General features: G+C 42.2%; 11 protein-coding genes and 1 long non-coding RNA gene across 28 annotated transcripts; 6 read left to right on the top strand and 6 right to left on the bottom strand.

The window, feature by feature from the left end:
• Nucleotides 1–168,616: 168,616 nt before the first annotated feature.
• LOC144262991 (sulfotransferase 6B1-like) lies at nucleotides 168,617–179,961 on the bottom strand. The gene is given in 7 exon segments (XM_077813532.1): nucleotides 168,617–171,169; nucleotides 172,045–172,154; nucleotides 172,156–172,199; nucleotides 172,479–172,537; nucleotides 172,540–172,569; nucleotides 173,246–173,372; nucleotides 179,288–179,961. Coding segments are annotated over 7 exon segments (504 nt in total). The 5' UTR covers nucleotides 179,291–179,961; the 3' UTR covers nucleotides 168,617–171,038.
• A 230-nt stretch (nucleotides 179,962–180,191) lies between these two features.
• On the top strand, nucleotides 180,192–189,794 carry CEBPZOS (CEBPZ opposite strand). 4 transcript variants are annotated; one of them, XM_077813527.1, is made up of 5 exons: nucleotides 180,192–180,341; nucleotides 181,970–182,074; nucleotides 186,709–186,753; nucleotides 187,199–187,513; nucleotides 188,467–189,794. In XM_077813527.1, the coding sequence occupies exons 2-4, from the start codon at nucleotides 181,972–181,974 to the stop codon at nucleotides 187,279–187,281; spliced, it is 231 nt and encodes a 76-aa protein (XP_077669653.1). In that variant the 5' UTR covers nucleotides 180,192–180,341; nucleotides 181,970–181,971; the 3' UTR covers nucleotides 187,282–187,513; nucleotides 188,467–189,794. The 4 variants fall into 4 exon arrangements, with proteins under 4 accessions (XP_077669653.1, XP_077669655.1, XP_077669656.1 ...); XM_077813529.1 differs by having other exon boundaries at nucleotides 180,244–180,341; nucleotides 181,966–182,074; XM_077813530.1 differs by lacking the exon at nucleotides 180,192–180,341 and adding an exon at nucleotides 180,591–181,491 and having other exon boundaries at nucleotides 181,966–182,074.
• CEBPZ (CCAAT enhancer binding protein zeta) lies at nucleotides 187,179–212,556 on the bottom strand. 2 transcript variants are annotated; one of them, XM_077813526.1, is made up of 16 exons: nucleotides 212,418–212,556; nucleotides 210,358–211,883; nucleotides 208,614–208,845; nucleotides 206,577–206,751; nucleotides 206,224–206,312; nucleotides 205,557–205,610; nucleotides 203,561–203,663; nucleotides 203,384–203,452; nucleotides 197,727–197,793; nucleotides 195,987–196,087; nucleotides 194,392–194,452; nucleotides 193,075–193,280; nucleotides 190,744–190,827; nucleotides 188,473–188,570; nucleotides 188,287–188,368; nucleotides 187,179–187,462 (listed from the first exon to the last, which is right to left on the bottom strand). In XM_077813526.1, exons 1-16 carry the CDS (start codon nucleotides 212,526–212,528, stop codon nucleotides 187,323–187,325), a joined length of 3,198 nt encoding a protein of 1,065 aa, XP_077669652.1. In that variant the 5' UTR covers nucleotides 212,529–212,556; the 3' UTR covers nucleotides 187,179–187,322. The 2 variants fall into 2 exon arrangements, with proteins under 2 accessions (XP_077669652.1, XP_077669651.1); XM_077813525.1 differs by having other exon boundaries at nucleotides 188,473–188,534.
• Nucleotides 212,557–212,792: 236 nt separating this feature from the next.
• NDUFAF7 (NADH:ubiquinone oxidoreductase complex assembly factor 7) lies at nucleotides 212,793–224,238 on the top strand. The gene is made up of 10 exons (XM_077813524.1): nucleotides 212,793–212,918; nucleotides 213,308–213,471; nucleotides 214,878–214,958; nucleotides 215,688–215,798; nucleotides 217,135–217,348; nucleotides 217,927–217,985; nucleotides 218,620–218,733; nucleotides 220,907–221,050; nucleotides 221,465–221,638; nucleotides 222,875–224,238. Exons 1-10 carry the CDS (start codon nucleotides 212,837–212,839, stop codon nucleotides 223,088–223,090), a joined length of 1,359 nt encoding a protein of 452 aa, XP_077669650.1. The 5' UTR covers nucleotides 212,793–212,836; the 3' UTR covers nucleotides 223,091–224,238.
• A 2,963-nt stretch (nucleotides 224,239–227,201) lies between these two features.
• LOC144262987 (myb/SANT-like DNA-binding domain-containing protein 7) lies at nucleotides 227,202–229,613 on the bottom strand. The gene is made up of 2 exons (XM_077813523.1): nucleotides 228,347–229,613; nucleotides 227,202–227,759 (listed from the first exon to the last, which is right to left on the bottom strand). The coding sequence occupies exon 1, from the start codon at nucleotides 228,913–228,915 to the stop codon at nucleotides 228,397–228,399; it is 519 nt and encodes a 172-aa protein (XP_077669649.1). The 5' UTR covers nucleotides 228,916–229,613; the 3' UTR covers nucleotides 227,202–227,759; nucleotides 228,347–228,396.
• PRKD3 (protein kinase D3) lies at nucleotides 229,611–308,364 on the bottom strand. Of its 2 annotated transcripts, none has more exons than XM_077813520.1 (19): nucleotides 308,252–308,364; nucleotides 303,299–304,381; nucleotides 269,746–269,884; nucleotides 268,009–268,140; nucleotides 266,584–266,741; nucleotides 263,748–263,937; nucleotides 260,800–260,877; nucleotides 259,279–259,462; nucleotides 256,977–257,100; nucleotides 253,752–253,829; nucleotides 251,188–251,464; nucleotides 247,812–247,864; nucleotides 246,960–247,032; nucleotides 242,111–242,217; nucleotides 241,297–241,458; nucleotides 240,700–240,798; nucleotides 235,753–236,020; nucleotides 234,466–234,551; nucleotides 229,611–233,510 (listed from the first exon to the last, which is right to left on the bottom strand). In XM_077813520.1, the coding sequence occupies exons 2-19, from the start codon at nucleotides 303,587–303,589 to the stop codon at nucleotides 233,337–233,339; spliced, it is 2,673 nt and encodes an 890-aa protein (XP_077669646.1). In that variant the 5' UTR covers nucleotides 303,590–304,381; nucleotides 308,252–308,364; the 3' UTR covers nucleotides 229,611–233,336. The 2 variants fall into 2 exon arrangements, with proteins under 2 accessions (XP_077669646.1, XP_077669647.1); XM_077813521.1 differs by having other exon boundaries at nucleotides 303,299–304,377; nucleotides 308,252–308,303.
• A 14,566-nt stretch (nucleotides 308,365–322,930) lies between these two features.
• On the top strand, nucleotides 322,931–340,681 carry QPCT (glutaminyl-peptide cyclotransferase). The gene is made up of 7 exons (XM_077811883.1): nucleotides 322,931–323,062; nucleotides 326,612–326,758; nucleotides 331,042–331,323; nucleotides 335,158–335,334; nucleotides 335,890–335,989; nucleotides 336,709–336,825; nucleotides 340,536–340,681. Exons 1-7 carry the CDS (start codon nucleotides 322,931–322,933, stop codon nucleotides 340,679–340,681), a joined length of 1,101 nt encoding a protein of 366 aa, XP_077668009.1.
• Nucleotides 340,682–348,872: 8,191 nt separating this feature from the next.
• SLC30A6 (solute carrier family 30 member 6) lies at nucleotides 348,873–387,004 on the bottom strand. 5 transcript variants are annotated; one of them, XM_077813515.1, is made up of 14 exons: nucleotides 386,819–387,004; nucleotides 373,661–373,747; nucleotides 371,889–371,973; nucleotides 370,795–370,837; nucleotides 363,531–363,596; nucleotides 362,542–362,622; nucleotides 360,824–360,859; nucleotides 358,489–358,583; nucleotides 355,680–355,728; nucleotides 353,761–353,880; nucleotides 353,329–353,431; nucleotides 352,877–352,924; nucleotides 352,134–352,202; nucleotides 348,873–350,109 (listed from the first exon to the last, which is right to left on the bottom strand). In XM_077813515.1, exons 1-14 carry the CDS (start codon nucleotides 387,002–387,004, stop codon nucleotides 349,612–349,614), a joined length of 1,566 nt encoding a protein of 521 aa, XP_077669641.1. In that variant the 3' UTR covers nucleotides 348,873–349,611. The 5 variants fall into 5 exon arrangements, with proteins under 5 accessions (XP_077669641.1, XP_077669642.1, XP_077669643.1 ...); XM_077813516.1 differs by lacking the exon at nucleotides 386,819–387,004 and adding an exon at nucleotides 376,817–376,865; XM_077813517.1 differs by lacking the exons at nucleotides 362,542–362,622; nucleotides 363,531–363,596 and having other exon boundaries at nucleotides 386,819–386,898.
• Nucleotides 387,005–387,054: 50 nt separating this feature from the next.
• Nucleotides 387,055–446,599, top strand: LOC144262984 (uncharacterized). The gene is made up of 3 exons (XR_013345691.1): nucleotides 387,055–387,503; nucleotides 390,284–390,355; nucleotides 446,336–446,599. It is a non-coding gene; the product is annotated as an uncharacterized LOC144262984 (long non-coding RNA).
• Nucleotides 394,054–455,886, bottom strand: SPAST (spastin). 4 transcript variants are annotated; one of them, XM_077813505.1, is made up of 17 exons: nucleotides 455,266–455,886; nucleotides 450,370–450,456; nucleotides 448,424–448,507; nucleotides 442,052–442,201; nucleotides 433,847–434,034; nucleotides 432,668–432,801; nucleotides 432,217–432,310; nucleotides 421,815–421,889; nucleotides 418,852–418,923; nucleotides 418,183–418,258; nucleotides 417,430–417,521; nucleotides 415,444–415,523; nucleotides 413,080–413,122; nucleotides 412,253–412,332; nucleotides 405,775–405,845; nucleotides 403,640–403,680; nucleotides 394,054–397,736 (listed from the first exon to the last, which is right to left on the bottom strand). In XM_077813505.1, the coding sequence occupies exons 1-17, from the start codon at nucleotides 455,678–455,680 to the stop codon at nucleotides 397,614–397,616; spliced, it is 1,905 nt and encodes a 634-aa protein (XP_077669631.1). In that variant the 5' UTR covers nucleotides 455,681–455,886; the 3' UTR covers nucleotides 394,054–397,613. The 4 variants fall into 4 exon arrangements, with proteins under 4 accessions (XP_077669631.1, XP_077669633.1, XP_077669632.1 ...); XM_077813507.1 differs by having other exon boundaries at nucleotides 442,106–442,201; XM_077813506.1 differs by having other exon boundaries at nucleotides 450,370–450,453.
• DPY30 (dpy-30 histone methyltransferase complex regulatory subunit) lies at nucleotides 455,398–486,085 on the top strand. 5 transcript variants are annotated; one of them, XM_077813512.1, is made up of 5 exons: nucleotides 455,398–455,494; nucleotides 473,979–474,050; nucleotides 474,140–474,187; nucleotides 479,151–479,293; nucleotides 481,662–481,950. In XM_077813512.1, exons 2-5 carry the CDS (start codon nucleotides 474,015–474,017, stop codon nucleotides 481,732–481,734), a joined length of 300 nt encoding a protein of 99 aa, XP_077669638.1. In that variant the 5' UTR covers nucleotides 455,398–455,494; nucleotides 473,979–474,014; the 3' UTR covers nucleotides 481,735–481,950. The 5 variants fall into 5 exon arrangements, with proteins under 5 accessions (XP_077669638.1, XP_077669636.1, XP_077669640.1 ...); XM_077813510.1 differs by lacking the exon at nucleotides 455,398–455,494 and adding an exon at nucleotides 471,905–472,088; XM_077813514.1 differs by lacking the exon at nucleotides 455,398–455,494 and adding an exon at nucleotides 472,255–472,377.
• An 18,869-nt stretch (nucleotides 486,086–504,954) lies between these two features.
• MEMO1 (mediator of cell motility 1) lies at nucleotides 504,955–553,084 on the top strand. The gene is made up of 9 exons (XM_077813504.1): nucleotides 504,955–505,153; nucleotides 530,704–530,785; nucleotides 533,517–533,585; nucleotides 537,626–537,738; nucleotides 538,399–538,510; nucleotides 539,872–540,014; nucleotides 541,463–541,539; nucleotides 551,080–551,184; nucleotides 552,433–553,084. The coding sequence occupies exons 1-9, from the start codon at nucleotides 505,093–505,095 to the stop codon at nucleotides 552,562–552,564; spliced, it is 894 nt and encodes a 297-aa protein (XP_077669630.1). The 5' UTR covers nucleotides 504,955–505,092; the 3' UTR covers nucleotides 552,565–553,084.
• The last annotated feature ends 23,632 nt before the right edge of the window (nucleotides 553,085–576,716 follow it).

The following is a 576,716-nucleotide window of genomic DNA, read 5'->3' as shown; positions in this document are numbered from 1 at the left end:
ATCCCCACTAAAGTTATTGGGAGCTTTGCTGATTAAGGACCACAGAACACAAAACCCTGTTTGTTTTCTCTTCCTCCCCCCCTCCTCAGTTTGGAAAAGAGATTTAACGGTCTTCTCAAAATTAGGATCCTCGTTGTAGATTACACTTCAGCCACAACACCTACAAGAAACCGACCAATTAATAATGGATAGGTTATTCACAGTGGAGTATAGATGATATGTATTTATTTAGGGTTTTTTTAAAAAAATAGAGAACCAACATATATAAAAACCATTGCATTTTGGCTGTATCCTTCCTGCCTGTCAAGGTTCCTCCCCCACTCTGAACTCTAGGGTACAGATGTGGGGACCTGCATGAAAAACCTCCTAAGCTTATCTTTACCAGCTTAAGTCAAAACTTCCCCAAGGTACAAAGTATTCCACCCGTGGTCCTTGGAATGGCCGCTACCACCACCAAACTAATACTGGTTACTGGGGAAGAGCTGTTTGGACGCGTCTTTCCCCCCAAAATACTTCCCAAAACCCTGCACCCCACTTCCTGGACAAGGTTTGGTAAAAAGCCTCACCAATTTGCCTAGGTGACTACAGACCCAGACCCTTGGATCTTAAGAACAATGAACAATCCTCCCAACACTTGCACCCCCCCTTTCCTGGGAAATGTTGGATAAAAAGCCTCACCAATTTGCATAGGTGACCACAGACCCAAACCCTTGGATCTGAGAACAATGAAAAAGCATTCAGTCTTTTACAAGAAGACTTTTAATAGAAAATAGAAGTAAATAGAAATGAAGAAATCCCCCCTGTAAAATCAGGATGGTAGATATCTTACAGGGTAATTAGATTCAAAAACATAGAGAACCCCTCTAGGCAAAACCTTAAGTTACAAAAAAGATACACAGACAGAAATAGTTATTCTATTCAGCACAATTCTTTTCTCAGCCATTTAAAGAAATCATAATCTAACACATACCTAGCTAGATTACTTACTAAAAGTTCTAAGACTCCATTCCTGGTCTATCCCTGGCCAAGCACAGCATACAGACAGACACAGACCCTTTGTTTCTCCCCCTCCTCCCAGCTTTTGAAAGTATCTTGTCTCCTCATTGGTCATTTTGGTCAGGTGCCAGCGAGGTTACCTTTAGCTTCTTAACCCTTTACAGGTGAGAGGAGCTTTCCCCTGGCCAGGAGGAATTTCAAAGGTGTTTACCCTTCCCCTTATATTTATGACACGCCCCCCAAATCTCAGCTAGGGTGAAACACTGGCTGGGATTTCTTCCTGGAGCTCTAGGAAAAACAGAGTTAATAAGACACATGCATCTCTAAATATACTACCAAGTACATAAAGACTAACAATATTTTCCACATCTTAAGGACGATTTTAACCAGTTGATTCTGGGAAACTTTCACGGGAGAGTGCATCAGCCACTTTGTTAGAAGCTCCTGAGATGTGTTGGATGTCGAAATCAAAATCTTGGAGAGCTAAACTCCACCGAAGAAGTTTTTTGTTAGTTTCTTTGACGGTGTGAAGCCACTTCAGTGCAGCATGGTCGGTTTGCAGGTGGAAACGCCGTCCCCAAACATATGGGCGTAGCTTTTCCAGAGCGTAGACAATGGCATAACATTCTTTTTCAGTGACTGACCAGTTGCTTTCCCTCTCAGACAGTTTTTTGCTGAGAAACACTACAGGGTGGAATTCTTGATCAGGTCCTTTCTGCATTAAAACTGCTCCCACACCACGCTCGGATGCATCTGTGGTTACTAGGAACGGTTTGTCAAAGTCTGGGGCCCTTAGTACAGGGTCAGACATGAGTGTCGCTTTAAGCTTGTTAAAGGCCTTCTGACACTTTCCGGTCCACTGAACAGCATTTGGCTGTTTCTTTTTGGTTAGGTCTGTCAGTGGGGCAGCGATTTGGCTGTAGTGCGGTACAAATCGTCTGTAATAACCAGCCAAGCCTAAGAAGGATTGAACCTGTTTCTTTGACTTTGGGACAGGCCACTTTTGGATAGCATCCACTTTGGCCTGTAGGGGGCTGATAGTTCCTTGACCCACCTGGTGTCCAAGGTAAGTCACTCTGTTTAGGCCTATTTGACACTTCTTAGCCTTAACAGTTAGTCCTGCCTCCCTTATGCGCTCAAGGACTTTTTGTAGATGTTCCAGGTGGTCTGCCCAGGAATCCGAAAATATGGCCACATCATCAAGGTAGGCGACTGCATATTCTCCTAATCCCGCTAGGAGACCATCTACAAGTCTTTGGAAAGTGGCGGGTGCATTTCGCAGCCCGAAAGGGAGTACATTAAATTCATACAGCCCGAGATGTGTGATGAAGGCTGACCTTTCCTTGGCAGATTCATCTAGCGGTACCTGCCAGTACCCCTTTGTTAAGTCCAAGGTAGAGATGAACTGGGCCCGTCCCAGTTTCTCTAACAGTTCATCTGTGCGTGGCATTGGATAGTTGTCTGGGCGAGTTACAGCATTTAGCTTACGGTAGTCCACGCAAAAACGTATTTCCCCATCTGGTTTGGGAACTAGAACCACTGGAGATGCCCATGCACTTTCAGAGGGGCGGATTACACCCATCTGTAACATATCCTGGATCTCCCGTTCTATAGCAGTTTTAGCTTGAGGAGACACCCGGTAAGGTTGGACCCTAATTGGGTGAGCATTACCTGTGTCAATGGAGTGGTATGCCCGTTCAGTCAGTCCTGGGGTGGCTGAGAACGTTGGCGCGTAGCTAGTGCACAGCTCCTGGATCTGCTGTCGCTGCATACGCCCAAGGGTCATGGAGAGGTTCACCTCTTCCACACCACCAGCACATTTCCCTTCGTAGTAGACACCTTCAGGCCACTCAGCATCATCTTCTCCCTGGGCTGTAAACTGACAAACCTTTAATTCTCTGGAATAAAAGGGCTTTAGAGAATTAATATGGTACACCTTAGGCTTTCGGTTGGAGGTGGGGAATGCTATGAGATAATTAACAGCTCCCAGGCGCTCCTGGACCGTGAATGGCCCTTCCCACGATGCTTCCATTTTATGGGCCTGGAGCGCCCTTAAGACCATGACCTGGTCTCCTACTTTGAAGGAACGCTCTCTGGCATGTTTATCATACCAGGCTTTTTGCTCTTTTTGAGCATCCTGTAAGTTTTCTTTAGCAAGGGCTAAAGAGGTTCGGAGGGTGTTTTGTAGGTTGGTTACAAAGTCCAGAATGTTAGTTCCTGGAGAAGGTGTAAATCCCTCCCATTGCTGCTTCACCAACTGCAATGGCCCCTTAACCTCACGGCCATATACAAGTTCAAATGGGGAAAACCCTAAACTGGGATGTGGTACAGCTCTGTAGGCAAAGAGCAACTGCTGCAACACTAGGTCCCAATCATTGGAGTGCTCATTTACGAATTTACGTATCATGGCCCCCAAAGTTCCATTAAACTTCTCCACCATGCCATTTGTTTGATGGTGGTAAGGAGTGGCAACCAAGTGATTTACCCCATGAGCTTCCCAAAGGTTTTTCATAGTTCCTGCCAGGAAATTAGTCCCTGCATCTGTGAGGATGTCGGAGGGCCAACCTACCCTGGCAAAAATGTCTGCTAGTGCCTGGCATACACTTTTAGCCCTGGTGTTGCTTAGAGCTACTGCTTCCGGCCATCGGGTGGCAAAATCCATGAAAGTCAGTATGTACTGCTTTCCTCTGGCTGTCTTTTTCGGAAAAGGACCCAGAATATCCACAGCTACTCGCTGAAATGGAACTTCAATGATGGGGAGTGGTTGTAGAGGGGCTTTGACCTGGTCTTGGGGTTTTCCCACTCTTTGGCACACCTCACAAGACTGGACATAGGTAGAAACATCCTTGCCCATTCCCTCCCAGTGGAATGACCCCCCCAAACGGTCTTTGGTCCTGTTCACCCCAGCATGGCCACTAGGGTGATCGTGGGCTAAGCTCAAGAGCTTGGCCCGGTATTTAGTTGGAACTACCAACTGTCTCTGAGGATGCCAGTCTTCCTGGTGTCCACCAGAAAGAGTTTCCTTGTATAAAAGTCCTCTTTCTACAACAAACCTGGATCGATTAGAAGAGCTGAGAGGCGGTGGGTTGCTCCGTGCCGCTGTCCAAGCTCTCTGGAGGCTTTCATCTGCTTCCTGTTCGGTCTGGAACTGTTCCCTTGATGCTGGAGACATCAGTCCCTCATTGGATTGTGGACCTAGGCTTGGTCCCTTTGGAAGCAATATAGGGGATGGAGCTGTTTCTGTTGACTGTGAACCGCTCTCCGCTGGTGCACTATGTTGGGATTCAGGCTCCGGCTGAGCCTCTTGTGTAGGGTTATCGGCTGCTGCCAGTTCAGGTTCAGTGGGGCCCTCTGGTGTTGAGGTTGCAAGTACTGGATTCAGTGCTGACACAGGGTCTGGTGTTGGTTGTTCGGCTGGTTCCGGTTCTGGGACTGGTTCCGTCTGGGTCTCTGGGACTGGATCCACTACTGCTGTTGCAGACATTGGCCTAAGGTCCAGGTCCATCACCTCTGACTGGGTCCTGATAGCAGTTTCCGGAACAGAGCTAGGCCTCACGGCTTGTTTAGCCTGGCTGCGGGTGACCGTTCCCACCCTCTTGGCCTGCTTCACATGATTGGCCAAGTCTTCCCCCAACAGCATGGGGATGGGATAATCATCATAGACTGCAAAAGTCCACATTCCTGACCAGCCCTTGTACTGGACAGGCAACTTGGCTGTAGGCAAATTGAAAGAGTTGGACTTGAAGGGTTGAATCGTCACTTGGATCTCTGGGTTGATTAAATTGGGGTCCACTAAGGAAGCATGGATAGCTGACACTTGTGCTCCGGTGTCCCTCCACGCGGTGACCTTCTTCCCGCCCACACTCACAGTTTCCCTCCGCTCTAAGGGTATCTGGGAAGTATCTGGGCCTGTGGACCTCTGGTGTGATTCCGGTGCAATGAACTGTAATCTGTTGGGGTTCTTGGGGCAGTTGGCCTTTACATGCCCCAGCTCGTTACATTTAAAACATCGTCCAGCTGACGGGTCACTGGGGCGAGGAGGGTTGCTGGAGAACGGGGTGGCAGGACGATAAGGGGTCTGGAGGGTTCTTTGGGAGGTAGGTGGGGCCTTGGGCGGCCCCCGGTAATAGGGTGTGGTCTGGGGTGGTCCCTTCTGGTCTCCGCTCCAACTGCGACCAGTTTTCTTCTTCTCTGCCACCTCCACCCATCTGGCTCCAATCTCTCCTGCCTCGATTACAGTTTTGGGTTTCCCATCTAGGATGTATCTTTCTATTTCCTCAGGAACACCCTCTAAGAACTGTTCCATTTGCATTAGGAAGGGCAAATTTACTGGAGATTCAACACTTGCTCCTGATATCCAGGCATCCCAATGTTTCACAATGTGGTAGGCATGTCGGGTAAATGACATGTCTGGTTTCCACCTTAGGGCTCTGAACCTCCGACGAGACTGCTCGGGTGTTATCCCCATTCTGACTCTCGCCTTGGATTTAAACAGTTCATACTTGTTCATGTGTTCTTTAGGCATTTCAGCTGCCACCTCAGCTAAGGGTCCACTGAGCTGCGGCCTCAGCTCTACCATGTACTGGTCAGTAGAGAGGTTGTATCCAAGGCAGGCCCTTTCGAAGTTTTCTAGGAAGGCCTCAGTATCATCGCCTGCCTTGTAGGTGGGGAACTTTCTGGGATGGGAAGTGGTACTTGGAGAAGGATTACTAGGGTTTGTTGGGATATTCTGCTGAGCCTTTATCTTCTCCATCTCCTCCACATACTTCCTCTCTTTTTTCCTTCTCCTCCAGTTCTTTGTCCCTCGCTTCCATAGCTCTCCTGTGAGCAGCCGCTTGGTGTTGTTCTGCCTCCCTTTCTTGTTCCTTCTTCAGCCGCATGAGTTCTATCTGTCTTTCATGTTCCCTTTGTCTTTCCTCAGCCTGAAATTTGGCTAATTCCAGCTGTAGTCGAGCTGAGGATTTGGTCATTCTAACCTCTCTGTTTTTAACTAACTTTACACCCGAGGTTTAGAAATAAACAAACAAAACTTGGCTGTAAAATTTTGCTGTGCTGGAATAGAATACCTATTCTCTGATAGTGATTGTCAGCCTACAGAAAAAGACAATTCCCTTGTCTCTGTTCTGGGCCCAACTTAAAGCAAAAAACCTCCAAACTACTTGGAAACCTGCTTACCCAGCCCAAAGAAAAAGCAAATGGGTAGAACACACACCCCCTATTTACTTTTAGGAAGAAAAGAAAAAAAAAAAAAACCTCTGGGTTGGAAGACTGTGAATTTCCCTGCAGGAGTTAAGTACCCTGCCTCCAGGCAAAGAAAACCTGCAATTCACAAGATAATCCCCTTTTGTCTCTGCTTGGCCACAAAGCAGGGAAAACCCAAGATGCTTTCAGTTTCAAAGCTGCTTCAAAGCCACAGGAAAAAAAAATTTCTTTTTAAAATCTGTATTTCTAGTTCAAAAAATCTCAACTGGATCTCAAAATGATTTCAGGTTAATCCCACCGCTGCCACCATGTCAAGGTTCCTCCCCCACTCTGAACTCTAGGGTACAGATGTGGGGACCTGCATGAAAAACCTCCTAAGCTTATCTTTACCAGCTTAAGTCAAAACTTCCCCAAGGTACAAAGTATTCCACCCGTGGTCCTTGGAATGGCCGCTACCACCACCAAACTAATACTGGTTACTGGGGAAGAGCTGTTTGGACGCGTCTTTCCCCCCAAAATACTTCCCAAAACCCTGCACCCCACTTCCTGGACAAGGTTTGGTAAAAAGCCTCACCAATTTGCCTAGGTGACTACAGACCCAGACCCTTGGATCTTAAGAACAATGAACAATCCTCCCAACACTTGCACCCCCCCTTTCCTGGGAAATGTTGGATAAAAAGCCTCACCAATTTGCATAGGTGACCACAGACCCAAACCCTTGGATCTGAGAACAATGAAAAAGCATTCAGTCTTTTACAAGAAGACTTTTAATAGAAAATAGAAGTAAATAGAAATGAAGAAATCCCCCCTGTAAAATCAGGATGGTAGATATCTTACAGGGTAATTAGATTCAAAAACATAGAGAACCCCTCTAGGCAAAACCTTAAGTTACAAAAAAGATACACAGACAGAAATAGTTATTCTATTCAGCACAATTCTTTTCTCAGCCATTTAAAGAAATCATAATCTAACACATACCTAGCTAGATTACTTACTAAAAGTTCTAAGACTCCATTCCTGGTCTATCCCTGGCCAAGCACAGCATACAGACAGACACAGACCCTTTGTTTCTCCCCCTCCTCCCAGCTTTTGAAAGTATCTTGTCTCCTCATTGGTCATTTTGGTCAGGTGCCAGCGAGGTTACCTTTAGCTTCTTAACCCTTTACAGGTGAGAGGAGCTTTCCCCTGGCCAGGAGGAATTTCAAAGGTGTTTACCCTTCCCCTTATATTTATGACACTGCCCATACTGCTTGTCTCTGTAGTTTGTTAGATCTTTAGGATGGGGACTGAGTAAAATTGTGGCCCCACTAAAATCAATGGCAAAACTCCAACTGATTTCTATGGATTTCTCTTTGAATCTTCCCTTATGTGTGGCTAGTGCCTAATAGATAGACTAAATAACAAGCATTTTCATGATATGTATTGTACGACAAACACAAGACCTATGATGTCACAGATTATCTTGCAGGAGAAGATATCACAACAGAAGAGAAAATGCTTGAGTGACCAGTTCATTTGGGAGATAAATGATCAAATACTGCATGAGAGAATATGACTAATAATTTTACATTCTATGAATATTTTGCCATGGAAGCTCAATTAATAATTTCTAATATTTTCTTAGACAGGTGATAAATAAAAAATCATTTCGGGACCTATTTCAGCAATGTTTAAATGAAGAAGGAAACCTAGTGCACAATCAATCTGGCATATTCACTTACGATTTATAAATGTAACTCAAGTAATTTTTTCTTAGCTTACAGAGACCACTTTGAAAGGTATTTCAGTTTATTGTGGATAACAATCTATCAGAATAAAGCTGCTCAGTAAATGATGTGAATATAAATGAGGCTGCATAGGAATAAAAAGAATAAAAATGGAGCTTAATTACCCCAGTGATGGCTTACAGCTACTGACATTTTCAAAATTAAACAAAAAATAAAAGAAAAAAGCTTCTAGAGTCTGCATTCTATTTATGTGCTTCAAATGAACATTACATTTCAGATGTAGAAAGAAAAGAAGAGAAAAAAAGAGAAAAGAAGAGAAGAAAAGAGAAAAGACCGCAGGGCATTTGTAAGGCATTAATGGGGGCAGAGCCGGCAGCCCTGATTTAGATACTGTATCATGCAGCAAACAGTTGGATGCAAACCACCGAATGAAACAGTCCTGCCGGCCAAATCCTCAAGTCCTTACGCAGGCATCAGCCACCTGTCCCCTCTCAGATGCCCCTTCCACTGGCTCCTTCTTTACCACATCACCTTTAAATTCCCAACTTGAAGGCCCTATATAGTTGCATCTCTGACCTAAAGCCTGATCTTGTAAGTGGGTCTGTGCAGGTGGCTCCTTGCGCCCAGAGAGAACCCCCAGTGCCATATTGCCAGTCTCAGGTTTTTATTGCGAGTCTCATGGTGTGTTTTTCTTGCTCCCCAGAATCATGTCATTACATAAGAATCTGAGCTTTTTACTATTATTATTATTTTTAAATGTCATGATTTTTTTTAAGTCAGGTCTCATTATTTGAATGCTTTGGGCTGGCAAGACTGCAGATGAGTCCAATTAATTTGCACTTGGGCAAGAGTGGTTTCACTTGAGCAGGATCAGGGTCCCATTCTCTTCATGCATCAGCCCCCTGAAGAGTCTGCAATCTAATTACAGACATGACACACTGAGCCCCCTCCACTCAGCCAATGATGTCCACCTTGACGCATCCACATTACCCACAACCATTCCCATGCCACACTCTCCACTTGGAACACTTCACCCAATTCTGGTCTGTCAAGCCACTACCCTCTCTTCAGCCTCATCTTTCCACAGTGCCCATAAGAAGTGAGTCAATACACAGCATTTAAATAAAACAAAAAACAATGTTGCTGTCATACGTATCCTGCTTTATCATATTTTCCCCCTACTCATTGTATAAAGGTAAGAGCCAGCAAGTAAATCCTGCCCCATTGATAAAGCTCCCATTGACTTCAGTTGAGCCAGGATTTCATCCTATGTCATTCTGATTTGTCCTGTAAAGCATATAGCACAATTTTTGCTATATATAGCACACACAACAATAATGCTCTCCTTCAAATGATAATTTCTTCATACTGTTATTACCCACATTCAAAGCATGCAAGAAGTTTAAGAATCTCACCTTGTGTATCTTGTACCCAGAATAAATGCAGTTTTCGTCAGTGACCGAAGCCATGGTACCAAAGGTCATGAGAATTAACAATTCCTTAGGGCCAGAGCTCCAAAAGGGAGATTCTCTGCAAAGTCAGTAAAAGGATTTAATAAATCAGTGAGGCAGTACATGGACTAAGAGTAAACCAAATACAAGTGAAAAGATGTTCAGAGAATTCAGAATAACTTGCTGAAGTGCTGCAGGAAACCCGTCACTGAGGCGACTGAAACCACTGATAGAATATTTATGAACAGTAGCTAAATCCACATAGTGTAATTGTGATATATGTTTTATTTACACAGGGGAGCATCTGGCATTCTTTGATCAGAAGAGACTCATAATTTAAAAGTTTTCTGGGGGAACTATGTAAAAAAACTATTCTGAATGTAAAAATATACTTTGCCTAACAAAAGGGACATTGGCATCTATTGCTACTGCTTCCTTAGTGTTCACTAGCAAAAAAAAAATTGTTTAAAAATTTAAAAAACCAAACAAGTCCCTTGAAAAGAGACAGAATGTAAGCCAATAGACTGATGTATACATGGTTGTAAGATATTGTTTCTGACTTAAATTAATGTAGCAGTAGTATTTTGATAAATTCCTATAGGAAATCAAATCTGGGTGCCTCACAGTACAGTAGTTAACATAAGGCAAATTAAAGTTATGACATTTTTATGGTGTTTTAATTAACGAGAATCTAGAGTGGAATTCTGACACAAATACTGTACATATAGAATAACAGCTTGACTAATACCGAAGGAGTTAATTATGACAAGTACTGTTACACTGAGTATTAAATGAATTAACAATAATGAAGCACTCCTAATAATACTGTCCTATTTTCAGGTACATTTTAATGGATAGGTTTCATCCTAATTAAAACTGGTAAAATTATTAATCACTAAAATAATCTAGCCCATGTAGCCTTTGCTGTTCATCAGCTGGTCATGAACTGAACCTACTTTCTGAGAAATAATTTGTTATTCATTAAAAAATTGCCATATTTGTAGCATATGGGTTCTTCACAAACTGTTCTGATAGCTGACCACTGAATCGCCTATATCATATGGTACTATTTCTGCCCCCTAACTGGATGGTATGACACTTCCTGGGGGTACCCAGGTTTGTGAGGCACCTCGCCAACACTCGCCTTTAGCATGAGGAAGTCTTCTCTGTGCCTATCAGGGGTCAGCTCCTTGACTCTGCCAGACTAAGCAACATAAGCACCCACTTGTCAGCCTACAAAGGCCCCACTGTCCCTCCCTAAGTTAGTGGTAGGCACCCTCCAATGCCCACAGTCTGTGAGTGTCTCCCTGGAGTATCCAGCCCCTCTTCCACTGGACACTCACAGAGCTCAGAGATCTGCCATTCCCAAAGGAACAGGACCACACAGCATCACCACTCTGCTCAACTCACCCTACTTAGATATGTTCATAGCATGAGTTTATTTAACAAAGAAAAGAGATTTAAGAAGAAGCAAGTAGAATTAATGGAAACAAGAGGTTACATAGATAATAAAATCATAATGTGCTTTCTAGAGCCTAAACTTAACTAACAAGACACTTTCCTGGTCTCATTAGACTCACCCAAAGTCTCTCTCCCAGCATTAAACAGCCAGATTGGCTGTGATTCGCTATTCATAAGACAAACCAGCTGGCAACTTGTCCCCTCCATGAAGGGTATCTGGGTATACTTCTACACCCCCAGACAGAGTTCCAATGATCCATTGTCTTGACTTGTAAACAGGGTACCTCCTGCTGCTTGTTTTTTCCTGTCAAGAATCCTCCCTGGGGTCTTTACAATATGTTGATGGGAGGCATGGATCAGCATTGACGTCACAGTCCCCATCAGTACCCGACCCAGGCCAGAGACGCTAATGATCCAACCAACAGACCAAATTTGGTGATGAATCCTGGTCACGTGCCACCTGAGGCATGTCGTGCACACGCTAAGAAGATTAGCATTTTGCTCAGACTGTAAATAAGCGTTCATTGTGAGGTATACAATACACAATTTACATGTAGCCAGACAGGTAGATAAGAGGCTCTTGCCTGAAAAACTTCTGGTCCCCACCCCAAACTTGCAGACAATTTTCAGTGTACGCACACACACGCAACTCCTTATATAGTATCCTTACATACATCTTGCAATGATTATAATGACACACGGCATAGTGTCATGTGATGACAGCGTGACACAGGCTTTCAGTAGAGACTTTACATGACATACCTTCGTGAGGAACTATTAAGTAGAGATGAGACCCAGGAGATCCCTGTAACCTTATGCAGCCCTGTGCCCTATGCCAGTGGGCACCAAGAGGTCCCAGGGTCACAGATGACTTCACATTTTATACAGGAAAACAATTTATGTACATTTACAAAGTCCTCAGCTATCCAATTCCTTGCTTTAAGCACTTGGTACTGTAAAGGATGGGATCAATGACTTCAGTGTGGTCACTTAGCAACCTTCCTTGTTTTAGGCAAAAATATATGAAGTATGTTTTGAGGGAAAACTTGAAAGATCAAGTGGGTGGGTGTAATGCATACCTGGAGAGCGAGGGAACTCCTGGCATAGGAGGCACCATGGAAAGAGACATGAAGATAGGAACATGAGAAGGAGAATTGAGAAAGGATTTGTTGGCAGGTAGAACAGGCTAATGGGAGGAGCAGTAAGAAATGGAAGCAGAGATGTGGGACACAGTTGTTTACAGCAGTGGTTCTCAACCAGGGGCACGTGTACTCTTGGGGGTATGCAGAGGTCTTCCGGGGGTACATCAATTCATGTAGATAGTTGCCTAGTTTTACAACAGGCTACATAAAAGCACTAGTGCAGTCAGTACAAACTATAATTTCATAGACAATGATTTGTTTATGCTTCTCTATATAATATACACTGAAATGTAAGTACAATATTTATATTCCAATTGATTCATTTTATAATTCTATGGTTAAAAATGAGAAAGTAAGCAATTTTTCAGTAACAGTGCGCTGTGACACTTTTGTATTTTTATGTCTGATTTTGTAAGTTTTTAAGTGAGGTGAAACTTGGGGGTACACAAGACAAATCAGACTGCTGAAAGAGTTACAGTAGTCTGGAAAGGTTGAGAGCCACTGGTCTACAGAGTTCAAGGTGAGCACAAAACCAGAATTTGAGATGAAAAACAAGTTAAAACAATAGAGGGCTTCATAGAGGGGAGTGATATGATCAGAGCAGGGGGTTGAGAAGGATGATTTTAGGCAGTTTGTGACATTCCATTCACTTCCTCTGTATTTCTCCCTGTTCTGGGAAGTTGTATTATTCCGATCACTGACAAAAAGGTGCAGTCATTTCACAAACAGAAATTCATACCAGGATCTTATGTCCTACACAACACTGAATAGATACAGTTGCACTAAATATTACTTTGAAATACATTTTTAAAATCAGTGTAACTCTGGGTTGTCCGATAATTTAATACAATGGTTTCAGGAGGAAAATCAGAACATTTCCTATTATGGGTGTTCAAAATGTATCTACTGACTCTGTAGACAAAGCCATAAATCCTCTTTCAGAAGAGACTTTCTATCTTCAAAATTCTATTACAGCCAGACAGTTACCAAACCAACTGCATAACAGCACCTATTATATAAAAACATATTAAAAAAAAATCACACAGAATAGTCAATTTTGCTCTTTTCCTACACAGAGAAGTAGTCTGATTGTATCCTTTTGCTGTTCACATTGTGATTTATATTGTCTGTGGTATTCAGGGCACAAAATAGAAGTTGTTGTTAGTTGTAAAATATTGTTGTGATTTCAGACTTCTTATGTTAGACTTACTAATGCCTTACAAAATAGCGATAGGCAATATAACTAAAGCTAGATAGCTTTACTTTTCATTTGCTAAAATACCAAAGGAGTTAAATTTTACACTGTAATCAGAAAATAGCAGGGCTCATTCTCATCTCATTTACACTGGTAATTCCACTGAGTTAATAGAATTATAGCGATGCAAAAGCCAGTATTAGAGATAGAAGAACCATGATCTGTTGTATATTTGTGATTCTGGTACCCTTACTCACACTGAATCTTACTCCATGAGTACATCCATTGAATTCATTAGCACTACTTGTTGAGAGCAAGTTAATACTCAACATGAGTAAAGGTATCAGAATCTGGCCCTTAGAGAGTACACTGTATAATAAACACAATTACTGATTCTCACTTCCTTGTGTAATGTTGTGCTTCACTTTTTGGCTAGATAAACTTCTTTGCCCTGCATTTACAAAGTAGATCATGAGCGAGTGTAAGAAGGGTTCGTGTATTAGCCTGTCTCCATGGTTTGTGGCCTCGGTCACAAGTTTGGGGATCAAATCTTGCAGTCCCTACTCAGGTCAAGCTCCATTTAAATTAATGGTAAAGACTGCAGGATTGGGCTTTGTCACAGGGTTCACTCACCGCTTGTGGTGCCTCCTTCTGGCAGTCCTGGGGATTAGCTCCACCAGGCATTGTGCCCTCCCCTGGTGGTGTCTCTCTGGTCATCCTCTCGCCCTGCGGATCCCTCTTGCTCCAGGAACCGCAGCCCACTCTTCATGACTCAGCCCTCCAGCTGGGTCACCATGTATGCCCCCCTTCTGGGGTAGATGTAACAAAGTCTTTCCAGGACTCCCAGGCAGTCTGCTGTCCTCTGCCTGGCCTGTGCCATGTCCCCAGTGGCTGGCAGGGGAACCCAGGCCTGCTGTCTATGCCGGGTTCAAGCTCAGGGACTCTCTGGTTAGCAGCCAAGGTCTGCACTCCTATTCCTGGCTGTTATTCCCCTGAGTCTTCTCCTCCCTTCCAGGCTTCTCCCTATCTCTGGGTTTTCCAACCTCCCAACTCCCTTCACTCAGGAAGTGACTGCAGCCTACTTCCCTGCAGATGCTTTCTGTTGCCAGCTACATGTCTTTATACAGGTCCCACCTCTTCCTGTCCAGCTAAGCCAGCTTCAAATTAGTTCCCTGCTCCCTGGCACCTCCTCCAGGTCATCCTGTGGAGTTAACTGGCCTGCCTCACCATCTTAAACCTTTCCAGTCCTGTGTGGTGTGGATACCCCATCACAGGCCCTTGGTGCTCTGGATCCAGATCCTGGTGAATATTTATATAGACCAACGTATACTTTAAAACCATCAGCATTTGGCATAGCAGGACACCTGCTCCAAAATATGCTATCTTAATTAGCTGAGCAGCAAATTTTCATAAAAGCATAAAAATTGCTATCCTGAATGAGATCTATGTTTCATGTAGTCTCCATCAGTGGCTAATACCAGATGCTTCAGAAGAAGGCAGCCTCTACTTTCTCCCACCAGCACACAATGCACCTAGACAGTTGTGTAAAACTGTACCCAGTGGGGGAGCATATTCCTATCTCAGGTCTGGGTCACAGCTGAGAGTGCCACAGTCAGGACAGACTGTCAGAAAATAGGGCTGACACCCCAGACTGATGGTATCGTCTATCATTAGATTTCACCAAGCCAGTAACAAAAGTGTACTCCTGGACTACTATGTTAGCTTCACCATGGAGTCACAGACAGTCTCCTTAGGCATTCCAGCCTCTCTTTACCACCCAGACAAATTGGACATCATGATGAAAGGTTATTAAAACCAAATTCACCACACATTAGGTGCTTCCAGCCCTAAGGGGCCAGTAACTTACCCAGGTCAATGGATGCACAAGGACCTTACACCAAAGACAATGTTGTAGCCAATCATTTAGTAGACTAAAGATTTATTAACTAAGAAAAAGAAATGAGAGTTACTAAAAGGTTAAAGCAAATAAAATACATTACAGTTGGATCAGAGTATGTAGTCCAAAATGATAGCAGGGATGTTAACTCTGCTAGTGTTCTATAAGTCTCTCTGGGTTGCCCAAATAGTTTTTTTACAAGAATTGACCAGTCCAGAGATGGGGTAGGAAAGAGGTGGCCAGAGGCCTTTGTTCTCCTTTTTTATACCTTGACCCTTTTTGCTGGAAAAATCCTGGCTGTGTCATGGGGTCTGGTAGTTCCAAGGCATACATGCTTTGCCATCAGTCCTTCACATGAATTGCAAATTTTAGTTTGCACCTTTCGTGCACGAGCTGTTTGAGGCATCTTCAGGAATGATGTGCAGAGGCTCTTGTTTACAGTTCCTTTTACAGTTCCATTAAAAAAACATCACCACTGCTTACACCTGTATGTTTATCAGCGCTTGATTATAATAATATTCTTCCTTTTTTATTCAAAGTGTAACAGTCTCAAAATGCTTTGGCCTATTCTGATGTCCAGACTTCAAAAGGGATGTTGACAAATTGTAAAGAGTTCAGAAAAGAACTACAAGAATGATGCAAGTTCTTGACAGACTAAAGAAGTTTGATCTATTTAGTTTATCCTAAAGAAGGTTAAAAATGACTTGATCTCAATCTATAATTACCTATATGGGGATAATTTTTCTTATAATAGAAGTTTATTTCAGCTAGCAAACAAAGACAAAACAGGATCTAGTGTCTAGAAGCTGAAGCTTGACAAATTCAGACAAGAAATAAAGCACAAATTAACAACAAATGAGGTCATTAACATAGAGATGTGGTAGATTCTCCATAACTTTTAAACCAAACTGATGTCTTTCTAAAAGATAACTTCTGGTTGAGTGTAAACATATTCACTTGTGGTTGAGTGAAAACATATTCGCTTGATACAGGAATTATCAGGTGAAATTCTATGACCTCTGCTATACAGGAGGTCAGAAGAGATGTTCAGAATGGTTCCTACTAGCTTTAAAATCCATGAATAAAGTTAATGACTTCAATAAGAACAAGAATAAGCCCATTATAGCTAACAATGTTAACTAAAGTCCAGATCCAATAAAGCAATTAAGTATGTACATAATTCAGTACAGGAGTGGCCCCACTGATTTCAATGGAATACTTCAAGTTATTAATAATAATATACCTACAGGCTCCATCTTCAGAGGCACAGGACTGTTCCATAGTCAGAAAGAGTTCTGGCCCCAAAGAGCTTACCATTTAAGTAGACAAGACAGGAAAGGGATAGGTGAAAGGAAGCATTATCATCCCTACATCAGAGATCAGGAGCTGAGGCTTGGAGTGCTTAGATGGCTTGCTGGGGTCACACAGGAAGTTAGTAACAAAGCTGGAAATTGAATATAGGCCTTCAAAGTGCTAGTCTGGTGCTTTAATAACAAAACCAGCCTTTCATGTTCCATGGGTGACTAAATGCTGGAACAAGGCTTAAACATACACACCAGCTTTGTCACAAGCCTTTCCAAGGAAGCCCATTGTTTTGACGTAATAGAGGTGTTTTTTTTTTTTTAAACAAATGTAGTTCTAACCGGGCTTCTTAGAGTTAGGAACCTTGTAGAAGAGAATGAGCATTACAGTACTGAGGTCTATGAAAATGGGGGGGTTGCATCTTATTTATAAAACACTTTGTTTTTGTTTGTGTTCAGAGTTTCATAGATTGAAGGAAAGATTCAAGAACTGCCAGGAGTGTTTTTGATTTAAGAGCATAATCCAAAGAAGGAATAAAGCGCATTCAGTGCGTGATGCAGGATCACATTTTCATAACAAAGTGCTACACATGTTCAAACCCTTCAGGACAAATATTGAATGTCTATTTAATGGTGCGCCCACCTCTGAAGACATAATGCATCTTTTGGGGTATTTGAACAAACAAGAACAGTAAATCCTCTTCCCCTCTTTAGTCACGCATACAGGACACAGACTTAAGCACCCATAAACCCTTACTAAGCCTTTCCTGTGTAGTGGGGTCCTTTACATGCACCACTGGGACCAGACACAATATAAATCTTCAATTGCGTTACACTCGGCATTCAGCTCATATACAGGGCATGCTAAGTTTTATCAAAACAGGTTTTCTGCTATCATGATGATGATCTGAACCATGAAAGAAATATTAGCACTGTCAGTTTCCATTCCAGACTAGAGAATGAACATTAACCAGTACTGCCCTCTCGTCCTAGACTTTACAAAAGGGTGGAACTCTATAAGATCCTTAGTACCTTTAGGAAATGGCTATTCAATGATATATCCAGGTGGACTGGATTTCACTTATTTAACACTGAAAACACACACAACAAAACACAGCCGACGTTGTGTTTCATCATACTTAAATGAAGAATGCTCACGACAAAAGAGTTAATGTCCCGGTGACATGTGTGCACTTGAGCATGTGAAGAAACCAACACTTCCAAACTTGGCTGCTTACAGTTAAGCACCTTAGTCCATATTTAGCTCCAGTTGAAAACACATTGATTATTCAATGCTCAGGGTAATTAACAGTTCAAAATTCCATTGTAATCATACTTGTCTGTGAACCTCAGAACACCTTTAAGGCATGTTTCAGAGTAACAGCCGTGTTAGTCTGTATTCGCAAAAAGAAAAGGAGTACTTGTGGCACCTTAGAGACTAATCAATTTATTTGAGCATAAGCTTTCGTGAGCTACAGCTCACTTCATCGGATGCATACTGTGGGAAGTGTAGAAGATCTTTTTATACACACAAAGCATGAAAAAATACCTCCCCCCACCCCACTGTCCTGCTGGTAATAGCTTATCTAAAGTGATCACTCTCCTTACAATGTGTATGATAATCAAGGTGGGCCATTTCCAGCACAAATCCAGGTTTTCTCCCCAACTAGACAAGCCATTTACAACACACACTTTGCTTCTCTACAAAAGAAAAAGGGCACTAAACTTTCTAAACTACTACATGCCACAAGGGGCCACAGCAATGGTTCTCTCAACCCACCCAGCAATATTGTTAACCTATCCAACTATACTCTTAGCCCAGCAGAAGCAGCTGTCCTATCTCGGGGCCTCTCCTTCTGCCCCTCTACCCCCACGAACATGATACAGTTCTGTGGTGACCTAGAATCCTATTTTTGACGTCTCTGACTCAAGGAATATTTCCAACACACCTCTGAACAACATACTAATCCACAGAGACCTCCCTACCAACACTAAAAAAAGAAGGATTCTAGGTGGACTCCTCCTGAAGATCGAGACAGCAGACTGGACTTCTACATAGAGTGCTTCCGCCGACATGCACAGGCTGAAATTGTGGAAAAGCAGCATCACTTGCCCCACAACCTCAGCCGTGCAGAACACAATGCCACCCACAGCCTCAGAAACAACTCTGACATCATAATCAAAAAGGCTGACAAAGGAGGTGCTGTTGTCATCATGAATAGGTCGGAATATGAACAAGAGGCTGCTCGGCAGCTCTCCAACACCACTTTCTACAAGCCATTACCCTCTGATCCCACTGAGAGTTACCAAAAGAAACTACAGCATTTGCTCAAGAAACTCTCTGAAAAAGCACAAGATCAAATCCGCACAGATACACCCCTGGAACCCCGACCTGTGATATTCTATCTACTACCCAAGATCCATAAACCTGGAAATCCTGGATGCCCCATCATCTCAGGCATTGGCACCCTGACAGCAGGATTGTCTGGCTATGTAGACTCCCTCCTCAGGCCCTACGCTACCAGCACTCCCAGCTACCTTCGAGACACCACTGACTTCCTGAGAAAACTACAATCCATCAGTGATCTTCCTGATAACGCCATCCTGGCCACTATGGATGTAGAAGCCCTCTACACCAACATTCCACACAAAGATGGACTACAAGCCATCAAGAACACTATCCCCGATAATGTCACGGCAAACCTAGTGGCTGAACTTTGTGACTTTGTCCTTACCCATAACTATTTTACATTTGGGGACAATGTATACCTTCAAATCAGCGGCACTGCTATGGGTACCCGCATGGCCCCACAGTATGCCAACATTTTTATGGCTGACTTAGAACAACGCTTCCTCAGCTCTCGTCCCCTAACACCCCTACTCTACTTGCGCTATATTGATGACATCTTCATCATCTGGACCCATGGAAAAGAAGCCCTTGAGGAATTCCACCATGATTTCAACAATTTCCATCCCACCATCAACCTCAGCCTGGTCCAATCCACCCAAGAGATCCACTTCCTGGACACTACAGTGCTCATAAACGATGGTCACATAAACACCACCCTATACCGGAAACCTACTGACCGCTATTCCTACCTACATGCCTCCAGCTTTCACCCTGACCATACCATACAATCCATTGTCTACAGCCAAGCTCTGCGATACAACCCCATTTGCTCCAACCCCTCAGACAGAGACAAACACCTACAAGATCTCTATCAAGCACTCTTACAACCACAATACCCACCTGCGGAAGTGAAGAAACAGATTGATAGAGACAGAAGAGTTCCCAGAAGTCACCTACTACAGGACAGGCCTAAGAAAGAAAATAACAGAATGCCACTAGCCGTCACCTTCAGCCCCAACTAAAATCCCACCAACGCATTATTAAGGATCTACAACCTATCCTGAAGGATGACCCAACACTCTCACAAATCTTGGGAGACAGGCCAGTCCTTGCCTACAGACAGCCCCCCAACCTGAAGCAAATACTCACCAGCAACCACATACCACACAACAGAACCACTAACCCAGGAACCTATCCTTGCAACAAAGCCCATTGCCAACTGTGCCCACATATCTATTCAGGGGACACCATCACAGGGCCTAATAACATCAGCCACACTATCAGAGGCTCATTCACCTGCACATCCACCAATGTGATATATGCCATCATGTGCCAGCAATGCCCCTCTGCCATGTACATTGGTCAAACTGGACAGTCTCTACGTAAAAGAATAAATGGACACAAATCAGATGTCAAGAATTATAACATTCATAAACCAGTCGGAGAACACTTCAATCTCTCTGGTCATGCGATTACAGACATGAAAGTTGCGATATTACAACAAAAAAACTTCAAACTCCAGCGAGAGACTGTTGAATTGGAATTCATTTGCAAATTGGATACAATTAACTTAGGCTTGAATAGAGACTGGGAGTGGCTAAGCCATTATGCAAGGTAACCTATTTCCCCTTGTTTTTTCCTACCCCCCCACCCCCCCAGACGTTCTTGTTAAACCCTGGATTTGTGCTGGAAATGGCCCACCTTGATTATCATACACATTGTAAGGAGAGTGATCACTTTAGATAAGCTATTACCAGCAGGAGAGTGGGGTGGGAGGAGGTATTGTTTCATGGTCTCTGTGTATATAATGTCTTCTGCAGTTTCCACAGTATGCATCCGATGAAGTGAGCTGTAGCTCACGAAAGCTTATGCTCAAATAAATTGGTTAGTCTCTAAGGTGCCACAAGTACTCCTTTTCTCTTTAAGGAATGGACATGTAGGGCTACATTCACAAAGGTACTTAGGTGACTGAGTCATGTTTTTAGGCATTGCTAAGATTCACAAAACTCCAGTTCAACTGCTGCTTAACCCTCTAGGTGCCTGAACACACTCAACGCCAATAGCAGTAAAAAGTTTTACAGTTTTAGCAGTAAAAGCTCCCTGGGTCCTGACATTTCTGCCTCTGAATATGCACACTACAGCCTCACGAAGCATCTGGACACCAATCTCCACCAACTGCCAGTGTAATGCATGGACCAGGGGAAGATAGGCACTTCTCTGCCTAACTCATGTGTGGGGCCTGATCCAGTAGGCATATCCAGAAGCTGCCTAACTCCAGCTTCCACAGGAGAGACTGAGGGAGCACCCGCACTGGAAAATCCCATAGCCCAGTGGCTCAGGTACTCACTTGAGAAGTGGCAGATTCTATTCAAATCCTTTCTCCTCCTCCTCAAGTGGCTGGAGGATTTGAACCAGGGGTCTCCCACAACCTCAGCAAGAACCCCAACCATTAGACTAAAGGTTATGAGGGAAGTGGTCCTCCTCCCTCACTTCTTGCAAACAAAAAACCACCTTAGGTGCCTATCTCTATGAAGGGTTCATAGCTGAGAACTGCAAGGAAAGACAGGACCCTATCTCTATGAGAGGGAAAGGGCTTGGGACTGCACAGTATCACAAACCGTATTTAAATTTAAGCAATTTTCCTTTCAGCCTTATAATGCCTTATGAAATCACATCATTCACAGAATCATAGAATCATAGAATATCAGGGTTGGAAGGGACCTCAGGAGGTCATCTAGTCCAACCCCCTGCTCAAAGCAGAACCATTAACAAGAGCATTCCAGTTCTCTTTACTTATCAAATGTGAAAATTTTTGCATTGCATTATTCAGCATTTAAAAATCAAGCATGTAAAGGCAACTCTGTTCTATTTCAACTTGATACTCTTACAAAACAGAAAACTCTCACTCATTAAAGTATAACAAAAGTCCACGAAAAAGTTTCTCATTTTATCCAAATACTATTCATCAGTATTTCTAATTTCACTTTAATAACATTTTATTTAAAGCCTATCGGAATAATATCATCTAGGCTTTTAACATCATTACAAAAGAACTAAAATGGATTCAGGCCTATTTTTTCCTTTTTTCTTTTTATAGAAAGAATCTCATTTTAGTGCGGCACCTTATTCAATCCTTAATACCAGTTTTTCAAAACAAACCAACTTGTATATCAATCACAGACAGTTTTAAGTCACTAAAAAAAGAAAGCAAATTATCCATGTAGTTTTAAAATATATAATTTGGGAAATTATAATTTCCTTATCTTTACCAAAGAGAAAAAAGAGTAAATGTATTTCTCTTTTGCAGGTGCCTCTTTAAAAATAAACTGCGGCCTTTGAAACAATGCTTTTAACAAATCAAAATAGTTTTAACTCACTACTAATTCATGTTTTGTATGCTTTAAACTTCTGTTAATTGAACATAATTGAAAATTACAGTTTCTGTTTCTCTTTTCAGAGCTATTCACTAATTAGCTATTCACTAATTTCAAGTCTTTGTTTAAATATACCCTTTACAGTTCTACCATAACATACACCCAGCCTACACTAAAAAAGGTTTGCCTGTATAGTTATGTCTATATTATATTATGCACTCAAGGTTCCTCTAGCTGCATCGGTCTCAGGATATTTGAGAGACAAGGTGGGTGAGATAATATCTTTTATTGGACCAATTTCAGTTGGCAACAGAGACAAGCTTTTGAGCCACACAGAGCTCTTAGTCAGGTCTGGGAAAGGTCCTCCCACGCCACATCTACACTGCCACTTACCTCGGTATAACTTACGTCACTCAGGAGTGTGAATAAACCACCCTCTGAGTGATGTAAGTTACACCAACCTAGGCCCCAGTGTGGACAGTGCTATGTCGGCAGGAAAGCTTCTCCAGCCAACATATCTACCACCTCTTGTGGAGTTGGATTTATTATGCTGATGGAAGAACTCTCTCCTGTTGGCATAGAGCATCTTCATCAGACATGCTACAGTGGCGCAGCTGCATCAGTGCAGCTGCAAGGATGTAGAACTTCTAGTGTAGACTAGCCCCCAGTCACAGCAAAATGCAAGGTGGAACAGATTGTTTAGCATAAACAGTTATCACATATTGTACGGGACCATTCAAGATAGAGTGGCCTATTAACACTTCTGCAAGCATAGAACAAAAAGAGGGGGTTGGCGGGTTACAGATATGTGGGTCCCTTACAATATGTGCTGACTACTTATGCTAAACAATCTGTTCCACCTTGCATTTGCTGTGACGCTGGGAGCACCTTTCCCAGACCTGGAGAACAGCTCTGTGTGGCTCGAAAGCTTGTCTCTCTCACCAACAGAAGTTGGTCCAATGACCTCACTCATCTTGTATCTCTATGTCATATTATGGCATGTTCATATTGGTACATAAATTTTGGCCAGGTCTACACTAGGAAGTACTTTACTGGCATGCGGAAAGCCTAAGGAAAACCAGTATACCATACTGGCAAAGCACTCAAGAATGGAGGAAGCCATGCCGGCAAAGCTACACTTCGTACTATTATACTAAAACCACCCCAACAAGTTAAAATGGTAAAAGCGCAGTTTTGCCATTATAACTGTATCTGTACTAGGACCTCCTTCTGGCACTGCTATGTTGATTTGGAATCACACCTCTTCACATCCAGCTGACATAGCTATGCTGGCAAAAATCTGTAGCATAGACCTGGAGAAAGTGGTATGCCCAATTATTTGGCTTGTGACTGTGTCCGGAGCAGATTTTATTGCCCAGAATCAGTTGTGGTAGATATGGAGAATCTTTTTTGGAATGTACATCATGCCTCATATGACAAAATACTGCATTGATATTGATGATTCACTTCCCATCAAATAGATGCCATCTCATATATCTATACACTGGCATTAGAAGGCAGTAGTAAAGCTGTTGTAGGATATGATTTTGTTTTTTAAAAAGTGCTCTAGCCACCCCTGAGCTCTTGAACATCAATAGTTATTCTAGTGCCAAAGAAAAACATATTGCATGTATTTATAGTTTAGATGGTTAAAAAATATTACAAGAAAAATCTGCAGCCAATTCCACATATCTCCTGATACCCATCTCATAACCACAAAACTGTGCTGCATGCCTTAAGACAGAGAGATGATTAGCTGAATCCAACCAAAGAATGATGCATGCTTTATTCAGTTTTTGAACGATAATGAATAAATGGCATTACTGGTCATTAAAATTTGAAGGGCACATAGATAAATAATGAATAATTCTTGAACTTCAATATTAATAGACAGGCAGCACCTTTGAGGATAACAGCATGACTTAATATTTACGAAGTTGTGATTTTTCTCTACAACACAACAGTCAATTAGTACCATCAGTCATCATTTATTATTTTTTATTTTAGTGATAATAATACCTTTTATTTGTTAACATGTGAAAAACCTAGACTATTAGGAAGTAATGCACACAATAGAACTCCAGTAATTTGCACTAATGAGTGTGAGACCCATTGCAACGGATTTGATTTTTTGAGTGTTCACTTTACTTGCTAATTTGCAAAATTCACAGTACTTTGTTCTTTATTTAGAACACTTGGTTTTAAAATTATGTACTTTATTCACACACTTTTTACTGTAGTGTACTTTTAACTATTTATGATTTTACCCTAGAATATCTGAGTAAGCTTTCTTAAGTTTATTCTTTGTACGTGTAATTAGGGCTCAGTGTTATGAAATCTCACTGGAGTGTTGGAATGTTACATCTCACCTGAGAAATGCAAGCAGTGCTCAAGGACAGGGAAGGTGAAGGAAGTAAGGAAAAAAAAGTATGTTACCTTCTAGGAGGTGACTATGACACATAGTTACAAGTGAAGTGTTGCCTGGGAGGGGCTCGGGCTGCAGAGCTAAACATTGCTGTGTAGACATTCGGGCTCAGGCTGGAGCCATGGCTCTGGGAATCTCCCCCAGCATGGAATCCCTGAGCCCAAACGTCTACACAATAATTTTACTGCCCCACAACTTGAGACCCATGAGCCCAAGTCACCTGACCCGAGCCAGCCATGGGCGTGCTGTGCAGATATACCCATAGGAGCTAAGAATAACTAGCATCCGACAGGAAGGGGGTATAACCTGTGACAATCAGATCCAAAATGGCTACATTTGGGCTGCTGCTACTTGTGTCTCCCATATTTAATAGGTTAGCTAACAGCATACTGTGCTGGGCAAGGCTCATATAAAGGCCTGGACCCATCCTGGAAAAATCACTGGTGAGCCAGCAATAACAGAGGGCCAGGCTGTGGAGCCCTTACACGGATGAGTCATCTATCTGCCGCCTCAACTGGGAAAACCGAGGAGTCTGCTGCTTGCCAGGAGCTAAGATTCGCGATGTGACGGAGAGACTGCCAAGACTCATCAAGTCCTCGGATCTCTACCCCTTCCTGCTTCTCCACGTGGGCACCAATGATACTGCCAAGAATGACCTTGAGCGGATCACTGCAGACTACGTGGCTCTGGGAAGAAGGATAGAGGAATTTGAGGCGCAAGTGGTGTTCTCATCCATCCTCCCCATGGAAGGAAAAGGCCTGGGTAGAGACCTTCAAATCGTGGAAGTCAACGAATGGCTACGCAGGTGGAGAGAAGGCTTTGGATTCTTTGACCATGGGATGGTGTTCCAAGAAGGAGGAGTGCTAGGCAGAGACGGGCTCCAGCTAACGAAGAGAGGAAAGAGCATCTTCGCAAGCAGGCTGGCTAACCTAGTGAGGAGGGCTTTAAACTAGGTTCACCAGGGGAAGGAGACCAAAGCCCTGAAGTAAGTGGGGAAGTGGGATACCAGGAGGAAGCACAAGCAGGAGCACGTGAGAGGGGAGGGCTCCTGCCTCATACTGAGAAAGAGGGGAGATCAGCGGGTTATCTCTAGTGCCTATACACAAATGCACGAAGCCTGGAAACAAGCAGGGAGAACTGGAAGTCCTGGCAAAGTCAAGGAATTATGATGTGACTGGAATAACAGAGACTTGGTGGGATAACTCACATGACTGGAGTACTGTCATGGATGGATATAAGCTGTTCAGGAAGGACAGGCAGGGCAGAAAAGGTGGGGGAGTTGCACTGTATGTAAGAGAGCAGTATGACTGCTCAGAGCTCAAGTATGAAACTGCAAAAAAACCTGAGAGTCTCCGGATTAAGTTTAGAAGTGTGAGCAACAAGGGTGATGACGTCTACTATAGACTACTGGACCAGGGGGATGAGGTGGATGAGGCTTTCTGCTGGCAACTCGCAGAAGTTACTAGATCGCACGCCCTGGTTCTCATGGGAGACTTCAATCTTGATATCTGCTGGGAGAACAATACAGCGGTGCACAGACAATCCAGGAAGTTTTTGGAAAATGTAGGGGACAATTTCCTGGTGCAAGTGCTGGAGGAACCAACTAGGGGCAGAGCTCTTCTTGACCTGCTGCTCACAAACCGGGAAGAATTAGTAGGGGAAGCAAAAGTTGATAGCAACCTGGGAAGCAGTGACCATGAGATGGTCGAGTTCAGGATCCTGACACAAGGAAGAAAGGAAAGCAGCAGAATACGGACCCTGGACTTCAGAAAAGCAGACTTTGACTCCCTCAGGGAACTGATGGGCAAGATCCCCTGGGAGAATAACATGAGGGGGAAAGGAGTCCAGGAGAGCTGGCTGTATTTTAAAGAATCTTTATTGAGGTTACAGGGACAAACCATCCCGATGTGTAGAAAGAATAGTAAATATGGCAGGCGATCAGCTTGGCTTAACAGTGAAATCTTTGCTGATCTTAAACACAAAAAAGAAGCTTACAAGAAGTGGAAGATTGGACAAATGACCAGGGAAGAGTATAAAAATATTGCTCGAGCATGCAGGAGTGAAATCAGGAAGGCCAAATCACACCTGGAGTTGCAGCTAGCAAGAGATGTTAAGAGTAATAAGAAGGGTTTCTTCAGGTAAGTTAGCAACAAGAAGAAAGTCAAGGAAAGTGTGGGCCCCTTACTAAATGAGGGAGGCAACCTAGTGACAGAGGATGTGGAAAAAGCTAATGTACTCAATGCTTTTTTGCCTCTGTCTTCACGAACAAGGTCAGCTCCCAGACTACTGCACTGGGCAGCACAGCATGGGGCGGAGGTGACCAGCCCTCTGTGGAGAAAGACGTGGTTCGGGACTATTTAGAAAAGCTGGACGAGCACAAGTCCATGGGGCCAGATGCGTTGCATCCGAGAGTGCTAAAGGAGTTAGCGGACGTGATTGCAGAGCCATTGGCCATTATCTTTGAAAACTCATGGCGATCGGTGGAAGTCCTGGACTACTGGAAAAAGGCTAATGTAGTGCCCATCTTTAAAAAAGGGAAGAAGTAGGATCCTGGGAACTATAGGCCAGTCAGCCTCACCTCAGTCCCTGTAAAAATCATGGAGCAGGTCCTCAAGGAATCAATTCTGAAGCACTTAGAGGAGAGAAAAGTGATCAGGAACAGTCAGCATGGATTCACCAAGGGCAAGTCATGCCTGACTAATCTAATTGCCTTCTATGACGAGATAACTGGTTCTGTGGATGAAGGGAAAGCAGGGGACGTGTTGTTCCTTGACTTTAGCAAAGCTTTTGACACTGTTTCCCACAGTATTCTTGCCAGCAAGTTAAAGAAGTATGGGCTGGATGAATGGACTATAAGGTGGATAGAAAGCTGGCTAGATTGTTGGGCTCAACGGGTAGTGATCAATGGCTCCATGTCTAGTTGGCAGCCGGTATCAAGTGGAGTGCCCCAAGGGTCGGTCCTGGGGCCGGTTTTGTTCAATATCTTCATAAATGATCTGGAGGATGGTGTGGATTGCACCCTCAGCAAGTTTGCAGATGACACTAAACTGGGTGGAGAGGTAGATACGCTGGAGGGTAGGGATAGGATACAGAGGGACCTAGACAAATTGGAGGATTGGGCCAAAAGAAATCTCATGAGGTTCAACAAGGACAAGTGCAGAGTCCTGCACTTAGGATGGAAGAATCCAATGCACCGCTACAGACTAGGGACCGAATGGCTAGGCAGCAGTTCTGCAGAAAAGGACCTAGGGGTTACAGTGGACGAGAAGCAGAATATGAGTCAACAGTGTGCTGTTGTTGCCAAGAAGGTCAATGGCATTTTGGGATGTATAAGTAGGGGCATTGCCAGCAGATCGAGGGACGTGATCGTTCCCCTCTATTCGACATTGGTGAGGCCTCATCTGGGGTACTGTGTCCAGTTTTGGGCCCCACACTACAAGAAGGATGTGGAAAAATTGGAAAGAGTCCAGCGGAGGGCAACAAAAATGATTAGGGGACTGAAACACATGAGTTATGAGGAGAGGCTGAGGGAACTGGGGATATTTAGTCTACGGAAGAGAAGAATGAGACGGGATTTGATAGCTGCTTTCAAGTACCTGAAAGGGGGTTCCAAAGAGGATGGCTCTAGATTGTTCTCAGTGGTAGCAGATGACAGAACAAGGAGTAATGGTCTCAAGTTGCAGTGGGGGAGATTTAAGTTGGATATCAGGAAAAACTTTTTCACTAGGAGGGTGGTGAAACACTGGAATGTGTTACCTAGGGAGGTGGTGGAATCTCCTTCCTTAGAAGTTTTTAAGGTCAGGCTTGACAAAGCCCTGGCTGGGATGATTTAATTGGGGATTGGTCCTGCTTTGAGCAGGGGGTTGGACTAAATGACCTCCTGAGGTCCCTTCCAACCCTGATATTCTATGATTCTATGAGTATAAATGAGAGAATAAGTGATTTTTTGGTTCAATGGCTAAACTGAAAAAAATCCCCCAAAAAGTTAATTTCACATCAACCCAAAACAGAAATGTTTCAGTTTCTCACCAGAACAAAACAAAAAATGAAAACATTCACTTTGAGTCAAATGACACATTTCATTCAATCTGAAAAGAATGTTTTGTTTTTATTTGTTTTTTTTCATTTTGTTTAATTTTGGGGTGTTAATACCCTTTTTAATTTCTAAACAAAAGATTTCAAAACAAAGTCAAAGCCCTTTCATATCAAAAATGTCAAAGTGAAACATTTTGACTTTTTTGAAAAAAAATTCCATTTATTTTTGGGCTGAAACTATTTGCCAAATTTGACCCAAATTCATGAATAGTTTCAGTCAAACCAAAACTTCATTTTTCAGTGAATAAACTGCTCATCCACCAAAAAAAGGGAAAAAAAAAAAACCTTTCCCAGCTCTACTGATGAGCACTCATTCATGCAAGTGACCCTTGAATTCAATGCGGCTAACTGAATGAGTAAATACTCATCAGTATGAGTAAGGTCTGCACAATTTGGCCTAGAGAAAATAGCAACTAGTAATGAATTTCCTACCTTTCACAGGGGTGGAGATCCTGGTAGCAGATCATCCCAGGTTTTTCAAAGTCAGACACCAATGTATTTGACATAGTTATATTCATTTGTTTTCTTTTGCTGTAATGGTACTGCAATAATAAAAATCTAGGTGCTTTTAGGCCATCTGCCCTGTGTCTAAAACTAATCACCACTGCATCTCATTGTCATGCTGCTATTTACCTTCAGCTCTGTCTTGTTTATAAAAGGGTGCTGACTTACCAAAAAAAAAAATGGTTATGGACAGACTTTCCTATTTTGGAGGAGAGAAAAAAATCCCATTCCAATTATATTTCCTTTCAAACTTATAGAAGTTTAATATCTCACCAAAAATTCTTTTCTTAAAAGTAAACAGTCATGAGAAATATGGAGCAGTAATATACCCGCTACTCTTTTATTGTCTCATAATATCTAGCAGTGCTGATCAGCCTATTTGTCCCGACAATGATTACATCCATGTTTTAGAGCCAGCATTACGTCTTTTTATTTGGTATTCATTTGAGTAAGTTAGACCTGGCCTAGAGTCTCCCGCAAGTGAAGCCCCAAGTTTACATACTCTACTGTGCAATGTTGCTCTGGTTCTGAAAAAAAAAAAAGTTGCTTTAATTTTTAACGTAGGTGCTCTAGTTGCACATTAATATTGACCAGTAGTATTGACAATTTAAGAGCCTGGTCCAACTATCGTTCCAGTCAGTGGGAGTTAAACAGGTCCTTGACTCATATCTCACTTACACTGGTGTAACATTGTTGGCTTCTAAACAGTCACTCCTGATTTTCAATGCTGCAAATGAGATCAGAATCAGGTCCTGGTATTCATATGAGTTGCCTATGTAGCTTTATTAAGGAGCTCCATATTAATTTAGCGTTAGTTAATGGATTCCTAAAATAAACAGTTACTGAGTAATTGTATTTATTTGTTTTAGCTATTCTTAGGCCATGTCTACAATACAAAATTAAGTCGACCTACTGTATATCGGCATACAGCTGCCGCAGTAATTACATCGCTTGTGAATGTCTACACTTCGCTCCTTGTGTCAGCAGTGCACATCCTGACCAGGAGCACTTGTATCTATTATACTGTCAGTGTGGGGCATTGTGGGGTGGCTCCTGAAAGCCAGTAACAGTCAACATCAGCAACGAAGTGTCTGCACTGATGCTGCGTCAACCTAACTACATTGACCATGACTTTACAGTATGGAGGAGGAGTTAAGTCAGAGTAGAGGAGCAGTTATGTTGATGGGAGCGAAATGTAATTGCGTCAACCTAACTCTGTAGCATAGATCAGACCTTAGTCTGTTTATCTTATTATCTGTAAGATTCACTCATTAGTCATTCATTGCTTTACATAAGCCTACGGTGTCAATTTGTAAATTCTACACTTTTGTTGTTTTTAAATTTCAGAGCCCAATTCTGCTCCCATTGAAGCCAATGGCAAAATTCTAATTGATTTCAATCGGAGTAGGAATGGAACACATATATCAGTCTTGATATTGCTGTGTTGATTATTGAAAATTAATCTTAATTTTATTTGGTGAATCAGCAATCAGTCTTAAAGCCAAAATGCTTAGTTTGGGTTTGAGCTTCTAATCATAAATCTAACAGAATTTAATGACTAGATCTATATAATGTTTTCCTGGGACTGATATTCTAAAGCATTTGTTTTGCTATAGTATTATAATTGTATTACTTGATCAGGCTTGTTTAAAAAAGAAAGGTGTATGGGGCTTGGGTAGGTAGCAGTATAGGGAGAGGAAAGTTTAAATAAGATGAGAAATTACCTGCCACATCATACCACTCAGTATATCACACTACTCCATGTTCTACATGCTGATCTTGATTCATCCCTGGGTTATACCAGCCTCTGCCAGTGTAACTAATGGAACAAGAACCCTAATGCTTCAGAGTCCCTCTGGCTGGGAGTTGCAGTGGCACAAAGCACCTACAATCATAGGGAGCCTATAGACTGCCAGTGCTGCTTCAAAATGGGTGGCATTGGCTAGAGAAGCAGGCTGTCCAAGATAATCAGGGGGTGAGCAGATTCAGCACATTCCCCGAGGCAGCCACCCCTAGCAGTGCTCCTCTGAAGCCCCATCCGCACTTTAAAGTTGTCTCTCCCTGCTAGGTGGGTGCAAACACAGACCGTTCTCTACCAAGCTGAATGTTCTAACGTCTTGTAATTGTCTTGCCCTGGAAGCATTAACAGTAGTTGTACTCATTCTAGCTGAAGCCGGAAATATGAAGTCTTTCCATCTAGACTGTGTGCATGGCTGAAAACGTTAGCTAAACTGTGCACTAAGAATTCAGTCAACTGCTATTATCTCAAGAGCCAGGCCATATATTTCAATCAGCTTCTTTACCTTCCTTTAAATACATTAATTTAGCACAAATAAAAATTATGACCTCAATGCTGCAAGCATTTACTACATAATGCTGCTACCATAAGCAGTGACTGTAATGGGACTTCTCCTGGTAGTAAGAACTACACTCAGGAAGAAGCGTTTTCAGGATCAAGCCTATTTGCACATCAGTAACTTTTCACATTTTGGGATATAGTGGACAAACTTTATACACACAAAAATTCCTTACAGCTAAACAGTACGATTTCAAATGGTTTGTTATTCCTGATGTGCAGCATAGCATGTGTATTAACAAAATACATTGATATACATTATTAGCAAACTAGCAGTAGTGAGACCAAAAAAAGAAGAAATTGAGACAAAATGTTTTCTGATTCATATATTACATTTCTATGTCACATTCCTCTGCTTTTGGTGCATTTTTTCTTCTTCTATGGAGACATATTTGTTTAATCGTTTTTTAAGGAAAAGGAAAAATTGTGGGGGGTTCTTTTTTTAAAAAAAAATAGTTCTTTCAGGTATAGAAATCCCAGCAGTCATACAACTTTGATGCTATTATTATGTCAGTGGGATAGCACTGACAGAGCAACATAACAAAAGAAATAGCATAGCAATGTAACTAAGAGCTTGACTCTGCTGCTCCTACTCATGCTGAGTAGGAGCTTTGTGAGAAATCATGTTGGATTTTAATGGGTCTATTCCCAGAGTAAGACGCTTCAGAATAAGCAAGGGTGGAAGAATTCAGCCTTAAGGGCAGGTCTACACTACGGGGTTAAGTCGACCTAAGTCATGCAACTCCAGCTACGTGAATAACGTAGCTGGAGTCGATGTACCTTAAGTTGACTTATTGTGGTGTCTACACCGCGCTGGGTCGACGAGAGAAACTCTCCCATCAACTTACCTTCTGCTTCTTGTTCCAGTGGACTACTGAAGTTGACGGGAGAGCAATCGGCAGTTGATTTAGCAGGTCTTCACTAGACCCACTAAATCAATCCCCGGTGGATCGATCGCCACATGTCGATCCCCCAGTAAGGGGAGACAAGCCCTAAGTAACCAGGTAACAAGATAACCCTTGTACACCGGATCAACATGACTCAACACAGGAAGGGGGAAAAAAGAACTTCTACAGGTACTCCTACATTGCATCTGGGATAATGTGTCCTAGCGTGGGCAGACAGATGTGCTAGCTCTGCTCAAGCTAGTGTGTTAAAAATAGCAGTATGGCTGGGGGTAGGTCAAGGGTGGCAGCTCAGGATAGCCACCTACGTACGTACCTACGTGGACCCCCTGGGTATGCACTCAGGCAGACAGCCAGAGGTAGCACAGGCTACAGTGCTATTTTTAGCACACTAGTTTGAGTAGAGCTAGTGCGTATGTCTACGAAAAGCATGATTTCCTACAAGTGAGTTGGTCTTTGCAATAATGACAAAGATTTGTGCTTCAAAGGGTAAGTACACTCCCTTCCCACTCTGGAAGTTTGTTTCCTCTTCATGCAGTGTTGTTGTAGCCATGCTGGGACCAACATAGCTACAACACCACAACATACAACGAAAGAAGATATTGAATTTTGCCACCTGAAATGGAAAGGCCACTATATGAACAAAAAGGAAGGAAAAATGTATAAGTGATATCTACTTCCTGAGCAAATGCAAGCAACAAAACATCTCCCAGAGGTTTCACCATCTATAACCCTCTGACTACTACATACAATTCAAAATATGCTTCTCAGCTCTGCAGAAGGACTTCAGAAAAAATTGAGGAACTATTGCATGTCACATACTCCAGAAGGGACCACGTCAAGCAAGAAATCATCACATGCTCCCACACAGTGGAAAAAAAACAAAAATCAGAAAACCTACCTGGAAATCATGCAAAAAATGCAAAATAAATAAATAAATAAATAAAAAATGCATGGAGTGAAAAATACAGTAAACACTATATATATATCTCAGCACATGAAAAGATGAGAGTTGCCTTACCAAGTGAGGGGGGGTCAGTGCTAACAAGGCCAATTCAATTAAGGTGGAAGTGGCCTATTCTCAACAGTTGACAAGAAGGGGGGAATATCAACAGGGGGGAAATTACTTTTATAGTGCTAACGAGGCCAGTGCAATCAAGGTAGACATTGCCCATTTCCAACAGTTGACAAGAAGGTGTGAGAATCAGCAGAGAGAAAATTACTTTTTGTAGTGACCCATCCACTCCCAGTCTTTATTCAGGCCTCATTTGACGGTGTCCAGTTTACAAATTAATTCCAATTCAGCAGATTCTCATTGGAGTCTATTTTTGAAGTTTTTTTTGTTGTAGTAGTGCGACTTTTAGGTCTGTAATCGAGTGACCAAAGAGACTGAAGTGTTCTCCAACTGGTTTTTGAATGCTATAATTCTTGACATCTGATTTGTGTCCATTTATTCTTTTACATAGAGACTGTCCAGTTTGGCCAATGTACATGGCAGAGGGGCATTGCTGGCACATGATGGCATATATCACATTGGTAGATGTGCAGGTGAACAAGCCTCTGACAGTGTGACTGATGTGATTAGGCCCTATGATGGTGTCCCCTGAATAGATGTGTGGACACAGTTGGCAACGGGCTTTGTTGCATGAATAGGTTCCTGGGTTAGTGTTTTTGTTGCGTGTGTGTGGTTGCTGGTGAGTATTTGCTTCAGGTTGGAGAGCTGTCTGTAAGCAAGGACTGGCCTGTCTCCCAGGATCTGTGAGAGTGAGGGATCATCCTTCAGGATAGGTTGTAGATCCTTGATGATGCGCTGGAGAGATTTTAGTTGGGGGCTGTAGGTGGCGGCTAGTGGCATTCTGTTACTTTCTTTGTTGGGCCTGTCCTGTAGTAGGTGACTTCTGGATACCCTTCTGGCTCTGTCAATCTGTTTCTTCACTTCCCCAGGTGGGTACTGTAGTTTTAAGAATGCTTGATAGAGATCCTGTAGATGTTTGTCTCTGTCTGAGGGATTGGAACAAATGCGGTTGTATCTTAGAGCTTGGCTGTAGACAATGGATTGTGTAATGTGATCTAGATGAAAGCTGGAGGCATATAGGTAAGTATAGCGGTCAGTAGGTTTCAGGTATAGGGTGGTGTTTATGTGACCATCACTTATTTGTACTGTAGTGTCCAGCAAGTGGATCTCTTGTGTGGACTGGTCCAGGCTGAAACTTCCTACCAATGCTACAAAAAGAAGGATTCTGCATGGACTTCTCCTGAAGGTCAAAAACAGACTGGACTTCTACATAGAGTGCTTCCACCGACATGCACAGGCTGAAATTGTGGAAAAGCAGCATCACTTGCCCCATAACCTCAGCCATGCAGAACACAACAGCATCCACAGCCTCAGAAACAACTCTGACGTTATAATCAAAAAGGCTGACAAAGGAGGTGCTGTAGACATCATGAATAGGTCGGAATATGAACGAAAGGCTGCTAGACAACTATCTGACATCACATTCTACAGGCCAATACCCTCTGATTGCACTGAGGGTTACCAAAAGAAACTAAACCATCTGCTCAAGAAACTCCCTGAAGAAGCACAGGAACAAATCTACACAGACATACCCCTAGAGCCCTGAACAGGGGTATTCCAACATTTTTATGGCTGACTTAGAACAACGCTTCCTCAGCTCTCGTCCCCTAATGCCCCTACTCTACTTGTGCTACATTGATGACATCTTCATCATCTGGACCCATGGAAAGGAAGCCCTTGAGGAATTCCACCAGGATTTCAACAATTTCCACCCCACCATCAACCTCAGCCTGCACCAGAAATCTTCATGCACAATTTCCACAAAGCACCCAATACACGTGAATAAGTCACATCATCACACGTCACTATACCTCGGGCTTGTGCATGCAGTCAGATGTCCTGTACATAGACTTTTAGACATTTTTGCAACTGTGTGCCTCTTTAGCCTTGGCCAGGGCACATGCTCTGGAAGCATACAACTCTGCCTAGGAGAACACAGCCTGTAGTATAGCGTATAAACTTAGTTTAGGTTTGAATTAGCAGAACTACAGATGAGACTATAGCACAGACTTTTTTTCTACTTGCGGATTCATATCCCCCCCCCATGCACCCAGCTTACTCCTGGTATTTCAGATCAGGAGGAGACTAACATATTTTGACATAATAGACTAAATACCATATTAAAAGACCACTCCTTCTAGCAAGGACATACAGCATCAGCCACTCACTACTTTTTGATGATTTAATGTTTCTTTCAATGAGGTTCAGTGGAGGAGGACACTAAATAACAGTTGTTGCCAACACAGTTCAGAGGTTATCTGATCCTAATGTTAATATCTACAGTGGTTTCTATTAACATCAATATTGTCCACTGTTACAACACTGCGACAAGGATTCTGAGATATGGCCATTATTCTCTGTACTGAAAAGAGGAGATAAGTACAATTTCTCAGATCCCATGGGGGGATGAAAGCTGATTTTTTTAAAAGGTGACCAGTATACTTAAGAGGTGCTCCCTGTATTCTTCACAATAGTTTGATTCGTTTAAGCAATAAGACAGATACATTTGATAAAACAAGCTCATACTCTAAACATTGTTGTCTTTGCCTCGCTCAGTAAAGTTAAGAAAAACCAATGAAACCTCTCTAGTTTCTACATCACTTCCCGCTCTTTGGCAGGCAGTCCAAAACTAAAAAGTGCCAGGAAAAAATCCCGAAATGCCTCATCTACTTTGTCCTCCACCTGAAGAAGAAGGTGCACTATAGGGAAGCAGGAAAAGATTTGTTTACTCGTATAATATTGTTCCTCAATAACTCAAACCTGGCAGCAATAACTCAGGATCAGAGTTTCCCCATCAAGCTCAGAGCAGGTCAATTTTCTTAATTCAAATCAGATCACACCATTTGTAGTTCACCTTGTCCCCTTCAGATTTGTTCTCTCTGCTTTAAGAGAGACACTGCTGTTGAAGATAGAGCAAACTGACCACAGGCTGTTTAGATCCCTGAAACAAGAAGCATGAGCCAAGAGTCTCTTGGCATGAGAAATAATGTGAAGATTAAAATAAATGTGGATTTTAATGTCATTTGAGTAACCTATTTAAAACGGTTTTTACATAGAACAAGATTGTGACTTATCAGGGTGATGTATTAGACAGGGAGGCAGAGGCATTCAACTACCTACACGTACAATCTCTCACAAACAAGCTGCTCGATTCATTTCTCCTTTGTGAGCAACTTTTCATTACCAAAACATAACTCCATACCGTATGGCATGTATACAAAAAGATTAATAAGAGAGATAGTTGTGCATAAGTTATTTGTACATCGCTGGAAAAAGCATTCTTAAAAATCAATGTTAATTAACTGTTCCCGAATGACAAAATGCTATAAAGCTAGCACTAAATATGAGTAACATATGCTCTGACGCAGACCTACATCACTCACAGAGTTTATTCTCACATGCTATAGGAAACAAAAGGTGGAAATGCTACAGAAATGCCTCAGTAGTTTCCCATAGCAGTTAATACTGATGTCAGTACCAAATCCTCTGAAAAGCCCCCCACAAAAAAGGACGATTTACTTTTATGGTTGAAGAACAGTTTTGTCTAAAACACTTTGTCTCTTTCGCTCTTTACGCAGTATACATAATATGAAGGAACCATATGGGCCCAGTGGAATCCAAACAACTATATACAACATACAAGGATTAGCTACTTCTACATTGCTGCTCTGACTGGATTCTGGGAGCTTCTGAAATATAGAAAACAGCCCACTTATAGGCTCACAAACTATTTAAAGGGATACTACCCAGTTCCTATATACTGCAACCACCATCAGTAAAAATCCAGGAAACCACAACCACGGCTTACCAACATTATAATTCACAAATACTCAGACTCCTCAGCTTCACAGCAAACTCTCAGTCCCAACATAAAGTCAACACAGTGATTGTGTTGAAAAGAAAACAACTATACCACCTTACTTGTAAGGTGTGTTTTGTGTGGAGTATGCAATACATGCAAAGACACTGACAATTCATACTACATACATCAACTATACTTTAGTTTAAATATGAGATCACAATCACTCTTTCAGCAAGAATCTAGGGGTGAAATCCTGGCCTCATTCAAGTCAATTGCAAAACTCTCAATAGGATCAGGACTCCACCCCATCTTGTTTTTATTGCATCTTCATTGTGTTATCCAAATGTTTTAAAAGGCTGGATAATCAAAAGGAGGATTCCTCTAACCCCGTACTTGAATAAGATGAATCAGCCTGATATGAGTCCAAAGATGTTGTGCTGGAGATAGTCCATGATCTGAAAAGTCATCATAAGTCTGAGATTCTGTATGTTCATTCACATAATAAGAACTTATTTGCAGCATGGTTCCCTCCAGAAGATACAGTTCTAGTTGAGGAAACTTTCTTGGCACGATGGAGCCCTGAGATAAGCTTGCCAACAAGTGCCAGCAGTTTCCTCTTCTCTGCCTGCAAAAGCATGCAGTTGTGGTAAGTTGTGTGGAATTTCAATCTTTTCAATTTATTGACTCCCTTAACCACTGGCCTGATTCAATATTTGCTACAAATGTCAAGTCTCTCTTAGTGGCATACTAAATTCTTTTGTGTTTAAAAAAAAGGAAAAGGAAAGAAAAAAGCTTGCTCCAGCTTTTAACCTTTCAATTGTGGCCACTTTTAAAATGACAATATCTGTCCTTACAATAAAGACTCTGCTAACATTCTGAAGATTAAGATAACATAAAGACATCATGGGATTCAGACAGCTCGCCTTACAACTTAAAGTGGATTTAATATCATCTGGCTCCTTTCCACAGCTTACATGTGGCTTCTTTAAACCATTCAACTATAGTTTTAATTAGCAATGAGCCCTACCCACAAAAGATAGATTAGATCGATGGATTTTGATCTGAAATTCCTTCAAGCTTGTGGATGTCTGGATTTAGGGTTTTGGTTCAGGCCCATCTCCAGTTTTAATTGCCAAATTGAAACAGTATAAATGCTATATGCCTTTTTGCTAGTTGCTTCCAAAATTGCCTTTATCTTAAAGATAGGAAGGAAAGGAAAAATAACTGCCCTTGAGCACTTTTCCCTTGCTTTTGTATAATGTATTAAGACATACTGAAAGCTTTCTACATTTTTTTAACTTGTGTTTTTATATTAGAAATTCAGGTTTTCCCTTTGTCTTGTATCCTGCTAGATTTGCACCCCCCTAGCCAGTATCTCTCACTTTCCTCTTTTTTTATGTGGAGTTACCTAAAAGCTGTGAAATTCAAGGACCAGTCTTGTGGATCCCTGGCTGTCCACACCTTGGTTTCCTTCCCATTCACCTACTATTGTAGTTGTGATTCTGGTCTCGGTTTACTGGCAGCATAATTGGGATCCAGTTACAAGTTAGCAAGGGTATTAATTATGGAAGTGCTTCCTGAACTATGGCTGATCCTCTCTTGGGAAAGGGTAGGAATTTTTCCTTTAATGCTGATTGGCTTCAGCAGCTGCTCTTTCCAGAGACCATCCAATAGCTGCAATGGTAGGTGGGTCCAACAGACCACTGGGATGTTTCTATCTTTATTACACTACTGATGTTAAGACAATTGGTCAGCTTTTTGTGGTAACATGGCACATTGTCAACATAACTGTATCCCAAAACCAAGCACAGGTCCAGGTCCAAGTGGCCATTAAATTCAGGGAGTGGGCTTTTATAATGAGCACAGACTGGAACCATTCCTCATTCATGCCCAACTCTTCACATAAGGAAGAGACTGCTTGGACATTTTCAGGTACGAGCTCTCTTCCATTTGGCAGGGTCCACAGAGAATCCCACTCTGGTTTTGGGGCCTGCTATGTCCCTAGAGTGATAGAGGCTTTGAACTATTTGGCATGCTGGGTAAATTCATGGGATTACGTAGGTGCTGTTATTAGGTAATAAGTTATGGTCACTTTGCTTAGACCATCGACTATGTGATGAGCACTTCATTCAACTGTGTGGTAGTTCCAGAGACCAACAGAAAAGATGGCACAGTGGAGTATTATAATCAACCCCACTGCATGTTGTCTCTAACTGCTAGGAATGCAGCAGTCCCGTTTAGCTGCTTGGCAGTGTGTTGTGTGCTACAAGCTAAACGGTAAGAACTCTAGGCACACCAAGCAGTGGGCTCCACCCATCCCAGATCTTAGTGGAGTCTGAAGCATTCATCTGCTTCTAGAAAATGAAGCTTTATTAGAGCTGGCAGGAAGCAAATATGCTAGATAGAAGTCTTAGAGATTACAACAGAAAATCACAGTGGCTCTCAATTTATTCCCTAAGAGCCAGACAAATAGAGGGTTGTAATGGTAACCATGCCCTAGGGCAGTGTTTCCCAAACTTGGGACGCCGCTTGTGCAGGGAAAGCCCCTGGCGGGCCCGGCCAGTTTGTTTATCTGCCACGTCCGCAGGTTTGGCCGATCGCGGCTCCCATTGGCTGTGGTTCACTGTGCCCAGCCAATGGGGGCTGCAGAAAGTGGCGCCGGCCGAGGGACATACTGGCCACCGCTTCCTGCAGCCCCCATTTGGCCGGGCACAGCAAACTGTGGCCAGTGGGAGCCGCGATCGGCCGAACCTGCAGACGCGGCAGGTAAACAAACCAGCCCGAGCCAGGGGCTTTCCCTGAACAAGCGGCGTCCCAAGTTTGGGAAACACTGCCCTGTGGGGCTACTCAGGCCTAATTCCTCAGATGCCCCTTTTAATACATTCCACTCTTGGAAGGCAATTAAGGTCTGGCTTATCACCTATGCTTTCATTAGGGGCCTGGGCAATGTTATCTTCCCATCATCCAGCTGTAGTGACTGCATCACCAATCTGTTTTATAGGCAGCTCCCCACAGCCAGTCACAGCCTGCTTCCCTGCTCAGCTCTTTGCTTTTTACCCAGCCTGCTTGTCCTGGCTCCTGGTGTCTCCCGACATCTCACCCCCCCTCCTCAGTCAGCTCCCAGGTTACTGCCTACAGCTCAAACTCTCACATGGCCCTCTGGGCTGACTCCTTGATACCCGTGTTTGTACTTCCTTTTCCTGTACACTAAGCATCAGGGAGTCCTTTATTGCCTAGGAGCTCCTCCAAAAATGACTGTGGCCCATTCCTTTCCCTCCACTCATCTTGGGGAGTACAAGAATTTAGGACAGGAGGTTCAGATTCACTAAGATATCTACAGATTTATGGAGTCAGTTGATGTTCAGCTCAGGGTACTATGGGGATTAGCTAATGAATTTAATGAACCACTGAAAATGAAAACATGGAGAGCTAAAAAGGTACCACAAGATGGAGGGATGGGGAACAAATGTGGTATCAAAATTTAAAAAAGGTGTCTCTGCACATTATTTTCCAGTAAGTCTAACTTCCTAGGACAGAAAAATAGGAATTACTGTTAAATAGAAAAAAAATCCATAAATGAATACAATTGGGCCATCATATTTCCATTGACAGGAATAGGGATGGTACACTGTTGGCATGAAAGCAAAGCTAATACATTTTTAGTTCAGGTTGGGTTTGTTGTTTGAACAGTAAGTGGGGCAGGGTAGGTTCATGCTGATCTGCACCTTGTGCCTCTCACTTATTTTCCAACTGAATGGTACATGAAGTGCATGTTGCACTAGTCCATTGTTAGCTATGAGGGCTTTTTGTTTAGAACCAATGTCTTTCAGTGCTACATTTGGAAAATGTTTGTTTCTAAGCTGTTTGCAGTTTTAAAGATATAATTATACTTGGTGCTGGCAGTCACCGGAAGCTCAGTGTTTTAGTGTTATTGATTTAAACTTCCAGTGTAATGATGTTCGGTGTCACCCTAAAGTCAGGAATTCACAGAAGACAAAAAGAGCCACATTGGAAAATGTTCATAAAAAATGAAGCTTAAAAACACAGATAACGTAATTACGTGAGATGCCCAGCCTTTCTGTGTAGTACAGAATTAAATGCTGGGGACCAGAGGTTAAACGATTTGCCAATTGAATCAAAGAATGGACATAACTGACACTGAAGGATGAAAACAAAAGGTGACCATTCAGAGGGTAATAGTGCTGGCAGAGCAAAAATTCTCTTGAAGGGTTTTCACAGTGATACATATGATGGCTCTGTGAGCTCCTTTTGCACTGTCAGGGCTACACTGTTTTGATTCTTGCCCAGGTGTATGGGATAGAGAGGGGGTGCAAAGAGGTTTCACACACACATCCTTTTCACCCATGTACCAGGGCCAGCTGCATTTAAGGTTCCTTTACTCTGGTCCTCCCACTGCCTCAAGGTTGTGCCTCAAAATGACAATAGAACACTAAGTATTAGAATCATCAATATCTTTCATAGGAGAGAGAATTCAAAGTGGACAGGTTTGGACAATCTTAGCCATAAATAACACAGAGAAGATAGATGAAATGATCATTGCCCATTTCATGTCATGTCATCTGCAATATTTTATAAATGCTTTGATTTATTTAGTTTAGTAATATCATTTACATTTTTTTTAATGTGCTGAGCAACATTCTGAGTGAAACTCACCCCACACAGAAGGGTAAATTCACCCTCTGAACAGAGATACAATAATTAAACCAAAACGGCACTATGTCAACAGATGGCTCTCACAGGCATCAGCTCAAAAACCCCACTAAAGGTATGGAAGAACAGATGGGCCATAAGATTGTCCTGAAAGTCGTTATTTGCCCAATCCTGTACCACTGAAGTCACTGGGACTTTTGCCATTGGCCTCCATATGAGCAGCATCAAGCTCCTTTCTGGATTCTGGCAGACCAAGAAAGAAAATTCCAAAGCCAATGAAGGGACGAGGGGGCCTTACTCCAGATCTACACTTGGGCATCAGACAGCAGAATTTGGCCATCATCTACTAACATCATGGAATATAATGGTCTTTTTCCCCCCTCCCTGATGAACCATGCTGGCACAAATCTTTCAAATCATGTTGAAACTATATCATCAAGCAAGCGAGTGAAAGAAGAGAGAAGGCAGAAGACTCTTGAAGAGAACCACTGCCTAGGTAAATGTTGTAAGGCAGAAGGTTTTGTTTTGTGGAACATTGGTCTGACTTCTATGGGGGCGGGGGAGGCTGTACAGTTTGTATGATGTTCATTTCCGAAGACAATGATAATTTGGAACTATTTAAGAACACTTTATTATGCCCAAAAAACCCACAAAAGGCCACTGGTTAAAAGAACACTGGCATAGAGGGGAGATGAAAGCAGCTATACACCAATATAATATTATTTTATATATAACAACAAATAGAAGGAAGGGGAAAGCGATAATAACGAATATACATTAGAAGCTAGGAATTGTAGAAGGCCAATAATGAAGTTCTTTCCATTCCGCTAGTATCATAGGAGGATGTTAAACAGCAGCTACTAAAGCTAGACAGTTCAAATCAGCAAGTCCAGATAACTTGCTTTCAAGAATTTTAAAAGAGCTGCCAAGGGGCCCTCTGGACCATTAATGTTGCTTTTCAATAAGTCTTGGAACACTAGGGAAGTTCCAGAGGACTGGAAGAAAGCTAATGTTGTGCCAATGTTTTAAAAGGTTAAATGGAACAACCTGGGTATCTATAGACCTGTCAGCCTTATGTTGATCCCAAGCAAAATAATGGAGTGGCTGATACAGGACTTTATTAATAAAGAATTAACGGAGGGTAATGTAATTAATGTTAATCAACCCTGACTTATGCAACACAGATCTTGTCAAACTATCATTTTTTGGTGAGATTACAATAGCGTTGATGTAATATACTTAGACTTTTGTCAGGCATTTGAGTTGGTACCACATGACATTTTGATTAAAAAACTAGAACAATGCAAAATTAACATGGCACATGTTAAATGGATTAAAAACTGTCCAAAGGTCTCGGTGTAACTGTAACAGAGAACCATCACTTGGGGGTGTTTCTAATTGGGTCCCACAGGCACAGGCCCAAATAGCTCTGCACTATTTATCATCATCATCAATGACCTGGAAGAAAACAAAATTATCATGGATAAAATATGCAGATGATGCAAAGATTGGGGGGAGTGGTAAATAATTACTAGAACTGATACACAGTGATCTAGATTGCTTGGTAAGATGGGCACAAGCAAACAATATTCCCTTTAATATGACCAAATGCAAGGTCACATATCTAAGACCAAACAATGCAGGCCCCTTACAGAATGGGGGACTCTATCCTGGGAAGTAGTGACTCAAAAATATTTGGGGACCGTGGTGTATAATCAGTTGAACTTGAGCTCCCAATGCAGCACTATGTCAGAAGGGCTAACATGATCCTTGGATGCATAAACAGGGGAACCTTGAATAGGAGTAGAGAGTTTATTTTACCTCCCTATTTATCATTGGCACTACCAGTACTATTACTGCTTGCTGGAATATGGTGTCTAGTTCTGGTGCCCACAATTCAAGAAGCGTGTCGATAAATTGCAGAGGGTTCAGAGAAGAGCCACAAGAATGATTAAGAATTAGAAAGCATGCCTTATAATGACAGATTCCAGGAGCTCAACCTGTTTAGTTTAACAAAGAGAAAGTTAAGGGGTGACCTGCTCACACCCCCATGAATACCTACACAGGAAACAGAAATTTGACAGAGCTCTTCAGTCTAACAGATAAAGGTATATAGCAAGACCCAATGGCTGGAAGGTAGACAGATGCAGACTAGAAATAAAGTGCAAGTGTTAACAATCAGGGTGATTAACCATTGGAACAATATACCATGGGTTGTGGTGGATTCTCCATCACTTGAAAATTTTTAAATTAAGATTGAATGTTGTCTCAAAGATATGCTCTAGTTCAAACAGGAATTAAGTCAGGGAAGTTTTATGGCCTCCGTTATACAAGAGGTCAAATTAAATTCTCACCGTGGTCCCTTCTGGCCTTCTGATCTATGACTCTCTCACACTCATCTAACTGCCAGTGGGAGAAAATGGAAAAAATGAAGGCAAATCAAGACTTCAACCACGTTCCCAACAAATTTTATTGTCTGATTTTCCCACACTCAGGTACCTTGCAATATCAGGGCCTTAAACTATTGCTTCTGGGACAAATTACTCCCTGACACATAGACACAGATGGATTATAAGCAATTTGTACTTGAAGTGGAAGTACTAATGCTGTCAATGAACCCATTTGTTTTTCCTTATCCCTCAACTACAACTGAACAGTGCCAGCAACAAAGTAGTCTTCAGTACTGAACTCGCTGTGAAATGTGACAGTGACTTGCAGAGGTGATTTAGCTGAAATGGGGACTGAGCAATAGTGCATACTTTCACTCTTTGACATCAGGACACTGATGGTTACTTAGCAGAAAGTAGTAACGCAAGCAAGCTGTCTTTTAAAGGAGGCATAGCCACCTTCTGATTGTGCAGTGGATTTGGTCAGGGACAAAACAACAATGCTCTAACATAAAAATGAGCACACAGTAAAACTACGTTTCTCTTAATGCTAGCACAGCTGTATTAGCCTACAAAAACATGGCACAAAGCTGGAAGAAATGGAGGGAATGTGGTCTAGTGGATCAAACACTGGACAGAGTCAGAAAACTTGAGTTCAAAGCCTGGCTCTGCTACTAACTTTCTGAGTGATTTTGGGCAAGTCATTTCATCTCTCTGTGTCCTCTGTTTCCTCTCCCACCCTGTGTTGCCTATTTAGATGGTTCTTCTCTAAGATCTTACAATGTGTTTGCTCACTGCCTAGCACAATGAGGCTTCAGTCTTGGTCCTGTGACCCTTATCATCAATTACTATTTTCTTACATGGTGGAATGAAATCTAAGTCATTCAAGAAAGCCTTTTAATACTTCAGTACAGGTCCTCAATGTAAAACTGACTAAGTTAGGGTGACCTTAGATGGTGCTGTAATTAAGCTTTTAATAACTTTCAAACAACCGAACATTGCATGATTGTGTTAGAAGAATTAGTCTGTAAGAGTGGATTATTGACCATCTGTAAAAGGAGAAAATAAGCCTAATGTGCATGGTTCCTTTCAGCTCTGAAGCTTAACACTCATTGGCTGTTTTCAGATACCAGAAATTTATTCAGATGCAACAGACTAATTAAAATCTACAAAGCATCATAGCTATCTGTATCTTTACCAGAAGAATGAGACTTTGGAGAAGAGAGTTTGTAATATTTATGTGCAGGACATTTGTGTGTGATGTGATATTTGGACATTCATGAGCTACACTTCAGTGTTTGACAATCCCTAAGTTTTATGGGTCATAAAATAATAGGGTCAAAGAATTAAAGATGAAAAGGGGCTATTAGATTGTCACATCCTTTCCCCTGCCACTAAGGCTATAGTGTCATGGCAGAGACTAAGTTTAGTATCCATTTCATATCTGATGCAGTATGCATGCAGCTGTAGCTAACCTAGAGGGGTGCAACAGGCTAAAATAGGTCGAGCCTTCTGAATCCTTTCAAGGATAATCCCCAAAGACAACAGCATTAGTTCAAGATTGGATCATCAGACGTTGAGCTCTGTGTTTATATAACAATCTGATTTAGATTTAAAATTTCTTTTGTGTTTTTAGAACACCAAACATTGTCAGCTCTCAAGTACATAATAAACAAAAACAGTCTTTTTCCTTCATTCCTAGAAAGTTCACCACTTAGCGCAGTACTTCCTGAATGTCGGAAATCCAATGCTTTGTTGTAATTTCAGGACTGAGCCAAACATCTATGTAACTTCACTCATCACCATGGTATCTGAGTTCCAAACATGTCTGTAGCGTGCTGTGCTGGTTAATTCACATGCGTTGAGTTCTCTTGTGAATACTGAACATTCAAATCACAGATTATCTGAATTACTTTACAGCCACCAAGTCATTCCTTACCCTCTGTTGAGAGGAAGCTGAATGTCGATAGTCATCCTTCCCTTTTAAAACATAATTGAATCACATACCCACAACTCTTTCAAGGTCATTATTAAACAGATGACTTCCACATGGGCTACTTGTGCCACTCAAGGCCCCCCCACTTGTTTTTACGAGAGTTTCTGGCTGACCATTTGACAGAGTAGTAATTAGCAGCATATCCAGAGCAGCAGCATTATAACTAATAAAGACTCTACATCAGCGTTTGTTTACCTGCCGCGTCCGCAGGTTTGGCCGATCGCGACTCCCACTGGCCATGGTTCGCTGTGCCCGGCCAATGGGGGCTGCAGGAAGTGGCGCGGGCCGAGAGACGTACTGGCCGCCGCTTCTCGCAGCCCCCATTGGCACAGCAAACCGCGGCCAGTGGGAGCCATGATCGGCTGAACCTGCGGACTTGGCAGGTAAACAAACCGCCGGGCCTGCCAGGGCTTTCCCTGAACAAGTGGCGTCCCGAGTTTGGGAAACACTGCTCTACATTATTGGAAAGTGTTAAATGTTCAACAGAGCTATATTTAAATTAAGCCAACCACTCAGTAGTTTTAACAGCCAATCTGAATATCCCTTTGTATCAAGCGGATTGGAATATCCCTTCATATCACGCAGTAGTAGAATCCTCTGTATTCCTAAAGAGAGGAGTTTTTTCCCCGTTGAGCCTATTAGTAAGGCAGACCTAGATACTCCTGGAGTGATCAGCATTCTGTGCTTATAATACTGAAAACTATGTACAGATGTTTCTTGTGTTCATTTGTGCAAGGTGCCTGAAATTTGAGTCTTAATGCCTATTAGAATCTTTCCTGGGGGAATCCAGAATTGGCTCAGACTGATTTCCCACAAAGAATTACCTAATTCAGATATACTTATGACTATGAATAATCCTGTTTTGAACAGATATAATTAAACACCAAAGAGTCCTAAACGTGTTCTCCATTTGGAAGCAGCTATCATTCCTACCAACCTCAAATTAAATCATGGATATTTGAAAATTAGTAAGTGACACTAAATTACTTGGTGGTGTTATGCATTAACTCAGACCTGGAATGTAAGGATAGGCATTAACAATTGTAATATTGTGTCAGCTTTTTTGTAGATAGTGATTCCCCGCTACGTTGAAAATCTAGCTGAATTTTCTAGGTGCCAAGTTCTGGAAAGTCAAAGTAGTGGCATAGTACTAACTGGATCTAATAAGAAACCATTTGTTGTAGGCACTATTAGCAGTGGGTTAAAGATATATAGCTCACTTTCTTCATTTCCTAAATGCATCAAAGGATATTTGTAACAGTGTCTTTCTGGCACTTTGACCATGCATTTCAAGTGTTTCAATGGTGAGGGTGGATGAGCAGGAATGATGGATGGTCAATTATCTGATGGATAATGCTAGTATTTTCCATCCAAAAATCTGTGTCCAACATAATTAAAGTTTCTTTTCAGTATTTTTTTTCCTCTCCAGTGCTCACTGATTTCGATTTTCCCCCAACTATCACTATTCTTTCTAATATATAATAGGCACTATTTATCAAAAATAGCATTTCTAGATAACAGTAGCTCCAGTATTTAAGTACATAGTCTACAACATACAGCATTCACTTCAACTCTGCCTTGGCCAGGCCAGGCCTTCTAGGTAAACAATGGCTAGTTCTGTAGATCACGTTAGGCTTCTTACACTGTACGTGCTGCTGGTGTTTCTGTTGCCAAAAAGTAGCTTATTCTATGAAACCTATACATGTACTGTGACTGATGCTAAAAGATCCATCAGTGTTGCACTGACAGTTTCTGAAATGGCTAACTTTCTCCAGCTTCAATATCACAAGCTTCATGTAGCTGGACACTGCTAATTTTTCCCCTCTCTCTATGCCCTACAGAGGAGGCCTTAGGAAATGCATTTTTAAAATGTAACACTGTCTCTCACAAGGAGCCCATGGAAAAACTTATCAGCCAATTTCAAGATTTGTATTCCTTGACTCTGAGAAGCCAAGATCACCACCATGAAGAACAGTGCTGTTGACCAGGGTATTTTCCTCCCAGCAAATCCAGTTTTCTATTTCTCACTTTTTTGAAGTACTAAATGGCCACTGGTGGGATGCTAACACCTGTACTCTCCTCTGCTTTCCTGTAGGTCCCATGCACAGCTACGAAAACTGGTGGTGAAACCCCTCCACTACATCCCAGACTCCATACAAGAGATTTGAATGCCCAGGAATGTCTATTCACCCTAGGGGTATTTCCTTCCATCTCCAGCAGATACTGCTCAACTGCTTCTGCGGCATCGTATACACCAGCTGACACTCAGCTGATCTGCATGATAGAGGAAGTTACATCTTCTCCTGGTTACAGCGGAGAAGAGAACACTGCAGCAAGAGTGCAGCAGTACTGGTTGTTTGCTGTCCCAAAGCTCAGACAGAAAAGGATCTTTGGCCCTGTTTCCAGACCCTGTAGGTAGGGGTCGAAAGGAGTTGATGAAAGGAAACTGCTAAAGAGAGGCCAAAACTATATATTTTTCTCTCACTTGGAAGGCAATACCATCCTGTTTCCTCTATCTTCATCATAACGTAAAAATGTCACTATTCAGGGTAATTTGCTTCTTTCTGGTAGCTCCATTTTAGTGTTTTGCTTATGTTCGATGGCTGCTAGCCTTCCTTGGACTTTTCTATGGTCTTTTCCTCCCTCTCCCATCTTCACTTAGTGTATAGGAATTGGATAGTATCGCCTTAATTAGTTTGTGAGCCCTCTAGGGTCTGAGCTCGGGCAATTAGCCTGAGCCGTGGCATGTGCCATAATGTTCACACTGCTATTTTTAGTGAGCTTGCTTGAGCTGAGGTCTGTCTGCTCACATGAGTCCAAATCCACTTCAACAGCATATTATCCTTCCACCTCAGATCCAATGTTCCTTTTCTGTTACCACTATATTGTCATCTTATTCCATTGCTGGCTGGCCTCTCAGAGCACGAACCGATCAACAAACTTATTGTATATGTTGTTAGGCCTGTACTAAAGGCATATCAAACAAGAACCAAAGCTTTAGTATCAGGGCCAGTGCAAGGATATTTTGCGCCCTATGCGAAACTTCCAACTTGTGCCCCCCCTGCACATTGGTTCATTGAGAGGCAAACCCCAGCAAGCCTTTATAGACTCCAGGCCAGCCTGCCCAGGGGCCAGCTGTGCCCAGGGGCTGCTCCCCAGACCAGGTTCCCCCCTTCCCGCCCCCTAAACTCCCCGGGAGGGTGCACAGCCCCCCCCCCCCCCCTTGTCCCCTGACTGCCCCCTCCTGGGACCTCTGCCCCTAACTGCTCCCCAGAACCCCACCCCCTACCTAAGCCTCCCTGTTCCTTGTCCCCTGACTGCCCCCTCCTGAGACCCCCCCACACCCTAACTGCCCCCCCTAGGACCTTACCCCCTACCTGTCCACTGACTGCCCCAACCCTTATCCACACCCCCGCTCCCAGACAGACCCCCGGGACTCCCACACCCCATCTGACCACTCCCCATCTTTTGACAGGACCCCCAGAACTCCCGACCCATCTAAACCCCCCCCCGCTTCCTGACTTCCACCCGGCCAGGACTCCCCTTACCAGGCCCATGCCGGTCAGACGCTGGCTCCACGTGGAGGCAAAACACACCGCCGGGCTGCCAGGCGCACAGACCCACCCCCGCAGAGTGCTGAGGCAGCGGGAGGGGCAGCAGCAGCGGTGGCTCACACACCCGGGAGCCGCAGAAGCCGAGCGTGGCGAGGAAGGAGCCGGGGGGCGCACCTGCCTGGGCTGTGGGCGGCGGCCCCCAGCTCCCCACTCACCACACTCAGGCTCTGCAGCTCCCAGGAGTGCGAACCCAGAGCAGGCTCAGGGCCCCGCGCCCCAGCAGCGGCAGTGGCTCACATGGCCGGGAGCCACAGAGTCCAAGCACTGCGAGGAGGGAGCCGGGGGGCGCACGGGGGCCGCCACCAGCATGCATCTGCTGCACCCTGCAGGAACCCCGGGGGGGTGCCGGGCCGTAGCCTGGGCAGGAGGGGCAGGAGGTGCGGCTGCGACCCGCTAGAGGCGCCGTTGCCTTTGCAGGGCTGCTGCCCCCCTGCACCACGCCGGCTCCTCCATGGCTGGGGCTCGCCACCCCCGAAGCTGACACTCTGGCTCTCCGGTGCCTCCGGAGGGCAGCTCCTCCCTGCCGAGGCAGGGCACCACTTTTTGGCGCCCCCAACCACTTGGCACCCTCGGCGACCGCCTAGTTTGCCTAGTGGTTGCACCGGCCCTGTTTAGTATGTAATATGGTGGTGGTGGTTTTTTAATATTGCCCACTGTGTAGTGTTGGTGAGACACTGCGGGGGATAACCCACACACACGACCAATCCCTGTTCGGTGGATAGATAATAGATACGATCAAACTGATACTTTCAGAAGCATCAAAATTCATTTGTTTTAATATTTATATTGCAAAGCTATGATTTCAGTTTTCTTTCAGCAAACAGACACCAAAATATTTTGGCCAGAAACTAAAAAAAAAAGTGTTGGGGGACTCCCAGCACTCCCCAACAGTCTTATTTGCACACCTGCCCTGCTAAGTGTGTAACTATTTATTTGATGCTATTGGCTAGGTAAGACTTGTTCTTCTCCTCCACTTTGCACTGTGCACAGAGATCATTTTAAGCCTGCCAGTGCAAGCAGGGTTTTTTCCCTTCCTAGGCCAGTAGCTGTTGGTTGCTTTTGGAGTTGCTGGGGCCAAATTCATCCCTGATGTAACTTCACTGAAGTCAAGAAAATGAAATTAAAAATTGTCCAAAAAAATCAGTTCCTTTCAAGGAACACAACTTTCCATCAGAAGTCCACATGGTCTTCTATTTAATTGTTGTATTGACTCTTGGTGGTTGGATGATGAGTTTAATTCACAGAACACTGTTGCCTACCACTGTAGTATTGGTAAAGGCTCCCTGGGAAGACTGATCACTAAAATGCTGAGATACTCTGTTCAGAAGCATGGCTGCTCACACATGGGGTTGTGTTATGTCCTCTAAAACAATCAAGGTAGTATACAAAAGTCGGTAGCACTGACAGGGAGAGTGACATGAGGTGAAGGAGTGCGCCTGAGAAGGCAATAAGATTCTCCTGAAAGAACAAGCCAGCAGTCACTGCGCAAGAAAATTGACTTGTGAGAGATCTGTTCTTGAATGGAATTTTGTCATATCAAGAAATTTTCTCGTGGTGTAACTTTATTGTATTTTGGACAATTCACAAAACTTTCTCCAACAGCTCAGTTGTATGATTCCTGTGAATAATGATGCAATTTATTTTATTCCCACAGTTGGCATACTATTTTTCATTTATTATTTATCTAAGCAAACCACTTAGTGGCAGAAGACAGCATTCTTAACTCTTCTCTTCTGTAGCATCCAATTTTCTGATATGGTCAAGTCTAAGGACAGATACCTTTCCTCAGCCACCTCCTTTATATTCCCACATCCCACTCCAATCTCTTTCCAAATTGCTCCCTAAACCCTTCCCAATCCTCTAGATTTACTGAAGCCTTCATCTTTTTCCCTGATTCAGGTCTGGGGTTTGGCTTTATCTTATCTTTGGATGTTTCTACTTCTTCTCTACAAGTTCCCCCCCTCCACATGCTGCCCCTGCCCTGGGCGCCGGCTCTACAGCTCCCATTGGCCAAGAACCGCAGCCAATGGGAGCTGCAGGGTCAGCACTTACGGGCGCAAGCAGCACACAGAGCCTTGTGGCCCCTCCGCCTAAGATCTGCAGGGACATGCCGGTGACTTCCGGGAGCTGCCTGAGGTAAGCGCCGCCCGGTCAGAGCCCACACCCCAAACCCCCTCATCACCCCAACCTCCTGTCCCAACCCTGAGCCCCCTGCTGCACTCCAAATCCCTCAGCCCCACCCTGGAACCCAAATCCCCAGCCAGAGCCCAAACCCCCTCCCTCACCCCAACCCTGGGCTCCAGCCTGGGGAAAATGAGTGTGGGTGGGGGAGAGCGAGCAATGGAAGGAGGGGGGATGGAGTGAGCAGGGAGTGGGACTCAGAGAAGGGGTGGGGCCTCGCTGAAGGGGCAGGGCAAGGAGCGGACCAAGGGTGTTCGGTTTTGTGCGATTAGAAAGTTGGCATCCCTAACACTGTATCATTGGTCAAAACAATTCTTACCTTGAAAATGTGCTTGCAGAGATTTGCCTCACTCACATGTTTCAAATATGGGAAGTGTATTTAAGGAAAGCCTCCCATCAAGTGTTACTTACTGTTAAAGAAAACATTCACCTTAACACTTTAATTTTAAGTGTGACCCACTAGCAGCCACTAAGGATAAGTGGAGGGCACATACTGGGCTATGCAGGGAGAGTGCTTATTCTCCTCAAATATGGAGAGCCAGGAAGGAGGAGAGGATCAGCTCACTTAAGGGAGAAAGCTGGGCTGGGTATTTTTAGGTATTTTACTGGGGATTGCAAAGGTCCCATTTGGAGATGGATGGGCTCATGAGCCCATCCAAAAATTGTTGCTTTTGTGCATAGTTATTTCCCTATACACATAGGGACCGCATTCTCCAGTGGCTAGAACACTAGGACTGGGATTTGGGCTCTACTCTTGGTTCTGCTATGTTACACTGTGCAAGCCATTTTTCCTCTTTCAGATCTTATGGTTTTATACTGTGGCCCATTGCCTCAGTGTCTGAGCACCATCAACATAAAATGAACAGCAGTAGCAGAGTCCTTAGTAAGCTTCATGAAGTCTCTGGCACTTCTCCCATTTTGGGGTAAAAATTCTGCTTGGTGCAGGGGTTTGGTTTTCAATTTTATTAATTTACTTGTAAGGTTTTACTCCTAAGGTTCTTTGTTTAGGGGTTTGTTTCCCCTTCCACCTTTTATCTGTCCTATCTACTTAGATTGTAAGACCCAGATCCTAAAAGTTATTTAGGTGTGTAACTCCCATTGAGGCCCTGGTGTGGGAAAGGTTGGTAACTGTTAAATTTTTAATGGTGACCACTGTGTTTATAGGAGTAGAGCATATTACCAACCTTTCAATCTCTCTGTTCTAACGTATGTTTAGCCTCCATAGACCTGTTTTATTAGGTTCTGATCCTGTAAAGATTTACACACATACTTAACTTATAGGTCTGAGAGCAGCCCCATTGTCTTCAATGGGCCTTCTCACAGTGTGGAAAGCTAAGCATGTATATAAGTCTTTGCAGGACTGGGGCCTAAGCCTTCAACGCATGCATTCGTCTGCTAAAGCTTTTATTCTTTCAAACTATTGTTTGATCCCTTCTATTTTTCAAGTCTCATCGGTATCACTGGACAACCAATCTGTGACTGATTAGCACATGAAGAATTGTTGAAGACTAGCTTCATGGGCTGCATCTAATTTAATTCCTGAAGTGTCTTATAAACCTTGTGGCAAATTGCTGGCACTACTATGATGGGTCTCGCGCTTTCTCTTCCAGGGGGGTTTCAGGGCACAGTTTCTTGCCCCTGAACTGGGGTATTAACTGCCCCACTAGTGTCCTAGAGGAGGGGAGTGGAGAGGGAGGGACCCAGGCCAGCCCTCTACTCTGGGTCCCAGCCCAGGAGCCCTAGGGATAGTGGTAAACCACTTGAACTAGCAGTTCCTTCCCCTGGGCTACTTCTGTAAGCAGAGTCAGGATGAACTCCACCCTGACATCTGGTGGTGAGTTGTGGCAAGTTGTGGAAAAGAACTTAAGGGGCTGATCTCATTTGCATAGGCACACCCACCCCACCTAGGATGAGCCCATAGCTGCTCAAATGGTCATTTAGGCTGCTGTGGGATCCCCAGTTTCTCTGTTATTGGGCCAGGAAGAATAAATTGTTATTATCCTGATTATGTGAATCAAGGACAGTGCAACTGTACTCTGCCTTCTGTTATGATGGAGGGACTCGCCATCAACTAAGTAGCACTCGCTAGGCAAGGGACATGGGTTCCCAAACTCAGTGAATGGAAAGAGGCAGATATAACTTTTTACTTCACAGTCCAAGAGACATGGACAAGGTTTTCATCTTGAGGCCAAAAGACCAGAAACATCAAGACACTTGATCATGGCCTTTGATAGGCTAAGAGACTACTGACACTTGATCTTAGCTCATACAGCTGAGAAGTACCTGGTGGTATGGGCCCCGTGGTGAGGGCCCTATATGCCAATTGCACCTCCTCCTCGCTCCACTGTGGAATATCAGAGCTAATTTTGATTCCATTAGGAGTCTAGTTATAGGCTGCTGAGCTGAATTCACTTTGGGCTAATGGTACACCAGCACTGAGGCTCCCCTACTACAAGCTGAAATCACTGAGTGTTGTGTTAAGTAGTGGGGGGGGCCTGAAGATATATTGCAAGGTAGCTCATGGGACAGCAGAGCAGAGCGATTCATGGGACAGCTGGCAGAGCAGAGCAGCTGGTGGAGCGGAGCAGCTTGTGGGATGGAGAGCAGAGCAGAGCAATTTGTGGGACGGCTGGTGGAGCGGAGAGGTGGGGCAATCCCCTTCGGACCCTGTAAGGTGCCCCTTAACCCCCCATCTCTACCCAGGTTGGGAGGTAAAACTCTGCAGATAAACTTTCAAACTCTGGGGTTGCACTAACCAGGGACAGAGACTTTTGGGCTGTGGGACTTTGGGGTTGCTGGACTCAAGAACCCAAGGGAAAGGATCTGGCCCAATTTGTTTGGGGTGAGTTTTTGCTCATGGGTTGTGTTATGAATCCTGTTGGTGGTGTTTCCACAACATAATGTCACATTGTGTCTCTCTGTTATTAAAAGGCTTTTGCTACACTCAGACTCTGTGCTTGAGAGAGGGGAAGTGTTGCCTCTTAGAGGCGCCCAGCGGGGGTGGTATATATTTGTCCCAGGTCACTGGGTGGGGGCTCAAGCCGGTTTTGCATTGTGTTATTGGAATGGAACCCCTAGATACTGAACCCAGCCCTTGGTGCTGTCAATTCTGATGGGCAGAAGGGTTACATTTCCCTCTCCTGCCCTTCAGCTTGTGGGGCTTCCTGCCCTCCCTCTGCACAAAGCAGGTGTCCCTTTACCTAGGGTCTTGGTCTTCTTAGCCCACTGCAGCACTTCTCCAAACTCTCCTCTGCTCCCCTCCAAACTGCTCTCTGCTCCAACACGAATCCACTGTGCTTCAACTCCTCCAAACTGCTCTCTGCTCCAACACCAGTCCACTCTGCTCCAACTCCTCCTCTTGTCTGATTGAAGCGGGGGGAGGGGGGGTTATAAGGTGACTGGCTTCAGGTGCTTTAATTAATCTTTTGCAAAATTTCTTCCTTCTACAGGGAATAAGCTCCCTTCTAGCACTCTCCTGCTGCCCTCTGGCCTGGGCTTTCCTTGCTTTTTGCCCCTAGTTTCGTTCCCCCCCCGCCCCCAACACCGGGCCAGACGCTTTTTCTTCGTTTTGTTTTGTTTTTTTGCTGGTTTTTTTTTTTTTTTTTTTTGCTGCTGTTCGAGTGCTGGTAGGCTGCCAGCTCACCTGCCAGCCCCCCCCACGCCTGCCCTCGGATGCTGCTATTGCTTCAGCTGCAACCCCCGGAGGAGGGAGGAGGACTGCCGACCCGCTCCCCGGAGGAGGGGAGGGGACGCCCCCAGACCCAACCATTTTGCTGTTTGTTTGTGGACCCGCAATTAATCGTCTTCTTATATTTGCTTGGCATTTTTGGATTGCTCCACAAAGACCGGGAGAGAAGACAGCTGCCGGAGACATCGCCCAGGGAAGCTACAAATCATCGTGGAGGGGGCCGTAAGACTGAGTAACTTTTGAACTGTAGCCTCGTGTGGGGGGAGTTTGACTGTGTCTTAACTGCGTTTGTAGGGGCACAGGGGGTGTGGCACAGAGCTGCCCCCCGATCCATCGGTGCCCCCCCAACACTACTACAACCGTCACAGCCCCCCCCGCTGTCCATCCCTGCTGGCAACCTGCCGTCTGCCTCTAGCCTCAACTGCTTGCTTTGAATTCCATCATCCGGACCAGACACAACAGCCAACCAAACGAGACTCTTTGGATAAACGCACGTGGGTCCGCGTTCCCCCCCACCACCCCCTGACTGCCCACCCCACAGTTTGCCCCTACTACCTGACCCCAACTTCTGTTTCCTTCCCCTGTCCAGTCCGACCCATTTGCCCGCCCCCCCACCTGCAGCCCAACAGGGAGAAGTGGTTAATCTGCTTCCCCTCCCCCCTCCTCCTTCTGGTGTCTCCCCGTCTCTCCCTGCTCACGATGGCGGGGAATGAGAGGTGTGAGACCCCTCTAACAACCTCAGTTGCCCCTCCCCCACCTACCCCCCTGCCCAACCCCCAAGCCCCCCTCCCCACCACTGCTGCCAAAACACCTGCCACCACCCCCGCTGGGGCATCGGCAGCCTGAGGCACCAGGGCGACTATTACCGCTGCTATGCCCACCGCCCCCCCAGATTCTAGGAAAGCCCCCCCAGTTAGCCAGAAAGGCCAGGGTGTGAAGAAGGGGAAGGGCCCCGCCACAACCACCAAGCCCTCCATGGCAGAGGCTGCCCCCAGCGCTGTGGCCTCGTCATCGACCATGGCGTCCCTCCCCGCTGTTCCCTCCACCAGCTCTGCGAGCGTCCCTCCCCTGGCCCCCAGGGCGTATGCCCGGGCGGTGGCAGCCCCCCCGCCTGCTGCCTCGTCATCTCGCCCACCCACCGCCTCCGCTATCATCAATAGCGCCGAGGCCCCTTTCCCACCATGACCAGGAAGCATGGTGTCCGTTGCCTCCTGGTGCCCACCTCGCCCCACGTGGAGACATACGTGCAGGCATTGGCAAGGGTGGTAGGACCCACGGCTATTGTGGCGGCCTCCAAAATGTACGGGAAGGTCGTCTTTTTCTTAGCATCGGAGGCTGCTGCCCAGGAGGCGGTGGAGAAGGGCCTGGCAGTGGGGGGGGGGGTGTGTTTGTCCCCCTGGAGCCGCTAGAAGACTTGGGTGTCTGCCTAGTCCTGACCTCCATCCCTCCTTTTCTACCCAGTGCCGCCCTGTTACCCGCTCTCTCCACCCTGGGGAAACCCGTTTCCGTCATCAGCCCTCTCCCGTTGGGCTGCAAGGACCACACCCTCTGTCACGTCCTTTCGTTCCGCCGGCAAGTGCAGCTTCTACCGCCGCCAGTGGCGCGTGACGGAGAGGCGCTTGAGGGGTCCTTCCTAGTCCCCTACCAGGGAGCCCGCTATCGGGTCTACTATTCCACAGGAGAGGCCCGGTGCTACCTCTGCCGATCAGCGGGGCATGTCCGAAGAGACTGCCCCTTGGCCCAGCAAGGAGGGGCACCCGAGACCCCCGAGACCTGGCAGAACATCGGCTCCGTCTTTGCTGACGCCCCTGGCCACCCGACATCTGAAACCACCTCTTCTCCTGCTCGATCCACCGCTGCTCCTGCCCGGGCCCAAGAGACACCTCCCCTACAACGCCCAGATGAGCGAGGGAGCCCCGCCCTTGCTGTTAACAATCCAGCAGAGCCTATGGAGGAGGGGGCAGCAAAGATATTACCGGGCATAGGAGAGGGCCCGCCCCAAGGAGAACTGCCCCCCGCTCATGCTGCCTCACCGTTACCCCCCCGAGCCCCTGAACCATCGCCTCTGCCCTCCGACGCAACCCCTGCTAACCAGCCCCCAGACGATGCTATGGAGGGCTGGACCCTAGTCCAGAGAAAGCGACGCAAGCAGAAGGCTCGAGCTCCGCTGCACCCATCCGATGCGGTGGCCCCCCGGAAGACCAGGAAGGGAGGCACTGACAATGAGCCTTCCGCTATGCCCACGAGTGAGATCCATCTGCCGGTGTCAGGAGGGGAGGACAAAATAGCACTGGAAGGTAGACACTCCCCTCCACAGGAAACCCTCCCCTCCGAGATCTTTAAGGAAGCCCCTTCTGCCTGAATATCACCCGAACCCCCCGCGAACCCGGAAGCAACCGTTGTAGCGGGCGCCAGAGGGGAGACCCCCGGGGTGGCAGAAGACGACCTCTCCTCCATGTATGAGGAGATGGAGGCCCTAGGTTTGACCCCGGTCACCCAGGGAGAGAATGACCTACTGCCGGCTGGCCTCGATCTGGGCAACCTTACCCCAGTCCCCCTTTCCCCATGCTCCCTCCCCCTAACCGCCTTCCCAGGCAAGCACCCTGCAGAAGGTGGTCCACCATCTGAGGCCATGACTGCCAAATCCACCACAGAGCCTGCGCCTACCATCACTGGGAGCCCCCTCCCCACTCCCTTAACCCTCGAATCTGTTCGGGAGGCACCACCTCTCAGCTGCTTGCCTCCCAAAGCCCAGAGCCTCGCCTCTGCCCCCACCCCTGTCCCTGTCCCTGCTCAATCCACCTCCTCCTGCAATGCTATTGCCATCCCGGGGTTGTTTCTTTCCCGTTTTTTGTGGATCCCCTCCAAGGAGCAGCCTTTGCATTTTCCTGTCGCGACCCATTAGGAGTTGCAATTTTCCCTCCGCCATCCTCTTCTACCCCAAGGCTTGACACGGACCTAATAACTTTAGCCTGTCAGACGCCCCGTCGGTGGTCTGCACCCTGCCTGCCCGCCTCAGCGGACCACGAGGCTGCACCAAGAGCCCCACCAGGGAATAACCCGGAAATCGCAACCCCACCCCCCCATGAGCTGCGAAAAGCGTTGCGACAGTTTTTAGAAGACATCCGTGGCTCCCGCAACAGGGTACAGCTAGCTCTCCAGCTATGGCGGGACTTTGATCAAATCCTCCAGGCCACTAGGGCCCTTATAAAGGAGCGTAAAGGGAAAGGAAGGCATGGTGCCGCGGCCTACAGGTGGGCCCGCAGCTTCCATGATGATTTACTCACTCATAGGATGGGTCACGGATTGTTGCGTGACCCGCCGGGGGCTGCGAACACCCCCGCCAACAAGGAACCCCCAGCCCTCCGCATGATGCCCCTCATTATTGCAACTTTGAACACCAGGGGCTGTAGGATGGCTCTCCGCAGGTCCCAGGTGCTCTGTTACCTTCGGGAAGGGGAGTACTCTGTGGTTTTCCTGCAGGAGACCCATACGGATCCGACCACCGAGGACAGCTGGCGGCTGGAGTGGGGGGAAGGGGTCTACTTCAGCCACTTCACGATCCGACAAGCTGGAGTGGCGACCCTGTTCTCCCCCAACCTAGGGCCCGAGGTGCTAGGGGTCACTGAGGCCGTGCTGGGCCACCTGCTGTATCTCCAAATCCGTATGGAGGGCTCGTGGTCAACCTCGTTAACATCTATGCCCTGACAACGAGCCCGAAGCGGCCGCAATTTTATCAGAGGGTGTCCGACTTCCTCAGCACCCTAGATTCTCACGAGTGCTTAGTCCTGGGAGGGGACTTTAACACCACCCTCGAGGAACAGGACCGCTCAGGGGCCGAGCTGAGCCCAGCCGCTGCGAACATTCTCCGAGAAATAGTTGAACATCACTCCCTAGTAGACGTCTGGCGTGACCATCACCCAGATGACAGTTCGACAAAGGTGAACGTGGAACTGTCATCTGGGTGATGGTCACGCCAGACGCCATCGGTCACACCACTCTCGGTTGGACCGTATTTATTTATCCCGTTTCCATCTTTCACAGGCCCACTCCTCCAACATTCGGCCGGCCCCATTTTCCGACCATCATCTAGCCACCATAACGGCCTCCCTCCGTGCAGAGAGCCCGGGGCTGGCCTATTGGCACTTTAACAACAGCCTGTTGGAGGATGAGGGCTTCGTGACGTCCTTCCGGGAGTTTTGGCTGGCCTGGCGAGAGCAGAGGCGTGCCTTTCCCTCGACGCGGCAATGGTAGGATCTAGGGAAGGTGCGCGCCAAGCTCTTCTGCCGTGACTACGCCCGGGGCACCAGCCGACAGAGAAATGCAGCGATAGAGCAGTTGGAACGGGAGGTCTTAGAGATGGAGAGGCATCTGGCCGCCAGCCCCGAGGACCCATTCCTCTGCGGAGCGTGCCGGGAGAAGCGGGAGGAGCTCCGGGCCCTCGAGGACCATCGGGCCCAAGGTGCCTTTGTTCAATCCCGCATCCGCCTCCTTCGGGAGATGGATCGCGGCTCCCGTTTCTTCTACGCCTTGGAGAAAATGAGGGGGGCCAAGAAACATGTCACCTATCTTCTAGCAGAAGACGGCGCCCCCCTCACGGATCCGGTGGAGATGTGTGGGAGGGCCCGTGACTTCTACACAAGCTTTTTCTCCCTGGATCCGACCGATCCTGGCGCTTGCAGGGTGCTCTGGGAGGAACTCCCCATGGTCAGCGTGGGCGACCGAGACCAACTAGAGCTGCCTCTCACCCTGGCCGAGTTCTCGGAAGCCCTCCGTCGCATACCCACCAATAAATCTCCGGGCATGGACGGGCTGACCGTGGAGTTCTACCGCGCGTTCTGGGACATCCTTGGCCCAGACCTAGCCACTGTCTGGACTGAGTCTTTGCAGGGTGGGGTCCTTCCTCTTTCATGCAGGCGAGCGCTGCTCGCCTTGTTGCCGAAGAAGGGGGACCTCCGCGATTTACGAAATTGGCGTCCCGTCTAACTCCTTAGCACGGATTACAAAATCGTAGCAAAACCAATCTCGCTGCAGCTAGGGTCCATGATGGCGGACGTGATCCACCCAGACCAGACCTATACTGTCCCGGGTCGCAGCATCTTTGACAACCTATTTCTAGTCCGAGATCTTTTGGAACTCAGGCGTAGAGACGGTCTGTCGTTCGCCCTCCTGTCTTTTGATCAGGAGAAGGCGTTCGATAGAGTGGACCATGGGTACCTCCTGGGCACTCTGCAGGTGTTTGGATTTGGACCTCAGTTTCTGAGTTTTCTCCAGGTGCTGTACACTTCCGCGGAGTGTCTGGTTAGGCTCAACTGGACCCTGACCGAACCGGTCAGCTTCGGGCGAGGAGTACAGCAGGGGTGCCCCCTCTCGGGCCAGCTGTATGCTCTGGCGATCGAGCCCTTCCTCTGTCTCCTCCACAGGAGGTTGACAGGGTTGGTGCTGCGGGAGCCGGAGCTGCGGCTGGTCCTGTCGGCGTACGACAATGACGTGCTCCTCGTGGTCCAGGACCCAGGGGACTTGGCGCGGGTGGAGGCTTGCCAGGCCATCTATTCAGCAGCCTCCTCCACCCGAGTCAACTGGGTCAAGAGCTCTGGCTTGGCAGTGGGGGACTGGCGGCGGGTGAGCTCCCTCCCACCCGCGCTTCAGACCATCCGGTGGAGCGCGGGTCCACTGCTCTACCTAGGCGTTTACCTTTCTGCCACACACCCTTCCCCGCCGGAGAACTGGCAAAATTTAGAAGGCGGGGTGATAGGGCGGCTCCGGAAATGGACGAGGCTACTCCGATGTCTCTCCCTCCGAGGGAGAGCACTGGTGCTTAACCAACTGGTCCTGTGCACGCTCTGGTACCAGCTCAACACCCTGGTCCCGGCCCCGGGTTTCCTGACCGACCTCCAGACATCGATTCTAGAGTTCTTTTGGTCAGGACTGCACTGGGCCCCTGTTGGGGTTCTTCATCTACCCCTGAAGGAAGGAGGGCAGAGCCTGAAGTGTCTGCACACTCAGGTCCGTGTCTTCCGCCTCCAGGCCCTGCAGAGGCTCCTTTATAGTGCAGATAGTTCGACGTGGAGCATATTGGCGCACGCCTTCCTGCGCTGCTTCCAAGGGCTCCGATACAACCGGCAGCTCTTTTTTCTTTGTCCGAGAGGTTTTCCGCAAGACCTCTCTAGGCTGCCGGTCTTCTACCAGGTCTTCTACCAGGACCTCCTCCGGACCTGGAAACTGTTTTCAACAACCAGGTCCGTGGCGGCCACTGTGGGAGCAGATCTCCTCACGGAGCCCCTGCAACACAACCCCCAGCTCCATGTGCAGGCAGCGGAGTCCCGCTCGGTGTGCCAGAGTTTGGTTCCTGGAGGAAGTCACGAGAGTCGGAGACCTCCTGGACTACGACCGGGGAGACAGGCTGGATCCCCTGACGCTCGCTCAGCGCATGGGGCTCTCCAGACCTCGTACCACCCCGGCGCGTACTTCAGGAGGTGAAGGCTGCCTTAACGCCCGCTGCTCGGGCTTATCTCAACCAAGCCCTGCGCGAGGGCGCACCCCGCCCACCCTCTACCCCAGGCCCGCCGGACCTTTCAATTGGGCCACTACCCCGTAGATCCCAACAAACCCCTCACCCTTTCACTGCGAGCCGGCTGCATGAACTGCAGCCGGTCAGCTTCCAAATCGCGCCACGGAAATATCTATACACACTCACGCTTCACACCCTTCACGCCCACACCCTGGTGTCCCGACCCGATACCTCCTGCCACCTTTGGAGGGTGAGCAACCCCGGTGGGCCAGCCTGTATTCCACCTTGGTCCCGAGGCCCGTCGGGGACATTAGTTGGTGGCTCCTTCCACGGAGCTGTGAGCACGGGCGTGTTTTTGACACGGTTCACCCCCATCCCAGATACTTGCCCTTTTTGCAACGTGAGGGAAACCCTGGCGCACGTATATTTAGAGTGTGCCAGGCTGCAGCCCCTTTTCCGGCTCCTCACGAATATTTTATTACACTTTTGGCTACATTTTTCCCCTCACCTTTTTATCTACACACTCCCCATCCGTGGCCCCACAAAATTGCGAGATCTCCTGGTTAACCTCCTCCTAGCCCTAGCTAAAACAGCCATTTATAAAATCAGAGAGGGGAGGTTGGCTAATGAAGCGTCCTGCGATTGTAGGGCCGTTTTCCGATCCTCAGTACATTCACGTATCCGGGCGGAGTTCCTCTGGGCAGCGTCCACCGACTCCCTTGACGCCTTCGAGGAGCGGTGGGCGCTGTCCGAGGTTCTCTGCTCGGTGACCCCGTCCGGTTCCCTCCGTCTGACCCTTTGATTGAGGGGAAGAGCGAGAGACCCCAGCCCCAGCCGTTGCCGCTGTGGATACCATCATCACTGTCACCTAGGAGGGCTCCTATCACACGTGGGTGTACGTCCCCCCCCACCCCTAAACCGTCACCCCGCAGCCGTGCCCATCTTGTCAGGCACTCTCAGGAGAGGAATAATTGGTGACACTGGGCGTGGCACTAGGTAACTCGAGGGGGTGGAAGACCATGTGTGTCGAGGAAGCCCCCCGCTGTATGCCATCAGATAACTCAGGAGGGTGGAAGACCACGAGTGTCGAGGAAGCCCCCCCGCTCTGGGCCCAGGCTAACCTGAACACTTCTCCCTCCTGCAGGCTGCTGTGTTATACCTTGTGTTTGCCTTTGTTTTGTTGCATAGTTTTGCTTTATCCTTTTTGGTGACTCTTGTGTTACACAAATAAAATTCTTTTCTGCTTTAAAAAAAAAAAACTCCTGCTGCCCTCTGGCCATGCTGTATCACAACCTACATTTAACTTTTCAATTTTTCCCCATTTTAAAAGATTTTATCTCTATTACATGAAATGTTACATCTTCAAAAGAAGATAATGGAGATGGACTAGGGGTGAATTTAGTTTCTCAGGGCACTTTTAGCATGACTAGAGGATTTAACTAATGCCAATCATGTAAATACATCCTCCCTACCCAAATTCCCCTTCCAGTTTCAAGGGGCATCATATTTTGTATTTGTTTACATTGTTATTGTGTGCAGTGTAGTTGTAGTCTATGAAATAGCTATAATATTTCACTCCAGAGATGGCTCTATTTAAATGATGGTCAAAACTATTCCCGCATGTGCAGTCTAAAGAATTTTTGCATCCCTCAGGAATAAAAGTAGTATATCAGTGTACAATATAACAGTAGTAATGCATTTGACAAGATTTTGAAGTGTAGTATAACTTTTTTTTTTAATCTCAAAAGCCTTACAGGATTAAGTAATATAGTTACAGAGCTAAAATCATAGCAAAGGAAGATGATTAGGATATTTACAGACAATGTATAAGCAGATGGTAAATTGATGAATTGCAGCTATAAAGAGATTGTTCCAGGTAGCGGAAGTCCTAGACAAGAAAGTGCTTACAGGAAGAGTCATGACATTCTTGGAAAATAATAGATTCAAGGTGCCAAAGAGAGCAGTGAGATAGCATCATTTTATTTCTAATGGGTGTGCTAGTGGAAAGCATTCAAATATAACCATTTAACAGTCTTTGCACTCTGAGAGCATTACTAGAATAAGAGAGGGGAGAAAGGATATTGACAGTAATGAGATCTTAGATATAGCCATGAGTTGGGACAGAAGAGGTGACAAGGCAAACTGAATTAGACAACAATGGACAAGGATATGGGAATCAAGAGCGGAAAGGGAATTAGAAGGAAATGGCAAGAGAGTCAACATGCACAATGAAGTCCCTGTTGAGGGGGAGGAAGGAGAGACAGATCAGAGAGAACAAATATGAAAACCTCAAAAAGTATGAGGGACTGGTGCTGATAAACCACCAAAGAAATCCAGAGGCTGAATACAAATGATCTCAAGTATCCAGCCATTAAACTGGATCATTTGTACTCAGCCTTGGCTATGCCTGTTGCACTTTCATGGTGCAAAAACAGGATAGTTTACAAACAAGAGGAGGCATCAGACAGGCTGATCACAGTAACGCAAAGGATAAGTCCGGGAGACTTTCCAGAATAGACAAGGACAAGGGCTACAGAACAATTAACTGGAATGACCAGGTGGGGCTGCCTGGAAAACATCATAGTACAGAGCAGATGACGACATAGTGGAGTGAAGTGAGAAGAAGTGGAGTTGAATGGAAGGGGATCATAAAAATAAGCAAGGTCAGGGGAAACTAAAGAGGCTGAGGGGCAAAGCAGGATTTGAGAAGTCAGAGATGAATGAGAGTTGTCATTTAATAGGGAGGTTAAAACATGATGCAACAATGCAGAGAAGGAGACCAAGGAGGAGCTGGAAGATGGGAAGCTGTAAGGGGACAGGATGATGAAAGGTTGGTTGACAGAGGAAGGAAGGAAGGACAGACAGGAATCACCTCAGTGCTTCTATGTGATCTGCATAGTAATTATTGCAGTTTTGGTTTCTGTGTACTGCACATTTAAAATTTTAATGAGTATTTCTGTCTCCAGGGCAGGTGCCATTTTGTGAGGCACAGTTGGTGTGACATGTACATAGGCTCTCATACACACACGGCGACACAGGAGAGAAGAGAGGACAGTATTGAAGAAAAAGGTAAATTAATAATGTTACGACCTGAGTGAAGCCTTCTTATGGGTTGAGTTAAAACCCCATTCAAATGGCTGTGTGAATAAGTTCCCCATTAGAGACAGTTGTAAGAGACAATTAAGGGCCATACCTAAACCAAAGGCTAATTGAGTCTGCTCACAAATTTGTAGCAGGTGTGCAGAAGGCTCAACTGGGCATTGTGACCACGTGGATGGCTAGGGAACACACAGAAAACTGCAAAAGACAGAGGGGAGTGACAGCCTGAAGGAGCAGCTTAAAGCACAGTGGCTGACTCTGGAAGAAACCTGGGAAGAGTTTTTTGGGTCAAGGGTACAGACGGAAAAGTAATCTTGGTGCTGTGAGCAAAAGAAGCTGTTTCCTGCTATTTCAGAGACATAGGACTTTGTACATTCTTTGTAAATAAACAAAACTACATCAAAAGAAGATACCAGACACCATTAAAGTCTATTTCCAACTGGAATATCCCAGGGCCCCACAATTCAGCTAGCCACTTGGGTTGAAAAGAAGCAACAGTGTACAGAGATTACACCCAAAACTAACAAAAACCCCAAATTTACTGGCAACATATAAAAACATAAGAACTGCCATACTGGGTTACACCAATGGTCCATCTAGCCCAGTATCCTCTCTCTGAAAAGGCCAACGCCAGATGCTTCAGAGGAAATCAATAGAATAGGGCAATTTCAAGTGATCCATCCCCTGTCATCAAGTAGTTCTGCAATTTCATATTTGAGTTCCTTCAGAACTCTTAGGTAAATACCATCTGGTCCTGTTAATTTATTAGTTTCATTTATCAGTTTATTCCAAAACCTCCTTTACCTATACCTCAGCCTAGAACAGTTCCTCAGATTTCTCACCTAAAAAAGAGTGGCTCAGGTATGGGAATCTCCCTCACATCCTCTGCAGTGAAGACCAATGCAAATCATTCATTTAGCTTCTCCTTAATAACCTTATCTTCCGTGCGTGCTCTTTTAGCACTTTAATAATTCAATGCCCTCCACTGATTGTTTGGCAGGCTTCCTGCTTCTGCAAGGGAAAAAAAATTTTTTTTATGTTTTCTGTTAGTTTAGATAAATGCCTCTTGACACATAAATCAGTAACGATGTTTATACACCCAAAATATTCTATTACAGGAATGAAGGCATTAAAAAGTGTGGAAGGAAGCAACACAGCTCTAATTGAACAAGTAATTCCAACAATGAACATAGTCAATGAACAAGCTCTGCCAGTTACCACAGGAGGTCACAGAAGAGTTAATAATGTTTGTTAATTGTTTCCATGTTTGAGAGAAGAAAGCTATCGCTCTGTTTTTATCAGAAGTTGCTCTGTCATTCAGGCGTCGTGAGGTTTAACAGGCCTTTTAAGGTTCAGCCTCATGAAAATGATTTATTCTTTTATTTATCCAGACACATTTTTTGTTCAAGCACTGGGGTATCCCCATATATAACCTTGCCAGTGCTTTGACTTCTCCAGCAGCTGGTCTGTGTTGCTCCTGTGCAACTTTTTCTGGTCCTGTATCCTGTCTGGGCTCCATGTTTGAAAATGCATTTGCTCCTCCCCGTGTTTTCATTCGTCTTATTTACAGAAATGAAAGTTTGTGGATTTTGTTTTCCTGAGATGCTTTATGGTCTTACTCCATGGGACTGCTTAAACGAGCACAATCATTTTACACTAATCTGCTACATGTCATTTCAGCTGGACTTTATGAGTTATTACAGTATGATTGCTATCGTTTCCTGTAACACTGAGAGAAAATTAGTGCAGGTAAAACGGCATATAGACATGTTGACAACTTTTCCACACCAAAATGTCTTGAGTCTTCAAGTCAAGTTGTATAGGTAATTTACATGTTGTTTTTTTATTTTTTTTTTGGAAGGGCAAAGCCACAACCCTGCACTTAGACAGGTTTTAACCCCTATTTACCACTACCAGGGAAAAGGATAAGAAAAACTTGTCTAAGGGAGAGTGTAGTTTCAGCCAATCCAAAAAAGAAGCATGAAAATCATACCTATAAGAGAGTGATGTGAGGAGTTAAGATAAGTGTGTGTGTGTGTGTGTGTGTGAGTGTGAAAGAGAGAATCTCTCAGTCACTATATTTCTTTGTCATACTTCCCTGACCTCCAGGGCATGTCATTACTTACTACTGTCTCTCTGCATTGCATCATCCCACCACCATTCCATTGTTCATCCTTCCTACTACAGTGGAACATCCCACTAATTCTCCCTTTCTTCTGCATTTTTCTTCCTCTCCACCTCTAAATCACTGCCTTTACACCAAGCTGTGCTTTTTGCCTTTGATCTTATTGCTACTTCCCCTTCACCACATTTTTGTGCTCATTTACCACTTTTTGCTCCCCTTCATAGCTTATCAGGCCTGATACAAAACCCATGGAAGTCAATAGTCCTTCCATTGACTTCTGTGGGCTTTGGATCAAGCTTACAATAAGCTTCACTTTCTTCTTGATATAATCACATTTCTTCCATTTTTCTGACACTGTTGAAATATAATCCGGAGAAAATCAAATCTACAACCTCTGATTTGTACAACCCCTATTAAAACTTGAGGGGGGAGGGAGGGCTGATGATATGGTGATCAGATGTACCGATTTTATAGGGACAGTCCCGATATTCAGGGTTTTGTCTTATATAGGCACCTATTAGCCCCCACCTCCTGTCCTGATTTTTCACACTTGCTATCTCATCACTCTAGCCCAGTGGTTTTCAAACTTTTTTTCTGAGGACCCAGTTTAAGAAAATTGTTGATGCCCATGACCCAACGGAGCTGGGGCAGAGGTGTTTGGGGTGTGGGAGGGGCTCGGGGCTGGGGCAGAGGGTTGGGGTGCAGTGGTGAGGGCTACAGGATGGGGCCAGAAATGAGGGGTTCCAGGTGTGGGAGGGGGCTCTGGGCTGGGGCAAGGGGTTGGGGTGTGGGAGGGGGTCAGGGCTCTGGGCTGGGGGAGCAGGCTCTGGGGTGGAGCCAGGGATGAGGGGTTTGGGGTGCAGGAAGGGGTTCCAGGTTGGGGGCAGCTCAGGGCTGTGGCACGGGATTGGGGTGCAAGGTTGGGGCGTGGACTTACCTCCAGCAGCTCCTGGTCAGCAGCACAGCCGGAGTATAGAGGCAGGCTTCCCACCTGTCCTGGCACCACAAACCGTGCTGTGCCCCAGAAGTGGCCAGCAGCAGGTCCGGCTCCTAGGCGGAGGTGCGCAAGCAGCTTCATGGAACTCCGCACAACTCTCACCCACAGGCACTGCCCTCTCCCCCACCCCAGTTCCCATTGGCCAGTTTATGGCCAATGGGAGTGTGGAGCTGGTGCTCGGGATGGGAGCTGCATGCAGAGCCCTATGGCCCCCCTGCCTAGAAGCTGGACCCACGACTGGCCACTTCTTGGGCACAGCGCGGTGTCGGAGCAGGTAGCCACTAGCCTACCTTAGCTGGGCAGCACTGCTGACAGGACTTTTAATGTCCCAGTCGGCAGTGCTGACCAGAGCAACCCGGTGCCTGACATGCCGCGATCCAGTACTGGGTCGCAACGCGAACTTTGAAAAACGCTGCTCTAGCTGATGAGAAACCAGGACCCTGACAGTGACAGTCCCCCGTGGCAATGGGGAGAGGCCCATGTTCCAGCTCAGCCTGATTGACAGGGCAGGCTGGCCAATGAGGGAGTCAGGAGGCCAGAGGTCCCGACCTCCATGTGAGCTGGAGCTGCTTGGGCCAGAGTGGGGCTGAGCTAAGGGGAGAGCAGGAGCCTGAGCTGGGGAGCAGGGCCGCGCCAGCCAGAGAGAACCAGAGAAGCAGACATTGCTGAGCAGAGCCACAGCAGCCAGAAGGGCCAGAGGAGCAGCCCAGGGGCTGCACTGGAGGCAGAGCAGCAGCAGCGCTGAGGCAAAGTGGAGCTGGAGCTGGAGCAGACTGGAGCCAAGTGCGGTGAGCAGCTGAGGAGAGCGAGGAGGAGCTGGGCAGGGAGGCGCCCCAGCCAAGAGGCCTTGCAGGCCAGACTTGGAGGAGGAAGGTAACCCCGACGGCGGGGAGGGGGCAGCGACGCTGGGAAGAAAGGTCCTGCCACCTAGAGCCTGGAGGTGTGTGGCCACCTCCAGGGCAAGTGTCCAACTGAGGTATCCCTGCAGCACAGCCAGGGCCTGGGCAGGAGGCCTTGGACGTGTGAGGAACAGACTGAACTGCCCTGACACTCCAGGGACATCAGGTTGTGATGTTCCCGTGCCACAGAGTGGGGTTGTGTGTTTTCCTTTTACCGTTCCCATGTTTTCCTTATTTTTTTAAATTGGTCGCTGTTTAATAAATTGTATTTGCTTTGAACTGGACGTAATGATCAGTGGGTCAGAGAAGCATCCAGTGCGGAGAGAGCACCCCGGAGAGAGCACCCCGGAGTGGGGACAGGGGTTAGGGTTTCCCAAGTGACCACAACAAGGTTGGGGGTCAAGCCCCCTGGAATCTGGGCCCAGCCTTGTCGGGGTAACAAGGACTCTGCCACACAGGAGAGTGGAACAGGAGAACTCGAGGTCAGGCAGGCCTCTGGGTAAAAGGAGTGAGAGCGAGGACTCAGATCCTGTCCCTAACCAATTCCACCGGGGTAGGATATAAACCAGGAAAATTCCCCACAATACAAGGACTGTTCCCCCACATGCAAACCAGGGTTGTTGTATTTATAGTTTCAACTCACATTTTACTCATGGATATTATCCTTAGAGAATCAAAATGCCCCCAAAATATCCATGAGCTAAACTTTGTGAGATCAGTAACGTCTAGACTATTTCACCACCTTAATACTATTAATCCAGCTTTATTTTCATCTCTTATATTTCTTGTTTAACATCATCCACTCGGATAAATTAATGTCTCTCTCAGGAGATTTCTATTATTGGCACTCTCTCCACAAGCCAAGAAAGTTTTCTATTAAGAGTAGTACAATTGTTGTCCAAAAGCAGGATAATCTTCTGATGAGCATCTCTTCTACAATTAGCTTTTTCACTAGAATAATCAATCCTCAATTTTTGCCAGCCACATCATTAATTGAAGCATCATTGTTGGAAAGAGGCTTATCCTAAGACAGCGAAACTAACTGTGTGAGAACCAACAGCTGCTATACTCATGCCTTATCCTTTGGCGTGACTGAACCAATATTAAGCATTCCAGCTTCTTCCCAGTGAAGAAAAGTTACACTTTCTCAGGAAACAATCCTGGAGAAGTAGAAATTAACAGGTCCTATAATAAGTGGCAACAATTTTCTATCTTATGTGCATATTACTCCCCTCCTATTTTCTTAACAAATATTTAGTAAATATTACAAGTGGCAGATTGACAACCACTGGGTACTGCAATCCTCTAGCCATAGAACAGGGGTTCTCAAACTGGGGGTCAGGACCCCTCAGGGGGTCGTGAGGTTATTACATGGGGGGTCGTGAGCTGTCAGCCTCCACCCCAAACCTCACTTTGCCTCCAGGATTTATAATGGTGTTAAATATATAAACAAGTGTTTTTAATTTATAAGCGGGGGGAGTCTCGCACTCAGAGGCTTGCTATGTGAAAGGGGTCACTAGTACAATAGTTTGAGAACCATTGACATAGAAGATGCATAAAAGATCAGCAGCAGTGCAGCCTTCCCCATACTACCATGTCAACAGCATCACAATTCTTCTGTAGAAGGGAAAAAGCAGCTCAGTATCTAAGCCATTTCCATCTTGGACCTCTTTGCCAAAACCACGAACAAAATCTCTCATCTTCATTTGTGGATATTTATACATTTACTGTAGCTGCCTATGAATCTAGTTAAGATTTCACTGCATTGTATAAGAAATTTGGAACTTTTGACTTAAATCCATGTAAAGATTACACTGCTTATGTCCATTTAACCTCCAGTCTTTCTTAAATACTATATTGCAGGGGTGGTCAACCTGAGCCTGAGAAGGAGCCAGAATTTACCAATGTACATTGCCAAAGAGCCATAGTAATATGTCAGCAGCCTCCCATCAGCTCCCCACTCCCTGCTCCTCCTGCCCACTGGCAGCCCCGCCGATCAGCGCCTTCCCTCCCTCCCCACACCTCCTGATCAGCTGTTTCATGGCATCCAGGAGGCTCACAGGGGGAAGGGGAGGAGCGAGGGCACGGCAGGCTTGGGGAGGGGGCGGGAAGGGGTGGAGTGGGGGCAGGACCTATGGCAGAGCCAGGGGTTGAGCAGTGAGCATCCCCCGGCACATTGGAAAGTTGACGCCTGTAGCTCCAGCCCTGGAGTCGGTGCCTATACAAGGAGCCGCATATTAACTTCTGAAGAGCCACATGTGGCGCCGGAGCCACAGGTTGGCCACCCCTGCTATGTTGATTACTATCCATAACCTTAAGACTGTAGAGCAGTAGTTCACTGTTTTTGATCTGTGGACCATTTTTGTCAGAGAGATCCTCTCACGGACACTGCCCATAAAGTAGTTAATCGGCAGGCCACCAGAATCAGCTCTGTGAAGTACTTGGCATTTGAGAATCTCTGCTAAAGAGTAGGTACCACAAGTTAATAGCTCACTCTAGTTATATTTTAAGGGCCAGATTTGGATCTTCATTACACTTGTATAAATCTAGAACCACTCCATTAATTTAAGTGATGTTACTCCAGATTTGCACATGTGGAGGTGAGATTAGAATTTGTCCTTAGGCTGCAGTAAAATTCCCTTTGGGAGTTGGGAGTGATGGTACTAAAACTATAATTTGATTAGCTGCAGAGGGACCCACTTTCTCTGCTCCTAGTAGAACTCTAACCAACTTTCAGTACACACTTGTTCGTTGCCACGCTGAACTGACACTACTGGAACTATACCTTTTGGGGGGGGGAGGTGTAAATGGATATTTTTCAGCCTATCAGAGAGAGAGAGTTGGACTGTAGTGTACTTCCTCAGTTTGGGAAGAGACCTGGAGAGAATAGTAGCCTGCTGGCAGGACTCTAGTAAGGAGATAATTGGAGTGCGGATTGTACCTGTGGTGGATTCCCCACCAGGAAACAAGCCTGGGTAAAGGCAGGCAGACAAGCATATAAGCCAGAGCAGCCTGGTGGGAGGAAGGAGAAAAGTGAAGAGGGACACTTGAGGCAGGTGCAGATGGCTACCTTTCCCTCAGGTGAGCCACCTTGAGATGACACCTTGGAGGCCAGCAGGTAAAAATTAATTATTATTGTTATTATTACCATAGTACCTACCTGCCATAGTCATAGACCAGGACCACATTGGGCTTGGGGCTGTTCAAATACAGAACAAGATGATGGAGGTCCCTGTCTCTGTTGTGGAACCCTGTGGCTAAGGGTTGATTTAGAGGAGTTGGGCCTGGGAGGGCAAGGGACTATTTGTGCAACCAAGAGGCAAAGGTCTGGCTTGTTTATCCAGAAGTGAAGAACTTTTCAGTTTGGCCAGAAAACTGACGTATCACTAGGAGTCAGAGGATAAACTACACAACTTACAGAAGGAAACTGAGGCACAGTTGTACTCTGACTGCAAGAGGCAAGCTGCTTTGTCTCACAGCCCTAGAAATGTGAGTTCATCGTATTAAAAGTTATACTTTGAGACTTTCAGATTCAGTATGTGATGGACTAGCGGCATGGGCAATGCAGCTAATATGGTACATAGCTGCTACAGTATGCTGGTGTGAATTTCAATTTAATATGAAAAGATCTACCTACAGCAAGAGAGGTGCCTGTAGCTACAACTCACAATAGTTAGGTTCAGTCACTTCTTCGCTTCAGCTACTCTCTAAATCCCCATGTCGTGCATCAGAGGAATTCAAAAAAGATCTTTGAAACACTTGACCTTCTGTGAAGTCTTAAACAAAGTTCAGCTGGATAAATTTGTCTTAACAAGATTTGTATGGATTCTTTCTTTTCTTCCAGAATTTTTACAGCTTCCAGGATCAATGTCACACACTAAAAAACACTCCACCAAAACTGAACATTCAATTGCCTGCCTTACAGTGCTATCTTAAAACACTCAATATTGTTAGATGTCTGTTTTTTCTAATTGAAAATCTGATTTTGGGGGGATGCATGCCCATTGTCTATGAGATTTTGAGGAAGCTTAAGTAAATGCCACACATGAATATGGATTTGCAGAACTCACTGCAAAGAACTTGAGTGCTCATTTTGCACATAACATAATTTAAACAAATCTCTTGCACTGAAGCAGTTTTTCTGACATCTGTTAATGAAAATGTTTTAGCCTCTTATCTTTCTTTCATTTGAGATGCTCCAGTTTAAACAAGAATCCTTCACACCAAATTTGTCTTTCCAATATATTTAAAATTTAGACTTCTGTTTACCCAGTTTTGGATCTGAACAAAAAGAAAATAAAACAAAAAAGGAAACTCTTTTCAAGAGAGGTCACAGCGCAGAAACTCAAGGTTATTATGCAACATCATTTGAAGTTGGCTACTTGAACTTGAATTGTACCAATGCTTTACACACGGGGTTATATAGGATTTTTTTAAAAACTCCCTTCTTCAGAAGCTTTTTCTAGCTTTGATGACAATGCCTTTGAAATTGCTTATTTTTCAGATCAGTGGAGAGTGATATAGAAGGGTCTCTGGTCATTATAGAACATGAAGATCCTTACACATGTGAGTATATTGTGAGTGACAGCAGTAAACAGAATGGGCCCCAACAACATAGTCAGAAACCAGAGTTAGGAAAATAACATCTGCTGAAATTTTTGGTACTTGAAAGATGTTTTCTGACTTCTATATTGACCTAGTGCTCTGGTATGGTTAGAGCGTTCAAAGACCTATTACATCAGCTCTGGTGCCTGTGATATAAATACAGTGGAGGGATCACCCCCTAAGGATCCAAGCACACATGGTTCAAATCATATATGGAAGTGGAAGCCAGCTACCTTGACAATACCATCCTTCCTGTCACTGGACCCACAGAGAGCCTTTTGTGTGCTCAGGAAGCTGCAGTTATGGAAGGAACGGAGACAGAAAGAAAGTGCTTTGTTTATAAGTCTTAGAGACCATATCCATCATTTCCTGATGAATCTGCTATAGCTGAGGCTTTGAGGCTAGTTCTAGGCACAGTAAGAGGCAGCAGAGTCCCTGGCATCACAGCTCCAATGACGCTGGAAGGAGAAATTGGGGACCCTGGAGCCACCGCAGAGGCACAGTGCTCTGCATGGATGGCTCAGGCCTCAACATTGCCACTTGGATTTCAGAGGATTTGCAGCTAACTCGCCTACTAATTCCATGAAGGACAAATGCAGTGTTGTCATCTCTCACAATTGTATAGCAAGCCTAGTGGCATTTGGAGCCTTTATTTAAAAATTCCAGGCTTCTGGATTCATGTGATTATGTGATAATCTCAATTTAAGTTTCTAGCCCTCCAGGTTGCAGAGCAAAGCTTGAAAATGTCACACACACAAACACCCCACAAAGGCTCTGACACCAGAAGAACTATAAAAAGAACCTCATAGGTGTTTTTTTAAGAATCTCAAGATTTTGGGGGGCCTGATTCATGATTCTTGGGGGTTGGCAATACTGCAAATTCACTTCCTACAGAACTGTCTGGGAAAGTCTCCATGAGGGAAGCCTTAGAGTTTTACATATCCCACAGCTCCTTCCCAATTTTTCCTCCCATGGGAAAAGGAGCATCAGCTCACTTTATATTAGTAACACAATATATTAATCAAAAGAAACAATGGGGTGGATTCTTCTCTGATTTACACTGGTGTAGTTTTATTGACTTCAGTGGAGACACTCCCAATTTACACTGGCATAAGAGGAGACAGTCTCATTATCCCAAGGCTCTGGGAGTAAGAGTGAAGGAGTTGATGGCGCTAGTGGTGTTCTCTTCAATCCTTCTGGTCAAGGGTAAGGGCCCAGGGAGACAAGGGTAAGGGCTGGACGTGAATGCCTGGCTGCGAAGATGGTGTCAGCAGGAGGGCTTCAGCTTCCTTGAGCAGTGGATGCTGTTCCAAGAAAAAGGACTGCTAAGCAGAGATGTGGTACACCTATTAGGGATGGGGAAGAGCATCTTTGGATACAGGCTGGCTTAGTGAGGAGGGATTTAAATTAGGTTTGATGTGGGCAAGTGACCAAAGCCCACAGGTAAGTCAAAAACATGGAGACCTGGGAGAAGGGTTGGAATTTGCGGGGGAAGGGGGGACGCAGGGATAAGGGAGAGATAAGACAGAACATAGGGGGGAAATCAAATCAGTATCTTAAATGTCTCTATACTAATGCAAGAAGTATGGGGAATAAGCAGGAAGAACTTGAAATGCTAGGTAATAAACACAACTATGACATAGTTGGCATCACAGAGATTTGGTGGGATAATACACATACCTGGAATATTGGTATAGCAGGGTACAGCTTGCTCAAAAAGGACAGGCAGGGAAAAAAAGGAGCAGGTGTTGCCTTGTATATTAAAAATGTATATACTTTGACTGAGTTTGAGATGGAAATTGGAAACAGACTTGTTGAAAGTCTTTGGGTATGGATAAAGTGTAAAAAACAAGGGTGATGTAATGGTGAGGGTTTACTACAGACCACCTAGCCAGGGAGAAGAGGTGGATGAGGCTTTTTTAAAACAACTAACAAAATAATCCAAAGCACCGGCTTTGGTAGTGGTGGGGGACTTCAACTACACAGACATCTGTTGGGGAAATAACACAGCAGGGCATAGATTATCCAACAAGTTCTTGGAATGTACTGGAGACATTTTTTTAGTTCCAAAGGTGGAGAAAGCTACTAGGGGAGAGGCTGTTCTAGATTTGATTTTGACAAGTAAGGAGGAACTGTTGAGCATTTGAAAGTGGAAGGTAGCTTAGGTAAAAGTGATCATGAAATGATAGAGTTCATGATTCTAAGGAATGGTAGGAGGGAAAATAGCACAATAAAGATGTAACCCTTCTGCCCATCAGAGTTGGCAGCAACAAGGGCAGGGTTCAATATCTAGGGGATCCATTCCAAAAACATAATGCAAACTGGCTCGAGTCCCCACCCAGTGACCTGGGACAAATATATACCACCCCTGCTGGGTGCCTCCAAGAGGCAATACTTCCCCTCTCGCAAGCACCTAGTCTGAGTGTAGCAAAAAGCCTTTTAATAACAGAGAGAAACAATGTGGCATTATGGTGGGGAAACACCACCAACAGGATTCATAACACAACCCATGAGCAAAAAACCCACCCCAAGCAAATTGGGGCATGCCCTTTCCCTTTGGTTCTTGAGTCCAGCAACCCCAAATCACCCGAAGTCCCAAAAATCCAATGACCCAAAAGTCTCTGTCCCTGGTCAGGGCAGCCCCAGAGTTCAAAAGTTTATCTGCAGAGCTTTACCTCCCAACCTGGGTGGAGATGGGGGCAGGGGTAAAAGGCACCTTACATGATCTGAAGCTGCCCGCCCCACAGCTCCACAGGCCTTCGCTCCACTCCGCTCAACCAGCCGCCCCACTAACTGCTTTGCTCAGCTCCGCTCCACTCTGCGGCCCACAAGCAGCTCCCGCCAGTCCACGAACTGCTCCGCGTCCCACCAGCAGCTCCCACTGCCCTATGAACTGCTCCACCAGCCTGTCCACAAGACACTCCAGCTGTCCCGCAAACTTCTCCACAATATATCTTCAGGCTCCCCCACTACTTAACACAACACTCAGTGATTTCAGCTCTTAGTCAGTTCAGCTTGTAGTAGGGGGGCCTCAGTGCTGGTGCACTATTAGCCCAAAGTGAGCTCAGCAGCCTGTAACTAGACTCCTAATGAAATCAAAATTAGCTCTGATATTCCACAGTGGAGAGAGGAGGAAGTGCAATTAGCATGTAAGGCCCTCACCAAGGGACCCATACCACCAAGTATTAATACTTGTCCCCAACCCCTCTCAATTCACAGAGTTTTGGAACCCACGACCCTTGCCTAGCGAGTGCTACTTAGTTGATGGTGAGTCCCTCCATCATAACAAAAGGCCAAGTACAGTTCCAAGCACAGTTCCCATGATCAGGGTAATAACAATTTATTCTTCCTGCCCCAATAACAGAGACACTGGGGATCCCACAGCAGCCAAAGTGACCATTTGGGCAGCTATGGCCTCATTCTAGGCGGGGTGGGTGTGCCTATGCAAATGAGCTCAGCCCCTGAAGTTCTTTTCCACAACTTGCCACACCTCACCACCAGATGTCAGGGTGGAGCTTATCCTGACACTGCTTACAGAGATAATGGATTTCAAGAAGGTAGAATTTAGCAAACTCAGGGGGTTGATAGGTAAGATCCCATGGGAAGCAAGTGTAAGGGGGGAAACAGTTCAAGAGAGCTGGCAGTTTTTCAAAGAGACATTATTAAGGGCACAAGAGCAAAATATCCCACTGCATAGGAAAGATAGGAAGTATAGCAAGAGACCACCCTGGCTTAACCAGGAGATCTTCGGTAATTTGAAAGTCAAAAATGAGTCCTACAAAAAGTGGAAACTAGTTGAAGTTACAAAGGATTAATATAAACAACACAAATATGTAGGGACAAAATGAGAAGGGCCAAGGCACAAAACAAGATTAAACTAACTAGAAACAAAGAGTAACAAGGAAACATTCTACAAATACATTAGAAGCAAGATGAAGATCAAGGAGAAGGTAGGCCCGTTACTCAGTGAGGAGGGGAAATACAATAACAGAAAATGTGGAAATGGCAAAAGTGCTAAATGACTTTTTTGTTTCAGTTTTCACCAAAAAGGTTAGTAGTGACTGGACATCTAACATAGTGAATGCCAGTGAAAATGAAGTAGGATCAGAGACTAAAATAGAGAAAGAACAAGTTAAAAATTGCTTCAACAAGTTATATGTCTTCAAGACACTAGGGCCTGATGAAATACATTCTAGAATACTCAAGGAGCTGACTGAGGAGATATCCGAGCCATCAGCGATTATCTTTGAAAAGTCATAGAAGATGGGAGAGATTCCAGAGGACTGGCAACTATAGTGTCAATCTATAAAAAGGGAAATAAGGATAACCCGAGGAATTACAGACCAGTCAGCTTAACTTCAGTACCCAGAAAGATAATGGAGCAAATAATTAAGCAATCAATTTGCAAACACCTAGAAGATAATGTGATGAATAACAGCCAGCATGGATTTGTCAAAAACAAATTATGTCAAACCAACCTAATAGCTTTCTTTGACAGGGTAACAAGCCTGGTGGATGGGGTATATCTTGACTTTAGCAAGGCTTTTGATACTGTCTCACATGACGTTCGCATAAGCAAACTAGGGAAATACAACCTAGATGGAGCTACTATAAGGTGGGTGCATAACTGCTTGGAAAATCATTCCCAGAAAGTAGTTATCAGTGGTTCACAGATGAGCTGGAAGGGCATATCTAGTGGGGTCCTGCGGGGATTGGTTCTGGGTACAGTTCTGTTCAATATCTTCATCAATGATTTATAAAGTTTGTGGATGATTGCAAGCTGGGAAGGGTTGCAAGTGCTTTGGAGGATAGGGTCTAGAAAACATGACCTATGGGGGAAGATTGAAAAAAATGGGTTTGTTTAGCTGGAGAAAAGAAGTCTAATGGGGGACATGATAACATGGGGGACATGTTAAATGGGGGACATGTTTTCAAATACATAAAAAGTTGTTTCAAGAAGGGAGAAAAATTGTTCTCCTTAACCTCTGAGGATAAGAGAAGAAGCAAGGACAGTTTAAGTTGGACATTAGGAAAAACTTCCTAACTGTCAGGGTGGTTAAGGACTGGAATAAATTGCCTAGGGAGGTTGTGGAATCTCTGGAGATTAAGAGCAGGTTGGACAAACACCTGTTAGGGATGTTCTAGATAATACTTAGTCCTGCCATGAGTGCATGGGACTGGACTAGATAGAATCATAGGACTGGAAGGGACCTTGAGAGGTTATCTACAACGGGGTTTAAGTCTATGGAAAGACTTCCAAATATTGGTTAGGTTTGTCTCAAAACCTTTAAATGGGAGGCTTTTGTTTCACTCTTGAAGTATCAAGCTGAAACACTTACTGTAGGCTAAATCTAAAATAAGGACATCCACTGCCCAATATTTCAGCTTGATTCTTCAAGAATGAAATAAAAGCCTCCCATTTAAAGGTTTTGAGGCAAACCTTTGGAAATAAATAGAGCATATATCCTGAGAAATGGCACATACAGTACTGTATATGGTTGCAAATGTTTACTGTCACCACCTTGAAAGCAGCAACCCTAGACACATAGTTGTGAATTAGGGCTCAATGGAGTCACCTGCTTGAATGATAGAGGAAAAAAAGACAGTAACAATTCAACTAAAATGATGGTACCGTAAGAAGAATAGAAGAGCTAAGTGAAAACTAAGAGTATGTCTATATGATTCCTGGCTTGAGGAGACATACTTTTAGCATGCTAGCTTGATCAGAGCTAGAGTAGCATGTAGCCACAGCAGCAGAGGTGGCAGGAGGTGCTAGTGGCTCAAAGTATGTACCCATCCAAGATGCTAGGCATGTACTCAGGGCAGCTAGCCCCTCCTGCCACTTACGTGACCATGGCTACTCTCTATTTTTAGCATGCTAGCTCGATGAGACCTAGCACATAGATATGTCTCCTCCAGCTGGGAATCTCACCCCCACCTTGAAGTATAAACATACCTGTAGAGATCACTTTACAGGAGTAGCTCCACTGATCTTAAGCAGGATTTGTTTTTTAAATACTTTTAATATTTTAAGGCCAGAAGAGACCTTTATGATCACCTAGTCTAACCTCCAAATCTTAGCTCAAACGTGTCTGCTTCCTGCCGGGCCTCCCCACTCACTGACTGCCAGCCTCTCTCATTCTCGAATAAACAGTCATTCCAAGCCTTTAAAATAACCCCACACACTGTTTCCACAACCCAGCAACACCATTCCTGCTGGGCACTCCAGCTTGGCTAGAGAGGTATTTCAAATTCACAAGGCAAGGGAAGACAATGTTTTTATTTGATAATGTATCACGGTAACCCATATAGGCCTCAACCAAGAGTAGGGCTCATTGTGCTAGGCAGTATACAGATACAGTGTGAGGTAGTCCCTGCCCCAAAGAGTTTACAGTCTAAGCAGACAAGACAGAAAGGGTGGGAGAGGAAACAGCGAGGTGAACCAACTTGCCTGAGGTCACAGAGCAAGTCACTGACAGCCAAGAAAAGAAGTCATGTCTCCTGACTCCTCGTCTAATATCCTGTCCTAGAGCCCACACTATTCTTTTATCAGAGATGTTCATTTTTTGCTTAATATTTCTCATGAGCATTTCTATTATTGTATCCTGTCTATGATTTTAAAAGTGGGTGAAGGACTCACTGGTCTGCTTCAGCCACAGTACATTGACAGAATCAGTATGAAGAGGATACAAAGCAGTCATAAGGCCCTCTTCAACCCACTTGGAGTAAAACATCCAGCATTGTGACCTCACCAGTAGCCAACTGGTCTCTACCCACTCTGGTAGGGTACTGCAGTTCAGGGGGGCTGAGCCTGGGGCATTCCAAACCCCTAGCTCTTCTACAGTGGCCAAAAGGGGCTGTTGCCATCAGGACCCAAGTGGAACAAATCTCCAGAGACAGTGAATCCTGAGTCTACCTGCATTTAGGAAATACTGCAAAATCTTCTAGTTAGATTAAGCTTTTCCATCATGACCAAAATGACATTCACACCAACATCCGCCTCCCTATTCCCCACTCTGACTGCTTAAAAAATTACCTACCCCAACCTAGTTTTCTATAATCCAATAATGGAGAAGAGCCAGAGACTCCAAGAATTCACTAGGGATTTTGCTACTGACAATCTATTTTACACAGAAAGCGCTCAGATATCAAAGTGATGGGTAGCAGAACAAAAACCTAGGAGGATGACTGTGACCTAAGAACACTTCAGTGCCAACTGTCAAGGGAGTTACAAGGATATCCTGATCCTGGTATCTACATTCTGGTTCAAAGATTATCAAGGGAGGTCTTAAATGAAAGCCAGGGTCAGTCATGCTGGTCATTAATATAGCTGTGAAATGCATATACAGATGTAAGGAGTTATGTATGTATAGTGAAAATAAGGCCTGTATCAAGGCAGAGTTGACAAAAAGGTTTTCAGTCCAGGTGTAAATAATGCACTTTAAGCCAATATAATGGAAGCCCCATTTACAGACAAAGTCAGGCTGATCTTAGTACCCTTCCAGGCCTGAATTAACCCCAGAGTCATGCTCCCCAGTGAGAGGGACTGGACTCTCACAGAGAAGGTGTTAGGTTTGCTGCCTCTGCAGACAAAGTACAATACTCCAACCTGTCAGGTCACCAGAAGCACACACTCTACTGACCTTACCCAGCAGTGATTTTTATAATGAAAGCAAAACAAGTTTAGTAACAAAAAAGCATGGATTAAGGGATACCAAGTAAAAGACAGAAGGTGGAGATGGTTTCAAGGAAATAAAAGTGAAAACATGCATCTAAAAGTCTAAAATTTAATCTAGCATGATACAGTCTTTGTTCAAGATGGTTTCTCTCACCCATAGTCTCCTTTCCAGCTTTTTACTGGCCAGCCAGGCCAAGACCCATCTCAGAGATCAAATTATTTGGTTTCTTTGTTTGTCTGAAAGTGAAATAACTCAGGGGTTCACTCACCCTCTTTCTATTTCAGCAACCCTTTGAAATGTAATCTTCTGAAGGATACCACCAGATAAAGTTAATTAGTTCATACTGAGTAAAGGAGCCATGAGGTCTGGAAGATAAGACTCCATGCTGGCTTGTCCTCCACTGGTAGTTCCTACTATGCAAATTATCTCTTCCTTTTGCAACCTCCAATTCAAAACAAATAACCCATTGAATTTGGGCCACACCTTGTCTGAGGTGTCAGCTTTACTCCTTTGTCCAGAGAAAACCTGTTTATCAACTCCCCCAACACGCCAGGTTTAAATACCTTTTAGTTACAGACTTTAAAGCACAATATTAGTGAGTATCGATAATTTCACCTGTAGCATTGTTACACATATTTTACAATGACATTACTGACCAGTGTGTTATTAGTTTTCAAAGGATACCTCCTAAGGCATATTCTGTACAAAAAAGTCAATCCAGTAACATACAGGGTGTGAATACAGAGGTGCCTAGGGTCACAGGGGGATTAGCCTGACTCTGTGTACAGACAATGAATTTGGGGGGAAATAAGGAGAAGACAAGGAAGACACATCTTTATCCTGCACCTGGGATGTAAATGGGCAGTGCATTTAGATTCATGAAAACAATCAGCCTTGGTTGAAACACATCAGAGGACATTTGGAGTGAGAAACTTCTTTAGACAGGAGGTTAGCCTGTTACATTTAGTCTCTAGAAAAAGTGTTATAATTATGGTTTATACGTAACCTTCTGTTTCCATTATCCTTACTCAGTAACTATCTTTGATAATAAATGTACTGTTGTTTTCACTTTAAATAGATCTCAGTGCTGTGGTATTTAACAAGGTGCTGATCCCAAGTATACTCATATAAACTGGTGTGTGCCCTGTTCCCTTGGAAACAGCAGACTTGATATTTCTGTGATTGTTCAGTGGAGAGGAGCCTGAACACTTCAGGGGAACGCTTCAAACGGGCTCAGGGATTGGGGTGCACCTAGTGTTAACCTGCAAGACAAAGGAAGGGCTGGCATAGCCCGGAAGAGTGTTTGGGTGGTTAACAGAGCAGTGTCAGGAAGCTGACACCCAGTTAGGCACAAACAAGTCTCCCTCTCACTGAAGGCTAACAGGGTGGCTCACAGTCCTCGGCAAAAACTTTCATCCTCCTGCGGCCCCCTTGCCCCTAATTTCCATTGGCGTGCGCTAATGTTTCCTAGTTTTCCCATCTTGTTGATCCACATCCTTTGATTTTTGTAAAGTGCTCAATTTCTCACATCTGTCCTTCCAGCTCTTATCTTTAAAACCATCCTCACAGCTGAATAATTAGTCCCACATTAACAGTTTCTGTTGGAACAGTGAAGAGGCCTCTATTCAGCAAAACATTTAAGTTCATGTTTAACTCCCAATGAAGATAAGTGCTTTGCTGAACAGGGATGGGCTGCTGACTCAGGGCCAGAGTGCTAATCAAAGCATGCTAGTTCTGGGCTTCTGTACTTTGGAACAGAATAGCCAGCTGAGGGAACGGCCCAGGCAATCAGTGGCACTTCTAAAATATAGTCACCACTAGGTTGCAGAGTAGCTACATGGTGGGGGCAAATTTCCCTTTTGCAGATATGTGCATATAAAACGGGCAATTGCACTTCCAGGGTTTGTTTCCCAACATGAAAAGGAGTACTTGTGGCACCTTAGAGACTAACCAATTTATTTGAGCATAAGCTTTCGTGAGCTACAGCTCACTTCATCGGATGCATACTGTGGAAAGTTTAGAAGATCTTATTATATACACACAAAGCATGAAAAAATACCTCCTCCCACCCCACTCTCTTGCTGGTAATAGCTTATCTATATTATAATATACAATGTGTATATTATCATACACATTGTAAGGAGAGTGATCACTTTAGATAAGCTATTACCAGCAGGAGAGTGGGGTGGGAGGAGGTATTTTTTCATGTTTTGTGTGTATATAATAAGATCTTCTAAACTTTCCACAGTATGCATCCGATGAAGTGAGCTGTAGCTCACTAAAGCTTACGCTCAAATAAATTGGTTAGTCTCTAAGGTGCCACAAGTACTCCTTTTCTTTTTGCGAATACAGACTAACACGGCTGTTACTCTGAAACCTTTCCCAACATGGGTAGACAGAGTTCATAGAGCTACCACATGTCTATCTGGAAAGAACGCTCCCAGCTGCAGTGTAGACTTACCCTAAGTGTCCATTTCAGCACATAGTTTAGTCACCCAGTTTGGTTGAAATGTTGACACTGCAGTTTTACCCCAGCACCATCAATATATGGCAGGGGAGCACACATACCAATGTAGGAGCTGGCCAGAATTTTTTTCCAATCCTACATAAAGACCAAGTTCAAACACACTTTTCATGGGAAAGGATTTCCAGAAAAATCTGATCTGTTCCAAGCCTGCCATCCCCAGTTAGTCTACAAAGTGGTGCGTTCACCTTCATGCAAAGTAGAGTGAATTTCTTTCATGCTCCTATAGTAACACAAAGCCCTAAATGAGAGGGCTGTCTGTGCTCTTAAAGGCATATTGTCACATGATTAATCTTTTGTATTTGAAACTTGAGTACCAGATTTGAGTATGATTAGTTCATACATCTGTACTGTTTACTCTCTATTATACTGATTTTAAAAAAAATCTTTATTTAAAACCAAAGAGCCACCCCATATCTACCTATTTTTTTATTTTCAAAGAAAAAGACAATTGTTTATCTTATTTAATCTACCTTAGCACAAATGGGGAGGTCTGTTTGTTTCTCTTTTCTTCGGATCCCTCTCGTGCCTGTAATTTCGCTCCCCCCTCTCAAATTGCTGTCTGGGAAGATGACTAACAGAGAAAGGAGAATTGTGGCACCTAGTGATTGATTACACCTTTTCTTCCAATTCGCTGTCCTCAACTATTTCATGTGACATTTGTAAAAGCTAACATGATGTTGAATTCATCATTTTCTACCCAAAAGAAAATGCCTAGCGATGAGAGATCAATTTGTTTTTATCAGGAAAAGCTTTATTTCTCTTTAGTCTATCATTGGGAAGTATAACGAATATTTCAACATATTTCCCAAAAATATTTCTCAGATGCAGAAAAGATAACACACTGAATGTTTAGTTCTCAGCCATAATCTGTTGTTATTAAGCTTTGTGGGCTTTTATAAAGCTGTTTTTTCCAAACCCCTTCTTTATCTGACCCCATGAAAACGCCAGATATAGCATACAATCCTCTGTTTGCTACTTTAGGTCACAGAAGAGTGGAGCAAAAGATCAATTCAGATGTACTTGTTTTAGGGATCAGAGTAACAGCCGTGTTAGTCTGTATTCGCAAAAAGAAAAGGAGTACTTGTGGCACCTTAGAGACTAACCAATTTATTTGAGCATAAGCTTTTGTGAGCTACAGCTCACTTCATCGGATGCATACTGTGGAAACTGCAGAAGACATTATATACACAGAGACCATGAAACAATACCTCCTCCCACCCCACTCTCCTGCTGGTAATAGCTTATCTAAAGTGATCACTCTCCTTACAATGTGTATGAAAATCAAGGTGGGCCATTTCCAGCACAAATCCAGGTTTTCTCACCCCCCCCCTTTTTCCAAAAACTACACACACAAACTCACTCTCCTGCTGGTAATAGCTTATCCAAAGTGATCACTCTCCTTACAATGTGTATGAAAATCAAGGTGGGCCATTTCCAGCACAAATCCAGGTTTTCTCACCCCCCCCCTTTTTCCAAAAACTACACACACAAACTCACTCTCCTGCTGGTAATAGTTCATCCAAAGTGATCACTCTCCTTACAATGTGTATGAAAATCAAGGTGGGCCATTTCCAGCACAAATCCAGGTTTTCTCACCCCCCCCCTTTTTCCAAAAACTACACACACAAACTCACTCTCCTGTTGGTAATAGCTTATCCAAACTGACCACTCTCCCTACAGTGTGCATGATAATCAAGGTGGGCCATTTCCAGCACAAATCCAGGTTTTCTCACCCTCCCCCCCCCCACACACACACAAACTCACTCTCCTGCTGCAGTTTCCACAGTATGCATCCGATGAAGTGAGCTGTAGCTCACGAAAGCTTATGCTTAAATAAATTGGTTAGTCTCTAAGGTACCACAAGTACTCCTTTTCTTTTTGTTTTAGGGACACACTGCAGCCCCAGAACATGGCCCTTAGCGAGGGGTGACATTACTTGGCTGTTTCAGGAGCAGCACAGGAAGGGTGATGTGACTCAGGAAGATAGTAATTTACTGCAGACATCAATGTACTTTAGCAATAAGTTACTATCCCTGGTGCACCACGTCAGTACCATTCAGTTGTGTGGGCTGGGGTATTGACAAGAGAGGCAAAGCTAAAGCTCTACCCATTCCTCACTTCTCCCTGCCCACCTGCTCTTGCAAAGTAAGTGAGCGTGCAGTACCCTTACTTCTCCAAGGTCCTGGGAGCCCAAGCAGGGCTATAAGAGGAAAATCTTCACTCTCCTGCATGGGAGCATAGCCTCTCTCACAATCTAGCTCTTAGAGAATAAGAAGCATTGTAATCAGACAGACATTTAGAGCCCAGTGCAAAGCTTCTTGAAGTCAATGGAAAATGCCCTTAAATAAGTCTGTAAAGGGACTTGGAAGCTATCCATTCATTGGAATCTAGGTCATGTTTGGCCATTATTAAATCTCTACCGCTTCCCCACAATGGGTTGTCTGTAGAGATGTGCAAGTATGTCAGGTGACCATTCCCTACGTAGTAATCACTGAACGAAAGAACAGGAATTGGCTAACGCACCAGGACTAGATTAAACAGCAAGAGGCATCTGGCCAAGGAGATGTTGCTTATATCTAGGATAGTTTGTCCGATGGGTGTAAAGGGTGGGGAAATATTTTGCTTTCTTTCCATTACAAAGTTCAAATAAATTGCTATTTTTAATTTGTGCTAAAAGTTAGGAATTTGGGGGAGTATGTGGCCCCTGGGGGGTACACAGCATTAGTTATCAGATTCTAAGTAGTGCCACCATATAGTTCGCCATGAGAAAGAGAGAGAGAGAGAGAGCGCACAAAAAGTCTTCTGCAAAATTCTTCCACAAAATGCAGCAGCTATAACCATGAGAGGCAGATGTCTAAGATAACGAATCCTTTAATAATATAAGAGAGAGATTTTCAAAAATGGATGCCTAGCATCAGGTTCCTAAATCCATAGTTAGGCTCCTAAATCAATGGGAGCTTCCAAGTGCTTAGATCTTTTTTGGGTGCAGGGGAGAGGGGGGAATCAAGCTACTGATGTAAGAGCCTAATTTTGGCCAAAATCACTACTAAAAAATAATTCTATCTGTATTTCTTATTTTTCTGTCAAACCTTTTTCCCCATATAACTGTTTTATTTTCCACTTCACCTATGTCTGGGTGTTCCCTAGTTTGCTCTTACTAACTCTGTGTTGGTGGCCATTGAATGTTTTTCTAGGTTTTTTGTTGTTGTTGTTGGATAAAACCTCCTTTTTCCATTAAGTAAGTTCCCCTGAGCTTCCCAGTTGAGTAGCACCTGCAGCTCTGCCTGGGACTGGGAATACAGATGTGGAATTGTGGTTGAGAGCTGCCAATGTCTGCTTTTGAATGTTGCAGACAGAAGTCCCTGGGTGACAGCATTTAGTGGATCCAAAAGGAGTTTTATGAGATGGGAAACTGAATATCTTGCTGGTGCATAAGATGTAGTGATAAATATGGCTCTGAGGAGCCTCCGAGAATATCTGTACTCAGACAGCCTCTAGTAGCAGGTGGGGGCTGCAGCAATGATCACACACCTACTCGATCAGTCAAGCAGGCTGTAGCAGTTTTATCAGATATCAGCAGGGGTGAAAGTAACTTAAAGAACTTACCGGTGTGCCAGAGTCCTGAGTGGGGGCGTGGCCTCAACCGGAAGAGGCATGGCCTTTAAATCAAGATTTAAAGGCCCCGGGGCTCTGGCTGTGGCTGGGAGCCCTGGGGCCTTTAAATCACCCCAGAGCTACCAGCTGCACAGGCAGCTGGGAGCCCTGGGGCTCAGGGGCGAATTAAAGGACCCGGGGCTCCGGCCACTGCAGAGTTCCGGGCCCTTTAAATCACTGCAGGAGCCCTGCCACCACTACCCCGGGGCTCTGGCAGCGGGGTTCGGGCGCGCTTTAAAGGGCCCGGGGCTCCCGGCAGTGGCAAATGCATCAGGCCCTTTAAATACCCGCCTGAGCCCAGCTGCCAGAGCCCCGGCAGTGATTTAAAGGGCCGCCCGAGCCCCACTGCTGGAGCTCTGGCGGTGATTTAAAGGGCCGGGGCTCCCTGCAGCAGCTGGAGCCCTGGCCCTTTAAATCACCACCGGTGTAGCCGGTCTGGTCTGGCATGGCTTACTTTCACCTCTGGGTATCAGTCAAGATCAAATGCACATCTGGGGCAAGGGGGGCAACTATGAGACAAGGACCAGGTTACAAGACAGAAAAGCTGCACGTGTTCCCATCCCCAGATGGCCAACAAAACCTCTGAATGCAGGCAGAATGGCCCCACTTGTACCACTGCTGCAGCCCACTCATAACCAATGCAAGATGGGTAAAAAAATGCTCCTATGTCATCTCAAATACATGCAAGCCCTAGGTGTGGTTTTCTTCACGTAAGGAAGAGACAGGTGAGTAAAGCACTTTTTAGTGTTGCTTTTTCTGGACAAGTGCCCAAAAATCAAAAATGGAAACATACTAGTCCCAGTGATTGGCAGAGGGGGAAGCCAAAAGATAGGAATATTAACCTACATTTTCCCTGTGTGCTGTTCCTATATCTCCAGCACATTAAACTAGAAGAACTCTCAGATGCAGGCTGAGGCCAAATAGTTCCTGAGGAGCACTCCGCTCTTGCAGTTAGATGGTACAGGAGTACAGTGAATAAAGCTGGAGTTCAGCTGGGGAACATGCACGATGGCCTAATTCAAAGCCCATTAATTTCAGTGGTGAGGCTTCCATTGACTTCAGTGGGTTTGGATCAGGCCCTGAAACATGCATACACAAAAGAAACTGCAAGATTAAAAATATGTTTTTTGTAAATATAAAGAAACATGGCAAGGGAAATATTACAGACACCTTAGCTGCCAGAACAGCACTGTATGCACAGGTCCAAATCCTGCTCATTCTCCTCCAGGGGCACATGGCCCGTAATGCAGCAGATTGAGAGTAGTTCCACTGCATGGAAGTTGGGGAGGCAGGCTATAGGGAGCGTATGCACTGAGGTATACAAAATGCAGGTCAACAATTTCACAAACCTATTGGTCAAAGTTCCTGAACCTGAGGCTCCACTGCCCTGCAAAATGCAGCATTTACATTGGTGCACATGGGTGTCAAACACTACTAGAGCAAAACGCTAACAATTTACATCCACTTTGCTTTAGAGTAAATGACTATACAAGGTGCAGAGCACTGAAAAATCTGAATTACCCGTGGGGGATACAATGACCATAGATACTACTACAATTTATGAGCTGCAGTAGCAGCCACAGAAGGTTTGTTTTTTCTTCAAGAAACTGAATTCAGTATCTCAACATGCACAGAATTTACCTGCAATTGTGCTTTGTGCAGGGTGAGTAGATTTGGCCTACGTACATACAAAACAAACTGAGACAAACTGTGTTTGGGTTTTTTTGTTGTTGTTTTTTGGAAGAGCTCTGGCTGTCAGCTCTGGTTGGCTGGGGCTCATGCAGAAGGGCCGCACACACCAGGGTGGTGGGGGTTAAGGAGACATCCAGAGCTCCCTGTAATCCCTCACCGGAAGGCAGCCCAGCTTCAGGCTCTCCTTCTCCCCTCACAATCCCTCACCTGGAGGCGGCAGGGCACCGGCTGCCAGCCCCGGGGAGGCAGCAGCAGCACAAAAGTTAAGGGTGGCAATGGGGCGCTGTCTGCTGTGAAAAATGATAATCAACGAATATTACTTTTCACATTGCCTCATTTACTTCTGTGCTGCTGCTGGCATGGCGCCGCCTTCAGAGCTGGGGAGCGGTATACGTACTTGAAGGGTGGGGAGGCATAAATGACTACAGACACAAAGAAGGGGGGCCAATCAAATAAGTTTGAGAAGCACTGCTCTAGAGCAATATGTTTCAATATCACAGCAACTCACAATGGACAGTGATGTGATGCTTTGGACTGTAAATAAAAACAAATGTAACTGGACTCTTTTGGAACAAATCAGTGGAGTGGTTGTTAGCTAAACATCAGAGGAAAACAAGACTGGACTGGAAGATGTGACTAACAAACAAGACCAAAGAGGTGGATGAAACAAAACAAATGGCCAGGGACTGAGGGTAAAGTAGGCTTAAAAAATAAAAAAAACACTACACATAATATCTCTGTGCACAGTGCTAGCCAGCGAGGAGCAGTAATCCTCCCACTCATCAAAAAGTATAGCACGCTATACTGAATTTCCAGATACTAGTAAAGCCCAGGAGACGTTACTTCCAAGATGCCATTCTCAGGGTGGGAGGGATATCACAACTAGAACATAGACATACATTGGTTTGGAAAGAAATAAGGCCCTGATCCTGCAAAGGACTCAAGTATAAACTTAACCATAAGCCTGGATTTGCATTCAGTAGGATTACTCACATTCTTATATTTAAACAAGTACTCACATGCTTTGCTGGAATGGGCCTATGTGCGAACTCCATTATGATTATTATCAATTCATGAAAAATAGATCTGCTAGGAATATTAAAAGAAGATACTGTCATACGGCTCAGTGTACTGTGTGCATTATTTATGTTCTGTACATAACATTCTGTTTGAACCTGCTCCACACCACTGAGAGGCTGTCTGTGAGACTCCACTCAGTGCTGGGAGCCCTATCTTGTTCCATCTGAAGTCAATGGGAGCAGGATAGGCCCCTGTATTGGTATGCACCATTATTAAGTGGGGGGTAGGGGGGAGAAAATGAGATGTCAAGTAAATAGGTAATCAACTCTACTGTGAAACAGAGTAATATTATTTTCTTTGGAGCAAAAGTTGGTGCTGTGTAAAGTTAACAGCTTTTGCTTTCACAGTACAAGTGAAAGATGGGCCATTGAAGTATGTGCCATTTCTAAATAGAATCAAGAGCATAAGAACCGAGTTAGATTATGCCATTTTCTCTTTTCTTACACTCATATAGGAGTCTGAAATTATTTAGTAAATGTAGAAGTCATAAATACAAACCCCATTGAGGGAAGAACATAGGTATGGCCATATTGGATCAGGCCCATGGCCCAATTGTCCAGTATTCCATCCCCAGCAATGGCCTGCACCAGATGCCTCAGAGGATGATGCAAGAAACCCCACAGTAGGAAGAACTGGAATAATCTGTCCCCCATGAAGATTGCATTCTCATCCCATAGTTAGAGATTTCAAACTCAAAGCATGAGATTTTACAAGGGATATAAAACTATTTTTAGCATGAACTAATTCCAGATTCATGTGGCAGTGGGTCCCACAGTCTACATTACTTTTTCACACAGTGTATATTTCCTTATATTGATTTTGAATTTTTCATCTTTCAATTTCATTAAAAAACAAGGGTACGTTGTGTTATCAGACATAGAAAAAAGAAGCTCCCAATCTATCTTCTTTAGACCATTCATTATTTTATGTCCTCCCTGTTGTGTTCATGGCACACAAACAGAGAATTTAGATAAAAATAAACTTTTTTCAGGAAGTTTACAACTTAACGCTACTTTAGATCTTAAAGTCTAGGACACAAAAAAAAAAAAAAACCAGACACAAGGCAGGCTGCTCCCTAAGGCAGAAAAGCACAACTCACTCCATCTTACTGTAGGCTGGTGGGCTGCAGACTGACTGCTGCTAAACTCATATCATTTGCTTCCCTATAGAGCTTCCTAGCTTGCAAGCAAGACCAGGAAAACCCTCTGAAATTTAAAGCGAAATTTAGCACAGTTTTCAATACCCCACACCCCTTTATCTCCTTTCTGAAGTAGCTATTCCAATCTTTTCAGTCTCTCTCATAGGGTAGGCTTTTTCAGGCCCTTGTTCACTCTCATTCCACTTCTCTGAATGCTCTCTTTCTGCAGTATGCTTTTTGAGAGGGGGTATCACAGTATTCTGGATGAGGATATACCATTGAGTTAAACAGTGACTTTTTCTGTATTATTCTTCATCCCATTCCCTATGCATCCTAACATCTTGTTTACTTCTTTGACCACAGATGCAGATTAGGGAGAGGTCTTCACTGAGCTGTCCACGGTGACGCCCATTTCCTTTCCTAAATTGATATTGTTAATTGAAAACCCTGTAAGGTGTATGAGTAATTCAAAGTTTTCCCTCCAATGTGCATTTCTTTGCATGTATTTACATTCAGTTTCATCTGCCATCAGCAACACAAACACTGCTATAGAATGAATAGATGACAAAGGTCTATTAGACCTAGAATTTGCTGATATTGCACTGAGCACCATCCCTGAAAAACAACAAATAAAGACAGACAGCCTGGCAAAAAGAACAGGCCAAGCAGGGCTCAAAATTTGTTATGCTAAAATATACAGTAACTCCCCTCTTAACAGCCTCTCACTTAACGTTGATCTTACGTCCCTGCTCAATTACAGAACGTGCTCCATTTAGTTGTGCAATGCTTTGCTATAACGTTGTTTGGCTGCCTGCTTTGTCCACAGCTGGCAGCCCCCCATCAGCTCCCCTACGCCCCCTTCCCCAGCACCTCTCCCCCGCCAGCAGACCCCACGGTTCAGCACCTTCCCTCTCCTCCCCCCACCTCCTGCCCACAGCAATCAGCTGGTTTGCGCATTCAGGAGGCAGTGGGGAGGAGCGAGGACTTGGCGCGCAACCTCCCCCCTGCCTCCTGCCAGCAGCAATCAGCTGGATTGCAGCATTCAGGAGGCAGGGGAGGGAGGGGGAGCCTGTGCGCCTCGTCCTCGCCCCTCCCCCCTCCCTTCCTCCCTCCTGAATGCCGCAAACCAGCTGATTGCCACTGGCAGGAGGCGGGGGAGGAAGGAGGGAGGAGTGAGGACACGGTATGAGGAGTAAAGGGGGAGGAGATGGAGGCAGGAGAAGAAGCAGGTTAAGGCTGGCTTGTAAATCTTGAGTGATGATGATCCTGACAGGGAACGCAGCTCCAAAGTGATTAGGGGAGTTGATCATTTAATGACTTGCTATAAAGAAATTTACCAAAAAAAAAAGGAAATCAAAACAACAATCTCTAGGTGTGTTTTTTCAAGTTCAGAAAGTTCAGCAAGAACAGCAAGAGGAGCAGCTGGACAATCCACCTTCTTCCATTCTCTGACTCCACCACCTCAACCAAGCTTCATACTCAGCAATGATGTATTAAATTGTTTCTTTAATAGTATTAAATAATAGTTAATTAATAGTAGTATTATTAATTAACAATGATAATAAACTATTGATTAATAATTGTATTAAATTGTTTCTTTAAAATTGTTTAAAACTTATACCTGTATTAAATTGCCTGTTTAAAATTGTTTAAAATGTATATAATACCTTTTGTCTGGCAAAAAAAATTTCCCTGGAACCTAACCCCCCCCCCCATTTACATTAATTCTTATGGGGAAATTGGATTTGCTTATCATCGTTTCGCTAAAAGCCACATTTTTCAGGAACATTAACTACAACATTAAGTGAGGAGTTACTGTACATCCTTGAAACCCAGAAGTCAAGCTGTAACATCATATGAGATGGCAAACATATCAAGAAAGTTGAACAGTTCATCCACCTGGACAGCATCTATATTAGCCAATCAAGGATAGGACAGACATCCACAGCATTTATGAAACTTAATAATATATGGAAATCAAAGGTATACAGCACCAGAACAAAACTGAGAATTTTGAATTCAACTGTAATCTCAGTGCTAACATATGGCTCAGAGAGATGGAGATCTAATAAACATTAGACAGAAAGCTAGATGCCTTTGAAAATAAGTGCCTATGAAATAAGTGCATTATTTGGAAAGACTTCATTACTAGTGAAGAGAGAAGAAATCTTAGAAATCACCAACCATCAGCTTGTTACCATCAGAATCATAAGGAAGCACTGGACATATTTGGGGCATGTACTGTGGATGCAAATACGAAGACTCCCATATGAAGCTGTCAAGTGGAAACCAACATGTCTGAGAAAAGGAAGCACCCAAGAAATAGGGTTGCCAACTTTCTAATTACTGGTAACTGGGTCCCCCCAAGCTCCGCCCTTGCTTCACCCTTTCCCCTGAGGGCCCACCTCCGCCCCAGAGGCCCCATCCCCATCTCTCCCACCCTCCCCCCATCACTCACTGGATCATTTCAGGGAGCCTGTTTGCAGGTAGGAGATTGCCCCGACTGAGCAGGGGCTGGCATGGGTTAATAACCTGGCACATTCCCCACCCCACAGTACCCAGACTTTTGGTTCAGGTGCCATTTAGGGTTGCCAGGTCCCCTTTTTTATTGGACTTTTCTGGAAAGGAAAGGCACCTGGAAACCCTAAATGGCATCCGGAGGCAGACACCAAAAACTGGACTGTCTGGGTAAAATCCAGACAGGTGGCAACCCTACCAAAAAAAACCTTAAGCAGAACCCTTAGGAGGGAGGGCAGAATGGTCAATCAACACCAGGTCAGATGGAAACAGCAACAAATGACAGAGGAATCAAAGAGACTCGTACACTAACATTGGCACAAGAAGGATGTAATAATAATCATCATCATATTGCTCATTCAACTTACATTCCTCATGTCTCTTCTGCACTTAACTAACCTAAGTACTATTGTGTCATCTGCGAAACTATGCCACCTCACTGCTCACCTTCTTTTCCAGATCATTAATATATTAATGAACATGAGACCTCACTGTTAGGCATGATGAAATCTGACCATTTATTCCTACTCTTTGGTTTTTCTCTCGGGCAGTTTTTGATCCAGGACAATATTTTGCCTTTCTCCCCATGACTGCTTAAGTTTTTGCAGCAGCCTCTTACAAGAAACCTTGTGAAAGGCCTTTTGAAAGTCAAAATAAAGTGTATCAGCCAGTTCTCCTTTTGTAAGTACCTTACAGACATGTTTGAAGAATTCCTATAGATTAGTGCACAAACCATGCTGGTTATGCTCTTTCATGTCATGCTCTTCCAAGCGTTTTTATTGTATTTTTAATTATCTTTTTGAGCAATTTGCAGATGTAAAGCTCACCAGGCTGTGATTTCCTGTTCACAATCAATTCAAGGCATGAATGAAAACCACTTGCTTTTATGTGAGTCACCAGTAGTGGCAAAAAAAAATAATTGTCCAGCTTCTAGTCATGCAACATGGCCCACCCACAGATGCCACTTCACAGATGGCATCTCACTTCCCTAGTAGACATGCTGTCCTGGGGTCAGATTGCCCCCTTCAATGTAAAAGACCAACAGAGGAATGGGCCAGTGGGAAGGAAAACCAAGTATGAGTACCCTTGAATGCTTCTATTTACATGCCCTGTAACTCTGAGAATGTACGGGCTCTGGAAGACTAGTTAATATGTATATTAAAATATCTGTATGACTGCTAATTGTTTAGGAATAAAGCAAGCTGAGCTCTGTTACTATCTTCAGTGAAATTACTGACGTTAGCCAACAGAAAACTGCTGGATCGGACTGAGAGGACTACCCCATCATTTTATTCCGCCAGCATCCCTAGTAAACCAACCATGAATAAAAAGACATTTGATATTACCATATAAATGCCTGGCCGCAAGTCATCTCACATGCACTCTTTCAGAACATGTTTCTTTTATTACTTGAAAGAATTGTTAACACCCAAGAGCTTTTGAGTTATACCAGCCTGCCCAAAAGGCTTAAGTATAAAAAGTCATTTTATTACAGAATGTAGTATAAACAAAAACTACATTCCCCCAACAATTACAATACCAAATTCTGTACATAACAGGGGCATTTTGTGATACTTTCCCCTTATCTCATTTAGAAGTGCAAACATTTGGGCCTTTTCTCCATCTTTACTTCTAAGTAATATTAGATTAGATTTAAGGATCAAAAGAACCTTGTTACTGGACAGATGTAGGCTAATTGCCAACGTCTTGACCCCTAGAGGGGTCCATAGTCAGTGTGGTGTATAACGAATCGTTATAGTTAATGGGTTGGTTCTAATTGCACCTAATTTCCAAAACACCACACAGAAAATGTATCCTAGAGAGACAGAATATGCTTCTTGGCAATTCATACAAAACATGGGCATTCAAGGAAACTAATAGATTGCTGTGGGGACCACTGCATGCAAGTGGGATGTGACCTATTAAACCAAGAAGATAGTAAATGCTGGGAGGAAGAGCATGTTGATCCAAACTTAGCTTTTCTTTTAACTTTTGCCTTCACTGAAACCATGGATTTTAGATTGGAATTTTCCTTCATCTCATAAAATATTCCCTTTCCCCTACATTTTCATTCCTGTAGATTACTAATCCACAGAAGTGTTCAATTATTAGAGTGGTGTATTCAGAAAGGGATACAACATTTTTCAAACACTCATATTCACATAAGATAGAATTTAAAAGTATAAGGGATAAATAGGATTTAAATATACCAGGAATATAAATCTTCATGCATCAGAGCATAAGACAACAATTAATAATGTGGGCTGTGAAAGAACCCTCTCCTATGAGCAAGCAATTCTATCACCATCTTTCCCTAAAACATGCCGCTGTTGCTGCCAGAGACAGGACACTTGACAGGCTAGGCCACTGGCCATGTCAGGCATGGTGGTTCCTATGTTCGCAGGCATCTGCTTCATGCTTGAAAACAAATCATCAAGGATATCATATGAGTAGATTCAAGGGGCCATATCTCATCCATGATTTAAATTCATGAGTTACACCAGATATAGCTTTAACCCACTGGAATTAACTCACATGAGTATAAGGGCTGCAGAGTTAAGTCTTGTTTCTATTGTGCCCTTCCCTTCGACAATTTCTTCCACATATTAAAGGAAGAGGACTGTGAAGCACTCTTAATAACTGTGTTAGCTTTTACTGATGACATTTGGAAGCAGAGACTGGAGGCCCACTTGGACTTCTGTGGAGCTCCACAAAGAATTAAGGCTCCTGAGAACAGATCTGTTTGCATGATTGGGCCATTACAGTGTAAGCTCTTCAAGGCAAAGACTTGTCTGTCCTACATGGTCAAGAAGCACCTCACGAATTTTTGGGCACTATGGGTAAAGTTTTCAGACACCAGAGGGATTTAGGAGCCTAAGTCCACATGACTTTCAATGGGATTTAGGTGCTTTTGAAAATCCCATCATATTTAAAGAAGAAGAATTAATGGGAGAATTCAATACCTGTTTTTCTTTTTAAAGCATTTTCTATCACCTTGAAATGACAAAAATAAGCTTCTTGTACATCAGGATCAGCTGGGGTCTAAAATAAGTTGGCTTCATGGATTTGAATAAAAGTATTCATGATAGCAAGACTTGCTGTCTGCCTCTAAGCTTCAGGTAAAATTAAAACACCACAGAGCACAAATGTTTCTGGAACATATTTTAGCACTCAAGCTGTGCTAAATGCACTGTTGCCCAAATATACAGAAGCAGCTCCATTTTCTAGTACACCTCTGTTTGCAGTCAAAATGTTTACGTGACTGGAAAGAAATAAGTAGTTCGTCTATTTCCCACAAATTCTCCTCATATGCAGTTTTTTTAAATGGGAAAATTCCATATTTTCCTATAATAGTTATTTTACACCTCTAGCTAAGAACCAGATGAAAATAGCTCTGAAACTACCCAGAGGCAAAAATGATACTAAATGTGAGATCTTATAGCTCAGCTCTTGCCAGGGGCCTGTCCATCTTCCATGATCAAGAGATATTTTCTAGTACTTTCTTGGTGGGTGGCTATGAGTAAGCGTAGAATGGTGACAAGCCATGTCTCCTTTTCCTGAGGCTTATTTCTGCCAAGGTGTTGAAAGCAAAAAGCAACCATCCTGTAGGACTTCTCATTAGAAAAGCATCTGACATTCATGTCATATAACTACATATCTAAGACTACAGGCTTTCTTTTTAAACCAAAAATACTATAAAATTAACATGATTTGTTGCTTGGTAATTTTCGCAGGCAAATTTGATTGCATTTAGTTAGCTAAACAAATCAACAGTGTTCAGATTTGAGACACATCCACCAAGGATAGGAAATTCCAAGTTAACATTGCTTTTAACGCACCCCCGTTTTGCCTACGTGATATGCCAGTTCATCTCCTCTTCAAAGAGCCAATCAGTAAAGACTACGTGCTGCAATTCCTAGTCACAATCAGGCAGCTGGAAGTTTCAAGGCCATGCTATCCTCCACACTTCAGTACAGAGGGAATGGAAAAGGCAAGCGAGAAACAGAGTGAAAGCTGAAGTAGTATCTTCCCCTAAGCCTCCATATTCCACTCTGTATGTACCCAGAGCAGAGTGTTTTCAGAAAGACTTGCCAGCTACTCTACTGGGCATCATCCCACAGCACACACACACAAAGTCTCCAGCAGGATATAAAGCCTGATCTCACAAACCATTACCCCTGAGATGTCACACTGAAGCCTTGTTTAAGGACTGCTGTACAAGGGCTTATGGGCTTATAATGCTAGGAGCTTCAGGGTGTAGATGTGGGTTGGTCGCCAGGGCAGCACAGCTAATTGAGTGAGCCACAAGGCCAATGGCTGGATATCCACCCATAGTTCTCTTGATATCCATGCAGACAGAAGGCTAATCTCACTCCCCTCTCCTGGATACCTGCATCCTCAGAGGCAGGGTCAGCTCCAGCCTTTTTGCCGCCCCAAGCGGCAAAGGGGAAAAAAACAAAAAACCAAGCCTGGTTGAGCTGCCACTGAAGTGCCACTGAAGAGGAAGAGAGGGACTGCATGGCCCGCCGCTGAACTGCCGCCGAAGACCCGGACATGCCGCCCCGATGATGGACAGAGTGCCACCCCTTTCTATTGCCCGCTCCAGGCACCTGCTTCCTTTGCTGATGCCTGGAGCCAGCCCTGCTCAGAGGGTATCACATGGTGGGATGGCCACAGCTTCAAGGCCATGGATATTTCATTTTATCTTTTATTCTTCTACATAATTTCCCATGGGTGGGTGTTGGAGGGACATGGGGGAGCGGTGGTGCGGGGGAGAATAGAAGGTAGGGGAAGAGATTGGGGATAATATAAACTTGAATTCAGAAGGGACTCGTTTTTGTGTCTTTATGTTGCAGTCTTAATATTATTTTAACCCCTTTTTTAAAAAAATGTAGTATTGTTATTTCCCATTCATTTGCAGATGCTCAGATGCTATTCCAAATACATAGACAAGAGGTTGAAAAACAGGACCTTCAAGCTAGGCTGGCTGTACTCCTGGCTCTGGTGTACAACCCTGGGCACATCACTTTGCCTCTTAAGGTTGCAAAATCTGCAAGGCAGAGTTAGCCCTTGTTATGTTATTTGGTGGGGGCACTCCAGAGTTGGTTAAGTGGATCCTGAATCCCAAGCCAGCAACCTGAGAACACACACCTGCCTCCACATAGGCCCAAACCCCTTGGCTCCCTTACAGCAAACAGTAATTAACCTCAGAAGCAAAACCTGCACTCAACAATTATCTGGGCAGAGTCAACCCCTCAGTCAGTAATCAGGGACTATTTGGAGGTGGAAGGATTTCCCAGTAGAGAGTTCCACATCCACCCACCCTACCCTCAGTGCACCCAGTGCCCAAACAGCAAACTATATGGGTTAATATTCTCTAAACCAATTAAGGGCCCAATCAGCCCCCCAGCTCCTGTGTGTCAGTCCCAAACAGCGAACCTTCTGCCCCTTGCACAGCTCACCGGGGCTTGGGTTTGGTGCCAGATCAGCATGCAGAGTCCTGGCCTCTGTTGCATTGCCTGGCTTCTATTCCCACAATCACTGTGCTGTGTATAGGCTACCCCAGCAGCCAGGCCTCCTGCTTCTTGAGCTGATCCTGCAGTCCTGGGACCAGTCTACACTTAGGCCAGTCCATCCCAGCAACAGTGCTCTCTCTAACCCCCCCCCCCTTGCCGGCTGATTGGCCTTGAGCCAATCAGGGGGCCTACAGTCAATCCCCAGTTCTCATTTGGCCAGGGCTCAGCTGCTGCTTTGGAGTGAGATTCCTCCCTTGGCCAGCTGCAGGAAGTCAGGGACAGGATTTCCTCTCATTCCCCTACCCAGCTCAGAATCTGGGAATGGCTCCTGTCTCTGCCTGCCCCCTAATTTATCAGAGCTCCTGGGAATGGTGCTGGCCCTTTCAAACTGCTGCTATTTGTGGAAATGATGGCTCCCTGTGTTTGTACAGCACTTAGCACAACAATAATACCAAGTTCTTATATAGCACTTTTCATTTGTAGAATCCATAGTGCGTTACAAAGGAAATGAGTATCATTATCCCCATTTGACAGAGGGAGAAACTGAGGCACCGAGTGAGGCAGTGACTTGCCCATGGACACCCAGCAGGCTGATGGCAGAGCAAGAAATAGAACCCAGGTCTCCACCTCCACTGCTCTATCCAGTAAGGCACACTGCCTGTTCTACTGGGGTTTCACTTCTGATGGAAAACTAGTCACTACTAAAATATTAATAGGCACTTAAATAAATGGCCTGATTTTCAAAAATGTTAAACACCCAGAAGCTCCCACTGAAGTCAGTGGGTGCTCCACAGTTTTGGAAATCAGGCTGCTCATTTGGATGCTTAATTAAGGACCAAGAATCCTAACTCTAGGCTCCCATTTTTGAAAATCTTGGTCTATAGATCTTATATTACACCTTAGTCTTTAAAAGCAAAAATAATTCACGGTACCTGTTCGTTTTGTACAACTCAACTGATTTTGGTCTAAACTCAGCATCTAAAGAATCTGAAGCTTTAAAAAGTTAGCAGCTCTCTGTCACTTTATAACTCAAAAACCAGCTTAACAGATCAAAATAATTTTTTATTAAAGAAGATCACCCATTTAGACTGACAAATCGTATATTAAGTTTCATCTCAGTGGGATTTAAAATGACTCTGAGCCTAAATCTCCCACATCAAGTAATGTTAAAGCTGACGGGCATGATACAGCCAAGCTTTTAGCATCTCCAGTGCAATGCTGCCATATCTAAGGGGCACTGGGAGACACTATGCTTATTAAACAATGCATTCTGTTAGGCAGCATGCAGGGTTACTATTAATAACAGTTAAGAGATGAAGCAGAACAAACAATCTGTGCAACATCTTAACTTAAAGCAAGCAAGTTGATACTACTATCAAAAGAAAAGCAAATCTTTATACAAAACTATTAATCTGACTTCAGTGCCCAGCAGCTGGCTTGCTTAATAATGTGTTTAATGTAAGTTATACTGCTTGTCAACTGGGTTATACTTTGTTTATTTGTGTGTTTAATCACAAAGAAAAGGAAGAGTGAATGGAGTCATGGTGGCTTAGTGGATAACACTTTGGCCTTTTGCTCCTGCTTCCATTCAGACATATAACCTGAAACACATGAGCTGTTGATATCTCCTTCTCCAGTTTATTATTGACTATGATTAGTTACAAGGGTGTTGTGAGAGCCAAGACGTTTGCGTAATTCTCCATAGAAAGGAGCCGCCTCTTCAGCTATTTATTTCTTGTCTACAGTCACTCTGTAAAAGAGGTACAAATCATTGCAGAGATGGATTGCTGAGCTCCTGGATAAAATCTACCAGCTTGAAAGAGCTAGGTTTTAAATTAGTTGTCAGTCTTGAATCATCTTGCTTAAAATGCTCACCCCTGAGCCAGTAGCTGTGCAAATTCCTTTTTATGAGGCTAGGCATCTCTTGCTTACGTCTTTGTTCATGAAGAAACTTTACACCCAGAGATATGGGGCCACGTTCTGCCCTGGTGGGAGTTGGTAGAATTCCCGTGGAGATACACCAGGGCTGAATTTGACCCAGGGCCTCCAGACATTAAAACTGATTCATTCTTGTGTCATTAGTCCATTCAAACCTTTTAGTCTTCTATTTTATAGTTGCCTTTTAGGATTGTAAATCAGCCCAGAATAACTCTTCAAAAGACAAGGGAAAGGAAATGATCAATACAAAAAGTGAACACTAATCTAGTTTTAGGATCCATCTGCAGAAAGAACAGGCTGTCACTGAATACCCAGGTATTCCACCACACTCACGAAATCCTCAGTGCAGCTTTTAATGCCCGTCCCCATGCTGCGGTTTCAAAGAAATTAATTTGGCATATCATAAAATGTTAATTTCCCAGGTGTTTCCTTCCAAGAGAGACATGACTCTTCTTTAAAAGATCTACTGAGGCTTCAAGCCTTTTTTTAAAGCAAGGAGGGATTTGCTAGGCACTTATGATGAGACAGATTAGACAGACTGTAAAGCTGAAGCAGTGGTGGGTGACCTCCACTGTACTAAAACCCTAACCCTCATGTCAGGAAGCAAATAATAAGAGCCTTATGAACTCAGAAAGAAGTAATTAAGCACTTAGAGGAATGAGGAAAGGCACAACATAATTTTTCTCACTGCCTCAGGGGATAAAGTTGATTCATTATAAATACTGTGTTGCATCATCTGTGATTCAGAGGCACAAGGAGCCCTGTTGTTTTTGTACTACGTTGCCAATGAACTGAGACTGTCAAGAGCTGCCTCGGTGCTTGAGAAGCCTTCCATTTTGTAACCCAGTGGAGAGGTGAAGTGTCACTGTAGGCTTTGCACTCCCTTGAGCGCTAAGTTGCTCAAAGTCAGTAGGCGGGCAGTGACAGGACTATGACCTTGCCTTTCCACCCGAATCAGCCAACAAAGCCGGCCCCACACAGGAAGGAGTACGTATGGCTACTCTGCAATCATGCTTCTGCACTGTAGGAGCTTCACAATGCTTCCAGGAGCTCCCATTCCAGTGATGTGCCCCAACACAGACAGCAGCTGAAGACCTGCGATCTAGCCCTAAACATTTAGCAACATCATACTCATACCCCAAATGCAAGGTGCTCTGAGCCAGATCCTCAGCTGGTGTCAATCAGTGTAACTCCCTTGGTCCTCCATCCTTGATCACAGACAGCAATAATTGTATTTAATCTTCATAAATAATGCCCCTCAAAAGGTCTCCTCTGCCTGGTCTTTTGGACTGAAGATTGATAATAATGGGTGAGTGTGTGCGCATGTGCATGTGAAAGAGAGAGAAAGAGGCAAAATTTTAGGCTGAGACAACATTGAAAAATATGGGAGGTGAGGGAGGAAGAATAAAAAGGCATGAGAATCAGCTATTTGATTATACTTCTGGGGAAAAACTGTGCTAGTAAGCACAACAACTCGCTGTTACCTGTTTGTATCTTATCGCATCCATGTCAGAATTGCTTAATTTATTATATACTTGAATAGCCATATCTGTATTAGTCTCTGTTCCACACTATCAACTTTGCTTGTTAAATGTAGGCTATAGTGTTTCCACATACATCAGCACCACCAACAGCTAGAAAACAGAAAACAAATTCTGACTCTGGATTATAGACCACAGCTAATAAATTATACAGCAGAACAAAGACAGCTTGAGTTCATTTTTATTACCTTTCAAGAGAAAGCAGCAGACCTGTTTTTGTTATTCATCTGGACAAGATGGCAAGAACATCACTAAGTGAATATGAATGGAGCACTAGAAGACAGTATCTTAACGACGACTTTTTCCTAAAGGAAGTAGTGTACATACTTGTAAAGAACAAATGGTTTCATTTCAGACAAGGAGGTCACAAAAGCACAGAGCCCAATCCTGCATTCTTTGTGCAGTGAAGGCAATGGGAGTTTTGAGTGCGTAAGGACTGCAGGATCAGGCCCTAATGTTAAACCTAATATCATTGAAAGCTATGCAAAAATTAAGCTCCATTCCTGCTACAGAGTCTCCTATGTTAAAAGCACAGCCCTAAATAGTAGATTATATAACTAAAAGCTCAGCTACATCACAGCCCAGAAAAAACAATCTAGCACTGTTGCCCCACAGACATTGGAACCCAGCTTGTTCTTCATTCATGTCACTCTTCATGACGTGCCAGATTAAAAAGTATGTGCCAGATTAAAAAGCACTAATTGAGATCTCTTATTTATCTTTAAAAGAAGACATGATCTAGGAATTATTTTGGGGGTGATCACAATGGTCCCTTCTGGCCTTAGAATCTGTGAATCTGTGAATAAAAGAGTCCTCCACTCTCCATGTCATTCCTCTTCTACCTACAGTATGACAATCATTTTAAAGACCCTTCTTTAATCAGTTATTCAGGATTCTAAATACTTCCATTAAATTATGCTTTTGCTCCACCTTCTCAGCAGCCACATTATAAATTATACCCTGTGTTTATATGACACTTGCCATGTAAGACTCTCAAAGCACTTTTCAGATATTGATGTTTCCCCGTTATCCCAAGTCGTTAGCCAGTATTCGGGGCTTGGCAGGGTTGGTTCCGTCAGGATAAGAAATCAGTGATGAGTCAGATATATTCTTCTTTGTGTAATCCTGTTATTTACAAAGGATGTACACAGAGTCCTCTTTCCCTGAACATAGTAGAAACAAACCAAAGTCTGCCACTCCAATGAGCTATGTGCCCAAGAAGCTCTGCCCCCTGCTTCCTCTCAGGGTCATGTCCACAACCCCTTCTTTCTGACTTTCTCTGCCTCCAGCTTGCACAGGGTGAAAACCAACCCTAGCCCCTTCATTTGCAGCCAGAGAAACCCTTCTGTCTATACAGCTTAGCTCTGTCTATCATGTGACCAAGTGCCTTGGGCAGTAGCTCCACAGCTCCCAGCTGTTTTGACTACAGAAAGGGGCTTGATTGCTCTTTCTGTTGAGCCTGAAAGAGTGTGTTTGGTACAATCATTGGCTCAAGACTCATCTGCTGTCAGCCATTAGCACCTTCCAACATAACATGAATGAACTGAGCCTCATGACACACTTCTGTGACAAAAATGTAAAACTTCCCATTTCACAGATGGGAAGACTGCGGTAAAGACTGGTTAAATGGCTTACCTAAGCATGCTCAGGGAGTCTATGGCAGGAATAGGACCTAGATCTCTTGACGCCATGTTCTCTGTCTTAACCACAAAAGCATCCTTCTGCATTTACAGAATAATACAAGAAACAAAGCCAAATTTAAACCTTCACCAAGAGAGAGGACAAAGATACTTATCTGGTTTGTTATACAGTAGTAATAACCATTATTACTTTTGGCCTCCTTGCTAGAAACTGTTTTTTGCTCCTAGCTATATGTCTCAAATTTGTCTCCATATTCAATCAATGACAGCATCAGATTTTCCCAGCATGAAATGGACTGGCGTAATCAATTTCACTGCTGAGGAGTACTGGTGGACAGAGCTCCATGATTTTAAATGGATATAAATAAAAATTTCATAGAACATAGTCACTTGGTAATGAAAGGAAGTTCATGTATTCTTTTCTCATAGGTAGGCTCCCTGCTGCCTCGGGAGGTGATACAGATGTCACTAGTTCAGTGGATGCTTGGACATCTAAGACCCAGTTCTGACCTCAACTGCATCTGTGTAACTCACTGACATCCATGCAACATGTATAAGCAAGATCAAAATGAGGCTCAGTGGAGTTACAACAGTCTAAAACTTCTGAAAGGCAAATCAAGCCTGTAAGTGGAAATTCATCTACCTGGGGCATCCGCTACAGAAGTGTGCAACAGAAGGCTAAAAGCAGGGCTAAAAGAAGTATATTTGTGCATTCAGCTGATGATGGTAATGAGAGGCTATTTTGGAAAAAGGGTTAATTTTAATTTCTGCTCTTTTTTTTTAAAGATGACTCATTCTAAGGACTCTCAGTCCTGCTCCTCATGACATCAATGGGGGAGTTTTGCCAGTGGCTTCAATGGGAGCAGGCCCTAGAATAGTTGTTACTTTGTACTCACCATGCTGGAATTTGGGCTGATTATGATTTTAAGGGGCCACTACATTAGTACAAAAAGCCTCAAGCTGTAAAAGCTGTAATGCATTATTATTTCTATTACAGTAGCTCCTTGGTGTCCCAACAGCAATAGGAGGCCCTGAGCAACCACATTGGGGAAGATAGTGCTTAATCCTAAAGGAGGCATAGTCTAAATAGAGAAGACAGACTGATGGGGAATGATGACACCGAGAGAGTCTGTGGATGAGCCAGGATTTGAACCCCTGTCTAGTGCCTTAACCAGCAAGCTACCTTGCTGATTAGCTGTTTGTTTCAGCAAATGGACCAGACTCATCTGAATCACTTCTCATGCAGATACCTTTGTTCCTAAGCTACCATAAGGGAAATGCTCACTTCTGAAACCTGAATTGTCTGCATCTCTATTAGTCTGAACCCAAGTGTTTCTTCCACGTTGTAGTTAGAAAATAAAGAAAGTCCTTTATCCTTCTTGCTGACTCACAGTTTGGAAGCAAATCCACCATTTGACATAAACCAAGTGAAATACAAACTGTCCCTGTGGAAGGAGAACCTCTGCTTCTCTTTGCATTTGTCTAGTTTGACTCATGACAGAATGACGCCCCCCCCAACTCACCTTTTAATAAGTGTTTACATGCTACCATTCCCCAAAGCCTAGGCTGATAAAATCCTTCCTCGGAACTAATTATGCTTCAAGACAAGGTTATTCTCAATGGATGCAGCACTGCAGCAAACTTCAGTGCTAGAACTTTAGGCAAGTGGAGGGCTCCTCCCTGTGGCTGGCTTGGCAGACTCATGCTCTCCCCACACATTAACATGGAAAAGGACGAGGAAATCAGGTTCCAACAGCTTTGGGATTTCCCTTGTCATTTCGGGAAACACTGGAATAGGTCTATGTAGTAAGGCTTCGGGCCTGACTGCGAACAGTTGCCTGATTTTGATGGGAATTTTCCTTCACAAGGAGTTCAGGATCAGGCCCTTGGAAATATGACATAGCACCCATGTCAGACCATCATCATGTGTCATGCAGATTACACAGACAGAGCTAGCTTGTGCCTAGCCCTTTGTGAGAGTGCAAGTGGGGACAGAGGGAGTGGATCCTCCCACCCCTTCTCACCTGTGTGCAGGGGCCAGGCAAAATCTCAGAGCCTGATTCTCCTCTCCATTGCACTGGTTATAGAGGGGTGACTGTCTCTGAAGCCAATTGAAGGGAGAATCAGGCTCTGAGATTTTGCCTGGCCCCTGCACCCAAGTAGGGATTCAAGATCTCAATCTTTGTGTTCTTGATCTGCAAAGATCAGAGGGAGCCTAGCCCTGCCAGCAGGGCTAGACCCCCCCATAGGGACAAGGAGGGCAGGGACAAGACAGAGTCCATAGCTGGGTTACTGGATGCACGATGATGACTCAAGCTGTTAAAGAGTGCAGCAGATGCCATTGCTGTGTGTACTTCCCCAGCAATTCTGAAGGCAATTGTGACTGCCTCAGCTCACGAAAGCTTATGCTCAAATAAATTTGTTAGTCTTTAAGGTACCACAAATACTCCTTTTCTTTTTGCGAATACAGACTAACACGGCTGCTACTCTGAAACCTGCTCCTATAGAGTGCTCATTTTTTACAGTACCACAGGGAAATGATTTCTCTCCTCATACAGGTGAGTACATCATTATTCCATTAGCTTTCAACCTTTATGTTAGGCTTTGAAAGGACTATATGTTACATGTTTTGCCCACAGGATACTTTAATCTCAATTAACTGATCAAAATCAGATCAAAGGTTCAGCCCTGGCTTTGGCTAGTGCACTGTTTAATCTCTTCACACATAGATGTTACTAGTTTTCTGGATCACTTCTTTAGGCCACACTGCAGCCCTTTTATGATGAGCTGTAAATTGAGATTCCCTCTTCCCATCTCTAGTGACTTGCAGGTAGAAGACTAATTTACACACTTTCTGAAAGATTTAGCTAAGAGATATAGACTAAGCCTCGACCAACATTCCCTCTTAGTACAATCGGCTTGAACCAGAACACCAGATCAAAACACCCCCAAAGTCGGTGGGGGGAGAGTTGGGAAACCAACTTGGTATGTAGCCCTCTCTCTGTAGTGGGCTGCATCTAGGCCCCAGATCAAACCAAATCTGAACTTCTAGAGCAGTAGTTCTCAAACTTTAGTGACCCGAGGACCCCCATTTTGATTTAAAATTTTTCACGGACCGCCAAGCCCTCCACTCAGCCCCAGGCCCCGCCCCCATTCCACCCCTTCTTCCAAGGCCCCACCCCACTTCTTCCTGCCCCACCTCTGCCCCTCCTCTTCCCCACCTCTTTCCACCCTCTCCCCTGAATCCCCCCTTCCACCCTCCTTCTCCTCCCTCCCAGCACCTCCTGCACGCTGGGGAACAGCTGTTCCATGGCATGCAGGAGGCACTAGGAGGGCGGGGGAGGAGTTGAGCAAAAGAGGGGGAAGAGTTGATCAGAAGGAGGGATGAGTTGGGGGAGGAGTTGATCAGCAGTACCCTCGCAGACCCCAGTTTGAGAAACACTGTTCCAGAGGTTCAAAATCTTGACTGGGATCTGAAGCCAAACTTTTCAGCACAGGTCCTGTGAAAACAAAATAGGCTCCTTTAATCTTACTGCTGTTTCTAAGATATTGCAAAATAATTGCCAAGTTTGCTTATCTGGTTAAGCTGCACACTACATTTAACTTATTAATTTGTATAGGGCTTTGAGATAATTTAGCTCTGAAAGATTCTTGTTAAAAAAATCACACTCTGTTCTAAGATCTTAGGGTCAGTGAAGCCAACATATTCCACCAAAGTGCAAGGTCACTATCTTAAACGAAGCTTAATGTTTTCCATTCCTAATAGTTACAGTTTGGTGTTATAAAAATATTACATGCTTAGTTCATCTTTCAATTAAGACACAAATTATTCGTGATCTACTGGTTAAATATCAAACTACAAGTAATCCTTCCCCCAAAATGCACACCATCATTTCGGAGGCAATACAGAGAGTTCAACTGCTAACTATTTTTTTTGGTGCCAAAGTTCTCTCTGTACCTCTGAATACTGTATTTGAGAATGACTAACCAGGGTTCTCTAGATGTTTACTTCATTTCTGAGATATAGATTGTAAAGATCACAGGAGTGATGATTTACTTCTGAGTTCTAGAAACAGATAGATTATTTCTTCAGGATGGAAGATTCCTTGGTGAGAAACACTATGTTTCATTAACAGAATATTAATTTTAGTAATAAATGAAATTTGAAATGTGCAGGAGGAAACAATGTTTGGCTGTTGGATATTGCCATCTAGTGGTTATTTGCAAATAATACACATTCTGACACACCCTTGTTTCAGCATACTATAAAGATATTTTTAACAGTTGATAAAAACACTTAATATTTATTCTTTTGTTAGTTTCCTACCCAATTCTGAATCCACATTGTCTTCATATGGAGATCTACATTCTGTTAATGACAATAGTATCGGATCCAATTTGTAACAAACAACATGGGAAATTTTCATACTCAGATCAAAGCAAATCTACTGAGCCACAATTTTGTCTCAGAATCCATAGACTAAGCTAAAATTGGCTTATTTTATTCAGAGTCCTTAGCTAATGATGATTCACAAGGAGCGGCATAATAAAAAGTTAGTCTGCATGTCAACAATGGGTAAACTACAGGAGCACTGGGAATATTTGTGCTACATTTAATTTATTCTGTACTCACAGATTTGAAAACTCAGCAAAAATTAATTTACAGAGATTATTTCTGTCTCCACAGAGGTAGCAATGCAGCAAAGATAAGCTCAGCCTCTCCTGCACTGAAATAAACTGGTGCTAAAATAAACATTTCTGCATTTTTTATTTCTCCCCATAATGCTTTATTAACATTCACAGGGGAGGAAGAAGACTGCTAGTCATGGGAGTGGGAAAGTATCACCAATAAAGGAATGAACTCCAGAAATATTTTGGCAAAGAAATAATGTCCACTAATGCTGGAAACAAAATGAAATAAACATAGTAATTATCTGTAACAGCTGACTGCATAAGAGCTAGGAATAACCTGTGGAATTTGAGCACTCTGTATATTCAGGTACCAATATCTAATAGAGCCATGAGGTCCAAATTGTTATTGTACGGTGAGAAGGGCATGTTTCCATGTATTTGTAATAAAGCCAAACTTGGGGGGGGAGAGGCATCTCTGTAATTTATCAGCTTTCTCAGAAAAAAATTAGACGTCTTTTGCCTGTAACAGAAGTTGATTTTTGGTTCCACAAATGCCTCTCCCATGGTGCCCAGCTGGGAAGTTCTCTCTCTGCCAAACATGGGAGTTAGAGGATCACAGGAATGAGAGTGAGAAGGCATCAGTGGCTCAGTGGGAGCATGTGGGGTATGAGCAGGAGGATTCTGGGCACTAGGAGAGATAGGAAAGATCACCCCAAACTTTAATACATTCACTCTTTTGTGCACTCTAGGTCATTTCTGCGGGAAAAGTTTAATGGCTGTGTCTAACAGAAAATAACCCTTGCTTACCTTTTGTTTTTGCAGAAAAGCAGCGAGGAAACCAAAGTAAAAAGTTTCTGTTCCTGTCCAGAGTGCGACAGTGAGCAAGAACATAAGAATGGCCATACTGGGTCGGACCAAAGGTCCATCTTCCGACAGTGGCCAATGCCAGGTGCTTCAGAGGGAATGAACAGAACAGGTAATCATCAAGTGATCCATCCCCTATTGCCCATTTCCAGCTTCACCAAATAAAATTAATAGGCAGCAGATTTAAGGCAAACAAAAGGAAGTATTTCTTCAGACAATGCACAGTCAATCTGTGGAACTCTTTTCAGAGGATGTTGTGAAGCCCAAGACTATAACAGGGTTCAAAAAAGAATGAGATAAACTCATGGAGCTGTAGCTCACGAAAGCTCATGCTCAAATAAATTGGTTAGTCTCTAAGGTGCCACAAGTACTCCTTTTCTTCATGGAGGGTAGGTACAGCAATGGCTATTAGCCAGAATGGGCAGGTGTGGTGTCCCTAGCCTCTGTTCGTCAGAAGCTGGGAATGAGCAAAAAAGATGTTCAGGTAGATCCAATTGACTTTGAAGTTATATCCAGAAATTGTCTTAACAGTCCCTTCCCCTTCTTCCTATTTTCCATTATGAGGCAAGGTCTTTCATACCTTAGTGGGGAGATCCACAGCAGCTCACCTATGACACCACTGTTACCATCAAGCCAAGTAATTACTTCCTCCATGTCGTGAGATTCAGAACAAAAAACAAATGATCTTGTTAATGCATGGGCACAAGGCCAAGCAGAAGACCTAAAGGAAGTACTGAACAGCTACCTTATTTGATAATCACCATCTAATCCATATGTTGATTCGGGCAGGAATAATGGGGAAAATACAGTGCTTGAGCAAGTAATTAAAGAATGCATCCATACAGTTCAGGGAAACTGCACCTGTATTCCCCCTCCATGGTCCACCAAGGGCACTTCACTCTAGGTTCCCTGCTCTTCAGCCATCACCTCTCTTGGGCAAAGACCTATGTCTCTCCACTCCTAACCAGGGTTTTTTCCAGACCGCACATTTCCCTGCCTACACTGTGACATTCCCCGCAAGCCATATTGCCAACACAGGCCAGTATTTGAGCTTTGTTTTCTCACCAGAGGCTATGAACAGCTCTAATGGCCCACAGTTACAAGTTACCACACAGCTCTTTATAAGTAAGCACATTTATTCTTAAGGTAAAAGCGTTACAGAGAAAACATATTAAAACAATAGAACTTACATGCATGCTAATAAGCTAACCAGAGATCACCCCAGTTCCAGCAAGGGCTCAGGTCAGAGTCAATCCCTCAAACCCCACCAAAGGTTTTTTCTGTGGTTACAAGTTCATGACAGCCTAAGCTCACAACTAGCACAACTGTGAATAGGTTAGTCTTTCCTTTATGCAGCCTGGGCCTTTGATCTTGTGACTCTGGGAACAGATGATCATCAGGCAATGTTCCCTCAGAGCAGAGTTTCAAAAGGCTAGTTTTTTGCATAACTGGAGGTGGGGAATTTGCATTCACCTCCCCCAAGAAGTTCCCCAGCAAACCACTTGACACCGTTTGTCATAAAAAAAAAAACATTTTTGTCTGGCACATTGTTCAATATAGTCCTCTGAAGTTCATAATACTTCCCAGGATTCAAATCCCATCTCCTCCCCCCCCCCCCCCAGAAAGGCTATGTATAATCCCAGCCCACAGTAATATATAACCTTTGCATTTAATACAATGGGCTCCAAAGATACTTAAACTTTGTTCAATAAAGGTTTTCAAGGATACTGCATGAGATTGCCATATCTGTCACAGCATCATAATGCATACACAGAATGGGGAAGAATTATGATTGTACAGACAACCTTAAATCTGGCATTTCCTAATATCTGCAACCTTAATTTGATGTTTTTAATATAGGGGGATTCTTTGGTCTGACATTTCCTAATTTTTTTTTCCAAAAAATGAAAATAAAATATATCAGATACCATTATAAAGATCCCTGAATGGCTCATAAGCAGTGTGTCAAGCTGGACCCTAGAGCACATGCCTTTCCTTCTTGAATTAAACTACACTGCTTTGCAGAAACAAAAGGCTGTTATTCCCTCTGGACCAGCCACACGGGGGAAGATATGACATGTAACACCTTAACAGTCAGAACCTGGGACTGGAGGGCAGGGGATGGCTCACTCAAAATTGCACTGTTCTGTTCATTCCTTCTGAAGCATCTGACACTGGCCACAGTCAGAAGACAGGATACTGGGCTAGATGGACCTTTGGTCTGATACAATATGGCCATTCATTTGTTCACCGTGAAATCATATTTTATACATGCAGAGGTAACCCCATTTTACAGAAAGCATGGCCAATTTCATAGATTTGGCAGCATGACAGAGTGCAGGAACTTAGCAGCTGAGCCCTCTGATCACTTAGGCACCAGTCAGTTCCCCTGGAGAAAGCTGATTGGGGAAATTCGGCCAACTAGCTGCCCAGGCTGGGCGGGCTGATGAACAAATTAGCCATCAGATGGGGAGTAAAAAGAACATACAGACAGGCAGTGAGGAGGGAGCATCAGTGTTGGCTGAGCCTGGTATGCGCTGAGCTCTCAAGGAGGGGAAGACCTCAAGGAGGGCCAGAATCTCTCTAAATACTTCACTTTACTGGTGATGGGAATATAAATAAATTCATGTGAAGTGGCCCTCTACTGACAGAGTCTAAGAGGATTCTGGGACATTGGAGGATGGGGATGAAGTGTGCCCTTACCAGCAGGTCACTTCGGAAAGACAGTGTGCTTAAGTGGCAGAGATGAGAGTCTGCCATATTAGAAGCCTAATGGATTCTATTGCTAGTTCTGCCAAAAGTGGTTTGCTCAGGTTCTCTGTTACTACCTGACTCTGTCCTAATGTAGGCATTTGAGACTTTTGTCAATATTAAGGGTTGTGGAGTACATGAAATTGTTAACACTATTTAGTACAAAGGAAGATTAACATGATTTCCTAGCTCCCAGCCAATACATCTGCCCCTACACCACAGGGTATTTTGATAGGTAAGAGGTGACTAAAGATTATCATCATCCTCTATTTTGTCTGTGTCCTGTCCAGACTTTCTGATCTGTGTGAATGCTTTAAATTGATGCCTGAAGCTCAGTGGGACCAGGGAGCATGCAGAATGCAGATGGGATGCTCAGAGAATTCAGTGGTAATCTAATAAATTCTACTGTGCATATGCAAGTAACAATTTTCTGTGACTTATAACTTAGCCAAATCTGCCTGCATTTTCATAGAGAAAACAAAAGGCACCTCCTTGACTACAGCAATATTCCACAGCCAAATTCCAGTTTCCTATTCCAAAACTTAAAGTCTACAAAAAACTGCCCAAAAATTAACATTGGCAAAACTACTACTTTCATTAGCTTTCTTTCCAAAAACAGCATTGTTTTGGTTGAAACTTTCACACATGCAAAAAGAAAATTCAACCTCGACAGAGACCAAGTGTGGAACATTTCAGCCCAAACAGAAAAAGTTTGGCAAAGTTATAAGCAATTGAAAACAAGGAGTTATAATGGAAAGTGTTGGATGACCTTAATATTTCCGCTTGTAATATTTAAATATATTTTATCTCTTTGTACCTCTTTCTTCAAAGGTTCATATCATGTTTCACGAGAACTTCTTTAGTGGTGGTAAGGGATATCAAAAGTGGAATTTTCAAAAACATTCACCAATGGCCTAGCTCTGCTCCCATAAGTTTACTATTGACTTCAATGGGAGCAAAGTTAGTCCAGCACAGAGTGCTTTTGAAAATCCCTCTACAGAATAGAGGCTTTTAACCTTTATGTTGAGCAAGACTTACCAGAGGAGCTTGGCATGAGAAGCTGCCAAAATGGGCACTAACACACATCACCACAGTCAGTCCTCGACTATAAGGAACAGAAAGTTCAGCAGCAAGTTTTTATTTCTGATCTTTAGAAATGGTTTTGAAATTATCGTGAAAATCAAAGTACTAAGAGAAAGGAACTTCTCTGTGTTAACAAGTTTAAGGAAAATCAGTTCAGCTGTTTTGGAGCTATTTGGGGGTGGGGGGACGCCGACCACAGATACACAGTGCTGTGGGTGAAACAATGAAACAATTGTTTACCTGACATCTTGTAATTCTTGAATATTTGACAAAGCACTTAACGTCAGCATTTGGCTGAGTGACTGTTGAGCTCTATCCCACATCCTCCTAGAGACAAGGTTAATTTTTCATCCTTCTGAGGAAACTCTTACCAGGCAAAATGTCAAGAATAACTAATGATCAGCTTTTGTAAACACTCAGCAGAAAATCCATTTAAGGGTTTTTGTTTGTATGTGTGTCTCGCTTTTTCTGTGGAAATCTTTGTTCCAGTTTGCTATCCTCCCTGCCCATAATTTGATTGTTGCTTGTAATGGAAGCACACCATTCGTCAGAAATAAATTATACAGAAGAAAAGCAAAGTAGCTCTCGATCCCCTGTGGAAAAATGATAGCCTGCTTTTCAATCAGAGATGTATTGAAAAGCTTTACACTTAGCACCAGGGAAGAAGACTGCTGACCACAAAAGCCAATTATTCCAGAGAAGATAGCACAGCAGAGGCTAAAAACATTCATGTTATTCTCCCCCTTCATTATAGGTATAATTAATTCTTAGGAAAAAATTGTAACAGGACACAGACTATCAACTAGTGAGACGCTGCAGTCAGCTCTGCTGATCTGTAGAAGGAGATATATTTATAGCTGATTTTATATGTACTCTTCCCTTTATGGGGGGAGCGGTTTGGTTTGTTTGTTTGTTCATTCCCCAGTTTGCTTTTATTGTACATAATTTTAAGGAGATTTGATGCATTTTTGTACTGTGAAAGTGAGACCTCTCACACTGCCAAAAGCTAGCCATTAGCCCAGGGCCTGATCCAAAATCCATTGTAAACAATGGAAAGATTCCCATTAACATAAGTTGGCTTTGTATCAGGCCGTTAGTGTTTCTGAACAGTTTTCCCAACTGTACTTCAATCCTCACCTGCATTTCCCTTTTTATTTCTGCAAAGGGCTCTTTTCCCTATCAACTCTGACAAAACTGGCAACTGTGATTATATGTGATGGAAATGTTCTCTAGACAAATATTTTTGGAAATAAATATCATTCTCTGTGTTAATATATAAATGCTAAACTAATATCATCCCTATCTGGAAGAGAATTCAGCTCTGGCCTCCATACTACATAAAATCTCTCGGTCTTGGTTTTTGGTTTTTTTGGTTTTTTTGAGAAAAGCATTTAATCCAATACAAGAGACTTAACACTGATTTCCACAGAGAGACAAAAGGGGAAATGATCTTGTGCCCAACATAATAAAATAATTTTGAGTCATATAAAGGCCCAAATTCACACCCTTTCGTAAGTAGGGAAGCCACGTGTTTTTTTCTGCTCATTTTGTCTTATTATCCTCCCCACACTCCTTTTGTCTGGTTTGTCCATCCTGTCTGACATGTAGACTGTAAGCTCTCTGGGCTAGGGACTGTCGACTTCATCATTCATCCACACATTAGGGCCCTGATCCTTGACTGGGGTTCCAAGATGCTTCTGTAAGGCAAATAAATAATATAGTAATAAAAGTAGGAGTTGCAGTGGGATCACTCAGAAGTGTGAAGAATGATAGATCTGGAATCAGCACACTGAAGCAATTAGATATTTCTTAAAATAACCCAGGCCCAAAAGGCATGACCGTGGACAGTTCTACCAATAGCATGCCGAGTTACCAATCCTCTTCCTTTATTTTAAACAAACAAATCAACTAAAGAGAGCTGGAGGGAACTCTAGTCATTAGGAAAAGGCAGGTATTAGTAATGGGAGATTCAATCATTAGAAACCGAGATAGCGGGGTTTGTGATGACCGGGAAAACCGTATGGTGACTTCCCTGCCTGGTGCGAAGGTTGAAGATCTCTCGAGGCATCTAGATAGACTTGTGTGTAGTGCTGGGGAGGAGCCGGTGGTCGTGGTACATGTAGGTACAAGTGACATAGGGAAGGGTAGGAGAGATGTCCTGGAGGCCAAATTTAGGCTGCTAGGAAAGAGACTGAAATCCAGGACCTCTATGGTGGCATTCTCAGAAATGCTTCCAGTTTCACGCGCAGGACCAGGTAGGCAGGCAGAGCTTCAGAGTCTCAATGCGTGGATGAGACGAAGGTGCAGAGAGGAGGGGTTTAGATTTATTAGGCACTGGGAAACTTTTGGGATAGGGGGAGCCTATACAGGAAGGATGGGCTCCAACTAAACCAAAGTGGATCCAGACTGCTGGCACTTAACATTAAAAAGGTTGCTGAGCAGTTTTTAAACTAAGAGATGGGGGAAAGCCGATTGCTGCAGAGGCGCATGTGGATCGGACAGAGACTTCTCTTAGAGGAGAATCTATTGATAGAGATTCTCTAGGTTTTAGTCAGGAGGAGGGGATGAAAGAGGACAAAGTATGGGCCAGATCAGACAAGAAACATTCACATAAAGAATCTGACACATCAGAAAAGGGCAGACAAATAAACAGTGACAAGTTTTTAAGGTGCTTGTACACAAATCCTAGAAGTCTAAATAATAAGATGGGTGAACTAGAGTGCCTCATGTTAAAGGAGGATATTGACAAAATAGGCATCACAGAAACCTGGTGGAGTGAGGACAATCAATGGGACAAATCATTCCGGGGTACAAAATATATCGGAAGGACAGAACAGGTCATGCCGGGGGGGGGGGGAGTGGCACTATATGTGAAAGAAAATGTAGAATCAAATGAAATAAAAATCTTAAATGAATCCATCTGTTCAATAGAATATCTATGGATAGTAATTCCATGCTCTAATAAGAATATAACAGTAGGGATCTATTATCGATCACCTGACAGGACAGTGATAGTGACGATTAGAGAGGCTATCAAAATAAAAAACTCAATAATAGTGGGGGATTTCAATTATCCCCATATTGACTGGGTACATGTCACCTCAGGACGAAATGCAGAGACAAAATTTCTCGATACTTTAAATGACTGCTTCTTGGAGCAGCTGGTACAGGAACCCACAAGGGGAGAGGCAACTCTCAATCTAGTCCTGAGTGGAGCGCAGGATCTGGTCCAAGAGGTAACTATAACAGGACTGCTTGGAAATAGTGACCATAATATAATAACATTTAACATTCCTGTGGTGGGAAGAACACCTCAACAGCCCAACACTGTGGCATTTAATTTCAGAAAGGGGAACTATGCAAAAATGAGGAGGTTAATTAAACAGAAATTAAAAGGTACAGTGACTAGAGTGAAATCCCTGCAAGCTGCATGGACACTTTTCAAAGACACCATAATAGAGGCTCAATTTAAATGTATACCCCAAATTAAAAAACACAGTAAAAGAACTAAAAAAGAGCCACCATGTCTTAACAACCACATAAAAGAAGCAGTGAGAGATAAAAAGGCATCTTTTAAAAAGTGGAAGTCAAATCCTAGTGAAGTAAATAGAAAGGCGCATAAACACTGCCAAATTAAATGTAAAAATGTAATAAGAAAAGCCAAAAAGGAGTTTGAAGAACAGCGAGCCAAAAACTCAAAAGGTAATAACAAAATGTTTTTTAAGTACATCAGAAGCAGGAAGCCTGCTAAACAACCAGTGGGGCCCCAGACGATCGAGATACAAAAGGAGCACTTAAAGACGATAAAGTCATCCCAGAGAAACTAAATGAATTCTTTGCTTCAGTCTTGACGGCTGAATATGTTAGGGAGATTTCCAAACCTGAGCCATCTTTTGTAGGTGACAAATCTGTGGAATTGTCACAAATTGAATGGGGGAGGAGGTTTTGGAATTAATTGAGAAACTTAACAGTAACAAGTCCCCGGGACCAGATGGCATTCACCCAAGAGTTCTGAAAGAACTCAAATGTGAAAATGCAGAACTATTAACTATGGTATGTAACATGTCCTTTAAATCAGCTACTGTACCCAATGACTGGAAGATAGCTAATGTAACGCCAATATTTAAGACGGGCTCTAGAGCTGATCCTGTTAATTACAGACCGGTAAGTCTAACGTCAGTACTGGGCAAATTAGTTGAAACAATAGTAAAGAATAAAATTGTCAGACACATAGAAGAACACAAATTGTTGCGCAAAAGTCAACATGGTTTCTGTAAAGGGAGATCATGTCTTACTAATCTATTAGAGTTCTTTGAGAGGGTCAACAAATATGTGGACAAGGGGGATCCAGTGGACACAGTGTACTTAGATTTCCAGAAAGCCTTTGACAAGGTCCCTCACCAAACGCTCTTATGTAAATTAAGTTGTCATGGGATAAGAGGGAAGATCCTTTCATGGATTGAGAACTGCTCAAGATAGTTAAGACCAAAGCAGACAGTGAAGAACTTCAAAAAGGTTTCAGAGTAACAGCCGTGTTAGTCTGTATTCACAAAAAGAAAAGGAGTACTTGTGGCACCTTAGAGACTAACCAATTTATTTGAGCATAAGCTTTCGTGAGCTACAGCTCACTTCATTGGATGCATACTGTGGAAAGTGTAGAAGATCTTTTTATACACACAAAGCATGAAAAAATACCTCCCCCCACCCCACTCTCCTGCTGGTAATAGCTTATCTAAAGTGATCACTCTCCTTACAATGTGTATGATAATCAAGTTGGGCCATTTCCAGCACAAATTCAGGTTTCCCCCCCCCGCCCATCTTCAAAGAGATCTCACAAAACTAAGTGATTGGGCAACAAAATGGCAAATGAAATTTTATGTGGATAAATGTAAAATAATGCACATTGGAAAAAATAACCCCAACTATACATACAATACGATGGGGGCTAATTTAGCTACAACTAATCAGGAGAAAGGTCTTGGAGTCATCGTGGATAGTTCTCTGAAGATGTCCACACAGTGTGCAGCGGCAGTCAAAAAAGCAAACAGGATGTTAGGAATCATTAAAAAAGGGATAGAGAATAAAACAGAGAATATCTTATTGCCCCTATATAAATCCATGGTAAGCCCACATCTTGAATACTGCATACAGATGTGGTCCACTCATCTAAAAAAAGATATACTGGCATTAGAAAAGGTTCAGAAAAGGGCAACTAAAATTATTAGGGGTTTGGAACGGGTCCCATATGAGGAGAGATTAAAGAGGCTAGGACTTTTCACCTTGGATATGACAGAGGTCTATAAAATCATGAGTGGTGTGGAGAAAGTGAATAAGGAAAAGTTATTTACTTGTTCCCATAATATAAGAACTAGAGGCCACCAAATGAAATTAATGGGTAGCAGGTTTAAAATAAATGAAAGGATGTTCTTCTTCACTCAGCACACAGTCAACCTGTGGAACTCCTTGCCTGAGGAGGTTGTGAAGGCTAGGACTATAACAGGGTTTAAAAAAGAACTGAATAAATTCATGGAGATTGAATCCATAAATGGCTATTAGCCAGTATGAGTCAGGAATGGTGTCCCTAGCCTCTGTTTGTCAGAGGGTAGGGATGGATGGAAGGAGAGAGATCACTAGATCATTACCTGTTAGGTTCACTCCCTCTGGGGCACCTGGCATTGGTCACTGTTGGTAGACAGGATACTGGGCTGGATGGACCTTTGGTCTGATCCAGTATGGCCTTTCTTATGTTCTTATGAGTGATATACAGTCTACGAGCTATTTTATTCTGAATCTGCTTTATGTCTTTTGCTTTGGAGACTTTATGACCATCCAACAAGATTTTAGTTCTTCTGTAACTGGGTCCACTCAATACTCCCAGCTCTTTCTCACTATTGCACCCCAGAGATATAACAGGATCTAGTTAAAGCTTAACATAGAATGGAAATTGAACCTCTAATTAGACACAGGTGTGTCTAGGAGTGCTTCCCCAGGAGACCTAGATAATTCCACTTTAGTTTAACAAATCTGTGAACTATTAAAATGCAGGAGATGTAAATAAATAAAAATAATTAGTTAGAAGGAGATTGAAGGTGTGTTGAAGTTCTGTGAATGAACATCACCTTCCACTCTAAACACATCAACCATGCATTAAAAGCCTGATCCAAAGCTCACTGAGGCCAATGAAAAGATTCCCATTGACTTTAATGGGCTTTGGATCAGGACCTTAATTTCTACATCCACTAATAATTTAAAAACATAGAGCTGTCCTGGCTTAGGAGAAACATATGTTAGGCTGAATTGACCAAAGAGCCAAAGACTCACCCAATAAGTTACATGCGCTTCCCCAAGCCCATATGGGGCCCTGAGTAAAGGATTTGAGTTGATATGCTTGCCGTTTAGTATATCTTGCAAGAAAAGCATATATAGATTATTTATAATTGAAATCAGAGCCCCATTGTACTCAGTGCTGTACAAACACATACAATAGAACCATGTTTATCCGACCCTCCTTTATCCAGCTCTCTATTAACTGAACAACCAACATACAGAGGTCCAGAAGTGGGTGATCTCCTTTGTGGCTGCTGGATGGTGCTGCAGCCTCGTACTTGCCCATTCTCCGTATTATCTGAATTTTTGATTATCCAATCTGGCCCCAGTCCCAATTAGGTCAGATAAATGGGGTTGTTCTGCTGTAGCGAGAAACAAGCTCTGCAGTGGGGAATTAATAGTTTAGAGCAACAAAGGGTGAGAGGAGAAGTGATTTCCACAAGGTCACACAGCAGAACCAGAAATAAAACCTATGTCTGCTCAATCCCAAACTCGTGGCTAATCCACTAGATCATGTTACCTCCCTTTCTGGACCATCTTTACCTTCCCACCTCACTCATCCAATCTCTCAACAAACAAAGCTAACATACAGTACTCTAGAGTCTGATACAGGGAAAACCAATACCTCCCTCCATTTTAAACCCCTTCAGATTTAATAGACATAAACATGGATGTCTGCCATAACAGATAAAGTGAGAGAACAATACCCTCCAAGACAGACACTTCTATCTTGGTTAAAATTTAGGAAAGCATTTGCAACAAATATAGTATTTTAGGGAATAATGATATTTTAAATAGGTTGCTCCTACGCATTAGGAAGAAATATGGAAGAGACCTTATTTTGTTAAACTTTGAGTAGAAGTTGCAGGAATGCAGACCAGAAAGCCTGTAAGGGTTGGAGACCCTTAGCTAATAAAGAGATTGCCCAAATTGCAATTAAAAGAAGAACATGATTTACCAGACAAGAGAATCCCTGGAGATCAGACAACTGATTATCAACATGAATTCTGACACCTAAAATCTGACCACATTGGTTGATGAAGGAAATTAAGTTTGGGATGGATGTTTAAGGAGAGACATGTTATTAGCATAAAAAGTTGCATTTTGAAAGACTCCAACCACCAGAATGCCTTCAATGGAAACTGGAAAGCTAATGGCCCATATTAAGGCAGAGGGTAAGGGAATCTCTGCCTTGTCCTAAGCCTACAGTTAAATAATTGGTGCAAAAATAATTGGCTGTCACAGCATCTCGGAGAGAAGTGTATAAAATCTGCACCAATTTGATAAACTTTGTGCACAGACTTCACTAGGCGACTTCCATTCAACCCTGTCAAAAACTTTCTCCACAACCAGTGTAGCCATCGAGTCTTGGAGATCTCTCAGACACATAGAAGCAAAGATGTACTGAAAGTATCTGACATTAAGCACCGGGAGAAGGTTCCATGAAGGCAGTTAGGCACGTAAGTCCCTCTTTTGGCTCCACTGTAATCTGTAAAACTCCTGCCAAATCCTGTAGGCACCTAAACTCACTCAGCCCCTAAGTTTTCAGGATAAAAGTTCCCTCACTGCCTATGGGCATATGCACTACTGCCTCCCTCTAAGTATCTGGACACCTGTCTCCTACCTAAGTCCCAGAGTGATCCATGAACTGGGTGAAGACAGGAGTTCATTCACCTAAATTACTTGTGGGCCCAATCCAGGAGGTAGTTTCTGGGCATACCTACTGGATCAGGGTCCCATTCAAAATCCGACTGGAAGAGGAAGTGACAACTACTGGATAACTTTTAGCCTTAGTGGATCCACTTCCCTGGGATGTGGGAGACCCAAGTTCAAACTCCCCCCACCTCTCTGGCAGAGGGGAGAAAGGATTTTAACAAGAGTCCCTCGCCAGAGAGACAGCTCTAACCACTAAGATATGGGATGTTCTAACATGGGGCTCCCTCGATCTCACCTGTTGAAGCTGTTGCACTCTGAATAAATAATTGAAGAGTGATTGCAGCAGGGAGAATGAACACAGGGTCTCCCACCTCTGTGCCCTAACCATCAGACTAGAGAGTCATTTTCACACTCATTCTCTTTGGCCCAATGACTTTTTAAGTATTTATCCACAGGAGAACAGTCACTGGGCCAGAGAGAGAGAATAAGAGTGTAATCCAGTGGCTCAGGCACCCAGCTAGGAATTGGGAAACCTGGGGTTCATTCCCCCTGCTCTTATCAATCCTTCATTATATATTCACAGTGGAACAGCTCAACAGAAGAGATTGAGGGAGCCCCACATCAGAGACTGTCCCAAAACTCTCCTGTGATCTGGGAGATCCCTGTTCAAACCCTTTTGCCCCCCTCTGACAGTGATGGGGGAGAGGGGACTGAACCTAGGTCTCCCATATCCCAGGCAAGTGCTCTAACCACTAGACTAAAAGTTACGTCGTGCAAACAACTCAGAGCAACACCTTATCCTTCTCCTTCCTCTCTTCCCCCCCATCGCTTTATATGGAGAGGGGTAGGTGCTTAATTCATCCACTCAAAAAACAGCTTAGATGCCTCAGACACCTGACTCCATGCAGCAGGAACTTGTTCATGGGCACTCAGCTGACATAGGTGCCTAAGGCTGAGCTTCAGAGGGGCACCTATCTCCGAGACAGGGGCAGGGCTTACTACACCCCCTTCTCATCAGCATCTCCCACTGGCTAGCTTAGGCAGCTCCTTTCCTAGCATGCTGGCTTTTGTGGATCACATTCTTAGGAACCCGTCTTTCCCTATTTCTTGGAGAGGGAGCTTAGGCACCTAACTCAGCTTTGTGGCTCACAAAGTTGTTCCTGCACATTTCTAGGTGTCTAAAGGTTAGGCGCTGTGATGCTCAGTGTTTCAATGTCTAAGTTCCTTCATGGATCCCACACCAAGTGGCAGTCTAGGACAAAGCCAATATGATTTAATTTAACCAAAGGGATGAGGAGAAGAGGCCAACATTTTAGACATAAATTTAACATCTACATTCAGGAGGGAAATGAGGCTGTAAGAGACACAGCTTTCAGGGTCCCTTCCAGATTTTGGTATTAAAGAAATAAGGGCTAACTTCAATGAATAGTGGGAGAGGTCTCGCAATAGAAGATTGATTGTATACTCCAAGTAAGACAGGAATCAAAGACTGCCTGTTTAATATAGCAGCTCCAAACCTAACAGGGCCCTGGGCAACTTGAGCTGGACAATTACAGAGATAACTTTCTCTAGCTGGATAAATTTATTAAGCTGTTTCCTCAGCTCTGGGTCCAAAACCATAACAATGATACAACTCACAAATTCCTCCATTGGAGCAGGTTTCAGAGTAACAGCCGTGTTAGTCTGTATTCGCAAAAAGAAAAGGAGCACTTGTGGCACCTTAGAGACTAACCAATTTATTTGAGCATGAGCTTTCGTGAGCTACAGCTCACTTCATCAGATACATCTTCCATTGGAGCAATTATCTGAGATGAGTAGAGGGGTTATTTATTTGGTTGGCTTTTTAAATAAAACTCTGAGAAAGCAGTGGTAATTTTATTATCTATACACCTATCTCCTTTCACATTAACTGCAGGGATTAATGTAGATGCAGCCAATCTCCCTCATTTATTACTTTGTGAAATAAAAACCTCTTGCTTAGCTGAAAATAATGAATATTGAGACTTGGTAGAAAATAGAGCATTTAAATTCCTATTTCTCAGTATGGGAAGGAGATGGTGGTTGGAAACCCCCCCAACACCTGTTTGTGACCTCCTCTAGGGGGGTATTGACTGATTTATATTTTAAATAAACTGTGAAATGAGGAGCTTTGCCCTCCCATGTTTCATACCCAAGATCACAGCAGAGCCATGGACCAGAACCTATGTCTCCTAAATCCTCTTCTGGTGGCTGAGCCACTAGGCCATGCTGAGTTGGAGCCTCAGCAAAACTAATGGAAACTGTGGCACGCTCTGAAATGAAGTTACTGCCAACATCAACATCAACCACTTGACAACTAAAGCCTATGAAATAAAAATGTCCATCCATGAAAAAAGAATAACTAGGAAGAGGGGAAAGGGTAACGATATGCCTTTAAATGTAAGAGTCTTCCAATGTCCACTAGTGCAAGGTCATTAATCAAGCTCAGTAGATGGCTCTCATGGGTGCATTTAAGGCTGGACTATTTGTCCAAAGAAGTTGACATCATACAGTTAAGGTCACTGTGAAGATAATATGCCACTGATATGAAGGGATAGACAGACTAAAATTCTGCCAAAAAAATGTTGGCTAGGAACATTTGGGAATTGAATAGTGGCTGTGGGATGAAGGAACAAATTACATATACTGTACAGGTAGCATTGATATCAAAGCCTGAAATACAGGTGAAATGTTCTCTGAATATATAACCGTGATCAAAGCACAACAAATACAATAAACTATGCTTCATTTCAAGACAAAACAAAGACTTAAATCTTTATAGCCCAAGAGACAGTATTTTTTCTTTCTCAGCAATAAATTAGGGCCCTGATCCTGCAAACTCTTATGCGTGTGCTTAACTTTAAGCACGTGAGTAATCCCACTGAAGTCAACTTTAATATTTAAAGTTTAACTTTAATTAAACCTGTGCAATATTGTTTGGAGGTTGGGACTAAAAAGCATAGTGATATCATAGTCTCACCTTTAGCGTGGTGAGCCCAATTGTGGAATCCCAGCATACTCTGAGCCTTGCCTATACCAGCGGTTCTCAAACTGTGGGCCGGTACCCCAATGTGGGTCGTGACCTCATTTTAATGGGGTCACCAGGGCTGGCGTTAGACTGACTGGGGTCCAGGGCCAAAGCTGAAGCATGAGCCCCCACCCGGGGCTCAGGCTTCGGCTTCAGCCCTGGGTGGCAGGGATCAGGTTACAGGCCCCCCTTCCCAGGGTGGTGGAACTTGGGTTTTGGCTCCCCCACCCGGAACAGGCTTCAGCCCCCCATCCTGGGGTCATGTAGTAATTTGTTGTCAGAAGGTGGTCACGGTGCAATGAAGTTTGAGAACCCCGGCCTATACCATCACAGGAGCATACTCAAAAGGACAAGAGAATGCAGCAGCAAAACCTAGTGGTGAAAATAACATTCAACAATTTCTGGGAAAGTTGCACTGCAGGAATGTGACTTTCAACTCTACCAAGGAAAAAGCAGGATCCTTCCTTGAAATATGGGCTAATTTTAGCTGCCTGTATTGTTAGTTTCTCAATATGCTGGCACTGAGTGACAACTATTTAAAATGACATTTTCACTGCTTTCTGTGGCCATGTCACATCAGTTTCAAGGGCTTCTTGTTTATGAAGCAAGGTAGCAACAGAAATGAACGGAGGATTTAAATATAAGTCTATGAAATTCCAAGGCCCAGGGAACACAGAGAATCTGGCTAAAGAAATCTCAGGCCAGTCATAAAAAAGAAGCAATAGAGACAAAACAGTTGACAGGAAAAAAAGCATTTAACTGAAAATATCATGGTGACCAGCCAAGACATCCCTGCCTCTCATGGAATGGTAAACAAGCAGGTGAGTAAGTACAAACCATAAACTGATCAGCTATCTCAAGAACGTCCCTATACCTTTATTTAAATTTAAGTTGTTCTAGTTAAATGGTGATGTATAAAAATTAAAAAGTATCCTGTTTAAAAGGCAACTTAGAGGGGACCTGATTCTACAAACACTTACACACATGAGTAACTTTACTCACATAAGTAGTCCTCCCATTGACTTCCATGGGAGCTGCTGGGTGCTCAGCACTCTTGAATATCTGGCCACTTATTTAGGAACCTCAATATGGATTAAGGAACTTAATTTTAGGCAACCTCTTTGGAAATTCTTGGCCTGGGTGGCTTGATATTTTGAAAGGTGCTGACACCGAAGCAGTGGGTGCTCAGTACTTCTGAAATTCAGGCTGCTTACCTAAGTTTAGGCAATTCAGGGGAGACTTTCAAAGGAACAAAAGGCAATTAGCCATTCAACTCCCATTCAACTCCCAAAGTGGAATGCCTAATTTTTCTGTGTGTCTTTGAAAGTCTTCCCCCAAAATATTTGGGCCTAAGTAACTTGGCAAAGATCAAAGAGTGAGTCCATGGCAGAGCCAAGAATAGAATCCAGACCTCCTGAATTCCCTAGCTACTGTACCACATAGCCTTCCACTATTGTTTAGCTAAAGGTGCTTCCTTCAACTAAAGAAAAGGAAGGAAAGTCATTTACATCAGTCATTACTTCTTTAAGTCAAATTGGTACAACTTGTGGCTCGATTCTGCAAACTCACAAGTTGTCCTATTGAAGACAATGGGGATACTTAGATAAACATGGAATGCGCACAGAGTAAAAATGAATTGCATGAGGAAGGACTTGCAATATTGAGCCCTAAGTAATGTTTTGCTTTCAGAAAAATGTGTGATGACACTATTTGCACTACTGTGCCAAGGCACAAGAACCTGAACTTGGAATCCACAAGCTTTTTCTGTCTTAATCAACTCTTAAGTGTCATTTAAATATTAAGGTCCAACTTCATCTCTGGTCACTCCACCATGGTCCATAAATCATCATTAATTATATATATATATATATATATAAAATTTCCTTTGATTTTTTAAAAAAGGTACTTAGAGTTTGTTTTTGGTTTTTTCCAAAATTTTAATATATTCAGAATATTTTCTATTACTTACTAAGACTATTTCATGTGGCTAATATACATTGAAAGGTGTCAATAGTCTGAAAAACATTTGCTGTATCTGTAAGTTCCCCACAAACACAGTTCAATAAACACCAGAGTTCAACTGTACTCAATTTTGCTATTGCTGAAAGGTGACGAGAGCTCATATTCAATTCCAGCACCTGAAATGATCCTAGGCTCTTAACTTATGAAATAGAACCTTCAACATGCATAATTCCATACATGTTGCTAAGAATGAGACCCCCCCTACCCAGGGTGGTGGGGCTCGGGTTTTGGTTCCCCCGCCCGGAACAGCGGGGATTGGGCAGGTTCGGGCTTCAGCCCCCCATCCTGGGGTCATGTAGTAATTTGTTGTCAGAAGGTGGTCACGGTGCAATGAAGTTTGAGAACCCCGGCCTATACTATCACAGGAGCATACTCAAAAGGGCAAGAGAATGCAGCAGCAAAACCTAGTGGTGAAAATAACGTTCAACAATTTCTGGGAAAGTTGCACTGCAGGAATGTGACTTTCAACTCTACCAAGGAAAAAGTAGGATCCTTCCTTGAAATAGCTGTTAGTTTCTCAATATGCTGGCACTGCGTGACAATTCCCATCTTTTTGTGTACTCAGTATATATACCTGCCTACTGTATTTTCCACTCCATCCATCTGATGAAGTGGGTTTTAGCCCACGAAATCTTATGTCCAAATAAATTTGTTAGTCTCTAAGGTGCCACAAGTATTCTTCGTTGTTTTTGTATTAAAATTGTAGAGCTATCTCTTTAAATGGTCACAGAGTTCCTGGTCCTGCTTGCAGGCTAGGGGGCTCTGCAGGAAAGTATGCAAGCAGAGGCAGTCAGCAGACAGGTGGGATGAGTCATGCCTCACTGTCTTAGGAAGCAGCCTGTTTTCTCTGTGTGTGTTTTGGGGGGTTTGTGAATTATTTAGGTGACCAGATGTCCCAATTTTATAGGGACAGTCCTGATATTCGGGGCTTTTTCTTATATAGGCACCTATTACCCCCACCCCCTGTCCTGATTTTTCACACTTGCTATCTGGTCAACCTAGCATTATTCTGAATTCTAAGAAATAAATTAATATGACATCGCAACCTTCTAGAGAGAGTGTTTATAATTTGTATTTAATTTCTCTGTGTGTATGCTGTGAACATTACAGAAAACAAGCAAGCAAGTTTGGCAGTAGAGCCATATATGCTGCACTTAAAGAAAGACAACTAGAATTATGCAAACTGTTGGAAAGCAAATGTAGTATAACTTGATTAGGCCTAGATTATATTGCTACAATATTTTCAGTTTTTTATTTCAGTAGTCATTAAGCTTCTACGGGTTAGGGTGGAAAAAATCATCAGAATAGATTACTTGACATCTGCATATTGTGGGGTTCCTTGGACCTTTCTCAGAAGCATCTGGTGCTGGCTACTGTTGGAGACAGGACCCTGGAATAGATGGACCCCTGGTCTGATAATGCAAGGCAATCCCTATATTTTTAAAAAGGACAAAAACAAAAACCAGCCCACCTGTGAAAAAGACAAACAGTGTTCTGAAGACAGACCATAGAATGCAAAAATGTTGTTTAAATGAGAACCCAGCATAAGCAAAGAGCTAGCCTCCTAGAAAGGTAAAGCTTGAGGGAAGCAGTCTGGCATAGAGCCACAATTCTTGATTGGAACTGCAGTAAGTTGGAATCTGTGAAAGGTTGGTCTTAAATTTTAACCTGAAATATACTGTACTTTGTGTCCTTGCTATGCAGGGTCTTCAGTCAACAACAACTGAGCCACTGTTTTATGGGTAGCTAATGCGGGGATGTCAGGAGCTAAGAAATGTACTTTTGCTTCCCCCTGTGATACCTGCATAAGCTACAGTACTGAACTAGCAGAGGAATTTTGCAGAAGCAGGAATGTCATGGGGTTCACGCACTACTAGAGGTACCTCCTGCTAGCCATCCTGGGAATTATCTCTGCCAGGCATTGCGCTCACCCTCATGCTGTCTTACCCTGCGGTCCCTCTGGCCACGTCACTAAGGTCCTCCTATTCCGGGGAATTCACAGTCCTTTCAGACCCACTGGCTGGCTGGCATCTCCCACCATAGGTGCTGAAACTAAGGGTGCTGGAGGGACTGCTGCACCCCCTAGCTTGAAATGGTTTCCATCATATACAGGGTTTATAGTTTTGGTTCAATGGCTCTCAGCAAACAGGCTGCAGCCCAAGAACCCACACACCTAAGTGCTGATGCAATGAGCAGAGGAGAAATGCCACCCAGCCTCCAGGCACCAGAAAGTTTTGCAGCCCTGAGCATGGTTACAAACTTCCCCCTTCTGCTTGGTAGGTGGGGCTCACAGCACAGCTACTCCCCAGACTCCCTCAGTACTTTCTTGACAGAACTGGGTTTGGTTTGCTTCCTCTCACTGTCTTCTCCACTGGGGCTGGTAGCAGCACTGCCTTCAAAGCCGGATGCCCAGCCAGCAACCACCACTCTCTCTGCTTTGCTTTCAGAGCTGGGCACCTGGTCAGCAGCTGCCACTCTCCAGGTGCCCAGTTCTGAAGGCAGCGAAACCATGAGCAGCAGTGGAGAAGTAAGGGTGGCAACACCATACCATGCCACCCTTACTTCTGCATAACCTTTGACCTTTTTACTGGGACAGGTGGCTATGGGGTAGCGAAGGCAAATTTTGGGGTGGCTTTAGCCCCTGCAAGCCACCCCCACCAGGCCTGCCCTCTACACTGGGTGCCAGGCCAAGGACCATATAACAAGCCGCCAAGATCTCTGCACAGTTCTACCCCTTTGCTGCTGTTTCCCTGGGCTTCTTCCTACTTATCAGGCTTTCCCTCTCTCTTGGGGTTTGCCTGCCAGCCTCCCAACTCCCTCCACACAGGAAGTGGCTACAACCTACTTCCCTGTCTTCCTGCAACCCCCTGTCTATAGCCAGCTTCCTGGCTTTATAGACTCCACCTGTTCTTGCACAGATGAACCTGCATGCATTCAATTAGTTCCGTGCTCCCTGACTTCTCCTCCAGGTGCAGCCTGGGGAGTTAATTGGCTAGCCTGGCCAACTTAACCCCTTCCAATCCTGTATGGCATGGATATCCCCATCACAGGGAGCTTGGTATTCTGTATGGCAAACCAGAGCAATCCAGTCAAGGAGAGATGAAGGCATTAATTATTCTTTTTATTCTTTATTATTTGTATTGTAATTTCACCCAGAGGCCCCAGTCACAATCTGGGGCTCTTTGTGCCGAGTGGTCTGCTTGTATGGAAGTGCTCCAATCTGTTAATTTTTTTTGGGCCCCCCCATATAGTGTTTCTTTCTCTCCCTCTCTTGAATCTTCTGTGATACACCGTATAAAGGATTTTTATTTTTATATAAGTGTTATTGTATTAAACTTCTCAGTGTTTGCAGGATAATAGAAATGATCAGTCTAGCTATACTCTACATTTGGCTCTCATTTGGATCCCAAATTAAAACACTGCATATGAACACACTTGACCTTGGAGAGGGAGAGTGGCTCAGAATCTGGATCACGTTTCTCAGCTGATCACTGGCTCTATAATGGGACAGACCAATCCGCAGATTTAAGTACACACAAATTTTAAGGAATTCAAAATTTGGATCCAGTTCCTAATCATACACCTTGGGCCCATCTTTAGTTCTGATGAATATTTTAATAGTAAGCAGAGAGTGTTTCTGAATATTAGTAGTATGATTTAGTTTAGGTGACCTGATTGAGTCATATGCAGTCCATATCATATTTTTAAGAGATCTGATGTTGAACAAGAGGTATATTTTGACAATGAGCTTTAGGCCTTGGTCCTGCTCTGCAGATCCATCAATGGATCAGGACCCAGCAACATCTATGACTGTATTTACCTCCATGACCTACCAAGACAGCTGCCCTCCTTTGAGACAAGACAACTGACAAAGCCCAGCATGAAGAATGTGAGAACTGGAGAAAAAGCATTGTCAGTTTGATGAGGCCAGGTTCTGGAACAAGCTCCTGTAGGAAGTCAGACAAACTCCACAGCTGACCACCTTTTGGGCACATGGCAAGACTTTCCTTTTTGAGGAAACATTTTCACCAGTCTGACACTATTATTATTATTCAGGATAGAAATAATTTTTAAAAATTAGGGGAGAGGAAAAAAAGAGATTTCCAGCCTTACCTGTCCCTTTAACATGAGTATGTATTTAACCCATGCAAAATCTCCTTTTCTCTTCCCTTCCATGGCAGTAGACTCCATATGATCCACTAGGACTTCATTATTTTGAGATGAACTTATGCCTCAATTCAGGAAAGCCCGTAAGCATGTACTTAAAGTTAAGCATGTTCCTAAGTGCTTTCCTGAACACAGACAGACTTAAACACAGGCTTAAGTATTTTCCTAAATCAGGACCTTAGATAATAACGTGATAGGTCTAAGATGCAGAGAGATAGAGAGAAAAGCATTATCAGAAAAAATCAGTTACCTTCAATTCAAAGTGACTACTGTGGGCAAACTAGGTTCAGAGTATGTCTCTCTAAATGAGCAGAATCTGAAATGAATTTGCTGTTGGAAGTGGTGTAACATAATTAGAGTCTCTAGCACTGATCTTGCAACATCACTACAGACACTAAAATCCTCCTACACTAAAATGTGGTCAAATTTCATTAGCAGTAAAGCTACAAAATCAGTAAGTTCAGTGACAGAAGTAGAGCTGAGGTTAGGTGGTCAATAAACAATGGCTAGAACAGTTCCAGCTTTTGTTTGGGGATTGATAATGAGAAGTTCACAAGAGTGATAATCGTGTACAAATTGTTCTTTAAATGTGCTACTGTGTCGAAAAAGCAACTGGTGCACTACTAGATAGACGTGATGTGTGTCAGATGATTTAAGACGGTGATGACTAGGCTTTTGGAGTGTGAAAGACAAACAAGCTAATAACACAACTTTGGGCTTGCCAGAATTAATATGGCTTCTTTTGTCACATCTCTACCTTCCAGTTTGCCCCCTCGTCTCCTCTATTTTTTCACCCTCTAATCTCTTCCATAGTCTGCTCTTCTCCTCCTTTGCTCTTCTGTTCTTCCTCACTACCTTTCAATTGCTCTCCACTTCTCCAACCTTAACGATTTTCCCCTGCACACTCAGTTTGGAAATGTACCACTGGATCTTTGCCTGTATTGGCAGCCCCAACTCCACAAATATCCTATTCTTACTCTACATAATAGCAGACTTCACATCACATGCTGCTCTGGTAACATGTAACTGGGGATCACCTTCGCTTCTTTAGCATTACACGGTCATCATTACACAGCCAAGTTTCCCAAGTTTCGCGCCTTTTTTCCTGGGTTACCCATGCAGACGCCATACCACAGCAAGCATGGAGCCCATTCAGTTCACCGTCACCGTACGTCTCCTGGGTGCTGACAGACACGGGACTGCATTGCTACACAGCAGCAGCTCATTGCCTTGTGGCAGCAGATGGTGCATTATGACTGGTAGCCGTCCTTGTCGTCTCCTGGATGTTCTTGGCCGGCCTCGGTGAGGTCTGTCAGGGGCGCCTGGACATAAATGGGAGTGACTCAGGTCAGGCTCTTCTTTAAGTTTTGTCTAATGGAGATTCAGTCCTGCCTGGAATATTGGCAGAGGGATAGCTCAGTGGTTTGAGCACTGGCCTGCTAAACCCAGGGTTGTGAGATTAATCCTTGAGGGGGGCCATTCTGCATCAAGCTGCTCTCCCAGCCAGCAGCCCTGCAAGCACCCAGGAGATGATGACAGCTAGCAGTTGTACTGCACTGTCTGCTGGAGAGCACCCAGGTGATGACGGCTAGCAGTCGTACTGAACTGTCTGCTGCCAGCCTACCCCTTGCTCCCCCCCCTCCGTGAAAGAAATGGCTGACAATTGTTTCGTGCCTTTTTCCGTGCGGGCACCATATTGCTGTCGGCATCGTCATCCACCCGCCGCTTCCGCTGCCACTCTGCTCTCCTCCTCACGCCATACCACGGAAAGCATGGAGCCCACTCAGATCACCGCTGCAGTTGTGACCGTTCTAAACACCATGCACATTATCCAGCAGTATATGCAGAACCAGAACCAGAACCTGCAAAAGCAGGCGAGTAGGTGACGGCAGCGCTGTGAGGAGAGTGATGAGGACATGGACACAGACGTCTCTCAAAGTACAGGCCCCAGCAATTTGGACATCATGGTGGCAATGGGACAGGCTCACACCATGGAACGCCGATTCTGGGCCTGGGAAACAAGTACAGACTGGTGGGACCGCATAGTGTTGCAGGTCTAGGATGATTCCCAATGGCTGTGAAACTTTTGCATGCGTAAGGGCACTTTCATGGAACTTTGTGACTTGCTTTCCCCTGCCCTGAAGCGCAAGAATACCAAGATGAGAGCAGCCCTCACAGTTCACAAGCGAGTGGCGATAGCCCCCTGGAAGCCTGCAACACCAGGCAGCTACCGGTCAGTCGGGAATCAATTTGGAGTGGGCAAATCTACTGTGGGGGCTGCTGTGATCCAAGTAGCCAACATGATCACTGACCTGCTGCTATCAACGGTAGTGAGTCTGGGAAATGTGCAGGTCATAGTGGATGGCTTTGCTGCAATGGGATTCCCTAACAGTGGGGTCATAGATGGAACCCATATCCCTATCTTGGGACCGGACCACCAAGGCAGCCAGTACATAAACTGAAAGGGGTACTTTTCAATGGTGTTGAAAGCACTAGTGGATCACAAGGGACGTTTCACCAACATTAACGTGGGATGGCCGGGAAAGGTACATGACGCTTGCATCTTTAGGAACTCTGGTCTGTGGAAATGGCTGCAGCAAGGGACTTACTTTCCAGACCAGAAAATAACCGTTGCGGATATTTAAATGTCTATAGTTATCCTTGGGGACCCAGCCTACCCCTTAATGCCATGGCTCATGAAGCCATACACAGGCACCCTGGACAGTAGTCAGGAGCTGTTCAACTATAGGCAAGTGCAAAACGGTGGTAGAATGTGCATTTGGATGTTTAAAAGCATGCTGGCGCAGTTGACTGACTTGGCTAGACCTCAGCGAAACCAGTATTCCCATCATTATTACTGCTTGCTGTGTGCTCCACAATATCTGTGAGAGTAAGGGGGAGACGTTTATGGTGGGGTGGGAGGTTGAGGCAAATCGTCTGGCTGCTGATTAGGTGCAGCCAGACACCAGGGTGGTTAGAAGAGCACAGCAGGGCACGCTGCGCATCAGAGAAGCTTTGAAAACCAGTTTCATGACTGGCCAGGCTACGGTGTGAAAGTTCTGTTTGTTTCTCCTTGATGAAAACCCGCCCCCTTGGTTCACTCTACTTCCCTGTAAGCCAACCGCCCTCCCCTCCCCCCTTTGATCACCACTTGCAGAGGCAATAAAGTCATTGTTGTTTCAAATTCATGCTTTCTTTATTAATTCATTGCACAAATGGGGGGATAACTGCCAAGGTAGCCCGGGAGGGGAGGGGTGGGGGAGGAGGGGAGGAGGGAAGGACAAGGCCACACTGCACTTCAAAACTTATTGAATGCCAGCTTTCTGTTGCTTGGGCAGTCCTCTGGGGTGGAGTGGTTGGGTGCCTGGAGGCCGCCCCACCGCGTGTTTGGATATCTGGGTGAGGAGGCTGTGGAACTTGGGGAGGAGGGGGGTTGGTTACACAGGGGCTGCAGCAGCGGTCTGTGCTCCTGCAGCCTTTCCTGCACCTCAGCCATACGCCGGAGCATATCAGTTTGATCCTCCAGTAGCCTCAGCATTGCATCCTGCCTCCTCTCATCACGCTGACGCCACCTCTCCTCTCGCTCATCCCTCTTGTCCTCTTTCTTGTCCCTCCTCTCCTCTCACTTGTCTCCCTCTTCTCCTCGCTTTCATTTTGTGCTTTCCTGGACTCTGACATTGTCTCCCTCCACGCATTGTGCTGGGCTCTTTCAATGTGGGAGGCCTGCTTGAGCTCAGAGAACATTTCATCACGAGTACGTTTTTTTCGGCTTCTAATCTTTGATAGCCTCTGGAACAGAGATGATAGGGGGAGCGATGAAACATTTGCAGCTGCGGGAGGGAAAAAAGGGAGATTAGTCTTTAAAAAGAGACATTTTAGAGAACAATGGGTAGACTCTTTCACGGTGAACCAAGCTGTTAACATTACATAGCATGTGTGCTTTCTTTACAAGGTCGCATTTTGCCTCTTATATCGAGGGCCTGCCGGTTTGGTGTGAGAGATCACACACGCTGGGCCGGGCAACAGAATTCGGCTTGCAGGCAGACATGGTAAGCCACAGTCTTTTGGCTTCTTTAACTTTCCTAACATGTGGGAATGGGTTCAAACAGCAGTGCCCTCATTTCACATACCAAGCACCCGTTGGGTTGGCCCTTTAAAATGGTTGGCTATTTAAAAGGAGGGGCTGCGGTATTCAGGTTAACGTGCAGCACAAACTCAACTAACCACCCACACACACACACACCCACACACCCTCAATTCTCTGGGATGATTGCTTCACCCCTACCTCCACCGCGTGGCTAACAGCAGGGAAGATTTCTGTTTAGCCACAGGCAAACAGCCCAGCAGGAACTGCCACCTCTGCATGTCCCCTTAATAAAATTCCCCTATTTCAACCAGGTGACCCTGAATGATATCACTCTCCTGAGGATAACACAGAGAGAAAAAGAATGGATGTTGCTTGAATGCCAGGAAACACCGGGACCATACGCTGCCAGGCTTTGTTATGCAATGATTCCAGACTATGTGCTGCTGGCCTGCCATGGTAAAGTGTCTTACCGTGGAGGACAGAATAAGGCTGCCCTCCCCGGAAACCTTTTGCAAAGGCTTTGGAAGTACATCCAGGAGAGCTTCACTGAGATGTCCCTGGAGGATTTCCCCTCCATCGCCATACACGTTAACAGATTTTTCCAGTAGCTGTACTGGCCGTGAATGCATCCCAAGTCTTCAGGGAAAATTAATCATTAAACACACTTGCTTTTAAACTGTGTATTATATTTACAAAGGTACACTCACCAGAGGTCCCTTCTCCACCTTCTAGGTCTGGGAGCCCGTCTTCAGTGGGTTGGGAGGGTACTAGATCCAGGGTGAAAAACATTTCCTGGCTGTCGGGGAAAACGGTTTCTCTGCGTGCTTGCTGTGCTTCAACCTCCTCATCATCATCATCTTCCTCGTTCCCAAAATCCGCATCCCTGTTGCGTGAGAGTCCATTGATGGAGTCCACGCACAGGGCTGGGGTAGTTGTAGGGGCACCCCCTAGAATGGCATGCAGCTCATCAGAGAAGTGGCATGTCTGGGGCTCTGACTCGGAGAGGCCGTTTGCCTCTCTGGTTTTTTGGTAGGCTTGCCTGAGCTTCTTAAGTTTCACGTGGCACTGCTGCAGGTCCCTGTTATAACCTCTGTCCTTCATGCCCTTGGAGATTTTGTCAAATATTTTGGCATTTCGTCTTTTGGAACAGATTTCTGATAGCATGGATTCGTCTCCCCATACAGAGATCAGATCCAGTACCTCCCATTTTGTCCATGCTGGAGCTCTTTTGCGATTCTGGGACCGCATGGTCACCTCTGCTGATGAGCTCTGCATGGTCACCTGTGCTGAAGAGCTCTGCATGATCACCTGTGCTGATCAGCTCGCCACGCTGGCCAAACACGAAATGAAATTCCAAAGTTCTCGGGGCTTTTCCCTACCTGGCCATGGCATCTGAATTGAGAGTGTTGTCCAGAGCAGTCACAATGGAGCACTCTGGGATAGGTCCCGGAGGCCAATACTGTTGGATTGCATCCACACTACCCCAAACTGGACCCAGCAAAGTCGATTTCAGCGCTAATCCACTCCTCAGGGAGGAGTACAGAAACCGGTTTTAAGAGCCCTTAAAGTCGGAAAAAATGGCTTCGTAGTGTGGATGGGTGCAGGGCTAAACAGATCTAATGCTGCTAAATCTGACCTAAACTCACAGTGTAGACTAGGGCTATGCAGCTAAGTGCTCCCTGATTTATCTTCAGGGAATTAAGAGTTAGCCCTTTCCTGAAACTAAGAGACTGGTATAATTGGTCTTGATGCTGGAGATGCTTATGATGCTCTCTGCCAAGACCTGGGGCAGGCCAAGTGAAATTATATTTTTCTAATTAGAGAATTATTTTACTTTAAATTCTTCTGCTTCTTAAAGTTCAAATTTTGCATTCCATGTAGACATTTGCTTTCATTAGCAGAGGTTTCATGTGTACTTCCAGAAAAATCCTAAACCTAAGAAAAATAGCTGTGCAAAAGTTATAATTAAACTTAGCTCTCTCTAATAATCAGTAAAAGAAACAATTAACGTAATAGCCCTATGTGTACCATACATATCACTTGCGTGAGCCTCTTCCCACCAAACTGTAACAGCATCCACAAATAACAAACAGTAGTCAGTTGATGTTGCAGGAAGGCAATGTTTTCTAGTGGTTTGAGCATAGGAATTGAGAAACATGAGTTTGTTCTCAATTCTGCCAATGGATTATTGTGTAAATTTGGGCCAGTCACATAGGCCAAATTTGTCAAAACTGGCCTCTGATTTTGGGTACCTAACTTGAGGCACCTATTCTATTCTAGTCTGTTCTGTTCTATATAGGTTCTTGTACTGCCTTCATCCTGTAGTATCTGAGTGCATTTCAGTAGTGCATTAAGCAATGTGACTAATTTTTCTCTCAGCCTTTCCAGAGAAGGCAAACTTTATGTGCTGTGTAGGGTTTTGTTAGGTGTAGAGGTTTTTTTGGGAGGTGGGGATTATGTAGATGCTGCTTTGTGTTTATGATAGAGAAGAGAGGTTGAAGAAGTGTGACTTGCACTTGGAATAGAAGGCAGTGGCGTTTGTGCTAGTCCTTGGTTCCCCTGGGAGTTAATTCCACAGCCTCAGACTAGCCCAACAAAGTTCTCTCCTGCACAGAGAAGTTTAACCCTTCTGGTAGAAAGCTCCACTGTGCCTGAGGAACAAATTGTCCTCAACCTGGAGCTTTAGACAATCTTTTAGATAGATATGCTGATCCCAGGCCATTAAGCACCTTGAAGATAAAGACCAAGACCTTGATCTTGCCTTGCTATTCTATGGGAAGCAAGTGTAGAGAGTGGAAGACAGGTTTGATATGCTCATGGTAGCCCATGTTGGTGAGGAGATGCACTGCAGTTTTCTGTACTTGTTGGCGTTTTATAAATGCTGATGTCTTCATCCCCAGGTATATTGCATTGCTGTTGTCCAGCCAGGGTATGACAAAGCTGTGTATTGAGGCCAGGTCATTGTCCATCAGGACTTTCCCTGTTATCCGACTGCTATGCCCAATATGATTCCATTAATAGTATGAAAACACTTCAACTCTTATTTGTGTGAAGAGGGAGGTTGTTAGGATACAGATAAATATTTATTGGACAGCATCATGTGATTTTTTGTTGTAACACCTTTTGATATTTTGGTATTTTGATATATTGATTTTTGGTATTTTACTTTAACTTTGTTAAAAATTCATTGTAATTAAATAATTAGAACAACATTAATACTTTTATGAGACTAACTACTGGTCATCGAGCAATATAATTGTGATTTCACATTACAATAAAAGAAACACAATAGGAATTCCATTCCTATTTAATGTCAATGGAAAGACTCCCTTTGATTTCAAAGGGAGCTGAATTGGGTTCCAATGCGGTACATCAGTGCAATTACGGGGTCAAGATCATCCCTGGTATAGCTCCACTGATGCAGATGCCATTACAGCAGAGATGATTTTTGTCCTACTGCTGTTAAGAAAAGCATTTATTTGGGAGCAGAATGTAACACAGCCCTTCTTGTACATTTAATTTCAGAAGAGATTTGCATTCTAAGACAGAAAAAGTATCTTTTATCATTATAAAAATCCCATCATTCTGCTGTGCTCTCCAAAGGAAAATACAGGTTTAAAAAAGAAGATTAGCTCCTAATTAGAATATTAATTGAATGCCAATGCCATGCAAACAGCATTAGAGTATGAAACAGCAAAAAATTACTGGAAAGATGTCAACCACATATCCCCTAAGGAAGGATCTTTGGTATTTAAGGGGCTAAAAGAAACAATTCATTATATTGAATTTTGCCCAATTACTCGCAGCATCAGAATGAACACAATTCAAATCCGAATGGAATCCTTCAGAAAGTTACTGCTGTAATAATTACATAAGGGATTATAAAGCGGCAATATGGCCAATTGCAAATTTCAGATGTTACTTTATGTAAATAATGTAGCTATAGTTTTCTGAAGAATTCCATTGTGAACTAAATTTCCATTTCTGATGCTGTGAATAATTACATCAATCCATTTCTAATAACCTGTTACTTATGTGCAGTTTCTTTTGTCCTTTAAAATGCCAGGAAGCCACTTAGAGAAACTCCCTACATGACAACTTAACAATTATCTTTGGAAAAAATTGCATTGCGTCAGATTAGTAATAAACATAATGGAAGCACAACCAACCATTACATTCAGATAAGTTAGTAAAAGTCTGCAAAAACTCAGTAATATAATATTTCAATTAATTCTAAACAATCCATCTTTACAAAGAAGAAAACTATATGTAATCACTCCAAAGTGACGTCAAATATGCACTGAGATTGACCATTAAAAAGATTAGTTAGTGTGCATGTCAATATTTAAATAGGAAAATAAGACCATAAGAACTGCCATACTGGGTTAGACCAATAGTCTATCTAACCCAAATCCTGTCTCCAACAGTGGCCACTACCACAACTTCAGGGGAGAATGTACATAACAGAGCAGATGGAGTGAGCCACCCTATCTTCCCCTCCTGGCTTCTGGCAGTCAGATGTTTAGGGTCACCCCACGCATGGGGTTGCATTCTTGGCCAGCTTGACTAATAGCCATTGATGAACGTATCCTCCATGAGCTTATCTAGTTCTTTTTTTAACCCAGTTATATTTTTGGCCTTCACAATATCACATGGCAATGAATTCCACAGGTTAATTGTATGTTGTGTGAAAAAGTACTTCCTCTTGTTTATATTAAAGCTACAGCCTATTAATTTCATTGGGTGACCACTCGTTTTTGTGTTGTGGGAAAGGGTAAATAACACTTTTCCATTCACTTTTTCCACATCATTCATGATTTTATAGACCTCTATCATATTTCCCCCTTAGTCATCTCTTTTCTAAGCTGAGCAGCCCTTTTGTCTCACCTTGTATAGAAATCATTCTGTGTCCTTGATCATCTCTGCTGCCCTTCTCTGAAGCTTTTCCAGTTCCACTATATCCTTTTTAAGATGGGGTGACCAGAAGTGGACTCAGTATTCAAGATGTGGGCACACCATGGATTTATATATAGTGGCATTATGATATGATATTTATTTTCTTCTACATTGTTGTAATTCACATTCATTTTTCTTTTTGCTTTCTAAAGCTCTGATCATACAAACACTTATGCATGTGCTCAGTTTTAAGCACATGAGTAATTGCTTTGGTCTTGTGGAACATCCACGTGTATCTCCTAATGATCAATAAGAAAAGGAGTACTTGTGGCACCTTAGAGACTAACCAATTTATCACGAAAGCTCATGCTCAAATAAATTGGTTAGTCTCTAAGGTGCCACAAGTACTCCTTTTCTTTTTGCAAATACAGACTAACACGGCTGTTACTCTGAAACCTAATGATCAATTTACTCTAAGCAAAGAGATCAGTTTTTTTCTAACTGCAAATTCCAGTGTTGCCAATGCTCATAATATTGAATCTTGTGATATTTGGTGATTTTCTGAAAGACCCAACTTCTGGAGTCATGTTATTAAGAGTGAAATCTCAGCTATCATTAAAAAACAAAGTATCTAGCCTTTGTGGGTCTCAAGAAAAGCTTGAAAATATGACCCCTAAATCTCAAAAAACAGAAGTCAAATTTAAAAAATCCTCAAATTATTATTTTTATAATATGATTTTGAAGCCAATCTTATGATTTGGGGGGCGTGACTAATTAGTTTTAAACCCCTGGGGTTGGCACTGCTGAAACTCTACCTGGAACCTGAGAGATGAGGTAGGTTCTTTCCATTTCATATATCAGCGCCAGCAATAACGATGCTATAATCAAAACATACTTAATCATTGTTAACAGAATGGAATAGAACAGAACAGAATCCAGCACGCTACACCAGAGCTGGCAGGAGTAAAAAATAGTTCAAAACACAAAACCAAACACCCTCATTCAGCTTTCCATCATCTCAGTTACTACGTCCTCTTCTCTGGCCTTGACAAATACAATCTTGCTCCACTCATATCCATGCAGAATATTGTTGTCACTTTGACCATGGCACCCCTCTCTTTGCATCCCTCCATTAGCTCCCCCTTCTTTGTTGCATCAAACATAAGCTATTTGTCTTCACTTTCAAAGACCTTCGTGGCCAGTTGCCACCCTATCTATCCCTTCTCATGAGCTATTGAGAGGTCATCGCCTGCTTCTTCCAATGATGCCAGCCTTGATCTCCTACTTGTTAAATTTTGAAGCAAGCACCTTCATGCTTTCTTCCTGTCTGTCCCTCACACTTAGAATCATAGCATCATAGAAACATAGAACTGGAAGGGACCTTGAGAGGTCATCTAGTCCAGTCCCCTGCACTCAAAGCAGGACTAAGTATTGTCTCTAGACCATCCCTGACAGGTGTTTATCCAACCTGCTCTTAAAAATCCCCAATGATGGAGATTCCACAACCTCCCTAGGCAATTTATTCCAGTGCTCAACCACTTTGGCAGTTAGGAAGTTTTTCCTAATGTCCAACCTAAACGGCCCTTGTTGCAATTTAAGCCCATTGCTTCTTGGCCTATCCTCAGAGGTTAAGAAAACAATTTTTCTCCTTCCTCCTTGTAACCACCTTTTATGGATGTAAGCAGTGTCAGGATGAGCTCCACCCTGACATCTGGTGGTGAGGTGTGGCAAGTTGTGGAAAAGAACTTCAGGGGCCGATCTCATTTGCATAGGCACACCCACCACGCCTAGAATGAGACCATAGCTGCTCAAATGGTCACTTTGGCTGCTGTGGGATCCCCAGCGTCTCTGTTATTGGGGCAGGAAGAATAAATTCTTATTACCCTGATTATGGGAACTGTGCTTGGAACTGTACGTGGCCTTTTGTTATGATGGAGGGATTCACCATCAACTAAGTAGCACTCGCTAGGCAAGGGTCATGGGTTCCAAAACTGTGTGAATAGAGAGAGGCTGGGGACAAGTATTAATACTTGGTGGCATGGGCCCCTTGGTGAGGGCCTTACATGCTAATTGCACTTCCTCCTCTCTCCACTGTGGAATATCAGAGCTAATTTTGATTTCATTAGAAGTCTAGTTATAGGCTGCTGAGCTCACTTTGGGCTGACAGTGCACCAGCACTGGGGCTCCCCTACTACAAGCTGAATTCACCTAAGAGCTGAAATCACTGAGTGTTGTGTTAAGTAGTGGGGGAGCCTGAAGATATATTGTGGAGCAGTTTGCGGCACGGCTGGTGAAGCAGTTCAACGCGGAGCAGTGTGTGGATGGCAGGAGCTGCTTGTGGGTCGTGGAGCTGAGCGAAGGAGTTCGTGGGGCAGCTGGCGGAGCGGAGCGCAGCGGAGCGAAGGAGTTTGTGGGGCGGCTGGCGGAGCGGAGCGCAGCGGAGCGAAGGAGTTTGTGGGGCGGCTGGCGGAGCGGAGCGCAGCGGAGCGAAGGAGTTTGTGGGGCGGCTGGCGGAGCGGAGCGCTGCTATGGAGCTATGGGGCGGTCAGCTTCAGATCATGTAAGGTGCCTCTTACCCCCGTCCCATTTCCACCCAGGTTGGGAGGTAAAGCTCCGCAGATAAACTTTCGAACTCTGGGGCTGCCCTGACCAGGGACAGAGACTTTTGGGGCATTGGACTTTTGGGACCTTGGGTGATTTGGGGTTGCTGGACTCAAGAACCAAAGGGAAAAGGGCATGCCCCAATTTGCCTGGGGTGGGTTTTTTTTTGCTCATGGGTTGTGTTATGAATCCTGTTGGTGGTGTTTCCCCAACATAATGCCACATTGTTTCTCTCTGTTATTAAAAGGCTTTTGCTACACTCAGGCTATGTGCTTGCGAGAGGGGAAGTATTGCCTCTTGGAGGCGCCCAGCGGGGGTGGTATATATTTGTCCCAGGTCACTGGGTGGGGGCTCGAGCCGGTTTGCATTGTGTTATTGGAATGGATCCCCTAGATATTGAACCCGGCCCTTGTTGCTGCCAACTCTGACGGGCAGAAGGGTTACATTTTTGGGGGCTCGTCCGGGATAGCCTGGGTCAGTACCCCTCGCAAGCACCTGTTGAGTGATCCACTACATTGGGAAACAATTTATATTTTTTTTTGTTTTGTTTGTGCTTATATTTTGAGGAAATTACTGTTTGTATAATGGCTAATATGTCAGGTTTGTTGGGCCCTGGCTCAGCAGCTTCTAGCTCAGGGGCTGCAGCCTCGGCTGATGATTGGACAAAAGCTCTGGGGCAAATATTGGAAAAGGTTGTGCTGCCCCATGCTGAGTCAGACTCTTGTCGTAAGTTAAGATTATTTGCTGGGGAGGAGGAGTTTGAACCCTGGTTAGAGCATACCACTGAAATGCTGCAAGAGTGGGCCGTACCAGATGCAGAAAAGCGAAGATGCCTTATAGAGAGCCTTGGCGGCCCAGCATTAGATGTGATTCGCACCCTGAAGCTCATTGACCCTGGGGTCAGTGTGAAGGACTGCCTAGAGGCCCTTGAACACAACTTTGGGAGCGTAGAGGGCCCTGAAGACAGCTACTGTAAGTTCCTTAATTCCCGACAACAAAAGGGCGAGAAGGCTTCAGCCTACATACAGAGACTGGAGAGACTGCTTCAGAGAGCTGTCATGAGGGGAGCAGTGACTGCTGAGCAGATGGATCAGACCAGACTGGCTCAAATTGTAAGAGGAACTCAGTATCAGAACCCGATTCTACTTCATCTCCAGCTAAGAGAACGACGGGAACATCCCCCAAGTTACTCCCAGCTGATAAAAGAGGTCCGAGAGGAGGAAGAAAGGCAGGCTGCCAGTGAGTTTTGGGAAGCCCAAACATCGGAGCCAGGCAGCACAACACCACTGCAAACGGCCAGTGTACTGATGGTGAGCACCAGAGAGGAACTTGCCCAACAAATGCAGGTCCTGACGGAACGGATAGCTGAGCTGCAAAGTACCGTTGACCGAGTTAAGACTTCCAGGAATAAGAAGCCTCAAACTGTGGCGATTGAGAAGCCCGCACTTAGAGCCACCATCCCCCCCAGGCGAAGGGGAAAAGGTCAATTCTTCTGCTACCGATGTGGTCAGGATGGACACAGTGCTGCCAAGTGCCGTAATGAAGAAAACCCCTCCTTAGTGTATGGAAAGCTGAGGATCAGTTGGGAGAGATCCGGTAGCTGCCAGAGGGTCTGGGGACGGGGACCCCCCAGGTCTGCAGGATTTGAAGATTCCCCCAGAAAAGACTGTCCAGCTGGGATCCCTGCAGGACTGATAGGGCCTCGAGCAGAGGTCACGGTGAGGATTGAAGGGGTGGAGTGTAAAGCAGTGCTTGACACTGGATCTCAAGTGACTATTATATTTCAGTCATTCTACCAACAGATGCTTAGGCACCTGCCTATACAGCCACTGACTGGCCTTGGCCTGTGTGGCCTCAGCATGGATGAATACCCCTATCAAGGGTATGTCATAGTGCACCTGGAATTCCCAGAGGAGGTTGCTGGGGTAAGAGAAGAGGTAGACACAGCTGCCTTAATATGCCCTGACCCTAAAGGGACCTCTGATGTGTCTGTGCTGATAGGGACCAACTCCAGTCTCTTCAAGGTACTCGCGGATTACTGCAGAAGGCGGGCTGGGGACCAGTACCTGAATACCCTGATGATCCATACGCTTTGTGCTGAAGCCTATAGGAAAATTGAGAGCGCTAAAAGGGACACATCTGAGCTACCGCTTGGGGCACTGAAGTACGCGGGCACAACCCCCTTAGTAGTGCCTGCAAGGACGGAGCAAGAAGTGCTTGTCATGAGCACCTGCCTGAAAGGCAGTAAAGGGACGTTAGCAATGATAGAGCAGCCGATGGGAGGAGAGCTCCCTGAAGGAGTGTTGGTCCCCAGTGGAGTCATAACCCTACCTGCTGAAGCCCAGGAAAGGGTGACTATACTGATTGCTAATGAAACGAGTCGTGATGTTGTTGTGAAGCAAGGACAAAAGATAGCAGACCTCTTTGAGCCTGAGTCGATTGTAAAACCCCAGTGTGAAACTCAAGTTCCGACAATAGACCCAGCAAAGTTTGACTTTGGAGATTCACCAGTGTCCGAGGACTGGAAAGAGCGCCTGAGGAAGAAACTTTGTGAAAGATCCAAGGTGTTCTCACTGCATGAGTGGGATGTGGGATGTGCAAAAGGAGTAGAGCACAATATCAGACTACATGACTCTCGACCTTTCAGGGAGAGATCTAGGAAGATTGCTCTCTCTGAGATGGAAGATGTGCGACATCATCTTCAGGAGCTGGCTGCGAATGGCATCATTACAGAGTCCCGTAGCCCATACGCCTCACCCATTGTGGTAGTCCGCAAAAAGAATGGGAAAATCCGGATGTGTATTGACTACCGCACCCTAAACAGCCGTACTGTGGTCGACCAGTACACTATGCCTCGAGTGCAAGATGCCTTAGACTGTTTGCTGGGAAGCCAGTGGTTCTCTGTGTTGGATCTTCGAAGTGGATACTACCAGATCCCTCTGGGAGAAGAAGATAAGGAGAAGACAGCCTTCATCTGCCCATTAGGGTTTTATCAGTTCGAACGCATGCCCCAAGGGATTTCTGGAGCACCTGCCACCTTTCAACGTCTCATGGAGAAAGTTGTGGGAGACATGAATTTACTGCAAGTGTTAGTTTATTTGGATGACCTGATTGTGTTTGGAAGAACCTTAGAGGAGCATGAAGAAAGACTTCTTAAAGTGCTTGATAGGTTGGAGGATTATGGTCTGAAGCTTTCAATTGACAAATGCCAGTTCTGCAGAACCTCAGTGAAGTATGTGGGTCACATTGTGTCCCAAGAAGGTGTGAGTACTGATCCTGATAAAATAGAAGCACTCACTACATGGCCACGTCCAAGTAACTACAGAGAACTCAAGACCTTTCTTGGATTTAGTGGCTACTACCGCAGATTTGTGAAAAACTATGCTACGATTGTAAAGCCTCTGAATGATCTTACCAGGGGACATCAGTCCAGCAAGAACAAATCTAAGTCCAAGAATAAGGGGAGGTCCCCAAAGCCTCCTGTGCAGAGACACAATGGCCCCTTTGCACCATTTGGGCCACGGTGGGATGAGAGATGTGAAAGGGCTTTTCGAGAAATCATTACTTGCCTAACTCATGCTCCAGTCCTAGTTTTTGCTGACCCAAGCAAACCATTTATCCTGCATACTGATGCCAGTTTGGAGGGTCTGGGAGCAGTCCTGTACCAGGAAGTGGAAGGCAAATGTAAACCTGTAGCCTTTGCCAGCCGAGGATTGTCTGATAGTGAAACTCGCTATCCCACCCACAAGCTGGAATTTTTGGCCTTGAAATGGGCCATCACTGAGAAATTTCGAGACTACTTGTATGGTGCTCAGTTCCAGGTGTGGACAGACAACAATCCACTGACTTATGTGTTAACAAGTGCTAAGCTGGATGCTACAGGGCAGAGATGGGTGGCTGCCTTGGCTAGCTATGAGTTCAGCATTCAGTACCGATCAGGGAGAAGCAATGTAGATGCAGATGCATTGTCCAGGCGTCCGCAGGCTCCAGAAGTTGCTGTGATACCCACAGATGGAGTGAGAGCTATTTGCAGTGTGAGTCGCCGAGAGCCAGAGGCCCGTGAGGGCTTTCAGGGATGTGTTGCAGAAGCTTTGGGCCTGCCCCCTGAATGCATGCCTTCTGCTTCAGTGAACTATATTGCATTAGACCAATCTCCTTTGCCCATGCTCAATGCGGCTGACTGGCAAGAAGCCCAGCGGCAAGATATTGACATTCGTGATACACTACTTGCCAAAAGGGAGGGGCGAAGCCCAGCTGCGGTTGTCCCACCTAACCCAGAGGGTAAACTACTATTGAGAGAATGGACCAAACTAAAACTGATTCAGGGAGTGCTACACCGAATGACCACTGACCCTTTACAAAAACAACGAGCACAACTAGTACTGCCAAAAAAGTACAGAGCCCTGGCCATGAGGGCCCTGCATGATGACTTTGGGCATTTAGGGATGGAGAGGACCCTGGAACTTATTCGTAGTAGGTTCTATTGGCCCCGAATGGCTGAAGATGTTCACAGGAAATGTGAGACTTGCGCTCGATGTGTTCAAAGGAAAACTCTGCCCACGAGGGCTGCATATCTCAAGAACATCACCAGCAACAAACCTTTGGAGTTGGTATGCATTGATTTCTTGTCTGTAGAGGTAGACAAGAGGAATGTTGGAAACATTCTAGTAGTGACTGACCATTTTACACGGTATGCACAAGCATATCCCACACGTGATCAGAGGGCCACCACCGTTGCTCGAGTATTGTGGGACAAATATTTCTCAGTCTATGGATTCCCGGCTCGGATACACTCTGATCAGGGGCGGGATTTTGAGAGTCACCTTCTGAAGGAGGTGCTGAAGATAGCAGGAATTAAAAAGTCTAGGACAACGCCTTATCACCCCCAAGGTGATCCTCAGCCAGAGAGGTTCAATCGAACCCTATTAGATATGTTGGGAACTTTGCGACCAGAGCAGAAGGCAACCTGGAGCCAGCATGTCGCATTTCTGGTGCATGCCTACAATGCCACAAAGAACGATGCTACGGGAGTCACCCCATATCTCTTGATGTTTGGGCGAGAACCAAGATTACCCATAGACTTGTGCTTTGGTGTATCAGAGGATGGAGATAGCTATGAAACTCATCAGCAATATGTATCCCGACTAAGAGAAAAGCTGCGGGATGCTTATCGCTTAGCTACCGCTGCGGCTCGGAAGAACGCAGACCGCAACAAACATCGATATGATGCTAGAGTGCGTTCGCAGGAGCTCCAGCCGGGGGACAGAGTCCTGCTGCGAAATTTGGGTATTGCTGGCAAACACAAGATAGCTGACAGATGGAAGGCAATACCTTACCTGGTGATGGAAAAGCTGGGAGATCTGCCGGTCTACAAGATCAAACCTGAAGACGGTCCAGGGCAAATAAAGACGGTGCATAGAAACCTTTTGCTCCCTGTGGGGGAATTGGTAAGCACCCCTTATGAGATGGGCCACGGCAGGGCCGCCGGGCAGAACAGAGGTGCTAGACCAAAGCCGCCATCCAACACAGACAGTGGGCCCCCTGCAGCTAACTTACCCCTATTCTGCACATCTGAGAGTGAGTCTGAGGAGGAAGACACAACCTTGGTGTATCCTGGGATGGAGACAAGATTTCAGTCTCGATCAGCTGAACCAAACGAGAGTTTTCCCTCTTCCGCCCTAAACCCAATGGCGGAACTATTTAGGCCCCTTTCTGATACCCCGGTGCTGCTGATGAGACCCCCCTGTGATGACACACACAGGTTACTGGACAATGGGGACAGACAGGTAGAGGATGTCCTGGGCACCTTGGACCCTCCAGCGTTAGAACTAGGAGTGCAGGGGCCTACACCAGTAGCCGAGGGACCCTCCAGGGAAGCCTCTCCATCTGTCACTCAAGAGGATGTTCCCCCTACCTCGGCAACAGAGATTCTCAATAGACGAGACAGGGTGATAAGACCAGTGAAACGGTTAACTTATGATGCACCTGGGGTGACTAGTGAGGAGCCAATACATTTAGCACACAGGCTTGTGGAAGCTAAAGTGGGCTTCCTGAGGCCCTTTGGAGGAAACCAATGAGTTGGTATAAAGGGGGTGTGATTTGTCGGGACGACAAAGTCTCGGCTGGGGGGAGGATGTAAGCAGTGTCAGGATGAGCTCCACCCTGACATCTGGTGGTGAGGTGTGGCAAGTTGTGGAAAAGAACTTCAGGGGCCGATCTCATTTGCATAGGCACACCCACCACGCCTAGAATGAGACCATAGCTGCTCAAATGGTCACTTTGGCTGCTGTGGGATCCCCAGCGTCTCTGTTATTGGGGCAGGAAGAATAAATTCTTATTACCCTGATTATGGGAACTGTGCTTGGAACTGTACGTGGCCTTTTGTTATGATGGAGGGATTCACCATCAACTAAGTAGCACTCGCTAGGCAAGGGTCATGGGTTCCAAAACTGTGTGAATAGAGAGAGGCTGGGGACAAGTATTAATACTTGGTGGCATGGGCCCCTTGGTGAGGGCCTTACATGCTAATTGCACTTCCTCCTCTCTCCACTGTGGAATATCAGAGCTAATTTTGATTTCATTAGAAGTCTAGTTATAGGCTGCTGAGCTCACTTTGGGCTGACAGTGCACCAGCACTGGGGCTCCCCTACTACAAGCTGAATTCACCTAAGAGCTGAAATCACTGAGTGTTGTGTTAAGTAGTGGGGGAGCCTGAAGATATATTGTGGAGCAGTTTGCGGCACGGCTGGTGAAGCAGTTCAACGCGGAGCAGTGTGTGGATGGCAGGAGCTGCTTGTGGGTCGTGGAGCTGAGCGAAGGAGTTCGTGGGGCAGCTGGCGGAGCGGAGCGCAGCGGAGCGAAGGAGTTTGTGGGGCGGCTGGCGGAGCGGAGCGCAGCGGAGCGAAGGAGTTTGTGGGGCGGCTGGCGGAGCGGAGCGCAGCGGAGCGAAGGAGTTTGTGGGGCGGCTGGCGGAGCGGAGCGCTGCTATGGAGCTATGGGGCGGTCAGCTTCAGATCATGTAAGGTGCCTCTTACCCCCGTCCCATTTCCACCCAGGTTGGGAGGTAAAGCTCCGCAGATAAACTTTCGAACTCTGGGGCTGCCCTGACCAGGGACAGAGACTTTTGGGGCATTGGACTTTTGGGACCTTGGGTGATTTGGGGTTGCTGGACTCAAGAACCAAAGGGAAAAGGGCATGCCCCAATTTGCCTGGGGTGGGTTTTTTTTTGCTCATGGGTTGTGTTATGAATCCTGTTGGTGGTGTTTCCCCAACATAATGCCACATTGTTTCTCTCTGTTATTAAAAGGCTTTTGCTACACTCAGGCTATGTGCTTGCGAGAGGGGAAGTATTGCCTCTTGGAGGCGCCCAGCGGGGGTGGTATATATTTGTCCCAGGTCACTGGGTGGGGGCTCGAGCCGGTTTGCATTGTGTTATTGGAATGGATCCCCTAGATATTGAACCCGGCCCTTGTTGCTGCCAACTCTGACGGGCAGAAGGGTTACATGTACTTGAAAACTGTTATGTCCCATCTGTCTTCTCTTCTCCAGACTAAACAAACCCAAATTTTTCAATCTTCTCTCAGAAGTCATGTTTTCTAGACCTTTAATTATTTTTGTTGCTCTTCTCTGGACTTTCTACAATTTGTCCACATTTTTCCTGAAATGTGGCACCCAGAACTGGACACAACACTTCAGTTGAGGCCTAATCAGCACAGAGCAGAGCGGAAGAATTACTTCTTATGTCTTGCTTACAATACTCCTGCTCATACATCCCAGAATGAGGTTTGCTTTTTTTGCAACAGTATTATACTGTTGGCTCATATTTAGCTTGTGATCACTATGCCCCCAAGATCCCTTTCTGCAGTACTCCTTTCTAGGCAGTCATTTCCCACTTTGTATGTGTGCAACTGATTGTTCCTTCCTAAGTGAAGTACTTTGCATTTGTCCTTATTGAATTTCATCCTATTTACTTCAGACCATTTCTCTAGTTTGTCCAGATTATTTTGAATTTTAATCCTATCCTCCAAAGCACTTGCAACCCCTCCCAGCTTGGTATTGTCTGCAAACTTTATAAGTGTACTCTCTATGCCATTATCTAAATCATTGATGAAGATATTGAACAGAACCAAACCCATAACCTATCCTTCCAGGACCCCACTTGTTATGCCCTTCCAGTATGACTGTGACTTTTATATCGTCATAATTGTTAGACATGAACAGTTAATGCCTTATTTTCCAGGGCAAGAAAGGCAAAAAATTGAGGTGCTTCGATGAAGTGAGCAGTAGCGCACGAAAGCTTATGTTCAAATAAATTGGTTAGTCTCTAAGGTGCCACAAGTACTCCTTTTCTTTTTTCCTCAGAGAAGGGTCACAATTAAATTGCTGAACCAGGACTTTTTCCAACAGAGGCCCCTCTCCTAGGGGGAATATCTCCAGGCCCTGGCACTGAGAGCAGGGCAACCAGCAGCTGCAGAATTGGCTCTTTAAATCAGGGCCGCCCAGCTGGTGAAGCGGACGGGGGGGGCAAGTGGGGCAGTTTGCCCAAGGGTCCCCACGAGAATGTCTGAGGCTCCCCCAGCCCCATCCCTTGGCGTCTGAGCGCGCCACGTCCAGGAGCGGCTCCGGCGGGACCTGAGCTCCTGCCGCTTGGAGCCGCGTGGTAAAGGGGCAGGGCTGCGAGCACCAGTGGGCCGAGGGGCAGGAGCTCAGGCCCCGCTGGAGCCACGCCGCTGCAGCGCTGTCCAGGGTCGCTCCTGGACGCGGTGTGCTGAGGCGACGGGAGAGGCGGGGTAAGCGGCATGGTAAGGGGCTGGGGCTGGGGGGGGTTGGATGAGGGGCAGGGAGTCCAGAGGACAGGGAGAGGGGGGCGTTGGATGGGGCAGAGGTTTTGGGGGGGGCGGGGAACGGGGGGTTGCATCGTGGGAGTTCCGGGGATCTGTCAGGAGGTGGAGGGGGTGGATAGGGGTCGGGGCAGCCAGGGAGCAGGGGGGATTGGTGGGAGGTGGGGTCCCAGGGTAGTGATGAGGGGTTTTGGGGGGCGGGGCAGTCAGAGGACAAGGAGCAGGATGGGTTGGGGATTCTGAGGGGGGGCAGGAAGTGGGTGGGGGTCGGATAGGGGGCAGGGCCTTCATACAATTTTGGAACCTCAATGTGACCCTCCAGCCAAAAAGTTTGCCCTCGCCTGCCCTAATGTCTCCAAAAAAAAGTGGCTTTGCGTTTTAATTTAATCGCATGATACGCTCTATCTAGCAAGCCCGCGTTCACTCGCCGCATGCGTCCCCACTACTGTGGTGCCGCATTACCATTGATCCTCCCTCCCCCTCCGACTACTATTCTGGAAAATCTTTGACCTATATAAGCAGCCACGTCAGGCGTGCTCAGCACAGTGTCTACAGTATTTGTAATCTTTGTCATGTGTACTCTACTGAAACAGTATAACAAGCCCGTGGCTTTGCGTTTTAATTCAATCGTATGATACCCCCTTTTAATTTTAAAATATGGATCGGTTCGTTGTTAAGGTAAGAAAAGGAGCAGATAAGCTGTTCATGTGAAAGAGCCTTTTCGAAACTAGCACATGTGAAAAACAAACTAAGAAGTACAATGTCCCAACAGCACCTCGACTCACTCATGATTTTGTACATTGAACAAGAATTGGCTTCGTCAGTTAATTACAATGATGTGATTGAGGAATTTAAGTCCATAACACCAGGTGAGCAACGTCTCATTCTCTAGGACAGGAAGATGAAGACACCTTCATCTGTTTTGGTCACTTTGGGTTAGCTCATTATCTGGTTAAAGATAAAGATCATGAAAATTGACTGTATCTTTGTATAAGGCTGGTTATCACTACAGCAAAAATTTGGTATTTTGTGTCTCATTTTTTTAAGTAAAGTTTAGTTCAGGGGTCGGCAACGTATGGCACGCGTGCTAAAGACGGCACGCAAGCTGATTTTTAATGGCACGCTGCTGCCTGCCGGGTCCCAGCCACCGGCCCCGCCCAGCCTGCTGTCAAACCCAGGCCAGTAGTGGGCTGAGCGGGGCCAGCGGCCGGGACCCCGGCAGGCAGCAGCACGCCATTAAAAATCCTGCCCGCCCTGCCCCGCTCTTCTACGCCCCCCACAGGGGTAGGGTGAAGAAGCTTGGTCCTGCCGGCTGCTGCTTCAGGGCAGGCCAGCTCCCCCACTCCCCTGCCTCTTCCCCCAGCGTGCTGGGTTCCTGCCCCTTCTCCTCTCACTCCCTGCCGCCGATCAGCTGATGGCCCTTGCACAGGAAGGGAAGAAGTGGAGCCACAACACACTCGCTGCTCCAGGGAGGAGGCAGAGAGGAGGTGGGGAAGGGGGGTGGAATCAGGGCATATCCCCTCCTGCCCCCTGCCGTGAGCCACTCTGGGCAGGGGGCTGGGAGCACCCCCACGACCCTAGCCCACACCCCCAGCCCTCTACCCTGACCCCTGCACCCCCCGCACACCCTAGCCTCCTGCCCTGACCCCTGCATCTCCCCACGATCCCAGCCCTGACTCCTGCATCCCCCTCAATGCTCCCAGCCCTCTGCCCTGACCCCTGCACCCTCCTCACACACACCCAGCCCCCTGCCCTGACTCTTGCACCCCCCACATTCCCATCCCCACCCTGAGCACCAAATGGGAGCTCCTGCTTCCCCCCCCATTCCCATCTGCACCCTTGCACCAAATGAGAGCTGCCCAAGTAAGCACTCCACATCCAAACCTCCTGCCCCAACCCTGAGCCCCCTCCCTCATTCTAGTTTCTGGCCAGACCCTACACCCCAACCCCCAGGCTGCTCCTTCACCCCCAGCCCTGTGCTCAATGTACTCCCACATTCAGCTCAGTGCAGAGAGAGAGAGGAAGAGAATGGGCTAGAACCAGGGAGAAGGTAGGTACCCACTCTATGTGGGCAGGGCCGGGATCCCAGACTGGCAGCAGGCTAAGCGGGGCTGGCAGCCGGGACCCTGGCTCACAGGAGCCAGCGGACAGAACCCCAGACCGGCAGTGGGCGGAGCCGCCCACGCCGGTCTGGGATTCTGGTTGCCTGCCCCTTGCCAGCCAAGGTCCCGGCCGCAGGTCCCTCTCAGCCTGCTGCCGGCCTAGGTGAAAGGAACCCCAGGCTGGCAGTGGGCTGGCGGCATAAGATCAGTATTTTAATTTAATTTTAAATGAAGCTTCTTAAACATTTTGAAAACCTTGTTTACTTTATATATGACAATAGTTTAGTTTTATAATATATAAACCTATAGAGACCTTCTAAAAAATGTTAAAATGTATTACTGGCACGCAAAACCTTAAATTAAAGTGAATAAATGAAGACTCGGCACACCACTTCTGACAGGTTGCTGACCCCTGGTTTAGTTGTTAATTTTAAAAAAATTAAGTTTAGTTAAGTTTTAGTTTCTTTAGTTTGACAAATAAAAATAATGTCCTTTATGATTGAGTATTCAGTAAATGTTCACCTTTAAAAAAATAAATAAAATTCCCTGGGTGCACACCCTAATGAAATGTGCTGCGTACGCCTATGTGGACAATGCTTCTTGATGTTGCCAAAGCATAAGGAAGTGATATAAAGTAAAATTTAGAGCATACATTTTGCAAGATATTCTCCCTCCTGTGCATGATGGTTGTGACAGGTGCTTCAACGTCTATTTTAATTTCTGTCTCAGTTCAAATTGTTCTGCAACACACGGGGTACATAAGGGATTTTTCAATTAACTCCCTGTGATGATTTGGATCACAGAAACCCCCTGGGAGCTGCCACCTGATGTGCCCAGACTACTTCTACCCCTGCTTTCCCTGCCAGCTCAGGACTCCAGCACCCTGTTTTCCTGAGCCAGACACTTCCAACTGCTCCAACAAAGACCCAGGGTCTGAATTACTTGCCCCAAAGCTGCAGGTTTACCTGAAAGCAGCTAACAGAAGTGTTCCTGTTTTTAAACATTCAGATGCCCAACTCCCAATGGGGTCTAAACCCAAATAAATCCGTTTTACCCTATATAAAGTGTATACAGGGTAAACTCATAAATTGTTCGCCCTCTATAACACTGATAGAGAGATATGCACGGTTGTTTGCTCCCCCAGGTATTAATACATACTCTGAGTTAATTAATAAGTAAACAGTGATTTTATTAAATACAGAAAGTAGGATTTAAATGGTTCCAAGTAGTAACAGACAGAACAAAGTCACCAAGCCAAATAAAATAAAATGCGCAAATCTATGTCTAATCAAACTGAATAGAGATAAGATCCTCACCGGTTCCAGAATGCTCCCTTTTACAGACTAATCTCCTTTAGCCTGGGTCCAGCAATCACTTACACCCTTTGCACACTGTCCTTTGTTCCAGTTTCTTTCAAGTATCCTGGGGTGGGTAGGGAGGCTCTCTCTTTAGCCAGCTGAAGACCACCATGGAGGGGTCTCCCAGGGGTTTAAATAGACTTTTTCTTGTGGGTGGAGTCCCCCTCCTCATTCCTATGCACAGTCCAGCTCCAAGATGGATTTTAGGAGTTACCTGGGCAAGTCACATGTCCATGCATGACTCACAGTTTTTACAGGTAGCATCCATTGTTTACATGCTACCTTGAACGTCCTCAAGTAGACTTCTTATGTGGATTGGAGCATTCCCAGATTCATTGTCCTTTAAGCATCTCTTGATTAGGTACTTAACTTCAACATTCCTTTCTCCAGGAACTGACCAAGTGCTCTACTAAGGTTATTTAGAAATCAAGCCAGTATTCAGCCAATATTTATAACTTCGAATAGAAAAATGATACATGCGTGCAGATAGGATTAATAGATTCAGTAGATTATAACCTTTATATAGATATGTTACACAGTATATGTAGCATAGATAGATTCAGTAGATCATATTCCAGTTATGGCATATTCCCATAAAGCATTATGGGGTACAGCATCATATTACATAACAAAATGAAAGATACTAAGGGAATTTATTTGTTTGCAGGTATCATCACATAGTCAATGATCTTAGGGGTTAGAAAAATGAAATGTACATATCTTTCAGGATTTGAAAAGAGAAAGCAGAAGAAAACTAGACAGACGCAAGAAAAGGGAAAAATAACTTCACAAATTTCTTCAGGCACAATCCAAGTCAAGTCAGTTGACTGAGCTGAGCAATGCTGACATTCAAGGCTCTTCAGAGGTGGGAAGTGAAAGTGGTGTTGTAAGAGAAAAAGAAAAGGTGGTGTGTGAGGAATCCAAAATATTACCACATTCAGAAAACAATGTTATGGTTGTTGCAGAGGAAGAGAAGGAAATCCAGCCTCTTTGGATAGACAATGGAGAACGCAGCAGTAACATTGCTATAACTGAGAAACTGGTACAGTCGACTAGTCCTGCTGCTGTAGATGGGAATGACGAAGAAGAGTTGTGCAGTAACAACCAAGCCTCTTGGAAGTACCTAGATATAAAGAAAAAGAGATCTTATTGTATTGAAGGGTCCACCACGTAAGCCCAAAAACTTTCCTCGTGATTCTTTTGGCAGGAAATTGCCGATAACAGTTTTGTCTGAGTAATGGCGAACGTATTGAAAGAGACGGGATGGTGATGCTTCCTACTACAATATGGTTTAAAGTGCTTCAGTGTATTGATGATAAGAACAAGGTCCTACAAAGCTCCAAATTAATAATGGAAGAGGGAGCTAAACATGTGAGCAACTAAGTCAAGGAAATTCAAACAATGAAAGATTCCTGGCCAATTTTTTTTGAAGAAGCCAAACAAGTTGCTTCAAGCCTCAGCATTGACCCAAAAATGAAAAGTGACTCAAGGATCCGGAAGAACAAGTGATTCTTTGACAACACAGGGGGATGCAGGCTATACATTTGACTCTCCCAATATTCAGTTCAAAGTACAGGTTTTCTTCCCGACAATGGATTTTATTCTATCAGAGCTAGGAGGTCTTGATGAAAGAATGGCTGAAGTCTCAAATTTATTTTCACCTATTTTGTGTCTGCCATATAAAGAGGATGAATCTTCTATAGAAAATTTTGTTGACACTTTGGCCACAGCATAGCCAAAAGACCTCCAGAGAGAAGATCTTGAAGAGGAACTTAGAATCTTTTGCAAAATAAAAGAAGATTCCAACTTAAGAGTTGATGGACATATAACCTCTGCACTTACACTTCCAAAAAAGGGTTGGAAAATGTGTTTCCACAGATTTGTATTTGTTTACACCTACTAACAGTGTTGCCAGTGTCGGTAGCATCAGGAGAGCGTGCATTTAGTAAGCTAACATTGATTAAAAATAATTTTTGTTCAGCCACCGGGGAAGAAAGGCTGAACCATTTGGTCACTTTGAGCATAGAATATGAAATGGCCAAAGACATAGGTTTTGATGACATTATTAATGAGTTCACCAAAATGAAAGTGAGGAAAAAAATTGCAGCTGTATAATTAATGTTCAGAACAATTTGTAAAAAAATTATTTCATAAGAAGCATTAAGTAATTGCAAATGTATACATACCATTAAAGCATTTAATGTTTTTAAATAATGTATTTCATGTATTTTCAAATTATTAAAAATTAATTTTTGAATGTATTTCACTGGTTATTTTTTACATTTCCAAATACATGTTACTATAGTATTGCAACTTTTTTTTTAATGGAAGGGGCCCCCGAAATTGCTTTGCCCCAGGCCCCCTGAATTCTCCGGGCGGCCCTGCTTTAAATAGGTGTGCTGGGAGAGCAGAATTAATGTACGCACTGTGGAGATGAAGAGCAGTATTAACTCATGTCCAGAAGGAGGCAGGACTTTGTGTAAAATTATGTAAATGTTTGTAAATTTAAGCTGTGGGCAGGTATGCAAATATAGCTCAGCTGGGCCCCAGAGATCCATGTCTATCCTTTACTTTCTTTTGTTTTAATTTGTTCTGTTATTTGTGCTCCTTCCTTTGAGATGAGATCCTAACGGTTTGTGGTGGTGGTTTTTCTCTATACTCAGTGGTTGTGAATTGCCCCATTGATTCTTTTGATAAACATTTTTCACTGGTATGTTAGCATTTGTCTCCCCGGTTCATATTCCAAAAGGCTGCAATATCACAGTGCTCTGAATAATACTCTCTCTTTTCTTCCTTTTACCTTCAATTATTTTTATGTAATTCTGAACTTTGAAGAGTTTTCCTTTGGAAGCAAATTCTAGTTAGTTCTATTATTGTTGTTCTGTAGGGTTAATCATGCTGGTGAATAGCTTTGTATTTACAGCAGTTGATACTGCTACTGTTCTACTGGATTACATAGTTGTCTTTCTATATTAACAGGTTTCAGAGTAGCAGCCTTGTTAGTCTGTATCCGCAAAAAAAAAAAAAAAAAGGAGTACTTGTGGCACCTTAGAGACTAACAAATTTATTTGAGCAAATTTATGCTCAAATACATTTGTTAGTCTCTAAGGTGCCACAAGTCCTCCTTTTCTTTCTGTATTAATGCCTTTTTCATCTCTTTCAGTTCCCTTGGGCTTATAGTGCACAATCCATGGGGGGAGGGAGGAAGGAAGGGGAAGCACCTGTAAGGCCCTACTCTGTAAACTATACAAAACATTCCCAGTGAATAGTGCAACAGGGAGCCCTGCAGGCTCTGTCATTCATTACACTAAAACAACGAAATCACCCATGTATGCAATGCGCGCTCTGCCTGCTGTGTTCTTCCTTGTTTGTTTAAAGAGACAAGGTTTATGGCACAGGACCCTAAGAGCCAATTAAAGCAAGAGTGAAACTGAAACTTGATAACAGCAGTAGTACTTGGGTAGGGTAAGGAATCGTATGTTGCCATTGTCTATCCCATAGCTATTTTGTATTATTGTTATTTGTATTACTGTAAGGCACCCCAGTCATGGACCAGGACCCCATTGTGCTAGGCGCTGTACAAACACAGAACAAGGGGAGAATACCACTTTATCATCATAAGTATCCCTCTTTCCATCAAGGTTTCTCTGTTGTAACTTATGTTTTCCCCTCTCTCCAATCTTAATCATATTTTTCAACCACCAGCTCCCCTCTCTCTTGCCCTGCCATTCCTTCTGCTCCAGAAATCAATTGCCATTCTAAGCATGCCAGCTCTAGACACTGTAAATGTCATTGCCTCCAGCCCTTTACCCTATCCAGTGCTCCTGATCCAAACATGTACCTGCTTCCTCGTTTTTACTGCTCAGCCTGTCAGGCTTGCTGTTTGGCTGGAGGAGTGTTGAATGAATTGTAATTCACCCTTGTGCTTGCCTTGAATGTATAAACACAGAGAAAACAATCCTAAAATATTTTTGATCATTTGGGGAAAGTTAACTGCCAAAAAAATGTCTAGTGGGTCTAAGTGTGCTGGATGCATTTCTCCTTGCCACACATACACCAATCAAATAAGATAACAATGGAAATCCACTGGGCCCATTTCTTGGAGAGATGTAAAGGGGTGAAACTAGAAATGTCACTCCTTGGAAAATTTCTCCATCCTAAGGGAGATCCTTGGCTAGCACAGAGCTTTTACAATGACTTTAGGCTGAACCCCCTACCTGCCTCTGGAATAGGTGTGGTGGCTATGGAACCATGAGCAGCCAGAATGTAAGCTAGAGCAAGCCTATGGCTGCTCTGCGTTGCATCAGGGGCCAGAATCCTGGAAGGTGCTTAGTTGCTGTGCCAAGTAGATCTTGGTTGGAGCACAGTGTCAAGTCCACCGTGTGCAAATTAATCACTTCCCCATTTCTTTGTCTACATAAGTGACCTTATTTTTCCCACAGTTCAAGTGGTGAAAAGGATGTTTACATTTCTTTAAGCACCCTGCCACAGTGACTGAGTTGACTGTAAATGGAGTTATGTTTACAATTGAAATGTTGATAATAATTTTAAGATGTTAATTATTTTAAAGCATAATAAGGAGATATTAATGAATATTTGTTGAAATTAAAATTGCATTTTTTTGTTTTTATTTGGATTGTGGATCTATATATGTAGCATAGGGAATATGTTAAATAAGGAGTGAATGTTGTTTGGAATTTCTGTTCAGATGGTGGCGGCTAATGACTTACCTAATCATTTCCTGGTTTTTTAATGTGTTTTAGTGAGAAAACTTATAGGACAACCACTTTAAAGGTTTCAATATTAGGACTAAGTGAGAAACATTTTTCCTGTCTGTAACAGGGTGGCACTCACCTCTCTCTCTGGTTGCAGTAAGTCTTCAGTGATTCAGCCCCCTGGCCAACTCACCCACAGACTGTAAGTTCAACACAAGCAAAACAAACCCCTTCCAGGATATGCAGTCTGGGAGAGGCCTACCTCAGTACCCCACAGTTGGAACATCTCTTGCTTCAGCTCTCCCTGGGCTCAGTCTCTTAAATAGTCCCACAGCCTTTAAATAGTCCTGGCTCTGGCATAGGGCCATAACCCCAAGGCTTCCTCCCTGGACCCAATGCCTTCATCCTCTCTGGGCCCTATTGGCCCTAGCTGGGCCACTAAACAGTTCAGGTCCCCTTCTGGGGATATATCAAAGTCCAATATCACTGACCCTCTTGGAAGTCTTCAATCCCCTCTCCTGGAAATAGTTCAGTTCCCCTCTTGGGGGTTAGGCCAGTTCATCTGTGGCCAGTTGGGGGAAACCAGGCATGACCACTACTTCAGGTCCCAGCCCAGGAATCCTATAATGTGCTACTGCATCCCCTTTAACTCAACTCATGTTCCCTGGGCTACTTCCTTGCAGCCCTTCTTCACCTTCATGAACACTTCACCCTTACCGTTGGGCATTCAGCTACCAAAACTCAGCAGTCAGCCAGGAGCTCCTTCTTATTCCCCTGGTCCCTGCCATCAACTTCTCTGTCCATGGTACTACAGTTCCTTCTGCCAGCCAGGAACACCATCCTTGATCCTCTGCTTCCCCCCAACAACTGACTCTGCTCAGGTACTGCAGCTCTTTTTATATGGCCCTGTTGGGCCTGGATTGGCTGCTTCCCTGCAGTCTCTTCCTGATTGGCTGTTTGGAGAACTCACCTCCACTGCTCTTTTCTGGGACAGGGTATGGTAGGACCATGAGGCCTCCAGCAGAAGGCCTTTGGGTCTCATACACCTGTCAGACCACCCCACAAAAAAATTAGATTTTTTTTTTATTTCTATTCCACAACAGAATGAAACAAAGGCCTTTTCAAGTTTTTCATAAAAAACAAGAGAGAGACAGAAACCTACCTCAAAATACCCAATAGCCTAGGTAGTTAGGACAGTCCGCTGGAATGCAGAAAATTCAGATTCATGTCCCTGCTCTGAATCAGACCAGCTCTACTCAACAGGTGGGTTTTTTGTTAATGAATTATACTTTCATATACATCATGTTATCACAACTGACATAAAGCTAATCTATTTATGGTACCTCCTCAAGTCTTTTCTTTCAAAATTAAATAAATAACCAATCTGAATGTTTCAAATATTTAATATTCACAATAACCACAGTGTGAACAAGAGGGGAAAACACAGTTGTTTGTAGGAAACACATGAGGAGGAAATAAGCCCATTCTCTAGATAAGTAACAATCAGCAGAAAACTGCCATGCCATCAGGTTTTACAAAGGATGGAGTAGAATGTGTTGGAAGATTAGAATGGAATGAAGGTTGTATAGAACACAAATACCTGACAGAAGAATGATAAAAGAGCATGGTCTGGCAGTCTGCAGAAATGATTCAAATAAATCTCTGTGCTTTGGCAAAAGAAATTAAGAAACAGAAACAAAATAACCCATATGATTCATGTATTTTTCTTTCTTACTTTTTCAGTTGATGTATGTAATGTCTAAGGTGATCTCTCACGTCATCTTCCCTCTAAAAGGGAACAGTTCGCTTTTAGTTATATTGGAAATATACAGTAGTGAAAGTATGGCTTATTTACTTGTTGGTCTGGTTTATGTTAAATGGCACCTCATGAAGTAAAATAATACATTTTATAATTGGAAAAGGGGTTATATAATATTAATGAGTAAGAGGTAATGAAGACAGCTTTACTGGCTTATAAAAAGCAAAACAGTTGGAACTCACTAAGAAACACATTAAGAATATGTCAATAAACTCTCATTTTCACAAGAATATAAAACTCCCAAGACACTAACTTGAAAGCATCCTATCATTCCCCCACTACACCATATTTTCTGTAAAGTCTATACGCAAGTTTCTGTCCTTCAGTGTTAAGTCTCTATAAAGTTCAGCCAATCTTGCTGAAAGAAAATGAGTTGTAAAAACAAATCTGAACTGTCTTCAGAAGTTTCTATTCAAGGACAAACTGAACATTTGCAAGTTTAAGCTTAAGCACAGCACAGTACTTGTGGCTTTCTACATGGTACACACTCCTGTCAGGAACATTGGCTTAAAGCAAACAGTGTTTCTATTTGGTAGAAATAACTAGTTATGACTTAAAATGTGACATTTATTATTATATTTATATTTATTATTATATATTATATTTATATTTTATTATATTATATTATATTATGACATTTATTATTATATATTATATTAATATTTTATTATATTATATTATATTTATTATTATATAATATTTTTGGGCAGCGATTTTCAACCTTTTATCATTTGCAGACCCCTAAGAAATTTCAGATGGCACTGCAGACCCCTTTGGAAATCTTAGACATAGTCTGCAGACAACAGGTTGGAAACCATTGTTTTAGAGCCTATTAGCTGAAATTACCAGATGTATTAATGTTAGGAAAGTGCTGTAGCAATTAACAACAATTAGGTTTCTTACCATAAATGTATGACCATAAATAAATAGCATTTTATCTGAACATTTCAGTTATGCACTCAAACATTTAATTGACATAATGTGCTGCCACTCCTTATGTTTTCTTCTCTCACTTCCTATCTACATAGATCTGGGGCTAGTAACATTCATAATAAAAATAAACCAATTTCATTTCAACCTCTCAATAAAAACGCACTCGTGATGAAATGTTCTCCGAGCTCATGCTGTCCTCCCACACTGTCAGAGCACAGATGAATGCGTGGAGGCAGATAATGTCAGAGTGCAGGAAAGCACAAAATGACCGGGAGGAGAGCTGGCGGGCTGAAGAGAGGGCTGAAGCTCAAATGTGGCGGCAGCATGATGAGAGGAGGCAGGATTCAATGCTGAGGCTACTGGAGGATCAAACCAGTATGCTCCAGTGTATGGTTGAGCTGCAGCAAAGGCAGCTGGAGCACAGACTGCCACTACAGCCCCTGTGTAACCAACCGCCCTCCTCCCCAAGTTCCATAGCCTCCATACCCAGACGCCCAAGAACGCGGTGAGGGGGCCTCCGGCCAACCAGCCACTCCACCACAGAGGATTGCCCAAAAAACAGAAGTCTGGCATTCAATAAATTTTAAAGTTGTAAACTTTTAAAGTGCTGTGTGGCATTTTCCTTCCCTTCTCCACCACCCCTCCTGGGCTATCTTGGTAGTCATCCCCCTATTTGTGTGATGAATGAATAAAGAATGCATGAATGTGAAGCAACAATGACTTTATTGCCTCTGCAAGCGGTGATCGAAGGGAGGAGGAGAGGGTGGTTAGCTTACAGGGAAGTAGAGTGAACCAAGGGGTGGGGGGTTTCATCAAGGAGAAACAAAGAGAACTTTCACACCGTAGCCTGGCCAGTCATGAAACTGGTTTTCAAAGCTTCTCTGATGCGCACCGCGCCCTCCTGTGCTCTTCTAACCGCCCTGGTGTCTGGCTGCACATAACCAGCAGCCAGGCGATTTGCCTCAACCTCCCACCCCGCCATAAACGTCTCCCTCTTACTCTCACAGATATTGTGGAGCACACAGCAAGCAGTAATAACAGTCGGAATATTGGTTTCGCTGAGGTCTAAGCGAGTCAGTAAACTGCGCCAGCGTGCCTTTAAACGTCCAAATGCACATTCTACCACCATTCTGCACTTGCTCAGCCTGTAGTTGAACAGCTCCTGACTACTGTCCAGGCTGCCTGTGTACGGCTTCATGAGCCATGGCATTAAGGGGTAGGCTGGGTCCCCAAGGATAACTATAGGCATTTCAACATCCCCAACAGTTATTTTCTTGTCTGTGAATAAAGTCCCTTCCTGCAGCTTTTGAAACAGACCAGAGTTCCTGAAGATGCGAGCGTCATGTACCTTTCCCGGCCATCCCACGTTGATGTTGGTGAAACGTCCCTTGTGATCCACCAGAGCTTGCAGCACTATTGAAAAGTACCCCTTGCGGTTTATGTACTCGCCGGCTTGGTGCTCCGGTGCCAAGATAGGGATATGGGTTCCGTCTATGGCCCCACCACAGTTAGGGAATCCCATTGCAGCAAAGCCATCCACTATGACCTGCACATTTCCCAGGGTCACTACCCTTGATATCAGCAGATCTTTGATTGCGTGGGCTACTTGCATCACAGCAGCCCCCACAGTAGATTTGCCCATTCCAAATTGATTCCCAACTGACTGGTAGCTGTCTGGCATTGCAAGCTTCCACAGGGCTATCGCCACTCACTTCTCAACTGTGAGGGCTGCTCTCATCTTGGTATTCATGAGCTTCAGGGCAGGGGAAAGCAAGTCACAAAGTTCCATGAAAGTGCCCTTACGCATGCGAAAGTTTTGCAGCCACTGGGAATCGTCCCAGACCTGCAACACTATGCGATCCCACCAGTCTGTGCTTGTTTCCCGAGCCCAGAATCGGCGTTCCACAGCATGAACCTGCCCCATTAGCACCATGATGCATGCATTGGCAGGGCCCATGCTTTCAGAGAAATCTGTGTCCATGTCCTGAGCACTCACGTGACCGCGCTGACGTCGCCTCCTCGCCCGGTATTGCTCTGCCAGGTTCTGGTGCTGCATATACTGCTGGATAATGCGTGTGGTGTTTAATGTGCTCCTAATTGCCAAAGTGAGCTGAGCGGCCTCCATGCTTGCCTTGGTATGGCGTCCGCACAGAAAAAAGGCGCGGAACGATTGTCTGCCGTTGCTCTGACAGAGGGAGGGGCGACTGACTACACGGTTTACAGGGTTGGCTTCAGGGAGCTAAAATCAACAAAGGGGGTGGCTTTACATCAAGGAGTATTTCAGGCAGGACTTCACGGAGGGTTCCAATAAGAAATGGTGCACCTAAGTTATTGTTCTTTTTGGAACAAGGAGGTTAGTCTGGCCTCTGATTGATACATGGCTAGATTTACCTCGCTGCACCTTCCCTGTGAGTGACTGCAGTGTGACCTAGAGGAATGAGTCCCCTAGACGGCGGAGGGGGGGGGAAGCAAATGAGTACAAAACAAATCTGGTCTATTTCTTGTTTTGATACATTCCATCTATCTTTTACATCTTTGGCTGGCAGCAGACGGTGCAGAAGGACTGCATGCCATCCACATCTCAGGGCTGCTCGGCAGAATATGGTACAATGTGACTGTAAGCCATCCTCATCGCTTGCCTGCCCGGCAGAAGATGATGCAATAGAACTGCTAGCGATCCATATCACCTGCCTGCTTACCATAAGATGGTTCAATAGGACTGACTGCAGGACTAAAGAGAATGAATTGATCAAGTCACTCCAAATTTAGTCCCTGCGCCCATGTCTGCCCAGGCGCTCCTGATTGACCTCAGACAGGTGACCAGGAGCACCTTGGACATGACAATGACGGCTACCAGTCCTATTGTACCGTCTGCTGCCACAAGGCAATGGGTTGCTGCTACTGTGTAGCAATGCAGTACCATGTTTGCCAGCACCCAGGAGACATACGGTGACAGTGAGCTGAGCGGGCTCCATGCTTGCAGTGGTATGGCGTCTGCACAGGTAACTCAGGAAAAAAGGTGCAAAACGATTGTCTGCCCTTGCTTTCACGGAGGGAGGGAGGGAACGGGGGCCTGACGATATGTACCCAGAACCACCTGCGACAATGTTTTAGCCCCATCAGGCATTGGGATCTCAACCCAGAATTCCAATGGGCAGCGGAGACTGTGGGAACTGTGAGATAGCTACCCACAGTGCAACACTCCGGAAGTTGACTCTAGCCTCGGTACTGTGGAAGCGCTCCGCCGAGTTAATGCACTTAATGCACTTAGAGCATTTTCTGTGGGGACACACACACTCGAATATATAAAACCGATTTCTAAAAAACCGACTTCTATAAATTCGACCTAATTTCGTAGTGTAGACATACCCTTAGAGAGAGACAGAGAGATTAATGAGTTTGCTCTATAGCGGGGTGGCCAACCAACAGGCGCCAACTTTGCAATGTGCCAGAGAGTACTCACGGCTCCACCCCTAGCTCTGCCACAGGCCCTGCCTCCACTGCCCCCCCTTCCCACACCCTCCCGAGCCTGCCGTGCCCTCGCTCCTCCCTCTCCCCCTCCAAGCCTCCTGCATGCCACAAAACAGCTGATGGGGAAGGAGGGAAAGGCGCTGATCAGCAGGGCTGTCAGTGGGTGGGAGGCGCTGGGGGCAGGAGCTGATGGGGGGGCTGCTGACATATTACTGTGGCTCTTTGGCAATGTACATTGGTAAATTCTGGCTCCTTCTAAGGCTCAGGCTGGCCACCCCTGCTCTATAGTCTTAGCTACCAGCCAGGTGGCTTTTAGCTCACACAGTAGAGGCTCATGCACTAAGCTCCAGAGGCCCCAGGTTTGACCCTGACCGACGACAACTGGGGTCTGTCGGTGCTACACTAGCTCTGCTTTTTTTAATTAATTTTGAGTCAGGTCTTTTGTACAATAGTTGACATAATGCCTGTGGACTGACACATGACCTCAAATGCCTTTGGAATGGCTGAATATCATTTTGGATTTGTGGACTTTCTGAGCCCAACACTAGTGAAATAGAAAGGTTCTTTGTTTACATAAAGGTGATCTAGTCAGACCCTATTAGGTGACACCAGTGGCCTCAGAAGGAGAGTGCCCCATTCTGGTTTGCCAGTGAAGTCCTGCAGAGGAGTTCCAAGAGGGAGGAACCAGACACAGACCACCATCTTCAAGAACTAAAGGAAAGGAAGAAGCCTTTGCTTGCTTGCCTGAAATGGCTGCTGTTGTGGCTGTTGCTGCCAGCCATGCAACGCCAGCAGGTCTGATCAAGAGGGTTGTGCTTCCACCTCCCTCTGAGCGGTAGGAATCATCTCAGATTTGACATCCACAAGCAAGTAATCTCTAGTCAACCAGCAAGTCTATTTGCATTAAAATGTCTAAGTCAGTGAGACCACTGGCTAACGTTTTCAACTGTATTCCTGCTTCTTGAAGCTGAATGAAACCACCAGAGTCACCACAAGCATTCATTTTGGTTTTCTTTTATTTTCTATTAGTAGGGGGATGCCTCTATATCAGGATCTTGAACTGTTTTTTGGGGGGGTGGGTTGGTTTTTTTTTTTAATTCCAGCAGATGGCTGGTGAGTGTGTGTGGAGTGTAAGGGTATATAGAGTGCAGCACCTTCACAGTAGTTCCTCAAATACTTAAACAGCCTTAGGTTAAACAACCTGCTGTCAAAAAGATTACATGAATATATTCTATGGCTTAGGAGATGCACGTTTAATCCTGAGAAATCATGTTGTTTTCACCTACATTTGACATTTGAATATTAAAGGTAACAAGCTGTGTCATATTGAATTGTGTTGGAATGTTTCACTTTAACCTGCCCCCTCCCTCCCACTCCCGCAGCTTGTACGCCAAACAAAATCAGCTACGTTCACAGCCCTCACGTCCCTCCCTGGTAGTCAGTGTTTACTTGGCATATCTAATGTTTATTTTCTCCTACCAGCATTTAGAGCAGGCTTATGGGATAAATGAAAAAGATGTTAAAAACCCAACTGCTTCGGGTTTTTTGATTTTTTTAGTGAATTGTAGACAGCTTTCCCTACTGAAGTGAACATGGCTGCTACACGGTAAAAAAATAAAAAGGGGAACAGGCCAGAAAAAAAATCAAATCAGGTTTTTGGGGCGACTTGATAAGGAAATAGCAGGACACCTTCTAACTACGTACTGAGGCTAAAGTGTCTTAACTATTCAGCTGTCACTGAAATACCTTGGAGAGGGGAGCCTTGCTAACACTGGACCTTTAGGACCCTGTGTGACAGTATTTGGCTGCCAGTGTGCGTTCATGTTGTCTGAACACAGCATTTGTAGTAAAGCCTCAGTTCTTTTACATGGTGAGGGAGGCTGAAAATGCAAGCACATTCCTTTTCTCAATTTAGTTGGAGCGAACGCTCCTTCTGCCAGACTATTTATCTCACTCACAACGATTATTTCTGGGACAGAAGCTGGCAGACACCATCAAAAAGGAAAGTGAGAAAGGAAATAAAAGATAAAAACAAGAAAGCAAGAAAATGAGGTGAGCTCCAGCTGCCAGTCAGTCTTCTTCATTCTCCAGGTATCTATCTAGGGGCTAGGGGACAGACTAGCAAATCTAGTTAACTCCTTGGGTCTGCAATATCCATTCTTTCTCCAGAAACAATGGCAGGCAGTTAGAAAGGATTCATTTATATAGAATGCTTTAAACAAATCTCTTGGAAAATCAATTTAACATGTTGAATAGATTTCCAATGACTTCATCAGCTTTGAATAATGCCAGTACTTACTTTATTGCATTCTACACAGAATTCTACCAAACAACACATTGCAGCTAAAATGAGTTTAAAAAACAGGGACAGACCCTACAATCCTTGCTCATCCAAGTACAGTAACTCCTCACTTAAAGTCATCCCGGTTAACGTTGTTACGTTGCTGATCAATTAGGGAACATGCTCGTTTAAAGTTGCGCAATGCTCCCTTATAACCTTGTTTGGCAGCCGCATGCTTTGTCCACTGCTTGCAGAAAGAGCAGCCCGTTGCAGCTAGCTGCTGGATGCTTGGAACCAGGGTGTGCCGGCAGCCCCCCATCAGCTCCCTGCTCCCCTAAGTTCCCTGTGCGGCAGCCGCCCAGCAGGCTATCAATTGCCAGCAATTCATCTGTCCCTCCCCCCGCTTTCATGCGCTGCTCCTGCCCTCTGCCTTGGAGCTACTCCCAGGAGCCTCCTGCTTGCTGTGAGAGGACGGGGTGAGAGGGAAGAGGGGGCTAATGTCAGCGTGTCCCCCTCCCCCCTGCTCCTGCCTCCCGCTTATCCCTTCTCCATATAGAGCAGGGTGGGGACACGACAGGGCTCAGGACTGAGAGAGCTTGCTGGCCGCAGCTGCTGTCTCAATTTGCTGATCTACTTAAAAAGGCAGAGTACTTAGAGTGCGGACAGCGTGCTTAAAGGGGCAATGTGCATCTCTCTCTTTCTCATACACACACACATGGTATGTGTCTCTGTCTGCCATACTGTCTCCCCTCCCTCCATTTGTTCTGTCTTGTAGAGTGTGAGGCTACATTAACAACAATGTGTTAACCCTTGAGGGCTCAGCTGAGTGCTAGTTCATCATTTAGCAGTAAGGCATTCCCTGGGAAATATCCCACACTCTTCCATCCTTTGACTCCACCTCAGCCAAGCTTCACAATCATCATTGCTGTGTATAGTATTAAATTGTTTGTTTAAAACTTATACCGTGTGTGTGTATATATATATATAATATAGTCTTTTGTCTGGTGAAAAACATTTCCCTGGAACCTAACCCCACCTATTTACATTAATTCTTATGAGGAAATTGGAGTCACTTAACATCGTTTCGCTTAAAGTCGCATTTTTCAGGAACATAACTATAACGTTAAGCGAGGAGTTACTGTACTCCCATTGAACTCAATGGCACTAATCACATGGAATTGATAGTTCACAAAACAACTGTGCATATATTACCTTTAATATACATTTAAGGTTATAGGCCTGTAGTGTACTATGCAATTAATCAACATTAATGCATATGCAAAGGGTTAGACCATGCCCTTGTCTTACTCAATTGAGCAAATAAGGCCCCATCCATCCCCAGCCTAGCTAGAACTTGGGTCTGGTTTTGTTGTGGAGCTCAGACTCTGCCCTCAGATACTTGCTGCTTCAAGAAAATGGACATAAGGGGATGGAGTCTTAGCTCTACCCCTTTCCCCCCTCACAGGCTGGAATAGTTGGCTTGGTGCAAGAGGGGGAAGTAAACTTCACCCTTTCAAGGGCTGATGTAATTTATTCCTTACCTGAAGCAAAAGTGGAGCAGGGGAGGAACTGTGCTTTGGTGGGATGACTCTTGAGGGTATGTGTCTAAAGGCACAATCTGGCCCAAAGTACATTTTAATAATATTAGAAACATAGCTCATTTTCATCAGTGAGCATGGACTGACAACTCCTTGAGTTATAGAAATCAGAGATGGAAAAAGCCGAGCAGGTCTCATCCATCCCACTGCCTCTATATAATTGTTCTTTATAGTACATGCTCAAGTGCTTTCTCCAATCTAGTTTTAAAATCATGCACGTGATGAGAAGCTGTAGAAACCTGTTGGGACACTTCCACAGTTAGGGTTAAGGAAATGTTTTCTGATATGCACTCTAAACATTTCTTTCCTCACTGTCATCCCATTATTCCTACTTATTTAAGCACCCTAATCAATTCCACTCTTTCTGTTCTACTATGATAATGGGAATACAACGCTCCACAGTGCATAGTTACACTATTTCATTCCTTATAAATCCCTGATCACTTACGTTGCTCTTCCATGAATTTTCCCCAGTTTGGCTAAGTCTTTCTGGTATCTAGGTGTCCTAAATTACAGAAGTAATTGTGGTGCAAGTAATCTTATCTCTGGTCAGCAAAACATTTAAACTCTTGCTTAATTGATGAGTAATCCCACTGACTACACTGGGATTGAAGCAGGTGCTTAAAATTAAGCATGTGCTTAAGTGGTTTACCGAACTGAAGCCTGTATTCTGATAATACAACAGAACCAAACTTAGTAGAAATTTAATCTTACACTAACAAGTTACAAATTACAACTGAGATATTCGTCCTGATTTAAACTATTCCTTTTAGAGTATATTTAAAAAATAAAATAAAAAAAAAACATATCAAAGTGAGACTTTTCTGTAACCATTCTCAGGCCTTGCAGTACACATCATACTTCAGATTTGCTTTCAGCTTGGTTCCCCCTAAACACTCTTTAAATTTAGCATCCATTTCCTGGCTTTGAGCTTCAGTAAAAAGGTTCTTCCAATCTCCAACAGCACCTGGAATAAACAAAAGTAAGAAAAGGATACCCTTGACTATGATGACTGTAGGGACAGATTTAAAAGAAGAATGTCAGATTCCTTTATTATGGTATTTGGGGACAATGCATGTTCATATGCCAGAAATAAACATCTGTTCAGAGGAAGAAAAGGGCATACAGGGCCTGATCCACCATTGCCTGCACCTTGTATAGTCATTTATACCACTACAAGGTGAGTATAAAGAGTGGATATAATGCTTTTGTTCTGATTTGGTTGTATTTGCACGGGTGTAAAAAAGACTATGCAAGGTGCAGTGCAAAGGCCCAAAGAGTTCATAAGTATGACTCGCAACTGCAAGAACAGATTGTCCCCACTTGCAAAATTTGGATCCAGATTTTGAATACCCCTAAATCTGAGGATGTATGGATCTGGGACTGTAGTCTCGTCCATTCCAAAGATACTTGTCAACCTATAGGTTGCTTAGATCCAAGATTTTGATTCCGGCCCATAATTAATCCCAGTAGTTGCCTAAGAAACTCAAGAAGAAAATTCTATAGAGATTTAATGGCCTAAATCAAGTTTTAGAGCCCGTTCTATCTCCCACACAAGTCAGCGGGAATCTCTCCATCACTGTAATGGGAGCTGGGGAAAGCCATGACTGTGCTATGCTTTAAGGAAACAGGGTAATCAAAGTGGTTTATTTATTGATTTTGACCCATGCGGAAATATCAAGTGACTCTCTAAAAGCACCATCCGTGTTTCTCAAACCATTTCTAACCTAGATAACTAGAAAGAAAGAAAGGTTGATTGCCTCCTATTCCAGATTCCTGTCAAAATTAAATTAAATGTAATCATTGACAATCCTTGGATTTTTTTTTTAAACACAAATTTACCTTTACGGAAGAGAATCGGACCAACTGAGCCATAGATCTCCTGGGATTTTTTTCTCGTCACATGGAAGTTTCCCCTGTCTGCAGTAGACTGAATCTGCTCTGCTTTGAGAGAATCCAAAGAATTCAGCTATTTGCTTTGCTCCAGAAGCCAAGTTCTGAAAACAGTGTAGTGAAAGGGGTAACATGTTTGCTCTGAAAAAAGGAGTTCCCTTTTTGACTGGTGTGTGATCTTGACGTATTAATAACACTTTCACACACAATGCATTTTATATCACCTTGATGCTAAGTGTTACAGATTTGTATCCATGCTCAACTTGTTGCTATAATATGTTTTGGGCGCCATCATATCTCATTGAGGTCACTAGGAGCTTTGCCATTGACTTGAGTAGGAACAGGATCAGATAAGTCTTGCCTCCAAGTATCAACAGCTTTACCTCTTTCAGGTCTTCATATGTTATAATCATAACATTTTCATCCTCAATGTGTTTGCTCTATGCACGTGGTCAAAATAGGAACCCCAGCTGACTGAAAAGGAGATAGAAAACAAGCTTCAGCCTGTATGTTCAATAACTATGCTTTTGTTTCTCTTTAACTAAGAATCACTTTTGCTGCCTTCAGGTTATACCCATGCAAATAAACATAACAGAACATCTGTTCAGTTGTGCAGTGTTGTACAATGGAGAAGGCAAGATTTCTCTCTGACTCCTGTAGGCTAGAGGTTTATGTCCTGAAGCACGAACTCCTCTATCTATACTATTGTTTTAGCTTCCATGAGTACATATGCTGTTATTAGGCATCATTCTGAGCAGCCAAGTCCAGATCTCTATCTAGATCTAAACTTCCCTACATTTTGGAAGTGCTTAGAACTGGGATTTTGGTTTGGTCCCAGATGCAGAAACTGAAATGTCTTCACTAGCGCTTTTGATTCTGATCAGATCTTGCTTGAAGCTGGCCCTAGTTGGCAGAGGTTTTGCCCAAGACATTAAACTACTATGCAAGTTCATGACTCAAGGGACAACATAATGCCCAGAAGCAGCACTATCTTAGAACTTTCCTCACATTCTGGAGTTCAATTGCAACAATAACTATCAATTAATTTTAGCATTACACAGCTGTTTTCATATTGGCCCCATTTACTTTGTCTAAAACATTTTTTTCTGCTGCTTAATCTTTCAGATACATTCAAAAATAGTAATTGTACCTTTTCCACTCATGAACTCTGAGAAAAACTCATCCCAGGAGTTATAACTGGGGATGTCTGAGATGTTCTTTAAGAAATGGAAAAACGATGCAGCGGTATCTTGAGGATTTCGAAACAACACCAGTATCTGGAGTGGGAGGGAGAGGTTAGCAATTTTTAGATCTTTTATTTCCCGGGATAACTACTGTGATAGTACAATCAAACATTCTGTAACCAGTAATGTACTGTAGCTATTAAATATTTTCATTTGTATGTAAGACATGAAAAGCAAGCTCAAAATGTTGGCCATAATAAAGTCTCTGGCCACTTTTAAAGCTTGATCTTGTGGTCAAAGAGTCATAAAAATGAAAGACTGAAAAAGCCTATATTACTATCATTAATATCCTTCCCTGTCCCTTTGGGGCATTGCTCCCTATTGTTACCTTAGACCTGGTGAATTTCCACTGCAGGTTACAGCCTGTTATTGTGCAAAGCACTATTGTTTTCTCCCTCTGGAAACTGTAGCTGTGCTGTCCCCTTTTATTCCCATTTTCTATGTTATGGCAACAATTATGTCAGCTCTTTGGGATAGTTACTGTAAGCATTTTTTATCACAATTTGCCAATGTGAAAATAATTTTACTGGATCTCTCACGTGACTAAATACAATATAATCTTTAAAAAAAAACACAACCAAAATCCTAAACTGCTCCTTGACAGCCTGCACTTTGGGCTTTATTCTGCTCAGATAGCATACCATAAGGGTCAAACTTACTGAGACCTACTGATGTGTGGAATAGGAATAGAATTTAGCCATTGATGTATTTGTATATTTTCAAAAAATATTTCTAAAACAGAGAGTAAAAACAAGGGGGACATAGCTCCTTCCCTGAAATAACTTGCGCGAAGGGATTGGGGTGTAGGGAAGCTCCCCAAGCAGCTCAGATAATTCTGTCAGGGAGAGGGTGTCTGTTACCCCCTATTAAGAAATAAACAAGGGGTACTACACTCATGGATCGTCCAAATCCTTCTCTGCACTGGGCCTGGAACCCCCTGTCCTGTCACCTCTCTGGCTACCTGATAGGGTTGCTCCAAAGGAACTGTATTGTTAGGTCACTCCCCACCCGTTTCTGCTCCTTGGAGTCACCTCTTCAGAGGTTTCCATGAGTACTCTGCTCTAAAGGTAACCAGCATGATTCGATGCTCGTTTCCCTAGAGGATTGGCAAGGTGTGACAACAATGTGTGTCCTTGGTCCATAGCATCATCCCCCTGGTCCTTGTGGAGATCCCCTTGGAAGGTTTGCCTCAGGGTCCATGGAGATGGTGCTGCAGAGTTGTCTGAGCCATAATTTACCCTGAGAAATCCCCCTGTGCATTCCAGAAACAACAAGAAATGCATGATGCAAACAGCTTTAACCTCATGCTGTGAAAAGCTGTGGCCTGAAAGGATGTTATCCTTCCTTCTCCATTCTTCTCCCAACTTCCTCACTCTTCAGTCTCTTGTCCTCTTGTGTTTTCATATTAGCTTTACATCGTTAGCCCATTGGGGTAGAGTACCAGTAAAGCACCACACATGCCTGCACTGCTTTATAAATAATAATCTCTGCCTCAGTGTGATTCTCTGTGAAAGAGAGTTAACTGTACTTCCCTGCTTAACAGGTGTTGTGAGGCTAAATCCCTGAATGGGTGAAATTCACCCCTATATAAGGCCTATGCACTACTTAAATCCTACTTAAACACTAGAAGCCAAATGAAGACCAGGCACTAGGTCTCAAGTGATCAGCTTGCCTTGGATTGGCACTGTCCAGAGGTGAATTCACCCTACCTTTGTAAAGTGCCTTGAGATCCCCAGATAGCAGATGCTGCAGAAGTGCCAACTATTATTGTTGTTTCTTCATAAAGCGATATTCATCTCCTTATTTAAATGCAGACTAGAGCCACCAACAGCACTCTCTACAATTCTATGCCCTCACTTGCTCATCACATACCATCAATGCACAAATAAAAATTAAATTCTTAAGGACGTTACTTGATAGGCCTGAAATACAAGTCTCTAGTTTCCCTACCACCTCTCAAACATCTGGTTTAACAGCAGAGAGTATTGCCTTCTGAATCTATGTTTTCCTTCACCCCACACGTCATAAAGATTTTCCACATCAGTTAATGTTTTTTCTTCTATTGTGCATACCCAAGATGTGGGAAACATTTCACATAGTGAGATTTTCTTTAGTTTAACTTTTCATGATCAATAAATAACAAGAAATATGACAACAGTGAGGCTTTGGAAGATGAAGGGAAGTTTAGATTCAAATGTGAGAATTTTCATCAGGCTTAATCCTCTGAGGTGCTGAGCACCCACAACTCCCAGTAAAGTCAATGGGAGTTGTGGGTGCTCAGCACTGGAAACGGGACAGTCAGCTCCTTCCCAGATTGGGCTCATATCAGACACATTTGAGAAACTGGCTACGGAAATCAGACACCTGTTTTTATAGTGTTACCAAATAGCTAGACTCTATTTGTTCATGTGGTAAAGACACCTGTAAATAGATGCTTAGACCTAAGAGCTAACCTGTGGTTCTTTAGGCTCAATCCTGAAAGGAGCTAAGCACCTGTTCTGGTTATTATACCAATGGGAATCAATGGAGCTTAGCACCTCAAAGACAGAGTTTTAAATTGCAGTTTCCTGTTTTCCTTTTAGTTCTTTACACACACGCCCATCCTCTCCATTTTTTCCTTTATAAAACTTGGGAAATTAAATACAAAAGTTCTATTTAATGCTAGTTAAGGTTGTGAGATTAAGCACTCAAATGTCAGGAAATTTTTTAAAAAATAAGGTTTTGCTGCCAATGGGTTACTCCACCACATTAGACATATATAATATTTTCTGTTCCTTTCTCTTGTGTTCAATGTAACCCTTAACAAATGCCTTTTCATTGATGTATGCCTGTTGCATGGTTTCAAAATTCTCCAGCTGCCCCACTCTGTTACAGGTGTTGGAAACCTGCAGGGAGTTGCAGATTCATTCCACTGAACTCATTAGCAATATCTTGTCTCTTGTTAAAATTTCCCATCATTGATTTATCACAAGCTGCATTCGTATTAGCAATAGTGGGGAATTTTTTTAAAAATCCCCCCCAGTGCAGACAAAGCTATAGAACCAGGTGTGGCTCATTAAACTCACTGAATTTCTGAATATCTCCAAACTGTAGTGGTGTTTGAAATATAAACCAAACCAAATTATGTAAATAGCCCTTATCCTCATAATAGGCCAGACAAAAAAACCTACAATCCCCAAAATCCCTAAATTATGAGATATTCCAAATCAGATCCACATTTTCAGCTCACTTCTCATTTTGTATTTGTCCCATTTCCGCTGCTTTGGCTTCCTGTCTCTTCATGGTTGAGATATTTACCTTAACCACTGCAAGCCAATTTCTTAAGTCCTTACTAAGGCAAAACTCCCATGGATGATCAGCATATGTCACAATTAGGCCCACAGTAAGGTCTTTATGATTGGGTCCCAATTGGATTACATCATTTATTCATTCTATTGTAACAGGTTTCTCAACAAAAGATTAAATAAAATTGCACAGGTTCTCCTCTGCAGACCCTTTTGCAAGGTAGAGATCCTCTCTTACATCCATATTATCTCTTAAAATCATAAACCCCCATCTCTTCAGTCTCAAAATGCTTCTCTCCACAGTCCACCAGAAAAAGGAACATGGACTATTGGTATACTATATTCTGGTCTGGACTGTTTTCTAGTCACTAAGTAAACCATATCTGGCAAAAACAACTTGAAATTTAAAAATGTTAAAGAAAAGCTTAAACTTCTGCAAAAACAGCCAATATGTCCTGTCACTTTTCCATCACAATTAGTAACAACACTTTCTCTATTTCATCAGCTACTTTATTCTGTTGTTTTGCCAGGTTTGTTGCCTTTAAGTGAAATTGCAGTGTTAGAACAACAATTGCCTTTAAATGGACAGATCTGAAGGGTGGAGAAAAATCCTGGCACTACTCTCTTTTTTCTTGAGAACAAAATATCTCATGTTGTTCTCCATATGCAAACCCCACCCAATCAGGTATATTTCTCTCCTCCTTTTCCATCTTCCTGGGTCTGGAGAAAGGGTCCAATTCAGCAACACTTAGTCCTAAAAGTAAGGCTTACTCTTATAAGTAGTACCACTGAAGACCAACAGGAGTGGCAGGATTGGGCCCACTGAGACAAACAGGTATCGGAGACAAATCAGCAAGAATGAGAGGCAAAATATTAAATTTAACCTCATATAACATTAACAGGAAGCAAGCTTCTCACACCAATATAATGTTGTTTTTATTTTGGCAGCAAGCTATTTCTGTAATTAAAGAAAGCCCCATATCACTGATTTAGAGGAAACAGATGTAAAGTCTATGGGTAACAATAATAGAAGACAGTACAATAAAAAGCATAAGGCATAAAGAATAACAATCAAATTAATTCCAGGAAAGCAAAACTAACATCATAGCTTTAAAATAATGTTTAAAATATCATCATAGCTTAAAATCCCAATGCCTACAGTGGAAGGTATTGTATATTAATGTCCCCCTTTTATGCTAAAGAGACAATAAAATGCTGAACGCTTACATTTAGCAGGGCTTTTTCCCCCCCAGTGTGCTCAGAATAAGATTTAGATCCCTCTGTAATGTACTGGATTTATGTATATAATCAAGTTTCACTTTAGCAGTTGACTCCGACAGAGAATATGGGACTTGCTAGTAGTAGCTAAGGGACTTTTCCATTAGCTCAAGCAGTAGAGATCTGTATCTAAGCATTATAAGCATATTCTTAATTTTATGCTTCACGCACTCTAGTGGAACTACTCACAAGCTTAAAGTTAGGCACTTGCTTGAGAACCTTGTTGAAGGATGAGGTTTCAAGCAGCAGTGTGTGATTTGTACAGTAATTGTCTATTTTTAGCACCTGGAGCTGTAATCACAGTTGGACTGAGCTACTAATGCATTTTGTGGAAAACAGGGGCCCTATGAGCCCTACAGTCAAAGATAAGAGGCAAGAAAAGTCAGGTGGGTATCACAAATGGCAGGCTCAGTAGAGATGCAGCCAAGCCCACCAGAGAACAACACACAATGGCAACTTTCTCCTTCCCCTTCTGTTGGGAGAAGAGATCATGGCTATCGCATTGCACCCTGCTGGCAGACTGGGAACAATAAAGGGAGGCTAACACTGACTATGTGTAGGTGTGGAAGGAACGCAGCAGGGAATGACAGCCATAATTGAGCAAGAGGGAAATAGTCATCACTTGTTATATGTTATAAAAATGTTAAAACAAAATACAGTTTCTTTTGGTTGTTTCTCTGCCTTGTAAGTATGATACTAGTCTGGTCTAGGAGCCCTCAGCTATGCCCAGATCATTATTACAATCACACCAGCAAAGTCTGAAAATATTGAAATATACTGCTGAGTAATATTAGCATATGGAAGACATTAATCCATACTTAATTATAAACTCTCCTAGTGGCTCCCAAGAGAAAGCCCTCTCAGTCAATGAACAATTCCCTAATCCTACTCTCTGGGCTCTCTTACAAAGAAAGGAATGGATCCACTCAAGAGTAACTCCATCTACCCCTGCTCAAGTTCTCAAGCATGTCAGCAGCATCTCATAATATTCAAGGCTATGTTGAGGAAGGGTTGGAAGTTGAACTCAAGCTAAAGAAGGTTGTAGGCCATTGAACTACATTTTACTGAGAAGGGAGAAAAATCTGTGATCTTTGTGACTGCATTATGAGCTGGTGCACTCCTTTGGGTGTTACTGATGAACATATTTGTGAAATATTAAGATCTCCTGTATAGTACACTCCAAGCCTCTGGGCCACCATTTCCATTATTCTATTGATAGAAGCAGCTGCCTATAAGAAAGGAAATTCACAGGTTTCATCACCAGGCCTGGCAGAGCATGAGCTTTGTCTTTTCCTGGCCCATTCAAACCCACAAATGCTTCCCTCACTCCCTTTATAGTTTCAAAACCTAACTATGGACCTCTACAGGTTACTAGGTATTAGTCACCATTGTTTGGGCAAAACCAGCTGCAAGTCAAAGCAGCAGTAGTTGTGTGTTGTCAGTCCTGTGCTTCCTTTGTTGGGAATGCCCAAACACAGCTCCCATTTCCTGCTATATTTAAAAAATAGAAGGTGCAGTTTGTGGACAATGACCTCCAAAACAAAAGAATCCTTCACTGCTTGGAAAACTTAAAAAAGCTCTAAAAATATCAGTGGATCTGATCCTGAGAGACACAGGCATAGGGGCAGTATGTTCGCGGCAGGATCCCAGTGCAGAGCCTGGAGCTGGGTGTTTGGTGTGGGTTGCAGACAGGATCCTGGCCCAGGGGCGGAGAGTTTTGGGCCAAGTTGGGAGCCAGATCCACAGCACAGGGGCAGGGTGATTGGCACGTACTGGAGGTAGGGTCCCAAGGCAGAGTGTTTGGGGCACGGTGTGGGGAGCAGTGTCCTGAGTATGTTGAGGGTGCGGTCGTGGGGTGGGGCTCAGCTGGAGCGTTGGGGAGTGTTGAGAGGGGTCCCTGGGCATGTTGGGAGCAGGGCTGGAGTGGTTGGGGCATGTTGGGGACGGGATGTCGGGAGGGGGGTGTTGAGGGCCGAGGCCCAGGGCAAGGGCAGGGCGTCTGGCCCGTGTTGGAGGTGCAGTCCCGGGGCAGGAGGCTGGGGCGGCGCCGAGGCTTGGGGGGCGCGTTGGAGGGCGGGGTCTAGGTGCTGGCTCCCGGGGTGTGGCCGGGATGCGAGCTGCAGGTCGGGGCGGGGTCCCGGGATGTTTGGGGGCGTTAGGGGGGCGGGGGCGGCTCCGAGCAGGGGGCAGGTTGGGCAGCGCAGGGCTGAGCTGAGCGCTCGTGGTAGCGGCAGGTGGCGCTGTGCTGGGAGGGGGCTGCTTAGAACCCCCTACGCTGTAGGGAGACTGATCGTTGGGGGGCAGTCGGTCGTACGCATGCGCGCACGGACAGCGTCTCCAGCGAGCCTCTAAGCTGCTGTGTATGCACGCACGTTAACGGGCGCAATACCAGACTGCGCCTGCGCTGGAGCGCGAGTCCCTTCCCTCTCAAGGATATAAGGTAAGCGGACGTGCGGCGAGTCGCGATGTCCGCCGCAGGGGGGTGAGGGGGAGGGCGTGCGCTGTCCGCTGCCGCTTCCGCTTCGCGGGGCTGTGAGCAGGGCCGCTGGTTGCTGGGCCGCGCGCCCCTCGCTGCAGCGGGTGAACTGGGAGGGAGGGGTGACCGTAACGAGCCCTCAAGATATGATGCGGAAGTAGAATCTGTCTTCTGCTTCCGGGTCACTCTGCTTGTTGCTGCCGTTGGCGTGAGCGAGCTAGTCAGGGCCGTGAGCACAAGGGGCGAGGCTTGGAAACCCCGTGCGGGGCGGGGATTCAGCGTTGCGGGTCTTCCTCCGCATTTCGTTCCACCCCGTCGCGCCCGCAGGCCGCTCACGTGCCCGCGCCGAGATCTGGGGGCGGGGGCAGAGGGTCACGTGTTTCTCACGTGGCTCCTGCCCCTCACGCGGCGCTGGCGAGTTGCTGCGGGCGCGCTCCCGGCTCCGCGCTCCCAACCCCTCTCGTGCCCGTTGGCTTTAACAGTTGCTCGCTAGCGGCCCTGTTCCGCGCTGGACGGTTTCCCGCCTGGTTCCCCTGCCCCTCCTCCCTCCCCTGCCCGCGGCCTTTCCGGCCTCTGCGTGTCTCAACTGCTGTGCGGCCTCCGGGCTGGGCTCCCCCGCGTGGCAGACCGGGGCGCCATGGGGCCGCCTGTGGCTGGCTGTTCGTGCGGCCCGTGTCAGACCCTGGCGCCTTGCTTTGCCGACGAATCAGGCCTCGCCTGGCGCCTGCAGCGCGCTAGCCATTGGGCCGGCCACTTGCAGCCCTGGCCTGATCCCAAGGCCGCGAGTGGCCAGGCTTGGCCGTAGTGCGAGCGCGTGTGTTGGCTGAAGGCTCGCTGCGGGGCCCCTCTCGGCTGGCACAGACCCTGTACTCCCTTCCCGGCTCTCTGACAGCTGTAGGGTCTGCCGCATTGATTTTAATGGGAGCTAGTTGGGGGCCTGGAGCCGGCCGAGGGGGAAAAGACACCATGCAATAGCCAACTCTTGAAGCAAAAGTTGTTTTCAGAGCTGTAAATTCCAGATGTTAAAGGTGACTGGCAAGCCACCTCTTCAGGGTGCTATCAATTGCAGCAGTATGTGGTGGAGGCCCCAATAGTCAAGCAGAAGGGGCCGCAGGTCAGTACCAAACCTTTGGGTCCAGTGAGGACTAGCATACCTCTAACTAATGATGCCACATCATGCATGGAACCTTGCTGGGGAATATGGCTCACATAAATGTTGAGCTTTATATTTAACTATCCAGAGCGTTACTTTTGTAAAATTTTGTTTTAAATGTATACAAAGGACCTAGAAAAAAAATAAAAATCTATAGGGTTTCAAGGTAATATGCTAAATGCTCCTTCTTGGGCCTGATCCAGCACCCACTGAAGTCAGTAGAAACTCCCATGGACTTCGGTGGCTATTGGTTTCATCCCTAGTCAGTATATTTGAGGCATTCCACACTTGCAGTACTCCGATGAACTCAAGGTGAAGATGTTTAATGATTTAAGAATAAGCAGAAATTCTTATGGTATCTTTATTACAATTTTAGTTCAAGAATGAAAACATTAGCATCTTATAGTAGTGCTTATCCAAATCTATTTTTGAAAGTTAGACATGGAACCTGTTGCAAGAAAGATCTTCAAAGGAGTTCTACTTTTGGAAGTGGCTGGGGTCGCTGGAGCGTATTTACTATTTTACAGAATGGACACAAGTCAAGGTAATAAAATGGTTTTAGAAATTACTCCTGATAGTGGGTACCAACGTTTCTTACACTAAAAGTGAAAAATTAGTAGAGAGTGGATAAGGTAGCAGAATGTTGATGCCCTAAATTTAAAAAGTTGAAACTTATGTTCACACCAGTCCATACTGTTTTTCTACTCTCATTTTCCTGTTTTTTCTCTTGCCTTTTTCTGTAAACAGAGTAGTTGTGAAGAAATCAACTGTGCATGCAACATTGGGGTAGGGGGAGACTGTGCTTATGTCCCAAGAACTTAGCCTAATAGTACATGACTGAGACTTATTAGGTGGTTAGATGTATCCTGAGGTAGTGAGGTGCAGGGGGAATAGAACCATCATGAAATAATTTCTGTTTCAGCAGTCTGTATATTAACTGTGTATCGCAGAGGTGGGCAAACTACAGCCTGCGGGCCACATCTGGCCCATGGGACCGTTCTGGCCCGGGAGGCCCCTCCTCTGCCGTTCCCCCTCTCCCGCAGCCTCAGCTCACTGTAGCGGCACCAGCCACTGGTACTCCAGGCAGTGCAGTAAGGGGGCAGGGAGCGGGGGTGTGGGATAGAGGGCAGGGGAGTGGTCAGGGGGTAGGGGTGTGGGTAGGGAACAGGAGGGTTGAATGGGGGCATGGGTCCTGGGGACAGTGGTCCTGGGGACAGTCAGGAAGGAGATGGGGTGGCTGGGGAGAGTCAGGGGACAGGGAGAAGCAGGGTTTGGATGGGGCAGAGGTCCTGGGGGGCAGTCAGAAATGAGAGGAAGGGTCGGATGGGGCAGTGGGAGGCAATCAGAGGACAGGGAGCAGGGGGGGTGATGGATGGGGCAGGGATCCCAAGGGGGCCCTCAGGGAATGGCGGTGTTGGATGGGGCAGGGTTCCTGAGGGGGGCTGTCAGGGGGCGAGAAGCGGGGGGGTTGGATGGGGGTAGGGGCTGGGCCATGCCTGGCTGTTTGGGGAGGCACAGCATCCCCTAACTGGCCGTCAATGCAATTTCTGAAACCCAATGCGCCCCTCACACCAGGGGCGGGCAAACTTTTTGGCCTAACAGATCAGATCTGATTAGTAATCTGTTGTGGAATTATTACCTCCCCAAAACCTTACTCCAAGGACAGGGACAAAGTTTCAAGTAGGAAAAAAGTCATCTAAGCATTTGTTGCTAAAAGATTGTATTGGTGAAAAAGTAATTGTTCATCTATTAGATTAGATCTGTTAGACTCCTGAGGGAATTCTGTGCCAAAAAAATAATTATACACACAATATTTTAAAGTTCTGCAAATTTTGTCAATAGATGGGGAGGCTCCAGCATGGTAGTGGGGAGCACAGGCCACTGGTGGCATGGAGGTGGGAGATCACCCTGCATGTGCTCTCCTCATGCCTGACACAGACTTGGTGAGGACCTTGACATAGCACAGGGGCTAGGACTGCCCCCTGTGCCAGGCATACTGGGTGTGGGCAGGCAGGCTCAGCCCAGCAGGATCCAAATGTGGAGGGATCCAGGTTTGGGTTGAGAGGGTTTGGTGTGGGCATCTCAATGCGGGGGTCTGGGTGCATGGGCAAGGGGACTATCAGGTGGGTACAGGTGAAAGTGGTTGGGGCTCAGCGGAGGGGAGCAGGTGCTGGGGGAGTGAAGCTTGATGCAGTCTGGGTGCAGGGGGTTGGCAAGGTGGGGATTCAAGTGCAGGGGCTCAGTGGGGATAGTCTGGGTGCAGGGGGCTCCAGCTGCAAGGGGTGAGGCCCAGCAGGGGGGTCTGGATATGGGGGGGGGTCCAGATGCATGGGGTTGGGCAGATATGGGGGGCAGCTTCCTGTACATTGATCCCTCCACCCATGGTTGAGGAGCAATGAGGGAAGGAAGCAGGGGGTGTGTGGAGCTTCATACAGCCAGGGGAGGTTTCTTGGGGTTGGTCTGACCCAGCCGTGGCTGCTCCATGCAGAGGAAGAGGACGTTCCATCCTTCTCAGCACAGGGTAGGAGCTACAGGCCAGGATGTCCCCACCTCCACCCACAGTGGTGATTTAGCTCTCCCTTGGCTGCTCCGGGCACCAGAAATGATGCACTTGCACTGCTGAGGAGGGGCATGTCTGCTTTTGCAGCTTCCAAGAAGACAGATGTGGAAAAATTAGAGTCCAGTGGATGGCAACAAAAATGATTAGGGGGCTAGAGCACATGACTTATGAAGAGAGGCTGAGGGAACTGGGATTGTTTAGTCTGCAGAAGAGAAGAATGAGGGGGGATTTGATAGCTGCTTTCAATTACCTGAAAGGGGGTTCCAAAGAGGATGGAACTAGACTGTTCAGTGGTAGCAGATGACAGAACAAGGAGTAATGGTCTCAAGTTGCAGTGAGGCTGGTGAAGTACTGGAATGGGTTACCTATGGGAGGTGGTGGAATCTCCTTTCTTTGAGTTTTTGAAGGTCAGGCTTGACAAAGCCCTGGCTGGGATGATTTAGTTAGGTTTGGTCCTGCTTTGAGCAGGGGGTTGGACTAGGTCTCCTGAGGTCCCTTCCAACCCTGATGTTCTATGATTCCCTGGCAGAAAGTTCTGCTTCTGCGGGGAAGCAAAAAAATCTGTAGGGGACATGAATTCTGTGTGCATGCAGTGGTGCAGAATTCCCCCAGCAGTAATCTATAGCACATAAATTATGTGAGAGAGATTTATTAGGGCCTGGAGAAACCTCACTCTGCCCAAGACACAGCCTAGCTCACATCAAATGAGCCCTCAGATCTAGAGGGTTTAGCAGATTCACTGTGAGCTAAGGCTCTCCCAGGAGATTTTAAGAGTTTTTTATATGCCACCAATTACTCTAGTATCTGAGTGCTTTCCAAATCAACCAAAAAATTTCCATTCTAGCTACAGATATTTGTGACTTATAGCACAGCTTCAGGGCAGATCAGCATGCAAAGATACACCTGTTCTCTTCAAACAGAATGTTAGGGATCGGTTGCCATCTGAGTTGCAGTTCTACTCTAGGTCTGATTTAGATCAGATGATCAGAAATGGAGTTATGTAGAACTAAAGAGCTTTGAAAAGAAGGCAGGAATAGCCAAAGAATCACCTTATCCTAGTTCAGGGGAAAAAAAAAAACAGGTTGTGGGGGAAGTCTGGGTGATGTAGTAGTCATAGAATATCAGGGTTGGAAGGGACCTCAGGAGGTCATCTAGTCCAACCCCCTGCTCAAAGCAGGACCAGTCCCCAATTAAATCATCCCAGCCAGAGCTTTGTCAAGCCTGACCTTAAAAACTTCTAAGGAAGGAGATTCTACCACCTCCCTAGGTAATGCATTCCAGTGTTTCACCACCCTCCTAGTGAAAAAGTTTTTCCTAATATCCAACCTAAACCTCCCCCACTGCAACTTGAGACCATTACTCCTTGTTCTGTCCTCTTCTACCACTGAGAATAGTCTAGAACCATCCTCTTTGGAACCACCTCTCAGGTAGTTGAAAGCAGCTATCAAATCCCCCCTCATTCTTCTCTTCTGCAGACTAAACAATCCCAGTTCCCTCAGCCTCTCCTCATAAGTCATGTGTTCCAGACCCCTAATCATTTTTGTTGCCCTTCGCTGGACTCTCTCCAGTTTAGGTCATTAGGTACAAAACTTCAGGTGTGTTAAGGGATAACATCGGCTCAAATTTAGGTTTGCACAGAGGATGGAGACACTATTTTCAGCTTCCAGGATGGCACTGATAAAGTTAATCTGCAGCCAAATAAGGGAAGTTGTCTGGAGGTGCCTGGTTATTGACGGAGAGATCTAAGACAGGAGTTCTCAACCTTTTTCTTTGCGCCCCTCCACAACATGCTATAAAAACTCCACGGCCCTATAAAAGCCAGGGCTGACATTACCACCACAGGGGCTCCCATAAAGTTAAGTTGCTCGGGCTTTGACTTCAGCCCCAGGTGATGGGGCTCAGTGCCCTAGGGTTCAGCTTCATGTGGTGGGGCTTTGACCTTCTGACCTGGGCCCCAGCGAGTCTAACACTTGTCCTGCTTGGCAGACCCCCTGAAACCTGCTTGTGGCCCTCAGATCCCTGGTTGAGAACCACTGCTCTAAGGCACCGTTTCTTAACCGGTTTGTGGGCTGGTGCAAGTCCCCAAGATCTTCCTGACACATTTAGGAAGGCAGCAAGCCAGTATCAAAAAGGTTGAGGAAAAACTCTTCTGAGGAAAGGAGTACTTGTGGCACCTTGAGACTAACACATTCTGAGGGATGCTCAAAGCTTGAACTTGTAATAAACTTGAGGCAAGCTCCTTGGCTCAACCCTTCCTTAAAACAGCCTTAGATTTCACAACCTCCTTGATTTTAGGAGGGAGAATTTTTTGTGTATCTTTGGCAAAAGGAAAGCCTTTTCACTCTTACAACCCTAAGAGCCAGATGACAGAGGGACCCATCAGGCTTTGCGCCTATCCCCACTAGTGAATGGGCAAGAAAAGTGTCTAAATTTGTAAATAAAAGTAGCTCAAATGTGGTGTTTGACTAACACTGAAAAATACTAAATGAAATTAAATTACACACTACTAGTTAGTATCTAACTAAAGACTAAGAAAGTTACCTTTAAAATACAGAAACATGCATTCCATTGGTGCAACTGTTTGAGAATAGTTAATTTTTTTCTTATTCCCTTACCAGATTTTAGGCATACAATGAACAGGAGATTTCCATCCATTCTGGAGGGTAAGTCACTTCTTGCCAACTAAAAAAACACTTGATAAAACTTGTATGAAACACTGGAATGCGTTACCTAGGGAGGTGGTAGAATCTCCTTCCTTAGAAATTTTTAAGGTCAGGCTTGACCAAGCCCTGGCTGGGATGATTTAATTGGGGACTGGTCCTGCTTTGAGCAGGGGGTTGGACTAGATGACCTCCTGAGGTCCCTTCTAACCCTGATATTCTAGGATTCTGTGTCTTTTTGACAGAATTATCTTCTAGCTTTGCATTGTTGCTAAATGTTTTTCAGAAATGCAGAGGTTGTAAAATGTATGTTTAGCTAGAGACAATTCTAGTGATTTTTTTTCCTACTCAGAATCAGATGAATACAAATCCAATAAAATTAGACCTAGAAATTCAGATGCGCATAAGAGGAACAGATGACACTGATGCCTTTTTTATATATTTTCAGTTTATTACAAAAGCAATGAATGGGCTGGAGTTTATGGAATAAGGGAGAACGACCAACTGAAATGGCTAAGTGGCAAAAATTAGAAGTAAGTAAAAACAGAAGCAGTGTAAAACACATGTCTGATTCATTTTCTTGACTTTTTGCCTTTGTGTTTGTTTTTCAGGCCTTTGTGTTTGAACTGTTTTTTCTTCTTGATAATATTTTTCACATCTCTGTTGTGAAGCCAGTTGTCACGCTCTGCTTCCCACTTGAGCTGTTTGATACCTACAAGGGAAGAGGAGGAACATGACAAATAAGAGGTGGTGGATAACTGATGTATCCTTTGAACACTGTTTGGAATTTGAATAATCTACCCCCAAATTCATAAAACACCAATAAAGTGTGAACTATTGGATTTTTCACCTCAGAAATTTTTCCATTATGCAAAAACTGTTATACTTGAAACTTTTTGGGCCTGTTTCAAAGGCACAAATTTTAGAATTGCTTTCATGGATCCTGTGTTATAGTTTGCATTAACACTCAGTGTTTAGGATGGCAGCCATCAATTTTTTTAGACCAGAGAAATGAGTATAATTAATGCTTTATCTATTTGAAAAGTAGATATTTTTACAAATTTAGATTTGTGGGGGAAAACTGTTTTTGCTTCATATACACCAAAGCTGGGGAGTGGTGTGTTTGGCTAAACCTTGGTTACATCAACTTTTATATCAGAAAAATTCCCATCAGGAATACATAATTTAGAATTAGGTATTTAATGATGCAAGTCAAAAGCTGCACGTCATTTTGCAAAATGGTTGCAAGTGCTGTGACTAAGTACAATTAAATCTAGACTAGGGCGAGAGTCCTTAAAAACAAGTACAGTTGTATTATATACATCATGTATCTACATAAAGTTGTACTGGAGCAGTGGCTGAATTATTTTTTGTGGATTTAAGTTAACTTTCATTTTAAAATGGAATACACTTTTATTTTTAAAAATAACTAAGCAATGACATTTTTTCTTAAAATTGTCTTAAGGATTGTGCATAGGTACCTATTCAAATAGCGTAAGGGTATAGTTTGTTTATAGAACATGTAACTGCACTTACTTGCATTATCTTTGTTAGCCATTGCATTCATACCAATGTTGTCAAACTTGGACTTAACATTTTCATCCAGAAGAGTGCCGAACTTTAAAGAGAGACAAATATTAGTATTTTCTTTATGGAAAATATATTCAGGCAAAATGTAAGATCAAGCATTTTTTCTTAATTACGTATACTGATCAGATTTACCTCTTCTGCAGCAGCAAGCATGCCCATGTCTTTGAGTTTTCTTTTCTTTTGCTGCTTTGATCCTTCAAATAGAAAAAAAGATTGAAAATTGTAATCAGCTAAAATTCTACACTTTCCCAGGCACCACCACCAGACAAAAACATTCATCCTTTTAATAACATTGTCCAAAGTATCTGATTTCTATTAAAGCTCCTAGAAAAGTATCTAAGTGTCTAGAATGTAACTAGAGGATTTCTCTATCATTTCATTGCAGGGAGAGATGTGTGAACAGATCGCTTAATAATGTAATATATATATATTGTAATAGCAACCTAAAGACCCAATCAGGATTAAAACCCCCTAGTGCAAGGTGTTGTATGAAGACAGTCCCTGTCCTGTTCAGTTTACAGTTCAAGTGATAGATGAAGGGTCAAGGACTACAATCCAAAATATAATAAAATGAAAGTGTTAAATGTTTATGAAAATTGTATAAATACTAATTATCTGATATTTCCATCTGTCCCTTAAGCAGTCATTAATTGGCTGACTTCTAATCAATGCTGCAGCAGAAATGGGTCTTAAGAGTAATACTCTTCTGGAGTCATTCACGGAGATTTCAATAGCACTGATTAGCATCCAGAAGAAACTGATTTCACAGAAGTGGTCTGCTAGCGTTTGTTACAAATACACTTGAAAATTTTAAAATCTACATAGTTTAGTATAAAAAAAATTGGGGATTAGTTTCTCTGAGAGAAGGGATGGCTGATAAGATTGGGGATTGTGTGCCAGTATTTTTTTCCTCCTCAAAAGCATTGCCTCAGTAGAAGCATACAGAATCAGAGCCTAATGGCTTGGGCCTTACCAAATTCATGGCCATGGAAATCTGGTTGTGTGTGCTTTTACCTGATACTCCCCTGTAAAATCTGTATAAACCAGTGTTTCTCAAATGGGGAGTCCAGAACTAAAAAGGAGTTGCAGGAGGTCACAAGGTTATTTTAGGAGGTTGTGGTATTGCCACCCTGACTTCAGAGCAGGGCAGCTGGAGAGTGGCTGCTGCTGGCCAGGAGCCCAGCTCTGAAGGCAGCGCTGAACTAAAGGGGGCAATACCATACCTTACTTCCGTGCTGCTGCTGTCAAAGCTGGGGAGCAGCGGCTGCTGACTGAGGGCCCAGCAGTTTTGTTGGGAGTTACGAACAACCTCCATTCCCGAGCTGTTCATTACTCTGATATTCTACTGTATGTTTTTAGCTCTCAAATTTTAAGGGGGTGGGATATGTTGACTCTTTAACACACATCTTTTAACCAGTGTTAAAGAGTTATCTAATTAAAAATCCTAGTTCTTGTGATGTTGTTTCTCCAGTTTTCCAGTCATCACAACCTGAATTTCTAATGTATACAAGCAGATTTTTAAAAAAAAAAACTTTAGGTAAACTTTGTCGACCAAGTAGCAAAAAAAAGGGTTCAACCTTTTTTGCAGGTTGTTTTTCCAGATCTAAAGCAGTGACACTCGGACCTCAAATGATTAAAGAGCCACAGTAGTGTGAATTCATTGTTTCATTTACAATAGTACTGTATATTCATATTTAAAGAGACAAAATACTTAGTCATTGTGCTGTGAGAATATATAAAACTAAGTATTTTATCAACTACAATGGGTTAATATAATAAACACATCCTGGTTGATTAATTAAATCAGGGTTTTAATATGTTCTGCAAAGAGCCACTTGTAGTTCCCAAGCCTCAGTCTGAATATCACTGATCTAAAGCAACAGCTGATGCTGTAGGGGTTTTTCTGAGTGGTAGTAGTAAAGACTACATTCCCCCTCTCCTCCCCCCCCCCCCCATTAAATTAATCTATTCACTCACTTTGCATGTCTAAAACTCAATTTATATCAAATTTGCATTTTTAGTTTGTTTTCATTACCAGCAGCAGGCCACAGCTCTTGAGGAATCCGTAGATTTCCCTTTTTAAAGAAATCTAGGGAACACAAATTTGTGCTGCATGTACTGTATCCAGGTACAATGTAATCTGCTCTACATATATCTGCTAATTCAACTCAACCCTAACAGCCTCTCAAGAGCTGTCGCTAATGCTCAGTTGTACCAGACTGACTGGATTTGTGGTACAGGTGTGAGAAATTCATTTTCACTAAAATGGAATTTGAACTTATGTTTCCAGAGGCAAAAGATCAGTGCACCAACCCCCTACACCACAGAGCCATCTGCCACTCTACATACTTCTACTAGTTTGTATTAGCCAGTCTCAGACTTTAAATGAAAATATATTCTTACCTTCAAATGATCCAGCAAAATCAATATCTTTTTTTCTCTTGCCTTTTTTACTGACAGACTTGACCTGATCTTTACTGTTTACATCTATTATCAAAGAAAACCAAATAGGTCACTATAATTTGCACAGTATACACTATATTTAAAACATTAACTACGAACACTAACATGTCCATTAAGGCACAGCTGCCCCATTATTCTGTTGAGCTTGTTCTTAGAAAACATTAAAACCACAATGGACATACTCAAATTTTTAATTTAAAACCCACAGATCTTGGGAAATGCTAAGTTAAGTTTTTCATGCCAGCTTTAAATGCCTCCTTTGCCTACTATCACAGCATGGAAGATATTAAATAAAGCACTGATCTCAGCTCCATGAGATACGAAGTCCAATGGAATAAGTTCAAAAGAAACATTGCATTATGTAAAATGTATCTATTTGATGAACAGTGTGGTGTATTAGGCTTGGAAGGATTAGACTTATCTGTAAATGCCAAATATTGATTTTACTGGACATGCAAACCAGTGAAAAAATATTCCTATTGATAACACCTAATGTCATTAAAGTTACTGTCTCATCCTTCCCATGATTTCCCACAACTGAAAATTTGAATCGATAAAGGCTTTAAATTGATCAATATTACCTGTTGAAATTTAAAAAAAAATTTCACCAAGCTAATACAGTAACTCCTCACTTAACATTGTAGTTACAGTCCTGAAAAATGCTACTTTAAGTGAAACAATGTTAAGTGAATTCAATTTCTCCATAAAAAATAATGTAAATAGGGGAGGGCTAGGTTCCAGGGAAATTTTTTTTGCCAGACAAAAGATTTTATACATAGTACTGTACACAGCAATGATGATTGTGAAGCTTGGTGAGGTGGTGACATTAGAGCGCAGAAGAGGGTGGGATATTTCCCAGGGAATGCCTTAGTGCTAAATGACGGACTAGCACTCGGCTGAGGCCTCAAGGGTTATTGTTAGTGTAGCCTAGCACTTTACAAGGCACCACGAATGGAGGGAGGGGAGAGAGACGTGCATTGCACCTTTAAGTATGCTGATCCCACTGCCTTTTTAAGTAGATCAGCAAGTTGAGACAGCAGCTGCTACCAGCAAGCTCCCTCCGTCCTGAGCCCTGTCATGTCCCCCACACCTGCTCTATGGAGATAGGGGACACCCTGACATTAGTTTACCCCTTTCCCCCGCACAGCAAGCAGGAGGCTCCCAGGAGCAGCTCCAAGTCAGAGGGCAGGAGCAGCACACAGCAATGGGGAGAGGGAAAGCTGAACTATGGGCATTTGATAGCCTGATGGGGGGCTGCCCGTCCATCCTGGTTCCAAGCCCCCACCACGTAGCTCCAAGGGCTGCTCTTTCTGCAAGCAGTGGACAAAGCAGGCGGCTGCCAAACAACGTTATAAGGGAGCACTGCACAACTTTAAATGAGCATGTTCCCTCATTGATCAGCAACAAAATGACATTAACCGGGATGACTATACGTGAGTTACAGTATATTATGCAGTAGTGCCAATTTGAAAGAGACATTAAAATCTATCTGAATAGGTTACTTCAGTCCCTGATAATACTCCCTGACCTCAACAAGCCAATATTATAAACACTCTCTTAATCTCATATGTTTCTTTAAATTGTAAAGTGGTTTCCATGTAAACACTCTCTCTGATAACGTAATAACCCATGATCAGGTTAAGTCACAGCTTCAAATTTCTTATAGAAAAATAAAATTATTAGGCACATGAATTTTTGTTGTTGTGCTAAACAGAATTACAGGAGTCAAATAGTTAATTAGCCACTAATTTTAAAATCATTAACTGGTCTCAAATCAGTCAGTGGAAAAAATTAATAAATGTTGATTCAAATCATGCATAACTAAAACTAGAATTTGCCAAACATTCATTGACTGATTATTTTTTCCTTCATGCCACATAATGGTCAATGTGTAAGTTACTTGTGTACAGACCTGTTTGTTTATTTGGTCTTTGGAGGTTTTTTGTTCTATTTTGCGTGTGCAGAGAATAGTGTATCTGGTTTGTGAAGTATTTAAGACCACGTTTTCAAAGAGGTGTGCTTAAAATGAGGCTCCTAATTCCGTATTTAGGCTCCTAAATAAAAGTGGCCTCATTTTCAGAGGTAATGAGAACCTGCAGCTCACTGCCTTCCATGGGAGCTTCTTGGCCAAAGAGTGACTTGAGTGGAAGCTGCTGGTAGCTTAGCGTCTCTGAAAGCCAGGCCTCTGATTTAGGTCCCTATCCTAATCACCTAATCTATGCAACCACATTTTTAAAAGTATTGACCTTACTGTTGTTTTCATTACCTTACCTGGACTGTTGTCGTCATCTGATACATTCATAAATGCACCTCCCTCTTCATCAATGTCATCTCCAAACTCTTCATCCATACTTCCCAGGGAGACCACTTCTTCATCCATCTCATTGAATTCATCATCATCAGAATCTTCCAAGTCATCACTGCATTCCTCACCTCCTTTGCTTTTCTTACCACCCTTGGGCTTGTTTTTTATATTACTAAAATACACAATAATAATACTCAGCACTTCCTGCCTCGTTAGATGTCTACAGAGAACACCCATCTATTTCAAAGCACTGTACTAGGAAGTTAAGAATCATTACAAAGAATTTTAAAAGTAACCCAAGGCGTAATCAACTGGCACTTACAGAATATTAAAAATACATCAAACTGAACACAAGGAATGCTGCTGAAAATCCACCCACTTTAAAAGGTCTGAAAAGAGTCCTGTGATTAAGGTACTCTTTTGACAACAGCTATATGTGTTGTGACATGTTCTAATGGTCCCAGTTCATTTTCAGAAATCCTTTTGCACAGGAGATTGTTGAGCTGCTTTCAAAGACACCCCCAGAAGCCTTAGCAGGCCTATTAAATGGAAAACTGAGAATTTAACCTAGTATAGCACTTTAATGGAATAGAGGGGAACTGATCCATCCTGAAACACTACAGGTGGGGGGAAGGGGGTTTGGTGAGGGGAACTGTAGGTAAAGAGGTAGTAACAACGAAGATGAGTTTGAGAGGGAACAAGATCTGGATCAAAGTTTTTCAAGGTTCACTATAAATTTAAGCTATAAATTTTCCCCCCTCCTCCCAAAAGAAATTTCAAATTTCTTTAGTGAATTTTAAAAGTATGTTTCAAATAAAATTGCACATTCAATCATTAATGGAGCCAACGAGTTACTAGGAATTAAGCTATGTAACACTGGACTTCTAACATGGGATCAGAATTCCAGTTTTCAGATTTCATACATCATGTATTATTCCAATTTATGATTACACTCACTAGCATTATCTGACCATGAAATTGGAGACCGTGAAAACCAAGATGATACAGACTTGCTTGCTGGATCATTCTAGGATATAAATAAATAAATAAAGTGCCCAGCCTCACGCTTTCTAGGCTAAGTTGCAAGTGCCATAGCATCAGCATGCTCAGCCCAGGGGGAGGTGGAAGAGAGAGTGACATGCAGCGCTCAAGAATGACGCCTCGTGCAAAATGATACTGAGCAAGGCTGACTTTCTTCAAAAAGTAATGTCCAGCCATGTGGAGTAAAAATCTGTAGGAGTGGCACTGAATTAGTACAGAAGGAGCAGAATCAAAAATCTTACCCAGCAAAATCAAGGTCATCCTTGCTAACAGTATCACAGTAACTGTCACCTTCAAATGACTCTGAAAGAAAAAAAAATGGGGAATTTTCTTTTGTTATTGCAACACAAAGCCAAGTGAAACATTTTGAAGTTATTTAATAAATAGACTGAATGCTCATGGCATAATTTATCATCATTTTAAAGTCTTCCATTTTCTCAAGCATACATTGTTTACATTTATTGACTCATCAAGGAAGAATCCCAGGAGAGTTTTACTTCTATGCAAAACTGGTCAATTAGCTTACAAACCATTTAACAGACCCCCTGAGTCACAAGGCATTTCATAATACAAAAACAATAGCATAGTATAAGTTTTGAAAGAGAATTCGTTTGCACTGGAGAAAGTTATCTTAAAATTCATTTTGTTTATTTTCATGCTACTGTACAGAGAAATATACATAAATCCTTCCTCCACCCCAGCATCACATGAGAAAATATTCCCTATGATTCAGAGTCTTATCTTGTGACGCTCATAACCAAGGTATGCAGAATACAGGGACTGCACATTCGACTGAATTAAGAGTCTCAATCACAGAGAAGCCAAACCACCTTGGACTTTAAAGGCCACTGTCACTGATGGAATTTAGAAATATAGATCTAAACCAGGGAAGACTCCAACTAGGAACAATAATGTGTCCAAAAAACTTCTCTCTCAAGGAACTGAAGTCCTCTCCCTATAAATCCTTGACTGAAGATAGGCTGGCAGAGAAAAGTTAACACTAGGGTGCCTTGGATCCAAAATTTGTGATGCAAACCGCCTAACACAGGGGTGGCCAACCTCAGCCTGAGAAGGAGCCAGAATTTACCAATGTACATTGCTAAAGAGCCACAGTAATAAGTCAGCAGCCCCCCATCAGCTCCTCCTCCCTTCCCCACCGCTCCCAGCACCTCCTGCCCACCAGCGCTCCGCCAATCTGTACCTCCTGATCAGCTGTTTTGTGGAGTGCAGGAAGTTTGGGGCGGGGGAGGGGAGGAGGCATGGCAGGCTCAAGGGAGGGGACGTGAAGGGGTGGAGTCGGGGCAGGGCCTGTGGCAGAGCCAGGGATTGAGCAGTGAGCACCCCCCAGCACATTGGAAAGCTGGCTCCTATAGCTCCAGCCCCGGAGTCGGTGCCTATACAAGGAGCCGCATATTAACTTCTGAACCATACGTTGGCCACCCCCGGCCTAACATCAGAGGCAAACTGTACATTAAAAAGACCAATGGTGAAACATAAAAGGGATCAATGAAAAGTTAGATATTTTTGTTATAATTAGGACTAAATTCTCAAAATGTTGGTCTAAGTTGCATAAGCAAAATATGAAGCTGCAGATTAAACAATGAAAGTTGCAGCATGCACAGACAATCCTAGATTCTAGAGCAGAAACTTGCATCAAGTTCAAAAGAAAGGGCAGTCGTAGCCATATGCAGCCATTGGCAGAGATGCATAATCACATTACACACAGAGCCCTCACTAAGGACTACTGAATAAGTAAAGAATTAGTAGTCTACACAGGCTGTTCCTTGATAGACTAAGCGCTGAGAGTGCTTTACTGCTATGAAAAATACAGCCTTACCCAGTATTCTTTCAAATTCATCATCATCTACGTCTTCCACGCTTTCTTCATCCACTGGACGTTTTCGTTTCTCTTTCTCTTTATCAAGCTTTTTATAAAATCTAAAATATTTAAAAAGTTTTCTGCAATCACACACTACATTACTGATGATGTGTTCTTATGACGCAATGATTTTAAATAAAGCCACAACATGGATTACATGCATTGTATATAAAGTCTGCCAGCTATCACTTAAATATCAGTTAATCGTTTCCAATATGATCACAATTCAAAGATTTATAGTTCATTTATTTTTCAAATTTTAAAAAAAAAGTGTAAAATGGTGAAGTGATGTAAGATTTAAAACAGTAAAAATGCCTGGTTAGTGGTTTGAGAGGCTTTTTTGATCACTGTGAATTTTAAAAAATGACAGGAACAATACACATATGATGTGTGTGATTAAATGAACATTGTCAACTTGAAGTCCGGTTGATCGGAAAAAAAAAAGTTTAAAAGTAGTTTCAGGTACTATGCTTTCCCCCTGATTTCCTCTGCCAGTTTTTGTGGGTTTAGTGTCAGTTACCTATTTTTAAAAACATTTTCCTCTGCTTTATTGCAGCATGAAAGATCCACACAAAGAAGAGGGAAAAGTGACTAGATATGAGAAGAAAATATTAATTTTACTACACAAAGCATTATCAAAAGTGAATAAACTAAACTGAAGAAACAAACATTCTCTAATACTAAAGTTATAATAATCTTAGGTGTTATTGTAACAATAATTAATATTTTTTCAGGCAGAAGTGTGATTTTTAAGTAGGTGTCTCTTTAATATCAGGATCCCATCTATGAGAAGCTTCTGATGTCACTGAAAATTGCACACACTTTTGCACTGACATGAAAATGGTTCGGAATAGGGATTTATCAAGAGGAGAACACAAACGGACTTCCCATAGTTGTGTTAACAGGAGCATTCCATTTCCATTTGCTAGTATTTATTTTAATTTTAAATAGTAAAGAATTTAACCACAAAAGCCTAATTCAGAGTCAATATCAATAAAGAGACACTGCCAAGTTTAGCCCAAATTTCCGGTTTAGGAAAAACTATTGTTTGCAAAACCCAAGACCACTAAAAAAGATGTTATGAATTAAGAAAAAAATCCAATGAAAAGTTTGGGGGTTTTCAAGACAGTCCTCATGCAGTGTTTGTAATTCAAACACTAGCATTGTGACCATATGATAACCTGAAAATAAAACAGACTATAAATAGAGGAAAAAATGGTGAGAAATATAAAAAGTAAACAAACACCTTAAACGGCCATCAGTTAGATTTTTTTAATTGCTCCATTTTAATAAGCCAAGTTATTATCAGTAACATATTTTAAAATATTAAAAAGGATCAACTTGTTGTGCCCAGATATTACAGCACACAGGGTATTCCTGACCAACCAGTGCTTGCAACTCCATACTATTAAGTCAACTAAGTGATGTTAGGAGCAGATTGTAATTTTGAATGGCTTTCCTTATCATTTTAAGATTATGTTATCACTCCCTTCTGAAACATTTTTCACAACTTTCAATATTCCACACAGAGCAAAGGAAGTTCCATCATTTCATTACATAAATCACTCGAGCTAATCCAAATCCTCAAACTTCTCAGAGTAAAAATGTCAGGACAAATTTACAAATTCTAATTCTTTTTCTAAAGAGTTAAATTTCAGGAACAAAGCTTGTTAAGAGTATTCATAAATATTTAATTACCTGTGGAAAAATACTTCATCCACTGGGATTTTACTCTCATCTTGGGCAAGGAATTCCTTACTGTTGACTGAAAAAATAACAGACCTGGCTTTATGCTTCGCTTCACTAAAGGAGCACGATTTTATAGCAAGTTGAGTATAATTATAGAACATTTATGTTTTGTTATGAAAACACTACAGTAAAATTGTTCCCAAACTAAATTTCTGAAATATGGTGTATTCTCCTCAATTTCTTAAAATAAGAACTTCTACTATATTTTCTATTTAAAATGATAAAATGTGGGCTAACATTCCACCCCACCACAATTCACAGGCATTACCCCTAACTATCCCCTGGATCCACATTTATATATGTTAGTAACAATCCAGTAGGAGTGTATGTTAAAAAAAGGTTGGAGGTGGGACAGATTTTGGGAACCTGTAGCCTCCACACTTCTTCCACCACACGAATGAGTCCTTCTCACCCTCCCCCTATGACCAAAAGCTCTTCAGCAGCTGTTGGGCAGGGGAACAGCAGCATAGGTCAAACAGGAGTGATTGGAACAGGATCAAGCATCCCACCACTTTCAAAGTCCAGCACTAATGACGGTGAGGAAAGCAAGATAAGTATCTGCAGGTACTCAAGGTACTCAACAGGCAGGGCACTAAAGCCCCCTCTACCAGAGATGGCAAAAAGATCTTGTAACTGGATTAGGAAGGACATCAATGGTGACAAGCACCTCACTTCCTCCCGCCACACAACCCCCATCCCGAAAAACACTCAAAAGGAGACAAGGAGAGCCATGTCCCATTTCACTGCATTCAGAAAACAGCCTGCTCCCTCTGGTAGAGAGAAATGTCACAGCATCGTAAGCCATATCATGGCCCCAGTAGTGAAGTCTGGGGAGAGGACTGTTTCAGATAAAAGTGGGTGATGGAAATGGATTTCCAATAATCAAGGTTACAGGGGACAACAATGTACAGTGGAACGCTAGTAAATTAACTGCTCACAAAACACAGAGTTTTCAATTTGCTAGGGTGGTCTGATTGTGATTTTTATAGCCGTGTTCCTGCATGGGAGCACTAGTTTCCAGAGGGCCAAATCACAACTACTTTTTATTCTAAATCCTCTACACCTCAGTTTAGGTTGGTAAAATAGCTATCACAAATGTGATGCCCTGACATATTTAGTAAAAATGTACTAAACAAAATAAGGATTTCTAAAGTGCATAAATGGAATTAGTCAATGTTTTTAAAATGCTCAGTCTGCTCCTTGATTAATGCAATAAATGAATCATCCATTTGAATGAATTCTAGATAAAAATTCCTGATCACGTGTTCATACTGCCACGGAAACCTTGTGCCATTAAAGACCCATGGACTACTCTATATACCAGTGGTTCTCAGGGGATGTGCAGCCCACAATGTGTTACCTGGGCCACAGGGGCCAGGTGGCAGGGCAGCAGCAGCCCTGACTGTTGCTGAAGGGGAAGCTGGCTGGCTGCCCGCCCCGGGCCCCACGGAGCCAGCTGCCCCAATCGCGCAGGGCCGGTCGGCTTCCCCGACCCCCACCAAGTGGAGTGGGCCAGCTTTCCCAGGCTCCAACCCTGCAGGGCCAGCTGGGAGCCCCGACCCCGCAAGGCCCACCGGCAGCCCAGCTGGACCTCTCCGTGATGGGCTAGCTCGGACCCCTCCGCGCCATGCAGCTGGGAACCTGGCGGACCCTAGGCACGCAGCTGGCCTTTAGCACACAGCTGAGCTGGGCCACAGCTGTGTGCTAATTGGGGTTCATGAGGCCCACGGGTTGAGAACCACTGATATATACTAACACTACATAGCACTGGCTACAGCACCTCAAAGAGAACAGAACTAGAGGCATAAGTAAGAGCCAAAAAGAGTTACAAAAATCCTTCAGCAGAAGACATGGCAACTCAGTAGCAAAGCAGTAGACTATTTGTTTATTGGGGGGGTAGGGAAAGAGTTTTAGCTGTATTCCAAGGATTTCATTCTTTGTTGCTGCACATTAAATTAACTACAGAGAGAATGTGACCATTAACTTCTATAATCCCTTTACGTCTTCAGTCCATTACTATCCATTCCTGCTGCCAAACCCTGCCCTTAAGCACTGGAAGGAGCAAGGCCAGACAAAAGCTGGCCTATTTCTGAAAGAATCTTACCAACATAATGTTGACAAAGATGCCTACTAATCCTAACAATAGTTGCAGATTAGGAATTTTACATAGTAATCAATACTCTTATGGACAGATCTTAATGCGATTAAAATCATTATATAATCTGTTCTAGGTTTAAATCACCTTTCCTACTTAAGTCACTTAGGCAGAATAAATATGGTTGTATGATAACTTGGGAACAGGAATATGAACTGAAACTAGAGATCCAGCACAAACTCATATAATATTTTACACACAGTTAAGTGTTTAAAACCTTATTTCATTTTAACCAGTTAATTATTAGAATATTGTAACTAAAACAAATATTTGTAAAGCAAGAAATTTAATTAGGCTTCTGCAAACAACCTTAACTCTGATCCTGTATCCCAACCCCATCTTCCTGTTGGGGATATGAGTATGCAGTTGCACCATTACCAGTTCTGAAGTTACTTTAATCATTCACATCACTAACAAGTGAATTTGTAACAACATTCTAAACACCTCTCAGTAATTGTGGCCCTACCCTACCCATCTTACATAAACTGTATCTAAAGCAGCACACATCAGAGCAGTTTCTGAAGGGCAGGGTATTAGAGCCAAGTGGGGAGCACGGATGAGGAAGACACAGAATAGAAAGGGTGAATAAAGCAGGTAGGGTTCTCTAGAATGGTGGATGACAGCAAGTGCTTTTGTACCATACGTAGATAAGCGGCAAGACACTTGTGTATCTTGCTTTGAATGGTCAAGTGAACTGGAGGACATTTCTTGGAACAGTACACAGAGGAATGCTGTCAGCAATGGAAAAATAGATAAGGTTACTCCTAAGGGAATTCTGTGCACCCCCCCCCCCCAAAAAATTCTGTGCACAATATTTTAAAATTCTGCAAATTTGTCAATAAATAAATGTGGCTCCAGCATGGCAGTGGGGAGCACAGGGCACTGGCTGCACAGAGGTGGGAGATCTCCCTGCAACCTCCCACCCTGCCCAGGACACAGACTTGGCACTGAGGCTGCACCCAACCCAGACACAGCGCAAGGGCTGGCCTGCCCCAGAAACACTCCAGAGTCCTGACCCTCTGCGCCATGCGCACTAGGTGTGGGCAAGCAGGCTCATCCTAGCAGGATCCAAGTGTGGAGGGGCTTAGTGTGGGGAGATCCAAGTGTGGGGTGAGAGGGTTCTGTGTGGGGCAATTTGGGTGCAGGCAGCTCAGTGGGGGGATCTGGATGTATAGGGGCTTGTTGCGGGGGGTTCTGGGTGCAGGTGCAATGGAACTCTGCAGAGGAGGTCCAGGTGAAGGTCGTTAGGGCTCGGCAGGGTCTGGGTGCGTGGGGATAGGGTTAAGCCGGGGGGGGGGGGGGGGGGTCGGGGTCTGGTAGTGGCCAATTCAGCCGGGGGGAAGGGAGCCTAGATGCATGGGGATTGGGTGAATGGGTGAGCAGCTCCCCATATAGTGACTGCTCCCCCCACAGCTGAGGAGTGATGGGGGCAGGACATGGAGGGGTGCGGGGCCAGGGGAGGTTTCTGGAGGTGGGTCTGACCCAGCCCTGGCCGCTCCATGCAGGGGAAGTACGCTCCTCCCCAACCCCAACTAGGACTAGCAGCTGAGCCTGGCGCTGTGGAGGAGCCACCGGCCATGGCATCCCCAGCCCTGGATGGGGCTGGGGAGAGCCAGGTATGGGGATGTGGGGGGTCCTGGGTCTCACCTGGCATCATCCCCAGCCCCGCTTCCACACAGTGATTTACCTCTCTGCCAGCTGCTCCAGGTGCCCGAAACAATGCACCCACACTGCTAGGGAGGGGCATGTGACAGCTCTTGCAGCTTCCCTGTCAGAAAGTCATTTTTCTGCAGGGAAGCAAAGAAACCTGCGGCAGACATTAATTCTGCGCACATCCAGTGGTGCATAATTCCCTCAGGAGCAAAAGGTGTGGTGAGGAATAAGGACGTTTCTGGTGGGTAGGCACAGGTGTTGATATAAAGGTCATCTATACCACTGTTAATTGTAGAACTGAGTTTCCTGACTTTCAAATTGTATTTATGAATACAATAGTCAAATAATGATTTAAATATACGTATATTTTACAATGGCACAATTTTAGCTTAAGATTTTTTTTTATCTAGGAAGTTATTTTTTTTAAAAGATACTCAACACGCCGATATGTGAACATAGTTTTATTTTCGTGAGCCCCTGAAACCCTCATGAATTCAGCTGTCAGAGCTTACAGACCCTGCAAACTGTGTGGGAAACAAGAAAAGGGGAACAAGGAAATACATTCTGGCAGTGAAAGAGGAGAGTGTTTGGAAAAAGATGCATGGGATCTGTCAATAACTGTGTTACACTTGCTGGAACATGAATGGGAAAGAAAAGGAGGGTAAAGCAGGATCTCTGCTATTCCCTACTCCCCTGCAAGGCCATGACTAGTTACAGAGAGGCTCACCTCCTTTCCAGTCTTTCTCCCCACCTTGCTTTTTAATTCCTCTGCCCTCATTTTCCTTCCATATCTGTGTGCCTCTCAAGGCCTCAGGTGCTAATGGCTTCTCTCTTAGGGAAACTGGAAATCACAGAAATCCAGAATATGCCTTTGATGTGTCACTGTTGGCAGTTACTACACCCATCATTCAGTAAGCATGGCTGGACATCCCAAGTTACCTTAGCAACACATGGTTGGCAGGGATGTGTGTCACAAGAGCCAATTATTCTGCTATTTTCCATCTTTTTAATGAGTTAGGTGACTCTTTTTCTCTCCAGATCCTCTTTTTGGAACAACATCTCATAAAACAAATGAGAAAGCTTTGTCCAGTACATGAAAACTACAAAAATAGCTCCATTTGCTATATTCCTGTAGGGCCTCTCAGGGCTTCAAGGACAGCAAGGTCTGCTGTTTCAGTAGTTCTACCCCTTCCTTTGCTAGCATGCATTTCTCTGTATGATGGCTAACCAGAGAGCAACAGCTCACTGACTGCCTGAGGAAAAGAAACTACTTCCCTATAAAGAAACTGACATTGAATGAACTACAAGCATAAAGAAAAGATTTAAAGAACAGTAAAAAGGTGCACCAGGAAATGTGTTGAACCAAGCCATGTGCAGAAGCAAAGGCTACAGGATTCTTATTCATTAACAGATACAGAAAACGATAGCTGAGACCATTGTGACCATTATGCTTCTATCAGATAGGTGTGCACCCCCCTGCTGATAAGGTGGTTTAACGGCCCGGAATTTTGAGCTGTGAACATTCCATACATATTCATGTGTAAGAAGCTTAGACTGAAGAGCAAGGATCACATATGACTTACTTGCCTCTGGAGAACAATTTTCTCTTTGTTATTATTTTCTTGATGAAACAGGAATAATGTTCATGGCATGGGGTACAGATATATATATATATATACACACACACACTGGAGGCAACAACTACGCACAAAAGACATTTGCTGCCTTACGTACACCACCATGAACATTATTATTCCTTAGCCATTGCAATCTTTCAACTGGAAATGTTTCCACTTACCAGCAAGACTACGCACATCATTCATTAACTGTTTCTTCTTTGGCTGCATTACCACACTGCTGGTGTTCTCTGTGGTAGAACATAAATCAATCAACTGTGTTGTTTCACATTTTTATATTACCACTACATATATCAACAATAAAGATCATGTCCTATAATGTATAGAAAAGTTCCCACCTTTGCCTTTATGAAGTTTGGGATTTCGGTACACAAAGCGATCCAAAAATCTCATTAGTGTGAAATCCTGTAGAGGGTCACCTGCATATTGAATGTAATCACCCTGGAAGAAACAGAGCCAAAAACCATCAAGGTCTTAATTTCAAACTACACAAGAAATGAACTCAAATTACATAAAGATCTAGCATCAAACTTGAACACTAAACAACAAGAATACAATATTAAACTGAGTGAGAGGATATCTAATTATGTGAACCTGCAAGTGAATACATTTATTTTCAGATTCCCAAATTCTGTGCTTTATTTTTCTTCTTAGCTCTAGGACACCTTCACGAGCTCTCGACCACTGCAACAGTTCAATGATACCTTCTAATAGCCTCTTTATGGGTTTATTGGACAGACTTTGACGCTCTTGATCAATTACAAGCTTTAAAGTCCTTTAGAAAAGAAGGTGCATATATCATAGTAAATAACAATCTATGCCCAGCACTAGTTAGCTATCACAGTCAAAACAAAATCTCTGAGTTATAATGTTTTTTAAAAATACACTTTTTGTGTGTTCACTTTGGCACAGTACCAAATACCATAATGCCATAAAAAACATTTGTTCTGACGGCATAGTCCATTTTGTGAAAAGCACTCAAAATAAAAACGAACATTAATATTATCCAAATATTGATCTATATGAACACTTCTCACCTCTTCTACTGTTAGTATTTATGACATGCATTTATTTGGCATCCATCACCACACTGTACATGTCTTAGATTAATACAAGACCAGTTCCCATGTATTGGGAGCTAATTCTTTATAATCTCTTTATAACCACAACTTTAAAAGAAGAGAGTCTCAGAAGACATTGTCAGGAGACTAAGTGATAGAGAAAACTGGAAAAGCCTGGAAAAGGGATCTTCACTTTTATGCAGAATATGCAGGGGTGGCAAGTAGACAAATATGCCCAAAATGACAAAAATGCATCTCAAAAAATAAGTCAAGACGTGAGAGCAGTTACAGTACTCTGTAAATAGCTCTGTACTTTCAATTAAAACAACTTTCCTTCGAGTACACAAACCTTTCAAGCTTGGGTTAGTTAACTGAAAGGATTCATAATAATAATTACAGCATTTCAATTAGGGATTTGAAGCTGAAGTTTAGAGAAGTGGGATTCTAATAGTCTGAGCACATGGAGGCATCTTTTTAAAAGGAAGTGCACATTGACTCTCCAAGAAATTAAAGTAAGATTCCTCAATTTACCAATACAAACAGACAGATCTTTTTGCAATCAAAATGCTATCCAAGGACTGTTAGGAAGAGGTCCTTAATCCTTGAAGTCTATATACCAGCACCAAGCAGGTTAAACATCTTGCAAATTTACACAGCCCTCTTATTCTGTGAGGAAATAAATTCCATTAAGAAATGTATATACATTTAGGCAACTAAAGGAGAGCAATGAATCCTCTATGGCAGAAAAAGGCACCATGACATTTTGAAAAAAGTAAATTCATTCTCCATCTGCACCCAAATCCAAGAAAACCCAATAGAAAAGTCAGTGGGATGAGACACCTACCAATCTGCATAAACTTCATGGAACCACAGCAACAAATGTCAGTGCAAACAGTGGAGGAAATGGTGCCCGGTCTGTGAAACCTGAGCTAGCCATGCCCACTCTGTGTGGAAATGTGATCTGATGAAGAAAAAGCCATCCATATTGGCACCTCCTAAGCGTTTTCTCATTCAGGTTAAATATTTAAATCCATAAAAACTCTTTTTGAACTTTTATTTTAACCATGTAATTCATGATGTCACAGAATTTCTCGCTATATCTGCGAAGTTCAAGTTCTGTTACATCCCAGAAATCAGGTAGCCCTGCTACAAAGTTTAGATCTAGTAAACCATCGACTGTTGGGGCCCTAGTTATTCCATTAAGTTATTCACCAGTCTTTGTAATGCCAATAAAAAATGGAAATTACACACTATGAAATGGTAAGTTACTTACCTCTAAGATAGTTTTTGCAAAAAGAGCCACAGATGGATGAAAGTGTTCGGAAAGCTAAAAAATAAAAACATTTGTATATTTCTTCTTAAAAGATGTGTGCAATCAGAAAACAAAAGCCTCTCCCATTTGACTACTGCTACAGCAGCATTATCCACAATGTCTTAGCTGAATCTTGGAATGTCCCCATTGTAAGAATCTAGAATTTTGTTCAGCTACTTGCTACACAAATCATAGCCACTTTGAATTAAAGAAAGTCTGATTTGTGCTGCCTGAGAACAGCTGAAGAATTTATTACAAAATAAAGATTAAAGCTTGTTATAACTATTTGTACTACAACCTTATTCAGTACAAAAAACTATGCAAATGTAAGAGCATGGAAAAGATCTGTTGCTATCATTCTAATCTCAATCTAAATGTTGCAATTCCACACACCCCGCATAATTATTGACATGACATGTAATCTATTCAAGTTAAAACTGAGTAAGTGATTTCCTTTTCATCCAGTATTACTCCCACCTGATTAAAATTTCACAAAATTCAATAACAGTTAAGAGTGAGTCTGAGCAAAGATAAGTCTATATTCCATGACATTAAAGCCAAACTGTTTTCTTGCTGAACTGGGCCTTACCATAAAAAACAATTAAACAAAGTCGTAAGAACATTTTACCTTTTTTAATTCCCAAAGGCTTGTGCTTTCAGCACCACAGAATAATGGATTTCGGTGCAATGGATCATAGCAACTTGAATTCTTTCCACCTGAAGCAAGCATAAACGCTTTAAGTTTCTTCAAACATAAATGTGTACATAAACATATGGGAACATAACTTATATTCAAAAAGAATTATAGAAGAGGAGAACTTCTATTTGAAGGTCGAATCCTTTGGATCAGACTCTAATTTAGAGATTTTTTTAAAAGTAATGTTTTAATTTATTCTTTCATTTTTCCACTAAGAGTTCTGATCAACCTACCAGAAGATAACGGTATTACTGGATATGACTTAGATTTTCTAGTTAATTTACCTCCTAGGTTCTGATGATGCACCCAGGAGGCTGCTGAATTTGTATCATCTGCTTTGACAGAACTTTCCATCATGCTCTCTCTTTCTGCCTCCATTTCTCTGTCTGCATCTGTGAATTTTTCCTCATCCTCTTCAGCTTCTTCCAGGTCATGAAAGTGTTCTTCGTCTTCAGACTCCTAGGTAAAACATTTTTTCATTAATTGTTGCATTTCTATATAGTAGTAATAACAGGTGATGAATTCAGTTGGACAAGATTACATAATTCTGTTAAAGGTGACCTACAAAAATATAAACAAAGTGAGCTCAGTGTTGAAGATATTCAAGTTATTGGGCATTATGCAGGAATTACTGGGTGAAATTCTATAACCTACATTATGCATCAGGTCAGATTAGACAATTGTAATGGTCTTTTCTGGCCTTCAATATCTATTAATATTTCAAACAGCGGTAAGAGGGGCACTTGGCATGTCAGTGTATGTATAACTTACTTTATTCTTACCACATTACTTGAAGCATAGTACCACTGACTCCTAACACCATGGGCCTAGGAAAACATCCCACTGTTAAATGTCCTCTCCCTGACGTGCTTGCTCTCTACTGGTCTTGAAAACAGTATGGCTGCTGGAGACAAAACTCTTTTCAACACCATTATACTAAGCACACTGCACATTACATTCTACTAGTAACTAGGGCACTCTCTGTAATGGTATTGAAAATGGATTGGCCCCTTTTGACACTAGCAGCCAGAGGGGTTAATCAGGGAAATCTGCTGATGGTAATTATGACCATCAGCAGGTCACTTTCCTAGTATAAGCAGACCCAAGGGAAATCTCTAAATATACACCACTAAGCTGGTCAGGTCATAATCATCAGAGAATCCCACAGAAACATGGATCCAGTTTAATGTTGGGGGCAGAAAGAGGAGAAAAGGCAAAATAACATCACATAAACACCAACAGGACTTAGTGGTACCATTCCTCCAATCCCTAGTGCAGAAGAGAACAGGTTCCATGATCCGGCAGGCTTTCATGGTGGTTGCAAATCACCAGTCTTGCAATGTTCAGGGATTATATTCAAAGCATACCCTTGTTTTACATCATTTTGTCAAAATATGTGAAGATCACCTTTAAATTAATTCCACAGCAAACCGTAATCCACTGAGAACTTTAAATTATTACCCAAGTAGTATGAAATATGCTTGCTACCGTATTCTAAGATGTGGATGAAAGAATTGTGAAGACTAAATGGTTGACACGCTGATCAAACCATGTCAGTGATTTCTAGTCAAAATATCGATGCTGGAACATCACTAAATATAATTTACAGTGCTTTACAAAATAATGACAAAATACCTGCCTTCAACAGCTTACAAGCAAAAGGCATGATCTTTTACCCACTATAGTCAATAGCAAGATTCCTACTGACTTCAAAGGAAGCAGAATTGGGCCCTAAATTAGACAAGACAAACACATGTCAAGGAAAAATTGTTCAGGAAAATGTAAAGATGTAGAGAGATTATTGGGAAGGAGAACAAAGCAGGAAATATTCCTGGAAAAAGTAAATTTCAAGGAGGAGAGAATGCACATGAAAGGCTATTCTAGGCACGATTGAAGGGGAAAAGCTGAGTCAGGCAACAAAGGTGAAGGCAAGAGGACTGGGAGGAACAAATATGTGAAACACAAATAAATGTTTATTTAGATAACCTTCTTTGGGGTAGGATGATTACATAGCACCTAGCACAGTGAGGCCCCTGATCCCGACTGGAGCCTCTGGGCCTGGCTAGAATACAAATCTGTTCTGTTTTTCACCACATATAAAATTGTTTCAGTATATTAAGGAAAAGACCAGATGAGAAATCAACTATTCCTAGTTACTCCTACTGAGAAGTTCATGAATACATTTAATAAAGCCAAAGGGACAAGAATCACTTGTCAAGAAAAGCTGATCTGGAAAAAAACCCAAAGGTTTTAGTGTTACCAAAGCTAGTAAGTGGAGACCCAACACAATATTACAGAAGTTGTTAAAAGTCACACTATACCACATGATCCTGTAGTTGAACTCGTAATCCTGGTTTTATTTTCAGAATCTCAGACACAAGATACAGGGCTCCACAAATGAATGGTGGCATTTGTCCACAGCTGACTTGAAGTAATCTTTTCACAAAGGCCTTCACCCGCCGCAACACAACATCTGCCTTCACAGACTTGTAAACAAGATTAAGAAACATGGACTGCTTTGAACATGCTGCTAACCCTGGATCCAGCAGCTTCCTGTGGAAAACATAGGATTATCAGCAACATTTCCTTCTATTTACCTATTATAGTGTTTTTACCTTTTCATATTACACAGTGGTATCTAAAAGAGTAGTTACTTCTTATTCTACCGTATAAGAAAATAGTACAGTAAATACTGAATTGTTATGATGACAACTGTTGAGACATCTATATACAATATTTAACATGAAAAACCCATTTCTGAGCCGTCAGGTGACAGAGAAACAGCCTGTGTGTAAGAAAAGGTTGGAATAGAAAGCAATAGAAAGCAAAACTTCATGATCAGGTTTTAAAATGTCAAAAAGATTAGGATAAATTGATCTATGCAATCTCCTCACACTTTCAAAGAACAGAAACATCTATTTTAAAAAGTGGAAAGAAAAGGATCAGCCCACTGGAGCACTCTACAGTCAGGCCAAACACTTGGTGACAAATCAGAATTTCACTGTCTTATTCTTCAGGTTAGCTAAGGCTAGAAGGCACTGCAGAAGCAGCATGTTTTGCACAAAGAGGAACAAAGGGGAATATGAGAGCCCTGGACTAATCAGTGGCTTTCCTTGGCCAGTTAAGAAGTGACATATAAAGGTTCTGAAGGAAATTCCTAACAGTCAGCTCCAAAAGGGATGGTTAAAATGCAGAGCCTCTAGGGTAGTCTAACTCAGTGGCTCTCAACCTTTCAGGACTACTGTAGCCTTTTCAGGAGTCTGATTTGTCTTGCGTACCCCAAGTTTTACCTCACTTAAAAACTACTTGCTTACAAAATCAGACATAAAAGTACAAAAAAGTGTCACAGCACACTATTACTGAAAAATTGCTTACTTTCTCATTTTTACCATGTAGTTATAAAATAAACCAACTGGAATACAATATTTACTTACATTTCAGTGTATAATATATAGAGCAGTATAAACAAGTCATTGTCTGTATGAAATTTTAGTTTGTACTGACTTTGCTAGTGCTTTTTATGTAGCCTGTTGTAAAACTAGGCAAACATCTAGATAAGTTGATGTACCCCCTGGAAGACCTCTGTGTACCCCTGGTTGAGAACCACTCCCATGGAGGCTCAACATCTTGCCCCCCATAAAAGTATGGAAACAAGAGTTTAGGCAAACTGTTATTATAACAAAAATTAGACAGCTAGAATACAGATTACAGAAGCAGGTGACTATCAATAAGTTTTAACCCCATACTTAAGTTTGAAACATGCAACTGGAAAACGATACATGAACAATGGGTTACGTTTAAATGTTCTGTTTTGATGACCTGTGTGATTGTCATGTCATTGCCATTTTTTTTACAATGTGCATTATAGGAGGGATGGACATAGGTAAGCATTTAGTAACAAATGTCTAAAATTTTAGCACAGGAAGATTGGAAACTGACCAGAGAGGCCATTAATGACAAAATAAAGTCCTTCATGTGTTTCTACAACAGCATTTTTAGTTAACAGTTATCATTTCATAAAATGAAATTTAGACCACCAAGTCAGAGAATGTATCAATCACTTACTTGTACAACGCTGCATAATATCTATCTGATACAGTCTGATGAGAGTCCATTACTTGGAAAAGCAACATCAGGGCCTGGACACTGGTGCTGAAGTTCACAAGATGCAGCACCTTAAACAGTGTGTTCATCTGCTCTTTCACTTTCTCATCACCAATCTGAGCATAAGGGTAAGCTCTGTTCACCCCAGTCAGAAGAGCACTGAGCATTTTAGATTCAACTTCTTTTTTCTTGATGCAACTCCGAAAAAAGCAAAAATATAGAGTTATCAGTTTGTTAGCCAGATCATTTTCCTCATGGCTGAGGACTATCTGATTTAAAAAACAAACTGCATAATATTGAGCTTTAGGGCTAATGTTTGATCGGTAGAGAAGCCTCTCCACTTCATTACACACAACTCCTTTCATGTTTGGATGTTTATGAAGTAAGGTCTCCAGAAGATAAGAGGCTTTGGTGGCTATTTTGTTTTGAGGATCTCCCAGTTTATTCACCAGCTGCACAAGAAGAGCTTTCTCCTCCTCTGGCTTGTTACAGAGAAGCTCATAAGCAACTGCAAGGGCTCGAGTCTTAGTTGCCGTCAGAGAATCGTGGGTCAGTGTTTCTAATGCCTGTACAAATTCTGCCACCAAGTGTTTCAGCTGATGCTCAAAGTACCATAATATCAATCGCCTGTCCCTTGAATCTCTGTTGCCACTCGAAAGCTTCTCCAGTTTGTTTAAAGGATGTTGAGAGAAAGTGTGGAGTTTACGATTATCTGGTAAAAGATCTGAGAGGAGAAGCTCCTTGAAAGTATCCAAAGCCATTAGGCTCTGACGCCTGCTGCCCTTCTTTTTGATAAGGTTCACCAGGGTCTCAACAAATTGGAGTGTGTGGACAGACCCATCTTGGATAAGAAGGGTCATGGCTGCCATTCTGTCAGCTAGCGTACCTGATGACACAACAGTGTTCATCCAAGCTGAGGAGGCCCCCTTCTGAAGATCTGTCTTACTCTTATACAGGTCTGCCTCCTGCTGATACAGTCTTTGGGCCAAGGCTTTATACTTTGATACAAACACCTGATTTTGTTGCTCAGAAGAGAATTCATTGGTGTACTCTAGATCATACCATTTGCCCCCTGGTTTGATCAGCAGTACTTGTCTAGCATGAAATTCAAACACCTCTTCTTGTTTCTCTTTCTTTACCACTGGCACTGTAGGAATGTGCTCTTCATTAGGCTGAGCTGGCTTCTTTTTCCCATCTTTGCCATTATTGATCTGTGCTTTTCCTTTGTTTTCTTTGACTTGATTTTCTTTCTTTCCTCCTGGTGAAAAGGCACTAGTTTCCTTTTTGCTGATTTTCTCTTTCTTTGCTGGCTTGTCCTTTTCTTCCTTCTCCTCTACCACCACGATTTTTTTTGAATATTTGCACACACCTAGTGACTTTATAAATTCTTCTAGTTCACCTTGCCCCAGGTCATCAATTGCTCCTTGTTTACCACCATCCACTAGGTCCTCTGTCTCATCCAGAGCAGCCAGCATGATATAATCTTGCTGCATGAAGCAAACACACACACACACACAAAATCACAGAAAAATACGTAGAAAACCAAGCAGCGACGCGAACAGGCGCCGTACAAATCCTATAACGGACGGAAAACCACCCATCGTGGCTGCGGTTTTCCTCCACGGGCCAGTCTGGGGATTCAGAGAGTAGCATAGCGATCCCACAGGACAGGCGCGCGCCAGGGGACCACGGGCTGGGCTGTTACGCGGCTACGAAGAGCGGCTCTGGCTGGGCACCGCTACGGCCCCATAGCGACTTATAAACAAACCGCTTCTCTTCCCCCCCGCCCCCGGATCGCTGCGTCGGGGAGCGTCACCGTCCTGCGAGCTCCATGCCGGCTACGCCCCCTCCAGGCCGCGTCACCCCTCGCGCCGCCCGGCCACCCTCCGCGCGGGGGCATACGCCCGCGCGCGCCCCACTCTCCGGCGGGGTGGGGGGGAGGTCTGCGCACTCTCAGGGCCCCACGTGCTCACGCGCGTGCCAGCAGCGCGCTGCCATCCCTCCCCGAAGCCTTTTCTCACCTTGGTGCCCCCCAGGCGCAGCACCTCCTGCAGCGTGAACCCGGCTTCGGCGCCATCCTCCTCATCAGTCTCGTCCAGCTCCCTCGGACCCACCACCGCTGACGCCGCCATCACTGCTCTGCCGGCGGCTGCCACCCCGCGCATGTGCTCCATCGACTTCCGGACAGAGCCCTCGGGGAGGTGGCAGGTCCGGCAAGATAGCTAGAGAGTAAAAGAGATTCCAGTGTCTGAGAAGGGAGAAAGGGGCGCCCGCGCCCAAGTCAGGGAAACCCTCACAGCTGCAAGCATCGCTTGTGCTCTGGCCCGGCCTAGGGATCAGGCTCCTACCTGTATTCGGGGCGGAGAGAGCATACACAGCAGCCAGGAACTGGCAGCGTCAGGTCAAAGGTGGAAGGTCAAGGGGCGCGGACGCTGCAAACATGACCCGGCTGCCTGCAGGGCGCTCTCTGCTCGCGGTTGCCCTCGGTGTCTCCTGGCAACACCGACTTCTCCGTCACCATGGTAACAGCCGGGCCTAGCGCTGCGGCCGTGTCTCGACGGCGCTCTGAACCCCACCATCCCCCGCTGCTTCTCCGCGCCCGCGCCCCTGGGGGGCGTTGGGGGAAAAAAAGCCCGCTTCCCGAGCTCAGCAGGGCCCCCGCGCTCTGAGCGGCCCGGACACCGCGGGGGCCGTGTCTGCACCGCTGCCTCCCTGGGCGTCTGGCCCGGGCCAAGGCTTTTGCCCCACCTGAGCCCAGCCAGCCGCGCCGCGCCCCTCCTTGCGGCTGGCCGGGGTCCCCCTTACCCGACTGGCAAAGTCAGCTGCAGGCGCTAAGTCAGCTAGTCCCACCATGACAGTCCTTCCCGTAGTGAGGGTGTCTGTGTGTTTTCTTCCCCCAACGCTTCTCCAGTTGTCCCGGCTGCGTGGAGACGCCAGTGCTTCGGTGCCGGAAGCAAAGCAGAAGACAGCAGTCCGGTTACTCCGCTGCTAAAGCACCTCATGTTCAAAATAAAGTCAACTGGCCCTATTACAGTCGCTGAATATATGCGGGAAGTCCTAACGAATCCTGTGAAGGTACGTGCAGAGCATGGCGCTTCTGAATGCAGTTCGGGTGAACCAGATGACAGCATCCCAACACATTGCTAGGATAACCCTTACCATCTGATAAACTCCCCTCTTTCAAAGCATGTTTTTGTTTCTTTTAATAGACAAGCTAGACCAGCTCATAATACAGTTTGTAACCAAGCTGGTGACTTGTTAATGTTTGGCTTTGCACACATATCACGTTGTTAATTAGTAACCGACACGGCTAACAGTGGCACACAGTCGCCTTCCTATAACTGGTTTGGGGAAGCATTAGTTGGGGTGGAGATGGGAAGCGGAAGGGTGGTTTGCAATGTAGACCCCTAAATGTGCCTGTGTAATCAGGTTGTCTGGTCCTCCTCCCAACTCTCTGGGCTCCAGAAGGTGCTGCCAGTGTCACTTGGTGTGCATGCCTTCCTTTAGAGGAATAATAGGATAATATATGCTGGAATTCCACCACAGCCCTTGGGGAAACTGCACCACAAAACTTAAAGTTTCACCCATTTGGGTCTCCTACAGAAATATTCATGAGTGTCAGATGTTAGGAAAACTACAAAAAAATTCCCTCCTTGGAAAACGCTGTGATCATTCAGTTGGGGGAGGCAGGTGAGAGATGGGAGGAGGGTTTGTTAGTGAGATATTCCTCAGTCCGGGCAAAATTTTCCTTTGTAATATGAGATGCACACCTCTCACTTGCATTGCTCTGCCATCAGCAGCTGCATTATCTCTGGAAGAAGCACCTGCAATCAGGTTTCTCCTGACTAGCCTCTTAGCTATTTAATATCTTAGTGGATGTGTCTCTGTTCTAGTTAGCTTGGCACCATCTCCTCCTCCACCTTGTTAATTTTAATTATTATGGCAATGCTCAATTCTGTTGTGATGTGAAGAATGACTTATTTTAGTTGGTTGTAAAGTCTGCAAAAGAATTAATTCTGAGTGCTGTACCAATCAGACTCTCTCAAATGGAACTGACAGCTTTGTAATTTTAACCCATGCTAATCAAATGATCGTAGAAAGTTAAGCTGTCATACAGAACACTGTCAGTTTCAGATTTCTAGGGACTCATAAAAAGGGGAAATAAGCTCAGTAATAAAAATCAATGTTTTAATTGTTTTAACATTTACTAATTTTCTTCTACAAACCTAAGTTCATTTCTTATTTTTTCCTTGATGTAAAATCTGTTGTTGCATCAGTCAAACCCTCACCATTTTCCATAGGAGGAGTTTTTTGGGGTATTTTGGATTTGTTTCATTTTTTTCAGGATTAAAATAACTACATTTGTTCAGTAGACTGGAAAGTGATTTAATTTTGAAAGTTCAGGGGAATATGAAGGCTTACGTATCAGTAATCGGAAAATAAATGTGATATTATTCATTTCTCTCTTTACTTTACTTTAGGGTTACTATATGCACCATGACATGCTGGGAGAGAAAGGGGATTTTGTTACTTCACCTGAAATAAGTCAAATCTTTGGGGAGGTAATATATAAAATTAATTTTTAAAATGTTTCTTTCATCCTTAAAACATACTGTTACAAATACAATTTATGAACATGTGGTCATATACATTACCGGTGCTGATAACATTTGCTGAGAAGCAAAACTAAACACACATCTGAAAAGTGACTTTGTTTAAAGAAAAAAGCATTTGGGGCCTTCACATGTATTGTGTATAAATTATTTTCATACCAAATTTGTTTGGTTCATAAGTAAAAAACTGTTGTAACTTCCAGGCTTGAACTCAGAACACAACTTGACTTTTAGATCCCATGCTTTCTGACTGATGCATCATTACCAGTAATAAAGAACGTACAGGCCAAATTCTGCTTTCAGTTGCACTTATGAAAAGGCATTGTATCAGTGATGGTTGCCTATGTGTAACTAAATTGGTATCCACGAGTGACTTGCATTTGATAGTTAACAATTCTTTTGATGCACAAGCCAGAAAAGAATCCAGGTCAATCTCCCAGAGCTGTTTTAGTTCTTCAGGGCTGACGGTAATCATATCTTCTCCCTCTAGAGGTTCAGGGATCGTTTTGGCTGCTTAGTAAAAGAATGACGTTTTTACATAGCCACTTTTCAGCACAGACCTATGCTGTAAGACTGGTAAAATAATGTAAATGTTCTGGTTTCTGTAAGTGAAATGCAGGTGTATGTATCACTAATGCTATAAATTCTAGTAAGTTTTGTGTATTTTCTTCTCAACAGTTAATAGGAATATGGTATGTTAGTGAATGGATGGCCACTGGCAAACCTAAAACTCTCCAATTGGTGGAACTAGGCCCAGGTAGGGGCACTCTTACAGATGATATTTTGCGGGTACGTAAAAAAAATATAATATTCTCTGTATGTCTGAGTTTACTAGTTTGGAGTTCTCTTTGGCTCACACAGCTAACATATTGAAACCTGAAATTCAAAATGAAATTCCATAATATGTGTTAAAACTTCCTTATCTCCTGAATGCATTTTGGTTACTAGACTGCAACATAGGATTTTACCTAAGCATATCTCTCTGTATTCCTGTTATTTTAGTGAGGAAACTGGGGGGGCTCAGAAGTGAGATGAGAACACTGGATACTAGAAGCACAATTGTGCAGATCCATCACTAATCCATTGTAATACACAACTACATTGAGGAAAAGGGTAAGACTGTCCCATTAGAATACGCTTATAGAAAAGAGTTACTCAGGGTCATAAGCAGTTTATATGAATGTTGCTGATTGTAATTAGGAGGCCCTAATGTGAGCTACAGAAACATGACAGTATTACAGGCTTGAACCTCAGAGGTGCTCAGCATACTGAACTCTTGTTTACTCCAGTGGGAATGGCGGAGGCTCATCATTTCTTGGAATATCAGACCTCTTCAGATGCAATGCCTGTTTCTCAATTATTCACTAATAAGTACTAATTAAATTACCAAACAAAAGGAATGTTACTGGAATTCAGTACTCCAGGGGAAATAGTGGCAGCTCCTCCTTCATTCACAAAAAAAGGCAAATGTAATAATGACTGTGGAGTGTAACATTGTTCTCATGTGTCCTACTTTGGAAAAATCAGAGATTGCTGGTGAACCATTGTACTCCAAAAGCAAAATTTGCTGTAGGTGTCAGAGAAGTTGCTTCTTTATGCCAGACTCCTGTTACTCTCAATACACTTTCATTCATTCCCACTTCTTCTTGAGGTTATGGGTCTGCATTTCCATCCTCGAGTTTAGCAGTTCTCAAACTGTGGGTCAGGACCCCATTTTAATGGGGTCGCCAGGGCTAGCTTAGACTTCCTGGGGCCAGAGCCAAAACTCGAGCCCCGCTACCCAGGGCCAAAGCTCGAGGGCTTCAACTCTGGGCGGTGGGGCTCAGATTACAGTCCCCCTGCCTGTTGTTGCTGATGACTAGTGACCTGAACCAATGGTAATAGTCACATAAATGAGGGTGACAAGATGAGGCCTTAGATGAGCTGAGTACCCTCCTCCCCAGAGACCAAGGATGAAATTCTGGTCCCATTGAAGTCAGTGAGTCCAGGATTTAACTCCCGATATGCTCCCTTCACATTTTTCAGTCTCCAACAATACAAGCAGTTAAAATCAACTCGTATCCTAAGTTTACAGTATTGCAGCACACAACTGCCTCTAACAGAATTCCTCTTTCTCTATTTACAGGTCTTTAACCAGCTGGGCTCTTTACTCAATAAATGTGACATTTCTATTCATCTGGTAGAGGTGAGCCCCAAACTAAGTGAGATCCAAGCACTGACACTGACAGGAGGGAAGATACAATCAGAGCTTGATGTTACATCCCCTGTCTACATGAAAGGCATTAGCAAGGCTGGAATTCCAATCTTCTGGTACCGAGAGCTGCAAGATGTACCACAAGGTAGTTATGATTTTACTGTAATGATGGCTTTATTCACTCATTTGTAACCTTTTTATAACTGAGAACTTCTCTGCAGTGTGGTTGTGGATAGAAAAGTAATTCTGTATGAAATAACCCCTACTTCTTTTGTGAGCCTGAATAAGATTTGGGCCCAGATTTTAAGTGGCCACTGATTGACGTCCTCCATGTCTGGGTGTCCATCTTGACACGCTTTGTGCCTGTTCTTCAGATGTGGTGAATGCATGCAGGCCCCATTGGCTTTATCACTTTGTGGGTGCCTAGCACTTCTGAAAATCAGGCTCAAACCGGCAACCCAAAAACGGAGGTATCCAAAGATAGTGGCCACTTTTGAAAATTTGTTCCTTAATGAATCTCTGCCTTAGTTAAATGAAATGGGTTATAATAATAATTGCATCTCTCATAGTGATGTTGACTAGCTTAATTCATTACTGTTTATAAAGTACATTTTGATTCCCAAATGGAAAGTGGTGTTAGAAGTACCAAGTACGATTGTTAATGACTTTTTATGTTGAAACACTGATGACCATTTTATACTTTTTTTTTTTTTTTTTAAACAGGTACTAGCTTTTATTTAGCACATGAATTTTTTGATGCCTTGCCAATACATAAATTTCAGGTACATCTAGAAGCCCATTGTGTGTGACTTTCTGTTTAAGGGATGTGTGGTATGTGGAAGAATAAAACTCATTACCAAGCGAGACTGGGGCTTGTTTACTAACCTCACCACTTACAGAAATATATATTAAATTGTAACTGAATTTGGAAGACCTACTGTTGTACTTTAACTGAAAAAAAAGTTAGGATTGAAAAGATACTATGTTGTATGTATGTTTTATTGAAAAAATAAAAAAAGACTTCTAAGGTTTTAGGAGAAATTTAAATATTTCCAGATTCTTATGGGAATAGTTTTCTTATTTAACTTGAATAAAATTCTGGAGATGGCTGTTCATATTAATTTGGCAATGAAGTGCCAACTCTTAAACTTACTCCTCAGTGGATGTACTTAAGCCTGCATTTAGTGACCTTCAGAGCATTCTACCAGACCAATTTACCAGGCTTTCCCTAAAGACAGTTGGCTGGGGATTCTGGGTAGATATTGGTCCAATATACATTTGATATTGTTATAAAAATGTAAAAGCATCTCTGTGTTTTGATAAATCTTTAGTTAAATCTAATAGATACATAGGCTAATGAGTTCTAATGGACTACAGTATGGAACATCAAATAAATATTTTTGGTTTATTAAATAGAGAACAGAACAAGGATGGCGCGAAGTGTTGATTGATATAAATCCCAAAGCTCCTGACCAACTGTGTTTTGTTCTGGCACCATCTGCTACCCCTGCTACAGAATACTTCATACAGGTAAGATTATGTGTACTTGAATGACCTCAAATTAGCTGTGCCGTACTCTTTCAAGCATCTGGTTATTACTGGCTCTTCAGTTATTTCTGAGATTCCCAGAACATCTTCATCTGAGGATCTACTACTTCATACTATATCATCGGGTGAGTTTGTTAGCCTCATAAGTCACTGCACAGTTTTAAGTTTTATTGTTTCAGGAAAAATGTTGAGCTTTGTTCCTCATGAGTAATAAGCAGGAGCATTTAATAGTTACAAAACCTTACTGTCAACTTACCTCTCCTTTTCCATATGTAATGCTGGCTTGCAAAAGACTGTTTGCTCTTGTGAACATTCAAGCTAGTACGTCTTTGTGAAGTTAGTAGTAACTCTAATGCATTATGTTGTTTGGTTTGCATTACAATAGCTCTTGGCCCCCTTTTTGAAGTGCTGTATGTACACCTACTAAAAGACAATTCCTGCCCTAGAGAGCTTACGCTCTAAGGTCCTGATCCTGAAATGTCTTGCTTAACCTTATGCACTCTGAGTGGGGTTGAATGGGACTACGCATAGGGCATAAAGTTAAACACATGCACCATTCTTGTGGAGCTGGTGCCTAAATAGACAAAGTATCAGTTTACAGATGGGGAACTGAGGCAAAGGGACACAAAATGCTAAACAGGAAATCTTTGGCAGAGCTGGCACTTGAAACCAGACTTCCTGAGGCCCAGGCTAACATGTTACCCCCAAAACCATCCCTCCCTGTCACTGGCTCTGATTCAGCAAAGCTCTTAAGCATATTGTTGGTACCTGTCCGTACATATTAATCCTGTAAATCCTTCTTCTTTGAATATTAATTTCATTTACATGTTAACTATTCTCTCAGTCTTCACAGTCTGTGTGTGTATTTGGATAGTAAGTCTAGAGTGTTTGGTCCATAATCAGAGTGACCTATATTGAATAATTTCGTATGATTGAGCACTAGACTATAATCCATCCTGGCACCTCCAAGTCTGTGGGAAAATAGATGTCGAGGAAAGAGAGCCCCTCAAATTACCAAAAGCATCTACAGAATATAAGCAGGACTGCTTGATTGATCAGGAGCAACTGTTACTGCACATGCTTTCTGAAATGATGAAATGGGGGTCAATTAAAAGATGTTTTTGGCAATGGCTGGTTGTCCCAGCTGCTAGAAATAATAACCAGATAAGAATTCCTTTTTTGCTTATCAATCATGTAACACAGATACAATAAAGGAAATTCTGTAAGTAATGACATAAAGGAAAACCTTAAAACATATGGCAAAATCAATCATGGGAAAGTATTTTTCCATACAGAAAAGGGGTTTGTGTCTCATCCTATGAACAATAGAGGGCTTGAAAAATAGGTTGGAGAATGCAAAACTACTGGCATCTCACCAGTTTTAGAAGGGAGAGAGAGGCAGAAGCCAGCTCTTTACGCCCAGGGTGATCATGTATCTCTTTCTGTATTATGTACTGCATAGTGTTGTAGTAATCTGATTAATAATCTTTGATTAAATTCCATTTGATCCTGTTATTTGACAGTCTTGAATCATTAAATTCAGATGTGCAATAGCATGCTTGACTGTTCTGCTGACATGGGCCTGGATATGCCCATTACAATATTTAAGTGACTATAACTGCATTTTTCTAAACCAGTTTCAGCTTTTAAAAACAAAGCTACGTTTTCTGAGTGAAGCAAAATTTCAAACTTAAAACTACTTACAAAAATATTTTTGGGTTAAGAACATAAGGGGAGACATTTCATCTGAGGAGGTCCTTTTATCACCGAGAGGTAGCTGAAGTAGTATTTTCAACCTCCAATTATAATGGCATAGTAATGACAACCTGATGCTAGTATTCATTTTCATTAGAGAATTTTCCTCATACCACTCTGGGGCGGGTAGGGGGGAAAGTTGAGTTGTACAATGGGTTTTTTCCACTACTTCTCCCTCACCCCAATACATTTCTCATATAAATTATTAACTCAATGAATTACCACCTCAAGAAACTGCTAGGGTAACCTAGAACAGCTGAATATGGGGTATGCTCCATGTACAATAAAACAATCTGAAAACAGGTACAAGACAAACTAGCTGATTTGGAGCAAAAAACATTTTCTTTTAGTTACTTTGTGTGTGCTGATTTACGCATTTAATCCTTACATCCTGCATTAGGGTAAAGAAGCAAGAGATCACGTGGAGGTATGTCCTGATGCTGGCATCCTCATTCAGAGACTTGCGTGTCGTATTCAAGAGGATGGGGGAGCTGCACTGATTGCTGATTATGGTCACAATGGAAATAAGACTGACACTTTCAGGGTAAGTTGGATAGTTAAAATGGTCAATTATCTTTCACTCCTTACTGCGTCAGCAGATCAATGATTATAGAAAGTAGCCAAAGTTCTGAAAGAGATTTGGCCAAGGAAAACCCATGACGAAAAGCTATTAACCTCCTTACTATGCCGCAGTCACTGAAACTACTTTTGGGTGAAGGACTGTTTACATAAGTAGAAGTTGCAGAATTGGGCTCTAAATAAATATGGGGAGCTTTGTCAAAAGGGAAGGGATGAGTGAGGTGAGCCTTTGATTCTATCAGTGAGTTTTTGTTTCTGTAATTGGAGAAAGTAAACTTTAAAAACACAATTTGCGTGTCACGTCTTATTCCTTGGCCTAAAGGCAGACTGCCACCTAGGTGTGCACTGGCTTAAGTTATCTTGTAATTTAATTTTTCAGAGTTTCCGCAGTCACAAACTTCATGATGTATTAATAGCTCCAGGTACAGCAGACCTGACAGCAGATGTTGACTTCAGCTATCTCCAAACCATGACACAGGGAAGAGTAGCCACCTTGGGACCTCTAAAGCAACAGGAATTCTTAAAGAATATGGGTATTGATGTCCGGCTGCAGGTAGGGTCCAGTGATTGCACGTAGACACTCTTACTAATGCACATACACCTCATAAGGGCAGAGAGAGTACACTTATAAAGTTTGTGGACAATACCAAGCTGGGAGGGGTTGCAAGTGCCTTGGTGTATAGGATTAGAATTCAAAATGATCTGGACAAACTGGAAAAACTGTCTGAAGTAAATAGGATGAAATTCAATAAGGACAAATGCAAAGTACTCCACTTCAGAAGGAACAATCAGTTGCACACATACAAAATGGGAAATGACTGTCTAGGAAGGAGTACTGCAGAAAGGATCTGGGGGTCATAGTGGATCACAAGCTAAGAGTCATTGTAACACTGTTGCAAAAAAAAGCAAACATTCTGGGATGTATGAGCAGGAGTATTGTAAGCAAGACATGAGAAGTAATTCTTCCGCTCTACTCTGTGCTGATTCGGCCTCAACTGGAGGATTGTGTCCAGTTCTAGGCACCACATTTCAGGAAAGATGGACAAATTGGAGAGTCTAAAGAAGAGCAACAAAAATGATTAAAAGTCTAGAAAACATGACATCCGAGGGAAGAAAAATTTGAGTTTGTTAAGTCTGGAGAAGAAGAAAGAGGGGACATACCTTTTCAAGTACATAAAAGGTGGTTACAAGGAGGAGGGAGAAAAATTGTTGTTCTTAACCTCTGAGGATAGGACAAGAAGCAATGGACTTAAATTGCAATGAGGGCCATTTAGGTTGGACATTAGGAAAAACTTCTTAACTGCCAAAGTGGTTAAGCACTGGAATAAATTGCCTAGGGAGGTTGTGGAATCTCCATCATTGGGGATTTTTAAGAGCAGGCTGGACAAACCCGTCTGGGATGGTCTAGATAATACTTAGTCCTGCCTTGACTGCAGGGGACTGGACTAGATGACATATCGAGGTCCCTTCCAGTTCTATGATTCTGTGCTGCTGCTACACTAAGCATTCATTAGAAGTAGGTTTATGTAAAAACCCTCTTGTTTCTCTATACTGTCAGTTGGTTGCAGGTTTTATTAAAATTAAATGTTTGCAGATCATAATTAATGGCGTTTTTATATTTTAAAAGTAATTTTAGGTAACATTTCTATTCCCTTCAGAATAAGGCCCCATTTCGATCACCAGTTCTCCTGATCTTCTTTGTGTAGAACAGAATCTGTGTATAAGGCTTATTTTGTGGGAGAGGAGGAACAGGAGTAAAGGCATAATGAACATGAATTGTTTCTTTCAGGTACTATTGCAGAATTCAAGTGACACAGCAATGCACAAACACTTGCTTCAAAGCTATGATATGTTAATGAATCCTAAGAAAATGGGGGATCGCTTTAATTTTTTTGCCCTGCTGCCTCATCAGAGACTTGCACATTCTGATCAGAAAGTGAATCTACAACACACAAAATCTCTTTCAGCACCTGTTGCTGGATTTGGTGAACTTGTCTGGAAGTAAAGCTAAAGATTAGACACTTTGTATAATTGATGGGAGCCTGCCAGTAACTATTAAAGTCACAGTAAAGAAAATGAAGTCTGGGCATTTTCTAGTTTTACATAAATAAACTTTTCTTGTAATGGACCATGTGTCTGTATGCAACCAGGATTTATTTAACTGGGTTATGCACTGCCTTTGTGCTGATGTACAAGCAGAGGAAGTGTACCATTGTTCTGACCTGCTGCTTCCCCAGACAGCTTCTTTGTGCCTCCATCTTAGGTACGTACCTATGGTTTTCTTGGAACCTGAGGCAGCATTGATGGCCCAAAGATTTCTCCCCAGCTTAACTGCCACCCTCCATTACATCACAAACAGGCTGCCCTGACAAATCTATATGATGCTTATCTGTTGTGGGTAACTGGGCTACTGTAATTGACTAGAATGACCTGTGTATGAGCTAATATCAAACTGAACAAATTTCAGTAGTTCCTATACAAGAAAGATACACAGTAAATGAGAGCAAACTCTTTGTTCCAGTGGATTCTCTCTTTTAACACTGTGCTTGTGAATGACATACCTGTGAAATCAGGTTTTACTGTACTTATTTGTTGATGTACAGCCATGATCACCAACTGCAGGGGTACCCAACAGCCCACTAGAGCATTTCATAAGGCCTGGGGCCTGCTTCAACACAACACTAACAGCTAATGCTAATGTAAACTAAAATGATGTAAACATAATACTAATGATTTCTTGTTTTTAAAGAGGTTGTTTCTATGTACAGTATTGTCTAAATACACATGAAACAAGCAGAACTTAAATATAAATCAAGAGAGATGACTTTAAAGCTTATTAAAATATGTAGAAGCTGTTTGGGCACCCCCCAGTTGTGTGTAGGTTTACATGACCTCCTGGACAACAAAGACAATTACTACAGTCCCAGGAGTCTCACTTCTCCTTTCCTGGGAGAAACCTGACACACTTGTGTGGTTGGAGTTTTCTCAGAGCAGATGGTCCACAGTGGAATGAAAATGTTGCCTTCTAAGGCACACATGTATATGCAGGTGGTGTCAACTTTAAGAAAGGGTTAGGTGAATAAAGAACTTTACCATAAATGGTTTCCATTATACAGCCAATAAATAGTATTCTTTTGGCCATATTTTTCTACTGCTTGCTACATGCTTGGTGTACTTTTAACAGTAAAGTTACATTCATGCTACAATAGAATATACCTTGATGTTTATTCTGCAGAAACATTTTACTTTTCCCACTATTCTAGGGCTTACACTGTTATGCCTATTCGGTAAGAATTTAAACACAAACAAAGGAATGATTAAGTGAATAAGAGGTAGCTGAAAGTAAAATTGCACTACTTTAGCTATTGAGGTACTGTCAAGAAGATACCTTAGGGTATGTCTACACTACGGAATAAGGTCAAATTTATAGAAGTCGTTTTTTTAGAAATCAGTTTTATATATTTGAGTGTGTGTGTCCTCACAGAAAATGCTCTCAGTGCATTAACTCGGCGGAGCGCTTCCACAGTACTGAGGCTAGAGTTGACTTCCGGAGTGTTGCACTGTGGGTAGCTATCCCACAGTTCCCGCAGTCTCTGCTGCCCATTGGAATTCTGGGTTGAGATCCCAATGCCTGATGGGGCTAAAACATTGTCGCGGGTGGTTCTGGGTACATATCGTCAGGCCCCCGTTCCCTCCCTCCCTCCGTGAAAGCAAGGGCAGACAATCGTTTCACGCCTTTTTTCCTGAGTTACCTGTGCAGACGTCATACCATGACAAGCATGGAGCCCGCTCAGGTAACAGTCACCCTATGACTCCTGGGTGCTGGCAGACGCGGTACGGCATTGCTACACAGTAGCAGCAACCCCTTGCTTTGAGGCAGCAGACGGTACCGTACGACCGGTAGCCGTCATCATCATGTCCGAGGTGCTCCTGGCCACGTCGGCTGAGAGCGCCTGGACAGACATGGGGGCAGGGACTAAATTTGGAGTGACTTGACCAGGTCATTCTCTTTAGTCCTGCAGTCAGTCCTATTGAACCGTCTTATGGTGAGCAGGCAGGCGATATGGATTGCTAGCAGTCGTACTGTACCATCTTCTGTCAGGCAGGCAAGGGATGAGGATGGCTAACAGTCGTACTGTACCATCTTCTGCCGAGCAGCCATGAGATGTGGATGGCATGCAGTCCTTCTGCACTGTCTGCTGCCAGCCAAAGATGTAAAAGATAGATGGAGTGGATCAAAACAAGAAATAGACCAGATTTGTTTTGTACTCATTTGCTTCCCCCTCTCCCCTGTCTAGGGGACTCATTCCTCTAGGACACACTGCAGTCACTCACAGAGAAGGTGCAGCGAGGTAAATCTAGCCATGTATCAATCAGACGCCAGGCTAACCTCCTTGTTCCAATAAGAACAATAACTTAGGTGCACCATTTCCTATTGGAACCCTCCGTGAAGTCCTGCCTGAAATACTCCTTGATGTAAAGACACCCCCTTTGTTGATTTTAGCTCCCTGAAGCCAACCCTGTAAGCCGTGTCGTCAGTCGCCCCTCCCTCCGTCAGAGCAATGGCAGACAATCGTTCCGCGCCTTTTTTCTGTGCGGACGCCATACCAAGGCAAGCATGGAGGCCACTCAGCTCACTTTGGCAATTAGGAGCACATTAAACACCACACGCATTATCCAGCAGTATATGCAGCACCAGAACCTGGCAGAGCAATACCGGGCGAGGAGGCGATGTCAGCGCGGTCACGTGAGTGATCAGGACATGGACACAGATTTCTCTGAAAGCATGGGCCCTGCCAATGCATGCATCATGGTGCTAATGGGGCAGGTTCATGCTGTGGAACGCCGATTCTGGGCTCGGGAAACAAGCACAGACTGGTGGGACCGCATAGTGTTGCAGGTCTGGGACGATTCCCAGTGGCTGCGAAACTTTCACATGCGTAAGGGTACTTTCATGGAACTTTGTGACTTGCTTTCCCCTGCCCTGAAGCGCATGAATACCAAGATGAGAGCAGCCCTCACAGTTGAGAAGCGAGTGGTGATAACCCTGTGGAAGCTTGCAACGCCAGACAGCTACCGGTCAGTTGGGAATCAATTTGGAGTGGGCAAATCTACTGTGGGGGCTGCTGTGATGCAAGTAGCCCATGCAATCAAAGATCTGCTGATATCAAGGGTAGTGACCCTGGGAAATGTGCAGGTCATAGTGGATGGCTTTGCTGCAATGGGATTCCCTAACTGTGGTGGGGCCATAGACGGAACCCATATCCCTATCTTGGCACCGGAGCACCAAGCCGCCGAGTACATAAACCGCAAGGGGTACTTTTCGATAGTGCTGCAAGCTCTGGTGGATCACAAGGGACGTTTCACCAACATCAACGTGGGATGGCCGGGAAAGGTACATGATGCTCGCATCTTCAGGAACTCTAGTCTGTTTCAAAAGCTGCAGGAAGGGACTTTATTCCCAGACCAGAAAATAACACACTGTTGGGGATGTTGAAATGCCTATATGTATCCTTGGGGACCCAGCCTACCCCTTAATGCCATGGCTCATGAAGCCGTACACAGGCATCCTGGACAGTAGTCAGGAGCTGTTCAACTACAGGCTGAGCAAGTGCAGAATGGTGGTAGAATGTGCATTTGGACGTTTAAAGGCAAACTGGCGCAGTTTACTGACTCGCTTAGACCTCAGCGAAACCAATATTCCCACTGTTATTACTGCTTGCTGTGTGCTCCACAATATCTGTGGGAGTAAGGGGGAGACGTTTATGGCGGGGTGGGAGGTTGAGGCAAATCGCCTGGCTGCTGGTTACGCGCAGCCAGACACCAGGGCGGTTAGAAGAGCACAGGAGGGTGCGGTACGCATCAGAGAAGCTTTGAAAACCAGTTTCATGACTGGCCAGGCTGTGGTGTGAAAGTTCTGTTTGTTTCTCCTTGATGAAACCCCCCGCCCCTTGGTTCACTCTACTTCCCTGTAAGCTAACCACCTGCCCCTCCTCCCGTCAATCACCGCTTACAGAGGCAATAAAGTCATTGTTGCTTCACATTCATGCATTCTTTATTCATTCATCACACAAATAGGGGGATGACTACCAAGGTAGCCCAGGAGGGGTGGTGGAGGAGGGAAGGAAAATGCCACACAGCACTTTAAGCACAGCACTTTAAAAGTTTACAACTTTAAAATTTATTGAATGACAGCCTTCTTTTTTTTGGGCAATCCTCTGTGGTGGGGTGGCTGGTTGGCCGGAGGCCCCCCCACCGCGTTCTTGGGCGTCTACATGTGGAGGCTATGGAACTTGGGGAGGAGGGCGGTTGGTTACTCAGGGGCTGCAGTGGCAGTCTGTGCTCCAGCTGCCTTTGCTGCAGCTCAACCATACACTGGAGCGTACTGGTTTGGTCCGCCAGCAGCCTCAGCATTGAATCCTGCCTCCTCTCATCACGCTGCCGCCACATTTGAGCTTCAGCCCTCTCTTCAGCCCGCCAGCTCTCCTCCCGGTCATTTTGTGCTTTCCTGGACTCTGACATTATTTGCCTCCACGCATTCGTCTGTGCTCTGTCAGTGTGGGAGGACAGCATGAGCTCGGAGAACATTTCATCGCGAGTGCGTTTTTTTTTCTTTCTAAGCTTCACTAGCCTCTGGGAAGGAGAAGATCCTGTGATCATTGAAACACATGCAGCTGGTGGAGAAAAAAAAGGGACAGCGGTATTTAAAAAGACACATTTTATAAAACAGTGACTACACTCTTTCAGGGTAATCCTTGCTGTTAACATTACATACATAGCACATGTGCTTTCGTTACAAGGTCGCATTTTGCCTCCCCCCACCGCGTGGCTACCCCCTCAACCCTCCCCCCTCCCTGTGGCTAACAGTGGGGAACATTTCTGTTTAGCCACAGGCAAACAGCCCAGCAGGAATGGGCTCCTCTGAGTGTCCCCTGAAGAAAAGTACTCTATTTCAACCAGGTGACCATGAATTATATCTCACTCTCCTGAGGTTAACACAGAGAGATAAAGAACGGATGTTGTTTGAATGCCAGCAAACATACACTGCAATGCTTTGTTCTACAGTGATTCCCCAGTACGTGTTACTGGCCTGGAGTGGTGAAGTGTCCTACCATTAAGGACACAATAAGGCTGCCCTCCCCAGAAACCTTTTGCAAAGGCTTTAGGAGTACATCTAGGAGAACCGCGAATGTCAGGGCAAAGTAATCCTTTCACATGCTTGCTTTTAAACCATGTATAGTATTTTAAAAGGTACACTCACCAGAGGTCCCTTCTCCGCCTGCTGGGTCCAGGAGGCAGCCTTGGGTGGGTTCAGGGGGTGAGAAACAGTTCCTGGCTGTCGGGAAAACCGGTTTCTCCGCTTGCTTGCTGTGAGCTATCTACAACCTCATCATCATCATCATCATCATCATCTTCTTCGTCCCCAAAATCTGCTTCCGTATTGCCTCCATCTCCATTGAAGGAGTCAAACACAGCTGGGGTAGTGGTGGCTGAACCCCCTAAAATGGCATGCAGCTCATCATAGAAGCGGCATGTTTGGGGCTCTGACCCGGAGCGGCCGTTCGCCTCTCTGGTTTTCTGATAGGCTTGCCTCAGCTCCTTCAGTTTCACGCGGCACTGCTTCGGGTCCCTGTTATGGCCTCTGTCCTTCATGCCCTGGGAGATTTTGACAAAGGTTTTGGCATTTCGAAAACTGGAACGGAGTTCTGATAGCACGGATTCCTCTCCCCAAACAGCAATCAGATCCCGTACCTCCCGTTCGGTCCATGCTGGAGCTCTTTTGCGATTCTGGGACTCCATCATGGTCACTTGTGCTGATGAGCTCTGCATGGTCACCTGCAGCTTGCCACGCTGGCCGAACAGGAAATGAGATTTAAAAGTTCGCGGTTCTTTTCCTGTCTACCTGGCCAGTGCATTTGAGTTGAGAGTGCTGTCCAGAGCGGTCACAATGGAGCACTCTGGGATAGCTCCCGGAGGCCAATACCATCGAATTGTGTCCACAGTACCCCAAATTCGAGCCGGCAAGGCCGATTTAAGTGCTAATCCACTTGTCGGGGTGGAGTAAGGAAATCGATTTTAAGAGCCCTTTAAGTCGAAATAAAGGGCTTCATTGTGTGGACGGGTGCAGGTTTACATCAATTTAACGCTGCTAAATTCGACCTAAAGTCCTAGTGTAGACCAGGGCACACTTGACCTACATTAACATTGTTTGATGTAATAAGACATTTGGGGAATGTCCTGTGGATTCTAAACATGTATATTTGTTTAAAAGCCAGCACTCCTTGTCAGTGATTCTCTTAATCCATTTTTAAGGAGTCAAATATTTTGAAAGATCGGAGGGGGATAAAAAAGTAGTACAAAACATAAAAAGCAGCACAGGTGAGTAAAATGCTATTCCTACAGCTGTTCCTCACATCAGTGATCCCAGTACACAAACATGTATGTACACACCCAAGTTGTTTTCAAGGACATTTTAACACAGGGAAAGGAAGGGAATCCATGTAAATGGACAACAACAACTCTGATAGGGAAATAAATTTTATTTTCAAGCTTAGAGGATATTTACAAACAATGGATGTATAAAAATATAAAAAAAGTACTTGACAGTGTCCTTTTGAGGCTACAAATTTTACTTGAGCTTTTTCTAGCATCAACATAGCACTATTTCTTGCATGAATGCAACTTCTTAATTCAAAACAGGTTAATGATTATGTAGCATTGGGTACAAATTCATCTGGAGCAACTGATTATTATAACTCCAGATTCTTAGTCAGTGACTTAAAGCTTAAAATTTAATAAAAAAGGTTTTAGGCTTTCATTAAAAAAAGGTAGAGTGCAAGCTGTGCAATTCATTTCATGGCTTGTAAAATGTGTGTGATAACTATCAAAGTAATACAAATGTTCCAGTTATTTTTCATCTTAAGCATCAAGCCACAACAGGGTGTGTATTGCTACAGTACTGGCCCATGCCATACGCATTCTGGGGCTTGAAGTATTTTACTTATCTTAATAGTGTACCAGTGATCCAGGAATGCGCACACTTATCGCTATTGGAAGATGGCTACTTAATTCTAAAATTCAGTAGTTTTAAAATCATGGGTGAGGATTTTAAACATATCCTACTGCTATGGAATTCACTATAGAAGAATTAGAGAAAAGGGCAACAAATTTGGAGCACACTTTTACTACTAATTTGAATGTTTGTTTCCAATGCATGGGGGGGGGGGGTGAATCCTCAACTACCTGCTTCCAACCCCAGGAGTCCAAATGGCTCCAAAAGCCAGTTTCAATTCCCATTTTGTTTTTAAACCTAAATTGGGAATACTGAATAGGTCTCATTTTGTGTTTTAAAATAGAAATAGACTTTACAGGGGGTGGAGGGAAGGCAGTTAGGCCTCTTCCTCCTCCATGGATACCATCCTCTCCTCCAACCCTGCTAAGAACATAAGAACAGCCATACTGGGTCAGACCAAAGGTCCATCTAGCCCAGTATCCTGTCTTCCAACAGTGGCCAATGCCAGGTGCCCCAGAGGAAATGAACAGAACAGGTAAGCATCAAGCGATCCATCCCCTGTGGCTCATTCCCAGTTTCTGGCAAACAGAGGCTAGGGACACCATCCCTGTCCATTCTGGTTACAAGACCCACCAAAAGCACACCTGCTTTAAAGATGTTTCTTTAAATGTAACTGGAAGCCCTGAAATGCCTCAACTCAGCAATGTAAAATCGAAGTTTGAAAGCCCAACCATGTCTGAAGCACTACAGCCGTAAGAGGCATGGTGCCCAAATTTCAGAGATGCTAAAGAAATGGTGGCAGCTAGAAGAGAGTGTCACTTCCCTCTTAAAACCTGGCTGTGACAAACTTTACAGGAAATTAGGCCAACACTAATCCAATGATTTCACAGGTGATCAGGCTACTTCAAAAATTAAAACTACCATTACATTAGCCTACAAGGTGTTTCAATACTCTCTGTGGAGGGACCAATCCTGAAATGAGGCTGCAAGGTTAAGAGGGCAGATTCTGCCTCCTACTACAATTCCTTTATACTCTTCCAGCACCACAAAAGGAGAAAACAATCTCCTGGAGAATTCCCCAAATGCAGGAGTGGTATGGGCAGCTCTATGCCAACCCCCTGAACAAATCTCAGAATAGAGGCATGGCCTTGCAAGGCAAGAGTGTGTCAGGGTGGAATGGCCAGAAGGCTTTGACACTGGTGGCTGGAGGGATTCTGCCAAACATTAGAGCAGTCCCAGGAGTAGGGCAGTATCCCAGATGTGCAAAGGCAGCACCTTGTATTTCCCACTGGTGAAGGTATAGTACAGAATCTGGCCGTAAGGTTTTAGTTGCGAACAGCCTAGATACCTATAAAATGCAGCGGCTAGGCTAAAGGAAGCCAAGCAGGTAGAGAGTCAATTATGGGCCCTGTTCTTCCTTCAGATACACTTAGGTAGTTTCCACCAACTTCATTGCCAGTTCACTTATGTATCTAAGAGCAGCTGAAACTCTGAAGCAACCACGTATTTTCATGATGATTTTCCATCAGTCCAGGCACAAAAGTCTACTCACCCACCATGATTTTGATAATTACAATTAAAAATATTTTAGTCAGCCTACAAAAAAAATTACCTCACCTAGAAGAGTAAGGAGACCCCAAAGGCTTCAATTACCTTTGCAGCTGAAACCTACAGAATTTACATTTTAAAAAACCATAATAAGGACATTACCCAAAGCCAAGTTCTTATTAGCTAGTTGGACCTATCTGTGATATGCATAGTCTTGCATCAACTCCCAATAATACATGGCTGAAATTTCCTCAGAAACTCACAACTAAGTAAATGGAGGCCTCCATTTAATATAGTGGGCAAAAAGCTTTCTTCTTGAAACATGGCAGACTTTAACTGCTGAACTATCTTCCTGCACCGTCATTTCAGAAGGAAACTTCTGCTTCCCTTTCCATGTGGCCACAGTTCTCAAGATGTGGCTGGGTATGTTTAAATGGAAGTTTCTGTTAAGAAGCTGAATTAAGAATTGGTTTAGGGCTCCTAATTCAGTTTCATAATCTGTAAAGTTTAGGAAGTGGGGAAAGGGTGGAATTGCAGGTTAAAGACTGGAAGGCAAAAAGTGGTAGGCTGAAAGAGGAGGCAATGCTTCTTCCTCCTGTTAGTTCATGAATCCAGCTGCCCTTTTGGCAACAGTTTGTGGCGCTACAGCCCCTTTAACTCATGCTCAATTTTGATTTTTTTCAACAGGATTCCTAATTTAGTTTGTTCAACAGAAAATGGGGATCGAGAGTTGCTATCAGTCCACAAACTACTGCAGACAGGCTGAGCCCGGGGAACCTAAAATGAACATAACATATGTTTTTAAAAGTTATTCAACAGTGGAAGGATATGCTACATAAAAGTGTGTATGCCATCTGTGCACTACTTTGGTGGTTTTAAGACAAAACGCCTTTGGTACACACCCAAGACACATGCCAATCTTGCATACTAATACACACCCTGTTGTGGTTTATTGCTCTATTGTAACAGACAATGTTGAGGGCTACCATAGCTTTTTGATTGTCAGTTAGCATTCAATAGAAATATGAAATCTGGTGTTACTATCTTATCTTCAGAGAAAGATCCTTCAATTCTACCAGGGCAAAGAAAGTCAACTGCTTAAACAGTGGCAAATGAGCATGTTCCTTTACCTTGATTGTTTTAGCATACCTGTCAAACAACATTCAATCTTTTAAATTAGTCCTAATCCAGCATTTTCTGTTGTATTTGGTCAAGGTATACGGTTTTGATTTCTTTTTACAGCCTCTTCCACAATGTACAAACTAGGAAAGTGGAGATGTATCTAAATACCAGAAAACAGTATTCTATGGCTTAGTAAATAAGGGACAAGGAAACCATAAAAAAATTGTTTCATTATTGCATAGGCTACAAAAAACACAGAAAACTCACACCATGCATTCAGTTTGTATGCATTACACCTCAGTAACATCATCTGTAACCATACAGCTAGTGAAATGTTACCCAAGTTGCTTATCCCATTGCCAGATCACATTTCATAGTTCAAGAAATTAGAGATGAAGAAAAAACTTGTTAGGTCATTTTGCCCAGCCACCTGCCAGTGCAGGATTCTTCATGGTTTTGTAGACTGAATCATCTGAACAACATTCAAAGAGCAATATGGGTCCAGAAAAGTATCAACATCAGTTTCTATCTGAAACACCTTTCCGTAATGAAGTTAGCACGGCGAATATTAAGGGTCTTCTTCCATATCATCTGGATTGGGGGCCATAATGAAATGTTTGGGGTACACAAGGTTGTGTTCATAAGCATGTTCTTCCCAGCGAGCATCATCACTCTCATGGGTAATGTAACGCTCTCCAATGCGAGTTTCAAACTCTCTAAGATCAAGCCAAGTCTGATAATCCTTTAAAAAAATTAAGGCAAATGGTTTATGAAACCCATAGCAGCACAACAGTCATAGAAATCAAGTTAGCAATTAAATACTTACACTTTAATATGACTAGGTGACTACAGTCAACAAGATATAGTGCAAAACCAAACAGGATTAGGTTCACCTGAAGGGGCTTGAGTTGAAATAAGTTAAATCCCTCTGATTTCAGTGAAAGTAATACATACAGTTTATGAAAATGTAATGATTCCAAGACAGACATTTTTCAGATATATGTAAAAATGCTGTCCTTTCAGTTTAAATAGTAATTCCATCAAATAATTGAGTGGGTTTTCCCTCAGAGTTCTCGTCTGTCTGTGCAAAATTGTGAGATTATGTAGTTGTCAGAGATCAGAAAGTAAAAGGGACCCAAGTGAAAACTGAACCAACACTTTCCTTCTACAAGCACCCCTCACCTCATCTTGCCTCTTCTAAAATGAGTTATGGTATAAATTCTGCTTTAATTCTCTACTTGAGACCAAATAGCTTCTCACTCTGCCATGTATTTCAGGTGGAGCTGAGTGTTGATAATTGGCAATACTAAGGGAATGAACTCTCCATACCACTGCCAGATATACAGTAAAGAGTAAAAGTTGAGAGACAGAAAAATTAACAGTATCGTAGAGAACAAGAGGGCAAGATAAGATTCTGAAGAGCAGGGGGAAGGAACACAAGGAGATGGGCAGAATCCCAGAGGTGGGAAGGGGAGATAGGAAGGACACAGTAGGTAAGCATGGTCAATGAGGCTCAGGTTTCTCTCAGATTAATTCTAGTTGCCATCTTCATGGATATCCATTGTAAGATATTTTCATAATGTTGCAGTAAAAACAATCTTTACAAAGCCTTCGCACTACTTAATTCAAAATGTGATTCACTTAAAGGACAGTTACACACAGCTTTTATAGAAAACAAAGTGGGCAATAGCTCTTACCTGTAGCCAGGGGTGACTAAGAGATTTGTCAACACTATAACGCTTTCTCATCTTCACTTGAAGTAAATTGTTTATTAAATCAGTGGCTGGGGGAAAAGCCACAGAACAAACAAATTATCAAAAATTCTACAGTATAAATACAAATCTGTCATCTCTAATGTAGTTTACATGCAACTTTGAAATTGAAGTGTTAACTAAAATATATACACAATGTAGATTATGTGAATCTTAGCCAAGCCAATGGTCTTTACAGTAAATTTTAACTCATGTTAGGAGAAAGCCAGTATTTGTTTTAAAAAAAAAAAACTACTACTCAAAACCGAGTTTACTGATTTACTCCAAATTTAATTTATTGATTTCAAATTTACTGTTAAAAATAATGTACTAATGTGAGGGTAAAATCCTAGTCCGACTGAAGTCAATGGAAGCTTTACCAATATTGGTCCTAAATTAATAGGGGTAAAGTTTTCAAAATGACGAGGGTACTTAAGAACCTACGTCTCATCAGAAGTCAATGAGATTTAGGCTCCTCAGCCACTTAGACTCTTTTGAAAAGTTCTTTTTAAAGTGCTCTCTCTCAACAGTAAGTTCCCACCATTACACACTACTGTCAGGCATCCCTCCAGGTCTTATGTATATACACCACTTATTTTATCATCATCGTGAATTTCACAGCTAGAGATAAGCCCATTCTAAAACCCCAGGTCAGAACAACCTTGAAGCCTGCTAACATTTGGATCCAGATCTGAATATCTTCACTCACCCCTATTTCGTTATTGCACTGGATCAGACTGTTTGGATCCAGAATTCTAGTTATATGCATGCCTATGTTTCAAGTAATCAGTCCCAACAGATAGCTATGCCAGATTTAACTTGTCATTAGCTTTCATGAAGAGTACACATCTTTACCTCCAGCCCACCACTTTCTACACCCAGTAGAAAAGTTAGCTAAACCCACATTTGGTGAGTTTATACAATAAGCCATTCTGTCAAGTTCTATCAACAGCTTTCTGAAATCTAGTTATATCTATTGGTTCTCCCTTTTCTCTAGACCGATTTTTAAATGTAATCCCACCTGACATTGTTTATCTTTCACAAATTCATGCTGGTTCACACCTATGATGTTAGCCTTTACCAAAGAGTCATTCAGCTGTCAATTTTCACATTCGTGTCTGAATCAAACTCATAATGCAATTCAAAAATATCTGAATTCCAAAGTGTTAATGTATATAAAATGCTATAAAAAACAAGATCTCAAAAAGCAAAAGCTCTCTTGAATTTCTTTACCTTCACTAGAAATTTCCTTCCAGGGGTTCGGTGGATACATAAATGCTGCATTTTGGATTTGGTCATTTATATCTTCATCCTCATTAAATGGGAAGGTACCACTAAGGCTCACATAGACAATAACTCCCACTGACCACATATCCAGAGAGCGATTGTAACCTTTACTCCGGAGTACTTCAGGAGCAAGATAAGCAGGGGTTCCAACCACAGAGCGCCTGAAAGACTTCTCTCCTATGATGCGTGCAAAACCAAAGTCACACAGCTTCACCTATAAATAAATACAGTACTGTTAACTGAAAAATCTCTGGCAGATCTCACAGAGGAGCAACTGTCCAAACAAAAAGTATGGTATCAGGCATCACAGATTTGCCGTCATTTAGCTATTGCTTGCACTGGACAAATTGAAGCAAAAAGCAGTTAGTCCTATTCCTTCAGTGATGTCTCCCTTTACATACTTGACTTTGGAAACTTACTAGCAAACTTGAGAAAAAACAAACAGTTACTAACCTCTTCTGTAACTGTTGTTCTTTGAGATGTGTTGCACGTGTCCATTCCACTTCACATGTTGTCAAGGTTTCTCCCCCACTCTGAACGCTAGGGTACAGATGTGGGGACCTGCATGAAAACCTCCTAAGCTTATCTTTACCAGCTTAGGTCAAAAACTTCCCCAAGGTACAAAATATTCCACCCTTTGTCCTTGGATTGGCCGCTACCACCACCAAACAAATACTGGTTACTGGGGAAGAGCTGTTTGGAAACGTCTTTCCCCCCAAAATACTTCCCAAAACCTTGCACCCCACTTCCTGGACAAAGTTTGGTAAAAAGCCTCACCAATTTGCATAGGTGACCACAGACCCAAACCCTTGGATCTGAGAACAATGAAAAAGCATTCAGTTTTCTTACAAGAAGACTTTTAATAGAAATAGGAGTAAATAGAAGTAAAGAAATCCCCTCTGTAAAATCAGGATGGTAGATACCTTACAGGGTAATTAGATTCAAAACACAGAGAATCCCTCTAGGCAAAACCTTAAGTTACAAAAAAGATACACAGACAGAAATAGTTATTCTATTCAGCACAATTCTTTTCTCAGCCATTTAAAGAAATCATAATCTAACACATACCTAGCTAGATTACTTACTAAAAGTTCTAAGACTCCATTCCTGGTCTATCCCCGGCAAAAGCAGCATATAGACAGACAGAGCCCCTTTGTTTCTCTCCCTCCTCCCAGCTTTTGAAAGTATCTTGTCTCCTCACTGGTCATTTTGGTCAGGTGCCAGTGAGGTTACCTTTAGCTTCTTAACCCTTTACAGGTGAGAGGAGTTTTCCTCTGGCCAGGAGGGATTTTAAAGGGGTTTACCCTTCCCTTTATATTTATGACATGTCTAGCCCACTTCAGGTATGTGCACACCCACTGCACCAGAATCAGAGATTTTTCCTATAGTGGTACCTGTCGGGGCAACACATTCACCCTCTGCTGCCTCGTGATGGCATAAAGCCACCCCACACCCCTTTGGTTCCTCCTTACCGGAGAGACTCTGCTATAGAGGGGAAAGGGGAGGGTCACGGAATTGGCACGTACTAAACATCTCAAAGAACAACAGTTACAGAAGAGTTTTATAACTATTTTGTCTTCGAGTGATTGCACACATCCATTTCACTTCAAGTGATTCACAAGCAGTTCAATCTGGAGGTGCATTTCAGAGTCTACCTGAAAAAGAACTGAAGGACTACTCGTCCAAACTAGGCGTCATTTCTGGAATGCTGAGATACAGAGTAATAAGTTATAAAGGTGTGTGCCGATAACCAAGTCACCATCCTACATATGTCTATTATGGGCACTTGAGCTAGAAAAGCTGCAGAAATCGCCCGAGATCTTGCTGAGTTTGCTACCACCCCGCTTGTCAGGGTTATTTTGACAATGTCACAACACATACGTAAGAGGAAATCCATGATGAGATTCTCTGTGCTGAGACTAGAAGGGCCCTCATCCTGTCTGAAACTGCTAAAAGTTGGGATGCCAACCTAAACAATTTGGTTATGTCCAAGTAAAAACCTAACGCCCTTCTGACATCCAAAGTATGGAGTGTCTCTTCATCCTTATGAGATTGGGGCTTAGGAAAGGAAGTTGTAAATTATATCACTTGATTGAGGTGGAATTTTGATATTACTTTAGGCACAGATTTCGGATGTGCACGTAACTTTGTCCTTATAAAAGATTGTGTAAGGAGGGTCAGCTACCAAGGCTTGTAATTCCCCCACTCTTCTCCCAGAGGTAATAGCTATCAAAAAGGCTACTTTCATGGATAGATGAAGTAAAGAGCAGGTTGCCATCAGTTCAAAGCGTGGACCCATCAACTTTGTTAACACCAGATTTGAGCCCTAAAGATATAGCCACCTGGGGATATAACCTGTCCAGACTCTTTAAGAACACTGGATTAGAGAATACTGAGTGGCCAGTGATTGGAAACTGGAGATAGCTCCCAGATGGTACCAATGGATAGGCCTTGTTGTTTCAGGCAGAACAAGTAATCCAAGACATGGTGGAAAGAGGTCCAGACTGGAAAACTTCTTTCTGCTATGACCATAAAGAAAATCATTTTCACTTGAACAGAAAAGTATATTGACTAGGTTTTCAGCTACTCAGGAAGATGTTTCATACATTCTCTGAACACTCTGCCTCTTAAGGCATTAACTATAGAGCATCCAAGCCATAAGATGGAGAGCAGACAGGTTGTAATGCAGTGAGTCGACTGTGGTCCTGCAAGATCAGGTTAGGTTCTGATGGTAGTGTCAAAAGAGCCCTGATAAGAGGCTCTGCAGACTGGAGAAAAAAGTTACCTACTTTTCGTGACCATTGCTCTTCAAGATGTGTTGCTCATGTCCATTCCATTCTAGGTGTGTGTGTGCCCACGTGCCTGGTCATCGGAGATTTTTGCCTTAGTGGTATCTGTAGGGTCGGCAGTGGCCTCGATCTTTTGGAGGCAGCTGGCTCCTTCAAGACACATTGCCCATGCTTCTTCCTTGATACCAGGGAAGGGGAATAGCACAGAGTCTCCGCAATGTACTGAGGGGCACTTTTGACAGAGGCAGAAGTACTTGACGTCCACCCCTTTGGTCCAAGGCTTGAAGTTTCTACAGATATGGGAACAGTCTGAGATGCGACCCTCACCGAGGCACTTTAGACTGCTGAGGGTCACTTATCAGACTTCTTGCAGCCAATGCAAGCCTTAAAGCCCATGTACCAGGAGTTGACACCCAGAACAAGCAGGAACTGGCAATCTAAGCAAAACTAAGCTAAATAATAATAAAACTTTACTCTAAAGGTCTAACTATTGATGAGTACACGAACTATATACAAGAAAAATTCCCTGAAAAAGAGAATATTAGCAACCCCACCGATCATGGGTGTTTAGAAGGGACTGAAGAGGGTCAGGGGCGGCTCTGCCCATTATATAATTGTGCAGCAGCATGAAGCAACAGAGGGCACATGTACCACCCTGATGGATACCGGTAAGGGAAAAATCTCCGACTCTGGCACACTTGGCTGGCACACACCTGAAGTAAAATGAACATGTGCAATCACTCAAAGAACATCGCAAAAAGAAAAGCAGTACTTGTGGCACCTTAGAGACTAACCAATTTATTTGAGCATAAGCTTTTGTGAGCTACAGCTCACTTAACCGGATGTGAAGTGAGCTGTAGCTCACGAAAGCTTATGCTCAAATAAATTGGTTAGTCTCTAAGGTGCCACAAGTACTCCTTTTGCGAATACAGACTAACACGGCTGTTACTCTGAAACCTGTCAAAGAACATCTACACTTATTCAATAAATCAGTACACAAAATACATAGATAATTCATAACCTCTTGCCACCAGGTCCTTTTAATTTAACTGTGGTAAACTCTTCTAGAACTTAGTTGTACTAATACATCTTAAGTCTCCTGGACAGTTGCATTGCAATATCTGAATTTATATTTCAGAGAACAGAATATACTCTTTTGGTTTTAGAATAAATAGATTCTAAGGCTAGAAGGAACCAAGTAATCTGAACTCCTGTATAATACAGGCCACAGAATTTCACCCAGTTACCCCTCTAGCCCCAACTGCTTGTTTGACTAATGCATGCTTTCCAAAAAGGCATCCTGTGTTGATTTGAAGACAGTGAGAGATGGGGTCTCCACCACATTTATTGGTAGTTTGTTCCAATGTTAATCAGCCTCATAGTTAAAGAAAATTGTGTCTTATTTCCTATTTGAATTTGTCTGGTTTAAACTTTCAACCGTTAGTTCTTGCTATGCCTTTTACTGCTAGATTAGAGTCGTTTAATACCTGGTATTTTCTCCTTGTGAAAGTACTTATAGACTGTAATCAAGTCACCTCTTACTCCTCTAAGATATACCTGAAGCATGAAGATTTCAGTCATTAACTGATTAGGATCAGGAAGAAACTTCCCCTATGGCAAGATTATTCCACAGTTGTCCACTACAAGGTTTCTTGCACCTTCCTCTGAAGCTGCTGCTATGGGCCGCTGTCAGACACAGGACACTGACCTGAAGGATTCACTGATCTGATCCAGATTGGTAATTCCGATGTCCCTACCTGCTTGCTTTGGGAAAATGTATTCTTCCAGCACTCACTGAGGCAGTTGGAAAGGTGGAGGGGTCTTATTCTCTTTGAAGGAGTGAGCAGAGGCTACTACTTACTGAGAGGGACAGTAACATTAGAGCAGGGAAAGTAGAGGTGAAAAACTTCATCCTCAGTGTTCTAAGAGTTGAAAAAATGTAATAAGGTAACAAAACAGGCAGCTCACATAATTCTAGTTATATTTTGGGTGAAAACATCAGTAACACTGTCCTATGACAGATAATTTTTAAGCTCTAAATTCTATATTTCTTCTTTAGTGGAACAGTGATTTAGGATGAAACATTTGTTGTATTTTCACTCACCTGAGGGAATGGTTCTGCTGATGCTAGTAGTACATTTTCTGGTTTTAAATCACAGTGTACAATATTCTTGAAGTGTAAATTCCTCAAAGCAACAAGTATCTACAAAAGAAGGAAAGGTATTTTCAAAATGATTAGGACTGTAAGTGTCTAAGCACCAAAGATCAGACACAAAGTTGTACAATAATTTTGAACTGTACAGACTTCTACAATTTTGCTGTGCTTTCACATTGTGCAAGTGCTATTTTTTTTCCTGATCAAAATCACGATTAGTGTTAATTTTGTTTGGGGAAGGGCAGTTTTTGAATATTTTTATACCACACATGCACCTTTATGAAAACTTAATTTGAGGTGTCTCCTTTAAAACATAACCAATTACACCTCTAGGGAAAAAACGTGAAAACTGTCACCTAGGATGAGAGTCTGAATTCTCATCAGTTCAACTTCCATTAAATACAAAGTCTACCGTTAAAGCTTTGTCTTCTTTAAATAATGATTGAATCTAGGCAATACCTTGGCCTAAATTCTACTAACACCAGTTTAAGAAACCAAAATCTGGCCCCTTTTCTTCAGAGAAGCAAACAGAGATGGAATACCAACCTGGGTGACCATGAACTTAGTGATTCGTTCTGGTAGCCGACTCTTCTCACTTGAAAGAATCATCTCCAGCATATCTCCATGCAACTTTTCCATCACAACAAACACCCGTTCTGGGGTTTCAAACATACATTCCAGGTTTACAATCCCAGGGTGGTGCAAATTCTAGAGAGTTACAAAATTCACATGAAGAACAAAAGAGATACAGCACTGATTAAACAGTTGGAAAATTACACTTATCCTGAGCTACAAAATCAGAAAGGATATACAAATGGAGAATTAGGGATTAGAAACAAAGGGTATGAGGCAGAAGGCATTTCAAGGTGGCAAGATTTAACAAAAGAAATGTGCCAATTGCCAGTATTAAGATTACTTTTGTCTTGAAAGGGAAATTATATCTGAAGTGGACAATTTTGTATATGATACAATCAGACAGGAATATAAAGGAAAAGAGCAAACGTTTGTATGGATTGATGGGCAAGTCATGCAATCAACAGAACAGAAGTCACATGAATTTCAGCTGCTGCCTGTTGCTTCAGGGTGGCCCCAGGAAGCCTAAGTATATCTTCTCCCTCGGTCCGTGCTGGCAGTAAGTAGACAGCTGCCAACAATAAGCTGACAACTCTGCTACCAGCTGCTCACAGACTCCCTGTCTTTCAGAGCCCCCTCTAACAGCTGGGCTCAGATTTCAAGGATTCGGTCTTATGCCCAGCTCAGTAAAGCACTTAAGCACATGCCATAGAATCACAGAAATAATCTTGTCCTTTGACAGGACACAAAGCTTAAATGTGGATTTTATTTAAAATTTATTTTGTACCTGCAGAATGGCAACTTCATTGCGAAGCTGACTTTCCTGTTTTGTAGGGAATCTCATCTTATCAATGACTTTAATAGCCACATCCCGTCCAGTCTTCCTATGTTTTCCTAAAAGAAAAGCAGTACCACCCATCAAACAGCAGAAAATCATTCATTAACAAAATTACAGTTGAAAGCTTTCCTCTTTGTGGAAATGGGTACTTTTTTCACAATCATAAATGTTAATACACATCTGAATTGAAAATTGTAACTGAGATATGAATGTAAGTATGACAGTAAGTACTCTCAATCCTGAAATGCAGGATTCTTCTGCAGCATAAATTTAAAGTGATTGTTGCTTTGCTGTCCAATCTGTGCATTGATACTAAATATATTAGGTGAATTTCACCCCATGCAGATGACCTGCAAAAGACCTATGCACCATTAAGTGTCACATAAGCCCATAAAATCCTGGCCTCTTCTATGCTGATGCTCGGGTGAGATGGAAAAAGGTGTAAGGATTCTTCTCTCCTGTTGTCCCAGCAGCCAAAGGATACTTCCACAGTGTGCAGGAATGTGCTAGAAGGTACATCCAGCTAATTCACTGGCTGGCATGCCGTATGCCCAACAGGGTATAGTCTACATGAAGAGGGATACAGTAGCCCCAAGCAGGTGTGCTGCCATCTGAAAGCTCTAAATGACCGGTAGGGAAAAACGGCTGATCGGGGGTGTGGGTGTGGGTGTGTGATGTTTCACCTCAATAGAAAACATTATACCCTACACAGACAGGATGTCTCAAATGCTAATCAGCAGCTGCCCACCCAGCACCCCCACCCATGCTCAGTTGTTTCCTGTAATGTCAGGATTAACCCCTCAATGAAGAGGGCAGGTTAATGAGGTCAGACACAGAAGGACCTTAGTAATCTAACATACATCAATGTTAAATCTAGAATGAGATTGTAACAAAAACAAAAGGGAATGTCTGCTCAGTGAAAGTGCTGAAAAATATTTTAGAAAAATGTATAAAATACACAGAAAAGTCCACAGCTATAGTATAAGAGGCACAGAGAATACTACGGTGCACTGCTAGACAAATACTACAAGGAGGTCAAACTACTGCTATATAAACAACCTAGCTAGACCTCACCTGGAGTTCTGTATTCAGGACTGGTGGTCATGGCTTAGTAATTGCTCCTGAAGGTTGTTGCATGGAGCAATCAACATAATGTACCTGCCTTAAAGATTTACATGATGAATAAATGGTTAAAAAAAGGGCTTATTTCCACTGGACAAAATGAAGTAGACTTAATGGAGGCCTGACTGAAGTTCCAAATGGCAACAAAGTAGCCAAACAGACTTCATAGTTGAAAAGTAAAAACAATTAAATCAGATTAGAAGAGACTAATACAATGAAAAGCTTGCAATATATCCTGGGCTGACAGAAGAAATGGCATAAAGGTTGAAATCCTTCCAAGGATTTTAGGAGATCTGTTTTGAGGCATCCAGTATCAATACCAAATAAAACCCGCGGATGACATACAGCAATTCTTAAAATGACATAAATTATAGCCACCTGTAAGGGTTAAATATATATATATAAAATTCAAAGGAAGAGGTTCTAACTCCATTAAACATCACATTATACCAAAATGCCACAAAAATAAAGTCAATAGTGGACTAGACATATTCCTTCTGGATACTGGACTTGATTAAAGAACCAGGAGACAATATTTGGTTAAGTAAAGAGAACAAACTGGAGCTGTGCTCACACACACACAGGTGAAGGATTACCATTAAATACTGTATGTGGGTTCAAAATGGCTTTAAACATAGCCCTTTGATATGGTATTGCTGTCAAATCATAGACCAGTAAGAGATCACCCAAATTTCCTCCCTAACCCCACAAAAATGTTAACACCTTTTAGAAATTAAAGGTAATGTGAATAGAGGGGCAAACAGAAAGAAAAGCTAGATATCAATACCTCAAAATGTATTTGATTTTCAGTATCTACAAGTTCAAAATTTTGTCCTACATTCTGCAAAAAAGCAAAAATTTCTCATATACCTAGAGCATCCTATTGGTTTAATTATTTCTGTGAGAAATTTTCTAAAAATACGGGAACACAAAAATGAAACCAGAAGTATTTTATTCACTGTATGTTAACTAGAAGGTTGTATATCCAAATTTTAAATGAATAAGAATATTCCTATTTATGGTATAATGGTTACCAGATCCAATCTGTGAACTGTTGGCAATAAATAGTGAAGCAGTGTTGATTCCAGGATGTTAGCAAGAGAAGGTGGATGAGGCAATACCTTTTATTGGACCAACTTCTGTTTGTGAGACAGACAAGCTTTCAAGCTTACACAGAGCTCTTCTTCTGGAGACAAAGAGCTCAGTGTAAGCTCAAAAGCTTGTCTCTTTTCATCAGAAGCTGGTCCAATAAAATATTACCTCACCCAACTTTGTCTCAGCAATAAATAGATCAATGCAGTCAGAACGTAAGACTTTGGTTATATTCTCTTTTCTTGCTCTCCCATTTTCTTTGTGATTTTAGTATCTTAAATGTGTTACACCATGCATGCATTTTTAAATGGTGGCGTGAACTAAAAAAGAATTTGGACAAATGCTTCATACAAGCATTAAACACATTGGCTAAAAGAAGTATTGAACCAAGGAGTAATTGTTGTAAACATCAAGAGGAGTTTCTATACAAAGGACAGCATAATTCTGGGAGTAGATCAAAAAATGATAAACAGGGAAAACTGTCTAATTCTGTCACAATCTCTCTTTCCCACCCCACAATCTGAACTTAAAAGAGAATCCTTACACAAAATGTCATGCTACCACTTTCCATGGAGTCCAGACGCAAAATAAATTTCTGTCAAGAATGGTGTACAGCTACCAGCCCATCAACTTATATCTCCATCACAAAATTTTCAGAGTAAGAAGAGTATTAACAGCACAACTAATATACAGAAGAATTAAAGTTTCCATGCTTTCTAGACAATGGAGGCAAAATGGAAAGGACGTTTTCTTTCTTTACATTGACTGTTTAATTACTGGTTTCAGAGTAGCAGCCGTGTTAGTCTGTATTTGCTAAAAGAAAAGGAGTACTAGTGGCACCTTAGAGACTAACCAATTTATTTGAGCATAAGCTTTCGTGAGCTACAGCTCACTTCATCAGATACATTCAGTGGAAAATTCAGTGGGGAGATTTATATACACAGAGAACATGAAACAACGGGTGTTACCATACATACTGTAACAAGAGCGATCACTTAAGGTAAGAAATTACCAGGAAGGGGGGGGGAGGAAGGGGGAAACCTTTTGTAGTGATAATCAAGGTGGGCCATTTCCAGCGGTTGACAAGAATGTCTGAGTGGACACAGTTGGCAACAGGCTTTGTTGCAAGGATAGGTTCCTGAGTTAGTGGTTCTGTTGTGTGGTTGCTGGTATTTGCTTCAGGTTGGGGGCTGTCTATAAGCAAGGACTGGCCCGTCTCCCAAGATCTGTGAGAGTGATGGGTTGTCCTTCAGGATAGGTTGTAGATCCTTGATGATGCATTGGAGAGGTTTTAGTTGGGGGCTGAAGGTGATGGCTAGTGGCGTTCTTTTATTTTCTTTGTTGGGCCTGTCCTGTAGTAGGTAACTTCTGGGTACTCTTCTGGCTCTGTCAATCTGTTTCTTCACTTCAGCAGGTGGGTATTGTAGTTGTAAGAATGCTTGAGAGAGATCTTGTAGGCGTTTGTCTCTGTCTGAGTGGTTGGAGCAAATGCAGTTGTATCATAGAGCTGGGCTGTAGACAATGGATCGTGTGCTGTGGTCTGGATGAAAGCTGGAGGCATGTAGGTAGGAATAGCGGTCAGTAGGTTTCCGGTATAGGGTGGTGTTTACGTGACCATCGCTTATTAGCACTGTAGTGTCCAGGAAGTGGATCTCTTGTGTGGACTGGACCTGGCTGAGGTTGATGGTGGGATGGAAATTGTTGAAATCATGGTGGAATTCCTCAAGGGCTTCTTTTCCATGGGTCCAGATGATGAAGATGTCATCAATGTAGCCCAAGTAGAGTAGGGGCATTAGGGGACGAGAGCTGAGGAAGCATTGTTCTAAGTCGGCCATAAAAGTGTTGGCATACTGTGGGGCCATGCGGGTACCCATAGCAGTGCCGCTGATTTGAAGGTATACATTGTCCCCAAATGTGAAATAGTTATGGATGAGGACAAAGTCACAAAGTTCAGCCACCAGGTTTGCTGTGACATTATCGGGGATACTGTTCCTGACGGTTTGTAGGACATCTTTGTGTGGAATGTTGGTGTAGAGGGCTTCTACATCCATAGTGGCCAGGATGGTGTTTTCAGGAAGATCACCGATGGATTGTAGTTTCCTCAGGAAGTCAGTTGTGTCTCGAAGATAGCTGGGAGTGCTGGTAGCGTAGGGCCTGAGGAGCGAGTCTACATAGCCAGCTCAAATAAATTTGTTAGTCTCTAAGGTGCCACAAGTACTCCTTTTCTTTTTGTTTAATTACTGTTCTTTTGCCTCCTTTCTTGCTTTCTGATAGGTGGAGTCTTAAAAGGTAACAATGATTCTTCTCTGGGAAGAGGAGACATGAAATGGAAGAAAACTAGCAAGACTGTTCAGATGATTTTGTCTTGTTTCCAGAATTTCATTTGCTCATGATTTCACATTACAAACAAATATGTTGTAACTTAAGCATTTTAACATGAAATATTATGGCAGCAGAGCTGTATGTCATTGGGACAACTCAGATATGAGTAATATATGAAATGTGACTGTAGCTAATATACGGACACTAGCCAACTACACCTCCAGCATGAGCACATACATAGCAAAAGTTCACAGGAACTTACCTCCATATACAATGCCAAACTGACCGGAACCTAGGACCTCATCAGCAAAGATCTGATATACAGAGCTGATATCCTATTGCATGAAAGAGATAAACCGCAAACATTAGGAGCAATCAGAGAACAAATGTCCATTTGGAAGTTCAATGGTACTGGCTAAATTGTTAATCATGCTTTCAATAAACAGTTTGAAATTAAAGTTGCTTTGGTTATTTTAAAACTATGGGGCAGATTCAAAGCTAATGTAAGTTGTCGTATCTGCCTCATTGTATTTAACACTATGGTGACAGTAAAGAAAATGAATAATTTTGTACTAACTGACATATACACATAACATCCACTTATTATTCTGAATGTCAGTGAATATCTGCTATCTCATTCTTAAAAATTCCAGAACACACTTTTAGTTCAATCTGTTCTGGGTTCTAATAAAGACAGTCAAACAAAAGGTTAAAAACCTGTCTACTAAGATTATTTTTCACTCATATCTCCGGCCCTTAAGTAAATGAAAATATAAAAAATTCAGCCGAAGTATTTGGAGCATAATTGCATCACCTACAAATATAGGTTTCCCATTGTGTGTGCGCATCATTAATTTGGAAATAGATATACAGGGGAAGGAACTTTCTCTAAGGAAATTCTAGTCATTATATTACATATGATGACACACACTCACCAAAATATCAATTATGTCAATAAGGGAGACTGCTTTTATGTACCTATTGAGAATAGAGAGTTCCATGGCTGTAAAACCTTTAGGTGTTTTCCCTTGACCATTTTATGAGACATTCTTTCTTACTATCATTTGCTTTAAAAGAGTTTGGGTACATAATACTATTTTTGCACATGACTCACCACATTCTCCTGGATCTGGCAATTTGAAACAGAGATGCTAAGAGATAATTCCTCTGCAATAAGAAAGAAAGTATAACACTTTAACAGAATAAAAAGTCAAGTTTTGTTACTGGTTAAAAATCATTTAACAGACTTCTAGCAATGTAGCTAGGGTGAAAGGCTGTGCACTGGTGTTCTGCAGAAAAATATATATTCAGACTCCAAAGTCACATGTTGATTTAGACAAACTGGTCTGGGTTTTGTTTTGTGAAGCAATAGTTCAGGATTAGTAAAATGCCAAAACTGATGGGAAAAGAGGTTAAAGATTAGAACAATTTGTACAAGACCAGGAGCTGGAAACTGAAGATGAAAGTAATTTGCCTACTGCATCGTAAATTGCAGCAATTCTCTGGTAGTGAAACAGAAAAGTAATCAAGTGACAAAGTAAAATAGATCATTTATCTTAACCAAAAGGAATTGTTAGCTGTCTGCAGAGTTAAGGAACTTATATGCAATTAAGTAGGTAAATATAAGCAACCAAGGGAAGGAAAATATCAAGTCAAGCAAGATACAGACGAGCATGATAATTTAGAAAATATTGCCTGTGTAAGTTCTATTCTAAATGTTAGTTTTGTAGATCTGCTGAAGGAGGACATAAATCTGCTAAATTTGAGAGCAAATCTGGAAGATTGATCAGAGACCTCTTCAAGTAAAAGAAGCAGACATGGAAGTTCAGAGCACAGAAAATTTCTACTCTAAGTCTTCAGCAGAGAACCAACTTAGACATGAAGTTTAGGAGTATAACCTCATAATGTACAAGGCAAGAAAATAGACAAAACATAGCAACAATTGCCTTTTCCTTTGTCTTCAGGCTGGAGTCAAGCTTCTCAGACAAAAGGACAAAGACCAATCTGCCAAGTGAACTTTCAGAGTATGCTGAACAAATCCCTGGACAATATGAATGTCAGGCATGTTCCAAACCAGAAAGAGCCTTGAACTCTAGGAACACAATTCAAAAGCACAAATAGAAAGCCTGTTGCTTCCTCTCTTGTCATCAATGCTCCACCCTCAAAGCAAGGCTCTACAGAACTGGCATGGTAACAAATACCAACTCACTGGGACTAGGTTCCTCTGAATATTGTACCTGAACAAGAACCTCTACAGGTTCATGCGTGTCTAATGACTGTCCTCTTCTATTCGAGACTGGTTAGGCCTTAGTTGGGACAAAGTATTCAATTTTGGCCAAGAAACAGTTGAATTCAAGAAGTGAGAAACAAAAATTGTAAGATTTAGAAAATAACAGCAAAATATACATAGTCTAAATTGCAGTAAGGATAAAGTAGGTTAAAAGGAAGAGGAACTTTGTAAAATCACCATTACTGGAGATATTTAAGACTACATGTGACACCCATCTATAGAGATGCTTAGAGAGCATGAAATCAGTCCAGTTACCATGCAGGAGGACAGTGATCAACTAACAGCCCCTTCCAGATAAGCTGATTCATGTATAAAAAACAACATGTAGACTGACAGTTCTCCACTGATCACATATCTGAGGAGACTTAAGAGCATAACTTATTCTACCCAACAACATCATTACTTTACATTCAAAGTACTCCCTCAGAAGCTGCCTATATAAGTTAATTAGCAAGACAAGGTGGGTGAGGTAAGATCTTTTATTGGACCAACTTCTGTTGGTGAAAGAGACAAGCTTTTGAGCCACAGAGCTCATCCAATAAAAGATATTGCCTAACCCACACCCACCTTGACTTTAACATCCAGGACCCAACACAGCTATAACTATACTGTGTACAATTATATGACATAAAAGTTCACTGAATCTACCTCCAGTCTTCTTCCCTCCTACTTTAAGTGAAGCTACACCAACTGGGGAGCTCTGCCTTCTAATTTATTAAAACAAAGACCCGGAGAGCCACCCTTTTTGAGGAACAGTAGTATGTCAGTGATTCATCAATTAAGGGAAGAATCATCTGCAAGCTCCTTACATGCATATATAAACCAAAATACTAAATCGACAGTGCAGATATGAAAAACGGTGCCTAGAAAACAAATTTCTAAGGATTTTTCAAGTGATTTGATGGATGTATGTAGTTGTTAAGCTATCTATGTCCCTTTTATAGACAATTTTAATGTCTATAGTCAGACTGATGTTCACTGTAACTAACAAATGCACTGAAGTCACTGGTTTCCAGGATATATCATGTTATCAAAAGGATTACAAATAATTACTTTTGGCTTTTTAAATACTAAAAAGGGCTTCTGCCTATATTAGTATCTTAGAGTTAAAGCTCAGAAGATGATAGATATATTTAAAAGAATGGTAAAACAGCTATAGTAACCAATCACATTTCACAGAAACAATACCTCTCCATAATTAAATACCAATATGGTGTTTGCTAGATATACATCACACTAATTTGAGAGCATATTTTGTTTTCAGAATATACCTTCACTCATTGATTGAGGGCAGCATCTGAGTATCACTCTGCTGTCGATATCATTACCTACACAGAATAGGTAGGGATTTGATATTGTCAGGGGTAAATTAATTTATCCCAGGATTCCTTGCAAATTTAGTGACACAACAATAGGCGGACGAAGGAGCAGGTGGGCCCCAGCAGTGGACAGCATTGAGGGAGAACTCAAGTGTGGAGGCATAAGCCTGAGCAGGGTAACAGTATGAATGCTGTTGCCAACAGGCTCCAAGGAGGTACTTGGAGAGAATGACCTGGAATATCTGGTGTTCAGTACACCAGGGACAGTGAATCTGATGCGCTGTGTGAAGAAGAAGGGTGAAGAAGGAAGGGTGGTGCCTTTCTTCTGCCTTTTTACAACTTCAGTGCAGAAGGAGTTCATCCCACCACTGACAGTACTTACATCCCATTATCGGCTCCCTTCCTTGTTCTTGCAGCTAGGGTATAACTACAAAGAGGCATTACATATGTGAAAGGGATGAGGGAGACAGTACCACAAAGTATCTGAAATCTCACAAACTTAAAGAAATTTCACTTAAAGTAACAACCCATTTTTTTTTAAAGTTTATATTAAAAGAAGTACTTTGGTCATGATCTGTATTAAATGCATCAGCTACGTGTGACTTTTACAGTCCTACAATAAAGGTTTTGTAATATGCATTCATGATAGGAATGACAACAGATTCTTAACTACTGTTTGGTGCTACAACAGGTGAAAAGGTTTCTTTTCACAATTAAAATAAAATTCTACATGTGTCTAAAAATTAAGTAAGGCCCCAATTCAACAAAGCATTTACATGAATACTTTACTTTAAATACATGCTTAAATGCTTTACTGAACTGGAGCCTAAATCAGTAACAGCTTCAGTATATGAACAACAGCGCCTTGTCTGCCTGCTTACTGTGATCTTTTCCTTGTCCTGCTGCAGTGCACACGCTAGCTTGAGGAGTGACTGGCATCAAAGCCTGACGGATGGCTTTCTCCCAGCTTTGAGCTACGTCAAGTCCAACTCCAGTGGCAGCAAGAACAGGATTGTGATGGCTGTTGCCATTATTTTCGCCAACAAAGTATACCATGGTGTCAGTGATGATCTCAAAACAGTGTGGGTTGCTGCCCTGCACCATGTTTGAGAAATCTCGAGGCTGATTCACCTGGAGAATTTCTGAAAGTGGGATCTCCTGAAGAAAAATATGAAGCATTAAAAAAATTGAAAACGTACATGTAGCTATAACATATTGGAACTTCTTTCTTGAAGTTAAGAGTCATTACAGTTACTGAACGGGATGTTCTGGTAATGTCAAACTTCATATTGCTACAAACTCCACAATTTTTCCAAACTGCTATATACAAGCCCAGAGAGATTTCCAACATTGTTGTTTATCTCCATACATATTTAGGGCCCAATCCAGTACTCTCAAGCCAAACAGAAACATCATTAACTTAAATGGGAGCACAGCTTAAGTAAACATCATGGGATCAGGCTCTTAGTAATAGGACTGTGTTTTATTTTTTTAAATAGCGGTATTATTTGTATTTGGGCTAGGACTTCATTGCATTAGGTCCCGAATATACACACACAATCCTTTTTATGAAGAGTTTACAGCTCAGAAAAGATACAACAAGTGAGCGTGACCAAAACAAGAAGGAATAGGAGACAAAGGACAAGGGCAACAGTGCTAAGAATATGTGGTTACCTAAGCAAGTTACATGCACTATTACAAAAAACTAAAGAATTCCCTTCTATATAAATATTAGACAATCCCACTGGCATTCTACCTTGCCATTATCAGCTGGCAAATTACCATAGTACCATGGCAGAAGTGAGACTTGGAGAGAGATTTGAAGAAAGAGAGTTGTAAGTTTATGGACCAGTTAGGGGACAGCATTCCATGCGTGTGGGAAAGCGTGTGTAAAGACATTTGTAAAAAACTGGACAAGCAGGTGAACTAGGCTGGCATTGTAGTGAGAGGAGAGGGTCACTCAATAAGAGGCAAGAGCGGATAAGTAGGAAGGACAAATTGTGAAGAGTTTTAAAGGTGAGGACAAAAAGCCTTCAAATAGTAGAAAAGTAAGAGTTAGTGGAGGGTTTTAAAGAGGTAGTAACAGAATGTGAGCAACGAGTGAAGAAAATGTTAACAGTTGTGTTTTGAATGGACTGGAATGGGGCAATTTGAGCATCAGGGAGGTCTCAGAGGAGAAGATTGCATTGTTCCAGATAGGAAGGAGGAGGACCTGGACAAGAATTTTAGCTGAATGCACAGAGAAGAAGCTGGATCTTAGAGATGTTATGGAGGAAGAAACTGCAAGATTTGGACACAGCCTGAATGTGCTCAGCAAGAGGGGAAAAATCTCTGCTTAAATTATCAACACATTCTGAGCATTTCGCTACAAAATGTATTACTATATTAATAACCTGCTAGAATTATTGGCAAGCCTTGACTATTTACTGATTGGGCTGCACAGCAAGATGAGAATAAAGAAATGCATTTAACTAATCTTGGTTAATTACTCCTCAGAGAACAATTTCAGTTTTATCTTAGGAACTTAAAAGTAAATACAGGAGCCCATGTGAACATTTACAGTCAACATGTATAGTAAGAGAAGACCCCAGCTTTTAACAAAGCCATCTGTCAGAAGTGATTGAGCTGGCAAGTTACAGAAATGAGAGCAGATGACCGAAGTAATATGGAGTGAAAAATCCCTTAATAAAGTTGAGCATCATCCATGTTAAACTCTTTGTCAAGGCCCTGAGACTTTCATAGTTATTTATTTACCAATACCTTTTACAAAAGAAAAATTATTTTCCAATGCATTCTCTTTCTAAAATCTGACATGTCGTATCAGCTTAATCTGCAGCCTGGGAGGTTTAGGTTATATATTAGGAAGAACTTTTTAACTGTAAAGATAGTTAAGCACCGGAATAATCTTCCCAGGGAGGTTGTGGAATGTCTGGAGCTTTTTAAGAACAGGTTACACCAACACCTGTCAGGGATAGTCTAGGTATATTTGATCTTGCCTCAACACAGGGACCTGGACTAGATGACCTGTCAAGGTCCCTTACAGCCCTACACTGCTGTGATTCTAAGCTACAGCCCCAACTGTACAACACACAATCTACATCTACAATGGGGTATCACCAGTTAGCCAAACTATCCAATAACTGCTAAGAAACTTCATATACTAAGCTAACACGCCTTTAAATAACCGTTTAAATATTTTTTTTAAAGTGAGAGACATTTAGTCCAGGTGATTAAGCAGAGGAATGGGAAGCATGAGCTCCTAAGGTTCTAGTCCTAGCTCTTCCTATCTGGTGCCTTTGGCAAATCACAACCTTTCTGCCTCAGCTTTGATCTATAAAACAGGGATAATATTTATCATTCTACCTCAAAGGTTTGTTGAGAATAAACTGGATGTTTGTAAAGTAACAAGTAAAGTGCTATACAACTGCTGAGTATTATTACTTACCTTGTAATATTTTGTTCCAGATTCATTTTGAAATAGAGTAAGACATTTACTATCCAGTCTCCAGTAATGTCTCTTTCTCTACAAGACATACCACAGAGGATCATCAGACACAAACAAAACAAAACTGCTAAAACTTCAGTTTCCAGAAATTTAATGTAGAGTGGTTTTATGGTACACATGATATACTGCACACATCAGGCTACCGCTGCTAGAGTTTTCAGTTTACACTGGATGCATGAAGCAGTATGTACTTTGGGATACATACGCCAATTTTTAAAACTCAAGAACAGACGCATTCCACAAACTGGAAAGAATGGTTACTTACCCTATGGTAACTGTGGTTCTTTTCGAAGTGTTGTCCACATGGATTCCACTCATGGTGCATGTGCTCCATGCAGGCAAGATCAGATTCTTTTGGCTAGCAGTGTCTGTGGGGGCCACACCTGCATCCTAGGTGTTCTTACACAGCTCCCACCCCCGGGTATTAAGGGCTGAGAAAGCCCAACCACCCCTCAGTTCCTTTGCCGATACAGAATCCGAGAGGAGGATACTGCAGTAGTGGGGAAGGAGGATGGTTCATTGAATCCATGTGGACGACACATCTTAAAGAACCACAGTTAGTGTATGGTGAGTAACTGTTTTCTCTGAAAAAAGGAGTAACTGTGGCACCTTAGAGACTAACAAATTTATTTGAGCATAAGCTTTCGTGAGCTACAGCTCACTTCATTGGATGCATTCAGTGGAAAATACAGTGGGGAGATTTATATACACAGAGAACATGAAACAATGGGGGTTACTATACACAGTGTAAGGAGAGTGATCACTTAAGATGAGCTAATACCAGCAGGAGAGTGGGGGGTGGGGGGTGGAGAGGAAACCTTTTGTAGTGATAATCAAGGTAGGCCATTTCCAGCAGTTGACAAGAACGTCTGAGGAAAGGGTGGGGGGACGGGGACATGGGGAAATAGTATTAACTTTGTGTAATGACCCATCCACTCCCAGTCTCTATTCAAGCCTAAGTTAATTATATCCAGTTTGCAAATTAACTCCAATTCAGCAGTCACTCATTGGAGTCTGTTTTTGAAGTTTTTTTTGTTAAAGAATTGTCACTTTTTAGATTAGGTCTCTAATCGAGTGACCAGAGAGATTGAAGTGTTCTCCGACTGGTTTTTGAATGTTATCATTCTTGAAGTCTGATTTGTGTCCTTTATTCTTTTACGTAGAAACTGTCCAGTCTGACCAATGTACATGGCAGAGGGGCATTGCTGGCACATGATGGCGTACATCACATTGGTAGCTGTGCAGGTGAATGAGCCTCTGATAGTGTGGCTGATGTGATTAAGCCCTATGATGGTGTCCCCTGAATAGATATGTGGACACAGTTGGCAATGGGCTTTGTTGCAAGGATAGGTTCCTGGTTAGTGGTTTTGTTGCGTGGTTGCTGGTGAGTATTTCCTTAAGGTTGGGGGGCTGTCTGTAAGCGAGGACTGGCCTGTCTCCCAAGATCTGTGAGAGTGATGGGTCGTCCTTCAGGATAGGTTGTAGATCCTTGATGCGTTGGAGAGGTTTTAGTTGGGGGATGAAAGTGATGGCTAGTGGCGTTCTTTTATTTTCTTTGTTGGGCCTGTCCTGTAGTAGATGACTTTTGGGTACTCTTCTGGCTCTGTCAATCTGTTTCTTCACTTCAGCAGGTGGGTATTGTAGTTGTAAGAATGCTTGATAGAGATCCTGTAGGTGTTTGGCTCTGTCTGAGGGGTTGGAGCAAATGCGGTTGTATCGTAGAGCTTGGCTGTAGACAACGGATCGTGTGCTGTGGTCTGGATGAAAGCTGGAGGCATGTAGGTGGGAATAGCGGTCAGTAGGTTTCCGGTATAGGGTGGTGTTTATGTGACCATCGCTTATTAGCACTGTAGTGTCCCGGAAGTGGATCTCTTGTGTGGACAGTGTGTATGGTAACCCCCATTGTTTCATGTTCTCTGTGTATGTAAATCTCCCCACTGTATTTTCCACTGAATGCATCCGATGAAGTGAGCTGTAGCTCATGAAAGCTTACACTCAAATACATTTGTTAGTCTCGAAGGTGCCACAAGTACTCCTTTTCTTTTTGTGAATACAGACTAACACGGCTGCTACTTTGAAACCTGTTCTCTCTGAGTGATTGTCCACCTGCATTCCATTCTTGGTGACTAACAAAAAGCTGTCTATTTGCTTGGAGGTGGGTACCAGGAGTCCTACTTAAAAAAATGATTGCAGGATAGCCAATCTGGAAGCCTCTGGCAAAGAGTAGTGTCTTGCAAAGATGTGGATAGAGCTCCCTGTAGCTACCCTAAAATTTCAAGTACTAAGACATTCCCCAAACAGGCAGCAGAGGCTGCCTGGTCTTTAGTGGAATGAGTGCTAATGTGGAATCTAACTTGGCTAGCCCATAATTGTTTTTATAAAATTGAAGACCCACTTAGACACCCTTGGTGAGAATACAAGTCGTCCCCTAACTCTTATCAGCAAACACCATGGATAGTCCGGGTATGTTACTGAATGATTTTTTTCTAGTTGATGTAAAAGTTTAGCGTCTTTACTACAACACCTGAGTTAAGGTTAGCTTCCCCAAGAGTTGAGTGAGATTTGAGGGGGGAAAAAACTGGGAGGTGAATGGATTGGTTGGAACTCTGAGACAACCTTGTGGAAAACTTGGAGACTGACCCCCATCATCTTGAAACAAGGAGAACATATCATGAGAGCCAGACTCTCCTCTACCCTTTGAACTGATGTAAGGACTACTACAAAAGCAAACTTCATCAACAGGTGGCACAGGGAACAGGTTGCTAAAGGCCCATCAACTCTGCTAACAGTCTACTGAGGTTCAAAAGGGGGAAACTGGGGAAAAAACATGAAGCCCTTAAGGAATCTTGCCACTGTAGGATGGGAAAATGCAATCTGGCCCCATATAAGAGAAAGATACATAGATGTTGCTACTAAATACATCCTTATGGAGTTGATAGAAAGCCTAGATAATTTCAGGGCTAGCAAACAGGGAATTGAGTCTTGCTAGATTTCCTTAGTCACATTGTTACTGCATACATCTAAATATATTCAAATTAAATTCTAAACAAGGACGTCAATACATTATTAAACCAGTTTTTTAAAACAAAAAGGGAAATTAATTTATTGATTTAAACAAGTAACCCTTAAAATAAAATAGATATACGAAGAAACAAAGTTACTAACCAGGTTGTCTCTGCTGGTATAGTGAACCATCCATCCTTCCTTCACCATTGTACTGCTCTTCCTCTTTGTGTGCTTGATTGACTGTACAACCCTCATTAGTGGAATATTATTACTTGTTGATGGACTAAATTTTAAAAAAGGTTATAATTTAATCAGAAACCATTAAAATTTGACGACAATTATACCAGTACTATACTGTGTGTTTTCAGGAACAGACATCTTTTCTTACCTATAAATGCCATTTCTTTGATTGACAAGGTCAGCTTCTAAATAAGTTGAATGTCACTAGCATAATGATCATCCAGTTGAATAGCAGGATTTTTCAGCTGCAACACGTTGTCACAAGGCTGCTACTAGCTTCCTCAGTACAAATGCCAAAGCATTTACAACAGAGTGATATGTTTACAAAATTGAAGATAAGGTATGCCTGGTTGGAATTAGAATGACTAGAGAAATAATGCCATCTCACTAAAGATTAACTGAAGTGGTCATTTTTTTTCTCCAACAACCAGAAAATAGTATCACTAATGCCTATGTACTGTTATTCTGTTCCACTTATTACACTATTCCATAATACTGCTATTCCACTGGTCATCTGTGTCTGTACACATGTGACATAAGCTGTCCACCTGGCCAGAAATGGACTTTCTTCATTTGAGCCATACCTGCACTAAACAATTTTACCAAAAAAATCATCATCCCACTAGTGTTAGCTCAAGTGCAGACAAGGCTCTGGCTGCTTCTAACATTTTTATAAATGAATTAATTAAATCTGCAGGTTTATGCAGTAAAAACCACCAATGTCCCGTCCAGAAACTGGTGGTAGCACTGGTGGGAATAGTTTGCAAACAAGGCTTGAGAGAATCCAGCTGACACTTTTCAAAGTAATAAAGAAATTTTAAAAAATTACATAATAAAATAAAGTAAACTAACCCAAACTGGATAATGATTGCCCTATTCAAGACCAAGAAGATATTTAATTTCAATCAAATCAGATACCAAATTCTTCCTCTCAAACCGTCAATACCCCCCACTTTATGTAAATAAAGACAATTGGTATACAAGCTGTACACAGAGAAATCACCACTCACATCAAAAACTAAACTACAAAAACTAAAATATCATCTCCTTTAGTCCAGCTCACAGGGAATTAAAACACAAGGGCTAAAGCCATTTAGATCTATTTACAGTAGGAATGAATTTGGTCCAAGGTCAGTAGCATAAAATAGGCATGAAGATCTTGGTCAGCAAGGCATTTTCCACTGATGAATCCAGGGGTCTCAAACTCAAAAGACCATGAGGGCCAAATAAGGACTAGTGCATTGGCCTGAAGGCCACATCACTGACACCCCCCCTGCCCGGCTGCCCCCACTCCACCCCTTCCATGAGGCCCCACCCCTGCCCCGCCTCTTCCCACTCCTTCCCCGCCCCCATTCCAACCCCTTCCCCAAAGTCCCCACCGCAACTCCGCCCCCTCCCAGACCCCAGGGGGTGCAGGGTGCTCAGGGCAGGGGGTTGGGATGCAGGAGGGGTACACACTGCGGGCTCCAGCCCGGCACCGCTTATCTAGAGCGACTCCAGGGTTGCAGCAGCGTGCACCGGGGCCAGGGAAGGCTCCCTGCCTGCCTGTCCAGGCCCCAGCCCTGCGCCGCTCTGCTCCGGGAAGTGGCCGGAACCACGTCCCTGCTGCCCCTGGGGGAGGAGGGACACAGGGCTCCGTGCACTGCTTTTGCCGCTCCTCCAGGTACCTCCCCCGAAGCTCCCATTGGCTGCAGTTCCCCATTCTCAGCCAATGGGAGCTGCAGGGGGCAGTGCCTGGGAGCAACACACAGAGCTCTCTGTGCACCCCCACCCCCACCCCCACCCCGGTGGTGCCGGGAGCAGGGATGTGGTGCCAGGAGCAGCGCAGGGCTCGCAGCACCAGGGGACACAATCTCAACTGCAGCCTGTAGTTTGCCCACCCCTGGCCCAGAGGTAGGCGAGGTGGGAGGAGCTTGGTGGGCTGCGTGTTTGAGACCCCTGGACTAATCTGTAGTTCTAGCCATTTTTCAATAAGCTGATTTATTTCCAGGTTCACAGTCACAGTTCAGCAGCTTTTGCAAGAAAAAAAAATCCCACCATATATCTAGGCTTTTAATTTACTTGGTTTTCAGCTTTATTTGGGACTGAATGTTCTGTAAAACTGTGCAAATGAAGACCTGACCAGCAACAACAAATTTGGAACTCTGCAAAAAACTGTGTTTTAGTATACAGTATTGGGGAATGGAATGTCTGTAGCACAACAATCTTTGTTGCTGCTTACCTGATAGTTTTGACAGCTTCTTCATCTTTGTCCACATCAAGATCAGAAGGGTCCATAAAGAACATTTTGTCCTCTGGAGGAGAAGGTTCTTCTGCATCATCCAAACCCCGACTACCGTCACTGTTTATTTCATTGCTGTCAACTTCCATTGGCATGTCCAAATCTTGGCCTGGACTAGAAGGTTCTAACAACAGATAGAATTATCTTAAGTTAATGACAAGTCATAGAACTCTCCCCTCTGATCTAGTCTTACACACACACAAAAATCAAGTCACAGACAAACAAAAAGACTGTCGATCACACCTGCGAAACCATTCAAGAGCCCTATATTTTTTCAGTATTGATGCAGAAGCGTATAAAGAACATACATATTGCAGGCCTCATTTCACATCATGCCAGGTTAGGGAGGTCGGGCCAAAACAGTCCTCATAAGAAAATTACAGGCAAAATTCTATGGTCTGGATTCACGGGTATTGCTAAAGTTATTTTGTACCACATATGCTGTGAGTAATGAAAATGGCCTTCAAGTGGCTAGAGATGGTCAATTCCTTGTTCAAGGGAATTCTCCACTAATGGAAAGTTTCCCCCTGTGCCAGCTGACCTTCCACCCCAGCATACAGAGGAGGGGGGTGTTGGGGACAATCCAAAGGCAGATGTTACAGAACGGAGTTTGTACACACTCAGTTCTTCACTGGCATAAATTAAAACTGCTCCCCTGAAGCTTTCACTTATGTTGCCAGGTGGCCCAGAACCAGGGAGATACAATCACTCATCTATGACTCTCTCTCTCCATCTTATCTTCACAAAGCTCAGACAGAATGGAGAATCAAGCCTATGTCCTCCCTTTTGAATGGGTCAGGACAGCCAAGGGAAAAATGGTATCGGAAAGGGCAAAACCTCAAGAATTTAGGAAGAGATGACACTTCCCCCCAAGCCCTTTGGGAATAGAGTCCCATTAAACAAACCAAAGCTCCAACAAGTTAAAAAGTTAATGGAAATTCTTTCTCCAGATACATACAGAAATGTTACTAGCACATTACAAAGTATTGTTTGGCTGACTGGCCATTAAAATGTGTTATTAAGAGAGAATGTTTCCCTATGCAATTTTCCATTTTACCCCATTAAAAATGGTCCTTTTTTCTGCAAAGAAAGTTGTTCTTCATGAAAAACATTGAGTAGACTGATCACAATTTAAATTCATTTTTGGACATGAAAAAATGTTCCTAATTCTTAACTTCAAGAGAAATATCAAATGAAGTATACTGAGTTTGCCAAGATTTTTTAAGTAAGTTTTAAACTACCAGAAAGACACGTCTTAAAACCAAACCTTTAATTCTCAATTACCTCATAGGGACTAATTCTTCTCCAGGAAGAAAAAAGGAGGAGTGGAAAAGGGCATTTAATACACTTTAGCCTTAAAATACTTAGAGTTGACAGGATCAGAAAGTAATAAAAATAAGGTTTGTGTATTTTGTTATGTCTCCAGAGATATTTCACTATTTGAAAACATGTTTTTCCTACCTCCATTGAACACCACCTCTCCAAGACAGTCTCTAGGTACTTTAGATGCACAACGTTTGTGACAGTTAAATCTGCAATCTAAAAAAAACCCCACGTCATTACATATAGTTTAGTTTTACTCATACCAGAAAGAGCCTCTGAAATAACTATCACATTATTTTCAACAAGATATTCAACCAACTTCAAGCCAGAAAACATGTCAACAACCTTGTCACGAAGTCACTTGCTGAGATGGCTCCACTGCAATTCATTAAATCATACTGGCATCTATGACTATCCTTTCATCTCTTCTCTCTCCAAGAAATATACTATTCTTTTCTGTGTGTGTGTGTCTCTCTCTCTCATTTTGTTTTTTTAATCCTGATTTTACTACTCTGCTCTGGTTCTCTTCTTTCATACTCTCCCTTCTCCATCCCCAGTTCCCTTTTCTCCATTGTTTTTGGGATCAAAGATTGTCTCCTCCCTACTCTTTGTTCTGCCTGCTGTTATGGGACTAAAGTTTTGTTCCGACCACCATGGCCACTATGATACCAAGTCTTTCACCACCCATCAAAGTTATAAGACTTCCCCCTGCTACCAGGCCATGATCTCTCTCCCTTCAATACAGTCACCACAGCTTAAAGATTTCCTTTGTCTCCAGGACTGGTTTTGAACCAACAATCTGGCCCTCCCTGCTGCTGCCCACATGAAGCAGGAATCACCAGGGGTTTCTCACTTCCTCAGGATTAAACAGAAACAGCTCAGTCTCCTACCTTTTAAACTAAGTAGCTAAATGCTGGATCCAACTACTTCCTTATTTAGTCTTCTGAGCACCTAGAGTGACCAAATGTCAACAAGGTAATTGTCCCTTTTCTCCAGGACTGTTTCTAGTAAGATTTACAGAACAAGGTCAGTTTCTTCGTTTACTTTCAAGGAGCTAGAAAGATAAAGGTGCTCAGAATCCCAATAAGGAGCTGAGAAGAAAGGGTCATACTGCATGAAATGCTAGTCATCTTATTTTTCATCTCTCTTCTTTCATGCTCATTTCTCACTTCTCTATGCTTTTTTGCTATCTGTATCTACTGAAATTTACTTCAATGAAACTGGGGATAGAGGAATTCCATGTGTCTGGATGGATTTAAGACCAGTTCTCTTTGAAGTGGCTGCTGTCAACATTTCCACTCTCAAAAGGGTTAAAATAAAGTTTCAAGTGTCTTTTTAAGCTTTGTGCTCAATTACATATCAATAGTGCATATACAACAAGACAGAGATTCAAAATCCTAAATAATCCTGGATGCAGCCTAGAATTTCCACGCTGTAATACCAGCAGAGATGAAAGATGTGAGGTTATAACTCTCCCCATTTCAAAGGAACCTACCGATGTCTGGTGTTCAATTTTACAGTTACTTTTACATAACAGACGGGAAAAAACAAAACCGAAAATTTTTTAAACAAAAGCTATTTAAACACAGGATTACTGAAGCTTTACTGAGCAACATGTCTCAAATATACTAAAACATGACCAAACAGTTTAGCCTCCAAATCTGACCTTCTGGTATACTCCAGGCAGAAATGTCCATCAGATTGTAAAATATTCTTTTTCTATGTTAATTTTTAAGATTCATCACTCTGAGTTTTTTAGCTTTCTCTGTGACAAACTGTGATGGTGTACCGCCCTCTGGAAGGCCCTGCAGTCCTACCACACCCTGCCCCAGAAAAAGGCAAGAGAGTGGGGTTTGGCCAAGTGGCCTAGAGAGGCTGCAGGGGAGGCAGCCAATCAGAGCCTAGAAGGCACATATAAAAGGAGTTGCAGGACCTAGACAGCTCAGTTGCTGGCTGGAGCTAGAGGAGGAAGAATGTTGTTCCTGGCTGGCTGAGAAAGCTGCAGCAACTGGACAGAGCAGTCGCAGGCTGGGAAATTCCACAGGTCAGAGACTGGGGAGAAACCCTGCCCAGGAGCAGGACTGTGAAGCTCTCCAGGCACAGAGGCCTCAGAGAAAGAGCCCTGACAAGAAGGGCCAGAGACCTGTTAGAAGCGCACCAGATGAATACACCTGAGAGAACAGGGCAGAGATTGTTATGGACTCTCTGGGCAAGGAGGCCTGGGAGAGACCCTGATTAAACAGGGAACAGGCTGGGGACCCAACAAGCTGATAGGACATAGTGGAAAGCAGCCCAAGGAATGCTGCAATAGATAGTAGTGAAGGAAGCAGCAGGTGGCTGCTAGCCACAGGGTCCTTGGCTTAGGACCTGGAGTAGTGGGCGGGCCCAGGTCCCCGGCCCCACACTGGCCAAATGCAGAAGGGCTGAGGATGCACTCACAGTGAATGACAACCCCTTTATACAAACAAAGCAATGAAACACTGAGTAAGTAAAGTCTGTAGTGTTTTGGTATTTGGCTAATGCAGAGTCAATAGAGAAAGAATGTGATAATGTGCCATGTTCTGAGAGCTGTGGTGATATAATCAAAGATGTGAGAATACAAACAATGAGGTAGAGATATGTTAAGATGTTCTCCCTATAAACACAGGTGCACCTAATGGAAAGAAACTAAACTGGAACAGGAAAAATGTGATCTAGGTCTTTTTAAGTACTATACTTGACAGTGCCTCGAAGAGTTTTTGTATTTGTTTTTTAAAAGCTTCTAGTTGAAATGCAAGTGATTTTTAAAGGAGGGAATGTCCTCCACAATATTTTTGAGCTACTCAGAATGATCCTTGGAGGATTACCTTCTTTGCTGAACTACATTTGAACTAACTTATTATTCAAGTACATTATTCACAAATTATACAAACAATTAATACACCTTTTTGAATGGAGCAAAGCATGAAAACTGCAATTATCTTAAATATATAATTCTGTTTTAAATAAAGCTGCTGTTTTAAATAATGAGATTCATTTTTAAAATGTTTAAATATTGTAACATTCACTGAAATGAATCTTACTCCTGTAGAGCACTGAACTCCTACCTTTACATTGCATTCCTTGGCGAAAAAGGCCCTTGAGCAAACGTTTGCAGTACTGGCATATGGTGGGACGAGTATAGGAATGGACAGCAAAGGTGTGAGGAACCTTCACCCTGCAAAGCACCATCTTTTCCATCCAGATTGGACGCCCACTCCAGGAGGGAATTCTCTTACTGGGCTCTGGGTGGCAGCGCTGGAATAAAAGATGCACATGAGATTTTAATAAAACCATGTCAGGCTTAGAAACAATTTATTTCAAGGGGCGCTTGGCCCAGACACTGAGCAAACATCTTTTTTGCAGAGCATCTTGGCCAGGCAAGAATTCAAGAAGTAATTTTGGAAGACTGAAAAAAGCAACATACTGTAAGGCAGAGAGCAGGAAAAAGTCTATGAATCTGTATTTCCACAAGGACTAAAATTATGATAAACTACACCAAAAATACCCACTTTTGATTTCTTCAGGTAGTATGGTAAAGGCTCAGAAACAGCAAAGACCTATGATAAACATTAGTCTCACATGCAGACTCCTCCAAAAGGGGAGGCATTACAGGCAATCAACCCCAAAACAGACACCTGCCACATCACACTATCTATTTCAGAAAGCCTTGCATGCCAGGACAATTTACTAAATTAGGTAAAAATTCAAAATCCAAAATAATGTGTAATTTAAAAATTAAAATGAAATATTCAAAGCCTTACTGCTGATCTAGGTGTATTGTTTATGGAAGTAAAATAATAGTAACTTAGTTTCAGGGACAACCATGTGGAAAACACTGAACATCAGAGAAGGTGGAGGAATGTGGCACTGCAAAACTCAAACTATAGTAACATAGGACCAACTGACAAGACTGCAAATCCAGTAATCTATATTGTCAATTTAATCCCCTTAACACTGAAAACAAAACCAAAGAGATGAAATCTAAGATGCACTGGGCAAATATGCAGAATCTGCATGAAAAAAAATTAGATATACCATATTAGGTGGAGAAATAGTGATTATTCTATCATCATTCAAATGAACTTCTGCAAAGATGGTCAGTGATACTTAGTTGCATATATCTTCAAGTGCTCTGAGACTGGACCCTCCAGGCTCTGGCCAAAAGGTGTATTGTGTTCCGGAATGGTACTGTCTGTAAAATTTATACTGTAAGGTCTCTGAAGTTAGGAAATGCATCTCCCTCCACGTACTGTACAACACCAAACACACCAACGATACATAGTAAACGACAGAAATAGTGTCTGACATTAAGATACTCTCCTGGTCATTAAAGACCTTGGACTAGATCCTCAGCTGATACAAAGTGAAGTTGCTTCACCGCAGTCTGGTATTCCCTTCCCACAATGGCGTTCAGTCACTCAAGGAATAAAAACAGTTTTACCAAACAGCTCTGAAAGGGGCAGATGGCTCACTGTGTTCTCTAGCCAAATTTAAAATGGTTTATGCCTGGGATTACGATATCTTCTGGGATCACATTGTTGGGAGCAGAGACATATTTAGGCCTGGCAGAAGCCTGCTGTTCATTTTAAGAGTCTGTTTTGATAACATTTAACAGCATAAGCATATGTAGAAGTGTATATGTGTAAAAAACTGCAGAATAATCATGTTTAATGTTGCACATGTGTAAAACTACAGAGTAGTCATTTGTGAGAACAAGAAAAAATAAAAGTAACTACAAAGCTAGAAAAGCCCATTTGAACTAACACTAAACTTGTACTGACAAGGGAAGAGAGTTAATATAGAAATGAGAGACTAATATATATGTATATGAAAAGATAACAAAACGTTATAAATAAGTTTGTGTAACAAAGGGACATTGAAGCTGTATTGTCTGGTGCTGGAGGCAACTATGATAAGATTGTCTTAATGAGCTTCCCACTTGTAAGTAATTGATCACTACTAGCTGAGTGTTTTGCTATAATAAATATTTGTTAGACCCATCGAGTAAATGAACTTCAACCCAACACACATGACAGCAAAGAAACTTGACAAATTTAGGATGCAAAATCCTGGCCAAAGACAACAAAGCAGAAATTTTTTAACTGCAACACATCACCTGCCATAACTCTGGCCACAGAAAGCTATTTCTATCAATTGCAACTAACTCTTAGATTTTATTTTTTAAACTGACAGTTAGAAGGTAAGAACAGGCTTAATATCAGTTATCTTACTCCCATCCACTGGTCACAGTTAGTAATAAATACAACTGATCTAATGATCCCACTGGCCCTCGGATGTTTTGTTGTCGTGTCTGGGATATAAGAGCTTGTGTTAATTTCTCATCCCTCTTAATTGTGGGGGGACTACTGTGGATAATATCTATGAGAAGTACACTTCCTGTAAGATCTTTACTCCCTACACAGATGTCTCTGTTGAATTCTGTGGAACACTCTCTCTTCTCACACTATAAATGTACAATTTATACTGTGTTTTACCCAATAAACTATTAAAGACTGATAAGTAATTGCACACTAAACCTATATTCCAAAAGCAAGCAATGTATTTTATCATCTCCTATCCCAAGATTTTTAAGGAATACACATTACTGTGAATGACACATTAATGGCAAAATGATACATAGAAGTTATAATCCACCTCAAATTTCACTTCTCACAATCCCTGTAATAAACACAGAATTATTATCAAATGTCATAGTGTAAAAGATTCACCAGCAATTTAAAAATAAACAAGCATGGTCTGAAATGGTTAATCTGAACTAGTTTTTACTCAATTTAAATCAGTTATGATATAAGGCTGGTTCTAGTTCCCAGAAACATGATGGATTTAACTCAGCATTATTATGTATAAAGTGTATTTTGTTTTTACATTTTTATTACATACCTCTTCAGTGGCAGTGGCTGTGTATTCAGTTTGCACTGGTCTAGGAACTGAAAGCCCAGCGCTTGGTAAAGACACATTAGACAAACGCCTCTTTCTCACTCCACTACAGTTATTTGGGATCTTGAAGGCACATCGCTTATGGTAGTTTAATCCACAGCCTAAAAATGTCAGTTTGAAAAAATTATGTAAAGAGAACTCCTCCATTAGCACAAATAATTAAAATATTTTAAAATGGAAAGTACAGTATTAATATTTGTATAAAGCAGAAGGGAAAAATATAAATCCAGAAACATAGTAGACAAATGTAGCAATTTGTTTAGATTCAGTTAATGTAATAGAATAGGGAACTCAGTATTTATTGTTAGTGTAATTTACAATAATGGCTTGTTTTGCACTAAAAATTTTGGAGTTTGCCATTTACCTAAATAATGATTTCCAATTACCCCTTTCAATAAAACCTGGAAACAGGGTCTCTCAGCTTGTGTGGCTACTGATCTTCCTCACTTCTTTTCCCACAGGCAGGCTCTCATGGCTAAGCTAAAGCCACAGGAGTGAAGAGGAAGCCAATGGGCAAGGAAGTGGTGTGTTTCTAGTACCTGGACAGCAGCCTGCTGACCACAGGCAGCAACTTTTGTCTGCACCAGTGGGTGCTCCGCAACCCCGCCCCTGGCCCAACTCCAACTCTCCCTGCCCCATTGGATCCTTCCCCAAATCCCCCCCCATCCCTGCCTCCTCCCCCAAGCATGCCATGTTCCCCCTCCTCCCCATGCTTGCTGCCTGAAACAGCTGTTTCATGGTGCAAGCGCTGGGAGGGACAGGGGAGAAGCAGGACACAGCGGCGTGCTCAAGGGAGGAGGCAGAGCGGAGGCAAGCTGGAGTGGAGGGACGGGGAGCTGCTGGTGGGTGCAGAACACCCACCAATTTTTCCCCATGGGTGCTCCAGCCCCGGAGCACCCACGGAGTCGGCTCCTATGCTGCTGACAAGAGGCGGCAACATTTTCCACAATCCAGCTGGACAAAGGCCATATGGAAAGGGGTTCCCCTTTGGGACTCTCTCCATTAAACTTTTCAAAAAGCTATTGCAAGGAACTCAAACTCTACACTAATTGAGTCAGACTCAAAACCCCTGTGAGTTAAGTATTATTCCCTTTACTACAGGTTGGAAACAGGAACAGGGAAATTAAGTGTCTTGCCCAAGGTCATACAAATTGTGTGTCAGAGCCAGGAACAGAACTCAGGTTTCCTGATATACAGTCAAAGCTCCAACTGAACTATGCTCCTTCCCAAAAGCTGAATTCATCACTTACCAACAAATTAATTATACAACGTAATTAAGATACAGATCCTGCCTTTATACTTTCCGTGTAACTTTCTGTACAGATAAAAGCTAGAACATCATGATTCAGCTATTAACACTTGACTTACCTTCACATTTTAATCCTTGCCGTACCAAACCCCAAAGCATCTCCCCACAATAGTCACAAAATGTAGGAGCCTTGTAAGAATGCACATAAAGTGCATGAGGACGAATCTGGAAATCTTCAACTGTAGCCAAAGCTTTAAAAAAAATTGCAGTAAATTACATATTTGTGACTGTAAGAATAATAAGTATTTATTGAAACCGTTCATTGTTTTAAAACAGTAGTTGCAAAGAACACCATCAAGCTGTTTAATACAAAAATTACATCCCAAAATCCCATACATTTGGAGGATTTCTCATACAAACTCATGCGCACAGTTTTTAGCTAAACTTTTTTTTTTTTAATCTCTTGGTACCTGTAAGATAATAGAATCATGAGTACCAAACAGTACTTGCTACTGAAGAATATTTAGTGCTGACAAATCTGGTTGATTGGGGGTGGGGGTGTTATGGAACTACAAAATTAATGAATGAAGAAAACCCAACAGATTAAGTATAATTTAATTTTATTAAAACATTTGATAGGGTGCCTCACAAAACATTACCTAAAAGATAATTCAAAATAACTTGGAACAATATTAGGTGAATAGAAAACTGGCAGAACTGTAATCAAAGGTAATGCTAAACCAGGCTACCAAGGTGACTCAACTCAAATTTTACATCTTCTGAAGTACTCTGCCAACAAGAGACAAGGAAGAAAACTGGGTTACCATATTGCACTTTCAGGTATCAGAGAATGCTTCACTGTGCTATGACACAAGATTCAAGGAAACTGCCTTCCCAGGTTTGCTTGAGACAAGTCAGGGAGAACAGTGACCAATGCAATTCCTATTTCCCTGGCTGGATCTAACTCCTGTCTCAGAAACTAGGCAAGAAATTCCCTCTCAGTATCCAAGGTGGTATTCTGGGCCTCAGTTATCATACCCCTGCTTTCTATTCCCCCTGGATTACTAATATATGCCAAAGTGCTGGCTCTGAAGCCCAGGGAGAGGGACAGGTTTCAGAGCCTGAGCCACAATGTCTACAATGCTGTTTTTAGTGCTATAGAGTGAGTGCTGCAGGCCATAATCTGTAGACCCGGGCTCCAAGACTCACTGCACAGATATTTTAAAATGCAGGGTAGACACAAACTGTTAGGTTTCCATTTCCAACTTTACCAGCAGTCCATGGATGTGTCTCCATTTATTTCAATAGGCTTTGAATCAGATCCATAGAGCCCAACATCTCAAAGATTTTGAAAATGCAATGGGTTCTTTAATAACCACCACCTTTGTTTTCTGCATCATCTACAAGATGGTTCACACAAGCAGCACAATAACACCACATCCTGACAGGTAATGATATAGAATACTCATCTACATTAGCACTCTTTTTTGCTGTAATCAATCACTGATGGAAACTGTAAAATAGAAAGGGTGCAGACCTAGGTATAAACAACATAGTTGCTGGGGGAACTTGAGTTCTATCTATACTTTAGCTTCCACAGTTAATATCAGAGTTGGAGGATTAAGACCACAAAGTTTGTTAGTGCAGATGCAGCCACAGAGAAGACAAATTCACTGAATCAAAAATACCATTTCAGGGAGCACTCTGGATTTCTTTGGAAATCTGCCTCAAAGCTTGCTCAGCCAAATAGCTTCAAGACCACAGCTCATGGTTATATTGTTGCAGACAGTGTACAGTAATACTGTGACTTTTATTCAATAATAAGAATGGTTTCATTGCAACTACAAAGGACCTACCAGAGAGCACAACCTCAACAAGATCTCCTTCATGTATCTCTTCTGCTGATGTAATCCTATGCAAAATATTTTCCGAGTTCAGGTCATGGCGAAAGAGGAGAATTTTGTCATACATGCCAAAGAAACCACACTCTGGGAACTGCAACAACAACAAAAAAAAAAGACTCTAAATTAGCACATGCCATAGTTTGCTAAATCCCATAAACTGAATATTTTCTATATGACCACAGAACTTTTGTGTGCTGCAAGTGTTCCACTAGAGCACCATGATCCAGTTAATATCTCAGCTTCTGAAAAATAAATTATCTGACTTGAAATCCAGCACAGGCTAAAAAAAGGCAGAAATTAAATATGTATATTGAAATGGAAACTTCCTAAAACTACACTAAAAAGAAAGGCTTTTAGCCATGGTTTCTTGCAATCATTGATGCTGATGCACCGATGGAGAATTACGGATGTGAATTTTGCCAGATGCAGCCAATAATTCTAGAACAAATTTGATCCATTTAAAGGAAAATAAGACCTGCAAATTCAATACACAATTTGAAAGCCAAGCTTTGCTCTTTCTAACTCAACATCACCACCAGAAATCCTGATCCAGGGGAGGTGCTATTCAAGTATGTACCTCTGTAAACATTCAGCTCCAGATAAAAGATTACATAACTAGAACTTAGTTAACACTTCTGTTGATATGTGAGCCAGAGAAGAATCCAACTCAGTATCCTACAACTCTTTAGATTCGCAGGCATAAAAAGAGTAAAATCTTATTTTTGTAAAAGACAGTGGATAGGACTCTGAATACAAACATGGAGCAAATATGCTTACAACACTGTCATTGCTTACAACACTGTCACTGACCATACCTTACTTGACTCCATGTTTGCCCATTTTCCAAAAGTATTGTTACCAATTGTTGGCAGTAGGAAAGAAGAATTTCATTTTCTTTGGACCGTGTAAATCAATATAGTAGTTCACATAGGAAAAGGAGAACCCAAATGCGTCCTGGAGAGCAGTGAAAACCTATTATCCCAGCCTCCCCCATCCTTGTGTCCAAACAGTTTCTAATCAGAGGTTGGGTGAGAACAAATATACAAAAGCAGTTTGTAGAAAGAAGGAGGGAGAACATAGGAGAGACATGACTCAGTATACAAGGGACAACACTTAATTAAAAAGTGAAGTTTGGATTACAATTTCTTTACATACCCAGTAAACACAGAATATACACATTAAATAATGTGGTACCATGAATGTTTAAGTACCATACAACATATAATTTTCTTTAGCCAAGGGAGCTGATGGTGAATTTCTGCCAGGAATTTGTACAGATTCAATGATTGTGTCCATTGTTTCTGTATTTTCTTCTTTTATATGTCATTTGAAAAGTAATGGGCTGGGATTGTAACTGAATTTTGAGATTCGAAAGCCATTCTAATGCTTCTCGGGTAGCGACAGCAGTCCCCCTTTTGCCACCACTGTAAATACGAATGGGTCAGTTGTCTGATGCAATGAAGTGAGCTGTAGCTCACGAAAGCTTTTGCTCAAATAAATTGGTTAGTCTCCAAGGTGCCACAAGTACTCCTTTTCTTTTTGCGAATACAGACTAACACGGCTGCTACTCTGAAACCAGTCACAATATGGTGATTCTTTGATTTTCCATTTGCTATAGAGGTATCCACACCCTCTGAGCACTGTCCAAATGCGGTTGAGTGCAGTCCACTGCCTGTGGGGAAGGCAAAATCTTAGGACTTCTTTCACTGGAACTTCAGGTCAGGTCTTCAGAATATCACATAAGTGGCCAAAGATTCGAGCCAGTGAGTGCTGGCGTCCTCTCCATTGGCCTGTAGCATTGACACATAGCTCCAGAAAGGCTTCCTAGATTTGAATGGGGAAAGTGGCAATGAAATGAGGTCTTTGTGTATCAGCAGATCCAGAGTGGTCAGGATCTTCTTGTACTCCTGGACCCCAGCAGTGTCTCACCTGATGTTGACTGGCACAGTGCCCGCCAAAACTGGTAACCACAGTATTGGCATTGATTTGAGAGAAACAATTGTGAGCATAGCATTGATTTCAGTGTCAATGAGATTGGAGTGGGAGCTGTTTTACCAAACTGGCATACAACACTCCACTGTTGGCAAGACCAGGGCTTGTACTGACATTTGAAGTGTGCTTGCATCACATCCCCAGGATGTGCCTGTGAGCTTCTTGATATTAACCCTTTTCTTTATCTTCTTTTTGGTGTTGTCAACGTGTTGGTGACACCTTGGCATCTGATCGAGGGTAACTCCAAAGTACTCAGGATTGTGGTCATGCAGTAGAGGTAGACCACAGAAGTCCACTTTCCTTGGCACTACCTCTGCCTCATGGTTATTCAAGTGGAAGGCAGAGACAGGTGTTTTCAAAGTGTTGGGTTTCAGTTGCCAAGCTCTGAAATACATCTCAAATATCCAGAGGTAGTTGTTCATGACCTTTTCTGTGGCCTTCAAAGATGATACTTGCATTGCTAGCACAGTGTCATCTGCATAGATAAATTTATGGTATGATATGACCAGAATGTTGCTGGTACAGACACAGAACAGTGTAGGCACTAAAATGGATCCATGTGGGAGGCCACTGTTCAATTTCCACGATGTGCTGGCGGACTCACCAAGGCGTACAGTGATTTTTCTGTTACTCAGCATCTCAGTGATAAGTATGATGGTTGATTAGCACTGGAAAGCTAATTAGTTCAGCAGGAGACTACAGTATCTTATGCAGAAGGTCAATGAATGCTGCCGCTGTTTTTAATTTTCACTGGTAGTCAAATTTTATGTAGCTGGTTACGACCAGCACCTGGTCACAGCAGTTGCAACTAGTTCTAAATCTGGCCTGCTCTTTGGGGACCAGTTGCTCCAGTATCAACTACAACCTTTGAAGTAGAAACCACTCCAACAATTTACAGCAACTGCTAAGGACGGAGATGGGCTGGTATCTTTTGGTAGTCAGTATCCTTTGGGGGCCTCTTTTTCCAGGCTTTGAAATGGCTATGATCTGTATTGCCTTCCCAATTGGTAAGGAAATAACTTCCTTCCTTATGCCAGCATTTCCTCAACAATACTGGTGTGACCATCTTTATTTTACTGGGCATGCCATCCATGTTTACTTTGGATGACCATTGTGTACAATACTCAGGAGTCACCAGGCTTCCAGCAGTTAACAGTGCATAGCACTCAGAATGTACTTGAGAAGTCATGAAGAGAGGCAGCTCTTTTTCAATGTCAGTGGGTATCACGCACACATAAGGAAGAAAAGAAAAGACATCTTGGTGGATACTGTGGCACATTTCATCTACAAACACTGGCTGAGATTATCCATCCCACGTTCCCAGTCATTGAGAAGCTGATTGTGCTTATGAAGAAGCAGCAGGCTGTTTATTCTTCCTGCCTGGTCCATTCTCATATGTTCCACACACAAGCCTGTTACTCTTTTCTTCCATTGTATTCTGGAAAGAGGTTATGACAGCATAACCATGGTCTCAAATGCAGAGCATTGTAAACCATCAAACATGAGCTGATAGAGAACAAAATTCCACCACTGTCATGCGATTTTACCTACACCTCCCCACTTGTTTGCTACGTAAGCAATCTCCAGCACTTATTGCCAACTTCACTCTCTATCCAAGCAGAGTCATCCACAGATGAATCTTGGTAATTGGCATTTGTCCATGAATTATCAAAAAAGTAGTATTTTTCCATCAAGCTCCCAAAGGTCTGTGTCAGGGGAGGAGATAAAGAGGGTGGGAATGTCTGTACGGCCAGAGTCTGTGCCTGAAACATAAGAAGAGATTTTGTAATACACACAGTGATGTGCTGTAGTAGTAATATTTCCCATGTTTGGCTAATCAAACTCCCACCTCTCCTTCACCATCTCAGACTAGATACTAGGAATCAGTAATAGAATGCTAGGCCGTTGTAAGTCACTTTTACTCAAAATATTAGAATTTTATAATTGGCCTTCTAGGCTTGGTTCTTAATGTCTTGGTTACTGTTCATTTCCGGGTGTTTTTTTGCTGGCAAGGCCAGCTTCTCCAGGGTGACCTCATCTGCACTTTCTCTGGCATCAGAATGTAAGCGTATTTTGGCTTCCAGTGTACTTTGGTACTGCTCCAGCTCACTACAGCTGCCTGTGAGGGAAAATAGGATATGGAGTAATAAATTAAGGAGAAAACTGAGTGAAGAATTGAGAACTGCATTAAGCAGAACATACATAATATGGGTTTAAATACTGTAAATAAGAGCAATACACAGTACCTCTAATTTTAAGATCTGTATTCAAAATTTTGACTTCTCCAGTCTGTCTCTCTCAGGACTGTCTCTTTGTCATCCTTCCAGGAAGCTGGTATCAACCACATTAGTGATAAATTCTTCCTTGTCGATGAAGCAATGCTATACCATGGCAGGAAGACATCTGAAGGTTCAGTTATCAAGAGTAATGTCTGATAGATGTGATGTTTTAACACCCTTAAACTATTACTTGCCTCCTTGTAAACCGTAGCCAGCAGAGAATCTGATGATTCTGAGGGATGCCTATTTGTGCTTAATCTTGGAAATAATTTGAGTTTTTTATGACATACTTATTACACACTATTTATTAATACATTATTAATTTTATTACATTATGAAAACAGCAACACTCTTCCAAGATTTCACTTTGTCACTCATATTACTTCGATTAAGCCTCCTACATGTTTCATCAAGGAGTACCAGACGTGAAACAGCATGAAGGTATTTAAGAAGCCAACTCAAATAAAGAACTCCTCCCACAAGCATTCGGGCCTTGAGCAGTCCAGGCAAACAATGCACGACCAAAACAAAGCTTAAACTTGTTCATAATAATAATTTTAAACACACTAGCAGCCTATTTAATTTTAGAAACAGCAAAAAATATCCACCTCCCTTTCCATTTCTCATAAGGAGTCTTGAAGTTTAAGTCTCCTGAGTGTGATGGATGCACTTGCTTTCATCTGCATAGTTCTTGGAAGTCCGGAACCACTGGAGAAAGATCAAGTCTCAGGTCTGGTTCAGCATTGAGTCTGCTTCTGTATTTGGTGTTCAGATGTGGATATGAGGAAAATACTTTCTCGCATAAGTATGTTGTTGAAAAATGGTAACAAAACTATACTAGCTTTTTCTGCCATCTTAAACTCAGCCAAAAGTTGATGAATGACAGATTTCTGAAACTCCTTTTCAGTTCATAATCACAGGAGATCTCAATCAATTTCTTTTTTCCCTCCCCTCAGTGCTCAATATCTGCGTTGAGAAAGTGGTATCAAAGGGGTTACGAATCCAGTCATTATCACCTGACATAGCTGAAAAATATTGCCTGAACGTTGTGCAAAGTCCTTTTAGGTGTGCAGTCATATTGGTTTTAGTGTACTGATCCAACTAAAGTTTATGTTCCGCCATGAAGTCATGGGGCTCGGGTGCCAGCCACCCGCACCTGGAGTCCCTAGGGATGGCTCTGTCCGCCATTACAGAATTTTTTCTGAGAACCCCCAATACATTTAGTGAAGCCCCAAGGCTTCACAAACCCCAGTTTGGGAACCACATGCTCTAAGAGAAAACTACATGTAGTATATATTGTATATATGTTGTGGGGGGGGAGACTGTTGTATATACACACACCCACACACCAATACCTATATATACACATACCTAAACACAAAAAAGGGTGATACATTACATTTACTGCCTTCTTAACCAGCACTCATCCTCTGAGCATCAAACAGCATCCACTGAAAACAAAATGCAACCACATGCAAAAAGTGTTTCCATCTTTTTTCTCTCAAAAAAAAATTCTACTGGCTTGATGCCCAGGATGTACAATACTCAGTCATAGGCCAGTAACTAATTTGAAGCATAGTATCTTACAGAATATCAGTGTAGAAATGGAAGCTTTTTACGCCATTAGCAAGACAATGAAATGATCTGCCCATCCAAAGGTAGCCATAGTAGAATTCTAGATATCAGATCTTATTATCATGGCATTATGTACAGAAGAGTAATTTTATGTTATTTAAAGGTTTCTGAAATGTATTTATAATTAATTTCTCTCTCAGAACCTTGGCCCGTTGAAATCATTATACTAACAAAATCTAACTTTAGAGGCAGAGGGGTTACAAAATATAGCTTCAATAAAAATATCTGAAGACTCAAACATAAAATAGCTTTTGTTTACAAGGTATGCCATGTAAAGGATAAATGATGGTTTAATATGGTATAAAGTTATACCATTTGGGATGTCTGGACAATTCACAACCTCACCACTCAAGAGCAATGCAGCTATTAGAAACTCAGGATAAAACCTTTTTTACTATACCATGCTTTATATGATATTTCATAGCAATATATTTTTGCATTTTGTTCAAGTCCCCATCACCATAATTATTAGTTAGATTGCATAACAAAGTCCCAAGTTACTTTTATAGAATGTTCAGCTCTTGGGTTATAAAAAGCTTTGCTAAAATTAGGCATCTTTAATTTGGGGGAGAGGGATGTGCCTGTAAACTTTATTTTGACTATGGAGGGAAAACTTTACCAAAGAGGAAAATATTACAGCTTGACCTCAGCTGGTCGAACTCTAAATTAATCATCTCTACTAAAAATTAATTCCACCACCAGACCCCAATTGAGAATGCCTTATCTCTGGCTCTCATATATTTAATACAACTACCATCAATGTTTCAACTGAAGGAAACAGGTTCTCTCTCATCTTCGGTGGAACTCATCCCCTTTTCTGGCTATTACTAAACCATCACTACCAGAAGACTTATCCCTGACACAAAAGTAAATACTTTTGCCTCTAAAAAGCAACGGATTGCACTATATGCCAAATATATTAAATGTTACATATCTTTGTGAGGGGGGGCATCTCAGAACCTCTGATAAAGACCATTTACTCATTCAAAATTACTCAGTTTGTGGCCTGCTTAAAAAAAAATTGCCTGTGTCACTTGTATAATCAGCCTGGCCTAGATATTTTAGTTAATATAAATAAAGCATTGTTCATAGGAACCCGGAGATCATACAGAATTTTAACAGCTTGCAGCATATTACCTTCAACATAAGCACCGCTTACCCTTCCACCAGACTGCTTCAAGTTTTCATGACTCTGAGAAAAGCCAGTCTAGAAATATCATTTATGGGGGAGGACCAACAAGAGTTTTCTACTGATCAGAGAAGAGATTTTAAAGCACTTTAAAATTCAGATCTGATCCACTGGGAGGGAAGGTATTTTCTTTAATGTTGGCTTTTTGTGTAAAAATCTACTTTGCACTACACCACATCAAGGTCAGACTCTGCCAGCAAAGCCAATATAGTCTACTCAAATTGAAGTAACCAGCTGCTGCTAGTGGTTTCAGCATTTTATTCTGTTCCAAAGCCCCAAGTGCATGTGTGAGTTTAAAATGTAACAAATATAAAAGAGGAAAGACAGTCTCTCTCTCTCTCTCCCCCCACTAGTGGTTCTCAACCTGTGGCCCAATCAGCACACAGCTGTGGCCCATGTGACATCCTCAGGGCCATAACTAGGGTAGGACGGGAGGGGCACCTGCACTGGGAGCAGAGTCGGGGGGGGGAGGGGGCACAAAAAATGGCACGGTGCAGGATCAGGCCCAGCATCAGTCCCCCTCCCCCCAGCAAGATCAGGCAGAGCAGCATCAACCCTCACCCCCCCCTCCAGCAGCAGGAGGCCAGGTGCTCAGCACACACACCCGCATGCAGCATCACGGGTCCAATGACCCTAGCTGAAGCAGGCTACCCGGCACTAGGATCACAGCAGCAGGTAGACAGGGCTGTCATTAACACATACTAAACCCTTTTTATTATTATTATTATCATATGTACCGAATTTTACTTTTCCCCAGGGGGGTTCCACCCCTGCTCTGCCCTGAGGCCTCCTGCCTGCACTTTACCTCTTCCCACCCCCACCATGCCTCCTCCTCAAGGCCCCGCCCTCGTTCCAGCTCTTCCCAACACCACTACACCCCCTCCCCGAGACCCCTGCCCACCACTCACTGCTGGTCTCCGCCATCTTCCAAGCCGCCAAACAGCTGTTTGGCAGTACCCCCGATTAGCTAATCAGCGGCGCTGCCTAACAGCTTTAGTTGGTGGGTGCTGAGCATCCGCTTTTTTTTTCCTGTGGGTGCTCCAGCCCCAGAACACCCACGGAGTCAGCGCCTATGCAGGTAGTATATATATTGTGTGGATGTGGCCCATATAATATATGGAGAGCTGCATATGAGGCCCACAATGGTAAGTAGGCTGAAAACTACTACTCTACACAAACACAAAGAGGACATATTTACAACAGAGAAGGTGATGTGGCTCATGACATTCATACTTCACTTTCAAAATGATTTATATGCACAGGGAGAGTCTGTAAAGAGTTTAGAGAACAATCTGAAGTTGTAGCTCAATCCTATTAAAGTTCCATATTTAATTACAATTTTTAAATGACTGTTAGAAAAAGAGTATTAGTTAACTAAACCCTGAAAAATTACAAATGATTCAAAGTTATCATAAACTAAATTTTCAACTAGATAGTAATTCTCACCTCCACCTATGAGAAACAAAAAGAAATCAAGGGTGATACCACCTCCAAAATGAAAAGCTACACCGACAACTACGCAAAGTGATTGCTCAAGGAAAAAATCAACAGCTTAACAGAAAGGTAAGCCTTCCAATAATTTAATTTTACCTTTTATGCTCTTATTGTTCATCCAGGCAGAACATTTCATCCAATGCTGAACATGTTTGGGACAGTCTCTTAAAATTAGAGGTTGTCTAATTGAGAAGGCGATTTGGACAGTTTTCACTTTGCTGGATAACAGTCAGAAGGAAATGATCCTTGTAAAGTGTTCTGACATTTTTGCAGTTTCCACAGTATGCATCCGATGAAGTGAGCTGTAGCTCACGAAAGCTTATGCTCAAATAAATTGGTTAGTCTCTAAGGTGCCACAAGTACTCCTTTTCTTTTTGACATTTTTGAGTTAGTGGGGCTATTTAAGTTCAATGTATTAGGTTTCTAAAATTAAAGAGTTGTTGATAAACTGTTCTGAGTGCAACTGCCATATTTAAATAAATATAAAAGACCAATCTTTAGTCTTTGTTAAAAAATACCTGTACTTTGGTCCATATTAAATCCCTTTACTTCCTTGTTGTAGAAAGAAGACCTTCCTCCTCAACGAAGTTGCTTATCAATTAAGCTGCAGCAATGAAGACAAGTGAGACTCGGGGGCTGTAGCACCCAAGAAGATATGAGACTGGAAGGCCAGGGCCAGGGAGAGAAAACAACGGAGATATGTGCACCCCAAGCCCTACAAAACATGTTTCTTTCTCACCCTGCCAAAGACATCAAACTAGGTCACAGGAGCACTGCTGGGGGAGATCAGATGGCCACTAAGTGCTGATTTCCCCACCTCCCCATAAGAGATGGGAACTGTTGGCCACTCAGCTACTACTACTACTCTCCCAGTGGCCCCCACCGACAACCAGGGCATTCAAATGATCTTCTGTAAGTCATCAGATAACCTCTGTGCCTCAATTTGTAAAAATGAGAATTAAATTTTCCTGCATCATAGGGATATCAAGTTTCATTCACAAATGTTTATAAAGTGCTTTGTGAGCTTTAGACTGCAGGTACTTCAGTAGTATTATTAATAATAAAAGTTGGTATGTTTATGCCTAAATCAATTCTATATATATGACAGGTTTCAGAGTAACAGCCGTGTTAGTCTGTATTCGCAAAAAGAAAAGGAGTACTTGTGGCACCTTAGAGACAAACCAATTTATCTGAGCAAAAGCTTTCGTGAGCTACAGCTCACTTCATCGGATGCGTCCGATGAAGTGAGCTGTAGCTCACGAAAGCTTATGCTCAGATAAATTGGTTAGTCTCTAAGGTGCCACAAGTACTCCTTTTCTATATATATGACGACTCCCAGTTAGAGCATACCAACTGCACTACATTATAGAATAATTTACTTCAGCAACAGGGAAAAAGCCAGCATGCAGGCACTTGCTATCAGGGTTACCTATGTCTGCCTGCAACGAAAAGTGAAAATTTTTATAGATGCAATGGCGGTTCTAACTCAACAGGGGAGACAACCATTGACAGTCCTCTCTCAGGACAGATCACAAAGAATCAACTATGCACCACAGATTTCCAGGGATCTACAAACAAGCAGTTTCCATGAGTAGGGGGCTAAACTGCAGGAGTCATTTTCTATTTCTTTTTGTAAAGATTGTTCAGTTAATTTTTTCCTTGTTCTGTGCTTTTAGGACATATGTGCCAGAAATTTTTCCCCAGTTAACTAGAAATCATGTACGAAGGTGAAAAGTATGTTTGGTTATAAAGTTTAAGCTGTAACTAAACCTATTTAACCATCCTCATGTATAAGTCCTAGATTATAATTTTTTTTAATGATTTACAATTACTACGAGTTCTAAACACTCAAGGCAACTAGCTCACAGTTAAGAGACTGTGTTAAACTATAATTAAGAGATTGTACATGCCATGTGGAAATCCCCTTTGTAGCTGCAAATCTTGAAACATGCCAGACTCTCATTCCGCATTCAGGAAAGTACTCTTTCCTTACTAGTAAACAGCTTTAAAGTCTCTCCCCATTAGGATCTAATTCCAAAGTGTCTGAAGCAAGGTGTAAGAGTTACAGTATTTCTAAGAACTTGGAGACTTGACTCTCAAACAAATTACATGCTCTACATGATAGGATAAATTAGTTTTTGAAAAGGAAAGTATTGATGGAAGATGTCGATGTATGCAAGTAAAATCAATTTAATGCATTGTTGTACCTTGTGTGTTAGAAATAAAGCAGCCTTACCTGTAGTAGTAGTCAAGTCTTTCATGAAGGTCACAGTAGTGACTGATGCCATGACTTTCCGGGACCACCGGGACTTCCACAGCTGCAGCAGCTGACCCCAGGGTCTCCCCAGCTGCTGGGGTGGCCCCGGGGCCAGCCGCACTGGCCACTGTTTGGGCAGCCCCAGGCAGCTGGTCCCCAAAGCTGCCCCGGAGCAGTGGTCTGGGAGGAGCGGCAGGGCCCCTGAGCCATCCCCCTCCCAGGAGCAGCAACAGAGGCAGTGCCTCTGGGCCACCTGGCTCCCAAGAGTGGCGACAAGGCCTCCGGCCACCCCCGTCCAGGAGCAGTCACAGGGCCCCGGGCAGCCCCATATCTGCAACTCTATATGGTTTCCCCTCTCTTTAAAAACCTCACTTTTGATTTTAAGAACAGGCAATCATTTATTTTACAGGAATACATTTTTCGACCTTTTGGTAATCTGTCTCAAGATACAGACCTCCGATAAGATACGTAAGAATCCTATCACAAAATCTGTACTGTATCTATATACATGCATAGGTCATACCACTCTCACCTGAGGGCAATTACAGACCTAATCTTCATTTTCTATAACCGATTTTGAATCAAACAGTCATTCCAGAAACCAAGGCCTTGTCTGCATTATACTGCTCAATCATTTGTGCTTCTGTTGATGCAAAAAAAGACTGAGTGCACCTACATTTGCCAACTTCAACTAGTGTAAGGTTTGCTGTTGTGTTTACACTTGGGTTGCCTCACAGCGATTAAAACAACAGCTGTCACCTTTTACAGCTATCAAAAGGTAACTACCACCTCAGCGGGCTAACCTCTTTAAATCACCAGCTGAGGGTCCCCTTTGTGCCCCTCATCATACCTTCAGCATATTTAATATCTCCCCAATACCAGAGATGGCCCCCCCAGCCACGCCCCTCCATATTAACTGCTCCCCCTTTGCCCCATCACACAGTCCAGCTTGCAGGTCCACATCTGGCAATCCTGCTGTGGAAATCCAGCCAAGGCCGCATACTCTGCCCCCTCCCCATGATCCATCACAGCATCCTCCTCCCACCTCCCGCTCTGGAATGCCTCAGCTAGAGAACTACTGATTGTTTGCCAGCTACAAGCCCCTGCTCTGATGAGCCACAGGTGTTTCGTCAGCATATCCCTAGCTGGCTGGGCTTCAGCAGAAGGAGTGGAGCTGGCAGCTTTATTCCTCACAGCCCTTCAGCTACCCTCCCCCACCTCACCCATTCCCTGTCACATTTGTAGGGGCAGTGAGGAGCTCAACTAACAGCTCCACTCTTCTGCTGCCATCTCAGCTAGCGAGCTGTATATGGATTGCTGGCCAATAATCTCACTGGCAAACAAGCAGCGGTTTTATATTCCAAAGAGTGTCTTTTAGAAAAGCAGCTTGAAGCTAAACTTTGCATAAATTCTTATTTTCAAGCAATATTATAAAAATCACCAGAAATTCTCCCTTTGGTAGTGTAATAAATAGAAAAGCTTTTTCAGCTTATCTTACAGACAAATACATAAATAAATATCTGAGGGGAACCATCAGACCCTTTTTCAATTTTTTTAAGAGAGATTCACAAGATAAATTTAAATTTAAAACAAAATACAAACCAGAATGTTATTTTTAAAAACAGTTTATTTTTAACAGTGACCCAGCCACTCCCAGTCTTTATTCAGGCCTTATTCGATGGTGTCAAGTTTGCAAATTAATTCCAGTTCTGCAGTTTCTTGCTGAAGTCTGTTTTTGAAGGTTTTTTGTTGAAGAATAACAGACTTAAAAGTGGCCATTCTTCAACAAAAAACCTTCAAAAACAGACTTCAGCGAGAAACTGCAGAACTGGAATTCATTTGCAAACTTGACACCATTTAATTAAGCCTGAATAAAGACTGGGAGTGGCTGGTCACTACAAAAAATAATTTTCCCTCTGTTGATACTCACACCTTCTTGTCAACTGTTGGGAATGGGCCACATGCACCCTAATTGAATTGGCCTTGTTAGCACTAACTCCCCACTTGGTAAGGCAACTCCCATCTTTTCATGTGTTGTATATTTATACTTGCTTACTGTATTTTTCACTCCATGCATCTGATGAAGTGGGTTATTGCCCACAAAAGCTTATGCCCAAATAAATTTGTTAGTCGCTAAGGTGCCACAAGGACCCCTCGTTTTTAGTGATATAGACTAACACAGCTACCCCTCTGAAACCTGTCACCAAACAATCTGCAGTGATTCAATGTACAAAATCTAATCCCAGTATTACTAAATTTCCTAAAAGCAAAATGGAGCCTGTTCTTAAGTACAACAGGATATCACATGGGGGAAGTCTGCTTATACAACAGATTGTGCCTTGGTGTAATTACACTGACATCAGTGCAGTTACATCAGGAATTAACTTTGCCCTTTGTTCTGGTGGTACTTACTAACATTTCAGGAAGCAATACTTCATTTTCCACTTTATATAACATTACTGAAATTAAATTGAGGACCCTAAAGCACCCTAAAGCAGCATACAGCAACCAGTATTGCTGGAGTGAAAAAAACAACTGGGGGTTTTCCTCTATCTTGACAATAACTGAAAATTATTCTGGTTCAAGTTCCAGAACTTACTTTACACAATTATGGACCAATCGTCAAAAACTCACACAAAGGACAAGTGTAGGCGGATACTATTTTAAGGTCCAATATCTCATGACCCACCATAACTCAAAACAAATGCTTACACCATTTGAAAGTTAATCCCAACTTCTCTTTAACAGCACAAAACATCTGTAATCTTGTCAATTTTTATAACTCACTGAAGCCACATCATTCTGTTACCACCTTGTGTCCTCAGCCAGCTAACCACCCTAACACTTAAAATCATGTCAGAATTCGAGCTATTGTCTGGAGAACTAGACTTCAAAATCCAGTACTACAGATATTTTCTCCACCCCCTGCCTTGCCATATGGACATTACTTCACTGGTGCTGTCACCTGGTACACCAGAAATCCCAGCACATGTCAATGCCTTGGCACAAACACACTCCTCACCCCCACACACACACCACTCCCACCCCTATCTGCATACATTCCTGTTTTGCTGACCTCTCTGCCCTCATCTCCCCACCTCTCTGGTCACTTCCTTGTACCCCAAATCTGACTCACTCCCCTAGCCTCCACACATCCAGATTCATGCTTCCTATAACAACCAAAACCCCCTCTCACTCCCCACTAGAGCCTGCCTCCTTGGCATATCAGGGGCACATGGAAAGCATAAACAGGTCAGTCAATGCTGCAAACTGGCAACCGGGTGGATATAAATTGATGATTTTTTCTGAAAAAAATGTCAAAATCAGATTTTATTTCATTAATTAAATTATAATCAGGTTTTCTCTTTAAAAATACACGTTTAAAATGAAATCTCAGTTAAATACAAAATATGTTAAGGCCTAAAATTATAATCTCTCAAAACATTTAAATAAAAAAATAAATACGCTGACTCCATGACTGAGCCACAACCAAAAACTTTGAGTTAAAGGCTGCTTTTCTATATAAAGAAAAAATCAGGGGGAAAAACATTAAATTTTGAGGTCAAGCTTTATAAATATGGCACAATAGGGCATGTACTGCATTCAGGCCTCGATCCTGTGGGAATACCAAGGGGCCCTGTACTACTGGGTGCAAATGACGGTAGAAGTCAACATAGGCATTGAGACCCAGCCTCTGGATTCCAGAAGACAACATCATAGATTTCATCAGGATCATCCACTGAGTTCACCTGGGTGGTCTCATACTCCTATTTTATAGCTTCTCCCTACCTGAGCTCTGACTAGCTCAGTTCTCAATTTATGACTGTACCCATCATGGAAACTTACTCTCCAGGTCATGCAAAAATACTGATTCACCCAATAACTACCAGCCCTTTCTTCTGGATGGTTTTGGGCACTTCAGGTAAATGGCCTTGAACCATCTCCTTGCATGTGTACACAGACAGATACAAACAGAAATCTATCAAATTTCTCAGCTGCCTCCCTCTCTGTCTCTAGTCTAAACAGCTAAAACACTGCAATGCAAAAGGCACTTAGGTTACATGAACATAAGTCTTTGATTGTTGTTACTACTTTTGTTTTTCTGGGGGTAGGGAGTGGGAGTTATGTAACAAGGGAGAAGGAGCAGCATGGGCAGCCGGTGATCCAGCCATTGGGGGAGGCGAGCCCCCGGCCCCTCCCCTTCTGCCCTCCACACTGCCCTTTTTGACCCCCCGCCCCCGCAGAAACCCAGAGCACCTCCCCACGGCCCCTGGCCTCAGTGCCGGGAGGCAAGACCCCAGCCCCGGTGTGCTGGGCTGTGTGGCCACAGCACCCCCAGGCCTGGTGCACCAGGCGGCCAGCCCCGAAGCACCGGGCGGCAGTGCCCTCAGCCCCGGGAGGTTGGGTGGCATGGCCACAGTGCCCCCAGCCCCAGGCAGCCAACACCAGAGAGCCAGACAGCGTGTCTGCAGTACCGCCAGCCCTAGTGCTCCGGGCAGCGCACCTGCAGCACCCCCAGCCCCAGTGCACTAGGAGGTGCAGCCCAAGCGGCAGCTGCCCTGAATCCCTGCGGGAGGCAGGCCAGCCAGCCTGGGCCAGGACAGAGCACTGGGAACTGCAAGAGGGGGCCTGGCCTAGGGGTGGAGTGTGGGTCAGCCTCGTCCGTTTGGCACAAGGGAGAAGGAGCAGCATGGGCAGCTCGGAGCACAGCCTCCCCCAGCCTAAAATACCTGCTGCCCTGAGCGGCAGAGTATGCAACCAGAAAGGAAGAATGCTGTTGTCAAAAGCAGGACACTGTAGGAAGAAGGAACAACATTCATCAGAGTGCAGCCCTTAAGTGTTCATTTCAAAGTCTCGGAACTGGAGACCTTGGCTGCAGGTCTTAAAGAGACCCTATTTAGGAATATTTTCTATAAATTCCTGTACCTCTGGATAAAAAAGGAACATGAGCCAAATGTAAACTGTGCAACAAAGAAATGCAAGGCCTAGTTGTCAGGATGAAACAACATTATGAAAAAAATGCTCCTCAGAAGGTTGTGACTTTGAAGATGATGTGGACATGTCTGAACAATTTGGATCAACTGGCTAGTAAACTCATTCTTATAGACTGCCTACCAAGTCTTACTATGCTAGTAAATGATAATCTATATTACTGTCATAAATTTGTGTTTTGAGTGTATTCCTTATTTATGAATTTCAAAAGGTCTGTTGAAAATACAATTGGTATGTTAGTTTATTGAGAGAATATTTATCAATTACATGTTTACTATTACTGTGGGATTTCTGAAATGATTTTTTTATTGCTCAATGTAATCAAATATGCTAGATGAAGATTTCCTGTTTAAAAGCAACGTTTTATTAGGCATTTATGAATTTTAATATTTATATTTTTTAATTCCAACCTGTTTGGTATGTTGCTGGAGATAAGGGTTTAAATAGATTTAGATGATAATCCTTATGATGTATTAATTTTTTTCTCTATAAAATGGGGTTTCAAATAAATTAAATCATTTACACAGTAGTACAAACAGCTGCTGTAGGAAATATATTTAATTAACAATCTCATTTTTAAAGCACTGTACTGAGTAATACTCAGTGATTTTTTTTTAACCATTTTGTTTCAGTCTTAGACATAACACATTATGAATGTTCATCATCTGCAATAACTCTGAAGTTTTAGGTGTCTGTTGGTACTACCAACAGTGTTGCAATTAAATATGTGTCAGACAGTAAATTACCTGTGTCAAAAAAAGACTTTCTTCATCATCCAGCAAAACCAAGGAGGAGTTCATACTCAGGACCAGCAAATTCCAGCAAGACACCATAGATGAAAAGATTGCTTGGTTTGTTTATGCAACAAATTCTCCCTTTCATCTTGTTCAGAACAAATATTTTGTTAACATTGTTCAATCATTAGGAACATGCTACACTCTACCCAGCAAAGCAGACTTTCCTGGAAGGTGGCTACATATAGTGTATGAGAAGGAAACTGAACAGTGTGCAAAAAACATTGACGAGAAATTCATTAATCTGAGTCTTGCTGGGTGGAGCAATGTACACAATGATCCAGAAATACATGCTTATGCGACAACAAAAGATGGGGTTGTTTATCTCACAAAAACAGTCGATACTTCAGGAAATGCTCATGCAGCAGAATACTTATAAGAATTAGCAGTAAGAGCTATGAAAAATTTTGAACAAAAATTTAAATGTCAAGTGCCTAGCTTTGTCACAAACAATGCTACAAATGTAGCAAAGACATGAAGAAATCTAGAAGATAATGAAAGAAACCTGAAACTTATAACATACAGGTGGAGTGCTCATTTGATGCTTCTTTTCGCCAAAGTCTTAACTACAGCTTTAGGAATAAAGGAAAACATTGCTGAAATTGCAAAATACTTCCAGACCAGCCACTTTGCTTCAGCTTCACTGAAGAGAGAAGGAGGAGGAGGAATTCTCCCCCAAAAATGTATGATGGAATTCAGTGGTTGACTGTTTTAAGCTATTTACTAAGAACTGGCCAATTCAGATGACAGTTTGTGAAGAAAATCATGACAAAACAGATGGAACTATTGCAGCCAAAGTAGTCAACATCAAACTAAAGAGAAATGTAGAAGATATGCTAAATATACTGAAACCTATTTCCATAGCTCTGGACAAACTGAAGAAAGTTTGCTAGTGTATTGCTGATGCTGCTGAAATTTCGAAAGAACTTCAAGAAACATTGAAGAAAGAAATACTAAACAACAAAATTAAATTGCAGGTAGTATAGAAGCATATGGATCAAGTACTTAACTCCACCTCATTTTCATGCCAATATTCTCAACCCAAAGTACTAGGGTAGACACCTATTTGCTGAAGATGCTGCTCTGTGAGGTGGAAATCTAATAGTCACACAGCAATCATGCCAACCGTAATAAATGTCAGGGCTGGAGGTGAACCTTTCAAGCAGCACGTTTGCTGATGTTTTAAAGAAAGTCACACCACTAACCTGGTGCAAGTCACTAGCTAAGCACCTGGAACCAGAGTTGGTTGAAGAACTAAACCAACTTTGGATAGCAGTAGCCTCTTCTGCAGACACAAAGAATATTTTCTTCATTTGGACTAATTCATTCAAAGCTGAGAAATCAACTGTGAGTTGAGAAAGCAGGAAAACATGTCTTTCCCTTCCAGTCTATGAATAAAAACAACAAGGAAGGGAACGAAATCTACCAGTTTTAAACATCTGAAGGGCAACCTAAGTAACTTAAAGAAAAGGAGTACTTGTGGCACCTTAGAGACTAACCAATTTATTTGAGCATGAGCTTTCGTGAGCCACAGCTCACTTCATGAAGTGAGCTGTGGCTCACGAAAGCTCATGCTCAAATAAATTGGTTAGTCTCTAAGGTGCCACAAGTACTCCTTTTCTTTTTGCGAATACAGACTAACACGGCTGTTACTCTGAAACCTAAGTAACTTAGGAGATTTGTATAATTTTCAAGAGACTTAGGCAAGGAAGAACTTAAGCTCCAATCACTTTCACTAAGACATATTTGAAAATTTTCTCAGGCTGACCTGAAATAATCAGTTTAATTCACCAACTACAGTTAATACCTCTGTTCCTTTAATAAATCATTTAGTAGTAAATGTGAAACATGTTTTGATATGGTTATGTATCCAAATTATTTAAAGTTGTTTTGATTAATAAATATATATTTTATATGCTGTTGTGTGTGTTGAATTCAATTCCAGTTAACATCCTGATACGGTCTGACACAAATCACAAGCAAAAATTATAAGGAAATAAGCAACATTTATTCACTATTTTCTAGCACACTAAAAATGTTCAGTTAATAAGAATCTGAAAATATTAAGCTATATAATTGCTTAAATAAGCACATGCAGTTAAAACATACCCTGCTACGTAGCAAAAAGATATACTACATCTACTATAAAATAGGGCTGTCAAACAGTTTTTTAAAAAGTATCGCAATTAATCATGAGATTAAAAAAAGTCATGATTTATCGCAGTTTTAATGACACTGTTAACAACAGAATACCATTTATTTAAATATTTTTGATGTTTTCTACATTTTCAAATATATTGATTTCAATTACAACACACCCTTATTTCTGCACTGCTGCTGTGGCTCGTGGTGCCTAGCACTCATCCTGCGGCTCATGGCAGGCTCCATGATCTCACACAGGGACTGCATTTTGCTGGCCATCCTGCAGCCCTCTAGCTACTCCTGGCTCACTAGGGGGGCCATTTCAGATTTTGGTTTGGTGTGAGGGCACGTGTGTTGGTGGGAGATGGTTGTCTTTTTAAGAAGAGCACTCAGGAGCCTAAATGCTTTTTCAGTCAGCAGCAGCTGCTGTCCATAGCATTCACTCCTGAGCCAGCAGCAGAAGACAGGCTTACCCTGTTCCCTGACTCCAGCTCAGCAGCAAGCGGGTATATGGACAGAGGGAAAAGGACACCCTGACATCAGGTCCCCAACTCTGCTCTGTGCAGCAGATGGGAGGAAGGCTCTTGGTCTAGAGCAGCTTGGCCAGGGCAGCTCCATGGGGGAGGGGGAGGAGGGAAAAACAGTGGAACATGACGGAGGGAGAAGGGGCACCTCTGCCCTGGAAGCATGCACTAGAGGCCCCCTGAGCATGGTGCCCTGGGTGGTGGCCCCCCTCGCCCACCCATAAGTCCAACCCTGTCCAGCGGGGAAGGAATGGTGTAGGTGGCAGGGTGTCTCCCTCCCTGCCCAGTCACCACCGACTCCCGTCTCCAGAGGCTTGTGATCAACGCTCGTTAAAAAAATGTGTTAATTTGTCTTGAGTTAATGGCACACGTTAACTGCGATTGACAGCCCTAGAATAAAGGCTCTATTTAGTTGTAAATCAACATTTTATTAGTTATGACAACCATAAAATAACTGAAGTACAAATGGAAAAGCTGATTAAAATTGATTTAAATTCAAGCCTTTCCACTTAATGATTTCAATTGCTCATTTCAATTGCCTTATTTTAAATCAATCCACCCTGGCTAGCCGCAAGAGAAAGCAGATGTACAGTTGATGGTGCTGAGCAGATCTATTTGTTAATCCTTGTGTAATTCAAAAACGTTATCCTGAATTAGAATAACTATGTGCTCCACTTTTAAATTGTCAAAAGTAGTGTACATCAGAGTTGTTAGGAAAAAAGCATGCGTACGTGAAATTTGGAGGGATTTGGAGGAATGGATTGGTGTTTACTTGAAGGATACAGAAGAAACCCTGGTTGTTTAGCTAGAGGAATGCAAAGAATTGAGAGAAACAGGACGAATTTCCAGAAAGGAAGCATTTAAAAGCGTTTCTTATGCCACCTGTAGTATTAGTCAGAAAATCCCCCAAAGAGTTGATGTAATTTGAGGCCTTTATAAATCTTGCTTCATTGTATCAGAACCACCAGCTGATTTTTCTAAGGCATTTTTTAATCAACATATGCCCTAGGTTTTAATATTTAAATTAGGTTCAAAATTTTACAGTAAGATGCTAATTAGCTACAGGGAGCCAAAACAGAGTAATTTATAAGCAACTATATTTTGAAAATAGCTTGTTCAACTGCTTTCTAACTTAAAAAAATAGCCTATCCTGAAAGTAATCACAAGAATACATTCCCTGAGCAAAGTTATGAAATAAACACACACACACAGGAATTATACAGGAAGTCTGAAAAAGAACTTAATATGGAGCTACAACTAATAGGCTCCCTTACCCAGAGTAATTTTTAATTACATGATCAATTTTTTCATACCTTCTAGAAGATAGAGTTGAATGCCATTCTGCAAGGAAACCATTGATGCAAATAACTGCTAGATAAACCAAAGAGTTGAGATAAAAATCCAAACTCTTTAGATCTCAAAATACAGGCCTTAACCAACTGAGCTAAGGAAAACCCTTTCATAGACTCAGACTTTAAGGCCAGAAGGGACTATCATCATCGTCTAGTCTGTCCTCCAGCACATTGCAGGCCACAGAACTTCACCCACCTACTCCTGTAATAGACCCATAACCTCTGGCTAAATTACAGAAGTCCTCAAAACATGATCTGAAGACTTCAGAAAATCCACCATTTGCACTAGTTTAAACCTGCAAGTGACCTAAGCCCATGCTGCAGATGAAGGCAAAAAAACAAACAAACCATTAAACAGGGTCTCTGCCAACCTGACCTGGGGAAAAATTCCTTCCCAACCCCAAATACAACAGTCAATTGTACCCTGAGCATTTCACCAAGACCAAACAGCCAGACACCTGGGAAAGAATTATCTGTAGTAACTCAGAGCTTTCCCCATCTAATGTCCTATCACTGGCCATTGGGGATATTTGCTACTAGCAGTCGCAGATTGGCTATATTCCATTGTAAGCAGTATGATCATACCATCCTCTCCATAAACTTATCAACTCCAATCTTGAAGCCAGTTAAGCCAGTTTTTTGCCGCACTACTCCCCTTGGAAGGCTGTTCCAGAACTTCATCTAGTTTTGAGCCTACACTTATTGATGGCCAGTTTATATCCACTTATTCTTGTGTCAATATTAGCACTTAAATAACCCCCTCTTCCTCCCTAGTATTTATCCCTCTGATGTATTTACAGATAGTAATCATATCTCCCCACAGCCTTTATTTGGTTAGTCTCCACTCACAAGGTAGGTTTTCCATTCCATTCTATTCCAGCCCTTCTCTGTTCCAATTTGACTTCATTTTTTTAAAAAACATGGGATATGAGAATTGTGTACAGTATTCCAGATCAGGTTTCACCAGAGCCTTGTATAATGGCAACACTTTCTTATCTGTACTGCAAATACCTCGCCTGATGCATTCTTGGATGACAGCCTTTTTCACGGCCGCATAACATTGGTCATTTATAGTCATCCTATGATCAACCAATACACCCAGGTCTTTCGCCTTCACTGTAGCTTCTAACTGTAAGTCCCTAGCTTATAGCAAAAAATTTTGTTATTAGTCCCTAAATGCATGACCTTGCACTTTGCCCTATTAAATTTCATCCCATTTCTATTACTCCAGTTTTCAACACCATCCAGATCTTCTTGTATGATATTCCAGTCCTCCTCCATATTGGTAATTCCTCCAACTTTGTGTCATCTGCAAATATGATTAGCACACCCCCACTTTCGGTGCCCAAGTTAATAAAAACATTACGTAAGATTGGTCCCAAGACCAATCCCTGAGGAACTCCACTAGTAACCTCCTTCCTGCCTGACACTTCACCTTTCGGTATGACCCACTGTAGTCTCCTCTTTAACCAGATCCTTGTCCACTCTTCAATTCTCATATTAATCCCTATTTTCTCCAATTTAGCTAATAACCTCCCATGTGGAACTGTATCAAATGCCTTACTGAAATCCAGATAGATTATATCTACTGCATTTCCTTTGTCTAAAAAATCAGTTATCTTCTCAAACAAGATCAGGCTGGTCTGGCACGATCTACCTTTCGTAAAACCATGTTGTATTTTATCCCAATTTCATTCACCTCTATGTCTTTTAACTACTCTCTTTCAAAATTTGTTTTAAGACCTTGCATACAATTGAGGTTAAACTAACAGGCCTGTAGTTTCCCAGATAACCTTTTTCCCTTTCTTAAAAATAGGTACTATATTAGCAATCGTCCAGTCATAGGGTACAACTCCCAAATTTACAGCCCATAAAAAATCCTTGCTATTGGGCTTGCAATTTCATATACCTATTCCTTTAATATTATTTGATGGAGATTATCCAAGGCCCCCAATTTAGTCCCATTAAGATGTTTGACTTCCACCTTGGATGTGATCATTTCTACTTTCATATCCTCATTTCCATTATCCACCATGCCACTACCCCAAAGCGCCTCATTACCCTTATTAAAAATGGAGGCAAAGTATTTATGTAAGTATTAGGCTACACCTAGATTATCTTTAATCTCCACCCCATCCTCAGTGTTTAGCAGTCCCACTTCTTCTTTCCTTGTTTTCCTGTTATTTATATGGCTAAAGAACCTTTTACTGTTCGTTTCAATTTCCCTTGCAAAATCCAACTCTGCTTGATTTTTGGCACTTTTCACTTTTCCCCTACACTTCCTGACCTCCAAGAGGTAGCTTTTCTTGCTGATCCATCCCATCTTCTATTCCTTGTAGGCTTTCTGCTTTTCCTTAATCATCTGTTTGAGATGCTTGCTCCTCCAGCTTGATCTGCAACACTTACAAAATTTTTCCCTTTGCTTGGGACGCAGGCTTCAGATACTTGGTCAAAGTTGCAGAAACTAATTCAAAGCCTCCTCTACATTCAGAACCTTGAGTTCTGCAGTCCAGTCCACATCCCTAACTAACACCCTTTTAAAAAAAAAGTTTGCCCTTTTGAAATCAAGGACCATAGTTGCAGGTCTATTTTTGTTTATCTTTCCATTTAGTTTAAACTGAATTAGCTCATGATCACTCAAACCAAGGTTGTCCCCTACAATCAGTTCTTCTGTGAGGTCCTCACTATCCATCAATACCAAATCTAAAATGCCATCACATCTTGTAGATTCAGCAACTATTTGGTGAAGAAATCTGTCAGCTATCATATCCAGGAAAATCTGGATCCTACTATTATTAATAGCACTTGTCCTCCAATCTATACCTGGGAAGTTAAAGTCTCCCATAATCACACAATTCCCAGTAGTTTTTATTTAATTACAAATATTAGAGAGGTCTTTATCCATACCCAAATCAGATCCTGGGGGGTCTGCAGCATATCCCAAGCACTATCCCAGGGGAACCTCTGGTAGTTTTCTTCCCCAAAGTGAGTTTGACCCAAACAGACTTTTATCCATTCCATCACTTCTAATTTCTTTACAGTCTACCTCATCATTAACATACAATGCTACTCCACCACCTTTACCTTCATTTCTGTCTTTCCTAAACAGCACATACTTTTCAATCTCTCCACTCATGACTACTAGTCCACATGTTTCTGTTATCCCTTTAATATCTGGTTTCACTTCATGCACCAGTTCCTCCATTTTGTTACCCAGGCTTCTTGTATTGAAGTACAGACGTCTTAGTTGTTTCTGCTTGGCTTTGCCCAAATTTCTCAACCAATTAGATACAGTCATTCTACTACCGGTATCGCCTACCTGCCTGTTAGTGCCAATACCAATGAAGCTCTTTCCTTTTAATATTCCTTCTCCTACCCAGTGCTGTTCCTTTTCCCTTTGCTGAATTCCCTCTTTCTTGATTTTCTTCCTGTTCAATGTTAGAATCAGGCATGGAGATTACATGAGTATGTCCCAATCATCTCCTCTGGGTTCCTAGTTTGAAGCTCTTTTAATGAGTTGTGCCAACCTCCATCCCAAAAGTCTATTTTCCTCCCTACTCAGATAGGGTCCATCCCATGAAAACAGTCCTCTGTCAGTGAATGCCTCTCAGGGGTCAAACATCCCAAAGTCCTCCTTATAGCACTGTCTGAGCCATCTGTTGACCAACACAATCTTGTCTCGCCTTCCTCCTCCTCCTCTAGGGACAGGTAGAATCCCACTGAAGATCACTTGAGCCTACATTTCTTTAAGTGTATTCCCCAGCCCGGCCTAGTCTCCCTTAATGTGTTCCAGCAAGAATCTAGCAGTATCATTTGGACTAATGTGAAGGACAATTAGTGGATTCTTTCCTGATCCTATTAGGGTCCTCTTCAACCTCAGGTCAACATCACATAGCTTATCACTGGGCATCAGCTCAGGTGACAGGCCTGTCTATTCTTAGTAGAGAGTCCCCCAGTCATGTAGACCCGCCTTTTTCTGGCAATAGTGTGATTCTCTGGCCTTCCTCCTGTTCCTTCTGGCTGCAAGTCCTCTTGTCTTTTGTTCTCTCTAACAATCTTTTGCGACTCTCCCTCTATTCTCCTGGGGCTTGACTGACTGTCTCCATTGACTTGTCCCCTCTTCTTGTAGGACTAGCTGCTCTTTTCTTCCTTATCCTCCCACCTTGTACTGCCTGCTATGCCCCTTCTTCATTTTTCAACTCAGCAAACCTGTTCCTGAGCTATATTTCTCCTTCACTAGCCAGCCCTTTCCTCTTCATGATTCTCGTACTCTCATGCTTCCATGGCTGCTTTCCTTACCCAGCAGTCTAGTCTCTCAGTTCTCCAGTCCAGCTTGCATCTGCAAGTCTTGACTTTTCCCTTCAGCCTCCTCTTGCCTTTCCTCCATTATCTGCTGGAATCACCTTCAGAATTCAACCATAGTTTCCACCTGCATCTCCAAACCTCTTCCATCAGCTCTATCAGGTGACACAATACAAATGAAGCTCTTTTAACCATACCCACTCCAGAATAATGTATCTGCATCTTCTATAGCCGGTCATCTTCATTGTCTCTTCCATTCCTTAGGTCACTACTACTGTTGCCTCTGAATCTTTCATAGCCTTCCTGCCTAAGCTTCTACCAAGGAAAACAAAAAACAAAAAAAACAACCAAACACCAAAACAAAACCAGACCACCACACAGCTCCTCCCCCAAACTTCCCTGTTTTTGAGCTCTGTTTGCTAGCTCCTGTACCACTGCTCCTGTTAGTGTCTAATCCTGCATTGTGATGTACTGAAGTTCTGCCATTGACATCAATGGGAACAGAATCAGTCCTTTACATAAGTGTAGTTTAGGACTCATGCTAAGTTACAATCAACTACGAAAGAGCACACTACCTATAAACAAACTAACATTTACAACTAGATCCAACAATAGTTAATACATTGCTTAATTACAACCTCATTTCTTCAAATATATCCTATGCATGAGTTAAGATTTAACCAGGGGAAGAACCTAAGGCAGACAATAGTGGTACTCTCCCCTGAGCTGCCCATTCCTGACATCAAAATGAGACACCACTCACCGTAGGTCATGAGCATACTGTCATAATGTGATCTATTCCTCATCTACTCTGATCGACAGTTAAACAGTTAATCCTCACATTTAAACTGTCATAAGGTTTCAATGTCAACTCATGTTTCCATATAAATAGTAGCAACAAATGCCTCTTATTAGGATAGTTTCAGGCTATCTGCAGACTCAGGAAGACACAACTTAGTTAACATTTTGAAAGTTATCTTCAGACATAAGGAAGAGAGGCTTTTCGTTTTGTTTTTAAATGAAAGCTTAGATTCTGGAACAATGACAGCCACCACAAAAAAAGTACCAGCTAGTTAGCTATTGTGAGTCATCCCTATCCAACCCTGGATTTTGTTATATAGAAAATCTGAAGGGGTTAAGCAGCCATTTGTGTCTTAGACACACATTAAATGTTACCCAATTAGAAATTTCAAATTAGGATAATCTTTTTAAATGACCACTAACTCAAAAAAATTGATCAAGTCTCTTCAAACTTTGCAGAAAATTTCACTTTTGCCTTCAAAGTGAACTGGGCAATTTTCAGGAAAAATATAAGTAGAATTATACAACGATCAAAGAAAGATTTACACTGGAACATAGCTGCACTATCAGGAGGGGCACAGTGACCAGTCAAAAACTAAAAATCACACTTCTGTCTCATTTTTATCTGCTATTGTTTCAAGCAGCAGCCAAGATTACCATAACAAAGGATATTTACATTTATTTACTGAAACTAACCATACCAAAGTGCTGTCACATGCACAGTTTCCCCTCAATTAGTCTATTTCTTCCAATGCTTGTGTTGGTCTTTCACACAGGAACAAGAGACGTGAAACATTTTTATAAAATAGGAGAAAATGTCAAAATCATAAAAATTGCCAGGGAAACTTAGCAACAGGTATAGTTGTCATAGTTTCAAGGTAGCTGCACCTGTATGCCCCCTCCAAGGTCCACCCAGGACATCCACTTCAGGCTTCTAGCAGTAACTCTCTTGTTCGGACACATGCATCTCACTAACTTTGGACCAGGGATTTTAAGACTACACAGAACCTTGCCTTACACTGTGATATCCCCAGCAAGCTAAACTGCTTCAACAGGCCACTGCCTAGGCTTTGCTTTCTCTTCAAAGACTATAAACAGTGTATAGCACACCATTACAAGTTACCAGACAACTCCTTCCTAAGCAAGCACATTTATTCTTAAGGTAAAAATATTACAGAAAAAATATTAAAAAATAAATGAACATACAACCATGCTAAAAAGCTTCCCAGAGGTCATCCCCAACTACAACCTAGGGTTCTGGTAAATTCTAATTTTTCAAAACCCACAACCAGATTTTCTCTCTGATTACAAGTTCATCCATCTTAGATCCAGAACCAGAATGAAGGCTCAGCACATCAGCCATTTATTTATACAGCTTTGGTCTTGGCCTTCTGTAGCAGATGATCAGCAGATATGCCCTTAGGAGAGGGGCACTAACTTCAAAAGGCTGTGTTCCTGCAAAACCAGAGTAGAGGAATTTGCATTAACCGCTCTCCCTATGAAATCCCAAGAAAATCCACTTAACACTTATTGTCCCAAAAGTCAGTATCTGTCTGCAACATTTTCAATATAGTATTTTGAACTCTAAAGTCTCACATCTATCACATCTTCCCCTTAAAGAGGTTACATATAATCCTGGCCCACAATAATACATAAATTTAATACAATGAGGTCTTCCAAGGATATTGCAGGAAATTACCATTCTGTCACAGTAATATCTGAAACTACTTTTCCTTTTTGAAAATGACTATATTTCAAGTTGATTGTGCTCTTTCAACTACACTGCCCACCCAAAAATCCTGCAAATACTTCAAGACCCTGATCCTGCAGACTCAGTAAGATTATCACATGTGTAAATTTGTAACAGACTGAGGCCTCAATTCTGATAAGACAAAACAGTAAGCAATAATTCAGGGAAGGATGGAGGAGATTGTTATGAAAAGATATGAAGCCCTGGCAGAGGACGTGGGCTATAAAGAGATGTGAAGTAAGCAAATGGAATCTTGCCAGACAAGAACAGGAAGATTACTCTGAGTATGGAAGGCAAAATGATCAAAGGCAAAGGCCAAAGCTGAAAAGAGGAGATCAAGGTAACAATCAGGTAAAAGGATGGAGAAGTACACAAAGACCCAGATACAAAGGTGGAGGAGACAAGATAATGTAGGATCTTGAATTTGATGCTGAGAGAGATGGGAAGCTAATGGTGGGATTCAAAAAGGGGACTGACACAGCTGGAGTGGAGGGAGAGGATGACGACTTAAGTGTATCCAAAATGTTACTGCTAGAGGGGTGAAGAAATGAGAACCAGAGATGCCAAATAATGGAAGGTTACAGTAGTCAAGGTGACCAGGTGCCACACACAGGATACAGCTGTGCAGATGATGGGGTAGGCTGGATTTTGAAGAGGCTACAGGTATACATGACAAAACATAACAAGAAATTGCATATGGGAGGAGAGAAGAGCAAAAAAGATTAGGATTGGGAGTCTGGCAGACAGAAAGTAAAGGAATTGTTAATAGAGTTAAAGGAGGCAGATTAGGAAGAAAGGAGACAACTGCGGAATGATATCGAAATCCAAGAGATAGATAGAACAAGAAATATGAGAATTAATGTAACGAGCTAGATTTGGGAATAAGTGTGGAGGTGGTAGATGAAGCAGAGGAAATACATGAGGTCAGAGAAAGAAGAGGAGGGGACTGAGAATAGAACCTTCAAGGAGGCCACCATATATGGTGATGGGAGGAGAAAAAGGAGAGCACAGAATGATGAAATCAAAGATGAGAGAAATCTGAGGGGTAATCAGTATAAATAAGGAGTGTCCCCTTGACTTTGCCAGATGGTGACCATTAGTCAGGACAGTTTCAGGAAATGGAGGGGAGGAAGCCAACTTGGAAGGACCATAAAGAAATTAAGAGGGGAAGAAATCTAAGAAGTGTGAAAAAATAGCACACATTATGATTTTGGAGACAAAGGGAGAACAGTAGTCAGAAAGGAAAATAAGAACTCCACACACACAAAAATATAATTCTTCAAGGCAAAAGGAAATCAGCCACAGACGAGATTGCAGGTAAAGATAAAAGAAAGCTAAAATAACTGGCGGAATCAAGGATAACGGGAGTTGAGAAGGGGTGGGGACAGGTTGCAAGGGTAGAGAGATAACAGAAGAGATCTTGTCAGAGATTGCTGTTCTAAAGAAAACAGAACAAAAAAAACCTAAACTGGTAAAACATCTTTTTCTCATTTATAATAAATTTATGAGAACACTGCCTCTACTTTATCTAGAACAAAGAAAATACTAGCTATAATTTAGAGCACACTGTCAGCTGAACACCTCACAAAATACACTAAAACATTAGTTTTCTATTGAAAACTGCTAAACAGTTCTACTTTTCACTTCATTCCTGACATCAGAGGGTGTGCAGGGAAGAAAGCAGCTGCAGTTAGCAGCAGATTTAAACATTAAATCGGGTACTATTGAGGCAGCTCCCACATCTTATCAGATATCAAGACTCGCTCTGCTCTAACACACTTGTTACATATGAATGTCTATTTTTAACAACATGCACTTCAAGTTTATATTTTTATTTAGTTATGCCTAAGGTTCTTCTCCAAACTCCACCCTGACAAAAATGTAGCTGGTATACAGGTAATCTAAATAAGGAAAGACAGAAGCAGTGCTAATTATGGTTCAGACATGGTTACAATCCCCCACATGGCTGTAAAAATAAGGATAATTTGGGAATATCCCTATCAGATTTAAAGAACACTGACAACCTGACTTGTTTAAACTGACTAATTTAAAAAAAATCTTCTGATATAGAATACCCTTTACACAGAATGCCCTGAATTTCAATTTGGAAAGGTTTATTTCTGCTCTCCTGATGATTTTAAAAGGAGTTTTTGGGGCAAGTTCAAGAGCAAAACCAGACATATGTGGCCCTCCAATCTTCTCTCTCTTCCCCTTCCTCTCAGTGAAAAGGTATGCCTACTCCCTCTTCAATTTCAATTGCGATGCCACTACTGTTAGAATATCATAGAATATCAGGGTTGGAAGGGACCTCAGGCGGTCAACTAGTCCAACCCCCTGCTCAAAGCAGGACCGATCCCCAGTTAAATCATCCCAGCCAGGGCTTTGTCAAGCCTGACCTTAAAAACTTCTAAGGAAGGAGATTCCACCACATCCCTAGGTAATGCATTCCAGTGTTTCACCACCCTCACAGTGAAAAAGTTTTTCCTAATATCCAACCTAAATCTCCCCCACTGCAACTTGAGACCATTACTCCTTGTCCTGTCATCCACTACCACTGAGAATAGTCTAGACCCATCCTCTTTGGAACCCCCTTTCAGGTAGTTGAAAGCAGCTATCAAAACCCCCCTCATTCTTCTCTTCTGTAGACTAAACAATCCCAGTTCCCTCAGCCTCTCCTCATAAGTCATGTGTTCCAGTCCCCTACTCATTTTTGTTGCCCTCTGCTGGACGTTTTCCAATTTTTCCACATCCTTCTTGTAGTGTGGGGCCCAAAACTGGACACAGTACTCCAGATGAGGCCTCACCAATGTCGAATAGAGGGGAACGATCACGTCCCTCGATCTGCTCGCTATGCCCCTACTTATACATCCCAAAATGCCATTGGCCTTCTTGGCAACAAGGGCACACTGTTGACTCATATCCAGCTTCTCGTCCACTGTCACCCCTAGGTCCTTTTATGCAGAACTGCTGCCGAGCCATTCGGTCCCTAGTCTGTAGCAGTGCATTGGATTCTTCCGTCCTAAGTGCAGGATTCTGCACTTGTCCTTGTTGAACCTCAGATTTCTTTTGGCCCAATCCTCCAATTTGTTTAGGTCCCTCTGTATCCTATCCCTACCCTCCAGCGTATCTACCACTCCTCCCAGTTTAGTGTCGTCTGCAAACTTGCTGAGGGTGCAATCCACACCATCCTCCAGATCATTTATGAAGATATTGAACAAAACCGGTTAAGTGCCCTTTTGCAGCACCTGGATGATTTGAGCTCCCCCAAGGGCAGTGCATAAAACAGGAAGTCCAACTGACCATTGTCAAAATAGCAAAACTGACTAAACACAAAGTAAACTGAAAAAAATAAGAGAAATTGCTCTCCAATTTCTTTAAGTTATAGAACTTTTAGCTATTACCTGTAGTAGCTACTCTACTTTCTGATGGAAGTGTAGTTTTCAAGTATACTGTGCTACCCTAAGAGAAATAAAAACGTGCTTGAAGACAACTGTTTTTAAGAGGGGCAAATATGAGATATTTGGAAAGACTTGCAAAGAGATCCTGCCCCTACTGCTCCAGGTTATGACGGAGGAAAGGGCTACTAATCAACACTCTGTGGACAGCTGGAGCCCCCCAACCAACATGCTTTCATATTCTACAACTTGTCCTGCGGTAGGGAGCTACTGAAGGTAGGCAGGCAATTCAACCTCAGATCCAGAGGTGTCTGAGGCTACAGAGACAGATCAAGAGTGGTCTCCCTCATCTCGCTATACAAAGAAACAACATGCAATTGAAATATGACTTAGAAGCACTATTAAGAAACATAGGGAAGAAATACCAAAAGTAAAAGGAAACTATCAGTAGAGTTGAGAAATTTTTAAAGAAGAACAAAAGTTAGAAACAGTTCCAAAATATCACAAATCCTAAACTTTTACAAATTTACTATTAGCAGTTTTTAAAAAGCATACATCTCCTGAACCCATGAGAACAAGCTGTGTACTGTCCTGAGGCTAGAAGAAGTTAACCGGTCAAGAGAAGAGACACTGAGCGTGCTATGAAATGCCACAGGTAGGTGAGGCCTGATTACCACCAAATTACAAGGCATTCCTGATGGGACAATAAATAGCTGTGTGCAGGATAATTCTCAGAGAAAAGTTATGTTTATGTTAATGTTATGTTAATAGGAGAACATATTTATGGATATAATTGTGGCTCTGCCACCTGACTTCAGGATCAGTTCCAGGCAGGATACTGGTATATCGCTGTGAACTGTAGGGTAATATTGCCACTTGTGCACTGGCTTCAAAAGTACTTACAAAAGATAAGTCCAACACACATAAGCAGCCATCCCCCAATTTCCTGGTCAGTGGTTTGCTGCCTGCACGGGGCATGGTCTCCCTAAGCAGCTCTCTATTGGCATCATCAGTCACAACAGTTAGTATACAGATTAATTAAAGCCAGCTGGGGAGAGGAAGACCAGGATCTTGAAATCCTAGCCAATTTTACAATCTAGCTGGCTCCACATATAACATGCTTCTGAACTTGAGCTATGAAATAGCTATAGATGAGGCCACCAAGAGTAGACAGGAAGTGCCAAAATAAGAGAGAATGAACAAAGAGAAAGGTGTTACAAGTGTGAAGACAGGAAGAAACAAGCAAACGTACAGATGCAAAGAGAGGGAGAAGAAAAAGAAAGAAGGACCATAAAAGGTTGGAAACAATAGTGGTGCTAACTTTTATGTCCCACCTATATTTTTTCCCACCAAAAATTATATGGCTCATTGCCTGAACTATTTTTGACAGCTGACAAAACTTCTGTGAAATCAATATGTTTACTACATTTCTAAAAAAATGTGAAACACAGAATGAGAATACAAAAAAAATCTTATGGAGAAGGGGAAATGCAATTAGATTATCTAGATACTGGTGCTCATATCAAGCTTACCTGCACCCTCTCAAAATCCTAAGTAAGGGAAAAGAACACTGTATTCCAAGTCTAATAAGCCTTTCTATTCATAAACATAGTTCAGAGAAATAAAAAATTACAGGCAAAGAAAATCAACTTAGTCGACACTCCCATTGTGTTTATTTCCTCTCGTGATTTTTTCCCACCCCCCTTCTATAAAACTGTTTAATATAACAACTCATTTGAGGGAATGGATACAATTAGGTTGTTTTTATTATTTGCTTGAAAGTTAACGTGAACTTTGAATTTGGTTAATAGCACATAATCTATACATAAAATAGAACACATGAACAAAAATAATGAAATGCACATTTCCTTTCTACTAACTCAGAACATTTTAGCACTATACTGGGGGTTCTCAATTTTTTTCACACTGCAGACCCCATCTTAATAGAAAAATTGTCTCATTGGTACCTCCCCTCCCACTGAAGTGTATATTGCATCTTTGTGACAACTATAGCAATTGCTTACATGGAAAAGAAATATTAGGAAAGTATTAGCTGCCTTTTAATGAAATTTTGCAGCTGTAAACAAGAAGAGCCAATATCATGTGACCCACCAGACCCCTGCAGACCACCAGCAATTGTTCTGTGAGCCACCACTGGACCAAGGACTACAGTTTGAGAATTGCTGTGTTATATCAAGAATACTGAACAATGTTTTCTTCAACACAAATATATAGCAGCAATGACCACAGAAGAACACTACTAGAGAGCAGCAACACTGACTACAACCACAAGGGCGAAAAATAACATTCTTTCCATATTATCAAAACTAATTACTGTATGAAGAGTCCAACTTTATTACTACATTTCTATTGTTGTAGGATTTCAGAAGACAGACATAAGGAGAGCCCACTTCCTTTTAACTGAGACTCCCATCTTGGGAGGTACACCTTTCAGAACTACATGGGATCAGCCTTAACACAGTCCCAACACTGGTCTTGTCTCTGCACATAACCACTTGATGTACCCAAATTACACAGAGTGATAGCGATGATAGCAAATTAAAACAATTATTACAATCAACAGCATTGTATTTTGTTATACTATACCTTCTGGTAAACTATAGAACAAACTAGGTCTTTGACAGATGAGAGTGACAAGTCCTGAGCTTCAATGGTGACAGTCTCCCGAGTGAGACCGATCTGCAGCAGGAATGAGACCCCATGCATAGAGCCCCTGGAGTTGGTGAGACTCTGTGTACTGAGGCTGCCATTGGACAGCCGGTTGGAGAGCCCCGACTGGGGACTTGAAGACAGAGAAGGGACTGGTGGTGCGGCAGCATGAGATGCAGGAGGAGAAAACTTCTGTAAGGATGGAGGAGAGGAATCGTTTGCTGACATCTGACTTTCTTTAAATCTGTAGAGATCTGCCTAGTAGTCAACTTTTTTAAAAAAATATTTGACCAGGGTGTCTGTTATAATTTTACAGTTTAAAGGATAGTCTAAAGTTTCCCTTTTTCAGTTCAGTAAGAGGCCCCTGACTGATACATCATGTTCATTTTCCCTTTCATTCTGTTCAAGCTGATGAGCAAGAGAATTTCAGCCGGAAGTTACTTTAAATTAAAGGTCCTCTTTCCACAGTTTCAATCAGCTGATCAAAGACACAGACTTGCCTTTAGCACCACATCCAGATGTTTGGAGAGGCTTAAATCATGATGAAATTGTCTACTTCAGAGGAATAAATCAATACTGCTTTTTCACACAGGTCCTTCATTTTATTTCTTTTGAGAAAAATCTTGGTCTCAGATAGAGATTACTGTTGGTAGATCTTTAAAAAAATATTCCTTCTCTCACTTAACTCCAGACACTATATATCAAACACAGGCTCATCTTCACTTAGATGTCTTTTTCTATTTAAACAAAAAAACATGTGGATAGCATCCTGAGCCAATAATACTGCGTATATCAGTGTTTATGACGAATCTATTCTTTCTTCAAAAGTTCTTCTCGGAGTTCATTAATATGCACGGACATGGTAAAAAAGTTACCTTAATTGATCTCCAAGTTTTCATTTTTGTGAAGTGTTTTATCTCATGAAATGCAGGAACAGCATTTCTAAAAACACAAGCACATTAAATCTAATCTCTAGGTTCACCCAGATAATCTGCAGCATTTTGAAATGTTGTATTCTGCCTGGTAGGGGAAAAAAATTGATATTATTTCAAATTAGTTTATAATTTTGCATAATAGCAGTATAATCACATTAGTTTCAAACTATTACTAATTCCTTGCAAATACATCTATAGTGTAATTAATCAATTTTTACATTCATTTTGTTGGTTAATAACAGATGCTTAACTGCTTCCTTGTTGTATACCATACTATATACATGGTGCCTAAAGCTACCCAGCATACGTGCTCCATTTGACATTTCATGATTGTTTTCCCAGTAATGTCAGAGGAAAGAGTGGTTCATACTGTAACTATTGATGTAGAAGGGCTGAGCACAGCTCTGTTTTATGAGTATACTTGTCTGTAGGTGGTGTGTGGGATAATAAATACATTAAATGCAATCAAATATTCACAAAACCACAATATTATCATTAGAAAATTCTCTGGTGCTTAACTTGGACTTTCTAATATTATTCATTCAAGTCAATATAAAAATGTGAAATTCTGCAGCTAAACTTTTCTAGGTGCTGTAAGATATTTACACAATGTTTTCAAAAGAGCTACTGTACGCCATATTAATGTTCTTATACCTGACAAACAGTGAACCTGCCACTTTTTTATATGTATTTATTATTGTTTTGTGATTATTTTAATTCTTTTTTGCTCTGCATTTGGTGATTATGGACTCTAATTATTTGTTATAATATATTATTGCCTGAACCAGCATTTCAAGCATTCAGGAGCAATGCTAAATAACCACTCATTGAATACATTTTGTCTACACTAACAGCTCTGGCTGAATTTTTAATAGTGCTGAGCTTTATCATTTGGCTATATTAAAGAACAAAGTGAGGCAAGTTTGCATTTTATAACAGGGATCAATATGACAGATAGTTTAAAACACAATGAAATGTCATGTCAGACATACTAATTTGAGACAGGACTGAGGGCACAATTCTATGACTCCCCCTGACAACCTCAGAAATTAAGGATGCTCAACATTTTGCAGACAGTGCACAGCATTTCAGAGAATGTCTTTTCCACGGTTTCAAGAAATATAATTGGAATAACAGCAAACAAACATTTCTGCATTTCCCCATGTAACTCTGCTCCCATAAAAAGAAATTATCTGAATGCTCCACCAGGTGACCCAAGTATCAGGAAACTATATACAGTATAATGTACTTTTTTCAAGAATAAATCAATATAAGACATAAAAGCTCACATGCTTTTCATCACATTTTCTGTAGATGAGGGATGCTCACAGAGAACATTACTATCTCTAACAATTAAATTAATCCTAAAAAAGTTAAATAACTCCATGCTTTCTTCAGGACAGGAAATAAAAACTACCCTGACTAGGAATAAGGCTGATGAACATTACAGGCCTAATTTAACAGATTAAAACTACTGGTGAATATTTATCCATAATATAACCAAAGATCTACTTGAGTGTGTGTGTACACATAAAAAAGTCATAAAAGAGATGTAAAGTTGGGGAAAAAATAGTCCCTGATCCAGCAATCAGAACTGCTGGTATGGAGCTCTGCTCCCATGTCTTATTTTAAGATTAATATCTTAGCTTCTCACAATTACCTCATCCAAAAAATAAAAGTAAATTTTTACTTATTTAGTCTTTCAGTGTAACTAGTTACAACAAAATTATTATTTTTTGTGCACTCATAAGTAGGAAAAATAAAGACAGTCCCTGCCTCGAAGAACACATTTGTCACAATACAAATTAGGGCCATAAACAGACAAAGCAGAAAAGGCGGCAAAAGTGATAGTAAGATCATGCATTTACTCAGTGACTCAACCTTTAAAGACTAGTGTACCCCTTTCAACAGTCTGATTTGTCTTGTGTACCCCCAAGTTTCACCTCACTTAAAAAGTTACAAAATCAGACATAAAAATACAAGTGTCACAGCACACACTTTGAAAAATTGCTTACTTTCTCACTTTTACCATATAATTATAAAATAAATGAACTGGAATATAAATATTGTACTTACATTTCAGTGTATAGTATACAGAGCAGTATAAACAAATCATTATCTATGAAATTGCAGTTGGTACTGACTTCACTAGTGCTTTTTATGTAGCCTGTTGTAAAACTAGGCAAATATCTAGATGAGCTGATGTACCTCTGGAAGACCTCTGAGTATCTCCAGTGGTACACGTACCCTTTGTTGAGAACCACTGCAATAAAGCATGCGAACATCTTAACTGTTCCTTTAACCCTGAGAGCTGGTTGTTGTGTGTGTTTTCCTTGTGTTACTTTCCTATCCCTCACTTCTCACAGATGAGATAGCAGCAATTAGATTTTAGAAGGAATATTAAAGGAAACAAGAGCAGTGGTTTAGTAAACAAATTTGGGGAAGGGGTTCCAAGAATATGCAGTAGTGTAGGAGGAGGCACAGAGATATGTGCAAGAGAAGGAGACGAAAGAATTAACTGACATGATGTCATTGGTGGCTAGAAATTAAGAGAAACCAGGTCAAATGTAGGTCCTGGATGCATGGTGTAGGCCCAGGTGTCACTTATATTTGCCCGATTCTTATACTAAAAAGATTTTAAAATGGTAAATATTTGTATTTAAGTCTTTTCATGCCAATTTTTTATTATCTGCACATAAATGTTTAAAGTCGTTTATTGAAAATGGGGGCCGACCGTTGTATACTAAAAAGGCTCATTTAACAAGATTATTCCATGTAAATATAACTTACATCTATACAGCTTCCCCATGCAAGGATTATAAAGTGATTAAAAATTTAAAAAAATATATTTTTAAAACTCAAATTTTGAAATCAATGCTCATTCCGGAAATGCTTTAAAACTGTAAAAATAAAATAGTTCACAGAACCTCAGAAATCAAAAATGGAAAAGACCTATTAGATGATATAGAGTCCACTCCCCTGCCAGTACAACACTGCTCCATACACTATTTTTTTCAGTTTTGTCATGTCCAGTTTCAAAAGTCCCAAATGATCTTCCACCATGGTCGTTTGGTGACTGTTTCACAAAGTATTAGATCTTCCAGATAATTTTTCCTAAGGTTCAACCTACATTTTTCTCTCTCGTAAATTCATCCCCATTATCCCTACCTAGACCTTTCAGAACCATGTGCTCCTGGTCTGTGACTGAGACTCGGAGGTGCCACAATAATACAAATAAAACATGACTCCTCTCCCTCATCCAAGTGGTTGGCTGGGCGGCTGTTAGTTTTCTCACTCTCCTGAAAGTTATGTTTTTGGCAGGACTGACCGAGAAGGCCCACGTCATACACCATTTGGGGTCCAGCCCTGCAAACCCCCTACTCATGCCATGGGGCCCCTGAGCTCGAAGGGGCTCCTCACACGCGTGACGAGGCTTTGCAGCGGTCTCTGCGTGCCTGATCCCGTTACCCGCCCCCCCCCCGCGGCCCTGGAGAAGGGCGCGGGCGATGGCCCCACACAGTGTGGGGACAAGCCGGGTCTGTCCCGGGCAGCGCGCGGGAATGGAAGTGGCCGGCTCGCTCGTTCACACCGTTTCTGATTCGGAGTCGGGCGGGGGAGGGCGACTGAAAGTTTCCCGACCCCACCCCCGCCTCCGGGAGCAACTTTTGAAGTCACCCGCGGTAAAGTGCCCCTCTTCCCCCCGCGAGCGGTTGCGCCTCTCTCCGGAGATGATGTGGCCTCAGCCCGCTCCCCCCCCAGCGGGAGCTTGGGGCCGCCCGGGTCGGCGCTGAGGAAGCCGCCCCCGTAGCAGCAGCGCCAGGAGCCCGGGCTGCCCCGCGGGCTCCCGGAGCCTGCTCTGGCTGCACCCCCGGACCAAGCCTCCCAGGAGGGGCGGGGCTGCCCCGCGCACGGCTCCCGCCTCGACCCCTCCGCCCGCGCGCAGCCCGCTACTCACCTGCGGCACAGAGCGACTCCGGCGCCCCGCGGGACAGAGCCGCTTCACACGCATCTCATTATTCCCCCTGCTCCCCACATCCACAGAGACGCCCGGGACGGGGTGGGACGCAGGGGCTGCCGGGAACTGTAGTTCGAGCTCCCGCTCCCTGCCTCCGCCGAGCCCTGCGAAGAAACGACAACCCCCACCATGCCTTGCAGGAGCTGGGCGAGGAGGTGGGGCGGCGCATGCGCAGGGCTCCAGTCAAAGTTTCCGTTAGTCTTCTGCCTGAGGCGGTTGATGCTCTGAATGGCTCGCGAGGCCGGGGTTGGGGGGAGAGAGCAGTAGGACGAGGAGGCAGCGCAGCAGTCATTGGGGGCGTCGTGCAGTTACTCTCCCACCCCTGTGGGGAGGCCTGAGGAGGCCGGCCCTTGCCTGGGGTGCGCTCAGCCCGGGGGAGCCCCTCCCCGCGCTCACAGGTCTCCCCAAAACGCTACAGGAAACCGCCAAACCCGCCATCGCAGGTAGAGCGGCAGAGCCGAACCCTGGCCGCAGACCCTCCCGCTCCTGCCCACTCGGGGGTGGGGGAAGGTGGGCAGGTCTGAGGTGACACCCGTCTGGTTATTGTGTTGCACGTTTGCACCACGGCTACCAATCGCTTGCTCCAAGCTGTGGCACGTTGCACTAGGGCTGCTATATGGCTGCTCATTGTGTTGCACAGTTGTCACATACCTTATTGAGTTTCACGTTCACACCACAGCTGCCCCACGCCTGCTCATTGTGTTGCATCGTTGCACCCTGCCTAGTGCCTAGCTTCTTAATATGTTACACATTTGCACAGTGGCTGCTGTGCACCTGCTTCCATTACACACTTGCTGCAGTTTCCCCACACCTCATTGTATTGCATGCAGTGCTGCTGGTTCCCACCAGGAATATTTACATTTCCAAAAGGTTTTTACTTCTTTTCTCACTGTAATTTTGTTAATACAAGAAATCTTCTTCTCAATTCCCCTTCATGTATTAATTTCCAAACTGTGGGAAAACTGGCAGACCACCCACAAAAATCAACAGGGATTTTCCAGACCCATGGTCTTCATCAAGTTGTCACTGTTCAAACCCATAAGTTTAGGCAGCTTTCTGTTCTGTATCTCCTGTGCTTCCCCTTCATTAGATCATGCCCGTAGATTTCAACCTGTGATTTACCGACCCCTAGGAGTCCACAAACTGTGTCTAATTTCCAAAGGAGTACGCACCTCTATTCAAAAAGTTTTAGGTGTCTGCAAATGGTTAAAAACCACTGAATTATGCTATAGACCAGGGTAGTCAATAAGACTGCAGGCCAAATCAGGGCCACCAGACTTTTGAATGGACCTTAAAATCTTTTTATTTACTTATTATTGTTATTATATTTCTATTATTTTCTCTGGAGTCTGGACCTTGTCAAAAAAATAAATGACAACCCTTGCCATAGACCTTTGTATCCTTTCTCACCCTCTCCGTGTCCATCTTTCCTTTATAAATTGTAGAACAGATACTCCTGATACAATTTGGTGATACCTGCCTGGACCTACCGTTTAAGTGCAAGGACAAATGGACTAATTGTGTAACAAAATACGATAGTGCAGAGGTTCCCAAAATTGTCCATTGTGCACTTGCTCAGCAACTTCTCTAAGGAGAGTTGGGTGGTCACATGGTGCCAGTTCTCCTTGTTTTCACCTGCTAAATCACATTAAAGACAGCTAAGTATATGTTAAATATCTCCCTAGCATACAGGCAATTGTTGTAGTTACTGAGATGTTACATGATTATGAATGGAAATAATCCACAGAATTGCAAAAAGGGAGGTGATCCATGTGACAAGCTTCCCCTTACAACGTGGTTCGTGCTATGAGAATGTTTAAGAGATCTGCTATATTAGCATGCTTATTTGGAAGGTTGTGTTGGGAGTGGAGTTCACTGTAAGCAATAGTAATGGACTCTTCATGGCCAATAAATAGGCTTGATACATAATAATGTGGCTAACACAAATATCTGGCCAGGTAATGCATTTATATATAAATAGACATAAGATGAATGTAGCTTTAGTGGGCTGTATTCAGGATAGGCCCTTGGTTTGTTGGGGTCCATATGCTTAACTTGTGCTTAATTTTACACACTGTGAGTAGTTCTATTGACTTCAGTGAGAACTACTCACCATATATAAAGTTAAGCATAGCGCTAAGTCTCTTAAGGATCAGGGCATTAGGTCCAGATTTTCAAAAGAGATGACCAGTTTTGGGTGCCTCTATTTTGGGGGCCCAAAATGGGTATCTAAAAATCAGTGGCCACTCTTGAAGGATTTTACTTTAACATCTCTATAAAGTGGGCATAATAATACCTACTCATATACAGAGGTACTATTAAGTTTTAATATTTTTAAATCATGTTGAGATCACTTAGAGGACGAAAGCTATAGACAGAAGCACAATAATTATCTCTTTAATAAAAAGAAAAGGAGTACTTGTGGCACCTTAGAGACTAACAAATTTTATAAATTTATTTAGTCTCTAAAGGTGCCACAAGTACTCCTTTTCTTTTTGTGGATACAGACTAACACGGCTGCTACTCTGAAACATCTCTTTAGTGTTGCCAGATTAAGATCTCTGCCCATCAAGACAGACATGGAAGGCTGGTCAATGTACTTTTTCATTTCCTTCATTTTATGCACTTAAGAACAGATCCAAAGGCAACTGAAGTCAGTGGGAGTCTTTCCTCTGACTTCAGTTGCAGTGTTTACAGGTCTAATCTGATACAGAATGCGGCAGGCCCATGTTCTGACTGGAGCCAGATTATGGGATTATATTTAGCCTGGAGCTTCATGCTGAAATAGGGAATTGCTTTAAACAAAAATTGAAGTTAATGTGGCTGTTAATGTGGCTGATGCTGCTTTTAACTGAATGCTAAAACACCCTGGAACTTTTGAGTGAAGCATATTCCATGAATAGCTGATGTTGTTGCCAAAGTACAGTACAAGATAACTCTGAGCAATCTCTGTGTCTTTTCTCCCCTAAAATGGGACTCCCACACACAAACATTATAAACATAAAAATCATCTCTTTAAACATTATTCCTGATCCCTAGCAGAGCGAGGATTCACTCTCTAAAGTTTTAAGTGCAGCAAGCATTTCACATGCTGAATGGCAACTCCCAAAAATAGTGGTTGATGGACAATAACAGATGGATATTAGGTACTGCCACACTCATTTGGTCAGCAATTAAGCTTCTTTGTAAAGAAGCTCAACTCTGAATCATCCAGTAGGGTTGATACTATTTAATTTGTTGTCCTAAGCCACAATAGTTGCTTTTTCATAAATTAGAATTGAAGATGGATTAGTTAAAATAATTTTTATAGTCCATTAAATAGCACCACGAGAAACAAGAAATCAGGAACTGTAAGCACGATATGGCTACACTGTGACTTGCTGAAGCACCCAAAATGTTTTGTTCAAACGTTAAGAGCTATTAAGTAAAACAAATCTAAATGCTGCTCTGCATTTCAATATCTATATATAGTAGCACATATGGCTGTATAAAGGCAGGGCCTAGTTTATATGATTATACTGCACAGCATTACTGTAGTATGAAGCATTAGGGCACTGATCATCTAGACTAATTGACAGCATAAGGAGCCCAATTTACCATTTCCATGACTATCACAACCTGTATTTATCTGACATTTCCTGTGGATTTCATACATTTATATTTGGCTTCCTAATCATCTCTTTTTCAGGTGCTCTATATATATTTAGGCTTTCTCCTCTGTCTTCACAACTCAGATCTTTCATCATTAGAATCAGCTGGATTTTCCAACTTGCCTCGCTCTTAGATATCTTTAGGGCCAGCTGGCTAGGCCATTGGTATTTCTAGCATAATATCTGAAACTAGGGTTAACTAGCTCTTTGCTAAACTTTGTTTTTTGTAAAATGCTGTTTTATATTCCATATGGTGTACAATTTTTGTAGGCACAGTGCATTTTATAGTAGTTGTAAGTTTGACATAAGGGTACATTTTTAGCACTAGAAGGAAAGTGAATATATTCCTTTTCATTCTATCTCTCTGTGGTTTACCGTGTTCTTCTAGCATCTAAATGGTGTTCAAAAGGGGAAAGCTCCTAGGGAATTTGATTTCTGCATTTGTTTGAGAATCTCTGAAACAATGCACTGTTTTGGTTGTTGCTTCTCGTGGACCCAGTCCTGCATACTTTGCACAACCAAAGCTCCCCTTAGAGTCAGTGGGAATTTGGGGTTTGCAAGTGTCAAGGTTCCTCCCCCACTCTGAACTCTAGGGTACAGATGTGGGGACCTGCATGAAAAACCTCCGAAGCTTATCTTTACCAGCTTAGGTCAAAACTTCCCCAAGGTACAAAATATTCCACCCTTTGTCCTTGGATTGGCCACTACCACCACCAAACTAATACTGGTTACTGGGGAAGAGCTGTTTGGACACGTCTTTCCCCCCAAAATACTTCCCAAAACCTTGCACCCCACTTCCTTGACAAGGTTTGGTAAAAAGCCTCACCAATTTGCCTAGGTGACTACAGACCCAGACCCTTGGATCTTAAGAACAATGAACAATCCTCCCAACACTTGCACCCCCCTTTGCTGGGAAATGTTGGATAAAAAGCCTCACCAATTTGCATAGGTGACCACAGACCCAAACCCTTGGATCTGAGAACAATGAAAAAGCATTCAGTTTTCTTACAAGAAGACTTTTAGTAAAAAATAGAAGTAAATAGAAATAAAGAAATCCCCCCTGTAAAATCAGGATGGTAGATATCTTACAGGGTAATTAGATTCAAAACATAGAGAACCCCTCTAGGCAAAACCTTAAGTTACAAAAAAGATACACAGACAGAAATAGTTATTCTATTCAGCACAGTTCTTTTCTCAGCTATTTAAAGAAATCATAATCTAACACATACCTAGCTAGATTACTTACTAAAAGTTCTAAGACTCCATTCCTAGTCTATCCCCAGCAAAGACAGAATATAGACAGACACACAGACCCTTTGTTTCTCTCCCTCCTCCCAGCTTTTGAAAGTATCTTGTCTCCTCACTGGTCATTTTGGTCAGATGCCAGCGAGGTTACCTTTAGCTTCTTAACCCTTTACAGGTGAGAGGAGCTTTCCCCTGGCCAGGAGGGATTTCAAAGGGGTTTACCCTTCCCTTTATATTTATGACAGCAAGGGATGCTGGCTCAGACCCTGAGATAGAAACTGCTATTTAGGTAAAATATGGGATTATTTTTTTCTCCTTCTTTGCAGGTCACAACCCGTGACATATATTTCTATTCCAATTGCTAGGGAACCTCTGTAGGTCTGGAGTACAGATTTGGTTTGGATAAAATCCTGAAATTTGGATGCCTGTCTGAATTTGCTTAATCACTTGGCCTGATGGGGGAGGTCAACTTTCTTCCTCACAAAGTTAAACTATGTCATTAAGAAACCATCTCCGACAGGAGAATGGGAAGGTAGCCTTGTGGTTTTAAAATCATGGGGGGTAAACTCATTCTAGATGTAAATCCATTGAAACCAATCAATCTTTTGGAATTCCCCCACCCACCACTAATAAAGACAGTAATGGCATGATCCTGTAACCCTTACTGACATGTGTTGTCCTTGCTCAGGTGAGTAGTCACATTTAAACCATATTCAAATCCTATTGTTCCCATAATGAAGTCAATGTAAGACTAAGCTATACTCACCTAAGCAAGGATTTCAGGATTGAACCCTACAGTATTATTCAGTTCCCAGCAATTGCAGCTGGAGACAGTATCAGCCTAAGGAAGCAGAAGCCCTTAAATCTCAGTCACTGTGATGCTTCCTAGGGTACCCTGGGTTGTAATGCACCTCGCTATCACATGTCCTTAGCATGAGGAAGCCTTCTCTGTGTCTGCCATGGGTCAGCTTCCCAACTCTACCAGCCAGGGGAACAAGCATTCTCCTCTGGCCTTTCAGGATCCCCTGTTAGTCTAAAGATTAGCAATAGGCACACTCCAACCCCTAAGTTTGCTGAGTGTGTCCCTGGTCCACTGGACACTCGCCGTATTCCCAGATTCACTCCTTCCAAAGAAATAGTTCTATCTCAGATCTACCAGTACTACCTCAGATCACCACTCCACTTAACTCACAGCACTTAGATGTGTTTATAGTGAAATCAAACATAAATTCAAGTAGAAGTACTGGAAACAAACGGTTACCTATAAAAAAAATCATACTACTCATTCTAGAGCCTAGACTTAGTTAACAAGATACTCTCATGGCTAATAAAGTATTGCTTGCCCAAATCCATGCAGCTCTTTAGAGTCAGGCTGGCTGTGACCCTTCTTTCATGAAACATGCCCACTGTCCTTTTGCCTCCTAAGTGAGGGATTCAGTGTGTCTCTTTGCACTCCAGCACATATCATGCCATGCCTTTGACTTTATTCATGATACCCACTGCTGTTTGTTTCTTTCTGTAGACTTCCTCTCATGCAGATTTTGTAATCTCAGTTTGCAGTTGGCTCCGTAATCAGTATGCAAACAGGCATACACTTTGAGGCATACAATACCCAATACACAAATGGCCATAAAGGGAGATAGATGTCAGATACCTCAGAGAAGTTCCTTTCAGGCAGGAGGTATGTCATCTCCTGGTGACCTGCCTTAGCACCAAGACCTTAAGAGAATAATTTTCATTAAAGATACGTAACTTAAGTATTATCTGTATATACATTTCACAATGATTATGATGACCAGGGGGCTGTTGGCTCTCTTTAAAGACATCACCTGTCCCCCTTTGGTGAACTATTATGCAGGTCTTCAACCCAGCAGATCCCTGTAAAACCCTAAGTAATCACTGTGTCCTCTGCCAGTTGGGAACATGGGGTCCCTGGGTCACAGTCACTATATACAGTGATTATACATTATCATAAAGGGCCTGGTCCAATGCCAACATGATATCGATAGAAAAGCTCCCATCAACTTTAGTGGGCAATGGATCAGGCCAAATTGTGGTAATCTATCACAAAGCAATCTGGACAAAACAAATCTATTCCTATATGACTCTTATGGTACAATGGGTCTGCCACAAATTTACTTTGAGTAAGTTAGGGGATATTTTAAAAAAAATTGAAAAATTGAAAAATCCCCTTTCTTTGGGCCTAATATTCAGAAGAGCTGAGCATCCAAAGTGACAGCTGACATCAATAGAGTCAAGGTTGGTGAGGTAGTATGTTTTATTGGATCAGCTTCTGTTGCTGAGAGAGACAAACTTTCAAGCTACACAGAGCTCTTCCTCAGATCTGGGAAAGGTTCTCAGTGTCACAGCTAAATACACAGTCAAACAGATAGTTTTAGCATAACTAGTTAGCACATATTCTAAGGGAACATTCAAATCAATGGGATCTGCAGGTGTTTGGGCCTTCTGAGAATCAGACTTTGCATTATGTCAGCAGCAGTGGATGTGTGTTCCTCATAGTTAAGAACCAGGGTAATCAAGAAATGATTAGAGAAAGTTCTGCAGAGAGAGTCTGGTTTTAGCTAAGATACATGTATTATGTAGTCTAATAAAGAGTGCAAGTCATGCACAAAAGACCTTTACAAATATTTTCTCTGTATGATGTTCCCTCTAGTGTGCACCAGATGGCACTGTGACATTACCTGGTTTAAGGAAAGAAACTATATAGAGCTGGCAGAATTATTTATTGCAAATCATTTATCTGACAGCCCCATGCAAAGAATGGAGATACTGAAACAGTGACATATATCATGTTTCTAAAAATTGCTGTGAAGTTTTGTGTTTGATAAAAAGTGAAACCTGCACTAAGACTCAGATTCCATACTTCCAATTAATTCCAGGCTGAATTCTGCCCTATTTTTGGAGGGATGGGGATGGGCAAGACAAAGGACCTTTAATTTTCCCTAAGCAGGATGACAAAGTACAGTATCAGCTTTCTTTCTAGCTTTCCATCCATAGCTTTTAGTGTTGCAAAAAAATGTCAGAGGATTATCTTCCAAAGCTTCCCCCAGCAGGGCCCCATCACTCCTGAACATGGACTACATGACTTCCCACTTCTATTCCCCCACCGAACCACGTTCCCAACTTTCCCAGCCTCATGGACTAGTGTGCAGAGGATTTTTTTATTTTGAGAGGTGGTTTCTGTGACCTGACTGCTTATCTGTGTTAGAGATAGGAGCTTGGAGTCTACTGCTGTATTTAAAGAATGGTTGGCCTTTTTCTTCTTTGTAAGGCTAATGGAACAGATCTTAAATGGATAAATGGGAACTGAAACTGTTGTTTAGCATCTGACATACTCTCTCAGAGCATCCAGAACTGTCATGCACCTTGTTACTCCGCTGCCTTAGCAAAAGAGGGATTTGTTGGTGTTAAACTGTGTGACAGTTCCCCTCCACCACAGCCCAAACAAACTTCTTAGGACTCCACCTGTCCTAACTTTGCCTTGCACGTTTATCCTTGGTGTACTTCAGTTCCCAAACTATCCAGAAGCATCTCCCTGCAGCATCCAGCCCCTGTCACTGGACACTCGCAGAAATTACCAGGTCCAAAGAGACAGAGTTCATAGGAGCCTATTGGCTCAGGTGAGGTGCACACCTCAATTTAATAACACAGCACTGAGATGAACTTATCATACAAGAACAAGTTTATTAATAAAGATCAGAGATTTAAGTGATACTAAGTGAGATAATAGGAACAGAAAATGGTTACAAATAAAAACAAAAGTATAATAATGTTTTCTAGTAACTAACACTGAACTAAACAAGCTAAGATAAGTTTCTTACCTAAACCAACCTTTCAGCATCATCCACCCCACCTGGTTGGGGATCCATCATTCAGGGAATGCAAAGAGTCCTGGACCCTTTGTTCCCTCTGTGATGGATAACAAAGCGGTTCTTTCCCCTTCTTATAGTACAGTAATCCCTTGTGATATGTTATTTTGAAGTGTATCTCCAGATACAGCTCTTCTCCCCTGCTTCTTGTGCTCCTGTGTGCTGACGCCATGCTATTTTCCTATCCTCCTGATAATGTGCTTTTTCTGTTGACTTAAAATGCAAATGAAGCTTGCTTTCCCAATACTTGTTTCAAAGAGCTACCTTGGCAGCCAGGTAAATCAACATTCCTTTGTCTGGGGAAGACTTACCAACCCTGTTCGATTACACGGCTTTAAAGATATTTTCAGTATACACATACAGCTTTTTAATTAACACTCAGACATACATCACGCAATGCTTATGATGACCAATAAGACATAAGTTTTCATCTGATACTTTACATCAGTGGTTCTCAAAGCCGGTCCACTGCTTGTTCAGGGAAAGCCCCTGGCGGGCCGGCCCACCAGGGGCCTTCCCTGAACAAGCGGCGGACTGGCTTTGAGAACCACTGCTTTACATGACATTCTTTTTAAACACCCAGACAACAACATATTAGGTGCAGTGAGTTAGTCAGGCTTGATCAGAGTTGTTGTTACATGGCAGTGAACCCTTTGCCGGTGGGCATTGAGGGCCTCATAAAATTACACTACTCCACTTCTTCATTCTACTGCCATGTGTAAATATTCAAAACTGGTTTAACTGGTCTAGTTCCCCACTAATATTTTAGCCAAAACCAATTAATATTTTAGCCAAAACCAATTTCCTTTACAGCTATCATTTATATTTATAAGTGGTAGCTCCAGCAACTTTCTGTGTGGCTACTAGCTTCGTGCTGGGGGTATTGCCCTAGTTCAGTGGTTCCCAAACTTTAACAACCTGTGAAACCCTTTCACTAAAATGTCAAGTCTCGTGAACCCCCTCTAAAAATGAATATTTCCAGGGATTTTCTCCTTTACCTGAGTATAAATTATAAAAGCAGTGATCTTGGAAATACAATTTGTTTTTATGACATGCTTATTACACACTATATATTATTAATTATTATTTATCATTACAGTATTTTTATTACATTATGAAAACAGCAACACCCTTCCAAGATCTCACTTTCATAGCTTGTATCACTTTGAATAAGCCTGTTATAAGACAAGGCTCCTATGTTTCATCAAGGAGTATCAGATGTGAAACAGCATGAAGATATTTAAGAAGCCAACTCAAATCGTTCCTCCAACATAAGCGTTCAGGTCTTGAGCAGTCCAGGCAAACAACGCAAACAAAGCTTAAACTTGTTCTTCATAATAATTTTAAAAACAATACTAGCTGCCTATTTAATTTTAAAAACAGAAAAAAGTATTCACCTCCTTTTCCATTTCTTATAAGGAGTCTTGAAGTTTAAATCTCCTCCGTGTGATAGATATGCTTGCTTTGATCTGCTTAGCTCTTGGAAATCCAGGGACTCCGGTCTGCTTGCCCCATGTTGCCCAGGTCCCTAAGGACAGCTCTATCCGCCATTAGGGATTTCTTTCCCTGAGAACCCCCTGTAACATTTCCCGAACCCCAGTTTGGGAACCACTGCCCTAGTTCCAGTCTTTCTCCCTAGGCACACCCACAAATAGTGTACACATTTTATTAAATGTTCTGAGCTTATACTAGTTTCCTTTTTATAAGATTACAGGACAATTCATATATATTTTGGATGCAGTGTGTGTTTTGTTTTAAATTGTTCACAGCATTATATGTAAACTTTCTGTAACCCACTGTAGATAGTGAAGCGTGGCATATATACTTGAGGGCAACAGTGTTTGACTTAAGACGGAATAAAAATAATATTTAAAAAAATCCTGTATTATCTATGGGTATGTCTTCACTAGCAACTGCTTTGACGTGGCTGTGTAGTCGCAGCACCAGCGCTGGGAGACAGCTGTCCCAGCGCTGTAAAAAACCATCCCCACGAGGGGAGTAGCTCCCAGCACTGGTGCACTATCTACACTGCCACTTTACAGCGTTTAAACTTGCAGTGCTCAGGGGGGTGATTTTTCCATACCCCTGAGCGAGAAAGGTGCAGCACTGTATAGTGGCAGTGTAGACAAGGCCTATGAGTTTTCTACAATACCCATCACCATAACTCCTATGTGCTTCCTAGGTAATTTAGGTCAGCATAACAGGGTCTTCAACCTGGCAGTGGACTTCATTACTTGTTTCACAGGGAGTGGTTTAAATACTTCTAAAGACTTCTTCTAATGCTTCATTATGCATGGTGGGACCAAACCCTCTGAGGGTATGTATACACTACAGCAGCACAACTACAGTTGACAGAAGAGGTTTTTCCATCGATATAGGTAATACACCTTTCCAAAAGAGGCAATAGCTAGGTTGACAGAAGAATTACTCTGTTGATCTAGCTGCGTCTACAGTAAGAATTAGACTGACCTAATTACATTACACATGATGTAACATTTGTCACACCGCTGAGTAATGCAGCTATGTCAATCTAATTTTTAGGTTTAGACCAAAGCTCAGAGGTGGTATAGTAAATAATACTATCCAGTCCTGAATCAAGTTTATTGTCTCAGCAAGTTCCTCCCAGATGTGATTGAGCTTTTCTGTGATGCGATCTTTTTGCATTGGTCAATATTTGTGTCCAAAGTCTAGCTTACATAGTCTGCACTGATTAGTCAGTACACTATTCAGAATAGCTCTGATGGCTATGATTTTGCAGCTATGAAGGCAGGCAGCAGAATATTATTTTTGTTCCATTATGTAGTACTGTAAGAAGTCCTTGTGCTCTTGGCAAATAGATTTAGAGTAGTTTCCTACCACTAGTGGCCTAGTCATGTGCCAGCACATCTGCCTATGTATGATCTTAATTTGATGTAATTTTGTGTGTCCCATGTTAATCTTTGTGGTCAGTGCAGGGTGAAAGGGAGACTTGGGGCCTGTGCATCAACTTTAGTGATCATGAAGTGTTTATAAAGTTCTATCGGTTTGCCAGAATCTTGGCCTTGCAGCTGGAAGTTTTACCTGTCTAAGGCAGGCTATAAACTAAGGCTGTAAACTTGTAAATTCACAAGTTTTTCAAAATCAAAGCAGCTTTGTTGTCACTTCCTTTCCCTGGTGGAATGCAATGAAAGCCATGATATTGGCCTGGAGGAGGTGGTGATCAGACCTGTGGAGTGGAACTTTTATGATGTCCCTGAGCGCCACTCTTAGGCTGAAGATCAGCTCCAGCATGTCTCTTCTCTGAGTGTGAAGGACTAGAGGTGGTTCAAATGAATTACATGTTTCCATGCAGAAGAGGATTTTGGATGCTATGTCATCCTTAGTATTGTCTAGGTTGAAGTCACCAACAAATAATGACCCTGGGGAATTCCAGCTCCACAGTGGTAAATATATCCATGTTGTATCAACCAGGCAAGGTACTAACAAACTTCAACAGGACTTTATTTTCAAAATGGAAACCTCTTTACCAAGCAGCTGCTGTACCCTCTGTAGCTTTCTCCCAGCCTCTCAACTCCTCCTCCCTCTTTCCTGTCCTTTCAAACTCCCAACAGCCAGTGCTCCCAATTCTAATAATTACAAGCAACATCGAAACACCACAATTCATTCGTTACTCCAGGAAGTCTGCAGGGCTTTTGTCCAGAAGTCGGTAGATCAACAAGGTCCTAGTTTCCTGTTGTCCTTAGCCTCAGAGACCAGTGGGATAAATTTAAAGGTTTTGATTTCTGGGCTGGAATGTCTCCATATTTGATGCTGGAGGGCAGCAGGACAGCTTCCTATTTTTATCCTCTTCTGCTGTTTTCTGGGATCTTTCTTAGTTTGTATTGAATAGCCTTTGAGTACCGAATGAGCGAAAATGTGATGGGAGAGGCTTCAAACCAAGCCTCAGTGATGCAAGCAAAGTCAGGGGTTTAATTCAAAATTGGATCCAGGATGGTGATAGTTCAATTGTCAGTTGATCCTGCATTCATAATATTGGGAAAAATCCTAGAAAAATGTATAGCAGATACCAGTGCAATCCCCAAACTTAAACATTTTGAAAATAGAATTTGACTCATTAATCATAAATTCAGTGTCTCTGGCCACTTTTGACATAACAATTGATGTAGAACAGCATATATAATAATAAGTAACTTATTTGCATGTATATAGATATTTACATTTTCAAGACATTGTACAAACTGTGATACAGCATGGCCAGAGGGCAGCAGAAGAGTGTTTTTTTTGGAGCCTTCTTCCCTGTAGAGGGAAGAAAGTTTGCTATAAATTAATTAAAGCACTTGAAGCCAATTAAAGCATCTGAAGCCAGTAACCTGATTAAAAAAAAACCCTGCTTCAATCAGACAAGAGGAGGAGTTCATAGATTCATAGATATTTAGGTCAGAAGGGACCATTATGATCATCTAGTCCGACCCCCTGCACAACGCAGGCCACAGAATTTCACCCACCACTCTTACAAAAAAAAACCTCACACCTATATCTGTGCTATTGAAGTCCTCAAATTGTAGTTTAAAGACCTCAAGGAGCAGAGAATCCTCCAGCAAGTGACCCGTGCCCCATGCTACAGAGGAAGGCGAAAAACCTCCAGGGCCTCTTCCAATCTGCCCTGGAGGAAAATTCCTTCCCGACCCCAAATATGGCGATCAGCTAAACCCTGAGCATATGGGCAAGATTCATTAGCCAGATACTACAGAAAATTCTGTTGAAGCAGAGTGGATTGATGTTAGAGTAGAGAGCAGTTTGGAGGGAAGCAGAGGAGAGTTTGGAGAAGTGCTGTGGTGGGCTAAGACCACCAAGACCCAAGGTAAAGGGACACCTCGTTTGTGCAGAGGGAGGGCAGGAAGCCCCACAAGCTGAAGGGCAGGAGAGGGAAGTAGCCCAGGGGATGGAATCGCTAGTTCAAGTGGTTTACTGCTATCCCTACGGCCCCTGGGCTAGGACCCAGAGTAGAGGGCGGGCCCAGGTCCCTCTCTCTTTCTACTCCCCTCCTCTAGGACATGAGTGGGGCAGTTAATACCCCAGTTTGGGGTAAGAAATAGTGCCCTGAAACCCCCTGCCCCCCAACAAGAGAGAGCGCGAGACCCATCATAGTAGTGCCAGCGATTTGCCACAAAACAATCACTGAACATTGATCATCATTAACTATTTACACAATAAGGCCAAGACTTCCAGTAATAGGGGCCTGAAGCTAGGCTGGTAAGTCCTTATTAATGTACCTGAAGTACGTGGCCTGATTTTCAAAAGTGCTGATGCCAACAGAAGCTGTTTGGAACTTGGCACCTTTGAATGACACCCTGTCTGTAAAAACAAACAGCTTTTTAATCTCCACTCAGAAAGAACTTCACAAATCAGTCCACAACTCTCCTCACTTTTCCCAGTGAGAAACACAAGCCCTCAGAGCCTCACTGTAACCCTGGAGGAAAACATCAGGGAGGGAACACATGGGAGAGAATGGAGAGACCATCCTGTTGTGATCACTGCCTGAGGGTTTGGGGATTAGTCACTCTCCTGATGCTGCTGACGTGGTGCTAGGGACAGGGCTCATTTCAGAAGGGAAATGAACTGGGAAAAGCTGGGTAAAAGGGTAGATGCTGCTGAATGAATCATAGATAGTCAGGCAGCAGATCATTGGGAAGCTCCCTCCTCCCCACCCCTCCTCCAGGACTGCCCCCTTTCCCCCTCCTACCTCCAGATCCTTAGTCAGGCAGAGGGAGAAGGGAGGGGTGGACTGCAGAAGAAGCTGCTCCAGCTACTGACTCATGCACAGGAAGAAGAGCAGTAGCAGCTGCAGAAGAGGGATGACAGGGGGAAGCAGGGGTAATAAGGCAGCAGCATCTTTCTGCCTGGCTGGGGTACTTTACCTGGCAACAGTCACCTTCTCTCAGCTGACAGATGGGAGGGAAGCCAGAGCAAACTGGACACAGGAGAAGGTGGGTCACAGTTGTATTTCTCAAACTGGTTCTTGTCTTCTCACCCCCACTTAAATGCAGTGTGGCTTTGGCGTATGCGTGTGTGGGGAGGGGAGATCAGCAGCTGAGCTGTTTAAACCAGGCCTGCCTCTCAGTCAGGAGGCTTCTGGAAGAGGAGTTCAGACAGACACTTTCATTTGATCCCTACTCCTTCCCTGTAAGAGAAGACATCGGCATGAATTGCATCTTTGTTGTGCAGCCTGTGGCTGTGATCAGGGTTCTGTCTTCAGTGTAAGAGCTGCTGTTGTGATAATAATACAGTGTGGGTGGATGGGCTAAGTTCTCTGAGCCACCCACAACATAGAGATCAGAGTGAATCTTAGCTTATTGTTATTTAGAGAGCACTGTCAGTGTACATAATACAGACTCAGACAGGTAAAGAGATAACATGACCTTCATCATAATTTAATGGCTGCAGATAATTCTTTTTCTCAATGTGTTATTGTGATATGAGAGTCACACTAACCTAGCATTGGCAACTCAACAAGAGAAACGTTTTGCAGAGAATTGTTGAACTTGGTGGGAAAAAAAAAAAGAAAATCTAAGACTGTTAAGACTGCAGAAAAGAAATGAGAGAGATTAAAATGATTCAGAGAGTATTATATGTTGGTCTGAGGAAAAGAGGGGCTCTGTTAAAATAGTAAATTCTGTCTAGCATGGAACATATAAGTAGGGGCTATAGCAGATAATGACAACAGAACTGCTGCATCATTATTTGGAAAGAAGATATTAGCATGTTTTGTTTCATCCAGTGTTTTCATCCATTTGTGTTTCTTAAAAAAAAAAAAAATGTAAACCAATTACAATAAGAAGATTAGAATCATAGACTTTAAGGTCAGAAGGGACCATTATGATAGTCTTGTCTGACCTCCTGCACCACGCAGGCCACAGAATCTCACCCACCCACTCCTGCAACAAACTCCTAACCCATGTCTGAGCTACTGAAATCCTCAAATCGTGGTTTAAAGACTTTGAGGTGCAGAGAATCCTCCAGCAAGTGACCCATACCCCATGCTGCAGAGGAAGACAAAACCCCCCCAGGGCCTCTGCCAGTCTGCCCTGGAGGACAATTCCTTCCCGACCCCAAATATGGCGATCAGCTAAACCCTGAGCATGTGGGCAAGACTCACCTTTCCTGGGTGGCTGGCTGAATTCTCTGTAGTAACTCAGATCCCACCCCATCCATTACAGACCATTGGGCATATTTACCACTAATAGTCAAAGATCAATTAATTGCCACAATTAGGCTATCCCATTATACCATCCCCTCCATAAACTTATCAAGCTTAGTCTTGAAGCCAGATAGGTCTTTTGCCCCCACTGCTTCCCTTGGAAGGCTGTTCCAGAACTTCACTCCTCCGATGGTTAGAAAGCTTAGTCTAATTTCAAGTCTAAACTTCCTAACGGCCAGTTTATATTCTTTTGTTCTTATATCCACATTGGTACTGAGCTTAAATAATTCCTCTCGCTCCCTGGTATTTATCCCTCTGATATATTTATAGAGAACAATCATATCTCCCCTCAGCCTTCTTTTAGTTAGATCTCAGGATTAATACTTACTGAGAGAGAATAATACAGCAGTAAAAATACAGGCAGACACTCAAAATATAACAGTTATTTGGCCTGATTATGAAACACAAACATGGTTTCTTCATGCAGAAGTTATTTGAGCCACATGAAATATAATAGATTGTAGAGCTTCAAGTTTAATTTAATCAAGTGTTCCAAGACTTTCAAATGGAAAAAATGTTCAAGACCCATTTTGAGTTGATTGTAAAGAATCTGAGGCCGAAGTTCATCTAGAATTGACTGACTTCCAGTAATCTGATGTAACATCCAATGATGTACAGGGCTGCAGTCAGAATTTACCAGGGCCAGGACAAGATGGCAAGAGAGGTTCCCTTCTGTTCTATTTTTCATTAACTTCCCCTTTGTCATCTTCTCACATCCTCATTTTACCATTTGTTTTAATTATTTTACTTTAAAAAAAAAAGTCTGTGCCCAGTAGAATTCTGTTTGGCTCATTGTTATGTATTCATATTTATCTTTCCAGATGTAACCCATAGGGGCAACACTGTAGACCACTGAGCAAATATCTAATTGAGGCTGAGTCCATGGTTACACTGGTCATTACAGAAAATGCTGAGCAGCATCAGTGCCTCTCTCCAGCTCTCTTTCTCACCACACATACTCTCCCTCTCTTTACCCCACCCACCCACTCTACTCACTCTGTCCTATCTACCAAGCCAATCCAGTTGCCATTGATTTCAGCAAAAACATCAGGCCTTCAACCTCACCCCTCATCACTGTAACCCTTCTACCAGGTGGAGTTGGCAGCAACAATAGCTGGGTTCGCTGTCTAGGGCATTGGTTTTCAAACTGAAGTATGTGTGCTCCTAGGGGTACGCAAGCTCTCATCAAGGGGTAATGGCGGACAATGCATTTTATTACACACTGTAATGGCGGACAATGCCTAGTCCTACTAAATAAAATGCAGTCTAATCATAGGTATATTATGATCCTATCTCAGATGGGGGTATGTGGTAGACTACATTATTTGGAAAGGGGTACATAGTCTAAGAAGTTTGAAAACCACTGCTCTAGGAGTTTCTCTTAGCAACAGAAAATAGAACCAGCTCAACCCCCATCCAGTCATCTGGAAAAATGAAACACCGCGGCTGGGCACTTCTAAGAGGTAATACTTTCCCTCTCGCAAGCTCTGAATCTGTGGATAACAAAAGAAAACTTTTATTTAAAGGGGATCCAATGTTTGTTTGGGAAAACACCACAACCATAATTCAAAAGCATGTGACCACAGGCAAACACCCACCCCACAGTGTTCTGGGCAGTGTCCTTTGCCTTAGTTTCACACCATAAGGTGTGAAACTCCAACAAGCTGCTGCACTCCTGTTGCTCTCTCTCTCCCTCCTCTCTCGGTCACCAGTGGCTGCCGTCCCCTGCTACGGCTGTCTCTCTGCTGCCACCGTTGCTGCTGTCTTCCATTGGTATTACGTCACATTCTGAGGTTCCATTCCAGCTCTCAGGGATTCCTGCAGGTAGTGGGGAACCTCACTGCTGGTGTAGTTGCTAAGTTGCCTTTAACTGTTCCCACGTAAGTGCTAAGGCTCAGCCCCTAGACTTCCTCAGCAGTGAGGACAGCTCAAGGAATCACCAACTGGAAACAAGGACTCTTAATGGAGCTTAATGAGGTCTATCATTAAATGCTGGAGAGGGATAGATCAAATAGTGTCTAGGATGTTTCTCAAATGTGGCAAAATGATCTGCACCCTATACTGCCATTTTTAGAGTCACCTTTGAGAGAAGACCCACGCTCCTAAGGGGTTGTTGTCCTTATTACTGGAGGATGCCACAGGAAATAGGATTAGCACTCAATATATTGTTAATATAGTACAATATGTTGTTTGCATTCTATAGCATCACGTTTGTCATATTGAAGAAAACAACACAAACTACCTAACAGATAATAGATGCCTCTTTTTCCTTCTGCAGTACTCCCACCAACCAAGTATTTTAACTTTTGCTGGTATCCGGCAAGTTGCAGCACACACAGATGTTTCTCGAATGTGGCAAAATGATCTGCACCCTATACTGATAGAGAGATACCCAGGATCACCAGGAAATTATGCTGTGCGTCAGGTGAGACTACATCCTCTGGACACACTAAGGATATCATCTGTTGTTTGTATTCTGGTAGTGCCCTCAGTGTATGAGGCTCTGGCCACCCATGTGTAGAGACACATTTGCTGCATTCAGTAAGACCACTACCATCAGAAGACTGAGAAATGTCATCCATAAAGACACAATATCAAGGCTGACAGGCCCAAAACTTAATCTACTTTAAATTCTATTCCCTAATTTTACACAGCTCCAACAAGTATTACGTATAAAAGAAAATCAATGTTAAATATATATGTAAGTGAGAGTACTCCATGTAACCTAAAATCAGCTTAGCTGGATGTCTTTGTGCTCACACAAACATGCCATTTTTGCACAGTTGCCTTTGGAACTTCACATGAGGGGCAAGTTAAATGTCTTCCCTGAAGAGGTCTTACTGGTTTTGAGGAGGAAGGGCTTACAGAGTTGCTCCAAAGATTATCTAGTGGTGGGTAGGACCATGATGCAATTTGACATCTTGCCTGCTCTGGATTACTATAGTTTATCAAGAAGCTACAGTGTTTTTAAAAGGTACATAGGACCAGGACTCAGGGTTTCCTTTGCTTGTCTTTCCACCTATTCACTGTGCCACCCAGGGCAAGTTACTTTACTTTTCCAGTTTCAATGACCACATCTGTAATGTGGGGATATCAGTTCTTTATCTAAGAGGAGTAACATGAGGCTTAATTCATTAATGCTTTTAAAGCACTTTGGGAGCCCTGGAAGAAAGGTGCTGTAGAACTTTGAAATAGAACTGTGGGCAAAATGCAGCCCTGGTATAACTCCAGTAACTTCAGGGGAGTTGCATGTATGTGCTAGAACCAGGCCTAGTCTTGGTCACTCTTCTATAACAGTCCTGGGGAACTTTAGGAAAGGAATGAAACTATAATAAAGTTATATAGAAATCACCCTAAAAACCTATGGCATTTAAAGGGACACTGCCATCAGAAATCTAATCAGTTTCCAAAAAGTGAGTTACATGCTGCTGGTGAGAGCTGCTTTCTGCATCAGCTGGGCCATGATCTGAAGATACCGTTGAAGATGACAGGAGGGTCAAAGAGAGGGACTCAGCCTTCACACACCCAGTGCCATGACTGGACAGATATTTTAATACATTAACTAGAGAGATTCAGTCTTAGCTAGGTGACATTTTGATTACAATGGCCTTACTGATAGTGAAACTACTTCTATATAAAAAGAAAAGTAGGACTTGTGGCACCTTAGAGACTAACCAATTTATTTGAGCATAAGCTTTCGTGAGCTACAGCTCACTTCATCCGATGCATGCAGTGGAAAATACAGTGGGGATATTTATATACACAGAGAACATGAAACAATGGGTGTTACCATACACAGTGTAAAGAAAGTGATCAGGTAAGGTGAGCTATTACCAGCAGGAGGAGGGAGGGAAACCTTTTGTAGTGATAATCAAGGTGGGCCATTTCCAGCAGTTGACAAGAACGTCTGAGGTACAGTGGGGGGGGGTGTGGTAAACATGGGGAAATAGTTTTACTTTGTGTAATGACACATCCACTCCCAGTCTCTATTCAAGCCTAGGTTAACTGTATCCAGCTTGCAAATTAATTCCAATTCAGCAGTCTCTCGTTGGAGTCTGTTTTTTAAGGTTTTTTTTGTTGTTGTTGAAGAATTGCCACCTTTAGGTCTGTAATCGAGTGACCAGAGAGATTGAAGTGTTCTCCGACTGGTTTTTGAATGTTATAATTCTTGACGTCTGATGTGTCCATTTAGTCTTTTACGTAGAGACTGTCCAGTTTGCCCCTCTGCCATGTACATTGGCCATTGCTGGCACGTGATGGCGTATATCACATTGGTAGATGTGCAGGTGAAACTTCAGAAACAAACTCCAACAAGAGACTGCTGAATTGGAATTAATTTGCAAACTGGATACCATTAACTTAGGCTTGAATAAAGACTGGGAGGGGATGTGTCATTACACAAAGTAAAACTATTTCCCCATGTTTCTCCCCCTCCCCGCTGTTCCTCAGACGTTCTTGTCAACTACTGGAAATGGCCCACCTTGATTATCACTACAAAAGGTTCCCCCACCCCCGCTCTCCTGCTGGTAATAGCTCCCCTTACCTGATTACTCTCGTTACAGTGTGTATGGTAACACCCATTGTTTCACGTTCTGTGTATATAAATCTCCCCACTATATTTTCCACTGAATGCATCCGATGAAGTGAGCTGTAGCTCACGAAAGCTTATGCTCAAATAAATTTGTTAGTCTCTAAGATGCTACAAATCCTCCTTTTCTTTTTGCGGATACAGACTAACACGACTACTACTCTGAAACCTACTTTTATATAGTCCATCTTTTTAAAATCAACAAGTAGTAGTTAAACAGCACCAGGCCTAGCATGGAACCTTGACTCCCGCACCTCCTGTTAACATTTTGCCATGTTGAAAACTGACCATTTACTCCCACTCTATTTTTTGTTGCTACATTTATGTAAACAGAGTAATCTAAGCGCTAATTTGTAGCTAGTTCTGCATAGATGCAGACATAAGGGGAAAGAGCACAAGGGGTCTTTTCCCCAGCCCACCTTGTACCCCTTTCAAGGACCAGCACAACCCTTGTCCTTGCTCAACACAATTGCAAGGATCAGGAGTCTTCTACTGCTGGAGCTACTGGAGACTCTACAGTGGGTGAAGAGGGTTCAAAGGTGGCATACTGACTAGCAGAGTTGAATCTGCACATGAGGGGTATACAAATGGCACCTGTAAATAGTCTCTGCTCTCGGGTGACCGAGTCAACCAGAACACCTCTTGGGATTCTCACCAGTGTGGAACCACTCTGCGCCCCCAACCAGCCATGCAGGCTGTGGCTTAACAGCACCCCCATAGCCCATTGTGTCCAATTAATGAACTTGCCAATCTGTAGTTGGAGTAGAAAAATGAAGCTTGTTTCAATGGCAGTGAGTGTCCATAGTATCTAGTTCTGAGGTTCCTAGGTGATTTACTGGCTTTCAGCCAAACTAAAGGAAAAAATAGCAGAGCAGAGTCTGAGGCATGGTAACCGCATGGCATGTTCAAGTGGGGGATCTTTGCTGCTACGGGTAACAACAATGTACGAAAATATCCTTATGACAACATAGAAACACTCTCCATTGTCAGCACGGAGAGGAGAGTTTTGTTAAAACATAATAGAGCTGCAGGGAAGCTCCATTCCATTCTGTGGAAAGGTACAAATTCCACTTTAAATTCAGTCCAGGGGCCGAGATGTACAGCTAGAACTACATACTCCTACCAATCCACTGCAGAACACCCACTGATGCCAAAGGCAGGTTTGCAAACAGGACAAGGGTAAAATACTTGTTGCTGCATGAACTTTCAGAACGCTACCCAGAACAAAATGGAAACTATTCAAGGTGACACTTTTGCCATTGATTTCAGTGGGAGCAAAAATCCCATTGATCTTAATAGGAGCTTGCTCGGGCTCTTCACTGTCTGCTAGTTCCCCAGTTAGAAGCTTTTTTCCACTATTTATCTAAATAGAGAGAAATATGTCCTTGAGAGAATACTTAAGAGACCAATAAAAATAAGTTGCTTAACACAGATGGTCTTCTCAAATAAAGAGGATGCAGAACCCTCCTCTGTACTGGATCCATTTGGGGGGGATATTTTAGAGGCAATCTTTCAAGGCAGGACGTTGCCTAATAGGAGTGGTCTATTATACAGATTCCATTGTTTTCATTTTTGCCCTCACATTGAATGATATTTTAGTTGTTCTCCAGTGTTCCATTCTTTGCTCAGTTTATAGAGAAGAGACTATTTAGTTGTTTCCTGTTGAACTCTTAAGCCTCGTTCAAGTCACTTGCTATTTGTAAGGCACATTTCTTGTAGAAAGCAAACAGTGTTATTGGTACTGCAGTAGCGCCTAGAGGCTGCCATCAGTGATCATTATGCTAGGCACTTTACAAACATATACTAAAAGATAATCCCTGCCTCAAAGAGTTTAGAATCTTAGCATATAACAAGACACAACAGGAGAGAGGCCAAGCAAATGGGGTGATAGTGGAGGAAGAGAATGTAGCAGTGAAACAATGATGGTGATTACCACAAGCAGAACTCAATCCCATTAGCTGCCTAGCGATAAATGCTTATTATAATTACAGTGGCCCTTACAGAAAAATTAAAGAGCTAATACTGTAAACTAGCTACTGATAGTTTGTTTGCAAACGTCTGTTAGATGCTTACCAATATTAATGTGGTGATTTTTTTTTTTTTTTTTTTTACAATTCCAGCATATCAAGCGCCGTATTCAAAGTTTGCAGGCTGGCTGGGTAGTCGAAGAAGATACGTTTCAGGGATACACGCCCTATGGATACCGAACGTTCTCCAATATCATCAGCACCCTCAATCCTTCTGCCAAGCGCCATCTGGTGCTCGCTTGCCACCATGACTCAAAATACTTCGGTCCACAGTGGGATGGCAGAGTGTTTGTGGGAGCCACTGACTCAGCTGTGCCCTGCGCTATGTTATTGGAGCTAGCACGTGCCCTAGACAGCCGGCTTCAGTCAATTAAGGTACTTGTTTCTTTTTCTCTTTTGCATGCTTCCGTGATAGCTGAGCCTTATGTGGCTTCTGTATTGTTGTTCTCAATTATCATCGACCTGATCCTCCTTCTACTGATGTTAATGGCACAACTCCCATTGATTTTAAAGGGGAGCAGAACTGGGACCCAGGTCTATTACTGCACAAGAGTTTAACTTCACATCATAAAAAAAAATGAGGAAGCATCGATAGATGCACAATGGTATCAGAGAGGTTTGAGCAGTTCCATAGCATGCTATGGAAATAATACATTTTTACTTAGTTGAAGACTGGAGACTTTTAAAAAGAATTCTAACGATAGGTATACAGAACCATGCTTTTAAAAAAGTAACCTAATAGTGTCAGCTTTCAGGATGTAGGATACACGAATTTCGGTTTCTAAGTCTGATACCATTAAAAGAATGATTAAACAACACAAAGAAACACAGTAACACTTCATAATTACATGTGAAGGGTGAATAATTCAATATATCAAAGCTATCATCATAAATGCATGGATTTTAAGGCCCAAAGAGATTATGAACATCTAGTCCGATCTCTTCTGTAACACAGGCCATAGAATGCCATGTAGTAATTCCTGCACCAAGCCCAGTCACTCAAGAAGACATTGAGAAGGGTATGGTGTATTTCTCTCTGTAACTGCTAGGCCTTTGCTTTGTGTATACCGCACTTTTAAATCTCTAGGAAGTCTACTGTTTTCTGAGATAGGCAGCCATTTGGAGGGAGAGTGAGAGTTACAGCAGCCTGTTACAGAGGAAATACATACACCATCTTCTAATGGCAACTTCACTTCTGTGTTTTTTTCTTGTTTTTTTTAATCTAAGTCAATTATTCAGAATTAAGTATGGGGTGGTCTTGGATTATGGGAAGACATAATACAGGGAGTATAATATATATTAAGTTGTCTGGTCCATGTTAAGAGCGGATGTATGTTGGTACTAGGGCCAGCTGCAGTGCACAAAAAGTTTCAGTGGCCCTAAAAATCCAGGAGCTATACTACATATTTTTGAGTGCCTTATCTACTATTTCACACATGCAGATATAAAACACTCCTGTAATAGATATGCTTGGGTTTCATATGTAAAGTTGAGCAGCTGATCCAATCTCAAACTACAGATGATAGTGTTTGATTTTGTTGTGTTCTGATGTGAAGTATTTAAGTAATCTAAACATTGTTTTTATGGCTGCAATTGTTCCAAAAGGTTGATATTGTACTTTTTAGTGTTAGTAGCGTATTTGGGGATTTGAACATTAGGAAGTGTTCCAATATTTTTTATCACAAAACTAAGTATGTTATATTACATTATTTCCCCATGGCATATATTAATGAACTGTCATTTAAAAAATCTTGATTTTTGCATGAACTAGCACAGTTGTTTATATAAACAAATCCTGGTACCAATTTAGAGGTCTGAATCTTTAGCAAGTACTAAGTCAGTATTTAATTTCAATTTTCCATCTCATGAAGAGGGAGTATTTTAAAGGTGGGTGAAATAATTACTTTGTACAAATGATGGCCTGTGAAATCTGTTAGCAAAGTATTTTGGGATTCATCTGATGAATACATTATCTATGACCTTTTGACTCTACTTGTGGTAGCATAATAGCCTATTATGTTCTAGGCCAAATCTATTAATATACAGTGACTTTGAGTTGTGATTTCTATCTCCATGTTCTTCCAATTTATTTATATTTACATAAAGCTTAAAATACTCTTGTTCATAGATATCTTTTTACATTATTCAGACAGAATATTTTAAGCAGAAAAAAATCATAGCCATGGATACTAATTTTCTTAAATTAGAGTTACTTTAATTCATATTCTCCTGGTATACATATGACGGTGATTGAGCTCTGGGTCGACTAAGAGGTCTGTCTTGCAGTGGAAAGAACAAAGAGGAGTAACTGAAATCTCTACAAAATAGCAGGTGTTTCACAGCAGAGCGGATATCAATATTGCCCTGTCTACACAAGGGAAATTTTCTAAGTTTCCCACTATTGTTTACCCTGGTTCAGCTCCAGTGGTAGCAAGGTTGGGAGCCTTAGTGCATAAAGGGCACCACCAGCTTGTTAACTCTGTTTGGAGTAGGATTAGTGGGTACAATGGTAAAACCACCAATGGCAACTCTCTAGACTAGGGGTCCCAAAGTTACTAATATGGGTGGAACAGACCTGATATTAGTGATGGTGGAAAATTTTAGGATGTGGCCCCAGGTAGACAGCACCTGTGCTGGGAACATGTGGTGGAAGAGAAGACATTCCACATGGATAGCTCCTTTGCAGCCCTAAATACAAATGTCATCCTCTCTGCAGATGGCAGTGCCTTGATTTTTGTTGGTGGCTGAAGAGGAAGGGTCTTTGAGACACTTTTCGGAGTACCTGAGGTGTCCGGGTAATCCTCAAGCCTTCACCTGGTCTAGACAGTAAATACTGGGCTGGTTCCATGGACATCCATGGTTCTCAGTGTTGACTGAGTTAGCCCGGAGACTCGCCTTGCCTCAAGTAGCAAGTTTCACTTCATCAGTTTTGAAACTCAATATCCTACATAACTAAAATTATTTCCTGTACAAACATCACAAAATAACCATGACAATCAGCTAGTTCAAGTTTCAGCAGAGCCCACACACAGCCCTCTTCAGTGAAATATTGAGAATTTGGTTAGACACAAGTCAATATACCTGCTTGGGTATGTTGATGCCACAGTGTTCCCTTTCCATAATGTGGCAACCAGGGTCCAGACACTCCAAAGGGAGAACAGGGGGTCAAAATCCCAAAGAGTAAGCAACTGAATCAATTGGTTGTGTACAGTGTTATTGTGTATAAAAATATGCCAAGAAGGTATTTTATGAAAGCTTGTAACATTCTGAACTTGATGGTCTTTATGTATGCAGACCGCGGCTCTGAGTCAGTGTATTTGTGTACGTGTAGAGCTGTGCTCATGATTTGTGCTGCAACATTTAGCTCCACCTCACAGCAGAGTGGTGAAGCAATCAGGCATGAGGGGGACTGCATTCCCACCCAACCCTACGAGATTAGCTCCAAGCACCTAGCATTATACAATCCCAGAAAAGACAAACACTGAGCCATTAGGATTACTGGGACAGCATTAAGACATACTGTTTGAAATTTCCCCACCCTAAATAATTAAGACACCATGCCAGGATAGCAACATAACTTTAAGGCACCCAAGTTACAAGACAGGCAGTGACAGAACCCTTTACTGGTCTGGGTGAGCCCCAAAATGACACACATCCTGTGCTTTGATTTTAGGGTCAGATTAAGGCTGCACGTCACCCTGCAGAAAAAGAAATGTCACTATTCTAATGACTAATAGTGCTTTGTTCCTCACTGTTTTCATGAGAACCACTACACACAAACATGACAAAAACTACAGCTCATTTATGAGTCTGCTTGCTGAGGCAGAACTCATTAAGGATTACCACAAATGCTAATCTCAGATGATATTAAATGTTTCAACCACCTTGTTCTGTAGACCTCTCTCAAGTTATTGAATTCATCCTCATACAAGTCAGAGATGTGAAACTTCTAACCACCGACAAGAGTCCTCATAAAGGAATTGTATCAACACAGGCTGCTTTTAAGGCACATGACAGCCTTTATCGTGATACCACAGTATAGGTATGGGAGATTAAAGATGTGGGAAAGTTTGAGTAAGAGTGGTAGTCCTTTTATGTGAGTTGTTAAAAAGGAGCTACTCATAAGAAAGAGCTGCAGGATCAGACCCTATATCAATGTGTATTTCCACAGAAATTGAATATGACATTGCTTTTGACATTCTTCAACAGACCAGCTCAGCCTCCAGGCCAGATCTTTCACTTCAGTTGATTTTCTTTGATGGCGAAGAAGCCTTTGTGCGGTGGTCTCCTACAGATTCCCTCTATGGATCACGACATTTAGCTCAGAAAATGGCATCTACTCCCCATCCACCTGGTGCAACAAACACAAACCAAATACAGAGCATTGTAAGTGAAAACTCCTTTTAATTTCCAAATGAATTCCTAGTTAAATACCGTACAACTAATAAAGAACAACAGTGAAATCAGCCAAATTCCACCAAGGGAGTACTCCACCAGATAATAGAAGTGAGCATAGGGGGGTTTTTTGTGTTTGGTTTTTTTTGAGAGGTCTTACTTGCTTTCTGCTTCTCCCTCCTTTGCCACTTCAGTGGAAAAAGCAGGGACAACTGGAGGCAACTTCTTATTTTTTCTGCAGGAAAAAGTGTGAGTTGCAACTGCTCACACCAAGTCTGAAACTGGCCCATTGCATTTTGCAAATCACGCTGCCTTTTTTCCCCCTGGTTAAAGGTGCTGTTGTATATTAAACCTCACTCCTGCCTCTCATTAGCTCTCTTCTCACATAGTGAGTTGATTACTGGTTCTTTGCTCAGAATTAGTGAAGAGAGAAGTAGCGAAGTCCTACTCTGTCACTTGTACTCATATTTTCAGTATGGCACATTATTTCTTTAAAAGACTTTTTTAATGAAGCTAACAGTTTTCATTTTTGTTTTACTCCTGTAGGATCTGTTTGTGCTACTGGATTTAATTGGTGCTTCAAACCCAACCTTTCCCAATTATTTTTCAAACACTGCCCGATGGTTTAACAGACTTCAAGCAATCGGTAAGGAGGATTATCCATCAAAGTAAGGGCTCAAGCCTGAAAGCCCTCTTCAGCAGGGTCATTCCTCCCCTGGAATTCAACAGGAATTCTTCATGCAAAAGAGTTGTAGGTTCAGACTCTAAAATTGGGGTCGCCACTTCCAACCAAAGCAAGTTATTAAAAATTTTAAGGTGCTTGTTTTTGGTAAAATTGTCCTTGCGAAACTCTGTTGGTTTTACTAACACTTATGGCGGTTTTCCAATATTTCACAATTTGTTACCTGGTTCACATAATTCCACAGTTTTATGAACTGGGAATTAATTTTTTCTCATTCATGAGACTAAAGAAATAAAAATTAAAAATCTAACGTTTAGCAGGATCTTGAAAACTGCTATGAAAACTCGAGTAGATTTGTGACTGCTAATGAAATGGCTCAAAGGGTAGCCTAGGAGCATGGGAGCCAGGACACATGGGTTCTAAGACTGTCACTGTGGGACCTTGGGCAGGTCACTTACACCCTTTGTGCTTGTTATCCCCATTTTACATATGGGGAAACAGCCATCTCAGGATCCTCTACTGACTGCTTCCAGGGGAACACAAATAATTGTTTCCAATTTTTTTTCCGGTGATATGAAAAATATCCTACACTACATGAGAAAAGTTGTTCAGTTGACTATATTATTTGAAGGATATTTTACTGTCAAGTATAATTTAAACTTTGTTTCAATTGTGAATTGTAGAACGAAAGCTACATGGCTTGGGTTTGCTGAAGAATCACCCTTCTGAAAGGCAGTATTTCCGGGGTAATGCCGCTCAAGGGTTGATTGAGGATGACCATATTCCATTTTTAAGAAGAGGTACTGGAATCCATTTTAAATATTTCCTAACTAGCACATGAGTTTACTGCAGTTTTAGGGGCAGATGCTTATTTTAAGCAAGTGAGTATTGTGTACAGGCCAGCATTTGCTAACTTAGCTCCTTAAATCTGAGGCTCCTAAATACATTTTCAGAGGGGCTAAGCACCACTGACCCCAAAGAAATTTCATAGCAAAAGAACACAAATCTTCCTTTTCCAAAAGCACAGCTTCTCACTATCTGAGATCAAAGGAATCTCAGTACACGCATTAGTCAGTTTGTTACAGCACAATTGAGACTAGTGAAATAATCTATTCTTCTTCACCTTGGCATTCACAAGTATAAAAGGGGAACTTGGCTTAGAGATTTGATTGAACTGATATTGAGAGCCTTAGACAATCCCAGGAACTTTTTCAATGGATTCTCCAGTATTTGACCTCCCTACTTTAATTATGAGGCTTGTCCTGATCCCCAGCCTGCTTCTGTTGCCAATCTCCCATTCTTGTGTGTTCACTCTAACCAGCTGCAGGGCTTTGGCAAATGCAAAACTGGTGTTCAGTCCAGCCCAAGCTTCCCTGAAGGTCAGATCATGCACAACTGAGTAGGGTGGTGAGCACAGTATGGGGCAGTTCATAGTTGAGGAAAGCAGGGCAGGTGCCACTGAGACATAGCCTGTTAAACACCTTTTCATGGGTGAGCTATGGCAAGGATACCAAAAAGAGGCCTCAGTGAAAAGGTGGAGAAGAGCCACTATAGTCACCAGACACTACAGGTGACAAACTCCTCTAACATCATGGTTAGGAAGCAGAGAGAGGTGCATCTTAACTGTTTGCTTTTGGGAAGCTGTGCGAACAAGGGGCTGGTAGGGAACAGGATGGAGGAAAAAAAAAATTAAGTGGAGAAGGAATTTAATTGTCCCTCCCCCAAAACAGTTCTGTACCACAACCACCCCCACTCCTCCAATGGCTTGGTGCCTGAGGCTTTCACCTAACCAGCATTACAGAACCATCATGCTGGGAAGGCTGGTAGCTTAGGTCTGGTCTACATTTTGGGGGGCCGGGGGGGGGAAGAAGGGGGATTTGATCTAAATTACACAACTTCAATGTAGCTGAAGTTGATGTACTTAGATCTACTCACCGCGGTGTCTTCACTGTGGTGAGTTGAAAGCTGCTGCTCCCCCATCAACACTGCCTGCGCCTCTCGCTCCAGTGGAATACTGGAGTTGACGGGAGAGTGCTCAGCGGTCAATTTATCATGTCTAGACTAGACACGATAAATCGACCCCCGCTGGATCAAGCACTGCCCGTTGATCCTGTAATGTGGATAAGACCTTAGTGTAACAAAGGGTGCTCCATTTTACAAGGCAGTAATGGGGTAAGTCATCCTAACCAATCCCCATCAGGGAACTGGAAAATTGCTATGTAGAACAGAGCAACACTAACATTACGACAGGTTTCAGAGTAACAGCTGTGTTAGTCTGTCTTCGCAAAAAGAAAAGAAGTACTTGTGGCACCTTAGAGACTAACCAATTTATTTGAGCTACAGCTCACTTCATCGGATGCATACTGTGGAAACTGCAGAAGACATTATATACACACAGAGACCATGAAACAATACCTCCTCCCACCCCACTCTCCTGCTGGTAATAGCTTATCTAAAGTGATCATCAAGTTGGGCCCTTTCCAGCACAAATCCAGGTTTTCTCACCCTCTGCCCCCCCCCCCCCCAAACTTACTCTCCTGCTGGTAATAGCCCATCCAAAGTGACCACTCTCTTCACAATATGTATGATAATCAAGGTGGGCCATTTCCAGCACAAATCCAGGTTCTCTCACTCCCTCACCCCCTCCAAAAATCACACACACAAACTCACTCTCCTGCTGGTAATAGCTTATCCAAAGTGACAACCCCGCAACCTGAAGCAAATACTCACTAACAACCACATACCACACAACAGAACCACTAACCCAGGAACCTATCCTTGCAACAAAGCCCGTTGCCAACTGTGCCCACATATCTATTCAGGGGACACCATCACAGGGCCTAATAACATCAGCCACACTATCAGAGGCTCATTCACCTGCACATCCACCAATGTGATATATGCCATCATGTGCCAGCAATGCCCCTCTGCCATTTACATTGGTCAAACTGGACAGTCTCTATGTAAAAGAATAAATGGACACAAATCAGATGTCAAGAATTATAACATTCATAAACCAGTCAGAGAACACTTCAATCTCTCTGGTCACACAATCACAGACATGAAGGTCGCTACCTTACAACAAAAAAACTTCAAATCCAGACTCCAGCAAGAAACTGCTGAATTGGAATTCATTTGCAAATTGGATATTATTAATTTAGGCTTAAATAGAGACTGGGAGTGGCTAAGTCATTATGCAAGGTAGCCTATTTCCCCTTGTTTTTTCCTAACCTCCCCCCCTCCCCGCCACGTTCTGGTTAAACTTTGATTTAAACTTGGAGAGTGGTCAGTTTGGATGAGCTATTGCCAGCAGGAGAGTGAGTTTGTGTGTGTGTTTCGGGGGGGGGGGGAAGGGGGTGAGAGAGCCTGGATTTGTGCTGGAAATGGCCCACCTTGATTACCATGCACATTGTAGGGAGAGTGGTCACTTTGGATAAGCTATTACCAGCAGGAGAGTGAGTTTGTGTATGTGTGGTTTTTGGAGGGGGGTGAGAGAACCTGGATTTGTGCTGGAAAGGGCCCAACTTGATTATCATACATATTGTGAAGAAAGTGGTCACTTTGGATGGGCTATTACCAGTAGGAGAGTAAGTTTGTGTGGGGGGGGGCAGAGGGTGAGAAAACCTGGATTTGTGCAGGAAAGGGCCCAACTTGATGATCACTTTAGATAAGCTATTACCAGCAGGAGAGTGGGGTGGGAGGAGGTATTGTTTCATGGTCTCTGTGTGTATATAATGTCTTTTGCAGTTTCCACGGTATGCATCCGATGAAGTGAGCTGTAGCTCACAAAAGCTCATGCTCAAATAAATTGGTTAGTCTCTAAGGTGCCACAAGTAATCCTTTTCTTTTTACTAACATTACGGTACAATAGGCCCATTCAGGGGTGCCCTGGGGGAAAGCTACAGTGCTACAATGCATCCTTCTCCGTAGTTCTCAGGTAAGCACAGTAGGAGCATGACTGCAAGGCTGAGAGTTGCTGTGACAGTCCAACCACAACTATTGTCACAAGTATTTTTAAAAAGAGCACTGGGAAGGAAAGACTATTTTAGGAATCAGAGTGGTAGCCATGTTAATCTGTATCCACAAAAACAATGAGGAGTTCAGTGACACCTTACAGACTAACAGAAGATTCCCTTCTCCTCGTGTCAGTATATTTATGTCTGCATCTGTAACTTTTACTCCATACATCCGAAGAAGTGGGGTTTTTTTACCCATGAAAGCTTATGCCCAAATAAATCTGTTAGTCTTTAAGGTGTCACTGGACGCCTTGTTAATTTTAGGAATTGTACAGTGTAAGTGGTGAGCTTCTGTAGTCACAAGGTGGGTAAGAGGAACAGTGGAAGGAAGCTGTGGAGATACCAGTTTGTTATGGAGTCAGTGTATTGAGTAATAGTCTGACTGTAGCCCTGGATTCCAAATGGTTTAGCAGCTCCACTTGTACAGTAATGCATGCTAATTTACTCACCCAAAAGGCTTGTGTACTATCTCCAAATTCCATCCTCTCTTTCAGGAGTTCAAGTTCTTCACTTGATCCCATCTCCTTTCCCTAAGGTTTGGCACACCATGGACGACAATGAACAAAACCTCAACAAACCCACCGTTGACAACCTCAACAAAATTCTACAAGTGTTTGTGCTAGAATATCTCAATCTGTGATAGCACAGTGGCTCTGAAGCACTGCTCTGTTTTAAATACTGCTACCAGCCCCAAGCATCAAGTTCTTAATCATCTCTCACCAGGAGCTAACTGTGATGGAGAGCATTAAAGGCAAAGCATGATGTGGTGACAACTCTGGTTAGTCAGAGGTCAGCTGTCTTTAGCTGCATAGTCCAGTTAAGTCAGATAAAAATGCCTTTAAACAAGAATTGTCGGCCTGGAAAGAACCTGGTCCTCCCCATCTGACCTGAGGAGAGAGAAGGGAAACCTGAATTTTTACATGTCACTATCACTGTTTTTAGTCCAGACATTAAAACGAAACAGAATCCAAATCCTGAATTCAAATACTTCCTAGGTTAGGGTTTAGCTGCAATTTTTATAGAGTAACTTTTAAAGTCCAAAGATGGAAATTCAGAACTCATTACCAACCATAAGTGTTCAGATTATGCCTGTTTTGAGAATGGTGTAGAGCTACCCCACCCCAGAAAGAGCTTCCAGAATTCCTGTCATGCTGAGTGAAGCACGCTTAAAACAACAGAGCTTGTGCTTAATCCCTGAGAAGCAGAGAAAGGACCATAAATATTGTCTTCTCCTGTCCTATCCTTTGTGAGGTGGTAGGTTTGTGCTCAAGGTGGGGGCACGAACTACAACTATGCCCTGCCCTTGCACAGGCTTATAAGATACGAGTGGATATTGGGAGGGAGGGAAGAGCAGAGTTCCTGCACATACTACGTAGAGTCAACCACAGTTTGTCCCAAAATAAATAAGCCCTTGCAGAACCCACCAGGGAGGGAGGTATTGCAGCACAAAGCAAAATCAGAACTGATCACATTTTAATTAGGTGCATTTTTTAAACTACAGGATTTTAAAAATATTTTTAAATACAATGCAAGATGTAGACTAGTGGCGCTAATGAAATAAGCATTACAAGAGGTGTAAGGGTCCAAAGAATGAGAGTTTAAACACCACACAATGAGGAACAAAAACATCCCAAGAGTGATAACAATTGTCAGGGCACTGGCCTGTATTTTAGATTTTATACAAATAAGCTTTTCTAAAGCTAAGACCAATATTTCCATAACTTCAAATTCCAATAGAAACTTTAAAGGCACTGAACATTTCTTTGCAGTGTTTGCAACCCAAAGTTGCAGCATTGTGCTATTATGAGAATCTGAAAATGACATTTTGATCTTTTATTTTCATTGTCCAAGTTGAGAGAAATGCAAAAGGTAAAAACAGCACAAGATGGATTTTAAATCATTTTCAATTTTAATCATTTAAGTCACTGTATGTAACAGTGGCAAGAATTGTTTTTTTTTTTAAATTAGGTTTTTAAACTTTATATCCTTCTATAACCTGGATGCATTCTCTAAAACAGAGCACAATCAACTTCAAAGTTAGATAAACATATATTTAAGTAAATATACAATAAAAGTTGTCATATTAATAAATTATTTTGAGTCTTTGCTAGTGTGTGTTTTACAGGTTTGGAGAGAACAATTTTAAGTTATAATCATTTGAGGTTTTAACATAAATGATGTTACGCTAAGACACCTATACAATGCCACTAGGCAGAGAAAAAGTATTAACAAAAAGGAAAGATACAGAAACTGCCATGAGTTTAAAGGCTTCTAAGTTATTAATTTTTAAAAAGTGGTTTTTCTGTGGTTTCATGCTCTGTAAGGCCTCTGAAAACAAAACGTATTGGCATTTGTAACATGTATTACATATGTGGAGTTAGATGCTGTTACTAAGAAACTGCCTGAAATTATAAAATTCCTACAAGTCTATTCATTGTTTTACACAAACTCACCCATAAAAATTTACTCCTGTCTGAAGTGTGACCTACAAAATCAGTATGGAGCATTTTAGGCTCCCCACTGCTCCTGAGGAAAGTGCTACACTTTTTATCCCTTTGTTGCTAGCAGACACCACCAGCTTTATGAAGTGTCTGAGGTTTCCTCTGGAAGATAAATTTGTATTCAGTTTACTAAGGGTGACTGTATGTCCCGTTTTGGACAGGACAGTCTCTTTTTTAAGCCCTGGCCCGGCTGTCCTGACTTTTTTGACAAAACAGGGCATTTGTCCCATTTGCTCTTGCCAACTCATCATAAGCTTGCAAGAGCAAACGGAACAAATGCCCAGTTTTACCAAAAAAAGTGCGGTGCGACCCATAGCAGGGCATAGAGGAATGTGTGGTGGGGAGATGACTCGGGCAAGTGGCTTGGGCCAGGCCAACCCCACATGAGAGGTGTTGGGCAAGCAGCTCAGGCCAGCCCTGAGGTGTGAGCAGTGAAGGCCGAGGGGGATTTGTGGCTCGGGGCAGCCCCACGTGGGTCTGGAGGGTAAACGGCTCGAGCCGGCCCCATGAAGGTAGAGAGGAGCAGCTCAGGACAGCAGCGCATTGAGGTCGGGGGGGGAAGTGGCTCGGGCAAGCGCCTGGTATCAGTGCCGTGCAGCAGGAAGGTACACAGGGCTCGGGCCAGCCTGGGAATAGGAAAGGGAGTCCTCAGGCTAGCCGCAGGCAGTGTCCCTTTTTCCCTTTTGAAATACATGGTCACCTTAACTTTGCTACCAGCTCCCTATTTAGGGCCTGAACTGAAAGGCACTGAGCAGACACAGATATCATTGACTTCAATGGGTTGCGATAGCTCAGCTCTGGGAGTGAGACTATTCTTGGCCATGACAAGAAGGTCCAGTGGTTCAGGAAACACTCCTTCCCTGGGCTCATAAGAGAACCAGGGACCCTCCCTAGTTTCCAGTCCCTGGGACTCATCAAAAGAGGCTTACCTGGAATGGCACAAGTCTCAGATCCAGGATGGAGGAAGGCCTCAGCAAAGGAAATGGTCCACAGTGCAACTGGAAGAGAGCAGGTGCTGGAAGGTATGAGTGACCCAGAACAATAAGAGCCTAGACGGCAGCTAAAAACCACAGACTTAGCCAGAGGAAACCCTAAATTGACTGACAAATCAAATTGGGGTGGGGTCTCATTGGTCCAATCAGACAGACGCCCAGAGAAAAAAACAACACTTGGTAAAAGAAAGTCAGGGTCATCACTTACCATTGCCTCAGAAGACAAATGGCAGGACATTGGTGGTGGAGCCAATTCATAGCAAATTGGAAACAGTAAGTCTTTATAAAAAAGATCTGTCATCGGGACAACATCTCCCCTTCCCTATCTGCATGGCGAATACTGTGCCCAGGTGGGACACAGCAAGGATGAAGAACTCCAGGCCATCTGCTGATCCACAACTTGTAAAATTGCTGCTTGGACCTCCTTCTTGGATAGAGCTACCACTAGTCAGTCTCCTAAATATGACAGTTCTTGAATCTTTGGTTCCTGTAGGGATGCAGTGGCTGCTACCAGAGCCTTTGTTATAACCAGCACCACACACACTTTTTCAAAGATGGAAAAGCACTAAGTATTGTTACACAAAGGATCTTTCTCTGATGACAATGTATTACTTTACTTGTATTGCAGTCAGTAATGCATAGGAGCCCCAGTTATGGACCAGAACCCCATCCTTGTAGGAACTCTATCCACAAACAAAAAAAGACTGTCCCCTAGAATTTACAATCTCTCAGATCCAGTCAGGCCATACAATTTGCTTACTTCCATTGCAGCACTCACTGCCCTGTGAGATTGCATTTGGAGCTGATTTACTGGTTAACCCAGAATCCTCTGCTAGGTGGAATTATAGAATATCAGGGTTGGAAGGGACTTCAGGAGATCATCTAGTCCAAACCCCCTGCTCAAAGCAGGACCAAACCCCAATTTTTGCTCTAGATCCCTAAATGGCCCCCTCAAGGATTGAACTCACAACCCTGGGTTTAGCAGGCCAATGCTCAAACCACTAAGCTATCCCTCCCTGCCAGCCTCCTCTGTACAACAAAATACAGTCCACACAAACCCTGGACGATATCCTGCTGGGGCACCAGCCTTACGGCCATGAGCGTGAATACAATTAAAATCAGCATTTCCCATTTAATGTACACAGATACTTGCTTTTTTGTGTGATTAGATACCAAACACACTGATTGTGACCAGCTAACAGTGAAATTTAAAATACAATTAGCAAAGGCAAAAGGATGACAAAAATCTTGTATCAGAAGTGTCATATATAAAGTTATTTACAAAATATATACATTCAATTCTGTTAATAATCTACATGACTGTGAAAACTAAAAGACCATCTATTATGCGATTCAAACATCAATCGACATACAAGGTAATGACAGAATTCTTTACACAAGTTATTTTTAAGAATCACAATTGCCTTTAATTTGTTTCCTCACATCAAGCGATTTTAAAGATGGGAGTCAAATTGTTTTTTCTAATTTTACTCTATCCTGATTCTACACATATTATGAACATATGTACAACAGTCAGTCAGCTGAAGAGCTGTATTTCTATTAGAGCCTGTTACCTGCACGTCTGTGGTATGTGTAGTAAAGTAGCAATTCAAAAATACTTGTTAAATGTAGTAATATTGCACAGTTCAGTAAAAATACTGAATCTCTCATAAGAAGCTGTGGATTCAATTCTCTTTTGGGGCTTTAAATCTAATGCGTCTTCAATTTAAAGTGTGGCTTCTACTAAAAGCAAGCAAACAGATGCAATGAATACAATAGATATATTTCACAAAAATGAAAAAAAATCAATGTAACAAGTAAAGACAATTCTTAAACGTAGCTAAAGTATTATACTGTAAAGAACAGTTTTTATGTTGCTAAAACTGCTATATTGAGGGTGATAGAATGTAGGCTTAAGAAGTTCAAAGGGCCTGTTTAATATCCTCTGTACTGGGGTGAATTTTACCCTAAATGTATGCAACTTCTATTAAAAACTGCATAATGAAGGTGAGGTTACTAAACAAAGGCGATTATTGAACCAAGGGTTCTTCTAGATGAAAATATACACTACTTCAAAGTTCACTAACACTAGGTTATGCTTGGTTTCCAGATACCATTATACTTTCTAACACTTTACTGAGCTGAGTGTCTGTCATTCATTCATCGGCTAGGAAGAGTAGGTCAGGTCTACACTACACACTTACTTTGGTACAACTACATCACTCAGGAGTGTGAAAAATCCACACCCAAGTGACAGTTATGCCAACCTTAACCCCCTGTGTAGACAGTGCTATGTTGACAGGAGAGCTTCTCCCACCGACACAGCAACCTCCTCTTGCGGAGGTGGAGTTATTAAGCTGACTGAAGAGCTCTCTCCCGTCCGCTTAGAGCATCTTCACCAGAAGCGCTACAGTCATGCAACTGTGCCGATGCAAGTTTGTAGTATAGGCCTGTCCTAAGAGTTAGATCCCATCTGTAACTCATGTGAAAACGTACTCGATAGCTGTGGTTCTCAGCAGATGGGCCCCAGGCAGTCCCCACCAAAGTACTGTTCTACAGAACACTTTTTTTCTCCCCTGGGAAGCCCTCATCCATGTGTCTGAGTGGATTGATGCGAGTAATGGGGAGATAAAGTGAAAATGATTTCTTTGTGTGTGGAATGGCAGAACTCCACAACTAGTGAAGATTTAAGCTCTGGGGAAGTGTTTGTTTCTTAACTTAACCAGCTCTGGAAGACAAAGGCCTTTATCCTTCTGGTCAAACACATTATCTTCAGATAACATCTGATTAGATTTCAACTTGTGGGTCACCTAGATACTGACTATGGTGATTGGTGTTCTATGAATATCTAAGATGGGTGGACTAATTTGGTGAGCACGCAAGCTAGAAAAGGGAGAGCCTCTGTGCCGAGGATAGTGGGAGGGACAAGTCTGTGTATGGTGAGCTGGATGGCAAGGATGACATGAATGGGCAACCTGTTTGTGTAGAGCTGAGAGATGAAGACGACAATGTAGAGACCACTTGTGTCTGGGGAGTTGAATGGTGTGGAAGACAATAGGGGCAAGGGAAATAATAAAAAGCAATATTGCCAGAAGGCCCTTCCACAGGATCATCATAGCAAAGGGGAAATGGGAAGGTGAAAAGGGAGGAGCCCTTTTGGGATACACTTTTGGACCCTGGAGGAACATGGCTATATGCATATTTATTAGGGATGTCAAGCAATTAAAAAATAAATTGTGCAATTAAAAAAATCAATCGTGATTAATTGCACTGTTAAATAATAAAAAACATTTAAATATTTTTGGATGTTTTCTACATTTTCAAGTACATTGATTTCAATTACAACACAGAATAAAAAGTGTACAGTGCTCACTATGTATTTTTTTTATTACAAATATTTGCACTGTAAGAAATAGTATTTTTCAATTCACCTAATACAAGTTCTGTCATGCAATCTATTTTGAAAGTTAAACTTACAGATGTAGAATTATGTACAAAAATTACATTCAAAAATAAAACAATGTAAAACTTTAGAGCCAACAAGTTCACTCAGTCCTATTTCTTGTTCAGCCAATTGCTCAGACAAACAAGTTTGTTTACATTTGCAGGAGATAATGCTGCCCGCTTCTTGTTTACAGTCATCTGAAAATGAGAACAGGCCTTTGCATGGCACTCTTGCAGCCAGTGTCGTAAGATATTTACGTGCCAGATGTGCTAAAGATTCATATTCCCTTGATGTGTCAAACACCATTCCAGAGGATGTGTCCATGCTCATGATGGGTTCTGCTCGATAATAATCCAAAGCAGTGCAGACTGATGCATTTTCATTTTCATCATCTGAATCAGATACCACCAGCAGAAGGTTGATTTTCTTTTTTGGTGGTTTGGGTTCTGTAGTTTCTGCATTGGAGCATTGCTCTTTTAAGACTTCTGAAAGCATGCTTCACTCTTCCTCTCTCTCAGATTTTGGAAGGCGTTTCAGATTCTTAAACCTTGGGTCAAGTGTGGTTATTAGAAATCTCACATTGGTACCTTCTTTGCATTTTGTCAAATCTGCAGCAAAAGTGTTCTTAAAATGTAACAACATATGCTGAGTCATCATCTGAGACTGCTATAACACGAAACATATGGCAGAATGCGGGTAAAACAGAACAAGAGATGTACAATTCTCCCCCAAGGAATTCAGTCACAAATTTAATTAACGCTTTTTTTTAAACAAGCGTCATCAGCATGGAAGCATGTCCTCTGGAATGGTGGCCAAAGCATGAAAGGGTATACGAATGTTTAGCATATCTGGCACATAAAATACCATGCAATGCCGGCTACAAAAGTGCCATGCGAAAGTCTATTCTCACTTCTGGTGAAATTGTAAATAAGAAGCAGGCAACATTATCTCCCATAAAGGTAAGCAAACTTGTTTAGCTTAGCAATTGACTGAACAAAGGGTAGGACTGAGTGTGCTTCCAGTCTCTAAAGTTTTACATTGTTTTGTTTTTGAGTGCAGTTATGTAACAACAAAAAATCTACATTTGTAAATTGCACTTTCATGATAAAGAGATTGCACTGCAGTACTTGTATGAGGTGAATTAAAAATACTGTTTATTTTATCATTTTTACAGTGCAAATATTTGTAATAAAAATATAAAGTGAACACTGTACACTTTGTATTGTGTTGTAATAGAAATCAATATATTTGAAAATGTAGAAAAACATTCAAAAATATTTAATAAATTTAAATTGGTATTCTATTGTTTAACCATGCAATTAAAACTGCGATTAATCACGATTATTTTTTTAAATCACGATAATTTGAGTTAATTGCATGAGTTAACTGCGATTAATTGACAGCCCTAATATTTATTAGAAAAAACAGGTAAGTGTACATGAAAATTAGACACAGTCATGTTGCCAATATGGCCCTCAGTACCTAGGGTGACCAGATGTCCCGATTTTATAGGGACTGTCCCGATTTTTGGGTCTTTTTCTTAAATAGTCTCCTATTACCCCCCACCCCCTGTCCTGATTTTTCATACTTGCTGTCTGGTCACCCTATCAGTACCACAAAAGCAGAGCATCACAATCCATATACTGCGTTCTCTTTTTCAGCACCATTGATATATACTATGCTTGTGAACTAGGTGTATAAATGGTGAACTGTTTTCTGAAGATCTACAGGAGAAATACAAAGTCACAATGGAATGAAAGGGCACTTTCAACAATCTGAAGGATGTACTAGTGGCTTAACAAGAGTGAGCCATCCACTATGCATGCCAAAGCCATTTACCTTGTTCCTACTGTTACGGGACTGGCCATAAGTAAGAAAGAGGTGCTTCTAAAATACGGAGTTTCTAATATTTTATTTCCCAGTATACTGTCATGTAATTTTGCAATTAAATAAAAAAAATACAAATATGAGTATGGAACAGCTACAAAAAAAACAGTTGATGACCACTTTGTACCTCAATAAAATCAACAAGAAATAAAATTTTGAAATAAATGATTCCTTAATGTCAATAAGAAATTTAAAAGCCTTAGTTTTTCCTCATATTGGACAGTAAAATGTGTATTGAGAAAAAAGACTTTTCCAACAGAGGAAAATCTAACTGTGACTTTGCCAAAGATTGATCAAACAGTGATCATAATTTTTAAGAAAAAAAATAACTGAGGCAGAACAGATGAACCATTGCTGTTGCACAATCATTCAGTAAACAATTCAGAAACAATTCGCAGTTGAAAAGAATGGAGGATGCTCTGCCTTCACAATTTTGCTCTCGCATGAAACTATGTTCACGTTATACTTCAGCACATTATTGGAGGAAAAAGAAAGGTAAAATTTGTATGTGAATAAATTCAGTAGCTGTAAAAACTATATGCAAGTTTCACAAGTCTGTCAAGAATTTGTTGCATCATATATACGAACATAAAAAAGTGGAAATGCTATTTAACTGTTTAATGAATATAAACAATTGATCCCAGTAATTTAAAATGGTCTAATGGTTTACAAAGGCTGGGCAATTAAAATAAAAAAAATTAAATCAATACCCTTATGTACAATAAATAACGCAAAATAGAGTTTATTATGGCTGGGGTTGACCTCGAGTGCCAGTTCCATATCTGCTTGGGACATGTGTAAAACCAGTCCTGAATCCTTGAGTTGCTCCCATCCCTGAAATTCCAAGTCCTTGATTGAATACACTGCTGTAAGGTACAGATCCATGATTAAGGCCCAATCCATAGGGTCTTGTCTGAGTGTTTAAAAGGATAACTGGGTTCATATTTTTGCCCGGTGTGTTAAAAGAAAATTCTGGAGGTGGGCTGCTAGGTTTAGCTGGAGTGGATGTAACAGGGTTCAAATTATCAGTAGCCTTTAAAGGTGGCATTGGAATAACATGATGATCTGAAAGATTCAACATATTGTTTGCAATAGGCCCAGATGTTAAGGTCGGTCTGATCCAATCATCTTTGAAAATCTGAACAGTCAAAGTAGAGACTAGAGTATACAGTCGATTAGTCACATGAGCAAGTACCATTTGTTCATTAGCATCTCTTCGAATTCGTACATGTACTGATCCAGCCTAGAAAGTGAACCAAAACAAAAACCAACCAGGCTGTTATAAAACTTTTAGGTGGAGATCTTGATTTGCATTAAAACATTTTAGATACAAGGAGCGCTAAAGAGTATCTTATTCTGCACAAAAGTGGAGACTACTGTGAAGCGTCAGTGGAGACGACTGATCAGAGCCACACTTAAGTAATTCCATGATGAGAACAAATTTCCATGAGGCCAAAACACTGGGAATGGTGACAATATGAGATTCATTTCTGGGAAATTTAGATTATTAAAAGATTATGCACTTGGTGTTAAATATTGTTAACAGTGAAATGAGGCCAGCAGCTGTAACATGACAGGAGCAGGTGGAGAGAAGGAGAAGAAAGAACAGTGAAACAAACTCCAAGTTGAGAAAAGTATGTCCTTATGCTGCTGCTGAATGCAAGAGACAACACCTGTAACAGGTGAGCTTGAAGGTAAGGTAAGAACAGCAGCACTGCCATTAACAGTACATAGACTCAGAGCTCTGTGTCTGAAGTGATTACACTACAGGATATAATCTGTGTGTGGCGTGTGCCTTTCTGACCCTTACTAATATCTCCCTCTTCCATAACTTGAATAGTACTGCAGACAGCATGGGAAACAAAGTTCTGTCCCTCATTTGTCTTTTGCATCCATATCTAACAAAGAATTTGACCTACAGCAAGAGCAGTTAATGGCTGGTTTTCTTTCTGGTAGTACTAACTAGCAAGAGTGTAGGCAGATTTTGGGCAGCACTCCAATTTCCACTGCAGATTGGAAAGTGCTAAGTACAAACAGACAAGCTGAGGTGCAAAAGTTTTGTAAAAATTTGTGGAGAATCCACTGAGTCCAACGTACTCCCACTGCATGACTTCAGTAGTTCAGTAACATCTTGTATTTCAGATAACAGAATAGGTGACTCCAGAGCCTCCCTTTCCTTATCAGCAAATTTGGGTAAGTTAACTTTGGCCAAGAAGCTCATGTTTTCAGGGTATGACATGCTAGAAGAATAAAAAGGAGAGGAAAGTTTTAAAGGACTCTTAATTCCTGGCTGTCATTGAGTACCTGATCCCCCGCTTTAGTTTCAGTAACAATTTCCTTTGTGTGTCCATTTTATATCACAGAAGAAAAAACAGCGGTTAGAAAGCTTTAATAAACTCCATATTTTCCATTTAGGATCTTATTAGGTGCTCCTCTGTAATACAGCAATTCTAGTTCTGTTTTAGGATTGCTAGAGCACATATGGTTCAGTTGAAGAGACCATATTTTCCTTTTCACTTCTCATAGCTGAGCTTTTTCTTCCTCAGAGACAATTCATATTAACTTCCCATAAGATAAAGCCATAGGAGAATCCCATATCAATTGATTTGGCACTAATCATTGATGACATTTGGAAGAATTTTTAAAGGATCCAAAATGGCAGCTTTACTCCAAAGTTGTTGTTTAAGTCAATGATTACATCAAGAAGATTCAACTCTAACGTCCTCTGACAAGTCTGAAAACTGGTTATCAATGCATGGTTCAAAGCAAAGATTTCATGGAGGGCGCACTAAAAAAAAAAATCCTACAAGGACCAAGCTATAATCTAGCCTACAGTAAGACAAGTGCGTGGCTGAGAAACATTTGAATCTGCTGCTAGTGGTATTGTTCTCTTTCTAGATATAAAGTAGTTCTACATTTATGATACTACTCTGAATTGTAATTGCATTTCTTTAGCAAAAGATTGTTATGGTGGATCTGTGACATGATGCTTCTGTATATAACCAAAAATTGTATCTTATTCAGGGTGGGGGAGAGGATTCCAAGCCTCACTCTAAGTTTTCAGAAAAGTGCTGCAATTAGTGTTTTTTTTTTTAAAAAAAATCCCCGCAAGCTTTATTTAACAGGAAGGGGGAAAGCTATATTTTATGGCATCTGAATTTCCAAATCCCATTTAAAATAATAAGAGATATCATTTAATAATTATTTAGCTAAGAGATTAAAGAGGTTCCCTTTTTAAAGAATAAGACAATATGGCATAAAACATACCAAAGTACCAAAGCCCAATGTCCAGAAATGCTCATTTCTAACCTCCAAGACACCATCCAAAGTGGAAACCTAATTTAAAACACAAATATGTGGTAAATTATCATTAAAGAAAACATTTCCAGTCTTTTAGAAATGCAGGTTGGTTTAGATAGCTGAGCTGTAGATGATACTGTCAATATTTCATTTTGCATTGTGGACTCTCCCTTCAACTAAATTTTCATAAGGGACTTTATTGAACATGCCACTAAACTCCTATACATATTTATATCCAATGTATTCCAACTATCTACAAATGTGTAATTTCTTCATATAGCAAGACCTGTTTCTTCCCCGACACCCAGGCTCTTTCATGAATGCTTACAATTCCTCACTTTGTTAAAATATAAACGGAAACTCCCTCTTTTATGCCTTCTTAAAACAAATTGTTGCAAACCTTTTCAGTGATAATTTATCAAAGATTGAATATATTTTAAAGAAGATCTGTACCAATTTAGGAATTTGAACCTTTCTATAAGACATATCAACTGTACTGTCTAATTTAGATTGTAAGCTTTATATTTCTTACACACACACACACACACACACACACACACAAAGTGAAAGTGTAGAATTTTCATTTGCAGTCAGATTTATCTTCTGTGGGAGGAACACTTGAAAGACCTGTAGGTTCTCACTATGCATGTTCAGCCTTTGTATTGAACTTCTTTGCTGTGAACCTCATATCATGTTATACGCTAACTTACCTCTCTAATAAGTTTATCTAGCTGACCAATCACATGTGGTGGGGTTGTCTGAAAATAATCAAAAGAATGTTATAATAAAGACAAACAGATGCTTATTTGGTCCTAATCTTAAAGCTATATTAGGCTTTATTATGATCTACAGTCTGCTGCCTTTATAATTTATAGTAGTATAGCCTTTTAAATGTAATTACTTGACTGGGTAGTTTACTAAACTCACAATGCTGATAGTATTTAACAACAGAGCAACAATTCAATCGAAACTATAGGCTGCATCTGTGATTGCTATGATTCTGTGATACAAAGTTGTCTCATGTTACAAATTTCTTCAGAGTTTAATCATGTATCATTTCTTTCTTGTGAACATTTTTCATTTCCATGTTTAATGGTGGATATCATTAAACATGTACATTTTAAAAAAAGTAAAATTAAAACATTTTCTGACACTGTCTCACCTGAAGTAGTACTTTTCCACTGTAGACACTCATAGGATACATGGTACCAAAAGTCATCAAAGCAATAGCGATCGCAGAGGCTGTATCTACAGCAAAATAATTGCTGAAACAAAAAAGGGTAATTTTAAATGACGTGCTTGTTTCCTAGGGTATCTGCAAGCCATATGCCTTTTCTTTTAAATGGCCACCATTGGAGGGGGGGGGGGGGAGAGAGAACATACAAAAATTCACTAAGCATGTGTTCTGAAACACACAGCCTTTTAAAAAACAAATGTGTCTCAACAATTTTGGTTCATGTGGTAAGAAGCTGAAATTTCACGTGACATTTCAACTTCTTACCACATGACCAGTGCTTGCAAACCTAAAAGGAGATTTCCCATGAATTATATCCTAAATACTTATTTTATTTATTTCAATAATTATTATACGTACTTAATTTCAATTAACATATACGTAATGCAAAGCGCAAAAGCACCAGCAAGATCAATCAAGACAAAAGGATTCATTCGTGGAAGGAAGATGCTGCTCAACCCTGGAATGATTCCACATAGACTGCAACAAAACAGAAAAAAGCAATTGTCAGCTAGTTGTTGTGGTAAGTGCTGGAAAACTAGAATTAAAAAGCTACACCTACTACTCCAACATACAATAGATCCACTTTGAGGATCATGTAGATAGGATGATGTTGCTGACTGGATTAAAAGCCTTTTTTTCCTGCTGGAAGTTACATGATCCTCTTTGTGAGCTACAAAGATTAATTATTTTCAGGCCTAGAGCCATTTATGTCTCCTCTTCTTACTCACAATTTGAAATCAAGTGCTTTGTGCATGGAACATTCCTATCTTTTGAATCTGAATTATATTTAAACTCTTCCCAGTTTTAAATAAAGGTTTCCAATCTCACAAGGAAAAACGGAAGACAAAATTACAGTAAAGTATACTAGAGTAATCAGACTTTCAGAAAATGTTTCCACAAATTTAAACTGCAATCAAGTGTTATGCCCTTTTTGTTAGCAGATCTGACTGTGTGTCCTAGACCCTTGTTCCAGAAGCCCCTTTAAATATCTGAAAATCACATTTTCCAATCTTTTTTAAAGACTGCTTTCTATGCTGTTCCCCATAATACTGGGTTGATATACAATAAATCAACCTCATTGTCTTCTCTATCTAAATTTTTTAGACATTAACCCCCTCCAATTCTCTACACAGTAGTCCTAGGGTTGCTCTTCCACGGCCCTTGTACAGTGATACCATTATTTTTCTTTATATTTGTAACTTTTTATTTATGCAACTTAGAAACTATTGACTCTTTGCCACATTCACACATTGAGATGTGACCTTCACAGTCCTGCTCCTTGCTACACAGAGTCCCTTTCATCTTGTCTCATCTAACTTGCACCATTAAGGGTTTGGTCCAATAAGGTACTATGCATGCAGGTTCAGGATGCGCTTACGTGTACTGCAGGATCAGGACCAGACTGTTTAGCTCATTGAAGGATCAAGCTCTTTATGATTTCAGTAACTTGTGCTTTTTTTGCTCCTTCTACTACACCTTATATCATATTGCCCATCCCACTCCTGAAATGCTTTAGGGAACAGGTAGGGTTTGCAGCATGTCTAAAGTGTTATGTAATATGGTTTAACATACTCCATTACCTTATTTTTAGATAGAACTTTTTACTGTATTTGTAGTGCTGACAGCATAAAATACACACAGGGATGTGTAAGGCTCAAAATATAAACATTTTAAATATCTGGCAAAGGCTATTTGCAAATTATCTGTATTATTTGGCATTCAGTGTCCAAACATACATACTAAAAGGGTTAACAGCCAAAAAACATGACAACCAATGTTTCAGTTCTTGGAAGAGAGACCTTGTTGTGGCTCTGCAGCCAATGGGGGGGGGGGGGGGAAGAATCTGTGATGCTTGGGACACAAAGAAAATAAAAGGAAAAAACCTGAGAGAGAAACAATGTGCATCTGTCTCTATGCCTGGTCTTTTTAGAGACCCCCATCTTCCTGCTGGACTAAGAGAGACGTCCCCATAAAATTCTTATGTTTAAATTAAGCATTTTGAGCTGTGAGGCAGCCCTAGCAGCTGCTAGGAAATGCAGTTCAGACTGGCTTTGCTGCAGATAGAATTATCTTCACTCATTTGAGGAATTTTACTCAGATTTGCTGAGCAAGAGAGAGAGAGAGCAGAAATGTTTTAATACCAAGCTTATGCCTCAGTGCCTGGTCAGAGTGCCCTATACTATGTCTATATGCAGTAAAAAAATAACTTGGCATGACATAATGACTAATATTGACTTAAGTATTAGCTATTATGAAAAAATATCATGAAGCCTTACCTTCTGCTAAGATCTGCAACATGCTCCTGAAGCCAACTCGTACTAGCAGCTTCACAAAAACACAAAGGTACCAATTATAATCATAACAACAATTCATCTTAAGGTGTGTTTTTAAAAAATAATATAAGGAAGTAGTAAAATATGAGTGAATAATCCATCTTAACATTAGATCACAATGATCAGTGAGTTTCAAATATCACTTGAGAAAGGAGAACATTTTCTGGCCTGTGGTTGATTGGAAACCTTTTGTCATGCAACATCTGAATTGGATTAATTTCAAGTGCAACTGCAGATTTCACCGTTTATTTTTAAAGAAAATATTGTCTTTGTTAATGTCTAAGTGAATACAAACTTGAGCTCTCTATGGGAGCACACTACTTGTAACCCCCTCTCTCCCCCCCCCCCCCACACACACTTGTGATTTTCTGCAGACATGAGTAGTCCTATTGACATCAATGGGACTATTCATGCAAGTAGCTGCTCACCAACATGAGGAAAGGGAGCACAGTCTGGCCCTGTGACTACGTTGAAAGGAAATTTTTGTAAATACAGGCAGCTACAGCATTATCCACTCTCAAACACAACATGTGAACTAGATGTGGAGGGGAAAACCACCACCTTTTAGCCATTTAATTCAGCTCTCCTAAACAAATCGAATAAATAAATAAATAAATAAATAAAATTAATACACCTTCCTAACTGAGGCTCAGACAGTAACATCTGTTGTATGCATACAGGCACATAGGAATTAGTACAGTGGATCAGATCAGTGCCTATATACTGCCTCCAACAGTAGCAAATACCCAATATATGCTGAAGGCCTCACACAGGGCAGCTAATCAATTCAGCAATGCTCAAATTTGGTGGCCAAAATTCCTCTCTGACCCCTACTCAGATGACAGGGTTATAACCTAAAACAATGGTCCACAAACTTTTTACCTCATACCCCCCCCTTACTCTAGGGTTGCCAACCCTCCAGGATTGGCCTGGAGTCTCTAAGAATTGAAGATTGATCTTTAATTAAAGATTACATCATGTTATTAAATTTCCAGGAATACATCCAACCAAAATTGGCAACCCTAGTGTAAGGGGGGGTGAAGAGGTGCAGTTACACAAAAGAAATTTAGAGTTTTTCAGTACCTTGCCTTGATCCCAGTTAATCATCTTCCACCTAGATACCCAACACCATTTGACCAAGTCTCTCGAGTTTTTCCACAATCCTCCTTAGTTTTCACTAGCTTAAATGATTGTTATCAGCACATTTCACCATCTCCTTGTCTACAGCTTCCTCTATATCCTCACACAGACCCTAGGAATACTCTCTCTTTGTTATAACGAAGAGCCATTTACTATGACTGTGTCTTATCACATAATTTTTTAAATTTTTGTTTAAATTCATCACAGGTTTCTGGTTCTTTGCCACATAAAATTAATTATTTTCCTTTCTAGCTCGTTGTGATGGATCTGGTCAAAAGCAAATCATGAAGGTAATGTAGAACTTTGCTAATTCTCACTTTGAAGCTAGTCTACAAAACTCAATTAATTTTCCTGAAAAATGTAGATCTCATCCCTTCTCTAAGACGACAGCTGTAATGAGTCTCAGATTAAGAAGTTCACTTTCAAAATATACAACACAAATTAAAAACAGTAATAAGCACTGACAACTCTTTACATTTATGAAGGGGACCACTACAATTAATTAATCCTCACAAAGCCCTTATAAAGTAATTATTACCACCCCCACTTTACTGACATAGAAAACGTGGTACAGAATGGTTGCGCTTCAACATGGAAGTCAGGGTTAGAATTTAGGAGTTCCTGGCTCCCTGCTCAATTCACTCTGCTTTTCTACATTAGTGCATTACATATGAAATACTATAAATAATTTAAACTACAACTAATCAGAACAAATATATTTTGTGATGCAACAGACTTTTTAAAAAGTTATGCATTCATTCAATTTGCAAATTTCCATAACGCTCAATTAGTGAGAATGATTGTGATTTTACTATACAAAGAGTAAAAACTCCAAGGAGTAAGTTGTAAAAAGAAGGTGGTTTTTAATTAACAAAACTTTAAATATTTGTACAAGTCTGTCTGTATCATTGTAAGATTATCCACATTAAAGTTTTACTGGTTGAATAAAAGAGCTACAACAGAAGAAGAAACTAATCTGTTTCTTAACATAGAAAGGCCACACTCGGACAGATCAATGTTCCATCTAGCCCAGTATCCTGTCTTCTGACAGTGGCCAATGCCAGAAACTTCAGAGGGGAAAAAAACAGAACAGGACAATTATCTAGTGATCCATCCCCTGCTGTCCAGTCCCAGCTTCTGGCAGTCAGAGGTTTAGGGACACCTAGACCATGGGATTGCACCCCTAACCATTTTGGCTAATAGCCTTTGATGGACCTATCCTCCATGAACTTATCTAATTTTTTTTTGAACCCAGTTATACTTTTGGCCTTCACAACATCCCTTGGCAACAAGTTCCACAGGTTGACAGAGTTGTGTGAAAAAGTGCTTCTTACATCTGTTTTAAATACATCAAAGTAGTAGCTACATCTGAAATTATACTCAATTTACCATATTGATGACAGCGTACTACTCTCTGTGCGTCCTATGGACTTTGTACATGACAAATGAGGAGACCGCCTCGAATTCAAAACCTTTTAATTAGATATATGGAACTATTAGAAATGACATACATGGCAATTGTTTTTCTTATCTAACAAAAAATATATTTGAAGAAAACAGTTAACATTCATTGCCTTTCCTTAATTCTTGTCACAGTTCATTCAACACATACCTTCAGACACATAAGCAAAAGGCTTATTCCGAATGGAAAGCATTGTAAACAAGTTGAAAAAGAGAGCCACGAAAGTACCAACCAACAATCGCCCCCTAAAGAGAGGGAAAAAAAATTAATCTTCATTTTTCACAGTATCTACCTGTGATGTTACAAAGTTAAACTGCCATCAATGAAACACTTCTGAACATCCTCCATTATGATAAATTCCAGTTGAATATTTAAAAACCAACAGCATTCATACACAATATTGAAAAATGTTATTTGTGGTAAGATCAGGCTTAATTCAATTCTCAATTAACTATACAAGCTCAAAAGAGAAATTTTAATAAATAAAAATATTAAAATAATTAGGGCTATCAAGCGATTTAAAAAACTAATCATGCCATTAAAATAATTAATCACAATTAACTGCTCTGTTAAATAACAGAATACCATTTATTTAAATATTTTTGGATGTTTTCTACATTTTCAAATATACTGATTTCAATTACAACACAGAATTCAAAGTGTACAGTGCCCACTTTATATTTGTTTGATTACAAATATTTGCACTGTAAAAGCCAAAAAAAAATTGTATTTTTCAATTCACCTAATAATACATGTACTGTAGTGCAATCTCTATAATGACAGTTGAAATTACAAATGTAGAATTATGTACAAAAAATAATTGCATTCAAAAATAAACCAATGTAAAACTTCAGAGCCCACAAATCCACTTAGTCCTATTTCTTGTTCAGCCAATCACTCAGACAAACAAGTCTGTTTACATTTGCAGGAAATAATGCTGCTTGCTTCTTGCTCACATCACCTGAAAGTGAGAACAGGTGTTCACATCGCACTGTTGCAGCCGGTGTCGCAAGATATTTACATGCCAGATGCATTAAAGATTCATATGTCCCTTCATGCTTCACCCACCATTCCAGAGGACATGCATCCATGCTGATGTCAGGTTCTGCTTGATAACAATCCAAAGCAGTGCACACTGACGCATGTTCATTTTCAGCATCTGAGTCAGATGCCACCAGCAGAAGGTTGATTTTTTTTTTTTTGGTGGTTAGGATTCTGTAGTTTCTGCATCGGAGTGTTGCTCTTTTAAGGCTTCTGAAAGCATTCTCCACACCTCATCCCTCTCAGATTTTGGAAGGCACTTCGGATTCTTAAACCTTGGGTCAAGTGCTGTACCTATCTCACATTGGTACCTTCTTTGCATTTTGTCAAATCTTCAGCAAAAGTGTTCTTAAAATGAACAACATGTGCTGAGTCATCATCCGGGACTACTAAAACGTGAAACATATGGCAGAATGCGGGTAAAACAGAGCCAAAGACATTCAATTCTTGCCCAAGGACTTCAGTCACAAATTTAATTAATGCATTTTTTTTTAAACGAGCGTCATCAGCATGAAATCATGTCCTGAGGAATGGTGGCCGAAGCATGAAGGGGCATACGAGTGTTTAGTATATCTGGCATGTAAATACCTTGCAATGTCAGCTACAAAAGTCCCATGCAAAGGCCTGTTCTCACTCTCTGGTGACATTGTAAATAAGAATTGGGCAGCATTATCTCCCGTAAATGTAAACAAACACGTTTGTCTTAGCGATTGGCTGAATAAAAAGTAGGACTGAGTGGACTTGTAGGCTCTAAAGTTTTGCATTGTTTTGTTTGAGGGCAGTTACGTAACAAACAAACAAAAAATCTACTTTTGTAAGTGGCACTTTAATGATAAAGAGACTGCACTACAGCACTTGTATGAGGTGAACTGAAAAATACTACTTCTTTTGTTTATCATTTTTACAGTGCAATTATTTGTAATAAAAAATAATATAAAGTGAGCAGTGTACACTGTGTTCTGTGTTGTAATTTAAATCAATATATTTGAAAATGTAGAAAAACATCCAAAAATATTGAATAAATTTCAATTGGTATTCTATTGTTTAACAGTGTGATTAAAACTGTGATTAATGGCAGTTAATTTTTTTAATCGTGATTAATTTTTGAGTTAATCGTGTGAGTTAATCGCGTGAGTTAACTGTGATTGACAGCCCTAAAAATAATTAATAGAAGCACTAAGTTACAAGGAACAAATATGTAACTGCTCTTCAACTATCTGACTATTTATGGGCTCATGTAGACTAATTTGTAATTGCACACCATAGATTGATATTTCTGTGTTCCAAACTGCGTGCGAGCCCTATGGTAATAACTTTTCAATGTAGTGAAAACAGTTTAATACTAGATAAGCCAAGTCACTCTTACTTTGTACTAGATAAAGAATTAGAAACAGAAGTAAACTGACAAAAAATTATAGTTTCATATATAAAAATCCAATCTTACGTGTGTATCTCAGGTTGTTCCAGAAACCGTTCTGTACTACAAGAAATAAATTGTCAATTTTAGTTGTTTTTATTAAATTATTTCCTTTATATAGTTAGTTTTTAAAATATATTTTCATTTCTGGGCACCTAAACTCACAAATAAACATAACAAGTGGGATACAGGATGCCAAATTAAATGCTTCAACAACGCTGCAAAAATGGCAAATGCTGTATTGAGATGTATGGATAAGGATGCCATTTTTATGACAACACATGAAGTAATTATTCCAATATGCTTGGCACCAAATTGAAACGGTATAATTTACCGCTGGAGAAATGACAAACAAGGAAGACAGAGTAACCCTCTAAATAAAAAGGATGTTATAATGAAGACATAGATCAGTCATTCTCCTCAGTCAATGAGTAGTAACAAAGAATTAATCTTCAACTGTAGCAGAGAAAATCTGGGATAAGTATTAGAAAACACTAATATACAAGTAAGGCAAGAGAGCATACTGTCCCAGATGAGGTGCAATTGCCATCACAGGAGAAACTCAAGGTTATGCTGGGCATCCGGCTACTAAGGGTAGTCTAAAAATCTAAAAATTTAATCCTGCCAAAAAGACCATTAAAGGGTCCCTCTTCAACATCAAATGAATGTGTGAAAAGGTGACAATAGTTTAAAACAAGTTTTAGTGGAGAGAAACTAAACCTGAATTGGAAATACCATCCCCATATAAAGAGGTGCTCAGCTGCCACCAATTCCACTAAAGCCAACAGGAATGTAACAGTTCTGAAAACACTCTCAACATGTAAACTCATAGGCAAGCAAATTCAGTGTTACATCTGGAGACCTTACATGGCTATGACACTGCCTCTTTATCAAAGATCAATCCATGGCACGGTGCCAATGATTCACAAGATCAGTGGCACTGTTAGGTTGTTAATACAGCTGTAGGCATTTAAAAGAAAAAACACAGTTGGTGTGCAGGCTTTATAGGCGATTTACAGATGTAAAAAAAATCATAATTTTTAATGGCTTCTAAAAACAGTTTTAAAGCTAAGCACTTGAAACTAAAACTATTATTTCTCTCTGATGTGCTCAACTAACTTATTAATCAAAAAATAGACTAAAATAAATTTTGTACCTGGAACTAACTATTTGTAGGTCAAGTATCAATATGGAGAAAATTTGGATGGATTGATAAAATAGGAGCTTAAAATAAAAAAAATAAAAAATAGACAAACCCATAAATTAAACTACCACTTCTATGATAAAATTGCTTTAAGATCATAAATATGGTGCTATTTAACAGATGAACACTTGAAAATACTGAAGTTAAATAATTGCACAAAATTATGTATTTTCACCATTGCTTCATTTATCTCAGTGATCAAACTATATGAGAAGACGTACTGTCTTGCTTATTAAATCCTTAACAGAGTATCTGGAATATGCAATTAGTAGGACCATTTAAGTTTTCCTTTAATCACATTTACAGTTTTCCTGTAGTCCACGTATATAGTAATCAGTACAAATCGGCAACATAAGCTAATATAATATTACCTGTTGCTGTCAAATGATTCTGTCTTTAAGAAATCTGGAGCTTTTTCTAATGACTATCCTTCTTTTACAATACTTTAAAAATGTCTGAGCTTTACTCAAGCTGGAGTGGAGTACCTTCTCATGTTAGAACTTCAGATGTAAATCTCAACAGAAACAGTACACATTCCTACCTCTCTTTGAGTATGAAAAGAGCTCCAAGTTGTGCCAGAACTGTGGAAGCAAATACTGCTAGTACTTCAAATCTTTCAAACCTGAAATTTGAGAAATAAGTTAAGAACACTGGACAACCTATTAACAGGGTTTTAAGCAGACAACCCTCCACCTCTAATTCTTTCCAGTAGGGCAGATAGAAGTGAATCAGAATTTTAGGGAGGAGTAATTATATTCAAGTTTCTTTAGGCCAACAATCCATATCAAATGGATAGTTAACTAATCAGAGGTCCACAGGAAATTCTCACTATAATCCCCACCATAGAATTAAGCAATTTACCTCTCTCTCCATCCCTATCCTAGGACCTTTTACGTTAGATTTTCAATACCTGTGTCTCCTTGATTTATGAGATACTATAGATGTTTATTTGACATTCAGTGTGCCTATGTACCACAACAATGGGCAAACTAGACATTATTGAACAAATACAGAGCAATAAATTAATGGGAATGGAGTCAAAAATTCTCACTAATTATGAAGACATTTTAGTATGCATACACACATACAGATTTTTATAAATGGGAACTTTTTAGATACACAGCTAATGTACTTGCATGTATTTTTCATGGCACATGAAATAATTAGTACTGTATTATTAGTAAGGCCCTACTTGAATTGTGGGATTATCAAAAAATTGTAGCTGAATTGTGGACAAGCCATGGAAAATTGCAGAAACGTAATAATGGACTTTATTACTAAAAATAAAGTCCATTATTACTTTTCCACAATCTTCTGCTATCAGCAGCTGCTCAGCGGTCAGAGCAGAGGCCTGGGGTGAGAGCAGGGGTTGAGCTCCTGCTCTCAGCTCTCGGGCAGTTGGGGATCCCACTGTCAGCCCCGCACACGGCAGGGCTCCTGCTGCCAAACTGCGACAGAAACCTAATATTGCAGAATCTGCAATTTCTGCAATATCACAAGTTAAGTAGGGCCTTAATTATTAGTGCTTACCCAAAAGAATAGGCTGGGCTGGGCTTCTTCATCATTACCCAGTAGCTTATTAGGCATGTTATCAAACTAAAATAAAAAAGGAGGAGACTGATATGAGGATAATCAACTATTACAAACTAAATATTTTATAGATTAAATGTAGCTTAACTTTCAGAATACATCCTTAATTTGAACGTTTCTGTAAGACTTCAGTTACACTTTGAACCCAGTCCGGCAATCTCTAGGCTAGCAAGGATTTCCTAGAATTTAGTGAAAGTTCTGTCTACATTTGGACTGTGGACCAAGCCGCTGGTGTATGTTTTATGAGGAAAGCTAACGAGTTATAGTGGAGCTGTAGCCAATACAATCCCTTATATCAGAGGGAACCTCACGACATAAAAGATCAAAGGATGTACTGTACTTACAAGGGGCACCATCAACTTTCCCCAAAACCCAGCATCATTCAGACTACAATAAGGTTATCACAACTCCAAATGCAATATATTTTTCCACTGAAGTTCCTATAAGAAAAAGAAGCTAAAGTTTAGTCTCTTTGTGCCCTCAAAATTCTTTTGAAGGGGAACTAGAGGGCAACAGAGAAACATGCAAATAAGAGTTGATAAGCAAAGGTTTTCCATTGTTCTTTTACTGCACTGAGAACGTTCCCCCTTTAATCCATTTGTTTTACTTATATTCCTTTTTAATAAAGTTGCATGCTTTTAAATAGGGTGAAGTCAAAAAATCTTAACACTTTAGTTTGTTAAATGGAAATCATTTTAGCCTGTAAGGCCAAAGATGGTGGCATAACCTCAATGGCCTGTCTTCCTCAGGACTCAAGCATTGGTATTCCCGATTCTCTTGAGTCTAAGACCAACTGTATGATGGACAGTAGTTACTGCTACTAATGGAAAAACAATCCATTTCAGTTTGATTTACTGGAGCCAACCATGTCCAATGACTCTAATGGCACCCAATGGCTCACTGCTAAAAAGTCTGTAAAGGTGTTCAATATCCAGAAGTGCATAGTTTGACAACTGGACGTTAGATCAACAGTACACTAACTTGAAGAAAAGTTTAATTTTGAATGAGGAAAGTTAGTGCACTATTGTCATTCTATAAAATAGTGAGGAGGCAAAGTCTAACCTGCTCCAGAATCCTGAAGAAGCCAATCCTTTTACTGAGACTAAGACAAGTAAGCTATTCTAAGATTCAGATACTAATATTGCAGACACTTCAGAAATCAGTCTACATATGAGAGCCACATTATATAAAAACATACTGCTTTGCTCTTCATATATTTTAAAAATGTTCACACACTCGTTATTTGGATTAAATTTATTAATGAAAAAATTCTACGGATTATACTATTATACAGATGTCCATTTGTTTACATATTCTATCACACGTTAGTGGTGGATCCAAGTTGTAGATTTCAGATCTGGATTCTCCAGTGTTCTGAGTTTTTTGATTTGGGTTTTAGTTATGACTCAATCCTCTCTGTTACAATATAGGAACGACCAGGAGACACCATTAAAAAAAGAAATCAAATATTGTTCCAAAGTATTGGTTTTATCACAGTATTTCCTTCTGCAGTGAGGTACTTGTACTGTATCACAGTAAAGATTTACTTTTTAACATAATGCATGACGTATTACTACCTCCATTCCCTTGCTAATCTTATAGTCTTACTGATCACTGTCTAAAGCACCATGTTAAAAGAATACATGTAATGGTTTCCACCACTTTCCTTTGAAGACTACTGTCAAGGTTCCCTCCTCACTCTGAACTCTAGGGTACAGATGTAAGGACCCGCATGAAAGACCCCCTAAGCTTATTTCTACCAGCTTAGGTTAAAACTTCCCTAAGGCACAAAGGCTTTGCCCTTGGAGGGTATGCTGCCACCACCAAGTGATTTAACAAAGAATCAGGGAAAGGACCACTTGGAGTTCCTATTCCCCCAAAATATCCCCCCAAGCCTTTACACCCCCTTTCCTGGGGAGGCTTGCGAATACTATCCTAACCAATTGGTTACAAAGTGACCACAGTCCCAAACCCCTGGATCTTAGGACAATAGAGAAATCAGTCAGGTTCTTAAAAGACGGATTTTATTTTAAAAAAAAGGTAAAAATCACCTCTGTAAAATCAGGATGGAAAATAACTTTACAGGGTAACAGATTCAAAAACACAGCAGAACTTCCTCTAGCCTTAGTTTCAAAGTTACAAAAAACAGGAATAAACCTCCCTCCAGCAAAGGAAAAATTCACAAGCAGAACAAAAGATAATCTAACATGCCTTGCCTGGCTTTTACTTACAATTTTTGTAATATGAGAGTCTTTTAGGATGGGTTATAGGAGAAGGAGTTTTCTGACCTGATGCTTCTCTGCTTCCCAAGAGAACTCACAAAACAAAGCCTTTCCCCCCTCCCAAGATTTGAAAGTATCTTCTTTCCCCATTGGTCCTTTTGGTCAGGTACCAACCAAGTTATTTGACCTTCTTAACCCCTTACAGGTAAGGAGGAATTCTAGGCTACCCTTAGCTGTATGGTTATGACAATATTTTAAAGACAAATCTCACCACTGGGAAGGTTCTTCCTCAGTCCTGGCCTAAATTTTCCATTACTATTAATTTTAACTCCTTGAACCAACCCAAATAATTTTTCTGCCTCTCTAGTGTTTACACCTTTTAGGTATTTGTAGACAGTGATCATGTCCCCACTATAGTTAGCAAAATAAACTGTTTAAGAAGAAATATTAAACTAGTAACCTCCAGTTATTAAGTTTTATTGTTGTTCCCTGAATTCCTTCCCATTTGTTTACATCTTCCTGTTACTGAAGTACCTAGAACTGAATGTAACATGCTAAGCATGGGTCTCAGAGCAATGCAAGAGGAATTACTACCTTCTTGTCCATACTGTGACGCCTCTGTATACAGCTCCAAATCAAACTGGCTTTTTTGGCTGTAACCGCTCATGCAAAGCTCATACCTAATAGGCTATCCACTACCATCCTTGGGTCTCTCTCAGTATTTTTCTACCTCTTACTGAGTAAGTGTGATTCAGATTATTTTCTCTCTGACATATTAAACTTGAATTTTTCCAAGATGAATGCTCTTTTCTGCCACATTTCTCCTCTGCAGATGCCTTTTAATTATTTTTGTTTGTAATGCTACTTGCAACACACCTCAAATTAGTACCATCTGTGAATTTACACAGCACACTTTGTACCCCTTCTTCCAGATCATTACTGAAAAAGTTAAAGACTGGACAAAGAACTTATCACATAACAGACAGACACATCGACACAATGTAATATATTGATGTTTAGCATTACTCTTTGCTCACAGAATTTCAGCCTGTTTTCATTCCTTGTAACACTGCCCATATCCAGAGCACCTGAATTTACTTCAGAAGTAAAATTTTAATTTGTTATAAGCCATCATGCAGCTCACAAATTGAAAGAGTGAGGGAGTTATTTTTGCAGCAAAAATATTAAGCATTGCTCACACTGAGCAAGAGATCAAACCCATGTAAAGAATTTGCTGAGAGATAGTTAGAAAAGTCTTCATCTCTGATATACCAATCATCTCTGATATACCAATATTCAGGGCATTCCACTTTGGTATATTCCCAAAATTAAGGAAATAATGTTCTGTGCACACTTGGCACACAATTTACAATCAATAATATTTCCAAAGTTAGTTTTCTTACAGATCAGCAGTTTCATTCCAGATGTGTATAGTACACACAGAGTTTGAAGTCTCAAAATAAAGCTGTGTTTAGTAATAACTAAAAGGGGATTTTTGTTAAAATTAACATTCAGATAACTCAAAAGTGGCCCCAACAGCTTTTCCTTAAAAAGCTTTCCATTCGGTGAAATAAATGTCTTCTGAGCTGATCCAAAAAACAAGAAATTTCAACTGAGTTAGTACAGTAATTTTATGAGAAGTAACTGACAGATTTAGATATTCAAGTGTTATCACAATAACTTGGTCAGAGACTAGAACTTATTTTAATATAAAGTCTTGACCAAGACATTTTGCCTTTCAACTGCCATTCTTGCATGCATGTTGTTGTGATTTATAAATGTTTTGCTAGCAATCAGGTAACATCCAGGATATGCATGCACCCCCTACTGATTAAGCCACATTATTTCCCTTGCTAAAACCTAAAATGGCTAACCCACAAGTTTTCTTGTAGATGTTGTGTGTTCCATATATGAAACTTTAACTTGCCTATTACATAATACTCATTGGATCAGCTTCTTATTTCTTCCAACAAGCTGCACATTTTAGATGGCAGCACCAACAAATGTCATGCACATTTGTTCAAATGTTTTCTTCATATTAGCATAAGGTTTGTGGTTTTCTGTCTGTTCGAAAGTGGAAAAAATATAATTATAGTAAAAATTTCAATACTGTATGCTATCTGATACAAAACAGTATCTACATTAAACTTGTAATTATGCTACTTCACAAAAAGCTAAATAAAAAACAAAACCAGTTTCATAAGAAAACTGTACACAAAAGCTCTTTTGTCTATTTACCTCAAATTATAAGAGAAGTACAATTGAATTATTCTACCTAAGTTCATAGTCTTGCTCACTTCACCAAAGATTCTGGGTGATTTATGTACTACTAATTCCCAATTCCTCAAATGAAACTGTCGCAGTTCAGGGTAACCGCCTCTGTATTTTCTACTGCAGTGGTCCAGCAAGGGCATCTACCCACAGGGTTCCAGCTCCCCTGGCCATCACCTCCCTTGGGTGTAGGCCAGCATCTCTCTCCTTTCTGACCAGAAAGGAGTACTTGTGGTACCTTAGAGACTAACCAATTTATTTGAGCATAAGCTTCCGTGAGCTACAGCTCACTTTATCAGATGTAACATGTAGCTCACGAAAGCTTATGCTCAAATAAATTGGTTAGTCTCTAAGGTGCCACAAGTACTCCTTTTCTTTTTGCGAATACAGACTAACACGGCTGCTACTCTGAAACCTTCTGACCAGGGTATTTCCAGGCTGCACAGTTATTCAATGTGTTATTCCCAGAGCAGAAAGATTGCCCAAGGATACCTGATTGCTTTCTCTTCAGAGAAGTTTAGCAGGTATAATTGCTAAAGTTGTAAGTATCACACAGTTCTGTCTATGCAAGCTTATTTTAAAGTAAAAAGCATCACAGAGAAAAACATTAAAAACAATAAAAGAACCTACTAATAAGTTTACCAGAATTCTGGCAAGGTAAATCCTTCAAACCCCACCCTAGGGGAATCCTTATGATTACCAGTTCATCACTGGTTTCAGAGTAGCAGCCGTGTTAGTCTGTATTCGCAAAAAGAAAAGGAGTACTTGTGGCACCTTAGAGACTAACAAATTTATTTGAGCATAAGCTTTCATGCGCTACAGCTCACTTCATCACTGCGTCAGCTCAGAATCAGCACCCAGTGCCCCAACTCTACCCTAAAGACCAGGGCCCTCTGTGGAACATGGGTCCTGTCTGTTTGCTGGATTAGGAAGAAGACCATGAGCCAGTTTACAACCAGACTATTTATCCACAAAGCCTTTCTTTGTATGTTGGTCTGTGGAGAATCCAATTTGCCTTAGTATATGTATCTCTCTCCAGGGGGTTGATAAAGAAGGAAGTACATTAGCATTCCCCTGTCCTACTAAAGAAGGTACTACATGCTTTCCAGGATGGTAGACTGAGGGAGAAAGGCGGTTCGTGTGTGACTCGAGCTGTTCCAAGGACGGACAAAACTTTAAATTATGCTCCCCATCCCTATCAGCAGGTATGGATAGTCTCTGCCTGGTGGGACAGGAATGAAGCTGCACAGAATGTAGCCTGCAGCTGTGCTCTGGGGGAGGAGATGCAGGGATCTGGGCAGGGGGGAGAAGAGAGAGACACGACCATGCAAATCCCCTCCTCCGGCACCCCCCCAAATACTCCCTTGCACTATACACAGACCCCTCCGGCACCCCAAACTGTACCCCACTTCTAACTCCCCCTCCTCCCGGCAGTGTCCTCTATTTGGGAACTTGAAATATAGTAACCCTAAGAAGCAAATAAACAAGAATTGACTAAAAGATGTGGGACATAGTTTTCCCCCCCAAGATATGCCCAGCTGGCATGTGTGACACACCCAAATGGAAGCGTCCGACAAAAGTATAACAGAGAAACAGGAACTGGGTTGTTGTAAGGGTTTCTTTAACTCTCTACTCCTGGGAGAATCTTTTTTGTTGTTGATACTGTTCTAGACATACTTGCTGACAGGTATTTTGAAATAAATTACCAAAATAATTGAAACTGGCATGATTATATTGGGTTATTTTGACCAATAAAATATGCAGAATTTTAAAATATTGTGCATAGTATTTTTGGCACAGAATTCCCCCAGGAGTAATACAATGCCACACCAACACATACACAATTGTAGTTTTAATACAATGTACCCCAAAAGCATTATTCCTAATTCAATAAAGTTTATCTTATTTCCATAAAGTTCGTTCAGGACAATATAAGATATTGTCAGTCTATCAGACATTTTCCAGCAGACTTCAATTTTTAGTAATCTTAGGTCATCACCAATATTTCAACATATTCTTTAAGAATGATTCAGTTTTTCTTTTAATGAACTGAATTGGTATATACTATACCCAGTGAGAAAATGAACTACAGATTTACCACCCATTCTTCAAGAATAGAGGTCAGAAATCAGTAAATACAGTCAAAGAGTCTACAATGCTTACACATGCTTAATTTTACAAACACTAGCAGTCTTGTTGAAGTCAATGTGTTTGTAGGATCTGGCCCTTAAAACAGAAGTAAAACTAAAAATCACTTCCCACACCCTAAAGCTAAAACAAATACATTTTACAAATGATACTTGTGGAACTGGTGGTGGTAAAATTTTCCTGAGTCAATCAATTAAAGGGATACTAGTTTGGCACACAGTGTGGATTTTGTTTTCAATTTACTTTGTTATAACAATGTCAGGCAGCTGTGTACAGAAATCTAAATATAGTTGACTTTTTAAATTGTTCTTATCAGAGCTGTGATATTAGTCACCGTTTTCTTCTAAGTTTGTGTACTATTTAACACACAATCTTATATACACAATCTAAAACATTGTTAAACCAACTACTCAGTTCTTGCCTGTATTTATGAAAAGTCATGAATAACTCTGTAGTTGGTACATAATATTTATTCATCCTACTTTTACCCTATTTCAAATTTAGTAAAAAGAATATTCTTACAAGCATTGATAAATTGTAGGATCAGATTTAAAAAAACGTACCTGAAAAGATTAAAGATTGTCAGGTAAGAATAGGCAGTTAAAGCTGTGAAAACAAAATTTTAAACACTTAACACACTTTACATTATTAGCAACGAAGAACGCTATATGTGATTTTGCCTTCAAAAATTGTGTGTCCCTCAATGTCTCTGAGACAGCTGCCTACCATTTTCTATCTGCACAAATTCTCTTTGCTGAAAATATAACTTATTTCAGAGTATGAAAATGTACATCTTAAAACCATTTTTGTATTTTTCTGTCTGTACTAACTACTCCAATATTTCATTTAATAACAAGTTGATTAACACAACACTAGCTCTGTGAAACCATGTAAAATATTGAAGTATTTAGTCACTAATGCGCATCCAATCATGAAAGTTAAGATTGGGAATTTAGACATGGAAAAGTCAGGAAATTCTCAGTTAAGGTTTCCATCCCAACCGTAACAGTGCCTGTGTATGTATTACAATAAAGGGATGGGTGAACTGGTTCAGCTAAGATAGGAACTAGAGCAATGTTTTGATAATAAGTTTTTCAGACTGAAATAAGATTAAAACTGCATCACATAGTGAAAATATAGGCACTGTATCTGCATTGCAGATACATGGGAACATCTTGGGTATTGTATGCAAAACCAGGACACACATTGCAGCGCAGGCTGGGGAATACAGGGGCAGAATACTCATGGATTTAGGAGAAGCCACTGCCACTACCTCACAGTTGGAGGGGAAGGTCTCCACTGAAGTCAATCGGACTACTGACTTGAGAAAAGGTTTGAAGGACTAGTGCTAAGATTCTAAACTCTGCATGAAGGAAGCTCTGAGAGAAGGACTGGCAGGGAAAGCAGCCTCAGAAGCACTTGTGGGAACAGTGAATGCCTTGAAGAATTCACTGGCCACGTGCAGTTCCTAAGCCTTGCAGAAAAGGAGTTCTCCTAAACTGACTATGCAGTAGCTTTAAAATGGATAAATTACGATGTCAGTTGCACAGCCGTCTAATTCCATTATACTCAGGGCCCTGCTTTATTATGCTGGCACTGCTATAAATTAAAAATCAACAACAGACAACAATTATTTAGATGCAAGAATAGAACATACCTATACTGTTAGTAGAGCTGCACCACATAAGCAGGAAACCGGTGCATATTAAATTAATTGCACCAAACAGCAAGATCTTCCAGGACTGTTAATAAGAGTAATTACATGAGTAACCCTTTGGCTTAAAAGACAAAATATGATAAAATATGCCTGGCTTGATTTAAAAAGTCTGCAATACTTCATTACACATGTAGTGTTTTTCCCCAAAAAAGGTTTATTTTGAAATAAACTATTAAATGCCCTCACCTCCCTCTGCTAACTTTATGGGCAACCTGCCAACTCACTTTCAACGGCATCATGGTACATGCATCATGGAACATTAGCCTCAAAATACAATTCTACTCTGATAATTAACTATGTAAAAATGCCACCTTTTTACTTGCAGATCTGTGTAAAGTATACATCGGCTGACTTAGTGATACAAATATATTATAGTTTTACTCCTATCAACTGTGGAGAAACAACAGAGCGAAGAGAGAGCTGGAAGCTATTCCTTCATGTACATTGTCTCAGAAGTTCCTTTTCACTTGTGCATCTCCTTTGTAGCAAATGGGCTGCACCAGTGTCACTTGGGGCTGAAACTGAAGACAGCAGGGCTGCACAGGTGCAAATATGGACCTAATTTAGCCTGCAGAACATTTACTCCTAGTGATGATGCATAAGAAACAACCCAGCTTGACTCTCAGATCCCAGGCTGAGTTTGCAGTTCTGGCAGTCAGTAAGAGTATTTTTACTTGTAAACGGAGTACTGCTGGTATGGATAGCAGTGGGGTAGGGGAAAACCATTCTCACTGAACGTTAATGGGATAGAGAGAGAGAGGGAGAATGGACCCTAAACTTTAAGCTTTTTTTTAAAAAAAAAAAGCAGTAGGGGTCGAATCCAGCACTCTTCACAGAGGCAAAACTCCTTCCCCCCACTACACTGGAAATTTTGTCTGAGGAAGGAATTCAGGATTTAGCTCCTATTTTAATTAAACAATTCAAAGCAGCCTTTCAAAATTTCACTCACCAAGAGTGTTTAATTCTGTTTCATGGCAAATCAAATATTGCATGATTTTTCATTATAATCATTCATCAAAGTAAACAGCAGGTTTTGTGACTTTGGTGGTAAATTTTTATGACAGTTTTGCAAAGCTACTTTAAAATTCCCTCTTGATGGGTTTGAATCTTATCGAGATACCATGTGCAGAACAATCCTTATTGCCCTTTTTTGTTATTTCAGGACAGAGCTCCTAGTTCAGTTCTACCCTAAAGAAATGGGAGTTGGATAGAGCTTTAACTGCCAAGTATGTTTTACCTTTCCCGTAAGGCTTTATGATCATCACATATTTGATTTAAAATTAAATGTGAGGCACTCAAAATCAATGGCAATGGACACCACATAAATTAGGAAGTAATTAAAATTTACAATAAACTCAGTGAAAATAATGCAGGTGCAGCTAATAGTGGAGTGAAGCAGATTACTACTATTTAGGCCATCTATAAAACAATATGTACTTCACTAATTCTTAAATTGTTCTCCTACCATTCTTCAGATATATTTTCGGCCATTTTTCAAGTTCTGTGATTACTTCAACACACACTTAAGTACAAGGCCATAAACCCATATGAATTTTTAACAAAGTATAAATTAAAATGTCTACTTAACCTCTTTTGAAACCATAGCTAGGAAAGGGTAAAAGATTTATCTGGAAAGTTAACAATATACTAATCATTTAGGCACAATCACAATTAAATTACATTTGTAATCCATTTTTTACAAATTCACTTACCCTTCGATCAGCTGCTACCAACCTAAATTCCTGTGTTAACTTGCTAGCTATTGTTCTTTGTGATTTGCGGAATAGATGTATTGTCCCCTTTAAAAAAAAAAAAAAAGATTAGTTTTCTTCTTGTTCAAACCATTTTTATGTTCCCTTCTTATTTTTATTCCTAGGAACTACCGTCGCTCCTTTGTAATCAACTGAATATACATTGCTTATTGGTAAATGTTGACTGTCTTCATATTCCTCATCACAAAGAAGCTACATCATGGTAATAATGAGTAAGGTTAGGGAGATGCCACAATCGTCGAAGGAGCAAGCAGTAAAATCATTGAGCTCTTAACCCTTCCCCAATTTTTTCCTTATAATCTTTTCTACCTTGCTCAGCACAATGGGTTGATTTAAATAAACGTAATTTATATACGTGGTTTTAAACATGACTTAAATCAGCACAAAGGAAATCTTGGTTTAAATCACTGATTTTATTCTTGTTTGCATTTGTGGTTTAGTTATTTTTCTAAACCATTAAAACATATTTATATGCAACCAAATATCTATATACTAAATTTGGATCTTTTTGCTAACTTGGAAGATACACTATATATTTAAGAAATTATATAGCTTCACATACATTTATTCAGATTCTTAAATTTTACATTTTTATTTTGCTAGAAAATGGTGACTAACTCAAATCTTATTTACTAGAAAATGTTTTATTCTGGATTTGCGTCAAGCTGCATTTGAATGGAAATTAGAATTCAGATTCATTTTAAACTATACAAAAACAGCATTTATAATTGCTTTTAGTTAAAACTATAAGAAAAAAGAGTTTAAGTATGTTTTCCATTTAAAACTGATTTATTAAACAAAGGAATTAACTGTCATTAGTAAACTGATGGATTGTTTCTGGTCATCACAGGCCACACTTCCAAAGGTCTTTAGGTGCCTAATGGGATTTTCAGAAGTCCCTAAACAGGTTAGGTGCCTATCTTGCATTGAAAATCTGGCCCTTCAAGTTATTAGAATTAGCAGATCTCATCCCTTCCCAACTGGTTTTTAATTCATAGATTGGAAGAGAAAGAGGGGAAAAAAAGCTCTCTTACTTTTTCAATTCCTAATCAATTTCTCAACTCTGAATGAACTAATCCAAATTAAGAAAATATTCTCTCAACTTGCTAGCTAAGCCCTCCCTCATTGTCTTAACCTCCACTCCAAATTTCCTACAACTGAAAATTTCAACTGATAAAAATAGAAAAGTGCTTAAAACCCATAGTTTTGCACAAATGAAAATTTACAATTGTTAAAAAACAAACCTTGATATTATCCACTGACATTATAAAAAAAAAAGAAAAATTCTGCCACGACTAAGTGTAATCAATAATTTTAGGTTTAGGGGCCTTCAATGGACCACGGATATGATAGGCTGCCCAAACTGAAAATCTTTTCCATTTAGAAGAATATGTTTTCCTCGTGAAGAGCTTTCTGCCCTGTAGTCAAATGTTTTGAAGTAACAGTGAACAGTCATACCACGCAACCAGTCAATATCCAGGCTGTCAGATGCAGCAATCTCAGGTCTGGATGAAGTATTTGGTTCTATGCTATTACACCTGGACTGTATTTTTCTTGGTTCTATGCTGTTATGTCTAGACTGTCTGGAAGTGCCATCCGAAGCTGAGTAGACATTCTGAGATGATGCTAACTAGAACGGTGTCTGCTAAAAAGGAACAATCAGGATGATCAGTGTGGCTGCATCCCATCTGATTTGCCATAATGCCCTTGGTTTCAGGGGAATCTGTGGAAATGCATAAATGAGCCCCTGATCCCGCGGTATGAAAAAGATATCCTGTCCTGTATTAGAATCCCAGGCGCATGACTCCATGCGGCACAAGATTTAGTGTTGATGACAAACAAGTCTGTAATGCTCCAATAAGTCTGTCAGTCTATAAGGTGCCACAGGACTCTTTACCGCTTTTACAAGTCTGTAATGGGATTTCCTCACTGGTGAAATATTGGGGTGATAGAATTCTTCAGAAACCATTCATGGTTGCTGATGAATGGTGTGCGCTAAGATGGAGAGCTACTGGAGTAATCTTGTATTGTTGGCACTATGTATGTAATTTGATTGCCTCCTGGCATCTCCTTGCTTGTTATGTAATACTTTGCAGATGTGCTATATATAAGAATCTGCATAGTGGATGTGACATTACCCAGGGTACAATGAAAAAACAAGGAGTCCTTGTCGCACCTTTGAGACTAACAAATTTATCTGGGCATAAGCTTTTCTGGGCTAAAACCCATTTCATCAGATGCATGGAGTGGAACATACAGTAGGGAGGTATAAATACACAGCATATGAAAGATAGGAGTTGCCTTACCAAGTGCGGGGACAGTGCTAACGAGTCAATTCAATTAAGGGGGGATTTGGCTATTCTCAACAATAGACAAGAAGGAGTGGAAATCACTTCTGTAGTGCTCATGAGGCCAATGTAATGGGTGACAAGAAGGGGAAATTAGTTTTGTAGTAACCCATCCACTCCCAGTCTTTATTCAGGCCTAATTTGATGGTGTCCAGTTTGCAAATTAATTCCAGTTCTGCAGTTTCTCGTTGGAGTCTGTTTTTGAAGTTTTTTTGGTTGAAGAAAAGGGTACAATCTGGACTGATGGACAACTATGTCCCCTCAATTCTTCAAGCTGGGATGCCTTTTACGCTGCTTCACTGTGAAAGCAACCACTCCTGGTTTGCTCTCTCAACCTCCAGCATGTAAATCACTCCCAGCGATACTGTATGAGTGCTACAGCCAATCACTCATGAATTACACTGTAGGGCAACACCAGCAAACTCTCAGTCCCAGATTTCCCCCCAGAAATGTGTGTCTTATACTGTCCAGAACCCTCCTAGACAATACAAACTTGTATAAAGTCTGTAAATTTCATTAATACAAAATGATTTGCACAAATCTTATCCCAAATGGAGTTTCCCCAAACACTTCAATCCAAACACACTGGTTTAGATAAAACAAAACAAATTTATAAACTACAGAAAGATAGATTTTAAGAGATTACAAGCAATGAGGCATACAAGTCAGAATTGGTTAAAAGGAAATAAAAGGTAAAATGCAACTAATTTAACAAGCTAAGTGAATACCAAGCAAAGGTCTCTCTCACCACATGTTCCTGTAGTCTTAATGACTGAACCTCTTTCAGTCAGGATCTCTCCCCTACTCCACTAGTGCTTCCTTTGTCCTTCAGTTGATGATGATGACAGGAGCAGAGCGCAAGGGAGAGATGATTTGTGGCTTCTGCCCTCTCGCCTTATAGCCCTTTCTTTTACACAAGAATCATCTTCAGCTGATGTTCAGCTATGTGGCCAGGAACCTTAAGCTGCTTCTTTGTCAAAATGTAGATTCCCCCCCCTCCCCCCACACCCTCTCTCCTGCCAAAGAGTAGCCACTTAAGGTGGTGGTCCACTTGATCTAGTTGACACCTGGCTGAGGCACCAGCTACCTTTTGTCTCTGGGGAACTTGTTTCTGACTGCCCTCCAGAACATGATGGGACATGTCTTCATAATTTTATACAGTAAAATATTATATCTTTACATACAATGTTGCCACACATTTTACCAGGACAATTATGATCAGCAAATCATGAGTTTTCAAATGACACCTTACACAGTATGCTTTGTACAAAATTTAACAGTTTTGTAAAAGGGGTGAACATATGGGTACCGACTGTCACGGTGGAAAACTGTAGAACACATTGGAATGCTATGCTAACAAATCTGATCACTCAAATTCTAGAACGTTTATATGTAGAGTCATGTCCTTTTGGGACTATCTGGAGGTAGTCCAGGTGTGCACTTGTGTCTCTGATGCACCAGTGTTCAGCATCTTTATAGGAGGTGGTGTGAAGAGAGGTGCTCCCTTGTACACATTTTTGGGGTCTGAGCACCAGTGCAATGACAGAATATGAGCTGGGACCACAACTCGCATACCTTCATTTGCAAAAAGAAAAGGAGTACTTGTGGCACCTTAGAGACGAACCAATTTATTTGAGCATAAGCTTTCGTGAGCTACAGCTCACTTCATCGGATGCATTCAGCGGAAAATACAGTGAGGAGATTTATATACACACAGAACATGAAAAAATGGGTGCTATCATACACACTGTAAGGAGAGTGATCACTTAAGATGAGCTATTACCAGCAGGAGAGTGGGGGGGGAGAAAACCTTTTGTAGTGATAATCAAGGTGGGCCATTTCCAGCAGATAACAGGAACGTCTGAGGAGCAGTGGGGGGGTGGGGTGGGTGGGAGGGAATAAACATGGGGAAATAGTTTTACTTTGTGTAATGACACATCCACTCCCAGTCTTTATTCAAGCCTAAGTTAATTGTATCCAGTTTGCAAATTAATTCCAATTCAGCAGTCTCTCGTTGGAGTCTGTTTTTGAAGTCTTTTTGTTGTAATATTGCGACCTTTAGGTCTGAAATCGAGTGACCAGAGAGTTTGAAGTGTTCTCCGACTGGTTTATGAATAGAGACTGGGAGTCTATGTGTCATTACACAAAGTAAAACTATTTCCCCATGTTTATTTCCCCCCGCCCCCCTCCACCGCTCCTTGGACGTTCCTGTTAACTGCTGCAAATGGCCCACCTTGATTACAGTGTGTATGAGAACACCCACTTTTTCATGTTCTGTGTGTACATAAATCTCCTCACTGTATTTTCCGCTGAATGCATCCGATGAAGTGAGCTGCAGCTCACGAAAGCTTATGCTCAAATAAACTGGTTAGTCTCTAAGGTGCCACTAGTATTCCTTTTCTTTTTGCGAATACAGACTAACATGGCTGCTACTCTGATACCTTCATTTGATGCCTCTTGGGGGTGATACACTGATCTTAGTCAACTTTGTAATGGACGTAGGTGAAATCTGGCTATGGGCAAGCTGATTTGTGACCTAGACATCTCAAGCAAGTTCTTACTGTAGTTGATGGATTCATTTTCATATTGGTGAGGGTTATCTGGAGAGCAAAAATCTCTCCTCAGGATGATGTGTGTTCTCCAATTTGCATTCAGTTACAGTTCCTACTAAGTCTTGTATGAGATATGGTGAATTATGAACAATTATGAGACCCAGTTGCTTGAACAGATGAAGGTCATTTCAATGCTGTAGCAACTTCCTGATGAAATCTACCTTTGATCAGCCCATCATCTAAATATAGGTAGACACAAATGCCTTGTCTCAAGTGAGCTGCCACCACAGTGAAAACTCTCGGTGCTCTGGAGAGACCAAATGGTAACACCATGTACTAGTAATGATTGGGTCCTACTTTGTACCACAGACATTTTCTGTGGGCCAGAAGGATGGGAATATGCAAATGCATGTCTTGAGCAATATGAAAAGGAAGGATGGAGGCTAATATTACTATCCTGAATCTGAGACAATGTATAAATGTGTACAGTTTTGTCAGGTCTAGAACAGGACAAAAAAACCCATTCATCTTCAGAATAAAGAAATATCAGGAGTAGAAGCCTCTTTCTTTGTACTTCAGATATAACTCCTCTAGCTTCTAGGTCATTGGTTTTCAAACTTTTTGTATTGAACAAACAACAAGCCCCTGAGTGTGAGTCCTGCCCCTTATAAATTAAAAATGGGGAAGGGGCAATTTAATGGGGGCTCAGGGCTGTCAGCTCCACAGAGCTGACGGCTCACGACCCCCATGTAACCACATTGTGAACCTCTGTGGGGTCACGACCCCCAGTTTAAGAACCCTTGTTCGAGGTGAAACAGGGAAACCACTTTTAGCTAATTCTCATGAGAAAGGTCCCTAAAAATGGACTGGGAAGGGACTGGGTAAGAAGCAAGGACTGAAACTGGATGGGATATCCATGGGAGACAACTTCCAGCACCCATATGTCAGTTGTTGCTCTAGTCCAAACCTGATGAAAGAAAGAAAACTGGCATCTGAAGACAAGGTTTGGAGATAGTTCGTCTGATGTGTGTGTTGGCTTGATCCTTGTGTCAACCAACTGCCAGGAAGCAGATGCAGAATGAACAAGAAAGGATGCTATGGGTACCCGCATGGCCCCACAGTATGCCAACACTTTTATGGCTGACTTAGAACAACGCTTCCTCAGCTCTCCTCCCCTAATGCCCCTACTCTACTTGTGCTACATTGATGACATCCTCATCATCTGGACTCATGGAAAAGCTGCCCTTGAGAAATTCCACCATGATTTCAACAATTTCCATCCCACCATCAACCTCAGCCTGGACCAGTCCACACAAGAGATCCACTTCCTGGACACTACAGTGCTAATAAGCGATGGTCACATAAACACCACCCTATAACGGAAACCTACTGACCATTATTCCTACCTACATGCCTCCAGCTTTCACCCATACCACACCACATGATCCATTGTCTACAGCCAAGCTCTATGATACAATCGCATTTGCTCCAACCGCTCAGACAGAGACAAACACCTACAAGATCTCCATCAAGCATTCTTACAACTACAATACCCATCTGCTGAAGTGAAGAAACAGATTGACAGAGCCAGAAGAGTACCCAGAAGTTACCTACTACAGGACAGGCCCAACAAAGATAGCCACTAGCCATCACCTTCAGCCCCCAACTAAAACCTCTCCAACACATCATCAAGGATCTACAACCTATCCTGAAGGACGACCCATCACTCTCACAGATCTTGGGAGACAGGCCAGTCCTTGCTTACAGGCAGCCCCCCAACCTGAAGCAAATACTCACCAGCAACCACACAACAAAACCACTAGCCCAGGAACCTATCCTTGCAACAAAGCACGTTGCCAACTGTGTCCACATATCTATTCAGGGGACACCATCATAGGGCCTAATCACATCAGCCACACTATCAGAGGCTCATTCACTGCACATCTACCAATGTGATATATGCCATCATGTGCCAGTAATGCCCCTTTGCCATGTACATTGGTCAAACTGGACAGTCTCTACGTAAAAGAATAAAGGGATACAAATCAGACATCAAGAATTATAACATTCAAAAACCAGTCGGAAAACACTTCAATCTCTCTGGTCACTCGATTACAGACCTAAAAATGGCAATTCTTCAACAAAAAAACTTCAAAAACAGACTGCTGAATTGGAATTAATTTGCAAACTGGATATAATTAACTTATGCTTGAATAAAGACTGGGAGTGGATGTGTCATTAGACAAAGTAAAACTATTTCCCCATGTTTATTCCCCACCCCCCACTGTTCCTCACACTTTCTTGTCAACTACTGGAAATGGCCCACCTTGATTATCACTACAAAAGGTTCCCCCCTCCCCCCGCTCTCCTGCTGGTAATAGCTCACCTTACCTGATCACTCGTTACAGTGGGTATGGTAACACCCATTGTTTCATGTTCTCTGTGTATATAAATCTTCCCACTGTATTTTCCACTGCATGCATCTGATGAAGTGAGCTGTAGCTCATGAAAGCTTATGCTCAAATAAATTGGTTAGTCTCTAAGGTGCCACAAGTACTCCTTTTCTTTTTGCGGATACAGACTAACATGGCTGCTACTCTGAAACAAAGGATGATGGCTTCCTTTGAAATAATCTTGGTTTAGAATTATAGAATCATAGAATATCAGGGTTGGAAGGGACCTCAGGTGGTCATCTAGTCCAACCCCCTGCTCAAAGCAGGACCAGTCCCCAACTAAATCATCCCAGCCAGGGCTTTGTCAAGCCTGACCTTAAAAACCTTTAAGGCAGGAGATTCCACCACCTCCCTAGGTAATGCATTCCAGTGCTTCACCACCCTCCAAGTGAAATAGTGTTTCCCAATATCCAAACTAGACCTCCCCCCACTGCAACTTGAGACCATTACTTCTTGTTCTGTCATCTGCCACCACTGAGAACAACCTAGCTCCATCCTCTTTGGAACCCCCCTTCAGGTAGTTGAAGACTGCTATCAAATCGCGCCTCACTCTTCTCTTCTGCAGATTAAATAACCCCAGTTCCCTCAGCCTCTCCTCATAAGTCATGTGCCCGAGCCCCCTAATCATTTTTGTTGCCCTCCACTGGTCTCTCTCCAATGTGTCCACATCCCTTCTGTAGTGGGGGGACCAAAACTGTATGCAATACTTCAGGTGTGGCCTCACCACTGCCGAATAGAGGGGAATGGAATAATCACTTCCCTTGATCTGCTGGCAATGCTCCTACTAATACAACCCAATGTGCCGCTGGCCTTCTTGGAAACAAGGGCACACTGTTGACTCCTATCCATCTTCTTGTCCACTGTAATCCCCAGGTCCTTTTCTGCAGAACTGCTGCTTAGCCAGTCGGTCCCCAGCCTGTAGTGGAGCATGAGATTCTTCCTTCCTAAGTGCAGGACTCTGCACTTGTCCTTGTTGAACCTCATGAGATTTCTTTTGGCCCAATCCTCCAATTTGTCTAGGTCACTCTTGGTAGGTGAGTACTCAGAAGACCCTTGTTAAGCGTACCTGGATGCCTTCTCTTTAGTTTGCCATTTGTATCTAAAGGACTTGCAATCTGATCCAAAGGTGCAGATGTCCAGTGAGTGAATTGTGGCCCTGGAGTCCTCTGGGGAGTAGAACACCACACTGAACTGTGTGCTGAATGAGTCTGTACCTGCAAAGGGCAAGTCCTCAATTGTATTCTTCATCTCCCTAGGAATGCCAGAGACCTGTAACCACAATGTTCTGTGTATGATTACCACAATGGCCATCGACCGACTTTCCATGTCTGAGGCATCCATGGCTTCACAGAGATCGCTTCACCACTAGCAAATTTAAGCAATAATGGCTTTTCAACAAGTAAGCCTTTCTTCCAAAGAGATCTAATTTCTTTGGGTCCTTGTGTTTAGGAATGACCTTGGATTGCAGAAATCATTAATAAACTTAGTGTTGGGGCAGTGGAGTACATTATAATTCAAACCTCTTTTAAAGTACCTGGTATTTTTCTGTTCCTTTAGCAGTTGGAGGCAATGTTGCTGGTGCATGCCATAGGGTTTTGGCTGGTTATAAGACATCCTCATTTGGTAATTCATTTCTGGCAGGAGCAGAACAATGTGCTCTATCAAAAAGCTTGTGATCTTTTTCTTCAATCACTAAGGTCTCTATCTCAAGGGTATTAACTATGTGAGAGAACAACTCTGGAAGGCTTTCTAATCATCTGAAGCTGATATAGGAGCCAAAGAGACTATCTCAATGGAAGATAATGACAGGTTTTCTGGCAGGAGATGAAGAGTGCGGTTCAGGAGGCTCAAGACCTGCCTGTTCCACCTCTACAAGCTGTTCTTGTTCCTTTCCGCCTCCAGACAGAGGCTTGGACATTGATGTAGGACAGCATGAACTTCTGCATTTTCTTGAATGGTAAGAGGGAGACAGAATCCTGGGTCCTTTTAATGGAGGTCCTGAGTATGCCCAGTAAGGTCAAGATGGAGCACTGTAGGGATGAAGCTGGTTCTGGTGACTTGGCTATTGCCATGTCTGAGGCAGAAGAGTCAGGGCTCTGAAGTGAGTGCACCCTGGTTTGTAGAGGCCTTCTCCTGATGTGTGTGAACAAAGAGGAAAAAGTTCCCTGCTGGAATGTGAAGAGAAGCCATGTCCTAGTGATGGAGAAGACAACTAGGCTTCCTCCAAATGCAACACATCTTTAAGGCCACGTCAGCACTGTGAGGACAGAGGTACATACCAGTGCCAAATGTAGTGTCATAAGTTCAAAGTGAGGTGCCAGGGACATCATTACATCCTCTAACATTAGATCAACTGGTACTGTTAATGTTTCTTTTGTTAGTTCTGATGCCAGGAGCTGGTCACCAGCATTATCTGGCGGAGACACTGAGGTTGATTTATACCCCTTTGGTACAAACAATTTCAGGCAAATACCCCTGATTTTCTTGTCCTGATCATAAAGGAATGTTATACTGAGCACAGCCTGGCACATGGCTCTCACAGAGACAAAAAAGGCAACAACTATGGCCATGCATATATGGAATGAGTGTCATAGGACTGGCATGGGTGAAGCCCAAGGGCTTTCAATCAGCCATTTTAAATCAAGGAAAGGGTACAAAGTGCTGAGGCAAAATCTTATATTTATTTATTTTTGCATCAATAAAATAAAACAAACAAGAGAGGGCATTAGATGGGAATTAACTGACTATGAGAAGCAGATTCTAGTACAGATTCTAAGTAGCAGGCAGTCACTGCTTAATTTGTCTCCCTGCCCTTGGCAGTAAGCGGGTACTGAGGGTCATTTGAAGATACTTTGCCCTTTATGCTCTTGCGTGCAGGGGGCATGCAAGGTGCAGACATAGCCCAACAGACACTACGATTCAAACAGTCTCATCTTCCGTCCGAGACTTACAAATATAGCTAGAATAGGATATATACAGACACCTACTTGAAGGACTATTTCCCTTCTGTCACTGATTTCAATCAGAAAAACTCTGGCAAACTGCCAAAATATCTGAACTTGAACATTTTAAAGATTTTGGCCCACCTCACTGCCAAAGCAGCAGCAGCAGCATCACCACCATACACTAGGAACGCCTGGGAGCTATTGGAACAGTAGCTAGATTGGGGAGTGGAGAAGGAGAAGACAAGCTAGGTTCCCTCTCCTTCTCCCCCTAACCCCCGCTATAGCACATGGATCCAGGGGCTCGCCCCCCTAATAGATGGGTACATGGGGAGGAACTCCTCTACAAAAAAAAAAAAAAAAAAATCCACACCATTCTGGGCTTCCCTCAACTACTCATCCAGATCCAGGACACGATGATAACCATCCTCCCTCAGTTTTAACTGATTTCTTTTTCTATCAGCTGGCATAGTTAGTTCTGCAGCTCAAGTGGCAGAAGTCCGTGCTTCAACACTGAAAGCTGAGGATTCAAGCCCAATTGATGATGCATGATGAGGGAGTTAGAGCTGTACATTAGAGAATTTATCATCTTCCTTTAAAAAAAGCCTATAGTCACATACACAAAACTACATTAAAACAATGCTACTCAGATTTCAAAGTCGAGCACTGAAAAGTTAGGCAATGCCAAATTCTCTATTACCCATACAACCCTAACTTACCTCCTTTATCTATATGCATTATGATCATTTAATTAAAAACTGTCACATTTTTCTTTTCCATAGGACTCCTGCCTCATTCAGTGCAGGACAGGGACACACAAGAGGGTGGAATTCAGGCTGTATAGGCAACTGTGATAGTGTTTCCTAACTCTTGAGTGCTCGACATTGAATCTAAACAACACACTTTTTAATGTTTGACATTATATACTTAATAAATGCTTGGAGTGTGAAACGTAACTGTGGCAAGAAAACAGATTCAGTGGAAAGTTATCCAGCTGCAAAATAAACAGCCCTACATACAAGCAAGACTACATTTTAGTCACAGGTATTTTTAGTAAAAGTCACAGACAGGTCACAGGCAGTAAACAAAAATTCACAGCCCATGACCTGTCCATGACTTTTACTATATACCCCTGACTAAAACTGGGGGGGGGGGGGGAACGCGCACACAGCCCGGGACCCTTGATGGGAGCAGGCAGGGACAGCAGGCTCCCTAGCTGGCTCCACACCTCCCCGCCAGCAGCAGCAGCAGAGTCTGGATGTTGGAGGGGGTTGGGACACGCAACAGGGTGAGGAGGGCTCTGAGCAGCGCTTACCTGGGGGGCATCCCAGAAGCAGCAACAGCCCCCTTTCTCAGCTGCTAGGCACAGGCAGCGTGCAGAGCAGCCTGACCATGCTTCCATCTAGCATCTGAGCGAGGGGGATGTCACAACTTCCAGGGAGCCCCCCAAGTAAGTGCCACCCAGAGCCCACCTCACCCCATCATGTGTCCCAACCTCCTCCCATACCCAAACTCTGCTGCGGTGGGGGATGGGGAGGGGGAGAAGAACAGGACACGGGACACATGCAGTGGCCAATCCGTGACAAACCTGCAGCATTATTTATAAGTCCCTGACAAACCATTAACACTGGACCACAGCAGGGGCCTAGGCAGTCTCCACCTCCAACCATGCCCCACCCCTGCACCGCCTCTCTTCCCCACCAGCCACACTCCTTCCATAGGTTTCAGAGTAACAGCCGTGTTAGTCTGTATTCGCAAAAAGAAAAGGAGTACTTGTGGCACCTTAGAGACTAACCAATTTATTTGAGCATAAGCTTTCGTGAGCTACAGCTCACTTCATCGGATGAAGTAGCTCACGAAAGCTTATGCTCAAATAAATTGGTTAGTCTCTAAGGTGCCACAAGTCCTCCTACTCCTTCCACGTGTTCCTTTCTTTGCCACCCCCCCTTCCAGTAATGCACCAAGGCTGGCTTTGCCCTGCCGCAGCAGGCCACCCACTGATGGCTTCCAGTGCATGCAGGCAGTGCCAGTGCTAGCCCATTGGAGGCTCTAAGCAGGAATATTTGGGGGAGACCCTCAACGCACAACAATAATTATCTCTTATTATAGGGAGTCCCTTGAGCTGCTTGGCGCCCTAAGCAACTGCTTAGTCTGCTTATGTTTAGCACCAGCTTCACATGCAGAGCTCCTGGTTCATTCAGTGAGACAAGCCTGGTCTTCACCTAAAACTTAGGTCAACTTAGTTACACCGCTCGGGGCTGTGAACAGTGTCGCCCCTTCCCCGCCTGTAACAAGTGCCTACACCACAGCTGTGCCAGGCAGCGCAGATCCCCCTCAGGCGGCAGCAGGACAGCTGGTAACTGCCCTTTTCACGGCCCCCGCGGCACAGCCAAGAGCAGGTACCAGTGTCGCAGCTGCCGGCGGCGGGGCGGGCACTGAGGGGCTCGGAGGTTCGCGGGCCGGGGGAGCCACCAGGCCCTGAGCGCCGGCGGAGCGGGGTAGGCAGCTCTCAGCGTGCACGCTCCAGCGGCCCGGCCCACAGCAGCCTCCCAGCGCCGCTCGCCAGAAGCCACGTCCCCCAGGCCAGGCCAGGCCAGGCCAGGCCGCCCCGGGGCGGGGCCGGCGGTCGCGGCCAGGAGCTCATGTGAGGCCGAGGCGGTTTGAGCCTGGAGCCTGGGGAGCGCCAGCCCCACGCGGCCGGACGCCCGAGCGCGCAAGCAACGAGACCCTGGCCCGGGGCAATGGCAGCTCGGGGGCCACAGCAACGCGCTGCTCCTGCTCCCCCTCACCGGGGGCAACTCACCATGTTACTCCCCCGCCCAGCACCGGAACAGGCGGCTCCTACGCTCCCTGGGGTCGGAAGAGGCAGATCTACCAGTTGCCATGGTGAAAAAAGGGGGAGGAGCAATGTCACTTTTTTTCTTGGGGACGCCGGAAGTGACGCCAATACGTCAGGCGGGACGGAGCGGAGGGCGCCCGGCGCGCTCATCAGATGAGAGAGTAAATGCGCATGTGTGGGTCACGAGACCGTGGTCTCCTAACAGGGCGCGAGGACGGCGGCGTGGGCGCGTCGGGCGAGCAGCTGACGCCGACCACACTGCTCCTCCCCCAGCCGTGAAGGAAGAGCCCGGACCAATCAGCTCGCTCGCAGGGGGTGGCGTGCGGAGCGGGACAGTGGCTGCCTGTAGCGGGTGTTGCGGGCCTGGGCCAGCTGTTCTCAAGCCGCAGCGGCCCAGCTCCGCTGTGTGCTAAAGGCCGGCCGCGTGCCTAGCGTCCGCCGGGTTCCCAGCTGCGCGGGGCTGGGCTGCCGCGCCGGGTTGGGGCCTGGAGCAGCCAGACCCGCGAGCTCCGGGCCGGGGCAACTGGCCCGCCCTGCTTGGCGGGCTCCGGGGCTGCTGGCCGGCCGCCCCGCGCAGCGAGGGTTGCTGGCCCCGCGGCCCGGGTAACGCATTGTGAGCGGCCTATGCGGGCCCACAGTGTGTAAGCAGGTGAGACTCGCTGCCCGGGCGGGCCATGGCCCGGGCGCCGGGCGTTCTCGCCGGTAGCAGGCCGGCCGGAGCCAGCCTCCACCCGCCTCAGCGGAGAGCCCGACGCGCGAGGAGCTGCCCTGTTAAGGGAAACGCTGGTCCTGGCGCTGGCCGCACCAGTAGCAGCTCCTGCTTGTGCGTGCAGCCCTGCGCTGCTACGGCAAAGCAACGGCACCGGGCGCAGCGCGGGGAAAGAGCCTCTGTGATGATGCTGATGAGCTGGACTGGCCCAGCACACAGCAGTCTGGGTGTCCGAGCAAGGGGTTTTGCTGGTGTACCGGCCCCTCTCCATGAAGCACAACTATGGCTAGGGCCCTGCCAAATTCACAGCTGTGAAAAACGTGTCATGGACGTGTCACAGATTTCATGGTCCTTTTGCCCTGTGGCTATATAGATTTCAAAGGGATGGCCAGTGTTTCTCGAAATGGGGATCGTGACCCAAGAGCATCAGTTAAAAGCCAGGAAGCAAAGAGTAGGAATAAATGGATCGTTTTCACAACGGCTTGAGTTAAATAGCTGTCCCCCCCATGGATTTGTACGGGACTCTGCTGTTCAACATATTCATAAATGATCTGGGAAAAGGGTAAATAATGAGGTGGCAAAATTTGCAGACAGCTACAAAATTATTCAAGATAATTAAGTACAAATAAGAGTGTGAAGAGTTGACAAAGTTCACACAAGTCTGGGTGACAAAATGGGCTTGGGGGAAGAGGAGGGGCAGGACCATGGAAGAGGTGAGGCTTGGGGGGCCTCCCACTTTCAGGAAGAATCCATTGCCCCGATGTAAAGGTGAGAAAACATAATCCCAACTATGCACACAAATCCGTGGGGTCTAAATTAGCTGTTACCACTCAAAAAAGAAATCTTGGAGTCATTGTGGTTAGTTATCTGAAAACAGTTGCTCAATGTGCACCAGCAGTCAAAAAAGCTAACATTGTTAGGAACCATTAGGAAAGGGATAGATAACACAAAAAAATATGCCATTATATACATCCATGATATGGCCGCACCTTGAATACCGCTTGCAGTTTTGGTTGCCCCATCTCAAAAAGGATAGATTAGAATTGGAAAAAGTACAGAGAAGGAAAACAAAAATGATTAGGGGTATGGAATAGCTTCCATATGAGGAGAGATTAAAAAGACTGGAACTTTTCAGTTTGGAAAAGAGATGATTACGAAAAGATGTATTAGAGGTCTATAAAACCATTAATGGTGTGGAGAAAGTGAATAAGGAAGTGTGATTTACTCCTTTGCATAACACAAGAACCAGGGATCACCCAATTAAATTAATAGGCAGCAGGTTTAAAACAAACAAAAGGAAGGACTACTTCACACAACAGAGAGTCAACCTGTGAAACTCATTGCCAGGGATGTAGTGAAGGCTAAAACTATAACTGGGTTCAAAAAATAATTAGATAAATTCATGGAGGGCAGGATGGTCAGGGATGTAACCCCCTGGTCTGGGTGTTCTAAGCATCTAACTGCCAAAGGCTGGAATAATTGCCCTGTTCTGTTCATTCCTTCTGAAGCATCTGGCATCGGCCGCTGTTGGAAGACAGGATACTAAGCTAGATGGACCATTGGTCTGACCCTGTATGGCCATTCTTATGTTACCTCAGACAGGTGATTTTAACGGAAAAAATATCTTTATTTTGTGCCAGACCCAAGTCCTTCTAGATCTTAAGTGACTAATAATTAGATGGGCAGAGACATCATCGCAGATGTTTACTTAAGATCTAGGACGGTGGTTCTCAAACTTTTCTTCATGGACCGCTTGAACATTGCTGAGGGTCTCAGTGGACCACTTAATGATCTTTCTGAATGTTGTTTGTACCATTAGCTAACTATTGTAAAGCACTTCAGATAAAAGTGCTATATTAAAAAACCTTAATAATAAAAATTCTACAAATAAAAGCACACCACTCATATTTTAATATCAGTAGTCTTACCTTTTTAATGCGATGGATGTGCCCTTTCTCCCCTTCTGCAGCAGCCCCTGGGCTGGGGCTGGGAAGTAGGGGGGTCTCTCCCTCTCTCCCCTGCCACAGCAGTCCCCGAGCTGGGGCTGGGAAGGTTGGGGTTCTCTCCCTCTCTCCCCCACCGCAGCAGTCCCTGAGCTGAGGCTGGGAAGGAGGGCCGTCTCTCCCTAGCAGCCACAGCCCTGGAGCTGGGAAAAGTGGTCTCTTTCTTTGGCTGCCACAGCTCTGGATGTCCCAAATTCCCCCCCCCCCCGCCTCTTCTCACCCCATTGCCCCCTCCCACCTACCTCCTATTCCCTCCAAGGCCTCCACCTCACCTTACATGTGCATCTTCTCCAGGGTCCAGGCACCTAATTAGTGGAGCAACACCTGCACGGCTCCAGTAATTAGGTGGGTGGCCGCCCAAGCACGCACTGTAGAGGGAACTATCCGCGGACCACCTGAATGGAGCTCGTGGACCACTGGTGGTCCGCAGACCACAGTTTGAGAACCTCTGATCTAGGAGATGGGTGTAGCACACCATAGAAGTATTTTTTTCCATTGAACTGTCCTTTATGCTTATCTAAACAGGAAAAGAACTGTACAGCATTTTAGGGAAGGCAGTTCAGCCGCTGGCTCTAGCTGCGTCTCCCTTCTCCAGTCAACAGTGCAAGTCAGAAAGGAAGGAAGAAGAAAGGATAAACAGCACAGATGACAGTTATCCATGTCTATGCTTATTGTGGTTTCTGCTCATCATTTAGTTGAGTTTTGTTTCATATCCAGGGTGTTACTCTCCTGCAAAACTGAGGCTGTTAATCTTGACGTGCCTCGTGGCATTTTAAGGATCTGCAGAAGGTAAGTATTGGCTTCCTCATGTATAAGAATTAATTTCAGCTCACTGATGATTACTAACAAACTCCCAAGGACAGGGGGAGGTTAGGTCAGTGGTTTGAGCCTGCTAAACCCAGGTTGTGAGTTCAATCCTTGAGGGGGCCATTTAGGGATCTGGGGCAAAAATTGGGGATTGGGTCCTACTTTGAGCAGGGGGGTTAGACTAGATGACCTCCTGAGGTCCCTTCCAACCCTGATATTCTATGATTCTATGACAAGCAAGACATTTGGGAAAACTTGGTGCCTCATACAGATGGCCGGGATGAGGTCTGGAAATACAAAAAAAATATTGGTGGCAGAAGGAAGATGTTGTAGCTAAGACACATAACTAGCAGAGACCAGCTTTGAGATTTTCAAAAGCATCTGCCATGTTTATTACAGAGGTGCCCAAGAATGGGGCCCCGTTGTGCTAGGCACTGTACAGACACAGAGTAAATGGCCCCTGCCCTAATGAGCTTACAATCTAAATAGATGTGTGAGGGAGAGGATTTGGAGCAACCAACCAGTCAGGAAAGGGCTGAGGAAGCCCCATCAAAACTGTAGAAAATTCTTTGAATGTCCAAAGGTCCCTTCTTTGGTTGTTTCTGTTCCTACCTGGCTGTCTCCTCTCTGCAGTTTTCCCCTCAGAGCGCATGGCCAGGGAAAGGGAGGCAGCACATATGGGCTAGTGCCCCCAGACTGTGTGGGGAAGGGTCAGGAAGATGAGGAGGGGAGGTTCCCTTGCACTGTTCTTGAAAGAGTAATAGAATAGTTTATGAGCACAACAAAGGGTGCAATATGTTCACAGGAAATATTTCTAGAATAAATTCTTTGGGGGCAGTGCCACTACCAGGAGCACAAGCCCCACTGAAAGTCAATAAGACTTGTGCTCATAAATCACTTGGAAACTTCTGAAAATCCCAGCCCTTGATTCTAGTCTTAGCTCCACCACAGCCCTTTTATGACACCTTGAACAACTCACTTCAGCTAAATTCCAGCTCCTAGCCAGACTAACTAAGCAGGAGCTGAGGGAAGGAAGCTCTTCTGAGCCATGGAGTAGCTTCAAAACTGTTTTTCACAGCCTACACCAGGCTGACAACTGTAGACCCTTCCCACTACCCACAAACAGGGAGAGGAATAAGACAAGACTATCTGTGCACATAATTGTTTGATCTGGACCTGAACCCCATCTCATGCAAAATAGGGTCCTTTTCCATAACGAAATTCCATGTGTGCGCATGCACAAATCTCCACGTGCAAACCCCCTTTCTGCACCAGAACTGCACTGGTTCTGCTGCCAGCAGTCTCTGCTCAGATTGGGTTTTGACCTTACTCATCAGTGAAATGGAGTTATTTGCCTCTCTACTAGAGGTAAAAATTGACAAGTTTTTAAAGCACATGGAGATACGCATAATGATATTTGTGAACATATAAAATGTCATGCCTGTGTTTTCTAGCAAACTTGAGAACTGTTTTCCTATCATCATACTTTTAACAATTTCTCCATAATGTGTCTGTACCTGCTGGCTCAGACCATCCTTGTAGGAGCAAGAAAAGATTCCTGTCCTAGTGAATTCTTCATCACTTTAGATAAGATCATGATATTAGAGCTCTAGTCTTCACAGACCCCAATGAGGCAAATGTTAGAAATTTACACTGTGCTGTTCCTGGGCATTTGCAATTTATGGTACTGGTTAAATTTATTCAAGCTCTCCCTCCTACCCTGCATAAGACATGCCCTACGCTCTCTAGCCTGGAAACATAGGAATTGATACCCCCAAGCAGATCTGTGGTCCACTTCATCCACTATTTTGTCTCCAACCATGGCCAGATGCAAGTGTTTTAGAGGAAGGTATAAAGTCCCAGTAATGGACAATTATGCAATAAAGCTAGCCAAAATGTCTTTCTAATCCAGGTTGTTGATTGACAGAGATGAATATTCCTTACACTTCAATCCTCTTGAAAAACATTTTGCTACTGTTTCTGGATCACTGCATTAGCTTGACTTATTTGTTCTTCATTTTTCCTATCAAACAACCAAGCTGACTGGGATAACACAAGGCAGGAGATGGCTGATGGTGATGCTCCTGTTTCCATGATGCTTGGCCAAGTCTTTGGGTTATTTTAAAACTATCTCCTATCTAGTACAGAGCTACAAGATTCCATGGCTGAGGTTTTAGCAGTCCAAGCATATGCTATAGGACACTTTACCAAGACGTACCAAGGGAAATGAGACTGAGAAGGGGGGTTGGGGTGGATTGTTAACTCAGAGCACAATAGCAGGCTAACCTCATTCAAATGTATATTCACCATTTTAAACAAGGGCAAGTCACCCAAAATATCCCAGTCCCACACACTACGCTTTATTTTGGACCATTACCATAAATTATCTTATCAAGTGAACTTGTGTGAAATAGGTCTTGCTGCATTTACTGTGTCTTAAGGTAGGTTAACTGTGCACACAATGTACACAACAGCTCACGGCATCACTTTGTTTTAATGAATAATTTTAATGTGGAGAACGAACAAAAATATTTTTATCTGGTAATCCCCTGGGTAGAGAAGGCAAGCAGGGCTCCCATGCTCTGCCAGTATATGGCACAGATGAAAGTTTTATTACCGAGCATGGTAGATGTTTAGCAGCGGTTTAGAAACAGCTGGTAGTGCCAGGTTTTTTTTGTTGTTGTTCCTTCTCCAAAAGGCAAAATCCATGCAAACTTGACTATCACAGACCACCTTCACACTCCAAATCTCCCCCTTGCGTGGGTATTTGGCTCTTCAGCTACTGCAAACCTGGCACTCTGCACTGAGTTCTCAGTACTGCTCATGGGAGAAACAGCACAAACTAACCTGATTCCAAAAAAGAATCAAACCCACTTTTAAAATGATGTTCTGATGTAAACTATATCTTCTGAACCAAAGCCAGAACGTCTAAGGACTTGTTTGGGCATGGCTTTGGATTAATTCATAAATCCATAGCTGATGCCTAACATATAACCCTCATAGCCCATATTTATTTTAAAATATTTCCTTGATAGATGATACTCAACAGCTTAGGACCCCAATTAGTGGACCATTTAGAATAAAATTCTATCAGTGGCCAGAAAGGTGTCTCAGTATAAAAATAATAATAATAATAACCCTGAAGACCTTAAAGCCTAAATGCACACTTGATGTCAGGAAGAGCCAGCGTAAACACTGAGGGAGGGTGGGAGGTGCAGGGAAAGACAGGGAATAACATAAGATTGATCACTCAAAGCTACTGACAATTGGCTGTTATGATAAATATAAAAAAAGTGACATGGAGCTGTTGGCCAGATTCCATAGATGAGGTGAGTTTAAAAAAGCATGAATGGAGAAGACCTCCTCCCCCAGTATTACAATGTCAGAATGACTTGCCCAAGGTCAGACACTATGAAGTCACTGGAAGGAAGTGTCATGAAGTTAAATTCCCAGGCTTCTGCCCTAAGCCCTAGATCACACATTCTCCCAGCTTCACAAAATAACCAATTTCCCCAACTTTCACCATCTTCGTTTTTGTAAGTCTGGTCACTCAAAAAATATGGAGAGAGAATTTTATCTAAGCAGGAGTCAGCTGAGCAGCTTTAGCAGCGCTGAGCCATGTTTTCCTTGCATTTTCAGAGCTGTTGGCTCAGCCCACTGGGATTAAACAGTCACTCAAATCACAGTTTCCACTTTTTTATTTGTAATTTAGCATGATTTTGAGGTAATCACACATTCAATTTCAGCACATTATTTAATTAGGAAATAGCACTTAGGTTTACATTAGCTTTTTAAATGAGTCATGTCCCACAGAAACTAAATATATGAGGTATATACACGTTCCCCCTCAGCTTCCCCCCTGCCCCCCAAGTGATCTGGTATTACATCAGAAAATCTTAAACGCCATAGCTATTTAATAAGCTTTGGATTTATCAGAGGCTCTTCGTTTTGGACATTTTATGTAACAAAACTGACAGAGAAACGGTAAAAACAAGACAAATTGCAACATTTTATTGTAGGGCAACCAACACTGTGAAACTAAAGCTATGTGACTGCTCACCATGCTTTTATACATACATTTTTCCTTTATCAATAAAAGGACATAGCTTAATACTCCATAGCAACGTTTATAACATTTCAGAATCCAAACATTCACAAAAGGACACTCTTGAATACAAGTCTCTCAGAGCAAAAATACAAGTAACCTCACTCCAGTTTGAGTCATCAGGTAAATTTGCTGCAAACGATTATATTTTTTTGTCTGCACCTTTGGTTTTTGTAACTCTGGGTTATGAAAAGTGGCCTCTTGACATGGCTCAACTTTTTACTCACGTGGAGGACCAAAATCTGAAACACTCCACTATATCTGAGGTCCTCTGTTAGGTGAAGGACTAGATTAAAAAAAGGATTCCTCCCACTAGTCATCAAAAAATGACTGGCTTTCTGTAGTATCTTGACCTGGAGTGACAGAAGCCAGTTTTTTAAACTCAAACTCTGTGCGCAGAACCTGGATGGAGCCACTGGGCAAGCAAGAAGGAATGGCTGACTTGAAGATAAGGCAGACCCATTCTCCTATTCAGACCCATTCCCAGGACTCCAGTCTGCTCACAAGGCATACCTGTAGTGAGAGAAGTCCGCAAGAATGTGCTACAGTACCGGGCTGCACTTTTTGCCTGGTCTCTTCCAGTTCTGTGCTCTGAGAAAATGCAGTGCCTAATTGCTTGAGAAAAGGTGTAAAAGGGGTCAGTGACCTGTCTGGCTGTACAGCAGAGATTAAGGAACTAATCCTCTTCACCTCTGATGCATATGCATGTTTAAAGTTTCTCTATGATCCTAGCTAATAATGCTTCATCATCCAGGTGTTTTCCATTAACCGGTGATCCTTACACTTCAGGTGGAACATTATACTGCTAATGAGCACTTATTTAAATTTGACACTACTAATAAAACATGAAGGAATGGACTAAAAGAAAAATTTAGATTAGTTAGCAGAAAAAAGAAAAGACTATAAAGATATCTACAATAAAAACTATTTACCTAAAGTAGTAATTATTGCACCATAAGGTGCTTGAGACAAGATTACACAATTTCATGGAAAGAGAAATGAGGGGTCTTAAGAGGTCTGACTAGTTAACCAAGAGGTATTAACCAAGAAGTACTATCCAATTTTAGTGATGAAACCTATGACTGAATTACCCAGCAGTGCAAAGCAAGTGCTTCAAAATTCTAAGGCCCAAAGTGGTTAAAAAAGTCTCTTTAGAAAGCTGAGGCATTGAAATCCTATAATGCTACTGGCAGTGGCTACCTTTCCAAGCAGTCCTGAGAGGTGGATCAGGGGACCAGAACTCACATACCTTAATTATGTATGACACCACATAGTTGAGAAACTTTGCACTCTTGAAGTTTTCTAATCAAACTGGTTATACTCTTTAAAAGGCATTTCAGTGTAACAGTGCCTCTATTTCTTATCACCTCCTATTGCCTTATTTGATTTTTGTAATATTAAGCCATCTCTGCAGTTCTTCAAACATGAATAGAACAATCGTGTTTACGTCTCTGAACAGCTGACAGTTTCTGCTGTTATATACTTCCCAATATTGTGCAATGGATAAAAGAGGGCTCTGTTGTAGAATTGTAAGCACCCTAGTTCTACATCAGCTAGTTCCTTTTATAGCTAAAACTATAAGATCACCTGTCCTCAGTGTTTTGACTGCTCCATTCCTGAAGCAGTAAGAAAAGTATTTTAATGACAATCTTAATAGAAAACTCAAGTTTCCAATTTCCGAAGAAAAACTACAAACAAGCTGTATAAACAGATTTCTTAAACAATTACTGACAGTAAAAATCCATGCACTATTTTTGTAGCAAAATCTTCACAAGTGTGGGGTGGTTTTCTTTGTTTTTAATTACTGAAGAAAAAAATATGTTTTTCAAAGCTGTCACAGGATGCCTTCCTACAGACGTTTTCTCATGATGTTTTAAGCATAGTTTAGCTCCACAGTAGTGTTTGTAAACAAAAGTGTTGCCCATATGCAGTACAGGCCAAATATGCATTTCCCTTTACTACAGTAGTTAAAGACCATGATTTAAGTGTTTCTATTTACTACAGTAGGTCATTTATTTAATAAAAATTCAGGTGTTTATTTTAAAGAATGTATTTTACTTTTTAAAAAAGATCAGTTGAGTTTATTTTAGATTTTAGTATACAAACCAAAGCACATGAAAGGTATAAAAATGTTAGTGTGTGCTATGTATTAAATATCTAGCCACTTATTTTAATGCTCTGCTCTGTAGATTAAAAAAAGCAAGGACCAGAATGGAAACTTAACTAAAAGTTTAGTTATTGTAAACAGAAATGAATACAGAGTAGAAACACTAGTTCTAAAACTTCACAATTTGACAGAATCATTTATTCTCTCCAAAATCAGTTGGGTTTCAAGTAGAAGTTAACACACCATAAGAATAAACCAACATTCTACAGTGGAAGCTTTACAAATGAATTAAAGAAAAATACTGCTGGCAAAAATGGCTTAGTATAGCAATTCTATAATGTAATAATTGTTAATTTCAACTGGTTTGATAGGATTTTTGCTGTTCTGCTACCAAAGGTCTTTTTTAAAAAAACTGTTCTGTGAACTGTATGGCCACACTATAACCAGACAAAAGACAAGGTAGTAGCAGACCAGCTGCTTTCCATTTGGATACTTTTTTTTTTTTAAATAATGCTAATTCCCAATGCTGTTCTTCCTGTTGCAGAGGGAAATGGTTTATTTGGCACAATATGGATAAAAATATTAAAAACTGAAACAAAAATTTACGAAGTTCCAGTTAGAAGTTAGTAGTTACCAGGAAGAGAGCAGGAAAAGTAAATGTCATGAGACAAATTTAAAAAAACAAGCAAGGGTATAAATCTTTCAACAGTCAATACAATTGGACCTTATATCGCCAACAAAATACACAGATTAATGTTCATACCATGATTAGATTGCTAGAAGTCTTACCCCAGGTCTTATTGTGCTTTAACTTACATGCCCTGTGAGTAAATCCTGACTAAAAAGGCACAGAGGCCTTAATCAACTTTTCACATTGTATAATTTTTCTTTTTCAATCAATCAATCTCAAGTTGCCAGTGCAGATATTTAAAGATCTGTGAAGTCCTGTAAACTCTGGCTGCATTCCCGGTCTGTATCAATTGCTCATTGCAGGCAGCACTGTCTCCTCACTTTTACACAGCAGTTCTTCAAACTGTAGTATCACCAAAGTCCTTGTTCCAGCGAATATATGCATCCAGGGTTTGAGGGCTCAAACTGCGCTTTATCTTCTTCAAAGACTCGGTGAAATCTGACAATCTGATATTCCTCATCTAGACAAAATATGAAAGGCATTTTAAGACCATGAATGTGTTCATGTGTCATGTGCTTACTCAATAAATGAAGGCTTTGGACTTGACTTTCAGAGCAATACAATATAAATGAGTGCTAAATATTGGGTTTGTGTAACCAAGATAGAGTTAGATTACAGTGAGAAACACAGGTAATACAGCGATGAGCTGCCAAAATCTTAACAACTGGTTCCCTATAAAAAGTTCTGATTTAAGGGCTATACCCCAGTATGTATTTTTTGTACCAACACGGTTACCATCTGTCCTTATTTTCCTATTTTATTTTTAAATTTTAAAAATTCCTCCTGGACGGCGATTTAAGAACCAAAAAGCCGGACATGCCAGGGAAAATACGGATGTATGTTAACCCTGCCTAAAATTTCTTTTTTAAAAAGATGGGCCTGAACTAGAAATGAGCTCCGTTTCACACGTGTGGGTCCCCGCCACTCCCTGGGGTGTGCTAGGGTGACCAGATGTCCCGATTTTATAGGGACAGTCCAGATTTTGAGGTCTTTCTTATATAGGCTCCTATTATCCCCCACCCCGTCCTGATTTTTCACACTTGCTGTCTGGTCACCCTAGGGTGTGCACATGTGTGGGTCCCAGCTGCTCCCTGCCCCCCTCATTGAAGCAGGTGTGCAGGGTTACTGTCCTGGGAACTGCAGGGCACCAGTGGACGTGGGGCCAGCTACAGACAGGGGCGTGGGGAGCTGGCTGCAGGCAGGCCAGGGGGGGGCTGGCTGCAGGCAGGCCAGGGGGGGGCTGGCTGCAGGCAGGCCGGGGGGGGCTGGCTGCAGGCAGGCCAGGGGGGGGCTGGCTGCAGGCAGGCCAGGGGGGGGCTGGCTGCAGGCAGGCCAGGGGGGGGCTGGCTGCAGGCAGGCCAGGGGGGGGCTGGCTGCAGGCAGGCCAGGGGGTGCGTGCGGCAGGGGCTGGCTGCGGGCAGGGGGTGCAGGGGTGGCTGGAGACGGGCTGGCTGTGGGCAGGGTGGTGGGTGCTCACAGGGAGGGCGGCTCAGAGCAGCCCAAGCAGCAGGATGCAGTCCAGGCCCAGCAGAGCAGCCAGGGACCCACCAGGCAGCAGCGGGAGCCCCAGGGCCAGGGGAGCAGTAGCAGCAACAGGGCTCATGCCCAGGGCCAGGCAGCAGTTCACATGGCTCCTGCACTGCAGTGCCCCCGGTGGCCAGAGGCCATCAACGCCTCAGCACCCCCTGCAGGGAAGCGGGTTAACAACCAGTTCTAAAACTGCTTCAAAATTTAACAACCGGTTTGCGCGAACTGGTGTGAACTGGCTCCAGCTCACCACAGAGGTAATACACTATACAAAAATCTGTTTTAAGTCTCTTGTGATCTAGAATGGCCAAAGTGAAATATTATTTTCTATTCCACTAGGTGGTGCTAGCCAATGCATGTGAGGGGCCTTGGTCCCATCAGAGTAGTTCATGGTGTTTTTTCCACAGATAACAGGATTAAAATGTCATATAATTCAGTGGGGGTTTTGTTGTGTAATGTCCCCAGTCCACAGAGGGGACTTACTCTCCAAAATTATATTAGGACATAACTTCAGAACATTGCTCTAAGGCAGGGGTTCCCAACCTTGGTTCGCGGCTTGTTCAGAGTAAGCCCCTGGTGGGCCGTGAGATGCTTTGTTTACTTGAGTGTCCAGAGGTATGGCCGCTCGCAGCTCCCAGTGGCTGCTTCCCGCAGCTCCCATTGGCCAGGTACAGCAAACTGCAGCCACTGGGAGCTGTGAGCGGCTGTACCTGTGGACGCTCAGGTAAACAAAATGTCTCATGGCCCGCCAGGGGCTTACCCTGTACAAGCCACAAATCAAGTTTGGGAAACCCTGCTCTAAGGAGTCAAAAGAACAGTCAGGCTATAAAGAATTATGTGCTAAGAACTGGGAGGCAGAGGTTTATTAAAAGAACGGTAAAATAGTGTAGGCAAATTTCCAGATTGCCAAACAAACAAAACAGTTTCTACATCTTTCACAGCTTGGGAGACTGAAAAGCTGTCCAAGTCTGTGAGCCTAGTAAACAAATCACTAAGACTTTGTTCTAAACTGCCCTGCAGTTTAGATTACACAAACTAAAAGGCTCCTAGTTCATATTAGCATACTCCTCTTCAAAAAGGGCTGAGTTTAGTTTGCATCTGCAGCATCCACTCGGGAAAGTTACAGTGCAGCGCTTTGGTCATACCACTATTCACACCCACAGTAGGCCTTCGGGGCAGCACAGACAAACCCTACATGAATAAACACATTACAATCTCAAAAGCTCCACATTTCTTTGGGCCTAGTGTTTGCTGGTGCAGCCAGATGTGTCACAGTGACAAGAGACAAAGAGAAATACTATGGGGAGAGGGGCTGCAGCAGATTTCTTTTTTAAAATATACAGTCAAATCCTATGACAAGGCATTCAGCTTGGTGTAGAAAAAATCCACGATCCAAGAATGGCTGGCTGAGTACTATTAATAAGTAGAGTACATACAAATGCATCACATCTATATGGGCCCCCTATGATTGCTTCTTCTGCTTACCCTGTCAGAGGTAAGTCTTTAGAGACATGGGCAGCGATCACCTTACAAATACAACACGATTGTGGGAGTCCCCTATGTCTCAGGGTGACCCACATCTCTTACATGGGCTTCATCTCTTTACAAAAGTTTGGACAACAAGGCTGTGGGATGTTGCACTCCATGTGTTTTATGGAAATGTGCTTATGAGTGTGAATATGATGTAAGTGGAATATGCTTTATGCAAAAGGTCTCTTGCAAGGTATCATAACAAAAGTTATAACCTACTCAATATATTCCTCCTATTTGTATGCATGCATCATTCTTGTATCTGAAGCTAGAAATATGAAGTATAACTGAGGTCCTATTGTAATTATGCAAAGTGTGGGCCATTAATGGTTTAGAATCTTGATGGCTCCCATTGACTAGGACAATTGGTTGTAAATGGTTTATTTACCTGCAAGCCTTCCTGTGTACCTGTGGGCCAGCCCAGGAAGAATGGAGACTAGGGGTCTTATAGGTTTCAGAGTAACAGCCCTGTTAGTCTGTATTCACAAAAAGAAAAGGAGTACTAGTGGCACCTTAGAGACCAACCAATTTATTTCAGCATAAGCTTTCGTGAGCTACAGCTCACTTTATCGGACATGCTCAAATACATTTGTTAGTCTTTAAGGTGCCACTAGTACTCCTTTTCTTTTTAGGGGTCTTACAGTGACATCTGACCATGTCACATGATACTGGAATACCTCTTAATCCTTGTACTTTTCCACTGATGAGACGGGGTGGGGACAAGCACAGACAAAAGATTCCCACCTTGTGCCAAAGCTATAAAAAGGGGTGGAGCAGGACAAAAGGGGCTGCCAATCATGAGAAAACCCCTGCTTACCACCTGAGATGTCTGCCAGAACTAACAAGGACTGTACCAGGGGAAAGGATTGGGCCCAAACTAGGAAGGAGTCTAGTCTGTAAAATAAGTGTATTGAAACATCTCTGAGGGTGAGATATTACCTGTAATCAGTTTCTTAATGAATTAGGCTTAGACTTGCGTGTTTTTGCTTTATTTTGCTTGGTGACTTACTTTGTTCTGTCTGTTATTACTTGAAACCACTTAAATCCTACTTTTTATACCTAATAAAATCACTTTTGTTCATTAATAAACCCAGAGTAAGTGATTAATACCTGGGGGAGAAAACAGTTGTGCATCTCTCTATCAGTGTTAGAGAGGGCGTACAATTTATGAATTTACCCTGCATAAGCTTTATACACAGAGTAAAATGGATTTATTTGGGGTTCAGCCTCCCAGAAAGGCTGAACAATGGACATTGGGAAAGTCCCTGTTAATTGAGAACAATTGTTAATTGAGGGCTGAGTGAATCTCAGTTTCAGTGAACTGCAGAGAGGTGTGGCACAACCTCTGGGTCTATGCTGGAGCTGACTGGAGTGTCTAACTCAGCAAGACAGGAGTGGAGAGGCACCTGTTCTGGCAGGAGGGTTGTTCTCAGTGGTATCTCAGCTCACTGAGTGACAGTCTCAAGGGGAGTCTCTGTGACCGAACCCATCACAGGCTGCATCTCTGAACAAATAAGCAGCCACGAAATAAAGCTTCTCCCTGCTCCTCTCCTGCAATATGTATGGGGCATGCACATACTGGGGCAGGTTTCAGAGTTACAGCCGTGTTAGTCTGTATTCGCAAAAAGAAAAGGAGTACTTGTGGCACCTTAGAGACTAACCAATTTATTTGAGCATAAGCTTTCGTGAGCTGTAGCTCACGAAAGCTTATGCTCAAATAAATTGGTTAATACTGGGGCAGAAGAGCTTGCAGATTCCTCAGCCTATCTAACTCCTCTGCCACTTGGAGGTTGGTGTTCAAAGTCTTCCCCTTTGTCGCTCTGCCTTTGCTCCATGTTTTTCAGGAGGAAGTTCCAGACTACGCGCTTTGATTAGTTCAGCATTTTTTTGAATGTACTTTTTTGAGATTCAGTATGAAGGTTTTTCTAAACAGCAGCATAGTTACTAGGCTATGACATATCACTTAAGCTGCTGGTTTGGCAGTACCTCCCTGTGATGGACGTGGAAATGCTATGTAACTTAAGAATACTGAGATGCACTAATTTTGTGAATATCATATCAAGTGGTCCATATATGCACACTTCCTCATGATAAACACACTAATCAGGTGCACCAGTAATTCTGTATCTGTGTGCTATGAACCCCCACTAAATCAACAGGTTTTATTATTTGTATTATTGTAGTTGTGGACCCATTGTGCTAGGCACTACAAACACAGGGGGGAGGGGGAGGGGGAGAGAGAGAGGAGAGTGTGTGCGCGCACGCGTGTGTGTGTTCCTGCCCTAAAGAGCTTACAGTTCAGACTACAGTTTGCATCTTTTGTTGGGAAAACTAACCTGTTTATAAAATAAAATGACAGGATTCTTTTCAGCTACTATGAATGATTTAAACCCAAAGTAAGTTTCAATATACCACCATCTGCTGGTGGGCACTGTAGAGTCTATGAAGTTTGACCCAAGTCAAATCTCACCTGCATTCTCTCCAGATGCACAAGCTACATGGAGTGGTAATCTATTGCACCAAGTATTTTCTGAAAAAAGTCTTAGTCTTCCCACCCTTACCGCTAATATGGGCCAAATTGTGCCCACACTTGTGTACATCCCATCCAGTCCTACCGAAGTTCTGGGGTGTAAGTTAGCACAGAATTTGACACTACCTCAATTACTGTTCTTACACTTATTCTCAGCATAGATCTTATGAATTTTTTACCACACCTGCCAAAAACACACATTCGTATTGATATTTCAAAATAGCTTCTTAAAAAAAAAATCACTGCAATTCAGCATTTCGTATTGGCAAATAGAATTTTGTTAGAAATAACTGATAAAGTTAGTTTTCCAGATCTGAAGTAGCTGCTATGCGTAAGCTTAAAAGTTTGTCTCTCTCACCAACAGAAGTTGGTCCAATCAAAACTTGTCTCTCTAATATGCTGGGACCAATACTGCATACATAAAGTTATCACAGTCATTGTAGCTTTTCAGTGTGCGTCTGGGGGAAGCCTCACGTTCCATGCTACCAATATTTTTAAAGAGACCTTTTCACTTAACTCAATCAAGGAAAAATGTTAAAAAATTAGGCAACAATATTTTTACAATAATTTAGAAACATGTATCAGAAGGGTAGCCATGTTAGTCTGTATCCACAAAAACAACCAGGAGTCTGGTGGCACCTTCAAATAAATCTGTTAGTCTTTAAGGTGCCACCGGACTCCTGGTTGTTTCTTTAAAAAAAAACAAAAAAAAAAAACAACACAACAACATCTGTATATGTTCCACCCAGAAAGGAAGTCATGTTATAGCAGCTTACCTCACTGGCAGACATATTCTTTACCTGTTCTGGTTTTAGTTCTGTTAAATAAAAAAAAATAAGAGCAATGAGTTTCACAAGAAAAACATCAAAACATTGTATGTTCACTGCTACTCTGAAAAGTGCTTAAAAATGGCACCTTGCAACTCAACATGCCTGCTCCTTGTATCTTCCAAGTGATATCTGCTTGCTTTAAGTGACGAAAATTTGTGTTGCTTTTCACTACTCTTAGTCTTACACAGCCAACACAGCTGAGCGTGTGAAAGGATTACCTTTCTCTTTGTGCAATCAGATTTATTAAGTTCAAGTCGGTTAAATGAGTTTGCACAAGTTTAAAAGCAATGATTCTATAGGTGTATTTAAATAATGACCCCACTGACAATAGGTTGCACAGCAGAGTATAACTGAGAGCATTCGTTTGCCCTGCAGGAGTTTTACTACCAGTAGGGTATGAGAAGAGTTGTAGTTTGTAGGGCTGGCATTTAGAAAGAACATTTTTTTTCACTTCATGTTTTAGATGGAAGCCAGAAAGGAGGAGGAGGACGTGGAGAGGGAAAAGACATCCAACCCCACAGTGTAGTTTTTATGGGCTCTTCTCAGAGAAGTACATTCTAAATATGAAGATTTTTACATTGCAGACAAAATGTACATTTTAGTGCACCAATCAGTTGCAAGTGTAAGCACATAATGTTTCCAATTTGCTGGAGGAATATAACTTATGATGGCTCTTATGAGACAGCCACTTTTAATACAATACCGCTCCCCAATTTTCATGCAGTGTAGTACACCTGTGATTCCCAAAGTCACAGAATCAGACTATCAGGGTTGAGAAGGGACCTCAGGAGGTCATCTAGAGGAACCTCCTGCTCAAAGCAGGACCAATCCCCAGTTTTTGCCCCAGATCCCTAAATGGCCCCCTCAAGGATTGAACTCACAACCCTAGGTTTAGCAGGCCAATGCTCAAACCACTGAGCTATCCTTCCCCTCACCCCGACTCATAACAGCCCATTAAAAGTAGCTACTGAAGGGAAAGTAGACAGAAAGAAGAGCTACTTGTCAGCAACTGGAGTTCAGAATATTTACAGATCCACACTCTAGAATTTGTGCGCTGTACGTCAAATCCATGAATCACTTCAAAACAACTTACTATTGGGGGACCTGTGGCACCTCAACCCACGTAAAGTCAGGTTACAGAAGGACTACATCCTCCAGTTGCCCTCAGTTCTTTTTTGCCTGCCTGAAAGACTCCAAAGTGGAGAGGAGGGTGGGACAGCGTGGCAGAGGCACACAGAAGCAATATATTTGGAAACTCCAGTTACCGTTAAGGAGTCATCTCTTCTTCATAAAATTGTCTCTGCTGATCCCCTACGTAGAAGATTAGCTAACAGTAGCAATACCTAGAAGGACTGCGTAGTTGAACAATGACTGAAGGACTGCCTTTCTGACACAAGCATCCAATTTGGCTCCTGCATTGAGAGTGAGTGAGTAGTGCTAAACAACAAAGTGTTGTTTTAACTAAAAATTTCAAAGAGAGGAATGTCAAAGGCAGGACACTGAGGCAGCCACAACCCAACTTGATTGGGCTCATGTAATTCCATCATTCAACCTCAAATGGTCTTAACAGCTAAAAGCCAATTTTCATACATTCAGACAATCCCTGAATCAAGACAAATTCCCCCATGGCATCTCTTCCTGAAGACTACAAACAACCAATATGATCTGAACAGTTTTTTCACATTCAATTTATGAAGCAGGTGAAGAATGTTCTCTAATACAGACACCTGTAAGGGATATGGTCTAGTTAAGACGGAACTGATGCTAAACTTGGGAAGCACATCATTCCATGAGTGGAAGCATGGCAAACTGAAATGGTTCCGTCACCTGTTAATATCAAATGGTTCTTTTCATGACACTTGGAAACGCACTAAAAAGCAATGCGTGACAGTCTCCACTTTACCATGCACAGCAACACAAGACCCAGGATGTCATGGATCTATTCTGATTAATTTTGGAGATTTGAGAGAGAGAGATGGACAAATGATTAGGAAGACACAGCAACAGTATCTTTAATTTCCTGAAGAGGCTTTAAAAAAAAAAAAAAAAAGAGATACTATAGAAAAAGTCACACCACTTACCTCGAATAGGGCCCAGTGCCGCATCCTTTGCTAATGCAGTTAAGTCACTTCCTGAGTATCCATCTGTCATTCTTTGTAAAGGGGGAGAGGAGAGGGATAGAAAAACTTCCAATGATCTGCATCTTTATACATGGATATTACCAAAGACTGAAATAGTATTTCCCTCAGATTAAATGATTAGCTACGCACCATAATTAGTAAATTATATAAATGTTACTTCAAACACATTTCTCAACTGAAAATACTTTATCCATTAAAGTTTAATATCAGTATTAAATGTAAGTAGCATTTAGCAATCAAGTCTAGCAACTGGGATCTATTGCTGAACGCCATTTTAACACACACACACTTTTTCTTTAAACAACCTACTAGATTGTCAGCACTTTCTACTCTCAAATACTTGCCTAGGACTGTCCAGATATAGCTGTTGTGGCTTCTTCATATCACAATGACTAAATTCTAATGACAAATATTTTATGCCGTGCTTCTAGCCCATGACCAGTTTCTTTGGTGATCCAGTCTACAGTAGAACCTCAGGAGTTACGAACACCAGAGTTACAAACTGACTGGTCAACCACATTTGGAACCGTAAGTACACAATCGGGCAGCAGCAGAGAGACACAAAAACACAAAACAAAACACGAAAATACAGTACTGTGTTAAACGTAAATTACTAAAAAATTAAGGGGAGGTTTTAAAAAAAAGATTTGACAAGGCAACAAAACAGTTTCTGTGCTTGTTTCATTTAAAATTAAGATTGTTAAAGCAGCATTTTTTTTCTGCATAGTAAAGTTTTAAAGCTGTATTAAGTCAATGTTCAATTGTAAACTTTTGAAAGAACCACCATAACATTTTGTTCAGAGTTACAAACATTTCAGAGTTATGAACAACCTCCATTCCCGAGGTGTTCATAGTTGAGGTTCTACTGTACTTTGGGGACTGCTGCAGAAATCTCACCCAGACTAAGCTTGAAAAACATGGTGAGAACTGAAAGGAATCTCTGCATTTTTTAAAAAAAAAATGAACAGTTCCTATTTTGTGGCATGTTGTTGGGACACTTCACACATTGCAAGAAGTTTTCCCTTAAAACTTACAACCTTTTGTTGATACTGCAGCCAGATAAGTGAAAGTGTGTATATATGTATATTATAGAAAAATCATATTTTCAAACAAAATCACCAAATACTATCTGCCTATTTTATGGTTTTTTTTATACTGCTGCCCATTATGGTAGTATCTGAATGCCTTCTAATAGGCTTCATGGCATGTCTGACATTCTTCCTTTTGGGGAGAAAAAACACTGGGTAGGGTTTTTGCTTTTGTTTTATTTTTATTAATTTCCTTTTTCAGTTGGTAGGGGCATTATGTGTAGAAAGGCATCAGCATTGAGTGCTTCATTCTTAGGGTGATGAGGCTTTTTCTGAGAGGAAGGTTTTGCAGCATTTCCTAAAAACAGTCTTACTCTGGGGTCACCTGATGTCCTCTGGAAGTTTGTTCCACAGCTGAATCCTTTACATCAATAATGCTTTATCACAAGCACTTACAGGCTTTGTAACCTGAATTCTGCCAGAGAAGTGCAGCTGTCACTGTGGTTTCTGGATTGAAATTTGGTCTATAATTTAGCTCGACACTGATCCAATAACTGCTTTGAAAATGAGGACCAAAGCCTTAAACTGGCATCACAAGCTAACCAGGAAACAGTGGAGGGACTTCAGTTGAGGCTTCATGTGCTCACAGCAGCCTAAGCCACAAAGAAGGTGGGCAGTCCTATTCTGGACCAGCTGGAGCCTATGGACGGTCTTCACAATCAGATTCATAATGAGCTACCATAATCCAGCCTGGAGGTGACAAATGCATGGATTACTGTGTGCTGGTCCTTTTCTGGGAGGAAGAAACATTTCCTAATAAGATGGAGATCAAAAAAGGTAGCAATGCTGTTGGATCATATTAAAGAAGTTCTGTATTAAAATCACAAATGAGTTTGATTCCCCAGAGTTTAAATTCCAGGGTATTACTAATTAAGAGGTCTCTTGGTTTTTGGTACTGTTTCTCTCCCTCTATGTGTGAAACTTGCAAGCTGCTAATTGTGTTAGTCTAAGACAGAGTCTATTCTCAAAGCAATTCACAGAGAGAGAGACTCAAAGCAATACTCTAACAACAGAAACAGCACCCAGAGACTCCCCACCCTTTTGTTGTATTAACAATTGTGATTAAAATAGAGATAGAGGATGTATGTGGATGGATGCTTAGTGTGGATAATAACTGAACGTTCAGGGAGGTGCCAGCCTAAGAATCCAGTGTCCATCGGCTGAAGAAGGCGTCAAGTGGAAATAACCAGAGGACCCCCCGGAGGGCAGACTGGAATCCACCCAACAGCCTCAAGAATGGGAGAACCAAAGAACAAGATAACATCTTGGAGCTGTCAGGAATGTGCTATCTGCTGATTGATTCAGCAACAGCATGATGAAGCAATTCCCATAGACTGGCATAGGAAGAAATTCCTATAAAAATAGACTCTAAAAAGTGAGAACTTTGGGGTCTGATTCTGCAAACCAACTTCCAGGAGCATCAGATGAGCATCTGACAAGGCCCTGCTCCCTCCTCATGTCTAGGCCACCTGGCCAGTGGCTTGGCATGAGCAACTCTAAGGCTGGTAACTATGATAACAACCTTGCAGAACGTGTGTGTGTGTGTGTGTGTGTGTGAATATGAGATTGAATGGAATGTTATAACTATAATTCTTTCTGTATTCACAGTAAATGTGGTATTTTGCCTTTTTTCCTTTAAAAAGATCCTGCTGGTTTTTATTTTATTGGTATAACAATGCTACCCTGTCATCCAAGCTTAGACAGGCAAACAAACTTGAGGCTTTGCACCACTGTGATGAATAGGGGTCATATGCCTTCAAAGCACAATGGGAGACAATGTTCAGGATAACTTTTCAAAAGCTTTTTCCCTTTTTGACCAGCATCATTTTAGTCTTGCCTGTGTGCATCTTAAGCCAGTTGCTCTTCATTCAAAAGCAGATTTCTTGTCAGTGTTCTGACATTTTAGTAATGGCAGTGGGTGCATCAATTGAAAAGGAGATCTATAGATGCATGTAATTGGAATGCTGTTGGCAGCTGAGGCCATGGCAACTCAGTCTCTCCCAATGGTCTTACAGAGATGCTGGAGAGAAGGAGGAAGAATATGGGTACCTCTGTGACCCTGCACATGGGGGCCTTTGGAGAGGATAAGCAATTACCCAGTTACCACTCCAAGTTCTGCTGGAGAGGAACAACTGAGCCACAGTAGTGCTGAGCCATCTAGACATGTGATACATAACAGGAGTAAATACTTTAGAAGTGAACTGCAAAGCAAGAGAAATCATGTCCTTTACTGTTCATTTAAGAAATATAAAGATGGCACATAAGGTTTTTTTCTCCCCCCTCCTACAAAGGTTGAAGACAACATTCCTTTCAGTCTCCAGTCAGGGCTGGAAGAGCTGTACTTCAGGCTTTAGCATCATTCTCCAATTTAACCATTCAAGTGCTTCAAAAGATTTGCCGAAGTCATCAGTGAAAGAGAGGGAACCCAGAACTGGTATTTCCAGTGTGAAAAACAAGCAGATAAAAATAAAATCAATATTATATACTGAAAAGGAGCAGTAAAAAATAGAAACACTTTTTTGCTGTACCGCCCCACCTTTCAAAGGCAGCCATTAGAAATTGTCAAAAGGCACAATAATGGCCCATTAAAGGAGCTAGTTCATCCAATTTTCTGGAGGCACTGCACCCAATTACAATTTGTTTGTGGGTTGAAGAAGGTTTAGTAGAATTATAAAGTACTAAAGTGTAGGATAAATCCCAGTCACTTGCCAACCAAGGAAATGTGGCAAGTCACTCAAGTGAACAAAGTCGATAGTAGGGAATGGGATAGCACAAAGAATTTTTCAAAAAGTTGTGCTTAGTGATGTTTGCACATAGAATCTACAGTCACAGAACTTAACTTACAACCCCATTTTTTACTTCAGTTAGATACTAGTGCATCTGACATGGTTGAAGATAGTTTTCTGCAAGTGTGAATTAAGACGACAATAAATGCAACTTCATTGTGCTGCAAATTTAGGCGATGTTGCAGATATAAAATGGCTGATGCATACTAGCCCTGCTGAACACATGTGCATGTACCCCTCATGCACACACAAAAACGAAAGACTCAAACTAAGTTACAGTATTTAAATTCTTGATGCTCTGCACCTCACTCAGTTTTCCTCCTCCATGATCTACCAAGTAGTTTCTTTAGTATCTCAGAAGGAGAGAGGGTCTTTTCCCTTACATTAAGGAACATTTCTTATTTTCCTCTCCCTTCTCTACCTCCTGAATAGCATTCATAATGGAGTACCTAACCTCCAGAGGATGAGCACGTAGTAATATTGTGCGATCCATAAGAATTTTCACAATGGAAAGCACAAGTAACTTTTAGGTATTTTTCAATGCAAAATTTAAAATCTCAAAAACAGCAAAAAATATTGGAAAAGCTCTACACTTATGAGATCCTTGCTATTCTATGCTTAAAATTTCAGTATTGCCAACCCCAAAAATGCACAAGTCAGGAAAAAGCAAAACAAAAACCAATGAGATTTGTTTTCAACCTGAAATGCACAAAAAATGTAGAGCAGGTGCTCTCTTTAGTCAGCTGGGAAAGATGGGGCTCGCCTAGAGGTTGGGTGGGAAGGAGCTTGCCTTTGTTTCCTGTCTCCCTGCCCCAGGCACAGTGCTGATCAGCATGTTTCAACAGCAGATCTAGGTGGCGAGAAAACAGTTTGAACAGTACTCTCAAACAGCCTGACCGGGTGGTGGGGGGGTGGGAAATAGTGTTTTTCATATCTTCCAAAATGTGTGCAATTCATTCTCAATACGTTACAATTAGAAAGGGACATAAAAGGTTCTATGAATATATTGGGAACAAAAAGATGAAGAAAAAAGTGTAGGTCCTCTATTTATCAGGGAAGAAGAGCTAATAATGGACAAGGTTCAAGAAAGCAGAAGTGTTAAACAACTATTTTGCATCAGTCTTCACTAAAAAGGTAAATTGTGACCATTTGTTTAATATCAGTTAATGTTAACAAAGGGGAAGGAACACAGGCCAAAACAAGGAAGGTTACAGAATATTTAGATAAGTTAGATGTATTGAAGTCAGCAAGACTTGATGAAATTCATCCTACTTAAAGAACTAGCTGAACCAGTCTTGGAACTAACAGCTATTATCTCTGAACTCCAGGAGAATGGGTGGAGAAGGGCAAATGTAGTACTTATCTTCAAAAAGGGGAACAAAGAGGATATGGGGACAAAGTAGGCTTGGAAGGATTAAATTTTTATTGGTAAATGTTGGTGGGGTCTCACTTGGGGTCTGTTCTGGGTCCTTACTATTTAATATTTTCAATGATGATGATGAGTGAAAAATACGCTTATAAAATTTGCAGATGACAGCAAGATGGGAGGGGTTGTATGCAGTTTGGGGGACAGATTAGAATTCAAGGGGACTGATAAATTGGAGCGTTGGTCTGAAATCAACAAGATGAAATTCAATAGAGACAAGTGGAAAGTACTTCATTTAGGAAGAAAAATTAAATGCACAACTACAAAATGGGGAAAGACTGGCTAAGTGATAGTACTGCTGAAAAGGATCTGCGGGTTATAATGGAACAAACTGAATACAAGACAACGATGTGATGAAGTGGTGGAAAAGGCTCATATCATTCTGAGGTGTATTAACAGGAGCATCGAATACATGGGAGGTAATCGTCCTGCTCTACTCAGCACTGGTGAGGCCTCATCTGGAATACTGTGTCCAGTGATGCCACATTTTAAGAAAGAAGTGGATCAAATGGAGAGTGTGTCCAGAGAAGTGCAACAAAAATGATTAAACTTTAGAAAACCCGACCTATGAGGCAAGGTTAAAAAACTGGCATGTACAGTCTTGAGAAAAGACTGAGGGGAGGAACAGAACAGTCAGCAAAAATGTTAGAGCTATTATAAAGAGGATGGTGATCAACTGTTCTCCACATTCACCAAAGGTAGAACAAGAAATAACCTGCTTAATATGTGGCAAGGGAGATTTACGTTAGATATGAGGAAAAACTTTCTAAATAGAAGGATAGATAAGCATGGGAACAGGCTTCCAAGGGAAGTTGTGAAATCCTCATCATTGGAGGTTTTTAAGAACAGGTTAAACAAACATGTCAGGGATGGTCTAGGTCTAGCTATACTTGGTCTTGCCTCAGCGCAGAGGGCTGGACTAGATTATGATCTCTTGATGTCCCTTCCAGTCCTACATTTCTAGGATTTTAAGTACAGGCAAGGTTACAATTTCAATGTCCCTGATAACTAGCATTAGTTCTAAATGTAACTGACAGAGCAGTTGATATGAATGTTGTGGACCAGCAATATTGTTAGCAGACCAGCAATATTGTTAGGAGAACTATCCAAGTACTTACCTAGCTAGCTGTGCAAGCTCTTTTTGGGTCAATGGACTTCCTTGCTTGCTTAAAAGATTTTTTAGTAAAATCAATCTTGTCTGAAAAGAAGCATTTATCAGTTGTAAGTTCACATACAAAAACTTATCTATTAGAAGATATAAAACAAAAATATATGGCATGTTTCTGTGAATTCAGAAGCCTATATGTATGATATTTGTAGTACTTTTGACTATGATGTACATGTCAATACTTTCTTTTAAGGGGTCATATGGATTTAGTATTCATGAAATTGAGGGTCCCATTGGTTCCAGCCAGGCACTGTACAATCACGACAACTAAACTACAATCTTGATCAGACACACTTCTGCTGCTGCTGCTAAAATAGCAAACAGTGCTAATAGGTTTTTTTTGTTTTAGTGTTGAAGAACTGCTAAAATTAGGCCACACAATTTTTTAAACTTTTGCATGAAATAATTTCATGTCAAACCAAACATACCGGCTGTTGCAGTATTCTAGGCATATCAAAACATGTCCTTGTCTGTTTAATCAGCACACTGCCTATACAACAGCAAGCTACCCAGAAGGAGAGAGCAGTTACTAGCAGATTTGATTCTACTAAGTACATCAAAATGTAATAACAAATATTCGCCGGAGTGGTATAAACTTACCATACTAGCCAAAGTGAATTAGTGGACACCACTAAGTCACAAAATTCAGTAATTTGCAATAAATCTACCAATCATTAGGGCAAATTAACAAGATTCTATAATATATTTTCTTGTTTTTCCTATATAACAGGATTTTAAGAACTCTCAGAAAGAAATGCACACAAGGCATACACTTACCTCTTCATTTGGTAAAGACACATACACGCGTTTGGTGAATCGTCTGCAAAAAAAAGAAAAAAAAAGTAACATTTTAATACTTCAGAAGAACTAGCTGGTAAAAGCTGACATTTAATAAAAATACATATTTTATGCCCATGCCACCAACACTAATTTTTTTTTTGCTATCTATGGTAATTAACTAAAGAAAACTTAGATAGGGAATAGCAAATTTGAAATCCTTGCCCTTGACTGAGGCAGTCCAGGATGTAGCTAGATAAGAAGCAAAAAGAATGTCTGGCATCAGAGAAAGGTATATAAATATTATAACTATATCAAGTTAAAAAAAAAAAAAACAATCCTGGCACTAAAATAATTTATCTCCTCACAAGGGTAGGTGCAATAAAACAAGACCTAGTTGGGTCTTGTGGAAGCTATTCCCATGAGGATGGCACCTGGAGAATAAGGGGAGTTTTTGAGACACCTTCCATGATGTTGTAATATGCAGACAGTTGTACTTGAGATTTGTAACTTTTGTGTTATGTCCATTTTCTAAATAATAGAAACTTTACATAGCCTGAACCCCACCACACTATTTAATACTCTATTTATCTAGAAGCTTATTCTGGTGCAGGAAGGTGCGGTTTGCACTATCCAGATTGAATTTTGCCTACTGTATTTTACCACCAGTGAAAAAAATCTCTCCTTCAGTATGGTATATGCATATTCCCACTCGCAGGAGACTAACAAGTAGTACAGCCGCTTAGGAAGGTGGGCGGAGGGCCAAATTGAGTGTGGGGTGATAAAAAAGGTCTGAATAAAACTCCAGGTAGTAGCCCTGCAGATTTTAAAGGTACAAACATGCCATTGGTGCTACCTTAGCCCTGATGAAACTCTTACGGGAAGAAGGAATGATTTGCTTGTAGCTTTTAATATGTTCATGGATAACGTCTCCCTACAAGGATTCCAACGACTTTGCAATACTTCAGATCAGACTCTCCAGCCCAAGCTGGTAACATCTATCCCTACAACCATCAGTGACAGAATGAATAGAACATCCTTTTTAACGTATTCTCATATTGTCCACTATTGCAGAATCTTTGGAGTCTTTGAAAATGTTGAGGAATGTAATTCATTTTCAGAGTAATTTGTAGGGAGCCAGTGAAGTCAAATCCGCATTTCTCAGCGTAGCATGAGAGAGGTGTAAGTGGGAGATGCCATGCTACAAAGCAGAGGTTCTCAAACTGTGGTCCACAGACCACCAGTGGTCTGCGAGCTCCAATCAGGTGGTCCACGGATAGTTCCCTCTAAGGTGCGTGCCTAGGCGGCAGCACACAAGAGCATGAAGGGCCATCCACCTAATTAGTGGAGCCTCGCAGGCGTGCTCCACTAATTAGGTGCCTGGACCCTAGAGAAGATGCACATGTAAGGTGAGGTGGTGGACTTGGGGGGGAATACGGGGTAGGTGGAAGGGGGCAATGGGGTGAGAAGTGGGGGTGCGGGGGAATTTGGGATGTGCAGGGCTGTGGCGGCCAGAGAAAGAGACGACTTTCCCCATCTCCAGGGCTGTGGCTGCTGGGGAAAGACGGCCCTCCTTCCCAGCCTCAGCTCTACGGCAGGGGAGAGACTCCCCCACCTCCTTCCCAGTCCCAGTTCGGGGGCTGCCACAGTGGGGGAGAGAGGGCACATCCATTGCATTAGAAAGGTAAGACTACTGATATTAAAATATGAGTTGTGTGCTTTTATTTGTAGAACAAAAAAATGTTTATTATTAAGGTTTTTGGGTTTTTTTTTTAATATAGTGCTTTTATCCAAAGTGCTTTACAATAGTTAGCTAATGGTACAAACAACATTTGGAAAGATCATTAAGTGGTCCACCAAGACCCTCAACAATTTTCAAGTGGTCTGTGAAAAGAAAAGTTTGAGAACCACTGTTATAAAGGATTCTTAAGAATCTGAAACGAGGCCTCCAAGGTCCTACAGCTATTGAGGATACCATGCCTCCAAATGTCCAAAAGAGAAATTCAGTGCTGCTTCTATGAAGAAGGGTCTATAGAAGAGACTTTCTGCTCAGTTTATCCTTAGGCCCAGAGAATGGAACAGATGAGTGAGATGAAAGGATCTGAAAGCGTACCGCTTTAAGACCATTCCAAGCTGATGGCACTAAAGGCACAACTCACTCAAAAGGGAATGCTGAGGCACTTCTTTAAAATAAGCATTCAGTATTTTGTTAATATTTACCACCAACAACTCTAGCAAATTTCAGTCCAATACAATTTGAAAAGTGCAAGATACTTAACTGTGAAACTTGTATTTCATAACAGAAACTAATTTAAGTGCAACTGTGTCCTTGAACATATATTAAAAGGGGCATAATTTAGGTACCTGAGAACAGCATCATCCAGCTCCTGTGGCCTATTAGTTGCCCCCATTACAAGTATTCTGTCCTCTCCAGAAGACTGTACCTATAATGTTGTAAAGCAAGAGTAACGTAAATTGAAAACTTAGAAACAATGCAGTAAACTGTAAAAAGACTGAAGTACACTGATTGGATGTTGATACTAAATGCTTATGTTTGTGCGTGTGTTGGCTTTATGTTATCCACAGAATTTTCTGCCTAGTTTGCGGTTTAAAAAACAAAACAAAACAAAAACAAACAACCGATATATTTAAACTCCATCTCAGTTTTCCATAGCAGCATCTGGTGTCCAAAATAAGTGCCATAACTAGGACTGGCAATTAGAACATATAGTCTTGGAGAATTTTGATATTGTGAGTGCTCTAAGTTAAAAAGTAAACAGGCTTACTTTACTATCTTTACTGTTTTAAACGAAGTCAAATTTTACTGCCACTCAGAGCAGTGAAACTACACTGAAACGTATAGAGGAGAGGAAAATTGAAATGTAGGTCTAAAACTCAGGAACTTCTATAATAGATCAGACCAATGATCAATCTAATCTAGTATCCTGACTGACAGTGGCCAGTGCCAAATATTTCAAAGTAGATAATTATGCAATAGCCTACCCACAGAGAAAGTTTCTCCTAAGTCCCTCAGTTATGAGGTTGATTTATGACAAAGCATGAAGGTTCATATCCCTTCCATTTTTTTTTTTTTTTTTAAATCTACCTAACTAGGGATGTTTCAATTATCCATATGGCTGTCTGGTTCCCTTTTAGAATCCTGTGAAGCTCTTGGCCTCAATAATATCTGATGGCAATGAATTCCACAAGAACATTATGTGAAAGAGTACTTCCTTTTATAAGTTTCAAATTTTGATGCCTTTTAATTTTGTTTAATATTTCTTATTTTTGTATTATAAAAGGATAAATGGGAGAACTCTATCTTCTCCATACCATTAATCACCTTACATACCTCTAAACTAAAAAGTGTCCAAACCTTTTCCAGCCATATTTATATGGAAGTTTTTCCATGCCTTTAATAATTTTCACTGTTTGTCTCTGAACCACGCTGTTTCTGCTATGTTGTTGAGACAGAGGATTACAATTTAACTCATATTCCACTGCAGGGTTTGCCATTATTTATATCAATGGCATTCTAATTTTTATTGGTTTTCCATCTCAATGACAATTTGTCTCAGTGTAAGGAATGAAACCAACATTCCTTATGTGTGCTGCATTTTTCAGTAGAAGCTATAATCTTGGTTTGTTTGCAGTTTTCCATAATCCAAATTAATATTTACTATAATGTATAATACCCAGAAAACAAGCCTCCTTATAACAGTTTCATAGTTGCATATATCAAAAATCTAAATTAATGATTAGCCAGAAGCCTCCTTTTTCCTCCAAGTCCCACATTTCCAAAAGCTCAGACTCCATTAGGAGGGAAAGACACACCCCTGAACAGCAAAAAGGCAATATAGTTATATAATCCTTTTTCACCATGACTATTTCTAGAGATGCACGCTATATAAGTGGGGTGTAGGCCCAACATTGAACCTGAATGTCTCCTCCAACGGCTTAAACTCTCATCAACCCACAACAGTAGTGCTGGGTTCTTCGTCCTGCCCAAGAAATGAATTCCTTCCCTCATAGCTTCTCTGCCGTTACTCCCACCACTTACCCATCTTCTCTTCCCCAGCCATGCAATACTAGAGTCCACCCACAGCTCCTCCCCAGGTGTCTATCACCATCCTCCCTGCTCAAAGACTGAACTCTCCATGGTGCTCCAGTTCTTTACTGGGAAAAAGGTAGAAGATGTTTGCTAAGAAGTATTTTTATTGCTGTTCAAGGAAATAAAGGAGAGGATACTTAACTGGTGGACCTTAACCCCATTAGCATAACATTAGCAGCTTTCATTGGCCCCCCCATCATTGTATTAAGTAACAACAATACTGTAATACTGATACTTACGCCATCAAATTCTATTAAAAATTCTGTTTTTAGACGCCTACTAGCATCATGTTCACCTTCTCTTCTTTCGCATAAAAGGCTATCAACTTCATCTAAAAAGAAAAAAGTCTTAGTTTTAAAGTTTCAGCCAGTGAGATAGCTAAACATCAAGGTTTTAATTCAACTATTATTTTGCTAGTGTGGGGCTCCAATAAGAGGTCTTATCTTTATTCTTCAGGAGGCAGACAAACTTTGGCAAAGTTAAAAAAATATTTGTACAGGTGTTAAAAGTGCAAGGCCCAGTGGCATCAGTAAAGCATCACTGATTTGACATCATCTGACAGGACAGGAATTTTGTATGCATTCTGTCATCTGTGGGTAATAAACCCCAAGTTTTCAAATAGGATGAGAAAATAAATGCAAAACATTGTCATAGCTCTGTACTGCAGGTAATATATAAAAATGCACTAAAATAGAATCTTTGCATGCAAGGTTATCATAGGACAATTCTTTTGTTAGTTAGTTAAGCTTTTCCTAGATTACTGGATACTAGGGCAGAATGGGGAACACGCTCAAGTGAAACATGCTCCCCAAATGAAATACCAATTAAGGAGCAAGTAATCACTGATGCAGAGAGATCCCCTATCTTGTTATGTCTTGCATTATTACTGGGACAAGTGAGCCTCAAATATAGAGAGCACTTTAGTTTAAAAAGATTTTATTTTGCAAAAAATATATATACAGATCTTACTAACCAAACATTAAAGGTCTTACCTATAAAAATTATAGATGGCTGAAGTTCTCTGGCTACTGCAAAAAGAGCACGCACCAGTTTCTCTCCCTCACCTACCTAAACAGGTCAAGTATTTTTCAAAACAAATATTACAAAAAAGTCAATAAGCAACTGTTCACAAACACAAGATTTGCATGAACCATTCCCATACCATGGATAAGCAAACCACTAGTTCAGCACTAAGTGGTGAAACACCCTGCCTTTTTCCACACAAAAAAATATGAAAACTTCACTAATGATTCTGGCTGGAAATATTAAAGGAGCATAAGGGAGTTAAGTGCCTAAATCACAATGAAATTCAAAGCAAGTTGGGCTCTCTTGAAAATCACAGCTTTTATACTTAAATAAAAATATTTCCACAGGAGTGCAGGAGTTTGCTCAATAATGAAGAGTCAATTTCTGAAACTGCTATTTTGTGTTTGTTAGTATCAAATACACTTTTCAGTATAATGCATCATCTAGTGTGCGGACGTGTGGAGGATTTTGGCTTAACGAGGCTAGTGGATGGAGGCAGCACCCTCCCATGGCACAGGATATCCCCCTCATAGTCATCAAAAATATCAATGTATTAGCCCTACAAGTCTGTCAGATAGTCAAGAGCCTAATGTATTAGCATTAAGAAACCAAAACCATTAGCAACTATTACTTACATATTTTGAAGTTAGGCTTGCAGCACTTATGTTAAAGAAGGTTGCATTTGATTCTGCAGCAACTGCTTTGGCCTGAAAAACAATGAATCTCTTATTAACGGTAGGCAAGTTTAGGATTTAGAATAAACTTAACAAGACAATAAGTATAGTGTATGAAGAAAAATAGAATATGATGTAACAGAACTTTAGCTAAATCTGGATCTTGTATAAGATATAAAAATCAGTATGCCTCATGAACAATTTGTGAATCTCTGCTAAGTCAGTTAAGTAGGCATAACTACTACTAGAGGGAAACTTGAGAGTTTAGGTCATTCAGATATCAGTTGCTCAAACTGGTACTACTCCTAGAGAATTAGGATGGTCTTTGCCCAGTTTCTTCAAGAAGTTATAACATAAAACTTTAACCAGATGATTCAGTAACTAAAACCAAACTAGTGCATATACTTTAAGGCAGTGGTCTCCAACCTCTTAAGCACAAGATCACTTTTCCAATTTAAGTGCAACCCAAGATCTATCTCAAAGAAAACGTAGTAATCACACAAACCCAAACACCCTTACCCCGCCCCATCCCTTACCCAAGGCCCTGCACTGCTCACCATCACCCCAGAAGCTCTGGGCTGGGGCAGAGGGGTTAGGAGTGTGGGAGGGGCTCCAGGCTGATCATGGGGCAGGGGATTCGTGTGCAGGAGGGGGTTTGGGCTCTATGAGGGAGTTTGGGTGTAGGAGAGGGCTCAGGACTGGGGCAAGAGGTTGGGGTGCAGGAGGGGATGTGGGGGGCTGGCTCCGGGAGGGGGCTCAAGGCTTGGGCAGCAAATTGGGATGCAGGGTGTGGGCTCTGTGAGGAGGCTGGGGCATGGGGTTGAGGTGCAGGAGGGTGTGTGGGGTGCAGGCTCTGGGAGGGGGTTGGGATGTGGGAGGATCAGGGATGGAGTGCTGGTTGGGGTTCAGGGCTGGGGCAGGGGTTCAGGCTCCAGCTGGGTGTCACTTAATTCAGGCGGCTTCCAGGCAGCAGGGCTAAGGCAGGCTCCCTGCCTGCCCTGGTCCCACACTGCTCCCAGAAGCGGTCGGCATGTCCAACAGCAGCTCCTAGGTGTGGGGAGGGGAGGGGGAGGAGGAAGGGAAGAAAGGGAGCGGGGCAAGGGGTCTCTGCACACTGCCCTCATCTACAGGCACTGCCCCCACAGCTCCCATTGGCCAGGAATGGAGAACCGCAGCTAAAGGGAGCTGCGGGGGCAGTGCCTGCAGGCAAGGGCAACACGCAGAGACCCCTTGCCCCTCCCCACCAGGAGCGGCGTGGAGCCAGGGCAGGCAGGGAGCCTGCCTTAGCTCCGCTCCACAGCCACACCGTTAGTGGCCAATTTCACGGTTTGGCTGTAGAAGGGTTGGCAACCCTAGACTGAGATCGACTATCAGAAGCTCCACAATTGACCAGTTGATCGCAATCTACCGGTTGGTGACCACTGCACTAAGGTATACACCACTGAGTCCGACTTAAAAGAATTTTGTTCTGACAGTTTCTGAAATGCCTAGATGCACAAGCTGATGCACTACAAGCACGCATCAACCCTTGTGTCCTGAATGAACCACAAGTCACTCTACTCGACAGAATAGGAAGAAACTTCAGTCAGGCAAAGTTGTCATCTATGGAGTTTGCATTTCTCTGAAGCATCTACACAGACCACTTTTAGATAGGTGCTAGTTGTACAAGTGGTCTAATCCACCATTGCAATTCACATCCACTGTACTTAGAAAATATACTAAAAAAAGAGTGCAATTGGCATGACTGTACTTGTTAAAAGTGTAAAGGCTAAATCAAGTTAGATGCCAATATTTAATATATTTAATTTTTAACTCATTTGCAATATTAGTTGGATGATTAGTTTCACTAATTTAGTTTAATAATATTATTTTTCTCTCACCTATGTAGCAAGAGAGGCAATCTTCAGAGGAAAACTGGGAAGGGGAGAAAAGCCACTTCTCAGTGGAAGTTCACAGTAAGGGAAGGAGTGGGGGGAGGGGACTTTCCTCCCTTTCTATCAGTTGTACTCTAATCATACTGGAATAAAAGGAAGACTTATGACCAGGAAACTGGAGTATTGCACCTGATCAGTACAGAGCCAGTCTCTGTATGTTTTACTCCATGGAATGCATCAGTCAAATATTGAGTTAGTGGTTGAGAATTCATTTTTATATATAGTTTTAAAATTTAGTTCAGTGGCCAATTGAATATTATGCTTAGCAGACTGCCTCATTCTTATGCATACAAAAATATTACCTACTGCATTCATTTTAAAAAGTGAATTTAGGATCTTAAGATGAAAGTTACATATTTTAATCTTTATTTTAAAATGTATTTTATTTTTATACTAAAATTATGTTCTATGTTTATAACAGAGTAGAGGTTTTTTTTTTAAACAGATTATATAAAATTAAATAATTATGTGCGATATCTCATGGTAGAAAGTTTTAATCGGTATAGTCCAGTAGGACAGCATTGCTTCTAAGTAGTCGCCATTTAAATCAACCTTTCACTTGTGTAACAGTGTTAAATTACAGTGAAACATCAGAAAATTCAGAAGTAAAGGTTCCACATTTGTTAGCTCAGCCACATTGCATATGCAGAGAGTATACAGTTTATGTCAGACAATAATAGCCACCAAATGCATTTCCTAATCTCATTCACTGCATTCAGCCCCTGCATTGAATGAGGTAAGTCATTCAGTACACAAATTCTCACTTTCTTCAGTGAAAGGAATTGCTTAGAAAGAAATTAGTTACTTGTAAACAGAAGCCATCTACTAAATAAAAATATAGAACTGTTACTAAATAGCACTGGATCACAACAGCACAATTTAGGAGATCCCTGTGGAGGATTTCTCAATTTCATAGACAAGAAAAGCAAAAATTCCTGAGAACAGTTTATATCTAGAGTTCCACCAAATAAGACACAGTAATTTTCTCACCAGCATAGTCTTCCCATTTCCTGGTGGGCCAAACAGCAATAATCCACGTGGAGGAGCTCTAAGTCCTGTAAATAACTGAGAGAGATACTGCATTAGAGTAAACGCTTTGGCAGGGTTACAAATATTGCAACTAAGCATGAGATTCTATAAAAAAAAAATCAGTAGTTTTCTAGAATATAGCTTTTTAGTTCCTTAAAACTAGAGCTCCATTTTCCATAATGAAACATACTGTACTCAGTACAATATTTCAGGGCTCACTACAATCCTGAAGATACCATAAAGACAGCCTATCTTAAAAGGTAGAGACTTCATGGTGAATACCACAAAAATTACAAAAAGGTATTGAAAAAGTTAAGCCAAAGTACAATTGTGCTTTGGAAATATAAAAACAAAAATGTAGAAATAGTGACAGCAGAAAAGACATTCACAGCATTGCTGAAAACTAATTGAAGCAAAAATAATGTTTTAGTGCAAATATGAAATTTAAAGAAATGAAAGGGAGGAATTGGCAAAAGTGTACAATTATGCAACCAGGACCTATATTGCATACAACATGTTCCAGTTCTTAAGACTCTCCCACAGTAAGGTTATCTAGAAAGTCTGAACACCAAAATAATCTGAAAGCACTATGCTCTGTTGCAGCCTTAAAGTTATGGCCCTACCAAAATCATGGCCCTGAAAAATGAGACACGGACCATGAAATCTGGTCTCCCCCTTGAAATCTGGTCCAGGGTGAAAGTAATTTAAAAGGATTTACCGGTATGCCGGAGTCCTGAGCTGGGGCGGGGCCTCAACTAGAAGAGGCGGGGCCTTTAAAGATTTAAAGGCCCCAGGGCTCTGGCTGCAGCTGGGCGCCTGGTGCCTCTAAATCACCCCCAGAGCTCCCAGCTGCACAGGCAGCTGGGAGCCCCAGGGCTCAGGGGCAATTTAAAGGACCCGTGGCTCCAGACACTGCTACTGCAGCGGTGCTCTGGGCCCTTTAGGGCACCGCCCGAGCCCCGCTGCCAGAGTCCCGGGGTAGTGGCTGCAGGGCTCAGGCAGCGCTTTAAAGGGCCCAAGGCTCCGGCCGCAGCAGGGAGCCCTGTGCCTTTTAAATCGCCAACCTGGGGAAGCCGGACTGTACAAGCTTACTTTCACCTCTGAATCTGGCTATGGTAGTGGGATTGTGGTATTGCCACCCTTATTTCTGCAATGCCTTAAGAGCTGGGTGGCCAGAGAACAGCTGTTACTGGCCAGGCACCCAGCTCTGAAAGCAGCTCCTCTGTCAGAAGCAGCGCAGAAATGAGGGTGGCATGGTATGGGTGTGTGTGGGGGGGTGTCATTTTTGGGGGGGGGGCAGAGCCAGACTTATGAGTGGGCGACCTGGGCAACCACCCAGAGCGCTGTGGTCTGGGGGGGGGGCCAGGGCACAATACCATGGTCACCCCCCAACACACCCACACACACACACACAGAGCCAAGGCCCCTTTAACTCCTGAGTAGTGGGCCTGGAGCTGGTGGGGGCAAGCCAAGGCTGGGGGCACCTTGCCCAGGGGCTCCTACCGTGCACCAGACTCCAGCTGCTAGTCTTGGGCAGGTTGGGGAGGGACAGGACTTTCTCTTCCCCTGAACAGGCTGCTCCTGGGGCCGGGTCACACCCACCCCTGAGAACCTCCCCTGACTGCAAGAAGCTCCATGGCTGCTGGCTGGGAAACCAGCTCTGAAGGCAGTGCTGCTACCAGTAAGCAGTCTAGAAGTAAGGGTGGCAATACCGTGACCCCCTAAAATAGCTCTGCAACCTCACCCACCCCAACCTCCTTTTGGGTTGGGACCCCCATGGTTACAACACCATGAAATTTCAGATTTAAGTATCTGAAACTGTGAAATTTAAGTTTTTTAAAATCCTATGACCCTGAATTTGCTAGGGTCCTATTTAAAATCCTTCCAGTGAAACAAAGTACCAATTTAGAGATTCAATGATTATTGAAATTCCTATAAATTTGTATTGACCCCTAAAACTAAGAACAACTTCCCTAATTTACACTGACTAAGTTATTTTGCCTCTGGTTAAGGAGAAAAGAAAGTACATACTTTGAATTTCTTGTGCTATATTCAATCTTGCAGAAATTAGTAGTTTTAAACACGGTTAACCAGTATTCTCTGGTTGAGTTTAAGCCAGGCATAGTTAGAGATTCTGTGGTGCTGGGGGAGCTGTAGCCTACAGCCTATGAGGTACTGCCATCCTCCCCAACATGGTTCAAGAGTGGGAGGCAGGGATGTAAAGTTGGGCCTACTGAGTGGGATATTAACACCTCCAGAGGGAGGGTGAGACGCTGGTTTCTCAAATGAGCATTTAAAAAGAAAGTTTCAAGGTCTTGGTTGTGTGTAGATGGGTTAGAGTGAAGCAAGTGAGTGGACAGAAAGAGGAAATTTGTATATGAAGTCATGGATGAAAACAAAGAAGGGACTGGTATTGGAGAAGCAAAGGATAAGACTAAAATCTTGTCTAGACAGTGCCAGAAAAGCACGCCACAGGGGCATAATTTGTAAAGTGCGTTACCATGCTGTGCTCTAAACAGTGGTGAAAGTAACTTAAAGGACTTACCGGTACTCCAGAGTTCTGTGAAGGGGAAGGGGCCTCAACCAGAAGGGGTGGGGCCTCAACTGGAAGAGGCGGGACCTTTAGAGCCCCAGGCCCTTTAAATTGAGATTTAAAGGGCCCCAGGCTCCAGCTGCGGTAGTGGAGGCTGGGGGCCCCGGGCCCTTTAAATCACTACCAGAGCTACCAGCTGCAGAGGCAGCTGGGAGCCCCAGGGCTCAGGGTCCATTTAAAGGGCCTGGGGCTCCCAGGTGCTGCTACCGCAGCGGAGCCCCAGGCCCTTTAAATTGCCGACGGTGCCCCGGGGGACCCAGGTGCTGCCACGACTGTGGGGATCTGGCCGCTGCTACCGCTCCGGGCCCTTTAAATTGCCGCCAGAGCCCCGCTGCCGGAGCCGGCCAAGATTTAAGGGGCCCGGGGCAGTAGCGGCGGCCAGAGCCCCAGGCCCTTTAAATCGCCGTCTGACCCCTGCTGCCGAAGCCCTGAGTAGCAGTGTTGGGGCTCCGGCGGTGATTTAAAGGGCCAGGGGCTCCCAGCCACTGCTACCACAGCAGAGCCCCAGGCCCTTTAAAATTGCCGCTGGAGCCCAAGGGATCCCGGCCGTCTCCGCCACCTGGGGGCTCCAGCAACAATTTAAAGGGCCCAGGGCTCCAGCTGCTGCAGGGAGCCCTAGGCCCTTTAAATTGCCACCTGGGGAAGCCGGTCCAGTATGGTGTACTGGCTTACTTTCACCTCTGGCTCTAAGTGCCCTGTGAAGACCCTGCTAGGTACCTAGTTTGTGTTTACATTTACATCAATGAAAACTAGTTACTGTTCAGAACACACCAGCATGGTCTACATGGGGCAGTTGGAGCACAACATGTTAGAATGCTCTGCATATGACACCCCTCTGAAGCCCTTTGCTATGCTATAGACAAGCCCCAACAGAATAAGGAAGTGGAGGGGAGGACAAAATGGGAAAGAGTTCAAGAAACAGAGGGATAAGCAAGAGGTCAGGCAACCCAAGAATAGGAGACTAGAAAAAACTGGAAAACAGAGCAAAGAAAAAAAGGTTAAGAAAGATCCTAACAGAAATAGTCATTGGTCACAAACATGAAAAACTACCTCAGGCTACATTTACACTGAATTTCAGGAAATTCCCCCACTATAGATCTATCAGCAGCTCTTCCTCTGGTGGGAGTGCTAGTGTAGATGAACTGCAGGTATTTTACCAGCATATTTAAACCGTCTCCTCAAAATAAAAAAAATGCTAGCAGCCAGCCAAAAATGCTTACCATTTCCTCTGTTGCTAGCACTGGTAAAGTTGTATCTATGTTACAAATAGTGTGTGTGTGTGGGATGGGGGTGGTGATTCTCAGTGTAGACAGGGCAACAGCAACATGGAGAAGCAAAGGAGAGGTAGAGAAGGACTTAAACTATTTAATATAACAAAAAAGAAAGTTGGGGGGGGGTCAGTATTATTTCTTAACATTACTTTGAAGACAACCATTTAATTCAGAAAACACACAAAACCTTAAGCACACTGAGCTTCCTCTCCTGAACAAGCTGTGCTGAACAACTCGCTATTAGCATTTTGTACCAACAACCATTACAGCTCTTTTCTCACCTGCCACCCCTATTAAAAATTAGTTCAGTAGATGGGTCTACAGTTCCTGTACTTGCAAATCAAACCCAGTTCACTCCCATTTTCAGCATGTATTTTTTAAATAAGAAGACAGGAAAAAAATCAAATATGATCTGAATAATCTTGTCATCTAAAACAGATTATAAATCAAAACAAAAAAGAGATACTACCCATTGTGGGAAAGGGCAGACAAAACCTTAGATAACAATCAGACAAAGAACAAATGCTGCCAGAAACATGCCAGAAACATCCTCAGTGTCCGTTAGACATAGAATTGAAAGATATTTGCAAGAATCTGAAACCTTGCCAACATGAAAGTCACCAAAATGAATCATTTCCCTTCTAAAGTCAACAAAATATAGAACTAGTAAAAACACACGGACTATTTCTTTAAACACAAATAATGACCACCAATGTTTTAATAAAAATCATTCTGTTCTATATTTGAAATACGAGGTCTGCATTTCACACTTTGAAGGAGACATAAGAATCAGTGCATCCTCCCCATTTCATTTGAGCGGAAAGCAAAACTGTAGCTCCTGGGAAGCCACTATTTAAGTTCTCCCCCCAAAAAATCTAGCCAAGATCCTCCACTAAAGGAAGGGAAAGTGAGGCTCTGCTACTCCAAAATGTAAAAAAACCAAACAGAGAAAAGATTTACAGAAATAAAGAAACTAGAGAGAGCCTCACATCACAGCAGTAGTAGTATAGGGTCCAATCATTATTTTATTTTCGCAATAAGGGTTGTTCCTTCATGCCCAACCCAGATTGCAGAATGGAGTCTGCTGGGGCTGGAGTAACATCCCAGCACATGCCACAGTGATAGCTCTCCTTCGTTAGGGAGGCAGCCATTGGTTAGTTTCCAGTACAGTAGAATCTCAAAGTTACAAACACCTTGGGAATGGAAGCTGTTTATAACTCTGAAATGTTCGTAACTCCGAACAAAGTGTTATGGTGGTTCTTTCAAAAGTTTACAACTGAACATTGACTTAATACAGCTTTGAAACTTTACTATGTGGAAGAAAAATACTGCTTTCAACCATCTTAATTTAAATGAAACAAATGCAGAGTTTCCTTACCTTGTCAAATTTTTTTTTTTTTAAAACCTCCCCTTAATTTTTTTAGTAATTATAAGACAGTACTGTACTGTATTTGCTTTTTGTTGTTGTCTCTGCTGCTGCCTGATTGTGTATTTCTGGTTCCAAACAAGGTGTTTAGTCCACCATTCAGTTTGTAACTCTTGTATTTGTAACTCTGAGGTTCTAATGTACTTCATTCAAGTGCTGAGACTGGCCAGCAGTGTCCACCAGTGTCCACCAGTAATGAACAGCAGCAGATGGAAGTGGCCTTTTTTGAGACACTCTTCACTGCTAAAAACCTAGCACTACACCACTGCTGCTCTGAATTTCTGGCATTGGCGTAGGCCTCTGGTATTGGCGTAGGCCGGGAGTGTCTAACAAACTCCTTACTGGGGCTATTACCTCTGTCAAGCCTCACAGAAAGACAGGACTGGCAGGAACAGAAAATATTAGGATGCTCCAATATGAACACAAAGTGGAAGGAGAGATATTCTGTTAACAGCTAAGGCGACTGTGGCCTTAACCCTATTTTTCACTGCTACCAGAACAAATTGTTTGATGGAGACATCTGAAAGTTTAGGGAACCTGCAGCTACATGGCCAAAGAGAGTTCTTGTCGGCTCCTGCCATTAAAAATTCACCTTTTAGAATGACTGCAGATAATCTGTTCAATTTCTTATAAAACTCCAAAGAAAATCCTAAAGTCCATTCCAAGGCCTGCTAGCATTAAGAACCACCAATTAACTAACCTATTTCATAGACCCTTACTCTCACCCTCTTCTTCACAAGATCTAATTTACCCTCCAAAGACACCTCTAGAAACTCAATCGTTTGCTTGAAATTGCTGTCTTTGTAACAAAATGGCCTCAGATTGGAGCCTATCTTTTGAAAGACAATGAACAAAGACTTCAAGCACGTACATATGGGTGAGTGCCAAATGGAGAGTGCCAAAAACTGTAAATGCCTGGCTGACTCCTCAGTGAATATGGAACCTTCCACTATCCCAGTTCTGCTTTTTAGCCCAATGGCTGCTGCTAGAGAGGGAATGGCTTGAGCCCTCCTCTCCCTACAGCTCTTCTAGTAAAGGTATGTCTTCAATGCAGAGTTAACTCAGGAAACTGGCACTCAGGTTAGCCTGGCCCAGGTTTGAGCAGCTAAACTGCAATGCCTTATCTGGAGTTACTGTGTCTTCACTGGTGCTATACTTACCCAAGTATGATGCTAAGACTTTTGGAAGCAAAGCCCATCATTGTTTGTGCTGCAGTAGCTAGACTGCTCTTTCACAGTGACATACTTGTAGGAGAACTTGTCTGTCCTTCTGGGCACTAAGGGGTAAGTAACAGGACAACAACCAGTACTCAGATGATTTATTCTGCATCCTCACAGCAAAACCGGAGAGTTACTATCCTGAGTAAAAAACAACACATGAGCTCTAGTTTCTACCCTCAGCCAGGCCCGCTAGCCTGGATTTAAAGCACCAAACTTAAGTGAGAGGCTAGTGTGTGTGAATGGGAGGGGATTGGGGCAATGCCTAAGTTAACTCTAGTGAAGACAGAGGATGAAGCTGCAGCTACAACATACACAGGTTGGGAAAAGTTTTGAACCCCAAGTCCAAGTCATTTGAAGTCCTATGAAGTTCTCCCCTCCATGCCCTCAAAATAGTCACAAAAATTAAAGCACTGAACGAACACATTCCACCTTTTCACCTCTGCCAGGGTATACAACCCCATTCACCCTTGAATACTATAGGCCACTGCTGGACGCTCCCAGGCCAGCTATCCACAAATCTGTACCATTTGGACTGATCCCCCTCCATCCTAGATTTCTGTTTGTAGCTTCTGAGGGTTTTTTGCTGTCACAATGTTCAAGAAATTCTTTAAAATGGATACCTTAATTAACCCGTTGCAACCTATCAATATGCATTCCAAAAGCTACATCATAGTTATATGATGCTAGCATCAAAGCTATAGTTTGCTACATCATCTAACACTTTGACACAAATAGGAATACAATCAAAATGGGGGGGGGGGAAGGGGGGTGAGAAGCTTTCTACCTCTACTTAATCTGCCATCTACCATCCCTTTCTAAAAAGGAGTCCGTTTCACAAGAAATTTCCAACCATTTTTAGTCCACATCATTCTTCTCTGCCTGGTCTCAGTCTTCAGTTTATCAATAAAGAACATTCAGTTCTTTTGTCCTTCAAGTGTGATTATTCCAATCATTTGCATTCTTAATTTGAGCTATTCATTGATTTGCTTTCCAACTGTGATTTTGGTTGAATTATGTATATTTCATCTGCAGAAACGTAGCACCAATCTACCAAATGCATGGGCCAATTTTTTTTTTTTAAAATGCTAGTCCTAATTTATATTCTAATGCATCAAGTGTGATCTTAACTAGTGTGAATTCCTCCCTCAAAGATCAGCAACAATTTACTTGGTCTGTTCTCCTTTTCCATTACCTTCATATACTGACCTCCCCTACCCACTGCAGCCTCTATTTCCTCTCAACTTTGACCACTCTGAATCCTGTGCCAGTATACTAGACAGTGTCACTTACAACAAAACATTTTCACACATGGAATTCAAGCTTTCCTAACTCTGTTGTTCCTGCATGTCCCTCCAGCTACCATTACAGCCTCATCTCCCTTATTTGCCTCTTCTCTCCACATTCCAATCACTGTTCAGCTCCTTCCTCTTGCTTTGCTTCCCACTCATGCCAGTATTTTTCACCCATTTAATCCATCTGCTATAAAAACTACATCCCATCCTCCAGTACCAGATCAGCCAACTTTCCATTCCCCCCCCAGTGAGCACAACTTGCAGCTATTCCTCCCTACACCGATCACCAGCATTCCATCTTTGCAGAGCAAATTTTATCTCATTAGTGGACCTCATACCCACTTATTTCATCTCATCTTGCCTCCTCATTTTAGTTTCCAATGTTACTTCTCTTACACAACTTTATACTTCGCAAAAATGACCCAACTCTGTTCACAAACCTCACTAACAGGCAAACATGCCCCCAACATTCCCAACCCTTCCCCAGCAACCATTGTCAACTACAGCCCCACTTCTAGTTTACCCCTCAGCAAAACAATGGAGAAAAACAGTGGAGCAAAACATTCATATCTTCAACCATTTCACTGTTTGCAGCATCTTTGATTTGTTTCTATCTGGCTTCTGCCTGATCCATAGCAATGAAGTCCTCTTTAGGGAGATCAAGAAGTCCTGAGCTCAAACTATGACTCCCTCATATTATTTATCCTCTAACTTCAATGCAATATTTGATACGGTTGATGGCCTGATCCTCTTAGAATGCCTCAAGCCCCCATGCTGCACTGGTGTATCTAGCCACTGCTTGACTGTCACGGCTGTGTAGTCTGCCTTGGAAGCTAGACCACTTTTGAGTCCTGCAAGATATAACTCTTTGCACAGTTCAGATGTAACTACCACCAATTGTAATGATGTACAGTGCTTTTCAGTCTTTCATTAACACTTTCTTATTCATCCTGAACAGAACACTTTGTTCCACATAAATGCTTTCAAGATATCAGTCATCCTACTTTTCAAGTAAAACACTCAACTGTGTATCTAGCTGATTCATCTTCATGCACCTTCACCTTTGTTCTTTCTTTGTAGAGATACTGTCAGGCAGTTGAGGTCCAAAATTCATTTTTAAACAATGTTTACTTTTACATTTATGAATGCTTACAATATTTTGCTTGAATTTAAACATTCCATGGTAGTTTTCATATCTCCAATATTGTAGTATCATGATGCTACAAGAATAAGTCAAACCACTGGCTCTCAGCCAAGCGTATGCATACCCCTGGGGGTACCCAGAGGTCTTCTAGGGGTACATCAACTCATCTAGATATCTGTCTAGTTTTACAACAGGCTACATAAAAAGCACTAGAGAAGTTAGTGCAAACTAAAATTTCATACGGACACTGCTCTATATACACTATACACTGAAATCTAAGTAAAATATTTATAGTCCAATTGATTTATTTTATAATTATATGGTAAAATGAGAAAGGAAGCAATTTTTCAGTAACAGTGTCCTGTGACACTTCTGTCTATTTTAGTTATCCAAGCGGAGTGAAATGCAAAAAAATCCCAGCATAAGTTGCAAAAACTAGATCAGATTTTAATCTAAGTTTATATTTATAGGAGCTTGGATACCATCACTGATAGGCACCTGAGATTATTAGAACCAGTCATTTAAAAATCTGAACTGCTAGCATACTCCACGTAAAGTGTGTACAGATTAGTTATAAAACTTAAAATATACCAAATGGTGTATACTTAAGTCTATCTCAATGCCAGCCTTGACTCCAATCTTACCTATACATGCCTGCTCAAACACTAAACAAATCTAATTTCTATCTTTCCCAATATACAGACTGCATCTGCCCCAGTTGATACAATACTGAACTGATCGTTTAACTCCTTGATAACTACATCTCCATGTAGCCTCCTAAGTCACTCATATACATAAAACAGTCTGTTAAAAAAAGCTTTCAGTTTACCCATACATACAGTATTACCGTACCACCAATCTAAGATTTTCACTCACTCTTCATCAGTTCATGTCATGCCTTAAATTTACCTCTGATCTCATTTTTTCCTTCACTTACCACATCTGTACACAGTTAGCCCTTTGCTATTGCCACATTGCATTAGTTCTGAAATAGCCTGCTCCCTTGCTAACTTCTCATCATTTTTTCAAACTCCAACTATTTCTAGGCTGGTGTTTATTATTACCAACCCTTCATTCTTGCATTTTCAGGACATTTCATACCACTGCACTACCACTGGTGGTATAAACTGTGAAAGAGCTAGCATAGACAGGGCTACAGGGGTACTGTTTATCATTCACCTCTCCTCACAGCACATCTAGACAGTCATAAAGTCTCTGAAGATCTGTGGAAGTGCTGTAAGAGATTCCACTGCATTAACTCTTCACCTCATTGTAGCATTTCATTATGACTGCTGTATTGCAAAATGTGTATATACAGTTTTATAAAATTACTGGTGTCTGTACAATGACATCACTAACATATTTCTTAGATGCTGGAGGTAAGTGACAACAGGATAAAAATTACTCAGTTGCTTACCTCAGGTCTAAGGGAGGGAAGGATAACAATTTCTTGCAGTGCTTGTTTAGCCAGCTCTTGCCCAGCGATATCGTCAAATTTGACAGCTGGCCCACTAACAAAGAAATGGAATATCAATTAGCCTAACAATGGGATAATTTTTTCTTCTTTTTAACTGCAGCTGACTGATTTCATGCATTTAACCATTTTTAAGGAACCAATTTGAAGCTAATTCATTCTACTGCACATTTTGCTATCTGTAAGCTCTTATTCATTCTTGAGACTAGTTAGCTCACTGTCAACATGAAAATAAAATTTCAAAAAAGATAGTAGTTCTATCTAACTCAGGGAATTTACTAACTGGTTTTCATTCCTTCCCGAAGAAGAAAAGTGACTAGTTTTTCATTCAAAATACAATCCCAAGAGAGTTACTTGACTTCTGAATACAAACAAATTTTTGTGTTTGACTTACTTGTCAACAACTTCATTCAGAATTAGATTAGCAAGATTACTATCAACATTTCTAAATATCTTCAAGTCTTTCTTTTTTCGAGCAGCAGTTGTAGGAGTAGAAGGCTTGTTTGTTCGGCTATTTTTTGAAGTAGCCTTAAGACAAGACACAAAATCAGTTCACTTCTGAAACATTTTTTAAAGGCATACTGTTAATAAAATTGTTTGTGTGTCACAATTTCAGTTGTAAAACTTAGCATGTTAAAAAGTGTCAGACATTTTGACATAGGTGTCATGAGCCAGCCAAATGTATCCACTACGGTAGAGCTTCTGAACTTGCAGCTGTTATTTTTTCTAAAATTAAAGTTAAATACTAATTTTTAGAAAATAGGGATTAGTAAATATTCTATTTGGATTCACCTTCCGTAAGAATACGGACATTCTTCCCAACATGTATTCAAGAAGACCATAAACAACCAATAGTTTGGAGAGTCCTAAACTTTTACTAGTCTGTCAAGACCAACCCTCGTAATGCTTTGGCAATGGTTCCCCTTGCCTCTCCCCTCACACCATGCCAGCACAAAAGTCACCATCAGATTTCAAATCCGGTTTTCTGTCTCTTGTCCTTTTCTTCCTGTTCTCTAATCTTTGTTTTCCTTTCTAATTGTTTCATTTAGTTTTACTGGCATAGACCTTTTACTACTGTACTTCAAGTGCAGTCTATGTAATTGGCCTTCTTTAAGCATGATCACCAGGGCTAAGAAACAAGATATATTTGTACATGCATGGTTTATGGGGAACAGGAAGAAGAAAAAAGAAGGAGTCTAGGGCTCTTGAATAAAACTTCCAGGTATCTTTTAGCTCTAGTGGGTAATAAGTTTTAAGATACCATTTGAGTACAAAGAAATCCCTTTTAATTCAATTAAAAACATTCTTGGCTTAAAGATAAAGTATGATTTGGATTTTTTTGTGGGTTTTTTTTATTTAATTAGTTTTGGAACTGAGACCAAGCCCAAAAAGTTTCAGACCAAAAATTTTGTTTTTGAAGTATCATAAGCAACTGAACATGTGCATTTAGTATTCTCATACTAAACTGCAATATTGCTAATGTGAGGTTAGGCTACATTTAGTAAAACTAGAGCTTGGCATGGGTTTTGTAGTAAGTGCCCAATAACTGGTGGAGTTTTCATCTCTAGCATACCTTGTGTGTTGAAGTTGCAGGATTGGCTCCCTGTCTAGAAACAGAGAAAGTGGATATCCCACTATAGCTAGGGGTTCTATGATGACCAGAAAGGCCTGTGGATCCCGTTTTTGCAACAGTCTTTGAACGAGGAAGGGAGTTACTCGTGTGCGTTAATGGATCCTTCTTTTTTGGAACAGCTCCACATTCTACAAACGAAAAAGGAAAGCCAATGTTGTCATGACAGCATATTAAACGAGGCAAGATGTTAATAAAATTGTTTATACATATCACAATCTCAGTTAGAAAACTTAGCATGTTAAAAAGTTAAAAAATTCTACCTGAAGTCAAAGTTATTCTAACTTGCTGACAGAGATCATTTCACTTTTTGTTTTTAAGTAGTAAAAAAGCTTAATCCTTTGAGATGCCATAAAAACACTGTTGCTTTTTGCTTGAAGTTTAACCCTTAATTTTAAAAGGTTATTTTGAAATTTATGCTAGTCCTAAAAAAAAAGTTTTCCGCAAATATTTGATAAACAATATCCCTCTTCCACTATCTCAAGGGAATATTACAGGGAGGATACTGATCATAAGGATTCAAACACATCAGGAGTACAAAATTGCTGTAATAACCAAAATTGCCTAGTCTTAAATTGCCAAGTCCAAAGCATCCCTCTCCCTAAGAAAAGTAATACCCACAGCATTGTGCTTAAGAAGTTAAAAGTAATTTACTAAGCACATTCAACATATAGTATAGTTTAATTCTATTATTTAGAATGTCATTTTCATTTCCTGCTAAAAATATTAAGGTAGTTGAGATTTATAAAAACTTCCAAACCATAAACAAGTTGGAATCTCTGAAGGGCCAAGAGTGAAGAAATTCAGAGTTTAGTTTTCTCATATAATGAACAGCTTTAAGGCAGCCTCCATGCCTATCATACTCCTAACAGTGATACAGTCCATCTTAAAAAACTAGTGAGTACAAATAATGCAGTACATCCGATACTTCCTTGCTCTGGCTTTCCTCCATAGGTAAGTAAGAAGGTCTCAGTTTTTGTCACTGATACCAGTCATCTGCGGCCAGTACATACAGAGATGCTAAGAGGTTTATATGGCTTGTATCTCTGGGGTCAATAAAGTACGTACACTGGGGTAGCTAGTCTGTACACTTAAATTGTACGGGGGGAATGAGGTTCTCAGGCTCAGAATTGGTGAATGTTGGATGCCAAGATACAGATCTATGGTTCTGTAATACGTAACTGGACTACAGGAGGGTTGGATTTATGGTCAGTGCACAGCATTAGTTTCCACATCAGTATATACAGTGAGGGAAGGCAAAACTGGGTTTTGTAGCCTGCAATGGAAGTGCAGATGAGGCTACGTGACACAGGATTACTAAAGAAAGACTGCTTTCTGTACAGGTAGAGAGGATAAGACATTAAAAAAAAGAGTTAAGAAAAGGTTGGTTGCTGAACTTCATCTACAAGTTTACCAATTTTCAAATATTTTTATTTGGTTTATTTTTAACTTTTAAACATTGTAATGTTTTGTTTAAACATGTACATTTTCAACCTCAACAAAGACCCTGAAAAATCCTAGGGTCTTTACCATAGTGGTTAGCCAAGTCTTTTGAACTGGAGGTATTTGGTTCAGGCATTTGTAAGCTGGAGATGTGTTAAGCTTCCAAAAAATGTCTAACCCAGAATTAAGTTGCTAAATGCGTGAACTATGGGAGGACATGCTTGCATAATTGGCAAGTTTCTTGAGCCAAAACTCTTTGGCTTAAAAGTTCACAAACTCCGTAGGCTATGGTTACAAAGTTATAAACTCAGAGCCTTAACTTGAAAAAGTATGAACTCCTGAATTGGCACTGAAGTCTGAGTATTCGTGAACTGATTATTTGTAGCACGTTACTCCAAAATTAGCTACCCAACATTCTAAAAAACACTATACTATGCTATGCTATATTACAGTAAGGGAAAAAAACCAAATCTGATTTGTTGTTTAAGATAACTCATTTGAGGTACATTAAAAAATAACCATTAGAAGTCTTCTAAAAGCGAAGCCTATTTTCCTCCAAATTCTTCACTCAAACACCTTACCCAATGATCAGTCTTTCCAAAAAGAAAAACTTCTCCCCAACCAAAAGATCAGATTGTCACAATTTTAAGTAGAAATGTAACAAAGGCAGATGAGGTGGATTCAGGCAGAGGGAATGGGGCATAAAAATTGGAACTATCACTCAATCTACTTTTGTCTCCAGAAAACCACAAGCTCCTCAGGTTCACATTTTTTATACAGTAACTTTCATGCCACCATCCAGGACATTAAGAGGTCCAAAAGTAATTTTCTGCACCTATTAATTGCACATTTTCAACCCAGCATTAAAGTAGCTAGCCAGCTTGAATAAGAAGAGCCGTGCAGTTGTAGCAGCACAGGTTCCAGGATGCCAGGTATCTGCTTCAGTGCCTAGCCCATGCCACCAGTTTCACTACTATTGTTATTCAATCTGACTTGATCAAAGCTATCTGCTGCGGACATGGCTCTCACTGCAGTGTAGATATTCCCGAAGCGTGAACATATCACAAATTTCAACACAAATTTGGGAGAAAGGGACTGCCTAAAAACTCAGGAGTATACAAAAAAGCAATTTGTTTAGATCTCATGATTTAAGCCAATTTCCAATGAATTTTTGATTCTTGGGGTTGGCAATACTGGGATATGTATCTTTTGCAGGAAAGTACTTCAGTTTCTTGTATTTACCTCTATAAAATATCACATTCTAAACAGATACATTTTGCTGTATACTTGTGAATATTCCTAAAGTCACAAGCAGTTTTTAAAAAGAAACTAATGTAAGGCTGATTTTTGCTCTGTGGTCAAAAGTGATACTTTGCAACCCAAAAATCTGCATGGATATACTGTGTCACATCTTTTCAGGATGATAGACTTAAAGAAGTCTCAGCATCTAGAGATGCCTTGGCAAGGTTGAATTGGTGTATAAAGTTTTTATATCTAAATTTCAAGAATGAGACACCAGATAGCCTGGCTTCAATTTGGAATTTGAATCACCTGTGTAATATACTGGCCTGGTTAACCCAACTCAGTAATTATGCCAATGATAAAGTCTCCACTCTGCTTTGTTTCTGTATATCCTGTGTTTTTACTACTTGTTTGTACCTCATACAGCCCTAACACTGAAAATTTAAGTTGTAACAATCAGGGTATAAAGGCTTTTTGCAGTCTGTAATATATATCCATGCAGCCCATCCACCCACAGTCTGAATAAGCAGACAGCCAAATTTTGGTCTAAGGATTGCCAAAGAAGCAGTTGCTTTCACCACAATGGAGAACAAAGGTCCCAGATTCCAAACTACACTGTATGAGGAAGCAGTCTGAATACGATATAAGCTTTTTATACACTCTGCCAATGAAACATGCAGTTGAATTACCAAGCTTGACAATACTAAAAACTGGAGAACAAAAGTAGTATTGGATTAAAAAGACTGTTCCAATGTTCACTTTAAATGCGTTATTCAGCTTTCCTATTAAAAAAGGTAATTCGCTCATTTCAAAAAAAAAGAGCACGACCCGCTTTTGAAAGTTGGTTAAAAGATAGTTCTTGAAAGGCATGTTTATGCTTGAAAAGTTTTTTACTAATGTCAAACCACAGGAAAAAGAGTTTTAGTCAGATTTAAGATCCGTGTCAGCAGTTGCACTAGAATTGCAAACAAAATCATGACTGTGCAATCTATTTCCATTTTTAAAAAAAAGGAATTAACAATTGTTTACATTTATGTTTTGATCCACCCATCACACTGGTATCTGGGCACCAAATACAAGACTATCAAATCACTCATAATTATTAGTTCCTTATTCTCTTGGAAGAGCTTTCACTGAATAGTCACACTCATAATATTCCCATTCAGTAAATCCATGCTCAGATATTTCAGTAACATCCATTTAAATTAAAGGACAAATGCAGGAACTGCTTAATTCCCTGAACTTTTCTTTCAGTTTAAAATCTACTAAGGCCTGGTTTAGATGTAAAAGTTTTGCCAGCATAGCTATGTTGGTGTGAATTTCTCCCCGACTGAAGAAGCTATGCCAGCAAAAGCCCTAGTTTTGCCTGTACTGGCCCCCTGCCAAAAAAGTTATTTTTTTTTTTATTGCTTACTCAGTTTGGGGAACTAGTTTAAGCTATACCAGTAAAAGGTGCCTCTCCAGTAGGTGGCTTGCCAATATATCTTATCTGTATACCTATACTGGCAAACCTTTTCAAGCGTAAGCTAAAACCGAAACGCTGAATACCCAAACTGTGGTATTGTATCACAAACACTGTACCAACATAGAGCTGTACAGTATTTTATCCAATTGTTCTTGATGTACTCAATGTTTAAGTGAATTTCAGCGGAGTTTGAGACCCAGGAGAAGGGCAAAGTAAGTACATTAGGAGTACTGCAATATTCCAATTACTTGCTACTGAAGCATATATCACGTAAGGATTAATATTAAAATAAAACTACGAAGACTTGTTAGACTTGTGCCTGCCCTTGCTAGAAGTTACAAAGTCACCTCTACTGCCTACGTTTTTTATTACAAAGTGCATCTATCACAATGGAACAATTTGGGTAGGTTTGTTAGAATCTAGTCTAAAAACAAGAACAGGAGGTACATTAAGTAACTTATTCTCCAGAAGTAAGTTTTGTCACAAGACTACTCACTTCTACATTCTAGAGAGCTCCACAGATGCATCTATAAAGGACTAGCTGCACAAATAAGAGACAAGACATCAGTATCACAATAGTAAATAGTTTTATAAAAATCCAAGGGACCAAATTTTCAAAATGAAAAATAGAGACGTCTGAATATACATTGGGGGTATTTGGCCTGGGAGGTGAGGGTCAGAAACAGGTTCTGCCACAGAGTTTAAAGACTGAATCAGAAGAATAATGCTTTGAAAGAAAAACCTTGATGATACAGGCCCACCAAAGAATAGCCATGAGAAATGCAGACAGCTATTTAGACAGAAAATGGGCCTTGGAAGGTGTTTGGCTTTGACCCACTCTAACAGCGGCAACTGAAAAAAAGCCAGATGTTCTAAAGTCAAAGCACTTTTTAATTAACATTACACTTATGTTCTTGTTGTAACGGAAGGGCACGTGCGAGAAGGATGTTGGCAGGATGATTAACTGACTAACGCAGAACTAAAGACAGGAGATTTACAAAGAATGCAAGACAAGACTATAAGCACCAACTTATCCTTACCAACAGAACTTGAAAAATTTACCAGACATCTAGATAGATACAAAGACAAGGGTGGTGTCCCCTCCAGCAAGGTCAAGAAGTAACAACCTAATGAAAAGCCCAGATACCAGGAAGCAGCAGCATGTTTGGATACCTCTCTCTCACTCTGTCTCATTCTATATCCTATTTGGGCATTCTGTATTTCAGATCAGCCTGTGGGTAGTAGAGGTCTGATAAATTTGAAGCTTCCCTCTTGCTGTAGAGGGAGAAGTAACTTTATCTTTGTCCCTTCCTACAGCCTCCTAGCTGCTGCCAGGAGTTTGGGGGGAGACAGGAGAGGGAGAAGAGAAAATGCATCCATTACTTTACCCTACCTACCCTAATCTGTTAGTCCAGGTCTTGTTACCTGGAGAGGCATTCCGTTATCTACCTCTGCCACTGTTCATATAATGTTCTGAAATACAGAAGAGAGAGTGACTCAGTTACCCTTCACTACTTCAGGAATTTCTTTACAAAAGACTCTGAAGAAGTGGGGATTGTGAATCTGTACGAATAATCTACTAATCCCAAAATTTGAAGTGTAGCTTTTCCCTTAACAGTATTTTTTCTTTAAGTGTAAGTACCCAGCAAGGACATAGTTTACCAGTTCAAATCTGTAGCAAAATACTTCTCCATTTTCAGTAGCCTTGGGTGGAAAAATATCCACTGATTTTAATTAAACCTTGTTGTTCACAGTACGAGTTATTTGAGTAGCTGGTGAATGTGAGAGAGATGTATATAAACAGAAATAAGAGAAAGGAAGATCCAATGGCTAGGGGGTACTATCCCGGGACTGGGGTGACTTAGGTTCAAGCTTCTGTTCCACCACAGACTTCCTATGTGCCACCTTAGGAAAGTCACATTCCCTGTGGCTCAGTTTCCATTTGTAAAATGGAGATATGGTACTTCCATACCTCACAAGAATGTTGAGAGGATAACTACATTGAAGGTTGGGAGGCAATAATACTAGAGCAATGGAGGTCATGTAAGTACCTTAGATAACAGTTTCTGAAAGTCAAAGAATGGAATGAACATTTCTATTAAAATGCCTTATTATAATAAGAGTTTTTAGACTGTGGAACTGTTATTTTTCTTCATAGAGGCTTTAAGCCCAGTGTGGAAAGCCAGTACAATTCCGCTGTCCTCCACAACTTTCAATTTATGGTGGTACCTATGATGAGAGAAAAATGTACTTGTTTTTAAAATAAGATGACCCTATTGCAGAAGAAGCAGACTCCTTCTGTTTGACTCCTGCCTTGAAGGACAGGAGAGAACTTGTACTTATGTGGGGAACCTTTGAAAAGAAGCAAGTGAGTGCTAGAATTGTTTCTTGCCAAAATTAAAGACTGCCTAGTTAAACCTTTTCCTGGGCTATCTACATTAGAAAACTAGTGTAAAGAACTGAGCAAAAAAGCACACAGAAGTGGAGCACTTGAAAGAGAAAGCAGCCTATATTTTGTCAAAGGTTGGGTTGTGTGTATGTATTTAAACTTGGAGCCATCTGGATGCAGACAACCAAAGTATGAAATGGCCCAATAAAACTATCAGTTCTTAAGCTTGATTTAGTTATGAAGCTTTGCTTAAATGTCAACTTAAAATAAAAAGGCAGACTTCTAAAAAACCCATCATCATGCCAAACAAAACCAAAAACTAATCTAAAAGAAAAATTCCAGAAGACAATATATTTGTTTTAATTATTTTGTATGTGTGAACATGTGTAATTAGTTTAATTGTTTCCTCGTTTGCTTTTGTATCTTATGAAGCCAAAAGGGGAAAATTCTATTGATACAAAAAAAGTGGCCATATAGTAAGAATAATAATTTGGGCATTCCAAGGCAAGTGAATTGCTGAAAGCTACTTTTTTTTAACTCAACTGACTAGATTTCAAGTTGACAGTCACTTTAAGGACTGATTGCGTACTATTCTAAGATTGCTGTGTTCTGTAGCTGAGTTTTGTTAATTCAATTGGTGTTTAACCTTATTTTACTTAACATGATTAGTCTGCACTGCATGTGTATGAATAAATTGGGCTTATAGTTCTGATTACATCATATTGTTGGCTTTAAACATCCTTTTAATTCTTAACAGTTTATGAAATTCAGGAAACTTTTTGCTTCATGTGTTTAGCACTTGAACTAGAAATACACTTTGTGACAATTTAGCATTCTTGGTACCTTCACTTGGGAGAAAAAAGGAAAAAACCTTCTCTAACTGAAAACTTAGTTAAAAATTAAAAATGGCAAGTGTTGCTGTTTGGTTTTTTATTTTAAGAGCAGAAAATATAAAATCTATTAAAAAGCACAAACTGACACTTAGGTATCGATCTGAACTCACATTAGGTTGCTTTAACGGTCCTATATTAAAAACAAAAATCAAAGAAAGGCTTTTTCCAAGAACATCTTATGCCGACTATGACTACAATAAATTACTTCTAATAGGAAATGCCAGAAATCAAGAGCTAACGTTTAAACTTTAAAGTATGATCACAGTAACCTCCTTTAAATACATAGCAACAAGAAAAGGGTTTTTGGAATCCTGTTTTTTGGGCTTGTCTACACAAACATTTAGTTTATGGCAAGCTGGTTTGTGACTCTACCCTGCACTAGCCTGCAGTGGACTAACTGTCTGCTTGGATCCTGCTGACGTGCATTAACAGTTCATTAATGCACTTTGATCTACTCCTCTTTGAAAGGGAGCTAGATCAAAGCACATTAAGGTAAACCCTTTTGGATCCTAACTTTTTTAAAACCCTGAAAAGGAGCAACAAAGAAGGAGAGCTGTTTTGAGAGAGAACCGAATACTGCAATATAACAAACAGCATTAACAAAGAGCTTTATGAGGATGGAATGTATTTCTACAAAACCTTTAAAACAGAAACATACAAATTTTAACAAATTAATATGGGGCCAGGAAATTCAGGGTATTTTCCTTGCAACGTACCAGAAACTGACAGACATCCCCTGATTAATTCGGTGCTGGTGAAACCAAACCCACCTGACTGGAGATGTCCATTGCGGCATGCCACGTTAGTACTGTCATTATAGACCTCCATTTGCGGCTTGGGAATTTGCAAAACTGCCTGCAGCTTCTCTATGCAACAAACAGAGGGGGGAAAAGGACAAAACAAACAAATAAAAAACAAAAAATGAACCAATGAAATTAATGTATGCTGATCACATAGAAATGACAACGTCAGCTTCCATATACTTGATGTAAGGGTCAAAGATAAAAGGGATATTTCTATTTATGCTAACGACTTTGTGAACCTAAAAAAAAAATCTGTCTATGAAGTACAAATCTATGAAAGCAGTTTTAAACTGGCAGTCAATTCTTGAATTAGTTAAAAGTAACCATTAAAAAAAATCACTAACATTACAGCATTTTTTGCCAAAGGCACTGCACAGGATTTATTATATTGACTCCATTTGACAAAGTGGGATTTGTAGGAAATTCCGTTCCTGGAAGTCTTCCGTTAGGAGCTTGTGTTGACCATTTGCAAGTACTCTTTCACATAAGAAGTGGCTCACCAAAACAGTTATGTAAGCTAGTCCACATTTTACACTTAATGTGTCTGTAATAAACAAAACTTGTTTGACAGTTTTTAGTACCCAAATGAGGGAGGTGACTTCAGGATTTCAAAATGGGAATTGAAGTTTGTAGAGTTCTCGCTTCTTAGGCAGTTGCATGTAATTTAAAAAAAAAAAAAATCTGTGAAACACCCTTGTTTCTGACCAAGTCAAAAGTGTTACTTCATGAAACACATTCAGATGTTACTGAAAATAATTTAAGATTAAGGGGAAGGAACTTTGCCACAAAAAAGGATGGCACAACATAACTAAACTATTAAAAGTGAATAAAACAAATAAGTCAATATATATTACTTTGACAGGAGCCTTCCCTCAACTCCACAAGTTAAAAAAAATATATATATATTCTTGATAATGCATCACTAAGTCATTCCATGGTTCACCTTTCTTCACTTTCTTCACAAACTTTTGATCCTTGCTGTTAAGGCCCTTCACAACTTTGCCCCTCCCTACTTATCTATTTTCCCAGTTCTCCTACTCTGTTGATATAGCCAGTCTCAATCACCCATGTTAGCTTTCCCCAGAAATACATTTGTGCTCAGTTACCATGGTGATGAGCAAATTATTAAAACCCAGATAAAACAGAAAAATGTAATATGACTCCATCTTTATACATGCAATACCTTCCCTGAACCAATCTGAAAAGCCACTAACCTTCATGTCTCTTTAAAAATAAATTAAAAAATAAAAGCAAGCCACCCCTACCACAATGCCTAAAAGAAACTGTCAACCGACAGTTAGGTGTAGTGCCAGAAGGGACTGCTAATTTTTAAACTTATTTCGCCTATATAAACAATTATTACTGTTTCCCAACTCCTTCCAGTTGTTTGCTACCCACTTGTTCCATTTTGCCTTAAGGCCTGTCTATACTGGGAAAAAGCCATGTGTCAGAACACACAATTAGAACTTTAGACACAACTTTTCCCTTTGTATGGACATGGGCAGTCATTTTTAAAAGACATATTACTGGCAGGGGGATCCACTAATTTAAAGTAAGTGCATGTATATATATTACCTGCGTGTACACAATATACACATAGTTTAAGATTCCTCATTTAACACCCCATAATAGGATACAGCCCCCCCTTTTTTGGGGAGGGTGTGGGGGGGTACAAACAGAAAGTAGCCACTTTCATTTGGGCTAATATTTAAGGTATGGTTTAAGATCCCCTCTTCTCCTAGGGCCTCCTCACGCCAAGCTCTCTCAAATATTAGTTGGTCTATACCAGCTGATCCCTAGACTTCTACCAGACAGAGGACCTGATCCTAAGCTTTTTGTTGTAGCTTCCAGAATTTGACACAAAGTTATTAACAAAAAGATTTCCCAAATGACAACTGAACAGAAAAGAAATTCACAGCACTAGAGAAAGTGAAAGTAAAGTATACTATTCTCTGCCACTTAATGTACATGAAATAACAGTGCAAGTACTGTACTGCAGTTCTTCTCTTCCTTTAGAGTCAATATAGTTATGGAATCCCTTAAAAACCATACGTTTCCACTAGATAAATGAGAGAACTCTTCTCCCTCCTGCCACCCCCCAGAAATTAATAGCTTTCTTCCTGGGAGATTTCCCCTTCCCATTTAAGTGTTCACTCCCAAGCAAAGGAGTTAAAAAGCACTTGATAGAAGAATCTCTCTCTGATGTATTATTCTGATAAAGCTTGTTAAAATTCAACAAAAACAGCAGTTTACTTTTTCCTTGTGACCAGCTTTCATTGTACATCAAGTTTATTAATTAAACTCTTTGCTCATCCTGTCAGATACAGTAAACGGCTTCTAATTTCTTCTCATTTTGGTAACACAGCTCTGACTCCTATGAAAGTAAAATTTGCTCTCTATGTATGTATCAGCCACGCAATTTCTTCAGTTTTGTAATTCTTGAAGCTCTGTTTTTGTACATTTCCTATCTATGAACAAATATATTAAGCATAAATAAAAAAGCTGTACAGAAGAAGCAAGTAGCCAATGCCATCACAAAACAGGGAAGCATTTGTTTCACACAGTAGGGAATGACTAAATCACTGAACTTTTGTGCCTGAACTTGGCCAGGGTCTCTGCTAACGGGGGTGTTGGTGGGAAGACAAGCAATCTTTCTGCAGTGAATGGAGACAACACCCCTTGCCGGTGCAGGTGTCTTCCTGATGTCACACACCACCAATATCTTGTTGGTCAGAGCTGGGATGAGTAGGATCCTACAGCATTTCCCCTAGAGAAAGATCTGATCCACCACCTCCTAATTCAGAGACAGTTCTTGCAGTCAAAGCAGTCAGTCTCCAATGTTATCATTCCTGCAAGGTAGGGGACATCAAGCAATGTCTTATGTGACACTGCCCAATTCCAAACCTACACAGTTTCCCAAAACAGAAAAATCTCTCCTGTGCCTCTGCTTATACAGAATACAATGGTCTGATTGTCAACTGAATTAGGATCATCATTTGGGATGCCAGGTTTATGAAGATCTTCAAAGCCTTCAGGTCTACTTTTCCTCCTGAATAATTGTGCATTGCCAGCCATTCCTAGACACAAAGTTCCCTGACTCCTTATCACATGTAAATTGCAGCCATGTATCCCAACCCAAAATACAATAATCTGTAAACTCAGCATCTAGCCTAACCAGATATCCTAGACAGCCATTACAGTGATAAACGCAGCTAAAAAGAGACATTCTCCATTAGCTCCGGTTTCCAAGTAGACTGAAGGTGCCACCTCTTAAATAGAGTGCCCAAAAGTAATCGAATCTCAAAACAAAGGCATGGATCACAGTGGCACAGCCCACATCCAGAATAAATGGTCTCAGCCTCCTGGCCAAACATGTGAAAAAAGGCTGTAACAGTCAATGCTTCTATATGATTGTTTAAACAGCAGATAGGGATGCAACAGTATCTAGAGACATAAACCCAAACAACAAATGTTGGACACACTCTTAAAAGGGACAGATGTAATCGGTGTCATTATCTGGTTATTTTCCTTATACTACCAACATCACTTCCATCACATCTGAATGGAGTTTCAGCCAGGTAGCTCTCATCTGTGTCTATCTCTACCATAGACAGAGTAAAGCATCTTTTGTCTCACTGGGTCAGACAAAAGATTTAAAAGTAGGTGTGATTTTGAAGGGACTATTATTTATTTATTTATTTTTAAGAATTTGGGAAATTCTAAAAGACTACTATTCTACTGTGGAAAAAACAACATATAATCCCAGATCTTGCAACTGGATCTCTGCAGGCAGACCCTCAAGCAAGCATAGAGTTCCACTGTCTTTAATGGGTCTCCTCATCAATTCAAGGGTCTGTCAGAAGTGATCTAATTGCAGGAATGGGGGCCTAAGATCATAAAGTGTAGCCCTCATGACAGTTGCACATGCAACCTTATTTAAGGCCCCTTGTGCATCTGCATTACAGTATACATTTGAATTACATTATCACATATTTCCACACTAATGTTGCCTTATTAAGTATGCAGGATGAATGACAGAAGTGACCAAAGCAAGGGTGCAACATTTTAAATTTAAAACAGAAGTGAAGGGTAACAAAAACAGTATAACTGATGTCACCCAATGATATAATTGCTTCACATTAAAAGTCTTTAACTTATATAGACTTTAATTCTATCTTTAATTTTAAAATATTTTAGGCATGATTCTGATCTTCACCACTAAGGGACAGCTCCCCATCCAAATTTTTCCCTCAGTTACACTGGTATAACTCTGGAGCAGGTGCTCAACTACAGCGATGTGGGAGGCATAAGAACCTACAGAGAATAAAGTAAAGCAACAACTTCAGTAGATTTGCATGGATATCACTTCAAAGATTTGAACTAGACTGAAATAAGAATTTACAGGACACCTGCCTCATTTGTTATTTACCACTGTCACATTCATTCACCTTTCAGCCTGCACCCAGAATGAGGCAAAGAACGTGTAATTAAAGATTACAATAAAACAAATAAAGTTGCAAACTTCAGATTTCATGTACTCCCTCAATGTCATTCCCTGACTTTTGAGTGCTTAACTTTTGCAGCCTTCATCTTCTAACATCTCCTTTTGCAGGAATACGTTTAAGGGCACACATGGCCAATATTCAACTCAGTTTGCTAACCTATGCAAACTACCCTAACTGGGACATGTCAGGAGCAGGCATTGCACACACAAAACGTATACCGTCAACTAAGAAGAAACAGAGTTGATTTTGATTTTTTTGAAGCCTATTGTTACTTGTTACATCTAAGATGACTATAAATGAAATCAAATTTTAAAATATTTGTTTACTTTACACAGCTGAATGCACAGCATACATTTAGTTTCACGGTTTTCACTGCTCAACTACATCACTGTAGGCGACAGCTCCTGTGTGGGCTTTCCCCTAGCCTCTTCAAGAGAGTATTTAATATTGAGGAGCTGCTGCTGTTTTGAGCCAAGAATGTGCACCGATCCAAGCAGCAACAGGAAACAGGAGTGGCTAGGGAGATAGCAGCTGAGGAAGGAATCTACTTATTCTCTCTCCAGATCCCTGCACAGAACCAGGGGTAATGAGAGGACAGGGAAAGAGACAGTCAGTCACTTTGTTCCCTGCTATAATCACTACATCAAGCCAGAGAGCAATGGAAGCCAAGAGAAGTGAGGGACATTCATGCCTCTGACTCTTCTTCAGGCTCCAAGAAGAAGTCTGGTTGTAATTTGAGGCAAGCATCCTATGCTGAAGGTGAAAGTAAGGAGGCCTGGGCAGAGAATCAGGTGGGAGGGTGTCAGGCTCAAACACATTTCGCGGTGCTGCTTTCCAGAATGGTCATCTTCCACTACTGCAAAAACTCTCAGAAAAACAAATCGCCAGTAGAATAGAAAAGTAGTATTTTTTAATATTTAAGAGCACTTTCAGGACATGCTATTTAAAGGATGCTCTACGAGATTTTTTTATATATATATATATTCAAAATGAGTCAGTCAAAATTATACAACAACATTTTACTGCCAATCACAGGTGTCATTTTTATTGTTTTTGTAGAGTGTTCACATCCATCACAATGAGTTTCATAACATTTATAAGAGCTCAGACTTTACCATATGTTGCTCCTGAAATGAAATGGTCTTAACTTAAGCAATTAAAGTAGAAGATGATGATCAAATGAAAGTCAGAGGTTAAAGTTTTTAAATTGTTTAATCTTATTTATAAGACTGAATGACTTCCGTTATAGTACATACCGGGAATCAGATTGTTAATGTAATGACCATATTAATAATATAGAACTGGTTTAAATTGTAGTGAGTGCTTCCTGCGGAACAAAGAGTACACCTATAAGTTTCATCCAGCAGAAATCCAGTACGTTAAGACAGTGTTATTCAACCAGTGGGCTGCGATCCCCAGAAAGTAATGAAAGGCAATTGGAGGGTTGAAAGGTGTTGAAAAATTATAATTCTAAAGCAAAGCAAATAAAATGTCCAAGGTAACTCCAGGATGATCAAAACCTTCTAAGGCTGTGAAGTCAAATCTACTAGTTGCATTATATGGTATTTGTATAGTAATTGTAAGGCGCTCATTAATTTTTTTAACTTCAAATAAGGATCACCAACCTGAAAAGACTGAGAAACACCACACTACACTACTATGAATTTAAAAAAAAACAAAACAATGATTTTTGCTCTTCATTTTAAATAATGAAATATATTAAGTTAATGCATTGTCATTATGTATGCCAACTTCCCAAATTATGAATAGCAACTGGTACCTAGAAGCTGCAAACGATCCTTTGCCATAGCCAAATTTGTCATCATTTTAGACTGCAGACGTCGAGCTCGTTCACACTGATCACCTTGAGAAGAAAGAATCAATATAGGAATATGTCATGTTAATGTTTACAAGTGCTAAAATAATTCCTTCACTAAAACTGACATCTAACCTTTCCCTCTCCCCTCTGGTAAGGGAGGAGAGGGAAATAAAATTTAAACGTTAGTCAAAGATCTTAAGTTAAAGAAAACAATGCTATACAAAACTGGCTCTGTTTGCTTCACAAAGCTGCACATACAAAGCCGAAGACTCGAGTGTTGCAGTGCATGTCTATGACACCACAGACCAAGCTGTGCTGCCATTTAGTTTGTGAAGGTTGTATGCAACAATGAGGGACACAAAGTGAAAAAAGGTAAAGAAACAAAAAAATGTAGAAGAGTAACCAAAGAGGCAGGTATAATTTAAAGTGATTCACTTTGGCAAAACTGACAAATTTAAACTGAATTAACTGTGTCCCTTCACATTTCAAAACCTCAGTAATGGAGTTACAAACATTACTATGGCCACTTCCTTAAAATAGAGCTCTCACAGTTTAAAAGATTCTCTAACTTCTTAAAGAGAACACAGCTCTGCCGGAGGCTGATAGTGAAGGGGAGTACTGTATTGTTAACTAAAATCTGTTTTACAGGACAGGTACAGGAAATGTTTTCTGAGGTTGTTTCTCTCAAATAGTTGCTGCAAGAATGGGCAAGTTTTTAAAAAATTACTAAGTGAGCAGAAAAGCATGGGAACTCTCTTAATGACCTCTTTGATACATTGCATATAGTCTGAAGAAATATTTCTGCCGATTTATCCTATATGACTTCAACAAAAGAACTAAGGGTCAACCAATGAAATTAAAAGGCAACAGGTTTAAAACAAAGAAAAGCAAGTACTTCTTCACACAATGCACAGTCAACCTGTGAAATCTGTTGCCATGGGATATCGTGAAGTATAACTGGGTTCAAAACAGAATTAGATATCCTCCATGAATTTAAATCCTTCAATGGCTATTAGCCAAGATGATTATGGATGTAACCCTATGCTCTGGTGTCCCTAAACCTCCAACTGCCAGAGGACAGGATTGGACCTCTTGAAATTATCCTGTTCTGTTCATTCCCTCTGAAGCATCTGGCATTGGCCACTGTCAGAGACAGTATATTGAGCTAGATGGACCATTGATCTGACCCATTAGGGCTGTTCTTATGTTCATTCACCATATCTGAAAACTGATGCAGTTTTTCTTGGTCGTATGGCTTTACCTGAAAAATGTATTTTTAAGTCTCTCAAACATAATACCACCTACCCCTCTGCAAACTGTGTTGATTTATATTCACAGTGTAAAACTCTATAGCAATGAAAACACAAATCCGCAGACCTCAACTTAAATGGATCAAGTTGGAATTTATGCTACAGGAATGCCCATTTATTAACTTTAAGAACATTTTGGTATTATGTTTTAGATAGACATTTTCATGAGCCAAAATTGCTTTGGCTTTTGAACAATCTTAATATATTTATTTCATAAAGCAAAACAAGAAAGATTAACATAGGAAAGATTTGCAAATACAATGGTGTAAAACATTAAGGCATTAGAAAGCTAGAACAGAAATATTTGAGCAGCGGGTTAATCTTAAAACCCAAGTGGCAACTGGTTTTTAAATATATGCTTTTCCTATACGAAGAAAATAAATAGGGATAATTACCTATCTGTGTACCTACACTGGAGAGAATGTCTGCTGCATTAGGAAACATTCTGCATGTGCTTTTCCACTATACTGTTCAAACCAACCACTTACTTGAAGAATGAAATATGGTGCTTAACTCTCCCATTTTCCTGAGAAAAACGCCAGGAAGTGATATTCATCACTAAGGTATAAACTTTACATACACAAAAAATTGGCTTACCTTGACCAATAACTAAGACAGCTATTCCTTTCTCCAGTTCTTCAATTCCTTTCTTATACCATTCAACAGCTTGTTCCTTTTGTCCTGCTTAAAATGGAAATTGGTCCCTTACTTTCTGTAGAAAATTATAATTAAAGGAATGTTTCTACAAGATACGCAAGATGGGTATTGTGCAGGGTTTAATTACAAATGCGGGGAAAAACTACACATTTGAGCAAAGTACTGTTGTATAAACATTTTTAAAGGGACAACGTCACATCTAGTCAATTTCAAAGACTGAGTTAACAATCGTTTTAGGTGCTAAACCTGCCTTTTTAGCACTAGTCTCAATCACTTTTGCTTGTTTTCGTACGTTTTTCCTCCTAATAGTTGAAAGCTCCAGAAGGAGAAAATGGACTAGCCACGCATATTCACAGGAGAAACAGTGGGACTGTGACACAGAATGCTGTCAAGTCACAAAGCAATCGCACTGGAAAACCCCTCTTTCCTAATCTTCCATTTACATATAATGTTCATAGGGTAACTACCATTAATAGGTATAAACTTTCAGAAAGAAAAAAGTGACAAAATCAACATATTAAAGTGATGGACAAAGTATAAAGACACTTGAGTCCCAAATTATATTGTAGTGAATCCTACAGGGCATGGCATTTTTTAAAATTGGCTTCAAAGCAGCCACTTTCTGCATAGCCCTCCTTTTAGAAATCTCTTGAACCAATGAAAAACAGTAAATTAGTACACCAGGCTCTCTTTTCTAACAACCCAGGTTCAAGACAAGAGAAAAATGAGTGCAACGAACAACCTCTTTGGTTACTCTGTCATACCATAAAACCACTACCTATATCACAAATGTCAGCCTTTTCAAGAAGCACTAATCATTGGGATAACATCAGGGCAGGAGGGGAGAAGAGAGGACTGCGGTGACTGAACATTGCCATTTAGGGAAGCTTAGACGGCTACCAAAAACATGCCTGGATTTAACATACGCTACCTGATACTGTCGGTGTAAAATTTACTGAAATACCAAAAAATGCAGATTCGTTTTAAAGCTCTACTCTCTAACTCTCTCCTCTTGTATGTTTTCTGTATTCAAAGAGACATTCCATGACCTATTTAACCACATAATGCAAATTAGGAATATGTCCTATTTAGCGCAAGTTTTATTTAAAAAGCTTAACAATCAAGTATTAGTTTCAAGTATTGTTATCCTGTACCTGCTGTCACAAACTGTAGTGTTATCTCCAGAAAAAAGTCAGGGTAAAGAGAGGAAAGATTTTGTGAAACCTTAAATGTAAGTAAGCAAAGCAGCATATATTCTCCAAGTGCTCATTTCGAAACAACAGTGAGGGTCTTGCACTGGAACCTTTTGTCCCACATCTGTTATCTAGCATTTGGAATGGCAACAGTCAATATAGCATCTAAGTATTGTCCCTACGACCCAGTTGAAAGCTTTGTACTTCACGTGCTCTGGCTACTTAGCGTACATATTTTAAATCTCCCTTCCCACCATCTTCTTCCTTTTGAGTAGTCAGAAATCTCACTCTCTCCCTCCATCTCCAGCTTCCTGACTGTTAAGGGCAGCTGTGCTTCTCCAACAATGGGGGTTTCTACTACCTTACCCCTCCTTTAGCCTCCTTTTCTCAAGATAGCTCCTGTGTCTGTCTCTGCTACTGGTTATAACTGTCCCAAATGAAACTTGAGAAGATCTGTGTCTGCTTCACTACTGACCACAAGATTCTGAAGAGAAGTTGTAAAACTGCCCAGATATTTTGTTAATTTCACTCTGCTTCTGTCTGGGAATGTTTTGGCATTGACACAAACAACTGAACTATCTGCTGGCCAACTAAGACACCACTACATAGGTCCAGATTCTGACTATCCCTGTAATTATAAAAAGTCATTTTATTTAAAAAAATAATAAAAAATAAAAACCAGATTCTACAGAATTTAGTGACTCACCTGTCCCTGACTCCACACAGTTCCCTAAAGGGGAATGGATTTTTCAAACCATTGCCACAGTAGTTGCAAGCTACAAGACAAGCCAATTACAGTGTGTCTAAAAGTTTAGAAGTGAAAAAACTTAACTAGGTATCATTATAACTACTTAATGTTAATTAAGTGTATATCTTTTCAAAACAAAATGGGCACAAATTAACAGGAGACAGTCTAGAAATCTTAACTGACCCACAAACTATGCATAACAAAAATCGCTTCACATACGAAGTTGTACAAAATGCACCCAAAAAAGAGTAAAAACAGATTCAGCACACGTTAATAAGTAAATCCCTTTATGTCCATAAGATTAATGGATGCTTCCATGTAACTAATAGATCCAAATGTTAAAGTGTGGTTCCTTTTTTGGGAAAATGGATGTAATAGTGTCACCTTTGTATTTGACAGATCTGCTCCTAGAAAGCCATCTGTTCATATTAGCTGTAGTTTGTTTTTTTAAACTACTATTCACCATGCACCGATAACACAACTATAAAATCTTAGAAGTGCAGGAGTAATATTTTAAAATGCAACCTCATGAAAAGAGCAAGACCTGAAGGCTTTATGCTGCTCAATGGACTGCAAAGACTTTGATAAAGAGGTTTGAGAATCACAATACTAAATTGAGCAAAGTTATAAAGAAAAGCACTACCATTACTCCCTGGACACCAGAAACTCGGAAAGGCATCTAAAATTGAAATAAAAAAAGGCTATGATCATACTGGTCTACAGGAAGTTCTGAAAGATCTACTGATCCCACAAGTATTTGTATTGGTCTCCTGAAGTGTTTCTAGTCTACACAGGTTGTAAGTTACGGGACTCAGAGAAAGATGGCACTTACTACATTTTCTCCAGCATTTGTGCTGTTATTTAAAAGTAAACCTAAAGTAAACCTTTAACTGTAAGTGGTTCTCTCTCCCAGCATAATCGGAGTGGCTGTTTGTGTAGTTCCATGCCGCTTAGGACAAACTAACTATATAACATGCCAATTAAAAGAGGGGACATCAGAGATGGGATGTTTGGAGGAAGGGGAAATCAAACTTAAGAAACAAGTTAGTTCTTATATTTTTTCGCCTTAAATGTTAAGGCTATAATTCCATAACAGTGTTCTGAAAAAAGCAAGTACTAGTTATTATAAGCCATTACAGGTGCTTGACTGAACTGGAGATTTATCTACCCTTAAGTACATTGTAATCACCACCTTTACTACCATTAACGTTTTTAACCAACTTCAGTTCTAAGTTTTCTTTGAACCCTCACAAGTCCTATGTCACACAAACATCTTTTTATATTAATAAGGCTGCATGCAGTCTCTTTCCGAGCCCACTACTGCCTTCTCAAGTTATTGCACCAGACCAAAGTAAGTCTGTCCCTTTCATGACCTACCAAGCGTGCAGTCTGTATAAAGTCTCTATTTTGATTTTAAAGGGGGAAACAATTTTTACTTCCTGCTATGCAGAATCATAGTTTCATTAAGTCTCCAAATCTTAAAATCATGCTGGATGTTTCCACGGGAATTTAAAGCCCAGTACAGTACCCATGCCTTAGAGGACTCCCCTTTGAACACTGGCAGGGTTGTACTGCTGCAGACAGACAGATGGTCTAAGTCAAATACACTGGCCATAGGTATTGTTTGTTTTTAAATCTAAACCAAACAATAGTTTTCCTCAACCTTGTATTTTATTTTAAATTACTTGTTTCACAGAGTTCTATAAGTTACTGGGCAAAAGTAAGATAATTATATGACTCAGCAACAATTTTAAAGGAAAATGCAATGTTTAATTGCTAAGGTACAAATTATAAAAAATTTATCTGATATTTGGCAGCTTGTATATCAAACTTGAGTAGAGATTTTCTTAAATATGTATACAATTTGCAAACTAATAGTATGCTATAAAGATGTTGCCAGACCCTGAAATACATCGCCGGTCCTGATAATATAATTGTGTAGGCATGAATAATGTGACAGTTTAGTTCTGAACATGAATACCCCATAAATTTCCTCCCCAATCTGCATCTATGAATTAAAATTAAAGCAAACAATTTAAAGACTGAACTTGAAATACTTTTTTGGGGCCAAAAAAAAGCCAACAAAAACCCTACTTGTGCCACATATATTAGAAACTAGATCACCTACTGCATCTGCCAACTGTTGTGGTGCTGAAAACAAAAGGGAAGAGGCAGAAAGTGGGGTGAAGGCTAAAATTCTATATATTAAAGCTATTTTATATGTTGACGCCTCCTTAACATGAAGTTCAATCTCCTACAGAACACTTAATTTAAATGCACAGTATCTAGATTTTTAAAAACAATTACAATAGCTCTCTACTCTTGCTACGCACCTAGCCTGAAATCCTGGTACCACTGAGCCAAGATTTCACCGCTAAGCTTTAGCTGTTTTAATAGGTTTTTTAACCTGTTTCTAGCTCATCCTTCTCTCATGGGAAATGCTCAGCAGGTTTCTGAAGTTTGCTGGCCACAAATTACTGCACATCTCTGCCACCAGGCTAGAAATTTTACTCGCCATTCTCCACGACTGAACCATTTCTGCAGAGGTATCTTCCCTCCACGCCACCCCTCTCTGGTCTCTATCTGTATCCTCAGCCGCTGTCACACCATCTGTCAGCAGCACCTTCCCGCGGCAGAGACGCCTCAGGGATGTTCAGCTCATGTGCCACACAGACAGGACGCAGCTGGAGCCAAGGATGCGGGGGGCGCATGACACCCGGACATGGGGGAAGAACAGACGCCCCCTCATTCAAGGGACTCACCGCTAGAGACCCCCCCTGGATCCACTCAGGCCTCGCTACCTCCCTCCCCCAGGATACCACCCGCCCCCCTCGAGGCTCGTCCCCACTCCAGGCACCATCCTCGCCCCACCCCAGGCTCCCCGCAAGCCCTCACCTCTCTCCTCTTCATCGATGCGCAGCGCCACGGAGATGCACTCGAAGGCTCGCTTGTGGCAGGCTCGCACCGTCTCGGGCGCCCCGCCGGGCTCGGGCGCGTCGCCGGCCCCGGCCCTGCCCTTGGCGGCCATGAGGGCGCCCCGGGAGAGGCGCTCGCAGAGCCAGGCGAAGAGCAGCCCGAGCTGGAAGGCGACGAAGCGGAGCAGCGCGAAGGCGGCGAAGAGCGGGTAGGAGAAGTAATAGAGGTTCCGCTTATGGGGAGACGCCGCGGCCGCCCCCGCCGCCGCCGCCTGCTGTTGCTGCAGGGGGGGAGCCGGCCCGGCCGGGGCGGAGGGGCAGGCCCTGGGGGCTTGGGGCGGGGAGCTGGAGCCGGCTGAGCCCTTCTTCTTCCCTCTGCCGCCCGGAGAATTCATTCACCGCCGTCGCCATAACCCGCTGCCAGCGACTGACAACAACCGGCCATGGCGGCAGCTACGCCCCTTTTAGCCAGCCCCGGCTACGAGGGCTGTGGGGAAAGTGCGCACAAGCCCTTCCTGAATACAGGGACGCGTAGCCGCCGCCCCTAGCGTACGGTTATTGTTGACAAGCAGCTGTGAGAGGCAGGCAGCGAGGCGACAATGGGAGGTGTGGTTGGCGCAGCGGCTGGGCATGGAGACTACATATCCCAACATGCCGCGAGGCACTGGTTGCATAGCATGCCGGGTACTGTAGTCCCTGTTGGTGGCTTTTTTCGAGCGTTCAGGGAATCCGCTGCGGGCGCGTTGCATTTTGGGACATTTAGTCTTTTCGTTCCGCATTGCATTTCGGGAGCTGGTGCATCGCAAGGCGGGTCAGTTGCCGGTCTCGCTGTGGAGTGTTGCATGCCGGGAAATAAGAGGTGCCCCTCCCTGTGCCCTCCTGGGACTTGTAGTACGCCGGGGCTGCGTTGCTCTCTCGGACTAGGAGGCGCTAGGAGCCGCGTGCTGGGTGGTGTCTGTCATGCCGCTCCCAGCCAGCGGTCCTCGCGCCTTCCAGCCAGAGCCTCCGGCTGAGCCACTCCAGCCCCTCCTCCGCCCTCAGTGGGTGCCCACTGCAACCCACCCAGTCAGCGGGGTACCGCAAAAAGTGGGTTTTACGGTCTGGTGCCTACACCTGGGGCAGCACAAAAGGCGCCTGGCAACAGGGAACGCACAGCAGGACTGATGTTCCTAAACCAGAAGAGCGAGGCCCCGGCTATGGTAACCTCTCTCATGCCCCTATACAAACCCTTTATGTTTCGAATAAAGGACAAGTTGGAAATTATAGGAGAAAGTTTATTTTTAAGGGCACATCCCCAAGGTTTTATTTATGACACACACTCGTCTCTAAGTAACACATTTTATTACAGTGTGCAATCCCTTTGCATGGTTTTTGGTGCATACAAGACAATATTTATTGATTAATTTGACATGTAATGTGAAACAGGCACCAAATGAAGGACAAGTGGCCACGCTACATATGACATTCTAACATATTCCCTCTCAACCTGCTTTGGGACAGATCTGGGACACAGTACAGGGGAAAAAATCTTGAAATGAAGAACACTAGAAAATCTATTGGGTAGTAGCAGGATGGTAAAATAGGGAAGGGTCAATTTTATGCAACCTCACCTTCTTAACATTAAAGAGCTATAACAAATTCATAAAATAACATCAATCCAATATTAAAAGTTATATATTTAAAAATGGAAATGTTAAGGTTAAGACTCCCATAACATTAATTTGCTCACATTGCATATGTTGTCTGTTAAAGCATACATTTAAACAATTTAACTAGTCATTAGAAATTAAGTACAGTCTTGTTTCAGAGTAGCAGCCGTATTAGTCTGTATCCGCAAAAAAAAAAAAAAAAAAAAAAAGGAGTACTTTTGGCACCTTAGAGACTAACAAATTTATTTGAGCATAAGCTTTCATGAGCTACTGCTCACTTCACTGGATGCATCCGATGAAGTGACCTGTAGCTCACAAAAGCTTTTGCTCAAATAAATTTGTTAGTCTCTAAGGTGCCAAAAGTACTCCTTTTTTTTAGTAGTCTTGGTTATCTAAGTGTAAAAGGAGAAATTGACTACATTTGGATAAGCAAGTGTTCAGATAACCAAAGAAATTTTCTGTGTGAACAACAGGCTTTGAGACATCCAATCTCGTTTCAGATAAAAAGAGGCGTGGATAATCAAGGTTCATCTGCATTACGTGTGTGCAACACAGCTGTCAATATGTACCTTAATATTTGTATTTTCTCAGAGTTTTCTTTTTAAAAACAAGTAAATTTAATTTTGCATTAACCTATTATTTGCAGTTAATTTCCTGTTGTATTTTTTGAAAGAAAAGTCCTTAACTTCCTTCACCCCATTGATGCCTATCAGTCGTCTCCCTTTCTCTCTTCTGGACACCTCCTTCCCAACCAGCACATTCTGTCTCCTGGGCCCGTACACGTCCCCTTCTTGCTGAGCTGTTCCTCATATAAAACGTCATAATAGCATGAAGAGAGGCTCCCTTTAGTTCTTTCTCCATACTAGGGTCCAGACAAGCTAAGGGGAAAGAGACTCAATAAGATCTGAGGTGCTCAGATACTATTATGGTAATAAAGATGGTATCAGAACAGAATTGCCAGAGATCCTGTAGTCCTGCACTTTCCCCAGTGGAGCACTTCAATAGTTCCTTCCTCCCAGTGATGAACATGGAACAGCATAACTCCCCCCCCCCCCACCACTATACAATTAATTGTCAGGTAGGGAAGGAGTCAGTCAGTGGCTACAGCTCTACTGGATAACCTACCAGGACCATAGGTGCCGACCCCATAGGTGCTCCGCTTAGCACCCACCGACAGCCAAGCTCTCCCACCCTGTGGCGGCCCGCTGATCAACTCCTCCCCTTCCCTCCCAGCACCTCCTGCACACTGCAGAACAGCGGCATGCAGGAGGCGCTGGGAGGGAAGGGGAGGGAAGAGCAGGGATGGGGCATGCTCGGGAGAGGGAGTGGGAAGAGGCAGGGCAGGGGTGGGGCCTTGAGGGAAGGCCTGGGAGTGGGGATGGGAGTGGAGTAGGGGCAGGCCTGGGGTTGAGTGGGGCTGAGCACCCCTCAGGTAGAAAGGAAGTTGGTGCCTATAACCAGGACAATTGAGTGAAGGCAAGAAAAATCAAGCTCCTGGAATAGTCTCTTTAGTCTTGCTCATTGTGAGCGAGTGGGACTCTTTTGGCATGCAGTTAATTTTACAGTAGTGTTTAAAATCACTCCCTGGTGAGGTGAAGGGTATTTTTAATCACACATTCCATTTCCCACATTCAAACTATTTCAGCTCCTGGCCTTCTCCTGGTGCCTGTTTGGGCCTTGCAGTGAAAATGAGGAGTTCTCCCCATCCCCGAAGACATCATTTAGCATGCAAGACTTTGTTAGGATCATTTAAGATCTTATCATGGCATCTTAATGAATTATTTTTGTAATTCTTTAAAACAGCTTCCCTCCCCCCCGCCCCCGTTTATCAACAAGACTAAACAGGTTTTACAGGCCTTAAACATGGGTTTTGAACACTGTTCTAAAACATCTAGGGTTCAACTAACTATCCTGCAAACAAGCTGCCAAACTGTTTTAGAAAACCATTCAGTGGGAGTCATGTTTACATCATATTTTATTATGGGATATCAACTCAGTCTCTTTTCTCCCTTATTACTAAGGAAATGGATAAGTCTTCACTCATCCTTTACACAATCTCCTCTATGCATCTCCTTCAGGTACTGCTTTGCGCATTTCAGGTGATAAAACACATTTCTTGGCACCCTATCTATGTATCAGAGATGCTTTTACTAATACCCATTTTTAAATGCACCAAAGGCGCAAGTCACCTCCAAATGATGTCAATATTAATGCAGTGCGACCTAGAGCAGGCACTCATGGTCCAGTTCTACAAACGCTTATTAAAGAGCATAATGCTTACTACTGTGAATACTCTCTTGGAATTCACAATAGTAAGTACTCCACTCAACAGTAAGTATTTGCAGGATCAGGCCTTAAGTTCCTTACAGTTTGAGAATTATTTGGAGAAAATACAGGGATGTTTCAAAGCTACTGAAATGTAATAGACTTGAGATCATTTGAAATTAACCAAGTGGAAACATGATGAATAATTTACTTAAAAAAAATAGGAACAGTTGGAACCTTGCTAATTGAACTCTTTTGTGACCCATAAAGCAGTCAACATATAATACCTATAAATCATATCACATTACACTAAAATCATGTTTTGATTATTTAGATTAGCAGGCTGTATAGAATTACTACTTTTTTTTCTTAAAATCTCATCATTAGAAATGTATAATAGCTAGTAGGTTATCTAGTCCATCCTCCTGCCATTGTAGGATTCTGCTTCTAGAGTATATTCTCAAGTGCTTTGTCTAGTCAAATTTTAATTGACTTAAATAATGGAGCTTCTAACACTTCTCTTGGAAGATACTTACACAATTTAATTCCTACATGTCAACTTTAAAGACAAAAAGTCAGTATGATATGTAGCAGTGTCAAGGTTCCTCCCCCACTCTGAACTCTAGGGTACAGATGTGGGGACCTGCATGAAAACCTCCTAAGCTTACTTTCACCAGCTTAGGTTAAAACTTCCCCAAGGTACAAATTAATTTTATCCTTTGTCCCTGGATCTCCACTGCCACCACCAAACTCTAACTGAGTTTACTGGGAAACGTTGTTTGGACACGTCTTTCCCCCCAAAATCCTCCCAACCCTTGCACTCCACTTCCTGGGAAAGGTTTGGTAAAAATCCTCACCAATTTGCATAGGTGACCACAGACCCAAACCCTTGGATCTGAGAACAATGAAAAAGCATTCAGTTTTCTTACAAGAAGACTTTTAATAGAAGTAAAAAAATCCCCTCTGTAAAATCAGGATGGTAGATATCTTACAGGGTAATTAGATTCAAAACATAGAGAATCCCTCTAGGCAAAACCTTAAGTTACAAAAAAGACACACAGACGGGAATAGTCATTCTATTCAGCACAGTTCCTTTCTCAGCCATTTAAAGAAATCATAATCTAACACATACCTAGCTAGATTACTTACTAAAAGTTCTAAGACTCCATTCCTATTCTGTCCCCAGCAAAAGCAGCATACAGACAGACACAGACCCTTTGTTTCTCTCCCTCCTTCCAGCTTTTGAAAGTATCTTGTCTCCTCATTGGTCATTTTGGTCAGGTGCCAGCGAGGTTACCTTTAGCTTCTTAACCCTTTACAGGGGAGAGGATTTTTCCTCTGGCCAGGAGGGATTTTAAAGGGGTTTACCCTTCCCTTTATATTTATGACAAGCAGCTACGTGAGGAGGGTGTGGGTAGGGGATTAATCAGGACCATTTTCAGATTTTTCGCCATTTCTTCCTGTTACTAACCCCCTAGGCCATACATTCCTTCTTTTTAAAAAATGTTACTGTTTTGCGGAGTAACAAAAATCACGGTTATTTAAAAATGAATAAAATATCATAAACTATTCATAAGATATTTTAAATTTGGTAAATGCTTCCCACTGATTCCCCACAACTTGCTGGTAGTGGGACAGCTGGGTTCTTTGCTACACCATAAGGTAGGTAGTAAGAAATCTTTACTCCCCTTCCCAGAAAGGGCAAATGAGTCAAATATTGCAGAGTGGGATTTCTCATCATGGCCATAAGTATGGTGCTTCACTTGAAATTTCAATGCAAGCCAAGTAGTTTATCTTGCAGATGATTAAGACTTTCCACTAGTGCCACATTCCATTAGCTCGTGTCACCTACAGAATTTAGGTGAGCTTAGAGGCCTGTTATTAGATGTCAGCATTAGAAAAATTTTCATTATACTCCATTCGCAATTACCTTACAAAACTATTCTTCCATCATCCCTTTAAATATTAGATAGTTGTCATACTGGCCTTTCATTATCATTTAGCCTAGCAACCATATTTATTTATATTATATCTTCCCTATTGAGGTAGTCCCTCTATCATTTTTATTACTGTTTTCTGAATTTTCTCCAATTTGTTTGATATTATGATCTAGAAGATAGGGCACAGGTCTGCCAATCAGTATTCCCGAGTTCTGTTCCCAGCTTTGCCACTGGACTTCCTGTGGTCTTAGGCAAGTCCCTTAATCAATATGTGTCTCAGTTTCCCCAATACAATACTACTTGTGATCTTCAGATGAAAAGCACTATTGACGTTCAAGTGTTGTCATTTATATACTATGATGTATTACTTTCCCACAACATCCCCAAACATCAGTTCAGCGTATGAATGTATTTATCCCTATTGTTTATTTTATAATAAAAGAGTGTTTAAGTAAAATGACAGTTCCAAGCTAAAATCACTTCTGTCCACAAATCTTTCATCTATTGTTACAAGCAACACCGAAGATTGCTATAACAAAAATAAGAAACTTTTTTTTCAGTTTGCTTACTTTGTGCACAAGCAAATAGCCACTTGTACTGTTTCCCTTGTAAAGTCAATTTATTGTGTGGGTCCTTCATAAAGGACAGAGGAGTACATATGATTTTAAATATAAAAATATGACTGTAAAACTACAAAAACTGGCAGGAAAGCTCAGGATAATTCTAACCCCTGAAACTGCGTTTAAGTTATTTTGTGAAAAGGGACTATATTTCAAGTTAATTGCGGTTATATGTATGTATGCCTTATCTAATGGTAAGGGGCATCTTTTAATACATTTTTAAAGTTTTTTTATGAGAGAATAATGAAGTCTGAATAACTGTTCTGGTGGGGCTGATTCTTTGTGTATATTATCTATATATTGTGTATCATATATGAGTATATTATATATATATATTGTGTATCATATATGAGTATATAATGAGTATATTATTAGTCACTCTTTCACTGAAGCTATTATTTTACCAATTTGTGCTATTTTTATTGTGAATTAGTTTTGTTTACACAATTGTAAAATCTTTTTCTTTTCTTAAGTGTCTTGCTAGTTATGTGAGTTATGCACATTTTATTGAATGGCCTGTTTTGCATTACTTTATTTGCTCTATGTTTCATTTTACCTGAAAATCTTTTTAATAAAGGCCAGCCCTTGTTATCCTACTGTGTTGGCTCTGTAGTCTTAATTAAGTAAGTAAAAGAGAAGAAAAGTTGTAAAAAAAAATGTTTTGTAGTAACACCAAAAATACACCATGGTTTAGGCTTACATCCTGCAGCTGGATCTGTGCAGCTAGACATTGCACTTGCATGCAGCTTGTTGACTTCAGTGGGATTCAGCACAAGCATAAGGTGCAGCCAATACACATCAGATTGGCACATTACAGTCTTATCTTGCAAATGTGAATTGATGAAGTTAAATATATCCAGATTATTTTCTTGCCGCTTCAACCTACGTATTTCTAAGATTTGGACTCTCCTCTCTCTCATGCTTGAGAAGGCTGTTGTTCAGACCCTCATGATCTCACACCTCAACCTGACACCAACCACTGACGCCTTTTAACTAAATTTGAAACACTGCCATTAGGATCATCTTACTGGCTTATCACACTGACTACATCATCCCCCTCTTTGCATTCCTCCACGGGCTTCCCTTCTTCACCACATCCAACATAAGCTCTTTGTCTTGGTCTTTAAGGTCATTTAGGTCCATCCTCTGTATAATACAGGGACATGCATATCTAACATACAGTTTTGACTCTAGCATTTGTTCTTTCAATGATCACAGTCTCGATCGCCCAACTGCTCACTTCCCTTTCAAGCACTCCATGCTTTCTGCCATACTGAGTCTATCTGCATAGTTGAAACTCATCAAAATTCATAAAGCCAACACATGATCTGCTTTTAAACCATCCTTAAAACCTACCTCTGCAATGATGGGTATAAATCATTCCTGGCTGGCATTGGTTAGGCAAGGGGAAAACTGTGACTTCTACTTTCCTGCTAAATCCTATTTATTTTATTATTACCACATCCTTCCAAACCACTCCCATCCTATACATCTGTTTCATCCAGATGTTGCATCCTGTCTGACATGAAGATTATGAGCTCTCTGTATAGAGGTAAAAATCCTAAGGCCATCTTGGATCCTCTAAAGCAGTGCTTCTCAAGCTATCTGATGTGGGGGACTGGCAATTTTTTTCTCCAATGTGCCGCAGACCGGCAGCCAATGGCTCACGAACCAGGACTGGTCCGCGGACCACCACTTTTAGTAGCACTGCTCTAAAGGACAACTAAGCATCCGTTTTGTAAGTCCTTCTTGTCCCCTCCTCACTCTGAATTTGGCACTTTTTTATGTTTAGGTGGGAAAAAATGGTTACTGTCATTGGCTAATCTGCCTAGCAACCCTATGTCTATATAAGGGCAGTGCTCAGATTAGATTGGGGCTGCTCGCCTGAGTGACAGTCTTGTTGCTGTCTGTTAGAGACAGAGCAAGCGGCTGCGGGTTAATAGGTTAGGCCATTCACCCCACAAGGGTCATCTCAAGCAGGGAATATCCTTACCTACACGAACCTAATCCTTCTCCTATAGTGAACGCTTGCCCCATGCATGACGACACAGGTAAAGGGAGAGGGAGGGATTTAATTACCTGAGTACTTCCATCTTACCCAAGAAGACGTTCATCTGGTTCCGCCTCAAGGTCCTGGTCTCCATCTGAGGGATCCGGCCATTCTGTCGTGCTGCATCCATCGTGAAGAGGAGAAGACACCATCAAATCAAGCTGCCAGAGATGGTAGTGTCATTGTCATTTTAATCCTCATATATAGATCCCTGTTGGTACAGCCTGCCTTGTTTTATTATCTGTCTCACCTTGTTACCTGGGAAGTCCTTGCCACCCCATTAATAAATCTTGTTATACCTTTATCCTGTCTGAGTCATATCTGGGAACACAAACCCTCGGTGATAGATATGGGAAGGGAGGCGAACCTGAGATTTCAGAGTAACAGCTGTGTTAGTCTGTATTCGCAAAAAGAAAAGGAGTACTTGTGGCACCTTAGAGACTAACCAATTTATTTGAGCATGAGCTTTCGTGAGCTACAGCTCACTTCATTGGATGCATACCGTGGAAACTGCAGCAGACTTTATATACACACAGAGAATATGAAACAATACCTCCTCCCACCCCACTGTCCTGCTGGTAATAGCTTATCTAAAGTGATCATCAAGTTGGGCCATTTCCAGCACAAATCCAGGTTTTCTCACCCTCCACCCACCCCCACACAAACTCACTCTCCTGCTGGTGATAGCCCATCCAAAGTGACAACTCTCTACACAATGTGCATGATAATCAAGTTGGGCCATTTCCTGCACAAATCCAGGTTCTCTCACCCCCTCACCCCCCTCCCAAAAACCACACACACAAACTCACTATCCTGCTGGTAATAGCTCATCCAAAGTGACCACTCTCCCTACAATGTGCATGATAATCAAGGTGGGCCATTTCCAGCACAAATCCAGGTTTTCTCACCCCCCCACCCCCATACACAGACAAACTCACTCTCCTGCTGGTAATAGCTCATCCAAACTGACCACTCTCCAAGTTTAAATCCAAGTTAAACCAGAACATCTGGGGGGGGGGGTAGGAAAAAACAAGGGGAAATAGGCTACCTTGCATAATGACTTAGCCACTCCCAGTCTCTATTTAAGCCTAAATTAATAGTATCCAATTTGCAAATGAATTCCAATTCAGCAGTTTCTCGCTGGAGTCTGGATTTGAAGTTTTTTTTGTTTTAAGATAGCGACCTTCATGTCTGTGATTGCGTGACCAGAGAGATTGAAGTGTTCTCCGACTGGTTTATGAATGTTATAATTCTTGACATCTGATTTGTGTCCATTTATTCTTTTACGTAGAGACTGTCCAGTTTGACCAATGTAAATGGCAGAGGGGCATTGCTGGCACATGATGGCATATATCACATTGGTGGATGTGCAGGTGAACGAGCCTCTGATAGTGTGGCTGATGTTATTAGGCCCTGTGATGGTGTCCCCTGAATAGATATGTGGGCACAGTTGGCAACGGGCTTTGTTGCAAGGAAAGGTTCCTGGGTTAGTGGTTCTGTTGTGTGGTATGTGGTTGTTGGTGAGTATTTGCTTCAGGTTGCGGGGCTGTCTGTAGGCAAGGACTGGCCTGTCTCCCAAGATTTGTGAGAGTGTTGGGTCATCCAACGGCTAGTGGCATTCTGTTATTTTCTTTGTTAGGCCTGTCCTGTAGTAGCCGTCACCTTCAGCCCCCAACTAAAACCCCTCCAACGCATTATTAAGGATCTACAACCTATCCTAAAGGATGACCCAACACTCTCACAAATCTTGGGAGACAGGCCAGTCCTTGCCTACAGACAGCCCCGCAACCTGAAGCAAATACTCACCAACAACCACATACCACACAACAGAACCACTAACCCAGGAACCTTTCCTTGCAACAAAGCCCGTTGCCAACTGTGCCCACATATCTATTCAGGGGACACCATCACAGGGCCTAATAACATCAGCCACACTATCAGAGGCTCGTTCACCTGCACATCCACCAATGTGATATATGCCATCATGTGCCAGCAATGCCCCTCTGCCATTTACATTGGTCAAACTGGACAGTCTCTACGTAAAAGAATAAATGGACACAAATCAGATGTCAAGAATTATAACATTCATAAACCAGTCGGAGAACACTTCAATCTCTCTGGTCACGCAATCACAGACATGAAGGTCGCTATCTTAAAACAAAAAAAACTTCAAATCCAGACTCCAGCGAGAAACTGCTGAATTGGAATTCATTTGCAAATTGGATACTATTAATTTAGGCTTAAATAGAGACTGGGAGTGGCTAAGTCATTATGCAAGGTAGCCTATTTCCCCTTGTTTTTTCCTACCCCCCCCCCCAGATGTTCTGGTTTAACTTGGATTTAAACTTGGAGAGTGGTCAGTTTGGATGAGCTATTACCAGCAGGAGAGTGAGTTTGTCTGTGTATGGGGGTGGGGGGGTGAGAAAACCTGGATTTGTGCTGGAAATGGCCCACCTTGATTATCATGCACATTGTAGGGAGAGTGGTCACTTTGGATGAGCTATTACCAGCAGGATAGTGAGTTTGTGTGTGTGGTTTTTGGGAGGGGGGTGAGGGGGTGAGAGAACCTGGATTTGTGCAGGAAATGGCCCAACTTGATTATCATGCACATTGTGTAGAGAGTTGTCACTTTGGATGGGCTATCACCAGCAGGAGAGTGAGTTTGTGTGGGGGTGGGTGGAGGGTGAGAAAACCTGGATTTGTGCTGGAAATGGCCCAACTTGATGATCACTTTAGATAAGCTATTACCAGCAGGACAGTGGGGTGGGAGGAGGTATTGTTTCATATTCTCTGTGTGTATATAAAGTCTGCTGCAGTTTCCACGGTATGCATCCGATGAAGTGAGCTGTAGCTCACGAAAGCTCATGCTCAAATAAATTGGTTAGTCTCTAAGGTGCCACAAGTACTCCTTTTCTTTTTGCGAACCTGAGATTGAGACTCCTGGCCATTGTTAATTGTAGCTCCTGTTTCGGTCAATATCTATTCTTTTATTTATTTATTTATTTATTATATGTCTGTACAATGGCTAGCACAAATCCTTAATTTGGGTTCCTAGCTGATTCTGTAATATAACTATTAAAGAAACCACACACAAAAGAAATTTTAAACATTAAGATTGTAAAGTCAAGTCCTCAGAAGTTAGAAAATAACAGAATCAAGCTAGTATGTGCAACCTTTCTTTGGTCCCCTTATGCATGTCTTTAATTACATGATCATATATTTTTCCCACGAGACCCCTGCTTCATTCAGTGTACAAACTGGATGATGCTAACTGGATAAGCAACGAGTCAGCATTTTATCATTTTTAATATGTGACCCATGTCTTATTTACTGACTACCATTCAAATCCTGCTTTGAATGATCAGGAATTATAAATGTCCTCATGGCTTTTATATAGCAATCATTGCTATAGTATCCAAGTGATTCATGTAGATGAATTAGTTTATTTTCACAACATCCATGTGAGCTGAGGGGTTATTATTGTTCCCATTTTACAGACTGAGGTCAAAATTGTCCACTAATTTTGGGGGTATGATGAGGTTTACAAACCCCACACTGGGCCCAAAGAAATTAAAAGGCAATACTGTGCCCAGGTAGCATTGCGTCTATAGACCTGCTCCAGCTGTAGAAGCAAATTAAAAGGAATTCAGAAGACTTGGTAAGGGCAGGTGAACAGGATCCAGGAAAGAAGACTCCTTCTTTAAGGAAACCAGGTAGATAGTGGAACCTGAATGGGGACCACAGTGTGGGACAGGCCCTTGGCAGAGCCTTCCCCAATCACCACCCATTTCAAGCAGCAGCAGATCTTGCAGGGCCCTGCTCATTTGGGACTTTGTGAAGCTACTGACTGTTTGGACCACCGGAGCCATGCCCCAGACTGAAAAGGCAAATAGGTAGCGAGTAGCCTGGGGTGGCAGATTTTGACTCTGTATAGGGAGGAACCTGCCAGTTGTACTTACCACTGGGCTCTGGGCTGGGGGAGGAGGGCCTGAGTCCCCCTACTCTGCCCCATTTAACTGCAAATGCCCCAGATGCAGTGGGGGTCCCAAACACTCCTGGGTTGAAGGCAGGGATCGGGTACCACTACTATGCCCCCTCAATAACAAGATAAGGGGTTGGAGACCAGGTACATTAACCACTAGGCTACCTGGCTCTCTGAGCCACACATCACAGGAGGCCTAATTTAAGAAGCCTAGTGTTTGATTTGTTTTTTTCAGAACACTGAGACTTTTATAGCACTACATGTGTTCAAAGCACAGCTCCCTTTGTCGCCAGTTGCTGTGATGATAGTCTGCACATCTGACTCCAGTGTCTCATGTTAAATGAGTCCAGGAAGTACCCTGGTAAGAATCCCATCAGCTGGGGGATTGGGTGGATTCCTGGCTAATAGGCAGCTGGATTTGGTTTTTTTCCAAGTAGCTCTAAATAAAGGGTGGGTGAATTCACTTAAAAATACCTTGAGCAAAATAATTTTGGCTGCAATACCACAATGACAGCCTCACAGATCAAGCCCTATTGGCTTCAGTGGGGTTTTATGCAAAACTCATAGCAAGACTGGGGGGGGGGGGCAGATATCTGCATTTTTTTTGCTAATTAATAAATTCCACCCATTTTATTTCATAAGCAAAACTAAACAATACAGAGCACAGATATTAAAATCAGCAAAACTGTATTAAATTAAATAGACTAAAGTAATAGCAAGAAAATTACTTACTCAAGTGTTTGTACCTAAAGGGCACTATCACCATCAAATCTGAATTCACAGAATCATAGAATCATAGAATATCAGGGTTGGAAGGGACCTCAGGAGGTCATCTAGTCCAACCCCCTGCTCAAAGCAGGACCAATCCCCAATTAAATCATCCCAGCCAGGGCTTTGTCAAGCCTGACCTTAAAAACTTCTAAGGAAGGAGATTCTATCACCTCCCTAGGTAACACATTCCAGTGTTTCACCACCCTCCTAGTGAAAAAGTTTTTCCTAATATCCAATCTAAACCTCCCCCACTGCAACTTGAGACCATTACTCCTTGTCCTGTCCTCTTCTACCACTGAAAATAGTCTAGAACCATCCTCTCTGGAACCACCTCTCAGGAAGTTGAAAGCAGCTATCAAATCCCCCCTCATTCTTCTCTTCTGCAGACTAAACAATCCCAGTTCCCTCAGCCTCTCCTCATAAGTCATGTGTTCCAGACCACTAATAATTTTTGTTGCCCTTCGCTGGACTCTCTCCAATTTTTCCACATCCTTCTTGTAGTGTGGGGCCCAAAACTGGACACAGTACTCCAGATGAGGCCTCACCAATGTCGAATAGAGGGGAACGATCACGTCCCTCGATCTGCTCGCTATGCCCCTACTTATACATCCCAAAATGCCATTGGCCTTCTTGGCAACAAGGGCACACTGTTGACTCATATCCAGCTTCTCGTCCACTGTCACCCCTAGGTCCTTTTATGCAGAACTGCTGCTGAGCCATTCGGTCCCTAGTCTGTAGCAGTGCATTGGATTCTTCCGTCCTAAGTGCAGGATTCTGCACTTGTCCTTGTTGAACCTCATCAGATTTCTTTTGACCCAATCCTCCAATTTGTCTAGGTCCCTCTGTATCCTATCCCTGCCCTCCAGCGTATCTACCACTCCTCCTAGTTTAGTATCATCTGCAAATTTGCTGAGAGTGCAATCCACACCATTCTCCAGATCATTTATGAAGATATTGAACAAAACTGGCCCCAGGACCGACCCCTGGGGCACTCCACTTGACACCGGCTGCCAACTAGACATGGAGCCATTGATCACTACCCATTGAGCCCGACAATCTAGCCAACTTTCTACCCACCTTATAGTGCATTCATCCAGCCCATACTTCTTTAACTTGCTGACAAGAATACTGTGGGAGACCGTGTCAAAAGCTTTGGTAAAGTCAAGAAACAATACATCCACTGCTTTCCCTTCATCCACAGAACCAGTAATCTCATCATAGAAGGCGATTAGATTAATCAAGCATGACCTTCCCTTGGTGAATCCATGCTGACTGTTCCTGATCACTTTCCTCCCATGTAAGTGCTTCAGGATTGATTCTTTGAGGACCTGCTCCATGATTTTTCTGGGGACTGAGGTGAGGCTGACTGGCCTGTAGTTCCCAGGATCCTCCTTCTTCCCTTTTTTAAAGATTGGCACTAGATTAGCCTTTTTCCGGCCATCTGGGACTTCCCCCGTTCGCCACGAGTTTTCAAAGATAATGGCCAATGGCTCTGCAATCACAGCCGCCAATTCCTTTAGCACTCTTGGATGCAACTTGTCCGGCCCCATGGACTTGTGCACGTCCAGCTTGTCTAAATAGTCCCTAACCACCTCTTTCTCCACAGAGGGCTGGCCATCTACTCCCCATGTTGTGATGCCCAGCGCAGCAGTCTGGGAGCTGACCTTGTTAGTGAAGACAGAGGCAAAAAAAGCATTGAGTACATCAGCTTTTTCCACATCCTCTGTCACTAAGTTGCCTCCCTCATTCAGTAAGCGGCCCACACTTTCCTTGGCTTTCTTCTTGTTGCCACCATACCTGAAGAAACCCTTCTTGTTACTCTTGACATCTCTTACTAGCTGCAGCTCCAGGTGCGATTTGGCCCTCCTGATTTCATTCCTACATGCCCGAGCAATATTTTTATACTCTTCCCTGGTCATATGTCCAACCTTCCACTTCTTGTAAGTGTCTTTTTTATGTTTAAGATCCGCTAGGATTTCACCGTTAAGCCAAGTTGGTCGCCTGCCATATTTACTATTCTTTCGACTCACCGGGATGGTTTGTCCCTGTAACCTCAACAGGGATTCCTTGAAATACAGCCAGCTCTCCTGGACTCCTCTCCCCTTCATGTTAGTCCCCCAGGGGATCCTACCCATCCGTTCCCTGAGGGAGTCGAAGTCTGCTTTCCTGAAGTCCAGGGTCCGTATCCTGCTGTTTACCTTTCGTCCCTGTGTCAGGATCCTGAACTCAACCAACTCATGGTCACTGCCTCCCAGATTCCCATCCACTTTTGCTTCCCCCACTAATTCTTCCCGGTTTGTGAGCAGCAGGTCAAGAAAAGCTCCCCCCCTAGTTGGCTCCTCTAGCACTTGCACCAGGAAATTGTCCCCTACGCGTTCCAAAAACTTCCTGGATTGTCTATGTACCACTGTATTGCTCTCCCAGCAGATATCAGGAAAATTAAAGTCACCCATGAGAACCAGGGCATGTGATCTAGTAGCTTCTGTCAGTTGCCGGAAGAAAGCCTCATCCCCCTGGTCCAGTGGTCTATAGCAGACTCCCACCACTACATCACTCTTGTTGCTCACACTTCTAAACTTAATCCAGAGACATGGAGTAATTGGTAACATGGAGTTCTATGTGCCTTGACTATTATAGATTTCTGTCAGTTTTACTCAAAAATATTGAACTGTGTTTTTTTCCTAATTACCATCCCTGTAAACTCATTATGGGCACTGACAGTGATGCTGAATTCTTTCCATCTCAGCTGTCACCACCCATAATAAAGGTTCTAGGCAAGACAATTGAGAACCACAACCACCTGTGCAACCTTTTGCCTTCGGTGACTCTCTGCAATTGTCATTGAGGGTCACATTTGCCTGCAATTGCACTGCCTTTTATTAATGATGATGCACCAAACCAAGGAAGGGAAACCAACTGTTAAAGCCTTAGGGTAAGTTTGTGCTGTGGGAAGTTAGACAAGACACCATTTTACATGCCCACTGGAGTTGAGTGAAATGCACTAATAGGGAATTCCACACCTTTACTATATGCATGCTATAACTCAGGCTCCCTCCTCGGTTACAATTACCAGTTAAACTGACTGCAGATGTGTCTACACTACACGCTGTGGGATTAACTCCATTGCTAAGCCGCGCCCCTGCCCCTAGGCTCCAGAAGCAGCAGCGCAAGGTCACGAGGCTAGGCGGCCGGCAGCTCCAGCCAGGACAAGCAAGCAGACGTCAATGGGCGGGGCCACTGACGATCACGTGTCTGATGATGCTCGGGGGCCCCCAAGCCTGGACTTTTTCCATTGCCCTACCTGGTGCAGGCGGGCCTTCCCTTCGCGCAGGCGCAGTTGGGTGGTCGCCGCAGCACCACTTCCTTCACTTACGGCAAAACAATTTACGATATCCCCCCCAAGCGTGCTGTTGTTAGTGGCTGAGGCTGTTGCGAGGCTTCTGTAGCCTCGCAACGATCCTTCCCTTTTTCTCCCTACGGTGAGGCTCGTCGTTGCGTCCTCTCCGTTGAGCGGCTGTCTCGAGAGGTGAGAGCGGCTCCACGGCCGGGGAGTGCGGGTAGCGCTGCGTCCCTCGCTGCCGGGCGTGAGGCTGGAGGGGGCACAGCGGGCGGGGCCGCGAGGGAGGGCTGGTCCGGTCCGGTCCGGTCAACGCCTGGTGCCGCCTGTCCGCTCCTGGCGCGGGAAGCCTCGGCTGTGGCCCTCGGGGCGCGGACACCGGCACTCGGTCTCAAAGGGAGCCTCGCTGCGGGAGCCGCCGCAGCCCGGGCCGTTCTAGCGGCTTCCCACGGTACCAGCTGCTCCGCGCGGAGAGCAGGTGCGGTGGGGGGGAGCCGAGCAGGAGCGCGGGGTTGTCCCAGGCTGGCGTGTAGCCTCTTGACGGAGGTCACTTCGTAAGACAGGAGAGAGTTGTGTTTTTTTTTTTCCTGGTCTTCTAAGCTGTGCTGTAATGTTGGCCCCGGACTGCTGGTATCGGAGGCGGCTGTGACAGGGAGTGGGTTTGGGTTCGCTCAGTGGCATTTATTTCTCCTGAAATGGGAGCTCTCCTGTATGCCGAAGCGATGCTCCTTCGCCTGTTCTGAGAATGATTAAAAAGGAGAAGCCGTCGTAATCCAGCTCTCAAGTCCTGCTCCGATCCCCTCGTCTCCAGCTTTGCTGGAGGAGCCCTTGGACGTCTCTGAACATACATCTCCTGTACTCTAGCGCCTTAATGGAGGAAGTGGGATTGTTTGGGTCCTCTAGGAGATATTGTAATACCAGTACATAATAGATATCCCTTCTCTGAAATGTTCATTATCTACTGGAGGTAAATGAGTGTTAATAATTATTGAAACACTTTCTTCCTCCCTCACTTGATTGGCTTTCTTTCACTTGACTCTTTGAGGATGGCAGTTTCACTATTTCTTTATTTACTATAGAGCAGCCGTTCTCAGACTGTGTGGTGGGCCTCCCAAGGGAGGTGAGGGAATGTGTCGAGGGAGGTGAGAGCTGTGTGGGTTTTTTGTTTTCGTTTAAGAGCTCTGGCTATCAGCCCCAGCTGGCTGGGTCTTGTGCAAAAGGGTCAGGCACACCTAGGATGTGGAGATAAAAGTGACAGCTGGAGCTGCATCACCTGAGCTTCAGCTCTCCTCTCTGCCATCCCTTACCCGGGGCTTAGGCATTCAGACTTGTGGTGGCAGCAGCAGCATAAAGTAAGAGTGGCAATGGGGTGGTAAGTCTGTTGTGAAAAGTGATTTCACATTGCTACCCATACTTCTGTGCTGTTGGTGCAGTGCTGCCTTGAGAGCTGGTGGCCCAGCCAGTAGCTGCTGCTCTCCACTCTGCCTTCAGAGCTAGGTAATGGTATATGTACTTGGCAGGGGATGGCATAAATGACTACAGACATAAAGAAAGGGGGCCCGATCAAAGAACAACTGTTATAGAGTCATATAGGGTAGAAAAGACAAAACAAGCAAAATACAGATTTTTAAAAACACATGTTTCAGGCCTTTAAATGTTATAGAGATTGAAAAAAGGAACAAGTCTGATTGTTTTTTTTATTATTTTTTTTAAAAAAAACCTTTGCTGGTCTCCTTTAATACTAACTTGTACAGTCAGTTCTAGATGTTTCTGGACCACGTATACGCATTTGCTAATTCTTTTCAAAGTAACTATGACTGAACTAACCTTGTCTGAAAGTTCTCTTTTAAGTTACTTTGTCTGAGTTTATTTCACATGTTCTTTTGCAAAACTTCAGATTTTTTATACAAGAAAAATATGGTTGACAGAGCTGAGGGGGAGGGAAACGACCCAAACCTACCTTGGTGATAACTCTTTGCATGATGGTGACCAAAATTGTCAACCGTATTTTAAGTGTCAACTACCTTATTTTTTTATTGATTTTAATGTTCTGACCAATTTTTTTTGTTACTTCCCAAGATTGTTGCACATTTGGTGACTTTCAAGTTTCAAATCATGGACTCAGAACAGATCATGGAGGGACAGGCACAGGTATAGTAAGAAACTTTTTACACTGATTTTTCTGTTAGCAGATGCATAAAGTGCATTTTGGTTTTGCTGACTAGCATGTTGTTTTACAGGTTCCAGAAAATCCTCATGCTGAATATGGCCTTACAGAAAATGTAGAGGTAACTAAGATTTAATTGTTCTCAAATGCAATTGAAGTAGTATTTCTGATTTGGGGGAAATATGGGTTTAATTTAGCTAAAATGATTGCAGAAATCAGACCCAAAATATAAGGAACTGAATGCTTTTGAAAACAGTGGGTAATGAAGGGTGCTTAGCATAACTCAGTAAATGCTGGTACCATGCACAATTGACCTTTTAATAGTATATCAGTATTGCTGGTTGGGCTGCTACCATTCTGTTTCTAGTCCCACAGAAATAATGATCCCTTTGTGTGGTGGTTTTGTCCTTTGGGTTTGTTTTTTTTTAAGTGCTATATACAACTTACCTCTTCTACCTCTTACAACAGGTTCTTCTGACAATACACCAATGGAACGCTTCTTGAGGTTACCCAAAGCCTCTTGTATGAATCGCTACCACCTCCTTACAGCATGAGAGAGCAGTGTCTTTGCCAAGTGAGGGGAAAATGCCTCCCAGTTCTGGCAGCACAAGCACTCTGCTCCGGGCCTCACAAGCCTGGCTTTTTCTCTCTGCATGCTAAAAACTTACATGCCCCACATGGTTATATTCGAGTGCTCAGGACCTTGTCTTCTGGACCTCTGTGATGTACACTGATCCACTGCCTCCATGGAAGCAGTGCATGCCAATTTACCAGCCTTACCTCAGTTCAACACTCTCCTTAATACAGTAACTCCTCACTTAATGTCATCCTAGTTAACATTGTTAGGTTGCGAACCTATTAGAGAACGTGTTCATTTAAAGTTGCCCAGTGCTCCCTTATAATTTTGCTTAGCAGCTGCCTGCTTTGTCCACTGCTTGCAGGAAGAGCAGCCCTTTGGAGCTAGCTGGTGGGGGCTTGGAACCAGGGTGGGTTGGCATCTCCCCTATCAGCTCCCCCAAGTTCCCTGTGCAGCAGCTCCCCAGTAGGCTATCAATTGCTGGGCAGTTTAGGTGAACATCCCGCTCTCCACTACTGTGTGCTGCTCCTGCCCTCTGCCTGGGAGCTGCTCCCGGGAGCCTCCTGCTTGCTGAGCAGGGGCGGGGAAAGAGGAATGCTGATGTCAGGGTGTCCCCCTGCTCCTACACCCTGCTCCTGTACCCCATCTCCACAGAGCAAGGTGGTGACACGTCAGGGCTCAGGATGGAGGGAGGATGGAGGATGGAGCTTGCTGGCAGCAGCTGCTGTCTCAACTTGTTGATCTACTTAAAAAGGCAGCGTGTGGTCAGTGTACTTAAAGGGGTAATGCACGTCTCTCTCTCACTCACACAGCATGTGTGTCTCTCTCACTCACAGTGTGTCTCTGTTTCACACACATGCACCACTTGGCACTTTGGAAAGTGGAAGGAGTGGTGTGCTCCAGTGGGATAGCGTGGGTTCATCAAGTTCAGTTTCCACAGGAAATGTTTGCAGCCACTGCTATGCATCCGTTGTGTCTCCTCCCTCCATTTGTGCTGCCTTGTAGAGTGTGACGCTACATTAACAACAATGTGTTAACCCTTGAGGGCTCAGCCGAGTGCTAGTTCATCATTTAGCAGCAAGGCATTCCCTGGGAAATATTCCAGCCTCTGACTCCACCACCTCAACCAAGCTTCACAATCATTGTTGGTTACAATATTAAATTGTTTGTTTAAAACTTATACTGTGTGTGTGTGTGTGTGTGTGTGTGTATATATATATATATATATATATATATATATATATATATATACACATACATATATATATAATTTATTTCCCTGGAACCTAACCCCCCTTATTTACAATTAATTCTTATGGGAAAATTGGATTTGCTTAACATCGTTTGCTTAAAGTAGCATTTTTCAGGAACATAACTACAACGTTAAGCAAGGAGTTAAAGTACAAGGGGCTTAGATGTGTTGATAATAAAACAAAATTGAAGACTATTTTAACACAGCTTGAGATAAAGATTCCAAAATAAAAGATTTGGAAATGTAAGGGTACAGGAGAAAGAGAATCATAAAATGCAATCTATAGTATATACTTAGACAAGAAAGTAATTTGTCACTAATACGGTATTTCTCACCCAGTGGGCAGACCTTGCAGCGCTTGTCCAGCCCAAAGACCTTTTCATGAGACACTCCTGCTGGCAGAATGTCGCCTCTGTAAAGGATAACATCTTGTCCCCTTTCCCCTTCTCTTACACGGTTATGGACTGTTATCTCTTAGCCTAGGGAGTCACCTAAACAGAGATTTCTCTTGGATTTTGTTTCTTTGTAAACACTCACTCCTGCATCTGGTCGAGAGAGTGAACGCAGGGCTGCCTCCACAGATGTTGATTGTCAGCTCTGAGACTCCTTGGCCTCAAGTGACAAGTTTCACTTCCAGCAGTCCTGGAACAAAATATACTATGTTACATAACTCTAAAATTGTTTCCCATATTAACATCTCACAATAACCACGTCAATCAGCTTGTTTTTAGCTTTCAGCAAGACTACACATGACCCCCATCGGTGAAATATTGAGAAGGTGGTGAGACACAGGAGTGATGCCTGTCTGGGAATGTTGGCGTGTCACCTTCCTGGCAACTTTTTTTTTTTTTGAGGGGGGGACGCTTTCCATATTTTCAGGCCTTGGAAATGTGCCAGAATAGTCAACTTTTTTTCTCCCCCTCTCTTAATTATTTGAGAGTGCTGTTTTGACACACACTTTTTCTTTTGTTGAGAAAAGGTTAGGCTTGGGGAATGACTAGTAAACATATGCATAACAATAAGAGTAATCATAAGACAGGTGCCTTCAATTAAGTCCCTCTAACTTTCTTCTAGTCTAGGCTAGTGAATAATAGCATTTAGCCACTTCTTGCTGTTCAAAAGTCCTGTCTTGCCATTCTCCATCTTGGTCATACTTCCTTGTATTCTTTTCAATCTCCACTGTATCTATTTTGATATGCTATGACCCAAATTGGTCACTAATCATTGCACATTTTCTGTATATAATGTTTTTCTAGAGCTGTAAAGCGATTAAAAATAATTGCGCGAATAATCGCACTGTTAAAGAATAATAGAATACCATTTATTTAAATATTTTTGGATGTTTACTCATTTTCAAATATATTGGTTTCAGTTATAACACAGAATACAAAGTGGTGTACAGTGCTCACTTTATATTTATTTTTGATTACAAATATTTGTACAGCAAAAAACCAAAAAATAGTATTTTAATTCACCTAATACAAGTACTGTAGTGCAATCTCTTTATCATGAAAGTTGAACTTCCAAATGTAGACTTATGTACCAAAAAACCCTGCATTCAAAAACAAAACAATGTAAAACTTCAGAGCCTACAAGTCCACTAGGTCCTACTTCTTGTTCAGCCAATCACTCAGACAGACAAGTTTGTTTACCTTTACAGAAGGTAATGCTGCCTGCTTCTTGTTTACAATGTCGCCTGGAAGTGAGAACAGGCATTTGCATGGTACTGTTGTAGCCGGCGTCACAAGATATTTACATGCCAGATGCATTAAAGATTCATATGTCCCTTGTTGCTTCAACCACCGTTCCAGAGGACATGCATCTATGCTCATGACGGGTTCTGCTCAATAACAACCCAAAGCAGTGCGGACCGGCACATGCTCATTTTCATCATGTGAGTCAGATGCCACCAGCAGAAGATTGATTTTCTTTTTTGGTGGTTCGGGTTCTGTAGTTTGTACATCAGAGTATTGCTCTTTTAAGACTTGTGAAAGAATGCTCCATGCCTCATCCCTCTCAGATTGTTAAATCATGGGTTGTGTTCTGTAGCTATTTAGAAATTTAGAAATTTCACATTGGTATCTTCTTTGCGTTTTGTCAAACCTGCACTGTCAAGTGAGCACTGTACACTTTGTATTCTGTGTTGTAATTGAAATTGATATATTTGAAAATGTAGAAAAACATCCAAAAATTTAATTTCTATTGGTATTTTATTGTTTAACAGTGCAATTAATCGCAATTAATTTTTTTAATTGTGACGAATTTTTTCATTAGTCGCGTGAGTTAACTACGATTAATCAACAGCCCTAGTTTTTTCTTACTTACAGGGTGCGTTCTGTGAGGGTTGTGGTTTTGGTTTTTTCGTATTTACAACTACCATGGACAGACTTCTTTGAACTACCCAGGATGATTTCTAGATCTTACCCCAAATGTTCTTTGCATGTTTAGAATAAATTATAGACTAACTTTCTGTAGTGCTGATGTTAAAAATATATCCATGTGTGGCAAAACTGACAATTTTGGAGGACGTTATGTTAAATTATATTGTGTGTGTGTAAAAATCCATTTGACAATAGTATAAGATAATTCATTTAATATTTTCTGACCAAAAGGTTACAATATAGTGGAGCCAAAAAAGTGGAGGAAATGTATCTATTTTGTGCGTAAGCATTTCAGCGTTTTAAAAAGATTAATAACTTACTGTATTGGAGCCTGATTTCACACAGGGATTTGCATGGTTGGACCAAGTACCATGTACCATGGTCTGTTCCAAGTACCATTGCTGGCAGGGGAACGCTTGGTAAATGCAAGTGTCCTATCCTGCAAATCCTTCTTGCAGGATTTGGTCCTACTTTTTGAAGCCTGGTACTACACATGCTCACAAGAGCAACTTAATGAGGACTGCTTACATAAATAAAATCATTCTAATCTATAACAGTTGGCAGGGAAGAGCCATGAATATAAAAGAGCTGATGAAAATGGTAGTGTAGGGGCTGCCTCCAGTTTCAAGAAACTTAATGTAGCTTATATGGCAGCATGCTGTTAGAATCTAACATAGGGCTTTCTATATTTAACGTAAGAAAACGGAATTGAGATTCTCAACCAAATTAAAAATATGGAGTGAAATTTGAGGATAATTTCACTCCATCTTCTAATACCCTTATCTGATTGCTTTTGCTGAATGTCTGCTTTTAAGTAGACTTTTTATGTACTAATTTCAATACTTTTATTCACATGATGCCTTGAATTCATCAGAGGATAGTAGAAAATGAGAAGATTAACGCAGAGAAAACATCAAAGCAGAAGGTGGATCTTCAGTCGTTACCTACACGTGCCTACTTGGATCAGACAGTTGTGCCTATCTTACTACAGGGACTTGCTGTACTTGCAAAGGAGAGGTAAAGAACTTAATGTAGCATTTTTCTCAAAGGAGGCTCAGATGTGGCCAGGGCCTTCCCACTTACCGGCTTGCAAAACCAGTTTGTCTCCATCAAAAGCTCACGTATGGCATTTGGGGTGGATGTAATAGCATGTCTATTCTCTTGAGCAGCCAAGATGTGTTCTGTAACTAGCTGCTTGTGATGTGAGCTGTATAAGAGAATATCGGTAATCTCATTGTCACAAGGACATGTAGTTTTAGTGCAAGGTTTTCACAGGGTAAATAAGAATGTAGTCTGAATAAATCTGTTGCATGGTTCCTCATGGCAAGAGCCTGGAAAGACATTTCACCAGCATTCTTAACCTGGCTCAGGGTTCTTGAATGAGTCCTGCTCCTTCAGTAAGTAGGTACTCCTCATGCTGTCTCTTACTTTATTGAACAAGGTAGTTCCAGAAAATCCAGCTGGTAATAGCATATAAATTCTTCCTCGGCACTTATTCTTGGGAGTTCATACAATGAGAGATTGTGCTGTAGCGGCATACTAATGATACTGTTCCCTTTGTTTGAAGACTGTTTTGCCAGGAGGCCTCATATATATACTTTGAACAACATGGAAAGGATGTTCCTCAGTAGAAACACTCAATTGTCCTTCCTCTCCGGTTGATTCCTGTCATCTAGGTATAACTGGAACCACTTGAGTGTCATACTGCACATGCTAATAATACCCCTTTGTTGCCGAAGGAACAACCTTTGGCTAATCTTATCAAAAACTTCGAAGGACCACAATGGACTAAGTTAAAATCATGAGAACCTTCATACCTCTCCCAGTGGTATCTTAACCCCAAAAGAACATTTGAGTTTAAACTAGAAGCCACCCACATCAATAACTAACCACTTAGTTGCTGTGTAGAGACAATATTCTGCTTATAAACTGTGTGCAGATCTTCTACTGATTTATTTGGGGTTCTGCTTTGGATGGAGAGTACTATGTAGTCCTAAATTGATATATTCCAGACCACAGTTAAAACTTTTGGACGCTTCCCTGGAATGAGTGTTATAACCTGATATGTGGGGTGAGACAAGTTGGATTACCAGGACTTATGCACTACACTTTTCTGCGGCTGAAGAAAAACAAATCTTACCTAGCAAGGCTGTGGTGAGGCTTAATTGTAAAGCAGTTTGCATGTTAGTGTTTTTTCTTCCAATAATTTCAACTGTTATCACAAGTGTTGGTTAGAAAAAAATATTTGGCAGAAGCAACAAAGATATCTTTGAGGCAGACTGTTCTAATGGAGGCACTAAACAGTTGCTATCTGAAGTAAATCAAATAACAAGACAAGAACAAAGCAGACAAGGAAGCTGGCTACTTTAAATCTTTACCTTACCTGGCAGGAGTTGGTGAAATAGGCAAATGCATTAGAAATTACATTAAATAAATTCAGTGTGTAAACTTGGGTAATTCACTTGACACTTTAAGATGGATATGGGTTAGAGGGGGAGAGAGGCCAGCCTTTCTAAACTGACTTCATTTGCCTAGTCAGTGTCACTTCCATTGTCTCTCCTTCCCCTTAGATCCACTCTTCCTTCCCTACTTCGTATGCAGTCTCCCTCCCTTCCAGAACCTGTGCACAGCATCTTCCCCTGGTAGCTGCTTAATATAATTGTGGACACATTTTAGGCGTTGTCTGTCTTACCGATTAACTGTGAACCATAAGCCTCTAAAAAAATAAAATGAGAAATGTTGATTACCATAGAATTATATATGCATCTGAATTATAGTTATGAAGAATGTTTTCTTCTCAGGCTATGACTACACTGAGCCAGGTGTGACTCTCCTGTTCATGTACACATACTTGCACTTACTCTCATCAAGCTAGTACAAGTAGAAATAGCAGTGTAGCTAGGGTAGCACAGGTGGCAGCAGCAGAGGCATGGCTGAGCTGTACTAAGTATACATCCTCCTGAAACTGGTGTGCATTTACTTGGCACAGCTTAGCCATGCCTCTGCTGCTGAAACTGTGGCTGAACTGCTATTTATACTCACTAGTTTGGTGACAGCTAATATGAGTGTGCACATGAGCAGAAGAATCACATCCCTAGAGCTTATTGTAGATGTAGCCTAATAATGACAATTGTGTAGTGGCTATCGAGGACCAGGAAGTGTTGCAATGGGAATCTTAATAAATGGAGGAACTTCCTGGCTAGGGAGTTTTCTAGTTGCTGCTGAAACATGACCCTTTGTGATTGTTATGCTACAAAGCTGAACATTTCTAATTTGTCCAGTGCTTTTACAAGTAAGTCTCTGTTTTCAGTGAAGATGAGCTCTCCAGCTCACTTAAATGTATGTGACAAATAGTAATTACGCTTGATTTTTTTTATCTCTACAGACCGCCAAATCCTATTGAATTCCTAGCAGCATATCTTTTAAAAAACAAGTCACAGTTTGAGGACCGAAATTAATTCCATGGGAAGAGGACGACAGTTTGGCTGCTAAACTTAGATGCTAATTTGCCATGATTCATTCTTTGCTGTAAAAATCATACAGAACCACCAATGTCTTTCAGACTGCACAATTTCCCTTATCTTTTCTTGAGTTATTTAATAAAGTACATTTTTATTCTCACTAGTCTTAAACTACATGTTAAGTGTCCTTCAGAATAAAGTATTGAAAGTTCACAGCTAGGTGAAAGCTTGAATAATTCCAGTGAAATATTTCACCTCAGTACATGAAACAAATGTAATGATCTTACTGGTAAGAAATTACTAAAAATCAGACTTGGTTTTATGTAGCTCCTTTCCTGTTAAAGATATCCTAAACTATTAAAGCCATAAATTCTGTGTTAGTAGTATAGAATTCAATATTCGCTGCTCCATCAATGGTAGAAGACAAGCAGTCATCAAAAGCATGTGAATATCCTTGGATGCTAGAACTTTATTTAGTGAGATGTAATGTGTATTAAGAAAGACACCTCACTTCAGAGTCCTGTAGGATCCTTGATTTTTACTAGACAAGAAGTGGACACAAGGTACCATAGGGGAACGTATCATCTGAACAACAACATCCAATTCTGCTGATACATTCATGCTACAGCAGTGGGCGATAGAGCATTATTTATTGGTAACTTCCTTAATGCGTTTTATGGAATAATAAGGGAATGATCCATTTAGTATCTACAAATGTTCTTACACTAGCCAAGTCTTGCAGTGATCTTGTCCTGCCATTAATAAAGGTGAATGGAAAAAAGAATGAAGCATTGTTTGCCATATACCTAACAGCTTTCTTTTAATTCTGGAACATCAATAGCATTACCAATTTAAAAGGGACACAGCTTGAATTATGTGAAATTGACTTATTTAAAATAAAAGTCCAGTGTCTAATAATAGAGCATCCTTTAAACAGTATCCTCCTCAGATTTTATAAATACTCAAAATAACTATATAGATTTTTGTTTCCTTGCTGATGTTTGAGGGGAAACGAAAACTGACTATACAAAGTGCTATCAAAATGCACAAAGTAAACACGCAATACTTTTTTCTTTTCATTTACAGTAAGCTTGTGTTTTACTGGTAACTGCAATAGGTAAGCAACTTCTAGCTATATGACTTTTTTCAAAAATGTTCTTAATATAAGCAGAAGTAGTTAATCTTCTGTAGCCAAATGATCTCTTGAGTACTGTCTTATGTTTCACAGTATGCATCATCATTATACTCCATATCCATGCTCCCTATTTCTGTTGTGAGTTTTACCTCTGTGCGCTTGAAGAGGAAAGATCAAACCTGTCATCCACTGGCTAGAGGGCTTCACATCCAGTTCTAACTTCTGTTCGGCAGCAGTGTCAGGCTATCTCTAGATCTGCTTTCCTTTGGTGTATAGGAAATCCTTTAGAAACATTCTAAATTTTATGCAGATTTGTTCCTTTCTTTATCCCAGCTAGGAATCATTCTGTGTCTTCTCTTTAAGCAGCAGCTTCACTTCACTTAGAGACAAAAGCTATGATCCTTATGTGCATTTGCTCCACAGCCTTTGGTGCTGTTCCAGCTTGCATCCTCAGCCACTGGCCCCTACCATGGGTATGGTAGGAGTGGTTCCCTGGAGTCTGGCACTTGAACTCAATGAAATAGTGCCAATCATGGAGAGGAGCTGTCTCCATTCTAACCCCCCAACTTGATGCCACAGAAGCTGACAACTTCCATTCACACTTCTGTGTGGTTCCAAGCTCTACCTCAGCAGAGGATGCATTGGTTCTTCAGATTCTAGCCCCAGGAAAGTCCCAGCCCCACTTAAATAGCGCTGCACCTCTGTAAACCTCAGAGTGATACCACAGGCCCTTTTGACAACTAAGTGGGCATCTCTACTGTTCTCTGGTCACCACAAGCCAGCTTCACTAACCACCAATGCTCTCATCAGCTGGAGGCAGGTGCCTTTTCCTAAATGATACGGCATCCCTCTTTAGACTGTTCTAATAACATGCCCATCCTTCCTCCTCAAGCAATGCCCCCACTTAAAATTTTTGCACGTTTTACAAGTTTTTGTAACTTTAATAGTTGCTATTTAACATTTCCCTAGTTACTGATGGCATAAAAAGTATTTCATTATAACTGTAATAACTGCATTATCCCTAGCCTGATTCTTGGCCCTGGTCTACACTAGGACTTTAGGTCGAATTTAGCAGCATTAAATCGATGTAAACCTGCACCCGTCCACACGATGAAGCCCTTTATTTCAACTTAAAGAGCTCTTAAAATCGATTTCCTTACTCCACCCCTGACAAGTGGATTAGCGCTTAAATCGGCCTTGCCGGCTCGAATTTGGGGTACTGTGGACACAATTCGACGGTATTGGCCTCCGGGAGCTATCCCAGAGTGCTCCATTGTGACCGCTCTGGACAGCACTCTCACCTCAGATGCACTGGCCAGGGAGACAGGAAAAGAACCGCAAACTTTTGAATCTCATTTCCTGTTTGGCCAGCGTGGCAAGCTGCAGGTGACCATGCAGAGCTCATCAGCAGAGGTGACCATGATGGAGTCCCAGAATCGCAAAAGAGCTCCAGCATGGACCGAACGGGAGGTACGGGATCTGATCGCTGTTTGGGGAGAGGAATCCGTGCTATCAGAACTCCGTTCCAGTTTTCGAAATGCCAAAACCTTTGTCAAAATCTCCCAGGGCATGAAGGACAGAGGTCATAACAGGGACCCGAAGCAGTGCCGCGTGAAACTGAAGGAGCTGAGGCAAGCCTACCAGAAAACCAGAGAGGCGAACGGCCGCTCCGGGTCAGAGCCCCAAACATGCCGCTTCTGTGATGAGCTGCATGCCATTTTAGGGGGTTCAGCCACCACTACCCCAGCCGTGTTGTTTGACTCCTTCAATGGAGATGGAGGCAATACGGAAGCAGGTTTTGGGGACGAAGAAGATGAGGAGGAGGAGGAGGTTGTAGATAGCTCACAGCAAGCAAGCGGAGAAACCGGTTTTCCCGACAGCCAGGAACTGTTTCTCACCCTGGACCTGGAGCCAGTACCCCCCGAACCCACCCAAGGCTGCCTCCTGGACCCAGCAGGTGGAGAAGGGACCTCTGGTGAGTGTACCTTTTAAAATACTATACATAGTTTAAAAGCAAGCATGTGAAAGGATTACTTTGCCCTGGCATTCGCGGTTCTCCTGGATGTACTCCCAAGCCTTTGCAAAAGGTTTCTGGGGAGGGCAGCCTTATTGCATCCTCATGGTAGGACACTTTACCACTCCAGGCCAGTAACACGTACTCGGGAATCATTGTAGAACAAAGCATTGCAGTGTATCTTTGCTGGCATTCAAACAACATCTGTTTTTTATCTCTGTGTTATCCTCAGGAGAGTGAGATATAATTCATGGTCACCTGGTTGAAATAGAGTGCTTTTCTTCAGGGGACACTCAGAGGAGCCCATTCCTGCTGGGCTGTTTGCCTGTGGCTAAATAGAAATGTTCCCCGCTGTTAGCCACGGGGAGGGGGGAGGGTTGAGGGGGTAGCCACGCGGTGGGGGGAGGCAAAATGCGACCTTGTAACGAAAGCACATGTGCTATGTATGTAATGTTAACAGCAAGGTTTACCCTGAAAGAGTGTAGCCATTGTTTTATAAAATGTGTCTTTTTAAATACCGCTGTCCCTTTTTTTTTCTCCACCAGCTGCATGTGTTTCAATGATCACAGGATCTTGTCCTTCCCAGAGGCTAGTGAAGCTTAGAAAGAAAAAAAAACGCACTCGCGATGAAATGTTCTGCGAGCTCATGCTGTCCTCCCACACTGACAGAGCACAGACGAATGCGTGGAGGCAAATAATGTCAGAGTCCAGGAAAGCACAAAATGACCGGGAGGAGAGGTGGCGGGCTGAAGAGAATAAGTGGCGGGCTGAAGAGAATAAGTGGCGGGCTGAAAAGAATAAGTGGCGGGCTGAAGAGAGGGCTGAAGCTCAAATGTGGCGGCAGCGTGATGAGAGGAGGCAGGATTCAATGCTGAGGCTGCTGGAGGACCAAACCAGTATGCTCCAGTGTATGGTTGAGCTGCAGCAAAGGCAGCTGGAGCACAGACTGCCACTGCAGCCCCTCTGTAACCAACCGCCCTCCTCCCCAAGTTCCATAGCCTCCATACCCAGACGCCCAAGAACGCGGTGAGGGGGCCTCCGGCCAACCAGCCACTCCACCACAGAGGATTGCCCAAAAAAAAGAAGGCTGTCATTCAATAAATTTTAAAGTTGTAAACTTTTAAAGTGCTGTGCTTAAAGTGCTGTGTGGCATTTTCCTTCCCTCTTTCACCACCCCTCCTGGGCTACCTTGGTAGTCATCCCCCTATTTGTGTGATGAATGAATAAAGAATGCATGAATGTGAAACAACAATGACTTTATTGCCTCTGCAAGCGGTGATTGAAGGGAGGAGGGGCGGATGGTTAGCTTACAGGGAAGTAGAGTGAACCAAGGGGTGGGGGGTTTCATCAAGGAGAAACAAAGAGAACTTTCACACCGTAGCCTGGCCAGTCATGAAACTGGTTTTCAAAGCTTCTCTGATGCGTATCGCGCCCTCCTGTGCTCTTCTAACTGCCCTGGTGTCTGGCTGCACGTAACCAGCAGCCAGGCGATTTGCCTCAACCTCCCACCCTGCCATAAACGTCTCCCCCTTACTCTCACAGATATTGTGGAGCACACAGCAAGCAGTAATAACAGTGGGAATATTGGTTTCGCTGAGGTCTAAGCGAGTCAGTAAACTGCGCCAGCGCGCCTTTAAACGTCCAAATGCACATTCTACCACCATTCTGCACTTGCTCAGCCTGTAGTTGAACAGCTCCTGACTATTGTCCAGGCTGCCTGTGTACGGCTTCATGAGCCATGGCATTAAGGGGTAGGCTGGGTCCCCAAGGATACATATAGACATTTCAACATCCGCAACAGTTATTTTCTGGTCTGGGAATAAAGTCCCTTCCTGCAGCTTTTGAAACAGACCAGAGTTCCTGAAGATGCGAGCGTCATGTACCTTTCCCGGCCATCCCACGTTGATGTTGGTGAAACGTCCCTTGTGATCCACCAGAGCTTGCAGCACTATCGAAAAGTACCCCTTGCGGTTTATGTACTCGGCGGCTTGGTGCTCCGGTGCCAAGATAGGGGTATGGGTTCCGTCTATGGCCCCACCACAGTTAGGGAATCCCATTGCAGCAAAGCCATCCACTATGACCTGCACATTTCCCAGGGTCACTACCCTTGATATCAGCAGATCTTTGATTGCGTGGGCTACTTGCATCACAGCAGCCCCAACAGTAGATTTGCCCACTCCAAATTGATTCCCAACTGACCGGTAGCTGTCTGGCGTTGCAAGCTTCCACAGGGCTATCGCCACTCGCTTCTCAACTGTGCGGGCTGCTCTCATCTTGGTATTCATGCGCCTCAGGGCAGGGGAAAACAAGTCACAAAGTTCCATGAAAGTGCCCTTACGCATGCGAAAGTTTCACAGCCACTGGGAATCGTCCCAGACCTGCAACACTATGCGGTCCCACCAGTCTGTGCTTGTTTCCCGAGCCCAGAATCGGTGTTCCACAGCATGAACCTGCCCCATTAGCACCATGATGCATGCATTGGCAGGGCCCATGCTTTCAGAGAAATCTGTGTCCATGTCCTGATCACTCACGTGACCACGCTGACGTCGCCTCCTCGCCCGGTATCGCTTTGCCCGGTTCTGGTGCTGCATATACTGCTGGATAATGCGTGTGGTGTTTAATGTGCTCCTAATTGCCAAAGTGAGCTGAGCGGCCTCCATGCTTGCCTTGGTATGGCGTCCGCACAGAAAAAAGGCGCGGAACGATTGTCTGCCGTTGCTCTGACGGAGGGAGGGAGGGAACGGGGGCCTGACGATATGTACCCAGAACCACCCGTGACAATGTTTTAGCCCCATCAGGTATTGGGATCTCAACCCAGAATTCCAAAGGGCAGCGGAGACTGCGGGAATTGTGGGATAGCTATCCACAGTGCAACGCTCCGGAAGTCGACTCTAGCCTCGGTACTGTGGAAGCACTCCGCCGAGTTAATGCACTTAATGCACTTAGAGCATTTTCTGTGGGGACACACACACTCGAATATATAAAACCGATTTCTAAAAACCCAACTTCTATAAATTCGACCTTATTCCGTAGTGTAGACATACCCTTGCTTGCATATTTATACCTGCGTCTGGAAATTTCCACTACATGCATCCGACGAAGTGGGTATTCACCCACGAAAGCTTATGCTCCAATACGTCTGTTAGTCTATAAGTTGCCACAGGACTCTTTGCTGCTTTTGTAATATATGAATACATCATCCTGCTTCTTACCAAATACAGAAGACATTTATTGAATACATTTGCCTTTTCTGCATTATGATTGATAGTTTTACCATGGTTGTCTAGAAGTGGACCTATGGTATTGCTAGAATTTCATGCGTTCCTGGTGTATTTGAAGTATTCCTTCTCAGTATGCTCAGCACTACTGGCTGTAGAGTTTTCATGGATTTCTTTGTCAATTGGCTGCATTTCCTAACTGCTGATTTGTACTCACTGCTCTCAGTCTCTCCTTTTTTCATCTGTTTATAGTAACTTCTTTCACTCCCTTCTTAACCAGGAAGGTTTTTTAACCAAAGCAGTCTTCTTTCATGATTGCTGATTTTGGTGTTTAGTAAGCTACTAACACCAATAATTAATTACACACAGCAATCATAATTTGCTAGAATCACAGAGAGGGAAAGGTATATGGAGAGTAACAGACGTCCATTGAAGAATTATGTATCAATTCCTTAATTAAAGATGCATTATCAGAAAAAAAAAACCCTTATAATTATGAAAGACATTTTTATAACTCTTTGAGGATTAGTTTGTTACTCATATTTTCTTTGCATTGAACTTTTTCATCCAATGTTTTCTTGGTATCTGTCTCAGAATAAATACTTAATGTTATGTAATACTACATAACAGAATATATAGCATTTTGATCATCATGCCTGCATGCAAAACATTTTGCTTAACAGGCTCTAAACTTCTTCCTTTTCAACTAGGTAATGTCAGAGAGTGGGATGGCACTTTAAGGGAGTCAGGGTTCAGCACTCACCTCCAACTATGGAGTGTAATCCTGTAAGGACCAGAAAAGCTTACTTTAACTCTGATGTAAATGTAGCCCTACAGGGAGCAGGATAGGAAAAAGCAGGATGGCTGCAGGGAATAGATAAACTCCTGCAAAAGACCTTTGCTCAGGGGAGAGGATGTGATTGAGATATTGAACTTGTGTTTAACAATTTTGTTCAAAGTAATAAAACCAAAGCTGTGAAGAAAAGAGACTGAAATCCTGTGGCTGGAGAGCATTCTTTAGTGTATGGACTGGTGATATAGCCCACTGGCTTGCAGGTAACCCAAGCAAACTATGGAATTGTGTGGATGCAACACTTGAGAAATACCAATTCTCTGTTTTTTCCAAAACTTGCAAGAATGAGTGAATGTGGCAATGACCATTGCTGTAGGATATTGGAATCCAGACTGGCAACTCCTTAGCAATAGTAAGGTTAAAAGCTTGGTTAATAGTAACAGAAATGGTAGAATTTGATTTGACTGTCATCAATTCTTAAGTAAGAGCACCAATAGAAATTTTCTATGTTCACAATGTTATTTGATTCTTTGATTCCCTAATATTCCCATTTTTCACTTTTTCCATATTTCCAATTTAATGAGAATATTCTAGTAAGTTGTCAAGGCCTCAACAGATAATTCCCTTCTTGTCATCTAATTGTGTCTAACTCTTAAAAAGCTAAATAGGCAACAAAGCACAAACAAAAATTCCCTCCCCCTCCCCCCCATTTGAAAGTATCTTCTTTCCCCATTGGTCCTTCTGGTCAGGTGCCAACTAGTTAATGGAACTGATTAACCCTTTACAGGTAAAGGAGGGATTTTATGCTACCCTTAGCTGTATGTTTATGACACCATATTTGAAATTTTCCTGGAGTACCTGAGCACAGATCTCCAGCAAGGAAGTGAGAGGATCAGTAGATTCATTTGTATGATTTCAGGCTATATTCCCTTTTTGTCTGCTAAAATACAAATATTTACAGATATTCCTTTCACACATATATAAGAGTGATCCTCTCCCCTCAAGTGTTCATCTTTCCCTAAGGCAGATGCCATTGTAGGGAGTTAGTGTTTCAATGAAAATGTAAAAGTGTGGGTTGTATCGCCAATGGCTCTAAAGTGCTGGCAGAGGAGTGGTCGGAAGAGGGACGATATTGAGAGTGAAGAAGAAAACTCCTGTATTGCCCAAGAATTCAAAGGGAGGAGATTTGGCTGCAGGCTCTAATATTATGGTTTTGTCAACACAGCCTCTCATAGTATATTGGAAACCATGAAAAATTGGAAGGAAACTTTTGATTCCAGTAGTCCATGTGTAATAGCAGTAGAGGGCAGAGTGACTTATGAAGAAAAGCAGTGTTAAGTCTGGTTTCAGAGGAGCAGCTGTGTTAGTCTGTATCCGCAAAAAGAACAGGAGTACTTGTAGCACCTTAGAGACTAACAAATTTATTAGAGCATAAGCTTTTGTGGGCTACAGCCCACTTCATCGGATGCATAGAATGGAACATATAGTAAGAAGATAATATATACATACAGAGAAGGTGGAAGTTGCCATACAAACTGTAAGAGGCTAATTAATTAAGATGCGCTATTATCAGCAGGAGAAAAAAACTTTTGTAGTGATGATCAAGATGGCCCATTTAGACAGTTGACAAGAAGGTGTGAGGATACTTAACATGGGGAAATAGATTCAATATGTGTAATGACCCAGCCACTCCCAGTCTCTATTCAAACCCAAGTTAATAGTATCTAGTTTGCATATTAATTCAAGCTCAGCAGTTTCTCATTGGAGTCTGTTTTTGAAGCTTTTCTGTTGCAAAATTGCCACCCTTAAGTCTTTTACTGAGTGGCCAGAGGGGTTGAAGTGTTCTCCTACTGGTTTTTGGATGTTATGATTCCTGATGTCAGATTTGTGTCCATTTATTCTTCTGTGTAGAGACTGTCTGGTTTGGCCAATGTACATAGTAGAGGGGCATTGCTGGCACAGGATGGCATATATCACATTGGTAGATGTGCAGGTGAACGAGCCCCTGATGGCGTGGCTAATGTGATTAGGTCCTATGATGGTGTCACTTGAATAAATATGTGGACAGAGTTGGCATTGGTCTTTGTTGCAAGGATAGGTTCCTGGGTTAGTGTTTTTGTTGTGTGGTTGCTGGAGATTATTTGCTCCAGGTATGGGGGCTGTCTGTAAGCGAGGACTGGTCTGTCTCCTAAGATCTGTGAGAGTGAGGGATCATTTTTCAGGATAGGTTGTAAATCTTCGATGATGCGCTGGAGAGGTTTTAGTTGGGGGCTGAAGGTGACAACAAGTGGCGTTCTGTTATTTTCTTAGTTGGGCCTGTCCTGTAGTAGGTGACTTCTGAGTACTCTTCTGGCTCTGTCAATCTGTTTTTTCACTTTCGCAGGTGGGTATTGTAGTTTTAAGAATGCTTGATAGAGATCTTGTAGGTGTTTGTCTCTGTCTGAGGGATTGGACATGCAAGGGGTTACAGAATGAGACTGTTAGTTCTAAACTTCCGTCAGGTGTCCTGATTAATGACAATATAATTCTTCTTCAAAAACAGGGGGGGGAATTTAAAGGATTTTAACTGGAGTGTTTTGACTTATGAAAAAGGTGATGTTAAAAATCTACACCCACTCCCTTCCCCTTTCTTGATCTAACTTCAGCTGAAAAATGACCCTCCTTTGTGTATCACTAAAAGCTCTTCTTGTTTCCTTCAAAATCTCTGATGCTTAAAAGGCAATTAAAGTGTTCTACCTGCCCCACCCCTATCCTTCCCCAACTGCTTACAATTTAATTGTGCCACTTTGACATTTATTACTAAGCATTATCACTGTTTTAGAGATAATTTGTTAGAAATGAAGCACTACTTTTATTCTAGGAGTAGCAGTTGCTATCCTGCCAGATGCCAGGATCAGGGTAATAGAAATTAGTGTGGAATTTTTCACTGGGGGTAATGCATCTGAAGAACTTAGCCTTTGTTTCAGTATGCAAATTATCTGTGAAAAGTGTGTGGTGTGATTTCTTCACACACACACACACACTTTTTTGGTGGGGGGCGGGTTGGGCAGTTATTGATAATTCTCTGACACCTTTTCCCAGAATGTTTGGAGTCAGGGGCTGGGATCAAATGGAGAGAAACTCCTGCTGAAGCCAATAGGGAGGCTTCTGCATGGGGGGAAATGGACAAACCATTTCCTGGGCTAATGGTGAACTAGGACTGTGCTGCCCCCTGAGTGGGAAGGGACAGCTTGACTCAGACCAAGACAAGCTTTCAGTTTTTTGTCTTTTGGGCTTGGCAACCGAGACAGACAGACAGAACAGCTCAGGGGGAAGTCTGATTAACTCCCCCGCCCCACAAAGGGAGTCTTTGAACTGTTGTGGGAAAGTTGCATGGATCAGGCAGTTCCAGCACTGGGGAGACCCATATCCACAGTGGCAGCCGGAGATCTGCCAGCTGAGGCCTTCACAGGACTCCAGATCAGGGAGCCTGGTAGGAGCCGGTGTGGGATCTAAAAAAGGACTTAGGCGTTGCAATGCTGAGCGTGATGATGACTAAATTTTAAGCACCTAAAAAATTACAGGAACAGTGCCACACCCCACAAAGTCAAGCTGGGTTCCTAGACTCACCATACAGTGAATGGGGAGAGAGAGGCACCTCAGAAGTGAGACACAAAAGCAAGCGTGCTAGGTGGGGAGCCACTTAAACTAGCTGACAAGTTTCAGAAACTAGCTGAGGGAAAGTGCCAACCAGAGGGGGTATGCTAAGCTCTGTCCCTCTCATGGAGATAAGCAGCATCCTGTAGCTCTGACTTCGGTGCCTATCTCTGCTTAGTAATGCGCAAACAGAACCTGTCTCCTGGAGGTGCCTTGGCCACCTAAGCTGTTTCTTGTGGGAATGAGTTAGGTGCCTGCCTCACTCCACACACACGGGCTGCCAGAGGTCGTTCCTTGTAACTCTCAGCCCAGTCGTTAGAGCAGTGACAGTCTCCTGGGGTGTGGTAAACCCAGATTCAATTCCTATTTCTCAGGAGGGTGCTCTAACCATTGAGCTAGGGGATATCCTGATGTGGGGCTTCTCAGTCTCTTCAGTTGAAGCTTTCCACTGTAAATAAATGAGTGATTGGAGCAAGGAGATTGGACCCAGGATTTCCAACCTTGTAAGTCTAGGGACTTACTGGTACGGGGGGCTGGGCTGGGGCTGGCTCTGGCCCCCGGAAGGGGTGGGGCTGGGGGAGGTCAGAGCCAGCCCTGGCCCACCCTGTATCGGCAAGTGCACCCTTCCCCCTCCACGCGGTAACAGCAGCAGCCAGGGGCTCTGGCAGCGATTTATAGGGCCCTGGGCAGTAGCGGCAGCCGGAGCTCTGGGCCCTTTAAATCGTCCTCAGAGCCCCGCCGCCGCTTCCCCAGGGCTCCGGCAGCAGGTCTCCGGGGACAGGGCTCCGGCCGCCACTACCGCCCTGGGCCCTTTAGATCATCTCCAGAGCCTGCTGGAGCCCGGGGAAGCGGTGGCAGGGCTCCGGGGATGATTTAAAGGGCCCAGGGCTCAGCCGCTGCTACCGCCGCAGGCCCTTTAAATCGCCACCCCAGCCCCACCGCTGCTACCCCAGGGCTCTGGCAGTGGGGCTCTGGCAGCAATTTAAAGGGCCAGGGGCTCCAGCTGCCTGGGGAAGCCGATCCACCCCGGTACGGCACACCATGGCATACCAGCTTACTTTCACCTCTGTGGATATCCTAACTGCTGGACTACAGAGTCATTCTCTCTCTGGCCCAGCGATTATTTAAATATTTATCCACAGTGGATCTCTCTCACTCTCACACACACACTCCTCTCTTTCCCTCTTCCACCAGCCAGAGGTTGAACAGGACTTGATCTGGTAGGTGATCTCTGAGCACCTCTACCAGATTGGGCCCTACATAGGAATTAGGCAGCTGAGTGCCTATATTTCCCAGTTTGTGAATTGTTTTGGGCTTAGGCCAGAGATGGATGTCTGGATGCCTAGAGGGAGGAAGCAGTGTGCATGCCCAGAGGTGGGAATTTTTACCCTGAAAACTTACTCAGCTAGTGAGTTTAGGGATTTACAGGGTTCGGTGGGAGTGCTGTGTATTGCAAAGGAGCCAAAACTGGGACTTGGGAGCCTACTATGATGATATGTGGAATCTTCTGTAATATTTTTATGAATCCTTTATGTGCCCCAGTTTCCCCTACATTTCACATGCTACCCAGTGGTGAGGAGAAAAGGACTGTTTGCTCCTAGGGCAGGCTAAGAGACCTAGGTATGAATATTGCCTAGCTGTTTGAGGCTGACTGGATCATTAAAAAGGACCTGCCAGGGCTGAGCTCATATCAATGGAGTAGTGTTTCTCAACTTTTTTATTCTGGTGATCCCCTTTGGACTTAAAAAACTACCCTTTAGGAAAAAATTGCAGCCCTCTTTCTTCAAGCCTGGGGCTTCAGGCCAGCTCAGATAAAACATGTATATTAGCTTTGCGCAGCCCCCTGTGGCATGGTGCCCCTGGCAATTGCCCTGCTTTCTACCCCCTAATGCTGGCCCTGCTTTTGACCCTTCCCCCATCCCCACTCTGACCGCCCCCTGGGGGTCAGAACCCCCAGGTTGAAAAACACTGCAATGGAGAATCTGAGAAGACAATGGAAAACCTCATCACCAGGAAGTTGACACCTAGCAACTGAGGAGGTGGTGGAAGATGTATTTCTCTGCTTCTTGGCAGGGAAGCTGAGCAAAGTCCCCTAGCTTGAGAACAAAGGACTGGGAAATGTAAGATGCGGGGACAAGAATTGGTTGCTGGAGGGAGACCGGGGTCTTACCAGGAAACTGTTTAAGGAAGTCAGAGAGAAACAGAGCCTGAACGTGGAGTTTGCTACACCTTGATTGGGCTCTGGGCTAACCAGATGGACTTGGACTATGGTTTAACCTCCATTCTCTACACTAACATAAGGGCTTCTATGCTGTGGTCCAGTTGACTAATGAATCCTGTTGTTTTGACAATGCTGTTTGAGTGTCCCTGCAAATACTGACTGAGGTGCACTAATCCCTGGAGCGTGTACGAGTTTCTATCAGGAGTCTATGTCAGTTGAATTCACTGAACAGAGATCTCTGTATGAAGCAGGAGTGTTGGAGCCCCAGAGTTGTAGTCTTGGGAGGCTGTGAGGCCAGGTGGACTATCCTGAAGGAAGAGCAAGTCCCCTGGGGGGTCTGACACACTGAAGGGATTCTGCCCAGGGCTGAAGACGCAGTAAGAGTTCTTTGCTGAAGCCGGCCAATGTTCACAGCACTGCAGTACTCCTCCCCGGACTCAACCTCAGCATGCCAGCTGCTTAGAAAGGTGCCCAGGAGGGAGCTGGGGTTGGGAGGCAGGGAACTGACTGATTTGTTAATGTTTAGTAGATACTTATTGGTTAAACCCTAACCCTTTCCTTTCCCAGATTGTATCTTCCCAGCTCCCAGTAAAGTCTCCCTTTATTATACAGTTGATTTTGAGTGTTATTTCTTTGCTAGGGTTTGTGTTGAAGTACTTTTATTGGTTTGGTATGGATCACAGTTGAGAGGGTCAATCGTGGTTCAGACTGTCAATAAACTGGGCAGACACTGCCACACTGGTGGTATATTCTATAATTAGATTTAACCAAACCAGCAACAAATGTGTGCTCCTGGGTCACTATACTAGCTTAACATGGAGCCACAGACAGTCCCCTTAGACGCTCCAGCCTATATTACCACCCAGACAAACTGAACTTCTGTGATGATGGCGGGGGGTCAGTCACTTACCCAGGTCAATGGATGCTCAGGACCTTACACCAAAGACAATGCTGTAGCCAATCCTTCAGTTAACTAAAGATTTATTAACTAAGAAAAAGCAATGCGTTACTAAAAGGTTAAAGCAAATAAAATACGTTACAGTTGGATCAAAGTATATTTGAAAGTCATGTTAAATCTCCTAGTTTTCTATAAGTCTCTCTGAATTGTCCAACTAGTTCTTAGGTACCTCACTGCTTTTGTTCAAAATTTCCTGTCATAATTCACCCATCCAGAGCTGGGGTAGGAAAGAAGTGGCCAATGTCCTTTGTTCTCCCCTTTTATATCTTGACCCTTTTTGCTGGCAAAATCCTTGCTGTGCTTTGTCATCAGTCCTTCATATGACTTGCAAATCTTTGCCTGCACCTTCTGCGTATGTGCTGGTTGAGGTGTCTTTGGGGATGACATGCAGAAGCTCTTGGTGACAGCTCCTTTGTTAATCCAGAAGAATTAACCTGTGGGCATTTTGCAGATCCACAACATGTTTGAGTTACACACATATAGCAAAATTTCATAATTCCACACACAATGTTGATAGACACATCATAAAAAGATAATACTCAGATTACAACTATTCCAATGATACCTCCCAAGGCATACTTTATACAAGATTTACCACAAGTCTGTAAAAGTGGTGACCATATTAGTGTAGATGGTCATCTTCCCCTTTAGATAGCATCACATAACTCTTCACAATGGGTGAGTTAATTTGGTTGAAACACTGAATACAAATAACAACAGGAGCCAAATTAGCTCATTCATCTTAACTGCTATTCTGTTTTTGTTCTCCCCCTCCCCCCGACCCTCACCAGTGCAATCAGGTGGGAAAATGAAGGGGGTAGGGGAGACAGCAACTGGAATACAGGGAGCTGCAAAAACAAAAGGGCAGCAGTGGAAACTAGTGTGTTTGTTAAAAGAAAAGGAGTACTTGTGGCACCTTAGAGACTAACCAATTTATTTGAGCATGAGCTTTGTTGCTTCTTAAAGAGAAGTGGAGTAACAGAGCAAAAGGACATGCTGCTATTCACAGGTACTGTGACATTCAAGGAGTTCAGCTGTGGGTGGCAGTATCTAAAGTGTTTGAACTTCTAAAGACCAACAATTCCACAGTGATCTCAATACACAGTACAAGTTTCCAATAGAAAATTATGTGAAGCAAGACTTCATCTCAGTCTTGATTGGACAGAACAAATTTCCTCCAAGAGGTGTGGTTCTGTGCAAGTTCAAAGTAAAATGACTTTCATGTCTTCTCCCTTCACTCTCCAAAATAGCTTTTGGTAAAGAGTTTAGCTTGCTATGCTAGGTCAGCCTGGAATTTCCAAGCTCAGAGCATCTATGCTAGTCTCCAGTTCAGCTGTCACTTGCCATCAGAATTCCTATCATTCAGCTGTACTCATAAATGCTGATGTCAATGTCACCTGCTAACTGTGCTTCCATCTAGGCTAGATTGAGAGAAACAAAAAGTTATTCTTTGCAAGGGAATGTTGTTGAAGAATGACTGTTAGGAAGGTCTCTTCAGGGAGGCTTTATACAAGAGAACAATTAAGAACTTGAGCCTAAGAGCAATGAAACAATCTATAAGTTTTTTTTTAAAAGGCTTTTTAGAATTGATATCTTGGATATGTATTTAAAAACTGGTTTCAGACAGTTTCATCAGACATCCGATGAAGTGATCTGTAGCTCACGAAAGCTTATGCTCAAATAAATTGGTTAGTCTCTAAGGTGCCATAAGGACTCCTTTTCTTTTTATTTAAAAACTGCATTCCTTTAAGCCTTTATTTGTTAATTTTGTGTCACTTGATAGTCATGCAGCACTTCCTCAGACAGCCTGGGTTAGAAAAAGTAGCTAGTTACTATTTTAATATTCATATCAAGTGAATGCAGTGTCCAAAATAGAGTTCGGATGCTGGGGTAGGAAGTAATGGTATAGTCCAATTTCTTAAAGGATTTCTCTTTAAACTCCTCCAACTGTGATCAGTGAGAAGTCTAGCTATGTTTTACAGTACCAACCTATAATTAAGCCAAAACAATGTTAACATTTTTTCTTAGGAAACGCTAGTTTTGTCAGGGCTCTAAAATGAAATGTCATGTTTCAGAGTAGCAGCCGTGTTAGTCTGTATTCGCAAAAAGAAAAGGAGGACTTGTGGCACCTTAGAGACTAACCAATTTATTTGAGCATAAGCTCTTGTGAGCTACAGCTCACTTCATTGGTTGCATTCAGTGGAAAATACAGTAAAAATGAAATGTGTATTTGTTTTGTTTTTTAAATGTATAGTAAATCTTAATCGAGGGATTTTACAAATAAGCGTGAAAAACAGATGCCACTCCAGGAAACCTACACTAATTAAAATTGGGGAAAAAAATCAAAGGAGCTACAAGTTAGAAAAATCATTAACAGCGGGAAACCAGAGGATTGGTCAAAAATTTTTAAAAAGCAGTACTTCTGAAGAAGCATTTCAGCCCAGATCTACATAGCCTGAAGACATCTCTCTGTTGACTCTTGACCAATCCATCTTATCAGAATGCTTGATTAACCTAAGACTACAACTTGAATATGGCAAACAAAGCAGGTGAACCACCCCAGCTACAGTATGCCTTTCCAGTAACACTGGAAGAATTTGAGGCAATGCATGGTGCTTTGAGGTCTGTAGTACATGAGATGGGCCTGGGCTTAGCAGTATTTGCTTCCCTGAAGACCATTATTTTTTTTTGCTTCTAAAGTGACAGTGGAAAGAAAGGATTTCCTACCAAAAGCAATTCTTAAAAGCCATATCACACCCCTCTACTTTGATTGCACTTAACATCAACTCTACCAGGGCCACTTTAAGAATAGTCCAGAGCTGAGTGAATAATTGTGAGGGTTTTGTTATTGTTCAGCGACCGAACCAAAACAATTTTTTGCTTTGAGCCCAAGTGGAATTTTGTTTTCTCACAGAAAAAAAATGGTTTCAGAGTAGCAGCCATGTTAATCTGTATTCGCAAAAAGAACAGGAGTACTTGTGGCACCATAGAGACTAACAAATTTATTTGAGCATAAGCTTTCATGGACTACAGCCCACTTCATCGGATGCATAGACTGTTAATCTAGTGAAACATTTTGAATGTTGACAGACTGGTTACTTTTGACACTTGTTTTTGTGTGTGTGGTTTTTTTGTTTGCCCAAAACTATTTGCCAAATTCTACCTGTAGTTATGAATAACTTTGCACTGAAAAACTGCATTTTGGGGGTAAATTTACTATTTGCTGAAAAAAATGCATCCAGCTCTAGTCCAGACACAGTAACCAGAGTTCTTAGAAATGTAAAGATGCAGCACACAGAAAATGAAGGCATATGTTATAGATACATACTTCACACACCTCCCCTGTATTTTGTTTTAATTAAGAGATGGAGCATCTCAAATTATAAGGAGACTAGTTTCTTAGGAGAGAGGTTAGGAGCAGTTTAAAATTGGTTTAATGTGGAAAGCTAGCTTCAATTGTAACTATGGAGTTTCTTCTACTGCTTCTAATATGTGATATCAGCTCTCACCATTGTATGCCAATAGTAGGAAGAGTACCAATAGTTTGAAACAAACATGCTGCTTCTTCAACAGACTATCTTTGACTTTCAAAGTTAAACCTACATTATATTTTTTCCTTTCCATTTCAGACAGTTAAAGACTGTTAATACAACTGGAATAAATATTTTTAAAGGGTCAGTGAGTCTAGCTCCAAACTATTTTGCATATAGACATTCTCTATGGTTCATGTTTTCTCTTTTATGGTATGCATTGTCTTTGCTTGTGTGTTTTATGCCCCAAATAAATAGTGAGTCTGGAAACTTTTGGTTTTAAACACCAACATTTGTAACCTTTGCCAAACTTCTTTAAGTTTCTTATGAATCACTGCCCTTTACTAAGGTTGTCATCCAAAAAACAAGACATGATTTTGTAAGCCCTGCAACACACGATCTACTATTCTCTAAAATACTGTAGATTCACTCACTGACGACTGCGTATTGTAACCTTGCATATCTGACCAATCCTTTAAACATTCACAGTTGAAGTCTTGTAAGCTTCACGCAGCCCACCCGTTAAGCAAGTAAGCACGCACTTCTACACTTAACTTTGACTGCAACGAGATTACATACAGCTTGTAAAGCTAAGCATGTGTGTAAGTCTTGGTAGGGGTGGTACATAAGCCTTGATACTTCAGAACTGGAACTTCCAGTTCCTGCAGTGCTCTGGCTCAACTACTGCTCCGCATCATTGTAGTTTTCAATATACAGTTAGCCACCCATGCACATGTAGCACAGCTTCTGTTAGCTACTTGTTCTGGTAATATGGCAAGAAAATCCATATAATCTTCAGCACCTGATTTTCAAATTGATGTTAGTCAAATCAGAAATAGTGTTCACCAAGATACTCAACTGAGGGCTATTTTTAATACAAAAATCTTTCTATCTGCAGCCATTTTAACTGTTGAGCTGTTATTTACAAGATTTTTTAAAATAGACAAATGCTTTTTTTTGCAGGTATGTTTTGAGGAAAACCCACTTCAGCCTCTGTAAATAGGTGAGTGAAAAGTAATCCCTTTCAGGCAGAGCCCAAGCCTGCAAAGTTTCAGCCCAGAAGGAAAAATGTCAGCAATCTATGGAGCAATTGAAACCAGTGGGCTAAAGTAGAAACACATGCACCCTGTAGGTCTCTGCTATGCTTGTTAGAATATACTTATCTCTTAGTTCTGATCATTGCATTTAATTATATAACAAGTTATTTTCAGCCAAGCCTTTGTTTGTGTGTGTTCTCCTGTTACAGCATTTCACACAATCTGAAGTCACTTTGAAATGCCTGTCCTATACAACAGGACAGTGTGATAAGTCAATTGCTGCAGTAACAGGTTACAGAAATGAGAGAAAAAAGAAAAGGAGTCCTTGTGGCACCTTAGAGACTAACCAAGGTGCCACAAGGACTCCTTTTCTTTTTGCGAATACAGACTAACACGGCTGTTACTTTGAAACCTGTCAGAAATGAGAGAGGAAGTCAGCAGAGCCTCTGCTAATCTTCACTGCAGAATTAAGGCTTCCTTTAACTGGGGTTCAAATGTACCCAGGGTCCCATAAACAGAAGAATCAAGTTTCCAGCAGTTCTGAATCAACGGTGGCTAAGGAGTTAAGGAATCCATTTATCCAGATGCTTATGCGGGTGTCTTGCATCCCCTTTCCTGCTGGGATTTTCTCTCTTCTCTAGAAAAAAGAAAAGGAGTACTTGTGGCACCTTAGCTCACAAAAGCTTATGCTCAAATAAATTGGTTAGTCTCTAAGGTGCCACAAGTACTGCTTTTCTTTTTGCGAATACAGGCTAACATGGCTGCTATTCTGAAACCTGTCTCTATTCTAGGACATCCTGTGTCTGCTTGGCAATTCACCTTAATAAACCAGTAAGTTTCCTGAGAGGAGTGTTAACAAGCCTAATAACTGGCAGCAGTCAGGCTTCTACGTGCTTAAAAGACAAGATTATAATAAGCCTTTAGCTAGTCAGGCTGTTTGGGGTTTATTTTGCCAATCATGTGTAGGCTGAAGTGTTGCAGGCATCATCCTCTATGACCCCCCATCCCTCTGTACTACTAAGGTACATATGAAATTATAGTCTTTTCCACTATATTCTGATTTAGACAGCAATGAGTGGGTGTGGTGGGTGACTTTCTTTTAACAGCAGAAGACTATTAGAAACAGCAGATTCCCTGTAGACTGTGAATGGCAGTTTGAAATGGACAGCTGCAAAGGAGAGAGAGAGAGCTGAGACAACAGCCACAGCGGTGAGCTGCTCCCTGGGGAGGGGAGAGACTGGGAGCAGGCAGTGATGAAAAGGTGACAGAAAACAGGGTAATGTGTGAGAAGAGCTGTGTCAGAGAAGAGAAAATTGAGAAAAATATGAGGAAGTAAAGGAAAAAGCAGTAGAACCAGAGAGTGTGGTTGCAAAAAAAAAAAAAAAAAAAGACAGATATCCATCTGGCTGGACAAGTCTTTCTTTGTATTTTTCTTTGTGTTCATGGTGGGTTACATCAAGGCTGTTGCTACAGGGAGACAGTAGGGCTTGCTTCACAGCCTCCTTGGATGACTGGGCCAAGTGCTCAGCACAGGGCAAGATGATCCTGTGCCTCTGTATTCCCAGCACTGTGTGGGCCTGTGTTATTGTGCTTCCTCTGAAGAACAACTGCGTGCTTCTTTGGTTCTGCCCCAGGTCTTATTTCACTGCAACACTAGTGGGGGGAACCAGTTACCTGCCCTGGCTTACACTATCTAGAGAGCTAATGGTTTGAATCTTTGTAAAGGCAGAGACCCCCTGAAGAGAAGCATAAGGTGGTAAAATACACCCTGCAATTGAAAGTGAAAAATTCCTAGAAAGTAAAGCAAAGGAGGGAGAGACCCCATTGGTAAGGAAAGAGGGAAAATGGATTGTGAAACATTCCTAGGGTGAGGAGAGAAAGGCAAGGAGAGGTGAGAAGCTCACTTGGAAAGAGTTGAGGGAAAGTTTAGCACGGACAAGTTGCACTGCCTTTAATACAAGCTAAGCTGCTTAAGAGCTTTGACCTGCTAAAATAGAGCTAAAAGTGTTCTTGTGCTGGGTTTAGCTAGCACGTTAGCTAAACCTGACCTAAAATTGCCCATTTTTCCTAGTTTAGACAAAGCCAGATAGGTGGGAAAAGGAAAGACTGTAGGAGAGAAGGGGCCTGTATAGAAGGGGCGGGAGAGGAAAGAGAAGAGGCATGACGAATAGCACTTAGGCGATGGACTATTAAAATGGAAAGACTGAGGAAAAAAAGACAAGCAGACAGAGAGAAAGCAATCCTTGAGCTCAGAAAGGAAATAAAAGAGAATAGAGAAGGGAAAGTGTGGTTTACCGCTCTTAAACCCACCCCACCCACCCCCCAAAAAATTGGTGTCTAAATGTGACAACCATTTTACATCCACAGCAGGGATTATATGATTTTGTGGACTGAATGTTCCTGGGAAAGCCAGTGGTGAGATGGATATAGGAGTGCAATGTTCTAATGTCTAAGGAAGGGAAATAACCTGCTTTGTTTTACTCTATTGATTCTGGCTTTTAGAGGGTGTTTTTGCATGTTTGGAAATATACAAGGGCATTTGGATCTCTGGCATTCGTGCATGCTTATTTAATGTGCCACACTGGTAAACTATTTTTACAAAGAAGTCCTGAAGACTTCTAGGAAGGTTTCTATATTGGTTTCCATTTTTTTTAAAATAGGTGTGGAAATCTTTTAATTTAAATAGTAGAAAAATGGCACTGGATATTTCAAAACTTTTTGGGAGAAGTTACAGTCTCTAGATCCCCCTAACTTTTTTTGAACTACTAACAATCTCCTAAATTTTGCTTTACTGGTTATGGGCTGGAAGTTTATGACAGTTTTGAATTGCTGTCTGACCTGACTTTTCTTGTTTGTATAGCAGCATGATAATTGTTCCTCACCATTGAGTAAAACTTTATCCCCATAGTTGGTTCTGTTGAGAGGTTAATTAGTTCAGAAGTTGGTACTCCTAGTACTGACCTAGCTATGGAATGTGGTTTGGGAATTTTGGGATACAGCTATAACTGCAGTGTGCCAGCATAGGGGGTAATTATATATTGAAGTAGTCATCATCATGATTCTTCAAGATATTTATTACAAAATAAACCTCTCAATACACTGTATGTAGTGATAAGCTAATATTCATTTAAAACTATGGTGAGAGACAGAGAAGTGGAGGTCATGCAAGGGTTCAACGTCTTCTGAGGTACCCAGCACGAATAAGAGGAATTGATATAGCGTCTTAACATAACTATCTACTAAGTGCTGACTGAAGGGCCAAATTCAGAGCTCAGTGACACATTCACACGTGAAAATACGGTGTTTGTAAATGGAAGCCTACAGCATGCACTAGTGGATGTGTGCTTGCAAGGCTTACTGTAAGCCCCCCTTCTGCCACACTCTTGAGAAATCAGCCTATGTTTAACAGCTAGTCTGGGGGCAGATGGGAAAAGTGTGTGTGTGTGAGATTACAAAGCAAAACCCCAGTATCTCTCTCTCCCCATCCGTTGCACATTGCTAGTTAATCCAGGGGTAAATCCCTTGGGCCCGGGCTGTGGTGTTTGCAGGGTACCCAATGCCACAGGGCTCTAAGCCCTAGGGAAGGCATCTGTACTAGAACAAAAAGAAAAGGAGGACTTGTGGCACCTTAGAGACTAACCAATTTATTTGAGCATAAGCTTCCGATGAAGTGAGCTGTAGCTCACAAAAGCTTATGCTCAAATAAACTGGTTAGTCTCTAAGGTGCCACAAGTACTCCTTTTCTTAGAGACTAACAAATTATTTGAGCATAAGCTTTCGTGAGCTACAGCTCACTTCATCGGATGTAACTCACCAAAGCTTATACTCTAATAAATTTATTAGTCTCTAAGGTGCCACAAGTCCTCCTTTTCTTTTTGCGAATACAGACTAACACGGCTGCTACTCTGAAACCTCTCCTAGAACAGTATCCTAACTGGACCTCTGCTCGTGCCATTCCAGGCCCCAACCCGCTAGGCCCCCAGGGCTGATGGCTACAACAGCCCCGCTGGCTGAAAGGCGGGCCAGGGGGAGCGCTGTCCCCGTGGCCCGCACTGGGGCTGGCCTGGGTAAGGCAGCGCGCGCACGGGCCCCGCCGGCCGCCACCAGGCCCCCACGGGCTTAGCCCGGCAGCTCCGCAGTCCCCGCCGGGGCCTCGCTCCCCAGGGGCCCGCCCAGCCTCCCCACGCTACCCTGTCCTCTTCTGCCCTGCCACCACAGAGACACCAACTCGCCAATCAGCGAGGCCAGAAGCCATCGCCCCGGCAACCCTGGTGACCAATCCACACTGGCTCTCCGCCTCTGGTCCTTTCCCCGCCCCGTCCCCCATCGTTCCCCTCCCCTCTAGCGGCGCTGTCCAATCACAGGCCGCGATCGGTCCTGTGGGGCGGGGGAAGACGGGGGGAGGAGCAAGGGCGTCCAATCGCTGCCGGGCTTTTGCTTTCGTCACCCAATGGGGAGCCGCTTTGCCCGCTTCTGTGCAATCCGCATTCCACGGGAGTCGCACAGGGCCAAACCCGGCAGCCGCGGCCTCCTCCTCGCCTCCTCCCCCCCTCGCCTAGTAGCCGGCGGTTGCCTCGGGCTTTGTCCCAGGCCGGCTCCCCTTCCCCGCCCGGGTTCGTGTCGGGGGCCGAGTCGCCTTTTCCTGCCTCTCGCAGCGCTTCTCCCCGAGCCGCCCGGTCCGCGGCGCCGCCCCGCCCCCCCTCTCGGGGGCTCGGGCTCTGCCGGGGGAGGAGGGGGATTAGCGCTGCCGCCGCGGCTGGGCCCGTCTCCTGCCCCCTCCCCCCCGAACACCATAGGCGGCTCAGGCACCAAGATGTCCAACCGAGTGCTCTGCCGGGAGGCCAGCCACGCCGGCAGCTGGTACACAGCCTCAGGTAGCGGGGCCGGCCGGGCGCAGCCCCGGCCACCGGGGGCGGGGGGCAGGAGGGCAGGAGGTTGGGGGGCGGGCTGGTTACCGCCCCAGTGGTGCCCCTCGGGTGTGTGTGTGGGGGGGCCGCAGCAGGGTGTCACAGCCGCGGGGCCGAGGCAGCTGCGAGCGGACGCTCCGAGGGGCCTGGCCGGTCCCGGCAGGGGTGTGCAGTGTGGTCCCGGCAGCTGCGGCGCTGGCGGGTGTCGGGCTCCGCGGCCCTTTCCCAGCCCCAGGCTGGTCTGGGGGGCCCGGCTGGAGCCAGAGGCTGAGTCAGCGCTTTCCACCCCGGAGGGGCCTCCGGTGCTGATTCTGGGAGCCGCGGCGCGGAGGGGGCCGTGCAGGGCACATGGCGCTGGCTCCCGTCCACACGCTAGCAAAGGCAGTGCCCTCCCAGGCAACGGGCTCGCCCCTGCCCGTCGCGCACAAGCTCCGGAGCCCGCGGGCTGCACGTGCAGTCCCCTTCCCTCATGTAAAACCGTGCAGCAAATCCCCGAGTGCGCCTGCAGAGCAAACTGGCTAGTGAAATAGAACTGGAAGGGCTCATTGTGCCACTAACTGGCTGACCCGAGCTGCCCGTGTCCCAGGCACGGCCGTACCCGAAGCATCGAGGCGGACAGCGGAGTGTGGTATGACTAGGAAAGGAGAAATGTAAATTGATGGTAGGAACGTAGGAATTGCTGTATCAGGCTCAAACCAGTGGTCTAGGATCGCATAATACCTCCGGTGGTATCGGAGGATGCTGGGTACCTTGTGGGTGTGAGAAACTGTAGTGGACAATTATGGAATAACTAGTCATAAGGGAGTTTTGCGAAATAACTTTCTAATGTTGAGATATGTTAGAACATGTAATGATGAAAGCCCCCATTTAAATTTAGGTAAGGTGTAACCCTAATAAACATAGCTAAGATGCTCAGAATGCAGTCTGATGTGTGAACCTAAGTAGAACAGAAGGAATAAAAGAATTCATTGAAGACTAATCCTGTACTTGTTTAGATGGACTAATGATTTAATGGAGTCTCTTTCTCCTCCACTGCCTCCCTCTATAATGTGTGGTGATTGCATTGTATTACTGTATCTGAAAATAGTCTGTGGGGTAATTCATTTCAAAGAGTCAAGCAGTAGTTTGGTTTTTTTGGCCTGCAAAACACTATCTGGGATTTTACTTTGTAATGGCATATATAATTAGACATGTTATTGTAATGTATAATAAAACTGGCTTACATAGTTAGCCTTTGCATCTCTCGCATCTGAAACTCCTTGCGAAGTGGAGTGCATAAATGAATGGATATATGCATGTAGTCTTGCCTCATAAAGTGAAGTAGTCTTACACCCATTATGTTAACTGCTTAATTCTCAAAGCTGAGATGAAAATTCTTTAATGTAAGCGGACCATGAACAGTTTTTAAAAAAAACTTTTGACTTCCAATTCCATTGTTTCTCTTCTTCCATCCCATCATCTTACTGAAAATCATTATTGAGATTGATAATGTGGGAACTCACTATCACATACTATAGACTAGCTTTTATTTTTATGTTGATGCAATAATTCAAAACAAAAATGTTTTTATAGTGTTTAATATTGTAAAAACAGTACTATTATTTTTGCCCCCCCCCCACCTCCATAGTGAATTTAGTTATGTAGATGTCGCATATTGGCTAGAATCAAGGATCTTGTGGCACAATTAGCTATCATAACAGAGTTTTTCCAGCATTTAAAAAAAAAAATCTTATGGGGGGGAACCCTAGCATTTGTACTGCTGTTACTTGTTCACATATTCCATAATGCCATCAGAAATGGGCTAAAAGTACAGTGAAACTGTTCTGGTGATCCTCCTGTGTTTTTCCTATTCTTTGTGCTGGCCCTTTGGGGAAGTGGAAGATGCAGGTGCTGGGTGCACTCTATAGAGCTGGTGGGGTGAGAGAGACACTAGCATTGTCTTTTCCTGTAGTCCAAGCAGCAGTGAAGGAGTCTGTCATTGGCTATTGCACATGGCTTCTCCCTCTTAGTGATTGCAGTAAAGTGATAGATAGTGATCTGATCAGTTTCAAGCTGTGTCTGCTGGCACTTCAGGAAAGTGCTATATGTGGTGGTAAGAAACAGGTGATTGTGATTGAAGGCAGTGAAGGTTGAGCTGGACAAAGGAAGTTGTACTGATGGCCTGGTGACACATCCAACTTTAAGAACAAGTTTTGTCACATCCTTTTGGAATGTTGAGGTCTTGGATAATCCAGGAGGAGGGAAGACATACAGACAGGAAAACATAAGAAGAGGGAGAGACAGGGAGATGAAATGAGTAGCTTGACTTTAGTGGGGATATTTTGTAACTTGAGTTTTATTTCCTGGAATCGTCCATCTACTTCAGTGTAGTAGCAGTCTTTCCGCTGGGAAATTTGTAGGTGTGATCCACTCCAGGCAAAGACTTTAGATCAATTTTCCATTAAATCTAAAAAATAAAATTCTAATGCTTTACCAACTATTCTGTATAGACACCTCAAATAATACATTTATTTGAATACGAGGTTACATATTTCAACACGAGTGAGGACATTCAAAAATTGTCTTTCATGGTAACATTAACTTTCCAAGATTGCTTTTATTTAATTAGGTTACTAAATTACTAATTAGGTTACTAAACTGATATGTAATGTGGGAAGATAAGGTGATTTAAAAATCTCTCCACCCCCCCCCCCCACCCTCTTATCTTTAAACGTGGCCATGCTGCAGCTGCATGGCTGGAGCTAAACATGGTTATTGTCTGCACACAACACAGTTAGAATTTAGTAACCATGTCAGCTAAGAGAGGCCTAGGTTGACACATGACTGTCTTTCTGGACTGGTTCAGCACACACTTTTTGGGCAGATGGTACACCTCAACAAGCCCATGTAACTATTTTTGTTCAGTTTTGCTTCACCCAGTTCTCTGCAGTAGGACACCTAAGAGTGCATTAGCCTATATGCTTTTGTATGCATGTTTTCTGGGTATTGACTGAGAAGACAGTATGGGATAGCTGGCCAGAGACTTTTCTCAAGGGGAAAAAAATAGCAGAGTATTAGATGTGGAGACACAGACGCACATGTGAAGATAGAAAAGCTGATGTTTGAACTCAAACTGGACCATATTCTAACTTGTCTCAAAATCATGGTCAAAATTTGTTGTTTGGATGGGGCCTTATTGTTACTTTATTTCTTTTAGTTTTTTTGAGAAATAAAAGAAATTTGAAGGGAAAGAGCCATTGTTTGATAGCTTGATGGGATTTTAGCCTACCCCCCCCATTGTCCACACATATGCAAACCTTTAATCCAGCTTTGAATGTTCTTTGAATCTGGGCTTGCTTGTCCGGCAGGAGGTATAGATGAAAGCTCAAGTTTCACTTTAATGCGGGATTTAACCTGCCTACTTTGCAATGAGAATACAACTGAAGATTGGATTATGATAGTCCTCCAGTGCATTCCCACAGTTCTGCAGGGGCTATATTTTCTGGTCCTCTTACCTACTCACTTCCCACTCCCCTCTACACCCAGAAGTCACCTGCTGGTTTATGTACACTTTGTTGGCATTTAACTCTTCATTCAGCATGCTCCATTTCTGCAAAGTTCAGCTCATTTGAACAGCATGAGAAGATGCTGTCCCAGGGTGCTCCTAGCTGGCCAGAGGATCACATCAAGGTTCTGGTTGCTCTCTGGTGTGAGTACTGGTGTAAGTACAGTAAGGAAAACACAGTTTTGGGCGATGCAGTTGAATTAGCATCTGTGCAGGAATATTTCAAAGAGACTGGGGGAGGAGAGGAATCAGGTGGATGACAATTCAGTGTTGGAGAATTAAAAACCTCAACGATACCTGCTGCAAGGCAAAGGATACCAATTGAATGTCCCGCAATTTCTCATTCACCTGCCCCTCCTATGAGATGTTTGACCAGATGTTTGATGCTGTCATGAGTACGGAGCCTAGTGCCAGGCTTGATGGGCTTTTTGAAGTGGAATGGTCTGATATTTAGACCAGGGGCAGACGAGAACTTCGTTGCAGAAGAGCTGGAGTAGTCAGCATGGCCAGAGTGACTGGAGGATGTCCTTATGCTGGATTCCATGGACGTGTTCAAGGATGTACCCAAGGAATGGAATGTAGAGGAAGCAGAGTCAGAGGGGGAGCCACAGTCCGGTAAGAGACAGCTATCACCTTTATTATTGTTATGGGGGGAAATTGTGGTATAAGTGTAGGGTGGGGTTTGCTGACCTTTGACCAATGCAAATATTACAGAGGATATTGCATGCTATGAGGTGGAATTAGCTTCAGTTGAGGATGGAAGCTATGCTTTTTCCCTTTTCCCTCTTCCTACTCCATCCATGTGTGATCTGGGATGGGAATGGGATGGAATTTAAACATGCAACTAGTGATTTATTCTAACTATGATTTAACTGGTTGCTGATAACACGCTTATTCAACATTGGATTACAGGTTTAACAGGAATGAATACATATGTAATATGGATACTCTGCACTCTGTTTATAACACTTTTATACTGGGATTAGTACTAAAGCATTGCCTCACTGGCTGTATTAAGTGGAAATGTCCCTTGGTGATGGAGGTATCTGGCCTCCTTAGTTTGTGATATGTTGTCCAGGCCAGGGGAGATGGATTGGGGTGGGATGGAGGAATGAAGATAAAAAGGCAGATCTGTTTGTAGCAAGGCTGTGCTTCCTCCTAGTTCAGTACCTTGTTTATGTTTGCTGAAATCCGCCCCCCCCCCCCCCCAAAAAAAAATAAAAAGCTGATAATGCTTGAGAATTTTGTCAGTGAAATTCCTCGGCAGGGCAAACTTGCTATGCCTATCCCTGGAGCTTACTAGCCTTGTCCAGTCATTGACATGCTGATCAGGTACCAGGCAGTTAAATAACACCTTGGCATATATAAAGCTGATCCTCTTCCAGTCTGGGATCCCAAGTAGACCAACATCCCCCAACACTGTTGCATTGTGAAATAATGTTAGGACCATCACTAGTAACAGGCCCCTGGTAATATAGGCCTTACTATCCCCTTCCCCCCCCACAATTTTAAAAATTATTTTAATAATATAAAATACTTAAATTGCATCTGTTTACTGGTAACCTGGGATGCAGCTTTTTCTAATCATTTAAATGTCTTGTAGTTGAAATAAGGCCATACCTAGTAAATAGAAGTATTTTCTTGTGGCCTTTCTATTATGCAAATGTAAAACAGATACTTTTTCTTTCTTTCCATGGTCAAAAATATAATGCTCTTTCATTGTCTTGTTAGGATCTTTCACCTCTGCTGGGCCCAGGCTTCTTGGGGAAAGGACTCCTAAGGAAAAAGGAGGCCTGGTGCAAGAAATGGCTAATGACTTCGGATGCAGTTTAGATGTGCACCTTGAGTTCCAGAAGGCGCAGCTAGGGAGGAACAGGAAGAAGGAGGGAAACTGATCATGGATTATCTTGAGCATGATCAAAGGATGAGGGAGCAAGACTGACATCTCCAGAAGGAGCTGTTTTGAAGCTTGCTGCCATCGGGGGAGCCAGTTGCTCAGACAGGAGTGTCAGTGGACACTCGTCTGTGCTACCATGTCCTGCAACTGATGGACAACTTGGGGTTGGTGTTGGTTATTAGCCATTCCATGTACTCCTGGAATGGAAGTGTGTATGGGCAGATGTATGCTGTTCACGCAACCCTCATGCCTTGTGGGACAAGGAGACCAGGTGCACTGATGTGCAGTTCCATTATCGGTGAGATGGCGTTGATTGTGGCAGTTTACCCAGTTGTTGGCAGCTGGGCTGCCTGTAAGGTTCTTAAAGTATATTTGTACTACTGTATAATAAAGTATTTTTTCACTATTGTTGTGTGAATATTTGGGGAAACGAGGAAGAGGCTGGAACCTCTATCGAAAGATTTAGTAGGTAGCTCAAAATCCCATAAAAGTAGTAACAAATTGGTATGTGTACTAAACACTAAATGGCATCACATTTCCTGTGCATCTCCCCCAGCAGTTCAAGGATGTTGCATGCAAAGCATCCCTTACTTCCCCTGTTCTCCTGGACCCATCCCTAGTCATCAGAGATGTGCTTTCTGGTTGCCTTTACTAGACCTCCAAAACAGCAGTCTGTTGAGCCCATTCCCAGTGAGAGCTCTCTTGTCCTCACAAATGTTATGTAGTGCACAGCACACTCCCAATAATATGAATGGCATTGGGCATGCTGGCATTCAAACAGATTTATGGTTTATGCGATCTTGCCTTCAGTTGGCCAAATGCACATTCTGCCTCCATCCTACCACTGCTCAGTTAAACCTTCTTCTGCCCAGTACTCTTACATCAGCATATGACTTCATGAGCCAGGGCAGCAGAGGGTAGATGGACCCTCTAAAATATCAAGGGGGTTTCTGTGCCCACTGTTAACCATTTTATTTGGGTGGAATACAGTCACTTTTAGTCCAAACAGAGGTATGCCAGATCTCATGAATTCCTTGGCATTATACATCTTGCTGGTGTATCCTACATTGGTGTTCATGAACTGGCCCTTGTGATTGATCAAGATCTGCGTAATGCGCAAGTAGTATACTTTCAGGTTGATGTCTTCATGTGCTCCTTGTGTTGGGCAGCCGTGTACATGGGTGCCAGTAATAGCTCACGTTTCAGGAGCTATTAGTTCAAGAACATTAGCATTATCCACCATTGGTGGGTAAACCACAGCAATAATGGCCTGTACTGGGTATGCAAACACCACATTGGAGAACAAGGGGTTAAGGAGCAGTTCTGGAACCTGCCAGCACCCACAGACTCTGCATCAGCTAGAGGTGGAGCTTAAAAGGGGAAGCAGAGCAGCTCAGAATGGTGCAAGGGAAGAGACATCTGCTCTGAGCTCTGGATAAATAACAGCCCAGGAGCTCATGTTGCCTGTGACCTGACCGAGTCTGCAAAGGAGAGATTGGTGACTGTTTGGGAAGATCAGAAACTTTATTTTTAGTTCAATTCTTTCATTTATCCTTGGGGGGGAGGGAGGACTCAGGTAGGAAGGGCTGCAGCTATTTAGCACCCCAAGGTGCAGAACTTACCTGCTCACCATCAGAGCCTGGTGGAAAGGCTAGGCCAGGGCTCTCCTACCAACCTTTAAAGCTGGACAACAGTAAAAGACTACCTCTTAGTGGGGAATCCATCTAGGGGAGGCCCTAAATACCCAAGGGTACAGTCCCCAAGTCCCAAAGCTAAGGAGACAGCCCTGAAGCCCTTATGGACATCCAAAGCCTTTTCCATTATTGGACTTTTCTTTTTTGTATATCCCAAAAGGGGTGGTCAGGAACATGTTACCTGGCTGAAGGACTTAGCTGCAAAAGAAGGGATCAACTCCATAGGATGGAGTTATAGAGAAAAGGGGAGATGTCAGGGAGGAGGGACCATACTGCTGCCTGACCAAAAGGTTGCACTGCTGGTAATGGTCACCTTTCACATGGTCTCAGACACATCCACTGGCTCTGCCCCAACAGTTGACTTGCCAAGGCAAAACTAGTTAGCCACAGACCTGTAGTAGTCTAGGGTAGTAAACTTCCAGAAGGCCATAACAACCCACTTCTGGACTGGTGTGGCCTCCCTCATTTGAAGGTCAGGCAAGCTCTTTACGTGGCTCTGTGAAGGTGGCCTTTCTTGGGCAAAAGTTCTAAAGCCACTGCTGTTCATCCTAGGAACACATAATTATGTAGTCTTGCCACTCTGTGCTTGTGGTCCTGTAACAGGCCACTGGTCAGCTTAAGAGGAATCCACAACAATCACAACCAGCATCATCTGTCTCCTGTGCCATGAACCCAGCATGCATGATCTTCTGGCTGAGACTTTTTGTTGCCTTCTTAGAGTTGCAGGTTGCTGCCATAATGCCCTGTGCTATGTTTCATACCCTCTATCTGCGTCGTCCTGCATTAACAGAGCAGCCAAAAGCAGAAATAACATATTGTGCTGTGTTGCAACCAGGCCTTTCCAGTATTGGAAGAGAGAGAAGTGAGCATGCACACCCAGAAGTACTTTTAGTTTGATATGTTGGCAGACTAAGAATGCTTCTGCACAGGAGCTCAAAAGACAGACAAGTTGTTCCACAATGCACCATAAAACAGTTCCTAAAGTAACTCAGTTTAGTGAGGTGCTAAGAAACCTGAGATGTGCCCCTAGAAATCAAAGCACCTTCCCCTGGTTGCTGTAGCTCCACTGTGGATGTGTCTACAGGAGTCTGATGTAAGTGTGGCTAGGGTGGATTTGATTTAAATCACTAGTCAGGAAGGTGCATCCGATGAAGTGAGCTATAGCTCATAAAAGCTTATGCTCAAATAAATTTGTTAGTCTCTAAGGTGCCACAAGTCCTCCTTTTTCTTTTAGTCAGGAAGACTTGATTTAAACATGGTTTTCTACATAGAAGTGCATTCTTGTTGGTTTTTATAACCTTAATACATACTCTTCACAACTCAAAGATAGATGTAGGTTTCATTTTTAGAAGGTATACACTATACATTTTTAAACAGTGATGTATTTTGAAAACTTTTCAGATTAGTTTTACAGCTATATCAGAAAATGAATGATTGTTTGGTTATTTCATTTACCAAAGGTAATTGAAGCAGATATTTATAAAGTCATTGGGAGGTGAACTATCTCCAATTCAACAGGTTAATCATTAATATTTGGAGGGTTTTCTTGTTACTCTGTATTAGAGGGAGAACATCACCAGGCAGACATTTACATTGTTTTATTTAACTAAAACAACGTTAAGTATTCTGGATATTTTTGTTCAACAGCAACCATATAATATTTTAACAAAACAAGCATATGTCCCTCGCGTCTCACATTTATCTCCAGACTTCTTCTCCTTGTCCAAATATATTCCACTCCAAACAATCTTCTTTTCATTGAACTTTTTGTAACTTTTCACTTTTAGAGAGACGTAAGGGATTAACTGTGTACACAAATTTGCAGAGGGACAATACAGTTGAGGTCTGTTATTTCTCACCTCTATATATTTATTTATTTTAAAACATTTTTGCTTTTAACAAGCATGTTACCTCTGGAGACACAAATCCACAGTTTGAGAACTGCAAAACTAAGCATCTCTGATGGTATCTTCTAGACCAGGGATCGGCAACCTTTGGCACGCGGCCCATCAGGGAAATCCGCTGTCAGTCCAGGACAGCTTTTTTACCTGCAGCGTCCGCAGGTTTTGCTGATCGCAGCTCCCACTGGCCGTGGTTTGCCATTCCAGGCCAGGTGGGCTGTGGGAAGCGGTGGGCAGCACATCCCTTGGCCCGTGCCACTTCCCGCAGCCCCCATTGGCCTGGAACGGTGAACCACAACCAGTGGGAGCTGCGATTGGCTGAACCTATGGATGCTGCAGGTGAGCAAACCGTCCCAGCCCGCCAGTGGATTTCCCTGACAGGCTGCTTGACAAAGGTTGCTGATCCCTGTTCTAGACTGAGCACTGAGTCCCATTGGGTAGATAGAAAGATTAACCTAAACTGTATATAAGCCTGTGGAACTGCATAAGATTGGGTCACTAATCCATGAACTATTGGAACTCATCTACAAAACTTTTCTTAAACATTACATAAATATATTGTCTCATACTATAGAATCAGAATTTATAATCCCTATTCCATGATGAGATATCTTTGAGCTATAATGTATCTTAATTAAAACTATCTTTAGATAGGTTTTTTCCTCAAAAAGTATTTTATCAAAAAAAAATCCGATTTAAATAAAAAAAATCCATTTTTTAATTTTTTTTTTTTAAATCATTGATTTTTATCCACCCTGAGTGTGGCTCTGCAGGGTGGATGCTTGTAGGCAGGCTTGGCTAACGGGTCATGGACCCTATCGAACTCTCCAGTGAAAACATTATCAGAGAGGTAAACTTTGTGCTTGTTCTTGCAGCTCTTATTTATAATATCAGTGAACAGTCCCACTAAAGTCACTAGGATTACCTGAGTATGGACTAATCCTGTGGTTAAGGGTTGCAGTGTTTTTGGTCCTTTGTTTTCATTCTTTGTACACTTCTGATGTTTATATTTCAATAAGACTCAATCTGTCTTCTGCAAACTTGGCCAGCTGCAGCCTTCGAGTCTCTTCAACTCAGTTGGAACACTGTGTATCAAAAAGGGAAGAGGAGCTTAAATAGGCTGCTAAAATCTTGGCAGATTCCAGCGGAGAAGCTCTTCGTTATAATTGCTTAACTTTATTTTTAAGCCCTCTTCCTCAGCTGAATGAAAAGTCTGTTCCTCAGTGAGGTCTGTGTATTTGTAAAGTTTGGAAGGTTTCTTTTTTTCAGCTGCCTGTTACTGTTTAGCTTAGAAAATGTTCTGAGGAGAGCTTTTCAGGAAGTTAGGAATATGGGTTATATTGAAATTATAGCTGCGGTATAGTTCAGAGGAGCATTGAAATGGCTTTTGTGTCCTACCCTTCTAGTTTAATAAATACTTGATTTAACATGTATATAGTGCCTATAGTCTGCTGGACTGAGAGTAATAGATAAAGTCTCTGCCCTGAAGAGTTGACAGTCTTAAGAGGCAAGTAGTGATATATCATTGGGGAGTGTAAATGAAAGGGATACTCACGGCTATACTACTAAGATTCTTATTTTTTTGATTGAGCACCTTTTATGGTGGTAATTCATTCTTTTTTAGCATTTACTTAATGTGCGAGGTTTTTTTGGGGGGTGGGGTGGAAGGTGGACTGTTGATGGAGAGGCAAGGAATGTAAGGAAAGAACTGGAAGAGTAGAGGGTAATGTAAAGCACCTTTTTCCATTGTACCTAAACACTGCTGTGGTAATGATTCGAAAGGGTAAAAAGATAAGATGAGATAGGTGAAGAGAACAGTAAAGTGAGGTATGGTAGTGATACGGTTATTGTGTCACAGTAGAATTCAAGAAAGCCTAATATTGGTGTCAATGACTGTCAGGATGTAGGGGTTGTTAAGGCTGATTCTCCGGTGCTAGCAAACAGGGCTGTCCTTACCTATACACAAACTACACAGCTGCATAGGGCACCAGGAAATTGGGGGCATCAAATTGCCCCAAATTTCCTGGTGCCCTATGCAGCTGCATGCTGCATCCAGCGGCCAGCCCGATCCCCCGGATGGCTGAGCCAGCCCCTTGTGGGCTACACAAAGCAGGGCCCAGGAAAGCTGCCTCTGCCCCGCCTCTTCCCGCCCCTGCTCCATCCCAGCCCTGCCCCCACTCTGCTCGTTCTCCCCCCAAATCCCATCCCCTGAGCTATGCGTCCCGGGGGACTGCAGCAGGGGTCGGGCCCGCCCTGCACTCACTGGGCAGCAGGAAGTGGAGCAACCCGGCCCCAGCCTGCTCCACTCTGCCGGCTCCCAGCCGTGCCGCTGGTGAGTGTTGGGGGGCGGTTTCCCCTCCATTCCCCCAAGCCTGGGAGCCGTGCGAGCAGAGCTGAGCAGGCTGCTGCCGGATTGCTCCACTTCCCGCTGCCCTGTGAGTACGGGGGGGGCCTCGACCCCTGCTGCCTTCATGCCTGCACTGGCTGCTCATGCCTCCCAGAGCCCTTGGGCGCAGTCTCCTCCCCCCGGCGGAGGCCTGGGATGCCTCACCCCTCTGAGGCCTGGGGCTAGCCCCCCACAGGTGGGCTGCATAGGGCACCACAATCTCTAGGGACGGCCCTGCTAGCAAAGGCTGTGTGAGGTGTCTTCTGGAAGCAAGGACCTTTATAGACCGTTTGAGAACCTCTTTCCTGTTTGTCTGTGTGTGCACATGTGCAAGAGCCTATGGAGAGCTGCACCCTGGAGCACTTTGTGTCTTGTCCAATGGGTAATGTGGAGAGGAGCTTCATGTGGACTAGTAGGGTCGTGGGTACCACTGGTGCTGCGCAACATTTTACCAAATGGTGACCACTAGCAGGAGCCTTCCACATACAAACTTTAATCTAAAGCATTATTTTAATTACAGTCTGTGTTCATATATTGCAAAACCTGAAAATAAAATTCAAATTTTATGAACTTTCAAGACATTGAGCAAAATGAGTGTGTTTCCTCTTACTATTAATCTTCCCCCTTTTTTTGGAACTTGATTGTAGAGAGTGGATATGTCATCATTGGCTCTTACAAGTTAATGATGTCCTACTATTCTTCACCTGGAGGTTGACAGGCCACAGATTTTTTTTTCCCCACCTGTTTTTCTGTCCCTGGAGGAGTAATCAAAAAAGAATCTCTCACTCGTATCTGTGTTTCTGTCCTTGAACATGGACTGTTAACTGACAGGTTTCTTTTTAAGTCCTTCCCAGGCAAATGGTGGAAATGAGTATCACAAAAGTGTTGGATAATCACATTATTTTCCTGAATTCTTTTTCTTACATTCACGCTAGACTTAGACAACACTGTGGTGGAACATGATGTTAATAATTAAAATGTGATATTTAAGATTACATAATCTTAAAATGGCAAACTGTTTCATGTAATATAATACAATTTTTCAGACTTTTCTTTAGGTGGATCACTGAATATATTCTGAACAGGTACTTTGAGACATCCCAAATGAAGAATTCAAACCCTTAATATATCTCACCCTAAATTTGAAGTTGATAGTCTTTCTCTTGGTATAACCAGTAATATTATTACAATAGGCCTCTATAGCCTACAGCATACTCCTTTTCAGTTTGCATTATATTTAACATTCATTTATCAGAGCCAAAATTCTCCTCTGAGCTACACAGTAGTAGTACCTCACTTGTACAGGTTCCCATTGACTTCAGCAGGAGAGCAGATTGTTGAAGTGAAGTACTTCTTTGAGGAGCTGGGTGGAGTTTTTGCTCTGTAATTTAAAGTATGTAGACTGAGTGCTGGTTAACTTTTTTTTAGTGGTGGAAGAGAAGAATGAATGGAGACTTAAAAGATTATTTGCAATAAAGCAAGTAAGTTGCAAAGCTTGTTAGAAGGACTTCTTAACGGAATGCACAAAAAGTGGCTTCTGTTACAGAGTGGTGGTTGCTACTTGTACATCTCAATTTCTGTCCTTCAGTGGCTTTGTATAGATTTCATTCTGTTCACATTTTGATTTATCTTTATTGCTGCTTATTGTTCTTTTTACATATCTAAAATAGGACTTCAAGCCTAGGATAGGATAATTTAATTTTAAAAAGATATAAAGAAAGATCACACACATAATTCTAATGTTTTCATGCCTATACTTGCAATCTTAGGTTTATATAAGTTTTGTCTTGGTGTCTGATCTATATGTTATGCTGGCATCCAGTAATGTAGAAGTATATATTGTAATAGCAGTATATATGCTCATCACGAATAGTCCCTCAGACTCAGTTTTCTGTCTCACAGGGCCAAATCCTAGTTTTTGTGTAGATAAAACTTGTGCTGATCAGGATTTGTCAGAAACAGTGGCTAATCAAATGATCCCAGTGTCCTTTGAATCATTGTTTTAATTTTCCTTGTATAAGGTAAGGAAGGGTGTATATACTTGTTCTATGCCACAGTTTTAAAGAAGGCAGTATAATCTGGGATGATATATCAAATTTGACTTTGTCTGTAAATTAGTTTAAATGTTCTCCATTCCCCTCCAAGGTTCATACTGACGGGAAGAAAACTTGTTCAGTGCCAGCCATTAAGTCTACTTATTACTGTATTGAGGGACAGTAACTAGTCATGTGCCAATCCACAAGATTGCACTGTTTACTTAGATTGATTATTTAATTCCCTCCTATGTATTAAGAATTAAAATAATAAATACATATCTACTAGTATTTTATTATAAACACTTCATAGTGTTGAATCTCATTTGTGATAGTTAGGAATGGGGAAGTACAAGACTTGACAAATCTGCTGGCTTGTGGTGAGTAGAAAGCTTTCCTGGATGAGTGCAGAAAATGATGACAATTGAAAGTTTCATTTAAAAAAACTAGGGCTGTTGATTAATCTCCATTAACTCACACAACTCAAAAAATGAACTGCGATTAAAAAAATTAATCACAATTAATTGCACTGTTAAACAATAGAATGCCGACTGAAATTTATTAAATATTTTTGGATGTTTTTCTACATTTTCAAATATATTGATTTCTGTTACAACAAGGAATACAAAGGGTACAGTGTTCACTTTATATTATTATTTTTTATTTGAAATATTTGCACTGTAGAAGTTATACACAAAAGAAATAGTATTTTTCAATTCACCTCATACAAGTACTGTAGTATAATCTCTTTATCATGAAAGTGTAACTTACAAATGTAGATTTTTTTTTGTTACATAACTGCACCAAAAACAAAACAATGTAAAACTTTAGAATCTACAAGTCTACTCGGTCCTACTTCTTGTTCAGCCAGTTGCTAAGACAAACAAGTTTGTTTACATTTACGGGATGTACTGCTGACTGCTTCTTATTTACAGTGTCACCTGAAAGTGAGAACAGGTGTTCGCATGGTACTTTTGTACCCGGCATTGCAAGCTTTTTATGTGCTAGATACGCTAAACATTCATGTGCCCCTTCATGCTTTGGCCACCATTCCAGAGGACATGCTTCCATGCTGATGATGCTCGTTAAAAAAATAATGCATTAATTAAATTTGTGACTGAACGCCTTGCGGGAGAATTGTATGTCTCCTGTTCCGTTTTACCTGCATTCTGCCATGTATTTCATGTTATAGCAGTCTCAGATGATGACCCAGCACATGTTCGTTTTAAGAACACTTTCACAGCAGATGTGACAAAATGCAAAGAAGGTACCAGTGTGAGATTTCTAAGGATAGATACAGCACGTGACCCAAAGTTTAAGAATCTGAAGTGCCTTTAAAAATCTGAGAGGGACGAGGTGTAGAGACTGCTTTCAAATGTCCTAAAAGAGCAACAAACACACTGATGCAGAAACTACAGAACGCGAACCACCAAGAAAGAAAATCAACCTTCTACTGATGGCATCTGATTCAGATGATGAAAATGAACATGCGTTGGTCCGCTCTGCTTTGGATCGGTATCAAGCAGAACCCGTCATCAGCATGGATGCATATATTCTGGGATGGTGGTTGAAGCATGAATAGACATATGAATCTTTAGAGCATCTGGTACGTAAATATCTTGCGATGCCGGTTACAACGGTGCCATGTGAACGCCTGTTCTCACTTTCAGGTGACATTGTAAACCAGACATGGGCAGCATTATCTCCTGAAAATTGTAACCAAACTTGTTTGTCTGAGCAATTGGCTGAAGTAGAACTGAGTGGACTTGTAGGTTCTAAAGTTTTACATTCTTTTATTTTTGAATGCAGTTATTTTTTGTACATAATTCTACATTTGTAAGTTCATTTCCATTATAAAGAGATTGCACTGCAGTACTTGTATTAGGTGAATTGAAATATACTATTTCTTTTGTTTTTTACAGTGCAAATATTTGTAATAAAAATAAATATAAAGTGAACACTGTACACTTTGTATTCTGTGTTGTAATTGAAATTAATATATTTGAAAATGTAGAAAACATTCAAAATATTTAAATAAATGGTATTCTCTTATTAACAGTGCAATTAATCGCGATTAATTTTTTTAATCGTACGATTAATCGCGATTAATTTTTTAAATTGCTTGACAGCCCTAAAAAACCCAAGCCAAATCTACTCACAGTATGATTGCTAAGTTTTTTCTAAATGGAAGCAGAATGTAAAGGATGTAGTGTTATCTTAGTGCTCCAGTACTTTGGCTATTGCTTAGAGCTTCACATGGCTATACAGTTTATACATGGCTATAAATGTTTAATCCTTTTAAAAATCCTGCTAAACTCTTGGAAAATATTTTGCGGCAGAATCCACAGGTTAATTTAGATACTGTGTAAAATGTTTCATTAGTATTAAATTTGTTGCCTTCCAGTTTTAATCAAGGGTTCCCTTGTTGTAGTGTAACAACTTGTTGTTTTTTTAAAACTGGAACTTGAAGTTTTAGATTTTCAGTGGTTTATACTGCTTTCCCCAAATCTGAATGTTCTAGCATATTTTAAAAAGGAAAATACTTTTGGGATTCGTGCCTTGTTTTCCTCTTAAAAACAACCAAAACCAAATCTTCTTTTTATACTTTTTCTGCTTCATTATTTGCATTAGAAGTTCAAGTCTTGGTTGCACTGTTTTTCCTAGAACTATCTTTAGGTTGCTGGAGACTAGTAGGTTTATGACATCACACATACCACATACCCAATAAGCAAAACCTGACTATTTGAGAGAGAAAGAGACTTACAGTGCCCATTTAAAGCATCTGATTTTTCCTTCTGATTTAACTCAGATGTCTAAACTGTTGGGAGAAATTTTTTTGTTGGATTCATCAGTCTGCTGCTTAAATTAAGGGTTAAGAGAGCTCCTATTCTATCTACTCCAGTTATATGTACCTCAGAGGAGCCGTGAAAACAGAAGCTAGCATATCAGTCTTTCCCTATTGGTGGTCTTTACTCAGGATGGCCCCATCAACTTTAAATGAGACCAGTATTAGTAAAGTCAAATCTGTTGTCCCTGCTATGTTTTACAGGTGGCATCAGTAGCCCAATAGAAAAAATATTAATTTTAACAAGCCTTCCACCACTAGTAGATGGGATTGTTACAGATATTTAGTGCAGATTTGTGTTTTTAGATTTAATTTTTTCCCAATTTCTAATGACATGCAATGTTACAATTTCTGTTGAGACCAGATTATGCAGCAGAGTCTTTTTTCGTTTTCTCACTAAAACTGACCCATCCTCATGCAGTGGAAAGAGCGTTAGTGCCCTCCATCCGTTCTTTCTCAGCAGTGATTGATATAGTAATTCAGGCATCATCCATAATCAGGATTCAGGCAACTGCTGTCAAATAATACACAGCTTAATTAATAGCTCTAAAGCAGCTCTGTTGGTTGTTTGATTTCAGTTAATGTTTTCTTCCCCTTCTACAGATGCTCTGGCTAAAATTGTTCTCATCATGTGAATTTCCCTGACACTGGTAGCAGTACTAGGCTCATGAAGCATAGGCTGCTGACAGGTAGTAGTTCTTTCTTATTCTGAACTCTTTCCTATGTAAAACCTTCTACCTGCTTTCACAGATGTCTTGCGCACGGTAGAAGTTATCTCCACCTTTCTTAAGTTGGGATGTAAATAACATTTAAAAAAAGTAAACGTTTAAACTATTAATTTTTACTGGTTAAACATTTAACCGTTAGGCTCCACTGCCAGCCCCGCGTGCCCGGGGCTCTGCTGCCGCCCCGTGCAGACCCCAGGGTGTGGGGCTGGCAGCCGGGACCCCAGGGGTGGGGCCGGGAGAGGAGTCCTGCAGCGGAGTTTAAATGTTAACTAGAATACTTTACCGATAAGACTGATGCTTATTGGTTAATCTGTTAACCAATTAACATCCCTAATCTGAAGTACATACGGCCACTTTGTGACTCTTGGTGTTACAGTAGTTGAAGCAATGTGTCTCTGTTGATATAAACTGGTTAAAGGCTTGATAGCAAAAGGAAAAGCATGATATCAAGAGTTAAATGAGAAAAGTATTTCATAGTCTGCCCTCTAATACAACCCTATGTTCTCAAAAGTCTGTGTGTTGTATGTGGCAAAATCAATTTTTGGTCAGCTCTAATTTTAATAGTAATCAAAACTCTTTTTCTGGTCTGCATACTTCTACCACAATGGTCCTGATCAGTGAATTATCAGCAAAGTATAAGGTACTCACTGTCACCCTAGCTTCCTAATGCTATTTCGTACCGCCATCGCGTTAGAGTGGGGCCACTGCTTTTCATTTGGGGAAAGCTGGTCACTGTAAAGCTGGCATAGTGAACATTATGTCTGGTCTGTAATGCTGCTGCTCATTCCAAGTCTGCTTTTGGAGGAATGTCTGGTTTACCATGTCCCAGGATTTGGCTGCTCACTGCCTTTCCAGCTGTCATCAGCTGGGTGACAGTTTATTGCCATGTAATCTCATTTAAAATTCAAAGCTGTTGTAAAAAGTTGCCGCTGCTGGCAAGTCGGAGTCAACTATGAGGATACTGAATGAAGGAAGGTGAATTTTGGGATACCTTGCACTAAAGTTCCAGAATGCATCCCTCCTTGGAGGCCTCCATTTTGGAATGTATCTGAGCACATGAGCTCTGAGTAATATGCTGAGTGCTGTGGAGAGGTGCTTGAAGAGTCCCAGAATACATTAATAAAAGCCCATTAATAAGTCATATTGCTGTGGGGATGAGGGATGAGCTGAACCATTGTAAGGATAAGAAAGCCAGTCAAAATTTCATGCAGCCTTTGCCTTTACAATAGCTTTGGTTAACGTAGATGCATCATCGAAGACTGTACACTGCAAAAACTACCCTGGTAGAAGTCATGTTATGACGTGATTTGCTGTTGGCTTTATGGTAAAAACCACATTATTAAAGTGTTACAGTCCTGCTTTTTAGAGTGCTGCACTGAATAGAGCTGATTAAAGCTCTTGGATGGAGGAGCAAGAGAAAAAGCCAGATCATCTCATTTTCTAATGTAAGAAAATTTGAAAACGGGGCGGGGTGGAAGCAGAGAAGCTATTATTTTGGCATGAAAATTCTTGTAGTTGGCACCAGTTTTCCAGGGGATGTTCATTGGATCTTTCCATCTAGATTGTGAAAAAACACCCCTCTGAATGACAGAAGTTTTAGCAATGAAAAGTGCCAGTGTGGACAGCACTTTGGCTACCGCCTCTCGTTGGAGGTGGTTTTATTGTGTCACCGGGAAAGCGCTCTCCTGGTGATAAAGAGCTGTTACACAGCCCACCTTACAATGGCATGGCTGCAGTGGCACAGCTGCGCTATTGTAAGGTGGGCAGTGTGAACATACCTGAGATGCAAAACCTCCAGCAAATCAGACAGCTCTGTTAACATATTTTCCCCTCTCTACCTCATTCTGAATAAATTGCGGTGGCTGTCTGCTTCTAAGCAATGTCCTGTGAACTCCGGGGCAAGCTGAATCTAAATTCTGCTGCAAGATCTGCAGGACCGGTGGGGGGGACACAGACTGGAAATTAGATGACAACTTTAATAAAATTTTAAAATGCAAGTTTTTAAATACAGTCCGTATAAGAGCTCCTGTTATTTAGTGTATTAAATTCAGTTTGTTTTACACTGTTTGCACATCTTCCATTTTCACTATGCCAAAGCTTTTTTTATTAACACATAGCTGCATTGTAGGAGTTGTTTGGTGAAGCTGGATGTGTTGGCACCTGTAGGCATCAGAGGCAGTTTGGGATTGTGGGATAAGCATATTTGCTGGCTGTTTCTGCTAAAATAATTATCAGTGAATTGGGTTAGCCATATTGGAATTGTCATCTTCAGGTTTCAAAATAAACACCCCATAGAAGTTAATATGGGCTAATTCACACATCTTTTATCTGTTTTAGGTTCCCTGCTGACTCATGAAGACAACACTGCATTGATTTATCTTGATTCATGTTTTCTGTATATTTTGATCACAACCATAAATGGCTAAAAAATCATAAAATGAAAGTTGGAACTCTGGCAATAAGTCTATGCTAAGGGGTGGGTGGATTCCATAGCAAATTCTTCAGATGCAGAATATGCAAGGCCCTGCTTGTAGGTCCCGGTCACAGAGTTGCCACTGGACCAGGGACTATGGGAGCCTTCAGCTTGTCATCTTAGACTTCCATTTCAAACGTTTCATTAGGTATCCCCATGGCTCTGGTACAAAGTAATCATTACACTCTTGTTACTGAAGGGTGAACTAGGAGGCTGAAGAGAAGTAAAAGAGGAAAATAAGAGTTTTGAGGGTTGAAAGCAAGATGACATTAGTGAAAAATACATTGAATTGAACTGCGAGCTCCTGGGGACAGAATTTTTTTCTAACTATGTAATGTGCAATAAGATGCTGATTGTGACGGGAGCCTCTGGGTGTTACTTCAATACAAATAATTTAACCAAAGTGGTAATCATTTATAGGAAACTTAGTCTGAGGGGAATGCACACACACAGGGTTGTGGATCTATTAAGATGTTCACGTAGCAAACCTTGCATATATGTCTGAACTTATTGTAACCTTTACACTTTTCCCTATTCCCACCCTTTTTTGTTGCTTGCATTTGTCATGTCTATAAACATTGTAAGCTCTTCAAGGCAGGTATCGCCTCTTTTATATAAGGCTAACGATTTTTGCAATCTTTCTTGGTACTTGAGTAATTTTGTCTTTGTTTTAAACTTCAGATTTGGCTTGTATCTGCCGTAATCCATAGCGAAGACAATCATTTTAGCTTTGAGTGTGATAATTTGGTTAAGAAATAAAGAAGTTAAAAACCTTTTGAAGTGATTATGCAAATGTTCTGTTTACTTCATTTTCTTTAGCACATAATTTTAACTTTTAGCAACTTTTAATAAATTTAGCTTTTAACTTTAACGTTTTACAAGCTATTCAAATGCATTACTGGCATTCATTTGTCTGGAATCAAGAACAGTGAAATAAAAGCTGTTGTTAGTCATTGGTCAGACTTTTACTTGAATGTCTCTGTGATCTTAAATTATCTGTTGTGTCTAGGGTTTACAGTGCAGGTGAATGTGTTGATTCATGGTTGAATCTGTTGAGACAGTCAACACCTCAATTGGATCCATGACCTTTCTTAAAATGATACTGCTTTGTACATTCTAAGAAACTGATTTGTAATATAATGTGTATTATCCTTGCTTTAATGACGTGATTCTTTGAGTGCAACTTCTGCTAGAGTACACATTTCAAATGTGTTTCAGTATAATTTTTTCTTACATAAATAAGGTCATTCAGTGTTCACAATTCTTTGATGTGCTGTTAAGATTGAGAATTTATTTGCCAAAAAAATCAAAAGTTGGGGTTTCCACAGCATCATTAATTTGGCTCTGTTTCATTCCCTGAGTACCAAGGGTTACATTTAACATCGTAATTCTAATGCAAAATATTTGTGCAATACAGTAAAACCTCAGAGTTATGAACACCTTGGGAATGTAAGTTGTTCGTAACTCTGAAATGTTGTAACTCTGAACAAAATGTTATGATTTTTGTTTCAAAAGTTTCCAATTGAACATTCACTTAGTACAGCTTTGAAAATTTACTATGCAGAAGAAAAATGCTGCTTGTAACCATCTTAATTTAAATGAAACAAACACAGTAACAGTTTCCTTATCTTTTTAAACTTTCCCCATTTTTTTAGTAATTTATGTTTAACACAGTACTGTACTGTATTTGTTTTTGTTTTGCTTTGTTTTTTTGGCGTGTGTCTCTGCTGTTGCCTGATTGCATACTTGCAGTACCAAATGAGGAGTGTGGTTGACTGGTCAGTTTGTAACTCTTAGGTTCTACTGTGTACTATGTTAGTATCTGTGGGAGGACCATAATTTTTGAATTTCCTGACTCTTTTGCACTGACATTCCTAATTTGGTTGTTGCACCTTCTTTGGACAGCACTGTTCCATTCGGACACCAGTGTTTCTCCACTGTCAAGCAGTAGCAGATGACTGGTGTCTTGAAAGTTGGCTTTCCAATGCAGGAGAAATCAGTGATGCAGAGTCTGAGTATATTCGAAGTATAACACATGCACTAGTCCTGTAATAGTGATAGGCAACAGCATGTAGTGCAATCCCTTTTTTCAGGAATCTCTACCCAGCACCAGTGCCCAGTTTGTCCCCAGAGAGCAGCTCTGTCTCAAGAAATGAATAATTGGATACCAAGGCAGAGAAAAACTCTACTGCTATTCACACAGCTCCCTTTCCAAGGGCCTCTGCACAGAACCTTGCGTAATCAAGACTAACACTGCATGTCTTTTCAAGTCTGAACATTTTCTTACATACTAAGAAAAATAATTTGGATACTGTAATAGCACACCTGGTGATGCTTATTATAATGTAACACCTAGTGCAAATTCTTTTTGTATACGGTTACTCATCATGCAAAAACAGAGGAATTGGTGTTTTGCAGTGAGCAACAATGACTCAAACTGCACAAAATCTTAAAATTGTGGTTAATTGCAAGGAAAATTTGAAAATTAATACAAATAGCTCATGCTTTTTTAAGTAACATGCAAAAGATTTTCCAGCTATTACCACAAGTAAAGTGAGGTTCCAGTGGAAATGAAAGAGTATATGTGGTGTTTATGGCATGAACTCTTGATCTGTTTCCCTCCACTAGAAAATAAAATCGGATCATATATTGGATCAGTTTGGAAATAATCAATGAAGAATCCATTAAGAGGAGTTAATTTTTTTCAGTGTTCACATTCCAGGCTATTATGAAGGCACCTAAGAGCTTGATTGATGCAATTTTGATTGCAGTTCTTCTCAGTCAGGAGCTACTGTTTTCTGTTGAGAGAAGGTTTCATGCATGACCTTACAATTACCAAAACTACCACATACCACAACTTTAACTTTGGCTAGCTATGGCAGCTTTCCATCCCTCACTTTAACTGTCCTTCTGCACACAAATCTTTACTGGTTCAGCCAACTACCCACAACTATTAGTATTAGAGGAGAAAATAATCTGGTAAATCTACATGTGCAGGAGGGACAGAGGTTAAGGTTGCAGTATGAGATCTGCAGTATGCCATTGCTGTAATGTTAAGGTGCAATCTTTTGAGTGAGGGAGTAGAGAATATGTGAAAAGCCCAGCTCTGTTCCCAACAGCTACTGGGAAGAAGGAAGTTGCTGAGCTTTCTACCAGGGTTCTGTCCCTGGACCCTGCTTGGGGGCTCCATCTCTCCAGAGCCTCGGGAAGGAATAATAACTGTCAGTTAAAGAAACTTCTTTATTTCTAACTGATGGAAGCAGGAAGCAACACACTATTTTGTGTTGCCTTTTATCCCAGATCTTCCCCAACCTTCTATAGGTCTTGTCTTGACTTGTGATAAACTCATTATACTTTTTGTCTGTGTAAATCTGAAACAGAACTCAAAACTGGGATCAGAAGAGCTTTTAAGTGACCGCTTTAGTTTCTGATACAGACATTAGCAGCATAGTGGTTTGGTTTGGTCTCTTCACTTACTTTTTCGTAATGCATTTTAATCTGTTAATTTTCTTTTGCTTGTTACCTGGTTAAGAAATTTTCAGAATGGAAGGAATTTTTAAAGTAAATAATTCAGTTTCCAGGTATAATCTGAGGAAAAAACCCTGCTTGCATTTGGTCAGTTTCATGCCCTTCTGTTAACTGTTTTTAAAACATGATATTTTTCAAGTTAATTCACAATGTAGATAAGAGACTCTGTATATTTTTCCCCTTGGATATGCCTGGGCTCAAAGAATAAGGAGATTGTAAAAAAAAAATGTAGAGGGCACAAACCTATATTTTTCCTTTGAGAGGCACCTTTAAAAGCTGCATCTATACTGTATGTTGAACCATATTTGAACTTGGTTTAAATACAGCTCCAGATAACCTGGTTCCAAAAATTGGCCCCCAACCCTGAAGATTTACTGAGTGCTTCCCCTGTGAGGCTTTTGACTTTGAGTGTTGATGGTACTCAACAGATTCCAGTGTTTGGCCAACTGATATAAACAGGGAAAAAATGAAACCATTTTCAAAAAAGCATATTGTAGCCTAAGTCCTAGCTTGTTCTCAAGACTACGTTACTGCTTAGTCTTGAATGGTTTTCAAAATCACTGTTAGCTAAATTATGTTCTGTCCACATTGGGAGCAAAACCATGCTGTGTGAAATAGTTTTTTAAATTAGTTTTTACTAGCACTAAATCTTTAATGGTGGTTGTGCTTGGAAGAGTGTGGCAGGGATTGTTTGGAGTGCTAGTGACAAGTGGAATGAAGGAGGGAGAAAGAGTGACAAGAAAAGATAGTTTTCAAAGAGTGGGTGAAAGGAGAAAAATATAAAAGTGCATGTGTAACCTTTCTGGATAGTCAAGAGTGTCTGCTTTAACACTGCTGCTTCACCATTATTGGTTGATTAATTACTTGTAATCCTCCTGGTAGAAGTGAGGCTTTTGGTTGTGTCTAGTAATAGCTGTTTCCAATATTTTATTAAGATACGTAACTTAAGTCGACATACCTTAGATTGACTTACAGTGGTGTCTACACCACGCTATGTTGACGGGAGACGCTCCCCCATCAACATACCTTCCACCTCTCTGGGAGGCAGAGTACTGAAGTCAACAGGAGAGCGCTCTCCCATTGACCTATCCCGTCTTCACCAGACCAGCTAAATCGATGCCCACTGCATCAATTACAGCAGCACCAATTTAGCCTGTAGGGAAGACAAGCCCTGGCTGTCATGCTGGCTGCATGCCACTATTTAAGTTGTTTAGAGGTCTAAACAAATCCTCGAAGAAATTGTCAGCTTGAAATCTAGTCAGTTTGAAAAATGATTGTAAAATAGTTTCAGGTGCTACAGCTGTCCCTGAGTTTCCCTGCCAATATTTGTGACAGAAACAGGGGATACTGATTTTCTGTACAATACATTGCAAGTGAAAGTGACTTAGACAAAGTTCTGTCAAATGCATGTAGTAAACTAACTGAAAAAAATATACGTTTCTTTACTCTTTTTGTTATAATAGTATATTATGTGTTATTTGTAACAATAGTAAGTAAACATTTTTCAGATGGAAGTAAAATTTTTAAAAAGTTAATTGTGTTTCTCTAATAAAGAACATTGTGTTATAATATGGTAAATATCAGTTTCCCAAGAGTAATTTTACACCAAGAGGGAGTACTCTGATGTAAATATATTAAAACATATTTTCTTAATGTTGCCAATAATATCTCTGATTGAAATAATTTCTTATAACTCACAAGGGCTAGTAAAGTTGCAAATGCTCAGCACCTGTAAGGGTGCTCAGTAACGTGTGGCATTGGGCCCTAAAATGAAAACTATTAAATGAAATGGTATGAGTACTGATTCTATAGGGCTGTTTACTGAACTCTGAACTAACTTCAAATACTGTACTACTTCTTAATATATGTCTGGAATTTTCTCACTTTAAACAGCCTGGTATCTGCTTCACAGGTTTCTAGCTCACAGTTTGCTATAGTCAATTAGGGATTGTTAACAAGCAGACTTATCATAGCTATTGGCCACCTTCTTGGAATTATATTTAATCGGTAATACTTGGTAGCTGAGGCCTTTGGTCACATGATTTTTGTTCATATTGTTTTCTCTAGCACTCATAGTTCTAATTATTCATTTTGAAATCTAAACAGTAGATAATTAACAAAGTAAACTAATTGAATGTATACATCACCCTCTTGTGAGATTGTCAGTGATAGTTGTGGCTCTGGGCACATTATGTGTGTGTCTTCTGTTCACCGAACAAGAACAAGCTTGTTGCGCAAATGATGAAGTAATTATAGTTTTGGAGGCTAAAAACGTTCCTGACATGACCTTAAGCAATATGAGCCATGCTGCTTTTATAACTTTTGTTTGCTTGTTTATTTTTTATACTCTTGAAACACAAACCTTTGATTTTATTTATAATGGTTTTAAATCTCATGGCAATATTTTAAGATTACTTACTGTACTTGGTTATATTTTAAACTGTGATAAATTATTTCATTATTTCAATATTTCCTTGTCTTTTTGTAGGACCCCAGCTGAATGCACAGCTAGAAGGTTGGCTTTCTCAAGTACAATCTACAAAAAGACCTGCTAGAGCCATTATTGCACCGTAAGTTTCATATCTGTATTTTAACATTTGAGATATTAAGTCCTTTCTTCAGATCTTTCTTAAAGTGTTGTTTTCTGCCTAAGTAGTATGCTGACTGGGCTCCAATTATATTGGGATTCTCAAACTGGGTATCGTGACCCCTCAGTGGGTTGCAAGATGGTTACATGGGAGTTGTGAGCTGTCAGCTCCATGGGGCTGACAGCCCTTTGCCCCCATTAAATTAAATTCCCCCCCGTTTTTATTTTATAAAGTGATCTCACTCAGAGGCTTGCTGTGTGAAATGGATCACCAATACAAAAATTTTGAAAACCACTGAAAATACTCTGAATATCATGAAAACTGAGGCATAAAACCTGTGCACAGTATATGTGATTGATTATTAGTTTCTGTGGACAGATGAGATAATAAAAGCATTCCTTTTCCCAGAAAAAGGTTTGATCCTACAAGCCAGTTCAGAGGTGATGTAGTAGAGTGATAGTATAAAGATTGCAAACTCATCAGAAGAAGGGACTGTGATTCTTTCTTTGTCTGTATAGAACCAAGCACATAATTGGTACTATATTAATAATAATAATGGCTACCTAGATTCTGTAAACATCTTATGCTAATATGCATTTGACTTGTGGATCAGTTCAGGTTTATCCTTTTTTGCTTCTATTTTTTTTCACTTTATAAGAATTTCAGTTTTAAATGTTTTTTAAATAATATTTGATTTGGGTTCTAGAAATATCTTTGTATGACTCTGCTTGGTGTGTCTGCATCTGAAAAATGCCTTCAGAATGATGAAGTAGAATTTGTACCAGACTTTCAAAAAAGTTACTCTTTGGGCTGTGAACAAGCTAGATACAGTTAAGCCCAAATGATAATTCTCTTCAAACATTTGAAATAGCAGGAAAAAGTGGCTTATTAATAATCCTCCTCATCCAAAAGAGCAGTGACACTGACTAATTCTAGACTTCTAGGTAATGCATGTTGTTGTCTTTTCAGTGATCAAAGAGGACCATGAACTAAATACCCCTGTACTTTTATTTAAATGTAATGCTTGGTGTATATTTATAACAATATCACAGAAGTTACAGTAAGAAACTGGACCCAAATCCTGCTAACATTATGGAAGACAGTGTGGTCAAGTGGACAAGTACTGGACTGAGAGTCAGGAAACCTGAGTTCTGTTTCCAGCTCTGCTACTCGTTCTTTTTGTGACCTTGAGCAAATCATTCATTCATCAGTGTCTCTGCTTTCTTCCCTGTAAAATGAGACAGTGATGCCTACCTTCCTTGATAAAAATGGTTTGAGATCAGTGAATGGAATAAGTAGTGTAGAGAGAAATTACAGACGAGGTAGTCAGATTTTTAAGGTCAGAAGGGATCATTGTGATCTACTCTATGTAACAGGCCATCAGATTTCACCCAGTTGTCCTGCATTGAGCCCAACAATTTGAACTGCAGCGTATCTTTTACAAAGATAACCCCTCTTGATTTAAAGGATTTCCAACTCACTGTGTAAGCTTGTTTCAATGTGTAATTGCTTTCATTGGTAATTTCTTATTTCCAGTTGGAAGGTTTCTGTCTTCAACTTCTAGCCATTGGATTTTGTTATGCCTTTGCTGAATTAAAGACCCCTGTACTGTGTCAGATATCTTCTCTCTGCATAGATGCTTATTGACCACTTCTGTTGTAAGATTGATCTCCTCAAGTTTCTTGTTGAAAGGTGTGTTTTACAGACCACAAATCATTCCTGTAGTTCTTTTCTGAACCCTATCCAATTTTTCAACATTCTTTTCAAAGTGTGGACACTAGATCTAGACATAGGATTAAAAACAAATAGTCTAAATGACTGGAAACCTTTTGGTATATGATGGGTCCAGAAAACCAGGAAAGGGAAGGAGCATCTCTTCAGCCAGTGATGGCCACAGAGTGTGATAGGAAATGACAGGGTTCAACCCCACTCCTCTCATTTAATTTCCCAATAGTTGTAACCTTTACTGTGCTAGATTCCATGCATTTACCCCACATCCATTTGTTCTCTGGCAGATGTATTCCTTTCATTGCCAAGGTAGATCCCCTCTCTTCCTTTCCTACCTGCTTTCCATCACATATAGTAGCCCTTTAGTGCTAGAATATAGGTATTGCTTTCACCTTCTTCTTATTCATTACTCAGTGTTGCCACAAAGTTCTAATGATGTACAGCTGTATGGTGTGCAGCATATTGACAAACATGGAGAGCTAGGTGACCATGGATTTGTTATAGTATCTTAGATAAGTAATACATGTTAGTTAGTGCCAAGGGCTGCCTTTAGCAAGGAGAGGTACAATGCCTATAAATAGTAGTAAATACAATATGTACAGTATATCTGGGATGTCAGGTGCCAGTTAACCTTCAGTTTTGTGTTTTTATTTAGGTTTTTTGTCTTACAAAGATTTCCATTTCTTTTGCCATTTTCAAATAAGCTGTCAGTTTTGTTACTACTTTAAGTAGCCTTTCATAAGGAAAACAGTGGAACTTCTTCAAAAATAAATTATTAGAACATATTGTAACCAGCACATCCCACAGATACCTAATATTGCCTTTTAAAAGTGTCAGCCCTGGTTAATACTTGACAACTCTTATTTCACAAGTTGCTGTTTTGATCATTCTCTTAACAAGTTTTCTTTTTAGATTGCTAATATTAATATTCTGCTTGTTCTCAGTCTTAAACCTAAAAGTTAATTTTAAAAAATGTGTTTTGTAGCCATGCTGGATATACTTACTGTGGGTCATGTGCAGCCCATGCTTACAAACAAGTGGATCCAACTGTTACGTAAGTAGCACTAAAATATCTCCATTTTTTATATATATATATAGATATAGATATAGATATAGATAGATAGATATAAATATATATATATAGTGTGTATATAAAATGTGTATGTATATTTATATGCAATTTTTTTTTACAGTGGAAAACGTTCTTTAACAGCATAGATTAAGCTGACTGGAGCTCTTCTGATTAAGTTCTGAAATGTTGACTTTTCCGTTGTGATTGATAGTACATTTTATAAAAAATTGTCATATTTCCTGGCTAAACTCTGCCATCTGGAAAGGTGTCAAAAACATATTTTCATTACTTTATGTCTTAGACCTTAGCATACTCCCTAACCTTTATTTTTCCCTCCTATAACCATAATGCATAGTTTAAAAATAAAAATATCAAATATTTAGTGTAATCCTGTTGGAGATGAAAATTTGTATTAGATTTTTTTCTGAACATTTGGGGAGAGGAAACTTATTTAAACTTGAAACTTTCTGGGTTTTGCCTCTTAAATTGAATGTACTCTTTCTGTCTGTATTTTGTAGTAATAACATTAGTTTGATATTTATTGTTTGTTGTTTATGATACCTCTCAGTTTCAAAGAGAGTCTGAGCTGTTTCTTTGGTTACAGTTACTTTTTTAAAGAGCATGAAAGTAAGATCTAAATCCTGCAATAAACTCTGTTGATTCAGGGGTCTACCCCTATAGAGCTCATTTTGGGATTAGGGTCTATGTGTAGCAAGATTCTGTTAGCTCCAAATGGGCCCGATTCAATGGCATGCTTTGATTAGTACCTTACTTTTACATATTTCACATGCAGTCCTACTGATTTCAGTGGAAGTGTTTGTGAAGTAAGGTGCTATTCTATGTGAGTAAAGATGGCAGAACTTGGCACAATATTTTTAAAGTACTGTGACTGTCTCTCCCGGTTTTATTACAGTGTAACTCCATTGAAACTGGACTTGACATAAAACTGGAGTAATTCAGTGGTAGCTATTTATGTGAACTTGATCCAACTCCCTTTCATAGTCAGTTGATGCACTCTCACTGGCCTCACTGGCAGTTAGACCTGTATGGTCATAGATTTTTAGGATCATTACAGTCTTTTAGTCCAGCAGTGCTCAAACTGTGGGTCGGGACCCCATTTTAATGGGGTCACCAGGGCTGGCGTTAGACTTACTGGGGCTGAGCCCCACTGCCTGGGGCTGAAGTCAAAGCCTGAGGGCTTCAGCCCTGGGCGGTGGGGCTCAGGTTACAGGCTCCTCCCCTTCCTCTCCCCCCCGGCCTTGGGATGAAGCCCTTGGGCTTTGACTTTGACCCACTGGCCCGGGGCAGTGGGGCTTTGGCCTTCCCCACTCCTGAGGTCATGTAGTAATTTTTGTTGTCAGAATGGGGTCGCGGTGCAAAGAAGTTTGAGAATCCCTGTTCTAGTCTGATCTCCTGCATACCACAGGACATAGAATTTCACCAAGTAAATCCTGAATCAAGTCCATAACTTCTGGTTGAGATAGAAAATATCCTTTAGGAAGACATCCAGTCTTAAGTTCTCTGGTGTTCTATAAGTATAATTACACAAAAAAACTACATTAAAAGAACATTAAAAGGTGCAAAGTCAAGAACTCAGAAGGTAGAAGATGCCAGAATTAAGGTTGCCTGTACAACACAATTAGTGATCACCTCTGAAAGTTTGGTTAAGTGACATTGAACCTCTGTGGCAGAGGCAGGAATAGAATCCAGTTCTCCAGGACAGCATTTGGCTGCCTTAACAATGAGGCAGTCCTTTCCCTTCCTGCAATCAGTGGCCTCATTCATGACACACCTTCCAAAGCTGGCAGCTCTTTCACAGAGCCACAAGCACGGGCGTGTAACTGGTGTGGTTCACAAACTCCCCTGCCCCTTTTGTGGCAAGAGGGAGACCCTGGTACACATTAGTGTCAGGTTGCAGCCCCTCTTCTAGCTCCTCCAGAATCTCTTATTGAGATGTACTTCTCCCCGCACCTCCCGATTTTGGCACACCCCATCTGTGACCCCACTATGTCATGAGACCTACTTGTGAACCTCCTCCTGGCGCTGGCCAAGATGACCATCCATCATGTGAGGAAGAGGAAGCTGGCTGGGTGAGGGGGTGCTCTGCAACTGTGGGGCCTACTTTTGTTTTCTTGTCCAATCACACCTCCAGGCAGAGTTCCTCTGGGTGACATCCACTCACTCCGGAGATGTTTTTGAAGAGTGATGGGTGCTGTCGGGCATTTTCTGCTCAGTGTCCCCTTCTGGTTCCCTGATTTTTACCCTATGACCTTCACTTACCTCTCTGTTTTTTCATTTGTTGTCCCCCGTATTCAGTTGTGGCCCAGGTCCACTGGTCCCTCCCCCCTGGCTAAGGACCTAGGTCTGGCATTTTCCCCAGACCTACAATAGGTACACACCTTCCAACTCCTGCAACAAATGATGCAGGAGTCCTACAGACAACAGCTTCCTTCACTATAGAATCGTGACTCGTCCCCAAAACAGGTCCAGCTTGTGCATAGAATGAGGTCCTGTGGAAAAAATGGTATATGATCACTGAAGTCAGTGGGAGCTATTAATTGTTTCAAATGTACTTGTTCTGAAAATGCACAGGCACAAAACTGGGCTGCAGTTGCCTGCCGAACCACAGGGCCAGTTACTCTAGTTTAAAAAATTAAAATCTGCATGTATTTTGCTAGTTGCAGCATATTTCAGAACTTCCTGCCATGTATTAACAATCAATTCTCATTTAAAGTATCTTCAGTGTTTGATTCAAACATGCATTTTGAAGCTAAATAATGATACTTTAAGATAATTAGTGTTAGAAATAATAAACCAGTTTCTTTTTTGTTTCCTCAGTGGTTTATCAGAAAAAAAGCAAACCATGTCCAAAAGTAGTAAAGTTATTCTGATTCTTTCTGATATATTTTGAGCAAAATGAGAACAATTTTTTTAAAGGAAAACAATTGATAACACTATACAGGTATGTTTTCTGCATTGACATTTCTAGAACAAGTTCTACTTCCCAGATTTAATGGCATTGCATTACTGGATTTTTTTCTACGTCACTTATTGTTTACCACATAGCTTGTTTAAAACGTTCAGGAGCACCTCATTCTGCCTCAGTTGAGGAACTGTATTTTCTGGATAGATTTCAAAGTGGATTGATGCAGCACTTCAGCATTTTTTCCTTTGCTTTGCTCCACCACTGCTTGCACAAAAAACAAAGCAAAACAAAATTGGTGGTATCTAACTGCTGAAGCACTATCATAGATTTCCCATGCAAAGGCAAGACTGCTTCTGAAAATTTCTCTGGCAGGAAAGACTGACCTTTAATCAGGACCAGAGACCTGGTGAAATGACTACGTCTTGCCCACAACAAGACAAAGCCTGCAGTGCCAGTAGTATGCTAATAACATGCAGGTCTATGTAGCTTTTTCATGTAACTGACTCACAGATAACAGAGTGCTTGAAGGAGACTAGAGCATTGGAGAAAAAAAAGCAACTGGCTTAAATTGTGTGTAATAATGTGAATCAGAAAAGGCTTTGAGTAATTAATAAGAAACATACCACCCAACCCTCAGCTACTTAAGATGGTGTGCAGCATGGGAGTTGTGTTGGACTCATTACTAATCCCGGAGAATCAAATATCATCTATCAGTAAAGGCCTGCACTATGCTAGAGATATTTTCTAACCAGCTCAGTTAAACTAGTTTTCATCATCTAAAGGAGGCTTTAAAACTGGCTTGTGCTGTAGGGCAGACCCTGTTTTAGGTCATTTAAGGTGGCCTTAACCAATTTTTACTGAACCGGCTTCAAGATCACCTCTCAGACACTCAGCACTTTGCAGCATCAGAGTGTAAGGGACCAAGAATTGAATCATGCTCTTGCCCCTGGCAAAGTAGAGCACTACCATTAGCCACCAGTCTAACCCCCCAAAATTAGTTCAGTTTATCATTTTCTTTTTCAACTTTTTTTTTCTAACACAGGGTTTTGTAGGAGTACAGTTGTTCTGATTTTGGTTTTTGTATTAATTATCCTAGCCGGAAAATTTTCATTCTTGGGCCTTCCCATCATGTGCCCCTTTCCCGATGTGCACTTTCCAGTGTGGAGCTATATAGAACACCTCTGTATGATCTTCGAATTGATCAAAAGAGTATGTATATAGTAAGCTTGCATTTTTCAGATTTCTGTATTTTTTAAATTATTCGTATTACTGCAACACCTACGAGCCCTAGGTTTTGGATGGTTGGGGTGGGGCGGGTATTTAGAAGAATAAGTCCATAAATTACCAGTGCAAGATAATACATGTAACTTCATAAACAGGTAGAGAACTGTTTTTTGTCACATTCAGCAGTCTGTGTTTTGTGCAGTGGCCGATGGCTAAGGTGCTATATTAATAAACATACACATCCAGCAGCAGCTCACTTGATCACCTTTTCCTCTCAAATATAGAATCATATGGTTAGTGGAAATCTAAAAACACAAAGATTATGTGGATGAGTACACGTTTTAATATTTTTTTGTACAGTTTAAATCTTTTGTACCATAATGACTGTAGAAAGCATCTCGAAGATGCTAAAGATGTCACTGCTTTACACAATGCATTCTTAACTGTAAGATACAAACTTAATTAAAAATTTTGTAACTTGGGTTAAATGCAAGTTACACTTCAATTAGAAAGCTACAATGGAGAATGTTCTGTGATCATAGCCCCCAGAGGCAGGGAGTATTATTTTATTGTGTCACTTCTAACAAGATACGCTGTAATGTAATTTTTGGTAAAGCATTTTAATATATTTTTAAATCTTTTCAGTTTATGGAGAATTGTGGAAGACTGGAATGTTTGAGCGTATGTCTCTGCAGACAGATGAAGATGAACACAGTATTGAAATGCATTTGCCTTATACTGCTAAAGCCATGGAAAGGTAATATGGCTAAAAGCTTATTTTGCAACACCTGTAATTATACATTTGAACTGCATGTGTGTTCCAGTAGGAAGAAGTGATCCTCTTTTGGTGAGAGAATGATAATTTTTTAACATAAAAATTTAAGAATATAAATTAGAGACTTGATATTTCTTGGTAGGAAGGAAACTGGGAGCAGGGCAAGCAACTGAGCAATCAAATCTGACCATCCTGTAGAAAGTAGTTAGTATTGTATATTGACTTGTGAATAGGGTTAATTTTGGGGAAAACTTCCTGACAGTGACATCTAAAAGTCTGTAAATTGTTTTTCTACTTATTGTAAGGCCAGAAGTGAATTTTTATTTGCAAAGCTAGGTAAAATTAAATCTCCCATGCAGAGATATATATGTAAAAGACTTGACAAAATACTAATACTGTAAATGTACAATAGGGAACAGTCCTGCCCTGAAATATGTAAGAGATGAGTTAAGTCTTCCATATCTGTAAATGTTATCATTCTGTGACTGTTTCACTAAACCATTTGCCCAATTTAAAAAAAAAGTTTGAATAGTGTTATATGTTTTCTGTTGAGCTTCCAAAATTTGTATATACTTTTGGCAACTTAAAAATCAGTGTCCAGTTGATAGCTACTTTTGTTACAGGTGATTCCTATGATTACTATAACTAAAGGAGAGTAAGGAAAACCCCACAGGGTCCAGGGGCAGTCCCATGGGGTCTGGGGCTGGCTTCAGGGCAGCCAGCTGGCCACGCAGGGTCCGGGGCCCCTGCTGCCGGCCCCTACCCAGGACTCCACTCCTGGTCCCATTCTGTGGAGGGGTCTCTGGGCAGGGGGTGCTGAGCATAGGGGTCGGTGCGGATGGGCGCTGTGGTTCTCAACCTGCGGCCCAGGTAACAAATAGATTGAGAACCACTGGTGTAGAAGGTCAGCACATAACTACACATCACTTATGTCCTATCGTGCGGCTTAAGTACAATTTCAGTGGTGTGTATCCATTGTGCTCCTCCTCTACATAGGGGACTTTCCGTCTTTGATTTTGTCCATAGTCACTTTTTTTGCTGTTTCCGCTATGGAGTTGGTTTCTTCTGTTGGTTTTGTGGCTTTCTTACACTGCAACTAAGGAGAGAAAAAAGATTTTTGAAAATAAGAAAATGTTGCAAAATAGCAAACCATTGACAGGGGTCTTGGGGAAGGTGCAGTATATAAAGCTATTTTTAATTGTGTTTTTTAATTAGCTACATTTCAGGTTAATAGTGTCCTTGTAAGGGGCAGATTTATAATTTCAGTTAGCATACCTTGACAAAGAACTCTATTCTTATATTTAAAATATTAATTTTGAAATCTTTTTTCTTTTGCTTATAAGCCATAAGGATGAGTTTACCATTGTTCCAGTATTGGTTGGAGCACTGAGTGAGTCAAAAGAACAGGAATTTGGAAAACTCTTCAGCAAATACCTAGCAGATCCTAGTAATCTCTTTGTGGTTTCTTCTGACTTCTGCCATTGGGGTAAGTTGCAGGTTTTCTTTGTATTATAGCAATGTGGTAGCTACATTGTAGCTATATTTGAGCAGGCCCTTTTATTAAACATTCTTTGGTGCTTAGAACTTTATGGTAAATTTATCCTTTGAACGTAAATGTTTTTCTGCCTTCTGTAAGGCCAAAAGTGAATTTTTATTTGGAAAATTATGTTAACTCAAAGGCTGCCAAATTTAATTTATCAGTGGGATGGGAGAGGGAGGGGAGGTAGTAAAGGTATGTGTTACATGCTTCTCTGCACTATTACAGCCTGGTAACAGTGATTGTAGTTCTTTGCTCTTATGTTGTTGTTCTATTGATTTAAAAGAAATTTACAAAATTAGTTAACTGATTTATGAAACATCCCAACATCCCTATGATGGAAGTAACTATATCTGTTTGCAGATGGGTAAACTGAGGCACAGCACTTGTGTGAATTGCCTAGGATCATACATCAGGTGTTGGTGGCAGAGTCAGAATCCAGGAGTTCTGACTTCCATTTTGTTGTATTAACCAATAATACTTTGTTTATGTAGTTTTTTAATGTGTGGTTATGGCTGATTCAAAGGGACTGTTTCAAAAAGGTACCCACCCCTTATTACTGGTTCTGGTGTGCAGGCAGGAGAGAACATCATGATTTAGTTGGGGATTGGTCCTGCTTTGAGCTGGGGGTTGGACTAGATGACTTCATGAGGTCCCTTCCAACCTTGATATTCTATGATTCTATGACTTTCAGATCCCAGATTGATTTTGCAGGGCTGTCAGTGAGAAAAACCATCTGTTTACTTGTAAACTGAGCAAATTTGATATGAAGTCATTGGTAGGCAATTAACATGGGACCACACAATGCCATTTTTATATGGTCATTTTTCAAAGTATAACTGCACTTTAAGTGGTATCGTTTTAGTTTCTGTGTTTCTGGTGAGGTTCTGTGGTGGTGTTTGGAATGACTTCAATGGAACAGGTTTCAGAGTAACAGCCGTGTTAGTCTGTATTCGCAAAAAGAAAAGGAGTCCTTGTGGCACCTTAGAGACTAAACCAATTTATTTGAGCATGAGCTTTCGTGAGCTACAGCTCACTTCATCAGATGCATACCGTGGAAACTGCCATGCAGTTTCCACGGTATGCATCTGATGAAGTGAGCTGTAGCTCACGAAAGCTCATGCTCAAATAAATTGGTTAGTCTCTAAGGTGCCACAAGGACTCCTTTTCTTTTTTCAATGGAACAGAAAGATATAATGGAAAATACCATTCCTTAATGAATATCATAAAGGTATCGCTTCCAGTTTGTGATTTACAATTGATATTATGTTAGATTGGCTACCAGAGGTGTGGGTTCAGCTGTACTTTGCTTTTCATCATAATTGAAATTATTTTTTGGGGGGTGTTCTAGCTACTAATTTGTCCCTTTTTATTTTGTCCATGATTTTTATTTCAAGGTCAAAGGTTCCGTTACAGTTACTATGATGAATCCCAAGGAGAGATTTATAGATCCATTGAGCACCTAGATAAAATGGTAAGATTTCAGATTTGGGTCAGTTAATTGTCTAATAAGTTTCTCCTTCACATGACTTTGAATGCTTCTAGACTCTCTAAGAAAATATTCAAGATTTGATACATTGTTGATTGTATGCTTTTTCTCTCTCAATTGTCATACAGAGGGTTTTTTACTACTGTACTGTAGTCAGTACTACTGTACTGTAGTCAGTGTGTTGGCAGCTGGTATCATACACTTTACTGAGTGTGCACAATGTATAGTGGATGTAATTATGTAAATATTCCTTATTAGGAAAAATGCTTGCCTAACTGCTTGAAATTCCCTTAGTGTAATTTTTCTGTTTAAATGCAGATATATCTATATTTAGGGGAAGCAATAAACCTTATGACATAGAACGTAAAGTCTTGGTAGCTTACATTTGTAATAGTGCTAGTTTCATTATACAGGGATCATACCTTTGTTGCAATAGATTTGATGCAGCTATCATGGGGAAAAAGTAGGGGTCACACTGGCCAAGGAAACTAGAGCCACTTGTGTTCCAATGGGACTGTCACCCACATCCTCTCCTCCTTCTGTAAAACATGGAAGCAAAAAGCACCTGCCTAGGCCTACCGCTGTGTTTCTGTACAGGTTTAAGTGTGGACCCTCCTGTCACTGTAGTTAATCCACCTCCCCAAGAGGTGGTAGCTAGGTCAACAGAATTATTGCATTGCTCTAGTGCTGTGTATTTAGGGGCTTAGGTCTGCTTAATTACATTACTCAGGATTTTTCACACCCCTGAGCAAATGTAGTGGGTCCCACCTAACTTTTTTGTGCAGACCTGACCTAAGAATCCAGCCTATATTTGGGTCTGGATTTAGATGTGCTCCATACACAAAAGTCAGGTAGCTTCTGATCTCTTTTCCAGGAGAACCTGGGTGATCCCAAAAAAACAATTTCCCAAAAGCAGCAAGCCCTTCTAGGTTTTTCTAAGGTACTGAAGTGACCAGTCAGTCAGTATCCATTCTGAAGGAACCTGGAGGAACGATAGAAGCCTTTTGTGTCAGTTACTCATGGTTGTCTCAGATCCATATGTCCTGATCATTTTCTGGGATCATTTTCCACAGAATTTACTAAAGAAAAATTACTTCAGCTGCCTTTCTTTAAGAAATGCACTTACGTTCAACATTATCATGAAGATACATTGTAGGAAATCCAATACTTCCTTGCAGAGAATGTCACTGAGCCCATGTGTAATGGGGCGAGACTCACCCCTGCGGCGCCTCCTGCTGGCTTTCTGGGAATAGCTCTTTTTACCAGCTCTGGAGCGCCCTCTGCTGGTGTCCTGCCGTCGCTGGCCCCCATGTCCCTCCCGGACACAGGTGCCCTTTTTCCTGGGGTGCTGCCCCTCCAGGCAATACCCCACAAATCTGGGTCTCCCCTCCCCGGGGAACCCCCCCACCCTCTATCCCCACCTTGCCTCAGCCTATGGGCTACTGCTAGTCACCATCTAGCCCCCTTTCACTGCAGCTGACTGCAGTCTATATTCGCCAGTCATCATAGGTAAGGGGGGTTTGGACCTGCTGCCTCTGCCTACCCTTGGGCTGCCCTGTTGTAACCCCAGTGCCCTGTCTTAGGCTGTCTGCCAGGCCTGCAGCCTGGGTCTTTTCCAGTCTGGAGCCTCCCAGCTCCTCTGGCCTTCCCCAGCCCTGCTTCGCCTTCCCCAGCCCTGCTTCGCCTCCCCAGGAGCTAGGCCTGTCTCCCTCCACAGCTAGAGGAGACTCTTTCTGAGTGTCTAGCTCACAACCCTTTTGTAAGGGCCGGCTGTGGTCTGTTTGGGGCATGGCCACAGCTGTGCCCACTTCCCCAATCAGCTTGGGAGCTACCTGCCCCCAGCCATAGCCCTCTCCTGGGCTGGTTTAAGCCCCTCCCGGCAAGAGCGGGTGACCACCCCACTACGCCATGTTACTGTATCAAGGAGGAAAGGGTATTTATTCCAGGTTCTTCTTTGTCCCAAAAATACATGAGGACTTAGGCCTGTTCTGAATCTCAGATCTCTAAATTATTATCTAGTGGGGAAAAAATGGCCTTTGGAAACCAGGAAGATTCTTCTAGAGCAGAGATTCTCAATATGTGGTCTGTGAAGCACTGGCGTGCTGTGGAAGATGCATGGTCACGTAGGCTGTCTTCTAACCTTATTTATGGCTGTTGTATGGTTTTAAAAGACAGAGAAAATACTCTAAATACTTTTCTGTTACTACATTCTTTGAGTTGTGTCCCTATGGGTGCTTCACTTCAGGTGATCAGAGATTTTCAGTAGCAGTGCCCGTTGGGTCTGTGCATCTCCCTGCACATCCTTGTGCCCCATACCAACTATATATAGGGCTACTGTAGGCAGACCACTCCTTGTTTCTTCTCAAGTGCCTCGGCCTGAGATGGAGCATGTAGCATGGCCATTTCTACCATTCAAAATTTAGCTTTAGAATCTTCTAATTTTTAGTTTAGTGTAGTTATTTACTTCTCCTTTAATTCATCTGTATGCTTTTGCTTATTTTTTTTGTGCTCGAGGCTTGTTTTATACTTCTTTTCACTTTAAAGGAAGAGTTCTTTTTGGGGTTCATCCCCTTTGCCTCCAGGGTATGCCAGGATCTCTGGGATTTAAGCACTGCCTCACCCATCAGGAGTCTATCCCAGTCAGTGATGCACATTCCCAGTGTATTCACTGTTCGGGGAGGGCACACATCCCTGAAATGTGTATTATCTGGAGGATTTTCTTGCCATGCTGTATTAGGAGGAGAACATCACCAGACAGACATTTACATTGTTTTATTTAACTAAAACAACAACGTTATGTATTCTGGATTTTTTTTCTTCAACAGCAAACATATAATATTTTAACAAAACAAGCCTATGAATTTTTGAATTTAGTTAAACATTCAAGTTTTTTAAAATCAGATATGTTTTTGTTAAAATTGTTTTTAACTAAAATAGTTAAATGAGATATTGAAAAAAACCCACAAAAATTAAATTGACTATGTCAGCCAGGTGAACATGAGAAACTTAAAATATTGGCTTCTGCAGCTAACTCAGTCATCTTCACCTTCATTTTCCTGTTTGTTCATAATCTGGAAAAGAAAAACAAGCTTTCCAGCTTGTTCAGGTCCCAAACGATTTCTCAATTTGGAATGAATTAGTCCAAAGGAAGAAAATATTCTTTCTACACCAGCAGAAGAAGCTACTGCTGTTTAAAAGTGAGATTATCACTTCAACAGTCTCTGAATTCAAGTGCTTAAGTGACTTCCACCAGTTCACTGGTGTAACTTTCTTTAAAACATCATTAGCAAACATATATTTCTTGAATGGTTCACCCTTAGCTCTGAAGTTTGTTATAGTTGGCATTATGGAGGGATGATTGCTGGGTGTCCATGTCATAGCCAACGCCTCTTCTTCAGCAGTTAAGGTTTGACCCTGGTACCGAGTATTGAGAATATTTGCAAGAATATATTGGAGATAGTGCTTGTCCCATTTTTTTTTTAATGCTTGTAATTTAACTCGGTCATTGCATATTTCTCTTTTTAAGGTCTCACTCAGTTCCTTCCAAATTTCAACAGCATCAGCAATAAAACAGCTATTTCCCTGCATTTTGTTCAAGGCTACAGAAATAGGTTTCAGGGTACTCGGCATGTGTTCAACATTTCTCTTAAGCCCAATAGTGAGAACATTGGCTGTGACAGTGACATCTATTTTTTCACTATATTGTTAAGAAACTGTCATCAGCTTAGGCCAGTTCTTGATATAGTGCTCAAAACAGTCTATTACTGAATTCCATCGTATGTCTTATGGGAGAGTTAGCTTGGTTCCTCCCCCTTTTTTCAGAGCAGCTGCTGCAAAGTGGTTGTTACAGAAGTATTTTGCAATTTCAACAACATTAGCCATTATTTCTGGAACACTGAAGTCTTTGGCTAGGAGGTGCATCAAATGAGCATTGTTATTAGCTTGGGACTCTCTTCACTCTCTTCTAAATAATTTCTTCTCATCTTGGATACATTTGAAGTATAGTCTGTTGCCAAGCTGCGTACTAGACATTTGAATTTTTTTTCACAGTTTGTTGTAGCTTTTACTGCTACTTCTTGTAAGTATTCTGCTGTGTGTGCATTTCCTGACGTAGCAATTGTTTCTGTAAGGAAGACATTCCCTTCTTCTGTTGTCACACAAGCACATACAACAGGATCATTGTGGACATTGCTCCACTCATCAAGACTCAGGTTAACAATTTCACCCTCTAGACCTTTTTCACACTGCTCCATTTCTCTTTCATACACTTTATCCAGCAATTTGCCTGCGACATCTGCTCTGTTGGGTGGACTGTATCCTGGTCTTAATGACTGAGCCATGTTAATGAAGTGTGGGTTCTCAATCATACGGAAAGGAGAGTTTGTTGTATAAACAAACCGGGCAATTTTTTTCATCAATTACCTCTTTTTGTAATCTGCTGGTTCTTATCACAAACTTATCTATGGATGTTTCTGGATGATGGAGATTTTTTTTTCTTTTTGCTACAGGTGATATACTGTGGCTACGTGACATACATGATGTGACTGAAACACTATCATTGGCAGATAACTCTGAAACTATAGAAAATGATGGTGATCTTGAAGGTGGATAGTCTTCAGAATCCTGTATGTTGAGGATGGATTTTCCTAAACAAAATAAGTCAATGCAGTTATTTAACTATTATTACCATACTGCTCATTTAGTATTACTCATTGCATTCACTGACAACTAGTACTACTTTAAAGGTGAAATTGTAAAAGGAAGATCTGCCTATTTCAGCTATTTACTTTTTATCACAACTGCATCTAAAATGAAAGAGTAACAACTACATTTTTTGCTCAAACATGAGAATTCAAGAATAGTCCAGAAGGAAGACAGGCAGTCCTTAAGAAAGAAGTATGAAATAAAAAGGTTTACCAACCTGAAGATCCTGCATGTTCAGACATGTTTCTTTCATCATCTTCAACACAGCTTCCTCCTGAGAAGTAACACTTCTCATGATGTTGTTTCATTCGGGCAACCAGGCCTTACATTTCTTTGTTGTACTGTTTGCATTTTACATGCATGCCTGTCTTACCCACAGGTAGAGGAACTTAAAATATTCCCAAACTGGGTCTCTTTTACGGCCTGCAGCCATTATAGATTTTCCTTTCTAGTGAGAGAATGGTATGATAGATCTCAGATCAATGAAGGCTACACTCAGAAAAACCTCAAGACTTCTGGAATATACTGCTCAAACAGTTTCACTTTTCTTTCTACTGCCTGTCCCTCCCTTCTCACATTTATTTCCAGATTTCTTCTCCTTGTTCTTCTCCTTATTCCGCCCCCAAAAAATTCATTGAAGTTTTTGAAACTTTGCACATTTAGAGAGAGGTAAGGGATCGACTCTGTGTACACAAATTTGCAGAGCAACAGTAGGGTTGAGGTCTGTTATTTTTCACCTCTATATATTTATTTATTTATTTAAAAACTTTTTTTTGCTGTTAACGAGCATGTTACCTCCGGAGAGACACATCCACAGTTTGAGAACTGCAAAACTAAGCATCTTTGATGGTATCTTCTAGACTGAGCACTGAGTCCCACTGGGTAGATAGAAAGATTAACCTAAATAATCTATCCAGAAGCCCCTGGATCCCCATAAGATTGGGTCCCTAATCCATGAACTATTGGAACTCATTTACAAAACTTTTCTTAAACATTACATGAATATATTGTCTCATGCTTTAGAATTATAATTTATAATCCCTATTCCATGATGAGATATCTTTGAGCTATAATGTATCTTAATTAAAACTATCTTTAGATAGGTTTTTTCCTCAAAAAGCATTTTATCAGAAAAATTCAATTTAAATAAAAAAAATCCGATTTTTTTTAACTAAAAAAAAATAATTGATTTTTATCCACCCTGCTAGCAGGTAACTAGATTATATAATTTACATTGCAATTTTACCAGCCTGTTATCCATAATTTGAGGTTTGGATTGCTATGATTTAAGCAGAGCCATAGATATATACATTTTGCCATAATCTACTGATGTAAAAGTGGGGGAGCATTTGTTTAGAAAAAAAATGAAGAGTAATTTGTTCTGCTCATGGCTAGAAAAAACTACCTGGCACAATCAGGGCCAGATTGTTCACCTCAGTTGACCTGGTGTAAATCTGATAACTCCATTTAAATCAGTGGGGGAATGCCCAAGTAATAGCAATCAGAATCTGGCTTCACTTGAAGCCTAGTTTAAGTATTATTTGCTTGGGCTATTAGCATTTTATTTAAACTATTTAATCAAGAATTGGCATTCTTTTAAAATATTTCTCTTCCTTCATTTGTATCCCTATCTCAGTGACATTGTAACAGTGAGAAAAGGGCAATCAAAAGGAGATTTACTGCGTTGAAACGTGTTGATGATTTTCCATAATATTGCTAATATCTGCTAGTGAAGACTTAATATCCCATCACCTTTTATTTTTTCACTTATAAGATTCAGGTTACAAATCCATCAGTTCATATCATTACTAGGACCAAAGTTTCCAAGAGCAGCCACTGATTGTGGGTGCTTTTGAGGTGTGCTTTTCAGAGGTACTATGTACCTTCAGCTCCCATTAACTTTTGTTTAACTTAAGGATGCCTAGCACTTCTGAAAATCATCTCAAATTGGGCACAAAAAAATTGAGACACCCAGAATCATTGCTGGTTTTTGAAAATTCTGGTCTGGATATGTTATAAGCTGAGAAAAGTGAGCAAACTTGAAAAATGACTGTTGGACCTGAAAAAATAATTAGATTATTTGCATAAACTGTTAACTGTTTGGACATTTCTATTTCTATGCATAATCTACTCTTGTCCTACTTTTCTTAGAAACAAAGTAGATATTAGGAAAATGACAACAAATATAATTGAATATAATATTATTGGACATTATAGTATGAAATACTATATATAAAATAAGAACCTCCTCTCGCAAACTCTTTCTTATGTGAGTAGCCCCATTGATTACTAAACCAGAAGTTAAAAATGAATTTTGTTATGTTAGATATTCTCCATCTCATTATCCCTGGGCACTGCAGATGTCATTTAATGTGTGTTTGGTAAACCAATATATACTACATATATGGTGGTATTGTGGTATCCGCATGATAAATTGCAGAGCTGTGTGATACTCTTTTCTCTAATTCATGTCCAGATGGACTCCTTCGACACCTGCAGATTTCTAAACAGCTTAATGCAACTGCCATTTAGAATGAACAAAAACACAAAATACCAGGTGACAGCAGCATTTCCTTATTCAGTCAAACTGTGGGATTTGCCCCCTGTACATTACACTGGCCTGAGAATCAAGATTGGCAGTACTCATTTTGAAATCAAGGATTCAAAAAATAATCCCAGTGCAATTTTTAAAATTCTATAAACCATTGCTAAAATAGACATGTTTCGGTAAAACGTGGAGAATGCATGATGATGTATCATGGAATGCAGGTTTTATTTGTATTCGTTTGGGACGATTAGCTCAACTCTAAATGTTCCATGGTCATAACTTTTGTATCAAAATCAGCTTATTTGACACTGATAAATACAGTGACCATTTAGTGAGGACAGCTGCTAAATTGTCAGATAGGGTTCCATATATTTCAGTGGCTTATTGCTGTGACATGAATCTTGTACCTCACCGTGGTTTCTGTATTACATTAATGAAATAATTTTTTTTTTATCTACAAAATGTGTTCTCCTGTTCATAATTAAGGCTACTATTTAGTCACGGGTATTTTCAGTAAAAGTCATGGACTGTCACAGGTAATAAACAAAAATTCACGGCCCATGACCTGTCCATGACTTGTACTATGTACCCCTGACTAAATCTTAGTGGGGGAGGGGGCAGTGGCATTTACTGCCAGGGGCCACTGAGCAGCAGCTGCTCCTGGGGCCACCCACTCACCACTGCCCCCAGGACTTCTGCTCAGGTGGTCCCCGGGGCTAGCTGCACCTGCTGCTGCTCAGGGACAGCTGCCTGGGTCCAACCCAGCAGCAGCTGGTGCGGTTGCCCCCAGGGCCGCTCTAGCAGTGCCAGTACAGCTGGCTGCAGGGTCACCTGAGCGGCTGGCTGCGGAGCCGCTGCAGAATTCATGGAGGTCGTGGAAAGTCACGGAATCCCTGACAGACATGGTGTCCTATTCATAATCACAGTTGCAGTTGGCTAATCTCATTACATTTTGGGTATGCAATTAAGCTGATTCTACTTTACGTAGCTGTACAATAATTAAAATTTACAAGAAAACTGGACAGCTCAGGAGATTATCTTGTCTTTCAAATTGTTGTTTACCAGTTTATATCCTTCCTAGGTCATTAGTGAACGAAAGTTTATTACACCACTGAATAGTTTTATGTGAACCAAGCTGGTCACAATCCAGTTAGTGGACAAGTATTCACATCACAGTTGGTACCCTAGCTGACTGTTAGCAGGAAAGGAAATAACTGTATGAGTTGAAATGCTAAGGGCCAGAGCAGGCCTTCCTGAAAATCGCTTGGAAAGCAAGAAAATTGCAGCATTTCTAGAAGAACGGGCCATTCTTTGTTTTCAGGGAAGATGTAAGTGGCATTGTCATCTCCCCAACTCTGCAGCAGACCCTTCACCATATTTAGGGCTTTGTTGTTGTGGGCGATGGGGGGACTTGACTGGGTGTGAGAGGATGGCCGCTCTTGGGGTGATGATTTCTCCTCTTTGCATCTAACTTCCCCTAAAACTAAAAACAAAAAAAAGCCCCTCCGGAGAATTTCACCATGAACATTGCACACGTGCTCTCTCTCTCTTGCCCCCCATCCACCATGAACTTATTTCCACTCCCATGACAACTTTACTGTCCTGTTCTGAACTCCAGGGGGAATTTCCTTGACCCATCAGTAGCTGGACCTCATTAACCCATTGGCAACTTTAAGGGCTAAGCATTTCTCAGACAGGAGAATGTAGGACAGGACCTAGCATGGTTTGGCAAGAGGCAGCTGGGGAATAGCTGAGAAAAGTAGAAGCGGTAAGGTAGATTTGTTGTAAGCTATTTTACATTTATTTGACAAGGAAAGAGCAGCCTTTGCCTGGAACACTGGTGGGATTCTATTGGTGCCTGTATAAACATAAATGTAGGATATGTGATTAGGTTTTATTTTCACACGTGGATTTTAGCCTGCCTAGGATTTGGTGCTACTACTCTTCAGAAGCCCAAAGGAGTAAAACTCCTCAGGGAGTAGTGGGAAGGCAATAGACCTTTATGTGGCTGTCTCAAGATTTGAAGGATAGTCCCATGAATGTCAGATCATTCATGGCTTTGGAAGGTCATACTCCCGTCCCTTCTTTTTATAAGGGATGAGAGCAAGGCAAACCCACAATTAGAAAATCCTAGTCATATACTGAGATTCCCATGATTCAGAATTGAGGTTTTTCCTTCTCAAACACATCATGTAGTTGTGATGTCCATTAATTAAAAGGCTCATACATTTTAACGAGGTAGGCAGTAATCATTGCTATTGACTCTTTTTCAGGGTATGAGCATTATAGAGCAGCTAGATCCTGTATCTTTTAGCAATTACTTGAAGAAATACCATAATACAATATGTGGAAGACATCCCATTGGGGTATTATTAAATGTAAGTACCACTGTTTGTGAAAATGTTGACTTTTTGCAAATTTGTTTAAATTTCTCTCACCAATAAATTGCTAGAGGGCCTATTACCTCTGAGACTGGAAGTCTGAATCCAGTTTGTTTTCCCAAGTTTTCAAACTCTGTAATTTTCTAGGCTGATACCAAGGCAAACTTACCTTTTACCAGGGCTGGGATTTTCAAAAGTGCCTAAGGGAGATAAACATCCAGTTCCATTGAATTTCAATGTGAAATGGGCACCTAACTCTCTCCTTTGAAACTCCCATCCCTAGTGAAATGTACAATTTCAATTCCTGAATCAATAGTTGTAGTACACATATTTTAAAGAAAGTATGTTTGCCTATATATTATTTATCTGGTGATTGTGAATGTATTGTCGCTTCTGACAATATTTCAAAGGGGAGTTGCACACAGCGTTACTGAACTAGCTCCGAAATTAATAGCCATTATGGACCAGATTCTATGTTATATTCTGGCTATTGTGTGCTCCACTAGTGGTACAAAGCAGCTGTAAACTTGGCTTAATTAGCTGATCACAGTGGGTTTGTGGCTGCTTCACAGCATTGCTGGATTGATGCAAACCAGCTAGACAGTACTGGTGAGTATAGCCCTGTATTTTTAAATGTAATTTAAAACACAAATGGGAGGGACATTATTCTTTTTTTATTTTAACCAGGGAGGGTGTTATTCATTGGGAGGTTGATCTCTGTGGAGAGCACATTGGGGAATCTCTACAGGAGGGGGCCTGTGAAAAGATCTCTATTTGCAGTGTCTCTACTGGGAAGAGTATTTTAAAAAAAAGTTAAATGTTGTAGCTCTGACCATGTTACCAAAATCACAGGAGGTCTTTGTGTTAAGAATAAGTCTACAGTTTAGCAATAAATCTAGGCCCCTAAATTTTGTTGTCTCTCTTGCTTTGCATTTTCCTTCTCTTAATGGTTCAACTGCCTCAAAGACTACAAGCACCAGTATTCAGTTTGCCTCTTGTAAAAATGTCCTACTGCACAAAAGATTAGGTCAGGGAGGGGTCTCTCTGCATGAATAATAGGGAGTCACATAGATGGGGTCTCTCCAAAAGGTGTCCATGGAGTATTTTGGGGTTTTGAGGAAAGGAAGGAGCTGCAGGAATGCATTAAGTCCAATTGAAGGAGGGGAGTGGGAACTAAAGTAGCAGAGCCTGGTGAATAACTTGTCCTTAACGTGTTTGTTTTTTTCTTTTTTTGTTTCCATGTAGGCTATAACAGAGCTCCAGAAGAATGGAATGAATATGAGCTTTTCATTTTTGAATTATGCCCAGTCAAGCCAGTGTCGAAACTGGCAAGACAGCTCAGTAAGTTATGCTGCTGGAGCACTAATGGTCCACTGAACCTCCGAACACTCAGGGATGCCACCTGCACACATACTATGTACGGGGTCCCAGCCTAGCCCTTACAAAGATACGGTTCCTGGTCTTCGGGTATACTGAAACCTCAAACTAATAGAACTTTCTTCTTTTCTAGTAGGTGTAGTCCTTCCTTAGTTTCAACTCATTTAAAAATGCTTTCTTGTTAAGACAATGGAAGGAAGGCTCGTGTCAAAACTTTGTGATTTAAAAAAAAAGATGATGTCTGTAAAGGCATGGTGGTAGACAGTCCTTTCAAATATAACATGTAAAGCATTTACCATATCCTAAATTTGCACTCTTTGCAGACCTGTGCACATGTACTCAGCTTTCAGAATAGTTTTGCCAGTTGTAAACAGAAAAAGGGTGGAAGCTTTTTAATGAAGAAAAGGCATTTATAAATGATCCTGTATTAGAATATAATAAAACTCCAGTATAGTCCGTTACTAGCCGTGTTGTACAACAGATATCTTCTATTTTAGTTGCTAATAAAGGGCTACACAAACCAAAATAGTCTGATTTAAACTTATTGCTTTGTGTTCTGTATGTGAACTGCTTCTCATTAACATCATTCTCCTCCAGATTCTCATGCCTGATGAGCAACTCAACCATTCTGTAAAATACTTTAGAATGTATTTTATATTCCACATTTATGTCATGACTTCTTCATTTACAGAATTTTTTTACCTCAAAGCTGAAGTATGAGTTCAGCTTTGCAAATTAATTTTTTAAATCTTTCTTATATTTTAGTGTTTGCATTTATTTCACAGAACTACATATAAAAATTATCTTTTGGTATGTGATACAAATCTGTGTCAAAATAATGATTTCAGTGACATTTTTAATGTCAAAACTTGATTATTCAATTATAATGGATACAATACTTTAATTGCAATAAGAAAAATTGAAAACAGAAGTCTGCCAATTAGGTAATTCTGAAAACATATTCAGCATTCATAGGTCATACGTGCCAGACAGTGCTACGTTCATGCAACTGTTCCTTAAGGATTTGATTGAAAAAAGAAATTCCTCACATTTGAATGCTTAAATAAGAAATCATCTTAAAAAAATTCTGTTTCTTCCAACCTCTTGAAACATCACTACATCTTATGGGTTTCTTGAGCACTTATCCAACCAAAATAATGGTAATTGTTTGTTCAATTAATACCATTTTTGGACGTCTTCATTTTGTTTATTAAGTAGAGCAAATTGCAATGGCAGTAGTTACTGTTTAAGTAAATGGAGTTAACATTCCCTGACATTTGGTCTACTGTCAGGCGACCTTTGTATGTCTCATACTTGTCGCTTTTTTGGGTGGGAGAGAACATCTTTGTATGTAGACGCTACTTGCAGAAATAATTCCGCATCTAATTTTCCCTTAATTGGATGGTCACCACTTCAGTGATATCAGGTGAATGCTCCATTTATAAAATGAACTACTTTGCAGATATTTTTATGCCATCATAAGCATCAGTCTTCACTCTTTGCATGGCTTCTCTATATTAGTTGCCTTGCTGCTCTGACTTGTTCCTGGAAACTCTCAGCAGCAGATAGAAAATAATCTTTCAGGCTTTATCAAAGAAAATCTCACAAATATGTGCAAATAAATCTGAATTTGTATACTCTTCTATAAAGTTTCAAAGGTTTCTGATGACTGTGCCTTATTTAGCAAAAATGATTTGATCATTGAAATTAGCATTAGTTTGCTTCTCTTCCACATTTTAGTGAATTCAAGGATTATTTAGAACTTGAATTTCTGTTGGTCATAATGCCAAATACTTATGTCATTTCTGAAACATGCAGGTATTTGGAATGATTAAATATTTTTACCCTAGGGTAAATGTAGTAATAGCCTTTAAATACAAATATTTTTTAAGTTGCCTCATAGTTCTGTAAGAAGATACTTTTGTTATTTATTTTTTTTAAAGGAAAGTTCCAAGGAAATCTATAGCCATTTTGCTCAGCACAATGTTCTGAAATATCTCATGGTGAAAGCACTTCTCACCACATGTAAACTATGTAATGTATTTCCAAATAAAGTTTCTAATTAAAATTGGAATTTCTGAGCCTACTAATCACGCTGATAATTTTGCTGAAAAACCCCCCAGACTAGCCTCCCGTACTGTTGCAATCATAGACCCTTAATGAGAAGTACTTGTGGTAGAACCGCCTGTCTTGTGAGAACAGGACACCTCTAGTGTCAGATATACATGTACTTTTTTTTTATAAGGTTGCCTTGATTTTGGCTTAATTTGAAGAATTTCTAGGTGCCTGAGTTTAAATATGTCAAAAAGGAAAAGGAATTAAGAGGCCAAATATAAGAATCTTAAAAGGACCTTCACTGAAGACCAGAACAACATTGTTCCAGCTTCACTGAGGACCTATTACATGCTCTTCTAATTCAAATAAGGGTAACATACCCTTTGGGACAAATGCTGATTGCCTTACTTAGATGAGCAGACCCATTCACCTCAGTGGGACTGCTTTAGAAAGGCGAGAAGGATTTGACCCCTCTTTTATAGCATTAAATATAATTAAAGAAAGGGATTCTTGCAATCAGTTTGTGTTACATAATTGTGTACACACACACATGAAAATGTTATTGATTACAAAAACAGAATTACCTTTCTGTTTTTCTGTTTGACTACAGGTTACTAGTTTCTTTTAAAAATAACACCACTGCAGTATGCTTATTCCTGGATCTCATGCTTCCAGCTTGAAACAGGGCCAAATTCTTCTAAGATTTTGGACCTACTGTGGCGCTGGGAACAGTGGTTAGCGCACCCTCTAAGTGGGTTACCTGCTGGAGCCCTCAATTCCTTTTCTGACCATAGCCCACAAAGGTGCTCTCCTCAGGAGAACTTTAAGCAAATGCTGTGCTAGCTTTCACCAACTCACAGCCTGTTTCTTAGAAATTAATTTCTCACACAATCTATGGCACCTATTCATGATGATCTGAATACAAGAGTGCCTTCTCATTTCAGCCTGGAATCCTCCTACCGCTCAGGTCCATTGCAACTCCTCACTTGGAGCTTTTTCAGAATTGTTTAGCATATCCTAGCATTTCTGTGCCCAGTTCTATCGTTCGTTGTATTCCATTCAGTGCTGCTTCATTTTGTCTTGAGGCCTCAGCATTTTGTCACACACTTTTCTCAGAGCTTTGAATTGGTGCCTCTGGCAACTCTGGGTGTCTTCTCTTGATAGTGGTGGTATGTATAGTTTCCCAATACTTTGGTACTTTCTCTTGATGGTTTGGTGTGGTTTTTCTGTAGTTCATTTCTTTTGTTTTCAGGATGTTATTCTCTTCCTCCATCCCCTCAAGGAAATGAAGAGAACCAGCAGTTTCAAAAGAAATGCTTGATTTAGAAAGATGTTGGTCATTGCTAAGTGCAGCTACTAGTTCCTCAGCCTTAGAATTGAGCCTGACTTAGGTGGGGGAGGAGGGGAGAGAGAGATCTGCCTTGAAAAGTTACCCAAAACCATCAAGTTTCATGGAGAACATCAAATCCATTCTAGAGACACCCCCATTCTCTCTCACTCCACCACAAGAGACTGCCATGAGTTCAGCCTGCAGCTGGACCAGGAAGAAGTCCTCAGTGTGAAAGCCTTAGTTTCTTACATGAAAGGCCACCTTATTAGTGATGGCAACTTCAGCTGCAACGCATAACTGAGCTTTAGAATCTAGTGTAGAAGGATATTTTAATGTTGGACATATGTAAGATAGCCAGATGGTCCTACATACACTTAAAAGCATGGATTCAGTCTTTAGGGAGGATCCGGCTTTATTCTTTCAGTAATGCAGAACCTGTTACCCAAATTGTCCAGATCCCTAGAGTTTTTGTTTCTTTCAGGTTGTCCCTTATTTAAGTCTGTTTAATTCTGAAACTTGTTTTCTCGAGCACACCTCCAACCGGGCTTTCTGTTCGTGCCTTGGGTCTTTGGGGGATATTTTATCCCTACTGTTACCTAACAATTTCAAATGTTCTTGTTTCTTCCATGCTGAATATTAGTCTAATTTGTACACTCCTTGTTGCAGTATTGTTATTGTGAGATATCTCTCACGCTGCTTATTTTCCAAGAGTGAAAAGCCTGTAAAAGGATGACTTCAGAGTCAGAAAAATTATTTACCCATAATTCTGTTGGGATAGTTTTTAAGGATTCATTTTTACATTAGTTATTCTTTCTAGCTGGGTGTGCTTGCTTCCTCTCTTCAGGAACTGACAAGAAGGTTGTAGGCACTAAAATAGTGGCCATTGGTAGCATGTGCTGGGCAATATGAGGAGAATGCACAAAGACCACTTCTATTACTGCTTTAGAACAGTGGTTCTCAAAGTTTTGTACTGGTGACCCCTTTCACATAGCAAGCCTCTGAGTGTGACCCCCCCTTATAAATTAAAAACACTTTTGACATATATTTAACACAGTTATAAATGCTGGAGGCAAAGCGAGGTTTGGGGTGGAGGCTGAGAGTTCGCAACCCCCTGTGTAATAACCTCATGACCCTTGAGGGGTCCCGACCCCCAATTTGAGAACCCCTGCTTTAGAAGGTCAAAAACCTTAGAGGAGTTCTGCCCTGTCTTGTACTTGGAGCACAAACCCTCTGAATGAGAATCCTTTGTCGTATGTTCAAAGAAATAAAATGAAAGGTAAGTACATGTATCTTCTTGGTCTTAATGCAGACAGTCCAGTCTGTTGAACATTCTTACAGGATTCTGAAGCGAGATCAGGAACTGATGATAAAGCACTCTTCTTTAGCCAACATGTCTGATACACAAGGGATGCTCTTTCCACTCATGCAGTTCCAGTTTATGATAATAATTTATGTATGCACCAAGAAGAAAATATGCATCATGAAAGGATTCAGGAACTAGAAGTAGCTGATCTACTGTTTAAATTTTTTACCCTAATTTAGGGGTCCTTGCATTCAAGCTAATTCAAAAAGAACTGTTTACTGTGTCTAGTGAAATTAATGCCAACATTTATATTGACTTCAATGATCCAGAATCTGGCCCTTTGTATTGTGCTTTTTGTGTCTTTGTGGCAATGATTTCGTTCAGTGAGGTTAAAATGATGTGAGAGCAATTACTTTGGCATAAACAATATTTTCTAAAAACAACTTCATGATTCAGAATTTCTGATGTAAAATTATGTTCAAATTGAGAAAAAAGTTTTTGTGATGAGACTTTTGAGAGATGTGAGTCTTGATGCCATTCAGAGAAGCTTCCTAGCAGTGGGCTATGGAGCTACTGAAAATGAGAACAAAACAGTAGTAGTTCTTGTGACAGTAATACCATAGGGACAGGCATGATCCATGATGTCTTTTTTTCATTACTTTTTAAATGCTTGTGTACACAGTCATTACATACATGAGTTCCCTAGGTTCAAAAGCAAAGTGCTGATGTGGTCAACTTTCAGAGGTCCAGAAGAATTCAGCCGTAGTTGCTTGTGCCATTCAGGGACTATTAGAAATGTTTTTTTCACTGTAGATGTGCTCATCTCTTGGTAATAGAAGTAATAGTGTTTTCTCTGGCATGGTTTTACCTTTAGAGGTCAAAGCATATCAGTCCTTTAAAATGTCTGCTCAGGCTAGTTACTAGAGAGAGAATGGCCTGCGGGTTGTTAATCTTTTGGTACAGTATTTTAGAATAATGTTGAGTGTTTATTTTTATTTCCTGTACATGAAGCAAAGGCCAAATCTTGCCCTAGTTATTTTGTAGGTGGTGACGAGTGTGAGTAAACTCTCATAGCCATCTTGCTGTTGCAAGGCTGGGTGGTTTGGGACAGATGGGGTTGACATGCAGTGCAAAAGAGCAGCAGTGTACATTGCTTCAAGTCCTCCTGATCCTGTTTCCACTGAAATCCATGGGAAATATGGTCAGGCCCTTTAAAAAAGGAGCAGTCTATACCCCTAGCTAGTTTTTGCATGTTGCAGCATATGTGTTGATGAGCTGATTACGCCTTCTGGCTGGCAGCTCATGGCCCTTTAGGAGTGTGCTCCACCAGTTGATGCAGTAGCCATTTCAGTCTCCTAGCAGCAAACCACCTTCTTAGGCAAGAAGTTTGTAGGCGACCCTGCTGCTCTGCTGGCACAGAATGAGATGGAGAAGGGACTCCCTAACTCCTTCACTGCTCCAACCCAATTCAACAATGTACCATGGAGCAGGTTGTGGTCCATGACAATTTGGCTCATATATTACACATTCTCGTGCCTTGAATATTTAATTGTACTAAACTTCTTGCATAGGGATACTTTCAGAAACTCCTGAAAACATAAAGAGAAAAGAATTAGTGTTTAAAACCCCCCCAGCATTGTTATCAAACTTTTGAATATTCAGCTGGTAACCACTTGCCTTGATGAATCAGTATTAAAGCAGCATGACATTTGCTTATATTCTTTTGCGATTAACTAAAATGTAGCAGTACCAATGTCACAAGTGAGATCATGTTTCAGCAAAGATGTCTGCTGTGAACAGGTGGTTTGGAAAGGCCAATTGTAATTCTTATTTTCAAAGAGAATTCTCATTGTATATAATGTTAGAAATGTTTTCCCAGCCTGACTTCCAGATCACAGCGCTAAGAACTAAATGAGTGCTGCTTTCTTTAAATTGGGTCTGAAATAAAATGACTGTTCTAGTCAATATGAGTAATTTAACTCCTGTCACATGAACAACGCTTCATCCGTCAGCAAATGTTTGGGAGGGGAGTGGTCTCTACATACATCCAATTACCTCTAATATTTATTGTAGATAGAAAGTCCTATGCAACCACTGGAATATAGCTCTTCGGTTCAAAAGATATCTGACCCAGGACACTGTGTTTCTGCTGCAATGCAAACCTAAAGAAATCATACACTAGCTACAGAAAACTGAGAGTGGTTAAGAAAAGAAAGATCAGCAACAGAAATATAATTATAGATTGATACCCAAGCCACTTCCATGTATATTTGAAGTCTTATCCACTTCATTGAAGTCAATGGGAAGGTTCCTACTAGGGTGACTAGATAGCAAATGTGAAGAATTGGGACATGGGGTGAGGGGTAGTAGGAGCCTATGTAAGAAAAAGTCCCCAATATCGGGACTGTCCCTATAAAATCGGGACATCTGGTCATCCTAGTTCCTACTGACTTCAGTGGGGACTGAATCAGGCCCTTTCTCCCCTCTCTTTGCCTTGGGAATCCTGAGGATACCTCCTTTCCGCCTTATTTTTCTCAACAGTCTTAAAAGCCCTGCGTTATAGTTACCATCCCTCCCTTAAAGAGGGTTGGACATGGCTGGTTCTGGAGGCCATCATACAACAGTTTCATCAGTGTTCCTTCAGTCAGACAGAATTGCTCCCCAGAGAACACTGTGCAGCATTTCCCCCACCCAGGGGCCCTAGTGCACTCCTTATGCAGCACTCTTGACCCACAAAGAAGGGCCAAGTACGTTTAGTGCCTGGAGCTGAAGTCTTCCCAGACTAGAAAGACAATGATCTTTGAAAAGAAATGATAGAATACACTGAGAGGACACACATGGTGTACACAAAATTTAGAGTGCAGGTGGAGTATAAATGTTTTACACTTGGAAAAAAATGATAATATAAAACAGAACAGACAATAGGTTCAAACTATAAACTCCTGCTTTTAAACGTGATTTAGAGTATATCTCTGATTACTGTCTCTGTCTATCCTGGCATTATGTTAAGTTTGGAGAGAGCATATGTAGACAATATTTACATTCTGTACTTTTGCCCAAAGCTATAATTTCCTGGCATATATATTTCCAGTAACAGGTTTATTGAAACTACTGATGGTAATCTGACCACCGGTAATCCCCTGCCCCCCATGATATATAATAGTCACTGCTGCAATATTATTGACTAGAAAGTGTGTGCTTCCTTATCATAAAGACGATGGTGTATCCATTCACACTATTCTGGCTACATTGCATTTCCAGTTGTCAGTACTCCTCACAGTTGTAGGCAATCTACCTCTGCAATTAACAGCTTCCAGAGTCAGCAACGACTCCTTTTGCAGTGATCAGCAATAACATTAGTCAAGATATTGTAACCCAGATAATAGGCAAATGTGATCACTCACTCATGTGTTACAGTGAAATTGGTCACTTAATGCATCAAAGTAAAAACACTTCAAGTGAGTTGCAAAATGAAATCAAAGTTGTTTGTGCCTTTTAGTGCTCCTTTATGATACATTAAAATGTCCTCATAACTTTTCAGAAAAAATATTTGCTTTTTGGTTTTCGTAACTGTTTTGTATTTCTGAAATAGCAGGTCCTCATTTTTCAGATTCGTCTTTCACATAGCCAGGGAGGGAGGGAGAGCTGCAGTTCAGTTCAGGTGTGTATGATATTAGTATTCAGGTTCTCCAAAGACATCCTCCAATCAAAGACCCTGATTCATTAGCCACTTAAGTCCCACATTTTTAATGTGTCTTAAAAATCTGTGCGTCAGCACTTTGTTACATCTGATTCAAAGAGGGACCTTATTCCTGTTCTTTCAAAAGTAAAGTAAATAAAAAAGCAAAGATTTTGTTTAAAAATAACTTCAAGTACATCTGCAAGTACATTAGAAAGAAGCAGTAATGGACGAGGGGTAATCATATTCTTTTAGCTTTGCAGTTCACCATTAAAAAATAGAACCAGTGTCTTTTTCTCTGTACAAGATTGCTTTGTTAAGCCTTCATATAATTATGAATATTTACTTTACTTTATCATTTGACTTTTACTGGTTTAGTTAAAATGGAACAGTGACTCAACCTTCATTTAAAAATGCTTTTTTTAGAAAAGGAAAAAGTAGAAAAAATAAAAGCATTTTCAGATGTTTGTAATCCCTGTGTGTAAAATACATGTTTTTTCACTTTGTCACAAAATGATCAATAAAAATGTATTGTTCTTTAGTACAGCATTAATGCACTTGCTTTATATGTACAATTATATCTTGGTAGTAGAAAAACACAATAACTGCTAGAGGCCTAAACTTGCACTCCTTAAGCAAGCAAAAATCTAATTAATTTTAATAGGAGTTTTGTCTGAGGAATGCCTCGAGATTTGTCTGGCATTAGGATCTTCCACCTGGGTTCTGTGTCTTTGCATCATACCCTGTAGCCAATAGTAAATAAATGTTTTTATACTGTTCAATAACTGACAGCCATTTTCAATTGTTGTCTTCAATTGTCAGCTCCATCTATCTACCTGCCAAATAATTGTGACACAAATCAGTTGTTTGTGTGCATTGCCATATTTCTGGGTTGGTCACACTTTCATTGTTGTTTTGTTGATATTGGTTGGAAATACACAAATAAATTCACAATATTAAGAAATGTTAATTTATGCCAAAACATGGGGAAAAAACACATCCAAAAGTCAGAAAATATTTGGTGTTGTCTAGTTCAAAAAACACTTAATTCCTTAAAGGACTGATTTTCTCATACTGCATAAAGCAAGAATGGGGAAAAGCCCTCTGGGAATAATTTTCTCTCATAACAAACTCAGTGTATAGGCTGCAATCCTGCAAGCTGATGCATGTGATGGCCCCTTGTGTCCATGTGGAGCATGGTTAATTGGGGAATCTACCATGTGAATCAGCTTGCAGAATCAGGGCCATAAACCATAACTCTGCACAACGGGAAAGCAGCCTTTTAACACAGAAGTAAGCAGGCAGTGCTTTAAAAAATGTCACCAAGGTCTCAACCCTACAAACACTCTTTTAGGACATTGCTAGGGACATGTGCTGCTGCTGTTGCCGTCTCATGGTTATTGAGAAGTTCAACTATTTAAATGCCGACAAATAACAGACAGCTGTAGTCATGTTTAATCATTGTTTAATGCAGGATGGTTGTAGGGCCTGCTTTTCGGAAGTGTCCTAGTGTTGTCTTTTTAAAAGTGCTGAGCTACTAGCAACCCCACTGATGTCTGCTGGGGTTTTGGCTGTGCAAGTACCGCTTTTAAAAGAAAAAAGAAAATAAAAACTAGACCTTAAATTTCAGCCCTGTATAAAAAATATTTTTGATTAAGCACTAGATGTCAGCATTGTGCTTCTCAGCATTCTACACATAGCTTCTCCTCAAGAAGCTAATTTCTTCAGTTAGCATGCCGTAATGTCTGCAGAATTGGTAACCCCAAACATTAAAAAATCATGAGACAGGCTTTGAAATTGAGAGGTTTTTTTGAAAATTTGTGTGGTTCTTTCCTTTCTGGTTTCTGAGCCTTTAGGGTACACTCAGGTTACATTTTCAGATGTTTCTCTGCAACTGTGAGGGCCAGAAATTTACTTTTAAAAAATAATAATAAAAAGTCAAAATGGAGATACTCACGTCTTATCAATTGTCACCAGGAGCGGAGGCTTTAAGTAAAGCACCGAATCTCTCAAGAGGTGGCAGTGCAGAGTCTATTAATGAAAAACAAATAACTGCTTATATAGTAAGGGTGAACATAAGAATGGCCATACTGGGTCAGGTCAAAGGTCAGTCTAGGCCAGTATCCTGTCTTCCGACAGTGGCTAATGCCTGGTGCCCCAGAGGAAATGAACAGAACAGGTAATCATCAAGTGATCCATCCCCTGTCGCCCATTCCCAGCTTCTGGCAAACAAGAGGCTAGGGACACTGTCCCTGCCCATCCTGGCTAATAGCCATTGATGGACCTATCCTCCATGTATTTATCTAGTTCTTTTTTGAACTCTGTTATAGACTTGGCCCTCACAACATCCTCTGGTAAGGAGTTCCACAGGTTGACTGTGTTATGTGAAGAAATACTTCCTTTTGTTTGTTTTAAATCTGCAGCCTATTAAGTGAGCAGCTGATTGCTCAAAAGTGAGGCAATGTGAAGGTTAAAGTTGATCATGCAATTTCAACTTTGTCTCCGTGTCTGTATGCACAGTCTTGGATTATGTGTGCACATACTATTTGTCAAGTAATGCAAAAATGGCTGAACTGGTTTTGTTCATTTTTTTCCAAGAACATTATTCTTCAGACAGAAATCAAGAATTTCAGCCAAAAAAATGGAGGATTCCTTCCTCCCCCAAAGGTTGTAAATGTGTGAGAAAAAGTGGTGTGGTGAGAAAAAGGAGGTGAGTGGGCCGTCTGTGAAGGGGCTGGGGGGTGGGACTCCTCATCCCTAAGCACTGCTCAGGAGTCTCTACTTTGGCTCTGAAAAGGCTGGTGCAGGGGCTGCTGTGAGAACAATGCTACAGACATGGGATAAGTAGTTGTAATTAACCCCTTCCCTATGCCTTGTTTCTCATGAACAAATCAATGTTTGGGATACTTAGCTGAAGTTAGGTTTGAGGATTCTTTCAAATGGATCTATTTTATAAATCAAAATAGTATTTAGAGCTATATAAGAAATTACCAAGAGAGGCGAATAAACCTGATTTAAACCATAGCCAGTGCACATGGGGGAGGAATCCCAGCCCGCAAGTGCTCCAAATGCACCCCTCTTTGTGAAACTCGCTGTGGGGTTTAAGCAGTTCAAACAGTCTAGCAACTAGGTTGACAAGATAGCAAGTGTGAAAAATCAGGACGGGGGTGGGGGTGGGGGGTAATAGGCTTCTATATAAGAAAAAGCCCCGAATATCGGGACGATCCCTATAAATTCGGGACATTTGGTCACCCTACATGCAACTGGGTAAATGCACAAAGGGCCTATGCCAAGTCCTTTGAAGTCAGTGTGGAATTTTCCTGTTGATTTCAGTTGCCTTTAGTTCAGGCCCTGATCTGCCACGGTTACTCAAACTGAGCAACAGAGCTTACGAAACCCTCTTACCCAGGATGAGTAGAAATGTTGTCCAGGTGTGTGGGGCTAGAGGAGGAACTGCTGTCTCCTTCTCTGGAGGGAAGGTTGTAGATGGGAAGCAAGGACCAAGGAGCACACTGGCTCAAGTGTGGCTGCTCCTTTCACAACATTGGAGGGGCAAAGGAGGGAACAGAGTTGTTAAGATGCCACTCATTGGTTTTGAGGAGGGAGTGGATCCAGCTGAAAGTCTCTATGTACTTAGCTTTGCTACCTCTATGATTCTACCATCTGCAATTTCTGAATGAAAAATACCTTACATGGAGACATGAAGCAGCCACAAGGTGCAAAGACAGGCTTGTGTTTGTTTTTTCAGTTTAATTAGCTCCCAAAGCCTATAGTGCCCCTAGGAGTGTCCTAGGTTGGGCTACAGTTAGCAGGAAGTGTCTCTGCTTGGAAACTGATAAATCCATCCTAGCTGTGACAGATGCACTTTCATGGGCCACCTCAAAATGGTCTATTGTATGCTGTTTTATTCTACATAGCTCCTTGTACCACCTCATCACCATAGTATCTGAGCACTTTCCAGTAGTGTATTAAGTAATGTGAATAACATCTGTCATGTGAGGTTCATTCTTTGCCTTACCTTGTCCCCAGAGGAAGAATTGTGCATGCAATTCAGTTTGGTAGGGTTTGCAGGATTTTTAATTTTGTAATGTACAGTAACTCCTCACTTAAAGTCGTCCTGGTTAATGTTGTTTCGTTGTTACGTTGCTGATCAGTTAGGGAACATGCTCGTTTAAAGTTGCGCAATGCTCCCTTATAACATCATTTGGCAGCCGCCTGCTTTGTCCACTGCTTTCAGGAAGAGCAGCCCGTTGGAGCTAGCTGCTGGGGGCTTGGAACCAGGGTGTGCCGGCAGCCCCCCCATTAGCTCCCCGCTCCCCTAGGTTCCCTGAACGACAGCCACCCAGCAGGCTACCAATTGCTGGCAGTTCAGCTGTCCCTCCCCACACTGCCATGTGCTGCTCCTGCCCTCTGACTTGGAGCTGCTCCCAGGAGCCTCCTGCTTGCTGTGTGGCAGGTGAGAGGGGGGCTAATGTCAGGGTGTCCCCCTCCCCCCGGTCCCGCCCCCCACTTACCCCATCTCCATAGAGCACGGGGGACACACAACAAGGCTCAGGACGGAGGGAGCTTCCTGGCAGCAGCTGCTGTCTCAGCTTGCTGGTTAACTTAAAAAGGCAATGTACTTTGAGTGGGGTCAGCGTACTTAAAGGAGAAATGCACATCTCTCTCTCACACATAGGGTGTGTGTGTCTGTCTTTGTCTGCCATGCTGTCTCCCTTCCCTCCATTCGTGATGCCTTGTAGAGTGTGAGGCTACATTAACAACAATGAGTTAACCCTTGAGGGCTCAGCTAGGGTGACCAGATGTCCTGATTTTATAGGGACAGTCCTGATTTTGGGGTCTTTTTCTTATATAGGCTCCTATTACCCCCCACCCCGTCCCGATTTTTGACATTTGCTGTTGTAGGCTCAGCCAATTACTAGTTCATCATTTAGCAGTAAGGCATCCCCTGGGAGGATGGTGACTTGCCCAGGGTCATCCAGCAAGTCAGTGGCAAAGCGGGGACTAGAACTCCGGTTCTCCTATGCTCTGTCCATTGGATCATGTTGCCTCAACATGAGCAATAAGAAAACTAGACCTGATAAGTTCCACGTTCTTTTTATGACCCATCCATCTGAGTCACCCTTTGTGTGTCTCTCTGCCTTATACAGCTACCCCTTTTTCATACCAACAGAATGACAAAACAAGTTTGGCTTTTTCTCTACCACCTCACACTTGACAGATTCTTAACACCGCCACCTTTGGGATTGTGTGTCCTGAAAAGAATTCGACAGAAAAAACACTCCAGCACTGATCATTCACATTAGTCTGAGAGGTGAACAACATGTAGCTAATTATTGAACCTTTCTCCCAACACACCTCAAAAAAAGAGAATGTTTATTTAAACTTTGGTATGAAAGGAAAGTGTGCTCCTACCTTTTGATCACTGAACTAAATGGCTACCCCTGAACAAAGGAGAAGAGACACAAAATAAGACCTGGCACTAAGCCTGATGTTTTAATAAGAAGTTGCATGCCACCAAGATTGTTTGTTGATGGGTTGGCTTGAGGGAGACAGAGAGGTCCATTGGATCGTGCACTGGAATGCAAACAAGAGGCCTGCTTTATATCCCAGCTCTGCAGCCTTGCGTCAGTCACAGCTTTCAATGCTTTAGTTTCACCACCTGTAGGATGGGGATAATGGGAAATGTCTCCTTTTGAAGGGTGTTTGAAAGCTATGGGTAAGAAGTGTTATGGTGACCCTCAGGGAGTCAGTCAGGGTATCTGCCAAGGCTTGATTGTTTTTGGCAGGCATTTGAACTTGGGGGAGGTAGTGTGGGGTAGGGCACGAGATAGTTACTAAACCGATTAAGGCTGGAGTTTGTTAAAGGCAGAGGCTGCCTAAGATGTGTTGTATAATTTTATATTTAAGACATGACAGGGTGGATAAAGTTTTGTGGATGGGCATCTTTTAATGTCCTAATAAATCAACTTTGCAATAAACAACAGCCATGCACACAGAAACAGCCGTTGCAGCATGGTTGTGCCAGCTCTTTGTCATAGCCATAAAATTCTAACGGCCTTTGACAGCCTTTACAATACCCAATAGCCAGTATCCCAACATTCTGGGGATAACAATGGCGGCTGCTGATGAAAAGTGGCAGGTGGACAGCACTGGAGACCCTATTGCATGGCGCAACCATCTCCACATTACTCCCCGCTTCAGCTCCGAGCTACCTCAAGTGGTGTGGTGAGGTGGTAATTTATTTTTGGCTGACATCATTGCTTGGGAGACAGTGATTGGTGCAGTTTCTATTATCTAGTGAAGCAAATCCCTTTGCTTCCTCAAACAGTAAGGGCCCAGTGCTCCTGTTCCCAATGAAGTCAAGGAAATTCTACTACTGTTGCGGGAGGGGGAAGGACAAGTCCTTAACATAAGGGGAGGTTTAACATGGTTCTTTGGCTCTCAGATAGAAATATTCTCACTGACTTTTAAAATTCTCTGAGCAGTGGAAGAACAGAACTCCCACTATGGTCCCTGTAAAGAGGTGTGCACCATGTTCTTAAATCTGTATCAGGAGCACAAGCAGAAGGGTTCTGCTGGTTCTAAGCACAACTCTAACACAGTATGTTTAGAGCTCAAACTAGCTACCTAGTCTTATAAAGATCCTGCTCTGTGTTAGGAGAAAACAAGTCTTTCTGAGCATCTTTATGCTTTCACATAACAAGCTCCAGTTGCTTTATCTATTGTGATTTCATTCACTCTGGCTCTCTTGCTCTAATTTCCTGGTATCTGTTGCAGTCTTATCCCTTATCAAGGGGCTTCAAAAACGTCCTAAGGTTGTAAAAATGGTTTCACCGTGTCATAATCCATTGTTTCTGATGCAGCAATTTCTTCTATAAGCGAATATAAATGCTGGCCATTGAAAGCAAGCAGTTCTACATGCAATTCTTAAGGTCAATCAATATACAAAGCCCAGATTTTCTTGGAATTCTACCATTTTGTTAAACCAAGTACTCTATAGTCCTTTAAATGTGTTTTAATCTCTGACAGATGGTTCTGTCCGTTTGGCATTACTGAAGGGAATATGAGTCTTGATTTGCATGGAAAACTTAAAAAAACTAAACTATTAAAAAAAACAACCATATTCTTTTCTTCCTGGGATCATGTGCCAAATCATCACTATTAAAGCTTAACACCAGGATGTGGGGAGGATCTGCATACAGCACTGATAGGATGCACTATTTCCCCCTGTGAAACATTCGTTCCTGGAAAAACTTCTGTGAACAAATCACTTTGGCCCTCAACGAAGGGTTTGGTTCAATTCTGACACTTTCTCAGGGAAGTCACTATATACTGTCAGCCTTTGACACAGTCTTTGGTCTAAAGAGACAAGCCAAGATCCAAATGAGCTATACTCAGTGCTACATCTAAGGAGAGAAAGACATGACATAAAGGCACCGTTGTGCTCCCCTGATCCTGGGAGACGTGTGGGACTGCGACAACCTTCAGTGTAAGTTAGAACAGTTCAAACTTCTGCCAGCTGCAGTGACTCTCTGGGGGCCATGCTGCTGGAATGGAAGGTGTTCTGGCCATTCTCCCTTCCACCCCCAGTATGCATCCTGTCCTTGGGGGCTGGCAGGGCTGACACAGAGCAGGTTATGCAGGGGGAACCCCCAGCTGCTCTGTTAGGATGGCCTTCTATCCCCAAGGATCTGGCCCACAGCTTCCAGCTGGCAGATAGTGGGGGTTGAGCCTCCCAAATCAGAATTGACTGAATTGCCGTTATTTTTTACTCCTGCAAGTATCCATCTATTATGGGAACTATCAGGCCTTCTCTGCCCCTGCTAGAGGCACTGGCACCTTGATATCCCCTGCTCAAGAAATTCATACCTAGACTGGGCTACCATGAAATCTTTGTCCTCCAGATGCCTAGAAGGGCCAGTAGGAGACAATGACCAATCACAAGCCGGCAGACCAGTTAAGTAGGCTTGACTGCTTCTTCTCAGGGTTAGTGAGGGTGAGACTGGGACAGAGGAAGAGCTTCTCAGTGCTAGCCCAGAACCCCAGGGCCAGGTGAAGGTTTTGCCTTCAAGCACTGCAACTAAACTCTTGCCTTTGAGTTTGGATTGATTATTTAAAGGTGCAGACAGCCAAATTCTGAGTTTTGGTCTCTTTAGTTAAATGTTCAGAGACTAATTGCGAATGTATGGCACATACCACCCTATTCTGAGCAGACAGCCACAACTTATGGACTAAAACAGGGAGTGCTTGCCCCACAGAGGGTGCTATCAAGCAGCCCCACCTATGACAACAGAAACAATGATGGCTAAAAAGATGGGAGAGACCCTACAAAGTCCATAAAACAGAGAAGTTGCCAACTTTAGAGGTTGATCTGACAATCACAGAGGTCAATGTAAGGTTCCCCGTTGGTTTTGATGGGAACTAGACTGTGTCGTTACATTGTTTTGAGAATGTGAAGTGTTGTTTAGAGGTGCTGTTGTCCTCAGATAATTAAAGAGAGCTTGCCTCTTGTGACAAAACAAGCAGTTACCTGTTAATTTTCCTGTTATATCACTTCAATACTCTCAGTCTGTAAAGACCTACATTTCCAACTTCCAAATACAGTAAGAAAAATTTTTTAAAAGCACAGTCTGTACCAGTGCTGGGGAAGGATTATTCACTCTACATAAGGTCAGATAGTCTCATCTTGAGAAGAGCAGGGACAGGAAGGATGTGACCTGTGATGCTATATTGTTGTTTCATGTTATAGTAAATCTTTACCCTGAAAAGATAGAGAGGCTAGGCTGAAGCTCCTCTTAATGGAACACTTCCTAGCTCCCATGGAGTCCATTTGCCCCCGTCTCCTGTACATTGACCTCAACTTCTCAAGCAGCTCGGGTGACTTACGGAGCTCCAGGGACAGTCCCAGAGATGAAGCCCTCGAAAAGAAAAAAAATCCTCTCTCCTACTAGAGTCTTTAGAAAGAGGGGTATGTCGCCTCCTAGAGCTGACTCTCGGGAGACCTTGTGTACAGCCAAGGCTCCGGTTAATGCTGGGGCCGAATCCCAGTACTGCCTAAGAGGACCTGATGGAGAGGCCTTCACCCAAACAACACCAAGAAGCTACCTTGGTACCGTCTAACATCTCTGGGCATTGAGATGCATCCCAAACCAGGGTCTCTAAGACTATCTCAGTGGCCCATGAACCATCATGATCTTGGAGCCACAGAGACCACCCAGACCAGCACCTAGCACCCTCTCCAGTACCACTCTCTTTTTGGAACATCAGTGCTTCAAGCACAGTGACATCATTTTGCCAGCCTCTCTGGTACTGCATGCAGCATTCCGAGCCCTGCATCAGTTTCCGTTCTGGGCCCCAGTACTGCCTCTGGCTCCTACCGCCTGCTATCATAGTTCCACAGCACACTCCAGTTTCCTTTCCCTGAGGGTCTCTCGGAGGAATCAGAGTTCCTCCTCCTCCGAAGGTGCACTGCCAGAGCCCTTCACTGGCACCGCTTTGACAGCTGGAGATAGAACACTTTCACATCGGAACAGATCAGATCCACTGCCTCTGATATCAGCACTGATGGTTGAAGTCGTTCCCCCACACACACGCTTTTCAGTTCAGGGATGAAACATCCTCAGTCTCTGAGGTCTCTGTACAGAGTTCTGTTTCAGCACCGTTCCACCACACTCCTCTAGGCATGTACTCTGAGGAAGACTTTCCAGAGCCCAGCAGGCGCATTATATCCCCTTTACCATTTATCCACAAATGTATTTATTCTTTCCTTCACAATTATTCTAAATCCTTGCATACTGCTGAGGTCAGACTAACCAGATCACCTTTTTCCCCTTTTTAAAATACAGGTATGACATTAACGATTTTCCAGTCATACGTTGGGACTACTCCCAAATAGATAGTTATTAAAAATCCTTGCTACTAGACTAGCAATCTCATTTGCCAGTTCTTTCAATATTCAGGGATGGGAATTATCCAATCCCCCCAGTTTGTGCACATTAAGCCCTTTAAATTTTTCTTCCACCTCAGATGTGGTAATTTCCATCTTGTGACACCATTTCCATCAAGCACACTTTCTTTATACACATGTTCTGTATTATCCTTATTGGAAACCAGGCACAGTATTCATTCAGTTTTTTTGGGCCATATCTAGATTATCTTTAATCTCCTTCCCATCCACACCACACAGTAGCCCAACCGCATACTTCTTTATTCTCTTTTTATTTATATAACTAACTAAAAAAACAAAAAACCTCTCAGTTGGCAAGAGCTAATTCAGCTTGATTTTAGCAATTCTCACTTTATTCCTACATTTTCTAATCTTCATGATGTAGATTTCTTTGCTGCACAATCCCCTTTTTCAGTCCCCATGTGCTCTCTGATTATTCATAATAACCTTTCTGAGGTAGCTATTCATCCAACTGGGCCTGGGGCCTTTCTCTACAAGTTTTCCCCCTTGCTTGGGGTGCAAATGTCAGGTAGTTTTAGGTTCGGAACATTGCCTATATCATATCTTCCCCTTTGGACTCTCCATGGCCCCGAGGATCTTTACAAAGGTCCTCTCAGTAGTAGTGGCCCAGCTCTGTCAGTGGGGCATCACAGTCTTTCCATATCTAGACAAATGGCTCCTCAGGGGAGGCTCCACTCAAGAAGCCCAGTTAGCAACCACAAATGCCCTACCTTTATTTCAGTACCTGGGCCTTCACATCAATCTACAAAAGGCTACATTAAACCAGTCCAGCAGATAGATTTCATTGGAGCCACACTAGACTCTCTAACCACCAAGAAAAGATTCTCCACTATGGCCAGCCTGATTTCTACTTTACAGCACAACCCCCATTATGGCAAGCCTGATCTCTACTTTACAGCACAACATAGAAATATAGGTGGGTAAGCATAGAGTAAGACATGGAGCCTGCTCTATAACTCCTAGGCCACATGCTGGCATCCATGTTCATTATGCCACATGTGAGACTGCATCTCAGATGTCTCCAGGCACAGGTAAGGACTATGTATACCTGAAACAGTCATAGTCTTTCCAAATTAATCAGTGTGCCCCTGCAAGCACTAGGCTCTCTCAAGTGATGGAAAGACCTTCTGAAGGTTTGCATGGAAATCCCATTCTCACATCTGTTACATTCAAAAATCTTCATGAGAGATACCTCTCTTCTGGGGTGGGAGGTACACCTATAAGGGGCTGTAGCACAGGGCAGATGGTCCCCACAAGAGATATCGCTCCATATCAACATCAACTAATGGCAGTCCATTATCCATGTCAGCACTTCCTTTATGACATAGAGCACCACTCTGTCATGGTAATTTTGGACAACAGGGCAGCTATGTACATGGGTGGCAGGTATGGCAGGCCAGGAGAGACTTAGCCCCTCCACCTGCCCCCACACAGTCAGGAGTGACCCCTCCCATGCTTCACCCCATGCCCCTTCCTGCTTCCCATTCTTCCCCTGTGGTCTGGGCTGGGGTAGGGCAGGCTGGCCTGTGGCTTGGGACTCAGGGTGGCTGGGGCCAGTGCTCAGGCTGCCTGGCGCTCCGGGACCATGCTGCCTGGTGCTCCAGAGCTGGGAGCGCTGGGGCCACTCACCCAGTGCTTCTGGAGTGGGGGCACTCGGCGGCTGTGGTGTGGAGCTCGGGCTTCCATTCACCTATAGAAGGGGTTTTGCTCAGATTCCTTGAAGGTTTACACAATTTATTATCCCTTGTCTGGAATTCAGTGCCTTCGTGGGATGTTAATTTAGGTCTCAATGTATTAAGAAATCCCCTGTTTGAACCAATGGCTACCTGTTCTCTCTCCTACCTCTCCCTTAATACTTCCTTTCTGATAGCCATCACCTCAACTAGATGAATAGGGCAACTCAGGGCACTCATGCTACTTTCTTCCATGGCAGGGTCGCACTGCAGCCACATCCTCAGTTCCTCCCTAAAGTCTCATCAGAGTTTCATATCAACCAAGAAATCTGTTTACCAGTATTTTATCCAAAGTCTCATAGACCTCAAGAGAGGAAGCTGGTCCTCAAACACTAGACACTAAGAGAGCCCTCATCTTCTACCTTGACAGGACTAAGACCTTTAGGGATTCTCCCAGACTCTTTGCATCTTTCCCAAAAGGATGAAGGACCAGCTAATTTCCATTCAAAGACTTTCAAAGTGGGTTTTCCAGTTATATCCTTACATGCTACAAAGTAGCTGGGACAGCCCACTCCACTAGGACTTAGTCCACTTCTATAGCTCTCCTTAAGGATGTCCCCATAACACACATCTGCAGGACTGCAATCTGGTCTTTAGTTCATACACTCACCACACATTACACCATCATACGTGCCCCCAGAGTTAGCTACCTTTGGTGATGCAGTCCTCCAGACTGTCTTGGCTTTGCCTCTTCATTACCCACCTTCAGGTTGAGATACTGCTTGGGAGTTTCCTGTAGCGGCGCACCCACAGGGATATACACTTGAAGGAGAGGTTACTTACCTTACAGTAACTTGCTGCAGACTCTCCAGGTTTCATGGTCGAAAAGGAACTGGAGTGGCAGTGGGGCTGTACCTTAATACCCTGGCCTCGGAACAGTAGTTGCTGCTCTGTGCAGGCACAGATTCACTGACACTGCTCTTACAATCTCCATTCGATAGGGCACAGGCAAGTGCACATCCTATGGTGGAGCACCCATATGGAAAAAAACAAGTGATCTGTGCTTTCTCTCTGGAGTACAGGGCCCCTGGCTGAGCTCCCCACTGGAGGAACAGGTACACCAGTATCTCTGGAATGTCAGCAGGCAAGGATTTGACTGCTGGGAGCTCTACAAGTAGCTGAAGAATGAGGAAGGTGGAGCACCCCCCCTCACCTGAGTAGGATGGCTCTGCTGAATGGATGATGTAAGGATGGCCTGCTGGAGGGGGCTGCTGCAGACACAGTAGATAACAAGAGGACACAATGGCCACAACACAACTGACTGTTACCTCGATTAGCTCCTCTCTGCAAGAGCTGAAAAGTTGGATGAATGAAACAGATAGGACAATGTGAATGGTGGAAGACGACATACAAGGGGTCTCAGCCCAAGTACAGAGAAGCCTCACAGACTTGAGGAAAGGTCTCACTGCTATAACATGAGAATTAGGAGTACCTGAAGGAGCAGAGAGAGGCAATCCCACTAGAATTTGATGCCCGGCTCCTTTCAGAATTGCTCAGCCTGATGGATGATTTCAAATTTGCTTTAAAGAGAGAAGATAGGCTAAGCCAGCCTCAAATGCCAAACTTCATGCACTGATCGTCAGATTTCTCAGATTTACTGCAAAATAAACATTACTGATGCTAGCTTGTGGGAAAAAAAATAGCTGTTTGGGGATGCCATAAAATAATAATTTTTCAAGATGTGGTTGAACATAGAACATCGTTTAGAAGAGCAAGGGAGCTTGCCAAACAGAAAGGGCTCAAATATTTTATGAAGTTTCCAGCTCAGTTTCATGTCAAGGTTGGTGAAAAAGAGCATTTCAAGAAGCAGTACTTTTTTAAAAAGACCCTACAGTGAATTGAGTACCTTTTCTGTTTTACACCAAGTTTACTTTCCAGTTGTTATGTCTGCCCTTATGAGCTTATCCAGTTACTGTGACTAACTTAGTGATTTGGAGTCTCTCTTCTGCTCCAGACTTATACTTATTAACTTTTGGGACATATAGATCAATTATCCTTAAATGGCTGAGTGTGAAGCACCTCAGCAACAAAGTTAAGGGAACACCTTATTGCAAATTGATCTCACGGGGGGTGAATTGACTGTGGAAAAGATTTATTTAAATAATATATTAGCAATATAAAGTGCCTTTGCTCCTGCACTTGTTCTGGGGAATTAATGAAACATCCCTAAATGAACAGATCAGCATGAACTATTTGTTTGTGATTATACAAGGCCTGCACGTTATCCTGGCTCAGACATATACCAAAAAGATCAGAGTGCAGTGCAGCTCCCTGTTTCTCTGTAGCAGTTTGAGGGCTGCAATACCACTTTTAAAAATCGATGCCAGTGGGAGCCCCTGCTGTGTCACCACGCTTTACTGCTAGGGTTCTCATAGCCTGGCAGCTTGGCATCCCTTGTGCTAGAAGTGTAAGAGACAGCTCCCCTCCCTGGAAGTCATCATGGAAAGCTGCACAGGAGCTAAGTTAGTTGTGTGGTGGTATGGTTCCCCACTGCCCCAGAGAGCGGCGAGTCCCTCCGGACACCAGAGTGGGTGGAGCCATGGAGTGCTGAGCCCGCCCCCCAGAGGGTCAGGCGTTGCCCCGGAAGTATAAAGGCCTGACCTCAGAGCTCACTGGCCTAGCTCACGATTGGGAAACCCCAGCGTAAACCCGAGGACTGGCCCAACCTGCCCCACGCCAGCTACCCGGAGGAGTTGCCAAGTCTGCCCCTCGCCAACTATCCCAAGGAACCCATGGTACTGGACGCTCAGGAGAACACCATCCTGACCCAGGTACCTCAAGAGGGGGAGTCGGGGAGTCACCCGGGGGCAGCCGACCCTAGTCTGGCTGCAGCTCTGCCAGAGCCCATGTCAGTGTTGTGCAGCCAGGATCCCCACTGACGCAGCAACGGGTCTTCTGCCGCTGCTAGGGCCCCGGGCTGGGACGCAGTGGAGTGGGAGGGCCTGCGTCCTCCCTGCCACCCAACTCGCGGGTGGCAGTCTCCCCCTCTCCCAGGCCCTTGGGAACCCGGGGCCTGGGCCTACTGTTTCTGTACTGTTGTTGCTCAGCCCCTGCTTGAGGGCCTGAGCGCCTGACTCCCCATTGCCCCGCCCTGACCCAGGGCTTGGGCTTACTGTGTTTAATTCTGCCCTCACAAAGGCCGCAGAGGAAGACTCCTGCGGCTGAACTAATTCCCCACAAGACATCTTCCCGAGTTTAGTGTGGCGGTGTGGTTCCCCACCACCCCGGAGAGAGACGAGCCCCAGCTATCCTCTCTACAGCAAGAAACAGCCATCTATATGGAAATTTAATTCTTCACTTTCATTCAATCTGCATTTCAAAATTCTTATTGAAAAAGAGATGGGCCTGTTCCTGGATCCAAACAAACCCTCAACATCTTCTAGCAGGCTAGTGTAGGACAGGGGTTTTCAACCTTTTTCTTTCTGAGACCCCCTGCCAACGTGCTATAAAAACTCCATGGCTCACCTGTGCGGCCACAGCTGGTTTTCTGCATATAAAAACCAGGGATGGCATTAGGGGGTAGCAACCAGGGCAGTTGCCTGGGGCCCCACGCCACAGTGGGCTCCGCGAAGCTAAGTTGCTCAGGCTTCAACTTCAGCACCAGGTGGCAGAGCTCAGGGCCCTGGGCTTCAGCTCTGCACAGCGAGGCTTCGGCTTTCTGCCCTGGGCTCCAGTGAGTCTAACACTGGCCCTGCTTGGTGGACCCCCTGAAACCTGCTCACGGCCCCCCCCCAAGGGGCCCCGGACCCCTGGTTGAGAACTACCAGAGTAGGAGACACTCAAGGCTTGCTTAAGAGTAGAATTATAAGTTTCACGGCTGTCAAAAAGAAGGAACACAGAAAATCTGATAACCTTTGAGAAAAAAGTAAAAAAGAGATTTATTTGTCTTATATCACAGCTCCATCTCAAGATTTTCTGCAATCCCTGATTAATTGCAGATATGAACTCAGTAAGCTGCACTTGGCACAGGCTGAATTTTCTCCAATTCAACTCAGGCAGGGCTTCTGGGAATCAGGTGAAAAAGCTGGCAAGTTGCTGGCATAGCACCAAAGACCTCTGCATAGAGAATAACAACCATCTGT

Source organism: Eretmochelys imbricata, chromosome 3 (genome assembly GCF_965152235.1).
Source record: "Eretmochelys imbricata isolate rEreImb1 chromosome 3, rEreImb1.hap1, whole genome shotgun sequence".
Lineage (NCBI taxonomy): Eukaryota > Metazoa > Chordata > Testudines > Cheloniidae > Eretmochelys > Eretmochelys imbricata.
Note: the sequence above shows the minus strand (reverse complement) of the source record. Positions and strands in the feature narration are given on the sequence as shown.

Coding starts and splice junctions, on each gene's coding strand:
- CEBPZOS (XM_077813527.1), top strand. CDS start 181,972: ATGGAACCTGTTGCAAGAAAGATCTTCAAAGGAGTTCTACTTTTGGAA. Junction 182,075..186,708: donor CAGAATGGACACAAGTCAAG/GTAATAAAATGG, acceptor TTCCCTTACCAG/ATTTTAGGCATACAATGAAC. Junction 186,754..187,198: donor ATTTCCATCCATTCTGGAGG/GTAAGTCACTTC, acceptor ATATATTTTCAG/TTTATTACAAAAGCAATGAA.
- CEBPZ (XM_077813526.1), bottom strand. CDS start 212,528: ATGGCGGCGTCAGCGGTGGTGGGTCCGAGGGAGCTGGACGAGACTGAT. Junction 196,088..197,726: donor GATGAAGTATTTTTCCACAG/GTAATTAAATAT, acceptor TAAATATTTTAG/ATTTTATAAAAAGCTTGATA. Junction 188,571..190,743: donor TTTTGCTGGATCATTTGAAG/GTAAGAATATAT, acceptor GTAGAATTTTAG/CTGATTACAATTTTCAATCT.
- NDUFAF7 (XM_077813524.1), top strand. CDS start 212,837: ATGACCCGGCTGCCTGCAGGGCGCTCTCTGCTCGCGGTTGCCCTCGGT. Junction 214,959..215,687: donor TAAGTCAAATCTTTGGGGAG/GTAATATATAAA, acceptor TCTTCTCAACAG/TTAATAGGAATATGGTATGT. Junction 217,349..217,926: donor GCTGCAAGATGTACCACAAG/GTAGTTATGATT, acceptor TTTTTTAAACAG/GTACTAGCTTTTATTTAGCA.
- LOC144262987 (XM_077813523.1), bottom strand. CDS start 228,915: ATGCAGAGCTCATCAGCACAAGTGACCATGATGGAGTCCCAGAATCGC.
- PRKD3 (XM_077813520.1), bottom strand. CDS start 303,589: ATGTCAGCAAACGATTCCTCTCCTCCATCCTTACAGAAGTTTTCTCCT. Junction 259,463..260,799: donor AGAGGTGGTGTTCAATGGAG/GTAGGAAAAACA, acceptor ATCTGTTGTTAG/AACCTTCTAGTCCAGGCCAA. Junction 233,511..234,465: donor TTAGTCACCCCTGGCTACAG/GTAAGAGCTATT, acceptor ATTTTTTTAAAG/GATTATCAGACTTGGCTTGA.
- QPCT (XM_077811883.1), top strand. CDS start 322,931: ATGACAGGGGGAAGCAGGGGTAATAAGGCAGCAGCATCTTTCTGCCTG. Junction 331,324..335,157: donor GCCGGCTTCAGTCAATTAAG/GTACTTGTTTCT, acceptor ATTCTTCAACAG/ACCAGCTCAGCCTCCAGGCC. Junction 336,826..340,535: donor TATTCCATTTTTAAGAAGAG/GTACTGGAATCC, acceptor CCTCTCTTTCAG/GAGTTCAAGTTCTTCACTTG.
- SLC30A6 (XM_077813515.1), bottom strand. CDS start 387,004: ATGAGCGCGCCGGGCGCCCTCCGCTCCGTCCCGCCTGACGTATTGGCG. Junction 360,860..362,541: donor CTTTTCATACTCAAAGAGAG/GTAGGAATGTGT, acceptor TATTTCTTGTAG/TACAGAACGGTTTCTGGAAC. Junction 358,584..360,823: donor GAACAACCTGAGATACACAC/GTAAGATTGGAT, acceptor CCCTCTCTTTAG/GGGGCGATTGTTGGTTGGTA.
- SPAST (XM_077813505.1), bottom strand. CDS start 455,680: ATGAATTCTCCGGGCGGCAGAGGGAAGAAGAAGGGCTCAGCCGGCTCC. Junction 442,202..448,423: donor GGATCGTTTGCAGCTTCTAG/GTACCAGTTGCT, acceptor TTTGTTGCATAG/AGAAGCTGCAGGCAGTTTTG. Junction 434,035..442,051: donor GGGATGTCTGTCAGTTTCTG/GTACGTTGCAAG, acceptor TTTCGTTTGTAG/AATGTGGAGCTGTTCCAAAA.
- DPY30 (XM_077813509.1), top strand. CDS start 484,265: ATGCAGAGCTCATCAGCAGAGGTGACCATGATGGAGTCCCAGAATCGC. Junction 484,848..485,431: donor AGGTGGAGAAGGGACCTCTG/GTGAGTGTACCT, acceptor TTTCTCCACCAG/CTGCATGTGTTTCAATGATC.
- MEMO1 (XM_077813504.1), top strand. CDS start 505,093: ATGTCCAACCGAGTGCTCTGCCGGGAGGCCAGCCACGCCGGCAGCTGG. Junction 530,786..533,516: donor GCTAGAGCCATTATTGCACC/GTAAGTTTCATA, acceptor TGTGTTTTGTAG/CCATGCTGGATATACTTACT. Junction 533,586..537,625: donor CAAGTGGATCCAACTGTTAC/GTAAGTAGCACT, acceptor TAATTATCCTAG/CCGGAAAATTTTCATTCTTG.